This window comes from Lissotriton vulgaris, chromosome 10 (genome assembly GCF_964263255.1).
Source record: "Lissotriton vulgaris chromosome 10, aLisVul1.2, whole genome shotgun sequence".
In the NCBI taxonomy this organism is placed as follows: Eukaryota; Metazoa; Chordata; class Amphibia; order Caudata; family Salamandridae; genus Lissotriton; species Lissotriton vulgaris.
The window spans coordinates 266078520-266655235 of NC_141698.1; the positions used below are offsets into that span (position 1 = coordinate 266078520).

The 576716-nt window shown below is 44.9% G+C and overlaps 1 protein-coding gene across 8 annotated transcripts; it reads right to left on the minus strand.

Moving 5' to 3' along the window:
* Positions 1-11461: 11461 nt before the first annotated feature.
* LOC147685095 (uncharacterized) lies at positions 11462-414312 on the minus strand. Of its 8 annotated transcripts, none has more exons than XM_086940979.1 (7): positions 414017-414274; positions 403597-403713; positions 333000-333053; positions 316052-316105; positions 277593-277772; positions 128395-128538; positions 11462-12319 (listed from the first exon to the last, which is right to left on the minus strand). In XM_086940979.1, the coding sequence occupies exons 1-7, from the start codon at positions 414125-414127 to the stop codon at positions 12143-12145; spliced, it is 837 nt and encodes a 278-aa protein (XP_086797105.1). In that variant the 5' UTR covers positions 414128-414274; the 3' UTR covers positions 11462-12142. The 8 variants fall into 8 exon arrangements, with proteins under 8 accessions (XP_086797105.1, XP_086797104.1, XP_086797109.1 ...); XM_086940978.1 differs by having other exon boundaries at positions 128359-128538; XM_086940983.1 differs by lacking the exon at positions 277593-277772 and having other exon boundaries at positions 414017-414312.
* Positions 414313-576716: the final 162404 nt, after the last annotated feature.

Genomic DNA, 576716 nt, shown 5'->3' on the forward strand with positions numbered 1-576716 from the left:
AGCAGTACATTGACCATTACACTCGATTGGGATTTATACGCCCCTCTCGTTCTCCCGCAGCTTCCCCTCTTTTCTTTATATCGAAGGCCAATGGGGACTTGAGAGCATGTGTGGACTATAGGGCATTGAACAAGAACACCATTCATAACCGATACCCTCTTCCACTCATTTCAGTCTTGCTCGACCAGGTGAGAGAGGCCAGGATTTACACCCGTTTGGATTTACGTGGGGCATACCACCTGGTTAGAGTAAGGGAAGGGGATGAGTGGAAGACGGCGTTCAAAACACGGTTTGGATTATATGAATACCTAGTGATGCCTTTTGGGCTTTGTAACGCCCCCGCAGCATTTCAGTTCTTCATAAACGATGTGCTAAAAGAATATGTAGATCAATTTGTGGTGATGTATATAGACGACATCTTGATATATTCTCAAGAAGTTTCATGCCACACGAACCATGTCTGCAAGGTCCTGGATAAATTAAGAGAACACCATCTCTATGTAAAGCTGAGTAAATGTGAGTTCGGGGTGCATGAGGTGGAATTTTTGGGTGTGAATCTTAGTCCTGAAGGATTACAGATGTCAGAAAGGAAGGTACAGGCGGTGAGGGATTGGCCAGCCCCTAAGAACGTGAAAGAGGTACAGAGCTTTTTGGGGTTTGCCAACTATTATCGCAGGTTCATTGTGCATTTCTCCCAAACTGCTGTCCCTATCACTAGGCTGTTAAGGAAAGGGAGGTTATTCGAGTGGACAGTGGAGGCTGAGCAAGCTTTTCAGGCGCTAAAAAAGGCCTTTACTACCGCGCCAGTGTTGGCGCATCCTGTTCTGGAACATCCCTTTATCGTGGAGGCTGACGCTTCAGATGAAGCCATAGGTGCGATCCTGTCGCAGAGAGACGTACATACTGGTCAGCTTCATCCTGTTGCCTATCTGTCGAAAAAACTGAGTTCGGCTGAGGTCAACTATTCAATCGCAGAAAAAGAACTCTTGGCAATTAAAAGGGCTTTCCAGGAGTGGAGACCGTATCTGTGGGGAGCAAGTCATGCAATTACGGTGTACACTGATCACCGGAATCTCCAGTATATGTCCGCTGCTAGACACCTCACGCAAAGGCAGATGCGGTGGATGTTATTCTTTTCCGAGTATAACTTTGTTGTAACCTTTCGTCCTGGCTCGGAGAACAGGAAAGCTGATGCCCTTTCTAGACAGGGAATCCCCACCGGAAAAAATGCCGAAGAACAGTCAATAATTCCTTCCACGAAGGTGGTTTGTGTAGTGAGAGCTGAGAAGTTTCTGGAGGACATAAAAGACTCTAGGTCCACGGACTATTGGGTTCATTGGGCTTCTGCCAAACCAGACAGGAAGATCAGGCAGGGTTTACCCTTCTATGGAGAGCGCCTGTTTCTGCCTAACATGGAGATCAGAAAGAAGGCATTCAGTTGGTGTCATGAAGCTCCTGCGGCGGGACATCCAGGGATCACAAAGACTGTGAATCTACTTAGAAGGCATTTCTGGTGGGAGACTCTTGTGAAGGACGCCACTCAATGGGTGGGCAGCTGTGAAGTCTGTGCTAGAAACAAGGGGGAAACATCAAAAAAGAAAGGGTTGTTAATGCCGATGCCCACGCCTGATCGTCCATGGTCAAACATTAGTTTGGATTTCATCACAGGCCTCCCAAAAGATCAAGGGAACACCGCAGCCCTGGTGGTTGTGGACAATTTGACAAAAATGGGACACTTCGTGCCATGTGTGAACCTACCCACAGCTAGTCAAACAGCACAGATAATGGCATCACAAGTTTTTCGTTTACATGGCATTCCAAGAGTCATTGTGTCTGATAGGGGGCCACAATTCATTGCTCGATTCTGGAGAGTATGGTGTCATGCATTGGGCATAGAAACAGCTTTATCTACGAGCTTCCATCCTCAAACTGATGGACAGACAGAACGTCTAAATCAGACTCTAAAGAAGTACTTGCGATGTTACTCGAAGGAGGCACATGGGTCTTGGGTGGAGTTGTTGTGGATGGCGGAAATGGCCTACAACAACGCCTGGCATAGCTCCATAGGAATGTCCCCATTCAAAGCAAATTATGGGTATGATGTACGTACTCTGCCAATACATATACCGGAAGAGGTAAACGATCAACCCTCGGTAAAAGAGCGGGTGCTATTGATAAGAAACATACACAGCACAGTGCAAAAACATTTGCTAAAGGCCAAAGAAACATACAAAAGGTGGGAGGACAGACATAGGATACCTGGTCCTCAGTTTGAGGTAGGAGACAAGGTTTGGCTCTCGACCAAATATATCCGGTTCAAGCTCCGAAGCGTGTTTCATCCGCGATTTATAGGGCCTTATCCGGTGGTGCGCCGCATCAATCCTGTGGCATACAAATTGAAGTTGCCTAGCACTTTACGAATACACCCCGTTTTTCATGTTCAGTTGCTGAAAAAGGCTCTTACCTCACGCAGGACTGCAACTCCGGTGCTGGCTAAGGATGGGAATCTGGAGTATGAGGTGAGGTCCATAAAAGACTCCAAGTTTCGCAGAGGTGTCTTATGGTACTTGGTTTCATGGAAAGGCTATTGGGCGGAGGAGGACTCCTGGGAACCGGTTCATAATGTCCATGCTCCTCGAGCTGTGCGATCATTCCACGACAGACACCACGCAAAGCCTGGGCATAGGAGGCGCTTGGGAGGAGGGCGTACTGTCGGGATCCAGCCCAACGCGCCTGCTTAAAAGACTACAATCACCGGCGGTCCGGGGCGCCGGACTACATTTCCCAGAGTTCCCGGCGGGGATTCCGGGATATCTGCCGGGTGACCCGGAAGGCTGGTGTCAGTAATTCCTTCGGGATCCGAGGCAGCGGCTGCTCCTCGGAACGGCGCCTTTCCAGAGGCTCCGCGTGTTGCAGTCTGACCGGTATTTGAGGAGCGGTTATTGGATACTCTGAGATCGCGCTGGCTAGCGTGTGAGCTACTTTAACTGTTATGTGATTTCCGCTACTTGGTTCTCAGTTATAGCGCTGGCTAGCGTGGGGATCAAAGTGCATTTGACTCGACTTCTGCTATCAAAGTCACACAGACATTTGTGTTTGGGCATTACCTCGCGGCTGCGAGGAACTGTGTTTTTCATTAACTGGCATATGAGCTCTTGGCTCGAGAAAACATTTGGGCATTGTGAGCGTTCGCTCTTTGGGAATACACTCCTAGAGGAGCGAGCATATTGGTGTGAGTACAACCGTCGAGTGGCGGAGTGCAGGGGGGGATTGTTGGACCTCCACACTGCCGTCACGAACCCAAGGCTTGGGGTTCATGAACCTTTTGTGATTTGTGGCAAATCAATTACCAAAGCGGAGTGTGGTAGTGAGAGAACTACACACTGCCGTGTTTGGGTATTCTTGGCATGAACAAGCACAGCAGGATTTAATCTGATTCTGTTCAAAGCAGATCCCTGTGATAAAGTTTCAAATATTGTTTAGCACGGGAAGTGCCATTTCATTTTACTTTTGGAATCCTTTCACAACTCAAACGTTTTCACAGTGGGGTAGGTTTGAATCAGTCATTTTAGGCTTTACGCTTCCCCAGCCAGGCTTGATAGTAACCCTTTTCTTTTGTATTAATCAGGAAGGAAGACGGGAGATACAGCAAAGGGTGGTTAGAGTCATTCATTTACAGGTGAAGACATGTTGATGTGGTGTTAGTAAGAATTAATGAGAGTAGGGTGTAGCCATGTATTAACCTGTGTATTTTTGTCTTTCAGTTTCTTTATCCCTGCTGCCCCCTTCCTTCTCCTCTTTATTCTTTCTGGGTTTTTTCCCCTTTATGGGGTTTTTCCCTCGCCGTATCGTCTGAGCACCCTGTGTTTATATTTCAGGGTGTTCGGTCGGTCCGGAGGTGGAGCATTGTTGCTGCACGTGAATCCTGCGGAGTGCAAAGCCTAACAAAGTAGCAAAAAGGAAAATACCTTGAGTACCTACTATGACACATGTACTACTAACTGTGGTTTTCAATAAAGTTTGTTATAAAAAAAATATAACAAAGCTCAGGGCCAAGCTTTAGAATTGTGCGGTTTAGATCTAGACACAGATTGCTTCTCACATGGACAATTATATGTTGAGTGTTCTAGAGTTGTCAAACCAGACAATTTCTATATCTGCACACAATGGAACAACAAAAACGTATTGTATACCGCGTGTCCAATACGCGTGGGTTTTTAATCGATAGCCCGAACAGACCCTATCGATTTAATTGCTACGCAACAACTACAAGGGATGCATAGAGACAACAGTCTACATGTATTAGGATGGACAGTTGATGTCAGGATGGCAGACCAGGAGGGTGGAGAGAGAGGGGAGGAGTTGGTTCAGTTTGCAACATAATTTAAAAGAACACAATGCAACCGCGACCTGCGGTTCAATTACATGTTATATATTAAGGCTTCGTCCAATATCTACCATCTGTACTGATTGTTTCTGTTACATCAAGTGATGTGATGTGATTTAAATATGTATCAAATTGATATAGGGAAAAACTGGATAACAAGCAGCAAAAAAGAAAATACCTTGAGTACTTGCTATGATACATGTACTACTAATTGTGGTTTTCAACAAAGTTTGTTATAAAAAAATATATAACAAAGCTCAGAGCCAAGCTTTAGAATGGTGCGGTTTAGATCTAGACACGGATTGCTTCTCAAATGGACAATTATATGTTGCGTGTTCTAGAGTCGGCAAACCATACAATCTCTATATCTGCACACACAATGGAACAACAAAACCATATTGTATGCCCACAAGCATTGTAAAATTAAACATATTAGAAACGTGTGCTTACTCTTTTCTTTCTTTTCCATTTAACCAGACAGAGCCACAGCAATGCGTGGCCGGGTACAGCTAGTAGTAAATAAGATTATTCACTATTTGTGAAAAAAAAGAATGAATGGAAAACCAGGAAAGTGGAGCCCTAACCCACATCCATTAGGATGAGCAGCCCTTTTGTTACAAACACTAATTTTGCTACTTCTGATGCCAGGAGTCACAAAGGTAGTTCCAGGGGTTCCAGTGGGTGACCCCTGCCGACCACTAATTGACATCGAAAGAGCAGCAAATAAATCACTCATGTGAGACTGTTCCAAAAGTCAAAACATAGCTGTGCAGCACCCCGCCTCTTTAAAGGGTTTTTTCTTTGCTTCCCCCTTTTAGGAAGCCTTCTGGTCAGCTTATGAAGATTTAAGGATCCATTGAGATATTTTGCGGTGAGAGGCTGCTATTGTAGATTTTTGGAACATTTATGAAAAGATTAATGAGCTACACTGTATATAAGTCTAAAATTAGTGGTGAAAAAACAATACGGTGTGCTACCGGCTGTGTTTTTTCTGATGATGCATTTCTTTAAAAGGTAGAGAAGTAGCCATAGGCTGGAATGAGGACATTGTAACATGGAAACCTGGGTTTGTACCCAAGCCTCAACACTCTTCCTACATAGTATGTGACTTGTTTTACAGGGATGCCTTTTTTCAAGCTGTTAAAGAGGGACTCCATATCCCACAAGTCTGTTGCTGCTACTGCGAAGCCCAGAAGGAGGGGGTGAGCACTGGTGTTGCGCTTAAAAGTGTGGTAAGACCCACGGGCGTGGGACGACTGTTTCCAAGCTGCTAAAAAGGGACTCAATGATTCTGTGGCGGAACCCCGCATGAATTTATCCTTCATGCCTTTACAACACAGTCACTACCGCAAATGCGAAGTTACCACTTGTTACTTTACCACGCAAGTCATTACAATGACTTGCTTTAGGGGGTGCTGGACTTTGAATACTATAAAGTACTAGTCCAACTCCAATATATGCAACAGTAGGAAATGTGTTGGACTTAAAAAATCCAACACCAGTCCTACGTCAGCTCCTATGGCCGGGGTAATGATAAAACACCTTGCCATGTGCTCTTAGCCTCTGTCAAAAAAAGGAATATGCCGCCCCTGTGCTCCGATGGTCCTCTATTGTCTGAAGATCGTTCTAAAGCATTTTTAGAAAGAGCTTTTAAAGGTCTTGTAGATGAAATGTTGGTAAAACTTCAAACCTTGATTATTCCCACTTCTTGTGAACTCAGACTTTTCACAAACGGGGACACTATTATTTATCTTGAGGGGCCATCTAGAACCCCACTGGCTACTGAACATCTCAAAAGGATCCCCGTTAGCGTATCTGTAACAGAGAATGTGAATTCAACTAGTAGTAGAGAGAGGGCTTTGCCGCTAGTTGTCCCCCCTCAGGAGAAGCCCCTGTCTCTAGCTGTAGGCATGGGCTTCCGTCTGTGAGTTTGCATGATGTGATGCCTATCCCCCTTTATTCTGTGTAGGCTTGTTGCCCACAGGCCAACCCACATGTATAACGATTAAGGGAAAACCTTGGTTTATAATCCCAACTTGCTCTCATAACTGCCATCTAGGAAAGATTTGTTTTCTTCCTGGTCTTCTGATCTGGTGCCCTACAGTTTAAGCTTACCTCCTGCTGCTACTCCCTATGTTATTATCCTGGATACTGTTCCTTATTGGGACCTAATAGTATGAAAGATTACATGTGTTTGAGGAACAAGGTGGTACATTGGATTAATAAACATTTGTGGTACAACTATTTGTTCAAATCCATTATAATGGCAAGGAGAGACCCATGGATAGGTTCGAAATCTAACCCCTTTCATGGGGATTGTGTGGTAGTCTGTTTTGATAATCAGCACACTGCTGCCACCTTGTTATAACAGTTTGCAGCTGGATTTAGGCCACCTGCGGGAATCTGCTTTTTCCCCCTAGGTTGTTTTTTCTAAACCACTGTTTTCTTGTCCTCTTTACTCTGTGTCCAATTTGGATCAGTTCCCTCTTTCGTTCCTTCAAATGTTAGTTCTAGGCCTGCCCAGGAAGTAGTTTACCCTGTCTGAAACTGATTGACTTCCACTTCACTTCCCTGAGAACCTGCTTGCTTGCAAGATTGATTAAGTTGAGTGTTTGAGTTCCCCTAATACCATCCCTCTTTTGAATTGGAATGTTACATACCTTACTTATAAAAGTTTACTGAGGAGTTTTTCTTTGCTTTGTTACGAAGATTTAAAATAATTTGCCTACAGGAAACGTAGGATACCGATACCAATTTCTATCTGGTGTCACTTGGCCGGTGAGGACATTGTCGTTTTTCACTAACTTAGCATGAGCACATTGCAGCTTGCCTGCTGATTTGCAGACATTACTACACACCTTTATTTTTTGCAATAATTTCAAAGACTGCTTTCACATGAGAACTCATCGTTGTGTTCACTGTCTGCATGTTTCTGGGATTTGGACTGAACATTATGTGCAAGGTTGAACAACAATGCCCCTTGATATTTTGTTCTGGCCAGTCCTTAGCCCTTAGACAAAACATACCAATGCAGGTGTTGTTTAGACAGTGTACTTGGGTTTTAAGTGGGGTGCACGAATCGGTAAGATACACTTGGAGAGGGACCTTTCCATGGAGAGGGACGAAACAGCACCTGTGATGTAGATCTACCATCTATAGGCTGAGGTATGGTATCTGCTGAAAAAGCCCAGAGATCTTCTATCATATAATAATACTTCTTCTTAGCAAGTGTAGGGAGGCTAGGCACTATAGTCCTTTTTCAAATTGTCTTTTATAATGACATCTCCCTTCATGATTTATGGACTAGCTGTTATACGGACTATATTTGTATTATGAATTTTTCTGCTTGTTGTGTCTTTTATACTGCATGTTAGGGCATGTTGGTTAAAATAAATATTGCAAACTATTACGTGACTGTCAGATCTTATTGTGGACGAGTACAAGAGTGCGAGCGAAAGGGTGTGTCTTGCTACAGGGATTCCTGCGAGATCTGGGAGTGTTGTGTTCTGGGGTGTCTATTCATTTGCTTCTCTGTGAGTGAGTAGGAGAGCAAGTGAGATACTATAGCTAGTCGGTCCTGGGCTCATGTAAATGTAAATGCAGTAGTACTTGTATAGCGCACGAATCGACCCATGAGGGTATCTCGGCGCTTGTATGAATGCCGCTGTGGAACCATTCCTGGCTTTTCCCTGTGAGGTGCCCACTCCTGGGCACCCCCAAGGTGAAGCCAGGCATCCTAGCGTTGTTGGGGCCGTTGAGTAGATTAAGCAAGCTATTGCCCAGAGTTTCAGAGTGGGACCCATGATTAGTATAGGCACCGAGGCGAGAATTATCAGGTCCGAGGAAATTGAGCCCAAGACCCGCCGAGGCGGGAATTGAACCCTGGTCCCGGGCTAGACCTCTGCATCAGGGTCTGCCGCTCTAACCATTGAGCCACACTTCTCCATGGGCACTAAGGTGGTGGGGTGACTTAAGTCCCAATACACCAAGGTCCTATAATCCTGCGCATAGTTCTGTTTTTGTGCAGAATCCCTGCAACACTGGATGGTTACATCTCACACTTTGTTCTTGCTACTTCTTCATCTCATGGTAGGGCCAAGGGGGGGCTTCTTATTCTAGTGTCCCTAGGGTGTTCTATTAAAGTGTTACCTACCAGCTTTCCAAATGTAGCTGCACTTGTGCTGACATTCTTTAATCTTCCCTGTATACTGTTAATTAATTTTTATAATGTGCTTTTGCAGCCAGGTAGTCAAGGTCAAGGGCAGGTTCTAAAAAACGTTTTTAGCAGTTTACTTAAAGCTATGTTAGGGAATAGTTTTATTATTTAAGCTGGTGATTTTAATTTGCATCCTTGTATTCCAGGATGCTAGTTGCAATATGCTGTGTTTGGCAAAATTGAATGAACCTGCTTTTAGCTGAGTATAATTTAGTCTCCATTTCAACTATTACGACCGAGGCTGATGTGGTTGTGCCCACTTTTATTGTGAGAGTCGCAGCTAGTGTTATTAATTATATCTTTATTTCCTTAACTATAGTTTACTTTTTGTTAAAATTTGAGGTGGTCTGGTGCCCTTTGAGTGACCACAATCCACTCACAGGCTTCTTGTGAGGGACTTTCGTAATGCTCCTTCTAAGCACTGTATTATGGACAATGTTGTTTCTAGTTCTCAGGGTTGGCACCTTGAATTTTATCCTGGACATTTTTCTTTTAGAGTTGTTTAAACCCTGAAATTGAGTTATGTGTGAGTTGTGACTCTTCGGATTGAATATTTTGAGTTTATTTTCTACCATATGTGACAATATTAAATTTCTTCTGGCTTCTAAATCTAGCTCTAGGGCTTCTGATGCTTCCAAATGTTTGATGCAAATTGTTTCAAGGCTCATCATCTATTGTTGGATGCCTGTTGATTTGATATTTTATATGAACTATTTATATTAATTACTTTTGCTATTTTTCCTACATTCTCTTGCTTAATGAGTCCTTGGTGAACTGTTGTTTTACTTATTCATATATACCCTATTTCCCTTTGGCATATTGGGTTGTTTGTCTTTTCTAATATCTCACACAGATGTCAAAATCCTTCCTTTCTGCTTCCCCTGCACTCCTCTTGTGCACTTCCACATGATTCTCTAAGATAACCCCCCCAAACCTTAGTGCAGCACAGGAAGACCTGACCAGTGCCACTGGTTCTTTGCATTATGATGGTGGAAATACAAATAGCAAAAGATGCCTGCAAGCTTCTCTTCTGCTGGACTTAGGGGTCTTTGTGTGTGATGTGATAATTCATGAGGCGGGTGCAGGGGCAGCAAAAGCTATAGTTTCTCTGCTTACTTTTGGTTCCAGAATAGCAGACGGCCTTAAGCCAATTCAAAGCTGGCCACCTGGCTCGCCCACCTCTATAAAAATGTCCATGTGAACACCAGCTTAGCTCTGTATGTCCCAAAGATCTGTGTTATTACACCCTTTAAGTAAAATCCATTTAGAAATTGCACCTTGAATACTTCTCAGAGTAGCAGTTTGGTGGCCCTATCTCTACCTGGGCCAGGATCGTACTGATCGATCCTTACAGGTGAGGACAACGTATGCCTTACTGGGCCTACTTCGCATTGATTATCATAATGCAGCAATTCTCTCACATGTGGAGAAATTGATTAATCTAGTCTCACTGGGTAGCACTGGAAAATATATCCATCTCTAAAAGTGGGTGTAAACAACAAATTAAAAAAAAATAAAGGGCCATATTATCAAGAACGGCAATAACATTACTAAACATCGCTAAAGCAGCGATAAGGGGCTTGATAATATGCCCTTGTGAATTCCCATAGAAGCCCGGGTTCTGGTGTTAACTTGGGCTTCTATGGGAATTCACAAGAGCATATTACCAAGCCCTTTATCGCCGCTTTAGCTGCAGTTTCCTGCAGCTAAAGCGACGATAATGATATCGCAGTTCTTGACTATATGGCCCTAATTGTTAATAATGAAGACCAAAAAAGCAAGTCTCCCGGTGATAACTACTTGTCCAACAGCGTCCAACCTTATTAATGAAAGGTTAACCAGCTGACCAACCTCTGTCCTTACTACTAAAGGTCTACCAGTCAACCAGCCTTCATTGTTATTACCTGAAAGACAACCAGCTGACCAGCCTCTATTCTTATTTCCTGAATGTCAATCACATGACCAGCTGCCATCATTAGTAGTTGAAGGTCAACCATCCAACCAGTCTCCACGATTACTACTTGAATGTGAACCAGTTGACCCCACTCCATCTTTACTAATGAAGATCAACCAACTAACCAACCCTCATCCTTACTGCAGAGATAAGTTTAATGCGTTAGGACATCTATAGATGTTGTTACAGGTTGATTGCCTTCCTCTGCCTCCTTGTCCTGGAGCATGGTGGGACTGAAACCGAAAGCTGTAGTGTATTGTTTAAATTATTCGAACATTCATTGACACAGCACAGCTTTTATTTTTAAAGTGTTAAATGACTCAATAAGAGAATAACATATTAATGGTGACCTAGAAAAGACAGACGATTTGTGAAGTAACACTGGTTGAAGTCACTTTAGAAAAACAAATGGCTAATAAAGAAAATGCTTACTGAATTTATATTAAGATATTTTGAAGGCGTTATTGAATAAGAAATTATACAGAAGTCATGTCATTATTGGCAAGAAAAAAATATTCTTTTTATTTAACGTTATAACCACAGTGCTAAAAATAAATAAATAGTGTATGCTGCACTGGTTGCGGCAGTGACGTAGAAAATTAAAACAGTTGGAGGGTTGCAATAACGCTGGCAAAATGTTGATCCGCAACAATATACAATCCACAATATTGACTGCCACTATATTGTCAGGGAAAGTAGATAAGGAGTCAAGAATGATACATCTATACTTCCCTAAATATACACATGCGGACTATATAGCTTAGATGTGATATTTTTACAGGTCTAGGTATTGACTGAGATACTGTAACAAATACTCAAACTGCCTCAAAGAGTTGTATGAGACACCCTTCAACCTCGAGTGGAGAGCAAATACAAAAATGTTAGATTCCACCAAGTACTCTGGTTTCTCCTTTAAACTTGTTTATTGATTTATTTTTATAAAGTAATGAAACCATTTATCAGTGGTTCAGTCAACATGTTTCTACAATTTAACAACGATGCAATAAAATAAGTAAATGCGGACATTACTGAACGCAGGTTCTGACAACAGAAGTGGTATAACAAAGAAATAAGTAGGCAGGCACAGCCTATTTGCTCCAATGACAGTTAACATATCCAACTACATTGGTATGTGTAGACATGTTGAACACAACATCAAAACAAACACTGGATGATTGCATTTTACCCCAATGAAGTCCATGTCGAGCCAAACTCTCTACCATTTTGCTGCGAACAAAGCATATCTTGACAAGATACTTTGCCAGACCCAGTCCTGACTCCCCAGAACACAGATCACCAATTTATTTCACACAGACCAATGACCAAACTTCTAGGCTGCAATGACCTTTGATCTCTAGCAGCCTCTTTTAGGAAGGAAGAACAACACTGGTGATCCATTGCACAATTGTACAAGTTGCACACAGATCAACTCTCAAGGTCCGATCAGGGCTGGTGAGATGGTTTTTCGACTCTTTAAACTTACTTTGTAGCTGCCTTTTTGAATTTTTATGAATTATAATGCATGTTTACTGTGTGCTTTCAACAATGTGCACCCCATGTTTCTTCTCTTGCTGTTTCGTGTCTCCTATTCAGACCCTTCTGGGTCACTGCTGCTCCCTGGATCACTCTGCAAGTTCAAGCTGGAATAGCAGCCGGTGCAGTCAGGCTGAGGAGGCCTAGTCCTTCTTCTTGGCGGTGGGCTGCCCCCTGTGACCTCCCTCTTCAGCCTCATAATTGTTGTATGGTCACTGACCATTTGCTCCTTGGTAGGAGAGAGAAAGAGATAGAGATAAAGAGTGAGCTTCTGTAATGTTTTGAACCTAAAATTGCAGAGAAATATTGGATTACAAAGAGTTTTGACAACCAAAGTAAAACAAAGACAGAGTGCCTCTTCTATAGACTATTGGATGCCCAATAAAGTGAATGCCCTCTCTGGCTGCCTTTCAATTGTATCGTCATATTTAGAGCTGGGGGACAGCACAGTTTTTAATGAAACTCTGGGTCTGCAGTACAGTCTGCCATTGGGCCGCCAGGTCATAGATACGGCACTGGATGGAGAAACCAAGCCCTGATGCGAAATTAAAGAAGCTAAGCTAATTAATTAAGATGCAAATTATTTAGAATAATAGTTATATATGCAATGATTAACATGAATAAAAAACATTAAATAACATATTTTAAACGTGCAAAAAAAAGTGAAATCGACAATGTTGAAATGTGCACAATGGAATTTAGAGACCTGACCTCAATGTGACATGCTTAGAAATATTTGTCTTGACTTCAGAATGTTCCAGTTTAACAAATGTATTACATTTTGCTAAGAAACGCCTGATTGTGATAACCAAATTTCCTATTTACCCATTTCACATAATGCTTGAATAGAATAGTTGAAGAGTTTAAAACAGTATTTCTTGTTCGTGTTAATGAAATGCATTACTAAACAGTATTTTTACAAGTTGATGTTTCTCTTCTTTAGCATAGTTATTGTTTACACAAATAAACATTTAACATTAGAAGGTTAAACTGTATTCAATGCCTATGGCAACGGAGGCTTATGAATCGAGACATATGTAAGTGACCTACATGTTATTTTGTGAGAAAGGACCAGCTAAACTCACTCTCAGACGAATGCTGTTACCTGATTGGATCCAAAGAGGAAAGAGACTTGCTACACATTTTGCAACATTTTTTTGTCTTTTAAATTAGTGTGTATTCCTAGTGTAGATCAATGCTTTTCCCGCACAGCTTTTCCCAGAGACCTATTCCTTTGTACCTTTTGACGTTGTCTATTGTAATGGAGTTTATGGCGTATTATTGGGATGAAAGTGAATAGTTGGATGAAAAAAAGATGTTTAGTGTTTATATGTAAAAAAGTTGAAGAGTGTCAGGCTGGATGTAGCCTAAAAACCCAGGATATTGAGTGTAGAAAACACTTAAAAACCTTCATATTCTGATTGTTGACGAACTATCGTTTTCTTCAATAGAGCAAACAAGAATTGTTATATGTTTTGTTATTTTAAAGATTTTGTTGAATGTGCAAGTACGAGAGAAATTGGAAAGGAGGGGTAGCAGCTGGAAGGAGTGAGATCAAACGTCATAGTGTTTCACACTGATATCAGTTAGTTGGTGATGTCAGGGTACCACATTGTATTAGGTTAGTGGTCGTGTGAATATCGCATTGTGTTTTGTTAACAGGTTTTCGATAAATAACAACTGTGATTGGAGGAAAAGAAATCTGACATTTTTGGAACAAAATTTAGGGCAAGATGTAGGTGGCCCAATACCAGTCGGTAACGGTGAAATTCGTTAAATTTCACCATTACCGACCGGTAATTAGGCATTTGAGATGTAGGAAGGATATGGTATTAAGGAATTGGTAAATACCGATTCCTTGATACCGATTCCTTATGGCCTTGCATTTAAGAAATCGATAATACCGATTCTTTAAAAAAGTGCACCTCAGCCTTAAGGAATCACTATTTAACACCAACTCCAAGTTGGTGCTAAATAGCGATTTCGGTAAAATTCGGAACTTAGTAATCGGTATTTCCCAGTTACCTACATCTAGCCCTTAAACACTGAATTTGAATGTTTTCCCTTACGATTTTGTGAGAATCATGAAATGCTTCAAAGAATTTGAGTTTTGTGAAGGGTGATGATACAATTCCGATAAGGTAAGGGGACGAGGCACCACCTGAGGGTTTGCCTGCACATAACATGACAAGTGAATTGGGATGACATATGTGTTTATGGATTTGTCAGTGGTGCAAGAAAACTGAGACGGAAGGTCCATTAAAATGTCTCAAATACAGTAGCTTTGAGACTAGAATTATTGAGAGATTTTTATATGAAATGAAACTGCCCCCTAGACCTAAACAATATAAAGCTTTGAATATACAGAGAGAAGTTGCCAGAGAGAAAGAAAGGGAAACATATCAGAAGAACACAAGGAGAGCAATGCGTAATTATGCAGATGCTCAGTAGAAAGAAGGGCATCATAGATTGAAGAAAGCCAAAGTTGAAGGGACTAGATTGAACACAAGAGCAACATCAAATGTAGGAAAACAACAACAAGACTGAGCACCCACTTCATCAATACCAAATACACTGCTGAAGAAATTAACTGGGTTGTCCTCGAGACACTGTCCGCAAAAACTTCAATACAGAATGGATCCTGTATGAAAAGGAACAAAGATGGGTGTACCGTCTTAAGACTTACGAAACAGGGTAGAATGACAATATCCCCTGGTATACCATGCAGCACTGACCAGGTACACCAGCACCAAACAGGATAAAGCAGTGACTGCTGCCAAACTATTGATGTCCTAACCAGATCAGAATCAGTCCAGATATCAACATGCAATTAGAAATCAGAGAGATAAAATGAGGAGTACAAGCATCATATATCAGCGTGGAAATGCTAGTGACATTTCAGAATGATTGGATATGATCATTTTCCTTTATGACAAACAATTCCAGAATAGTATGACAAAACGATACTAACCATGAGTACATTTGTTTTGAATCTCTTGGTCAAAACAACTGAACCTGACCGAGGACAATTTTTTGTCAATAATTTTGTCAAAATAACCTTCACTTCCCGATACATAAGCAAGAAGCGTTGACACACTAATACATAATTTCAACTATCTGACCTTGGTACTATGAATTATAACTGAGATCAGTATCAGTTGAATAACTAAGCATGACTAAACAGAGTCTTTCTACCATGCCGATCACCAGCAATTAACTATAAAACCTGCTTGACAACGGGCCCGCCTCACCAGGGCACAGTAGACGGAGTGAGCACAAGTTGTGACCTCGACCCCTCAAGTTACTTCTCAGAGACATGAAGCCGGTTAGCGCACACAAATGGTAACGCTGTGTATCTAACAATCTCTCCCTTGTTTAACAGTAAGTGAGGAGTTACCTCCGTGTGTCCCCTGAGGAAACACAAATGCAGTATTAATTAATTAATAAATTTTTGAGCTAGTAAAGTGCACTGCTACCTGTAGGTTTCTTGGCGCTGTATAACGCTGGGGAACCCGTCCTGGCTTTCCCTGTGAGATGGTCCCTATTGGGCACCCCCAAGGTGAAACCAGGCATCCCCAGCGTTGATGGGGCCGTTTGTGGAGATTAAGCAAGCTATTGCCCAGAGTTGCTGAGTGGAACCCATGGTTAGAGTGGCACCGAAGACGAGATATATCGAGCCTGCTGACATTGGCCCAACACCCTGCCGCGTCGGGAATTGAACCCTGGTCCCAGGCTGACCTCTGCTTCTGGGTCTGCCGCCTCTAACCAGTGAGCCACACTACTCCACTCTACTATTAAAAGGTATTAGGATGACATTGAGCATAACAAAGCGAGTTCGCTTTATTTACCAGACTACATTAGCTCCTCCCCTGTATTTACATTGAGCCACACGTAACCGCGTAACTAAAGCATAGCATTCTGATTTCAGCGCCATCCTCACACACACCCGCACTCTCTATCGATACTCACCCAGCAGCAAGGAAGCAATTATTCTGCTCAGTACACTGTACTAATTCCAAGTTTGCTGAGAGTGTCGCCATAACAGCAATCGTATCTACAGTATTAGTAGGATTACGCTAAAGGCTACCTACTTAGATTACCGTGGCATCAAGGAAGCAATTATTCTGCTTAGCACAATATACTAATTGAAAGATTGGTATTAATGTCACTACAACCGCTAGCGTACTTCAGTAATTGCGGGTTCAAGCTAAACGCTACCTACTTAAATCACTGCGGAGTGATTTGGCTAAATCCGTTAAATAGACCGATATCAGCTCCTCACTCATTCACTACCGTACTCTCTAACAAAAATAATACCGGTACTAAGGAAGCTACAATTTTGTTCAGCACAACATACAGATTGTAAATTAGAGTATACATCTAAGTTGAATAACACTGCTGCTTCCACTGCTGGCTTCATTTTTTATTCTCCACAATATTCCGTGGAACAATATATACATTCTTGACTAAACCTATCTGTATTATAGGCCAGGCACATGACCTACCTTATGAAGCTCATAGATACTGTTTGTAGGGTTATTAAATAAGCGGTTTTCTTGAATAGATACACATGAGTTCTCTACTGCATTCATTGTGTGTTTTTCACCCTAATAGCAAAGTTCATAGTAGGTAATAATAACTGAAAATAAGCATTCTTTTAGACAGGCATAGATCACAATAGATCAAGGTTTGTGTTTAATTAGTATGATACCCTGCTGTCATGGTCTTCTTTTTCTTTCTCTTTACAGTTATAGGTACTATAGACCCATAACACCAGAGAACAAGGGTAAGTGCACTATACTTACCTACGCACGTCAACAACTTGGCTACGTGCCTCACACTGGTCCTGAAGAAAGCCCCCCGACCCTACTGGCCACCGAATGGGGTGAAACATGTCGACCATTCACATTTTTAAAGTAGGTGCTATTGAACAGTAGCCCTCCTAGATATACACCCTCTTTTGATTTTTACTTCACACACTTTCATCATTACTGATCACTACTGTAATCCCCAGTTGGTCTCCCTCCAGGAGGGGGAAGGCATATTGAATCGACCATAGGATGATGCTTTTCCCGTAGCTACATAAGCAGAAAATCAAGATATACCGCCACTGTACATTTTACGTAAATTAGGGTTTTTCTCAAGACGGCTAAAACTAAAGACCCTAGTAATAACACAGGACAAGTGATCCATTCTCTTATGATTGTATGACTATCGCCCGGAAGCTAAATGGATTTCAGCTTCTTTCTCCCCTGATTGATTAAAAGAGAGATTAGATTGTATCAGCTATTTCCACAGAAAAAACAGAGAAGGGGAAGAAGACAAAGATATAGGGAAAAGACAAAGAAAAAATTGAAAAGGAAGATGAGACAGGTAGTGATTCAGGGGATGATATTTTAGAGGAAATGTTAGCTGCACGTCCACCGCCTTATGCAACCCAACTGTTAATACTGGAAATGGAACCATTACAAGCAGTACAATAGATACTGCCCCTGTAGAAACTAGCATAGTGCAAATTGAGAGACCGCTTCAAGTACTTTGGATTGCCCCATCGTGTATTTTTCAATCACAGATTAGTATTCCACCTGTGATGACTACACCTATTATGACTAGTCCAGTGCAGTGCCCCAACCAGCAACTGTAGATAGTGCCTCGACCAATCGCAAATGCTCCAATAAATATTAATCTGACTCCAGAAACTCAAGGAGCTGTAGGAGGTTTACCTACATCATGAATTTTTCCATCTTCTTAAAATTCATAGATTATTGCACGGAGACCACTTCAGAAGGTCCAAGCATTAAGAGATGGGGAAAGGATTGTTTTTCCAGCATCAGTAGAACCGGGGAAAATAAATGTGTTTGAAGTAGGACTTTTTCCACCATGGTTTGGAGAAGCAGTAGGGATTAAAAAGACAGAGAGTCCTGTGCAAATGGTTAACCCAGAACTTGAGAAAGAGAGACCACTAAATGACCCAAATTAAAAGTTGAACTAGAAGAGATTCTTAGGGGATGCCTAGATTTGGAGCATTTAAATATATATAAAGAGAAATAATTGATCTGCTTGTGTGTAGAAATATGAGCAGCAATTACACATGATAAATTGACTGAGTTGGCCTGGAAATATGAGGTTGATCTTTCTAAAAGTTTTCCTTTGCACAAAAGCTACAGGTTTCAATTAGATGATGAAGCAATTTAAACAATGTGTTCTTCAGGAATGTGGTTGCACATTACAGAATTAATAAAATGCATTCGTAAATGGGGCAATTAAAAATCATTGGAGAGCTAACGGGCAAGAAAACATGAAAAGAGAAAGAAATAACCTCAGTTAGCTAGGGGAAAATAAGGAACAGGATGAGGAAGGCGTTTCAGCTTATCCACAGAGAAATAGTGTGAGGAGTGTATGTCCTTCTGCCATATAGATCCTGCAGCTTTTATGAACAATTTTCAAAAATTAAGAGACAAGCCTGTGCAGTGGTACATACAAGTTGATCAATCTGTGAAGAATTCAAAAATGATGTGCAGCGGACTGGTGGACAGGCAAGTGGGCGGTCATGTGCAGAAGGTATGACATACATAGCTGAGGAATTCCTCCTACTTTAGCAAGGCTGCAGAGGGTGCAGGAGGACGGAGGCCGGACAAGATGAGAGGCAGCTGTTGGTCTACATGTGAAATATATTACTGCCTCTGCTGACAGAGCTCATTCCTCCTGCAGCAGAGTTTGTGGAGGGCGGAACCTCTTAAATGCACTGTAGAAAATGGATAGGTGGATCCAGGGCTATTACGTCACTAATCTTTTGTAAGTTATTGTAAGCAATTAGTGATATAATTTTCTTACTACAGGTGCATTTTGAAGTCAGCAAGCACCTGCAGTAGGAAAATAATATGCTCACTTTTATAGGAAGATTACACTCAACCCCTCATTTTATATTGCATAGTTCTACCTTGTGAAGGGGGAGTTTCCCAGTGTGATTGTCTAGGAGGTGAAGGATGTGTCGCAGTTCCTCTTTTTATAAGAGATTAACGGTATTTGGATAATATATTGACAGAAACATTGGAAAAAAAAAGAACCATGATACAAGAATATCGTGAGACAGAAATATCATCGTCAAGAATGTCATTTTTTTGATAGGTAATATTGTTGTTAAGAATATTGTTGTTTTTAATATCATTTTCCATACTTAAGTTGTTAAAGATATCGTTTTTTCGATTATTTTAATGTTTTTAATTCTACATATTACTTGTATGTGTTATTATTGTGTGTATCATTTTAAATATTCTTTTAAAATATAGTTTGTAATTTTAAGTGATTTTGATTTTTTCTTTTAATTTCTAATACTAATTTATAGTGTTGTAGCGAGATGTTGGGTTCGTAGGGGGGTAGGGTAGTAAGTGAATTAAGTAATAATTTATTATTAATTAATAATTTCTAAGTAAGTAAGTACATTGGTATTTTGTATGTTATGCTGATTTGTTTAGGGGGGTTTCTATGTTTGTAGGGGTATAGGGCGGGAAGTTAATTAATTATTTATTAAATGAAATGATACAATAATTTGTGGTAATATTTTAATTGAATATTACATTATTCATTGTTAACTCATTATTTAATTGATTATTAATTATGTAAATTGCATGCTAATTATTTGGTTTAGCTATTTTTTAGGTGTGGGCTGCTAGGTTTGTAGGGGTTTATGATGAGAAGTTAATCAAGTACTAATTGAATAATAATTCTTTTTTAAATTTACAAATATTACATTGTTTTTTTAAATATGTATGTGTTTGAAGTGAAGCACTTTCCTTACAGGTGCACAGACAGAAGTGGGAATAGTAAAGTTAAGTCCAACACTTTCCCTATTGTAGCACAGACTTGAGTGAGAATTGTACATCTTACCCCTCCAAAGTCCAATACTTTCCCTACTGTAGCACAGACTGGAGTGAGAATAGTAATTGTTACCTCTCCAAAGTCCAATGCTTTCCCTACTTCTGTACAGACTGAAGTGGGAATAATAAAGTTAACCCTTCTGAAGTCCAACATTGTCCTTACTGCAACACAGACTGGAGTGGGAATAGTAAATCTTACCCCTCAGAAGTCCAACACTTTCCCTACTGTAGCACAGACTGGAGTGGGAATAGTAAATCTTCCCCTGTCTGAAGTCCAATGATTTTCCTACTGTTGCACAAACTGGAGTGGGAATAGAAAAGGTACACCTCCGAGGACCAACAATTTCCTTACTGTAGCACAGACTGAAATGGGAACATTACCTCTCTGAAGTCCAACACTTTTCATACTTTTATATAGACTAGATTGGGAACAGTAAATGTAACCTCTCATAAGTCCAATGCTTTCCCTGCTGTTGTACGGAGTGGAGTGAGAATAATACATTTCATCCCAGTTTAAATGTGAAATATCCAATTTTTGTTTAAATTAATCAATATACTATTTTTTTATATTTGTTATGGTTTGTGTAATATATGTATACCGCCGAAACGCGTCTGGGCTGTAAATCGGAATAAAGAAACATTACTTTGGATCATATTCATGAAGTCAGCGCCTTCTTTGCTTCTTTGATAACAAGTTTGGACTGGTGTTCGATGTATATATATAGATGACTGTTTGATGTGGCGTTCTGAGGTCTGCACCCTGCCGTAGCCTGTCATCCATTGACGGGTTGGGAATTCTTCTTCATATATATATATATATATATATATATATATATATATTGCGCTCCAATTCCTCCTGATTTAGACAAGAAGACAAAACAGCACTCGGAAAGGTAAATTGCCAATTACGCTGATTTTATTTTCGCGGAAGGGGCTCACAAATACGCGTTTCGGCGTGCTGCCTTCGTCAGTGTGTGTTATAGATATATAACAAAGGTTTTAGGTATGTTCTACTTAGGCTTAGATTTCACTCATACAAACCATAGACATTTAGCAGCTATAGTTACCTGAGATAACTATAACATACACCCTAGCAATGCACTGCTTATGACCTCACTTATTACATCACTCTTGACATAGTCAGTGGCATCATTGATGACATTACCATTGACATCGGAAATGACATCACTGATGACATCATCCAGAGAACAACTCCCACACCCACTCACAACCCCATACAACCTCTAGTACGCCTATTCACAAACCCATCCAACCACTCACATACCCATTCACAGACCTATATCAGTACTCACACACCCACTGAATGAGTCTCTCAGTGGGTTTGTGTGTACATGCATGTGTCTCTCAGTGCATCTATGAGTAGATGCATGGGTCTCTGAGTGGGTCTTTGAGTGGGCGCATGAGTCTCACAGTAGATCTGCGAGTGGGAGCATGTGGGTCTGACTGAGTTTGTGATTAAGTGCAGGAGTGTCTGAGTGGCTCTGTGAGTGCTTGCATGAGTGTCTCAGTGGTTCTGTGAGTGGGTACATGAGTGTCTCAGTGGGTCTATGAGTGAGTGTGACTGAGTAAGTTTGTGAGTGGAGATGTATTTGACTCAATGGGTCAGTGAGTGAGTACATGAGTCTCTGGGTCTAAGAGTAAGTGTCAGAGTGTCTGGTTGCATCTGTGAGTGGATGCATGAGTTTCTGAGTAGGTCTGTGAGCAGGTGCATGAGTGCCTGACTGGGTCTACCTGGGGAGTGTTTGAGTAAGTTTGTGAGTGGGTACATGAGTCTATCAGTGGGACTGTGAGTGGGTGCATGAGTGTCTGAGTCGGTCTGTGAGTTTGTGCATAAGTCCCTGGATGGGTCTCTGAGTAGGTGTATGAGTGTCTGAGTAGGTCTGTGAGTGGCTGCATGAATGTCTGAGTTGGTCTGTGATTGGTCACATGAGTGTATGAGTGGGTGTGTGAGTGTCTGAGTAGGTCTGTGAGTGGGTATATGAGTTGGTCTGTGAGTGTCTAAATGAGACTCATGGTGAGTGTGTGAATATATATTTTTTTAATTTCTCCACCAATTTTCTCGAATTGGTTGTGAAGTTACATGGAGGCAGCGCTCGGAGTCGCAGCAAATTCTTGAATATCACATGTGAATCAAAAAAATTTTCTTTAATGTATATAGCCCATACTATATTACAGAAACACCCCTATATCCCACCCATGAGATCAGGGTACATCCAACGTGACCCCTTATGTCACTCTCTGCCATTTCTGTGTTGCCCTGGAGACTTCGCCGGCAAAATGAAAATTGCGGTCACAACTTTCTGCTCAAGTTGCAGCCAGCCAATCTCAGCATTTCTGTTGGTGTGCATATTCACGAAAAGTCACAATATAATCATAAATTAGTAACGATCGTAGATATAAAAAATTTGGATTTCCTTTAATTTCTTGCAAACTACTTAACAGATTTACAATGGATAACTGAAGGAGTGATATGCAAATCAAAAGCTACCTTCCTGCCACATTCGGAGTAATTCCATCCAAGTGGTTCGGGCTGTAGTTGTGTTCAAAACTCCTAGGGGAATTAACATGGAAAGTGCACAATTTTGCCCCCCCCCCTTTTCCCAGCGCCCACTTGACAGATCGCCCTGAAACTTACATGCACAACAAAACCCAACTTGATACTTTTTGTTGGAACATTTCATGAAGAGTTGTCAAACGGCACCAAAGCTATAGGCAAGTCAAAAAATGCTTTACCTATGGAAACATGGCCCTAAATATGACTACCAACTGGCGACTTCACTGAGAAAAAAACAAAAGTTACAGGAATGCTATAGTTGGGTTCAAATTTCACTGATACAAAACCAGAGAAATTCAACAGTTATAGTTAACTGAGCTAACTATTACTCACGCCCGCAATGCACTGATTATGACCTCATATATTACATCACTCATGACATGGTCAGTGACATCACTGATGACATCACTGATGACATTTCAAATTACATCACTGATGACATCCTCCGGTGACAGTGAGTGTTTCTAAAATGTTTATGAGTGTTAAAAATATAAATACACCAAGGTGTATTGATAAATCAGTGGGCGTATGAGCACTTGTATGGATGATTTTGTTGGTGTGTGACCAAATGTACAAGTGAGTGAGTATATGTGTATCAGTGAATGTATGGGTGAGTGACTAATTTGTGTGAATGTCTGTATCAGTCTGTCAGTTGGTGTGTAAGTGGTTGTATGGTTTGGTGAGTAGCTACATGAGTGGCTGCATGGGTTATTGATTGGCTGTCTGAGTATTTATTTATTTATTTATTTATTTTTGATATTTGTAAAGCGCATCGTTTACCCGTAGGCGTCTTGGCGCTAATAAACCATTTATCTGTGACTGACAGCATCGGAATATGATGCTCATTGGGCAAATAGCCAGGTCTTTAAGAGCTTGCGGAATTGGAGCAGAGAAGGGCTGGCCCTGATGTTCGGGGGAAGCGTGTTCCAAAGCCTTGGGGCGGCCACTAGAAAACGCCGGTCGCCCCAGGTGACGGTTTTCGTACGGGGAATGACCAGTTGGTTGAGGGTGGCTGATCGTAGAGCTCTATTCGGTTTATATTGTTGCAATTGCTCCTTCAAGAAGTGGGGACCTTGATTGTTAAGTGCTTTGAACACAATACAGAGCGACTTGAAGTGGATTCTGTTTCGCACCGTGAGCCAGTGAAAGTCCTTTATATCATTGGATATGGATTCATATTTTGTCTTGCCCGCAAGCAAGCGGGCGGCTGCATTCTGAATGGTCTGCAGTTTGGTAATTACTCTGGACTGAGCATTAAGGAAAAGACCATTGCAATAGTCCAGAGACGAAAGGACAAGAGTGGAAATCAGGGTTTTGATGGCTGAGTCAGGAAGAAAAGGCCGTATTTTCCTTATCATCTTTAACTTCATATGTGCCACAGACACAGTTCTGTTAGCATGATCCATGAAGTTAAGACCCTCATCAAAGATGATACCGAGGTTCCTGACTTTCGCAGTTGGGATGGGAGGAGTACCGAAAGCCTCTGGCCACCAACTTGATGGCCAGGCTGGGGAAAGGGGTCCGAAAATGAGTACCTCAGTTTTTCCTGAGTTTAATTTAAGACAGTTGGTGGCCATCCACTCTCCTATACCCAGCAGTCCCTTCTTGAATTTTTCAGACACAAGATCTCCATCCCCTTTAATTGCCAACACAAGTTGGTACCTGTATGGGTGTATGGGTGTATGAGTATGTGTGTGAGTGGGTGAGGGGGGTTTGACTGCCTGCATGGATGAGTAAGTGAGTGAGTCCGGGGCTGTATTGGTTCATGAGTGAGTCTCTGAGGGGCTGTATGGGTTAGTGGTATGGGTTAGTGAGTGTGTGTATGGCTGTGTCAGTGAGTGAATGGATGTGTCAGTGGTATATGGGTGAGTATCTGCATATGTGAAAGGCAGTATACGTGAGTGTTGTAGTATATAAGTGACTATATGTGTGAGTGAGTGATTGTGAGAGTGGCTGTAAGGGTGAGTGTGGGACTTTATAGGTGATTAGGTATGGGTTAGTATCTGTATGAATAAGTGAGTTGGTATGTGTATAACTGTATAGGTGAGTAAATGGCTGTATGACTGACTCTATGAGTGAGTGAGTAAGTGTGTGAGTAGCTCTATGGGTGACTGAGAGTGTTTGAGTGGCTGTGTGGCTGTATGAGTAGATATATCAGTGGGATATTAGTGAGTGAGTTTGTGTACAACTGGCTGTATGGGTGACTATGTGGAAGTGTGTGTAGACCTATGAATCAGTGAACAGGTATGTAACTACTGGTATGGGTGTGTCAATGGTTTTGAGAGTGGTAGTGTGAAAGTTGGAGTGGGTATATGAAAGGTTATATGGGGGTGAGTAGGTGTGAGTGGGTACATCAGATTGTGGAAGATGTCATCCGTGATGTCATCAGTGATGTCACTGACCATGTTATGAGTGATGTAATCTGTGAGGTCATAAGCAGTGCATTGTGGGGGCATGAGTAACTGCTGAATTTCTCTCATTTTGTACAAGTGAAATGTCAGCCTAACTATAATTTCCTGTAACCTTTCTTTTTTTCAGTGAATTTCTAAGGTGTTTTTAAATGCTAATTCTTAACCATAACGTCCCTGTAACCTTTGTTTGTTTCAGTGAATTTCTAAGGTTTTTACTTTGTATTTTCAATCTAAAGTGGCAATATACGTTTTTTTTATAAGTTTGTATTTTATTCAGTGGATTAATAAGCGCTGGTTTGTTTTTCATTACAATTTTTATATTCAAGACAACATCAACAGGATGTTTCTAAGTTATCTGAAACTCTGCAACCGGTTTGATGTATAGCAACCATATACACACAACCAATGCAATTGCTCTTGCCAGATGGTTTTACAACTTAATTTTATGTTTTGTATAGTATGCTTTTATGGTTTTAAATTAACTGAATAAATTACTTTTGACTGACTGGCTCTTGTCAGAGCCACCCTGGTACCTGAAATATTCTATTATTTTTAAATGTTTTTTGTTTCTTTAGTTTTTTGGGAGCTTTGCGACGATATCGTGATCCCTGCGGTTAGTCCCAAAAACAGAAAACAAAAGCAGACATTCATTGACCACCAAAAAATCCCAAAATAATATGTAAAAAAACCATTCTGGACATTACCCTGCACATATTACTATATACATACTTCTTTAAAAACATGTTAAAACTCATGTTTTTGTACTTCTTTAAAATCCATCTTTCAGACCTGTTTTTCGTTTTCGTGGTTATTCGGGAGGTCACGATGACGTCGTTAACTGCAATGATGGCACCTTTTCCATAAAGTCTAAAACACATATATCCACACATACTACAGTATTTTATACGGTACACAGACAAAATATCGATTTTTAAATATCGATATGCAAAAATATCGAAGTTTAAATATCGATATACAAAAATATCGAAGGTAAGTAATATCGACAGTCTAAATATCGATATTGGTATGATATCAGTAATATCGAAGTTGTAAATATCGATGTTAATAATATCGAAATTAATAACTTTGATGTTACTAATATCAATTTTTAAATAAATTTAGTGTATATTATATTGTATTTATTATGTTTTATTATTTATTTTTAATGTTATTTTATTAAATATTGTCTTTTACTACTGTAGCGGGTTGTGGGTTTATAGGGGAATAGGGTGGGAAGTAATTTAATTATGTTAAATTAATTATTAATTATTAGGAATTATTAATTAATTAATTGAGAATTAATTTTAAATTATTTTTAATTAATTTATTAATTGATAAATATGTTCTGTAGCGGGTTATGGGTTTATAGGGGAATAGGGTGGGAAGTAATTTAATAATAATTAATTAATTGATATATGTTTGTACATATTTTAATTAATAATTAATTGGTAATTAATTTCTATTAATTACTTAATTAAGTATTAATATTTTTTTCATATTTATAATGATTAATTAGTTGGTAATTAATTATTAATAATTATTTAATTAAATTAATTATAGTAATTTTGATATATAATTTATTGTTATTCTTAATTAATTAATTGTGCAAAATAATATTAATTTTTAAATTAAATTAATTACAGCAAATGTGCTAATATATTTACTTTATTGTTATTGTTAATTAATAATTAATTGGTAATTAAATAATATTAATTAATTTTGGGTACAGGGGTATTTTTAGGGTTCAGGGTCAGTTTTCAGTTCATGGGTACAGGGGTATTTTTAGGGTTCAGGGTCAGTTTTCAGTTCATGGGTAAAGGGGTATTTTTAGGGTTCAGGGTCAGTTTTCAGTTCATGGGTAAAGGGGTATTTTTAGGGTTCAGGGTCAGTTTTCAGTTTTTGGGTAAAGGGGTATTTTTAGGGTTCAGGGTCAGTTTTCAGTTCATGGGTACAGGGGTATTTTTAGGGTTCAGGGTCAGTTTTCAGTTCATGGGTAAAGGGGTATTTTTAGGGTTCAGGGTCAGTTTTCAGTTTTTGGGTAAAGGGGTATTTTTAGGGTTCAGGGTCAGTTTTCAGTTTTTGGGTAAAGGGGTATTTTTAGGGTTCAGGGTCAGTTTTCAGTTTTTGGGTAAAGGGGTATTTTTAGTGTTCAGGGTCAGTTTTCAGTTTTTGGGTAAAGGGGTATTTTTAGGGTTCAGGGTCAGTTTTCAGTTCATGGGTAAAGGGGTATTTTTAGGGTTCTGGGTCAGTTTTGGGTTTTTGGGGTACAGTCGTACAGGGTAAAAATTAAATAAATTTAAATTAAATCAGTTAAATGAAATTACAAAATATAAAATTACATTAAATTATTAAGTTTTTAATTTATTTTAAATGTATATGTATTAGTTTTAATTTTTTAATTATGTTTAAATATTTGTATTTAATATTTGTAACATTATATGTATTTTATAATTATTTTAACATTATTATTAATACATTTAAAAAAACGATATTTTTAATTTCGATATTTTTGTACTACGATATTATTTTTCCGATATTTTTGTACTTACCTTGTTAGGGATAGGATTCCGATATTTTTGACTTCGATATTTTTGTCCCGATATTTTTGTATGTCGATATTTTTGATTTCGATATTTAGTCAGACATTCATTTTATACACTAGGGGTTTCTTACAGTATTCTCTAAAGTCATGTTTTCTAGAGAGTTTCTATGAAAACCATCTCTAAAACCAATTTTATGTTTTCGCGATGACACCGGAGGTTGCAATGACGTTGGTAATCGTGATGCCTGTGGACACGTGAAAACGGAAAACAAAAGCAGACATTCAATGGCCACCAACACAGACAAAAATAATATGTAAAAAAATCCATACTGAACATTGCACTACAAATATTACGATGCAGTTTTAATGGGCCTCACCCCAAATGCACTGCGCATTTTAGTTGGGGGTTTTGTTGATTTTATGGCCGGCCTTGATCTTTGCACTAATTTTAAGAAATCATTTATAATGAGTTGTGGTCCCAAAAACACCATATTAACTCAATCTCTTCAGGATCTGAACTCCAATGCACTTGCACGTTCCCATATTTGGGACCAATGTTTCTGATAATGGTCTTGGGCAGCCCATCAAGTGCACAGTAGGAGTACATTTCTAAAGTCCACTAACTAAATTTTGTGCCTTCCACAACCAAAAAGAACTGAGGTAGTGCTATCTATGATTAAAATATACAAAACACAATGCATACCAACTGCAACATATGGCGCTGAAGTTTGGGGTTTTACTAAATGTTTTAGCATTCAGGGCGAAGAAAAGAGATTTTGTAGAAAACTTTTGGGGGCCCCAATTTCTTCATAACATTTTATTTGTCACATGGAATTAAAAGTGCCTTATGTCGAAGACTACATCAGGTCTCATCCGGCCATATTTTAGCCGAGAATCTGGCAAAACCTAGCGGCAACGCTAACCAAAGAAATCATAGCGGACTGCCTTAAATGTGATAAGGGCATGGACATACCGTACTTGCCGCTGTTGGAAACAGTCTGATTAGCGTGAATTTCAACCATATTTTTCTAAACCCAAGTAACACAGAGGGCATACCAAGAAGACCCTACTGGAGGCTTTATATGATCAATACAATGGTTCTAGACATGCAACTCAGGTACATGTCCTTGGTGTCCACTAACTGTCCTCAATCACATTTACCATCCAGGTATCTTTTAAAGTACTTAAGCTGCTGGGAGAGAACCCTGCACTTTCGCCTTAGGGCAGGCACCTTACAATATCCTCTATGCTTCCCTATAGGCTTTAAAAAAACCTTGAGCAAATGACCTGTCCCTGTGGCAATCAGAGTAACCAATCACTGTTACATTTTTTTAATCTTTTGTCATTTTTATTAAAAATACACTAAACAATTATTGATTCCTCTTTTTAAGGCAACTACCACTGTTGATTTCAGAACAACCCACATGGAATTTGAAATCTTGAGAGGATAGATTTGATTTTTATTGTAAGTTCCTTTGTGAAGGCGGCAGTCCGTTTACGCGCCTCTATGAGAACTGTATAAACGCACTTGATCTTACTTAATAATATCTTGCTGCTATATGCTGTGAACATCAAGTCTATATGCTGGTCGTTGCTTTGTAGAAAATGTTGCCTTGTACATCTTGGTTTTTATTATTGTCTACATTTGACCGTATTTTAACACATTATGCTGCTACATATGTCTAGACCTGATTGCACTCTGATATATCATGCTGCTATTCGTTTAGACTTGATTGCCTCCTTATCGATTCTTTATCTGTCAGCTGTTCGCTGTCAAATTGCACTTTACCATATTATGATCATCATCACAAGCTTTATTTCAACACAAAAGTCATAAAAGCATCATCAAACAGGTAGCACAGCCATAAGACTATATATAGATTTTAAAAAAGATACAGTGGCATAAAAACAGTTAGTCATCCTAAAATCGAGTTAAAACTAGATAATAATTTATAACTTTAAAATGCATAAAAAGAGCTTTCAAAATACTTGGGCTCATTGTCAACTTTTTAAGAAGAAATAAAGTGCTTGTGCATGATAATATTTACTTCGTATCAGCCACACTTGGCCTAAATACTTTGCCATACGACGATATAAAAAAGGTCTAGTGTCAGTTTTGAGAATACGAAATGCAACATAGTGATCCCGTGTTCCAAGCTGCCCGCAAAGCGGGCTCAACCATTTTCCACGTGGTAGTTTGTACGCAGGGCAGTCAAACAACATATGAGCAATGCTTTCCACAGGGGCCTTACAGCTGGGGCAATATTTACTATTGTTGGTGGACCATTTTGCACACTTACCCTACTGGGAGAGAACAGTACCTGAAATGCATATATAGTAGTCTATCTCTGAGTACTGTTATCAAGTCCAGGTAAGGCTCATAGTATCTGCTTTGCTTGTGTGAGTAAAACTCAGTTGTCAATTTGCCCACATTATTCTACTAATGTCACGTAGGTCCACCCATTCCCAGTACAGGCGTGTAAGTTCCTCCCTCCTTGGGGGTTCCTGACTGGCCCAGCATCCACTAAGCCCAAGTGCTGAAAGCATCTTTTTGGTATCACGCATCCAGCCTATTTTCCCCCCAGTGTCAAACCTAATAACCTCAGTAAGTGCCCCCGCCGTATGGGGATAGCTCAGGGGTCCTCCTGATGCTGGCCCAAAATAGTAAAGGGCGCAGCCTGGCTATGTCACTAATCGACCTCCTACCCATGTCCAGTAGTAGTAGGGTGAGGGGGATGCAGATACTTGATCTCATAAAAATGTATCCCCAGACTTCAACACCATATAGGGCAGCGCTGACAACCTTTGCGTTGTATATCTGAAGGGCTGGGGCTACAGGCCTTGTATGGAAAAGGCGATGTTCTTTAACAACTGCACCTGCCGTGCGCTTAAAAGCCATCAGCAACTTACCCAGGTGTGGTCTCCATGACATTTTATCGGAGAACCTTACACCTAAGTAGTCAAAGGTGTCGACCTTTTCGAGGGAAGTCCCTCTTAAAAGTGGGCCCTTCCTACATGCCTATGGGGATTAAAGGCCATGAATTTGGTTTTGCTAGCCTTTATAATTAAGCCCCGGGTTTCACAGAAGAGATGGAATCTGTCAACTAAGAGCTGTAGCCCTGCTGGGGTCTTAGATATCAACAACGTGTCGTCCGCAAACAATAAGGTTGGTATTTTTTTTCCCCCCAAGGTCGGTGAATCTGCCGGCTCCTCTAGGAGGAAGTCCACTACCCCGTTCACATATAAAGAGAATAGGGTAGGTTCCAAGACGCAACCCTGCCTTACTCCTCTCTAGACAGGGATGTGCTCAGTAAGTTGGCCCTGGTCTCCCCACCTAACCTGAGCAGAGTTCCCCTCATGCAGCCGGATTAATAAGTTGAGGACAAAGGGGGGCATACCCATTTCTCCAAGCCTGTCCCATAACCTGGATCTAGGGACCAGGTCAAAGGCAGTCTTCAGATCAATAAATGCTAAGTAAATATGCCTTTGCCTAGAACCACAGTCGTCCAATAGATGAGAAGAAATCTGAATACTTGGCCCATCATCCCCGTCTTTGTTCTAAAACCCACCTGAAACTGGGAAAGAATATCCCCTTCCTTGGACCATGTCTGGATCGTTTGCAGTAGCATCCGACCAAATACCTTCTGTAAGGCATCGATCAAGCTTATTGGTCGATAGTTAGCGGGGTCGTCCCTAGCTCCTTTTTTGTATATTGAGACTATTTCAACTGACTTCCATGACCCTGAGACAGGTGCACCTTTGGCTATGGCGTTAGTTAGTATTAAAATATAATGTGTTCATTGAACACGATCAGCCAAAAATAGATTGCCTGGTAAGCCATCCGGGCCAGCAGCCTTTGCGGGGACTATTTTGCTTATGGCAGTTTCAACCTCCTTAATTGTAAAGTATTTCTCCTCTAACGGGTGGCTAGTTTGCCCTGTTGGTTCCCCTCTTGGGTATCTCCTTTGGCGCAATAAAGCCCTTCAAAATGGCGGAACCAAACTTGACTGGTGATGTGATTTGGGGAGAACGTGGGTCTGATCTACTGCCCCAGGTCACCAGTTTCCAGAAGAGATTATTATCCCTAGATGAGCATGCAGCGTACAATTGTTCCCAGCGAGAAGTATCCCAAGATATCTTGGCCTAACGTCGGGCCACTTTATAGGAAGTTCTTGCAGCTTTTATTTGTGTTTTGTTCTTCCCCTTGATTGCCTTAGTTAAGGCCGACCTATTTTCCCTGCAGTCCCTACTGAACCAGGAGTAAGGGTCCTTGACAAGATCGTTTGCTTTCTCCTTTTTTGGTGTGATCAAAAAGGATGCATTCATTTTGGTAATTATATGCTCATGGATCCTGGATACTTCTAAAAATCCTGTAGTGCTATGTACCGCAGTTTGGAGCTTAGCCATGCCGGTTGCTAGCTCTTGATTAATACCGGCAATCTTGTTCTCACTAAATGCTACCTTTTACCACTTCAGGGTCTTTTTGCAATTTGATGGGACTACATTTCTGGTAACTGCCAGGGATCGAATGTTCACTCGGTCAGAAGGATGTACATCCCAGAGCGGTTTCAGGGTTAGGAACAAGGGGTTGTGATCGCTTTCTGTTGTTGAGCCCACTCGTATGTCGATCAGATGCCCCATAATCAAATGTCTAAAAGGATATAGTCAATCCATGATGGGCCACTAGTTCTATTAAAGGTGTTGGCCCCTTGCTTGTCAGATTGAGACCTGCCATTAGTAGCTCTTAGGCTGTATTCCATGGTGATGGAATTCAATTGGAGAACCTGTTGGGTCCATCTTTTGACTGGTTGGAGATCAAGTTGGGGTATAACCCACCTAGCATCTTGGGGTCCAGTTTCTAACAGTTCCTCCATGGCCAGGGGTTCATAGGTGCAGTTGAAGTCACCTGCGACTATGGTTCTTGCATGTGGTGGACATTTATCCAGACTTTTCTCTAATGCAGAAACCGTGATTAAAGGCCTACCACTCTTGGACCCTCTTGCGTAAATATTGAATAGCTCAGTTTGGCTATCGTCCATAGGTCCCCTGATGCTCACCCATAGAATGTCTGGACTTAGGCTTGTATTGAAAATGATTCGACAATCGAGAGCTATACTTGTCCAAACAATCAGACCCCCTGAAGGACGCTCTCTCCCAATAGATATTGCCGGGATAAAGTGGCAAGTATAGCCATGTTTGTGTAGAGGTTCCAAACTCCACGTCTCCTGGAAGATACAAATATCAAAATTCCCAACAAAATCATTCCAATGAGGGAGGGGGAGTTTTCTAATCAAACCTGCCACGTTCCAGGATACAATTTTTAATTGCTGATTGGGGGTGAATGCCACCCTTTGTGGGGAAATAACGTGGTTTCCCAACATAGGGTCTGAAGATGATAAATTCGTAAGCAGAGATTGGTCAGTGCCTAATTCCTCATTTGTATATATTATTGCCCCATTTGTGCCTGCTAGGCAATGGGAAATTTGTGCATGATGATCTGGACAAGCGGAGACGAACAGAGGGGATTGTTCTTGCAGTCAATCATTGGACTCCAGTGTAGATGTGCTTGCTAGATGAATTATTGCTTGTGTGTATTGTGTCTTGCCTAGCTTGTGTGAGGGCTGGTGTCTAAACTGGATGGAAGAGCCATTCGGAGGGCAGGCGCGAAACTCCAGAGCTAGGAGATTCTCTGTAATCTCAGAATCCTTTAAGGTGATTTCAATATTATCAAATTGAGTAAGGGGTGCGGGACATCGCCGACCTCTGAGGATATCGTTTCTGATCACCGATTGGCATCCCCTAGTGTGGTGAATCCAGTGGATTACTATGTTAATTAGGGATTCTTCGCTCTTGAAGATGTTCTTTGTAGTAGAATTAAATCTTGGAACATTAGTCATGAATATTTTTGGGGAACGTGTTCCATTGCTAGTAACTGTAGCAATTGCAGGAGTCAGGGGTGCTGGAGTGTGACACGCTAGAGGATGGCTATAGGGTTGAGCCTGGCGTGGCTGGGCAGTTTCTTTTATTATAGGGGCCTGTAGAGCCTGAGTGGTGGCCAACCTCTTAAGCCTATCCAGTATGGAGCTATCAGGGCAATTTCTGCTATAATTCAAGAGCTCATTAGAATGATTTTTCCGGGTTGCTAGTACGGAAGTGACAAGTTGATCAACATTGAGGGGAGCTTTTTGAGCTAGAGGTTAATGAAGTTGGTTGTTTATGGCTATAATTGCTGGGCTGTGGAGAGTGACATTAGACAAGAGTAGTATTTGCCTTGCAGGGTGTGTCCTTCTTTGCTAGAGTTCTAACTAAAGTTGTAAGCTCCTCTATCATTCATTTCAATTCATCAATCTGTTCTTAATTCGTTTATAACAAGCATAGCATCTAAAGGCTTATCTTGATTTGCCATGCTACATGCCCCAACAGGGTCAGCCAAGCCATGAGGCAATGGCTGTGAGGAATTCTCATTGCACTCATCTCCAATTGCCAAGAGGGGTGAAAATCTGTTGGAGCAAGAGATAGTTGATTCTAATTCATGCACGTCATGAGACACATTAGTGCTAGTATTAACGGGGTGAGAGGCAGGAACTAGAGGCATATTCTGAGTTGAAGAATCTGGCTTATTTAAGATAGTGGATGATTTTTTAGAAGATAACTTTTGAAACATCGTTGGGATGGCAATGGGGCGGCCTGGTGTCGAGCTTGGAGATGATCTATCATCCAAGCCTCCATGGATCTCGGGTACCCGTTGATTACCTTCCAGAATTTCTTCGCACTCGTTTATTAAGGTATCTATCCTGTTGAGTATGCAGTTTCTACCTGGGTATTTAGGAGACTTCCTGGCCCTTTTCCCTTTAATAGGTCTGCCAGCCCCACTCCCCCTTATGCCTTCCATAGATTTCCGTTCCCCCATATTTAAATGTATATCCAGGTATCACCAAGGGGGATGCTAGTTAATGCACACAAGTCTGCCAGGTCAAACAATGCTTAATGCAATATTCCCCGTCAAAACGTGGCTAAGTGCGCAGAATGCAGGTCAATAAATCAGGGGATAGGCTAGAATAAAAACAATTCAGGAAAGCACAGTCACTACGAAGTCCATCGTGATGAAAGGGATAGAACCCCATTGAGGTCAGCTGACCAAAGTTGGGTTTTGCTTGGAAGTCTGGCATCAGTGTCATATAAAAGGAGCCAAAAGAATGGAAAAGACCGTACCTTGCTTGACTTGTCCACAGCAAATTCAAGGGGGATGGCCCTGCCCTGCCTCTTCCTGGCAATGACGGGCAAGGACGGGCCCACCCTTGGCCCGCGCTTCGCCCGCCCGCGTCCAGCACTGCGGGAGGCTGAGGGCGGTTTTAGCACACCTCCAGGAGCGCTGTATCATGTCACAGCAGTCGACGGAGCAGGGGTGGCTGGGAGATGTAGTTTGCGTGGACCTTTCCCCTCACGGCTAGTAACGGCAAAGTCCTTCAACGCTAGCTGTTTACCACACGGCAGTGGCGCAGTGATATTGCCCCCTTTTGCTGTTGCCCCGGGCTGGAGTTGTGAGTTCTCGCGTCCCGCGCTGCGAGAAGCTGGGGCGGTTTTAACATGCCTCCAGGCGCACTGTACCGCACCACAGCGGTCGACGGAGCAGGGGTGGCTGGGAGATGTAGTTTGCATGGGCCGTTCCCTTCACGGCTAGTAACAGCAAAGTCCTTCAACGCAGGACATTTACCTCACGGCGGCAGCATGGTGATATTGCCCCCTTTTGCTGGTGCCCCGGGCTGGAGTGGTGAGTTCTCGCGTCCCATATTATGTTGCTACTTGATTTTTATATGCTGGTTTTTAACTGTGCTTTTATGGATATTGTAGCCATACTAATATATTAAAGAGAGAGCCCAAACCTTTGAGGCGGGTAATCTCAGGAACCACAGCACCAATCACAACACCCAATACAGCGTTGGAAAGGGAAGTTGCAGCAGAAGGACATAGGCTATGCAGACACCCACCATATACATTTAAAAGGTAAAAGAACCGTGCCAGCAAAGTAGTCCCTTGTGGGCGTGTCTGCGTTGTGCTGTGGGCGTGTGCTGGGGGCGTGACAAACGCTGGGGGCGTGTGGTACGTTCCGCCCTTCATGCCATGTCTCATATTGTGTGCTAATCCCACCCTGCTCCATTTAAATACCCCTGCACCCCATAATCATAACCCACCCTTACTCCTTAAAATACCCCAACACCCTTAAACACTAACCCATCTTAACCCTATAAAAATACTCCTGTACCCCAAAACCCAAACCTAGCCCTGAACCCTAAAAATAACCCTGTACCCCAAAACCCAAACCTACCCCTGAACCCTAAAATACCCCTGTACCCCAAACCCCAAACCTAGCCCTGAACCCTTAAAATACCCCTGTACCCCAAAACCCAAACCTACCCCTGAACCCTAAAAATACCCCTGTACCCCAAAACCCAAACCTAGCCCTGAACCCTAAAAATACCCCTGTACCCCAAAACCCAAACCTACCCTTGAACCCTAAAAATACCCCTATACCCCAAAACCCAAACCTAGCCCTGAACCCTAAAAATACCCCTGTACCCCAAAACCCATACCTATCCCTAAACCCTAAAACTACCCCTGTACCCCATAACCCAAAACTATATCTGAACCCTTAAAATACCCAAATACCCCAAAACATATACCTCAGTACCCCAAAACATATACCCCTATACCCATACGTACCTTATCCAGACATTAAAAAAAAAACATGCCTTTACCATTCATGCATTTACAACGAATTTCGTTGTAAATGTATGCGTGGTAAAAGCATATAAAATGTAATGCCATGCATTATAATGGCATTGCAAAGTGATGGTATGCGGAAAGAAAGTTGCGGGATAATGGGTGTTTACCCTCCCCCGGTAAGTACATTGGTGGCACGGCGGCCCACATCTCCAGCAACATACTCTTATTTTTTCACCACCCATTTGAAAAATGCACAGGTCTCTCTCATTGATGGCCAGCACCGACATACACTTTTAGACACACCTCCCGCCACAAGTTCTAGAATTGCGAACTTTAGAGCTACGTTCGAATCTCGGCATCAGCTCAACATCCTGTGATTCCAGGCAAATCGCTTTGTCTCCCCGTGCCTACCACAAATGAATGTGTTCTTCTGTAATGTAAATTGTGCTCATGCCATGGTGTCGAGTTCGCGCTATATAATATTTCAAGGACAAATAAAGTAGGGAAACTCGAGTTCACACACTACTGAACGCGCACTCTTAAGTGCATCAGCAGTGCACTGTGAATCGGAGCGTTTCACAGGACTGTCACAGATAAGAAATGCTATCAAAACGAAATCCTACAAAACAATATACTACTGGCCGGCAGCAATTCATACCCGGACAACGTCGGGACGGGCTGCTAGTCTCTGAATAAAGAGTTACTGAATTATTACTATACACACACTTCTTTCAAAGCATGTTTAAATTCATATTTCCGAAGGGGAGCTAGAGGGTGCACTGGGGAAAGGCTGCAAACTAGTGCCGCTCTGCAATTCGGGGAAAATATCCTGGAAAAAACAGCAGGTTTAGCACCTCCAACCGAGTTGAAATGGCGGAATGAGACATCGGAACCACAGCACTACACGGAAATGGCACTGCGACGGTGAAATATTGTGCCTTTGAACAGAAAAACAACCAGGAACGCAGCCGAGTCTTCCGGCCAACACAAAATGGCGGCACCCTACAGCGTACAACCCGCTGGAGTGTAACGCTTGGGTACCAACAGAACTGTAAGTAAAAGAAAACCGCCTGCCGCACTACAACCCTAACACACGGCAACTGAATATAGTGGGTACTGTGGGAATTCACCCCACGCCGCACTATTACCTGCCTTACTGGTTGCAACGGTGGCAGTGGAGCTAATCGCATTTGGCGCCATAACGCGAAATATAGCCGCCAAGATATTGTGAAAGCTGGAGCATAAAATACCCCCTGGTAGACGATCCGCAACTCAAGGCATAAAGACTGCCATGTTAAAAAAAAAATAGCTGACCGAGCGGGATGGAGAGAATGAACAGCTAAGGACAGCGTGCACAACTGCGACAGCTCAGCCCAATACCAATTAATGGGCATATGTGGCCGACTGCGCGGGTAGAGTAGAGCAGCCCAATCTCCGGCGTACAGCCATACCGCATCCATTATGAAGGCGCACCATGCAACATGCAACTGAGGTGACCTCCAGGAACACACACAACGGGCTACTGTGCACTCCAGATACCAACACCGTAGAATATCCTCTTAAAGGAAATAGCATATAAATTTGCAAAACAGGACCTGGTGAAAGTGCTGGCTGCCACTACATGTAATCTTACTGGAAGCAATTGGACGCCTAATTAGCAGTAGCCTGATTGCTGCACGTCTAAAACCCTGGCAACAAAAACATAAGTGTGTATTTTGTGGCAAGCGCCTGGCATGCAGGAACAATATGCAGAAAAGAGGCAAAATAAACAGCGAAGCAGCCTCAGCAACATAAGCAGAATACGCACAGAGGACAAATAACAGCAATCTGAGCAGTGCACGACTAAAAGCTATACCTACATCCCAGAAGTCCGATAGACCACGCTGCCACTGCTCTTAGAAACACTAACCACTGCAATTTCGACCTTAATTGTGACACCTGGCGAAGAGCACAATCAGCGGGGCTAAAATAACACAGAAACTGTTAAACAACGTACTTCCAGTTGGGATGCGCCAACACCATGGGAAAAACGGATAAGCACCAACTGAAGTTAACATTCGACCCCCGTCGGACGCCTAGAACGCTGGTGACACCCGCCGACACCGAACTGGATACAGAACAAGCCACAAGTTCCACCATGGAAATTACCATGAGAGCTATTCAACAAAGCCTACAAGATATAGCAGGCAAGATTGATACCCTCACCCTAAGAGTCGACAACATGGCTCCAAAACTGGATAAACAAGGAGAAAGACTGGATGCTGCGGAATTGCCAATTTCTGCGGTTGAAGACGAAACGGGCAACACAACCAAAAAATGCAAGGAGATGGAGAAAATAGTAGAAGTCATGAAAAACAAGAATGAAGATCTAGAAGTGAGATCCCGCAGGAATAACATTAGAATTATGGGAAATCCGGAGAGTAACAACACTGGGTTTCTAGAAACCTCTGTGAAAGATATGCTGCGTAAGGTATTTGGCACGGATGCCTTCTCACCCTTGCTCATAATAGAACAAGCTGACAGGTCGTTGGCACCCAAACCACCTCCGGGAGCCCCACTGAGGCCTATTATCTCCCTTGTCCTTAACTACAGCGATAGGGATACAATACTGCGTCTGGCAAGACAGAAACAGCAAATACACTATCAGGGCGGCACAATATCATTCTATCCCGACTTCATGCAGTCAGTACAGGCAGCATGAAACGATTTTGCACCGGTGAAAAAGAAACTATGTGAGATGGGCATTGTATACGCGATGCTGTATCCTGCGAGACTGCGGATAGCGCATGATGGGTACACAAATATACTACCTACGTCAAAAGCAGCACGAGCCACTACTGCATCTGATTCAGACTGAAGAGGCAAGATGCTGTGGTAATATATATAGCAAAATATAAGAACAAAGTGCACCATGTAAGTGTAGAGACTCAGAAGCGCACCACAGACACATGTCTCATGGTATACCAGAAACTGTACTGTAAGGTGGGGAACAACCAGATCTAAGGACACGAAGACTGTATATACAGCCCAATGTAAAAATGAGGAACAAATATCTGGTGAAAGAGAAGCTCCCTACAAGGCAATAAGACTGGGGTACACTATTGCATAACGAATATAACTAGAGATATATATCCGCATGTCATGCAGGAAGAAAACAGCTATGTCTACTATATAATGCACACAGTCATATGACACCCAAGCAGCCCAGCACTAGATATCCCCTGTGGAGACTATACATGAACATTAATACATGGATGTAGTGACTGTACTCTGCAGATGTGGGATACTAGGAACAAGTTAATAAAATCTGTTGATGCAACCAAATGTTAAGAGCTACACCAAGTTAGACATCTACCACCCATTCACATCCGCGCTCGCGGATGTAAATGTGTGCACTGAGCGGCCCCCCTGAAGGTGCTCACCGCAAAAGTTGACGTAATGTTAATGTTGTATGATAGGGTATGTCTTTAGCATGATTGGGATGCTAAAGTGGGAAAATTGCAAAGTCAGCACTCTACTACATGCCATGACACTAAGGGCCAGAAGTAGGTGGCTAAATACTGGTCGGTAATGCCGAAATTCGGTAAATTTCAGCGTTACCGACCGGTATTTAGCCATTCCTAATGTAGGTAAGGAATCGTAAATAAGGAATCGGTAAATACTGAATCCTTAATATCGATTCAAAGTGCTTTTGAGCCTTAAGAAATCGGTAATTACCACCAACTTCAAGTTGGTGGTAATTACTGATTTCCTTTAAAAAAGCACTTTTTGCTTCTTTAAAAGTGCCATGTGGCACACATCCATGCCCTTAGGGCATGTATGTGCGCCACATGTACACACATGCACATTTCAGGGGTGCAACAGGGTGTCCTTTGGACACCCTGGCACCCTTGAAATACCTCCCGGTATTACCGATTCGGTAATACCGAATCGCTAATACTGAATGTCTTCTCATTCATTCCTATAGGCCTCCAAGCCCATAGAAATTAATGGGTAGGTATTCCTTATTACTGAATCTCAAATACTGATTCGGTAATAAGGAATATTAAGGATTCAGTATTTTTTACCGAATCTTTACCTACATAGGAAATACCGATTTCTTAATAGCGAATCTGTAAAATTCGCTATTTAGAAATCGGTATTTCTGATTTACCTACATCTGGCCCTAAAAGACTTGTGAGAATGCAACAATACCTACAACATGCTAAAGGGTATGAACACGTGTGGACAACAGAAACCTTTTGCCTTTTGCTGAATCTGCCTCGGCATAAGTCTGTCTCAGAGGAAATTCGGAAGCTGCACTGGCTTCCAGTGGTGCAACGGATTAAATTCAAGGCTCTTTGTGTGGCTTATAAAGCCCTGATACAGAAAGGTCAGTTTTTTCTTCAGAATCGTTTTGTGTGGTATGTATCAGCCAGCTAGACAGCTCCATTCTACGGATGCAAAATTGCTGGCGGTGCATAAAATCCGGACCATGCATTGGGGTGGGCGCAGCTTCCAGTATAGTACATCTAAGCTGTGGAACTCGCTTCCATCTGTGATCAGGAAGGCCAGCTCCCTCCTGAGCTTGAAAAGCTTGAAAACTTGGTTGTTCCTGTGAGGGGTGCTCTGCGGGGTCTCTTGCTGTCCTTAGCGCCGAGACACAATTTTTTGTATTTGTGCGCTTTATAAATAACATTAACATTAACAGTAGAATGGAAGGTAGTGTAAGGTCATCAAGACTCAGGTTATTAACTTGGAATGTCAGGGGCATCAACAACCCATAAAAAAATACAACAGGTATTTGCATACCTAGATAGACATCGTATCGAATTTGCCCTATTGCAAGAATCACATTTAGCGAAAACATCCAAGAGTACGTTAGGTGGTAAACGGCCTGAGACCACAATAGTATCACCATATTCCACATACTCTAGAGGTGTGGTAATATTAGTAAAGAAAGGGATACAATTTATTGTCAACCACAAAATAGCGGATGAATATGGCCCACACATTATTGTCACAGGCCACCTACGAGGACACGGCATAGTCAATGTCATTGGACCGAATATAGATAATTCATGACGGATATAGGGCAGAAACTACGGACACTACCTGAGATGGAAATACTGTGTGGCAGGGACATAAATCTATTATTAAACAATGAACTAGATAGGTCAGATGTAACAAACGAACCACACAAACGGGCAGTACAAATTGTAAAAGATATTATGTCGGAATTCAAAATGTTAGATGGGTGGAGACTGTGAGAAGTTGGCCCGATATGCAACGTTCGCTATTCTAGCGACCGCTATGTATCGTTCCAACGTCCCTTATGGTGTTTGGTTGTAAGTCAACCTATAGACCAGCTATCCTAGTAGCGTGGATACGAGCAGTCTAAGGCTAAAGACTCGAGAGGGCGTGTTAAGCCAGCTGTTTACCACACATGTACCCCTTGAACACCAAGTGAAAGGACACCACACAAGTGTTATGAAAATAAACAGGATATTTATTAAGAATCACAACAGCCCTGTACTCTTTATGAGGACAGGGTACTAAGCACAAACCAAATCTCTTTAGCAAATACTTCAAGTGCACAATAAAACAAGTGTCCGAGGACACGGAAAGGTTAAGGTCTCGGGCGGACCCGATAAGGCAAGTCGGAAGCGAGGGACTCGGGACCCTAGAGTAAGGAGGCTATGCAGGCACCGAAATGCCGAGTTACCTAGCCACGAGGGCTGCGGCTGCACAAGTCTTACAGGCGTCGGGGTCTTCGCTGACGAGCCAGGAGCCGGAAGAAAGGAGTTGCTGGCCGGCGACCAGTGCTGAATAGTTCGTATAGATCCAAGCCTGGATCGGAGATTGATGAAACCTGAAAGCAGAGGGGACCAAGTTCGTACTACTAGCCAGTAGTCAGAGGGTACCAGGAAGGCACCGGTTGGCCGTCACCTCGACCAGGTGAGTGGGCGACGCTAGGCTCTGCAGTCTCACGGACCAGGAGGCGTTGTCGGCGACCACGGTGGAGGTGCGAGCTGTCCCACGAAGGATGATGCTGTCGGCGTCGCTGGGCCCGGGATGGGGCAACAAGCCTTGGCAGATCTCAGGGCCACGTGGTGGGCCTAAGATGGCGTCTTGAGTGGACCAGGAGGGTCCGGGGTACTTCTCGCAAAGATGGAAGCAAGGGCCAGTCTGGAGCAACCAGACCAGCAGTGTTGATTGTCGGATGTCGTCACAGAAGGGCACAAGCCAGCGGCTAGTGACCAGACAACGTGCTGAGCAGCGAGCAGAAGGGCCCCACGCAGATCGTGGAGATGCTGGGAGACTGTACTTCGGTGCTGGAGCGGCTCAGGGTCGGGGCTTCTCGGACCCCAGAGCACTCACCAGAGAGTTACCTCGATGGTCGTGCTGGTTTTTAAGAGCGTGCAGGTTCTGATGATGGCCGGTCCCTCGAGGTCTCGTCGCACCCACAGATCACAGCTGAGCTGATGACGTGGGTAGAGGTCAGAGGTGCCAGGGAAGCCGGTTCTCGTCGAGCTGGGCCGTCGGATTCCTTGAGGAAGGACTTACAGCAAACCGCAGAGTTCTTAGTTGGTGCCCGCTGATGCAGGGTGACTACTCCTTAGTCACAAGGGAGAAATCTTGAGAAGAGTCTTGAATGTCCTTTTCGTAGAAAGTAGTTCTTGAATCAAAGATGATCTAATTTGGAAGGGTCCCCGCTCCGGTCTTTATTCTAAAGAAAGGGGTGGGTACATGACTAGGTCCTGCCCTAAGGGTGGGACCAGGAAGGGGGGTAGTTACACCCCTCTCCCCTGCCGGGCTTTCCCCCAGGCCAGGGCTGTCGCCCCTGGAACTGGTTCTAACCGGCAGATGCGCAGTGAGCACCGGGGTGCCACTCCGCAGTCACCTTCTCGCCAAAGCCCTACCTACCCAGAATACACAAACCCTGTCTGGGACGGTGCGAACACCGCCCTTGACAGGAAACCCTTTGTCCAAGTGCTCCTCGCTGGAAGGACTCCCAGCAGCAGGAGGTCAGACTCGTGTCTGTGGTGGCAGCATCCATTTTGTGGAGCTGAGGCTTCAGTTAACTTTAACCGGGGTTCACAGTTACGTACATGTCGTGTCCCTCTAGAAGGGTGGGATGCTAACCTCATCGCCAGAATTGGTGAGAGGGGAGCACCCCGATTCGTATGACACCTTACTCGACATGCCTTGATAGCGCGACACCGGAGTTACCGATATGGTACGCGTTATCATGGAACAGCTATTGGGTCTTGATTCCGCAAGCTGCAACCGGGCTCGGCTCGGGCCTGAACCTAGCTCACACGAGCCCACGCACTCTGCCTTCAGGATTGTTAAGGCCTGCCATAGAAGTGACTGATAGGAACTCGAGTGTCCATTGTATGGTTAGATATAGGGCTACTATATCTAAAGCAAAGTGTGATTACACGACTTCGCCCCAGCTGTCATGCAGCCAGTTGTGTCAAATTTAGGAGGCCAGCCAGGGGTGGCATAATACATGCTGCAGCCCCTGGCGGCCCTGGGTACACCTATGCCCTGCGTTACGGGGTCTGATAAGGTGGCCCAGTACCAATTGGCAAATGCACCTAGGGTACATATCGTGATTTAGAAAGAGAACAGCCAGGCTGTGGGTCTGATTAGCAGGCCCACAGCCAGAGAAAGTCGTAAACCATAAAAAAAAAAAAAAAAAAAATCTGGGTGATCATAGGATTGCAGACCCTACTCTCCTACATGACCCCCCCCCCAAACGTCGGAACAATAAGCTAACCTTGACCAGGTGAGTCTTCTTGTTCTAAGTGGAAATATCTGGAGAGCCCATCGGCATTGCCATGATCAGTACCAGGTCTATGTTCCACTGTAAAGTCCATCCCCTGTAGGGAAATGGACCACCTAAGCAGTTTGGGGTTTTCACCCTTCATCTGATTTAGCCACAAGAGGGGCTTATGGTCGGTCTGAATCTTGAAGTGAGTGCCAAACAAGTATGGCCTCAGCTTCTTCAGGGCCCAAACCACAGCAAAGGCCTCCCTCTCAATAGCTGACCAATTCTTCTCTCTAGGGGTCAGCCTTCTGCTTATAAAAGCAATGGGCTGGTCTTGACCATCAAAATTCAGTTGAGAAAGAACAGCTCCCACACCCAACTCAGAAGCATCTGTTTGGACAATGAATGGTTTGGAGTAGTCCGGACTCTTGAGGATAGGCGCCGTGCACATGGCCTGCTTTAGGTCATCGAATGCTTTTTGACAGCTCGCTGTCCACTGAACTTTTTTTGGCATTTTCTTACTTGTCAGCTCGTTTAATGGTGTCACAATTGAACCATAGTTCCTGACAAACTTCCTATAGTAACCAGTCAGGCCCAAGAAAGCTCGAACCTGAGTCTGGGTGGTTGGAGGAGCCCAGTCCCTGATTGACTGTATCTTGCTCTCCAGTGGCTGAACCTGACCTCCACCTACAAGGTGGCCCAGGTATACAACCTGTGTCTGCCCTATCTGGCACTTGGTGGCCTTGATAGTGAGACCTGCTGCTTGCAGTGCCTCTAACGTCTTCCGCAGGTGGACCAGGTGATCCTCCCAGGTGGAGCTAAAGACAGCAATATCGTCAAGATACGCCGCACAGAAGTCATCCAGCCCAGTAAGGACTTGATTCACCAACCGTTGGAAGGTGGCAGGTGCATTTTTCAGACCAAAGGGCATCACCACGAACTGATAATGCCCACCAGGGGTTGAAAATGCGGTTTTAGGCTTGGCGTCCTCAGCTAACCTGATTTGCCAATACCCAGCTGTCAGGTCAAACGTACTTAAGTAGTTGGCCGAAGCCAATCTATCGATAAGCTCGTCTGCCCTTGGTATTGGGTGGGCGTCAGTCTTAGTGACTGCATTGAGACCCCTGTAGTCTACGCAAAACCTCATCTCTCTCTTACCACCCTGGGTGTGAGGTTTCGGCACTAGAACTACGGGACTAGCCCAAGGGCTATCCGAGGGTTCAATGACTCCCAGCTCCAACATTTTCTGCACTTCACTCTTGATGCAGTCTCTAACGTGATCAGGCTGCCGGTAGATTTTACTCTTAACGGGCAAGCTGTCGCCAGTGTCAACCTCATGGGTACACCAATTGGTCTGGCTGGGTGTTAGAGAAAACATATGTCTGAAAGACTGAAGAACCTGTTTACAGTCTCTCTGTTGATGTTCGGAGAGGCTGCCACAAAAGACAACACCATCTACCGATCCATCGTCAGGATTCTGAGTGAGCAGGTCGGGGAGAGGGTCACTCTCCTCTTCCTGTCCCTCATCTAGGGCCATGAGCAAACTCATGTCCTTCCTGTCGACATATGCTTTTAGCCTGTTGACATGAAGCACCCTGTGGGGGCTCCGGGGAGTTCCCAGGTCGACCAGGTAGGTGACCTCTCCCTTCTTCTCCAGGATGGTGTAGGGCCCGGACCATTTGTCCTTGAGTGCTGCTGGGGCCACTGGCTCCAACACCCACACCTTCTGTCCGGGCTGGTAAACAGTCAAGACAGCCTTTTGGTCATGCCAAGCTTTCTGGAGTTCTTGGCTGGCCTTAAGGTTTTCAGATGCTCTTTCCATGTATTCAGCCATCCGCGAGCGGAGGCCGAGCACATAGTCCACTATGTTGGCTACAGGCTTTTTGAGAGGTCTCTCCCATCCTTCCTTCACCAAACACAGGGGTCCCCTTACAGGATGCCCGTACAAAAGTTCAAAAGGGCTGTAGCCAACCCCCTTCTGCGGGACTTCTCTGTAGGCGAACAAGAGGCAGGGGATCAGGACGTCCCATCTACGCCGAAGCTTTTCTGGTAGTCCATGAATCATCCCTTTTAGGGTCCTGTTGAATCTCTCAACAAGCCCATTGCATTGTGGATGATAGGGCGTAGTGAACTTGTAGTTAACACCACATTCCTTCCACATAGCAGTTAAGTAGCTCGACATAAAGTTTGCACCTCTGTCGGAGACGACCTCCTTAGGGAAGCCCACTCTGGAGAACACTCCAACTAGGGCTCTTGCCACAACAGGTGCTGTAGTGGTCCTAAGGGGAATAGCTTCAGGATACCTGGTGGCATGATCCACTACCACCAGTATAAACTTGTGCCCTGATGCTGTAGGTGGTTCCATGGGACCGACGATGTCGATCCCCACCCGTTCAAAGGGCACCCCCACCACAGGCATTGGTATAAGGGGGGCCTTTGTCGTGCCACCTGACTTACCACTGGCTTGGCAAGTGACACAGGAGCGGCAAAACTCCTTGGTATCTTCGTTCATGTGAGGCCAGTGAAAGTGTGAGACAAGCCTGTCCCACGTTTTCGTCTGGCCTAAGTGACCTGCTAAGGGAATCTCGTGGGCCAAGGTAAGTAGGAAACCACGCTGAGACAAGGGTACGACCAGCCTCCTGGTCATGCCAGGCTTGGGGTCTCTTGATTCAGTGTACAGGAGTCCATCTTCCCAGTATACCTTGTGGGTACCTGTGGCGTTCCCAGCAGCCTCAGCAGCAGCCTGCTGTCTGAGGGGTTCAAGAGAAGGGCAGTCTAACTGGTCCTTCCCCAGGTCTTCCCTTGAGGGTCCCCCCGAACCCAAGAATTCAACTTGATCAAGTTCGAATTCCCTAGGCTCAGTTTCCCTCAATTCCTGTAGGTCAGCCTCCTCTGAGACTTGATCCTCGACCTGGGGCAAGGGGGAAGGCGCAGCCTTAACCCTACTGCTCTTTTTCTTGGGAGGTGTCTGGTCTGTGGTTCCAGGATCCAGCACCTGTTCAGTGGGGCATTTCCTGACCTGTGACCTAGTCACAGCGAACACATGTGCTGGCAAACCTAACATTTCCATGTGAGTCCGGTGCTCCACTTCTGACCATTGTGACGACTCCAAATCATTGCCCAACAAACAATCCACTGGGAGGTCTGGACTAACTACAACCTTCTTTTGGCCAGTTACCCCTCCCCAGGAGAAAGCTACAATTGCCATACTGTGATTGGTAGTGACATTGCTTGCATTGGTCACCAGGAATTCTGTACCTGGCATGATCTGTCCAGGGTCCACAAAGTTAGGCGTCACCATGGTGACGCTGGCACAAGTGTCCCTATAGGCCTGAGCCATCTTTCCATTTATGAAAGGCGTCTGCCGGTATTTGCCCAAAGTATTGGGGCTTACGTCAGGGGATACGTCCGCGTCCCCTGTACTGACAAGGACAGCCTGAGTGAGTGTGCCAACTAAGTTGTCACGCCCCTCAGAACCCAGGGTTAGCCCTACTAAACCCTTGGGAGGCGCACTACCACTGCTGACTGTACTAGGGGGCACAGGTGCCTTAGGGGCTGCAGCGGCAGGAGTCTGCCCTCCTCCTTTCTTGGTGCACTCGCTAAACCAGTGAGATTTACTTTTACAGTACTGGCACCATCTTTTGGAGTGGCCTTCTTTCTTCTTTTGGGGAGCCTGACCCCCACCCTCTTTGGGTTGTTGGGGACCTGTCGAAGACTTCTGGTCATCTTGTTCCCCTTTAGAATCTTTACCCTTCTGGTCTGCTTTCTTCTGACCACCTTGATTCTGGCCCTGGTTCTGTTTAACTCTTGTACGAACCCATCTGTCTGCCTTCTTTCCCAATTCTTGGGGAGAGGTCAGATCCGAGTCGACAAGATGCTGATGCAACAACTGGTTCTGACAATTGTTTAAAATTTGTTCTCTCATCATCAAATTATACAATCCTTGATAATCAGTAACCTTACTGCCCAGCAACCAGCCCTCAAAAGCCTTAGTGGCACAATCGACAAAATCAGACCAATCTTGAGACTGCGTTTTCTGGGTATCCCTGAACAGCACCCTGTACTGCTCAGTGGTTAGGCCGAACCCTTCAACGAGTGTATTTTTCAAGATTTGGTAATTGTTAGCATCCTCCACCCTTGTGGTGAGGAGCTTGTCTCTTCCTTTACCTTCAAAGGAGAGCCACAAGATAGCTGCCCACTGACTCTGGGGAACACCCTGCACAGTGCAGGCCCTCTCCAAAGCAGTAATCCATTTGTGGATGTCGTCCCCTTGTTTAAAGGGGGGCACTATCTTACCAAGGTGTTTCGTATCGAATCTCTTTTCCCTATTACTAGGTACATTGCTGCCACCAGTGGGGACTGCCCCACTTAACTGTTGCTCTCGAGCAAAGGCAAGCCTCTCTTTGGCCAGGGCAAGTTCTTCCCTTTCGATCCTCAGATTAGCTGCCCTTTCCTTAGCTTCGTACACTCTCCTCTGAGGGGACGTCATCCCTCTTTGAGAAGAGTTGTGAGAGCCATTGGTTTGAAGGGATCTGCCAGAGTCTCTTGACAGAGATCGGGCTCGTCCATTCCCAATGTTAAGCTGACCTGATAGTGGCCCCAGGGGTCCCCCAGTACCGCTATCATGTTTGCTTAAGTTGGACCTGCTTAGTCTGACGACTTCTACCTGTCCCTTATCTGCCTCATCCCCAGAGAGATCCTCATCCTCATCCTCCTCCACATCTTCGTTCTCAGTTGCGAGGTGGATGAGGTCAGGATCGTCTCGGGTTCCCTCGAGGTGAGGCATGTCTCCTTCTGGATTAGAAGAGCTACGAAGTTTCTCAGCTCTTCTGGCATCATAAGTCTCCAAGAGACCAATCAGAAAGGACGTTGTGGGGTTAGACCCCTGCTGAATCTTCCTGGAGTGACACAGTCGTCTTAACTCCTTGAAGCTCAGCACAGTATATCCTGAAGGGATGACCTGTGGAGGGTCAACTGACACAAGGGGAGACTCAGAGTTTCCTCCTTTGTCCGACATACTGCTTCTAGTGTGGTGTAAGTGATGCACCTACCTACACTACGTGTTTACCTACTGTACCCTTGCTAAGAGTTGTAGCCAAGGTGTGCTAAGCCTTGAGGAGCTACAACAGCTGGTTCAGTAGAACTCAGAGTATTCTAAGCTTTTAGTTATATGTACTAACAGTACTTGTGCGATCTTTCAACAAGATATTCTTAGGATACGTGTGGCAAAACAACAGCAAGCTCAAATCCCAACCGCTGCTCACCAATGTGAGAAGTTGGCCCGATATGCAACGTTCGCTATTCTAGCGACCGCTATGTATCGTTCCAACGTCCCTTATGGTGTTTGGTTGTAAGTCAACCTATAGACCAGCTATCCTAGTAGCGTGGATACGAGCAGTCTAAGGCTAAAGACTCGAGAGGGCGTGTTAAGCCAGCTGTTTACCACACATGTACCCCTTGAACACCAAGTGAAAGGACACCACACAAGTGTTATGAAAATAAACAGGATATTTATTAAGAATCACAACAGCCCTGTACTCTTTATGAGGACAGGGTACTAAGCACAAACCAAATCTCTTTAGCAAATACTTCAAGTGCACAATAAAACAAGTGTCCGAGGACACGGAAAGGTTAAGGTCTCGGGCGGACCCGATAAGGCAAGTCGGAAGCGAGGGACTCGGGACCCTAGAGTAAGGAGGCTATGCAGGCACCGAAATGCCGAGTTACCTAGCCACGAGGGCTGCGGCTGCACAAGTCTTACAGGCGTCGGGGTCTTCGCTGACGAGCCAGGAGCCGGAAGAAAGGAGTTGCTGGCCGGCGACCAGTGCTGAATAGTTCGTAGAGATCCAAGCCTGGATCGGAGATTGATGAAACCTGAAAGCAGAGGGGACCAAGTTCGTACTACTAGCCAGTAGTCAGAGGGTACCAGGAAGGCACCGGTTGGCCGTCACCTCGACCAGGTGAGTGGGCGACGCTAGGCTCTGCAGTCTCACGGACCAGGAGGCGTTGTCGGCGACCACGGTGGAGGTGCGAGCTGTCCCACGAAGGATGATGCTGTCGGCGTCGCTGGGCCCGGGATGGGGCAACAAGCCTTGGCAGATCTCAGGGCCACGTGGTGGGCCTAAGATGGCGTCTTGAGTGGACCAGGAGGGTCCGGGGTACTTCTCGCAAAGATGGAAGCAAGGGCCAGTCTGGAGCAACCAGACCAGCAGTGTTGATTGTCGGATGTCGTCACAGAAGGGCACAAGCCAGCGGCTAGTGACCAGACAACATGCTGAGCAGCGAGCAGAAGGGCCCCACGCAGATCGTGGAGATGCTGGGAGACTGTACTTCGGTGCTGGAGCGGCTCAGGGTCGGGGCTTCTCGGACCCCAGAGCACTCACCAGAGAGTTACCTCGATGGTCGTGCTGGTTTTTAAGAGCGTGCAGGTTCTGATGATGGCCGGTCCCTCGAGGTCTCGTCGCACCCACAGATCACAGCTGAGCTGATGACGTGGGTAGAGGTCAGAGGTGCCAGGGAGGCCGGTTCTCGTCGAGCTGGGCCGTTGGATTCCTTGAGGAAGGACTTACAGCAAACCGCAGAGTTCTTAGTTGGTGCCCGCTGATGCAGGGTGACTACTCCTTAGTCACAAGGGAGAAATCTTGAGAAGAGTCTTGAATGTCCTTTTCGTAGAAAGTAGTTCTTGAATCAAAGATGATCTAATTTGGAAGGGTCCCCGCTCCGGTCTTTATTCTAAAGAAAGGGGTGGGTACATGACTAGGTCCTGCCCTAAGGGTGGGACCAGGAAGGGGGGTAGTTACACCCCTCTCCCCTGCCGGGCTTTCCCCCAGGCCAGGGCTGTCGCCCCTGGAACTGGTTCTAACCGGCAGATGCGCAGTGAGCACCGGGGTGCCACTCCGCAGTCACCTTCTCGCCAAAGCCCTACCTACCCAGAATACACAAACCCTGTCTGGGACGGTGCGAACACCGCCCTTGACAGGAAACCCTTTGTCCAAGTGCTCCTCGCTGGAAGGACTCCCAGCAGCAGGAGGTCAGACTCGTGTCTGTGGTGGCAGCATCCATTTTGTGGAGCTGAGGCTTCAGTTAACTTTAACCGGGGTTCACAGTTACGTACATATCGTGTCCCTCTAGAAGGGTGGGATGCTAACCTCATCGCCAGAATTGGTGAGAGGGGAGCACCCCGATTCGTATGACACCTTACTCGACATGCCTTGATAGCGCGACACCGGAGTTACCGATATGGTACGCGTTATCATGGAACAGCTATTGGGTCTTGATTCCGCAAGCTGCAACCGGGCTCGGCTCGGGCCTGAACCTAGCTCACACGAGCCCACGCACTCTGCCTTCAGGATTGTTAAGGCCTGCCATAGGAGTGACTGATAGGAACTTGAGTGTCCATTGTATGGTTAGATATAGGGCTACTATATCTAAAGCAAAGTGTGATTACACGACTTCGCCCCAGCTGTCATGCAGCCAGTTGTGTCAAATTTAGGAGGCCAGCCAGGGGTGGCATAATACATGCTGCAGCCCCTGGCGGCCCTGGGTACACCTATGCCCTGCGTTACGGGGTCTGATAAGGTGGCCCAGTACCAATTGGCAAATGCACCTAGGGTACATATCGTGATTTAGAAAGAGAACAGCCAGGCTGTGGGTCTGATTAGCAGGCCCACAGCCAGAGAAAGTCGTAAACCAGTGAAACAAAAGCAAAAAAATCTGGGTGATCATAGGATTGCAGACCCTACTCTCCTACAGAGACAACGTAATCCACAGAGCACTGAGGCCACACACAGCTCTGCAACCCATAACAGCTGGTCATGCATAGATTACTGGATCAAAACAGAGGTAGTGAGCACATGGACATGTGACATTCAACATCTACCAAAGACATTATTGGACCGTAAACCAGTGGTACTATCTATAGAACTCCCCAACTACGTACCACCACCATATATATGGCATTTTAATGCTAAGGCACTAATAGATACCTTCAGTTGATGATGCTAGTTTATTATCAGAAGCCTTCAAACCCACTATACGCGGTGTCTGTATCATTACAAATGCAGGGATTTTATGCTACATACTTAATTAACTCACCAGTTGCGAAAAGAAAACTCAGAACCCTAGAAAATGACTATGAATGCATCCACAGTAATATTACACTGGATGCCATTAGAGCAACACTATCGGAGTATCAAGAATTTGCAGATAGTGAACTCAAATATATCTCGAGGAGACACACAGCATGGGTATATGGAGAAGGTGGCAGGTCAGGGAGAGCTCTAGCACATACAATATGTCAGAAACATACAACACCTGCAGTAATTAAAGTCAAAGATATGCACAGGATGCCACGTTATGACCTAGAAGGCATATTGCAAGCATTTATGAACACCTATTGTGAGCTATATGCAACAAGTACCACCACCACCCCACAGGAAATACTAGCATATTTAGAAGATATTGCAATTGCCTGGCTCTCAGATAACCAACGGGAATACCTGGCACAACCCATAACTATACAAGAAGTCTTAGATGTTATAAAAACACTCCACAATGGAAAAGCCCCTGGCCCAGATGGATTTACAGCTGAATTTTATAAAGAACATGCAGAACTACTAGCTCCCCACCTAGTGGAATTGTATGGGGAGGCCCATAGTAAGCAACTACTACGAGAGAAGCTCGGATCATAGCCCTCTTGAAACCAGACAAGGACCCAGATAACTGTGAATCATACCGAGCACCCTGACTGATTGACATAGGCACTAAAATATTAGCGAAGCTCATTGCCAAACGACTACAGCCACTTATGTTTAAAATCATCCTGCCAGATCAGTCAGGATTCATACCCAATTGCTCCACAGGACATAACATTCGCACCCTATTTGCACTATCCCACCAACTCAATCCGAATCTAGAAGCAGCGGCAGTCTTATAGGACGCTGCCAAAGCATTTGATTCTGTGGAGTGGACATATCTCTTCACCGTATTGCAAAAAATGGGAACGCCCCCAATTCTCCTGCAATGGATAAAAATGTTATACACTGCACCTGTAGCGTGCATCAAAGTGAACCAGTACGTATCGGACGCGATACAAATCACATGTGAATACAACAGGGGTGTCCGTTATCACCCCTGTTAATTGCAATCGCACTAGAGCTGCTGGCGTGCAAAATAAGGCAAATTCAGAAGACCACAGTGCTGCAATTCCCTCAAAGCCCCTTAAATATTTCCCTCTGACGACATGGTGCTGTATGTCCGTGAACCCAACGAAAACCTGTCCCCTTTGCTACGAGAATATATTAAATTTGGTGGACACTCAGGCCTCCAAATTAATTGGAGTAAGTCCACAATCATCCCACTAACAGACATTACCACTTCATAACCGGCAGAGTTCCAGCTAGAATGGCAGCTAGATCCTGTCAAATACCTAGGAATTTGGTACCATATAGACCCTGAAATAGTTGTACATACAAATTGCGGTACTGCAATACATAAACTTGAAGAGAAAGTGGAGGGATGGATTTGCCTGCCACTATCCCTGCCGGATAGAATGGCAATAGTAGAAATGGTCATCCTTCCCAAATTCCTAGACTTATTAAACAAGCATTGGCATAGGCAATAGGTCTCGCCTTTGGGACCTTTAAAATGTTTAGCCATGCAGGACATGCATACACAAGAGGAATGACAATGAAAAAAACATGCAAATATGCTGAAAAAAAACAAAACACAGAAACTCTATATTTAGAATCTTGAATTGAGCCTCTGTCCCTATAACACATGTATCATCCCTATAGCTTTGTCAGTCTCAGCCACCTTGAATACATTATCCAACTTAGTCCTTAATGTTCTGTTGGATGTCTCCACAAGGGCATTTTCCATTACTTTGCCAATCATTCAAATGACAACATTAAGATGATGTCATGATGATGCAGTACTTGCAAATGATGCACTACCATATGGGCTTGAAACTTCGTAGCACTATAAAGTGTACGCTTATAATCCACCTCTGACAGCTATCTAAAGCGGCTTGGATTTTCAATTACATACAGCTGTCAGACGAAGGTATTGTACCCACTGGGCAATCTTACTGGCCTGGTAATTCCAAGCACCCGAGGACGGCAAAAATGAGGCGGGAGGGGAGAGAGAAATACAAAACGTAGGTATGTCAGAGGGAAGGTCATTCTGGCATGGCGTCAGTCACAGTAAAGCTGCGACACATGCAGTTTGATCCCAGTAAAAGCTTTGCAGGTTAAACCTCTTTCCTCGGGACCTCAGCAACTCACAAACTTCGCAGTAATAAAGAGTGGGTGCCGTTTAATCTAGAAGGACATGGAAACGTAGCGAGCGCTAGATGATGAGCGCTGCCTGTGTGAGTTGGTAGCACCACAAAGCAGACAATTTATCTGAGGAGAATCCACTGCAGAGCTGCTTTTTTTATGCATTAAACACAAGTGAAAAGGGATTGTTTATCCAGAGCTAAAGATCACTGCTCCATAGACCCCGGGCCTATCGTGCTCAAAAGCTGCTCCGGTCCCTCAGCCAATGGGGCCCCGCACGTCACATCAACTGTCTCTCCCGGTTAGTGAAGCATCTATCATGGTGCGCCCAGTAAACAACAGCCTCAGAGACAGCTCAAAGGGCGAATGCACCTGCTACGAGGTGTAATACTGCCAGTTAGCAGTCTAGTATTTGTGGGGTGGAGAAGTGGGAGGGACAGGAAAGGGAGGAGTCGGGGAAAGGAAATGGGCAGAGTAGAGTAGGGACAGTAGGGAATAGAGGTGTGAATAAACCCTCTAGAAAGAATACCTGAGTCGGCGTCCTTATTGTAGTTTGGATCTGACAACTGGTGACGAGGGTGGGATGCATCGCATTGCCTAACGCGTTGCTCCTCTAATATTGGTGGAACTGGTTCCCGTGGCGCTGTGCATGGTGTCGCCATTGCGACGAGCGCAATTCATCTGAGCGTCTGCCTCGGCAAGCTTAAGCCGACGGTCTCGCCCAACTCTGTCCGGAGCTCCCGGCCCGTAAGCTGTGGGAGTGATATTCACAAGCGCGGACGTGCGTTGAGAGCTGGGTGCACACCCCCAGCCCCGTGTGCTGCCTACGAAGTGACTGCCAATGCCGGGAGGCTACCCCGGTCTTCTGCACTGTGCCCAGTCCATTTGCTGCGATCATCTACCCGGTGAGTGCCTGCTCGTTGATGCCCAGGCCCCGGGGCGTGTGGAATTAAAGCAAATCTCGTGGGAAACGAGATTTTGACGACGGCGGCCATTTTAAGGTCAGGCCCTTCTACCTATCCCCTGTCAGGGATAGCTGGCGGCCATCTTTAAGTCAGGCAGCAGTGATTTTTTTCCAATAAGCACAGGCCAATACAAGATTAAACCCTGCTATTCAACATCAGAAACATGTGCAGAGATGGCTGAAGTGTAACGGAGGGAAAGAAAACAGATATGTAACAAGCAACCAGTCCCTACTAGTGGATACGCGCATTGAAATTCCCAGCGAAACCAGCAAAGTAACTGTATGAAAATACGAATACACAACAAAACAAATCTTAAAGATGTCAGGATCACCATCACGGAGAGCCCAAGCACCAGCTGACACCAACAGACCAGGCATGATGGGTGTTTCCTTCTTACGCCCACCTGAACCGCTTGCACCTGTGGCTGGAGGAGGAACGGGCCTCCGATATCAAGAATGCATGGAAGATTTCGAAGACTTTATGCAAGGGTCCCATACAACAGAAGATCAGAAAGTAATTGCTTTACGTAATCTCGTAGGAAAAGAGATTAGTCAACTCATAAAAGAACTGCCCGCTGCAGATGCCGGATCATATACTAAAGTGTGCGATGCACTGAATAGGAAATTTCTACACAAAAAGAATGTCGATTACGAAAGGTACACTTTCAATCTAGCGTCGCAGGAGAAAGAAGAACCAATGAGCACGTTCATCACACGGCTTCGACGGTTGGCCCGATGCTGTGAATTCGACGCATTTTCTACTGAGGATGCTCTCAGGTTACGCATTATAGAAGGATGTCAATCAGAATCTCTAAGACGACGACTTCTAAAGAAAAGCTATACCCTAGATGAGATTGAGGAGATGACCAGAGTTCATGACCAGGCGGAAGAACACGCCAAGAAGATGGAGGCAGGACGTACGGAGAAGCGTGAACAAGCATTCCGACTTCAATCACGCACCACTCATAGGTCCTCTCATGATGAACATAGAAGGTCTAGACCAAAAACCCATCATCAACACACGGGTCGCAGACGTCACAACTCAAGCAAAAGAGACAATAGACGGGATTGTCCGCTCAAGTGCTACCGGTGCGGATATGATTTTCCTCACACTGATGCGTGTCCCGCCCTTGGACAACAGTGCCGGAAGTGCGAGAGAGACAATCATTTTTAAAATGTCTGCAGAGAATATCGTAGAGACAAGCAGAAAGACCATGGCAGATCTTCTCGTCCAACGACCACGCGCCTTCACTCCAAAGCAGTCCACAGAATCCTCACAATCGAGCGGGACGTCACACAGATCATACTGGTCGAGAAGGTCGCCGTCACAAGAATCAAGGTCACCATCACCTGCGTCACCAGACAGTGATGAATACATCTGCATGGTAGCCGATCCTGATCAACTTAAGAAATACCCGCGACTTGACATTCGTGTAGGTGATCATGCAGCTAAGTTTGTGCTCGACAGTAGCACTTCCCTGAACTACATTCCAGTGACAGAATATCGTAGAATGAATCCAGGCCCCCACTAAGCCCAGCGCATGTGAGGGTGTACACGTGGATGTCTAAAAAACCACTCCATTGTTTAGGAAAATTTGCAACCACTCTCACCTACAAGGACCACACTGTGCCTGCTCATATACACGTGATCGAGGGACCAGAAGCGGACTGTCTTCTCAGCCTCCCCACCGCTGAACGACTCCAGCTGGTAGAGATCCTCTACCGCGTAAGTGACGACCCGGACATCATCCACAAATTTCCCAAACTGTTTACCGGGCTTGGGGAAATGGCTCGCTGTCAAGTGCGTTTACACATAAATGAGCAGGTGACGCTGGACGCTCAGCATCACAGAAGGGTCCCATTTCACCTCCAAAGGGCCGTTGAAGAGGAATTACAAGAGTTACTGCAAGCTGACATCATCGAGAGAACAGACGGACCCACTCCATGGGTTTCGCCAGTAGTGATTGTGCCAAAAAAGGGTACCTCAGACAAAGTGCGCCTCTGCGTTGACATGAGGGTACCCAATACCGCCATTGAGCGAGAGTGACATCCCGGGCCGCACCTGAGCGATATGATTGCGTCCCTAAATGGAGCCCAAGTCTTCTCCAAGTTAGAACTTAACAAAGGATACCATCAACTTGAGTTACACGAAAAATCACGATATATCACCACGTTTGCTACTCATCTTGGACTTTTTAGATATAAGCGGCTCAGTTTTGGAGTCTCCTCTGCCGCGGAGATATTTCAAGAAGCCATAAGAAAAACAATCCACCATATTCCAAATGCCCTGAATTACAGTGACAATATCCTAGTTTACGGTGCAACAGTGCGGGAGCACGACACAGCACTAGATAGAGTCTGTCATGCCCTTTTGGACGCTAACCTCACATTGAACAAGGAGAAATGTGAATTTCATAAATCCACATTTAAATTCTTTGGACACATATTCTCAGGAGCAGGGATGAAGCCAGATCCTGAGAAGGTAGCAGCCGTGAACGACACAAAGAGCCCTCAAGACGTAGGAGATGTGAGATCCTTTCTAGGAATGGCGAGTTATTGTGCTAGATACATAAGAGTCTACGCCACCATCAGCTACCCATTGCGCAATCTCACCAAACAAGGGCAGCCATTCAAATGGACACCCCAATGCGAACAAGCCTTTCAGGAAATTAATAAGGCAATTGAATCCGCAAACAACATGGCATATTTTAATCCCAAGAGGAAAACAGAAATCACAGTTGATGCAAGCCCCGTTGGGCTAGGAGCTATCCTTGCCCAAGTCGATCATGACACTGACCAACGACACGTTGTTGCATATGCCAGCAGGAGTCTTACAGACACGGAAAGAGCTTATTCTCAGCCCGAGAAGGAGATCCTAGCCGTATTATGGGCCTACGAACATTTCCACATCTTTGTGTATTGCAAACATTTCATGTTAGTCACCGACCACCAAGCATTAGTCACCATTTTTGGCAATCCATGAGCTAAGATGCCTCCCAGGATAGAACTATGGGGCCTCCGCCTTCAGGAATACACATACACCATCATACACAAGCCCGGGAAGGCTGCCAATCCGGCTGACTACATGTCGAGGCATCCTAAAGTCACAAGCACATCAGGGCCCTCCCTAGCTGAAGAATATATCCATTTCATGGTTGACCAGGCGAGGCCACCTACTGTCCCGCTGGAAGCCATCCGTGATGCCACCAATCGAGACGCTATCCTGCAACAAGTGAAACATCGTCTTCAAACAAACACGTGGTGGCATGTAGAGGAGGATGAACCAAGGGATCCGAGTGAGAGACAAGAACTGAATGTGTTCAAACATGTAAGAGATGAACTATCTGTCGCGGCAGATGGACTTGTGCTCTGAGACCAGAGAATAGTCATCCCCATGCATCTTCGCCAAGGTGTAATCAATCTGGCCCATGAAGGACAACACGGGGTAGTGGCAACCAAAAGAGCCCTCCGAGAGAGAGTGTGGTTCCCGTTATTGGATCAGATGGTAGAACTGACTCTCAAAGACTGCCCTCAGTGTCAACTGGTGAACCAGGGAGAACCTCCCACTCCTCTTCAAATGTCCACACTGCCCAATGGTGTCTGGCAAGACGTCGCCCTAGACTTCTTTGGTCCTCTTCAATCGGGGAATTACATCCTAGTTGTCATGGACAAATAGTCAAGGTTCCCCATCACCCAGTTTGTCTCGTCAACAAAAGCTGCCATTACCATCGCTATCCTCGATGAAGTCTTCGCTGCTTGGGGCATACCAAATACAATCAAGACAGACAATGGACCACCATTCAACGGTCAAGAATTTGGGTAATTCGCCAAACACCTCAATTTCAAGCATTGTAAGATCACTCCTCTGTGGCCGCAGGCCAATAGAATGGTCGAACGGTTCATGACCACTCTAAAAAAGACACAGGCAACGCATGACAAGAAGGATCCCCAAGTTGCCTTAAGCGAAGTCTTGCAAGCATACCGAACAACTCCACATGCGACTACGGGCAAGTGCCCTGCTACTCTAATGTTGGGGCGATCAATAAGAACCAGGATACCCACTCTGGATGATGCCTTACAGTCTGACACGCATGAACATGAACATGACGACATTGTTGCCACGGATCGAAAGAACAAAGAGAAAATGAAATCATATGCGGATGCTCGGAGGAGAGCCCGTAGTCCGTCCATTCATGAAAGAGACTGGGTGTTAGTCAAACAAGAGCAACGGAAGAAAACGGACTGTGGTTATCGAGCTGAGCCCTTAGTAGTCACCCAGCAAAAAGGAACTATGATCACCGCGGAGTCTGAAGACAAGAGAATCACAAGAAATGTGTCTCACTTTCAAAAGTGTTCTTCTGCAGTCAAAGATGCCCTTGCCAACCCTTCAAGAATCGTGCCTAGTGAAAGTGCAGTAGCCAGCAGCGTTTTGCCAAGGCACGAGACCCACGTTGAGTCTGACGATGAGACCACCGACGCCCATCTGAGACCTCGACGAACCATCCGGAGACCTGTGTGGTTGATTGAAGAACTGTAAGCATGTTCACAGTGACATTGAGGTAACAAGCCGTTTACAACATGATTGACTTTTGCATTTGTTCAAGAAGAGGGGAGATGTAATACAGCCAGTTAGCAGTCTAGTATTTGTGGGGTGGAGACGTGGGAGGGACAGGAAAGGGAGGAGTCGGGGAAAGGAAACGGGCAGAGTAGAGTAGGGAAAGTAGGGAATAGACATGTGAATAAACCCTCCAGAAAGAATACCTAAGTCAGCGTCCTTATTGTAGTTTGGATTTGACATGAGGGTCTGTATGCAAGCCGTTCGTCACAGGTCTGACAAAACCCTACTAAGGCAGCTCAGTAAATAATGGACTTGCAGCAGAGTGCGTGTTTGTGTGAATGAGGGTGGGAGAGAGACCTGGTTATTACAGGCTGTAAACTGAATAAGCGGTTTGATGGAGGGTTCAGAGCTTGCTGCAGTGATCTATGGTACCTGCGACCCATGAGCGTGCACAATCACAATCTCTGCATAATACCTGGCTGTTAATGCAAACCAAAATCAAACAGCTCAGTGAAATGTGCACTAACAACAGCGATCTAAGTGTAAATCACAGCCTTCAATTACAGTCAAGCCCAATCAGCCTTTCACCCACCCAATGTCGATAAATGAAGCGCTGCTAATACAAATATCCATAAATGGTTTTAGTGTAATAACCAATAATGAATTCCTTTCATGGCGTGAATTTGAATACTGTGTGCTCAATGCAAAAGTCACAGACAGGGAAGGGGACTGCGCACTTACCGCAGAAGGCGTCTCCGTTGTGGAAGTTCTTGCCTTTCTGAATAGTTCCTGATCCACGAGGACACGAGGAATGCAGCTGCCACCCTGCACGCGGCTGCTCACTCCTGAGAGCAAAACGCCATGGGAGTGAGTGGCGCTCTGGTAAAACAATGTTGTTAACTGTGTGCACGGAAGCATAGCAGCTTTTAAACTTTAGCGCGCGATAGAGCCAGCCGGGAGCCTGTTGTGCAGCGCCCAGTATGGGCAGCGAACAGAGGAGCTATACGGGGTGGGGAGAGGCTGCAAACATATATCAATCCCCTGACAGCAAGTATATATGAAATAGGGATGAGGGGGTGGTAAACAAGGACAACAGGAGGGGTGGGAGTAAAGGCAACAGACGAGGGTAGCGCCTACACTCGGAGCAGAAGCAGAACAGACACCAATGCTACTGCTGTATTTCTTCTGAAATTCGAGCAAGTGCAGTGTGCAACAATTCACAAAGGAAACCTGTAGGAATTAAAGGCAACAGAAAACTCTCACCCTCATAGTGGAGGGCTATGCGGGATGGGGCGCAAATGGAACACTGCTAAATAGGCACCCATTATGGGCATGTGTGATGAAGGCCCCCCAATTGCAGTAACGTATTAAAAATAAGCATTGGCGACCGCGAAATGAAACAAAAAAATTAAAAACGTGAGTGTGACGCGTGTGGTGCGCACGAGAATCACCGCAAGTGCTACTTTGCCGGCGATCAGCTTGCTATCACGCGCACGCTCTTGTGCGCGTTCTAGCAAGCTGATCGCTGGTAAAGTAGCATTTCTCAGAGCTACCAAATGTCTTGGCCGAGACCAGGGTATGCCTTTTATTCTAGAAGGACATGGAAACGTAGCGAACGCTAGATGATGAGAGCTGCCTGTGCGAGTTGGCAGAACCACGAAGCAGACAATTTATCTGAGGTAAATCCACCGCAGAGCTGCTTTTTTATGCATTACACAAATGTGAAAAGGGATTGTTTATCCAGAGCTAAAGATCACAGCCAGGGGTATAACACAGGCCCTCGCAGCCCATGTGGTGCGGGGGGGCCCCTAGCTCCAAGGGGCCCCCTCGGCACTGAACTCTGGCCGGAAGAGCTCCTGATTGAGCCCGGAGCGGGCCCCCCTAAGTACCGTGCAAGGAGGCCCCCTCACTTTTCGTTACGCCAGTGATCACAGCGCCATAGACCCCGGGCCTACCGTGCTCAAAAGCTGCTCCGGCCCCTCGGCCAATGGGACCCAGCACGTCACATCAATTGTCTCTCCCGGTTAGTGAAGCATCTATCATGGTGCGCCCAGTAAACAACAGCCTCAAAGACAGCTCAAAAGGCTAATGCACCTACTACGAGGGTCTGTATGCAAACCATTCGTCACAGCGCCCAGTATGGGCAGCGAACAGAGGAGCTATACGGGGGTGGGGGGAGGCTGCAAACATATATCAATCCCCTGACAGCAAGTATATATGAAATAGGGAAGAGGGGGGTGGTAAACAAGGACAACAGGAGGGGCGGGAGTAAATGCAACAGACGAGGGTAGCGCCTACACTCTGAGCAGAAGCAGAACAGACACCAATGCTACTGCTGTATTTCTTCGGAAATTCGAGAAACTGCAGTTTGCAACAATTCACAAAGGAAACCTGTAGGAATTAAAGGCAACAGAAAACTCTCACTCTCATAGTGGAGGGCTGTGCGGGATAGGGCGCAAATGGTACACTGCTAAATTGGTACCCATTATGGGCATGTGTGATGAAGGCCTCCCAATTGCAGTAACGTATTAAAAACAAGCATTGGCGGCCGCGAAATGAAAATTTAAAAAAAGTGTGACGCGTGTGGTGCGCATGCGCGTCACCGCAAGTGCTACTTTGCCGGCGATCAGCTTGTTATAACGCGCATGCGCGCGCGTGCTCTTGTGCACATTCTAGCAAGCTGATCTCCGGCAAAGTAGCATTTCTCAGAGCTACTAAATGTCTCGGCCGAGACCAGTGCATGCGCTGGATCAGGCCGAGACCTAAAAATGTCCCCATTACTCCACCAACATCTGTTTTCCAAAGACTGACAATCAGCATCAAGCGACTGATATGGGCAGGAAAACAGGCACGTGTGCATTAACACTACCCTATTCATAAGGGAGTTTCAAAGTACCAGACTTCCTACTCTATTATCTGTGTGCCCAAGCACAGTATCCACATTATTGGTTCCATCTGATCCGCTACATGCCGCACGTGGCAGTTGAAGGCGGAGATGCGCATCCAATATCGCTTCGCCATATACTCCCCCACCAGCGCACACACGTAGGAAAATAAGAAATAAACACTTTACGCACTACGAACTTAGCATGACACCGTATGGGAAAATTATCTCAAAGCTATCACTATATGCGCAGGCATTGCCACTACCTTAACCCCCTTCCTTATCAGTAACTCACGAAAAAGTTGGTATGGAGCTGCTGCAACAGGTCGGCATAGATGAGATGGGGGACCTATATGAAGAAGGCAAGTTCATTGAAATTGAAGAGCTCAGCTATATAAGTAATCAAACACTATTTAAATTCACATAATATAGACTGAAAAATGCTATCAAGACCTTATATCTGACATTTCCCAATGAACCACCAACGCTACAGGCACTACAAATGATTATCACTAGCTCTCATTGCATACACCTGGTAACAAAGCTATACTTACAACTGCAGGAAGACATAGCTGGGACTACACAAAAAGCACAAGATAGGTGGAGCTCAGTACTAGATTCGCCTCTCACTGTAGAGGATTGGACCACTTGCTGCGCCCTGACTGACATGCTCACCCCGAATGGCAACTTACGTATAATACATTACAAATATCTGCACCAAACATGTCATACACCAATTAAATCACAAAAATGCGGGCTACAGCCTGATGCATGTTGCAAAAGGTGTGGAACGGACAGAGCTGATTATATACATCTGGCATGGCAGTGCCCTCATATTCAAGAATATTGGGAAACCATTACTGTAATACTGAGCGCTGTGTTAGGAACCAAAATAGACTGAACAATTCAAGTGTGCCTACTGGGGCTGGTGACAAACCTACAATGTGTTAAACGTAAATTCCGTACATGAGCACTGCTATTAGCAAAAAGGAGAATATCAATGGACTGGAATAGCAAAAAATACCCTAGTAGTAAACACTGGCTCTATAATATGGCATATTGAAGGGACACTCTGAAAACTTATGAAGAGAAACTCCCAACGAAACCGAAGCCCAGGGATTACTGGGCACCCCTAACGGAATACCTGCAGACTCATATGAATATATTAAGGCTACCCACTGTGTAAAGTACTGTACTCTGCCTGTAGATATTAAGGTAAACATGTTGTATTGTATCCAAAACACCTAACAAGGATGTAACTTACAAAGATGAAGAGAATAATATTACAAGCCTCTAATGTTTGTTGTATGTTTTATTAGAATACAATAAAGCTTTTTAAAAAAAGCAATTCATATGTCTACACTAAGTTACTTTAAAAACCACCTTTCAGACCTATTTTCCGTGTATGAGGTTATTCAGGACGTCGCAACCTCGATGTTAACAGTGACAATCGTGCCTTTTACATAAAGTTAAAACACATATATGCACACATATTACAGTATTTTACGCACTAGGGATGTATTACTGTACACGTCAAACTCATGCTTTTCTAGTGTTTTTCTAGAACAACCATCTCTAAAACCTATTTTCCATTTTCGCAGGGACGTGATGACGGTGGTAATCGCAATCCCCGCAGACACATTGTGAAAACGGAATACAAAAGCAGACATTCAATGTCCACCGACACATCCACAAATTATAACTATATAATTAATTCTAGCCTTCACAGTAGATAACTCACTATCTAAATAACCCTATCTAAACATTTATGAAAATCTCAATATTTCTATAACAATGTGTATTAATGATTAGCTGATTTTTTAAAATATTTTCACCAATATTCTCGTCAATGTTGATAGTTGCGGTGTCCCCGCGATGGTACACGGGGGCCACACTTGCAATTGCGGTGTCATCATGAATATCGAACTCGATTAAAAAATCTATTTTGGACACATGACTTGTGTCACTAACACCACCATTTCTCAAACATGGGGTTAGAGTACCTCTACTCTGATCCCTTATGTTAGCTTTTTCAGATATCTTCAGCTGCAGGAACAGTTCCTGATAGATAAAATGTCAGACGCAACTTTTTGTTCAGGTTGCATCCAGCCAATCAGAGCATTCCTGTTGGCGCATGCATTCACGATTCATCACGAAACCTTAGTGAAATATCCACAGCCAGAGATATCACTATAAATTTAAACTTACATTTGTTATGTTATGTTATGTTATCCCGGGGTTTTATATAGCGTACGGCTACTCAGAAGAGTGTCCCGACGCTTTGAATTGCACACAATCTCATAACACAACAAGGAGAGAAAAATAAAAACAGAGCAAGAGGAAACCTAATAGGGCCAGGAACTAAGAAGTAAAAAGCCAAGTTTTGAGCCCCTTCCTAAATGTTAACAGGTTAGGGGAGCTGCGCAGGGACACAGGCAGTTTATTCCACAACTGGGGCGCTAGTAGTTTAAAAGAACGGTCTCCGATGCGGGCTCTCTTGACACGGGGAACCGTAGCAAGAAACAAGGCTCCTGACCTGAGCGGCCTGGCAGGGTGGTAAAATGTTAGCCTTTTCTGAAGGTATTTTGCTCCTGAGGAATGCAAGGCTTTGTATGCCAGGTCTTAAAAATTATCCGCTTCCGGACAGGAAGCCAGTGTAGAGCCTCCAGGAGACCCGAGGCTCTAGCACGGCGAGAAAGTCCATAGATGGCGCGTGCTGCCGAGTTCTGGACAACCTGTAGCCGTTGGAGCAGGTATTCTGGCAGGCCGAGATATAAGACGTTGGAATAGTCAATTCTCTAAACAAATACTGAACAGATTTACACCAAATAAGCAAAAGGCACTTCCTTGAACTGACATCTTCATTCCTGCCAAATATGGTGAAAGTCAGTTCAACGGATCGGGCTGTAGGTGTGCCTAAAGGGTCCTATGGGAATTAACTTTATAAACATAACCTTTTTTCACACCCCAAATTCTCAGTCCCCACTGCACGGATCACCCCCAAACTTTCAATAACAATAGAACCCACCTTGAGACCTTTTTGGGAAAATTTCATGCCCATTGGTCAACTGACGCCAAAGTTATGGCCAAGTCAAAAAATGTTTTTCACATGAAAATAGGTCTTGACTATAACTACCTACAGGCAACCGCCTCATATGTTTCCTTTGAGTGCAAAGCCAAGAGAAGATGTGGTCCCTGGGGCCATGAAAGGCTCCAGGAGTGGGGCCGCACTGTTCCGGCTCCCTTTTTTTAAAAAAAGTGACAGGCCAGGGGGATGGGGTCACCAGGGCCTTTTGATGGCTCAGAAGGGGGGCGCACGGCCCCCCTTCCATTAATCAGTCCTTAATCAATCTTTTTGGCCTCAGGGGGTAGAGTCCTCAGGTAGAATACAGCTTGAAAAGGAGGTCCATGTGCCCTGCTCTCCATATAAATTATATTGGGTCAAGGGGATGGGCTTGTGAGGCCGAATATGGCTGAGGGAAGTGAGCCACTCATTCCCTACTCAAATTAAATACATTGGGCCCTGATGAATGGAGTCCTGGGGTAGAAAATGGCCCATGGGTGAGGGCTGCATGCCCAATTGCTTTAATTAAACAAAAAGGCACTAGAATGCTATTTTTGTTTTTTGCCTTGACCCCGCAGGAGTTCCGATGGATTGTGGTGGAAATGCATGATTTTTTTCATTATGGCCTGGAGGGATCCCTCTGGGCCCCCCTCATGGGGCCTAGGGGTCGGGTTTCCCTACTCAGCCCTCTTATATGATTTTGTTTTAAAGTTCAGGAGAGGGGACTAAGTCTGCAAGTCCTGTAATGGCTGACGGCAACATTTTTCTCATGCTGCTGGCAGCCAATCTGAACTCTTGTTCCCACGGCAGCGAGAAGGTCCAAGGGTAAAAAGCCCCCGGGGCTAATAAGAATGCCCCATTTTTTTAAACTGAGTTTGAGGACTCTTGTGAAAGTCCCTCAAACCCAACCATCCAGATATAAAAATATTTTTGGATCTTAATTTCTCAAAGACTACTAAACAGATCTACACAAATCACACAAAGCACAATTTGTGGTCCATGATCTAGCTACCTGCCACATTTGGTGCAATTCAATTCAGCAGTTTTTGCTCTAGCTCTGCCTAAAGAAGTCTTTGGAAAAAACCTGGAGATTTTGCATTTTGAGACCCCCCTTTTTTCTTGGACCCGATTTGACGGATCACTCTAAACTTTCCATGCACAAACTAGGAAGCAAAAGGCACTTTTTAAAAAAGATTTGTAAAGATCCGTCAAACAAGGTCAACGTTATTAACAACATAAAAACACATTTCTTATGGAAAAGCCGACCTAACTATAACTACCCAGTGGTGAGTACATAGTACAGTAGTGACTGCTACCGGTCAGGAGTGGGGGGGGTCAAGAGGAAAAAAAAGGCTTACCTGTGCAGTCAGCTTGCTGATGCCTCCCCTCCGTCCGCTTACTTCTTCCTGTCTCCAGTCCTGGTTGCTAGCAGGAAGCACCCTAGCTCACAGGCTTTCCTGAGCCTATCACAACGCTGCAATGCATTGTGATTTGTCTGAGCGCCGTAGTTTGGTGCCCAGACAGGGACTGGAAGGCTTTGCATGTTTCTCAGCAGGGTGTGTAATGCAGCCTGGTGGGGAAGATGCAAAGTGTGCATGACTGTTTGGCCAGCTCAAGAGGGCCGTCCAAACAGTCATGTACACTTAGGGAGTGAAAACCACTCCTCCTCCTGCTCTTGCCAGCCATGCCCCGCCACTGATTCCAATAGGAAAAATAAAATGATAATAACTATACATTATTATCATTTTATTTTTCCTTCTAAACAGTGAGCAACGCTCCTCTGCCTTAGCGACTCAGGATCAGCCCAGATCACCTGAATGTAGAGTTTGATTATGTCTTTTTTACACTCTATATCCATGTTTACTAGATTAAATTCTAATCGGATTAGGGTGCGTTGAGTGTTATTTGGCATTCTGAATATTTTTTTGTATGAGGCTATATGGCAGCGCTCTAATGACTCAGCTAACCTTCCTGGGTAAGCAAGGTGGCCATAATTTATTGTAGGTACTAATTTCCCCATAGCTTTTCCATTGTACATTACGTCACTCTATGCAAATACACTCTACGCTATTCCACTCTGCGCCACTGAAGCCTATGCCACTTCACTGTACGCTACTACACTCTACGTCTATACACCACTCCAGTATATGCCACACCACTGTACACTATTACTCTCTACACAACTCCACTCTATGCCAACCGCAATCTACACCACTCCAAAATATACCACCCCATGCTATGCCAGTCTACGCTATTCAACTGTACACCACTACACCCTACCCCGCTCCACTCTACCCAAATCCAAGCTACAGCACTCTACTCTATGCTATTCCACTCTATGCCACTGCACTTTATGCCACTCCAGTCTATGCCACTCCACTGTATGCCACTGTACTCTACACCATTCCACTCTACATCACTACACTCTAAACTATTCCACCCTACGCCATTCCATTCTAGACACTACAGTCTATGCTACTCCACTGTATACCTCTACACTCTGTGCTACTCCATTCTACGCTATTCCACTGTAGCCAACTCTACTCTATGACACTCCACTCTATGCAATTCCATTCTAAGCCAATCCATTGTATGCCACTTCAGTGTATGATATTCCTTTTTACGGCTTTCCACTGTGGTCCACTCCATTCTGTGCCACTCCACTCTAAACCATGCCATGGCACTCTACTGTATGCTATTCCAATCTACTGTAAGCTATTCCTCTCTTCGCAATTCCACTTTACCACACTCCACTTTATGCCACATCACTCTACACCACTCCGCTGAATGCTATTCCACTCTATGCCACTTCACTCTATCCCACTCCAGTCTATGCTACTCCACTCTATGACACTACACTGTATGCCACTCCACGCAATTCCACTGTCCACAGCTCCACTCTACGCCTCTCCACTCTATGCTATTTCACTCTACGCCACTCCACTCTACGCCATTGCATTGTACTCATTTCCACTCTAGGCTACTCTACTCTATTCCACTGTATGCCACTATACCCTACCCCACTGCACTCTTCCCCACTACACTCTAGTCTATTCCACTCTATGCCACTGCACTCTATGCCACTCCAGCCTTTGCCACCCTATGCTACGCCACTCCACTGTGCGCCACTCCACTGTACACCACTCCACTGTACGCAACTCTATTGTACACCCCTCCACTCCACACTATTCCACTGTATGCCACTCCAGCCTACGCTACTCCATTGTATGCCATTCCAGTGTATGCCACACCACTGTACAATATTATAATGTAAGCCACTCCACTGTATGTTACTCCACTCTATACCCCTACACTCTACGCCACAGCTTTCCAAACTTTTCATGTTGGTGACACACCTTTTCTCCAATCTTCATCTTGCGACACAGTAAGGCGAGCACGCGCAGTGCACTCGCCCAACCACCTAAGGGAGGTTCGGGAGGGTTCTCCACCAGTGAAATTTAAAAAACAAATAGTGGGCAAATAGTGCATTTTTAAGCAAATGTGAGAAAGCAGGAAGGTTAATAAAGCAATTGTGAATCTGTTCTAAAAAAGACAGTGACTGGCAAAACTGGGTATAAGCAAGGTTAGGTTTGTGCCTGAAACAAGAATATAATCATGCACACATTGACACATACCCCAGTGATTTACGGCACAAAAAGTGGGGGTGCAAGCACTGCCAACCCTTTCAACCATGCACAAAGTCTGCCTGCTGCCTTGCTGAATATGAGTTATACAAAAATCAGTTCAGGAAGGGGGAGCTGTAAGTGGTAAAACAATCATGCAACTTATCAGCTGGTCTCTACGCATTGAACTCAGGTGGAACCACTTTCCTCAGCAGAGCGCGCCAAAAGGCAACAGAAAATAAGACGAGTCCTATGTTTTTTTATTCAGCAATTTGAAGTAAAAATAACTAGATATAAGAGATAAGGACTAATACATATATGTCATAGAAATTGTAAGTATCAAAATGTATGGGGAAACAACATATCTCACGAAAACCTTTCATTGATTTAAAAAATATATATATAATTTGTAATATAACATCCATACAGTTCCAAAATAAATGAATTCCTCCGAATCTATAGAAATGATATAAATAGCAGGTACATTCAATTCACGATCATGTTTTCGAAAGGACAACATTGCTACCCTAGGAAGCCTGCTTTTCTTAACAATTATAGCACGCACACATAGCTGCCAAGATTTTAGTTTGCTATGTGTGACATTTCCATATTTCAGTGTAATTATGAGTGACAATTCAACGACTATGAGTGACACTTTCTCACGAGCAAAATCAAGCAATGAAGATGAGGGGCAAATATAAATGTCAGAAATGAAACCCATTTGAGCAACAAAAAACTGTAAGAAGATCTTAAAACATCTGCAAAGCACTAGAATTTGAAGGGCACTGTTGGACTTGGCCCTTTTCCCGGAAATGTTTCGCTTTTCGCTCCCCTAATTCTGGATGTCCCCCCATTGTAATAAAATTGTATAGGCCCTGTGAGGTGAGATGCCCTCTGTATGATTAAAATCAATGCTAGGTGCAGGTGCTCTCTTCCCCCAAATGGCTGCCACTGACCCCTGCTACTGCAGCGTGGTCTTGTCAAGCGCATTCTAGTAGCCAGGAGCTGGCTGGAACCCCTAAACATTGTACCTATTCCAGCCTGCCTTGCCTGCCCACAGTTAGAGTAGGGAAGCTCCTGGAACCTTCTAGAATAGGGGCGGAGCCTATGATTGCCGCCTCAGAGGGTGGTCACCTGACTTGGACCTATATAAAGAAAGGGAGGTAAACTTTCCTGTCAGTTGGGGGATCAATGACCTGGGGGACCCACGCAGGAGATTTAGGCGGTAGGGCCTAGTCAGGGACCTATGCCACTGGGAGTGACAGGGCTTAGGTGCTGCCTTTCAAGTTGAGTGAGGAACCCTGAACTAGCCCACTGATCTGGCCCGGCGGGAGGGGAACCAAGGGACCATCTACAGTGACCTGCTGAGGAATCCTGTCAGCAGCCCTCAACTCAACCCCCCCTTCAATAAACAAGAAACTGCTATCTAAAAAGGGCGCAGGAACCATCAAGCGCCAAGAAGAAGACCCCTTTCTGATGCAACAAGGACTACTTGGGATCAACCAGGTACAGGGCTGTGCTCCTTCTACCCCCTTTGTCCTGTCCTGGGTCCCTGCGCAATCCTACCACTGTCGTGTGGCCTGTCCTGCATCATCTGAACTGCTAAACTGCCTTCCCTGCCTACCCAGCGCTCCCCTACTGTGCCCCCTTGTGAAGCGTTGAGGTTCTGGAGACTTTGATGACCTGAAGGGATGTGCCTGAGAAGCGCTATTGCTGAAACTGACCCTGATTGCCCAGCGCTGTCATTTGGGGACCTGTGTGATTGATGGGGGAGCATCACAGACCCCGCCCCGCTGCGCTCCCATTGCCATTGGCGGCTGCGGGGGCGCCTTCGCCCTGATTTGTCCTGTGCCGGGAAGCCTCTGGAGGTCCGGGACCTGTTCTGAGACCTGGACGGGAGTGCTCGGGGGATCCCGAGAGCCCCCGTCTACGAGGGTGGGGCCCTGTGTAGCCCCACTGTGCCCCCATTAGCCGGCCCAAGCCCCGAAGGGGCCGGAGGAGATTCCCCAGGCCGCATGAGGCCCCCGGGAGGGCCGGAGCCCGCCCCTCCCGCCAATGAGCACCGCAAGGGTCCGTAGGGGCCGTAGATTAAGGTAACTCCCCGGGGAGGCGGGCGGGAGGCCAAGAGGAAGAGCGGGGGCCCCCCGAGGAGCCAAGTGGGAGCCCGCGGGGACGCACCCCGCAGGCCGCGTTGCCATTGGCGGCTGCGGGGGCGCCTTCGCCCTGATTGGTCCTGGGCCGGGAAGCCTCTGGAGGCCCGGGACCTGTTCTGAGACCTGGGCGGGAGGGCTCGGGGGATCCCGAGAGCCCCCGTCTATGAGCGTGGGGCCCTGTGTAGCCCCACTGTGCCCCCATTAGCCGGCCCAAGCCCGAAGGGGCCGGAGGAGATTCCCCAGGCCGCGTGAGGCCCCCGGGAGGCCCGGAGCCCGCCCCTCCCGCCAGAGAGCACTGCAAGGGCACGTAGGGGCCGAAGATTAAGGTAACTCCCCGGGGAGGCGGTGGGAGGCCAAGAGGAAGAGCGGGCCCCCCCGAGGAGCCAAGTGGGAGCCCCGCAGCCGCCCCTCCCCAGGAGAAACTATAGTTGGGCCCCGTTGGCCCTAATTGACGGCGCAGAGTCAGAAACACCCCCCCCCCAGGAGGAGGGCGGAAGGCCCTGGGAGGCCCTGAGTTCGCCCCTCCCTGGGGAAAACTGTAATTGGGCCCTGTTGGCCCTGATGAGCCCCAGAAAACAACCTGAACTGAGCCAGGGCCCCCAAAAGACACTGGTGGGGGCCGCAGATGACAAGAAGTTAACCCCTCGGCTGGGGAATAGTCCTTTACCGGATACTGCCAGGCCCTGCTGTGTGATACAGTAAAACTTGCCTGGGGTGATGCTCTGCTCGTACCCCATGAGATAGTTACCTGGGCATAATGAGATGTTGCCTGATTTTCGTTGAAATGTTCACCAGTCTATACCACTCCACTGTAGGCCACTCAGTTCTACTCCACTACACTGTATTACACTCTGTACGCTGTTTCACTCTAAACCACTCCACTCTAGGCCACTCCAGTCTATGCCATTCGACTCTACAGCAGTACACTCTATGCCACTCCAATCTACGCTATTCCACTGTACACAATTTCACTCGACGATACTCTATGCTATTTCACTCTATGCCACTCCACTCTACGCCACCCCACTGTATGCTGTTCTACTGTATGCCACTCCACTTTATGCAACTCAACTTTACACCACTCCACTGTACACTATTCCACTGATTGCCACTCCCCTGTACACCACTTCAGTCTACCCTATTCCACTGTACCCCAATCTACAACACCATACTACACACTACTGCACTGTAGGCAACTGGACTCTATGCCACTACACTCTATCCCAGTCCATTCTACGCTACTGCAATATACGCTATTCCACGCGTATCCACTCCACCCCACTCCACCCTACATTGAATCTACTCTACACCACTGCACTGTACGCCACTGTACTTTATTCAACTGTATGCCACTTCAAGCTATTCAACTTTACTCCACTTCACTTTATACCACTCCACTGTACACTACTCCACTGTATGTCATTCCACTATATCCTATTTCGGTGTACACCACTCCATACTACTCAACTCCACAGCACTCCACTCTATGCCACCAAATGACACTGTACTCCACTCAACTACAGTCTACTCCCCTCCACTCTACCACACTAGGCTTCACTCTGTAGCACTCCACTGTACAGCAATGTACTTTTGTGAATGCAAGTCTACAGCACTCTACTTTACTCTATGATACTGTATAATACACTACCCCACTCTATGCAACTACCTCTACACTGCTCTACCCACAATTTACTGCACTCTGATGTATGTGATACTACTCCACTCTACTGTACTCCACTTTATGAGAGTATATGCCACTCCACTCTACCATACTGTACCACACTGTACTGTACTTCATGCCACTCCACTGTACAGCACTGTAATCCGCTCTACTCCACTTGCAGACACTGTACAACACACTAGTCCACTCCACTATATGACACACCACTCCACTCTACAACTCTTTCCTCCACTGAACACTATGCCAGTCCGCTCCACTGCACTCCACACCACTGTACTCTACAACACACTACTCCACTCTACACTATACCACTCCACTGGACTCCACTCCACTGTATTCCACAGCAAAACACTTTTCTTTACTATATGCCACTGAATGACATTCCACTCTATCACATTCTACTCCACTTTTTGCAACTATGCTGTAAAAGACTCTACTATACTCTGTCACAATACCACACTGTATTCCACTCTATGCCCCTACAGTACACTTTACAACCCTCTGCTCAACTGTATGCCCGTAAACTCTGCTGTACAACAATAAACTTCACTCTCTATAACACTTTATAACACCCTACGACACACCACTCCACTATACTGCACATGATACCACCCCACTTTTCAACACTTTACTCAACTGTATGCTACACCTCTCCACTCTACTGCATTCATTCCACTCTACTGTACAACATGCCACTCCACTCCATGACACTGTACTCCACAGTACGCTACGCCACTCCACTTCACTCCACCCTATTGCACTCTATGACTCTACACTATATGACAAAAAACTGTTTGTTATGTTAGCATCATTTGATATCACGCACAAATCGCCCCTACAAGGGTATCTCATCACAAAGAACAGAAACTGCTGGTAAACAGCATACTGGGTCAATATAAATCTGTTTTTAATCATTCTTTTAATTTAGTATAACCACTACAAGTGCAGATCTGGAAAGGCAGCTTATTCCTGTAGATGGGAGACAGATATGAAAAGGATCTGACTCTACAGCTTGACTGTCAGATAAGAAGAAATAGTTAGAAGAGCTTACGTATGTCACTCTCCTCCTTTCTACTGTGCAACATTCCACCTAATGACACTCAACTTGATGAAATTGGACGCTAACATTTGAAACACATTTCTATTTTTAAAAAGCATTAAAATTCAACATAAAAACAAAGGTTAAACCATAGTTATAGTTAGGAAAACTTTATTCTTTCTATGCAAAACTTAACAAACATTAGAAATTCTGAAGCTATAGTTATACCTTACATTTATAATTTACGCACAACCTTTACATTGCTATCACTTTATTTATTCTTTCTATATAAACCAAACTTAAATTACACAAATATTAAAAATCCTTAAGTTATATCTTAAATTTACGCAAAACCTTCAAATTATTATAACTCATGATCCTCCGTACATAGTGTCTTGAACTCTGTAGCCAGCCACACTACAACCAGTACCTGCCACTCTACCATGCACTGTCTTCTCACAAAGAATGTGATTTGCATTGTTGTTTGTTTGTGGTTTATTAGTGAATTGGGTAAGTAGTTTTTGATAATAGATATTGTTATTAAAATTATATGATATTCCATACTCAATATTTAGAAACTGTATATGAACTCTTGAGGTTTCTTTATTTAATATGCCTGCCCTTCTTAGATGTTTATATTATAAATCTTGTTTGTAAAAAATTGTGTGTTTTACTAAATCTTCCCTTTTTTAATGTAAGTTATGTCTGTATATATATTGCAGCCTTGAAGAAGCCCGGTTACAGGCGAAACGCGTTGGCTGTATTGGCAATTCATCAAACAACATAAAATAAAGGATCTAGGGCCAGATGTAGGTGGCCATTTACCGGCCGGTAACGGCCGATTTCAGCCGTTACCAACCGGTAAATGGGTTTTTGGGATGTAGGGGGCCAATTTTAACCCGATTCGGTAAATTTCCTGATTCGGTAAATTTACCGAATCGGTAAAATACTGAATCGATATTTTTACCGATTCGGTAACTCCTAGATGTAGGTGGGACTCTTCTGAGTCACAAAGGCCTTTTAGATTCGGTATTTTACCACCCAATCCAATTGGGTGGTAAAATACCGAATCCAGGTGTGCATGCACACCTTTGCCATGTGACAGACAGACATGCCCTTAGGCGACACCCCCTGCACCCTTGCTGGAATCTGTATTTACCGAATCTGTAAATACCGATTCGGTAATGCCCATTGATTCCTATGGGCTTCAATGCCCATAGGAATCAATGGGCATTACCAAATCGGTATTTACAGAATCGGTAAATACTGAATCTTAACGATACGGTATTTACCGATTCTGTAATACCTACATCCCCCCCCCTCTATTTTACCACTTCTTAAATACCGAATCGGTAAAATTCGGTATTTAAGAAATGGTAAAATATAATTACCTACATCTAGCCCCTAATTTATAAAGATAACCTTTCGTCTCATTTGTGCATGTCTGGCAATTGTGCCTTTACCCTATTATAAGCTGTTCTCGTTGCCTCTCAGATCTTTTTGTCTATTATTAATATTATATACATATTACAATTCCTGATAATTGTTTTAATTTTAAAAACAACTATAGGAGTTTTCCACTGCTGACTAAGACATGTAAAACATAAACCAACATGTGTAACTTTTTAAATATAATGCCACCCTAACCTATAAGCCTTTAGGATTTATCTTAGGGGTGACTTATAAGTATTAGAAAGGAAGATTGAGGCCTGGCAAAAGGTTTATTTTGCCAGGTCAAAATGGCATTTTAGAATTGCACTACAGGCTGCAGTGGTAGGCTTCCAGCATATTTAAACATACTACTATAGTGTGTCACACGAGTGCCAGAGGCCAACTACTAGCATTTAATGTACAGGCTGTGTATATATCTTGTATAATTTACCAGAGACTTACAGGTAATTTACAATCAGGTGAATGCCAATCATACCATCTTTTAGGGAGAAAGTTCCAACATGTTACCACTGGTTAGCAGGGAACAATGCAGGAAAGAGCCTTATTGCCAACAAAAATGGGTTCAGCAACAGAAAGCAAAAATCAGGGGAAGATTCTGCAAAATGAACCCGGTCCAACAACAGTTTACATGGTTTGCTAGACGATTAGGTGGGTAGTATTTTTAAAAATAAATGGGATTTTTTTTGTAAGGTATTAGTTTGAAATATTAATTTAAATGTTGATTTCATTTAATAAATCAAAATAACTACATAAACAGTTTGAAATATTTGGCCTCATTAGTTATCATTAGTTTTTTTAATATATGGCAATTGCTTGGGAGAAATTAGGCTGGTCCTTAAACCCCTTCAATGCTGATGACGAGCTCAGCTCGTCATCAGCTACGGCGCTCGTATGCTGATGACGAGCTGAGCTCGTCATGTAACGCGGGTTTTCAAAAAACCCAGCACACAGCGGGGAAAACCACTAGCGTGCAAGGGGTTAATAGAAAAATTAAAATTAAAATATGGACATTTAGTGTAATTTTATTTAATTTATTTGTATTCTGTTACATAAATTAATTGAGTTGATATTAATTATGCAATTATATATGTATTTAAATTGTTAAACAAAATATTGGGGTTCAGATTTCTAAGTTTAAAAAGTTAAAGATTAAAAAAGTGAGAAGAATTGTCAGAATTTTGCTTTTAAATCAATATTAATACATTTAAAGGAAATTATATTCTATATAATATTTGAAAATAAAAAATGTAGAATACATGTAAAGTTAAGAAATTGTGATTGGAGTTAGAATATTATTTGGACCTTCCCGATTATATGTACTTTCCAAATTCATCTTGTACTGGAGATAGAATAGGAAATCTCCCCTCCCCCCCGACACAATACATACGCACTTTCCCCAGTGTTTGTAGCACTGTAGCTAAAAATTCCTAAACCCCACCAAAATGTGTGCACTTTCTCCAATGTTAGTAGGATTAGATTAAGAATGGTAAATCTGATCCCCTTAAATATATCTTTATTTCTCAATGATAGTAGAACTGGCATTAGAACAGTAAGTTTGAGACCCCACACATCACTTATATGCACTTTCACCTTTCATCAATGCTTATGGCACTGGAGCTGGAATAATAATTCTGACCACAGCTCCCCCAAATTCTATGCATTTTCCACAGTTTTGGCAAAATTGGAGTTAGAATACTAAATGCATCCTTCCTCCCAATAATTTGCCTAATTTGCATTTACTTCAGTGATCCCAGAACTGGAGTTTAAATAGTAAATCGACTCCCTCCATCTATAAGCACTTTCTCATGGTTGTAAAACTAATATAACAAAACTGACACCCCTCACCCCCATATATAGGACCTTTCCACAATGGGACTGGGGATGGAGTTAGAATATTTAAAGCGACCTCTCCAGTTATATGACGTTTCTCCAGTATTTGTGAAATTGGAGTTAGAATTGCAAATCTGATCTCCCTAATTATATGCACTTTTCCCAATGTTTGTAGGACTAAAGATAGAATAATAAATGTGATCCTCCCACGTATTTGTGGGTTTCCTCAATGTTTGTTGCATTGAAGATAGAATAGTAAATACTCCACGGCTCCCTATAATAGCTGCACTTTCCACAATGCTTTTTGGACCGATGAAGAACAGCAAATGAAACCCATTAAATTGTGTATATATTTGTTATAATATTAGTATGATTGTAGTTGAAAAAAATTACTTTAGAAATGTTTACTATTTTTTATTTAGCTATTTTATCATTACTTTGAAGATGTTTATGTAATTTGTTTCAAAATTCAAACAATTAAATCATTTACAATAGTTGAATACATTTAGAGCATGTATTTTAAGAGACATAAGTTAAACTTTTTAAGTTTATGAACTATTAAACGTTTCTACATTGTTGGTGTTTTTTTAAATAAAAATGTATTTCATGCTGTCATTTTTTTATACAATGTTGTCAGTCAGTATAAACTTTATTCCATTTAAAAGAAACCATAAAAGTACATTATAAATCCATCTATTGTATCACATTCATAAAATTACAAATTACTAAAACATCCAAATATTTATAAACCAATTGATCACAGATGTAAAATAACAAAATAATTGATTGTCGCATATCAATAATAACATAAAGAAGAAGGCATCCTGGCAATCAGTTCAATCTCCCAACTCCAACCAATATATTTAAGCCAGCAACATCTGAAAGGACAAGAAGAGAATAATCTCAAAACGCTTTTCTTAAATTAATACCATGCTGAAGGACTTTTGCTTCTGCCCAGCAGATGTGCATTGAGGGTAAAGTTTTTATAAAAAAAACAGGGCTTCCCTGAATTGCCTGAGATTAACACATCTCAAGACAGGTTTTTAAAAATTGAGTCTTAAGGCTACATAAAATTTGCAGAAAAAGAAAAAGTGATTCATTGATTGGGAAGTGCATGGTCTCAAAGACAAACCGGTAAAGTCACATAATGAGAAACTCACATAGGAAAAGCAACCATAAAGTCCACAGTGCTGAACGTCAATCTTCTCAACCTACATCTATGGAAACTCTACGGTCCAAGCCTAGAGCACATTATCCACATAAATCAGAGTGGGTATGGGATGAATACCAAAGACATAGTTTGTCAATGGCTTAATTCAGTAAAAACATTTAGAAACCGTTCATATTTAAAATAAAAATAAAAGGGCCCAGACACAGCCCTGTCTCAGTTCCTCTGAATTTTGAAAGGGTTTAGTTGCCTCCCCATTTGGGCTGTGTTTAATACTGGCTGTCACTTTGCTATATGGTTGCCTTAGTAAATTCATAATGTCGTCCTCCACCCCAAGATATGTCATAATGTCACATAATTTATTTTGGCTCACAGGGTCGAAGGCCGAACAAATATCCATGAATGCAGTGTAAACTGCTCAACTGTGCCCACTCCAGGTGAAACCATATACCTCAGACATAATCTGATTATTCTTGACCCAAGTCTCTAGTTGGTCCAATAAAATCATATTCATTATCGCCACAGGAGTATCAATCAATGATATAGTGATATAGGACTTTGGGTCACATGTTATTATTGTGCCACTTTTAAAAAGGTGACCCAAAGTGCTATCACCCTATATCTGATTGATACCACTGTGAAGATAATTTGCAATGATTTTATTGGACCAACCGGAGTCCCTTGGTAGGCTACAGCTAGCAACGGCCCACAAAGTGTTGATATTAAGAGGTGCCCACACAACTGTGTTTGCCTAAAAAAGATTTGTGGGAACACCATCAAGGCCAGGAGCCTTGCCCATGGAACATTTGCTAATAGCTTTAAGTACATCCTTGTCAGGACTGGCAGCAGCGCAAGGAACATAAACGCCACTAACCTTCTTTCTTTGCCCAGCGGAGACGATGTCAGATGCTAGATCCTTTACTCCCTTCCTACACGACCCCCAACAGAGAAGAGATGTACCTCTGTCTGACTTCGTGCCAAGAAGGGAAAAAAGGAGAGAAGAAGCGTCGGAGGATAAAGTAGATATGGTTGTGCTTCTCTTCGTTATTCTCCGGGATGTACTGGGTCCAAGGGACAGTTCTGTAACACCTTCACGGGTATCTGAAAGATGAACCAACATACAATTACCCTTCAGGTCCAAGAAATACCTCACTCTACCAGCATCTGGGATAATGATATCACTCACCACAATTTCTCCTTATATGACTTCAATGGAAGGTTAACACCCGGTTCCCTTTCTTTTCAAGTGTCCTTTAGCACATAGGTTTCAGTCCCAAAGTCTTTGACAGACGACTCAACCACTAAATAACTGAACTGAACCAAACGGAAATTATAAGCAAAATATAAGACTTATCTCTTCTCTCCTATAGTTGTTCTAATCACAACTTGGACTTCATTTCCCATAAGGCCTTTCATAAGTCATAAACACTCCGACTTCAAACTTAGTTCGGTTTCAAAACACTCGGACTTCATTCAGGTATAACTTCCTTGCGCAGCCGCGCCGGTTCCCTTATCCTCTAATACACTATTAGCCTGTACTCTGCACGCGTTTGAATAACAGACGCGCACAAAAATAAAGGCTTCTTTTACTCACGTGTTATTCAGCGCAGAAGCGCGCTGAAACAAACGCCGCGGCTACTCTGACTGGCAAAACGCATCCCAGAGTCCAGGCAACAAATCCAAGAGTAAAAGGAGGCGAGCCCGCGCTCCTTTCTTTGCATTACAAAATCCTGTTTGGTAACCTCCGTTTCTCCTCCAGTCACCAAACACAAGTTTCTCTCCAACACGCTGTTATTCTTCTCGCTGGAATCCGGCGGGGAACACCATCCGCCCTTCCTCTTCTCGATCTTCAGGAACAATTGACAAGCACCTTTCTCAGGGAAAGGAGGAGCTTAGTACTCACGAGCCTCCCCCAAGGCAGTCTGGGAGTTGCAGTTTTCTGCAACATACCCGTTTTCACCACATAGCTTGACTGCAGCCCCTTCATCCTCGTAATCGCCACAGAACCCCCTCTCGAGGACTGCCGTCCCGGCGGTCGACCAGGCTTACCAGGATACCGTTCGTGAAAACGATCAACCAACTCAGGACAATGAAGATTACTCACAGGCTCCCAAGTCCGCTCCTCAGGGCCGTACCCTTTCCACTCAACCAGATATTGAATCCGCCCCGCACCATACGGGAGTCAAGGATCAAATGGACCTCATACTCCTCCTGTCCATCAACATCAACTGGAAGAGGCCTATCCAACAACCTAGTACTCGCAGGACAGGGTTGGAGCAGAGAAACGTGAAAGACGGGATGAATCCTCCAAGTAACAGGGAGCGTCAACCATACAACCACAGGGTTAATGATCCTCTCAATGCTATAAGGCCCTACATATCTAGGCTTCAACTTGTTCTCCCCCTTCAGATGTAAATGTTTTGTGGAAAGCCACACCCTATCCCCCACCGCATACACGGGAGCAGAAGACCTTCTACTATCAGCATAACGCTTCTGAGAAGACTGAGCGTCAACTAAACTGTGTCGTGCCTCAACTAGTACCGCTCTGAGATGTGCATGGTGTTCGTGTATGCTTGGCACCGGGGAGTGAACAGGAACCTCAAAAGGTAGTGCATTAGGGTGATAGCCAAAAAGACAAAAAAAAGGTGAACAGCCCAACGTGGAATGAATGGCATTGTTGTAAGCAAATTCCGCCATCCATATCAAGGTAGTCCACTCAGTATCGTTCTGCAAGGCAAAGCAGCGAAGGTATTGCTCCAACGTCTGATTCAGGCGTTCCGTTTTTCCGTCCGTCTGGGGGTGATAGGACGAAGAGAGTCGAGCATCAACATCCATGGTCTTACAGAGGGCCTTCCAAAAGTGAGAGGTGAATTGAGTACCTCGATCGGTGATGAGTACACAAGGTATCCCATGGGCACGGACTATGTGTTGCAAGAACACTTGCGCCAATTCCACAGATGTAGGCAGGCCTTTCAGGGGAATGAAGTGCCCCATCTTCGTTAAATGGTCTACGACCACTAAGATCACAGTTTTCTCCTCACAGGGTGGCATCTCAACAATAAAGTCCATTGACACGGTATGCCAAGGTTTTGGCGGAAGAGGGAGAGGTCTAAGAAGGCCAACAGGTTTGACATGAATGGCTTTCCCTTGAATACAAACAGCACAGTTCATTATATAGTGTCTCACAGTTTCTCTTAATTTTGGCCACCAAAAGGTACGTTCCACCCCAGCAATAGTCTTATAAATTCCCAAATGACCACCCAATGGCGAATCATGTATCCAGTTTAACACCTTCCGTTGCAAGGTTTCAGTAGGGACATAGATAGCTAATCCCTGATAGGCAAGATCATCCTTTTCCGTTCGATGTTCAGGATCCTCCTGTACCCATTCCTGTACATCAATATCTGCAAGAGCCACTCGAACATCATCCAGGAATTCTGGTGTGGATACCAAGGCGATCAAAGAGGATGGATTATTGGATTCTTGAAGGATAAGTGGAGGTTCTTCTTCATTCTCTGCACTCTGTTCCGCTGTTTCCCCAATACGAGAGAGAGCGTCAGCTTTACCATTTTGAGGCCCCGGTTTATACTTGATAACAAAGTCGAAATCCGAAAAGAACAGAGTCCACCTCAATTGCCGGGGAGTAAGAGCCTTGGCTGTTTTCAGAAACAACAGGTTTCTGTGATCGGTGTAGATTTCAACAGTGTGCATGGCTCCCAGCAGATAATGACACCATTCCTCACATGCCCGTTTGATTGCGAGAAGTTCTTTATCCGTGACAGAATAATTGATCTTGCAAGGTGTAAGTTTTCCTGAGAAATAGGCCACGGGATGCAACTGACCTGTTTCGGGGTGGCGTTGGGATAGTCTTCCGCCAATGGCATACAGGGAGGCATCAGTTTCCAATACAAAAGGTATCTGCGGATCAGGGTGGCGTAGGATAGGAGCCTGTGTAAACTGTTCTTTAAGATATTGAAATGACCTTTCCGCTGCATGGTTCCAACCAAACACAGTGTTCTTTCTCAGCAGACTAGATATGGGTTGAATGATCTTGGAGAAATCTTTAATGAACCGGCGGTAGTAGTTGGCAAAACCAAGGAAGCTCTGCACTGCCTTGACGTTCTTGGGTGTACTCCATCCTATGATAGCCTCCACTTTACTGGAATCCATTTGGAAGCCTTGGGCCGAGATGATATAACCAAGGAAGGATACTTCCTTCACGTGAAAAAGACATTTTTCAAGTTTGGCATACAAGGAATGCTGACGTAATCTTTGAAGCACTGTTTTCACATCATCCACATGTTCACGAAGAGTAGATGAATAGATTAAAATGTCATCTATATACACAATGCAGAATGTCTCCAGACACCCTTGCAGCACCTCATCCATGAAGTACTGGAAGGCGGCAGGGGCGTTGCAGAGCCCGAACGGCATCACACGATACTCGAACAATCCGAATTTTGTTCTAAACGCGGTCTTCCACTCATCCCCGCTCTGTACTCTAACCAAATGGTATGCCCCTCTGAAGTCGAGTTTAGTAAAGAATCGGGCTCCCTTCAACTGGTCCAAGAGTACAGGTATAAGAGGTAGTGGGTAACGATTTTTTACCGTCATTCTATTGATGGCCCTGTAATCGATGCATGGCCTCAATTCCTCGCAATCCTTTTTCGGAATAAAAAACATCAGCGAGGAAGCAGGAGACGTTGAATGGCGAATAAACCCAGTAGCCAGATTTTCATCAAGGTAATTCCTCAAATACACTGTCTCTTTTTCAGTTAGAGCATATACTCGGCTACAGGGAATATCAGCACCAGGAATGAGGTCAATCCTACAATCGTATACACGATGAGGAGGCAGATCGGTGGCCTTTTGTTTATCGAACAAGGAACTGAACTCCTGGTATTCGTCGGGGAGAGCGGTGGCACAACAGTATGGTCCGATAGAGCATCCGGAAGCCAAACATACTGAAGGCGTAGCTTGCTGTTCCTCAGTGTTAGACAAGTCATGTCTACAATTTGCCTTACAGAATGCAGAAGATAAGGTAATGGTACGTGCCGCCCAACTGACTTGAGGATCGTGAAGGGTCAACCAAGGCATTCCCAATATGAGACGAAACTGTGGCGCATCTATCAAATCAAATTGTATCATTTCTTGGTGATTTCGGCTCGTCTGCATCAACAACGCTTGAGTATGATAAGATACAGGGCCAGATGACAGGACTGTTCCATCCACTGCTTTGACCAACTCCGGTTTATCCTTTTTCTCACATACTATCCCAATTTTCATGGCGTATTCTTGGTCAATGTAGTTTCCCGTGGCTCCTGAATCGAGCAGAGCATCTATCTCCATAGCATCGGGTGAATTGACCCATAAAGTTACCTTCAGGTTCATGTGGGCCACTGCAGGATGCAAAGTATTCGCAAGCGTAGGTGAGATCTTTAACGGTGAACAACCCAAGGCAGAGACCTCTTCCTGATTTGGGCATGCTAGTTTTCCGCCGGTCTTCCCGCTTGTATGACAGCCTGAGAAGGGGGCGCCATAGTTCTTCCAGGTAACGCGTTTCTAGCTCTGCAATCTTTTACGAAATGACCACCCTTTCCGCAATACAGACACTGTTTCAGTCTTCTTCTTTTATCTTTTTCTTCTTTTGAAAGGGGGCCCCTCAGACCTCCTATCTGCATAGGTTCGACCCCTTCAGGCATTTTCGGATGGTCTTCAATGGTGCTTCGTGGACGAGGATAAAAGAAACGACTGTCACCTCTACCTCGATCTCCCCGTCTTTCCAGGAGGCGATGATCCAATTGAACCGTTAAATCAATCAATTCTTCGCAGGATGAGGGTAGTTGTACCACTTGAGCTAACACGTCCTTTAGCTCCCCTCGGAGACCTTGATAAAAGATAGATATCCTCTTTGCCGTAGGCCACTCTGTTTCGACCACGAGTCGATTGAATGATGTTATATATATGAGAGCAAATCTTGAGATCCTTGCCGCAAGGTTAACAATTCCCTATCCAGAGATAACATATGAAGTTTTCTGTCAAACAGTCGTCGCAGTTCCAAGCAAAAATCATCAAAATCGTGCAACACAGGATCGTTCCTCTCCAACAAGGGTATAGTCCAACTTGCTGCATTGCCTCCCATGTAGGACATCATAAACGCTGTTTTTGTTGAGTCACCTTGGAACACCCCAGGCTTGCACAAAAAGTGTAATCTACATTGATTTAAAAATGTTTTGAATTTACGGGGATCCCCGTAAAACCTTTCAGGGGGGGCTAGAGGAATCCCGGTATTTTGTATAACGTGGACTGTAGGAACTGAGTCAGAAGAGGAGGAGGGCGTAGGGGGAGATGACAAAGAAAACCCACCCCCATCAGCTCCCTGTGAAACAGGAGTTACCGTGGAGGAAGGGGGAAGTAAAGTGGCTGGTTTGATATATGAAGCCCCCCCTTGACCTTTCCTCGACAACTCGGAAACCTCTTTCCTAAGGACCCCCATTTCCTTATATAGGACCTGACTCTCTGTACGAGACGTGGTGACTTCCTGCTGTAGAGCCGCAAGGCTCTCCACCACGGAATTCAGTACGCTTTCAATATTCATCGTCCGGGCTGGGTCTTGTCACTTGGGCTTGTCAATCTGTCAGGACTGGCAGCAGCGCAAGGAACATAAACGCCACTAACCTTCTTTCTTTGCCCAGCGGAGACGATGTCAGATGCTAGATCCTTTACTCCCTTCCTACACGACCCCCAACAGAGAAGAGATGTACCTCTGTCTGACTTTGTGCCAAGAAGGGAAAAAAGGAGAGAAGAAGCGTCGGAGGATAAAGTAGATATGGTTGTGCTTCTCTTCGTTATTCTCAGGGATGTACTGGGTCCAAGGGACAGTTCTGTAACACCTTCACGGGTATCTGAAAGGTGAACCAACATACAATTACCCTTCAGGTCCAAGAAATACCTCACTCTACCAGCATCTGGGATAATGATATCACTCACCACAATTTCTCCTTATATGACTTCAATGGAAGGTTAACACCCGGTTCCCTTTCTTTTCAAGTGTCCTTTAGCACATAGGTTTCAGTCCCAAAGTCTTTGACAGACGGCTCAACCACTAAATAACTGAACTGAACCAAACGGAAATTATAAGCAAAATATAAGACTTATCTCTTCTCTCCTATAGTTGTTCTAATCACAACTTGGACTTCATTTCCCATAAGGCCTTTCATAAGTCATAAACACTCCGACTTCAAACTTAGTTCGGTTTCAAAACACTCGGATTTCATTCAGGTATAACTTCCTTGCGCAGCCGCGCCGGTTCCCTTATCCTCTAATACACTATTAGCCTGTACTCTGCACGCGTTTGAATAACAGACGCGCACAAAAATAAAGGCTTCTTTTACTCACGTGTTATTCAGCGCAGAAGCGCGCTGAAACAAACGCCGCGGCTACTCTGACTGGCAAAACGCATCCCAGAGTCCAGGCAACAAATCCAAGAGTAAAAGGAGGCGAGCCCGCGCTCCTTTCTTTGCATTACAAAATCCTGTTCGGTAACCTCAGTTTCTCCTCCAGTCACCAAACACAAGTTTCTCTCCAACACGCTGTTATTCTTCTCGCTGGAATCCGGCGGGGAACACCATCCGCCCTTCCTCTTCTCGATCTTCAGGAACAATTGACAAGCACCTTTCTCAGGGAAAGGAGGAGCTTAGTACTCACGAGCCTCCCCCAAGGCAGTCTGGGAGTTGCAGTTTTCTGCAACATACCCGTTTTCACCACATAGCTTGAATGCAGCCCCTTCATCCTCGTAATCGCCACAGAACCCCCTCTCGAGGACTGCCGTCCCGGCGGTCGACCAGGCTTACCAGGATACCGTTCGTGAAAACGATCAACCAACTCAGGACAATGAAGATTACTCACAGGCTCCCAAGTCCGCTCCTCAGGGCCGTACCCTTTCCACTCAACCAGATATTGAATCCGCCCCCGCACCATACGGGAGTCAAGGATCAAATGGACCTCATACTCCTCCTGTCCATCAGCATCAACTGGAAGAGGCCTATCCAACAACCTAGTACTCGCAGGACAGGGTTGGAGCAGAGAAACGTGAAAGACGGGATGAATCCTCCAAGTAACAGGGAGCGTCAACCGTACAACCACAGGGTTAATGATCCTCTCAATGCTATAAGGCCCTACATATCTAGGCTTCAACTTGTTCTCCCCCTTCAGATGTAAATGTTTTGTGGAAAGCCACACCCTATCCCCCACCGCATACACGGGAGCAGAAGACCTTCTACTATCAGCATAACGCTTCTGAGAAGACTGAGCGTCAACTAAACTGTGTCGTGCCTCAACTAGTACCGCTCTGAGATGTGCATGGTGTTCGTTTATGCTTGGCACCGGGGAGTGAACAGGAACCTCAAATGGTAGTGCATTAGGGTGATAGCCAAAAAGACAAAAAAAAGGTGAACAGCCCAACGTGGAATGAATGGCATTGTTGTAAGCAAATTCCGCCATCCATATCAAGGTAGTCCACTCAGTATCGTTCTGCAAGGCAAAGCAGCGAAGGTATTGCTCCAACGTCTGATTCAGGCGTTCCGTTTTTCCGTCCGTCTGGGGGTGATAGGACGAAGAGAGTCGAGCATCAACATCTATGGTCTTACAGAGGGCCTTCCAAAAGTGAGAGGTGAATTGAGTACCTCGATTGGTGATGAGTACACAAGGTATCCCATGGGCACGGACTATGTGTTGCAAGAACACTTGCGCCAATTCCACAGATGTAGGCAGGCCTTTCAGGGGAATGAAGTGCCCCATCTTCGTTAAAGATCACAGTTTTCTCCTCACAGGGTGGCATCTCAACAATAAAGTCCATTGACACGGTATGCCAAGGTTTTGGCAGAATAGGGAGAGGTCTAAGAAGGCCAACAGGTTTGACATGAATGGCTTTCCCTTGAATACAAACAGCACAGTTCATTATATAGTGTCTCACAGTTTCTCTTAATTTCGGCCACCAAAAGGTACGTTCCACCCCAGCAATAGTCTTATAAATTCCCAAATGACCACCCAATGGCGAATCATGTATCCAGTTTAACACCTTCCGTTGCAAGGTTTCAGTAGGGACATAGATAGCTAATCCCTGATAGGCAAGATCATCCTTTTCCGTTCGATGTTCAGGATCCTCCTGTACCCATTCCTGTACATCAATATCTGCAAGAGCCACTCGAACATCATCCAGGAATTCTGGTGTGGATACCAAGGCGATCAAAGAGGATGGATTATTGGATTCTTGAAGGATAAGTGGAGGTTCTTCTTCATTCTCGGCACTCTGTTCCGCTGTTTCCCCAATACGAGAGAGAGCGTCAGCTTTACCATTTTGAGGCCCCGGTTTATACTTGATAACAAAGTCGAAATCCGAAAAGAACAGAGTCCACCTCAATTGCCGGGGAGTAAGAGCCTTGGCTGTTTTCAGAAACAACAGGTTTCTGTGATCGGTGTAGATTTCAAACAGTGTGCATGGCTCCCAGCAGATAATGACGCCATTCCTCACATGCCCGTTTGATTGCGAGAAGTTCTTTATCCGTGACAGAATAATTGATCTTGCAAGGTGTAAGTTTTCTTGAGAAATAGGCCACGGGATGCAACTGACCTGTTTCGGGGTGGCGTTGGGATAGTATTCCGCCAATGGCATACAGGGAGGCATCAGTTTCCAATACAAAAGGTATCTGCGGATCAGGGTGGCGTAGGATAGGAGCCTGTGTAAACTGTTCTTTAAGATATTGAAATGACCTTTCCGCTGCATGGTTCAAACCAAACACAGTGTTCTTTCTCAGCAGACTAGATATGGGTTGAATGATCTTGGAGAAATCTTTAATGAACCGGCGGTAGTAGTTGGCAAAACCAAGGAAGCTCTGCACTGCCTTGACGTTCTTGGGTGTACTCCATCCTATGATAGCCTCCACTTTACTGGAATCCATTTGGAAGCCTTGGGCCGAGATGATATAACCAAGGAAGGATACTTCCTTCACGTGAAAAAGACATTTTTCAAGTTTGGCATACAAGGAATGCTGACGTAATCTTTGAAGCACTGTTTTCACATGATCCACATGTTCACGAAGAGTAGATGAATAGATTAAAATGTCATCTATATACACAATGCAGAATGTCTCCAGACACCCTTGCAGCACCTCATCCATGAAGTACTGGAAGGCGGCAGGGGCGTTGCAGAGCCCGAACGGCATCACACGATACTCGAACAATCCGAATTTTGTTCTAAACGCGGTCTTCCACTCATCCCCGCTCTGTACTCTAACCAACTGGTATGCCCCTCTGAGGTCGAGTTTAGTAAAGAATCGGGCTCCCTTCAACTGGTCCAAGAGTACAGGTATAAGAGGTAGTGGATAACGATTTTTTACCGTCATTGTATTGATGGCCCTGTAATCGATGCATGGCCTCAATTCCTCGCAATCCTTTTTCGGAATAAAAAACATCGGCGAGGAAGCAGGAGACGTTGAATGGCGAATAAACCCAGTAGCCAGATTTTCATCAAGGTAATTCCTCAAATACACTGTCTCTTTTTCAGTTAGAGCATATACTCGGCTACAGGGAATATCAGCACCAGGAATGAGGTCAATCCTACAATCGTATACACGATGAGGAGGCAGATCGGTGGCCTTTTGTTTATCGAACAAGGAACTGAACTCCTGGTATTCGTCGGGGAGAGCGGTGGCACAACAGTATGGTCCGATAGAGCATCCGGAAGCCAAACATACTGAAGGCGTAGCTTGCTGTTCCTCAGTGTTAGACAAGTCATGTCTACAATTTGCCTTACAGAATGCAGAAGATAAGGTAATGGTACGTGCCGCCCAACTGACTTGAGGATCGTGAAGGGTCAACCAAGGCATTCCCAATATGAGACGAAACTGGGGCGCATCTATCAAATCAAATTGTATCATTTCTTGATGATTTCGGCTCGTCTGCATCAACAACGCTTGAGTATGATAAGATACAGGGCCAGATGACAGGACTGTTCCATCCACTGCTTTGACCAACTCCGGTTTATCCTTTTTCTCACATACTATCCCAATTTTCATGGCGTATTCTTGGTCAATGTAGTTTCCCGTGGCTCCTGAATCGAGCAGAGCATCTATCTCCATAGCATCGCGTGAATTGACCCATAAAGTTACCTTCAGGTTCATGTGGGCCACTGCAGGATGCAAAGTATTCGCAAGCGTAGGTGAGATCTTTAACGGTGAACAACCCAAGGCAGAGACCTCTTCCTGATTTGGGCATGCTAGTTTTCCGCCGGTCTTCCCGCTTGTATGACAGCCTGAGAGGGGGGCGCCATAGTTCTTCCAGGTAACGCGTTTCTAGCTCTGCAATCTTTTACGAAATGACCACTCTTTCCGCAATACAGACACTGTTTCAGTCTTCTTCTTTTATCTTTTTCTTCTTTTGAAAGGGGGCCCCTCAGACCTCCTATCTGCATAGGTTCGACCCCTTCAGGCATTTTCTGATGGTCTTCAATGGTGCTTCGTGGACGAGGATAAAAGAAACGACTGTCACCTCTACCTCGATCTCCCCGTCTTTCCAGGAGGCGATGATCCAATTGAACCATTAAATCAATCAATTCTTCGCAGGATGAGGGTAGTTGTACCACTTGAGCTAACACGTCCTTTAGCTCCCCTCGGAGACCTTGATAAAAGATAGATATCCTCTTTGCCGTAGGCCACTCTGTTTCGACCACGAGTCGATTGAATGATGTTATATAGGAGAGCAAATCTTGAGATCCTTGCCGCAAGGTTAACAATTCCCTATCCAGAGATAACATATGAAGTTTTCTGTCAAACAGTCGTCGCAGTTCCAAGCAAAAATCATCAAAATCGTGCAACACAGGATCGTTCCTCTCCAACAAGGGTATAGTCCAACTTGCTGCATTGCCTCCCATGTAGGACATCATAAACGCTGTTTTTGTTGAGTCACCTTGGAACACCACAGGCTTGCACAAAAAGTGTAATCTACACTGATTTAAAAATGTTTTGAATTTACGGGGATCCCCGTAAAACCTTTCAGGGGGGGCCAGAGGAATCCCGGTATTTTGTATAACGTGGACTGTAGGAACTGAGTCAGAAGAGGAGGAGGGCGTAGGGGGAGATGACAAAGAAAACCCACCCCCATCAGCTCCCTGTGAAACAGGAGGTACCGGGGAGGAAGGGGGAAGTAAAGTGGCTGGTTTGATATATGAAGCCCCCCCTTGACCTTTCCTCGACAACTCGGAAACCTCTTTCCTAAGGACCCCCATTTCCTTATATAGGACCTGACTCTCTGTACGAGACGTGGTGACTTCCTGCTGTAGAGCCGCAAGGCTCTCCACCACGGAATTCAGTACGCTTTCAATATTCATCGTCCGGGCTGGGTCTTGTCACTTGGGCTTGTCAATCTGTCAGGACTGGCAGCAGCGCAAGGAACATAAACGCCACTAACCTTCTTTCTTTGCCCAGCGGAGACGATGTCAGATGCTAGATCCTTTACTCCCTTCCTACACGACCCCCAACAGAGAAGAGATGTACCTCTGTCTGACTTCGTGCCAAGAAGGGAAAAAAGGAGAGAAGAAGCGTCGGAGGATAAAGTAGATATGGTTGTGCTTCTCTTCGTTATTCTCCGGGATGTACTGGGTCCAAGGGACAGTTCTGTAACACCTTCACGGGTATCTGAAAGGTGAACCAACATACAATTACCCTTCAGGTCCAAGAAATACCTCACTCTACCAGCATCTGGGATAATGATATCACTCACCACAATTTCTCCTTATATGACTTCAATGGAAGGTTAACACCCGGTTCCCTTTCTTTTCAAGTGTCCTTTAGCACATAGGTTTCAGTCCCAAAGTCTTTGACAGACGACTCAACCACTAAATAACTGAACTGAACCAAACGGAAATTATAAGCAACATATAAGACTTATCTCTTCTCTCCTATAGTTGTTCTAATCACAACTTGGACTTCATTTCCCATAAGGCCTTTCATAAGTCATAAACACTCCGACTTCAAACTTAGTTCGGTTTCAAAACACTCGGACTTCATTCAGGTATAACTTCCTTGCGCAGCCGCGCCGGTTCCCTTATCCTCTAATACACTATTAGCCTGTACTCTGCACGCGTTTGAATAACAGACGTGCACAAAAATAAAGGCTTCTTTTACTCACGTGTTATTCAGCGCAGAAGCGCGCTGAAACAAACGCCGCGGCTACTCTGACTGGCAAAACGCATCCCAGAGTCCAGGCAATAAATCCAAGAGTAAAAGGAGGCGAGCCCGCGCTCCTTTCTTTGCATTACAAAATCCTGTTCGGTAACCTCCGTTTCTCCTCCAGTCACCAAACACAAGTTTCTCTCCAACACGCTGTTATTCTTCTCGCTGGAATCCGGCGGGGAACACCATCCGCCCTTCCTCTTCTCGATCTTCAGGAACAATTGACAAGCACCTTTCTCAGGGAAAGGAGGGGCTTAGTACTCACGAGCCTCCCCCAAGGCAGTCTGGGAGATGCAGTTTTCTGCAACATACCCGTTTTCACCACATAGCTTGAATGCAGCCCCTTCATCCTCGTAATCGCCACAATCCTTTAGTTCAATAGCAAGACCACCAGGCTTGACTGCCTCACAATCAGAGGCTATGACTGGAAGGCTACCACCACTATAAACCTCTGAAAATAATAATGTGAATAAGGGAGCCAATTAGCTGGGAGATGTCAACTTCAAGCCCTGTGTCAGAGGAATCATTTAAAAATGTAAGGTTGATCACCTGACAAAAAGCTCTAGTATCTTTCGTGCAGCTGGCTTTTACACAAGCATCCTCCCTGATTTGCTGTTTCCTCATGCTAATAGCGTATTTGTAGGCATATCAACAGGAACTAATAAGCTCCCCATTCCTAGTGGTTGACTTCAAAGCTTTAACCAGCTCCAAAGGTGATGGACAGCGTTGAAGATCTTTGAGTTAAGTCTCCAATCCCTAAAATCCCTTAGGTGTTGAGCGTTCCAGTAGGCAACCTATTGCGTTGGCCCAGGAGATCTTCTGCCACAATTGAAATACCATGCTGGAAACAAAGTGCCAAAAGTCCCTGGCAATTTCCACTAGAGGATACAATTTGGTCCAGGCCAGTTTGTTAACATACTGTACCGCAGAGATGCTGTCCATCCATAGTAAGATGCAACAGTCCGTCTTAACTGCAGACAGAATCTTTATCATGAACAAACCCACTAGGAGTTCCAGATAATTTATGTGGAGGTTGAGTTCCGATATCAGCCCTAGACCTCTCCTGGAGACCGGACAGCATCTGGCACCCCAGCCCCATCGGCTGCCATCCCATATGATAATTGTCTGAAGAGAAGAGCCGAATTTCGATGTGCTGTTCCAAGCTTCCATGTGGCCCAGCCACCAAGCTATCTCTGTGCAGGCCTCTTCCGACAAGTTGAGCTGATCCAACTATTTGAGACCTCTCCAAAGGTAATAGCTCTTGAGCCGCTGAAGGGCTATTTATTTCAGGGGACCCCGAAAGATCGCCTAAATTGAAGAGGCTCGAAGTCCCAAGTTCTGTGCTACTTATCTCAACAATATTATCTGGCTGCACAAAAGAGACTTCAATTCCTTCTCGATATTCAGAACTTTCAGAGGGGGAAGAACCAATTGTGACAGGACTTAATCTATTTGAAATCTTAGAAACTCCATGCATTGAGTCAGAATAAGAAGAGACGTCTGAGCACTGATAATGAACCCCAGCTCCTGCAGGAGCCGGATTGTCCATTTCAGATGTGTTAACACAGTTTGAGGATCCTGCGCCATAAGAATTAGGTTGTCTAGGTAAATGATCAAGCACACTCCATAAGCTCATAGGGCTTCCATGACAGGTTTCATTACTTTTGTGAAGCACAGGGGCGGAGGACAGGCCAAAGGGGAGAAATGTGAACTTGTAACATTGTCGTAGACACATGAATGGCAGGAAGCAGTGACAAGGAGAAACAATTGGAATGGTGACGTATGCATCTTTCCAATCTAGATGCACAATCCAGTCCCCTTCCTGAAGAATGTCTCGCAGACAATGGATGCCTTCCTTCTTGCTTGAACTGCTGGTAAATAATCCAGTAAAGAATTTACCAGATGCCAATACTGCTTTCTTATTTAAAATCTTTTTTACGAGAAGTCCTATTGAAATCCAACAACATGGACTACAGACTTCTCTTTCTGTCTGAAATAAATTTTTCTTTTATTTGTTTTTTTACATATCAGAATTTAAACATAATTTTCTTCTTTTTTAATCTTAATCTAACATCCCACTCCTGATTTCTAATAAAAGCTTCCACTCTCCTTCATTATTCTCCCATTCAATCACTCATATCCTATTTACACACGTTCTTCACTCTCATTCATGCGCTGCACACACCCCATACACCCTATATTTTATGAAACTTTTTAATCCCTATCTTTATAACTAGCCATAGTTAACAATATGAACACAAAAATTCAAATATTCACAACAATAATGACCGTTATGTGATTTTAGCCATTAGACTTAAGTCTGAACTGTTGTGAATATTTGAATTTTTGTGTTCATATTGTTAACTATGGCTAGTTGTAAAAAAACAAATAAAAGAAAAATTCATTTCAGACAGCAAGAGAAGTCTGTAGAGCATGTTGTTGGATTTCAATAGGACTACTCATAAAAAAGAGTTTAAATAAGAAAGCAGTATTTGCATCTGGTAACTTCTTTACTTTTCAAGGCGTGTCCTTACTGTTGGGAGCCTGAACCCAGTGGTGTTTTTTGGTAAATAATCCAGGCATTGACATTTTTCAAGTTCAGAACTAAACGGGACCCGCCCCCTTTCTTCTCCACCAAGGAGATGGGGCTGAGAAAACTGCAAGGGTGGGGAACTACCAAGCATGTAGCTCCCTTCTCTAGATGTGTTTTTATTTCGGAAGAGGTGAAAACTGGCTCTTGTTGGGGAAAATACATCTCTTGGGTAGGTACTCTGATAAGAAGAATTGTAGAATTAGAGTTTATGCCTCTATACTGATTTGAGAACCCAGGGTTCACAAGTCAACTCTTGCCAATTGTTCAGAAAAAGACTGGTTCTGCCCCCAAAGTTAACTCTGAAAGAGGGATGAAACTCACCTGTAAATCCAAGTAGAGTTTATGCCTCTATACTGATTTGAGAACCCAGGGTTCACAAGTCAACTCTTGCCAATTGTTCAGAAAGAGACTGGTTCTGCCCCCAAAGTTAACTCTGAAAGAGGGATAAAACTCACCTGTAAATCCAATTTCCTGGAAGGATCCCTATGATTCTCTGTGCTGGCTCCTCTCAGAAGCGTTTCCTTCTGCCGATGGATTTGAGGTGGTGTTATAGTTAGAATCTTGCCAACACCTTCGACCACATGGGGTTTAGTCTTGTTGTTGGCTTTGATAGAATCCCCAGCCAGACGAACGCCCTCTGAAACTCCTGGCCTAACCAAAAAAGTGATTGCCGGACGACCATTTAGGGGATAGTTGAGCCTTATCGAGTGTGCTATATGTCGACATGAATGTAGCCAAGTATTTCACAAAGGGGGCACCAAAAAGAAGGCCCTGGGCTATAGGACCAGCTTTGGAGGACACCAGCTTTTTCACTTTGGGGTCAATTCTCATGAGCAACTGCACCCTGTAGAAATCACGCAATTCGCGTTCCCAAGCTGGCACATGGGTCATTGGGCCCATCGAACAAGGATATTGGGATCAATTGGGCTCAATGAATCTTTGGCTTGAAAAGCCAGTATAAAAGCTTAGTAAGAGGGCCAGAGGCATCCAACAATTTATCCTGGCAGTTGTGCCATGCCCTATCTAGGCCCTTCTTAGGGTCTGTGTCACCTTGCCGGGAAGATCTAGCCTGGGACATTCACAACGGAGGTGGGTTCTCACTTTCTTGTCAAAACCCTGTTGTATAGGGGTTTGCACACCTCTTGCGGGGTGAGCCATCTGGTTGAGAATGGGGGATGATTCTGTCTGGCCCAAAATCTAGAACGTTGGGGATATGTCGAGGAAGAATCCTTATGAGAAGCCCTTTTTTTCTTACTGGAACCTGGTACGTCCCCCTGGTCAAAGCTACTGGAACCTGAAGAGTCAGAGCCTTCAATCTTGGAATGTGGATATGATGGGGAAACATTGAGGGGAAGTGCACTATGATCATGACCCCAAAAATAGAGTTGGTCAATTTTTCGAAGGCAGCTGTGTGAGGGCCCCTCACAGATTGGGCTTTGGGTTTGGCTTTTCATTTTCGAAGTGCACGGAAAACCTCATCTTAATTCAGAATGGGTGGGGTTGGGATTCACCCTTGTTGATGGGGGAAGCCCTGTAGGTGTCTGGTAATGGGGCCCAGGACCCTAACCAAGGCTTTTTTCACCGACACAAGAGTCCAAAGCTTCCACCAAGTCCTGATCTAGAGAGTCCTCAGGGTCATCTTAATATTGCTACATTTCTATTTCAAAAGGGCCATAAGGGCTATAATGATAATATGTCAGCCAACAGTTGACCTCTCAGAGGGGGCACAAAGCATCAAAGAAGCAAACTCAAGGGAGAATGTGATAACCACAGATCTCATGTAGAGAGTGGAGGGATCAGACTGAAAAAAGCACACTCTGTGTAAGCCAAGGATAATTGTTGCAACCCTGGAAAATAACACCTTAAGGTGTCATTGGGGAGCACACCAGGCCAGAGGGAAACAAGCGGGATATTTGCACACTACTGATGCATTCCACTGAGGCCACAGTAGTAAAAAGCTGGCATATACATATGTACATGTGCATGCTAGGGCCCATGGAAACAAAAAACAGACTATGAGGCAGAGGAGGCTGGTGCATCTCGCTCCCTGCTCCTCCACAACATAGAACTTTTGTGGCAGAGCCACTAAGTCGGGAAGCTGGAGAGCTCCCTTTGAGAAAAACCTGCAATGAAGAGAATACAAATAACATAAGCCAACACGCGGCACAAAGCAACCTCTACCATACAAAGTAAACAGTATGCCTTAAAGGTTAGTCAAAGCATCAAACATAAGTAAGCCTTGAACATATATCATAAGAAAAAAATGAGACACTCAACTGGCTGCGCAACAGCAAAGAAAGAGTACATATGATGGTGATTTACTGTTATATGGGGCTAGCTGCCCTGTGATTGGTAAATGGGACTCTTGGTTGATATGTGTTCAGGGAAATGCATATTTTTACTTTGATGTTTATGATTGTCTGCTGTCAAAGAAAGCAGTGGAGACAGAGAAGCATAAAAGGATCCTCGGACGTTGAATTTTACTCAGAACACATGCTTTTCACTATTTGGTGTGAATCTGTTGCACCATTTTTTAGATGTGCACTTAAAGAGGTGCTTGGAGTGAGCTTAAAAGGGTTAAAAAAAATTGTTATAACAGGACGTTTAGTCCCGTGGTATCCTAAATTTAAAAGAAAATAGACTGGTCTGATTAGCCAAGGAAGATTTTTTTCTGTCAGCTATTTTGATCCCACAGGACGGGTTCTGGTCCAGCTGGACAGAGAGATCTGATTAGCTGGCCACAAGTTTCAAGTTTCAAGTTTCAAGTTTAGTTTATTATGTTTTGGCTCTCAACTATGGGCCACATAAAACACATACAATTATACAATAATAGTTACAAAGGAAAACATAGGTTACAGAGTTAAAGAACCACAGCATATTCACTGGTTAAGCAGTCATCTAGCTCTTCTCCATGAAACATTTAATAAATATCTAAAAACCCCTTGAAAAAGTTAAAAATTCTAAAACAGAACATTTCATTTGGCGGACAGTAAAGTGCATGGAAAAAAGTTTTAACATTTAAAATTCCCAGTTGTAAACAAATTGGTTTTAACCACTTAGAACGCAAAGGGCGCAATGCCGGACAAATAAACAAGACATGATTACGATCCTGTATGGCATTACTACAAAGGTTGCATATCGGTGATACACCATACCATTTCGCAATGAGGTACTTAAGGGGGAGCAGATCATGTCTTAAAAGGTACCACAATCTACGGACTCTATGGGGAATATTCCAAGTAAGGTATTGTTGGGCCAGTTTTGGTGTATATGTACTTAACTGTAATTGCCTTTCTTTATTCCCTTGTTTAGCAATCATATCCATCTTGAAACTGAGTTCCCATGAAGCGCATTTTAATTTTGACTTTAGTTCAGCAGGAGTAAGCGAAAACAGTGAGTTCTCATCCAACTCCAATAGAGCTACAGCTTTTCTAAAGTTCTTAACCAACATAGAGAACTCATTAAAGTGGCCCAGAAGTTCTTTTTTGATAGCATCCCGTAAGGTATCTGGGTTACTTCTTGCTAAACAGTCACCCACCTTACAAGGGCAATTAGCCCCTGTACCCAACAACTTCGGAGTCCGAATTCTAGCCTGCATGCAGAGACTGAGCAAGCTGTATTTAGGGAGGAAATTCTTCTTAACACCTTTCCTTCTATTTTTTGCAGGAATCCCCAATAGTTTAGCTCCACTAGTTCTAATCCATAAAGTAATGTGGCAGGGATCTTTGCTCTAAATACCTCTAGAAATAGTGTGAAGTGTCTCTTCCCTGTAGCGTTATACAGGGTACTTAACCCCATACCATGAGCCAAAGCTTTATGAGCAACGTGCTCAATGTGGGGTTTCTCGCTTAAATTTGATGAAATGATCTTACCCAGGAAGGTATAAGTTTTAACCACCTCAAGTTTTTGTCTTCCTATGGCCCAACAATAATTTTCAGATCTACATTTTTTCTTTCCAAAAATGCACATTATTTTACTTTTCGAGACGTTAATCTTCATATAATGTGCTTCTGCAAATTGATTTAATGCCTGCAGACGGTTGGACAAGCCCTTTGGTGTTAGATCTAGGACAAGGATATCGTCCGCATACATTAAGACCGATATCGCTAATTCTCCAATTTTTGGGGCTTGCCCCTCACAAGCAGAGATAAACGTAGGAAGGTCTGCCGTATATAAAGAGAATAATGTAGGGGCCAATATACACCCTTGTTTCAAACCATTTGGGGAAGGTATGGATTGTGAGGGACCTCTCTCTCCACCATATAACACCTTGCACCATGTGTTCGAGTGAAGGGCCTTCACAAGTTCAAGGAGCTGTGTTGGCATACCTAAAGCTGCAAGCTTTCTCCACAGCGTTGGACGATCCACTTTGTCGAACGCTGTGGAGAAGTCTATAAATGCCACGTATATTCCACTACCTCGAACACGTACATATTTATCAGTAATCACCTGCAATGCTGTTAAATTATCTAATGTTCCATGATCTTTACGAAATCCAGTTTGTTCCAAAGGTAAAATACAATTAAATTCTATCCAATCATTAATCAAAGTTAAAAGATATTTAGCGACCACTTTTCCTATTGCATCCAATAAGGCTATTAGACGGTAGTTTGCTGGATTCTCCTGTTCTCCCTTTTTAAATAGGGGAATTAATATACTTCCTCTCCATGAGTCAGGAACGGATCTAGAAAGGAGACATGCATGAAATATTGGAAGAAGGATCTTGCTCCAGGAGGTGACGTCTTGTTTCAATAGGGACATGGGTAGTTCATCAGGGCCCATTGCTGCTGAAGATCGCATACTCTTTAACACGGAAGCTATGGTTTTCTCAGTTGGAAGCTCTATATTATTTTTGCTATTCAGAACTAGATCCCCATTGTCACCTACTGCACCATTAGAAGCATACAAACCAGATATGAATTTTATCCAAATATCTTCAGCAATAGCAATGGGAATAGGGGTAGTTCTTACGCCACATCCCTTCCCTATTATTGACCAAAATTCTCTGGAATTATTAAAGGCTAATGCTTCTCTTAACCTAATCCAGAGTGAATCTTCTTTTTCTCTTTTTAATTTTATTTTCAGTCTAATCCTCCTTCTCCGAAGTAGGGCTACTTTCTGTGCATTTTCCTTTGTTCTACTTAGGTACTGTAGCCTCACAAGTTTATTTATCTCCTTATTTAAGGGTAATAGTATACTAGGAGGGGAATACAACTTTTTGGTATTTTTTGTTTTCTTAGCTAACGTAGTAACCTTATTCTTAAAATTTTCAAAATTTAGGAATTCCCTACCCCGCCATTCTTCTAATTCCAGAATGGTTTGAGCTAGTATATTTTGGACTTCCTTCATACTGGTGGGATCCCAGAAGCACCTTCCAGATTTGGAATGAATAGAGACTCCTTTGTTAATTATAGACCAAGAGTCTGTATCTGGAGGTTGTAGTGAAACAGTTAAGTTAATCATGTTATGATCACTTAAGGAAGACTGAGAGATCATTATATCTTGAATGAAGGAAAACGTATCATAGTCCGTGATCACATAATCCAAGATGGATTCACCCCTAAACGACCTATGTGTAAACTTGGCAGGAATGTCAGAAGGCATCCTACCATTTGCAATTAGACCCTCGAAATAGTTAAGTTCTTCAAGTAATATTTTTCCTCTTTTATTAGATTTGATGTTACTAGGAAAAATTGCTTGAGGTATATTGTACGCTTCTTCCTTGTAAGTATTTCTAAACATATCTATACTTACATTGGAAACTTTGCTATTTAGGTCACCCATAAGCAAAATATAAGGAGGCTTATCCTGCTCTAATAGTTGTTTTACATAAGAAAACATTCGCTTCAAAACAACGTTAAAAGTATCTTCAGGGGGAATATATGCATTTAAAAGTACAAGAGAAGAACGATTTCCTACTGTTCCTATATTCTTAATAGTTATGGACTGGAAAAGATTACTACTGTCCTTGTAGTGGGAATACTGCCATTGCAATGTATTTAATAAAAAACAGGCGATTCCACCTTTTGCATGGCCTTTCTTCACAGATGTAGCGGCAGCCTCAAGGACAATATAGTCTTTTCCTCCATATATACTGTTTTTGCACCATGTTTCCTGGATACATAACACATCAACATGCAAAGATAATAAAAATTCTAATTTCTCTGAACAATTGTGTAAGCCTGCGGCATTCCAGGATATTATTTTTAATTGACTGTTAAAGATGTTGAAACAGTCTTGGGTTGTTCGATGTATTATTAGACAGAACTCCTGGTAGCCAATTCCATAACTGATTATCTTCTGTTGGAGGCTTATCCATATTCACAGAAAGGGGGAGTACCTCAGAAACCATGCGTTTACCTCTGGATACCCACATTTTTAAGTCTTTACTGTAAGAATAATGTTCTTCCTTCTCACAACCCATTTTGAAGTCTTCTTCTCTGGGAGCAAAACGCTTTCCGTTGTTAATAAAAGGTAGCACATCGATCCCTTTACACTGAAATGCTTCTGCTTGTTGGAGAACTAAATTAGCAATAATTTTAGAACAAAATTTTACTCGTGCTCGTTGTTCACTTCCAATCCTTATTATGGAGACCAGGTCAATATCACTGGACAGGATAAGTTTTAAACTTTCAATGTCTTTGAAGGAATTAATCAACCATGATCTATTCAAGTTTAAGTCAGAATCAAATAAGGGAAGGAAGTCCAATGTCAAGGTATCAATACAGAGATTAGAAATTTTTAAGGGGACACAAGAGATGTTCGTCGGTTCCTCAGCAATGGGGCAATAATTAGGAGCAAATGAGTTAAGTACCCTTTTTCCAGTATTAGAATTGTTTCTAGTGGCCTCTTTTGCTGGTTCCATAGAAATTATATCGACAACTTTAGAGTTTAATGTACCCTCATTCTTGATACTGACAGCAGGTGGATCTTCTACAACAGAGTTAATAGCAGAAACAGCAACCACATTAGGGGAAGTATCCAATAATGATCCATCTACAATATCTATTACATCCCGAACTTCTGTATCAATATGCTTTTGAAAAATAATTTGTCTCTGTTTTTTCTTATTATGCTTTCGAGTAGGTTTCCTATTTTTTCCCTTATACTTTCTACTTTTTACTTTTACCATCCCTTTAGACAGTGCAGTTCCTTCAGAATCTTTTACATCCTGATTAAAAATAGGAAAAAGATCAATCACGACAAAATGGTTGACCTCTGCCGAGCTAACTTCCTTCAGAGATGGTTCAGATTATTTTCTCCTTTGTGAGGGGAGTGAGGGAGGAGCCCCAGAGGGCTCATGGATATCAACCTTTAACTGCTTCTCCATTTGTGTATTTTTACTCAATATCGAATTACTGACCAAGTCCTTCTGGTCTGCAGTTTCAGTATGATCGGTAGCCCCAATCTCAGTATTTTTAGCAAGCAATACTTTCAGTATTTCTGTAACCGAGTGCAAAATGCAGTCAGAGCTCCCGACAAATTTACCTAATAGAAGAAGTATGGAGGCGAGTAGATGTTCGAGAGCTATCAAAGATTCAGAGATAGGTTTTTCATTTTTTGGTTGTTCTGATGCAATAAGAGAACAAATCCCAGATAGATTGATCTGCGGGGAGTTCAAATTGCTCTGCAACGAAAAAATGTCTTGTGATGTCATAGAAGGAGTGCTACTGTATAGCAATAAACCCGATGGTGTTGCTCCATTTGGAGTTTTACTGGTTTTTGATTGTTCCGGTATTTTCTCATCTAAGTAGCGACCACAAAGTTCAAGATCGATACTGGATGGGATGGAGAGATCATTTATATTAATTTCCTCATTTTCTGTGTGTTTATAAGTCATGGACTGAGGAACTTTGGAATGTGCTGTGATAAGATCAGAATTAGAGCCTTTAGATATCCCTACTAAGGGGGTTGAATTAGTATTTGGAAGAGAAGTAGATATATTTTTTTCTGTATTCAACTCGGGTTTAGTAATCTTCACAACTTCAAACTGTGTATCAGCCATAGTTGACAATGGAACGTTAGAAATAATTGGCGCTTCCGTAGATTTATTCACTGATTTTTCCCAAATTTTCAACAGCTGCATCTGACCTTTCAGTAGAACGCTATTTTCAGATTTGTTCCTTGAAGTATTTGATCTAGTTTTTATACAGGACCTTCCACCTAGTACTCTTCCGGAGCGTAATGTTTTAGATGTCATAGTATCAAGGTAAGATACAGGTAGCACAACTGCAAAACACTTGCCAGTTTTTTAATTCGAAATCAAAATAACGGGGCCCAGCCCAGCCTACCTCAGCCACTGAGGGCCACAGAGGGCCCGCCCTTTGCCCGGGCTTAGCCCGGCGTCGCCCGCGCGCGTCCCGCGATGCGCTGTCTTCCAGCGCAATTAAAGCCAGGTGAGGGGGGCGTGGCGGGGAGGTGCTCCAGGCCCAGATGGCTTGTGGGCAGTGGTGTTTCTTTCAGTCTCTGACCTCCATCTCCCCCACAATCACGAGTGTTTCCCGCGGAGCGGGACACGCGAGCAGTTTGTCACTAGCGCTGCTAAATAGCGCTTGCAGGGTGACGGCGCTTTAAATAGATTTCCAGCGTTTCTCCACCAACAGATTTCACTGCGGCCACCAACTCAGCAAAAAGAGAAATGTTCTCCGCTCCACAGCGGACTCCCAGCGCAATTAAAGCCAGGTGAGGGGGGCGTGGCGGGGAGGTGCTCCAGGCCCAGATGGCTTGTGGGCAGTGGTGTTTCTTTCAGTCTCTGACCTCCTTCTCCCCCACAATCACGAGTGTTTCCCGCGGAGCGGGAAACGCGAGCAGTTTGTCACTAGCGCTGCCAAATAGCGCTTGCAGGGTGACGGCGCTTTAAATAGATTTCCAGCGTTTCTCCACGAACAGATTTCACTGCAGCCACCAACTCAGCAAAAAGAGAAATGTTCTCCGCTCCACAGCGGACTCCCAGCGCAATTAAAGCCAGGTGAGGGGGGCGTGGCGGGGAGGTGCTCCAGGCCCAGATGGCTTGTGGGCAGTGGTGTTTCTTTCAGTCTCTGACCTCCTTCTCCCCCACAATCACGAGTGTTTCCTGCGGAGCGGGGAAACGCGAGCAGTTTGTCACTAGCGCTGCCAAATAGCGCTTGCAGGGTGACGGCGCTTTAAATAGATTTCCAGCGTTTCTCCACAAACAGATTTCACTGCAGCCACCAACTCAGCAAAAAGAGAAATGTTCCACTGGCCACAACATTCAGGCGCTGAGCATATGCGCCTACAAGAATTATCCAGAGATGTGCAGAACTACGTCTGCCAGGATTCCTTCTATTTCTGTGGGTGTGGTTTAAGGATAGTTTGACAGCAGTGCACGCAGGGTGGCGTGCATAATTCCGTTGTTTGCATCGAGCCGTGTGGATACTCGGCTTCTAGTTCTCTTCTGTTGTACTTTCCTGTCTCGCGCCACCCGAGGATTCGGAGGCGCTGAGGTGCCGGGTTTTTAGAGACCCGGTGGTGCCAGGGGACCACACCCGAAGACCTCTGGGTTCTCCCTGTTCTGGACTACAGAAACACAGAGTCTTCTAGTTGAAGTCAGAGATCGAGGTTTATTGGTTCCAACCAAGTAACATGTGTCCTAGAATTACAACAGCACGGGCTGTAAGTTCTCAGGAGACTGTTCGTTTTTACAGAACCAGCCTTCTCCTTATATACAGAAATAACAGCTGCGGGCAAGAATTCTTGAGTTTATGATATGGTTATACACATATTTCTACAATATTACAAAGAGCGAAGTCATGCTGGTCAGCACATATTTTAGATGTCCGGATCGTGATGGATTACCCCGCCAGGCCCAGAATTCCCATCAGATATCGATGAAACACCAATAAGGTCGGGCACCCTCCCGTCGTAAAACTGGTCATAAACAAGAATCATGGACAGGTGTATGTGTATGGAAAACATGGTCTGTATGTAGTGAATGGTTTATGGCATGTTGTGCCTTGATGATATCTTACTCGGCCACTGGGCGAGGAGCTGCCCAAACAGGTTTGGCTGGAGGCAGTGGAGTCAGTTCGGCCAGGTCATGGGGAAGTCAGCTACGGTGGACGTGTCCTTTTAGATCAAACTCGGCCTTAATCAATTGACTATATGAGGGCAAGTCATAAGATGGATGCCGTTTACAAAATGGAGTCTGAGGGTTCGGAATGGAAACCACGATTTAAGGGTGTTAGCATCACTCAATCATGACGCAAATGCATAGGGATAATGTCCTAATCATTACCGGTCCGTCGATACCAAATTCGTCATGGTACGACGATATTTTGTGATACGAGTGTTTGGACCTCGGTACCGGTGGAACAGCAGGGTCCGGAATTTCAGTACCACAGACCCTCCTTTTGCCCTCATATTAGGCAATAACTCATGCTAATCTGAGTCCAAATCTGTATTGATGAATTCATGGAGATGCTGCTGTAGCATCATTCTGTTGCTCAATTCGTCCCTTGATACAGGCTTCCTTACACATGAAGTAGCACAGAGGCCACATATTGCAGGAGCGCACTGTACAAACAGACAGAACATAAACAGAACGGCCAGGATCATCCCAATGAAGATCAGAGTTTTCCATCCCCAGGCAGAGATCAGTTCCCACAGCCACCCTAGCAGGGACCAATCCCCTTTCTCCACGTGAAGGGAATCAGAGATTTTGTGTAATTTGGAGATGGCCTGGTACACTGTCGGAGCATTGTCAGGGATGAAAATGCAGCAACTAGATTGGATCACTCTACATACACCACCACGGTCTGCAAGTATGACATCTAGGGCAACCCTGTTCTGAAGGGCCATAAGTCGATCCGACTGAAGCTCAGCTGTCAAGTTGCTAAGGGCACTGGCCGTTTCAGTCACGGCGGGCTCAACTATCCTCGTCAATTGTCGAATGTTCCTGCTGTTCACCATAGGCCCCCAAAATGGCAGAAAACCCTTTGCGAAGTCTCCAAACTCTTGACCCGCAGTGTCGTCTTGACTCACGACACCTCTAACTGTCCTTGTCCGATGGTAATCTGCCCCGGCCGTGTAGGTAGGTGGCAGCAGAAACGAGATAAAGCATGTGCCCGAGAAGTCAGGGGGCAACCATGTATAGGCTTTGTCATGGCAGACGAAATAGGTGCCTTTAGCCGCCAAGAATGGAGGGGAAGTTCGGGAAGCAAACACATATGTTTCCGTTTTTTGACTCTCTGTTGGCTGAAAGGAATTATGGGGTATGAATGAGCTGGTTGGGATTACAGTTGTCGAGACTTGGGAATGAATGGCCTTTTAATCTGTCATAGTTTGTGTTATAGGTACACATCATTTCAGTTTGAGAGAAGCATCTCTACTGGTGATAGAGAGGAACACTGCGGCCACTACTAGGTTGTCTTACAGGTACAACCAGTTTAGTGAGATATATTGAGTATAGCCTCTTTTAGACGTGTAATAACCTTGGGTTCTTTTGTTTACAAGTATCCTCATCCCCGCTGTTCCCTTCCTAAATCCTTTCCCTCGCTTGATTGCCTCAAGACTCTGTATTCATATTCCAGAGTTGGGGACGTCAAGAGGTAGACCCCTTTGTGTATCGCCCGGATCCTGAGGAGGTTGGGGACCATTACAACAACTTCAACGGAAATGTTGCAGCCGCCATTGCAAGACACAGGGGCTAAATTACACAGTCCTGTGGTACCAAGGGGGTTATGCTTAGTTGTGATACGACGGAAGTACTGTGGTACCAGGAAAATAAATTATATATATATATATATATAAAAATGGGAAAATGTGGGGTGTGGGTCTGGCCCCAAGCAGGGAGTTGGTGCATGCCCTGGCCAGAAGTTAGGCCCTGCAGGAAACTCAGTGGTGCACATTGCCTCAAGCTGCAGGGGAATTGTGTAATATGCTTTTTTTTTTAAATAAAACAAAGGTTAAAGTGATGTTAAAGTTAAGTATGCTGATAAGATCATATTTAATGTTAAAAAAAACCTTGAAATTCACTAAAATAAAATAAAGGTTAAAATGACGTTATAGTTAGGTATGGTAATGAGATCTTACCTTACGTTAAAAAGACCTCAGAATTTTACTGAAAAAATAATGGTTAAAATTACATTATAGTTTGGTGTTGAAATTATACATTAACTACCATTTAAACACCTAAAGAAACACTGAAAAGTCACCATAGTTTACTGAGATAACTATAACTTGCGCCAACACTATTGTACATTGTTTTCTTTTGTAAATTTTATTAATTTTTATTCAAAAATCTATTTATTTTCTCTGCTGAAATTATATAGCTTAAAAGAATGTAGACAAACGCTATGTATTTTTTTACAGCTGTTATAGGGGGATGACATACGTTTTTCAGTTGGTTCTTTTTTACAATCTGGCTTCCAATGTTACAATTCAATGTTTTTATAACATATATTTTATTGTTGGTATTTTTATGATTATAATATATAATCAAATAAAGTTATTACTGGCTGGCTGACTGACTGACAGACCTCCATGATAACATTACTGATGAAATCCCAAATTACATCATTGATCACATAACTGATGACATCATTCAAAGGATATGACAGTTTGTTATAGCTTTTCATACTGAAAGGCACTCAGTAAAGTGTACACAATTTTCCATAATCTTTATAGTACTAATGGGCGTAACTTTTCTCAAAAAGTAAACCAAACAGGATATGAAGCATATCTGTGAAATCACCCACATTAAGTAGATAGTATGCTCTTTTTTACTGGTATTGAGGTACATAATGACTCTGCATAAATTAATGAGAACAGCAACTTATTAAAGCTTGAATACTGTTTAAAAACAGTGTTCGTCATTATTTACCTTAATTGCTTGCTAAATTCCTCATTTGACATAGAAACCTAAATAAACAGCTTCACGTCTGTACATTAGTTAATGATAAGGCATGCACAAATAAGGCCTATGAACAACTCTCTGTTGTATGCAAAAGAACCCTACGCATATTCCTAAAATAAACAGAATGATATATACCTTTTTAACTATGCTTCCAATCATAATGAGATTTGAACCATCTGTAGGTGATTCACCCATAGATTATACGTTCTAATACAATGTATAATGTCATGGAATTTTCACAGAATTTATCAAAATATGTATCTGCACTTTAAAAACCTTCAGTTTATATAGAAATTGTCAATAGCATTACATGCAAACTTTTTAATGTTAGTAAGTGCACTGAAATCCACAGGTAAATAATGTATAGTAAGGAGAACATTTAGTTGAATTAACCCAAAACCTATTTGAAAGGTATATCTGCAACTCAGGCTAATTGTGATCAGTCTCAATCTAGTTTAAATTAAGTGCTGTTTGCACTTAAAGCTTCACTAGTATGTAAAGTGTGCACCATTTAACTTTTCTCATTCGGAATCAGATGTGTTTCTATTACTACACTGTTTCTATTTCATACATGTACACGATTACTTAAAGCTAGTCTCTGCTGTGTATGTTTATAGGCCCTTAAGTACTTTTATTCTGAATGTTCCAGCAGTTATTAGAGCCGTTTGAGGAGCTATAGCTTGGATGATGTCATCCATGATGTCACCAATTATGTCATTTAACATGCCATGAGTGATGTAATAAGTGAGGTCAAAGCAGTGCATGATGGGAGAGCAAGTTATACTTAGCTCTGTAAACTATAAAAGGTGAATTTTAGTTCTATTTTATTTTTAAATAATGGTTTGTGTATTATTTCAACACCTCACTATAACATCACTTTAACCTTTGTCTTCTTCAGTCAATATATATATATATATATATATTTGCAGTTTTTCATCCATCCTCGTTCCAATCCAAAAGGAAAGATGAATTGCGGACCTAAAGTTCTTTGTGCCAATTATTTTATTTTGAAACACCCAGCATCGCCGCCACAAATATATAAATATACCAACAACGCCATTCCACCTGTAGTCGTTCCTCACACCGCAGGTGCCTGCCCAGCGCAAGGTGGTCTGGTAATATCAATGCCTGCACCTCAATTCTCCGAGTTGCTTTCTAAAAAGAGCGCACTCTGGAGCCAATGTCACTTTCAAAATGAATGTATTCTCGTGTCGGACTGACAACAAACGTGTTTTGGCGTTTCCGCCTTCCTCAGTGTCAGTTTCACATTGCAAATTGTGCATTTAAATAAAGTTTTACTCTACATCAAGTTCCAACCAGAAATCAGTGACATAGAGTGTGTGCTACCAACCGTGTCCTGGTAATGCATCAACATTAGGCAGGCATTTTGGCTTTGTATTCTGGCACACATTCAAATGCAAGAGAATTTACACATTTCCATTCTCAAGTCACCAAAGCGGCAATAATTACATAATTCATTATCACGATCATCAATCTCCATTATGATAAAATATAATCGCACAATCCCTCATGATATAAATTGTTTTTTAACTCATATTGAGACTTTACATGACCCACTAAATTTCTTCAGGGCTTCAAAATTGTGAAATAAGAGACAAAACCACGTAGGGGGACGTGGCCGACAGCCGAGCATGGCGGCTGTGTTTTAGTGGGGGTCCGGACCCAGGTTCTCCGACATCCTGAACAACGCTGCCTAACGCTGCACTGCCCTATCGAAAACAGGACGATCACTGCCCGCTGGAGTGGGGGAACATGGTGAACAGGCCCGACACGTTTGGCACTGAATGAGGCGGTGCTGGTGCATGGGGCCTTCTCGCCGCCTGTGACTCTTCAGAGGCCCCGATATTGGACACTGGCTCGCTGCCTTATGGTGATGGGGCTGGCGCTGGCGGTGCCTGCCCTGCATTGTGCGATCAGCGAAGGCGGGTAAGGCGGCTGACAAGATGGAGGAGGGTCCTTGGACCTGTTGAGTGCTTGGAGACCTTCCGTACAGGGTGAGGTCACAAGCGGCAGCTGCACTCTGTGCGCAGCCCCCACGGGGACGAAATCACGCGAGCCCAAGGGATGAGCTGCCGCCTTCGGCAGCCATGCTGGTGATTGCATGGTGTTCCGCCCTTGCTGTGCCGTGACAATTTCCCCCCTCCCCCACCTATTGTGAGATTGTTTACCAGCCGCCGGCTGGGCCCCCAAGAGTGGCACTTACCTGCGCCTGGAGAGATCTGCCGAACTGGCCCAGGGCCTACACGCCCTTCACAACATCTTGTGCCCGGTGGTGGGGGCCCGCTTGCTGCTTGTTTGGCTTAGTGTTGGCCCGGCCGGGGGTTGCCCGGCCGAGAAGATCCGGTAGTGGGCGCCCGTGCGACAGGAGTGAGCTCCATCGTTGGCGAACGCCGTGGTGGTGGATGGGCCGGAAGTGGAAGTGTGTGCCGGCTGTGCGTGGTGAGGAGCCCCGGAGACGGATGCATTAAGGCGGTGGTGAGCGGGAGGGCCATAAGTACAATTGTGGGTGCTCGACAGGAGGTTAATAACTCCCTCATAGACACTGAACTCAAGATGGATCGTTTAGAACAGGGTGCGGCATGTGACAAGGAGAAACAGGGGCCACTTCAGGAAATTCGTATACAACAAGCGGAATTACTTGAGTCACTATGCAACATAGATTAACAGATATACACACAAAGAACCCACACTGAAGAGTACAAAGCAGAGGCGTTGTTGACTAAAATAATAAAGGACGACCCACCGGCACTGGTGATTAGTACGGTCACTACCTTAGAGGGTAACACAGCGTACACACAACATCACATTAACACAGCATTCTACGACTACTACGCCACGCTCTACGGAAAACCTGTGGACCGTCTAGATACACAGTTGGATGATTTCCTAGATACACTGACATACCCACAGCTGACTCCGGCTGCACTCAAGGACCTTTCAGGTCCAATTACAAAAACTGAAATAAAACTGGCAGTCAAGAGGCTTCGTCGTAATAAAACACCTGGACTTGACGGACTGCCAGCAGAATTTTATGACCCCTTTGGGGATTCACTCATCCCCCATTTGGAACTCTTGTATAAAACGACATTTGAAAAAGGGGTATTGACGCTTACAATGGCACAGGCACTGACGATCACACTCTCGAAACTGGGTAGGGATCCTGCTGACATGGCAGGCTACCACCCATTGTCGGTCCTGGCAACGGGGTATAAAATCCCTAGTATAGTATTGGCAAATAGACTCCTGCCATTCCGACATAACCTGATACATATAGACCAGACTGTTTTTTTGCCGGCCCGTAGCACATCTTTGAACATTATAAGACTACATTCCCTCATGCCTGCCACCCCAACACATTTCTCTCGCGCTAGATGTGTGTCACTGTACCTTCGCCAGGCATTCGATATACTGGACTGGGGCTATTTGTTCAAGGCACTGGGCAAATCTGGGCTACCAGAAAATTATCTTAAATGGCTCAGTCTATTATACCAAGCCCTTACGGCTCGGGTCCGCACTGGGGGCCATATATCGGATGCTTATCCGATTTTCCGTGGGACCAGGCAGGGGTGCCCATTATCTCCACTTTTATTTATACTGGCGCTGGAACCCCTGGCTATTAAATTGAGGGCGGAGGTACAGAACCTGGGTACCCGATCGGAAACACTATACATCTTTTTTCAGCCTATGCGGATGACATAATCCTTTATGTCAAAGATCTCTGCTCAGACTTAACGCCCCTGGCGGAGATATTCGCTGTCTTTGAAACCATATCGGGATTGTCGATTAATCTGGCGAAATCTCATGCTTTTTTCTTTTGGGATCAGCCGTTCTCCATGGTAATACCTTTCGGACCAGTGGAGATACAAGTGGCCCCACAGTCTTTTAAATACTTGGGAATACAGGTGTATCGGGCACCCACCGATTTAGTGAATGGCAACTTACACAGGGCAATTAGAGCCCTCTGTGCTAGTACTGCCTTCTGGATTACATTGCCGTTGTCAGTGATGGGTAGGATAGCTATTACTAAGATGGTGGTCCTCCCGAGACTCCTCTATTATTTTACGAATTTGCCGATACTAATCCCCCACACCGTACTTTTAAACTTCTAAATACCTTACTGATTGATTTAATATGGGGGACCGGCAGACGGAGGATTAGCCTAAAAAAACTCCAACTCGACACAGCCGAAGGGGGACTCGGGGGCTCCTGATCTTAGGGCTTACTATTACGCCTGCCAATTGCAATGGCTCTCCTTCTGATCGGCCGGACGTAAACTCCAGGAGATAGGTTATACCGAGCGCGACATAGCAGCGGGAGCATTGCACATGCTGTTGCTACTGCGTTGTAAACTCCCCCATCAGCTCCCTGTCTTATTGCACGCGGCGCTGCAGTCCTGGAAGGTGGCTCTCCTCTATACACACATATCCCCTACCTATGCAGGCAACATTCCACTAGTGGGTATACCTTTGTCTGCTGGACGTATTACATGCCGCGCTATTGCACCTTGGGCTGCACAGGTGTAAGCACGGTTTCGGACTTGTTCCACAAAGGTCTTCTGTTAGACTACGATGACTTTGTTAGGAGCACGCGGGTGCCGTACCATCTAAATATCCTGCATGCGGCAGTGACGCACTATGTGAAATCACATTGGGCCCCGTTTAGACGGGAACTGTCTACACACACTTTTTAGCCAAACTGTTGCATTACATGGGACGGGGCAGGCACCTGGTGAAATGGCTCTATACAGGGATCCGCACACATGCTGGTATACCCCTTACCCCATTGCAAGATGCCTGGTCGGAAGACATCGGACAGGTCCTGGAAGAGAAGGAGTGAGAGAAAATCATAGAACACCCTAAGAAAGTCACTAGGAACGCAAAATTTTAATTTATCCAGGCTATGGTGCTCCACAGAGCCTACCTCACTACACACTGCTTGGAAAAAATGTTCCCTCTAACCGGACACCATTGCCCTGGGTGCTATGCGGAAGGGATGGGTATAGCACACATGCTGTGGTCCTGCCCCCATTTAAGGTGCTTCTGGGACTAGGTGAGACGACTCATTTCTGCAGTGATAAAAAGGGACATCACCAAAACTATGGAGGAATGCATTTTAGGCCTACATAAGTCCCCCTCGAAACACAAAGTGCAGTTCCGCTTTGCCAACCTGTCATTAATCCTAGCAATAAGGGCCATCACTATGTGGTGGAAATCTACGAAACCACCCCCCCTACATGTGTGGCATGTGGAAGTGATCAGATGGGGAAGTGCGGAAAGTTCAGCTTTAAGGCGTGAGGTGGCCAGAGGCCTACGTAAAACCCTGATAGCGTTGGAGTGGGATACAATACTAGAATCCTTCAAAACACAAGACGTGGATGTGGTGATCTCCTGTTCCAACTCGCAGTAACACCCTTGGTCACCATGAACCTATATAGTACACGTTACTGATACTTATGTCTGTTGTTCCTTATACAAAAAAAAACACTGGGAGGGGTTTGTGTCTCGGATTATTTATGCAACGGATGGTATTGGACTGTGTACATTAGTTGTCTCCGTGTAGTTGGCCTATTTTTTTGATTATTCACATGTGCTCAATGGACTGGAGGGTAGGGGGAGAGATTTGTTTGTTCCGGAAGTTGTGTTTTATTACCCCAGAAAATGTCAATATATGATGCATATACAAGCCCAACTTGGAGGACATGAATACTTGAACATTGCCATGTATATCCTGGACTTTTTTCCTTTACTGAATCACACCCTTGCCCACATATAGGTGCAGATTGTACTGTCGGGAATACTGATGTAAGGGGGTATGGCATCTTATTTTACATCACAAATGTAACAAATATATGTAAATGCTACAGCCACGAGTTGGGGAACCCATTCTGTATGTCTGTGAAAGATAATATCGTGTTATGTTGTACAGTGTGTAAAAACTGCTAATAAAACTATGTTAAATAAAAAAACACACAAATCAACGTAATCGTCTGGGAATTCGATATCAATGTTGTTCCCGGCGTTGCTATTTCTCTTTATGCCATCTTGAATGGCACATTACAGACATCTATCCTCACAAGTCTTGTTTAGATCTACTGCTTATGTCTAAATCATAATCTTTACACATGAAAATTCATTACATGTCTCACATCCTGCATGCCCTTTACAACTGCCAGAACAACCAAAGTATATACAAGCCTACTCTATTTCACAAGTATGTAAAGTTGCATATTAATATATTGTGATGTTACCAAGATCCTGCCCTGCAAGGGCATAATAGCATCCTATGACCGCTATATTGTTAATTTACAACATAAACATCGTGGTATTGCCAGTAACCCCCATTATCTTAGCTGGAGTGAACTGATTGTGCCCTGAATGGGCATATGATGAGCAATATTTCACCTACACATTTACATCATGATTATGTACAACGACAAACAAAAATATAATATATAAATCTTAAAGAAAGAGCATGCTGAACATTAAATTGATCATATTTACAGTGATTTCGCACCCCACTTGAACAATTTTACATTCTCAGATCTACACTCTCAGTTTTATACCATTGATCAGTTCCTAAGATATGTGGGAAGTGAGTATATTCATCCTATGTGAACCCACATTTCCTCTTCATTGTTCAACCCCCTTGGAGCCTTACTTTGTAATTTGATTATATATCTAGACTCCAGAGTACGCAGGCGTTTCACGCTGTCTCCACCTCTTTCCCCTCTCGCCACTTGATCTAAGCAAAAGAATCTCAATAAGTTACTGTTGCTTTCATGATGGGTTTCAAAATGACAGGCGACCGGGTATGTCTGATCTTTATTTTTAATCGCCCGGAGGTGCTCTAAAATCCTCTTTTTCGTAGGGAGGATGATACTTCTTACATACTGTTTGCCACAAGGGCATTCTAAACAGTACAAGGTGTACTCTGAAGTGCAATTCAGAAACTTCATAAGCTGAACCTTCGCTTTCTTTCCTGGTACTTTGCATTCCTTAACCTTTTTGCTGTTTCTACAGGCCTTACACTTCGTGCAAGGAAAAAAACCCTTGATAGCATCTTTTCTTTTTGGTTTGGCTCTGTAGTGACTCCTAACCAGGTGATCTTTGAGTGATGTTCCCCTTCTGTAGGTCACTAACTGAGTTTCTGGTACTGCTCTTCCTACTATATTGTCTGCTCTTAATAGCTGCCAATTCTTTTTAAGGATCTGCATGATCTCTGGTGATTTCTCTGTGTAGTCTGTGATAAACTTCAATTGGATATCCTCACGAGTCCCTTTGGTACCTGTCTGTGCTATTTCTCCTTTGTCAACTAAAAGGAGATTTTGTTGCAAATCATCACTTCTAGCTTCAGCTTTGTCCAACACTCCCTTGCAGCATCCTCATTTAAGAGTCTCTTGTCCTCTGCTGTTGTCTCCACGCTGGGTCTGCTGTGGCTGTGAAGTTTCCTTTGCCTCTTCAGGATACTGCTTGCGGTACCCGCTGTGCGGGTCCCGCTTCGCCTGAGGCCACCTACTAACAGCGCTATCGTTTGAACTTTGTCTCTGGGTGCCGGGACCTGCAGGGCTGCGAGCGTGTTGTGGGCGCAGGACTACAAGTCCCAGGAGCGCCCACAACTCCCAATCGTTACCAGCTGGGACGCTCTCCCTGCAGGCTCCTCCCTGGCTCCGCAACGCGGTAATAAGCCGCCTCCTCACTTGCACCGGTGGATTCCCTTGTCCTCTGCTGTTGTCTCCACGCTGGGTCTGCTGTGGCTGTGAAGTTTCCTTTGCCTCTTCAGGATACTGCTCGCGGTACCCGCTGTGCGGGTCCCGCTTCGCCTGAGGCCACCTACTAACAGCGCTATCGTTTGAACTTTGTCTCTGAGTGCCGGGACCTGCAGGGCTGCGAGCGTGTTGTGGGCGCAGGACTACAAGTCCCAGGAGCGCCCACAACTCCCAATCGTTACCAGCTGGGACGCTCTCCCTGCAGGCCCCTCCCTGGCTCCGCAACACGGTAATAAGCCGCCTCCTCACTTGCACCGGCGGATTCCCTTGTCCTCTGCTGTCGTCTCCACGCTGGGTCTGCTGTGGCTGTGAAGTTTCCTTTGCCTCTTCAGGATACTGCTCGTGGTACCCGCTGTGCGGGTCCCGCTTCGCCTGAGGCCACCTACTAACAGCGCTATCGTTTGAACTTTGTCTCTGGGTGCTGGGACCTGCAGGGCTGCGAGCGTGTTGTGGGCGCAGGACTACAAGTCCCAGGAGCGCCCACAACTCCCAATCGTTACCAGCTGGGACGCTCTCCCTGCAGGCTCCTCCCCTTCCTTTTGAGATAGTATTTTACCAACTGAAGAGCCCCGCGGCGCGGGAGCGCGCGGGAGGGCGCCGGGAGAAGCCCGGGACAAGGGCGGGACCGTCTGTGGCCGTCAGGGGCCGAAGGAGGCCGGGCTGGGCCGTCCCACTAACATTTTCAGAACTGGTATTTTAATACAGTTATTTGTGTAGTGTTAGTGATTTAACCTGTTCTAATATATTGAGGTGGTAAAAGGGTTGCTCATATGGCTTGTTCTACAAACACTTCCACCTTGCTGCCCTCCCTGAGTGAGGTGGAAGCTGCTGTTATGGGCCCCCTAGATACCTATTTTAAACGGCTGCCTCAGGATATTGATAGGGAAATCGCCTTGGCAGAAAGACGTGCGGGGCGCAGGTTGTCCATTGAGCTTTTGAAAACCCCTGTTGACAAACGTAAAAGCCAAAGTTTTACCTCATTGGTCACCCCTTTATCATCTATTACGCTGCCTGCTGTACATGATATTCCACATCTTTCACCCCCAATAAATGAGTCATTGGTTACTTTTCCTTTAGAAATAGTAACCGCTACTCTGCCTGCAACCTCCCCTAGTGTTCTTACTAATCCACCCACTGGGCAATATTCTACATCTCAACCCAGTGTTTTAGCGCATGCTACAAAACCCAAACCCTGTCCCAAAAGGAAAAGGAGTGTAACTGTAAAGAAATGTCAGGTCCCAAAACCTCCAAAAAAATACAGGAAATTAGGGACAAATACACGACCTTGTCATACTACTGGGGATAACCCTACTGGGTTACCAGTGGGCGAGGGAGAAGTTGTTCCATCAGGCTTGGATCCCGTAATAATAGCATCCCCTAGGACACCATTACCATCAGGTCCAGATCCCATTGTTATAGCATCCCCTGGGACACCAACATCTAAGCCACAACTCCTCCTGGAATTGGAAAAATGAATACGGTCCCTCTTGAACCCCTTTGAGGACAGACTCAAAAAGCTAGCTGGTCAATTGGACCACCTAGAGCAGGCTAGCCTAGATAATTTTTTTTCTACAAAATCTTTAATTAAGTCTTGTCTCAAAACGGGCGAAAATAGGAACAACCAACAGATAGCTGAGGGAGATGTAGGTGCCCCGTCGGTTGATTCACATCCTTCTGCTGCGAGTATTGCAACTAGCCATCGGGGAAAAGGACAAAGTAGTAAGACTACTAACGACCCACCAACTATTCCAACTAATAGCAACTGTGGGAAAACCAAGCCCCATAGTACTGCAGCCAAAGGTAGCAAGGAATGCTTAAAGAATGCCACTCCTGTTAGTAATAATATTCAACCCCTACCAAGTACTTCGATAACTTGCCAGGGTCCTTTGGCAAGCAATGACAGAAATTCCTGTAAAATAGTGTTGGAATAAATAAGTCCCATGCTCCACAAGTACAAAATACGGGTGGTCCTGTAAGTGATGGAAACAATATATTTGAGAAAAATAAGGCTTCCATGGTACCAAAGAATGTTCCCCCACCATGCCCTGTTGTTCCAGAACAAAGCCGACCAATACCCTGTGTGATAAAACCTCCGACTAGGATACCCCAATACAACTTACCCCTGATTCCTATCCCTATGTGGCTATCATTACCAATGTTCCACCCCTATTGGTAGGGCAAAGAGAAACCTACCAGATGTTAAAAAACAAGGTTATGCACTGGTTAAGGGTCAATAGACCTCTGCCCGGGGAAGTGGATGGTTTGATTATCGGGGTTAGAAGGGTTAACTGGATAGGATGCACCCCGAAAAAATTAGGGGGCGAATGTATTATAATTAACTTCCAAGATCCAAGGGTGGTAGGACTGATCACGAGACCAGGCTGGAGTACTAGCAGTGGTGGGATTGGTATTGTGGATCTCACTTTTTTCTACCCAAGACCAGTGGACGTTCATCTTGGTGGGAACAACGAGCTAGGGAGATTCAGTTTCTTTCCTCAGGCAGAGATCAACCCTTTTAACGTTCCTTTCCCACGACTAAATGACTGCTATGAACAAGCATATATCCCTCATGATGGGCTGGGAAATTTGAGGTGGGTATGTTGACGGAAACCGGCTGATCTCATTGATATTGGGGGTAACATGGTTAGGGAGAACATATCTGAGAAACCACTGGCAACAACTAGGGATGTAACATCAAGTCCAAATGGAGTGATTATCAATGGGAAAAATGAAAATGAGAGGGGGGACAGTATGGGGTGTATGGAAATTTTGGGGGGCAAATTAAGACCTTTATCCAATACGGGTGTTACTGAGGGAAAGGATGTCAATTGTGTGGACACTGTCATAGAAGAGGAAGGTAACTGTGAGAGTTTGATTAACCTCCCGTCTATGCCAGTTATTGATGTGGGGACTTGTAATGGCAATACCACGGGGAGGTTCTTTTCGTGGAATATCGCGGGGCTGGGTACTAGATTGTTGTCACAAAATTGGATAGACTTTGTCAACGGGTTTGAAATGTGTTTATTCCAGGAGACATGGGCTTGCGACCCAATCTTCCTCCCAGGCTATTTAAACTTTTGTATCCCAGCGAGTAGAGGCCCAAGGGGTAGACCCATGGGAGGTCTAACAATTTGGATCAAGCAAAGTTTACAAGTTAAAATAAAAGTGCTTGATCTTGGTTGCAAGGATATACAATTGTTAAGAATATCATCAGACAAGGGGGGTGTGATAGACATATACAATATTTATGCCAGGGGTACCAATGCTGGGAATTCCCCCACCCTAGAGGCTCTATCCACCTTCCTAGAATCACAGTCCCTGGGAAATAGAGTGGTTGTGGCTGGTGACCTCAACAGGACCTTCGAACCGTTGGAAAATACGGAAAATCCGATAGGGCAGGAGGAAGATGTCCAATGGGGTGTCCCAAACCTAAATCTTGTACCAGTCAAACGGTGGACAAAAGATATATTGCTACTGAATGCGCTATGTTTGGAATATGGCTTGAGAGCCCTTAATGGAAGGACAAAGAGCAACCAGGGAGGCAACTGTACATTTGACAATGGTCACAGTAAAAGTAGAATAGACTATGTCATTTGTAGCCTTAATTTATGGTGTGGGATAGGCGACATGGAAATCAAGGGTAGATTAGAAAGTGTCCCAAATAAAAAGACCCTCATGCACGTGATGGGTATGGTGTTGTCTCAGAGCGGTATATCTTGGTTCTCCGCTTCTATTTCACGTGTGTGCATAATCATCAGGTCTACTTAGGTTATGCAGCCTCCACCAGGAGGATTTTACCCAAAGGTTGGTGCAGTAGTGAGCCAGAGATAAAAAGACCAGAAGGGCAACCGAGGCAGAAACATGTCGACCAACCTTTTAATTCCTTCATCACTCCAAGTGCAACTGTAACTCCTAAACAAGTACAAACGGATGCACAAAAGTTGAGTTTACCAGACCCGAAATCAGACCTATTAAAGCTTTGCCCTTCTGATCTCTGGTCTTTTTATCTCTGGCTCACTACTGCACCAACCTTTGGGTAAAATCCTCCTGGTGGAGGCTGCATAACCTAAGTAGACCTGATGATTATGCACACACGTGAAATAGAAGCGGAGAACCAAGATATACCGCTCTGAGACAACACCATACCCATCACGTGCATGAGGGTCTTTTTATTTGGGACAGAATTCCCCCCGAAAACCATCCTGCAGACCTAAGGTTGTTCAGGACAAGTGATCCTTTCCCCTTTGATTACAAGTTATCTATTGGAAAATGAATGGATCAATATTCCATCTCCCTCACCTCTGATTAGTAGATTAGAAAGTGACCATAATCCCCTTTGTGTCACCCACTCCTGGTGGAGGGTCACGCCTGATAATCCAGAGTCGCGTAGTGAAGTTGTACCTGTCATGGCCAATGATATGCGAAGAGTTAAATGGCCAAATGTGTTGGCAAATGTGGCATCCATGGACTTTATAAACTCGGAGGTGGATAAAGCAATTGCCGCCATGGAGATAGTAAATCCTGTAACACCTGGTTCCTCTTCAACAACAGCCATACACGATACGTTCTTTTCCCTTTTAAAACCACATTTTACTAGATTAAATAAGGCAAATAGAAAAGCCCCACTTAAAATGGCTAGGTGGTTTAATAAACAGTGTAGGTTAACCAGATTGGAACTGGGTAGGGCAATTAGAAGTAGAGACAAGGTTTTGATTAGTATAGCTAGGAAACACTACAATGTTAGTATTCGTAAGGCCAAGAAAAAGTGGGATGAGGAATATTGGGATGAATTGCTGGAAGCTTCTGGGTCAAGGGATTCCAGACTTTTCTGGAAAATTGTGAAGTGGGGCCGAGGTGGCACCCCTAACAATCCAGATAATAATGTCAATGAGGCATCATGGGTTGAGTATTTTAAACCCCAGTATGCAGAGAATAGGGATATTGTGGCCATAGAACCTATTCCAGTGGTATTTTGTAAAGGAAACCTGTTCTCAAATAAAGAAGTAGAATTGGTAATTTCAACCCTACAAGGGGGAAAGACACCGGGCTTGGATGGGATTCCCTCTGATATATTTAAGAATGACAAGGTACGGTGGGCTAGGTATGTAACCTCACTGGGAAATGCTCTAGCTAAAGGGGCTAAAATTCCAGAAATATGGAAGGGGGCAATAATTATACGAAATCTATAAGAAAGGTGATCGGTCACTCCCGGCCAATTACAGGCCGATAAGTTTGATTGCCACTATCCAAAAAGTGGTGGGGAAGATGGTGGTCAATAAACTTATGGACTGGGTAGACGAGAATAATGCCCTTTCCCCCTACCAGGCAGGCTTTAGGCGGGCAACCAGCACGGTAGATCAAATATTTCGATTTACCATGTTGCGGTGGGGGACGGTACTCCTTGGCGAAGGCAGCCTATATGTCGCATTTGTAGACTTGAGGGCTGCCTTCGACCTGGTTCCAAGGAGCAAGCTCTGGGCAGTTCTGAAAAGGATAGGGGTCCCACCCGAGTTGCTCACTCTAATAATGCGTCTCCATGAATACTACTTTGCCAAAGTCCAATGGGGGAGGAACGGGGAATCTACTGTTCATTTTCCTGTCGAGCGGGGTGTACGGCAGGGATGTGCAATGGCACCCCTGCTCTTCTCCCTGTTCATCAATGGTATTGCGGATAGGATGTTGGAAGCAAGTGTGGATGCACCTTCGCTAGCGGGCATCAGAGTCCCGATCCTGATGTTCGCTGACGACACCCTAATTGTGTCCAAAACCCCAGCAGGACTTCAGCGTGCCCTAAATATATTTGACATGTTTTGTAGGGAGCATGGCCTCGAAGTCAATGCTAGCAAAACAAAGCTGATGGTTTTCTGTCAAAGGCGCCGACCTCAACCAAGGGTATCTCTGAATAACATCGAGCTTGAGGTAGTAAATGTTTTTACTTATCTAGGGGTAGAGATATCAAGTAAGCCAGGTTGGTCACGGCCCATAGAAAAGGCGGTATTGAGACACCAGCAGATTTCAGGGGCGCTCCGGGTAGAGCAAGTAAAATCAAAAACTAGGCCTATAAAACCAGTCCTCATGGTTTATGATGCTAAAGCCTTGGGGGCAGCCCTGTATGGGGCAGAAGTATGGGGTTTTGAGAGGCTCCCTACTCTACAAATATCAGAGAATAGGTTTCTGAGGGGAATTACGGGTCTCCCCCAGAGTGCGCCATTAATACCGCTTGGCCTTGACCTAGGGAGGAGATCGGTTAGTGACCGTGCTCGATTAAGGCCTATCCTTTATTGGAGACGGCTTTGGACGACCCCAGAGATCCGACACTATGCTGATGGGTTTTTAGCCCTAGTTAAATCAGACATATTTCACAAAATATCATGGTTGAAGACGCTCAGGGTTGTTCTTGCTGAGCTCGGTCTCTCTAACCTTTGGGAAAATCCGTATGGGGAAGTATTCCCAAGAAAAAACTCCATCAAGGCCATATATTGGGATTATGTAGAAGACAAGCTCTGGAGGAGTACACATACAGAAACAATGGGGGGTAGATTCATGGAAATTAAAACGAGACCTGCACTGGAACAGTATTGGGACAGTATAACTGTCCCGATAGATAGAAAGTTATTTTTTCAGTTAAGGTCAGGTTCTCTCCCCTTGAGGTCATTGACGGGTAGGTGGAGGAGTACTAACATCTCGTGTTGCCCGGTATGTGGTGCCCCCAACGAAAGCATTATTCACTTCTTATTTCTGTGTGAGGCCTATGCAAACCCAAGGAGAGTATGGTTAGCTCCAGTTTGTAGAAACCTTGGGGTATCAAGCGGTGTTGAGGGGTTGAGAATTATTTGTACCTCCACCGAAATGCCTATTGTGCTGGGAACAGCAAAATACTTGGGGTGGGCATGGTCCATTAGGCGGAGGGCTTTACCTCCCAATATGAATTAAAACTTTACAGTAATTTTAAATATTCTTTTTGCTAAAGCTTGCACAACTGCTTAAAATGTATTTTATGTGTACGAAATATGAATTTTAATTGGAATGTATTTTAAAATGTATGAATTTTAAAATGTATGTTTGTGCTTTTATGAGTGTACAACTCGAATAAAGCTTTTTCAATCAAATCAGAATCTCTGTCTAGCTTTCTTTTTTGCCACTTCATACTCTGTTTGGGTTGAACAATTGTGCTTCATCCTCCAAAGGGAATATTATTAACTACACTTCTAGGATGGTAACTGCTCGCATGTAGTATAGAATTCCCAGCAGTGGGCTTGCGATAAAGTGCAGTACGTAGGGTATTCTCCTCTACATAATACCCTCAGATCTAAGTACATCACTTCCTTACTACTGATAGTACTTGTGAAGAGTAAGTTTAATTCATTAGAGTTCAGTGCTTCAATGTAACTCTCTGCCTCGCTTTGTGGTCCACGCCAGATGATGAATAAGTCCTCTATACAGCGTGTACACAAAACCACGCTGTCAACCCATTTCTCATTGGCACCCGCCCAGGTCATGTGCTTCTTCCACCAGCCCACAAAAAGTTTGTGTAACTGGGGGTGAAGCACGAGCCCATGGCGGTGCCCTGTTGCTGTACAAAGAGCTGACCTGCAAAGATAACATTTTTGTTGGTTATGCAAAACCAAATAAATTCAATTAAAAGATGATTATGGTCTTGAAACTGTAGTAGTCTCTTATGTAAAAAGAATTTGATAGACTCCAGTCCTTTATCATGTTCAATAGAAGTGCAGAGGCGTGTAATGTCAAGTGTTATCAACAGCATCTCCTTCTCCCAACAAGTCCCTTCAATGATTCTTAAAAAATCTTTGGTATCTCATATATAGGAACTTAAAACATTGACCATAGGGGCAATGAAGTAGTCTATATAGATAGAGGTACTCTCCAGCAGGTTATTTTTAGAGGACATCATTGGTAGCTCCGGGGGAAAGTATTTATCCTTATGCACCTTGGGTAGGTGATAGAAGGTAGCCACTTCCGGATATTCACATTGTTCTTTCATGAGATTCCTTTTATTGCCATTGAATCTCTCCTGTTGTAATTGATTCAAGTCTTCAATTACCATTTCTTGGAAAGTATCTATCCCATCATGAGGTGTATGTGGGATTACTCTTGATTTTGTTCTGAGTTTGCTCTTACAACTTTTTTGTTGAATGCCTGTTTCTTCTAGCATCCGTACAGTTTCATTTTCTATTCCTCCTTGGGAGCATGTATCAGCCTCCAATTCGTATACAGTCCATAAGGTTTCCAGATCAGCTCCTGTGAGTTCTTCCAGTGGTTCTGTTGTATTCCTCTGAACTTCTTCTCTCCTCTTTGGATTTAATAGGTGAATCTTTATGAGTTAAATTTTTTGCACAAATTTGTAGACATCAATTCTTACTTGTGTGTAATCATATTGGGGAGTCGGACAAAATGTTAGTCCTAGCTGAAGTACATGAGTTTCTCTATCTGTCAGAATCCGGTCTGACAGATTCAGTACTGTCTGCTTGGTTTCATCTTGTTCAATCTCCCTCCTTGTTTGCTGCATGTGACCACTTGCATTGGTCTTTCGCTACAGGCCTTTCTTTCCCCTTCTTGTTCTCCTTCCTTTCTTTTCTCCGGGGGATGTGTTCATGGAGCTGGTCGTTGTCTGATCCCACGTATTAATTAGTACTCTTGAAAAAAAGTTGTTGGTTTCTCAAGAGGTCTACTTTCTTTGTCTCTCAAAGACTGCTCTCCTTCTGATTGCTCCACCTCCGATTCTGAGGTGTCTTGTTGTGCCCTTGCTGGTTCTCTTGGGGTTTTTAGCTGTTGTCTTGGTGTGTCGTATTTTTTAGTGAATGTTAAAATTTGTCTACTTGCGTAATCCCGTTAGTCCTGCAAACATTTGCTTTGGTTTCTATGTTTGATTGATGCCTCGTAGTCATGAAACTCTTTTTCATTTGTTGCCTCAGTTCCTCACTCCATTTTGTATCCTTTTCACTAAGGATCTTTGACTCCAATTCCCTGATCTGGTCTTGTAATTTGGCACGGTCACTCCAAGCGTATTTTATGAGATTTTTCACCATGTCCTTGGTGACTTCTGCCATATATTCTGACCACTCTTTTGAGAGTGCTGGGTCTGGGCTCTAATACGAAGGGACGGTGTAGATTCTGAGACCACTGGGAATTCTTCCCACATCCAGGTATTTTTGCAAACTGGTTGCCTCCCACCACTTACGTATTTCTTTCTCATACGTTTCCTCTAATGAGGTGTAAAGGCTTTTTAATGTGATTTGTGCTCCTTTTTGTCTTGTGTTATCTCTACTAGTGCTTGTTCCCCTTGGCTTAGAGAACAGACTAGCTGCTACCTCCTCTCTCTCTGTGTCACTAAACATACTCCCCCCTCCGACACGAGAATTTTTGATAATGTATTTATTGATTCTTGCTCCAACGCGGTTGCTCACTAGTTCGGAATACACTCACCGCAGCAGCTTGGCTTGACTTCGTGTGTCGCAAACCCATGGCATCTTGCTGCTGCTTCCATGCTGCTCAGTAATTCCCTCGTGTTGTACGTCCCATCGGCTTCTCATACTCTCATGTAGCACTGTGGGGCTGACGGTGTCTTTCTTACAACAACAACGCCATTCCACTTGCGGTCGCTCCTCACACCGCAGGTGCCTGCCCAGCGCAAGGTGGTCTTGTGATATCAGTGCCTGCACCACAACTCTCCCATCCTCGGAGTTGCTTTCTGAAAGTGCGCGCTCTGGAGCCAATGTCAATTTCAAAATTAATGTATTCTCGTGTCAGACTGACAACAAACGCATTTCAGCTTTTCCGCTTTCCTCAGTGTCAGTTTCACATTGCAAATTGTGCATTTAAATAAAGTTTTACCCTACATCAAGTTCCAACCAGAAATTAGTGACAGCACCAAAATTATTTGCAAGTCAAAAAACTCTTTTCCTATGCAAACATGGATCTAATTAAAACTACCTGCTGGTGACCGCCAGTGAGAAACGCTATTACTTGGTCTACCGTTGTGCCCAAAACGGCTCCTTAATTATTTACAAACCAGAATTGATGTCTTCAAGTTCAAAAGAAAATCAAAACTGCTGAAAATGCACAATCTGTCAAAAACTTAAACCAACAGAGATTTTGGTAACATCAGCTCGAGAGGCAGAAATTACTATTGAGGAACTGGCCACATTAAGAACTTTGATTAAACTAGAGAACGAGAGAAACAGCAAATTTGAGTTAATTACTGAGCGTGACATAATCAATTAACTAAATTATAATATATGGGGCAATCATCAATGCCCTTTAAGCCTCTGTCAATACTGCAAAGGATGCGATCAATGTCTTCTATGATGTGATCACAGAAGGGGCCAAAAAATCCATATGGAAAAAACAACCAAAAAAGAAGGAAAACAACAGCATCCTTTATGAAATACTCAAATCTTATTAAGAAATGACAGCAAAATAAGGAAGTAATTGTAAGGAATTTGGATAAAGGAGGCAACTCAGTATTATGGCATCTGAATATGTACCTACATGAAGCTTGTAGCCAAATGAATGACAAAAGGTGTTATATTAAATGTAATCAAGAGGTCCTTATCCAGATTCAACTTGAGTACAGCAGGGAATTGGAGGGATAGTGGATGGTCTCATTACATTTGATGAGTTACAGTTCTTAAAAAATGACAATCCTAATACACCAGTCATGTATTTAATTCCAAAAATTCACAAGAATGCTTCAGTACCACCAGGGTGGCAAATAATTTCAGCCTAGGGCAGTTTGTTTTGAAAATACATCCAAGTACATAGACTTCATTCTGCAGGACTATGTGAAATATCTGCCCTCGCATGCAAAAGACAGTGAAGATTTTTCTGCGACAAATATATGATATGTCAATAGAGGACGATTATGTCTTAATCACACTTGAAGTATCATTGCAATATACTAACATCCTCAGACCATGAGGATGGCCTGAGGGCCATGAAATACTTTCTACAGAATAGAAAAATCAATCTCTATACTCAGATGATTTCTGCCATGGCTAGGAGATGTTTAGAAAGTAAATTTTTCTTGTTTGGAGGAGATCTCTTTCAGAAGATCTGGGGCACTGCAATGGGCACATGTTTCGTCTCCAGTTATGCATGCTTGCATGTGGGCTGGTGGGAGGAACGGGTGCTTCGTAGAGCCTATGGTTGAATCTGGGAAGAGCATGTGGTGTTGTGGTCTAGATTTATTGAAGACTTATTTATGGTGTGGAACGGTTCCATCGAATCAGCTGAAAATGTTGTACAAAATATCAATATGAATGAGTTGAATATGAGGTTTACTTATGAAATAAGTAAAAAGAATGTAACATTCCTTGATCTAGAAGTATTTGTGAGGAACAAAAAGTTAGAAACTGGGATGTACAGTAAACAACAGCCAGTAATACAATATTACACACCACTAGTTTTCCTCCAAAACACACAAAAATTAGTATCCCTTAAGGGGAAATGATCCGAGCAAGGGGACATTGTAGTACAGTCAATGACACAAAAATGCATGAAGGAAATGAAGAAGAGTGTAATATCTTGAATATGTATTTATGCTTCTGGGCTGAGCAGCAGGTAGGCTGCTATCTGGTTGGACTGCTATACTTGGATACCATCCTGCAACGAAGACTAATAAATAATCTTCATAAACTATACCTCGGCTGCCAGTCACTGATTACAATAGAGAGGTTTAAACAGAGAGGGTACAGTTTTCAAATAATTGAAGAGAATCACAGAGAGCAGCAAACAAACAGGAAAGGGAGGTGATCCTATTCCCCAAAAATATAAGAAAGAAAGCCACTTACAGTGTTCAGGATAATAAATTGGTGGCCTGATTAGACAAAACTGTCACATAGTAAAATCAGATTTTATCATTGGCACTCTTGTACCTAGGTGGCCACAAATGACTTACAGACATACTCCTTCACTTAAAGATGTACTAGAACGCGGCAGTCCAGAGGAAGTAGAAAGAAAAAGGTGGTTAAGGCCCAAACCAGGTTTTAAAAATGCATGAGATATAAAGCCTATAGTATAGGCAAAAATACGACAACTTATACATCACCCTTCAGTAGGCAACCAAAAATTATTACTGTTACATTTAATTGCAGAACGGACTCTGCTGTTTATGTTCTAACCTGTACATGTGGCCTAAGATACACAGGAAGTACTACACTACAAGTGTATAAAAGGATCCTACAGCATATGCATGCCATTACCAAAAATGATCTATCGTATCCGGAAACAAGGCACTGTGCAGTACATCATAATAGAGACCCTAACCAGATTTTGGATTTTGTGATTGATGTGATAGCACCTAACAGAAGAGGAGGGGACAGAGTGAAGAAGTTGAGGGTATCCATGTAATGTTGAAAATATGTCGTTTATGATAATCGATTACTCACAGCAGTTGTATGATGGTTTTGGTTTTGTTGTTATAAGTACTTGCAAACGGGGTTGACACAGTTAGCCGGAGGGTTTGAGCTTATGCTAAAATTATTTTTTTTAAACATAGAAATTCCATGACAAAAACAAAGGATAAAGTGACATTATAGTCAGGTGTTTACATGAGAAATGAACTAACCTTTAACAATGTATGGCTATGCACAGTAGGTGGTGGGCCGCAGTACCTCTGGCCAGGTCCATCAGCCAACCACCTGAACGTGACCTCCTCCCAACCTCCTGCAGCTGGCCACTCCCCACCAGATCTGACTTTGAATTGCCTCTGGTCAGATCCTGCACCGACCCTGTTCAGATGACCTGCACCCATCCTCCCACAGATGGCCAACCCCCATTGCACACTGTGCACAGCCTCTGTCAAGGCCTTGTGCCAAATGCCCATGAATGGCCAACCACCCTGCTGCTCCAAACCTTTGTCTCTATGCAGTATGCGGGTGGCAGCAGGCCTAGCCTCTGCACCTAACTCCAACCACCAGGGGACAGCCAACCCGCCTGTTCGGTACTGCCTCTAAATACTGGGCTCTTGGTTCTGAGTCAGCGCTAACATCTTTCGCATTGGCATGTTTGGAACTACTGTTAATTGCAGAGATAACCGGATTGCTTTCTTGTGTCTATGGTTGCTTGTATGGTGAATAGATGGTGCATGGTTAACATACCACAATTTGATGTGGAATGCCAGTTTCTAACATACACACATCTGTATCTATCTATGCACTAGTTGACATGTTTTCACTGAGTGCTGTTACCTTCACATTCATCCTCATTTCTCCATGAAATGTTACCTGTTCCTTATCCACTTCTGTATTTATGGGTGAGTGTAGCCCAGGTAACACAGCCACAGCCGGTCTCCACTCCCTCCTGACTTCTTTACTGCTTCTGAAGCCTCCATTCACCAGTCCTTTTGTCATGTCCTCAGCAAGTTCTGCCTAGATAATATAGCAGAGCAGACAAGAAGAGTTTGCCTTTAGTTATATAGGGAATACAGTACATCAGGATACATACTGAAAACCTTGTACGGCACCAAGGAGTTTCATTAATGTATAGAGGCATGAGGCACAGACCGATGATTGTAATAAGTCCCTGGAACTCCTGTGGCGCTTGCAATAATCATGATGCTCGTTTAATTCCTTATAATACATGAATCATCAAAACTATAAACAAATGAAACAAATATTAAATATTACATAAGTAACTTCTCTACCGCCACATATATTGGAAGCAATATTGAAAACAACTCATTGTGGACACAGTTAAAAATAGCGTCTCATCAGGGTGGAGCCAGTCGAGACTTAAAGATGGATACATTTATCTGAGGCTCCTGGCAGCAGCTCCTTTTTGTATCCTCTGGTAGTGCATCAAAGTGCAGTTTAACCTTAGGGGTCAATATTAGCAGCACTTCTCAGCAGGTGTTGAATATAGTTTTCTATGGTGCAACTGCACCAGGTAGTATTAGAGTGATTTGCATAAAAAGAATTTGAAAATATCTAAAACAATAAATAGAAGTAATATCTGAGTAAGTAAAAGTGAAAGTAGGTCTGAAGACTACAGAAAATTTGGTTAGTCACAATAATAGATCGGGAAAAATTATTTTAGTTGTTTCTAGAAAGATTGAAGGTCGGGTTGAGTTTTTAGTTTCTCTGGCAGCAATTTTCCATACGTTGTTTATTGCACCAGTTATTATAGCTTAGGACGTTTTGAATGTTGGCATTTATGGTATTTGCTTCACAGATACAATATCCTTTGAGATAGTAAGTAGCTTGGCCTAATACATACATTTTTATGAATTTTAGAGTAAAAGCCGCAGCACATATAAAAAGTGATTCTGATATCTAAGGGTGGCCAGTTTAAGTCTCTCAGGACCTGGGAGATGTGATTAACTTTTCTCTTGAATGCGATTAAACTGGCCATTGAAGTAAAGGAAGGATGTATTAGGGTACGATGGAATTAAGGAATGGCAACCACAAGGGCATTTCCAATGTCTAAGCAGGATCTAATTAGAGCACATGATCCTATTTTCACTTGGTGGCAGACCCTGTCTGTTTAGCTTAGCAATTGGAGATCGGTATTGCCTGCATGGGTGGTCAGGTTCTATGTTGCACCTTGCATTAGTGAATTAAGATGGTCCGTGTTTGCAACTATTAATGACTTTGCAATAATGTCCCTGAGTTCCACTGATAGATAATGTTGAATATTCCTAAGGACCTGAACAGAATAATTAGATGAAGCGACACCAGTGTTAATCCATAGACCTAAAGGTGTAAATAATCACTGATTGTGTTTTAAGTTTGTCAAGTCAAGTCAAGTCAAGTCAAAACAAGCTTTATTCGATTACATTTAAAATCATAAAAGCAGCAAGACAGCATATATTTAAAAATTGATTACAATGTAACAAAGTTCATAGGGTTAAAAAACATTCGAGGGTTCAAATCTGTCAGAGTGTCCAATGTACATAGATATAAAGGTTCACGTCAGTATAGTTCATACAGGGTATAAAAAAGTTAAAAATAGTTAAAAAGACAATAGCAGCGAATACAAGGATGGTGGGGTCACCCTTCCAGTTGCCTCGGGGATAGCGTCCTGGTCCTCGTACGCATAGCTGCGACCAGGAAGCTAGCAACCCCGAGGATTGTCCTGGTACTACCTAATAACTGGAGATAAAGTAGAGCCGGACGTACTTGGACAAAACCTGCGTCTCTTAAAATGGGTGCTAAAAACCTCATTCTACTCTCTTTGTAGTGGCTACAAAACATGACAAAATGCATGAGGGTTTGCTCAGAAAAATTATCGCAGCTACATGGGGTAGACTCATCAGGAACACCCCACACAGGGAAATCACCCAGGGAATATTGGATTATATTGAACCTGAATCTAATGAGCAAGTGGCGATGGAATGATCTGCTCACGATTTTTAGATAAGGTTCAATTTGGGGCGTAGTCAGAAGGAGAAAGTTGGCTCTAACTCTAGGTTTAGTTAGTTCTTTCTCCTCCCGTGTTTGGGATGCCCTCCTCATAAAGTTTTCTTTAATCCATTTCAGGTCTTCCTTAAGTATAGTGTTTAGGTGACTAAAAAGGTCAGGCCTGCCAAGTCTGCCCATCTCCCCATTCACGTATTCCAACCACGGAATCTTTGAGGCGTTATCCAAGGACATGCAGTCCCTAAGAATAGTATGGTTTAATGTGATGTCCTTGTTCAGCCAGGTTTTGGTCCAACATACTAGGGGCGCTAGTTGGAGCAAGTCAGTGATATATCCCAACCCTAACCCAGTGTGTATTGATAGGACTGGTGTAGATTGTGGAACACCCAATAAGGACCTAAGAAAGTGATTTTCTGCTGTCTGTAGTTTGCCACAGTGAGAGTAACCCCACAATGAAGCTCCATAGGAGGCTATAGATAAACATTTGGTTTTGTAAACCTTCAATAATGCCCCCATCGGTCGAGACCCAAGACGCTTAGCAAAACTCAAAAGTGCGGAGGTGGATCTGGTGATAGCTAAAGATTTCGCATCCACCTGAGGGGTCCATGAGCCCTTCTCTTCAAATATCACACCCAAGTAGGTAAACACTTGTACCCTCGAAATCCCCTCTTCACAGCAGCTAAAAGATTTCAACTTTTTTGGCCTAGGTCGTTTCCCTGCCAGCATGATATGTGATTTTTTGTTATTGACCAAGAGGTCTAAGGAAGTCATAAAGTGGCCAAATGCGTCGAGAAGCCTCTGTAACCCCACCCCTGTGCGGGCTAAGAGCACCGCGTCATCCGCGTAGAGGAGTACGGGTACTGCGAACCCCCCCACGTAGGGGATATCAGGTGTGGACCCCTCCAGGACTTTATCTAGGGAGTTAATATAAATGGTGAACAGAAGTGGGGCTAAAATACAGCCCTTCCTCACACCTCTTCTGGAACTAAAAGGTCTGGTGGTACTGCCTTCACGGTTAGTTCTAATGGTGGCTAATAGGTCTGCGTGAAGTGCGGCCAGGAAATCTACTAGAGGGGGATCAATCCCAATGCCAGCGAGTATGGCCCATAACTTGGCCCTATTGACCAAGTCAAAGGCCGAGGAGAGGTCCATAAAGGCCAGATATAAATGGCCCTCCTTTGCCATAGTGTATTTACTGACCAGCATGTGGAGATTCAAACACTGCTCTATTGTACCTTGTTTCTCTCTGAAACCATATTGCAGGTCAGAGAGCACCCCCTTCTCCTTAATGATATCGCCTAGTCTGTGTAGAATGACTCTGCCAAGAATCTTTACGGCAGAGTCGATTAGCAAGATCGGCCTGTAACAGGCCGGATCGGATCTGGAGCCCTTCTTAAATATAGGGATAATAGTTGAGGTGGACCAGGTTTTTGGGAATCCCGCTTTAACAGTTGAATTAAAACATTAGTTAAGATTTTGGCCCATAATGGTGACTGGGAGCTGTATAAATCTGCAGGGACACCGTCTGGTCCCGGGGCCTTATGTTTGGTCATTTCATCAATTGCCCTGATAACCTCAAATTCAGAAAAGGACAGAGGAGATGCTTCAGTCAAAGGCTGATGGAGATGGGGTGTAGCTGGCAGATCTTCGCTATTATATATTTTGCTAAAAAGATTCATCCAGGCATCCTCGAGTATCACACAATCCAGAACAGTGTTATTGGAGGTGGCAAAGTAAGAGTGATTTAAGATCATCCAGAATTGGGAACTGTCTCTCAGTACACTAACCGTTGTTAAGCTGTCCCAGGCCTCACTTTTTATTGTTTTTTTACGTGTCTCGGTAGCCTGCCTATATTCTTTTCTTAGCCGGCACACCAACTCCCTATCTCTTGGCTGCTGTTTAAGAGCCTGAAGGAGAGCATTATGTTTTTTTGAGCACTCCCTGTCAAACCATCTAGGGCTAGATGAATCCGCTTGTTTCTTTGTGGTCGTCAGGTCATGGCTGATTTGTGTGCATATAGAGGTGAAGGAACTAATGATGGCAGTGCTTTCAGATGTGCTGTCCGTGCAAATTGTAATGTTAGCTTGTCTGTTATGTAGAAGGTTGTCCATAAAGTTCTCCGGGACAACCTTTGCCCAATTTAATCTGCGGCCCCGCTCCCTAGGGACAAGGGTATCACCACGGTCCCCCAGACGCTCAACCTGGGTGACAATGTTGCTACCCATGTCCAGGGTCAAGACTACAGGATTGTGGTCACTGAAAGGGGAAGTACACACTTCATAGGCTACCACCATATCGATTAACCCGGGGGTAATGAAAATGTAATCGATAATTGTACTGGCATCCCTGCCTACAAAAGTCGGTGCCCTCTCATCTCCCCATGACCTTTCGGCCTCATATAAATTTAGATTTGCGAGTAGATCTTCCAAGTCCGCCCCCTGTGCAGTGTGCTCAAAGTGAGTACTGACAGCTCCCGGGTGGCCCAGTACCTCTTTGGCCAAACAACCCCAGCCACATGGGTGGACGTTAAAATCTCCCATTAACAGGAGATTAATGGGATGCAGATTTTAAGTTTGTCAAAACAGGGATCTGGTATCCAACTAACAACACAACAACTTAAGCGCAACATACGATTTGGGGGCTCTGGCAATTTCACTTTTGAATTACTGAAGCTATTTGGAACAGGGTTGTTATTCCTAAAATGCTTGTATGGAGGCATGTACATATGAATAAGAGAACACTAGCCACAATGTTCTTCGACATGTACTTTGTGTTTTGGAATACATCCGATAATCAATGACTATTTGCGTCATGTCTACTTCAGCATCTACAAACGTGGGTATAGGAGAAATACCTAAAACCACAAATTCAAATTGGATTCAGTCCAAGCATGGGAACAACAACGAACTTTACAGCATTTAATGTTTTAGTAGAGAAGGCCAAGCAAAGGAAATCCCAGCTATTTTTGTGTTTTGTAGATTTTAAATCCGCCTTCAATTGGGTCCCCTGAAATCACCTGTGGACGAAACTTAAGGATTTGGGCATTCCAGGAGATTTGTTGAGGGCAATAGCTCTGCTGCTCACAGACACCTCAGAGCAGGTCAAAATGGGTGATAGTGGACGTCTTACGAACAAAAGGGCATATTTACAAGCCACTATCACCACCGGAATGTCACTTTTTACCACAATACTGTGGTGATAGGGGCTTCACCTTACTTACAAGGTGGTGTAAAGCTACTTAACGTGGCCTAACAACGCCTTGTAAATAAGGCACCCTTTCACACTATACGTAGTGTGAAAGGGGTGGGCAATAGGTGTTACGATGGGCGGTCCACCTCAACACCCATTGATTTTGACGCTGCCCCATATTTACAAGAGCGGCGTAAATATGGGCCAGAGACAAAATTAAGATCAAGGAAAACCTGGCCTTAACAATGTGTTTTCTGTTTCTATCTGTGCTGCATTGTGCAGCACACTTACAAACAGCTAAATGCCATGAACGATTGTTTATATGTAGGAAGGTGCCCTTCCTGCAGATAAACAATCATAAAAAAATGGTGCTTTGCCACTTGTATGTGTGCTGTACAATACAGCACATGTAGGAATTACAAATAGGCATTTGTGATTGTTTATGTGCAGGAAGAGACACCTTCCTGCACATTATCATTCCCCTCAAAACAGGCACCCTTGCACTATAGTGCGAGGGTACCTGTGTTGATGCTAGGCAGCTTAATTTAGTGCCAGCACTAGGGGAAATATAGGGCTGCACTCAGGGGCGGCTCCTCCATTAGGGCAGAGGAGCGTTGCACCACTGCTTTCCAGCAGTGCGAGAAGCAGAAACATAAAATGGTAAAACTAACATTTTATGTTTCTGCTTCTCCAACAAAATACATTTAAAAAATAATAAAACTTAGCTTTCCGCCGCCGGCGGGTCCCGCGTCTTCTCTCCTACTTGTGTCCAACCTCAGGTCAGAAGAGGAAGCAGGCAGCGAGGCCCCCACCCCTAAGCCAATCACAATCCAATGGAGCGTTGTGATTAGTCTGAGCGCCGTGATATGGCGCATAGCCAGGGCTGTAAAGGTGGGCATGTTCTCCATGCAAGCTGCAGTGCAGCCTGCATGAAGAACAGGGGAGTGCATGACTGTTTTGGGTGGCCCAAGAGGGCTGAACAAACAGTCATTGCATGCAGCAGTGTCTACAACTCCTCCCCTGCAGCTCCGCCACGCCCCCTCATGCACTGCCGCAGCAGGAGGAAAAAATAAAATAATAATAATATTCCATTTTTATTATTATATTTTTTCCTTTCTTTGCTGCTCCTGGCATATGGCCATGTCTGAACTGGGGTGGTGGAGTGAGCTAAAGAATGATGATGGATTGAACCCAGATAAGTTGACTGGGGGTGAGTGTTTGATTTGCTTAAGCAATCCGTCCATTATCCCCTTTGGTATTGCTTTGTTCGCCCTAAGTTGGCAGGGTATGCCCCAGACATGGGTCCCTTGCTCACTCCGCCACTAGATTCAAGATAGCCTGGCTGATGAGGGTTATGAACCCAAAACCGGTCCCAGGATGCTTGTTTCCGGTCCAGAGAAGACATGGCTTGGCAGTTCGGGCTGGACTGTTCCCATGAGGCACAGGGTGAGACTGATTTGCATATGGCCATGTCTGAACTGGGGTGGTGGAGTGAGCTAAAGAATGATGATGGATTAAACCCAGATCAGTTGACTGGGGGTGAGTGTTTGATTTGCTCAAGCGCTCTGTCCATCATCCCCTTTGGTATCGCCATATTTACAAGAGCGGTGTAAATATGGGGCAGAGCCAAAATTAAGATCAAGGAAAACTTGGTCTTAACAACGTGTTTTCTGTTTCTATCTGTGCTGCATTGTGCAGCACACTTAGAAACAGCTAAACGTCATGAATGGGGATTTGTCACTTGTCTGTGTGCTGCCCAATACAGCACATGTAGGAATTACAAATAGGCATTTGTGATTGTTCATGTGCAGGGAGAGACACCTTCCTGCACATTATCATTCCCCTCAACGCAGGCACCCTTGCACTATAGTGCAAGGGTACGTGTGTTGATGCTAGGCAGCTTAAATTAGTGCCAGCGGTAGGGGAAACATAGGGCTGCGCTCAGGGGCGGCTCCTCCGTTAGGGCAGAGGAGTGTTGCACCACTGCTTTCTCGCAGTGCGAGAAGCAGAAACCTAAAATGGTAAAACTACCATTTCATGTTTCTACTTCTCGAACAAAATAAATTAAAAAAAATAATAAAACTTAGCTTTCTGCCGCCGGCGGGTCCCACGTCTTCTCTCCTGCTTGTGTCCAATCTCAGGTCAGAAGAGGAAGCAGGCAGCGAGGCCCCCACCCCTAAGCCAATCACAATCAAATGGAGCGTTCTGATTGGTTTGAGCGCTGTGATATGGCTCTCAGCCAGGGCTGTAAAGGTGGGCATGTTCGTGCAAGCTGCAGTGCTGCCTGCATAAAGAGCAGGGGAGTGCATGACTGTTTTGGGCGCCCAAGAGGGCTGACCAAAACAGTCATTGCACTCAGGAGTGTCTACCACTCCTCCCCTGCAGCTCCACCCCACCCACTCATGCACTGTCGCAGCAGGAGGACAAAATAAAATGATAATAACATTCCATTATTATTATTTTATTTATTCCTTTCTTTGCTGCTCCTGGCAGTAGGGGCGACACTCCTCCGCCTAAGCGGTAGAGCCGCCACTGCCAGGCAATCGAGGAGCAAGCCATTCAGGAACCAGCATTGGAAAAGATGCCTTTAATTGAACAACAAACTCCTCTACACGCTTGCTGCTTCCGCAAACTGATAAAATGCCCTCGCAGGAAGGAGCCATGTCTTGACCAGTGTTTTAAATGGGCCGGTAGTCACCAGTATTGAGGACTGATACTTCTCATTTTTATTGCTCTTGGTACCGGCACTTCTCTGCTGCCAATGAGAGTACCGGTACTCATCAAAGGTAGGCTGATTGTTGCTGGTGCTCACGAGCACGAACAAGGCTGTCTGACCGCCAAAGCGTCTCTAGCCCAAGCTGAGCCACCTTTAAACAACCCAGCAGGGCTCACTTGCATAATGTCCGGTGTTCCCCACCACGCTTTGTTTGACAGAGCAGGGTCCATTCAGGCCCTGAGCTGTCAATCACTTTCACACGATGGTGTGTATTTGTGCACACACTCGAATCCAATAGCAGCAATTAAGAAAGCCGCGGCGATAAGGAGTGTAAAATGGCCTTTATCCCACCTATACCTCGATATTCCATCTTCAATATTGAGGGCACACACCTTTGATCATAAGATGGGGCAAAAAGTACAATAGATCCAAAGGCTAGTTATTTAACCAGTTCAATTGAATAAGTGAGGTAAGTGATTGTAGAGCACTGGAAAGTAGTATATTAGTCAAGAACAGTGGGTGCTGGCTACGGTGGTTTGTCATCTACCTTTGGTTTACATTTTGAGCAGAATAGAGTCCCAGTCAGTTAATGTATTTGGCTTCTTAATGCAGTAATTTTTGAGGTTATAACAGCAGTTTATGCCTGTGCGCATTTATAGAGCTCAGTTTCCCGTTTGTAATTAATGCGCATCAGGCAACTTCCAATAATTGCAATGGCTCTTTAAGCCACCGGAAGAGCCAAAACAATTAACATGCAGCTCATACCACTAGCCTTGGGCCTAAGTAGTAGACCTAGAAGACAAATCTTGACTTCTATCAAAAGTAATTTGCCTAGTAAATTCAAAACCAGTTACATTGCCCCAAAAAGTTGCGATACTTGGACATAACCAAACCATTTATTAAAATGTCCCTTCAGAGTTATGACATCTTGGGCAGGCACTAGTGGTATGGGGGAAATTATATGTAAATTCGACAGTGTGTGGTCGTTAAAATGTATATAGTTGAATTGTAAAAACATTAGCCTAGCATTCCAGGTGCTTTTCCTAAAACATCTGAGAGTGAAAGCCATTCTGTGTCTTTTAGATCTAGCGATAAGTCAGTCTCCCAGCAGTTTTTTAAGATATTTAGGTCCTTATTCAGAACAGGTCTAATAGATTTTAAATGTTACAAACCATTTGGCGACCAACACCCCATGTCAAAACTATTTGCACAGTACGATCTATTTCAGGTTCCTTAAGAGAAGGGCCTCATTGAGATCCAAATGCTCTTTTCACGGCACTATTTATTAAAAGTTGACTTGGTGGTTTGCTACATTCTTGATGCAACTCATTAAAGGATATGAAGCACCCAGAGTTATAGAGCTGGCCAACATGTATTATAGTGGCCAACTTGCTTGTTAGGTTAATACGAGCCTTGATTTGGTAGAACCTATAAATGGCCAAGAGAGCAATTTCAGGGCATATGCAGTGTGTTGTGTGCCAACAGTGTCAAGCCACTACCAAAAGACAGCGTGTATCAATAAAATGCCACATATCCCCAAAAAGTGGTACACTGACAAAAAAACAACACTCAAAATATCCCCATACAAAAATATCGGGGATAAATATCGATGTCATTAAAATAGTTGTACAAAATATCGATTTTTAAATATGCATAAAATAAAATAAATATTAAATAGTAAAATTAATTTAAAAATATGTATATTTAATATATATATGAACAAATATAACAAATAAGCTTAATTTCAAAAGTTAAACACACATATAATAATTAAAATATATTTACATATATCTAATCACAAAAAAGTTCTTAAACTAATAATTTTAATTTATATTGTAATTTAAAAACAATATGAAAACAAATAAATATATACACAAATACCATTAACATAAAATCTTTTTTTTAAATGTTATAATTAAATACACAATTAAACTACTTGAATTCTTTACATTTAGCAAGAATTATTTTACACACATAAAATATAATAATTAAAAATATTATATTTTAAATAAACAAGAACATTACAATATAAATTATAACTGAATAAAATAAATGATAAAATATAGAATGTAATACATATACTGTTCACACTACATTTTATACCAAACTACGCAAACTATTAAAATTAATATATAAATAAGTTACTACTCCTATGTCAACACAAAAATAATAAAACTGGTTAAAATGTACAACTCTCCCTCCAATAAATGCAACAGTAGTACCAGCACTGGATAGTGGATAAGTAACATTTACTGTGACCATTCCAGCCTGTGCAATAGTAGCAAAACTGTTAGAGTGCAAAGAAATACATTTACTATTCCCACTCCAATCACTACAACAGTCGGCAAAGTGTTAGATTGCAGAGGGGTAACATTTACTATTCCCACCCCAATGAGTGTAACAGTAGGGAAAGTATTGTGTAGCAGAGGGGTAAAATTTACTATTGCCACTCCAGTCAATCAATCAATCAATCAAAGACAACGTTATTCAGTTTTACAATATAAAAACCATAAAAGTTACAACGTGCTGCACCTCGTAAAAAGTGATACTTTAAGATTTACAGTTTATGACAATAAAAAAAAGCAAATAAATGCATATTGTGAAAAAGAGAAAGACACAGGGATCACAAATTGTAACAAGGGATGCCATTTCCCTTTAAAAATGTCATTGTGCTAGACAAGTCCTTGTTCTCACCAATGAGTTCAGGTAACTTTTTTAAAATTTGCAATCCGTAACAATAAATAAAGAACCAATAAATCTGTGTAATTCAGAAGGAAAGGACACATAAACCGTGATTTGAAGCAAAGGGTACCTTCTCCCACTAAGGCGGCTAAGGTTCCAGACAAGCCCTTGTTCTCACCACTGATTTCAAATATCCCACAATGAAAAAAATACAGTCTGATTTCAGCATCCGCAAATACAAAAGAGCTGGGCGGACCTGGTTAAAATTCAGCCTCTTTAAGAGGGGAAACAAAAAATGTCTCTGTGGTATTTCATAAAATTTGCAGAGGAGCGTAAAGTGTCGCAAGTCCTGAGGAGATACACTGTCGCAGTCACAGGGTGCTAACACCTGTCCTCTACTGCATCCTTTAGGAACGACAAGTAACAGGTGGAAAAAATCAAAGCGGAACCTAGACAATAAAAAACGCTTGTGGGTGGACAATGTTCGCAAAAGGTATGGCTCAGCTGAAAATTTGTTTTTTAGGGCCAAAAATTTGTGTACACTGGGTTTGCATAGTTCCAACTCATATCTTTCTAGCTTCCTGATGCAACTGAATGCTTTCTTACCCAGTACCACATCCTTTTTAGGACGAGTAATTTTAATTACTCGAAACCTATTACATCTGAACCATAGTCTCTTGAACCAGCCGAATTTCCTACAATGCATGTTAACTTTTCAACTGTGACGCTTCTCCAGTGCGCGCTTGGCCTCGCACACCACATCACCACATCAAAGGCTTCTGCTCCCCCTCACTCACACCCCATCCACATGTGCTCCTTCCCTCCCTCCCTCTCGCTAGCTCCCCCACCCCCCTACCAGGCTCTTGAAGCGCAACGCTCCGCCAGCGCTTACCTCCCACTCATTTAACAAGAGGCCCTTTCTTGTTTCTTGTTTATTTATTTTGTCGCAGCTCGTTGACCTGCCTCTCCTCCCTCAGAGCGCACACCGCCCCTACAGGAGTGGTTCACCTCACTCCTTCGGCACATTATTTTCATTTTGAACAGCACAGTGCTAACAATGTTTGTAAATTTTAGCACAGTTTGGCTAGGATAAACAGGCATTTTGCTGTCCAAAACATGAAACGCAGTAAACTCCGACACCGCCCTTCATGTTTCGAGCAGCACAGTGCTAGCAAGGTTTGTTTAATTTAGCACAGCTACTGACTTTTACTGGCTGTACCTTAAATCTCTTTTTTCGCAGCTCCCATACTCCACTGCATTCACTATTCAGGCGGAAAAAAAGCTTGAGCTCGCAAGACGCATTCCTGCCTCTTCATGGCAGTAAGAATCTGCTCAAACTCAACAGCTAGCAGAACTAAAATAAAGGCTTTGCTATCAGGTAAGAAATGAGGAGTTCAGACCTATGTTGCCTCCACTTTGTAGAACTGGGATTATTTCTTGTGCAAAAACCGAAATCTTAAATTTCATTCCAGGTCCTTAAACATGTTTTCATTCTTCCTGGGAGGTGTGAATAATCATCCGTCAACATGATATACATTCCGCCACTTCCCCGCCCCCAACATCGATTTTACTTTTCCATATGTTTGTATGCTACGTTTATACATCTTTCCATGTTAAATCTGTTACAATAAAATGAGTTATAGGATTTGGATTTGAACAGTAAACTTTGGTCAGTCAGCATGAATGGCATTTTTCTTTGTGCACAGTAAGACACTTCTGGAGTTTTCGCTTTTAACTTTGAAAGGCCTCATGAGCGCGCCCGGCTAGCAGCAGTAATACCCACGGCGGTAATTATATTACCACAAGGCGAATTATGACCCATGATTTAGGCTATTTCACACACAAATGGGAATTTATCCGTGGTAATGATTCTAATTGCTAGGCTCTGGCGGGTATCCGGTGCACTGCACATACATCTTTTGCTAGCAGCAGCTCAGAGAAGGCCTCCCACTTGACTGTCTTGACAGGTTTGTGGGCTTTGCAGGAGGTCCTGTCAGGTGAGTGTTAACCACAACAAAAAAGAAGCACTCCTGGCACCCCAAATGTCTATAGCCAGGAACAAGAGTGGGGAACGGCTTCCATGGTGGTAAAAGCTTCACTGTTTTGCTCGTGCAGTCTGTTTTACCTCCACCCCTTAATTAATAAAGACAGAAGAAGAATTCTGCGCCACAGTGGGTCTATTCTCTTAGGAGAACAAGGGTCTGAGTTTGGGTAATCCCGTTGTCAGATCACTGGGCTTGCCGGGCTGCTTTGTGGATGCTCGAAAGTCTCAGAATTCAAAATCTCTCAACTCAAGGAGAGGGTTAGCGTTAACCCCTCTCTAGACCGCACTCTACTCTCTACACCCCACTCTCTACACCCCACTCTCTACACCCCACTCTCTACACCCCACTCTCTACACCCCTCTCTCTCTACGCCCTTCTCTCTCTACACCCCTCTCTCTCTACACCCCTCTCTCTCGTTACATCCCCCACTCTCTCTAAACCCCTCTCTCTCTACACCCGTCTATCTCTATATCCCTCTCTCTATACCCCTCTCTCTCTACACCCTTCTCTCTCTACACCCTTCTCTCTCTACACCACTCTCTCTACACCCCTCTCTCTCTACCCCCCTCTCTCTACACCCCTCTCTCTGCACCCCTCTCTCTACACCCCTCTCTCTCTACACCCCCTTCTCTCTACACCCCCCTCTCTCTACATCCCTCTCTCTCTACACCCGTCTCTCTCTATATCCCTCTCTCTACACCCCTCTCTCTCTACACCCTTCTCTCTCTACACCCTTCTCTCTCTACACCACTCTCTCTACACCCCCTTCTCTCTACACGCCTCTCTCTCTACACCCTTCTCTCTCTACACCCCTCTCTCCCTACACCCCTCTCTCCCTACACTCCTCTCTCTCTACTCCTCTCTCTCTACACTCCTCTCTCTCTCTACACCCCTCTCTCTCTACACTCCTCTCTCTCTATACCCCTCTCTCTCTACACCTCTCTCTCTCTCTACATCCCTCTCTCTCTACACCCGTCTCTCTCTCTACACCCCTTTCTCTCTCTACACTCCTCTCGCTCTACACCCCTCTCTCTCTCTGCACCCCTCTCTCTCTACACCCCTCTCTCGTAACACCCCTCTCTCTACACCCCTCTCTCTCTACACCCCTCTCTCTACACCTCTCTCTCTACACCCTACTCTCTCTACACCCCTCTCTCTCGTTACACCCCCCACTCTCTCTACACCCCTCCATCTCTACGTACACCCCCCACTCCCTCTACATCCCTCCATCTCTACACCCGTCTCTCTCTACATCCCTCTCTCTACACCTCTCTCTACACCCCCTCTCTCTCTACACCCCCTATCTACTCCCCTCTCCTCACCCCTCTCTCTTCACCCCTCTCTCTTCACACCTCTCTCTCTTCACCCCCCTCTCTTTTCACCCCTCTCTCTCTTCACCCCTCTCTCTCTACACCCCTTTCTCTCTACACTCCTTTCTCTCTACACTCCTCTCTCTCTACACCCCTCTCTCTCTCTACACCCCTCTCTCTCCGACCCCTCTCTCTCTACATCCCTCTCTCGCTCTTCACCCCTCTCTCACTCTTCAACCCTCTCTCGCTCTTCACCCCTCTCTCTCTCTGCACCCCTCTCTCTCTTAACACCCTTCTCTCTACACCCCTCTCTCTCTTAACACCCATCTTTCTTGACACCCCTCTCTCTACCTCTCTCTCTACACCTCTATCTATCACCCTCACTCTATCTATCCATCTTTTTATTTATTTATTTTATTTTTGTGTTTTATAGAGCACGAACTTGACCTGTGAAGGTATCAGAGCGCTTTACATGGTATACAGTGGTACAAACAAACGGTTTAAAGTCTATCGCTCTATCTATCTATCTATCTATCTATCTATCTATCTATCTATCTATCTATCTATCTATCTATCTATCGTCCTCACTCTATCTATCTCACCCCTCTCTCTAAACTCCTCTCTCTACACCCCTCTCTCTACACCCCTCTCTCCACGAACCCCTCTCCACAACCCCCTCTCTACATCCCTCTCTCTATACCCCTCTCTCTCTCCACCCATCTCTCTCTACAACCCCCTCTCTACACCCCCCTCTCTACACCCCCCTCTCTACACCCCCCTCTCTACACCCCCCTCTCCACACGCCTCTCTCTACACCCCTCTCTCTCTACACCCCTCTCTCTCTCGACACCCCTCTCTCTCGACACCACTCTCCACCCCTCTCTCTCTACACCCCTCCCTCTCTACACCCCCTCTCTCTACGCCCCATCTCTCTCTACATCCCTCTCTCTCTACACCCCTCTCTCTCTATACCCCTCTCTCTCTACACCCCTCTCTCTACACCACTCTACACTCCTCTCTCTCTACACTCCTCTCTCTCTAAACCCCTCTCTCTCTACACCCCTCTCTCTCTACACCCCCCTCTCGCTCTACACCCCTCTCTCTCTCTGCACCCCTCTCGCTCTCTGCACCCCTCTCTCTCTTAACACCCCTCTCTCTCTTAACACCCCTCTCTCTACACCCCTCTCTCTACACCCTTCTCTCTCTACACCACTCTCTCTACACCCCCTTCTCTCTACACCCCTCTCTCTCTACACCCTTCTCTCTCTACACCCCTCTCTCCCTACACCCCTCTCTCCCTACACTCCTCTCTCTCTACTCCTCTCTCTCTACACTCCTCTCTCTCTCTACACCCCTCTCTCTCTACACTCCTCTCTCTCTATACCCCTCTCTCTCTACACCTCTCTCTCTCTCTACACCCCTCTCTCTCTACACCCGTCTCTCTCTCTACACCCCTTTCTCTCTCTACACTCCTCTCGCTCTACACCCCTCTCTCTCTCTGCACCCCTCTCTCTCTACACCCCTCTCTCTTAACACCCCTCTCTCTACACCCCTCTCTCTCTACACCCCTCTCTCTACACCTCTCTCTCTACACCCTACTCTCTCCACACCCCTCTCTCTCGTTACACCCCCCACTCTCTCTACACCCCTCCATCTCTACGTACACCCCCCACTCCCTCTACACCCCTCCATCTCTACACCCGTCTCTCTCTACACCCCTCTCTCTACACCTCTCTCTACACCCCCTCTCTCTCTACACCCCCTCTCTACTCCCCTCTCCTCACCCCTCTCTCTTCACCCCTCTCTCTTCACCCCTCTCTCTCTTCACCCCCCTCTCTTTTCACCCCTCTCTCTCTTCACCCCTCTCTCTCTACACCCCTTTCTCTCTACACTCCTTTCTCTCTACACTCCTCTCTCTCTACACCCCTCTCTCTCTCTACACCCCTCTCTCTCCGACCCCTCTCTCTCTACATCCCTCTCTCGCTCTTCACCCCTCTCTCGCTCTTCAACCCTCTCTCGCTCTTCACCCCTCTCTCTCTCTGCACCCCTCTCTCTCTTAACACCCTTCTCTCTACACCCCTCTCTCTCTTAACACCCATCTTTCTTGACACCCCTCTCTCTACCTCTCTCTCTACACCTCTATCTATTACCCTCACTCTATCTATCCATCTTTTTATTTTTTTATTTTATTTTTGTGTTTTATAGAGCACGAACTTGACCTGTGAAGATATCAGAGCGCTTTACATGGTATACAGTGATACAAACAAACGGTTTAAAGTCTATCGCCCTATCTATCTATCTATCTATCTATCTATCTATCTATCTATCTATCTATCTATCTATCTATCTATCTATCTATCTATCTATCTATCGCCCTCACTCTATCTATCTCACCCCTCTCTCTAAACTCCTCCCTCTACACCCCTCTCTCTACACCCCTCTCTCCACTAACCCCTCTCCACAACCCCCTCTCTACACCCCTCTCTCTATACCCCTCTCTCTCTCCACCCATCTCTCTCTACAACCCCCTCTCTACACCCCCCTCTCTACACCCCCCCTCTCTACACCCCCCTCTCTACACCCCCCTCTCCACACCCCTCTCTCTACACCCCTCTCTCTCTACACCCCTCTCTCTCTCGACACCCCTCTCTCTCGACACCACTCTCCACCCCTCTCTCTCTACACCCCTCTCTCTCTACACCCCCTCTCTCTACACCCCATCTCTCTCTACATCCCTCTCTCTCTACACCCCTCTCTCTCTAAACCCCTCTCTCTCTACACCCCTCTCTCTCTCTGCACCCCTCTCGCTCTCTGCACCCCTCTCTCTCTTAACACCCCTCTCTCTCTTAACACCCCTCTCTCTACACCCCTCTCTCTACACCCCTCTCTCTACACCCCCTCTCTACACCACCCCTCTCTACACCCCTCTCTCTACACCCCTCTCTCTATACCCCTCTCTGTACACCCCTCTCTCTACACCCCTCTCTCTCTACACCCCCTTCTCTCTACACCCCCCTCTCTCTACACCCCCTCTCTCTCTACAACCCTCTCAACACCCCTCTCTCTCTACACCCCTCTCTCTCTAAACCCCTTTCTCTCTACACCCCTCTCTCTCTACACCCATGTCTCCCTACACCCCTCTCTCCCTACACTCCTCTCTCTCTACTCCTCTCTCTCTCTACACTCCTCTCTCTCTCTACACCCCTCTCTCTCTACACTCCTCTCTCTCTATACCCCTCTCTCTCTACACCTCTCCCTCTCTCTACACCCCTCTCTCTCTACACCTGTCTCTCTCTCTACACCCCTTTCTCTCTCTACACCCCTCTCGCTCTACACCCCTCTCTCTCTCTGCACCCCTCTCTCTCTACACCCCTCTCTCTTAACACCCCTCTCTCTACACCCCTCTCTCTCTACACCCCTCTCTCTACCTCTCTGTCTACACCTCTATCTATCACCCTCACTCACTCTATCTATCTATCTATCCATCCATCTATTTTATTTATTTATTTAATTTTTGTGTTTTATAGAGCACGAACTAGACGTGTGAAGGTATCAGAGCGCTTTACATGGTATACAGTGATACAAACAAAAGGTTTAAAGTCTATCGCCCTCACTATCTATCTATCTATCTATCTATCTATCTATCTATCTATCTATCTATCTATCTATCTATCTATCTATCTATCTATTTCTCTCACTCTATCTATCTATCACCCTCACTCTATCTATCAATCTATCTATCTATCTATCTATCTATCTATCTATCTATCTATCTATCTATCTATCGCCCTCACTCTATCTATCTGTCTATCGATCTATCGCCCTCACTCTTTCTATCTATCGCACTCACTCTATCTATCGCCATCACTCTATCTATCGATCTCCCTCACTCTGTCTATCTATCGCCCTCACTCTATCTATCTATCACATAATTACACTGCGCTCAATGCAACATACACTCCAAATACCGCTCAGTGCCACATAATTACACGCCACATAATTACACTGCACTCAATGCAACATACACTCCAAATACCACTCAGTGCCACATTATTATATGCTACATAATTACACTGCACTCAATGCAACATACACTCCAAAGACCACTCAGTGCCACATAATTACACGCCACATAATTGCTCTACTGAATGCAACACACACTCCACACAATACCACTCAGTGCCACATAATTATATGCTACATATTTACACTGCACTCAATGCAAAATACACTCCAAACAATACCACTCAGTGCCATATAATGATATGCTGTATAATTGCACTGCACTCAATGCAACATACACTCCAAATACCACTCAGTGCCACATAATTACACGCCACATAATTACACTCTACTGAATACAACATACACTCCCCATTCTACCACTCAGTACCACATAATTACACGCCATATAATTACACTCTTCTCAATGCACGTAAATACACTCCACATAATGCCACTCAGTGCCATATAATTACACACCTCATACTTACACTACTCAATGCAACATAAATACCCTCTATCTATCTGTCTATCTATCTATCTATCTATCGCCCTTACTCTCTGTCTATCTATCGCACTAACTCTATCTATTTCCATCACTCTATCGCCCTCACTCTATCTATCTGTCTATCTATCTTTTGCCCTCACTCTATCCATCTATCACCCTCACTCTATCTATCTATCGCCCTCACTCTATCTATCTATCGCCCTCCCTCTATCTATATATCGCCCTTACTCTATCTATCTATCGCCCTCACTCTATCTATCGTCCTCACTCTATCGCCCTCACTCTATCTATCGCCCTACCTCTATCGCCCTCACTCTATCTATCGCCCTCCCTCCCTCTATCCATCTATCACACTCACTCTATCTATCGCTTCACCACAGCATCCCTCAGCACCACCACAGCATCACTCAGGGGAAATTCAACATCACTAGGCGCTACCATAGAATCACTGAACACCACAGCATCACTCGTCACCACCACAACATCAATCTGTGCAACAATTCAACAACAACTGGTTCAAATATGTTCTCTCAGCGTTTCAAGCTTTATTACAAATGTCACAAAAAGATGTTAATATTTCATTTCTATGGTTGGATTTTTGTCACAATAAAATACAATTAACATAATCTTCACAAAAATTATTTACAAAAGTTTAAGGTATTGCAATTATAAATTACAATAACTTTTATTTAAGTATTATTAAAACATTTAAAAGCCATTGTTATTTGTAATATCAATACATCTAAGTCACATAAAAACAACACATATTGCATTACAAATGCTATAGGTGTCACATTTGCGAAAGTTAAAACTATTGGCATTGTAAATGACAAAGCTATTAATTTAGCTATTTTCAAAACCAACACGTAAATAAAAAATGTAATTTACAATAGCTCAAACTTTCCTAATGCGAGACCTATTGCATTGCAAATGCTTGTTTACTATAGTAGATGGTTTTAAAAAAAGAACAGGGCGACCCTGCTCTGCAAGACAACCTCGAATATATTTCAACCATGGGATTCGAGAAATATAATCAAGGCTCATACAGTCAGATATGATCTGCTGGGTGAGCTCTAATTCCTTGTTTAACCAGCACTTAAGCCAGAACACTAGAGGACGCAATGCCAGTGTGTCACATAAAAATGGAACCCCCAATTACTTGTGAACTACCAAATTTGATCAACTATTTGGCACACCCAGCAGGCGTTTTTGAAAGTTATTCCCAACCACCTGCAATGCATCTGGGGTGGTGTATCCCCAGATTTCGCTGCCATCGCAGGCGGTTGCTACACCTCTGGCCTGATAAATTTTCAGCATAGCTGCATTGGGCGCTTGCCCATCTTGGCAGCAAAGTTGAAAATAGTGACAGTTATTCGAGGGAATTCCCCTTTTTTCTTCTGTGTGAGGGGCCTCCACTTCAAGCGGTCATCCAACAAAACACCCAGGTATGAAAACACTGTCGTCAGAGGGACCTTCTCAGGGCCTACCATGAAGGAGTACTTTTTCCTGGGCCGAGCCCCTACCTGCAAGATATAGGATTTAGCATTCTTAATTGCCAGATCTCGGGACCCCATGAAAATCAGAAAAGAGTCTAATAGAGATTGGAGTCCCCTGGCTGTCCTAGCTATAAGGACCGCGTCATCTGCATACAGTAAGCTGGGAGACCCCGTTGACCTATACGCGGAAAATCAGCCCCCGTTCCAACTAAGGCTCCTTCGAGGTCGTTTATATAAAGATTGAACAGGGAGAGGGTCAAAATACAACCCTAGCATACCCCCTTCCGATTTTAAAATCCCTAAAGACCCGAAGATCCTGGGCAAATCTAACATTCCCCTTGGTGTCCCTATGCAGGTCCATTAGGAAGTCCATGATATTGGCCTCCACGCCAATGGTCCTCATGGACTGCCACAGTTGATTCGGTTGACACAGTCAAATGCGGAAGAAAGGTCCATAAAGGCCATGTAGATCATACCTGGGCGGGCCATCGTGTACTTACCAAGGATCAGGTAGAGGTTTAAACATTGGGCCACCGTCCTGGGCGAAACCCATATTGGATATCGGAAATGATGTTGTGCTCCTCGGCCCATGAGGATAGTCTTTGCAATAGCACACCTCCAACCACATTTACTATTAAGTCGATGAGGGAGATCGGCCGATAGCAAAGCGTACTATTGCGATTCCCCTTTTTAAACACTGGCACGATGGTAGAGATAGCCTAAGATTCAGGGCAGCCATCTTTGGCTGCCGAATTAAGCAGGGCCACAAGGATCGGTGCCCAAAAGGGTGGATCCGATTTATAAAGGTCCGGCAGAATTCCATCCGGGCCCGGAGCCTTGTTGCACGTTAGGCCGGCAATCTCCAACTCCACCTCTGTCTGCTCGAAAACCAAACTATCGGTTTTGGTTTCCTAGGGTGGCTGTCCAGGGTAAGCCGTAGAGCCCTTAAACATAGACTGTAAATGGGCCAGACTGGAAATGGGCCACCTATTCTTCCTCCGTGATATGGGAGGCTATGTCGCTGCCTGTATCTGTAGCAAACAGCGGTCTACTAACAATGCCCCAAAACCTTGAACTGTCCCTTAGAGTACTAGTCTCTAGCAACTCCTTCCATGCCTCCTCCTTAAGAGCTCCCTTACGGGTAGCAAAACCTGTTTGTATTCTAAGCGACAAGAGCGTATAAATTGTTGATTTCTCTGTGTAACTTTCAGGGTCTCTTTCAGCTTCCGTGCCGCCTGAGAGCAGGAAGAATCAAACCAACTAGGGTTTGAAATAACTACCGTATGTGCTGGTGCACTTAAGAGTTCCCCTGCCTTAAGAGAAATGACATTGAAGGCACTGAGGACGTCTCTTGGTAAGCTATCCGGCAAGACACAGAGAGCAAGTTCAGCAGCACAAGTCTCTCACTTCTCTATAAAAAACATCTGGGTCAATCTGAGACCATTTAAGGTGGCGCCCGCCGTCCGTTGGTCTTGATATTCCCGGTGCCCTCCCCCTAGGTTTTCTGGATAGATGTAGACCGCACATAGGGGATTGTGGTCACTGTAAACGCTGTCCCTGATGGTGAATCCTTGAAATGCAGACGGAATAGTAGAAGAAATTAAAATATAGTCAATGAAAGACCCACTGCCTCTCCCTTTAAATGTGGGAATCAGGGCTTTACTGTTAGGAGCAGAGAGGGACATTGATGTCAGTAATTCGAATTAAGTAACTAATTTATTCAATTCATCCCCCTGAATGGCATGCTCAAAATGGAACCCCCCCTTTCTGTGGCATCCCAGGTCAGACGTTATTGTAAGTTTTGGTCGCCACATGGGTGAATATTAAAATCTTCTAACACCATCATGGAGTGTGAAATATGACCGCAGAACTTCCTTAGATAGTGGCTCAACTGGGTAATATTGCATTCCCCCTGTTTGCTATTCAGTGAGTTATAGAAATGAATCAGGCCCATTTTATTGTTCCCCTTCTTAAGGGTAACAGATTGGAGGACTTGACTGAAAAAAGAATGGATCTGTGCCTGGCAGTCCACTGCAGGGAAATATAGGTAACCAGATCGCCCTTTGCTCTGCCACTAGCTGATGGAGAGGCAGGGACAAAAAAAGCTTTAAATCCCCCCAAAAACAAGTTACAATCCACCAGCCATGGGGGTCATTAGGATGGCGGGCGGACTTTGCCCGCCCGCCATCCTCGTGGTAATCGGGACCACCCGCCATAAGGGTGGGGGACACATGAGGAGTATTAGGATGTGCCCGCCACAGTGCAGGGCACATCCTGTATTATTAGCATTATGGCGGGCGGTGCTCTCTGCACCGCCCCCCACAATGCTAAAAAAGCATTTCAGCATTTGCATAATCATAACAGCAGGCACCGCGCGGTGCCTGCTGCTTTTTTTTGTTATGCAAATGCAGGGGGGTACCACAGGAACCCCCTGTGTACACCCCCATACTCTCCTTCACTCTTGGGGCCCGCAGGGGGCCCCCAGAGTGAAGACCGCATGCCTTTCCGTGGTGCCACGGAAAGGCATCTACCAAAGCCCATTGTAATATGGCTGGCGGTGTCTAATAGACACCGCCACCATATTAAACCTTTTCCGCCCCGGCCGCAAGGCGACCAGGGCGGAAAAGTGGCGGGCGGTGTTTTTCGCCGCTGCGCCCCCCCCGCCATTGTAATATGGCGGGGGGAATTCAGGGAAGGATGTAGGGCGGATTGCCCCCGCCATGCTGGCGGTGGCTACCGCCAGCCTGGTGGGGGCAATCCGCCCGACATCCTAATTGGCCCCCATGTTTCCTGAAGGCAGATGACAGAGAATTACTTGACAAACTGCTGCCATATGGGGTCCTGGAACGTGTCTGCCAGGCCTGCTATATTCCATGATAAGACATTACTGTCCAATATATGGGGTATCACCTCACTCTGTGTAGGAATGAGCTGAGCCATCTGCTGTGTTTCTATCTTGGCTACCATTGGCAAAATAACCCTCTGCTGATGCTTGGACTCTACTACAGGCTCAATAAGCTCAATAGGGATATGCAGTCAATCGCATATCTCCAACCCTGATAACAAAGAGAATCTGCTGGATAGTGCTAGGGGAGGAAGCATAGTAGGGGCATGGTAAGGCCCTCTTGAACATGTACTGTGGCGTACTTGTGGGTACCATTGGTCGTTAGCCACAAAGGTATTTCAAAGCTGCCTATCTCGGGACATTTCCATAACGCTATGCCCTATTTTGTCCCTTTGAAAATCTGCTGTATAAAAAAAGCCTAATGGTAGTACGTGTATTGTGGACCTATGATTTGACGGACCAACACAAAAGTCCCTGGACAGGATTCTTTCCACTGGGGAGGTCCTGTTGAAATTTACAATTACGCAGTCACCTCCTCCCTGTTTCCGCAGCTGCCTATCCATTCCACTCGACGTACCATGATAATGTTACGTTCCACACTGAGGCCCATGGGAATATTGTTTGATTGCCAGTAAAGTATCTTACTTTTTAACTGGCTATAATCCTCTTTTATGCCAGGGGAGGAGGTTGCACATGCCCCAGGACCACTACATAAGGCGTAGATTCTGGGGGAAGGTGGATAATGGGCAAACACTGACATGGATCCCCTTCTTGCACCGCAGGACCATCCAACCAGCCTAAGGAGAGTTGAATGTTCCACCTAGAGGGTGGGGCAGCTGGAGACCTACTAGAAGTCTGACCTCCACTTGGGCCGTCTGCCCCCCCCCTCGATCTGCATACTACGTGTGACTTTGTGTGCACTGCTGGTCACTATAAGTGTTACTAGAGTTTGTGGCTAAACCTGGGTAGATTGCAATGCTTGATTTAAAATTTTCGCTTGAGGCCCCACGGGTTACAGGTACGGAATGTTCCACCTAGAGGGTGGGGCAGCTGGAGACCTACTAGAAGTCTGACCTCCACTTGGGCCGTCTGCCCCCCCCCTCGAACTGCATACTACGTGTGACTTTGTGTGCACTGCTGGTCACTATAAGTGTTACTAGAGTTTGTGGCTAAACCTGGGTAGATTGCAATGCTTGATTTAAAATTTTCGCTTGAGGCCCCACGGGTTACAGGTACGTCTGACTGTGTCCCCCCTGTGAGAAGTTGGCCTGATATGTGATGTCCACTATTCTAGTGGCCACCCTGTATCAGTCCAAACAGCCCTTATGGTGATGGTTGTAAAGTCAACCTTATAGACCAGCTATTCTAGTGGTAGCATGGACAAAGCAGTCTTAGGCTAATTCTTCAGAGAGCATGTGAAGCCAATTGTTTTACCAATAATAACCCCTCGAATACTAAATGAAAGGACACCACACAAGGTATATATCAAATATATATGTATTTATTACTAACACAACCCCTCTACACTCTTTATGAGGTCAGAGTTCGAGATACAGCAAAAGTGACTCAATAAGCATACTATAAGTTGCATGTTGGAAATGGGGGACTCTGGTTGGCGCAGGTAAGTACCAGCGACAAGCAGGGACCCTCACCTCCAGTCAGGGTGGAAGATTACCCCTGGGAATAACCCTTGCTCACCCTCTAGGTGCGTGGCGCGAGCAGACAAGGCTAAACTTCGGGGCGCTACAGTTAAGCATTTGTAATCACATACAACAAATACACCGATTCCCCCACAAATGTACACCAGGCGTTGTATTTATATCAAAAATACGTAACTTTATGTAGAAATATATCTGAGGCAGTGACTTAACACAAGACCAATATAACGTTTTTTAAGAGTAAGGCTACAAGATCTAAAACAAATGGCAAGTGTTCTTTTCAGGTTTCAGGGAAATACTTAGGCTGCATCCATTTGGTTCTAGTTACTCTTTAGAATGATGCCACAGTTTGTCTTTGTGATGTCCAGTACATCCAAAAGGGGTTGAATACCTCTAAAATCCTTTTCCTGTTCTCCAGGCACTGTCTTTAGGGGTAATGTACTGTACGCTCAAGGTCTGGACCCTCTGGAACGCTACTGTGCGCTCCGTACGATTACAGGAAAAATGCCCTACCGAATCTCACGCATCTCGCGTGAGATGCGTACACCGAAAGTGAACCAAACTGGGTGTATGAGTCGTACCAGACTCGTAGGCAGGGAAAGAAAGCGTTGCGGACCCTGAGTCCAGAAATTGCACAATGGACTTTAGTGGACGATGCTCCGTGCGCTTCAGGCGCGGGGCGTACGCTTTGTGTACGCCTCTAGCGTACGACATGTACGTCGAGGGCTGCTCGCAGGCTGGTGCGACTGTGTACGCTTTACGCGTATGGAGCGTACTTCGAGGACGCTTGCAGGCTGGTGTGAGGCGTACTACCGTGGTGTTCTCTTGAGGTACGCTCTGGAAGACAAGCGTACTGCGGGGGAAGATAGGCGGCCAGCGGACGTGGCGTACTCTTCAGGTACGCTCTGGTGACACCAGCGTACTGCGGGGCGTTCTAGGCAGCTGGAAGCGGGGAGAGGCGACGGCAGATGCCTCGAGAGGTCCCAGCTTCGAATTCCAGTGGTGGCGGTGGCATTAGGAGCAGGCTGGGAGAGGCGATGTCAGGCGCCTCTGTGAAAGTGCAGCCTGTCGTTTCCAGCGGTGGGGGCTCTTTGTGGAGTGCGGCTCAGGAGGGCCGTGGGCAGGGTGCGGGGCGGTCCGGTCGAGCGGGTCACGGCTCCTGGAGGGAGCGGGGCGGACTCAAGGTGGGGGCCAGGCACAAGCTGCCGAGGGTGCGGGCGGTCCGGCAGAGCGGGTCATGGCTCCTGGAGGGAGCGGGGCGGGCTCAAGGCGGGGGCCAGGCACAAGCTGCCGAGTGTGCGGGGCAGTCCGGCCAAGCGGGTCACGGCTCCTGGAGGGACCGGGGCGGGCTCAAGGCGGGAACGGCCAGGCACAGCTGCCGAGGTGCAGGGTGCAGGGCGGTCCGGCCGAGCGTTTCACGGCTCCTGGAGGGAGCGGTGGGGGCTCAAGGCGGGAGCGGCCAGGCACAGGCTGCAAAGGGGAGAGCGAGGCACTCCAGAGGGGGGACCCAGCAGCGGGTCAAAAGAGGAACAGGCAGAGTCCAATGGTCCTGGGACTCTAGTCAGGGGACCAGCTCAGCAACAGGCCCTTGGAGATCATCAGAGGCCCCAGGTTTGCAGAAACAAGGCAAAGGGGGGCTCAAGGGGGCCTTGCGGGTTTCTTCTGGTCTTCTTAGCAGCAAGGTCCTTTCTCCTCTAGCAGAGATTCTTCTGGGGGCTGACAGGATCTGATCTCTTGGGAGAAGGGCTCTGAGCACTTTGGTGTGCAAGGTGTGCCTTCTGCTTTCAGTGCATGGGGCAGGGCAGCAGACGCTCCGCAGGAGGTGGAGCCGGCATTGAGATGATAAGGACAGCCAGGAGCATGTTGTTGACAGTCTTCCTTCTTCCTGGGCCAGGTGTTGGCCAGAGTCATCAGTCGCTCCCCAGGAGGTGGAGCCAGCATTGTGGTGGCAGAGCACAGCCCTATTCAGAGTCAAGGGGCACTCCCACCACCTGTCATCCCTAGCCCTGTCACTCACACAACCCAGACAGCAGATACACATCCTGGCAGAGGCGGGCTGAAATGGTTAGGCAAGCAAATGCTAACTTTCTAAAAGTAGCATTTTCAAACAAAGGATATTAAAATAAACTTTACTAAAAGAAGTATTTTATTATTCTGAGTTCAGGCATACTAGACTTGACCTTCTACCATGTTCCCTAAGCCTGCTGGGATTATAGGGTGTAATAATTCCAGCAGCCCATCCTGGCCTATGAGAACAGGTAGCCTTACAATAGTGAAAAACGAAAATGGTTGTAATTCACTATTAGGACATGCCACACACATCTGGGATTGTCCTACCTTATGCTTGCAATGCACCCTGCCCTAGGGCATACCATAGGGGTGACTCACATGAAGTAAAGGGAAGGTTTAGGGGCTGTCAAGTGTGTGCACTTGCCCAGCCAGCATGACAGTACCAGACTGCACGCAGGTTCTGCAATGGCAGACCTTAGACACATTTTAAAAGGCTGCTTCTGTGGGTGGCGCAACCAGCGCTGCAGGCCCACTAGCAGTATTTGTATTTACAAGCCCTGGCACTCCTGGTGCACTTTACTGGGGACTGACAGTAAATCAAATGAGCCAATCATGGAAATCATTTAATAATCAAATTTTCATAGGGAGAGCATATGCACTTTAGCACTGGTCAGCAGTGTTAAAGTGCCAAGAGTCATTAAACCAACAAAAACAGGTCAGAGAGAATATGGGAGGAAGGCAAAAAGTTCAGGGATGACCCTGCAGAAAGGGCCAAGTCCAACATTGCACAAATACAATTCTGTCCTAGGGGCCCCACGAACCATATACTAAGTAAGTGGTATAAGAACCACTTCAGAACAGGTGAATAGGCCTAGGGCCTAGGGACTCGCTGGGACTACACTGAACAACTACAGGTTAGGAAGTAGGAGTCTCACAGGATGCGTGTGCAGTGTCTAAACACACACGCAGGTTCTCATAGACTTTCAATGGGAACGTAAAGTTAACAAAGTAGTTGATTTCGGACACTTCCGGGTGGACTAAGGGAAAACCCAGTTAAAGTAGGACACTTGAATAGTTATTACCCACAGGAGCACCTGAATAGTCCATTTACCTCACCCAGGGAAGCCGGGTGCATAGGTGTTCTTTCGTGTCAGGTTTCGTCGTTGAATCCTATGGAGAACTGCACAAAGATGCTGCAGGCGACCAGGAGGAAGATGTGGATCCAAGGGTGGATCGAAGCAGTGAAGAACCTGAAAGCAGAGGGGACAGAGTCTGGGTCACTAGCCAGTGACCAGGAAGGAACCAGGAAGGAACCAGGGGATGTTGAGCTGCGAACAGGTGAAGAAGTGAAGCTTGTCTCTGCAGCCACGTGGACCAGGAGGCGTCGACGACAACCAGGAGCTGGATACGGACTGTTCCACAAAGGATCTCGCTGTTGGCGGTGTCGGCTTCCGGATTGGAGTCAACAAGCATTCCTTTACAGGAAAGCAGTAGCAAGCCCGGAGCAACCAGGCAAGCAGTGTTGTTTTGTAAAGATGTCTTCAGGAGGGTCACTAGCCAGCGGGCTAGCAACCGCGAAGATGCGTCGAGGAGAAATGCAAGAGCAGGCCCCACGTGGCACTCGTGGAGTGCAGAGGGCTGAGCTTCGGTGCACTTACGGCTCGGGGTTGGGGCTCCTCAAGTCCCAATGCACAACTTCGAGGACGCCTCAAAAGCTGCACAGTTAGCAAAAAGCAGGTACTGCAGGTAGTCTGGTCCCACGTCTCTCGTGTCCGCCATGGGTCTCAGCTTTGCTGTGGATGTGGGTCGGGGTCCGAGAAGTCTAGAAGTCCAGAGGCTGCATCGCTAAGTCTTCGGGCTCTGGCGGGAGCGTCGACAAAGCAAACCGGCAAGACACTAATGGTGCCTGTTTGCACAGGGTGGTCACTCCTTGACCACAAGTGAGATTCTTCAGTCTTCTATTGCAGTAGAATGTCGAAGGTCCAGAGTTTCATTTCAGGGTTTCAGTTCAGGATAATCTAAAGTCTCTAGACTCAGCACCTAGCTTTATACCAATCTAAGGGGCTGGATTACCTGCTAGGTCCCTCCTATGGGTGGAACCGGGGAAGGGGGTGGTTACACCCCTTTCCCTTTGTCTAGTTTCACGCCAGAGCTGGGGCTGGAGTGCCCCAGCAACTGGTTTGAACCAGGCTATGCATGGAGCACCTTGTGTGCCCCAGGCAGTGTCTCATTGCATTCAACCCACCCTGCCCCAATACACTATAGCCTGTCTGGGGAGGTGCTAGCACCTCCCAAGGCAGGAAACCTATTGTCCAGGCCTCCCTTGCTGGAAGGGCTCCCAGCTGCAGGAGGTCAGACTTGTGTCTGTGGCAGCAGCATCCATTTTGTGATGCTGAGGCTCTGTTTAACTTTAACCGGGTAAAGCTACAACTACATGTATTCTCCCTCTAGAAGGATGGAATGCTACCCCTTTTGCCAGAACTGGTGAGGGGGTAGTATTCCAAAGCGTATGACACCTTACACGACATGTTTCGATAAAGCCAAACCAAAGTTAGCATTAACCGCGAGGATTATAATGCACTTAAGAGTATATGGTATGGCTATATCATAGAACAGCTATAAGGACATGGTTCCGAAAGCTGCAGACAGGCTCAGCTCATGCTAGAGCACCATCTCACATAAAACCAAGCACTCTGCCTTCAGGATTGTCAAGGCCTGCCATAGGAGTGACTTATAGGTACATATGTGTATATATGTAATGGTAGGTATAGGGATACTATACCTAAGCAAGGGGTGATTACACGACCTTGCCCCAGCTGAGTGATCAGCCAGTTGTGTCAATGTGGATGGCCAGCCAGGGGTTGCATAATACATGCTGCAGCCCCTGGTAGGTCTTGGATGCACCTATGCCCTGGGTACCAATGGTACTCTATACAGGGGCTCACAAAGGTGACCCAATACCCAATTAGGTATGACCTAAAGTACATGGTATGAATTTAGAGAGAGAACACCTGGGCTGTGGGTCTGATTAGCAGGCCCACAGCCACACTAAAGTCGAGAAACCAGTATATCAGAGCAAAAAGTGGGGGTGACAATAGGAAGCAGACCCCAGTCTCTTACCCTCCCTGCTAGATCCATCTCGATCACTGTCAGCCTGTCAAGAATTGGGCTCAATTTGACGTCCAGAAGAATAGACATTATATCTTTAACGGCTTTGATGATCGACGGGTCTATGTTTGGGGCTACCGACTTGGGTACCAGGACCTTAGTAGCTAATTTAGGGGCCAAAATGGGTTTGTTTTTTTTTGCTTTGCCCCCTATAGTTTGGAATTTCCGTTTAGTGCTCCTCCCAGAATTAAGACCCCCCTGAGCGGATGAGTAACCAAGTGATTTTGTGTATTAGTGCTATCCGTCCCTTGCGGCTGAACGATACTTTGTCTACTTTCGATTATGATAGTTGGAGAAAGGGACCTGTGCGGGATCTGGGAAGGTGCCAGGGAAGGGGCTTCATGCAAAGATGTTAACCCTTCGGTGATAAAAGAGCCCCCAGGTGACCCCTGACCAGTACCTAGATAGGTAGGAGAAGGTCAAGGCAGGGACTCAAATAAAACATCAGCCAGAGGCACGCTGAGTCCAGCTAGGAGTGGGTGCAAGCTATTAGAAGGTGATCTAAAGAGATGCGTATTCACCAATTCGATCTCCATATCGATAATAGGGCTGCCCTCTGCAAAAAAGAATCCATTGTCGCTACTGTGGTGGTGGAGCTGGGCGCTGCCTTCGCCTCACCTAACCCTGTCAGGATCTTGCACCTCCCCATAACTTTAGATGGCTTTAAATTAATACAATACAATGCAAAATACAGATGGAATAATAAATAAAATAGATGTAAACAATAAACACAGACCCAATAAGATTGGGGGGGCTAACCCCTTTGTATATAAATGCTCTTGATATATGTCCAGCACTAGTCCAGGAAAACCGCCGCCCTGTCACAGCCCAATGTTACCGAGGCTTGTGATGTGTGTTCAAGTGCAGGCTGAATATTAATTGTAGGAATATGCCTACCTCCTTCCACGATCACGGTGCCTTGATGGCTGGATATTAGGATGGCAACAGTTAAATTAAACAGCAAGCCAGCAACCTGCAGCTAAGGGGTGTGGCCCAGCCCAGCATCTGCCGGTCTCAGACGGGTGCAGACGCTCTCCTTTGGCCCGGGCTCACCCGCGCGTGTCCCGCGCTGCAGGGCCCTGTTCCTCCTTTAAGCGCCTCCCTGGTGAAGTCTGCTAGCGTGAGTGGCATGCGCACCGCCTAGGATTCTGAGTTTTGTGGTCTCGGATCTCTGCCCTCCTCTTCGCGAGACCAGAGAGACCAGAGCTTCACCCCCAGTGACTCCAGTGGCGGCGGCGGGGGTAGAACAAGCAAGCAACTGCTTCAGGTACAATGAGGCCAGGTAAAACAATAAAATGGGCTTCCCGCACTGCGGGGGCCCTGTTCCTCCTTTAAGCGCCTCCCTGGTGCTGTCTGCTGGCGTGGGTGGCGTGCACGCTGCCTAGGATTCTGGGGTTTGTGGTCTATGGTCTCTGCCCTCCTCTTTGCGAGACCAGCTCTTCACCCCCAGTGCCTCCGACGGTGGTGGCGGTGGGAGAACAAGCAAGCAACTGCTTCAGGTACAGTGAGGCCAGGTGAAACAATGAAATGGGCATCCCACGCTGCGGCGGCCCTGTTCCTCCTTTAAGCGCCTCCCTGGCACTGTCTGCTGGCGTGGGTGGCGTGCACGCTGCCTAGGATTCTGGGGTTTGTGGTCTCTGGTCTCTGCCCTCCTCTTCGCAAGACCATAGAGACCAGCGCTTTACCCCCCGTGACTCCGGCGGCGGGAGAACAAGCAAGCAACTGCTTCAGGTACAGTGAGGCCAGGTAAAACAAGTCAGTACAACAGTAGGGAACATGTTGGATTGCAGAGGGGTAAAATTTACCATTCCGACTCCAGTCATTACAACATTAGGGAAAGTGGTGGATTGCGGAGGGGTCAAATTTACTATTCCCACTCCAATAAGTGTAACAGTAGGGAAAGTGTTGGAAAGCGGAGGGGTAACAATTACGATTCCCACTCCACTCAGTACAACAGTAGGGATAGTGTTGGATTGCGGAGGGGTCAAATTTACTATTCTCACTCCAATAAGTGCAACAGTAGGGAAAGTGTTGGATAGTGGAGGCGTAAAATGTACTATTCCCACTCGTCTGTTTAACATTAAAATCATACAAAATATCTTCAACAAAATACAATTCTTTTAAAACAAAGTTAATAAAAAAATATATAAATATGTTGAAAAATACAATAAAACTATATTTAATATTAAACATTAAATAAATATCCCAATCTTAAATACATATAAATATCTACAAATATTATTATAAATAAAATACAAACATATTTGTCATAGAAATAAATATTTTTACTTCGAAATTATTTATTAACAAAAACATTATTACATGCAATTAGTTTAGTTACTTCCCAACCTATACCACCACAAAACGCACAACCTGCACCTAAATAATTCTTTACACTAGTGATATAAATATTCATCAAACTAATTTTCATTAATTGAATATGAATCATTATAATTAATATACTTACCACAATAAAGCCCCACAAAGCATACAACGAACTCAAAACATGTGACAAAAAGTATTTACACAGTTAACATAAGTAATTATGACATTATTAATATTAATTTTAAAAAGAATTATTCATTGCTTAAAATAAATTTAAGTTACTTCCCACCCCATACCCTACTAAACCCACAACTAAAATCTAAAAGATACATTAATTTGCATAATTTACATAGCTAATTAGCAATTAAACTAATATTATTAATTAGAAACCAAATTATAATCATTAAAATTAGTTAACTTCTCACCTTTTACCCTTATAATCCGTACAACCCGCACCTACAATTAAACTTTAAAAAAATTAATTACACAATTAAAATTGATTTTCAAACAAATAACTAATAGTATTTAACAACTAATTAAAAAGTAAATACAAATAATTTACTCCTCACCCTTTACCCCTATAAACCCAAAACCCACACTTAAAAGTAAATAAACAATTAATATGATTAATTATTTATTAATATTAATTAACAACTAATTATTATTAATTAAATATAAATTACGTTCTACCCTTTACCTCTATAACCCCACAACCCACACCTAAAAACTATTACACAATAACATAATTAATAATCAATCAATTAATATTAATTATCAACTAATTATTAATTAAAAATAAATTACTTTCCACCCTTTACCCTATGACCCCACAACCGCACCTAAAATAATTACACAATTAACATAATTAATTATCAGTTAATTCATTAATATTAATTGACAACTTAATATTAGTTAATTGAAAAATGTGTTACTTACCACCCTTTACCCCTATTAACCCCCCAAACCCACACAAACAACATTTACAAAAAAAATCAAAGCACAGTTATCACAATTAAATAGCAATTAGATAAATATTAATAAATACAAAATAACCATTGATTTATTATAATTAAATTACTTCTCAACCTATTCCCCTATAAACCCACAACCCGCTACAGAACTCTAAAACACTATGGGGTAGATTCCGATTCAGGAAAAAAAACGTCCGTACGATTTGTATCCGGAGCCCACACCGTACGAATCGTACCCGTCCGTCCGAGTCGCGTAGTACGATCCGTATTCCGTCCGAATCGTCGCGATCCGTACGTATTGCAAGGCTGAAACCGTGAACCGTACGACTCGTACACATGCTGTACGACTCGTACACATGCCGTACGACCCGACGAGAACGATCCGGACCGGGGTATGAGGACGCGATTCGTACAGTCCACGTCAGGTAAGGGTGTGTCGTACGGAAAAGCACACAAACACATACACACTGTACAGTCCATACACCCAATGATCGCAGGGGTACGGTGCGTACCCCTGCGATCATGGGGTGTACGAGCCGTACCCCATGTACGATGGGTGTACGAGCCGTACCCCATGTACGATGAGCGTACGAGCCGTACCCCATGTACGATGGGTGTACGAGCCGTACCCCATGTACGATGGGTGTACGAGCCGTACCCCATGTACGATGGGTGTACAAGCCGTACCCCATGTACGATGGGCATACGAGCCGTACCCCATGTAAGATGGGTGTACGAGCCATACCCCATGTACGATGGGTATACGAGCCGTACCCCCATCGTACATGGGGTAAGGCTCGTACACCCATCGTACACGGGGTACGGCTCGTACACCCATCGTACATGGGGTACGGCTCGTACAACCATCGTACATGGGGTATGGCTCGTACACCCATCGTACATGCGGTACGGCTTGTACACCCCATGATCGCAGGAGTACGCACCGTACCCCTGCAATCATGGGGGGTACGCACCGTACCCAGGGGCCGTTCCGTACCTGTTTTGCCGCGAACTCTGCTTTTACGGCTGTTTTCAGCTCCCATAGAAAAAGGGTCATACGGTGCGTACCCGACATGTATCTTACTTGCTGGGTCGTAAAAACCAGCCGCGAACCGTACAGATGTCGCGTACAGCGGGTTCCGAGGGAGAATCGTATGGAAATTAGAGTCGTACGGTCTCTGTACGACTCGTACGGAGTACGGCTCCTGGTACAAATCGTACTTCGTTGTACGTACGGGGGACGTTGCAGGGTACGATTCGTATGGGAAAACGCTCCGAACGGCTATTCAGAACGGATTTTCCCGAATCGGAATCGGCCCCTAAATGTATTTAAATTAAATTTAATAACTACTAAAAATTTAACACATATATTCAAAAACATAAACAACACTTATACAAAAAAATTATAGCACATTCATTTAAAATGAAAAATATCCGTAATTAGAAAACAATATTTTACACACCTATACAATTGCAAATGATATTAATGACATGTATTTTTTAAAAATTTATATTATTTACCTTCAAATCAAATCGATATTCTTGACATCGATATTTCCATGTCATGATAGTTTAAACCCGATACTCTTGTCTGTCGATATTTGTAACTCGATATTTTGTCTAAACACCCCAATAAGAAGCTCAGGTATGGCTAACCCACTCAAAGCAAGCTGCATATACCATAATTCAAGAGTTTGGGTTAGTGTTAGCCAGGAAACAACCCTTCACAGTTGTGCTGCATGATAATAGATCTCAAGATCGGGGCCATTGAAGCCTCCCTAACGATAGGGAGACTAAGGGGCTCATTACGATGGCAGGCGGACCTGAGTCCCCCCTCCATTGTTGCAGTGTTTGGGACCGCCCAACAAACATGCGCGGTCCCTCTACTGCAATTAGGATGTGCCCACCATACTGGCGGGAGCATCGAGGGCATCTAACATTGTGGATGGTGTGGCTGGCTGCAGCACCGTACGCAATGCCAAAATGCCATGCTGTGCTTTTCTCTCCCCTCGTGGCAGGCACCACGCAGTGCCTGCCACGCAGTGCAGGGAAATGCAGGGGGTTACCATGGGTACCCCCCAGTGCACAGCTACCTACCCCCAACACAAGGGGGGCCTGCTATGGGCCCTCAAATCTGTTTCTGCCTGTCTTTTCGCAGTGGGATGACTGCCGCGAAAAGACAGGCGGAAAGGGATAACCTGATCGCAATGTTGGCCCATACTTTACTTTCGCAAGGCGGGCGGAAAAGGACCACCATGCCGAACCGTGGCGGACGGGCTTTGCATCCACCATGCTTGCCTGTGCATTCCCCCCACCATCATATTCTGGCTGAGGGAAAATTGCTGCCAGATGGCAGAGAGCCCGCCACCGCACGACCGGCGGTGGCGGTCCCTTCACCATCGTAATGAGCCCCATAGTTTGGACATGGCCCCTTTGTGTCTACAATTTTCCCAAACTAGGGGGGTCATTACAATGGCGAGCGGACTCGAGTCCGCCCGCCACCATAGTGGTGCCTGATACCACCCGCCTGCAACGCGGTGGTCCTGCACGCCAGATCACGATGCGACCACCACCGTGGCGGTTGCATCGTGCATGGTTATCATTGTGGCAGGTGCTGCTGACTGCAATGCTAATTATGCAGGTCGTGCTTTTCGCTGCAGTAAGTGGCATGCACCACGCAATGCCTGCCACTTAGTGCAGTGAAATGTGGGGGTACCATGTGTACCCCCACAGTGCACCACAGCCCCAACACAAGGGGGGACCGCAACGGGCCCCCAAATGCATTCTACGCCAGCCTTTCAATGGCTGTTTACCCGCTACGGAAAGTCTGGCTGTGGCACCGCCACCATTTTACCGGTGCCTACCGCTCCACCAGGCAATCGGAACAATTGCCTGTGGCGGATCCATGGCGGGCAGTCTTTGCGCCTGCCATGGTTGCGGTCCGATTCCCCCGGCATCGTAATGTGGGGTGGAAAACTGCTTTCCGATGGTGGAGAGCACTACGCACTGCTGGCGGTGGCAGGCCTTCCTCCATTGTAATGACCCCCTAGGTCTCCTAACACCGTGTTAGCATCTTGAAAGAAATGGTACGTGAGCACATTGGTTATATTGGAAAAGTAATGTAACAGATGGGTATCGATCATTTTAGCATTGGCTAACTACAGATACGTGAGAAAGGGAGCTTCTTCCAGAAGCCTACCTTCTAAGGGTCTATCCAAGTTCCCTGAGAATATGTTGGGTTGCTTCATATATATATATATACCCAAGTATTTTATTGTGTGTAAGGCAAGCTCAAGACCGCCTGTATCTATTGCATGGAATGCGTGGGTCCCTAGGTCTGTTAAGGGAAAAATTTTGTTGTGATGCATGACGGGGCCCATGCACAGTCTACAATTTAGTTCCACATTTTTAGCTTGACATTTCTTCTTAATTGTAACTTATATGCGTTGTGTTTACACTATAATGTACTGAGAAATTATTATACACGCTGTTAATTTCTTAGCAAGCATTATTATCATGTTTTATTTGGTTGTCCAGCTGGGTACAGCTTTTCAGCTCCAGACTAATCATCACATCAGCATTACACCTTTGACACAGTGCGACTGGAACAGTGCTTTTATTATATAAACGGCCTTTGAGCTACATCTGGCAGAGGAGCTCTTCTGCTGGGAGTCTACCCGAACGCAATGTACTACGACTGAGATGCAGTACTGCTGACTGTGATCTCAATCCTGCGAAGAACAATAGCCTGCGCTTCCTGATACCACATACCCAGGTATGGGGGTTGGGCTATCCCAAGGGATCTGGCAAAGGGTACTCCCACTATGCTCTTGATAGTGTAGGTAGTGTTAGGTATGAATATAATCATAGTAACATCATATTGGTTGATACATTCTTGTAATACTGGTTAAAATGTTTTGTTTCTTCTACCTTATAATTGCAGCACACTCTTTCTATACAAGAATGCAATTGTTTTAATAAATGTTTTGGAACTTAATTTGTATCTTTTTTGTGTTTACATTGAGCATGCAAAAGTAAAACAATGAAAGGGTAGATCTGTTTCCACAAATTCCATGGGGAATAAAGAGTGGGCATGTTCGAGGTTGCTGATACCATCTGGTACCATGGTAAAGGTAGGGTTCAGATGGGGAACTGTGAGCTAGCTAGGAACCAGGCCAACATTCTCTGAAAAATATGTGTGACCTGAGTTCCAATATGTTGAAGTCTATGTTATCCAGATACTCAGTCCTACTAAATTTATAGGAACTGTATAACAATGCAGGATTTGGTTATATTCACTTTTAATCCCAACACCCTGCCAAACTCCTCCAATGAATCTAAGACCACTGAGAGGTTGGAGCAGACATCCAGGTAATAAAATACATCATCTGTATTCAATGAGATAATGTGAACATGACGCTGTATTACTAAGCTGATCCAAACTCCCAGCAGTCACATGTGACTTGCAAAAGGTTCCATTGCCAAGAAGAATAAAAGTGATAGGGGCAGCCTTGTAGTGGGGGATATGTGAGTTAGTGCAGATGTTTGGTGGGATTAATAGAGGAGATAGAGGGAATTAAGTATTATTAGATTGCAGTGGTGTGACTTTCAAAGAAGGAAAGTGTGTACTTAAAATGAGGTGTCTGTAATTTGCAGAAATACAGTAGAGATTAAAGCAAAGATACCTGTGACTTAGAGTAGGCTGTGCTCAAAAAGAAGAGACATGTAAAGGATGAAAAGGAAGGAGAGAGTCAATTGAAAGAAAAAAAGTTGAAAGTCAGAAGTTTTAAGTTAAGGTCAGTTTTTCATGAAGGGTTTTTTTAGGAATACTGATGACGTTTTTTTTTAGATAGCGTACAACCTGAGGGTGCAAAACTGGAAAAAGAAACAATAATATTTGCATGTGGGCATGTGTGCTATATGAGGTACTTTAGATAGACACTAAAATCTGGCAAAAATCTGTCTGTTGCTTGGCTACTGCTAGACAACTGCTGCAACACACACAGCTCATCCGCACAGGGACTGGAAGTGTAACGTAATGACTGGCTCCATATATAGGGAAATATCACGAGCTTTAAGTTGGGCTCAAAAGAAGTAGTAATCTAATGACCATATCAACAAGAGTTTTTTTACAGGGTAAATAATGCACCATCGATAAATAGATTTTGCAAATGCTGCAGTGAATGATTTATGATGTTCACTCTTATAACTTTGGTCACCATATTAATTAAAAAACAAAAGGTGGGTCTATTATAGATGATGGTGAGAACAGCCTCTACAGACAGTTGAAGTGTATTGTTTGCATTCCTGTTGCTTGAGGGTGGAGACTAGATATTGAAGTGATGGAGTATGGAAATAGGGCTCCCCATAGAAATACAGGGAGGGTTTTCTTTAAAAGGCCAGCTGATTAGTTGGTTTTCCTAGGCACTGCAGTTTTGGCAGATGGTAAGCATGAGGGTAAGACTGTTGTTCCTAATGCTTAAGGTTAGCATGTTTTTGGACAGGGCCTGTCATGTTGTGTCTCTGATTGCTGCAACAGAAAGGCTGATAACAGTCAGTTGCAGGGATCTTGTACTTTATTGGGATTTAGTTGTGGGTGCTCCTGATTGAACACAGTCCTAGTGCTTCTTGCTCAAAAGCTGTGTCCTTGGAGAGTCGAACTGCACAAAGGAAGTAACTTGGGGACATATTTACAATAAAAATGCCAGCACGCGGAGCTGAGCCAAATTTGGTAGTGCTGTGCTCAGGCATTTTAAAAAAGGCAAGGATGTACCATTTCACAAGAATACGGCACACCCCTGTGTTTCCCCCGGTGCTGGTGCAAAAAAAGCTGCCTAGCTACAGTGCAATTCAGAAAAGGGGGTGGTGATGGACAGAGTATCTGAATTAAACAGAACACTCATTCCCAGTCAACAGATCAGGGCTTGATCCATCACCGTTTTTTAGCTCACTGCACCATCCCAGCTCAGAACCTGGCTATATGCAAATTAGTCTGTCCCTGGCTCAGTGCATCATGGGAACAGGGCAGACCAAACTACCAAGCCAATTCTTATACTGGGAAGGAAACAAGCTTCCGGGGACCGGTTTCTGGCATTACAGTGGTCTTCGGCCCGGCTTGCTTGAATCCTGATGGTGCAATGAGCAAGGGACTCACATCTGAGTATACCCTTCCACGCTTATGGTGGACAAAACGATTCAGAAAAGGGGGTGGTGATGGACAGAGTATCTGAATTAAACAGAACACTCATACCCAGTCAACAGATCAGGGCTTGATCCATCACCGTTTTTTAGCTCGCTGCACCATCCCAGCTCAGAACCTGGCTATATGCAAATTAGTCTGTCCCTGGCCCAGTGCATCATGGGAACAGGGCAGACCAAACTACCAAGCCAATTCTTATACTGGGAAGGAAACAAGCTTCTGGGGACCGGTTTCTGGCATTACAGCCGTCTTCGGCCCGGCTTGCTTGAATCCTGATGGTGCAATGAGCAAGGGACTCACTTCTGAGTATACCCTTCCACGCTTATGGTGGACAAAACGATTCAGAAAAGGGGGTGGTGATGGACAGAGTATCTGAATTAAACAGAACACTCATACCCAGTCAACAGATCAGGGCTTGATCCATCACCGTTTTTTAGCTCACTGCACCATCCCAGCTCAGAACCTGGCTATATGCAAATTAGTCTGTCCCTGGCCCAGTGCATCATGGGAACAGGGCAGACCAAACTACCAAGCCAATTCTTATACTGGGAAGGAAACAAGCTTCCGGGGACCGGTTTCTGGCATTACAGCCGCCTTCAGCCCAGCTTGCTTGAATCTTGATGGTGCAATGAGCAAGGGACTCACATCTGAGTATACCCTTCCACGCTTATGGTGGACAAAACGATTCAGAAAAGGGGGTGGTGATGGACAGAGTATCTGAATTAAACAGAACACTCATACACAGTCAACAGATCAGGGCTTGATCCATCACCGTTTTTTAGCTCACTGCACCATCCCAGCTCAGAACCTGACTCTATGCAAATTAGTCTGTCCCTGGCCCAGTGCATCATGGGAACAGGGCAGACCAAACTACCAAGCCAATTCTTATACTGGGAAGGAAAAAAGCTTCCGGGGACCGGTTTCTGGCATTACAGCCGTCTTCGGCCCGGCTTGCTTGAATCCCGATGGTGCAATGAGCAAAGGACTCACATCTGAGTATACCCTTCCACGCTTATGGTGGACAAAACGATTCAGAAAAGGGGGTGGTGATGGACAGAGTATCTGAATTAAACAGAACACTCATACCCAGTCTTTGGACTGGGTAAAAGTGGTCTGCTTAATTCAGACACTCTGTTCAGCACCACCCCCTTTTCTGAATAGCAACAGTGCAGGCACCCTGGCCGCCATGTTGCAATGGTGACTGCACTTCAAAGATGATTGTTTATGTGCAGAAAGGGACACCTTCCTGCACAAAAACAATCAATAATGGAAATGTGCTCTTTCTATGTGTGCCGGAGAATGCAGCACACATAGAAAGAGCAGAAAACAAGGAGAAATTAATAATTTCTCCTCGTATCGCCATTCTAACGCCTGCTCTTTCATGGTCTTAGTTTTTGGGCAGCGTCAAAAAGCAAGGAGTTTTTGCAGTAGGACACCCACAGCAACACCTATTGCACGACCCTTTGCTGCAGAGGACTGTAGCAGAAAAAGGCATAGTTATAAGGTGGCGTTAAGGCGCTAAATGGCTTAGCACCACCTTGTAAATATGGAAAATGGTGCTACGCCGCCAAATCGTCAAAAAAGTGATGCTCCAGTGGCGATAGGGGCTTGTAAATATGCCTCTAATTTTTTTATTGAACTGCAACTGTACCTGAGGCCCTTGGGACACAAGTGGTCAAGGCTAGTTCCCACCAAGGATACTAGTCGGTAACCACTGATTGCCGTGGGACCCAGAACACATATGCTTAACCTTTCTAGAAGGCAATCAATTTTCAGATGGGCACAAAACTGTGATTTCTTCTGTAGAGGACTCGGTTTTTTTGTCTGTGGCAGACCAAAAGGGCAGGATTATTTAAAGGACCTTTCTTTGAAAGCGTTTTTAAAATCAACAGATTTGTTGCTAAACATTTTTTAAGTGTTGTTCGCTTGTTTTTTTAGGACTTTTACGGGTATCTTGGTGGCGGAGTCTCTCAAAGACCCCATGGAATCGAATTGGAGAAATTACACCTGATAGGACACCTACATTCTTACTACTTAACCTTTATGCACTGAATGGTCCTGGGTAATGACAAACGAGTTTAAGCGAAAACTGCCTCGGCTGACAGAAAAAAGTTCAGATCCGTCAACATGCATGTCTGTGCCCTCATGTTAAAGTCATAATTCTAAGTAAGTCATGCAGCTCTTGGGGTCCAGAGATCTCACATCCCTCCAGTTTTGTTCTAGGTGAGAACTCCAACCATGGCCATATTTTAGAGTGCCCTGGGTCCAATTGTGCGGGGAGGTCATCGTTTTGAGTTACTAGGCCAGGCCAGGGGCAAACTAGCCACCGACAGAGACTAACTACAATTACAGTTTGGGGGAATTCTGTGTGCGATTTCCAGCTACAATTAGAAATACTGACTGGAATCTCCCACAGAATTCTTTCAATTGCTGTTTAGGCCCCTAGGAATGTCAGATAACTGCGCAGGCCAGGCCTAGACTTATTAGGCTGAATTCCTGCTTCCGATAATTTTAACCCAGACTTTAACCACATGCTTTGAGCAGGACTTATAATTGTATAAAGCAGATTTCGACGTGAGACCTCTGTTCATCCACAGAGGTCTTAGTCGACAACACCCTAAGCAGGCTCCTGCTGGACTGGTAGGCTGCATTATATAGGGCCGCTTCGTTGCAAGTGTTCGCATTTCCTTTTACTTGTATCAGTACAAGTGAATGTTCTTCTAAATCTAAAGCGACGCTGTGCACTGCATTTTCTGTGACGCATGCGCAGCTCCACCGTCCAGTTCACCATATTAACAAACACCGTCTCCTCTCTGCACAGCGCATGTTCGCACAAGGTTCGGGACAATTAGAGGCGCTCCCGCCAGGGCCTCTCGAGGCAGCCAGTCCAGCTCGGCACTGGTTACGCCACTGTCTGTACAAGTCCCCAGCACTGTCAGCGTATTCCTGTCTGTGGTTACCCCGATTAACATGTCGGCTCCTCTCGGATCACCTGCACGGTTTTGCTTTTAACCTCTTGTTCTGGAAAAAGTTACCTATCATCACAACAGCCTGTACATTTCGCACTAATCTCCCATTTACCACTAGTTTTCTCTGCATATGTCGTAAGCCCTTTAATGCCTTCAAAAACCTCCCAGCTTGCAGCATTCGGCGGGACGTTGTGGAAATCCGTTGGAGGATCGCAGCGCGTGCAATCAAGTCCTTAGACGCGTCCCCATTGGACGTTCAGGCCATGTCTCGTGCAGGGCAAGAACAGACAAGGCCCGAGAAACTTCCACACAACACTTAATGCACGGGAAGAAAATAAGTGTTTAGTTTTTCTCTGAGAAACAGCCACTTAAAACTGAGGAAAATAGATTTCGGGGGTGCAATTAGCAAAAAAATTGCAGCTTTTGAGATTACAGCAGGGGAAAGAATGGAAAGTTCTCCTTCACAGTCCAGTGGTTTTAAAAAAAAAAGTTAATGTTTAAGTTTTAGGTAAAGCTAGCTGTCTGGATTGGGTGTCACAATCAAGCCACACGTTCACGGACGATCAGGCTATCATCTTTCTAAGGGCGATAGATCAGTGTCAGCAAGCAACCCGGTGACTGACCTGATTTTAAGGCAATACCTACTTTTGAAGTGCTTAAAGCCTGAGGAATGCTAGCACTCTACAAGAAAGAAGCAACAGTAAAGAAGAGGTGAAGGCACTCATGGTGCCTGTCTGGCACTGTGGTTCATCTGACACAATAAGCATACCCTGTGAGTGAGGAAACACTTATTTAGCCATTCTCTTGTGGTCAGGGGCTTAACAAAGGCCCTTGCGGTGGTTCAATCCCATCAGGCCTCCCCTGCGACCCTTCAGGGGCCCCATTCAGCAAAGGCCAATGAATATTTGTGAGGTATGGCAGGCTCGGGGAACCTAATGACATGCAGAAGGGAGGTCAGTGGTCTCAGTGGATAAAGAAAAGTATGGGAACTGTGATCCAGAGTACAGTGAGGGTGGGGTCCGCGAGTGTGGGGGCAATGCAAAGACGTGGCTAAAAAGAATAAAACATTCTGTAACTATTTAGCTGGTTTCTCACCTTCACCTAACTACAGATAATTTATAATGCACACACCTTCAATAAAGAATAAATTCAAATTTAATTTATTTGTGGGAAACGCAATCTTCTGGTAGGAAAGTTCAATTTCTTAATGCAATCACTTCAGATGTCTGTGGGTGTAACTGGACAGTCGCCGTTTTGACTCCAGTTCGGTGCACTGCGGAAATAGGGACATGCTTTTATAGAGCTAAAAGAAACACGTTTATAAATAGCTAAGTCATTATCTAACAAAATGCATTATCCCACAGTATAGATAAGGTTGCATACAGCATAAATAGTCTGTTGCAAAAAAAAACTTGTGTGTACATTTTTTAATGCTTTCAAAAGTTATGCTTTTAATAATATGCTGACTGTACCTAGTGCAAATCTGTTTTTTTACGGTTTACAAAAAAAGGACAAGTTCCAGATTCTATCCATTAAAGCCCAAACTGGCTGCCAAGCAGCCTTTAGATTTGCGGATTAAGCACTTGCACATATTTATATTTCTTTCAGAGGCTGGCTTCTTCTCCTTTAGCTACCTCGCCCTTCTCTCCACAGTAAAGGAGACCCCTCTAATCACCTTTCAACCCGTGGCAACTCAACTGTTGAGGGATGTTTGTGTTTTTTAATAAAAAGTATGGAAACTCATCATCATATATAATTTTATTCGGTCATTTGTACAAAAAGCCATCAAAGTGTACAAAAATAAAACAAGGGTACATTTACAATTAAAATAGTATTAAACCATTGCAAGAGCAAGTACAAATGACATTCCAAATCAGGTTAAAAAGACATATGTACATAAATGCATAACTACAACCGCCTTAGTCATACTTAAAAAGAAATGCTATACAAGCGCCAAACATATGGGATAAAAGACCGTGTATACCAAGCTAGATATTTAAAATATGTATACAGCGTAGAGTGGGAAAAGAGTTAAATGTGGCAATACAGCTATAATTAAAAAAAAATTGCGAATTAGCCAAAAGGAGAATAAAAAACAGCTAAGAGCAAAAACTATTGGCCCAGAGGTATCTGTTTTTAAAATTCTGAACGCAATCTGGTACTGCCTAACACCCAAGTTGAGTCATAATGGTCTAATAACAAGTATGGAAACTGTTTTGATCAAATAAAAAAGCTTGGAAAAGTCAATCCCCCGTTCCTCTGCCCACTTGGTTCTCAGAGGTGGGCCCATCATTTTGTGTTACACACTGCTTGTGGGGACTTCTGTGAGGTCAGTGAATATATCATCAATGGAAGGTGCCTGTCTATGGTCAGGAGTGTGGGATACACATTACCTGTCGGTGTATGTATGTACGCGTGCATGTATGCCACTTATACCGTGCAAACCTAGCTACAAAGTAAGAGTGCTCTTCCCACATCTGGGTGTTACAGTAGGCAGCGCAGAAAATTGAGGAGTTGGAATATCATCCTCCTCTCTCCCTGCCATCACCTCATCTTGCTCTATACCTGGCCATCCTCTCACTGTGCCTCCACTTCTACCTCATTTTTCTACCTCCATCTCATCCTTCTCTATCGCCTCAGCATTCACTCTTTCATACCTTTCTCTCACTCTCATCCTCACCAACATTCTTCCCTCCAACTCACAGCCCTCACTCTCTCTTCCCCACTATCCTCCCTTTCTTTGCCCTACCCCCTCCGTCTCCCCCTCACTCTCCTACCTATCACCCTCCCCTCTTCACTATCCCGACCTACTATCTCGGCCAGCTCTCTCTCCGCCTCAAACGTAATCACTTAAGAAAAGTATGTGAGATAGCTGGCTCGGTTGTGCGCTACAGCTTTAATCCACAGCATGGCCAACTCATCCCTCCATTCTTCTTGGGACAATAACTGGATACCAAACAGTTGGGATCTCTCTCTCCTTTTTCTCCCACACAAAATGAACAATGTAAAATGCAGGCAGATTACCTGCTACAATGTGCTTATTTTATGGGCATATAGAGCAGCAGTTCTGTACATTTCAGCACCTTTGTTAAACGGATTAAACATGAATCATGATTAATTTGTATTTCCTAGCTGGTATTTTCTGTATTCACATTCTACGAATTGTTTTCTCTTATCTACTTTTGATTCTCATTATTATGTATTTTATTTTTTGTATAATCTCATGTTTTCATTTCATTGATTTGTTTATATGATTGTTTAAAATTTTCAATAAACGTTACTTTGAACTGAAAAAAAAACATGAATCCGGATGCTCACTGGGACCTGGGTACTTAGGTAGCAGAGATCTCCATATATCTCCCACCACTCTGCTCGCATGAAGGTGTTCCCCCCTCTCCCCTCGCCTATAGCGCCTAGTTAGAGGCTACATTAGAAATGAGAGGCCCTTGGCGGGGGTGAAAGCGAGAAGGAGGGGGGAGGAACAGGGACTGAGTGAGGGGACAAACTCGTTTATGCAGCGAGGCGCTGGTGATCTTGAAATAAAATAAAAGATCAAAAGCAGGTTTCCAGGAAAGGTCCTTTCGCCGCTCGCTCTGAAAGTAGACGCCCAGGGCCAGGCTCGGTCCGTGGCTAAAGCCGGCCCTGGACCCACAGCGCCCTCCTTTCAGAGACATGCCTAGTGACTAGTCTGACATGTAGCTGACTCCGCCCCAGCTTTAGGGGAACATCAGAGTACCGAACGTGTTTTTAAAAAAATCTCCTGGTTACCTGCTACATCAATCACCCCATGTGCTATGAACGAGCTCTTAACTGCTGAAAATGGAATTCTTCATTTCTTAGCACTTAATGAACTCCAATTAAAAAAAAAATCTGATCTTCTGTCCTGCGCTTCCTCGCGCCTTTCACTTTCCTTGTGGAGTGTGCGTTTTTTAAAATCCGTGCTCCAGCCTTCTTTCTTACCTTGTCCTCGCCCCCCCCCCCCCCCACACACACCGTTATTCTTACATTCACTAGTCTACCCCTATTTTTTTTCTATCCCCCTAGGACCCTTACCTGTGGTTGTCCGACATCATTCACCGGGTCGCGGGGAGCCGCCGAGGCCACCACAAAAGCGAGTACCGTCGCCAGCCCTGTCAGCCGCCATGTGTTCATCCTCGAAGACCTGGGAGCATCTGCTGAGTACAGAGGCCGAGCACCGCACCCGGCACTTCTGCAAAGTCCCCCGTGGCCCCTCCTCGCACCACCAGCACGTACTGCAGCCTGGCGTCTCGGGGCCTGAGGGTGAGAGGCATAGCTTGGTCAATAGCGCAACAGGTTAATGCAACTGCTGCGGAGATCGGCGTGTCACAGGCACGTCTCAGCGTCCAATCAGCGATCTGGTTAATGTGTCTGAAGTGAAGTAGCAATAAGTGAGTTACCCGAGGATCACCAGGGAAATAGTCGAGTTGGGACTAGACCTCCAGCATCGATCTGTTCTTTATTAATCCTAGAAGGATAGCTGATCACTTAGAGATGGACTGAGGATCAACTCATATTCCCAGTGTCCTCTGAGTGACTGTCTTTTTCTGACAACCAATCTTTAGTGCTGGAAAGGCGTGGCGAGCAGAGACGTTTACAGACATAGGCCAAGTGGGCTCTGGTCCAGGGCCCCAGCCATTCAGGGGCCCCCAGACAGAGCCATCTCGTTTTCAAGCGACTCTTGCCCTGATGCCCTTGAAAAACTCTTAAACAGATTGTTTAAAATGCTGTTTCTTCTAATTTACTTTCAATGTGGGTGATGTGTGACAGTCTATCACAGACATTTTGCAGGGAAATGTGTTTGTTTCATGCAGCATCCATAAAAATGTTTCTTTTCAATCAAAACAGGACCTCACATATGAGAACTGGGAGGGTGTCACACAGATCATTTCCAGCAATATTAGGAAGCTGCTGCAGTGTTACAATATTGAAAACACACATCCCTACCTCTGAATATTAGATCTAGACACATTTAGAATTTGGAGGAGTGTCTCTGTGCACTCTGAGTGACCTGGGCATAGAGGGCATGAAAGCGCTGAAATTGGATCATAAAGTCTAATTTGTCTCGAACAAGGGCCCCCAAAATACGTGTGGCCCAGAGCCCCCAAAATCCTTAAGATGTCCCTGGTGGCGAGTTGCCCAGGTGACTGCATAACAGATGTTGCAAAGGGAAATCAGACCAAAGTCCGACCTGGAGATTGCCATACCGAGAGTGGGATGAACCTCCCTGCGCCCGGCGAGGGGACCCTGCTTCCTCGTAGGCTTAGGTCAGAATGGTCCTCCTGCTCAGGGAGGAAGCTAGCAGATCCGATGACAAGTGGATCCCCAGGTCCGCTGCGATAAATGCAGATCTTATAGATGGCCTAAGTTCAAGGCACAGTCGAAACATGGAGATTCACCTCCTCCTGGGAGGAGGAGGTGGGAAGACACAAGCAGAATAACTTCCTATTCCACGGTGAAAGAGAAGATGAGAAAACCGAAGGTAGAAGCCCTAGGCAGGGGCAGAGGTCTACTCAAGCGGAAGAAACCTCAAATGTGTCTGGTGAAATAAAAGGACCCCAGTTCGCCATCCGATGACTGGGGCTGGCTACCACCAGGAAGGGCGCTTTGGTCGACAGAAATGTATGCCAGCAGAACCTGGGGGTGATCCTGATGAGGAATCTGGAAATGGACGACTGGGCACCATTTTCGAAAGCTGCTAAATTCTCAGCAGACATCCATAGGGGACACATAAGTGCAAACCTTCTGGGATGCTGTAACTGTGAGCAAAGTTAGAGACCGAGCATAGAACCTTCCTTGGAAAACTCCAACATTTCGAAACGGATGCAATATCAAGGACGAACCCCTCTCGATTTGCACCAGGTGGAGAAGTGGTTTTAAGGTCCAGAATAGCCTTGTAGTCTAGTGTCACACAACACTGTTGGATGCAAACGACCACTTCCATCAGTGGCTTAACGTAAAAACCTTGCAGGTTGTGATGAGAGGCCAAGTCTCACATATCTTGCAGATATTTATTGGCCTGGGGCTGAGTGGGGCCCTTTAAAGGTTTGGGGCCCGCTTGAAAAGATTGGGGCTCCCTCCGCCTTAGGGGCTGCGGTGGCCTGCATTACACCTGTGACTTCCATGGAGCAGCCATTTCACTGGAGGGTGGTCCTACCAAACTTCAGACGCTAGGCAAAGTAGGTGTATCGCTGACAGGGTCAATGAAGTGTGGCACTGGAAAGGAGGAAACTAGGAACAGTGCTGTGGGTCTGTGAACCCACAACCATATAGCAGAAATGTAACCCAAACTTTTAGAGCCAACAAAGAACCCCTAGTTGGACTCCTGTTCCCTCTTTGTCACTTTTCACCAAAATCCTTGAGATGAAGAGAGAGGGACTAGGCTGAAACAGACCACTTATCCTCTGAAAGGGCAGGACATCTCCTTCCTAAGCCGGGGGAGCAGGTGGTATCAGGGAGAAGGATGGTAGGTGGGCATCTTCTTACTATATGAACAGGCTCACCCTTTGGTGGTTAAACCATTCCTGGTTGTCCTGAAACAAAGGAGGTTGACAAAGGACAAATCTTGTATTCTGCACAACCAGTCTTCCTTTCTGGATGAATGGCTGGCACACTGGAGAGGAATACCCTTTTTTGCTGGGCTGATCAAGTTGATTCCTACAACCGTGCCCCATGACACCCAATTGTCTGGCTAGATTAGATGAGTAAAGCATTCCCGCCAATTTGCACTGGAATCTCACTGTGTGAGGACAGGGCGGGGCCTTGGAGAGGACTGGGCCTCATGCTGAGAAGTACCTAAGAGGCACTTTTGCCCCCACCCTGACCCAAGCCCCCTCCTCTAACAACAATACAAAACTTGCTAAGGCTGGTGCTGATGTCCTGCGGTGTTTTCACACCCCTTAATGAATGTCGGCAGCTTAAAGCCTCCGAAAACGGGTGGAAGATCCACTATTTACAGTGCTGTTCAGTTCGTTTTCCCTACCACCATGTGATCGTCTCCTCAACAGGTGACTGTGTGATGGGAACCGATATTGTGTGTCACACGGTGGCACTGAGTGAGTTGGCATGGTCCGGTAAAGCTTTCCGCTGAGTTGGGGAGGCCAGGGGCAGGCTCTACTATTGCCAATTCCCTCATTTTGAAGGAATCATTCTTACTAAGGTCAATGCCCTTGTACAGATGCAGAAGTACATATATATATATATGTATGTAACAACATAAACAATTGGTGGCTCTACCAAGCAAACAATTTGCACATCTTTTTGACCAGAGTCTGGGATATATTAATAATACAAACAATAGTAATCTGAGCTGGTGGTGCTATTGTCGTACTGGCCACCCCACCACCTGGGGTGCACAACTGCCTAGAGCAAGACTCCAGGCCAAAACTATACGATAATAAGTACGGACTACGATTGTGTGCTTGGGTACTTATTATCATATTGCTCTAGGGCGAACCCAGCCGAAGCACAGCGGACCACAGGACAGGGTCAAAGACAAGAATACAGTCAAAGAGTGATAGGAGAGGTTTATGGACTGTTAATGCATTGTGATGTAATGTTCAGTAAACATCAGACGCTCCTCGACCCTGCACATTTTCAGGAAGGACCCCAAAACCTGGCTTTTCGACTGGTCGGGAGCTACCAGCCCCCAGCGCCTTGAGACCCTCACGGGTGAGTAGTGCGCTCTAAAAACCCCTCATTGATTGATTGATTGATTGATTGAATGTTCTTTAAAGCAGTTTGACATCTTTAATGCAGTTTCTTGGTGGTGTCCTATCAAGTCAAGCTTGCACCTATGGCAACTATCTATGGAGCTGGAGGGAACAGGGACATCCCTATTTCTTGGTAAGCAGGAGTTGGCCACCACCGCAGGGAGCCACTGATCCCAGGCAGACCAGTATTTAAAGATGCATAGATCTCTTAGTATCAATACAGGAGACAAAGGACCAGTGGCTTCAAGTGAATATGAATTAAAGGAATTCTGTGTTGCACCAGTCGTTTCCAACTGGTCTTGAGACCAATTCATGTTTCATGCCTACTGCTTCCAAGAAAGGAACGAGTAACTGTAGGTTGAGGTGTCAAAGTTCAGACAGAAACACTCTTAATAAGTCTGCATGGGACTTTCCAAAAAAACCACCACCCAAGGATTCAGGTGTGGCTCAATCAAAAACTTGAAAACAGGAGAATTTCATGGACTTACCTCATGTTATCAACGTCCTTGTGGAGACAGCATAAGTTAACCAGTTGTCGAAGTAAGGATATACTTTTTCTCATCCAGAAATTCCACCAAAGTAGTCTATACATTGGCGTACACTCAACGTGCAGAAGCAAGACTGCAACATAGATATCTTCGGTGTGTGTGATGCAGAAGTCTATACGCAGACACGCATCTGGGCGGTCCAATGCTGATAGAACGCTTCTTAGATGAACTAGAAAAATTATAGCAGGTAAAGACACCGTCTGAGATTGGGCACATGTGCCATGACTGCTTCTAAATGAGCAATATTTCCCTTTGTGAACTAAAACCATTGCTCTCTTAGTCACCAATGGCTGAACTCCTTGATGCAGATTTTTCTGCTTAATCTGATACCTTGAAACAAATGTGGGGTGGAAGGCTGCATCTGCAGGGGAAACATGGAGCTCCAGTCTGTAGCCCTCTTGATGCTTCCTACTGAAGGCAAAATAATGACCCAGAATGATAAAGACCTGAGATCTGCAGTACAGTCATACATTTGGATGGCGGAAAGTGGGGGCTTGGGAGTGCAATTTGCCAGCCACGATCCCTCCTGCAAAAGGGCTGCTGAGACTGCAAAGTCCCTGATTGTTAAGGTAGAGCTAAGATAGGGTAACCCCTGTGGCATGGACCTTTAGAAGGAAGCATCACATTATTGTCCTCTGTACCTTACTTCACTTCTGAAATCTTATAAAATATCTTTATGTAGAACTATGAAGAGAATCAAAAGGTTCTGGTGTTGAGAAAACAAGCATAGATCCAGCACAAAGCTGCTGTCCCCATGTGTTCTAATCAGCCAATTTACCCAAATCGATGTGGGTTCATAAGTCCGAGATCTTGAGGTTTTCGCACATACACATTTTTTTTTGCGTGCCAACTGTGTTCAGAAATGAAATAGCTATTTCTTCTACTATGATATATTTCAGTCCTATTGTTGTAAATACAACGCATCCAGTGGCGTAAAAAAGGTCCCGCAGCCCAGCTGTGTGGGGGACCGAGCTCCAGGGGGCCCCCTCAGACCAGTACCCAAACCTGAAAGCACATGAGTGAGTTTGGAGGGGAGCCCCTCTAAGTACTTTGCAGGGAGGGCCCTCAAGTTATGTTACTCCACTGGGCACTTCCACTCATTTTGGAAATGGAGGACCGCAGCGCTGTACAACTATGCCCTACAATCTATCTCCCTCTCCCTCTCCCTCTCCCTCTATGGACCTAAGAGTTAGTTTACTAATCTAACTCAAAGTTCACTTGGACCATCATGAAGGTAATATAATTTGAGCAAAGTAAATGTTCCTGCATTAAAGTTCAGAAGGAAAACAAACTTTAAAGCAGGAAAGTGCTGCAAAAGTTCTGTGCTAATAGAACACACTCAAACACACAAGCGCACACGCGTACACACACACACAATAGCAGTTTTGTTGGTTAGATTACAAGACACCTCCATTTTAAATAGTCTACTATTGAGCGAACAGATTCGTGGCCTATATGCACATGAATTAGACAATAGGACATGTACAGAACACCCAGAACAGTCTTTGATACCACTAACGCACACAGGATCACCTGAAGGTCACATGATCCACCCTTGTCCACTTGGTAGGATCCTCCTATGGAACTACCCATCAAACACTAACTAACCAGACATACCAGCATGAGCCTAGCAACGGGTCAAAAGGGGTTACATGACTCTGAAGTCTACTCTATCTGTGGGTTGTGACTGGCAGAGGTTGGCTTGTCTAGCTTTGATGTGAAATTGGAGACACTAGGAAAAGCATGGTTTGTGGTTGGCATAGGTGGTGGAAATAGTTATAACTTTTGATCATCACAGATGTATCTCTGGCGGAGGTGTGGGACTTAGGTTTGTGCATTTCCTTCTTGTGGTTTGAGGTTGGGAGAATATATACTCATACTATGATCCGCATAGTTCTTAACCTGTCAGTTGTAACACGTCCCTCTGAAAACAAAAGGCTGATCCAACGTCACCTTTCCATTGAAATGCATTTGGCTGAGTAAACATTTTGGAAGAGACAACAGATTTTGGTTATGTCTCGTTGATTTCTCGTACAATGGTTTAAGACATCTGAAGGCTGCCTCAAAGTGTGAAGTGGGAGAGAAGAAATAGAAAGCAGGGGCCCGGGCAAAGAGAAGCAGGGCTCAATGGAGAGCAATTGAAAGCAAGGCACAGATAGTGTCAATTTAGTCATACACAAGGACCTGGGTCAAGACTCTTCCTGTTTCAGCACCAGAGGTGACACATAAACAACTTGGTCTGAGGTGGTCGAGGAAGACAGTTCCTCAATTTAGTTATTTCATTAATTGTTTGCGTGAGCATGACAGGTGTTTTATGCTGAGGGTCTGAACGTGTTGCATTGCCTCTACATCTCAATTAGGTATATTTTGGAAACTTATAGCGAGCAAGTGCTGGTTCAAATATTTTGAGTGATATCTTTGGTAGTGGAGCAGCGCACTTTAGACTCCACACTCGCACGTCACAAAAATGCAAACTATATATGTGCATTTCAGATTATATTCCCTCTGTGTCTTAATTTTATTAAAGTGTTTAAAGTATTTAAATGCCTTATTGAATTGTATTCACTGAAGAGACTAAAGATGTATATAAGTGTGCGCTAATGTTTGGTTTAAACAATGAAAGCATACATTTCTTATTCACGGTTTACAGTTACGCTTCAAGTTATATTTGCATATGTTAACATGTATTCTTTTGCTCCCGTTTTGCAGTTCTTTTAAAGTTACCCGTGTGCATATATAACCATGTATTCTAGTTTATGTTAATTGCTAGTCTAACTTAGAAAAATGCATTTCAGTTGAGGCCTACTATTTTGCTTTGGAAGCATGTTTTCTCCTTTCCTTGCAAGTTTATTATCATTATTTTCATTATCTAGAGAAAGGCTTATTGTCTGTTTTAGAAGGCTAATAGAGAGGCCTGAAGGGAAGTGTGGCAGTGAAAGTAGAGATACAGTGGTCGAAAGAGCCCTTTTGTTAATCATGTACCAGGATGGTGAGATATTCAAGGTTGAGAAGAGAGTTTCAGTTCAATGCGATGTGAACCTGGAGTGATTTTGCAGATGTACTCAAGTAGTGACCTGATTGGTCTTTGGTGGTGTGAAAGAGATAAGAATGTTCTGAATCTCCAGTTACTTTTAAATTGGTGTTCTCACAGTTAGTCTTAGGAGTTAATCCCTTTACAGTTGGAGAGGTACAGACCTCTCTTCTTGTTCTATTCTTGCAAGTGTGAGGTTTTATGCTGAACACTTATTTCTCTGTCCCTTGGACTTCTAATAAAGTCTAATCATGCTGACACCTTCTTTTTTCCTAAGCTTCTGATTTAGAGACCCTTGACGGATAACCCTACATTTGACTTATGGTTAGAAGAGAGATGGAAAGTTTATTTATGGAACACCTGTTTGCTTTAACTTGTGTTTATACAATTGTCATTGTCACAGTTCGATATGTCATCATGATATTGCATCTTAACTGAGAAATTTCCGCTTATGCATTGTACTGTTGCATTTATTGAACTTATTCTTGGTGTGTGTATATACTGGATTAATTGGGAATCCAAATAAAACTCTTTAACTATATTTAGGGATTCATGGTCCTTATTGTGGAGTCGCATTGGCTTCACAAGTTAGAAATGTATTGTTGATATTTTCTCAGTTTCCGTGCTTCACGTTGGCTAATAAAGGTTCATATGACCAATGGGGATTCATCTTTGATGACCTGACTGAGAGATTACGTTGTAAGGCTCAGCGCTCTATTAGAGCCCAGTGGCAAGACACCCTCCATTAATGGAACTACTCTTCATAAAAGAGGATTGGAACAGCTCTAATTGTCCAATAGCTGAGGACAGGCAAAGACCTACAGGTAAGAAGAATCTTGGAAAACTGAAAGAGTGGCCACATTTAGGAAGTTTAATTAGATTTGCTTTTGTTAGTGTACTTATATTAGTACAGTGCAAGATTTATCTCAGCATTATGATCAGACTGAGGGGGTGTGTGGTAGTAGTTCCATTATGTTATTGTGGAATGAGAAGATTTTAAGTGCATTCCTACATTTACTTGGCCAGAAGTACTTTTGATCATGAGAGGTAGTGTATTCCACATCTCTAGTTCCAGGTGGGAGAGAGAATATCCTTTGTAGCTAATCCTTCTAATTCAGGTAATATTTAAATGTCAGAAGGAAAGTAGTTTTCATCTCTGGCACATGCCACTGGAATCAATTCTTTGAAAATGGGACGTCTTCATAAAATGATTAATGTGTCAAGCAGAGTATCCATAATATGATAAATTGTCACAGACATAATAATAAAATTACATTGGTAGATCAACATCACATTTATCTACTCTAAGAGACGTTGCCAACAGAACCGGTTTTTAGATCTGGGTACATACCATTTACCAGCAATGCCATACCACCCCCTGCAGGGAGGACATCCGCTAGGTTGTTGATTTGTTTGAGGATGGACTTGTTTGGTAGATCATTCCATCGAACTGCAGAGACTTGTTGGGTATAGTGATTAAAACAGGCTCTTCTTTGGGGGCCAAGTATATTGACATCATAAATATATATCTACGTTCTGTTCCCCCAAACTCACAGTCTGGAAAAGTAGAATGCCTCCTAAGCATGATTGAGCAGTTGCAGCACATCTATCCCAACACTGTTGCAGGAGAATGTAATACTCAAATTCCTGCTGGCTCTATTACTGCGGAGCAGACTGACCCAATGTATGACTATAGGGCATCGTTCCTTTGTTCCATCTGGACCCATAAACAGGCAGTCTAAGGTTTCATTACAACTTGTTAATCTACTAGAAACACATGGGTTAAAGGTCGTGAATGGCTCTACTGTACCTGACTTACCACCATGACCAACTTTCAAGAGAGACCAGTTTACAAGTTACATTGATTACATCTTTTGGGATAGTACACTTTGGCCATTTATGATTGACATGGAGGTAGTCCCTAGACCAGACAGTAACCATGATGCATTGAGCATTCATTTTCAAGTAGATCGTTCCTTAGTACAAAGTTCCCATCCAACACCACCATAAGCTTAATTAGGCCAGTAATAATTGAAGGAATGTAAAATGGACAGAAATAGCAAAGATCCCCAAAGTTCAACTCCAAATATACAACTTATTCGTGGAGAAATTGGGTCCACTGGAGAGGACTGAAATGAATAGGATACATTTTGGCTACATACATTGTACATTTATGGAGTTGGTGAAAACCCTCTTTACCAAAGAAAGTAAATGGGTCACCACCCAACAAACCTCCCAGAATGGTGCACACTCGAATGCAGACATGCAAAAACAATTCTTTTAGATGCTGCAAAAAAGGTGACCGTAGTAGGGCTTTAAGTGACACTAGAAAAGAGTTTAGGGCCTGTTTGATCCGGCCAAATGGACCTTGGAGAAAGACCAATGGGATGAATTCGCAGACTCTGTCAGGCATTGATCAGTTGAGCCTACAATGCACATCAAAACTCGTGGACTACAAGACCCAGAAGGCCATACAACACTGGGAGGGGACACAGAGTATTTCAGTCACGAATGCACGCAAGGTAGCATGCGTAATTCTTGTTTTGGAGAGAGAAAGTTCACTGTGCGGATGCATTGGTGAACGCTGAGACTCACGCTGGAGCCTTGACCGTCGTCCTATGGACATTTGGAGTTGTAAATCAATCTTTCAGAGCCCTGAGGTTAGCAGGAATTGGCTCCTCATCTCCGCAGTGACTCTTATCAGCAGACGGAGGTCTGCACGCCTTTGCTGGGAGAGCTGGATTCCGCTCATGTGATGCGCAAAGGATTCTGTGATTACCGGAGGTATTCAGCCCTTGGCGGGAAGGCTCATCTTTCTTGAGAAGTCGGCTGGATGAGAGCTTAGGAAAAGGGCCCGAGCAACGCGCACTGGCAGTAAGTGTGGTGTTGTCGTGTGGGCCTAGTGGGGAACACACTTGGAACCGTACTACACAACTTCGGTGGTAGCTAGTAACACACTAAACCACGCCCAGCCACACTGGGCTATTTATTAACATTGTTGCATGCTGGCCGAGCGTACGCTGGGCCAGCCCACTGCATGGCGTAACTGGGTCTGAGGGGGTGAACACCCCTTACTCTCCGGGCCATGTGGATCGGTCCTTTAGGACAAAATTACATTCCTTCCTTACCCAAAGAACAAAACAACAATCACAAACCAGTGATAACACTTCAACATTTTAGCCATCAGTCAATGACAAATTGGATATCAACGAAACAGTCTTACTTGGTCTGCAGGTACCCCCTGTGTCTTCTGCCCGGAGGCTGACAGCAGGCTACAAATCCCTGATACTTCTGGGATGGCCTGGGATGGGGCCGCAAACAGTATCGACTTTGGCTGTTCCTGGCAGGGGGAGTCGACGAAGGCTCTTCCGGGTTGTCACTGCCTGGTGGCGGCTGACCGCTCTGGACAGCCTGGTCATGGGCATTCTCAAACGCTGGCGTACTGTGATCCGCTTCCACAGTGTCAACGGAGGGATGGTTATCCATTCTTTCATGCCCGCGGGGACTGTCAGGTTCAGCCATCCTTGGCTCGTCGAGTGGTAGAAATTCTTCTGTCTGCATCATCGGTTGGGACTCTCTTGAAGAAGTACACGTTGCGGGTCACACTTTCGTGTCCTCATGATGCCGTCACCATTGTACCTTTGATTCCTGTCACAGTCCATGTGTTTAGCTCAAACGGTGGCCTGAACTTTCCTCCGGGATGGCGGTCTCGCACAAACACCTGGTCACCGATGCTGATGGGGCTTTCCGTTGCATGTCTCCTCTGGGACGCTTCCTGGTTGGTCTTCGTCTGCCTTGCTAGTGACTGGTTTGGTGAGTTTGGAAACTCAGCCCACTACGGATGTTGCGGGATGGTGTCCGTCACTGCTCATCCGAAACACAGGCGGCTTGGGGAGATGCTGGATGTGCAGTGCGGGGTAAGACGATATTCTCGGAGGAACTGGTATAGTGCTTGTTCCAGGATGTGGCCTTCAGCTCGAGCTTTCTGGATTGTCTTGTTTATGGTCCACATCAGACGTTCGACTTCCCCATTCGCCTGGGGCCACCTTGGGGTTATCCGGCAGTGCTTGATCCGGTGGGATGACAGGTACTTGAGCAGTTCAGCGCTGGTGAATGGCGGGCCGTTGTCCGCCCGGAGTTCTCCAATTAGGCAATTGGTGGCCATAATCTTCTCTAGTTTGGGAATTACTTCTCCTGCTGACGTAGTGGAGACAATTTCGATTTCCGGGTATCCTGAGAAGTCGTCAATGACTACCAGCATGTACCTTCCACCTGGTAGGCTGCCAAAGTCTGCGCTAGCTCTTTCCCATGGGGCGTTGGGGCCCGCTTCAGTGATTACAGGCGCAGGTCTGCTGGGCATGCTGGTTGTAAGGCAAACTGGGCAGCGTTGGATAATCGATTCGACCTGTTTATTAGGACCAGGAAACCATACCTCACTCCTGAGGCGGTTCTTTGACTTCACAATTCCTTGGTGCGCCCCATGTGCATGGAGGGCTGCCTGGTGTGTCAGGCTTCCTGGCAAGACAAGGCAAGGGCCTCTCAGGAGGCAACCGTCTGTAGATACAGACAACTTGTGGCGCACTTGGTGTAGAGCTTTCAAAGTGGTCTGGGCTTCGGTCGTGCGGAATGGTGTCGGGTTCTGTAAAGGTTTCCAGTCTCCCGAAGTGATTACCTGGATGGTAATCTGCAGGCAGTCATCCTCTCTGGTGGTTTGTATCACTTCCTCCAGCGAGATCGGAAGCGGTATGGACCGTTTGATTATCATCTGCACAAAGTCTTCTCTCGCTGCTGCTTCTGCAGCTTCTGGCTCGGTGACAGGCCTGGCGTGCCTGGACAGGAAATACGCCAGATTCTGGGTGACTGGTCCATATTCAACTGTGAACTGAAATTCTTGTAGCTGCAACACCAACTTCTCTATCCGTAGGGGAGGACGCAACGACGACCCTTGAAACAGCGGGTTGAGAGGCTTGTGGTCGATCACTACTGTGAAAGGGTGCCTGTACAGGTAAATATGGAAATGGCGGCAGTCCCACAGGATCACAATGGCCTCTTTCTCGATTTGAGAATAGCGTTGTTCCGTGGGTGTGAATGTACTGCTAGCGTAGGCGACCGGGGCCGATTCTCCACAGCTCTGCTGTTGGGCCAGGACAGCTCCCAGACCTGTGGGACTGGCATCCACCACTAGCATGGACTCGTTTTGGGGGTCAAAGTACACCAGCGTTGTGTCGGCTGAGAGGGCAGCTTTCGTGTGGCCGAATGCCTTTTCTTGTTCTGCTTCCCACACCCAGTGGCTGGTGGCTTTGGTGAGATCTCGGAGGGGTCCGGTCAGGTCAGAGAGGTTTTTGATGAAACGCCCACAATATGTGACCATGCCCAGGAAACTGTGGACGCCAGACACTGACCTTGGGGCAGGGGCATTTTGTATGTCCTTTACTTTGTCTGGGTCAGGGCTAATGCCTTTGTCTGAGAATCAATAGCCAAAAAAACTGATGTCCCTCCTCAGGTACTCGCACTTTTCCCGGTGGAAGGTGAGTCCACAGTCTCGGATACGGGAGAATACAGCTTGAAGCCGCTGGATGTGTTCTTCCAGTGTGGGGGCATGTACCAAAATGTCATCAGTCACATTGAGCACTCTGTCTAGCCCCTGGAGGACATTCTTGATGATGTTTTGGAAGACCGGCAGCGCTGGAGATCCCAAAGTTGAGGCGGGTGTAGCGCCAGAGCCCTGCATGGGTGGAGAACGTGGTAACGGGGCGAGAGTCTGAATGGAGGGGAATCTGGTGATAGCCTGAACGAAGGTCCATCTTAGAGAACCATTTGGAGCCGGCTAGTTCTCCGATGATATCGTCTACAGTCGGAGTCAGGTGGCGCTCCCGTTTGATAGCCAGGTTTGGGATCCTCATGTCCACACAGATGCAGACGGCTTCTGTTTGCTTCAGTTTCTTTGCGGCGACAATGGGTGACACCCATGGGGTAGGACCACGTACCCATTCGATGATTGCTGCTCTCTCCAGAAGGCGTAGCTCTGCTTCCACTTTGGGACGGAGGTGAAAGGCGATCCTCCTGTGGCGGAGGGCAACTGGGGCGACCGACTTGTCGATGTGTAGCCGGACTGCTGGACCTTTCAGGCATCCGATTCCTTCGAACAGCATTTCGAAACCTTGCAGTAGGTGGTCCAGACCGTTGGCATGCACGGTGAATGCAAAACGGATCAGATTGAGGTCTTGCGCGGTGCGGCAGCCTAGTAGAAACCCTAAACCTTCCTGCGACACATAGACTTTAGCTTGTTGGCGTGCGGTCTCATGGGAGAGGTGAGCCTGGAACACCCCGCACAGCTTGAGTGGAGAATGGGTGCCATAGGCACATACTTGCACTCTGGTAGAGCATAGTGTAGGAGGGCTGGGCAAGTTTCTGTAGACACTGGCACCCATGATAGTGATGGTAGCACCTGTGTTGATGAGGGCAGCCACAGCGTGTTTCTGCACTTTGACTGTGCACATGGGTGTGGCATGCTGGGCGGCCGATAGAGTGTTCAGCATTCTGACTACGCGAACCATGGCAGCATCGGCTTCATCTTCATCCATGTCACTGCTGGGGGAACCATCGGGAGGCGGTTCGATTGTGCGAACTCGCTGTGGTGGGCCGTTTTGTCTCCTCCTCTGCGTCGATCAGCACACCTTAGAGAAATTGTTCACTTTTCCGCACGCGCTGCAGGTCTTGCCATGCGCAGGGCAGGCTCCTTCATGGGGCGATGGGCCTCCACACCACCCACATGGGTGACTGTGGGAGTTCAGCCGCAGTCTTCTGCCGGGTGGTCTTCTGTCGTGGCTCCTGAGCGTCAGTGCGGAGGGCACACACTGGTTCTTCTTTGACTGTGATGGCTGGCTTGGGCTCCATGTGCGCCGCCCTGGCCTTGGACAATTCTTTGGAGCAGCCAAGCGCCAAGATGTCTCTCATTGGCATGTTGTGCTCTTGTAGGATCCGTTTGCGCAGTTTGGAGAATGCACATCCTTGTATGAACTGGGCCCAGATCTTCTTGTCCTCGTCTGGGAGGGTTCAGGTGCTCGCCAGTCCTTTCAGCCTTGCGAAGAAAACGTCCACTGACTCCTCCGGCAGTTGGCATGCCTGGCGGAGCAGGAAATGCTCATAGTCGGGGTTGGGAAATGGCTCGAAATAGGCTGTGATGGCGTCGCGCATCGTGGCGTAGTTCCTTGGGGGCCCGCCTCACTCACAGTTCGAGAAATTTTATGGATGTCGGCTCCTCCAAGGTGAAGGAGCATGGGTCTCCTCCATGGGGCAGGGATGTCGGCGGTGTCGAAATACTTTTCTAGGCGCTCAACCCCCGCCTTCCAGTGCGCTGCCTGCGAGGGTGGGGGGCCAGTAATGGTGAAAGGCTCCAAAGGAGGTATTGATGACATGGTGTGCGAGGCGGATCACTCGTGTGGGGCACATGTAGGCCAGGCACGTGGCTGGTTGTGGCGTTAAATGAGGCACTTTTGCGGCGTGTAGATGACGGGGTCTTGCGTGCGGCTAAGCAGCTGCCAGGGATGAGGCACTGAATGTAGTTGCCCACGGCCACCAGAGGGTGCTGTAGCATGTGTGTTGGTAGGTCTGAGCTCACGTGCTGCGTGTTCCTGCTTGAAAGAGGGCACTGCTGGTGGCACCGCGTGTGGGCAGCCTGATGCAATTTGGAAGGTTTCTGGCGTGGGCGAGAGGAAGGAGCTCAGCAGCGCTGCAGCTGATGGCATGTAGTGTGAGGAGCACTGGGAGCAGGTGACGTCACCCTTACCGGAAGCCTGGGAGGCCGCAGGAGGTCCAACGCTGAGAGAGCTGGGCACGGAAGGCACAGGCCGACACAGCACGCGTGCTTGTGTGTGCGCACTGGCGGCCCGCAGAGCGGCTGCGGATAGGAGCGAGGGCACAGGCTGAGGGCGATTCTGGGGCTCGTGCCGGGCCTCGCGAGGTCGATGGCAGGCGCGTGGCTGAGTGCACTGTGTGCCTGGTGAAAGGTGTTGAGGTAGCGGCCAGAGCGGGAGACACAGCTTGAGCGTCCCAGCAGCAGGGATGCAGGCAGCAGGCACGGCAGGCTCGGAAAGTGGTTGCGGGGTGGAGAGACCACCTCGTCGCCATGGTGGTGTTGTCATGTGGGCCTAGTGTGGAACACACTTGGAGCCGTACTACTCAACTTCGGTGGTGGCTAGTAACACACTAAACCACGCCCAGCCACACTGGGCTATTTATTAACATTGTTGCATGCTGGCCGAGCGTACGCTTGGCCAGCTCACTGCATGGCATACCTGGGTCTGAGGGGGTGAACACCCCTTACTCTACGGGCCATGTGGCTCGGCCCTCTAGGACAACATTACAGTAAGGATTGGGGATTCAAAGCTCCTGATTTTTGCTGGATTCAAAGGTACTGTTAGTGTGGAAACTGCTTGTTTCCTTAAGGAAATTGACTTCTTTGTTTCCTTATATTTTGTTTGTTCTAAATCTGCCTTCAAGATTAGACATTGAGTTCTTTGTGAGAAAATTATTGATTCCAGGATTAAGACATTCAGTAGCTGAACTGCTACGTCTCCAAACCACAGACTGCTGAAAAAAGCTTTTCTTTTGCTCGCTCTGATTTTTCCTTGGTTTTTGCTTCTTGTTTCATTTGGGGAAAGCGAAAGGAGGGTATGTATGAGTAGTTTGGTTTCCGGTCATTTGGGGGGTGGGAGAAAACAGGTGTGTACTGAATGGGTATCTATTGATGTCTATTTGTTGTTGTAGGTTCAGTACTCTTGCAGTTGAGAGCCGTATCTTTACTGACAATAGAGAGGAACACAGCGGCCACTTAACTTTGCATTCAGGTAATAATCTTATTAGTGGGACTAAATGAGAGTAGCCTGTATTGGGGATGGTATTAATCTTGTGCTCTTTATTTACAGGTATCCTATTCCCCGCTGTTCCTACCCTAATACCTTTCCCTCGCTTGATCACCTCAATAGTCTGTGTATTTTATATCAGAGTTGGGGATGTCAAGAGGTGAACCCATTTGAGCCTCGCCCAGACTCTAAGGAGTTCCGGTGGACGTTACAGACTCTTTACAGAAAGGAGAACACTAAGGCATGTTGGAAGCTGATAACCATTGGGTTGCATACTATAGACAACCACCTTGATGCTGTGGTCCAGTCAGTCATGGGTAGCCCACTTTGGTGAATTATATAGGGAATGGTCAAGTGATGTAATCCAGATGACGACTGGCCATACAAGTGATATCCCAGCTCAGAAGAGAGGGCGTACTAACTGAGGCAGCAATGGCTGCCCCCCCCCCCCTACTTCTTAAACAGTACATATTGCTGGGGACGGTATTAGAGCCTGCTGGGATTTGGGCTAGCAGAACCGGCCCAGGCTCGGAAGCCAATGAGGAGTGAGAAAGTGCCTGGTCCTGATGGCATCCCTGGTGATCTCTACTTGTTACATCCGAAGAATTGGGTTCTGTACCTAAATGCCCTAGAAAATGCCATTGAGACAAGGGAGTAGATTCCCCCTCCTGGAAGGTAACTGCCATTGTCCTATTTATAAGAAGGGGAGGAGGGATGTCCCATTCAATTATAGGCCAATACGCCTGATTGACAATAGTCAAAAATTCTTTTGCTGGCAGGTCCTAGAAAATCTCCAATCCTGGATGTCAGGCAACCAAAACCTTTCAGATGGTCAAGCTGGGTTTAGGCCCAAGGTCTGTATTCTTGACCAGGTCCTGCGATACAGCACGATCTGCTGAATTTAGGTCACCATAAGTGGAACCATCTCTATGTCGCCTTCATAGATTTGAGACCGGCATTTGATTTGGTCCCCTGGGAAAATCTCTGCAGGGTACTATATGTATATGGTATCCCTGCTGATCTCTTAAGGATTCCAAAGATCTTACATACTGACACATATGCACAGGGTAGGTGGAATTCTGGTGGGGACCTAACATCTAGGACAAATATAAATCGTGGAGTCAGGCACGGATTCGTGTTGGCCCCTACGCTGTTCAGTTTGTGTATCAAAGGAGCAGTAGAGTGGTTGGCCCAGTGTAGACATGATGCCCCCAAATCTACAGGGACCAACTGTCCAATGCTCATGTTTCCCGATGATACATTTCTCATGTCTAGAACTCCATCTGGCCTCCAATCCCCACTGGACAGAACTTCAACTTTTTGTGAAGCAAGGGGCTTAGAGGTAAATCCCTTGAAGTCCAAAATGATGGTGTTGAACCCTCACCGGTCATTTAGGGATAGGATGAGGTTAGAGGGGGCCCCCTTGGAACAAGTAAAGTGTTTTGGCTACCTGGGTGTGAGACTGGCTGAAAATTTGATCTGGGGACCTCAACTGGTAAAAACAGGGCCATTCTTCACCACAGGTCCTCTTCCATTGGCAGTAAATACAAAGCCATATCCGGAGGAGCAGTAACACCTGCTTTAGAAGTCTACAGGCCACCGCTGTTGCAGGGGACATCTACGGGGCAGCGCTTTGGGGTGGTGTTAAAACAAGTTCACCAGATCATTCTTTAACCCGTTAGCCTGCCCCCAAGCACTCCACTTATATCTTTATGTATTGATCTTGACTAAACATAATCGAACATATAGTACTTCCACAGCCCTTGATGTATTGGGTCCGTTTGTGGACCACACTGGAACTGGCACTGTACAGGGAATCCTGGTGAAGGTCATTAAAATTGACCGACATATATGCACCTTATGGCTGAGCAAAATTAAATGCCTAAGTGTATCCATTAAGATGGAGGAAGTATGGAAGTCACATGCCACTCTAAAGAAAGGCATTCTCCCTAAGCTGAAGTGAGCCTTCTGAGATTTTAATTTGTAGCTAATCTGGAAGGAGCAAAAAGTGGGGAGCGTCACTGAAATATTTCTCTCCCACAAATGCTATTTCAGCCTTACCTTGATAGTATCTGCCCTTTCCAAGCCAAAAGCCTTTATATGAAGTTTAGATTTGGCACCATTTCCCTGGAAGCTTTTATAAGAAAATGGGAGAAAAAAGGATTTTGATCCCTAAATTATCTCACCTAGTATCAGATGAGCGTCTGCTCTATTTCCGCCCTACTTACGATCACCCCCAACAGAGGTGGATTATCCCAGTCTGCAAGCATATGGGTATACTCCGCTACTGAAAAGTGTGTAGAATTTTGAGATATGACACGGAAGAATACATTGTGTTTGATGTTTCTAGGTTCCTATTGTGGGCCTGGAGAACTCGCTCAAGCAAATTGCCCGTGAAGGGTGAGAATGTGTCCTTAAACCAGCATGGGCACTGATGTTAGCTCCTATTCATTAGATGTCTCTGCACTTAACTTCATCTATCTTTTGGAGCTAATAAGAATCATGTCTATAAGTACTTTTTTTAGTCTTTTTAACATTGTACCTCTTTTGAATAGTGTATTGTTTTTATGATGTTGGTTGTTTTTAGATTATTTTATTTATGTAAAACTTTTATGATTTTCAAAAAAGCTGAAATAAAGTATATGATGATGAATAAAATTATATTATAGTAATAATATATTATGGTAAGTAAAAAATGAAGACAGTAGGAGACAATCGCACTCCTTAATTTTCCAAAATAGTAATTCTAAGAAACCTTTAAAGGGTGTAGGTGGGTATCGCCTTCTGAACCATAGGAGTGAAAATATGAAAGAATAGCATCCTTCTCAATGGGAAAAACGTCCCCACCGATCACTCCTAAATCAAATTCTGCATGTAGTTTCTTTCAAGAAATGGAATATGATCCATTTGTACATCCAATCTTCCTTTTAATATTGTAGAATCTTATCAGAACATATAGTGTTCAAATATCACACTGTTTGGATGATTGTACATCAGATATCTGTATCAATACAACCCAATGCATTTCGTGACCAGCCCTTCAATATCTGAAAGGTTCAAAACTGCTCCAGACGGTATGCCCCATATGGGATGCCAGATCTTCTCTGTGTCCACATGTAAAATGGAGTCCCACCATTATCTGTGCCCTATGACCCAAGGAACTTGTATCACTTCCCTCGGCAGCTGAGAAACCTTTTTCCACACTATCAGGGCCTGAGGTGTATTTTCCTTATCCACTGGCATCCTCAACAGTCCATAGCTGCAACCTGCACCAGTAATCTCCCCTCAAGACAAAGCTAATGGTGTAGATATGTGGCGGTCCTGCTTTCATTCCACGCAGCCTAGCACAGGGCCAACACACCATTGTCAGAACCATAATGAACTTGCAAACACATGGCCACATCACACCGCCCCTTCAAGGCCCTAGTGGAGAAGTGTGGCTCAATGGTTAGAGCGGCAGACCGTGATGCAGAGGTCTGGCCTGGGACCAGGGTTCAATTCCCGCCTTGGCGGGTCTTGGGCTCAAATTCTTTGGACCTGATAATTCTCGCCTCAGTGCCTATTCTAATCATGGCCCAACTCTGGGCAATAGCTTGCTTAATCTCCACAACGACCCCAACAGCGCTAGGATGCCTGGCTGTACCTTGGGGGTGCCCTGGAGTGGGTGTCTCACAAGGAAAAAGCCAGGAAGGGTTCCACAGCGGTATTCGTACAAGCGCTGGAGAGACCCCATGTGGAGTGATTTAGGCGCTATACAAGTAATACAGCATTTACATTTACATTTAGTGGTTCACTGAGGCCAGGCAGGTCTTATTGAAGGAACTCTACATTGCATTTTAGACATTGCATGCTGTAAATCCAATCTTTATGCAACCAAAGGTTCAAACATATCTGCCAATAAGGAACCTGAGAGCAAAGTGAGTGCAAGAGTGCCACATCTAATGATCAGGTACAAAAAGACATGGATGAGTGGTGAACGTTTATGATACAGTCAATCAGTCAATCAAGTCCTGGAACATTCTACTAAACTTAATAAGAAAGCTCACAACCCACCCCAACTCAGAAAAAGAAATAAATACACAGATGTTTCCCCTGCATGAACTCCACAAGGAGAGCAAGGCAAGCAGACTGGGCCTTTGAAGGTCCTATGCTTACCTTACCCTGATGATCCTCACCTGTGTGGGACAGGAGACAAACTAAGCTGTAGAAAGAGGCTCTCGAAGTTTAGAGTGGGAACTTATGAAGTTCAAAATCCTGGGATGCGATAAGTATATAGGGCAATTTCGAAAATGGCAGATAGTATATCCACTTCTGTGATCAGTGTCAATTGAGTCAACAGTATTTGCTTCCATAGATCAATGATTGCTGAGGCCAGTGTTTACCCCAGATATGGGTTGCTTTTGAGTATAAAACTAGAAGACAGGGGACTCTATTTTACTTTCATGCTTTAGGGCTTAATGAACATTGGCTGCTCCACGATCAGTAATGCCCTTGCAGTATACTTACTGTTGCTGCATGAAATGTGTAGCAGCAAAAGTGATGTAGCAGGGGAGTGAAAATGCAGCCTGTCAGTTACAATCTCTTTTTGATTGCACCTGTGACAGCAAATGTGCTGCATGCACTGCCGCTTGCGAGAGATATATACAATATGGGGCTTTCAGCCCTCCCATTACTTAGCATTTGTTGGCTTCATTGTCACTCTTATTTTCTACCTTCTAATTGGCCAGCACCTAGCAGCTCTACTTCTTCTTCTTTTGGCTGGAGCATGGACCAAGTACTGTACGCTACTGTTTGATTGCTGTCCTTCCTCTGATCACACTGTAAATGAAGTACTACTTTTATTTTTGTTTCTTTGCTGTTGTCCTTGTTGAACCTGTAGCCATTTGTAGCTATGTTTTACTACACCACATCCACTTCTAATGATCCCTTTTCTCTTTTGAAATGGATGTTTATTGTGACAACAGATGTTATCTGCTTTTATTGTGACGACAATGTAGGCTAAAAATAAAAATAATAAAAAATCGACTGTGATGCATCGAGCACTATTTCACTTTTTTAAAAAGCCCACTAGCCCTGATTGTGTCATAGCACTGTTTTTCAATTTGTTTTAGCCATAATACAAAGCATTGGCACTGCTATACAGCATGGCTACAAAACATTGTCAATGCCCAACTGGTCTCATAAACTAGTCATATTAGCTTTGCCAATACTCCATCCAGTCACATATTTGGCCACTTTCTTCCTTTTTTGCTGGATTTATAGAGCATGAACTTGACCCAAGGGCATTATGGCGCTCTCCTTGAGCACCAGATTACATTACACATAGATACATGTTTTAAATATAAGGAAATTAAGTGGTTTGCTCAGAATGACAGGATGTTGTGAGCTGACGCCATGACTTGAGCCTGGTTACCCAGTTCACAAATTGTCCGCTCGAGCCGTTACACCACATCTTCTACCAATTCTATTCTTCATGAAGCAGCTCTTCTTGCGATTAAAGGAATGGGCGAAAATGGTCGCTCATACGTATATGGATAACCCCACATTATGGTTGATTGAGTGTATGGCGTCAGTTCTTGTCTCAAGATGTAACCAGCCCAGTGGTCGAAGTGGGCAGCATGGGAGGAGCCCGACATGCTCAAACTTTTTTAATTTAAGGAAACCAGTTCCCGTACTTTCTGTGGAGAGATAACCACCCTGGGCCAGTCAATTCCGAGAGCTGAAATGCTTCTGCTGCAGTTTAAGGCAGGGAGTCTCCTGTGCTGTGAAACCAAAGGAGGGCAAACAGCTAAACAAGCCTTCTCGCCAGGGTGTCTGCTTACTTAAATGAAATGTAAATGTGCACAACCGGTAAATCTGCAAATGTAAAGGGAGCTCGGAAGCCAGTATTGGCTTTGATTAACAGAATCACTTGACACTTTCTGATGACATATATTTATTGTTTTTAAGTGGTATTGGAAAGGAGTTACCAGCTGAGCGGTGAAGTATGTGCATTTCAAAGGACGTAACACAGAACCCTGCGCCAAATGGGCTGCAGAGTCCTGTGTTAGCCCCTAACTATTCTCCACTGCTTCAACCGGGATTACATTCTGTGGATGTCTGGTTACAGCCACAGACCTCTGCAGCGCATAAACGAATACAGGTTTCATAAAGTACGATAGTGCATTTCCCAATGATTAACTTAACTTGCATTTATTTTACATTAAGCTGCGTGTTATTTTATATATACACACCGGAAGATAAAAGACTGAAAAATGTCCAACGTATATTGTTTTTGTAGCCACGCCTTTGACCCTGCCCCACGTTTACTCGCCCCGTCCCCATTGTGCACAGCATCACAGTTCCCTCCTTTTTTGTAATGCAATTTGACCCCTGAACCCGCCCAAGGTTTCAATGCTTAACCCACTAACCAGCCCTCTAGACATGCCATGTCCGACCTGTAGAGGAATCCGTTTTCTTCTCCTACTGTCCTGCTATTTGGTATCTCAAGGATCACACTGGGTTGAAGGCTGCCCCAGCTTCTCCTCCCTACCAACTTGGCATTAGTTAGTTCCGTGTTCTTCAGGGCACAATTCGGTGGTACACATGGGTACAGAGCATCCTATACGGAGTGCACCCACTATTTTTACACGATGGACGTAGTCTACACTGCCAAGATGTTGGCCCCCACAGAAATGTGGGGACATTTTCCCGGTGTTTTTTCAGACTTGGACATGTTTAGCAGCGCCTGCATGTTGTCTGTTTTACATTCCCAGCAGCAACTTGCAGTCAGGGAGGTCAATTATTTATTTTCACCAGCTAGGCCAAAGTTAAGAGGTCATCAGGCCTCCTTTTGATTGAGTATTCTGACTGGACACGGCCTGGAACCTCATAAGCAAATGCAACAGAGGGGAAACAAAAGCATACAGCTTGTGATATCTTTACATGTACTTAAAAGACGTATGCTTTTGACTTTGTTCATTCCCTGTATATAAGTGCATGCACTGTAAGAATGTCAAATGTGTTGGTCTGTCCCAGTAATTATGAGTTAAGAAGAAAAATAGCAAACCATTGATAATATTAGTGCCCTTGTTGCAACCTCATTTCACATGTTCTTTACATTGACAGTAATGATTCGCTTAGACAGCAACGTGTGAAAAATATATGGTTATTTTATTATTCTTGTTATTTATTTCATTTTTATATGTTTTTTTCCATTTTAAACAACAAGATTTTATATTTCTTCTTTAAAAAGTGTATTGATTTAGTTCATAGAACGACAATTATAGTACATAACAGTGACAATAAATAACATGCAATACCTATTGTAAACAAAAACAAGACAATATACATCTAAATACAAAAAAGTGCAATACAATATGTTCGGTCGATGGAAAATTTATGAAGGCAAATGCGGTAGAATAGAACACAACGCGTTTCGGCCTGAGGCCTTCATCAGGTGACCGTCATTCGTTTTTTATACAGGGACAGGTGTATAACAAAAACCTATACAAACAGGGATAAAACACATAGAATACATACATCAATATTTTATAATAATTGATATACATTTACTGTCTAAGCATACATAGCGAGGTTGAATGCAAAAGGAAGGAAGTCTTGTTATAGCAACCTACTGATGCTCTAAGGGTCAATTGCTGTTTTATACAGATTTATTACAGATAATATATGATTTCATGATACATTTCTAATATGTGCACAAAGTAGACTAGTGGTCCTATATTTTATGTTATCCTAGCAACTTTCAAGCAATATATAACAAATTGTTATAAAACACTGACAGTTAAGATCTCACTATATCACCCATTTTGCCTTTGTGATCTAATTAGGGTTTTCAATGTGTCTGGTAGATATAGTTATAAAAAAGACATAACAATAGAACAAGAGGGGAGAGACTATAATGGTATATAACAAGTAAAAGGGTATCGACTTAGGTAACAAATGTTAGTAGTATCTTAAACAAAAGAGGGAGGTGTTCATAAACCCTAAGTTAGAGTATCGTCTAAAGAGAAATGAAAAGAAAGAAACACGTACTAAGGAAGCCAATTGGGAACTACTTATTTACTCACTTTAATTAGCTATCCTGTAGAGTAGATTCCAGTTATTCCAAAAAAGGGGGGGTTTCAGCAGAAATTATATAGCACTAAGGAAATAGATATAATCAATTATATATCAAGAAGAATGTATAGATGACCATTTTATTGTATGCATTGGTAGTGAGTTATCTAGAGATACCTGATATTTACTGTTTTCAACTTCTTATTTTCAGTCAGGTTACTCCTGGGATATGTTTTTTGGTCGAGTAAGCATGTTACGGGAGGTAGCGGTTCATAGGTTTTTATTCACAACTTATTTTACTCCAGAGTGGATCCACATTGTGATCTACAATGTGGATCCACTCTGGATAACTCACTACCAATGCATACAATAAAATGGTCATCTATACATTCTTCTTGATATACTATTGATTATATCTATTTCCTTAGTGCTATATAATTTCTTCTGAAACCCCCCCTTTTTTGGAATAACTGGAATCTACTCTACAGGATAGCTAATTAAAGTGAGTAAATAAGTAGTTCCCAATTGGCTTCCTTAGTACATGTTTCTTTCTTTTCATTTCTCTTTAGACGATACTCTAACTTAGAGTTTATGAACACCTCCCTCTTTTGTTTAAGATACTACTAACATTTGTTACCTAAGTCGATACCCTTTTACTTGTTATATACCATTATAGTCTCTCCCCTCTTGTTCTCTTGTTATGTCTTTTTTATAACTATATCTACCAGACACATTGAAAACCCTAATTAGATCACATAGGCAAAATGGGTGATATAGTGAGATCTTAACTGTCAGTGTTTTATAACAATTTGTTATATATTGCTTGAAAGTTGCTAGGATAACATAAAATATAGGACCACTAGTCTACTTTGTGCACATATTAGAAATGTATCATGAAATCATATATTATCTGTAATAAATCTGTATAAAACAGCAATTGACCCTTAGAGCATCAGTAGGTTGCTATAACAAGACTTCCTTCCTTTTGCATTCAACCTCGCTATGTATGCTTAGACAGTAAATGTATATCAATTATTATAAAATATTGATGTATGTATTCTATGTGTTTTATCCCTGTTTGTATAGGTTTTTGTTATACACCTGTCTCTGTATAAAAAACGAATGACGGTCACCTGATGAAGGCCTCAGGCCGAAACGCGTTGTGTTCTATTCTACCGCATTTGCCTTCATAAATTTTCCATCGACCGAACATATTGTATTGCACTTTTTTGTATTTAGATGTATATTGTCTTGTTTTTGTTTACAATAGGTATTGCATGTTATTTATTGTCACTGTTATGTACTATAATTGTCGTTCTATGAACTAAATCAATACACTTTTTAAAGAAGAAATATAAAATCTTGTTGTTTAAAATGGAAAAAAAGATATAAAAATGAAATAAATAACAAGAATAATAAAATAACCATATATTTTTCACACGTTGCTGTCTAAGCGAATCATTACTGTCAATGTAAAGAACATGTGAAATGAGGTTGCAACAAGGGCACTAATATTATCAATGGTTTGCTATTTTTCTTCTCAACTCATGTCTATGTATTCCCTACGATTAGCAAGCCACTAGTTTGTAGGGGTCCCCTTTCTTTTCAAATTGCTGTCCCAGTAATTACACAAATAACAATTTCAATATCACTATTTTGTTTCTTTTATATCGCTACTCAACCCAATGCAGGGTGTCAGAGTGATTTATGTAACTCATACATTATACATTGACAATAAATCATGTAAGTGTTTAAATCAATGTACAAGATGTGTTACATGAGACAGTGATGGTTACAAGGTGTAGGAGACACATGTCGTTCACAGCTCACTGTGCTATATTAGAAGGATTATAATTTATGAACTGGTAACAAAAGGGCCTCCATCTTTAAAGTAGTAACCCACTTACCTATCTACATAAAATAAAAATCTGTAATTTGCATATTATATGGTGTGTTGAGAGAGAACTCATTACTGGGACCCAGGGGACTCTAATTCCCGGCACTCCTAGGGTCCTGTGATCCGCCAACGCGTCAGTCTGCCCAAGCCCAGAGGCGCACAAAAAGCCGTAGAGCCTCCCGCTGCGGTAGAGATAACTCATTACCGGGACCCGGGTGACTCTAATTCCCGGTACTCCTCGCTGCCCGTGAGCTGCCAACGTGTCAGTCTGCCCGCACTCGGAGGCACACAAAAAGCTGCAGAGCCTCCTGCAGCGTGGGTGAAGCCCGGGCCAAGGGCTGGCCCATCTGCGCCCGTCAGAGACTGGAGGAGACAGGGCTGGGCCACCCCTCTGAGGTCTGCCTGTGGAGTCCTTTTGATCTGACCCTTAGTCGTTGCTATATCTAAGGTTAGTGCCTCTGCTTGCTGAAAACTCTCATATCACTGAGGTTCCTATTTCGTTCATATTTGTTGTCCTTTTACTTTTTAAGCGGCTTGCCCAGGCATCTTTTAAATTCGGCCCTTGCTGACTCCTTTTTGTCCGGACTATTTTTTGGCTGTCACACCTGCAGTCAGTGGAAAGGTAGGTTTAGAACAGTAAGTGCTAAGCAAACTTGATCTACTCCCACGTGCCATACTCATACAATTATGGGGAAGCAAACTTCTGTTGGGAAGAAACAAATGCCACCACCACAAACCACAACAACATTCCAACCAACCTCGATTGACAGGATGCTTCAGAGGGCTATAGGATGTGGTGGCCTCCGAAATAGAACTAACCGAAAGGCGTTTATTTCTAACCCCGGACATGGACTTCCCCTTGATTGATCTTGATGCCTCGCATACCTCACCAGCCTTGGCTACTAACTCTCCTAAGTCCCAGCCAAGGGCCCTAGCAACGGTTTGTGAAACATCTAGTACTGACCCGCATCTGGAGGTTGTTCCTCCTGGTCCCGTCAAGAAAGGGAAACCCAAAGGTGCTGTGAGGTCCTGGGCAAAACACAAGAAGGGTGCAGAATAGTCAACAGCCATCGGAGACATTGGGGAGGGAGGGTTGGGTGGTTGTTCAATTATAGCTATAGAGCACCCAGCATGGGTAACCAACCTGGTGATGGACTTACAGGTTCAAGCTAGGGCCATTGTGAAGGACAAGTTCAGTAATCTGTTAGCACGGTCGGATAAGCTTGCATCCTTGATTGAGGCTCGGGTAAGCAAGGCAGTAGCTACTACAAGGGGGCAGAGTCAGCTAATCACCAGGTTTTGCAAGCTGCTCCCCCCAGCTCCAGGTTGGATCATCCACCTGGAAACTTAACGTCTTCCTTTACTCTCCCGGATCAGATCAATCAGGGGATGGTTAACATAACCAGGGCCAACAATGCAATGCCGATAGTATATGATATCACACATTGTCTGGGGCATAGTCAGGGGATGGAGGATGTTAACATAGGTAGGGCCAATCCAACATTTCCAAAAGTACATGACAATATGCTTCGCCAGGGACCTAGTCATGGAGGAATGGGCTTGTGACACGTGCAGGAATCAGTGAAAAGAAGACAGTCTTGCCCTGTATCAATCTCCCACCTGCCTCGACCCCTTATGTCATTATTTTAACTGGAGTACCAGAGCTCAAAAGGGGGCAAGGGAATACCATTTCGAACTGAAGAATAAATGTTTGTTTTGGCTGGCCAAGCAGAAGCAATTTTCCTATAAAAATGCAGACAAAATTATTTTGACACAAAGGGTTGGCTGGGTGGGTTGTAGGCCGAAAGATGTTCAACGGGACTGCATTGTGATTAACTTCAGAAATCCACCGGTCGCACAAGGTCTTTGCCACAGGGCTATTTTTATCCCCTATGGCGAATCCCACAAATCAGTAAGCAGAATGGTAATGAGGTGGGGATATGGAATCAAAATAATCAACCTGCGAACTTTAGTCAGGATCAACCAAGTTAGTTATCATTTAACCTACCCGTATCAAATAGATTTGGGACTTTGGAACTGGTGGACTATCTCACTCCTGCATGGTACTCGATTGAGAATTTTCATAGTCAGAAGAAGCCCTTGGGAAGAACTAACCATCGGGGGGAGTCCCTTTAACAGAGTGTGCAACCTAGGTGGGACATGGATCAGGGGAATAGACCTGTCATCAAAGAGGGAGGTGTTGAAAGGACAACTAGCTTAGGACCACAACAAACCGACCCTCGTCTGACCCACCCTACAAGCCTACGCAGGCTCTAAATCTTTTACTATGGTTGGCCTCTAAATCCTCATCCTCCATAGTTGATACATTTGTTGCCAGCACTGATTCAAGGGCAATGGGAGTGGGGAGGACCAGCCCCTTCCAACACATACTTGGCCTATTAACGTCTTTCAGCAAATCTTTCAGTCAGATAAATGTTTGTGCTCACCCAGGCTGAGGGTTTTATCATGAAACATTGCTGGACTCATCCCCAAACTGGATAACCCAGAGTGGGGGGCGCTTATAGATCAACATGAGATCTGCATGTTCCAGGAAGCATGGGCTAGGGTGGAAACGCACAGATTAGGCTATGCGTTATTTAGTGTGACCGCCACTTTTGGAGGCAAGGGGAGGCCCTGAGGGGTACAATGTCCTTGGATTGTGGTACACTTGAGTTGTGTAGCCAAACAGATTGAGACATCCTCAAGTGCTATCATTTGTATTTTCCTGACCTTGGCCTCAAAGGCTAGAATCGCCCTGGGTAATGTTTATTCTTGACCGGTTGGCTATAGTCAAGAGTCATCAACTGTTGATCAGTTGACCCTCTTTCTAACCACCCTCCCTGCTAACTTCTCAGTGATTTTGGGTGGAGATTTTAAATGTCAGTATAAGCCCTTGGATAGCCTGAACGGAGTTAATCCTAGTGATGAGGATCTACACTGGGTAATTCCAGAACCTAACAAACCACCTATTAGGGCCTGGACTCCATTGGGCCTCCAGATGATCACATTGAACTATTCATTAATGCTATGCAATGGTCTCAAAAATCCAATACACCGGGGAACAACACCTTTAATAGAGCAGGCCATCCCTCTATTCTAGATTACATCTTGATAGACACAAAATCTTGGCATAGGGTGACAGATTTTAAGATTGTTCCCTGCCATGACAGTGTCCATAATGTTCTTATCCTAGAGGTAATGTTGCCATGCGCTGAGAGCGCATCTGAACTGAAATCACCTGCTGACTCCAGACTAACACTCACCAATTGCATGAAGAGTGTTCGATTGGGGAATATTTCCCAATCTCAGGAAAAAATGTACTCTTTATACCAAACCATTATTCCATTTATTACTGTCTTGAATCAATCCATTCTGCCCAATGACATCTCTTTCTCTCTCTTTAATATTGCGGAGAACCATCAAGCTTTAACATCCAGTGTGGCTAATATTTTTGATCCCAATAAAAAATAAGAGAAAGCATTAGACTACAACACCCCTGGTATAGCGATAGCTGCCGTATGGCCAAGTCAGCTCTTATCATTGCTATCAATAGACTGTTAACCCCTTCGATGCTCATGACGGAACGGTTCCGTCATGAGCATCGGTCGAGCTGTGCTTATGACGGAACCGTTCCGTCATGACCACACCCATTTCCATTATGGCCCAGCACAGGAGGGGGATCATCTCAGCAGCCAAGGTGTTAATCAAGGAGAAAATGGCAGCATACAAAGGTACCATCGACAAGGTAAAAAAAGTTGGGATTGTGACAAGTGGGTCACTCTGAGAAGTGCCTGTCATGCCCCGAGGTCCCAATCGAGGCGCCTGGTGTTCCTTTGAACGCTGGTGGCCTTGGTTTCTATGTAAGGCACACCGATTCACCAGAACGCCGCTTTGCGTTGTAGCGTTTGGCTTACTTCCTGTTCCTCCCGTCCCTGTGGCGTTTGCCTGACTTCCGGTTTTGTTTGTGGTGTTTCCGGCCCTGAGCGTTCCATCCTACGTGCCGGTGATCTGCTCCACCGTTTCCCGTACAATCTCTGGCGGTTCTAAATGACCGCGTTTTGTTTGGGGCACTTAGTGATTCCTTCGAGGCTTCCTTAGAACACGTTTGCTGTAATTCGTGTTTGTTCGCATCATTTCTTTTTTCCCCTATCCTGGTGCTCCGTCCGGCGGCCGGGTCTTTCCCCGTCGCCCGGCCGGGTGCTGCTTACTGCACATTCGTATCAGGTTCACTGGCCGGAGCTGTCTCCCGTTGGGTGAACCACCCTCTTCAGCCTTCCCTTTGGCAGTTTGCTATAATCTTTCCTTTGGGGCACTTGCGTGGACCAGTGTTTGGTGTGTTGTGCTTCTCAGCTACCAGAATCACGGTAACAGGGCATAGCGCTGCCTCTCTTATATTCTTGTTTGTGGTTATTGATGGATGTAACAAGGTTGTGACACTTTTGGCAGATTACACTTTGTACATACGTCAGACAAAAGACTCGTGCAAGCACATTATAACTTGGAATAGGGTGAGGTACAAGCCAAGCATTCCTCAAATCCGCGTGGTGAGATTTACAGAATATCTTCTTATACATACTAACATAAGTTTGGGGTAGAATGTTATAATCTATGTCTTTTTATTGCACAGGGAGTCAACACCAGAATTACCCACCATTGGTATTCCAAAGCTCTGACTATTACTGTGGTAGGTGACACATATGTATTGGAGATATACACAAGCTTGTCATAGAGTATAGGTTGTAACCTTATCCTTCCCTTACAGCCTGCCTCCTCATCCAGAATCCACTCTGAGGTGCCACATTCAGGATCTGCTATCTTCTTCCCCAACCTTTCCTTGTTTTGTTTCCCTGTTTTCCCCTGGTGTGCCATCCGATACTCTAGAGTCTGATAGAGTCGGAGGGCCGTAGGGGACGTCTGAGGACTACTCTCCAAGTTCCTGACGCTCCTGCGGAACAAGCCTGAAACCATTACAGTGCCCTATGCACCCGTAATATGAGGACCTTTTGGAAAGTGTTTAACACAAGTTGCTCAGAAGGCAATCAGGCAATAGAACCCAATATAGGAGCGGAGGTGTGGAAGGGTAATTTTGAGTCTCTCTATTTAAGGGTAGAGGACGAGGCCAGTGAAACTGGTCATGCCGATAAATTGCTCTGTGGCGCCCGCTATCCCACTTAGGGAGATAGATAATGCCCTGAGCAAAGTAGCACCATCTAAAGCACTAGGGGCCATATGTAGGTAATTAATTCCAACAACAAGAGAGTAAGGGTCAGAAAAAACACTCACATGCCCCTTATAAATCCATGTACTAAACAACAAGAGAGTGTTAAGTATAAACATCAGATGCAGCAGGCAAGAAAGATTATTATCAAAGCACTTCCGAACCTTAGAAAAGACTGTTATTCCAGTAGGAAAATAGGGTGCACGTGATCAGAGATCTAGCTAAAAGGACCCTCAGGCCCCAGCTTAACGCTGGTAGCCAGTTGTCTTCATCAGGTCCTCCTTAGTTGCTAGGAGAAGTGAAAAGTGTGTTAAAAAGAGTGTGGACTACTCCTCAAGACTGTTTTAATAAGAGGGTAGCTCTAACTCTATTAAAACCAATGTTTGAAAAACGTGATTATTTTTCAGGACTACTGAGAGGTTGTGCAAATTTGAACCAATAAGTCCCTTGATTAAGTGAAAAAAGAAAAAGAAAGGTGATAAAATACGGTCAACATGTTTCTGCTTAACGAGCAATGAATCAGCTCAGCATTCGTCAGGACCAAGAAGATAAAATGCAATACCGCTCGATGGTCGGAACACCCTAAAGCGCTCAGACCAAAGAGTGGTTCCAAGGAACAATACGACCTGCAGTTGTCGAAGCTCCTTTAAGGAAATTCTTCCCCAATTTCAATTGACTCCTTATTATAGGAGAAACTGTAAAAATCTGTAAGAATAAACAAATACACAAAGGCGTCCACATTACAAGCCCTTGAAAGGATACAGATACATTGGTAGTCTCTGATCATGTGCATGCGTCTACTGAGACCATGTCACAAACGCTATGGGAGAAAACATATTTTGTTCTGTTTTCAAACCATGAATGGGAAAACATGCTTTGTAATATAACTATTATACATGCAGTCTATCAAACAACGTCTTAACGTTGTCCGCTGTGCATTGAATACCTACAAAGAGTAAGTGATTGCATAAAAACAGTGCTCGACAAACCATATATATAGTTTGAGAACTAAAGTGATTACACCAAAATACACCTTTACAGAGAGCATCTAGGGCACAGTACGCTCCAAAAGAAGAAAAATCGGCCTGACACTTACATATTATTATGGGTTAGTGAGCCCCATGGGCGTAGCGGCAGCGGGAAATCTTCACGTTTAGTTCTGACATGAAAACAACGGAAATGAGTTTTTTACCATCTCCGAACCGCTATTGGAACAATAGTGAACTGCCGCTGAAAACGGAGATAGACTTACTTGTTTCCAAACGGCTCCCCGCTAGAAAACCTAATGTGTCCGTTTTAGGTTTTCTAGCGGGGATCCGTTTCTCCTATAATAAGGAGTCAATTGAAATTGGGGAAGAATTTCCTTAAAGGAGCTTCGACAACTGCAGGTCGTATTGTTCCTTGGAACCACTCTTTGGTCTGAGCGCTTTAGGGTGTTCCGACCATCGAGCGGTATTGCATTTTATCTTCTTGGTCCTGACGAATGCTGAGCTGATTCATTGCTCGTTAAGCAGAAACATGTTGACCGTATTTTATCACCTTTCTTTTTCTTTTTTCACTTAATCAAGGGTTCAAATTTGCACAACCTCTCAGTAGTCCTGAAAATAATCACGTTTTTCAAACATTGGTTTTAATAGAGTTAGAGCTACCCTCTTATTAAAACAGTCTTGAGGAGTAGTCCACACTCTTTTTAACGCACTTTTCACTTCTCCTAGCAACTAAGGAGGACCCGATGAAGACAACTGGCTACCAGCGTTAAGCTGGGGCCTGAGGGTCCTTTTAGCTAGATCTCTGATCACGTGCACCCTATTTTACTACTGGAATAACAGTCTTTTCTAAGGTTCGTAAGTGCTTTGATAATAATCTTTCTTGCCTGCTGCAGCCATATATAGGTAAACCATGAATACCGATTCCTTAATACCGAATATTACCGATTCGGTATTAAGGAATCCGAAAAAGCGATGTAGGTAAAAAATCGTTAAAATGTACTGATTCGCTAAAAATCGGTAAAAAATACCGAATCGGAACAAATCGGTAAAAAAAAAATCGAACCAGCAATACCGATTCTGAATTACCGAATCCATTACTGAATCCGTAAATTCCGATTCGGTAATTCGAAAATTCGTAATTTGATGAATCAGCCAATCCTGTGTCAATCAATTACCTCCCAAACAGGAAGTGGCCACACCCAGGCAGCTGCACTGAACCTGGAGCTGACTGTGAGGCAGGCAGGTGAGCTGAGGAGCCAGGAGCTACATATCCTCACAGCTACAGAAAAAAACAAAAAAACTTCTGAAAATGGCAAGCCAAGAGGTAGAGAAGGAGGCAACTGAAAGGAAAAGGAAGATGAAGTTCAGTGAGAAGGAGCTGGAGGTGCTGATACAGGATGTGAGTCAGGACCACGACAAGCTGTTTGGGAAGCAGTCCCTCCATGTGCCCGAGTCTCAGAAGAGACAGAACTGGAGTGGGATACAGAGCAAGATCAATGCAATTGGTGTCACCCAGTGGTCCATTGAGGACATAAAGAAGAGGTGGTACGACCTCAGGAAGACGGCGAAGGCAAGGATGGCTGAGAGGCAGAGTCAGGCTGGCAAAACTGGCAGAGGGAAGAACAAAGCACCTGCACCAACACCACTGAAACTGATGGTAGAATCCACCCTCCAGCCTGAGAGTGTGAGTGGTGTGGGAAACGCAGACAGCTCTGCCAGAGCAGCAAGAAAACAAGGTAAGATGCATGCCCAGCATGCTGTGCTACCCCCTACCCAACCCCAATCCCCATAGTGGCATAGGGGCTCCTACTCCACTTTATGTCTTACCCATTACCTGCTATGCATTGTGGGAGATGTAGTCCTAAGGAAAACAATAGCATGTAAAAGTAATTGGCAAGCTCAGGACAGTCACTGTGATCATTAGGCATGATGTTTAATGCAATGCAAATGCAGCCAGATAAGTGAGTACATCTACATTCTACCATTACAGGCGAGACATTTCGCAGTGCTGCAGAGGGGAGCAGAACAAAGACAGGCAGGCTAGAGGGGAGGCAACATGATGAAGGGAGAATGCCTGCAGGGCACACAAGCTCCGCACAACCTCCACCACCACCAACTACTCCATCACCGACATCACCACAGCGCCAGGGAATGCCGACATCTCCTCATGCGCAATCACCACTGCAACAATCACCACCACCACCACCACAGTCAGGCAGGAGGCATGCTGTGGCCACCCTCCAGCAGATGGAGGAGTCGAAGGAGGAGGGCACAGGGGGCCAACAGTCTCCAGTCCATGAGGAGGACAACATAGTGAGGGCTGGTACTCCATCTGAGGGCGCCCACACTTCATCAAGACGCCGCAGGGCAAGGCCAGCCAGTCCTCAAGGCTCTGAACATGAAGAAAGTGTCTTTGCTGGACTGGAAGGCAACATGCTCAAGGTCCAGCACCTGCAATGGAGTGAGATGCGTACATTGAACAGAAAGGTGGCCCACATGAACAAACACATGTGCAGGATCGAAAAGGGCATTAGTGAAGTAGTGTGGCTCACTGGTTAGAGGCGGCAGACCCGAGAGCAGAGGACGGCCCGGGACCAGGGTTCGATTCCCGGCGCGGCAGGTTTCTGGACCAGGGTCAGCGGACTCGATAATTCTCTCGCCTCGGTGCCCACTCTGATCAGCGATCACACTCGGCAACTCTGGGCATTAGCTTGCCTCATCTTCACTAACGGCCCCACCAGACCGCCGAGGATGCCTGGTCTCACCCTGGAGTTACCCATTAAGGGACCATCTCTCAGGGAAGCCAGGAAGGGTTTCGCAGCGGTCGAAGCGCCTTGGGGCCCTACGGGTAAGTAGTGCGCTATATAAATGCCAATACATTTACATTCACATTTACATGTGCACGTTCCCTAGCCACACTGTCTGTAGTGTCAGATTGATCCTGGGCAGCGCAGGGGCATTCGCAGTGCCTCCTGCCCTCGGTGGGAGAGGGCATAATGCTACCACGGCTGGTAGCCTCCTAACTGCCCCCCCCTTCCATTGTGGCTGCCTTCACGTTCTGCAGCAGTTCTAATGCAGAGGTCATCAAGACCATGCCCCTGGCCACGTCCCTGCTACAAAGCGCTATCTCCTCCTGGATGGCGATAGACCGGCGACACATGAGGGAGGTAGAAGTGGCCAGCCGGTTCACTGCCTTGGTATAGGCCTGGAGTCTCTGTCTCTCCCTGCGCCTACAATTACGGTCCTGCTCCAACTGGCTGCATAGGTTGTCTACAGAGGTTGCAATTCCCATCATTCCCTCACACATGTTGTCCCCATTAAACTAATGCTATCACACCCTGGTAGCTTCCTGATGCCAGGAGGTGCAGGCAACAGAGCACCTGTACATGGATGGGTATTGCGTGCGCCCTTGGTGTCTGATGCTCAAGATATGGTTTCAGGTCCCGTATGAGGTCAAGGATGGTGTGTGGGTGCAGCCTGTACCTCTCATGGTTTTCAGGTTCAGTCAATTGGAACAATGTGACGCACAGTCTGTACACCCGCTCTTCCCGTCTCCAAATCCTCACTCCTGCTGCTCTCAAACGTAGCCGCCTTGCTATGAGGTAGAGGCCCGCCATTGTGTTCACACTGTTGCATTTTGGGGCTCTTTTTAAGCACTGCATTTGATTACCACCTGCTCTGGATCAGTGGTAAATAACGAATTGTTAATACTGAATTTGGTCAAATTCGGTATTACCAATTTTTGCTACATCACATTTTGGGATTTTTACCGATTCGTTATTTACCGATTCGGTATTGTTTGTTTCGGTGTTCAGCAATCGGTAAATAAGGAATCGGTAAATATTTACCGACTCGTTATTACCGATGGCATTCGGTAATACGTACATCGCACAGGGCCAAATACCGGTCGGTAAAGCCAAAACTTACCGATTTTTGGCTTTACCAAACGGTATTTGGCCTCCTGCATATGTCCCTAGGTCTAGATAAGATTCCTGGGGACCTCTTTCATAATGAACCTACCATCCGGGTCCCCTACTTGTGGACACTATTTAATGCCATCTTACAAGGAATGCCAATCCCCGCTACCTGGGCTGGTGCGGAAATTTTGCCAATTTATTAAAAAAGGGTCACCACTTCTTCCCATAAATTATAGACCAATAAGCTTTTTTGACGTTGTCCAAAAATATTTGCCTGCATGCTGTTGGAGCATCTCCAGAGCTGGATGGAGGAGTATAATGTCCTTAGCCCCTTTCAAGCCGGGTTTAGAGCAAAGACGTTCACAACAGATCAAATCTTTAGGCTACAAATTTTACACTGGAAAACAGTGTGTATAGAGGGTGGCAGTCTCTATTTAATATATGTGGACCTAAAATCCGCATTTGATCTGGTGTTGAGGGCCAAATTGTGGGCTATTTTACTTCATTTGGGGGCTCCAGCCTATCTTTGCCATCTGTTGAAATGACTCCATGAAGGCAATTTTGCCCAAATCAGGTTTGGGAAACTTGGAGAACTAACTGCCCCATACCTGTAGAAAGAGGTATATGCCAAGGCTGTGTCCTGGTCCGACCCTTTTTTGTTTGTTCATTAATGGAGTAGTTCAATCACTGATTACAGGGAAGGACATTGATGCCCCTAAGTTGGCGAGCCGTAAAGTACCTGCCATGATGTTCGCAGACGATACTCTCCTTCTCTCAAAAACACCTATGGGTATGAAGAGAATACTAGACAATTTTTATGTTTTTTGCAAAAAAAGGGGGTTGGAGATCAATCAACAGAAAACCAAATACATGGTGTTTGAAGTTGGCAATAGCACTCTGCCAAATCCCTGTTTAGAAGGCAGACCTCTTAGAAGGGTGTCCGTTTTCGACTACCTCGGTATTACGCTCCCAGAAAAAATGGATTGGGGAGCCCAAATTAAAAAAGCTAGCTTAAAGCGGGCCCAGATAATGGGGACCTGACAAAGGTATTTAGGAACTGCATCCACAAATCTGTGGGCCCAGTAGTGGAAATTTACAAAGCACAAGCAAGGAGTGCTGCCCTTTACGGGCCGAACTCTGGGGTCACCGTCCATCTGGCATTATAGCAAACCTGAGAATTCTTTTGCCAGGCAGTTATTTGGCCTTCCCCTCTTACACAACTTCATCTGGACATTGGGATTAGATCATTTGCAGGCGAAGCTGCCCTTAGACATCTCTTATTCTGGCGATGTCTGTGGGGCACCCCTGAGCTGGCCGTATATAGAGAAGAGTTAAGCAAGGTGTTGAGTCTACAGGGTGTGAGCAAACCACCATGGTTGGCCTTCGTCAAAGACACATTTGTGTCAATGGGAATGGACAACCTGTGGCACAATGCAGAGGAATCCTGTCCTATAATATCTAGGAAGGACTTGATAGGGAGCTATAAGGAGTATAAACTTGCCCGACTTCAGGGTAGCGCCTTGTGCGGCTCATTGACTGTAGCGTTTTTAGAAATAAAAGATCAGTATAGATTAGAGCCTGTTCTGGATGATATTCCGCTTGCCCTTGCAAAGAAATTATACTTGCAGTTCAGACATGGGTTGCTCATGTTGCATGCTTTTACAAATAAATGGGCGGGCTCACCAAATTTGGGTTGTCCCGCCTGTAGCAATGCAGCGGGGACAGAATATCATGTAATATTTTTCTGTCAAGGCTATAAGAAGGCTAGACACCAATGGATAATCCAGCTATGCAGAAACCTGGGATCTAAGCATTGCGCAGAGGTTTTTAGGATATTGAGATACAACACCCAACTACCTATTGTGCTCTCAATATCACGCTTTTTATTTTCTATGTGGTGTGTACCGAGAGCTCTCCTGAAGATTAGCCCATAGGTTTTGCTTGACCATCTTATCTCTTTTCTTTAAATTGAAAAAGATATTTTTTTATCTTGTATAAAAGCGTTTTATGATCTTTAGATAACAATTTTTTAACTATGATATATCGAGTGAGCAGAAGGCGTCTCTGGGAAAAGCTAAAGGCATGGGGATTGCTGAGTCAATTACTAAATGCAATAATTTTCCTATACAGTGACACCTGGGCAAGAGTGAAATTAGGCGATGGATGCAGTACAACCTCGAGCATCGACACGCAGCAAGGTTTAAAACAAGGATGCGTGTTAGCACCAAGCCTATTTAACTTATTTCTCCCAGACATCAGAAAAAACATGGAAGCAGCCGATTTTCACCCGCCGAACATGGCCAACAAGGCGATTTCCGTTTTACATTACGCAGATGATATCGTACTATTAAGCCAAACCCCCATTGGTCTACAAAGAGCGATGAATAATCTAACAACCTATTTGGACCAGGAAAATTTGGAACTAAATAAAGAAAAAACAAAAGTCGTCCGCTTAGTGGATTTTAATAAAGTTAAGTTCAAATGGTTGGTAAAAGGGATGGTGGTTGAAGAGCAAGGGTCATATAAATACCTTGGTATAACAATAGGGCAGGGCATAACACACAAGGAGCACAAACTGGCCATAAAAACCAAAGCACAATCATTAATCTTTGCGTATAGACAACTAAAAACAAAATTGGACTGCCCGAATCATAACCATCTTTTAAAAGTGATAGCTCGCAAAGCTTGCCCACTCTATCATACGGCTTAGGCACTTGGTGTGGCAAGGAGGTTGAGCTACTAAATGATCTCCAGACAAAGATTTACAAGGTCGTTTTCAATCTGCCAAAGTCTGCCTCCCCGTCACAAGTCCGGCTTGAATTTGGTCTCCATAACCAGAAATTTCGGAGCATGAGTGGCTTTGTAAAGCTATGCCAGAAATTTCGCTCCACAGACCCAGACAAAATGGACAGCCTATGCTGTGAAGAAATTAAGCACCAGATGGGCCAAGAATCATGGAGCTCATGGGGAAGCTATTTGAGAACTTGTTTGGCCGACCTGGAAATACAAGCAGTATGGGAAAATAGGGCAGATAAAGCAAGCTTCAGTAAAGCGGCTAATGACGCAGCAAAAAATAAACTTTTCTGGAGGACAAAAATACAACTTCCAAACGTCCGCATGGGTGACCGGTTATCACCTCTTAAAAATTACTAAAGCCGCAAGTATATCTAATATCTCACTTTAGCCGGCATTTAAAAAAGAGTTACACAGACTACAGGATGGGCTTGCACGATTCGAAAGACCTACAGCCGTCCTGGAAACATTTCAAACAAACACCACAGTGTCGACTGTGTGGCTATCATAAGGAATCTCTAATCCACCTTCTATGTGTATGCCCAGCAGTCATGGCCCTGAGGAGACAGTACTTAAAAGCCATTTTTAACAAACTGAATATCTGCACGTGTAGGCAGGCTGTAATACGCTGCCTGGATGGTTCCTCCATAATTCTGGCCTGCCAGGGAGTAAAATACCTGGCAGAGGTAAGAAAACTTTTACAGCAAGCCGACCTGGAGGAGAATGGAGAGGTGTGACCGACTGGGCATGGGCCCAGCGGAGCCACCTGCGTAATAAATGGTCTGAAAGTAAAACATATTAAGAATCTATTTAGTTAGTAGGATCATCGAAGTTGGATTTAATTTTAATTATTGTATTCACAACATTTTATGTGTCGGTTAAGCACACACAGTTATAACTAATGGGACATTATCAATGTTCAAAACACAAAAAGAGGGCCTAGAGGGACAAATTATTTAAAGACTTGCGGACTCAATCCCCTATTACAATTAATCAAAATACAAAAAAGTCCTAGTCTATCCACAAAGGAGTGTTCATCGATATATGAGCAAACCAGATCCTAGGTACTCAGGACTGTAGTACTAAAGATCAACAAAGAAAAGGTCTTGTGATTGGTTAGAGATGCAAAACAAAGGGTAGCCTCAGAGAGACAAGAAAAAATGGAAAAGAAAAACCACAAGAGAAAACTCTGTCTCGGGTCATTGGTGTCCCATCATTACATTTAGATTGTCCAGTGTCATCATCTGGGCTACCAAAAACTATATTTCACCATACCTCCAACCAAGAGGAGGATGGACAGAGAATATAGTTTTACCCTCTTTGTAAAGTTTTTTTTACAAGAGAGTAGCAAGAGAGGGTAGAATTCCCTTGAAAGATTAGTGCAGTAGAGAAGAAAAAAGAAGTGATTTAAAAAGGATGCGCATCAGAGACACCAAAGGTACTAAGTCAAAATAGGTTGCCTCAAGGATGTCTTCCTATCTAAAAACAGTGCAAAAATGAATCAAGAGCAGTTGATATATGCCACTGCTCTTATGGTCAACATGTTTCAGCTTGTGTGGTATAGACTCCCTAGCATTCTTCAGGACCTTAGTGCTTCGAAAAGAAGCGTAAATACTGTCACCAATTCAGTAAATAAAAACATACATTTTTGTTGAATTCACAAAATGAATAAATATGTAGGTGCCCAGTATGGGAGGCCGGAAGCCCCTAATCTATACATAGCAATGTGGAGAGCCATCAGCGACCTGGCCCTGCAAGCACCGCCGCCACATTGGGCCGTTGCAAGACCCCACACTCTTATCCACGTATGTGGCAGTGTTATAGCACTACGAAATGTCCCTGATGTTTACCTTTGCCTTTAAAACACTGCATTGAGAAATACTTAATGAAGTGACAGTTTTTAAACATGAAAATTAGTGCACTAAGAGGTAAGACAGTTACCATGTAAACCCTGTAGGTGGCCCAGATTATTATAGAGCAAGGTCTGAGCAACTTTAGCAATACTGTCAGGTCGATTTCTCACAGTCGCTATATAAAAACTGTAATTACTGGCTGATTTGTACAAAGTGTAACTACACAACATGGATAAATCAGGGCATCCCCATTCCAATTGTGTGATTTTAGGCAAATATTTTCTCTCACCAAAACTCTTCCCCATACTTTTTGCGTATGAAAGCAATTTCAATAAAATATGAACAATCAGTCTGCCAATTATACAAAAAGCATTTGAGTTACCTTCAAGTCGAGTTCTCGAAGTTGCTATATAAAAAGTGCAGAGAAATGCAGAGGTATAAATCAAATAAATCACAAAGATCAGTACGGTATCGCCAGAGAAGTAAAGAGAAGCATAGAAAGTATACTTTTTCCTAATGTTCTAGGAACAGTCAGGAATACAGAATTTGGATGCCACAGGACTTCTGCAGTGCAGCTGAGGATAATCAACCTTTTTAGAAGAGGAAACATCACACACATAATAGTGTCATGCTTCATCATCGGCATCCTCTACCCATCCTGGTAGGTCTGTGCCACAGAGGCGGACTCAACCTTCTCAAAGACGTTAAAGGAAGGAGGGAGTTCTTAAATAAAAACTACTGGACAAAGGCAGGATCCAGATTAGCTAACAATACCTCGGTGTTCTAAGGCTGTTAACTTTATTCAAGAGGATACTGGGTATATCTAAACACAATCACACGCGGACATATTGAGGACAATGGCACAAACCTGTCTCTAATCTGCCAGCATGTTTCTGCCCAATGACGGTAGCTTAAAAGGCCTGGGGCATTCTTCAGGGATTGTGGATCCTTTAAACTAATTGTTGTTGCTCTATTAGTCACTTAAATAAAATGCCATTAAAAGTGTACGCTACCTTTTCATCCTCGTGAATCCTACCTGGAACTGGATCTTGTGTTCTACACACTCCTATTTGGGGAAAGATTGCCATAAAATACATTTTTAGACAGTAAATTAAGAAAAGGAAATACTTTCCTGCATCAGCGTATACTTTTATTAAAGTTAAAAAGGTGGGCATGCAAGTGCAATGTCATGGCACACCACGGGGAAACTCGGGAGGAGTGAAAGGGCTTGGCAACCCTCACGAGCGCACATGTAAAAGTGGCATATGACTATAGCAGTGTGAAAAACACAGGTAATCCTAGTGAGGAGACAAACCTATTCCTTACCCTAGACTTTAGGGGATCCAGGCTTCCGGGTCACAGAGGGGGTGATGTCCTTTGCAGTAACACACTAATTTTAAGGTGACAAACATTAGTCCTTTCTGGAGGAGGGAATACGTATGCTCACAGTTTGCAGCAGTTCCTGCCTCGGCATAAAACAATAATGTGGTTTGTACATGAGTGCAGTGTGGAATTTAAAATGAATGTAACTTACACTGCTTTTATTTTGGTGATGGCAAAAGTAAAGGGGGTGGACTGAAATCTATTTGAAATGCGTGCGCACCTTGTTTTCAGAAGAAGATAATGGATAATACCCTCAAGTCAGACTAGAACCTTGCTTCCCAGCACCAAAGTACATAAAGATTGCCATTATGCCACATCCTCTTCAGTACATGCTACCGGAAATCTCCTGTCTATGGCATCAACAGAAATAAACTATTATAGCAACACAAATAAACATTCATTTATTTCTTCAAGATAACTTTATTCTTTTGTGTCGAAATAAGGCAATTAGTATTATCAGACAAACATTTTGCACTGAGCTGCTTTAAAGGGCTGCAGAACACCGATGACCTGGCAGAACACATCACTTTTATGGAAAAGCAGCACTCTTCAAGAGGTACAAAAGGGGGTGGTGATGGATGGAGCATCAGAATCAATCAAACACTCACACCCAGTCAAAAGATCTGGGTTTAATCCATCACCGTTCTTTAGCTCACTCTGCCACTCCAATTCAGACATGGCTATATGCAAATCAGTCTGACCCTGTGCCTCATGGGAACAGTCCAGCCCGAACTGCCAAGCCATGTCTTCCCTGGACCGGAAACAAGCTTCTGAGGACTGGTTTCTGGCATTCCAGCCATCTTCAGCCCGGCTTGCTTGAATCCAGTGGCAAAGTGAGCAAGGGACTCACGTCTGAGCATACCCTGCCACACTTATGGCGGCCAAAAGCGGTACTAAAGGGGGTGGTGATGGACGGAGCATCAGAATCAATCAAACACTCACACCCAGTCAAAAGATCTGGGTTTAATCCATCACCGTTCTTTAGCTCACTCTGCCACTCCAATTTAGACATGGCTATATGCAAATCAGTCTGACCCTGTGCCTCATGGGAACAGTCCAGCCCGAACTGCCAAGCCTTGTCTTCCCTGGACCGGAAACAAGCTTCTGAGGACTGGTTTCTGGCATTCCAGCCATCTTCAGCCCGGCTTGCTTGAATCCAGTGGCAAAGTGAGCAAGGGACTCACGTCTGAGCATACCCTGCCACACTTATGGCGGCCAAAAGCGGTACAAAAGGGGGTGGTGATGGACGGAGCATCTGAATCAATCAAACACTCACACCCAGTCAAAAGATCTGGGTTTAATCCATCACCGTTCTTTAGCCCACTCTGCCACCCCAGTTCAGACATGGCTATATGCAAATCAGTCTGACCCTGTGCCTCATGGGAACAGTCCAGCCCGAACTGCCAAGCCATGCCTTCCCTGGACCGGAAACAAGCTTCCGAGGACCGGTTTCTGGCATTCCAGCCATCTTCAGCCCGGCTTGCTTGAATCCAGTGGCAAAGTGAGCAAGGGACTCACATCTGAGCATACCCTGCCACACTTATGGCGGCCAAAAGCTGTACAAAAGGGGGTGGTGATGGACGGATTATCTGAATCAATCAAACACTCACACCGAGTCAAAAGATCTGGGTTTAATCCATCACGTTCTTTAGCCCACTCTGCCAGCCCAGTTCAGACATGGCTATATGCAAATCAGTCTGACCCTGTGCCTCATGGGAACAGTCCAGCCCGAACTGCCAAGCCATGTCTTCCCTGGACCGGAAACAAGCTTCAGAGGACCGGTTTCTGGCATTCCAGCCGTCTTCAGCCCGGCTTGCTTGAATCCAGTGGCAAAGTGAGCAAGGGACTCACGTTGAATCAAGGAGGGAGATCAATTGGTAACAATTAGGACTCTTTCTATCCCCTTTTTTAACCCCTTCCAGGCTCATGACGAGCTGGGCTCGTCATGGCGTAGCCTCCTCGCACGCTGATGCCGAGCCCAGCTCGTCATGAAGCATGGGTTTTTGTAAATCTGAGCACAGGAGGAGAATTCTCTGAGCGCGGATGTGGTTAACAATGGGGACTATGACTGCTTCCATCCATGATGCTATTGGCATGCCTTGAATTACTGGATGCAGGATATTGGTGATAAGAGAATTCTCTTCAAAACCATAGTCCTAGTCAATAGAGCACTGTACCATTCTGGGGTAAGCTACCTTAGGGCTAGATTTAGCGAAGTCACTAATCAGTGTGATATGCAAAAATACTATGTCAGACGGTTTCAGCCACTTACCTCCTCCCCTGACCCTTGATGTCAGCCGCCGCCACTCACAAGCACAGACAAGGAGTACTCAAAAGCCACTCTGTATACTCCAAAAACACTCTTCTCCTCTTTTTCCTCGATTTCCTGTTGGGGAGAGCCTCGGGGGTCCATTAGCTAGCTCAGCCCCCCACTATAATTAGATTTCTGCCCGATAGCACAGATGCTAACCTAAGACCGTCCTGCCATTCTCCCAAACTCACTTGGCTCCCCAAATGTAAATGTAAATGTAAATGTGCTGGACTTGTAAAGCGCACAGCTGCCCGTAAGCATCCCGGCGCTTGCTTAGGGAACCCGTCCTGGTATTCCCCTGTGAGAAACCACTGGCAGGGTGTCCACAAGGTGAAAGCCAGGCATCCCGCCGCAAGGGGCCGTTTTGGAGATTAAGCAAGCTATTGCCCAGAGTCGCAGAGTGTGACCCCGTGAGTTGAGTAGGCACCAGAGCGAGAATTGTCGAGTCCGTGGAATTTTAAGCCCGAGACCCGCCGAGGCGGGGAATCGAACCCTGGTCAGGCGGACATGGCAGCAGTAAAAGTAACAGTGATGGGCTGCAGGGTTAAAGAGGTGGATCTCTTGCAGGATAATCAAATCCACTAGATGGAGTCCTATTCCCTCACCAAACAGCGACTAAGGCAGAGAGACAAAAGGACGTGCTACTACAACAGTAGCCTTTCTGCGTCCTCTCACAGGTCCTGCATGCTTATCCCTGAGTGAGCGGCTGTCTAACCTGGCCTGTGGGTGGGCACGAGCCAAGAAACAGGGAAGAGAGACTCCAAGGGTCATTTATTTTAGGGAAGGATATCACAAAAAACATGAAAGGGTCATCATTGTCAATATTTAATTTTAAATTTAACACTAGCATTCAAGTGAGAGAAGCACACTTGAAAGTTATGTTTGACTGGTGCCCCTACCCGAACAAACTTCATCGACACCATTCAGTGATTGACCTGTTATGTTGCAAGGTATGTGTTCTACTGGGTGACTTCTGTGATGCCTGGTGGGGTTGTACGACAATCAAGACATACTGGGATGAGATCTTCACAGCAAAGAAGATCATGCTTGGCTACCCTGTAATAGTTGACATGGGCTCAATTATATTAGGGTTACACTCCTCAAGGCTTAAGCGCCTGATAAAATCAGATAGGATTCCTATGTGCAACCGTATGGGAGCTGCTAAGGTAGTACCGACCTTTAATTGGAAACACAAATATCCACCATCCACAGCACAGTGACACCAAAGGCTATGACATATCCTGGCTGATTTCCTGGGGATATAACAGTTGCATGAAGAATTGCAAATTGACTTTTCATGCTATATAATAGTCATGTCTGAATTTATAGTACAACATATTTAAGAATGTATTGGAACATTAGAGGGAGTCTTATCTTATCTTATCTTATCTTATCTTATCTTAAGTGCAATTTATAGAGCGCACTGACACCTAGGCTTCATGGCGCTGTAAGACAGAGTGAGAGATTGAGGGGGAAACAAGGGTAACGGTGTACTAACCAAGGGGTGGGAAAAGATAGGCTTTGAGTGTTTTTCTGGAGCTCAGGAGGGAAGGGCTGGATTTGATGGACAGAGGGAGAAGGTTCCAGAATGCGGGAGCTAGGTGGGAAAAGCGACGACCACCGAATTTCTTGGTTTTAGCTTTAGGGGTTACTAGCAGGTTAAGGTGGGCTGAACGGAGGTTGCGCGTTGGTCGATGAGGAGTGATGAGGGATTTGAGAAATGCCGGGCCGGAGCAGTGGAGGGCCTTGAATGTAAGGCAGGCCACCTTGAAGGCCGCCCTTTGGCCGATTGGTAGCCAATGCAGGCTGTGAAGTAGGGTTTTTGCCGATTGCCATCTGGGACTTTTATGAATGAGGCGGGCCGCTTGGTTCTGGACAACCAGAAGGCGGTGCAGCAAAGATTGTGGGAGACCGTGATAAATGGAGTTGGAGAAGTCCAGGCGGGAGAGTACTAGCGAGATGGTCTGAGTGAGAGCGGTGGGCGGAAGTAAGTGGCAAACTTTGCAGATCTTCCAGAGCTGGTACATACAGGATGAGATGATCGCACCCACTTGGGCTTTGAGAGACAGTTCGGTGTCGATAATCACACCCAGGCTCTTCACTGATTTGACCGGGACTGGGGGGGGGGGGCCTAGCTCAGAGGGCCAGAACTGCGAACCCCAGTGAGCGTGGCTGAGTCCGGGGCGGAGGAGCTCGGTTTTCGCGGGGTTTAGTTTTAGTTGATTCAAATTCATCCAGTGTTGGATATGAATCATGACAGAGTGGAACGTATTGATGGCATGAGGTGAGTTGAGAGGTAGGATGATCTGTAAATCGTCGACATAATTGTAGACAGTGATGTCCCATTTCTGGAGTGAATGGATCAAGGGCCGGAGGTATAGGTTAAACAGAAGTGGTGAGAGGGAGGAGCCGTGAGGGACTCCACAGGTCGTGGGGGATTTAGTTGCAGTATAGGGGCCTAGGCGGACGGCCTGTGTTCTTCCGGTCAGGAAGGACTCTACCCACTTAAGGGCAGTGCCCTGGATGCCTGCCTGTCCGACACGGAGGAGAAGGATGTTGTGGTCCACCGTGTCGAACGCGGCCGACAGATCCAGGAGTACAAGGGCTTGGGGAATCCCTGCGTCCGCATTACTTCTGAGCGTGTCCAGGACTGCCAAAATGATGGCCTCAGTAGAGTGGGCAGGTCTGAAGCCAGCTTGGTTGGGCTCGAGATAACAAGAAGATTCAATAAAATTAGACAGGCAGCGGGTGACATGGGCCTCCATTAATTTAGAAAAGTAGGGAAGAAGGGAAATGGGACGATAATTGGATGGTTCTGCGGGGTCGGCGGCAGGTTTTTTGAGGAGAGGCACTAGGATGGCCTCCTTGAGAGAGCTAGGGACGATGCCACTGCTGAGTGAGCCATTCAGCAGGGTAAGGATACAATCAGGTAGATTGAGGCAAATATTCTGTAGGACGGAAGGCGGACAGCAGTCATTAGGAGAGCCGGATTTGACACGGGTAGTGAGTTCCTCTAGGGAGGTAGGGTTCAGAACCGGGAAAGTGGTAAGAATCAGGGGATTGTTAGAAGAGGTGTCCAGAAAATGTGGCTGGGATGAAGGGGGGAATAGAATTTTTGATTTTTATGATTTTTTCCACAAAGAAGAGGTTGAGAGTGTCGCAGGTTTCTTGAGTGGGGGTCTGGGCTGGGAGGGTTCTGTCGTCTGTGGTGAGTTCATTCATTACTTTGAACACCTCCTTTGATTTATTAGCCGCAGACGAGATCCTGTTGGAGAAGTGTTCCGATTTTGCTAGGATGATGGCGGTTTTGTATTCTTTGCGTGCTGCCATGTAAGACAACCTGGCTGAGTTAGAATAGTCGCGTCTCCAGATTCGTTCTAGCTGGCGCGTTTTCAGTTTGTGCTGCTTGAGGTCGTCAGAGAACCACCTATGGGAGTTGTGATGCCTAGTGCGGGGGAATTTGGTCAGAGGGGCAAACTGGTCGCTGGCTGACCTCAACCAGGAACTGATGTCATTTTCTGTGACGTCGAGGTTGTCAGTGGGGTTGAAGACTGGGCGGGTGTTGGCCAGGGTGGTAAGGAAGCCCTGGGAATCATATGTGCTCCATTTCCGAGAGGAGCCACCGGCCATCAGAGGGGCAGGAATCCGGCCAGCGACAGTGATGGAAGTTTCAACTAAATGATGATCTGACCAGACGCACGGGGATATTGCTGGCAGGGACAGAGCTAGGTTGCAAGTACAGATCTGGTCCAGTATATGCCCTTTAATGTGAGTGAGTCTGGTGACCTGTTGAGTGAGGTGTAAGCTGTTAAGAGATTCAAAAAGCTCAGTAGCATGAGGGCCGGCGTTGGTATCATTGAACCAGTAGTTCAGGTCGCCGAAAAGGGCGAAACTGGAGTGTTGTATGAGTAAATTAGACAGCTGTTCGCTCATGATGGTAGAGAAGGATGGCATAGAATGTGGTGGCCGGTATAGAAGAAGGAAGGTGAAGGCACCGGTGTCAGTTTCCAAGCTAATGAGCAGATTCTCCACCTCAGGGAGGGGGAGGGAGTAGGAGAGAGTAGGGTTCAGGCGCTTAGATATGATGGCTGCCACTCCACCCCCCGGCCGGTCACCAGGGCGATCAGCGTGAAGGATGTAGTAGTCAGGGGGGAGGGCAACCAAAATATCAGTGAGGGATTCTGATGTTAGCCAAGTTTCCGTTAACAGGAGTATATCAGGGTTGTTATTAGTCAACAGGATGTAAATGTCCTCGCAGTGTTTTACTAAAGAGCGGGTGTTCAAATATGACACCCTGATGGAAGTGGTGTTCCTGGTCGGTTTAGCTATAGGGGTACATCCACATGGGGAGGGTGAAGCAGTAGAAAGAAGGCCAGCTGTGTGTATACGGCTGTGGGAAGAAGGTGATACCGGGGGGGGCAAGGTGCTGTAAGTTTTTGAGAGCTTGTGCCGAGTATGAGATGGGTCGGTCAGCATGGTTTGCCCTAAGGCCCGGCCTGGCGCGGACGGGCGCAGACGGGCTTTCCTTTGGCGCGCCTTCGGCGCGCAGACGGCGCGCCCGCTGCGCTCGTCCGCTGCGCGTCCGAAAGGTGCACATGATTTATAGGTCTGAAGGGCGGCGACGGGGGGCGTGGCCTCTGAAGGGGGCATGGCCAGCGAGCTCGCCGAGATGGCGAGAGAGATTGCTTAGCTCTGGGGGCCTCGGCAGCGCTAAATCCACTGCACAGAGTACCACCTGTGCAAAGTAAGTGAGCGTGCAGCAAGTTAAAAAATACAGTCAAACTCCGTGACAATTTTTTAAAAACAAGTGAAACGCTCTCGGCTTCCGCCTGAAGAGCTCTAATCCGTCTTAGTAATCGGCGCTAGTGATCAGCGTCTTATGTAGGGCGGCGGCGGGGGCGTGGCCTTTGAAGGGGGCATGGCCAGCGGGCTCGCCGAGATGGCGAGAGAGATTGATTAGCTCTGGGGGCCTCGGCAGCGCTAAATCACTGCACAGAGTACCACCTGAGCAAAGTAAGTGAGCGTGCAGCAAGTTAAAAAATACAGTCAAATTCCGTGACAATTTTTAAAAAACAAGTGAAAGGCTCTCGGCTTCCGCCTCAAGAGCTCTAATCCGTCTTAGTAATCAGCGTTAGTGATCAGCGTCTTATGTAGGGTGGGGCGTGGCCTCTGAAGGGGGCGTGGCCAGCGGGCTCACCGAGATGGCGAGAGAGATTGATTAGCTCTGGGGGCCTCGGCAGCGCTAAATCCACTGCACAGAGTACCACCTGAGCAAAGTAAGTGAGCATGCAGCAAGTTAAAAAATACAGTCAAATTTCGTGACAATTTTAAAAAAACAAGTGAAACGCTCTCGGCTTCCGCCTCAAGAGCTCTAATCAGGGCTTTAAGTGGGATGAAAAAACTGGGGGGTCTCTCAAAGGGGCGTGGCCAATGTAATTAGGGGCGTGGCTTTAAATCAATTACGCAAAAAATCTGTGCTTAGTATAGTGTGCCGCCCGAATTGTATTTTGTGTTTCCGTCATTGCATCCAGATATTTGATACAAGTAACATCATACCTACAATAAGTAAGGAATATTGGCGTTGTCAATGGTTATTACTTGCAGAAGATACATAAGCTGCAACTGTGACTTGTATATAATATTGACAAAGCTTCCAATTAAAACCATGGTGACCCTACCACAATGTTGCTGCTCCTGAGTTTCAGAAAGAGAAGGGAAATCCAGAAAGAAAATGACTCTTAAAGGATTTCCCTTCCCCCACAACGCTCCCCTGGCATGACTTCATGCTGTAACTTCTCTACTACTGAGAAGTGAGCAGTGTGGGCAGCGCACATCGATGTGCAAGCTGTCTCGAAACGGGTCTCTATCGGGCTTTGTTTTGCATCCTGGCACTTTTTTCCGGACTGCAGGGACAGCAAACAGCGGTCATTGCAGTCCAGGAAAAAAAAGCTGCCTGTGTCAGGGCTCAAAACAGAGCCCGATAGAGACCCGTTTCGAGGCCCCCTGAAAAAAACTGCCGGTGCTCAGACCCCTTGAGACCCGGCCCACTTAAAGCCCTGGCTCTAATCCGTCTTAGTAATCGGCGCTAGTGATCAGCGTCTTATGTAGGGCGGCGGCAGGGGGCGTGGCCTCTGAAGGGGGCGTGGCCAGCGGGCTTGGCGAGAGAGATTGATTAGCTCTGGGGGCCTCGGCAGCGCTAAATCCACTGCACAGAGTACCACCTGAGCAAAGTAAGTGAGCGTGCAGCAAGTTAAAAAATACAGTCAAATTTTGTGACAATTTTTAAAAAACAAGTGAAACGCTCTCAGCTTCCGCCTCAAGAGCTCTAATCCGTTTTAGTAATCGGCGCTTGTTGGGGTGTTAAGTGGTGTGGGAGATGTTGGGTCAATTTCTTTCTATTCTTCATATTAGTTTTTGAGAAGTGACAATGTCCTGATGACGATATTGTTCAATCTCAAGGTGATCATAAATTGCTAGTCCCCTGCCAGTTTTTGTTTGACAAAATTAATAAAATAGTGAGATGGATGGACGGGGTGATGACCAGTGGGCCAGGGAGCGGTTTTGCGGCTAAACTTGTGGGGCCAATCGGGTGTGCAATTATCACTGTTTCATGAGCGACTGAGTCTGGTGAGTGCGGCCTGACTCCGCGGTGTGCTTGACTCGGCGCATGATTACTGAAGACCTGTGGAGGTGGCTTGTGACCCCAGCGAAGGGCTTTCAGACCCAGTGGCGGCTGTAGAGAGGTTGGGGCTGCTGTAGCTGTGTGCATCCCTGGCACGACTCCCATGCCAATGAAGAAAATGACAACGGGGGTAGAGGTTCAAGGGCCAACCCTCAGGCGCAACTCTCCAAATTCGCCTGGACCAAGAGTGGGGACAAGGGCGCCTCACCCAGAACGGATAAAGATGGCGCAGACTCACCGCCCACCCGGGCTAAGGAACCTACGCTACATGATGGCCTGGCGGCCATAGGGGGAACGCGTTCTTCAATGGACTCAGTCACGACGGAAGTTACCCTGCTCCATGCGGACTTTAAGTAGATGATTGAAAAGGTGGGGGAGCTCAAGGTGGTGACCGCGGCATTGCAGGAAGATACCTCTGAACTACAACTCCAAGTGTCTGAACTGGAAAGGAAACAAACTCGAATGGCGCAACAACTGGACGATTATGAAGGGAGGGCCCGCCGGAATAACGTGCGAATCTTAGGCGTTCCCGAAAAAACAGAAGGGCCTGCCGCGGACCTCTACGTGGAGGAGCTGGTTACGAAACATCTAAAACCTAAGGCACTCTCTGCCTATTTCTCCATTGAACGAGGCCATAGGGTGCCAGGCGGGTGGCCCAAGCCTGGGGTTCCACCGAGACCCTTGATTGCAAGAGTCTTTAACTTCCGGGACAGAGACAATATTTTGAAGGCCTCCAGAACGGGTCCCCCATTGAAGATAGACAACTATGAGGTTTCCTTTTTCCCGGACTTTACGGCACGGGTCCAGGCACAGAGACGCAGCTTTCAGGCAGTTAAACAAGAACTCTGCAGCTGAGAAATCAAATATGCAATGCTTTACCCGGCCACATTGAGTTGAAAGGGACGGTAAACCGTGGTTTTTTGACTCACCCGAGGTGGCCTGGGAATGGCTGGAGGGGTGTACAAGAGTCGGTGACCCGAATGGCTCCCGCCGCGACAGAAGAGACCAGAGGAATGGTGGAGGGCCCGCTCCCCTGGCGCACGAGGCTGAGATGGAAGCGAGTGGCCTTGGCGAACAGGAATTAGTGCAATTTGCGGCCCCTTGTTGGACCAGTTCATGATACTCCCTGCACGTATTGGGCGAGGGAGTGTGATTGGGGGGGATGACCCAGCGAGGGAATGACTGTATGAAGGTACCTGGAATGGAGGATTTTGAGTTTGTAATATGTACGATCTGTTAAAGCCTAGATATGTTATGATAATTGGTTATGGGCTATGTTTCAGATTGAAGGCTGTGTTCTATTGTCAACATTAGAGATTGCCACAGGATGGGGGGATTCGCTTACCCCTGCGCGATTAGCAAAGGTTTGGGGAATACAGGCACTCAGCCAACTTGGGGAGTGGGCAGTTTGAGGTCCACAGGCAGGGGAGCAGGGTGGGGTTGGAGGGGAGAGGGAGGGAGGTTCCAAGGGACAGGAAGGGTGGTGGTACTGTTTGCTATGATGATGTAAAAACTGTGGTAGCAGCGGCGAAGGGGGGGGGATTTGTTGAGTTTTGTTGTTAGTTTTAGTTTTGGGCTAAGCTTTGAATCTTTATCTGCTACGATGCATGCCTCAGAGATGGGTCCGAAGGGATGCTCTGATTGTAATGGAAGACTCGGAACGAACAGGCACTGCGGCGGAGGTTAGTGCTCCACTGATGGCCCGGTATCTCCTATGACCTTACTTACTTGGAATGTGCATGGGCTGGGGGATAAGATTAAACAAGGATTAGTACTGCAGCGCCGGCTCTGGTGCTGCTTCAGGAAACGCATCTCGTGGGAACGACCTGTAAGGCTATGGACCGCTGGGGATACACAATGGCTGTGCACTCTGAGTTCTTCTCTGGCTCCAAAGGGGTGGGTATATTGGTGTTCAAGCGCTTCCCTTTATTTGTACAGCAGGTCTGGAAGGATGCACAGGGCCAGTTTGCAGCCATCTCCTGCCTACGGGAGGGGAGGAGATTCAATGTAGTAACAGTATATATTCTGCCTGCCCTTCATACTGTAGCGCTTCCCGCCCTTAGTGCTTTTCTGTTGACATTGCCCGAGGGGTAGCTCATCATAGGGGGCGATTTCAACGCTGTCTTGAATGATGAGCTGGACCGCTACCCCGGCAGAGCGCCAGGGGCAGGTAAGTCCCGGCTGGCTGGTTTTATAGATGTGTTAGGTCTCACGGATGGATGGAGATTCAAGCATCCCGGGAGCAGTGCATACACTTTTCACTCTGGGGTCCACAATAGTCTCTCCCGCATTGATTATTTCTTCCTCCCCGCTGATAGTTTGCCCCATATGACAGAGCCATTGATAGGCCCAAGAGGCATTTTTGATCACTCTCCGGTCTCCATGACCTACACCTCCTATTTGAAAACTAGAAGACGTATCTTCCCAATTTCCCCTGGTTATTTACAGAACCCGCGGATCAGGAAAGAATTGATTGCAGTTACAAAGCAGTACTTCCAAGAAAATGTGAACTCGGTTCACTCGCCAGAGGTCTTGTGGGAGGCGTACAAAACAGTGTTGAGTGGACAGGCAATAGCTCTGATAACGGGTCACAGGCGGGCAGCGACTGCTGACATACAGACATTCAAAGCCGATCTGGCCGTGTTGCAATCGCGACACGAGGAAGATCCCACCGGGGAGACAGCGCAGCAACTTTGCCTCAAACAGGCTGAGCTTGCTGAACATCAGAGAGAGCGGGTGCGATAGCGACTCCAACGCACGCAGCAACCATTTATGAAGTGGGGGATAGGGCAGGACGGCTATTGGCCTGGTTAGATAGGAAGGAAAGGGCCCAGAGGACGATAGCACAACTTCACACCCAAGAGGGTGTACTGGTCACCACTCCGGGTGACATCGTAGAGGCCCTGGAGGACTATTATGAGAAGGTGTATACCCCTATCTCCCACATGTCCACAGAAGAAGCACAAACATATATCAGGGATATAAAAATGCCCTCCTTGTCGGAGGAAGAGGCCACGCTCCTGGAGTCAGAGTTCACAAAGGACGAGGTCCTTACTGCGGTTCACTCTTTACAGTCAGGAAAAGTCTTGGGTCCCAACGGGATCCCTATAGAACTTTACAAACGAGTATCTGACTTGACGGCTCCGCACCTTCTGCAGGTGTTTAAGGATAGCCTACGTAGGGGAATACTACTGCGAGACCAACGGATGGCTACAATCATCGCCATCCCAAAGCCGGGCAAGCCCCCGGACGTGTGCACGTCCTACCGTCCAATCTCCCTACTGAACACGGAAGCAAAGATATTGGCCAAAATGATTGCTACTCGGCTGACCCCACACTTGGAGAAGCTGATTCACCCGGACCAGTCCGGGTTCCTGCCGCACAGAAATACCACTCTTAATCTCAGACGAGTCCATGCGGTGATGGCACAGATACCTAGTATTTCAGAACCTGCGGTGATCCTTTCCTTGGACGCCCACATGGCCTTTGACATGGTCGAATGGCCTTATCTTTGCGCGGTTCTCCGGCACCTAGGCTTTGGCCCCAAATTTTGTGCGTGGGTGAAGCTACTTTACACTGAACCACTAGTGCACATAGTGGCAAACGGCCATATTTCAAGGGATTTTCGACTTGGGCGTGGTACGCACCAGGGATGCCCTCTGTCGCCCCTGCTCTTTGCCCTGATCCTTGAGCCACTGGCAGCATGGGCACGGTGGGACCCCATGATTAGGGGACTCAGTTGGACCGAGACATGGGAGGACCGTATATCGCTATACGCTGACGACATCCTCCTTTATTTGACATTGCCCAGACGTTCGATTATAGTACTCCTTAACATCTGTGAAATATTCGGGAGGGCCTCAGGGTACACTATTAATAGGTCCAAATCTATTCTGTTTGTCCTTAAAGGACCCCCACCGCAGCTCCCAGCTGATTGTCCACTGGTGGTCACTGACGGTCCCTTTAAATATTTGGGGGTCTGGATAACACCTACCCAAGAGGTCTTCTTTCAACGTAATCTGGTGCCCCCCTCAAGCGCTTTCGTACTGATGTCAAACATTGGCATACCTTGCCACTGAATCTTCTGGGGAAAGCGGCGCTATTTAAAATGATGACTTTGCCCCGGCTGCTTTATCTCCTTGAGAACACTCCTTTCTTAGTGCCTCCTAGGTACTTTACGTCCATAAACGCACTTGTTTCCGGTCTCCTTTGGGGGGACAAACCGGCACGCATTTCTCAATGTAAATTGGTTAGGGGTTGGTTTGATGGAGGCATAGCCCTCCCTGTCATTCAATTATATTATTGGGCGGCCCAGTTAAATATGATAAATCAATGGCTGCACGCTCCACAGACCGAGCCGGCGTACAAAGCGGATAGGTATGACCTTGGGAACGGCGGAGTGCTGGCCGCGCTTTAGGACTCAAAAAGTGCTGCGGTCTTGATCGGCCCGACGGCTCATACGGTGCGGGTGTGGTATTTGGATTCGGCTCGCCTTAAATGCAAGGACACACTTACGAAAATGATGCCGCTCTGGTCGTCGCGCCGACTGGGCCGTCTATGTAATAGTAAAGGCTTTGAAGCCTGGGACCTGATTGGTATTTCTACGGTTGGAGACCTTTGGAGGCGTGGGGCCGTCCTTTCTTATGAACAACTCAGGGAACAGTATGACCTGGCACACACGGAGCGCTTCCGATATTTGCAGATTAGTCATGCCTTGAAGTCACTAATCCAGCCCGGTGAGGAGCTGCCGGAGTGTACCCCATTGGAAGATAGGCTCCTAACGGAACATATGCCCAAGAAGGCAACTTCCTTCATTTATCGTAAGCTCGTTAATAACCTGCCTGACCCCACCTTGAAGTTACGGACAGCATGGACTGCTGAGGTGGGCGAGTTCGATGAGTCGGACTGGCAAACGGCGCTCTCCTCGCCACGGGAAGTGGCTATACCAGCTAGGCTCAGATTGGTACAGCTACAAATTTTGCATTGTGTTTATTACACTAGGGTCTCCCTTTATAAGAAGAGGAAAGCCACACATAAGTACTGTCGCCGGGGGTGCGGTGAGGAGGGTACGTTCTTTCATACCATATGGGACTGCCCTCGGATTGCCGATTATTGGGTGAAGGTTATGTTGACTGTATCTCAGGTGATTAAAGAGTCGCTGGTCCCGGAGCCGCGCTGTTGTTTACTGAATATTTGGGATCCAAACAACCTTACTCACCCCATGCAAAACTGGGCCACACTGAGTGTCATGTATGCTAAAAGGAATATAGCCAGGTTCTTTGGGGCATCACAGGTGCCGGCGCTTAGGGAGTGGTGCTCAGATTTAGACTCTGCGATGGTGGCTGAAAGAGCAGTGTATTTGAATCGAAAATGTCCGAAAAAATGGGCTAGAATCTGGGGTGCGTGGAATGAATACAGGGGATTCATATGTGAGCCACCGCAACTGGGTAGCGACAGCGACTCTGAGTGAGGGAGGGGGGTTGGAGCTCTGAGGAAGGGGGAGGGCAATCAACCTGTTTTAATTATATTGTGTACCCGAAGTGCCAGTGTATTCGATTCCATGATCACCCACTATTTCTGTATGCATGTAATGATTTTTCTATGCCCATTGTTTATTGCTTTGAATTAATAAAATTGTTTTAAATTAAAAAAAAAAAATTTAAATACTGAGACTGTTTTACTAATCGTTTGCGCAACGCAGGGCAGCAAGCAAAGTTGTTCTGCGCTGCGTGAAAGGGAGAGCAGAAATACTCCATATTTAGAAAGATATAAAGAATTTCTGCTCTCTTTGCACTGGTACACTGTGTGCAGTCTATCGCCAATGCAGGCTCCCTTGCACCATAGTGCAAGGGGGCCTGCGATACAGGCAGGATTGCTTTTGTGCAGGCAGGGACACCTGCCTGCACAAACACAATCCTTAGAGCCATTTTCCTCTTTCTGTGTGTGCTTCAGACATTGAAATAAGAAGTAATGAGGAGAAATGAAGATATTTCTCCTCGTTATGCCTCACTGTGGAAGGCGTAGCATTTTGATGGTTTACTAGGTTTAGTAAATCTGGTAATTCACCAAAATCCAAGGGTGGATGCATGGGAACGCCCATGTTACTTCCATGGATCCCCTTTCAGCTTGAAATGTAATGTAACACAGAACAAACCACTGCGTTTCATTACCTTTCTTCACAAAGCCATGTAAGGCAGCACAAAACGCCCCTTGTGTAGCTTTGTAACTATTACTGAAGCCTTTGTGTTGTCCTTGTGTCACCATGCGCAATGCATAGACAGCGCAATGCATAGACAGCGCAATGCATAGACAGCACAAAGGCTTGATAAATCTGGCCCCTAATGTTTAAAAAAAAGCACAGTTGTGGAGAACCGACTGTAGCTCCTCATAGAAAACATGTCTCTAAGGGTGAGAGGTAAGAATTGAAGGCAAAGTAAGAATCGGAGTCACACCCCTTTACCTTGTTTCGAGAAAAAAACCATCAGCAACATCCATCCAGTTTCAACTTCGCGGGGAAAGTGGTTTTAAAGCTAATTAACAAGAAAATGGCACATCTATTTTCAGTGCCAACTGACACACAAGAGGAAATGTCAACAGTTTATTGAGCAAACCTTAGCTAGGACATTAATGCCGTAAAACTCCACAAACCATGGGTAGACATTCATCGAAATCCGTATAAGGCATCACTTGAATTTTGAATCCAAAAAAAAAGCTGCGTGAATTCATGCAGAATTTGTCATTTTGGTCACTACCTCAGCATAGGTCTTGAGAATAACAAGCAGATTAACTGCAGGATTTATGACTACACTGCTGTCACCATTGTGGCTCTTCATCTTTATAAATACTCTGCATCCTAACAAAACTTCATCTGAAAAGCACCTAGGCCCAGGTACACAGGTATCCATATAAAATGGTGCTCTCATTTAACACTAAGCCATTTGTTACCACTGAAAACGCCGCTTGACTTCAGGAGACATTATCTCTTAGTCTGTTTTCCTCTCGCAGTCCTTATGTATGAGTTTATTTCCATTCATGCAGAACCTAATCACCAAACGTGACTATTCCTTCCTAATCAAAGATGACCCGCCATAACAAAGGGTATAAATACATCACTTCCTGGGAACGACTTTCTGTTTCGTGTTTCTGCAGCCGATTACCATCTTGTCTACAGGTATGTTTAACCTTTTCATTTTGTTCTGTCAGACCTGCTGTGGTGGTTGTTTTTTTATGTTTTTGGGTGGTCACCCTCGCTTGCGGGACATGCAAGGCCACAGGGGGCATCAGGGGCTTGCTGGGCAGCCGGTGACGGCCTCGAGGATATTTCGTGCTATTTCTATTTTTATTTGTGCTCTCCTACTGTTGTTCATAGCTTCCACCAATGCGTTTGGGTGGGCTACACTAGGTTCAGCATCGGTGTGATGCACTTAGGGTGACCAACTGGCATTGGTGCAAATTCAGGACGGTGAGTGTAAAAATTCAGGACAAAGGGTCAAAATTCAGGACACAAATTCAGGACAGGAGGTCAAAATTCAGGACAAAACTTCAGGACAATAGATATGTTTTACAGACACATCAGAGGTCGCGCAATAGTATATAAGTAAGCCCAGCCATTTCCAAACATATTCAACCGTTTGCAAACCTATCCATCATGTATCCTTCCATCTATCATTTCACTCATCCATCCCTTCATCCATCCCCTCATCCATCCTTTCACTCATCTCCATTATCCATCCATCCATCCATCCACCATTTCACCCTATCCATCTGTACACTTATCCATCCACTCTTTATCCCATCCATCCATTCACTCATCCATTCACTCATCCATTTACCCTTTCACCAATCCAGCCATCCTTTCACTTACTAATCCTTCCACCCATCCACTATTTTAGTCATCCATCTGTCCTCCGTTTCTCTCTCCATCGACCCTTTCACTTAGCCATCCTTCCTTCCATCCATCCACCCACCCATCTACTCATCCACTCATGAATCCATCCATTGATTCTATCACTCATCCATGTATCGTTTCACTCCTTCACACATCTATTCATCCTTTTGTCCATCTACCCTCTCTTTCACTCACTCATCCATCCTTACATCCACCCTTTCACTCATACGTCCATTCATTCACCCTTGCACTTATCAATCCATCCATCATTTTACTCATCCACCTACCCACCCATCATCCACCCAGCCATCCATTCACCCACCATCCACCCACCCACTCATCCATCCTTTCACCCACCCACCATCCAATCCACTGATCCATCCTTTCACCCACCCACTACCCACCCACTATCCACCCACCCACTCATCCATCCATCCATCCTTTCACCGACCCACTCATCCATCCATCCATCATTTCACCCACCCACTCATCATCATCCATCCTTTCACCCACCGACTCTCCATCCATCCATCCTTTCACCCACTCATCATCCATCCATCCATCCGTCCTTCCCCTCATCATCCATCCTTCCCCTCATAATCCATCCATCCTTTTCCCTCATCATCCATCCATCCTTTTCCCTCATCATCCATCCATCCATCCATCCTTCTACCCACCCACTCATCATCCATCCATCCTTCCCCTCATCATCCATCCATCCTTCCCCTCATCATCCATCCATCCTTTTACCCACCCCCTCATCATCCATCCAGTACCTAATCATCCATCCATCCTTTCACGCACCCCCTCATCATCCATCCATCCACCCTTCCCCTCATCATTCATCCATCCACCCTTCCCCTCATCATCCATCCTTTCACCCACCCCCTCATCATCCATCCATCCCCTCATCATCCATCCATCCATCCTTCCCCTCATCATCCATCCTTCCCCTCATCATCCATCCATCCATCCATCCTTTCACCCACCCATCCATCCTTCCCCTCTATCCATCCCCTCATCCATCCATCCATCCCCTCATCCATCCATCCATCCTTCCCCTCATCCATCCATCCTTCCCCTCATCCATCCATCCTTCCCCTCACCCATCCATCCATCCCATTTATCCTTCCCCTCATCCATCCATCCATCCACCTCCTGATCCATCCATCCTTACCCTCCATCCATCCACTCCATCCATCCATCCACCCTTCCTCTCCATCCATCCATCCTTCCCCTCCATCCATCTTTCCCCTCACCCATCATCCAGCTACCCTTCCACCCATACATCCAGCTATTTACATTTTCTCTCCATCCTTCCCCTCACTCATCAATCCATCCATCCTCTCTCATTAGCCATTTATTCAATCTTTCATTCATCCATTCACCCTTTCACTAATTCATCCAGCTATTCACCCATCCCTTCACTTACTTACTCGCCGACCTTTCCATATTAATTTTGAGCTGAGCCCTTTTGAGAAGAGGCCCATCAAGAACTTCACCCTCGCTGCAGGGGCCGTTCCAGGACTGGGACGGAAGCCACCCAGGGAGGAGACAGGATCCACCACAGGGGGGGACAAGAGCCACCACAGGTGGGGGTGGACTAGAGCCACAACATGGGGGGACAGGAGCCATCCCAGGCGTGGGGTGAACTGGAGCCACAACATGGGGGGACAGGTGCCATCACTGAGGGGAGGGCAGGAGCCATCACAGGAGAGGGAACACAGGGGTGGGCATGCAGTATTCTAGTATCATCTTGGGCTCCTCTCCTGCACAAGACAACGAGAAGACAGGCTCTCTGTCCAAAATGCCATCCTCCACTGTGATGTACAGTACTTACAGGAGATACTCTGATTGAACTGATTGTCCTCCATACTTTGTTAATCAGTGTGGGTGCGATTGAGCCATTTCTTTATTTTCTTACATTATAGACTGCATGTTTGAAGAACCGAGGTTTGCTTACAATTTAGTGACATTAATTAAGCTCTGAGAAGAGAACCACGTGCTGCCTCGGTGTAATAAGGGGTGTAATCTGGCCGAGTCTCGGATGTTTGGGGCCCTGGGTAGAAATGGAATGTGTGAGCCCCCCTCTAAATAGCAGAGACATGACACATTCAGGGCTGTTTGCATGTGAATAGATGTCGCTGCTCCTGAACCTGCAGCACCTCCTCTCAGTCACCTTCGAAGCACCTCTTAACAGGTCATCAAGGGCTGGAGGTGTGAGGATACCCATCCCGCTGTGCCTCTCCAATGCTGCGGGGCATCTGAGGAGCTTTGGTGCAGCATCGGAGTGAAGAAGGGAGGTGGGTGCAAGCTGTGCCGGCTTTAGGGTGGAGCAACCGGTGCCCTGTTAAAATGACGGACAAATGGCGTCCGTTAAAGATTCCTTCACGGACAACGGACAGACGGCCGAAATTACGGACTGTCCGTGAAATTTACGGACGGTTGGTCACCCTAGATGAACTTTGTCCTTGGAATCAGCAGCCGGGAGGCGTCTGCCTGATTACAGAATGGTGCCTCCATGTTTGTGGTGGGACATATCCTGGCGTTTCTGCTTGACCCAAGTGTTTGACTCTGGGCTCCGGTGGGGGTGCCTAGCTCTTCTTGGGTCTGCCTGGTCTATGTTTTTGTTGATTTGGCAGTCGCGTGGCGTCTACCTAGTCACATAATTACAAGCAGCGCATCTCATGGCTTCCGCCTATCCTTTGTGGGATGGGTAGTGTGCGGCATGGGGTCGTGGTGGCATGGTGTCCAGACCGGCTTGTGCCAGTCTGGTTTACGCTTCATTGTAAAGTTTTGTGAGGGTGGTCCTTGGTGCCCTTTCTTTTGTTGCCTTCCTGGATGGTGTATTTCCTTTTGGCTGCCTTATGCATTCTAATCAGTATGTCTGGGTGCTTCCTCCTGATAGGTGCGGGTAGGGAGCGCACTCTGACGTTAGCGGCATTGTCTCGGCGCCCTGCTGGCTTTGGCAAAGAATGCTTTTCCGGTGCCGTGCTGGTTGCAGTATGTGGTGGCCTTATTGCTACTCGCTTCAGAGTCTCTTGTTGGTCAAATATGTTTTGTTGTTCAAGTATCAATGTGATCTAGGTGTTCAGGTCTTCGAATCAGGTTATGTGTTGGATTCCTGGTGTTTTCCCTGGTAAGCTTTCTTCCACTTCATGCATGATACATAGGTTATGTCGCCGTTGGCTGGGGTGATTCGAACCTTACAGGCCATTTGTGCAGGGCACAGATTTGTCTTGGTTTCGTTTTTAGGTCTAGCCTGGTGCATCGTGCATGCGCTGCTCTAGGAGAGGACCTCTTGTAATCACTCCAGACATTCAGAAAGCTTTCTGAAAGCTTGTGAACCTGGTTGTCAAAACCTACTGGCCTTTGCATGTGGCTTTCAAAAAATGAAAGGACGCAATTGGCCAAAGTCGGGTGCATGTCCCACCTCTTCTTAAAATGTTCACTCCCATGGCGTTTTGCTGTCGGGAGCGAGCAGCGGCGCACAGGGTGCCATCTGTTGTGGATCATGTTACTTTCCCTGGGACATGTCGCTTTCACTTTCGCAGCCTCGCGGCCGTGCCTGTTTCATTTGGCTTTGGCAAAGGCAGCCACAGGTTTATTTTTGTATTGCGCTTTCACTTTAACTGCTATTGTTAAAGTGAAAGCGTGATGCAAAAATAAACCTGCAGCTGCATTCGCGCATTGGTGACAGCTTGTTATTTGATTACTTTTGTTACACCTGGCGACAACATACTGTGCAAGTTACATTACTTGCATGCATTCATTTATGCGTTTTTAAAGCGCTAATGTCATGAATGACAAAGGAAGAGCAAACAAGCAAGCGCTCCTCCGCTGATGCGGACTTTACCCCTTTTGGCAGTCTGAGGACGACTTTCCAAACAGCGTTGATGTTTCAGTCGCATATCAGAGTTTGTTGGGCTTGTAACGTGTTACCCGTAGTGCTCTCTGTCACGTCTCTCATTTTGTCATTATTAGGCCTTAATAATTGGGCTGTGGGTGTCAGTAGGCACGCTCACTGTCCGGCATATGTAGATAATCCTAGGCTGTTGTTTCTGAGAACGAGACATGTCTAAGCCATGTTAGAGTTTTGTGCTTTTTTTTAAGTAGTGGTGCGTTCTTTACTGTTCCAAACTGTTGTCTTCCTGCGCGCATTAGAGGCTGGAATCCCAGGTAGCTTCCCCTCAGTTTCTCCAAAGCTCCCCCCTCTTGTAAAGCTGTAGTTATTTCCCGCACATCTCCCTGCACATCTCGGGCTGATCCCTCCACTGCCACAGGACTTACAAAGGCCCAAAGGCGAGACCTAATGGCTATGCCAATGCTTTTTTATATTTGAACTGCCTGCTCCTGCAGTTGCTTACGGACTCCATTTGTCAGATTCTTCATGTGCTGCCTCCTCAACTGGGCAATTATGGGGTTGACTCTGTGGCTAGGTGGATTGGTCTTTTTTTTTTTTTTTCCTCATTTGCCTGTTACCTCATAACCAGAAACTATATAGCCAACCACCTATTCGTGCGACCAGGGATGGAGCGCACACACCACCACCATAACCTTGTACACCAGCCTGGCGGGAGACTAGATCTGGGTTTACTGAGGCATTGATAGCGAATGGCGACCTGCCAAACCCATCCCAGACTCCGTCAAGGTAGAAGCTACCGCCAGGCCCAACTCATATCTAACGAAAACGCCACAATGGACCCTGGAGTTTGGAGGCGTAATCATAGGACCCGGGGGAAAAAAGAAAAAGAAAAAAGCAAAATAAATAAATAAATAAATAAAACCCTGGTGTTGGACACTCGACCACTAACTCCAAGAAATCAAGAGGTTCCAAAAGGTGAGGTTATTACTGCTACAAGGTCTGGCCAGATCGACTTTTGATGTTTCCACTAGGGATGACAACCAACTGGCATGTGTTGGCGCCTTGGAATCGACCCAAAATTTACATATCTGTCGCCGCGCGATTAAAATTGCATAAAACAACAGCGGCCTTGCTAAGCCAGTAACATTATCATCCATCCCAGAGATTACCAGTGTTAGTGTGCAGGGTAAGGTTACTTTGAGTATCGAGCCCAATGTAAGCAGGACTTCTGCCCAAAAAGCCTTGATTGGGGGACAATCCATAAACATGTGGACATCTGATGCACCCTGGAGACTACACTTATTACAGCATTTACCAGATTGAAACTTTGCAAGCCTTTGTGGTGACTAATAGGCTTGATGGACCGTGAACAAGTGATTCCGCCTCAGCCAAGCAGGCTTAACAGTTTTATAAAGAAGAGCGAATGATCTTATCCACCATTCTTCCCCTCGAAGATCCATGTCCTCAGCCCACAGTTCATCCGGGAGGTCAAAGTCTCCATCCACCTCCTCCAAGATTGCCCAATACCAGAGTGCCACCTCTTTGCCCCCCCGGAGGTCTCTCCACAAGCTGTTGTTCTAGCACACTACACCTCCCCACTAGGGCATTCTTTTGAAGGAGCTCTCTAGACCAGCTTACAAGTTGTATGTATTTAAACCTTGATAATCTTGGGCCGACCCTTTCATACAATTTATCCCACTGTATTAGTACCCCGCCTGCCATCAAGTCGCCCCATCTCAATATCCCCTCCTCTCTTAGGGGTATCGAGAGGTTGTCACCCAAGCACGGGGGAGCCCCGGAGACCCCCAGATTGGAGCCAGATTTGAATAGTAGGCCAGCCCTGCAGCCCTCTTAATCCTTGTCCAGGCTCTGGCCAGTGACTGCAAGACCTTCAGCCTCACCTTTTTGAAGAACTTCTGTTCTCCGAATTGAAAAATTAAAAAACATCCATTGGCAAGCCCGTTCCAGTTAACATGGCCTTAAACATTCTTGCTACTGTTGAATCTTTTGGGGTTTTCAGTAGCATTCTGGAGAATGACAACTAAAAGGCCCAAGCGTAGTATTGTATGTCTGGAAGAGAGAGCCCGCCCTTTTCCCTCCTCCTCCTCAGTTTCTTCCAAGCTATCCTGGTGGACTTGTAGTTCCAAATAAATGAGTTGATCTCCTGTTGACATTTCGTGATTTGCTTTGGCTCAAAGCCTAGAGGGATGCTGTTAAAAATGAATGTGAGCTTAGGTAAAATTGACATTTTTATTAGACTCACACTCCCATAGATAGTCAAAGGGAGAAAGGTCCATGCTTTTAAAAGCTCCCGACATTCTCGGGAAACCCGATCCAAATTGACCTGTGCTACATTCCCAACCTCCTGGGTGATCTTAATTCCCAAATAGCGCATTGAGGAGGTTATATCCAGTTGTGTGTTGTTGATGTGGATTGGTCTTGGAGTGCTCCTGGTTCTGGTGTACCCACTCTGCTGGGTTAGGGAGCGGGGATCGGCTCTAGCTGTGGAAGGTGGTGTTGGATCTCCCCTGTGCACAATCTTGTTGCATCTTCATTCTTGTTAATCCTGCTTTACAGTATGGCACGTGGTGGGCCTAGCCCCCTCTCTTTTGCTTGGTTACATGGTGCAGTGGACTGTCCTGGTTCTCTTTTATCTTTTTCTCCTTGGTGGGCATGGAGGCGGTCCCTGCTTCTATAGGTTGCCTTGCTGTGTTCTCCTCAGGAGGTAGAGGGGGCTTAACCTGAGGTGCCTTTTCCCAGTGGTTTTGCATGAGGCGGGGGCTCTTCACTTGTTCTGGTACTGCAGCAGAAACTGTTTAATAAAACAGGGAATTCTCCCTTTACAGCTGGAGAATGAGATTCTGCCCCATTGATCCTAATGCTTAGTGTTCGGCTGCTCCAGATTGCCATCTACGGATGTGGTATTCAAGGACAGATTCATTTTGGCTCGCATATGTGGGTTCTACTGGCACTCATTCCCTCTTTTTGATTCCCATGCAGATTCTGGTACTTTTTTCTGTAGTAGCAGTGGTGGGAGCCTGATTATCTGATCACTCTTTAAGCTTTTGTGGCTTTTGTGTTGAGAGTGGGTGGAGTTTGTTTAGTCTGGTTTTCTTGATTTCTGTCTGCCAGGTATCCGCTGGAGATTTTTTTGCTGTAGACTTTCCCTGTTTGGTGTATGTTGTCTCTCTGCTGGCAGGTCTTGCTTTAGTGGGTCCATTAGGCTTCCCTCATTCCTCTAGATGGAGTTTCCTTAGGTGATTGTCCCTGCTTTTCGTGGTCCAGTTGGCATTGTGTGTGTTCTGCCCTTTACCAGTCCTCGTGGGGTTCCTTCAGTTTATTTCTCATGTGTCATTCCGGTTGGTGTCTATCCAGCTGCTTCTGCCTCACTTGCGGTAGGCAGATTCTGACCTCTATTATTTTCATGGTAGCCTCTCCCCAGGTCCCGGTTTTGCTGTCTCGGCAGTTGGTTCTCGGTTTGTTTATCCAGGGCCTTCCCTGCCTGTTCTAGGTCCTGCATTTTGAACTGGAGTCCGCACACTGGGTGTTCTCCACCCCTTGACTCAATTGATGGGTAATTTTACATTTGCAGGTGTCCATCTCTTCCCTTCTCTGGATGGCTGACTGGTTGCCTCATGTTCATTTTTTCGAGCACAGATGGTGGCTCTTTGGGTGCGCACGTTGTGGCTGCAGGACAGCTTCTTGTTGAACCTGGGATAGTCCCTGGTCTGGCTGGAACTCCTCTTTGTAGGGGTCCACTTCAGCTTGGCCTTGGGGTGATCTTTGTATCAGTTGGGCTTTGAGTTCCGTTTCCACTTGTCCTCTCACCTACTTTGCCTCTCAGCATCTGCAGGTGTATGGCCCCACAGTCGGAGGGTGCGGCCCTCCCTAGGGCTCTTTTTTCCCTTGGGCATTTTTCTGGTCCTGGTTCTTGCGACTGATGCCTGTGGGATGGATGGGTTGCCTTTCTGGAGTATTTTGCTGCTCTGGGGTGCTGAATGGTGACGCTACTGTTTTCTACATTGGAGGGGCTGGCAGCTGTTTTGATGGATGTTTTGTTTTTCCATCCACTGTTGTTGCACTTGGCAGTGTGTGTTCTGGCAGTCAGCCAGTCTTTCTGCTCCGATGCGTGCCCCTCTCCGTTTCTCTTTTCTTAGGTTTGGCCTCTGGGCCATTTGCCTTCTCTTGGTTCGCTGCAATTTATCTTCCGTGGAGGTGGGGGGGGGGGGGGGGGGGCTGCCGGGTTTGGTCCATTCTCTGTGAAGTTGTTTGGATCTATAGTCTTTTGTTTTTTCTTCTTTAGTTCGGACTCCTTTGACTGGTTCTGTTCGCGTCAGAGGTGCATTCCCTCCTTTCCCGTTTTCTTCTCATTGGTCCAGTCCTCGGGCGCTTGGGTGGTGGTTGTCCTGGCTGTTCCATGGCCCAGTGGTCTCCTTTATTGATTTCTGCCCATTCCTCTTCTCCCCCGGATGGTTCAGATGGTGGCACGGGACCTGGCGGTGATTCTGTGGATTTCCCCAGTTGGGTCAAGGTGCCCTTGGTTCCCTTGCATCCCATTTGTTGGTGCAGCCACATTGACGGTTGCCACTTCCTCCATCACTGCAGCATCTGCTTCTTCTTCCTTTGGACATGCTTAACAGGTTGAATTTTGCAGTATGAGGCTTGTGTGGCAGACACTCTTGGTGCAAGGGTGTTTGTTGGTTATTCCAGCTCTGGTCCTGCAGTCACGGCTGCCGACTGACCTTGCAGCTCTTGGCCATCCTTTAGTGGAAGTTTTCTCTCTGGTCTCCTGATGGGGGTTATCAACTTCTTCTTGTGCTCCTATGGAAGTGTTGGAGTTCCTTCAGGCGGTTTCCCACTTGATTTGGCTGTGTCTGCTCCCTGTAGCCAGGAGACGGCTTTTCAAGCTTTTCGGGGGGAAGGGTGTTCTATCTGGGATGTGGCCTTGCTCTTTCTGACATCCGTTTGTTTTCTTCATGGTGCCTTGTTGTGGGGCCTCTGGATTGGCTCGGTTTGTAGCTTGCTCCTTTTGACCTTGGTGGTCACCTGGCTTGTGGTTTTCCTTCTGCGTCTGTTGTGTTTCTGGTGGCTGTTTTTTCGAGGTGCCAAGTGAGGGTGCTTGGAGCTTAGTGCTCCCCTTCGTTCCTTCAGTTGGTTTCTGGACAAGGTGTTTTCCTCTTTCCCTTTGCCTTCAGAGGTTGTCTTGACTGCCTTTGGTCCTCCTCCTGTGTCTGGCACTGGGGGTGTTTTCCGTTTCTGGGTGTCCATCGTGCCATATCAATTTCTTTGCTTTGCTCTACTTTCTTTTGCAGCTCAGATGCTTTATTTGTCTCATTGTCTGGTGGTGAGGGGCTCACACCCTCTCTCTCCTTGATCCTATTGATGTGGGTTGGTTTTCCCTTTCTTTTTTCAGTCCCTGGCACCCCTGTAGCAGTTTTCTTCCGGGAGTGGGGGGTGTGGGGGGGGGGGGGGGGGGGGAGGGATGGACTGGAGTGATTCTGCCTTCTGGGCGTCTTTCAGAGTGCCTCCTTTCGGGATCTTTGCTTTGCTGGCATTTGGGCTCTGCCTCGTCCTTTCATGATCCATGGCCCTTTGCCATCGGGGGCATTGGGTTTCTGCTTTAGGGTCTGCTGTTTTGGGTTGGTGAATCCTCTAGCAGTGTCCTGTGTTTTGGTCTTTGCCCTGCCTTCAGTTGTTTTTGCTTCTCTTGTGCTGTTTGTTGAAATCAGTTTTTGGCTTGGGTCCATACTCATATATAAGTAATGTGAGAGAAAGACGCACAAGGAGGCAATGCTCGGTTACTAACCAGTAATATACATCACTCTGAGTCCTTGTTTTCCTCTTCACAGTCCTGAGTTCTCCTTGTTGTTCAACTGATTTCTTTCTAAGCTTTGTTATTTCAGGAAGTCCTTCCCACGAAGTGATGTATTAATACCCTTTGTTATGGGGACCATCTTAGATTGGGAAGGAAAAGTCAAGTTTGGTGATTAGGTTCTGCATGAATGGAGATAAACTCATACATAAGGGTTGTGACGAGGAAGACATGACTCGGAGTAATAAATATTACAGGTAAGTAACCGTGCATTGAACATTAGTGGATACACTATTTTACTGGATCTATTTTGGCCCCATTAGTGAGTCATCCTGTTTGGTGCACTATTTTTCAACTCCTTTGGGAACAAAATGTATCAGATGCAATAAATAGTGTCTGTTACAAGGTTTTGGGTAAGCATGTAGATTTTGGTATTAATCAGACCAAAACCTGCATGCCACAGTAATTAATGGGTATTTTTACCCCAATAAATTTCAGCAGGTTTGACTGATATGAACCTAAGGAAAATTGTGAGGGTGCAGTGTTAGCCGCAAAACATATTATTCTGGTTTATGCACCCATAGGATTTACTGCACCTACCGGAATGTAATGGGTCCCTTGTAATGAGGAACTTAAAAGATTAATTCCCCTCATCATCTATGCACCAGATAACCTTCTGCATCCTCTCATCAAGAGTTTTGAACCATGGTAATCTCTAAGGGATTGCCATCAGACCCAAATGAGACCTTATGCTCAATTACAACTCCTGTACTTTGCTATACAAACCATGGTCACTTTTCAACAAAGTCTCTTCATTCAAGTCAAGAGGCAAGTATCTACTTCTAGTTCCCTAACACCTATCTCTTAGTTTCACTTTGAATAACAAATGGTGGTCTATGTAATGTGTTAACATATATGTTTTTCTTTTCTTTTAGTGAATACCTTATTGTCATTCCGCCCGATCAAACCTGGATTGATTAAAAAAGTATGTTAACTGAACTCTATGGTAGGTTCCTGTTGCCATGTGATGTACCCAAACCAGGCAAACTTAAAAAAAAATATATTGATTAAAAATACACAAAGTGACCTTTGGGTCCACTGGTGCCTTGAGTAGAACAAGTAACAGACACTACTACTTATCCTACAACTACTCCAAGCTGAGAAATGTCTGAGAAAGAAGCGGAATAGGAATAGGGGCACAAGTGTAACAGACATCAATCATTATTATCCTCTGCCACTTCAGGCATGGGGATTCTTATGACGTGCTCCTCAGTTACCAACAAACCTTCCCAGAATCAGATTGAAGACTGGAGCCAGTAACTGCCCATGATTCTAGCCTCACATGATGACTGGAAGAACTGACAATGTAACAGGGGTGTTGCTTAGGAAAGGAAGGACTGAACAGTCATACATTGGAAGGAGGGCCTTTCTGGAAGGTGGCAGGAGCGTTCTTTAACCCAAAGGGCATTACCTGGAACTGGAAGTGCCATTATGGGGTAGAGAATGCAGAACTACCTTCGGCCTCCTCAGTTTAGGAAATCTGCCAGTTCTCACATGTTAAGTCAAGCATGCTGAGGAACTTGACAGATCCTAACCGGTGTATGAGCTCATCAGCTCTGGGGATGGGGTGCGCATCAGTCTTGGGGATTGCACTGAGCCCCCAGTAATCCACATAGAACTTAAGTTCTAGGGTGGCACCTGGAGGAGCAGCCTTGGGGACCAGCACCAATGAGTTGGACCATTGGCTGTTTGAGGGCTCAATAACTCCTAACTCTAGCATTTTAGAGACCTCCTCCTTAATGCTGGCTCTCACCTTATCACACAGCCTGTAGATTTCACTGCCAAGCTATCTCCAGTAACACTATGGGTGCACATTGTAGTGAGTCCTGGGGTAAGGGAGAATATGGAGGCATACTGCCTCAACAACTGGCAGCAGTCTCTCTGTTGTTCTAGGATCAGTGTAGGGGAGAGGCTGACAACCTCCACTGGCCCATCCTGCCCCTTAGAAAAAAGGGGGTCGGGGATAGGTTCACTCTCCTCATCCTTCATGTGTGACCAGGAGCATGGTTACCTTGAACCTCTTGAAGTGGGGTTCGAGGTGATTGATATGCCCTTAATGGATACCTGGGAGTATTGAGGTACACTGGGTAGGTGATCTCACTCTTGCGCTCTTTGACCTCATTGAGCCCAGACCAGCATTCTTAGAGGACCCTGGGCCTACAGGCTCTATCACCTACACTTATTGGCGAGGTTGAAACTCAACCAGAGTGGCCTTCATATCATACCACTGTTTCATGACCTCCTGGCTTGCTTTTAGATTCTCTTTGGCTTTCTTCCAGAAGCACTTCATTTGTGTGCATGCTGTTCCAAAACAACATGTCAAGTCAAGTCAAGTCAGTCAAGTCAATAATCTTTATTCGGATATTACATTATTGTGAGAAGTTGGCCTGGTATATGATGTCCACAATTCTGTGGGCACCTTGTATCAGTCCAAACAATCCCTTATGGTGGTGGTTGTAAGTCAACCTTATAGACAAGCTATCCTAGGGGTAGCATGGACTAAGCAGCCTTCAGGCTAAACTCAAGAGGACATGTGAAGCCAGCTGTTTTACCAATCACAATCCTGTAATATCAAATGAAAGGACACCCCACAAGTTATATATTATAAAAATATATGTATTTATTCTCAGAATAATCCTCTATACTCTTTATGAGTCTAGAAGCACAAGCGTTTAAACAAAAGAACAGTATAACATATGAAAGTTGCACAATTATGGATGAGGCCCAGGGGCTACTCAAACCATATACTAAAATAGTGGTATAAGTATCACTACTCGAACAGTGGTAAGGCCTGAGGCCTTGGGAATCGCTGGGGCTATTTGGGACTAGCAATAGTGAAGTCGGGAAAAGCCCGCGGGAACCGGGTGCAGCGCTTAAAGCACACGCATGCACCAATGCAAAGTCAATGGTGCGTAAAAGTTACAAAGTTACTGTTTTAGGAGTCTTCCGACTGGACTAGAATTACCAAACTTTAGACTTAGACACTAGAGGTGTATACCAGTGCAGGAACACTGGCGTTCACAAGTTACCTCACCCACAGGAAGCGGGTGCATAGGTGCCAAAGTGTTTCAGGTTTCGTCACGCAGTCTGATGGTGCCTGGAGATGAAGATGCTGCAGGCGTCCAGGAGAGAAGAGTCCGGTTGGATCCAAGGGTGGATTGAAGATGTAGAGTACCTGAAAGCAGAGGGGAAAGAGTCTGGGTCACTCAGCGGTGACCAGGGTGGAACCAGGAAGGAACCAGGCAATGTCGGGCGCAATCAGGTGGTTGTCGTGAAGCTTGTCTCCGCTGCCATGTGGACTCTGGGGCACCAAGGATGTCCAGGAGTGGATCACAAGCTGTCCCATAAAGGCTCTCACTGTCGGCGGTGTCGGCTTTCGGATTGGAGCTAACAACCCTTGGCAAAGGCAACCCACGCAGGATTCGAAGATCGCTTTTTACTCGGACCAGCAAGGTCAGAGCGGGTGCTCCTTTTCAAGGGAGCGAGGGAAAGTCTGGAGCAACTCGACTAGCAGTGTAAATTCAAAGGTTTGTTGGTACTGGGGCCGCTAGCCAACGGGCAAGCGACCAGACCAATGCGTCGAGCAGAAAGATGCAAAAGGGCCCCACACATCACTCAGTGAGTGTGGAGGGGTGAGCTTTGGTGCAAAAGTTGCTCGGGGCTAGGGCTTCTCAAACTCGAATGCACAGTGTCAAGGGATCCTCGGGAGCTGCACGGTCAGCACTTTGTGGTTTTTCCAAGATGGCTGGCACCACGCTTCAGGTCGCCTCCACGGGTCTCAGATTAGCTGGGACTGTGGATCGGGCTGTTGGAAGGCGGGAAAGCTGGGCCTTGTTGATCTCTGTTGCTCGAGTTCTGGCAGGAACTGCAACAAAGCAAATGGTGAGGCGCTGGATGGTGCCTGTTTGCACAGGGTGGTCACTCCTTGACCACAAGGGAGATTCTTCAGTCTTCCCTGTCGAGTGGGATGTCGAAGGGTCCAGAGTTCTGTATCAAAGTTTCAGTCAGGATAATCCGATTTGCGCTGGCATTGCTCCCACTCTTATTCCAAATCTGTGGGCTGGATCACCTGTAAGGTCCCTCCTATGGGTGGGACCAGGGAGAGGGGTGGTTACACCCCTTTCCCTTTGTCCAGTTTCGCACCAGGACGGGGGCTGGTGTGCCCCAGAACCGGTTTGACTGGTTTATGCAAGGGAAGCCTTGTGCTCCCCAGGCAGTGTCTAGTTTCATTCAACCCACCCTGCCCCAATCCACTATCTCCTGTCTGGGGAGGTGTAGCACCTCCTCGTGACAGGAAACCTTTTGTCCAGGCCTCCCCTGCCAAGTTTCGGTCAGCAGTAGGAGGTCAGACTCGTGTCTGTGGCAGCAGCATCCATTTTGTGATGCTGAGGCTCTGGTTAGAATTAACTGTGTTTTAGCAAAGTAACATGTCTTCTCCTTTTAGAAGGGTGGAATGCTACCCCCGTTGCCAGGACTGGCGAGGGGGTAGTATTCCAAAGCGTATGACACCTTACACGACATGTTTTGATAAATTCAAACCAAAGTTAGCACATAACCGCGAGGATTATAATGCACTTAAGAGTATATGGTATGGCAATATCCCGGAACAGTTAAGGGAGTTGGTCCCGACAGCTGCAGACAGGCTCAGCTCATGCTAGAGCACCATTTCACATAAAACCAAGCACTCTGCCTCCAGGATTGTTAAGGCCTGCCATAGGAGTGACTTATAGGTACATATGTGTCCAGATATAAGTGTAGATATAGGTATACTATATCCAAGCAAGGGGTGATTACATGACCTTGCCCCAGCTGAGTGATCAGCCAGTTGTGTCAGTTTGGATATCCAGCCAGGGGTGGCAAAAGATATGCTGCAGCCCCTGGTAGGTCTTGGATGCACCTATGCCCTGGGCACCTATAGTGCACTGTACAGGGGCTGATAAGGTGACCCAAGCCAATTAGTTATGCACCTAGGGTACATGGAGTCTATTTTAAAGAGAGGGCAGATAGCCTGGGGCCCTGAATAGCAGGATCCCAGGCCAACTAAGTCGAAAACCAGCTAAACACAAGGCAAAAAATCTGGGGTGACCATAGTCAGGTATCCACCTTTCTACAATTATCCCTAAAAGTACACACATAATTACATACATGGTCAAAAATCACATTAAAATGGGGTAGCATTGCTGACTATTTCCTTATTAAAAACGATAGCCGCAAAAAAGTGCAAGGTGGCATTATTATCCGGATCCTCCAATTCATGTCTTTTTCTTTGGCATTATCAAAAAATAAAGTGCATATGCAAGAATTGCCCTTTAAAGTGACACAATGTCATCTGGTGCTGCTTCTTGTACTGTTGTAAGGGTATCTCTAGATGCATGCAAACATTACACGAATTCACTTCTGTTTGGAAATGAAGGCAAGGATCAAGACCAACACCACCACATGTCTAGGCCATATGTGTGAGAGCTCTTTTGCATGAACAGATACAACACTGAGATTCTGGATGTGGGAAAATCAAATGATAAGTCGCTGCTTTTTGTCTTCCCTCCAAACCTGGAAATACCGTTCTCTGTACTCTTGAAGATCAGGAATTTAGCAGTACAATTCAACACAGTTCATTCATCCCCTCTGGAAATCAGAACAGTGGTGAAGGATAAAAATTTACCGCTATCCTCCCTTATAGAAACTCTTCTCATTTCTTCAAACCAGCTGCTGAATTAGTCAAAGAATGCTTACAATATTCCATCAATATTGCGACAGGAGCTCGCAAAGAAATGTGTTAAAAGGTGGCAGAAAACGCAAGGAACCTGTCTACGACGTGAAAGGCTGGCAGCAATGGTTTCAGACAATATGGGTCAGATGATGGGTCTATTATGGACTTATGGTGCAATTCTCTTAGATTGTGTAATATTGGTTGCACTTCACTGTTTATGTTTAACTCGGAAAAATCAATAACATTGATTTATCCAAAAAAAGGTGGAGGAAATGTTTTAGTCAACAAAGTGTGACCACCAAAAACCAGTCCAGAAAGAAGCACTCTACTGGCTCCCTGTGGGAACAGAGAGCAAGTTCAAAGTTCTCTGCACAGTACGTAAAGACCAATGCAGCATGGCCAGAAAGATGCGAAAATTGGCACCCACTGTGTGCTGTCTTGGGACCTGTGTTCCACAACCATGCACCTTCTCAACTACCATGGCTTCAAGATTATGAAATATCGAACTGACCTCTGGAAGTCCATGATCCAAGGTTGAGGTTGTGGAAGCATAGAACCTAAGTAAATGTGCTTCAGCATACATTTACACATGACACTGTTTGCCATATGATAAACACGATATTTTATGAATGTATGACGTTACAACGCATACATTTACAATGCATGCCTTTACAACGCAGTTTTTACATCGTAACATCCTTTACAATGCACTCCATTACATCGCATGACACTACATTGAATTTTCTAAACTACCTGTACAACGCATTCCATTACATCGCATTATACCTTTACAATGCATACCATTACAACGCATACCATTACATTGCATTCAGGTAAGTATTGGATAGTATAGGGGTAAAAATTACTATTCTAACTCCAGGGGGTGCAACAGTAGGGTTTTGGATAGTGTAGGGGTACTATGCGTTGTAATGGTATGCATTGTAATGGTATGCGTTGTAATGCCTACGTTGTAGTGACATGCATTGTAAAGGATGTTGCGATGTAATGATGCCTTGTAAGTGTAGTGCGATGTAATGGTTGCGTTGTAAAGGATGTTTCCCATCTTTTACATGATTGCACTATCTGGAATATGGCACTTGAGGGATTAAAGCATTGTCTGCCATAGGATGGCAATACCTGGGATATATGTCTTTACTAAAAATGACAGAATAATACTTTGGAAAACAATTAGTGCATTTACTGAAAATGTTAAGCTAATTTGTGAGTAAAAGTATGTTTCTTCATAAAATGATTAATTGATATTTCAAAACTAATGTATATGATTGTTACAAAGAAAAATCTGGTATTTGAGGACTGAGTTTGTGTTGCTTATGAAATTCATAAACTTATGTTAGGAGGAAAATTGTTAATTTACCCAAAATACACAGACAATGTACCTATTTATGAGTAAATTGCAAGATGCTATTCTTCAACATTCTGCCTACCCTGTCAGTCAAGCCTTGAACATAGACCTGGGTGTCTGTATGTTCTTAAAATCACATGAGAATGTGGGGGTCAGTGTGGGTTCACACTACAGGAATCTAATTTGTCAGATCAATCTTTTTCTCCCAAGATCATCTGGCAGCTGTGGCCTATGCATTTGTTGGTGCCATAATGGATTATTGCTGCTACCTTTATGCTGGCCTGCCTGCAGTTTTGTAGTACAGTTTGCAGGTCATCTAGAATCTGGAATCACATATTGTCACTGAGATCTCTCAAAGATCTCACCTAAGTTCAGAGCTGAGACAGCTGCATTTGGTGCCTGTACAAACCAGGAATACTTCCAAGATTTTAGTGATAATGTATACTGATTTAAGAGCACTCTTTCGATTTTGTCACTTTCTTGGTTGCAGGAAGGAACTTACTTGCCCCTGTGGCAGCCATTCAGTGGCTTGCGTGGAAGCATCTGTATCTATACTTATCACGATGGTCCTGTTTATAACAATACCTGCTCTTTGAGGCTTGAAAATGTAAGATAAATGTGTCCTAGACCGGCTTGTCCTACTAACATTTGTATTTCCTTAGCGATACCTCTGCTATGTAAGGTGTACCTTTTCATCACCCACCCTTCTCCTTACTAGTAAGTTCTCTATGCATGAATAGGTGTGCTACCTGAATATCGAAGCCACAATATTAATGGGACACAATATCCAGGACAGAATATCAAAAATAATATGTAAAAAGGTACGTGAGCCTAGATTTTCTATAACCAACTCCACATATATGTACCTACGAAGTACATATCTCTTCAAGGTACGTAGATGTGGAGTTAGGAATAGTAAATCTGTATTCGCCAAAAACACACTTACTTACCTTTCGATATTTTGTACCTCAATATTCTTGTACCACAATATTGTTGGTGTTGATATTCAGTAGTACAATCACAGGAAAGCACTTATGCTTAGAAAATATGAGTTTAGATGTAGTTGGGAGACACTTGAGTAAATGTGGGTTGATTATGGTGAAATGTTTAACTCACTGACTTCTAGATTCCCTCCATACACGCCTCTGGGGAAATGATTTGCTGCCGCTTGAAGTACAATATTAACAGAGGCTCTCCCCCTTGGGAGAGCCGGCAATGTGGTGGGGAGCAAGGGGACCCAGATGGGACCAGGGCGTGGTCACCCCAGCTCCCAATGTGGAGGTCAGCGGCAATTGGGCCAGGCGGGCGCTGACGCGGAAGCAGTAACACGCTTCAGGGGCAACGCAACTAAATCCCACCCATATTTACGAGACTGCACGGTTACGAGCAGGTCTTTTGGTACCTGCTCGCGGCCTACATTGGTCGATTCTACTCCAGCACGCCCCTTGAACAGAATATTTGAGCGACAAAATATGGAAAGGTAAATATGTATAGATTTTCTATACCTAACTCCAAATCTCTGTTCCTTGGTGATATACATATCTTCAAGGTACGTAGATGTGGAGTTAAGAATAGCCCCTTTTCACTTACCTCATTGATTTTCTGTCTATCGATTTTCTGTTCACAATTGTGGCCCTTCTATAATATAACTTTGATACACCTTAGTACAGTCATCTTAAACCAAACAGTTTTTTCATATGCTTCTTTTCTAAAAAAATAATTTCAGACTTTGAAAGAAAGTTAATCAAATATAGATTATTTCTGAGGCATGTAGAGAAAGCCTTCAACGTAAGAGCTAGAACGCCAGAATATAAATGTATACTGCAAGCTTTATATCATTGTGACAGGAGCTCCGCAGGAGACAGCGGCACTTCCACATATATACCGCAGATTTCATTGGGAGGTCGAAGGTCGCGTCACTAGCATGCAAGTCAGTGAAGGATCCTGTGCCATGACGTCACCACCAGAACCGGCCACAAAAGAAAAAGGTCAAAGAAGACAAGCGCAAGAAGGAAGATGCCAGCCAACAGAAGAGGACCACTGTAATGTTGTATGACATAGGCACACATACCTGGGAAATAATGACAAAGACACATTCTTACTGTATCTAGGACCCAGGGAGACTCAAGATGAGAGAAGGAATTTTCTGGAATAACAAAAATCCATTTGAGTTTTCTTTACCTTAAGTTCTATTGTTTCATTAAAACCACAATATAAATCTTACAAGGTGCCAAATAAAAACAAAGACACTATCAATACTAGTTTGTGTCCCTTCTAATTAACCTTGTTACAGTCATAATCTTATTTTGTCAACGTCTACAGATGAATTTAAAGTTGACCATCTCCGATACCTTCTTCGTATAATTAATTATAATTATATTCTAATTCTGTCATAGAGTGGTCTACAGGACATAGTGGGACGAAGCAGGCTAGGGGTTAAATTGCTGTCTAACCCAGGCTTGGGCACTTCAAATATATGTTTATAATTTTGATCAGATTACACCCTCTCCCTGGGCCTGAAAAAGTGAAGGCATGCAACTGTGTAACTTAAGAACAAGTACAATGTAAGAAATACAATTTAATGTGTTGTTTAGTACTGTACTGATCCACCCGCATTGCCACGCTAATTTGGGATCCTATAATGTATTCTTTGCAGGATATCGGGCACTGTACTGTTTTATGCACTGCTCCTCATGTTCAAGATGCTCCTCCTGCATTGGAAAGGGTCCATGTGCAGCACTCAGCTTCTCACTGAAGCCAAGTCCACGCTTTATCAAATACCTAAAACAAATTAAGAAAAGAACACATTTCCAGTACAGGCAGAGCAGTGGAAAATTCACATAAAAAACTGTGCTTAGAAGTGGCTCTAAGAAAAAGAGAGATGGCAAGTGTAGAAACAGAATGGGTATTAAGAACAAGGCTGCAAAAAAGAAAAAGAAAACGAGAGGCAGGATAAAGACATAAGATTGGAGATTCACATACATTCAAAGACAGTACATAGAAGCTGGAATGTATTTATTTAATTATTAACTTAGCAGTTTTCTATAGCCTTGCTACACATTAGGGGCATCAGCATGGTTTACACATAACAATAAACATTACAATGAATGTATTGTGTAATGTAAGAAACTCTGAGTATTGGGACGTAGAGGCTAAATAACTTATTGGTTCAGAATGCGTCTAGATGAAGAGGAAGGAGACCAGCTTTAGCAATTTCCTGTGTACATCCTGGCTCCTACCAGAGCTGTATGGAGCTATATAAAAATATACATATTGAATGATTTTCTACTTCATTGCAATGCATAATGTAAATGAATATAGTTGATATAACATATTATCAAAAACACAATCTCAATATAAAGCTTTATGTTATTTCTGTCCAATCAAAATCGTCCTGAGGTTATCAGGGTCTTTGTCTTGTAAGTGGATTTGGACACCTGGCCATTCTACACAACCTGTGCGTTAGCCCAGAGATTCTCCTGTGAGATGATCCTGTTGTCTGAATCAGAGGCTGGTCCCCCTGTACCTGGCCTCTCACTATTATGAGTCACTGGCACCCAGACGTTTGACTTTTTGAACCACGCTGAGAAGGCAGCAGTGCGAGCAGCGGTCCATACTAGGATGCAAACTCTTTCTCAAGAGACCAGTTCTGTTCACTTCCATACTAGAGGCCACTACCTCTGTCCAAATAGTGACTGAAACCTGTAAGACAAAACATTGTGCATAGATGGTGGCAGAGATATACACAAATACATGGATCTGAAGGCAGATACCCAGCACTGATTGAGCTATACAGAGGTAAACAAATATACTAATACATACAGGAATAGAGACATAGAATAAAAGATACACAGTTGATAGAGGCACAGATACATAAATATAAACTTATAGAAAGATATTTTCTTTCTATGTAAACCAAACTTAAAATATACAAACATTAAAAATGTGTATGTTATAACTAACTTAAATTCATAATTTACGCAAACCTTTAAATGTACAACTTTCTGGGCAGGACTGGCACCCGGGTGTTTTTTGCTGGGGTGGCAGGGTGGGGTCCTGGTTCACTGCGGAGGGGCCGATTTTATTGCTGGGGAGCTGCAGGCGCTTCCAAATAAACAATGCAAAACAACCCGCTTCAAAGCATACTTTTTAAAACATTTGTTTTGCATTGTTCATTAAGGAAAGTCCGGTAGCCAGTCGGACCCTGACAACTTTATGTATTCTTTAGCAACAACAAAAGTTAAAGTACAGAAAAATCTAAATTTCTAAACTTACACTAATGCATTTAATGTATTATCTACGCGGCAACTTCCAAGTATAATAACTTGCGCACCTTCATAAATAGTGTATTTAACTCGGTAACCACACTACATTAACTATAACGTGGAACTTCTCAGTTTTAACATTGCAAATCAAATATTTTGTGAGAACACAGTGTATGGTAGAGTGTTGCAGATCGGAGTGGCAGGTTTTCCTTCTCATTGCAGGAGCAAGTTAACCTCCATTAGTTAGAACTAGGTCATTGTTTGCTTTTATAAATGTTAGAGTAGATCATTTTAATTGGAAGTCTGTTGTGATTTACACCATGCCTGGTAATATCAATATCTGCCACTTTACCCGCGGCTGTTTACCTGCCCACGCCAATCGAACCATAAGTGAAGTAAGGCAGTCAAAAAAGACTCACGGAAGAATCATGGGTATATTGGTAAATAAAAACAGTAGTCGTGGGAGCACTACCATTTTCATGATGGATATTCTGCCAAGAAAGGAAAGCGGTAGCTTTATCCACTTCTCTATGTCGTCTTCGAACTTGCTAAAGGCAGTCCCACAATTCTCCCTGAATACTATGTCGGAGTCTGTGTGTACTTTAATTCCCAAGTATCACACAGCATTCGTGGTCCACAGCAGTGGATGATCCAGTTCAAATTGGGGGGTGCTCGGAGTAAGAGGAACGATAATGGACTTCGGCCAATTAACATTTAGCCCTGAGAGGCCAACAAAGCGCACCACCTTCCGTAAGACTGCTGATAGATTAGATTATCGGGTGTCTTATGTACAGGAGTGTATCATCAGCATATGTGGATACTATGATTTTATAATGCGGGAAGCATATACCTGATTCTGATGGTATTCCCCTAGTGCACAGGTTAGGGGTTCCGCAACTAAAACGTAAAGCAGCGGCGACAATGGACAGCCCTGTCTTGTGCCTCGTGTAATGCTAACGGAATCAGTCACCATGTTGCCTATTTTTATACGGGCCGTGGATTTGCTGTAGAGTGTGCCCAACAATTGTAAAAAAAACTGGCTAACTCCCATCCTAGTTAGCACTTGTGTCATGAATAACCACTGTACTGAATCAAATGCCTTTTCTATATCTAGGAATAGCGCCACAGCCGGTGTCTTTGGATTGATGTGTTGCAGGGTACCAAAAACCGCTTGTAAGTTATATGTTAAATTTTGGCCGGGAACAAACCCCGCTTGTTCCGGAGCAACTAGGAGTGGGACTGAAGGGACCAATCGATTAGCTAGAATCTTTGCAAAGATCTTCTTGTCTACATTAAGGAGGGAAAAGGGGCAATACGATGCACAGTCCTTCGAGGGCTTTCCAGGTTTAAGGAGAGCAACTATCACAGCCTCAGAAATGGAGGGTGGAATCTGTCCCGTAACACACATATCATCAAATAGCGTAGTCAGTTGCGGTAGCAGTAAATCTATGAATGCCCTGTAGAATGTAACCGTGAGTCCATCGGACCCCGGAGCACTCCCTGCCCTCATACTAGTAAAAGCAAGAATGATTTTGTCTCTCTCTATGGGTCTCATAAGGAATTCTCTATGTGTATTGGATAGCCATGGGAGCTGTATGTGCGTCAAATAATCCAGGATCTCTTCTTCCGTGGCATGGTTTCTGGAGGCATATAGAGCAGTATAGTATTGCTGAAATCTGTGATTTCTGTGCTCTCAGTCAATAGCTCACCTTCTACAGACCGAACCACCACCGTGTGCTGCACCTCCCTACGTTTCTTAAGTAATTATGCTAAAACTGTCCCCGGTCTCTTACCCTCCCCATATGCCCTAGCAGTGGCATATTTACCAAGATGTTTCATTTCATCGTCAGCCGCTGTATTATACTCTACCAGCAACTCTTCAAGTTTCTCCCTAACCAAACTATCCGCATCGAGCAGCAGGCTATGCTCAAGAGTTTTGATTTTTCCCTCTAAGTCATCAGGCGATTAGGTATAGAGCGGAGAACCCCCGAGTGCTTAGATATGGTGATACCCATGATATAGACTTTAAAAGCTTCCCAGACGACTTGATAGTCATCAACAGAGCCCACATTCTTCTTATAAAAAAAGGTCTCATTTGCTTCTGCTTGTTCTTCTTTGAATACAGCACCAGTAGCGAGTAGGGGGGAAAGCATCAAGTGAGTGGGGGTATACGCTTGCTAGGGGAGTCCAATATCAATAGGATCGGTGAATGATCCGAAAGTGTTCGTGGGAGGACATGGCACGAATGAACACCATCGCACAGGGAGCCAGACGCAAACCAATAGTCTACACTTGTGTGTAAGTTATGATATGCTGAGTAGTGTGTGTAGCCTCCCAGGCTTGGGTGTTTCAAACACCACACGTCTCTCATATCAAACCGAACTATCAAACAGACAACTTCTCCGGCTGCAGCTGTAATGTCTCTCACAGGAAACCCTGATCTATCTACCTTGGGGTCTCTAACAAGGTTGAAATTGCCGCCCCACAGCCGAATAACATCGTCTTTACCTCTTACTCTATAGGCTAGTGTAGTAAAAATCTCAGGATTATCAAAGTTTGGACCGTATACATTCACAATATGTAAATCCATTCCCTTCCAGCAGCACCTTGTAATGGTACATCTGCCTTCAGTATCAGTGTGCAAAGGGTGAATAGTTAATGCAGATTTAGGGTTTACACATGTAAACACGCCCTGCGTGTATGTGGTGAAACCCGCAGCATGAATGTTGCCTAGCAAGCCCTTAGTACGCAGCATGGAAGAAGAGAGAGGGAGGTGTGTTTCCTGTAGGAGGGCCACATCTATATGATGCCTCGTCAGATAAGAAATGACTTTCCTGTGGTCATTCTGTCCTCTTACGTTCCATGTGAGTGCTCTAAGTGTGTCTGCTTGAGGAGTTTGATCGCCACCATCTGGTTGTGGCTCAGGATCGGTCATCATTGCCAAATCACAGTAGTGTGTGCAACTGTGGTACCACATAGCAAGTGTGATCGCCCAAGTTCAAGTACAATATAACGTCTGAGTCTCAATAACCCCCCATTCCCCACCCACATCAAGGCAACCCCAACCAGGACCTGACAAAAAAAATACCCATAACTCCCCCTGAAACTGAACATACATTACGCTGCTTCAGGCCAAATGGCAACAGTCCCTCCCACCAAGAAGCAGCTAAAACAATTCCCCCTGGTGTGGATTACACTCATAGCGGAGGTTGCCGACTATGCCCTGTCTACTTACTGGACAACAAATAACAGCCCTCCGCACTCTCACATGCAACTTGTAAGTTTTAGCAAAGGACACACGCCCCCACCTCACATAACATAACAATGAAACCGAAGTTTTCAATTTCGCAACATCCTCAGTATTCCAAAAATATTACCACTGGAGTATGCCTTATAAAAACAGCAATCCTCCCAAGTCGCCTCCAAATGTTCCCCGGCTGCCAGTATCGTTAATAAACAATGATAATAAACTACTATCCCCCCTCAAAGACATGAGTCATATCTGTGTCAGGAACAAGCAGATATCAGTCCCGCTCCTCCATGAAGCTGCCAACTGCTCCAGCCGAGGCCTCTCTGCCTGGACTGTGCCGCTGTTCCCTGGTCCAGTCTTTCATGGCCTTTTGGAGTAACTTGGGGGTCCATAAAGATGTGGGACCTGCCCTGCCTCTTGATGCGCAGGAGTGCCAGATACATCATTGCATAGTCAATGTTTCGTTCTCTTAGCTGCTTTTTTAGTGGCACAAACTGGCGCCTCGCCTCCGGCACTTTCATAGTAAAGTCTGGAAATTAAGCAAGCTCAGATTCCTCATATCGCAAAGTTTGTTTCTCTCTAGCTGATCTTAACGCTGCATCTCTATCATGGTAATTTAACAACTTAGGTACTATCTGCCGTGGAGGGGCACGAGGAGCAGGGCGCGGGCCCAAGGAGTGATGCGCTCGCTCAACCGCAAACATGTACGAGAATATATCAGGACCCAGAAGCGTGACCAGTAGTTTTTCTACGAATTGCTCCATATTACCAGTAGCTGTTGAATCCGCAGGCCAGTAATTCGTAGGTTGCATCTTCGAGACCTCGCCTCTAGGTCGTCAGTCTTGTCCTGTAGAACTTGTAGCATCTGATCCATGCATTTCTGGCTTGAGACCGTTTCAGTCTGTGCCTCTTCTACTTCAGTGGTACGCCTTTTTGCCATATCAATGCATTCCACCTGCTTATCGAGCCTCTCGGACATCCAGTCCATGCGATAGGAAAGTGAATCAATCTTCGTTCCCAAGACCGTGTCTGTGTTTTGCAGGCCCTTTTCCATCGAGGCAAGCATGTCCTTGATGTTTCCAGCTTGTTACCCCTGTTCACGCTCATCGTCTTGTTCTCGATCATCAGCTGACTGCACGCGTTCTCTAGGCTTGCGCTGCTCAAAAGATAGCTTCTGTTACGTTTTGTCCATTCTTCCCATTGCTGCCCGCAGCAAGAGAGCACTCTGGGTCAAGAAGTATTAGCGCACCAACAGCCAGCAATAGCGTATGTTGCAGCGGATATTAGACAGGAGGCGAAGGTCCGTATACCTCCACAGGTCACCACGTCGCGCACTGAGATGATAGCCGAGCACACCTGGCAACTTCAAGGGCCCCTAATCCACCAATATAAGTGACGACCGTTATATGGGCACCAGGGGCTAGCACAACAAGGCGAACCCACCAAACAATGTGAGTACCCAGCAACACCGTGTCACGTGCAGCAAATCAGCAGGTTCCAGGAGGACCAGTCGTGGTGACAAAACGCTGTAAGAATGTGTTTGGCAACTGTGAGGAGCAGAACCAGCAGCCAAACCGATTGATTGACTGCTTAAGGGGAGAAAGGCCAAAGGGGGTAGTTTTATATAGTCCTCCAGTCTGCTCACCTCACAACATGACCTAATGTACACTGCCAGCAGCGGGTCACACCCTTCTCAATGCAACATTCAGGTGGTGCCTGATGGAGGGAGTAAGCTACACAGTTACGCAGCAGTGCCCCCAAAAAGCAGAGCGCTCCGCCGGGCAAGGATGCAGCGTCTCGTTTTCCCCACCTCAGGGCGGAATTCGCTTGCCCTCTGCTGCTGTCGCCAAAGCCACTCTGATGAACGTGACCCTTCCAGTAGTCTCGCCAGTGCGTCCCAGTACACCCCCTTGGACCAGGGCAGGACGTCACATACGGTGCACCGGTGGCCAAAATCGTCCGCAGCGTCCTGGGCTTTGCACGCAGCCAATAGCTCCGACCTGCTCCTTCTGGTGCCACGACCCGGCAGAGATGCACTTCCGGACGGCAAGTCAGTGAGGCGAGCTCAGGGATGGGCGGCCCAGTCCACTCACGGCGTCACCTCCAGCATTTTCCCGAGTAGCCTGCAACCCAGCGCAGTCAGGAAACACCTGCAGGCAGCGGATAACTTCCTCCACAGGTTGCTGCAATTCGCGTGAAGTGCTGTCCGATGCGAAAGCAGGATAATTGAAGGATAGTTAGTGAGAAATGCGGAGCTTCTCTACTAGGCAGCCATTTTCGGCACCTGCAAGCTCCGCCAGTATTTCCCGTTCTTATCTGAGGACATGCCGTCAGTAATTATTAGGAGCCTTTTTCTATCAGGACTGCAGTGCCCCTAGAGTATGAAGAGTAATAATGAAAACACCTTATGCATGGCCCATTTGTCGACAAAAATGGAGGAGGTGCCGGGTTAAAGTGTGTTTCCTGGAACATAACAATGTGTATATTGTGTCTATCTGGGTTTGCCAATATCTGCCTACATTTTACGAGGGTCCCCAGACCGCTAATATTCCACGTCAAGAAGCGTATTTTCAGAATTTCAGCATCCTGAGTCATAGGGGAAGTATCACATGAAGGCTATCGAGATATGCAGAGTTTCCGCTGCCTAAAGTGTACTGTGCGTGTATCAACAGATCTTTCCATATCAACATGTGTCTTACAAAAACCATTTGCCAACATTCCCAAATCTCGGTTCCCCCACCACCCACAACAGCAATCATGCTGGTATCTGTACGCCCATCCCCTCCCATTAAACAGAGTAAAAACGTAGAACTATTAGGACCCAAGTTGCGAGGGGAACACCCTTGGGGGGTACAATATGGGGAACACAAGGTTCTCTCCTCCCAACAGATGTTAAAGTAGACCAGATATAGTCAGGAGGGGGGGGGGTGTAGCCCAATTTAGTCCATACATAGTCCCATTAACTACTGTGTTTCTTCACCTCCCTCCGCCTCCCCACAATACAATCAACTTATCTGAATGCAGGATTGCAGCAATGTTATCAAAGCTCAGTGTATGTTGGGCATTTAGTCCAGTAAGTAGTCCTGAAACCAGTTGGTAATCCCTTTGTCCCACTGAGTGGGTAGGGAGTATAGACATTTGCAACATCACATGACAAATCTGATAGGGTTAAAGTCTCTCCGCTCATTCCTGTGTTGGCGAGGGGGATCTGGATGGAGCGCCCTCTGACATAAGAGGAGAAGTCTGTTTTTTAACTCGCTTGAGGAAATCCTCCACCTGCTGTGCAGTAGTGAAGAAGTGTTGTCTGCCCTGATGCGTGATGCGCATGTGCGCAGGATACAGGAGTGCATAGTCAATTTGTGCTTTGCCCAGCTTCAGCTATACTGGAACAAATGTCCTACTTGCCTCTTGTACTGTAGAAGTAAAGTCAGGGTATATGGTGAAGTCATTCCCCTCAAAGTTCAAATGGCGCTTCTCTCGGGCCAAACTCAAGGGCACGTCGCTGTCCCGATAATTAAGGAAGCGAGCGATGATTGGGCACGGCTGACTTCCCGGGGGAGGCCTGGGGCCCAAGGAGTGGTGTGCCTGTTCTATGGTCAGGTGTTGTGAGAAGGCCTCATCTCCAAGGGTGTCACGCAGTAGACGTTCAACGAAATCCTCCATCCTTCCAGTATTGGTGCTCTCCGTAAATCCAATAATGCGTACATTATTACGCCTACTGCGTGCATCCAAGTCTTCATTCTTTGCGGATGACCTTCAGGACCTTATCCATTTGAGCAATATGTTTTTGCATTTGGATCGCATTGTCGTCACTGTCTGAGATTGCAGTTCTCAGCCTCCACTATCCTTTCTTCATGTTTGTCCAGTTTATGGACTATGAGTCCATTTGAGTGTTCATGAAGTCCATTTTAGATTCAATAGATGTGAGGCTTTGCTGCACGACAAGTAGAAGGGCTTTGACATCATCTCTCTGGAGGCTTCTGGATCATGCATCCATTCTGCGCCTGCACCATCTGGGTCATCTGGGCTAGATCGCATGACATTTTTCTGAGCCTCAAAGGGCAGCTTTGACTGCTTGCCGTCCGCTTTCCCCATGGTGGGCTCAGTGCAAGGTTGCTATAAGCTTGTCTAAGCCTCAGGCGCGACAGTCTAAGCAACCAGTGATGCAGCGTTTTTCAGGGATGCAGCAAAGGGAATCCTGTAGCTCAATGGGACCAAAGGACTGCAGGCCTGATATTAGCAAGGTTTTTATAATGATGCACAGGCTTGTCACTGCATCTGTGTCTATCCATATTGTCGTATAAATGTAGTTCATCCAGGTCATATAGTGACTTTGGGGTATCTCACGCAATCAAGTACCCAGTAGACAGGGAGCATGCACTCTATAATGTCCAGCCAGGAGTGAGCATGCAATCCTTAGGGCGCAATGCATTCTCTTGCAGGCGCCAAATCACAAACACATCCCCTGGGTTGTAAGTGCAGATTGACTAGACACGTGTTAATGTCCACCAGTCAGCTCTACATGGGAGAACATCTCTCTGTAGGTACACCAGTTCCACTGGATATGGATCAGATATCAATGTGGGAGGGGGTGTTCGTTTGCCAGGGCCACAGGGATTGAGAGGGCCCTCTGGAGGCACTAAGGCCAAGTCATGCTGTATTCCTCCACCTCAGTGCCCAGCAGTGCCACAGCCAGCATGTAGCGCCGAGGGGCTGTCCGCTCCGGAGTTGTTCTGAGGAGAGCGGTAGTATGCAACAGGGCCGCGGAAAATGGGGTGACTGCAGGCCCACACAGCAGGGGTCTCCTCAGGGCCTATACGTGGCAGCTTCAAATCGCCGTGCTCGCGCTCGGCATTGCAGCGTGCAGCATTGTGGGATATAAAAGCCCCAGAATTACTTGTGGGGCGATGCACTTCACCACAGCGCGAGCCCGCTGGAGTGGCCCTGTCCCCACGCGGGCGCCGGGGGCTCCGTTAGAAATGGAGGCGGGTAAGGCAGCGAGCAGCCCACAGCGGCGATCCTGTTTTGCCAAGGCGACAGGCTCCTGCGCAGTCTCGGGGCCCCGTATTGCACTAATTTTGCCAGTAGTGGGTGACGGAAGGAGTCATGGGCAATCAGCTCGGTTCAGTGACAATACAGGTAGACGAGGGCAGGATATTTGGCAGGATATTGCTGCTGGGCAGCCAGAGCCTCACAGCAGTGCGGCCATGTTGTTCATGCACCACCTAGCACCCCCACCTGCTTCTAGGACTTGTTTGTAGTTGCCAAAGCTACTTCTGTCGGAGTGCCCATAGAGGCTGTCCCCATAGTTTTGTCATCTCCGATGGTAGCAGAGACAGATGCTGCTCCTGAGAGTAGGGACAAACCCTCTGGTACTGCACTAAAACAATCAAGACCTGTGGGACAACTGCAGATTCTCTCTTGGTATTTGGCTGGCTTACGCAGCAGAGAGTCTCTATTTACAACCTATACAATGTAGGGCCATAATATCAAGAAAGTGTGATACATTATCGCCGCTTTTATCAGCAGGAAACTGCCGCTAAAGCGGCGATAATGGGCTTGATAATATGCCCTTGTGAATTCCCGTAGAAGCCCAGTTTCTGGTGTTAACCTGGGCTTCTATGGGAATTCACAAGGACATATTTAAAAGCCCATTATCGCCGCTTTAGCTGCAGTGTTCTGTCGATAAAAGCAGCGATAATGTATCGCCCTTTCTTGATAATATGACCCATAGTTCTTTCTCCATATGAGTATGTTGATAAAGACAATATTCCCATTACCACTATCCTTGGCCACTTTGTCACCACCTTAAGTCGCCTCTTTGAGGTGGAGGTGGATGTCGGCAACCTTAAGAAAGCCACCTTTGAATCTTCCCCCTGGTTCTCTAAAGGCAGCAGACTGGTTAAATCATGTCTACTGACTGCTTTTAAATCTTTATGACCCGAGCAGATTTGTGAGGCATGGAATTCATATAAATGGTGTTAGAGGCCATTAAGAAGAGTTGAGATGAGCAAAATTGGCATCGTTGTTAGAAGCTTCCTAAAGGAAGGCAGTTTCCTCCTTTTTAGGTTTCGCTGGGGAACGGAGCCTTTAGGCTCCGCCTCCAGAGAAATCTCTTGATTGCAGTAGTGACTCTGGAATACGCCCCCCCCGTCCCATTGGCTAGCTCCATAAATGGAGGCTAGCCATTGGAACAGAGAGGCGTCCGTCATGGCCGGAGGAGACTCGGGGGCGTTCCCGAGATTCTTTGGCTTTTGCCGACGTCACGCGACGCCGGGAACGCCCCCGAATCTGGTCCGGCCGGGCCGTGCTTGCTGCTGTCCTGCCTTGTGTCCCTCCTCCCGCCGTCCCCACGTTTCCCGCCTCCCTCCCGACGTCCGTGTCCTTTCCCGCCCCCCTCCAACCCCCCTCGTCCTCTCCCGCCCCCCGTGTCCTCACAAATTGTGGTATCCCGTAGCTTCCTCTGGTACTCCAGGTACAGGCTTGTTATGCACTTCCGAGCACCTATTACAGAAACATGGCGTCTGCGAGCGCCCACAAGGGCCCCGTACCTTGCTGGTACCAACGCGACCGAAAACGAGCCCGCTGCTCTCCGATTGGACGGGAGAGCCGAGCCCCCTCACCAAACGCCGCGACGGGATTGGCCCGTGCGGCGCAGCGTCACCACTGTTGCCGTGTGGTGGTTGCAGCCCCCCTTTCAAGGTAATGACCAGCCTTCCAAACCAGCTTCAGAAGGAGCCAACGAGTCGGATCAATAAAGGAAATGAAAACTCGAGCGAAGGGTTGCGTAATGGCGTCGCCGTCAGAACCAAAATAGTATTTTAAATGACAACTCACACAGCAGAATTGTAATGTAAATATTGCGAAAATGTTCGTGCTTCTTACACCGTTAACAGACACTCTGTACCGTGAAAGAAACGGCACCCAGCACACAGAGAAACAGAGGGCCGCTACACAGACGAGGGAGCTGAGGAGATTTGCATCGAGGATGGAATGTGAATCAAAGGCTGGGGCTCTAATCCCAGCTCCCCTGGGACACCACTTTGTGGGATCCTGGGCAGATTCGTGTATCTCACCACGCTTCAGGTCCTTTATCCGCCGAGGAAAGCTGAACACCGTGTAAACAACGAGACACTGAAGTGTACGGATGTGTCTGCAAACGCAGGTCATATGCAGAGTAGTGTCAGCGCAGAGCCGCGGATCCCAGCAGCCAGTCGCACAGCTGTGTGCAGCGTGTTTGTACACTCTGTTGATCCCACGCAGGGGGCTGGCAGCCTTTCTGCCGTGTGCCCGTATCCGGGCTCCCCCCGCTGCTGCCCCCTCGGGTGCACAGCTCACGATACATCTCTGGAGAATGGATCTGCGGTGCCACTCGGCGCTCCTAAATAGATTTGTAAGCCGCCTCCGATGAACCATTAACATTTAGCACAACATGTTAGCAGCACTTCCGACTGCTGTCGTCCTGGGGTGCTGGCCACTTAGCCTGCATGAGCAGAGGGGGGTGGGCGAGGGGGAAGAGGGCGCTTCGCAAACATCCCAGCCTGCTCTATGCCAAGGCTGCGTTCGTTCTTAGGTGGCATTTCTTGCACGGGCCGTGCATAGCCTGGCACGCGCGTGCCTGTAATCACAAGCAAAAGGCGAGGCGAGTTGCAAACCCGACACCTTTCGCTCACAGACTTCTGCTAAAGATGAGCGCTTTAACTAGCTCCTGAGGAAGAACGGGTGCATTCCCGGCACAAGCATCGCCTTTCCAACTGCCACGCGTGCTTTAAAGGTGTCTTTCAGCTGGGTCTGAGGCCAGAAGTTTCTGCTCGCCACCAGCTCATGTCCTAATAGTTTCTACCAGATCTTGGAGCAGCCCTGTTTGAGGCACGATCTTCGGAGCTCTCGTTCAGGGGCTGGGAGATGTTCTGATTCCGATGTGTTATTGTTGTTTAGAAACCGTGTTATCCACTTTATGACTTCACTTACGTTGCTTCTGCTTTATTTGGGGTTTTGTTGCAGACGCTATTCCCTTTTCACAATCAGACCTGCGCTTCACGTCGTTTAGACGCGGTATATTTCTCTTGTTTTACCACTGCCGGGGTAGGCTCTGTTAGGCGCTTTTGGAGGTTGTCCACGGGCTTATTCGGGAGGCAGCTGGACACATCTCCGCACGTCACATGTGCTTGGGTGAGATTACAAATGTGACAATCTCTGTACGGTGCACTGACAGACGGTGAAGCGCGCCCTATGGCTAAGATCACAGGAGTAGTGTAAGATCCACGCCTGTGAGGAGCACGGGGAGATGTAGAAATGTCAAATACAAGAGCGGCGGGGACACGACTGGTCACTCGCAGCCCCCAGAAGCAAACACTCTCACAGAGGAAAGACACATTGAGAAACACATCGCCGAAAAAGGAAGAGACGGAGGCAGAAAGAGAATGATACCGAGGGAAAGAGTGAGAATGAGATAGATGGATGGATGGATGGACATACGGGCATTCTCTCGTTGCTTGTGTATGCAGATAAGCAAAACGTTTAACACCCTTTAAGTTCAGCACCCCCGCCCAACGGGACGGGCTCTGCCTTAACCAGGGGTCTAAACTTAGAAAATCTCATGAGGCCAGCAATAGACCCACCGGCCTCCATCGCATCCTCCCACGGATTCTTCCTGAAGAAGGCAGGACCAGGTCGGCCGTCATGTTTCACACATGACACCGCCCGACTGCACAAGAGGGCCGGGTCCTCAGAGCAGGGCAGCTGGGGTCCGGCTGCAGGGCAGCGAGACAGACCGAGGGTAGGGGCCCCCATGACACCTCTAATGTGGCAGGGGGTTAAGGACGGGCTAACCCCAGCTCCCGTCATGCACGCCGAATCTTTTTAATTTAGCACTTCGTGCAAATCCAGATTAAAATAACTCCGGCTATTGATCCGGCCAGTGGAATTGACATTAATTTTAGTTCACTTCTCACTTTGCAAAGAGATCGATGCCGAGTAATAACAGCTGACATCTCTGCTGAAAGGAGGAGAAAGGAGAGCCGACCAGAGAAATCGAAAATGCAACCAAATAAATCACTGGCCACTTTCCCGGGAGCGGAGTCGGTTCAGGCATGGCCAGGAGAAGGGGCGTACGAGCCTGCCTGTGGAGGGGGCTGCCGGGGAACAGGGGCAGAAGCCAGAAGGGGCACACGAGCCTGCCTGTGGAGGGGGCGCAGGGGCACCACCACCCCCACATAGAGAGCTAAATAAAGGGGACATCTATCGTGTCTGCTGCCGCCTCCGTGACCCAGTTCAACTCTGTGTATTTTATTAAAACTAATGTAAGGCACCTAGATGTATTAAAGACCATTCATTCTGAATGAACTTCTACATATTAATGAATATAGTAAATACATATTTAGTTTATCCTAATTTATTTGTATTTAGTCTAGACGAACAATATAACTAGCTAGGGTACAAAGAAGCGGGCGAGTGAAAAAATGAGTTTTGGTGCAAATGAGTACTTTTTCTGTAAAGAAAAGGTCAATACCACCTTTAGGATCTGAGGCGAGTGATTTAAAACATGTACAATCACACAGGTAAACATGACACTGTGCATGTAGGAGATCTTGCTCTCAGTGCCTCGTTGCTATAGTGCCCAGGACCTGTGTAAATCACTTTTTACACCAGCACCAACCCAGCCACCAAGGAACTTTTCAACCACAAATCCACGGAGGCCGGACCCTGGGAACACAGGCCTCGTCTCTGCAGAGCCGAGCCCCCTCCCCCCTGCTGCAAGACTCCTAACCAGGGGTCATGCAAGGATGGTTGTGGAGTGCAGGGCCGGGTCACTGTGTCTACCCGGGTTCTAAACATATAAACATAAGCAAAGCTCTGATGCATTTAATGAGAGGGGCAACCATGCGCTCTGAGGCAGCTGCAGGGCCTCCCAGGGCTCATGACATCTCCAAAATAAACAGCATGGCTCTTCATTTTCAACTATATATCTATCTATATTATCGAGGAAGAGAGAGGGCAAGTTATCCAGGTTAGGTGAGATTCTTGATCAAGCAAACTGTATACACCACAGTACACCCCCCACATAGAGTTCTCAAGAGGGCTCATTGAGTCAAACTGGCACTGACATCTGCTGCGACCTGCAGGTCACGGGCTGATATCCCAGCAAGGCCAACTCAACCTTCCATTCTTCCGAGGTTGGTACATAAAGTGCAGTTTTAAGAAGATGTTGTTTTACTGATTTTCTTGCATTTATGAAATGGTTACATCCCAACTTCAAATGTAATATGCAGTTTCGGAGAATATGCAGTATCTGAAAAGCCGTTCTTTCAGCTCTCAGCGTATTCTTAAATTGAGTAATAACACCTGTTAATCACAGGAACGGACAGGCTGCAAAACTGTATTATGAAACGTATATAACTGAGGCAGTAGACACACACAAACAAGGCAAACGTGAGTACATACATATACAAACAAATCAATAAGGTCATTACTTTGCTATTACAACGTTAAAATTAACGTCGAAATCTCCAGAGCAGCTTCCTATAATTTTCCCCATTTTTAGTAGCAGAATAAAGTATTTAAACGTTTTTCTTTTTGCGGCCTTCTATACAAAAAAAAATCCAGAAGCTTATTTCACCCCTGCGTCACAAATCGGGCTGGGTGAGAAAAATAGCCACCATCAAAGCCAAAAGACAAACAGGGACTGAAACCATTAGTCTGACACAAAAAAATTGCCGATAAATTGATGTATTAGTCAACCGATTTAAGTGTATTTTCCAAACCTAAAAAACAAATAAAACTCTTCGGCTATACCATATCGTATCATATTTTTCTGTTTTCCAGTATAGAGCATTTTGTATTACTGTGGACAAATAGCGGCTATTTTATTCTATTACTATTTGCACAAATTGTCCTGCAAGAAAATAATCCTAAATATGATGGGTGCAGCGATTCGAGACACTTTTAATGAGATATGTGTTGCCTCGCTCATCATATGGAAAATATATACAAATGTTAGAAGTGTGAGGCAACACTGGAGTTCCACGGTGTTTCACCTCCTGCTCGCGCGCAGAGTCTCAATGCAGCACCTGGGCAAAAGCGTAAAATCGGCACAGTAAATCCGATTTCCGTATGTTGTTTCTCCAAAACTCCGAATTGCTGTTACTTTCCTGTCCCCTAATAACCAGGATCCCAGGCAGGTCATGGTAATTCTGGTGCGGGGAAATAAGGAAATGATCACGGGTCACGAGGTCCTCTCTTCTTTCCCTGGTGATCCTTTCCTGCCTGTCTTCACTCCATCCCCATCCTCTGCCCGCCGTTGGCTCTCTTCTCTCGTCCTCTTTCCTATCTGTCCCTCGCGTCTTTTTCACCCATAAGACTCCCTCCCCAGCTCCTCCCAATTCATCAGTCCCGTTCACACTTTTTTAAATGTCCCCCTACCTTCCCTCTCTTCTGCCCTCACTCACCCCTCTGCCCCAGCCGTCCCCTCTCGCGTTTCCCCTATATTTCCTTGTTGGTTCCCCGCTCTGCCTTTCCCTCTCTTTCTTCTCCTCGCACCCTACACAGCTCAACCTCCTCCATTCGCCGTCCCTCCTGCCCGCTCACCGTTGTCCTCACACACTCCTCTCCATTTCGGATGCCCCCTCCTTTCCTTTCTCCCTCCCATCCTCTCACATCCTCCATTGATACATTGTACTCGCCCTATCTTTCTTTTGCTTTTCTCTTCCAAATGTACCTCTTGCCCTCTCGGCTCATTCCATGACCCGCCGCTACCCCTTTACTCCGTCCCCTTTCCCTCTCTCTCTCTCTCTCTCTCCCACTCTCTTGTGCTTTCTCCACATCTTTCCCTCTCAGCTTTCTTTCTTCCCTCTTACAGTTTCGGTTTCTCTCGTTCTCTCACTCTCTCTCCCCTCCTGCCGTCTCTTTTCCTCTCACCCCTCCTCTTTCCTCGCTCAATCTGTGCCCCTCGTGTCTGCTCTCTCTGGTCACCAGAAGAGACAGCGCCTCCCACCGCCACAAAAACGCCCGCCATAGAAAGAGCGCAAGGGACAGGAAACGAATAAACAAGGGAAGGAAAGACACACAACCAAGAGTGGAACACTTAAAGCTGCTCCAGAGAGGGGGAGCCGAGCAGGTCCGCCTGGAAATGTACATGTGTAGAGACACTTCCTCGGGAAGGTTCCCCCCTCCCCCCGATCAGACCCTTTCAATTATTCAATAGCTAGAGCAGACCAAGTGACTGCCAGGTGCAATACATCAGGCTTAGGAAGGGCTTTCATTAGATTCGGAGAGATTCACGCTGCTCTCTCCCTCCATCCCTCCGCCCTCACTCCTGTGTGGGTGGCTCTGTGTGTGTGTGGGTGGCTCTGTGTGGGTGGCTCTGTGTGTGTGTGTGTGTGTGTGTGCGTGTGGGTGCAAATGCAATAGGTCTCACATTTGCGAAAGATTAAGCTATTGGCATTGTAAATGACAATGCCATTTATTTATCTGTTTTCAAAACCAACACATAAATAAAAAAAATTGTCATTTACAATGACAATAGCTCTAACTTTTACAAAGGCGAAACCGTTGCATTGTAAATGCTTGTTGCATATATTTGTCAATGGTAGCTTAGAAGTTCAAACCCCAACTGCGCACCACATTCAACTAAAGATCTGGGGCAAACATTTTAGTGATCTTTACTCTACGCCCTCCCTAGCTCAGTTGCCTCCTAGCCCTGCATTGTACTCACTGGCTAATGCAGATTTTGCAACAGTTGATATTATTATTTTTTTTTAATTACAGAGTTTTATATAGCGCGAACTTGACCCAGAATCGGGTATCAGAGCGTTTAACATAGCACCAGTTACGTTACATGAGGACACATTTATTTTTGTTAGGCACAGGGAGATTAAGTGATTTGCCCAGAATCACAAGATGTTGTGCATTTTTGCTGAGACTCAAATCCAGTTCCCCAGATTTGAGGTTGACCGCCCTAGCCGTTAGGCCAACTCCACTCCCCTAAAGATTTTACCTAGCGGAGACTAAGGAAGCGATTTTGTCTCTGAAACCAGGGAAAGCACTCGAATTAGATCTCATTCCTGGCGACTCATACCACTCCGAGATCAAGATATGGGCCTCATACATTAACATCCTGTCCAATTCCTCATGTCAGGTGCCTTTCTCCCCAATTCATGGAGAGGAGTAGTGATTGTTCAAATGTTTAAAAAGGGTGCCAGATCCGACCCAAGTAATTATAGGCCTATTAGCTTTATTGACATCTTGCCGAAGGTGTTTTACTGCCAGGGTTTGGCCAAACTCCAGGCGTTGGCCACTTATTTGAATGTCCTCTCACCATTCTAGCCCAGGCTCAGATCCAAGGTAGGAACGGTGGACCAAATGTTTAGATTCTCATTGATACTTTGGAAGTATATTAAGATTTTAAAGAACCACTTTTATGTTGCATTCATTGATCTGAGAGCAGCATTTGATCTGGTTCCCAGAGCTAGTCTTTGGGACACACTCAGGTCAATAGGGGCACCTCCATCCCTGGCAGGCATCTTGGGTAGGTTACACAAGAACTACTTTGCCCAACGGCGTTTGGGTAAGGACGTGGCACTAACAGAGAGGATTAGTGTCACACGTGGGTGCACCAGCACTTTTTTCCCTCTGTCTTAACGACATATTTAATTACTTTCATGATTTTATTAATGGTGCTCCTAAACTTGATGGTGTCCCCATTCCTGGCCTGTTGTTCACTGACAACACACTTCTTATCTCCAGAACACCTGTGGGGGATCCAGAAATTGTTAAACAAATTCCATGAGTTCTGTAGTAATATGTGGTTTGAGATTAACGTAAGGAAAAACCACATTTATGACTCTAAGGCTGCATAGAACTTTCCGTAGAAACCTAACATTGGGGTCTGAGGTACTCAAGGAAATTAAACACTTTGATTACCTCGGCTTAAGGTTTAGTGGCTCCATGACATTGTCTTCCCACATTGAAAAGTTCAGCGCTATTTTATAAATCAGCTGCAATTGGAAGGATGTGCCTGTATTCCACCCAGAGAGCAGTCTCTCTAGTAATGAAGGTCTATAAGGTCATAGGCCCACATGCATCAAGCATTTTTGGAGTCGCAAACGGTGCAATTCCTTAAAATCGGCCGTTTGCGATTGCAAAAATGCTTTTTGAGATGCATCAAGCAATTTTAGAAATCGCAACATTTTTGCGATTTCTAAAATTGCGATTACTTTTAAGAAATCGCAAATTTGCGATTTCTTAAAAGCAATGCATGATTACTTTTTAAATTGCGAATTCGCAATTAGAGGGATAAATTTACCGAGTGGTTGAACCACTCGGTAAATTTGCAAAAAGTGTAAAAAGCGCAGAAAATGCATTTTTAAAACATTCATGTTACGGACACACATGTCCTTAGGACATGTGTGTGTGCAACATGATGCGAAAAATACATTTCAGGGGTGCATGGGGGGGGTCCTTTGCACCCATGAAATGCATTAGCAAATTGCAATTTTCAAAGTGAAAATCGCAATTTGCTAATGCCTTCCCATTGCTTCCTATGGGCCAAAAGGCCCATAGGAACCAATGGGAATAGCGAATTCGCAAATTGTATTTCGGTAATTTATGCGATTCGGTAAAAATTGCGATTTTTACCGAATCGCATAAATTTACCGAAAATAATCATGCATCCCGTTTTGCGAATTCTAAATTGCGAATCGCTATTTTTCGCAATTTAGAACTCGCAAAATCCCGGGATGATGCATGTGGGCCTTAGTCCAGTCGGCTGCACCTTATGGAGTTGAGGTTTGGGGCATTGGTCCTTTTGGATACTCTCACAGTTTTAGAAAAGCATTTTAAAAGGTCCATATAATCCATCCCCCTATCCTCGCCACTTGTCCCTCTGTATTTTGACTTAGCTCTGAAGCGGATCAGTGATCTAGCTGCTTTGACATCCATGGTATTTTAAGTTAGGCTATGGTCATGCCCGAGCTTGAATTGTACAGGCAAGGCCTTCGTGAAATTATCCCTCTGGGTAAGGACATGATTGTTCCTTGGATAGCTCATGTTAAAAATTGGTTCTTTAGTCTAGGTTTGGAAGCCCAGTGGACCAATCCGTCTGCCATCAAGGCAGAAGGATTGTGAAGAAAGCATTTTGGGGGTCATATTAAAAGTGAGTGCATATGGAAAGCTGATAGTGACAGCCATACTGGAAGGTTCTTGTCTATAACACCCTCCCCTCCGTTTGAAGATGACCTTGATGAGATTATTCCACAGTGGGCCAAGAGGCTTTTAATCAAATTTAGGGTTGGTATATTAGCGGTGAACAGTAAACACGCACAGATAGAACAAGTCGAGCCAGAGGCGATTGAGAAGCTATCATGTTCCATATGTCTGGGTAGGGCAGAGATCATACAACATATATTGTTTAGCTGTCCGCTGTATTCTTCAGCGCGATCAAAATGACTGAAACCCTATTGAAGTAGTCTGGGGCTGCGGCATTTATTGCTTGCTTTTTGAATCCTGAGCTCTAAGACGAGTAGACTAACTGTTTTCTGGGTACATTCCTACTGGCAGTGGCTGTGATTAGAAAGCGACTTGGGCTTCTGCTATAATATTAGAGTTCTAGACAGTGGGCTTGATCAGGATGTAACTTGTCCTCTTGCCTGTTTAAAAGAGCACTTGCACTTTATATATTGTGTTTGCCCTGTGGAACCCTTTAGGGCTTGCATGTGCACCAGTGCTGCGCAAGTGAGCCATTGTCGCCATCTGCTAGCTTATGTCATTTGTATGGAGTTATATTTTAGCCTAATGGTTTATGAATTTTATTCTTGCAGGCTAACACGTTAACTAATGAATTTTATAGATGTATTTTCTTACACTGTCAACTGTTTACTTGGTCAATGCGATTGCTCTTAGTTTAAGTCATTGCTTACATTATGATATGCATAAACCTTATTTTTAGGCATGACCGACCATTTAGGTTTTTGTCTATGGTTTGCATTCTAAATTGACTTTTGTGCAGTCAGGCAAACAGAGGAACATTTTTATGCAATATTTTACATTTGCTGTACTGATTTATAATATCAATGTATCGTGCTTTTATTGTTTTATTGTGTTTCTTTAATGACCTATGGCAGAATAAAGCATTTTCTTCTTCTTCATAAAAATTAAAATTACATTTGATTATAACATAGTTATCAGTAGTTTTTCCATTTTTAGTCAAAGTATATTCTGCAGATCAAATTTTCATCCAAAGAACGCACTCCCAGCTGTATAGTTGGGGGTACATTAATCAACATAAACCATCATTTATGTAATTTAAAACCTTATAACAAGATACTTTACATACTGAAAGAATAAAAAATAAATCTAAGGGAAAGGTATTGAAGATGAAGGGGAAAGAAGAGGACATCTATTAAGTAAAATAAAATACTAAAAGGCTTCATTGAGATGTCGGCAAAAGGGTATCTGACAGCTCGGTGGTGGCGGTCCGTCCGACATCTGGGGCATCTGTCCAACATCTGTATTAGGATACAGGCAGTCCGACCAATGCCTGTGCTGGGAATCCGCTCCACCTCCGACAGTCTTAATATGCTCATTGAGGCAGTGGGCGGATAGTAATCCCCAAAATGGAGGTGGTGCCTACTCAGGCACTGCCGTGGGGATTACAAGGCACCTTCACAACAGCCCTTTCATGTTGGTTCTTCTGCCATGAAAAGGCTGGCGGAAAGGGTCTTCTGGGGCCCCTAGCATGGTCCCTGTCCCCCATAGCCCTCCGCTATAGGCCCTGGGGTGCACCTATGTTGCCCCCTTAACCATCCATGCATCATGTGGAAGGCACGCTTAGTGCCAGCCACACGATGTTTCAAAAGTGTATTTTTAGGTTTCGTCCAGGCAGCGCATGCGCTGTCTTGTTGGGAGATGCTGTATCCAGTCTAGCGAGGCAAGCTCCGCTCACTTTCCGGTCATAACTTTGATTGGCTACAATCAGAAATTCTGCATTTTGATTGTTTTTTGGCATTCTTATCCCGCCTCCTGACTGCCCTGACGTCATTTTTGCACTTACGAGGATATCAGCCCCTTTACTTAGAAAAACCTTTAGTTTCCCTCTCTCTCCCCGTTCCCTCCAGCAGTCTGTAACTTTTTGTGTCACAACCACCCCCCACCCCCACCCCCTCCCGTTCGTGCCTTCATTCGTGCCCGCTCTTCCATTTAAAATGCAATAGGGCTAGGGTAAATCTGAGTCCTATTGCATTTTCGATGCTTGTTTGCATCATGATTGGTGGCGCAATACGCCCTCTTTGTGTTGCATGCGCGCGATGCCTTGCACAAGCTGCACCCGCCTGACTAGACAATGCTTGTTTGTGCCGACACTGCAGCCTTCTCCAACCTGCCTGGGTTTTACTTAAGTCGTAAGTCGCGTGTAAAATGTAGTCGTTTTTTTCTAGGGCCTTCTGCAGTTTTCTGTTTTCTTTTAATGGCATTTTGATCCTTATGTACTTTAAAGCTGTGATGAAAGTGTGCTTTCCAACAACGTAATAACTCGTTCACCCTTTAATTTGTTTTAGTCTCCATAGGATTCCATTAAGTCCGCTTGCGGCAGCATCTCATGAAGGGAGAAGTGTGAAGTAATCACTTCAAGTGAATGTATACATCTGTAGAACAAACCCCCGCAAAGCAGCCAAACTCCCCCTCTCCCACATGACAACTATTGTACTCCGTCGGAAACACTAATCCCTCACGTGGAGGCTTTCATTAGAGTCATGGATTTTCCTCTAAGTGCTGGAAATTGTCTTCTGCTAATACAAGAGGCCAGGTCCTGTCCAAGAAACACTGCCAGGACGTCTATAGAGGGGGGAAGGAGGGGGCGGGACAATTACTGCTTATACTGCCGGAAGGAAGAATACATTGCTGCTGAATTTGGGGCGGGCGCTGCTGCAATTAGTTCCGGGGTAGCAAATATTATACAAAACCAGAATGCAGAAGCAACCCGACCCTGCTGCAGCCATGGTTCGAGGCACTCGGGAACAGACACTGCACTGCACCAAGGGCATATTTTCATAATACACTAATATGGCGAAACCGATTGGCATGGCCAATGCTTCTTCCTATTGCAGCTTGTGCTGTGGCCCACAGCACAAGACACAACAGGAGAAATAAACTTTCCGACCGCCATCAAGGTGGTCGCATCAAAATCAAGGTAGCAGGACCGCCGACTCCTTGTCACGTGATCCCGTGTCCACTACGATGCCAGTCGGACACTCATCCGACCAGCATCGTAATGAGGCCCTAAGTGACTACTTTGTGTAGAATCCGGAATCTATAGCAGAATATAGGGGCATATGTATCAAACACCGGCATTGCGATTCTCAAATAGCGAATTTTAGAGAATAGCTATTTGAGAATCCCAAACGGGATGTAATAAAAAATTCGCAAATATTTTGCAATTCCTTGGCATTCCTTAATTCCGATTAGCAAATTACGAATCGCAATAAAGGAATAACTTCCCATTCATTGCTATGAGCTAGGAGGCGCATAGGAATGAATTGGAAGACATTCTCAATTTGCAATTCGCAATTAGAGAATCACAAATTGAGAATGCAATTTCAAACGTGCCAGGGTGTCAAAAGGACACCCTGTTGCACCCCTGAAATAAGGGCATGTATGTGTGCCACATTGCACTTTGCAAAATGCAAAAAAGTGCATTTTCCAAAGAAATTGCAAATTACCACCAACTTGAAGTCAGCCACGGCCCGTGGAGAGAGCTGCGGTGGGGCGAAAGGCGGGGCAGGGGAGGGGCAGGGTGGGGGATGCTAAAAACCGGAGTATGGATAATTGGAGGTAAGTAAACAATTTAATTAATAAAACGAATTTTGTAGCGCGGGCTGCTTTGCTTTTTGCGATGCAGGGCGCCCCACCGCAACTCCCTCCACGGGCTGTGGTTGCTTGAAGTTGGTGGTAATTTGCAATCCCTTAAGGCCAAATTGCACTTTTTCTGTGCTTTATACATTGCATTTAAGGAATCGCAATTTGCGATTCCTTAAATGCAGTTGCAAAATGGAGAATCGCAAATTTTGCGATTCTTTAATTTGTTATGCCCTTTTGGGATGATACACCCCAAAAGGCCTTTTCCCGTTCGCAAACAGGCCGATTCGGAGAATCGGCCCGTTTGCGAACATAAAAAGTGCTTGATACATATGCCCCTAAGTACCTTACAAACTCCAGTGAAAGTAACTATGATGTTTTCAAAACCTGTCGTGTTTTTTGCTGCATTTCTTTAACAATTATAAAGCTTTAAGTGACTTACTTAGATACGGGCCTTTGTATTGGAGATCTTGTCAATAGCAGCCAGGTTTTACATTCTAGAGTTAAAACTTTGTCAATGTTTTGCAATTGTAATAGTGGCAATATTGCTACATTATTTTGTTTGTTAAATTTTAGATGGGTTTAAGTATAATGTATTAATATTATACTTATTGACTTTCATTTATTACTAAAACTCACATTTTGCAGTGGCTGATCTCTGGTCGAAGCTCTTTCTTCTCTTCTCATAATTGGACGCTTGGGATCATAGGGTGTCGGAGTGCAGCAGTCAAGACATCGGCTTTCGGTGGAGTTGGGCTCCAGCTCAACAAGTTCGAACATCTTAACTTCATCGTAGATTTTAAATAACATGATATCTATCTAAAATCCACAAGATGAACATTGTGTTCAGGAGGAATACCATGAAGTTTGTTTCATTAATATTTTGCAACTTGAAACCATCATACACATTCCTGAACAACATTTCAACCATCTTTAAGGTCTGAAAGGTATTTCATATCAAATGTTGGAACAATACAAATGGAAAGGAATCTTCCAAATGGCCAATCAACTCACATATTATTTTATGGTAGACTGCAATTTCCTCCTCTACACCTCACTCCTCCTGCACCACTCCCAGAATAAGACTAGTGGCTTAGCATGCAAGTGGCCTAGGGCCCATCTCAAGATGTATCCATTTCATTGAAATTAGTTGGGGCTGGGAGTTATGCCGGGGCAAGATGGCCGCTGAGGGATGCAGTGAGTAAGTCGCATCTCACCTCCTCTCCACTGCCGGGTTTTTGATGGCTCAATGGTGGAGCCTCGCCTGAAGAGAGCTGCCTCTGGACACTGCGTGCCTTCACAGATCGGCATCGCAGTAATATTCCCCTCTTGGGAACAACGAGGGAACATCGTAGTACGAGCAGTTTGGAACATCAAGAGGAGATTATCTGAAGCTACCAGGCTGATATTAAGATCCTGGTTTAGGATGCCTCCACGCCTGCAGCGCGGTAACGGTGTCAAAGATGGCAAGGGGGGAAAAGCTACAGATGTAGACACTACGAGAGGCCAGACGGTAAAAGAGAAAAGTAAAGCGGACCCGAAAGTCTCTGCCTTAATCACTGCACAGAAAAACGCCCCCAGTCTCAAGAAGCCAACGGTGAAGAGAAATGGTCCGGACAACGCGGTTTCCCTGAGAGAGTCGGGGAACGTCACCAAACCAAAAGTTAAAGAAAACACGCTGCGTCAGCCTTCGGTAACAGAAAGCTTTGCAAATATACCGACACCAACAAGCAGCGGGACCTCGGTAAACAAACCTGGTGTTCTAAGCACTTTCACTCCGGATCACAGAGCGGGAGCGGGAGCAGGGGCTGGAGCCGGCGTCCTCAGCGCTGATGCTGGAGCGGGGGTCGGAGCCGGAGCCGGGGTTGCTAGGCAACCTGAAAGACCTGCAGCAGGGAAGCCGCCTGTGGCGTTGCCTGATGCCGATTCTGCTGGGAGCGGAGATAGAGCAGATGCAGGCTTGGAGGGCCCCCAGGCTGAGTCTGGTGGGGCTGCTGGGGCTGGTGGGGCTGCGGGAAACTACGAGCCAGATCACCATGAATCCAGGCGCACAGGAAAACAAAAAGTGAGTAAAGAAATTAAGGACTCAATAGACAGTCGGGCCATGTACGCTCAGCTACCGGATGAAAATGGAAGTTTTGCCATGCCGGTTCAAGGACTGGGGGTAGAGTTGGAGTCTCAGCCATTTGAGCAAATGATTAATAATGAAAGTGTGGTAGATGTGGTAGATGTGGACGGTGTGATGCCTAACTCTTTAACTTGGGCAGAAGTCATGGACTTAGATATGGAGAGCGGGGTGATTAAATCAGGAGGTGAATCCTCTACCTCTGCTGAGGTAGGTATCGCCAATGGAACTGCTTCTGCAGAGAGATTTTATTCTGTTGATGAAGATTCACACTCTCAATCACAGTCCTTGCCTTCAGACGACATTAGCACTGATGAATCCACGGGTATAGATTCAGTCAGCAGTTCTCCAGCTCAGAAAATTACCCAGAAAAAACGCCTTTCTAAAAGAAAACCTTCCACAGCAAGCAGTACCACTGATCCTACTAAAAAGCTAGCTTGGGACTATTCTACTACTACTTTCTCTTTTCTGGAACAAGACAGTCCGGCAACATTCATTGGGGAACAAGGTTCTACGCAGCCCCCTCAACCCCCGGTTACGCTTGATCTTCTATTCAACACTTTGAAATTAATGCAATCTGAGGCTAGAGGGGAAAGTAGGAGGGCAAGACAAGAATCAAGGAAGATTCAGAATAAACTCAGAAGCATAAGCAAAAGGCAGGACGAGATGGTTGAGAGAGTTGCCCATGTAGAGGAAAGAACTAGCAAAGTAGAAGACGACATGAGAGATTTGAAAATGTATAAAGAAGAGCATCAAAAGGTGGCGGAAGACGTCAACTGGAAGTTGGAAGACTTTGAGAATAGGCAGCGTCGTAACAATATTAGACTGCTAGGCGTGGAAGAAGGTCTTGAAGGGGAGGACCCCAGAATGTTTGTTGTAAATCTGTTAAAGGGGGCTTTCCCAGAACTAACTACGTGGCAGTGGGAAAATGAAATCCAAAGAGCCCATCGTTTTCCATTTTCTCTCAAAAGGGGTCAGGCTGGAGCTTAGGGCGGGCGCCCGAGGGCTCTGTTAATCTTTTTAGGGAATTTTCTCCTGCGGCAGTTGATACTGGATAAAGCTAAGCCAGAGTCTAGACGTACTTTCAACAATGTCACTTTTTTTGCAAGACCGTACTTCTGCCATGCCACAGTTGAGCGTAGATGGAGGTTGAGGCAGTTGATACCACATATTCAGGCTTTGGGTTCAGAAGCTTATTTGTTATACCCCGCGAAATTGAAAATAGTGACCAAGGCAGGGCCAGTTTAAATTCTTTTTTTCTGAGATTAAGGCGAAGGCTTATATGATGGAAGTTCTGGGATATAAGGAGAAATAAATAAAATGGGTTTATTTTTGGTATTTTGAATGGCGGTGGGGAAGAGTGGCGACTGCTGCTTCCCTGGTGTCCACACATAGGTCATGCTTGACCTATTTGCCTGTAGGGGGGGTGGGGGTGGGGTAGCGTGGGGAGGGTCAGGGGAGGGGGTGGGAGGGAGAAGAGGGGAAGAAAATGGCACACATCATAAGCAGTGAGACATATTTTGTGGCCGTTACAGGCCTTATACAAAGGGTGGAAGAAGGAAGCAGAGGTTGTGATTAAGAGTTGGAATTGGGAGCTGGTACCAATTTTTGATGTCTTTTAATGGCTTGCCGTATTTTGTCAATGACTGTTTGTGGTCTTAATGATCTTCAGAAAAGATTACGAGTCTCAGCGTTCTGTAAGTCAATGTATCCAGATCTGATCTGTCTACAGGAAACTCATGTGGAGGGAGGTAAGGGTTAGCTGTTAGAACAGTTGGGTTTTAAAGTATTAGCACTTACCAAACAAGCCTCTAAAACACGTGGGGTAGCGATTTTGGGGAGAGGGATGGACTGTACAGTTTTTAGGAGTAAAGAAGACATATGGAGAAGATGGGTAATAGTAGAAGTAGGCTTCAGAGGAGCTAGGTTTACATTGGTTTCTGTTTATGGTTCAACGTGCGATGAGCCGGATATATTTCAATTTCTGGATCAAGAACTATCGACCTGGGTGGAACCCATTGTTTGTTGCGGGGATTTTATTATCAATCGTCCTGCTAGCATTGAGCTGCAACTGGGTCATTTTTATACTGGGCGGAAGAAAAGGGTGCATAGGGCCATAGTAGATATGGCCACGCATAATGCTCTATCAGATGTTTGGGTTAATTTGCATCCGCAGTCTGACGGCGATACCTTTTTCTCTGCTCCTCATAGTATAACGGTAAGGTTGGATTACTTTTTAATCTCCAATGCCTTGCTTTCTAATACACAGATTAAGAAGCTACCCCGTCTGGTCTCTGACCACAATCCACTGTTATTGACAGTTAGTTTAAATGGTTTAGTTAGAAAGGTATACAAATGGACATTTGAGAGAGCTTTGCTAAAAGATGAGGGATATTGTAAGCATATGGAAAAGTGGATTAGCGAGTTCTGGCTTAATAATAAGGGGAGCGCTAGTAGTGGCTGCATTTGGGATGCCTTTAAAGCAGGAGTAAGGGGAGAGACAATCAGTTTTTCAACATTTAGACAGAAAAGAGAAAGAGAAATGATAGAACAGCAAGTTAACTCGCTACTGACTGCAGAGGCAGAGTTAAGTAGGTTAATCGTGAGTGGACGCCCTTTGGATCAACAATTGTTGAAATTATGGTGCTAAAGGCTGAAATAGCTGAAAGGATTACTAATAAAACAGCAGCAAATTATCTAGCAAAGAAGGAACAGGCCTGTGAGTTTAGCGAGAGGGTGGGACATATTCTTGCCGTTAGGACCAGACAAAAAGTTACTGCAGGGGATATTAAAAATATGTTAGATGACTCAGGTAATTTGATTTCGGATTCTGCAGGTATAAGAAATGAATTTTGGAAATATTATTCAGAATTGTATGATACGGAAGCAGAGGTAGATAGGGATAAAATCAGAGATTATTTAGGAAATATCCAACTCAATGGGCTAGATTTAGAGGAAAAAGTTCTATTAGACGCTACTATAACAATAGAAGAATTGCAAGATAATGCTGCAAACTTGCAACAGAAGCACTGCAAGGTGGAGATCAATCAGGTGTTAGAAAATGTAAAGTGCCATTTAGAAGAAAATAAAGAAATGACTTACTGAATACTCATTTTACTCCTGTCAAACTTGCATGCCAACACTTTTGCAGCTGTAAGGCATTCCCAGGGTTCGGAACTCACAGATTTGTTTAGAACATCCAGGGGAGTACACTTTGGCTGCATCTTGGCTCCTTTTCTTTTCACCCTTGAACTTGCCTTTCTTTCTGCCAAGTCTGACTGCCTCAGGGTGGAAACGAGGCAACTACAAGTGCTCCTATATATGCTGACGATGTGATACGTATGGCCCTCACGGTTGTAGGATTGCAGTCCCTGCTGGATAGGTTTTTCAGTTTTATGAACAGTCTGTATCTAGAAGTTCATTTCAATAAATCCCACATTTTGACAGTCAGTCCACATTCAACAAAGTAAAAAAAAATCAGAGCAGGAACTCATACCCTCGCTAAGGTCTCAGCTTTCTCATACCTGGGGTTGGTATTTGATGCCAATCTGACATGGAATCCCTTGGTTGAAGGTAAGATTCTGGAATTGGTTAAAATAACCGGGACAGTGGCCAGTTTTGCTCAAAGACTGGGGTCCTGGCCACCAGCTACTCTTGTCAAGTTTTTTCAGTCAAAGTGCATTTCCAAGGTTCTATATGGTAGTGAAGTCTGGGGCTATAAACCTGTTGGCAAGATCCAAACTACAGAGAACAAGTTTCTCAGACGAATTTGAGGGTCCCACATAGTACCCCAGCCTTCTCTATTCACGAGGAACTTGGGGTTGGGTACATCGAGGATTTTATAGCCCTCTAGCCCCTTTTGTGTTGGATAAGGACCTGGACAGGGAAAGGCACTCAGCTAAACAGATTATTACTTTCTGATTCTCTCTCCCTCGACCACATACTTAAAACTCTGTGGATTGCCTATGTGAAGACTGCTTCCAACAATTTGGGGCGGGAAGACATTTTTGAAAACCATCACAGCCTGTGTCATAAGAAACACACAATTGTGAGGGCCTTGTTCTTAGAACGTGTTTCAGTGCATTGTGAACATGTGGAGCTTGGAAAACCTAAAATCTTTTCTGGGAATTAAGCCATATCTTTTTCTTCTATCCAATACTAATGACAGACTTTAGGTTCAATTTAGTACATCATCTATTAGCAGTTCCAAATGGTTGGTCATCCTCAGGCACTTTAGGTCCCTGTGGCTGCAACGGTATCTTTACCAATAACTCTCTTATAGATGTTAAGACTGTCTGTCCTTTACCCTGGTCCGACCACTCTGCGGTGCATTTTACCATCACGCCAGCGACTTTAAATGGTGGGCGTAGGATTAGACCTTCAGCCGTCAAATATCATGCCTGGAAGTCAGTCAGCAAAAATGATTTTATGTCAGCCCTAAGCGAAAATTGCAGAATGCAGAACAATGTCTTACATTCACCCCAGTACAAAGATCTGGGCCTAAATACATCGTTTTATTGCACTCCACACCACCCTAGGTCAGACAATGGCTATATGCAAATCAGCCTTGACCCTGTGCCTCATGGGAACAGTCCAGCCCGAACTACCAAGCCATGTCTTTCCTAGACCGCAATCAAGCATCCAAGTACCGGTTTCTGGCTATCATCCTTCTTCAGCCTGGATAGCTTGACTCCAGTGATGTGGAGAGCCTGGGACTCACGTCTGAACATACCCAGCCCACTCGGGGTGAAAATTGCAAAAAACACAGTTGATGGACAGAATGCAGAACAATGTCTTACATTCACCCCAGTACAAAGATCTGTGCCTAAATCCATCGTTTTTTTGCACTCCACACCACCCTAGGTCAGACAATGGCTATATGAAAATCAGCCTTGACCCTGTGCCTCATGGGAACAGTCCAGCCCGAACTACCAAGCCATGTCTTTCCTAGACCGGAATCAAGCATCCAAGGACCGGTTTCCGGCTATCAGCCTTCTTCAGCCTGGATAGCTTGACTCCAGTGATTTGGAGAGCCTGGGACTCACATCTGAGCATACCCAGCCCACTCGGGGTGAAAATTGCAAAAAACACAGTTGATGGACAGAATGCAGAACAATGTCTTACAATCACCCCAGTACAAAGATCTGGGCCTAAATCCATCGCTTTTTTGCACTCCACACCACCCTAGGTCAGACAATGGCTGTATGCAAATCAGCCTTGACCCTGTGCCTCATGGGAACAGTCCAGCCCGAACTACCAAGCCATGTCTTTCCTAGACCGGAATCAAGCATCCAAGGACCGGTTTCTGGCTATCAGCCTTCTTCAGCCTGGATAGCTTGACTCCAGTGATGTGCAGAGCCTGGGACTCACGTCTGAGCATACCCAGCCCACTCGGGGTGAAAATTGCAAAAAACACAGTTGATGGACAGAATGCCGAACAATGTCCTACATTCACCCCAGTACAAAGATCTGGGCCTAAATCCGTCGTTTATTTGCACTCCACACCACCCTAGGTCAGACAATGGCTATATGCAAATCAGCCTTGACCCTGTGCCTCATGGGAACAGTCCAGCCCGAACTACCAAGCCATGTCTTTCCTAGACCGGAATCAAGCATCCGAGGACCGGTTTCTGGCTATTAGCCTTCTTCAGCCTGGATAGCTTGACTCCAGTGATGTGGAGAGCCTGGGACTCACGTCTCAGCATATCCAGCCCACTCGGGGTGAAAATTGCAAAAAACACAGTTGATGGACAGAATGCAGAACAATGTCTTACATTCACCCCAGTACAAAGATCTGGGCCTAAATCCATCCTTTTTTTGCACTCCACACCACCCTAGGTCAGACAATGGCTATATGCAAATCAGCCTTGACCCTGTGCCTCATGGGAACAGTCCAGCCCGAACTACCAAGCCATGTCTTTCCTAGACCAGAATCAAGCATCCAAGGACCGGTTTCTGGCTATCAGCCTTCTTCAGCCTAGATAGCTTGACTCCAGTGATGTGGAGAGCCTGGGACTCACGTCTGAGCATACCCAGCCCACTCGGGATGAAAATTGCAAAAAACACAGTTGATGGACAGAATGCAGAACAATGTCTTACAATCACCCCAGTACAAAGATCTGGGCCTAAATCCATCGCTTTTTTGCACTCCACACCACCCTAGGTCAGACAATGGCTGTATGCAAATCAGCCTTGACCCTGTGCCTCATGGGAACAGTCCAGCCCGAACTACCAAGCCATGTCTTTCCTAGACCGGAATCAAGCATCCAAGGACCGGTTTCTGGCTATCAGCCTTCTTCAGCCTGGATAGCTTGACTCCAGTGATGTGGAGAGCCTGGGACTCACGTCTGAGCATACCCAGCCCACTCGGGATGAAAATTGCAAAAAACACAGTTGATGGACAGAATGCAGAACAATGTCTTACAATCACCCCAGTACAAAGATCTGGGCCTAAATCCATCGCTTTTTTGCACTCCACACCACCCTAGGTCAGACAATGGCTGTATGCAAATCAGCCTTGACCCTGTGCCTCATGGGAACAGTCCAGCCCGAACTACCAAGCCATGTCTTTCCTAGACCGGAATCAAGCATCCAAGGACCGGTTTCTGGCTATCAGCCTTCTTCAGCCTGGATAGCTTGACTCCAGTGATGTGGAGAGCCTGGGACTCACGTCTGAGCATACCCAGCCCACTCAGGGTGAAAATTGCAAAAAACACAGTTGATGGACAGAATGCCGAACTATGTCTTACATTCACACCAGTACAAAGATCTGGGCCTAAATCCATCGTTTATTTGCACTCCACACCACCCTAGGTCAGACAATGGCTATATGCAAATCAGCCTTGACCCTGTGCCTCATGGGAACAGTCCAGCCCGAACTACCAAGCCATGTCTTTCCTAGACCGGAATCAAGCATCCGAGGACCGGTTTCTGGCTATTAGCCTTCTTCAGCCTGGATAGCTTGACTCCAGTGATGTGGAGAGCCTGGGACTCACGTCGGAGCATACCCAGCCAACTCGGGGTGAAAATTGCAAAAAACACAGTTGGACAGAATGCAGAACAATGTCTTACATTCACCCCAGTACAAAGATCTGGGCCTAAATCCATCGTTTTTTTGCACTCCACACCACCCTAGGTCAGACAATGGCTATATGCAAATCAGCCTTGACCCTGTGCCTCATGGGAACAGTCCAGCCCGAACTACCAAGCCATGTCTTTCCTAGACCGGAATCAAGCATCCAAGGACCGGTTTCTGGCTATCAGCCTTCTTCAGCCTAGATAGCTTGACTCCAGTGATGTGGAGAGCCTGGGACTCACATCTGAGCATACCCAGCCCACTCGGGGTGAAAATTGCAAAAAACACAGTTGATGGACAGTTGAGGACAGTTGATGGACAGTTGAGGACCTGGCTTGGCAGTTCGGGCTGGACTGTTCCCATGGGCAACAGGGGTCAAGACTGATTTCCATATGGCTGGGTTCAAACTGGAATGGCATGGTGAGCAAAAAAACGAGGGATTTAGGCCCAGATCTCTGTACTGGGGTGAATGTATGACATTGTTCTGCATTCTGTCCATCACCTGTTGTTTTTTGCATTTAGCACTAAGCGAAAGGCCTTCAATTCCTACAGACTCTAACCAAGCTGCGACAGTCTTCCATAACTGGCTTAATAGAGCAGCTAATATTATTGCACCAGAAGTGACGATGAGCTCTCGACAAAAAAAGGCCTTGTCCCCCTGGTACTCTGCAGAACTCAAACTAGCTCTAATTGAGTGCAGGCAAAAAGAACGTATCTGGAGATCTCAATATATTATCGCACAAAGGAAAGCTTATTGTGCTGCCCGAGAAGAATACAAAACAGCAATTACACAGGCTAAAACTGCCTACTTCACCACCAAAATCCAGAAGGCCACAAACTCTCCAAAAGAATTGTTTCAAACAGTCTCTGCATTACTGAAGTGTCCGCGGGACACAACATTCACACCAAACCAAAAGTCTGTAGACAAGCTGGCAGGCTTTTTTCAAAGCAAGGTCCAGTCTGTATATATGACCTCCTAAAATCGGCTAAGGACACAGCGACTAATGATTCAGCCCGGTCTGAGGACATGGTGTCTCACTGCGGCCTATCGCAATTCTCATTGCTGGGAGAGGAGAAAGTGGCTGACCTGTTGTTAAAGATCAAATCAGGCTCTCCCCTAGATCCTTGTCCTCCGCATATACTACATCTGGCTCCAGATGAGAGAAGTATCTTGCTATCCCTCATATAAAATCAAACTTTGGCCTCAGGAGTTTTCCCAACGACCTGTAAAAAAGCCTGTATTTGCCCTCTCTTTAAAAAAAAACAAGTTTGATCCCCTAGACAAGAAAAACTACAGTCCCATCTCCTGTTGCCTCTGCCTGCCAAAGTCCTTGAGAAGGCTATGAACTCAGAGCTAACATCATACTTAGAGACCAATAACATCCTTGACGCTACTCAACATGGCTTCAGATAATTACACTCTACAGAGACAGCCTTGATCATTGGAGCAGAGGAAATACGCAAGGTGATGGATGATGGAGGAAGGGCAGCATTGGTCCTGCTTGATCTAACAGCTGCCTTCGATACCGTGAACCACCTGGTATTAATACGAAGGCTACAGGCTGTAGGTATCAGTGGTACAGTTCTTGCCCTCCTCTCCTCCTTTCTATCATCTAGGGAACAAGTGTTTTTTTGGGATGGATATCGGTCTGAGGCGTTTACACTCCCCGGTGGAGTTCCACAAGGCTCTGCCTTAACCCACACTCTTTTCAATGTATATGTAGCCCCTCTGGCTAGACTAATAAAAAGTTACAGCTTTACGCTGGTGTCATACGCTGATGACACGCAGCTTATAGTGTCGGTAACAGTCAGTGGATGCTACGGCAGCACAATTTTGCAAATGCATTTCCGCCCTGAGGACTTGGATGAACTCTAATTTCTTAAAGCTGAACACAGATATAACCGAGGTGATAGAGTTTGGTCAGAAAATCTCGGTCTGGAACCAACTATGGTGGCCAACTGCAGCCGGTATCTGTCCCGCTCCGGTAAATAAAGCCAGGAAACTCGGTCTTATGTTTGATAAAGACCTCACCTGGGCTCCTCATATTAACCAAGTTTCATCAGCTTGTTTTTTATGCTAAAAGGCCTGAGAAAGATTCCCCCATTTATTCCTTTTCTCTTGAGGAAAACAGTGGTAGTAGCCATGGTTTTATCTAGAACTGACTATTGTAATGCCCTCTATTTGGGAGCAGGTGCTGCTCAATTTTCCAAACTTCAGTCAATTCAGAACGTGGCAGCTAGAGTACTGCTCAAACTACCCAAACATCACCCTACATCGGCCAGTATAAAACAACTTCACTGGCTCCCAGTGCGCCGACGTGTTGAGTTTAAGACTCTATGCCTGGTGCACAAAGCCTTGTTTGGTGGTGGGGCCAAGGATGTGCAATACCTGTTTTCTCGATATGTACCATCAGGATCTTTAAGTTGGGCCTCCCTTGGCCTGGTACAACTCCCAAAGATAAAAAGAGCAAGGAGTGGAGGGAAACGCTTCTCCTTCTTGGCATCCAAACTTTGGAACTCACTGCTCCCACACCTGAGACTTCTGCCAAACAGATCTATCTTCAGGAAGGAAATTAAAACATGGCTCTTTTCCCAACCTGAACATGTCGGCCACTGTTTTTAGCACATCACCAAGCGCCAAGACACCTCGGTAGTAGTGCGCTCTATAAATACCCTCAGTCAGTCAGTCTTCTCCACAGGATACCCAATATTTTGTATTGCTATGTAAATATTTTAGAGCACTGAGGAAACATTTTCCTACCTCTACTGAAAGCTCTCAATTTCGCACAAGTATGACCAGCACTTTTCTATTTTTAGCTTTTACTGAATGAGCATGTCTTACTTGCTGTTTCTAATTTTTTACGTGCTGCTTTGTGTTCAAGACATTCTAGATTTCATTAACCTATTGCTGTCCAGAGTTGAAATAGAGCACTGGTATGTAATCATTTATTTCTGTTTTCAATATTCTTAATTTGTTTTTCTTTCTATTTTTTCTCAATGCATTTATGATCAGCTGTAGGTGGGTTTTATTTTTGTTTTAAGATATTTATATGTTGTTTTTTATGATTGTTTTTCACAATCGAATAAAGAAATTTCGATGATGATGATGACTTACTAAATACTCTAAAGAGAGACTATTTGATTCAAATTCTGTATTCGGTACAAATATGTTTACCATAAAGGAGCAGTAATGCAATATCAATAATAATAATATTAATTTAAAAAAATAGGATAAAGATATAGTTCCAACAGGTAAATCAAAAATATAAAATAAGCATTCTTAAATAATAGCTATTTTTACCTACTCCAGTCCATAAAAGAATGTAAAACAAACATTAATACTGCAGACATGGCAGATAGGTATAGCAATTCAAGAAACACATACATCACACATAGCGCAAGTTCAGCAAATTTAGAGGACCAGTCTTTTCTGTTGATTCCCAGAAAAGGGCTTAAATGTGAATACTGGATTCTGGCTCGAAAGGAATACTTTCCCAATAATTACTGCTCAACATATAAATGAAGCAACACTAAGACATAGAAAAGGAGCCATCAAAGCACATAAGAATTTTAGCGCAGCTTTGTGGTCTCTAATATTATTCTCAATAAAAAGTGGTTTCAAATAAAATCCTCTCAACTCATTATAATAAGCATTTCTAATACAATCGGTCTCGCCTTTGGGACGTTATATGTATTTAGCTCTGCAGCACATTAGCCCGGGTGCTGAAACATCTACTGTTCTTTAACATGGAGGGAAAGTAAGCACCAAACTGGATGACACACCAAGTATGTTTTTTTTTACAAAAAACAAGGGAACACGATGAGTGGCTAAGGACCCCGGATGTCAATTATTAAAGCAAACAATGGTCCGTAGAAAGAGAATAAAGGATAAAATGAAATATAGGCCTAAATAGGTACTATATATGTTTTCAGTGTCCAGCCGGACAAAGAATTTTAATATGCAGTATATTTATAATAGCGAGTAATACACAAAGGAAGAATCATATACAACGGGACGCAATCCTGCACCCGACACATAGGACAAAAGTCAAACAAACAGTACATAAAACAGTTGTCAGGCAAAATTGGAGCTAGGGCAGCTTGTACTGATCAATATAATAAAGCAAGCTGGCACAAAATAGTGACCACATTATATATACTCAATGGACCATAGTAGTACTATTTTCAATTGTCGACGACGTTTCGATCCCAAGCTCTAGTATCTTACGGGATCATCATCAGGACTGAGAATTAAATTTGCCTGGAATAGAACACAATGCCTATTAGATTACGAGTGGGGGAAAAAAAAGGAAGAAGGGGGGAAAAAACAGAACAGCGATATGTCAGCTCTTTGGTAGCTAACAACATTTATAAGTGAGTAACAAAATTTGGTCCATATCAGCACCTGTGAAATTACCACGACTGAGCCAAATTATTCAGAGACGACCGGTGAGAAAACATAATAAACAGGGCAATTGTATATGAAGTTAGGTCCGCTTTTGTAGTTAAATGACCGTAGTGATTACAATGATTGGCGATCGGGGTTAGAGTGTGGAGCAGAAGGGGTAAAGCGAGTTAAAAAGAATTATCCGTGGAATTCTGGTCTGGCAGCTTTTAACAATCCTAGGCAGAGTTATTGTAGTTGAACAAATAGACTACGATAATACTGCTGGTAAAAATAAAGATGCATACAAGAAAATAGAAGGAAAATAGGGGACAGAAAAAAGTTTGGTCATGACCGTGGCATGCGATGGTTGGTTGTCCAGTGCCGTTGTGTCAAGCGTTAAAGTGCAAAACACGATAGTGATGTGATCAACATAACTCCTTACTTAATGAAAACCAAGCTAGGCATGCAGGGGATTCATGCCGGATAGTGAGATAATACACGGCGAGCTTACCGCACTGGCGTCCTTCAAGGCATATGGCGAGGAAGGTCTATGCAGCTGTGCTGCTCCTTGGACAAGGGGACCAATGGTGGTGTCCACACTATGACGGAGGGAAGCAGGAATTAGTGAGAATAAAAGGGGTTTGCTTACTCGGTAATAGAGGGTTTTGAGCCTGGACAATGCATACCTTAAACAGTGCCACTCACGGTGTGGGCGATGACTGTGAATTGCGTCTGTCGGGGCAGACGGTTCAGGGATTTTTCAGGGGAATTGCTAACGCTGCCTCGAAGGTTAACAGCGGCGGGGGACTTGACAGTAGCTAGTGAGATAAAAACAAATGAAAGGACCCGTGATGATCAGCTGGGATCAAAGGATTGTGCGGGTGAATGCGGAACGGTTGGTGCAAGCACCTTTCTTACCTTGATAGCAGGGCGGCAACAGTCTGCCTAACGTTCCAAGGCACGATGGCTGGAACAAGGATGCTGCCGCGCGGTTCCATTTTATAATTGGAACACGGGGCGACGCCATCATGGAATGGTGTCGGAAATGAAAGTGGAGGAAGGACTACTTCCGACGGAGCTCGAGAGGCCGGGTGTGAACCTTTAAGTTTAAAGGTTGCGGCCATGATGGAAAGGAGTAGGGAAGTTGTGAGTGACTAATAGGTGTGGTGTTAAAGAACTGGTCGTGAGAATAGAGGGTTGTGGAGAATAATGTGTGAAAGGAAGAAAAAAAAGGGGACAGATGAAAGCAAGAGGCATTAGTACACATTAATGTGCTTTGATATTTTAAAACTTCATAATAGGAACCGCATTGGGGTGATAATATTTTAAAATAGTGAAACATTTCAGGAGGAATACAGAGTGTACCAATAATGACAGTGTGTGAGCAAGTAGGTTAAAACAGGGAGGTTGATCAATTTAAGTCAGTTTCAGTTCATTATACTTCAGAGTAAAGTAGTCCAATCTTCCATCCTGTTGAACCCATTTCTGATGGTATCCATTGAAATTATTGATTTGAGTTCTTCTCTATTGAGTAGCTGAGCCATGTTTCCACCTCTTTGTGGGAGTTTCAATACTTTGAGTATTGTCCAGCGAATGTCATTTTCATCATGGTTTGCTTGCGTGAAATGTTCTACCAAGGGTGCATTAGGTGTTTTGCACCGGATCAGGCTTCTGTGCTGGACAATCCTGGTTTTTATTTTCTGCGTTGTCTGGCCAATGTATATTTTAGAACATGGGCACTGGATCAGATAAATTACATTGCACGTATTGCAGTTAGAGAAGGCACAACAATTTACAGTAGTGTTGTTGAAATTAAAACTTTTGCCTTCAATCGTAAACTTACACACATTGCAACGTCCGCATTTCCAATGCCCTATCACAGGAGCCAACCCCCAAAGTGAGTCAAGTGTGGCAGAGGGACTGGGGTTAGGCAAGGCCGCTCTGACCAAGTGATCTTTCAGATTTTGGCTTTCACGAAAGGCAAACAATGGTCTTTCAATGTTGAGATTGCCTGCATTGATTACTGGCCAATGTTGGAGTATTGCTTTGCGTATTTGGTTGGAAACAGGAGAAAATTTGGTGACGCAAGTGATTCTCTCTAGCTCATTTTTTGGTTTGGGGGTGAGAAGGACTTCCCGGGGGCAGTACCAAGCCCTTTTTGAAGCATTTTTCACTATCCTTTTTGGGTAGCCTCACTCTTTTAGTTTGGTAGAGAGAGTTGAAGCCTCTCTGAAATAGTCTTCCTTTGTGGAGCAATTTCTTCTTATTCTCAAGAATTGAGAATAAGGTCGCGAATCCCTTAGGGCCCTAGGGTGATTCCTTGTGTAACTCAGGAGTGTGTTGTGCTCCGTTGGTTTTCTATAGAGCTGTGTGAGAAGTTCCCCTTCTGAGTGAAAGATAGTGAGGTCTAAAAAAGCTATGGAAGCTTTATCAAGGTAATAGTAAAGGTGAGGTCAGAGCAAGTATTATTTAGCCAGTGTAAAAACTGGTGTAAACAGGCAGTGTCATGTCTCCAGATAACAAAAATATCATCAACATACCTTCGCCACAGGCAGATGCCTGTGAAGAAGGGGTTTGATACTGTTAAAATGGAGCCTGTTTCCAATTGATCCATAAACAGAATAGCCAGAGTGGGAGCAAAAATCGCGCCCATTGAGGTGCCCTTGATTTGTTGATAATACTGATTATCAAAACAGAAAAAGTTCCTGGTTAAACAGAGTTCCAATAATTAGAGAATGAAATGAGTCGGGACATTATGAGGTTGTGGTCGTGAGTCAAGTTGGATTACCAAAAGGGCTGCAGTTTGGGGGATGTTTGTGTAAAGGGACTCGACGTCCATGGTGCATAATGAGTCAGTCTCAGGATCGAAGGGATGATGTGCGATGAGGTTTACCATTGCCATGCTGTCTCTCACATAGCAGGTAGTGGATGGTACGAAGTCTTTAATAAAGAAGTCAACATAGGACCCTAAAGGTTCCAAGATTGACCCATAGGTTGAGACTATTGGGCGGTCAGGGGGTGTGTGGGGTCTTTATGGCTTTAGGCAGAGTATATATAATGGGTGTGCGGGGAGATTTAACATTGAGGAAACTAAATTCCTTTTTGCTAAGGAACCCGTCACTGAGAGCATCAGTGGTGAGTTTAAGGATCAATTGATATGTAACAATCTAGGAAACCAAGAAGAAATAAATCAATATAGAAAATAATACTTGGAAGGGAACTGAGCTACAACATTAATTTTAGTAAAAAAATTCCACAGTTTATTAAAAATTGACAAAAAACATACAATATCACATTTCAAGGTTAATATGCACAATAAAGAAATATATATAGTTTGCACGTTGAAAAATTAAACACCATACACAAATCAAATTACATATGAAAGTGCATGTAAAGTTAAAAAGAAAGAGAGTGGCAAGATATTTCTCTACGCGCGTTTCGGCAAACCAGCGCCTTCTTCTGGAGCACCCACGAAAATTTCTAAAAAGTAAATTTGCATAAAAGGAAAAATTACACATAGTAAATGAAAAATTAAAAAACAGTTTACAGATTTTAACAGTAGCCTCAAGTTGAACCTTCCTATTTACAATAGTTATAATATTTTGACATATCAACATTTTTGATTTCATTTCCTTGCGATACTAACTTTGTACAGGATTAAAGGGCATATGACAGAATAATAACAGATACGGGGATCTCTTGGTGGGTCGGGGCAACAAATATTTTTACGGAGCAATGTAATTCTCTACAGACCTTTAACAAGTACCCAGATAGTCTGATTTACCTTTATATTGTGATTCTAACTATAGCATACACTTACATAAGATGATGTTATGTAGATGTATAGGGTATACTTTATTTTCTTTGTTTCTATGATTGGTGGTTCCAACCGTCAGAATACAGGAGCTTTAAAAAGAATTTATAGTAGAAAGTTACTAGATACCGTTCTAAATTTCTTAAGATGGTAATATGCATCTAATAATTATAAGGCACTTACATGATGTGGAGAAATAGTATGTGCAACCCAATAACAGAGTCTTAGTATAAGTCAGAAGTTAGTGTCCTATTTCCTGGAGGTAGCACTGTAAATCACAAAGGATAGAGATACTATTATTTATAAGTCAATGCTTAGTGTCTCATTATCAAGGCATTTAAATTGATGTTTTATACCTAGTTCACAAGGTGTCCTGGATAGACTCCCAAGTTCAGTCTTTGCTGATTAGTGCTTTTAGATCATAATTCTTTGGTTTTCTGTTTCCTGGGAACAGAAATAACGATTTTAAAATTTGGAGTTTAGGAATTCCTTACAGTCATGTAGATAAAAAGTGATTCACAGATACTACAGTTGATATGATTATCTGATTCTGGTCAGAGCAGAAATAGGTTATAATAATCACAGTCAGATCATGAATATAGGTCGATCACGGACCTATCTTTTTACTTAAACGTATATGGAATTTACGTTGTTCTTACATTTTAATGAATAAAGTCAGTGAATTACCTGAATAGATAACGGGGTTTAGTTTGATCCCGCCGACCGGAACCTATAGGTCACTTGGGCCAAGGGTGGGCTTAGAAACTCAGCGCTATGATAACGCAATCCTCCTGATATGGGGATCTTGTTGGAGGTAATCTCCTGTGCATTAAGGTGAAATGTTTAGAATTTTAGTGATGAAAAAAAGGGGGGGCGGAACCTAATATGATAGCATTTCAGTGCAAAAAAAAAAAGGGGAAGTAGGTTTAATTACCTTGATGGTTTACCTCCAATGGAGTTGATAGAGTGAAGATTAAAATAACTCCCTGTCTGAAAAATAGAAAGGGGCGAGTGGTATAAGTAGGTAGTATGCCAAGGGTGGGAATATCACGCTAAGTAATAAGGTGCTCTTACCCAATATAGATTAACAGGGCTCTCGATTTCCAGCGGCGGGACACGGGGTTTCTGTAGTCGTGCGACGATGGATAGTGCCTGGGTGTGCGGAAAGTCGCGTTTTTATAATGCCTTCAATGGGCCGATGTGTTTCAGGTGTGCTCCATGTAGAGAGAAAGAAAGAATGGACTCTCTCTTGTAGCACGATAGAAAGAGGACTATTTCCCCAATGGAGGCCAGATAAAGATATTCCCTGTACTACCTGCTAGTGCGCTCCAAGTAGAGAGGGAGAACGGACTCTCTTGCAGCGCGATAGAAAGAGGACTATATCCTCGAAGGAAGCCGGGTGAAGATACTTCCAGTGCTTCCTGCTAGTGCGGGAACATTACCATGGATTAACAGCGCGTCAAAGTATAAAAATTAAAGAAGAAAGGGACTCGCTATTAATGGAAATAGAAAGGGGACTATTTTCTCATTTTCTAATATTCAATTTATGTATCCTTGAAGATTTAACTGAAAAAGATAGCTAATATGCAGGGCAAGTAATTTATATTGGGAATAATCACAGAAGGTTAGCGCTTAAATGTTTAATTTATGTAACCTTGGAGTTTTGAGTGACAGAGATAGCTGGTATACGGGGCAGATAATTTACATTAACAATATTCACAGAAGGTTAGTAGGACTATAAAGGACTGAAGGTGACTTAGCATATGGCATGTTCCCATGGTATTTCGTTGTTCATTCCCTGACGAAAGGTGTTGAAAACAAAGATCCAAAACACCTCCCTTTTCTTTCTGATGGCTAATCCGCCATTAGTATCTGAGGTGTGAATTTTTTCCAAGACTCTCCATGTAAAGTCTTCAGCACTGTGCCCCTTTTCAAGGAAGTGTTTTACCATTGGGACAGCAAGTTTCTTAGTTCTAATCGCGGAGCGATGTTCATTAAGGCGTGTCTGTATCATACGGGAGGTTTCTCCTATATACCCCAGGAGACAGGGGCATTGTATGAAATAGATCAAATTCGAGGATCTACAGTTCCACATTTCTTTTGCAATTGTTTTGTGTCCATTATGAGTAAATTCCTCTCCTCTCAAAATATTAGTACATGAGGGGTTATAGTCCCCTTTCTATTTCCATTAATAGCGAGTCCCTTTCTTCTTTAATTTTTATACTTTGACGCGCTGTTAATCCATGGCAATGTTCGCGCACTAGCAGGAAGTACTGGAAGTATCTTCACCCGGCTTCCTTCGAGGATATAGTCCTCTTTCTATCGTGCTGCAAGAGAGTCCGTTCTCCCTCTCTACTTGGAGCGCACTAGCAGGTAGTACAGGGAATATCTTTATCCGGCCTCCATTGGGGATATAGTCCTCTTTCTATCGTGCTACAAGAGAGAGTCCGTTCTTTCTTTCTCTCTACATGGAGCACACCTGAAACACATCCATCGGCCCATTGAAGGCATTATAAAAACGCGACTTTCGGCACACCCAGGCACTATCCATCGTCGCACGACTACAGAAACCCCGTGTCCCGCCGCCGGAAATCGAGAGCCCTGTTGATCTATATTGGGTAAGAGCACCTTATTACTTAGCGTGATATTCCCACCCTTGGCATACTACCTACTTATACCACTCGCCCCTTTCTATTTTTCAGACAGGGAGATATTTTAATCTTCACTCTATCAACTCCATTGGAGGTAAACCATCAAGGTAATTAAACCTGCTTCCCCTTTTTTTTTTTTTTTGCACTGAAATGCTATCATATTAGGTTCCGCCCCCCCCTTTTTTTCATCACTAAAATTCTAAACATTTCACCTTAATGCACAGGAGATTACCTCCAACAAGATCCCCATATCAGGAGGATTGCGTTATCATAGCGCTGAGTTACTAAGCCCACCCTTGGCCCAAGTGACCTATAGGTTCCGGTCGGCGGGATCAAACTAAACCCCGTTATCTATTCAGGTAATTCACTGACTTTATTCATTAAAATGTAAGAATAACGTAAATTCCATATACGTTTAAGTAAAAAGATAGGTCCGTGATCGACCTATATTCATGATCTGACTGTGATTATTATAACCTATTTCTGCTCTGACCAGAATCAGATAATCATATCAACTGTAGTATCTGTGAATCACTTTTTATCTACATGACTGTAAGGAATTCCTAAACTCCAAATTTTAAAATCGTTATTTCTGTTCCCAGGAAACAGAAAACCAAAGAATTATGATCTGAAAGCACTAATCACCAAAGACTGAACTTGGGAGTCTATCCAGGACACCTTGTGAACTAGGTATAAAACATCAATTTAAATGCCTTGATAATGAGACACTAAGCATTGACTTATACATAATAGTATCTCTATCCTTTGTGATTTACAGTGCTACCTCCAGGAAATAGGACACTAACTTCTGACTCATACTAAGACTCTCTTATTGTGTTGCACATACTATTTCTCCATATCATGTCAGTGCCTTATAATTATTAGATGCATATTACCATCTTAAGAAATTTAGAACGGTATCTAGTAACTTTCTACTATAAATTCTTTTTAAAGCTCCTGTATTCTGACGGTTGGAACCACCAATCATAGAAACAAAGAAAATAAAGTATACCCGATACATCTACATAACATCATCTTATGTAAGTGTATGCTATAGTTAGAATCACAATATAAAGGTAAATCAGACTATCTGTGTACTTGTTAAAGGTCTGTAGAGAATTACATTGCTCCGTAAAAATATTTGTTGCCCCGACCCACCAAGAGATCCCCGTATCTGTTATTATTCTGTCATATGCCCTTTAATCCTGTACAAAGTTAGTATCGCAAGGAAATGAAATCAAAAATGTTGATATGTCAAAATATTATAACTATTGTAAATAGGAAGGTTCAACTTGAGGCTACTGTTAAAATCTGTAAACTGTTTTTTAATTTTTCATTTACTGTGTGTAATTTTTCCTTTTATGCAAATTTACTTTTTAGAAATTTTCGTGGCTGCTCCAGAAGAAGGCGCTGGTTCGCCGAAACGCGCGTAGAGAAATATCTTGCCACTCTCTTTCTTTTTAACTTTACATGCACTTTCATATGTTATTTGATTTGTGTATGGTGTTTAATTTTTCAACGTGCAAACTATATATATTTCTTTATTGTGCATATTAACCTTGAGATGTGATATTGTATGTTTTTTGTCAATTTTTAATAAACTGTGGAATTTTTTAACTAAAATTAATGTTGTAGCTCAGTTCCCTTCCAAGTATTATTTTCTATATTGATTTATTTCTTCTTGGTTGCCTAGATTGTTACATATCAATTGTTTACTTTTTCCCTGGTCTAGGAACCTTATTTCCGTGAACTCAGGGGGTCCTTGTTAAATATATGCGAGCTTAAGGATCAAGCCCTGTATCTCTTTAGTAGGATTAGATGGCAATCTTTGGTTGTGTTCGGTATTGCCAAGTTGGCGTACGATTTCTGCCATATAGGTGTCCTTATCTTGTAGCACTGTGCCACCTCCCTTATCTGTGCTTTAGATGATCACTAACTCATTGTCTTTAAGTGATTTAATCGCTTGCTTTTCTTCTAATGAAATGTTGTAGGGAATGAAGCGTCTAGTTTTTTCCAAGGTGGACAATTCCTTAAGTACTAACTTCTCAAAAGTGAGAATCTCTGCAGGAATCATGCCTGACGTGGGGGAAAAAGTTGATGGGGGCCTGAAGGGAGTATTGGTGGCTTTGGTAGGTGTGGGGTTGAGTTGAAAGAATGCTTGTAGACGGATCCGTCTACAGAATTTGAGCAGTTCTGTTTGTAATTCTAGGAAGTTTGGTGGGATTGTGGGAACAAACGATATCCCTTTCTTCACAAGCGAAAGTTCAGTATCTGCCAGTTTGTGTCTGGATAGATTGAAGATAGGGATGACTTCAGTAGATGTCATTGTGGTGTTAGGGGGTTCTACCATTGGTAAAAGTTGTTGCGTGTTCGGTGCTCCCCTGGGGGATTGTATCAGCGCTGTGTTTTCTTCACTCTGCCTCGTTGCGGTGTATCTACTTCGCCCCTACCTAAACAATTATTGCCACCTTGGGCGCCTCCTCTTTTAGAGGTACTTTGGCCTTCACTGGGATCCGATGAGTCCGAGGAGTCTGCAGAGGTGTCGGAAAAACCCACAAGGTTCTGACGCCTATTGAACCGGCCCCACGGTCAAGTCTTCTGAGGGTTGGAGTAGGATCTATTAATGTAAAAATCCTTTTGCACATACGGGTACGTATTCTCTATGTTGTATGCCTTAATGTCTTTCTTGACCTTATTGGATTTTTTGTTCTGTTCCAATCTATGGAAATCAGCGATGGTTTTATCAACCTGTTCAATTCATTTCTTGCTCTCTGTGATATTGTTAGAGTCTTCTATCTGCTTTTGAATGTCAGTAATCTCGATTTCTAGTGATTTCAGGGTCTCTGTGGCAATATCTATACCTAGCACAAGCCAATGTTGTGAGCAGGTGATGCTGATATAACTAAAGTTTGTAATATACTTAGGGTTGTCAGTAAAAATGCCAGGGATATTTCTGACTTGTAGTCCAGCGGGAATTACTTCTGCTTTCAGATAGTCTGTAAGCATCAAGATCATAAGTTGTAGTCTGACCTGTTTTTTCTTCAGTTTTTCAAGTTAAGTTGTTCTGGGAGGGTAGAGTGAGTGAGGGTGGGAACTTCTGGGGTCTCAGAGAGTAGGGAGGGCCCTGAACATATTCTCTTAATATAGTCGTCTGAATAAGTGGTGCATGAGCTGACATACTTAAGGTGTGAGTAATGGAGGGTTAAATGAAATAGTGAGAAAATGGTGCTAGGAAGGTCCTCTCCGTAGGAGAGGCGATAAGGGAAAGACCCTTGCTATCCAGAGATTGCGCTATGGTTTTTTACAAAAAACAAGGGAACCCGATGAGTCAATTATTAAAGCAAACAATGGTCCTTAAAAAGAGAATAAAGGAAAAAATAAAATACAGGCCTAAATAGGTACTATATATTTTTTCAGTGTCCAGCCGGACAAAGAATTTTAATATGCAGTATATTTAGAATAGCGAGTAATACACAAAGGAAGAATCATATACAACGGGACGCAATCCTGCACCCGACACATAGGACCAAAGTCAAACAAACAGTACATAAAACAGTTTTCAGGCAAAATTGGAGCTAAGGCAGCTTGTACTGGTCAAAAACTAAAGCAAGCTGGCACAAAATAGTTACCACATTATATATACACAATGGAACATAGTGGTACTATTTTCAATTGTCGACGACGTTTCGGGAAATAGAAAGGGAGAAGGGGGGAAAAAACAGAACAACGATATGTCAGGTCTTTGGTAGCTAACAACATTTATAAGTGAGTAACAACATTTGGTCCATATCATCACCTCTCGAGCTCCGTGGGAAGTAGTCCTTCCTCCACTTTCATTTCCGACACCATTCCAAGATAGCGTCGCCCTTTGTTCCAATTATAAAATGGAACCGCGCGGCAGCATCCTTGTTACAGCCATCGTGCCTTGGAACGTTAGGCAGACTGTTGCCGCCCTGCTATCAAGGTAAGAAAGGTGCTTGCACCAACCGGTTGCGCACCCCACCCGCACAATCCTATGATCCCAGCTGATCATCACAGGTCCTTTCATTTGTTTGTATCTCACTAGCTACTGTCAAGTCCCCTGCCGCTGTCAAACTCTGTTAACCTTCGAGGCAGCGTTAGCCATTCCCCTGAAAAATCCCTGAACCGTCTGCCCGGACAGACGCAATTCACAGTCATCGCCCACACCTATGCATTGTCCCGGCACAAAACCCTCTATTACCGATTAAGCAAGCCCCTTTTATTCTCACTAATTCCCCCCTTCCCTCCGTCGTAGTGTGGACACCACCGTTGGTCCCCTTGTCTAAGGAGAAGCACAGCTGCATTGACCTTCCTCGCCATATGCCTTGAAGGACGCCAGTGCGGTAAGCTCACCGTGTATTATCTCACTATCCGGCATGAATCCACTGCATGCCTAGCTTGGTTTTCATTAAGTAAGGAATTATGCTGATCACATCACTATCGTGTTTTGCACTTTAACGCTTGACCCGACTGCACTGGACAACCAACCATCGCATGCCACGGTCATGACCAAACTTTTTTCTGTCCCCTATTTTCCTTCTATTTTATTGTATGCATCTTTATTTTTACCAGCAGTATTATCGTAGTCTATTTGTCCAACTACAATAACTTTGCCTAGGATTGTAAAAAGCTGCCAAACCAGAATTCCCCGGATAATTCTTTTTAACTCGCTTTACCCCTTCTGCTCCACACTCCAACCCCGATCGCCAATCATTGTAATCACTGCGGTCATTTAACTACAAAAGCGGACCTAACTTCATATGCAATTGCCCTGTTTATTATGTTTTCTCACCGGTCGCCTCTGAATAATTTGGCTCAATCGTGGTATTTTCACAGGTGCTGATATGGACCAAATGTTGTTACTCACTTATAAATGTTGTTAGCTACCAAAGACCTGATATATCGCTGTTTTGTTTTTTACCCCTTCTCCCTTTTTTCCCCCACTCGTAAACTAACAGGCATTGTGTTCTATAACAGCCAAATGTAATTCTCAGTCCTGATGATGATCCCGTAAGATACTAGAGCTTGGGATCGAAACGTCGTCGACAATTGAAATAGTACCACTATGGTCCATTGAGTATATATAATGTGGTCACTATTTTGTGACAGCTTGCTTTATTATTTGACCAGTACAAGCTGCCTTAGCTCCAATTTTGCCTGAAAACCGTTTTATGTACTGTTTGTTTGACTTTTGTCCTATGTGTCGGGTGCAGGATTGCTTCCCGTTGTATATGATTCTTCCTTTGTGTATTACTCGCTATTATAAATATACTGCATATTAAAATTCTTTGTCCGGCTGGACACTGAAAACATATATAGTACCTATTTAGGCCTATATTTCATTTTTTCCTTTATTCTCTTTCTAAGGACCATTGTTTGCTTTAATAATTGACACCAGGTATGGGAACACATGGAGAGAAATATTGCCTTTCAGCTGGAAATGGTTTTGTCCAGAGCTCTGTTTTTAATATAAAACCAGGGCCTTCGGTGGTCATATCACTGAAAATACAAGATTTAAAAAAAATATTAGTGTTTTCTGGTGCTTGTGGAAGACAATTTCTATGGACTGGAATATAGAAAATGCTAAAGTTATTCTGGTATTTTATTGACCTCTGCTGGTCGTTTTCTATCAAGAAAGTTAAATAGAAGCAGTTGCCAGAAAAATTAAAAAAAATAAAGTCTCTCAGCAGAAAGCAATTTTGGTATTTCACTGACCTCTGCTGGTCGTTTTCTATGAAGACAGTTAAATAGAGGCAGTTGAATAGAAAAAAAAGTCCCTAAGCAGAAGCAGACAAGTCCTAGGGCTGATCTCCAGAGCACATACACATATAAGTATATACTAAAGTATATACAAGAGGACTCAAATGCTCGACCTAAAAACTGCTTAGTGCTTTGGTTAAAAATACCATCAAATGTGCAAGGGATAACCTCACTGGATCGTTGTTTCATTGCTGGGAAGGCAAATAAAAAATGCACTATTCCCAGCCGCAGCCTATTTAAAACAAATCAGTGCTGAGGGTGTGTGACCACAGAAAAGTAAGGTTGAAAACCTTCACCAGATGAAAGTGACATATATAAACAAACCATAGATTTCCCCCCTTCAGTAATTTCCCTATTTTCACATGTGGATCCTACGAAAAGAGCTTTTAACTCACTTTTAGCAGGGCCAACACACTATCAGGCAAATCCACCATGAGTGGACCACAGAGCTTCTTTAGGATAACACTAGTATGGGAGAGCAAAAGGAATGTAAAAAGTACCATGAAGAGTAAGGCAATCCATAATAATAGATCTTGTATAGCACGTTTCGAGCTTAACCAAAATTGATCGCCAAAGCAAAATGGTTTTAAGTAGGAGTAGATCCTCTAGGTAATTAAGCTCTTTATAAGTAGTATATATTGAAACCGAGGTGGGGGTGCTCAACAGACGTTTTAGAACAACATTTTCCTCTGTCTGTAAGGAGCCACTCTTCACATAACCCCAAATGCCTCCTCCGAACACAGCGGCAGACAGAGCTTTAGCTTGATATATTTTAATAGTTTCTCCGATGGGCGACTATGGAGCTTATGAGAGTCTAAAAATACCATCACAGACCCTACTCATTTTTAGTCTGGCACCTTATATAAGATTGACCTAAGAACCTTTGCCGGTGAATGATATTCCTAGATAGTTAAAAGTATTAACCACTCGTAATTGCGAACCTTTAACAAAAAAGCTTAGACTTCTCTGAGACTTTTTCCCACATACCCCTGTGTAGATCTTAGTGGTATTTATCGTTAATTTCCTCCAATCATAAAGTCTACTGAAGAGAATCATCATACTGCAGCCCTCAGTAAAGTTGTCTCAAGGAGAAGGTTGTGCTTAAGGAGTCATCCATACCTGAAGCAGTTTGTGCACAAGAGTTGCCTAGTGGGGCTCAGAGAAACTTCACAGGTCTTGTGAAAATAGGGAGCCAAGATAAACTCTCAGAATAGTGAAATTTTTAAGATGGCTGTCAATAAGTCGTGTTTCCAGCTCTCCTTAAAGAAGAGTCAGAGACCAGCATGTTGCATGGTCTTATAGATGAGTTGCAGATACCAAGTTACAGGGATCTACCTGAGGTGTCAGAATGTTCCACACTGGTCTACACTACTCCTCCATTCCTGAAACCACCCCCACCTTTCGATATCGCCAAAAAGCTAAATATTGACTATGTGGATAGAAACATTTGTTGAATTAATTGATGCACTTGAAGAGGCTGATAACAGATTACCAAGGATCTCAAAAATCTTGCTGGTGATGGTGAGAAAGAAGTCATAAAGAAAATGTTGCGAACAGTCAAAGAAGTTAAATTTTTTCAGACTGAAGAAACAGAGAATCTCAAATTTGATCCAGTACCAAACGTTGATTACGAAAGATACATTTTCAATTAAGAATGCCAAAATGTTGGTGAAACTATTGATACATTTGTGGAGAGACTCCATACACTCATCACACACAGTAAGTTCAATTAATTTAATGATGAGGAAGCTATGCGGTCGGATGCTTGTCAGATTCATTCAGACGATGAATGCTGAGAGAAACTCTTAGTACAAAATTATTGTTGATGTCTGCCAGAGCTAAGGAGCTTGGTGAAAGGCAAGTTGCTGACATGGAGTCCAGAAGTGCCAAGAGTGAATCAGAAATGAGTATAAAAGTCCAAAGCAAACAACTGAAGGACACAAGGCGATGTCTACAAGTAAAGAGAAGTTATGTTATAGAAGTTGATTTTCAGTTCCACACGCAGGTAAATTTTCAGCCATTGGACATATACGTAAAGGCTGTAGCAAAGAGAACCATTTTGTGATGGTTTGTAATGTGAAGGACAAAGTAAGTGCGTCAAGGCGCAAAGACAAAATGGCTGACAGAACATTCCAGAGGCAACAACCGACGCACCCGCACAAGGCCAAGCGGCAACATCAATTGAGAAAAATCAACACTAAACGGAGTTGATCGTCATCAAAATCATTGTCAAACAGTTTGTCTGCCTCAATATTAAGTGAATGTGAGGAAGACAGTTGCGCCATGTCGATGTTCAGAGAAGCGTGCCCATGTCACACTGGCTGCATGTGAGAAAAAAAGTCAGTCAAAGGAAAGTCAACATTCCAAAGCACCAAAGTCATGTAAACATTGCCCAAAAATTACAATTAAGAATAAATGAGTGCTCGATACCTTTCTTCATCGACAGTGGAGCATCAATAAACATAATACCTGAAGAGAAATACAATAATTATCTTTATATCCTCAACTTACGCCATTGAAAACGAAAGTGTCTACCTGGGCTGCATCGAAAAATTCAAGGTTCGTTTGTAACGACATTGAACACATGAAAATGAAGGTGCAAGCACCCATTCATGTGCTTCTAGGTACAGCAGCAAGTGCCTGTCTGCTCAGTTTAATTATTGATGCTGATATGGGATGTATTTCTGTGAATTACAATATAAATGTTCACCATGAAATAGTAATTCGATTTCCTTCATTGTTTCATGGTTTGGGAAAGCTGAAGACTATTAAAGTAAAGTTACATATTAACGATGATGTCCATCCTGTTGCTTAGAGACATGGACGAGTTGCTTTTCATTTACAAATAGCTGTTGAAAAAGAACTTGGATCGTTACTCAAGCATGACATTATTGACAGTTCAACTTGTCCGATGCCATGGGTTTCTCATATAGTGGTAGTGCCCAAAAAGGACACTGAAGGAGCTGTATGAATATGCGTTGAAATGCACCCAGCAAACAAGGTAATTGAACGAGAACACCATCCAGGTCCATTAATTGCTGACATGATAACACAATTGAATGGTGCAAAGGTGTTCTCTTGCCTTGGTTTAAATAAAGGTTATCATCAGTTGAAACTAGTAGAAGATTGCACATATATTACAACCATTTTCTGCACATGTCAGTCTGTTTTGAATTAAGAGACTCAATTTTGGTGTGTCATCAGCAGCAGAACTTTTCCAAGAAGCCATTTGATGTGTCATCCACCCAGTTGTCAATGCATTCAATCATAGCGATGACATTGATTTTTGGATCTACACAGAAGGAGCATGATAAAGCTCTCACCCAAGTATGTTGTTTACTGACTTATGCAGGCTTGATGTTGAATGCAAACAGGGAGTTCCAAAAGACATGGGTAAACAAATTTAGCCTTTTTTTTCAGATGTGTGTATGACACCACATCATGTCAAAGTACAAGCCCTGTCAAATGCTGATCCCCAAAAGATGTTTCTAAGACTATTTATTTCTTGGCATGACTAGTTAATGCTCAAGATACATATGAGACTTTGGTACCATAAGTGTTCCCTTACGAGAGTTAACGAATTGGTCACAAAAATGTGAGAGAAGTTTTAAGAAAATCAAACAAGCCCTTGAAACTGCTACTGAAATGGCCTATATTAATCCAAAGCTTCATACAGAGGTTGTTGTTGATACCAACCCAGTCGGGTTAGGAGATATCCTGGCACATCACAGCAGACACCCCCATGCTTGAAGGCATATCCAATCCCAGATTTTTAAGGTCCAGGAATTCCAGTCCCGGATGATATTGCCCAATATAGCTATAGAGATAAGTAGGTTTAAGGAGGGTTCACTCGAGGCACTGGACCTTTTCAGCCTCAGAATTGCTACTGTAGGAAATGGTTGTGAGTGTATCCCCCTCCTTCTTGTTTGTAATTAAATAGGCACGAGGAGATCTCCGTTCCTTTTTGAAGAGCTGTTTTTTATTGTTCTTTTTTTACACTTCTTTTGTGAATATTTTGTGCAGTTCAATACAGGTATAACATCCTTGTTTTTCAGAGTATTCCTAACAGCACATTGCTAAAGCTGCATCAGTGACACGTGTTTCGCCCATAGGGGTCAATTAGACCTGGGCTTTCTCAAGGCTTCTTAAAACATTAGTACAGCATAGTCTGGTTCATACAATCATCATTAAAACCATTTACGAGCTTTCACTTTTGTGTTAATGTTGAAGTCTTAAAGATCTGTCCTAGAAACTTGTTTGTTCTTATGTTCTCCTTTCAATATATAAATTGTTTATTTCCTCAGTGACTAATTTCTCCTGGAATTATTGTATTGCCAAATGTTGTGTCTTCTTTAGTAACTGTATGGGTTTCCGTTCTCCAAAGAAAGATATATATATATATATATATATATATATATATATATATATATATATATATATATATATATATATATTCACTGAAAAAACCATAGGTTTTACACACGTTATAGTTAGGAAGTAGCATTTGAAAAACCTATGAAATTCACTGAAAAAACCATAGGTTTGACACCAGTTATAGTTAGCTGGAAATTTTACTGACATAAAACCAATGAAATTCCACGTTATAGTTAGTTGGACTCACTATAACTTGCGCGTGTAATGCACTGCTGATGACATTACATATTACATCACTCATGACATGGTCAGTGACATCACTTATGACATCACTGATGACAGACCTCCTTTAAGTGTAATGTAACCCTTAAAACACATATTGGAAAATAGAAATTAACATTTTCAAAAAAATGGAGATACCCATACCAGTTACAACAACCAATTCAGTAATTCCACCATCTATATACACATTCTCTCATTCACCAACAGTTCTATATAGTCACTCATACATATACTCACTCATCATATGTAGTGATACACCTATACATCCTGTTACACACCGACAATCATCCAAAAGTTACTCACACACATACTCACACATGCAAATAAACTATTGAACATCCATTTATTTGCATATAAAACTATACACACTCAACCACCCATACAGTCCTGCACATATGGTGTCTTCTAAACACATACAAAGAGAGAGTTAGTCATTCATGCATCTATGTGATTAGTAATACCCCCATAAAACCATAGAAACACTCATACTGATACTAAAAAAACATCTAAGAACCCAAATACCTACACATGTAGGTACTCATCAATCCATGCAGCCAGTTATTCACAAAGTGAAACACTGATACATATATTTAAATATTTAAACATTACTCGCTAATATATGTATTCACTAAGGTGCACTTAATAAGCCAGTTATCCAATCATTTCTTTTTGAAAAAAACATTCATTAAGACAATAATTTAAACATTTATTCTTCCCTCGACCTTTACATATACATATATAAAACATATTTATTTTTTAGAAAGACACACATTCACTGGATGGTGTCATAAGTGATGTCACTGACCATGTCATGAGTGATGTAATATGTAATGTCATCAGCAGTGCATTACACGCGCAAGTTATAGTGAGTCCAACTAACTATAACGTGGAATTTCATTGGTTTTATGTCAGTAAAATTTCCAGCTAACTATAACTGGTGTCAAACCTATGGTTTTTTCAGTGAATTTCATAGGTTTTTCAAATGCTACTTCCTAACTATAACGTGTGTAAAACCTATGGTTTTTTCAGTGAATTTCATAGTTTTTTTGAATGCTAGTTCCTAAGTATGTAATCACGTTCGTAACTAGATAGTGTCACCGCCTACACGTCCTGAGAAGCGCATGTAAAGTCATGTGACTTGAAAACAAAACTTCCAATTGGTTATTAGTAGTTTCTGTTCTGGAATTTACACGAAGCACTCCACCCACTTTCCTCACAATCTTTTCTACTCTCAAGAGACAACAACGTCGAGCATCTTCCGGAACACTTTGCTGAAATGGCTGCCCTACCGCATTCATCTTCCGAATCTGAAGGAAATGAGCGACCACCGTTAAGAAGAAAAAAGGAATCTTTCATTTGGCAATTTTTCACTTATCCTGAAGATCAAAAGAAAGTGAATGCGCCAAAAGTAACCTGCACGATATGCAATTCGGAGCTCTCAAGGGGAAATCCAAATAAAAAATATTCCTTTTCTATACACACCATGCAGCGGCATGTTAAACAAAGGCATCCTGAGCATTATGCAAAAGCATCGACAAGAGCCCTGGCCACGCTATTACCATCAGAGGTGGCCAGCACATCTTCTGGTGGACGACCTGTATCTCCATCGAGTGCTGAGATGGACTTGAGACCATATCTTGCGAAGGTGCATATGAAATGCAACAAGTGTGGAGAAATTCTTTTGTATGGAGAGCAGAGCCTCGTTCTTATTAAACTCAAAATTGACAGTCACAAATGCCCCAAGAAAAGATACATTTCTTCACTTCATTTTCAAACTATTACATACTGAAAAATGTAGTAGCAACTTTAAGAAATCGAAAGCATCATAACACTTCTTTCCCAAAAAAAAAAAAAAAAAAAAAAAAGTTCTTTTCAGAACTAACTCTTTCTACCAAAACGTGCTCCAAGAGCATATTATAAGATATTTTTTCGCCGCTTTATTTTAGTGCGAGACCGGGTGCGCGCACCCTCCTATCGCGTACAGGACCTGACACTTGCATGTGAAGTCATGTGACTTCTAAACAACACTTCTAATTGGTTCTTGGTAGTTTCTATTCTGGAATTTACACGCAGCACTCAACCCACTTCCATCACTTTCTTTTCTACTCTCAAGAGACAACAACGTCGAACATCTTCCCGAAGACTTCGGTACAATGGCTACCGTTCCGCATTCATCTTCCGAATCTGATGAAAATGAGCGACCACCTTTGACAAGAAAAACGGAGGCCACGCTATTACCATCAGAAGTAATCAACACATCTTCCGGTGGACGACCTGTATCTCCATCGAGTGCTGAGATGGACTTGAGACCATATCTGGCGAACGTGCACATGAAATGCACGAAATGTGGAGAACTTCTTGTATACGGAGAGCAAAGCTTTACTCTAATTAAACAAATAATTGAGAGTCATAAATGCTCCAAGAAAAGTTAAATTTCTTCACTTTATTTGGATAGTATGACATACTGAAAAATGTCGTAGCAACTTTAAGAAATCAAAAGCATCAAAACACTTGTTTCCAAAAAAAAAAAAAAAAAAGTTCTTTTCAGAACTAACTCTTTCCACCAAAACAAGCTTCAAGAGCATATTAACTGATATTTTCTCGCCGCTTTCGTATAGTGCGCGACCGGGTGCGCGCACCCACCTATCGCGTACAGGCGTCGAGACACGCATGTGCAGTCATGTGACTTTAAAACAACACTTCCAATTGGTTCTTACTAGTTTCTATTCTGCAATTTACACGGAACACTCCACCCACTTCCCTAGAAAACCAGTTTATCGTAAAACTTTTAAAGCCTCCTCTTATGAAATATTCGACATCAATCACATAGCAGAGTACTAAATAGCACTACATACATTCCGTCCCTTAATTATAAGAGACTTATTGCTATGTAAAAGCAACTTTTGTTTTCCAAGATAATGTGAAATGCTGAGCCTATTACATAATTGTATTTCACATATATGTTACTATTCTCCTTCGAGTACTAACACCGTAGAAAATACCACCAATAGCGGTGATATTTTTTACACCGAGAACGGGCGATTTCTATCGCTTACAGTCCTTACAATTATAAAGTTTTATATCCTAAGTCTCTGATCTCCAACTGTGCAACGTAGCTCCCCTGTGTGTCGTAATAAGGTCCGTAAACAAAAACTACAGGGCCAGCATTATAAACATACACAGAACCACAAAACGACAAGAGCCACCATGCTGATATATATCCTTAATATAATAAACCTCTGAGAATAATTACATATTTCCGTGGCACCCCATAACACAAATGTGGCGTCCTCTGACTCTGCTCCATTACCAAACACCGTAACTCCCCGCCCCCCTCACTTTTCACTAAACTCCGCACTCCACCCCAGCCGAACCCCCTATTACAAACCCCCAACCTACTCTCCCTGCCTAAACCCACCATGAGCCTCAAACCGCCCCTAGAAAACTTATAAGACACAGGATTACTAAAACTCAAAGAATACGCAACAGGCAGATAATGTAAATAGTACATAAAGGCACATATTTTTTCCAAAATACTATTTAAAAACATGTTCTATTTTTTATAAATCTATCATGCATCTGACCCTCTAGAACTGCTTTCAAAACGTGAACTATAAACCTCTACTTTTCATTTTCAAACCATACACTTTCATCTGACCCTCTAGAACTGCTTTCAAAACATGAACTATAAACCTCTACTTTTCATTTTCAAACCATACACTTTCAATTACATTATTTTTTTTCCACAATTCATGTACTGTTACACACCTTTTCTAAAATACACCAGTCCGTATCATTTATAAGGATTTATTTTCAGTCTTCATCAGTAACACTTTCTTCACATATAATAGAAATCACTATAACTTTTTAAACGACAATGCTAACGCGGTAAAAATAACCCTTCATTTGCTTTCCTTTAAGAATGCACACTATGTACCCCACGCATGCGTTTCTTAATCTTTGTATTTGGCAGCGAATACCGACCTTGAATCGGAAGACATGAACAAGACCGCCATTGTCACATTTAAAACTGAACGTTGCATCTGCTCACACACATATCTTTCACTAAGCTAACATTCACAGAAAACAGCATTGATCTAAAAAAAATTGACCTTGCTTTACAACTCCCTCAAATTACTCCCTTAATTTTTAACGCATCCTCCAGTTCAAAAAAAGCTACTTTTTTAATAACCACTAAGCAATATATAAGTGACTAGACTCCTACAAAATGTATCAAGTCATTCTGCTTCTCTCCACTGCATAGCCGGCGACCTATTCTCTAATTCTGTGGAGTTGCTATACAACCAGCGGTGCTGCGCCGTTTCCTTTACCATCTTGGGAAATTCAAAATGGATGTCCCTCCTGCCTTCGCAAACGAGCCGGGCCACTTAGAACTATTTCAACAGAGAATGCTTCTGTACTACGGCACCTTACCACTCTCAACTTTGAATACTTCATATCGATTATCATTTCGATATTCGTATTTCACCTGTGTGCAGCCTGTATTTCATTGCCTGAGCTGTGATTTCACGTGGGCCCTGGATTTATGTCTCTGCAATTTGGTACCTCCTGAACCGAATTACAATCACCTCATGAATCCGTTACTTGATCATGAACAGCTTTGTTACAACGGAGGGTTTATGGCCTTTGCAGCGATACAAGGAGTTCTGGGTCATTGGAATATATTCGCAGCGGCCAAGATTTCCTAACAAAGAGCTACATCGAAAACCCACTGAGCTGCCCAATGATGGTAAAAGACGCTCCAATAATGACAGATCATGAATGCTCCTTTGATCTTCTCAATTGGATGGCTGACATGTTTTCAGATGATAACAATGATTTCATGTTAGAGGCACTTGCTGCATACTTTGCCTACACAATGGACGGTTAACTCTTTCCTAACAGCGAGCTACATCGAAAACCCACCGACCTGCACTCTGATGGTAAAAGAGGCTCCGATTATAACAGATTATCAGTACTGCTTTACTCTTTTCCATTGGATAGCTGACATACTTTCAAATGATAAAACTGATTTCCTGTTACAAGCAGAAGCTACCTATTTTGCCTAAACAATGCTTCAATAACTCTCATACAAGCCATTGACGTCCTCATTTCCTTTTGGTTTTCTATATTCTTCACGTTCTTTTCCATATTTTCTTTTGAAGAACAGACCTATTTGCTTTACTAACAATGGACATTATGATTTCGTGTTATTTGACAGCTGATTCATAAAGTAATGATGTATAACCACTTGCATTTTCATATATCGTTCCTAAACTGAAAGGCCAGAGACCTTCTTCCATTTATTAAAATATAATATACTTCCTTATAAGAGTGTACAGTGTTTTTTTCCAACTATATTCATTTTTCTTCAACTATAGCGTTTGTATTCCATGTACTACTGACAATACCAATTACTGTGTTTATTGCAATTTCTGTACTCATATTACATAATGATTTGCCTTTAAAACAGTACATTTCTAAATAAACATTTCAAATATTCACGGTTTCTCTTTTAATCCATAATCTCAACTGAAATGATTTCATTTTGAAAAACTATTCATGGGTTCCACATAACCTTAACTGTAGACACTGAAGACCTTATTTATGAAGACCTTCCGCCGCCGGGGCCTCATTTTTTAAAATGGGAAAAAGTAACGCACCGGTGGCGCAAGGCCTTCATAAATAAAGTCCTGAATGTTTTCTTTTCTTGAACTCACTTACTGATACTAGAATCTCCAAGCCAATTACGGCCCGTGAACTCTTTCTTAGTAGGTCGCGCACCGTAAAGACAGTTATACCACTGTTAACTTTTTTTTTTACTGTTACTAAGCACCGACACAGTTCCGCTTCACTCAGAGTTAATCACTGCTCCCACGCTTCTACAGGCCAGACGCTATGTCGTATTTCTCTCCTTATCACCCTTTCATCTCCACAATAACAAACAGTTCTCCGCCTGCCACCAGAGAACAGACTCAGATGCAGAGGCACCAAAGAGTGAACCCATCACCAACTGCCATCTCCGGCTGTTTCCATGGTTACACCTCATTCTGCCCCTTGCTGAAGGCACAGGTCAAAAGTTCATGTCTCAACGTTCTACAGCAAACTAAGAAGACTGTTTTCCCTCCAGAAACACCTGCCAATCCACAACTCTGTTACATGTCTTGTTTTTTCACACCCAATAGTGCTTTTCGTTTAACATAAACATTAACCTGTTCAATCTCCACTTGTTACAATCAACCAATCATTTTTATTTTTTAAACCACACCCAGCCTCTTCCTTTTTCTTTATTTAGAATTTCAACTTCTAACTACCATTCCACTTCCAGAACCGATCGGAGGACAACTACAAATCCCTTGAAAATGAAGGTCTGGCTAATAGGACACAGTTATATTCACTGGAGTGAAAAATATGCAGTAAGCAGACGAATTTGCAACCTCAGCTTACCAAATGTACACATAACATGGATTTCCAAAAGAGGATTGAAATGTCACCAATTGATTCCATTGGTGAAAACTTTTATGCATCTCCCAGAACCAGACCTTATAATTGTGCACTGTGGTGGGAACGATCTAGGCACAATCACTGGGGTAGGTCTGGAAATGCTTCTAAAAGACACCTTTCGACAATTGATGACACTTTTTCCTCGATCTGCCTTGGTATATTCCAATATATGCCAAAGACAGAAATGGAATTGGTCCAATCACCATTGTGCACAATTTGAGAAAGCAAGGAGACATGTAAATAAATCTGTTTCTGCGTTCTTTAGAGATTATAGCATGGGTTCTATTTACCACAACAACTTGCGATACCACATGCAAGACGTCTATAGGAGAGACGGTGTTCATTTCACGAATGAGGGAAACAGAATCTTCCTCTGCAACATCAGACTCTGCATCGGTACTTACTTATAAATGCAGAAAACACTCAATTAACACAAGGGCTCTTTTCAGAGCCACCTTATATCTAAGCACTCAAACTTCTGATTTACCTCCAATTTCACACTCTTGTAAATAGGTGTGCGCGACCGGGTGCGCGCACCCCGTATTTTTTTTCGGGGAAAAATTATATCTTTTTGCGTTTAAGGGCCTTACTGCACACCCCGAGAAAAGCTACGCAGCAAGACAATCTCTACCTTCTCCCCTTTCCATGTTTCAACGCTTTGAAATGAACAATATATTTACTCGCAGTGACAAAATGGCGGACAAAACTTCCTGATTTCCTTCGAATCGAACGTTAACAGACGTCACGCAGCCAAAAAAAAATCCGCTCACGCGCAGCCGCTTGGGTGCGCGCACGTGTGCGTGCCTATAGATATATAATTGGCTTTAACTTTATTTTCTCAACAACTACTGAACGGATTTACACCATTCCAAAAAAACCGTAATCTGCGAACAAGACTCTACAGTTTTGGCAAATTTCTTATAAATTCATTCACCCGTTCGAACTGTAGCCGAGTCTAAAGGTCCTATGGAAAATAACATGGAGAAAACACGTTTTGGGACCCCCCTTATATCTCAGCCCCCACTTGACCAATCCCCCCCAAACTTTCAGGGAAGGAGCGCAGCGGACCTAGCCATCTTCTTTGAGAAATTCGCAAAGACTCATCCACCAGGGCCAAAGTTATTCCAAATAGAATGTTGAGGATTTCCTATGGAAAACAATCCTAACTATAACTACCTACTGGCGACCGCCAGTAGGTAATATATATACACACACTCCTTGAAATGGGTCTTCCGCAGGTTGGAAGCCTCCTGCTCCTTCCCCTTCAATTGTCAACGCGTACTCGTTGACAATTGAAGGGGAAGGAGCAGGAGGCTTCCCGCCTGTGAAAGACCCTATCAAGTCATTGGCGAGTACCCAGGCTGGTAAGACGCTATTTATTTATTTATTTATTTATAAATTTGTAAAGCGCCTGGTGACCCGGAGGCATCCCCGCGCTATGGCAATGCGATATCCAAGAGGAGGGGGGGGGGGGACCGGGCGACTATTTAGGGAATAAGAAAGTCTTAAGTTTTTTTCGGAAGATGGCGTGGGAGGGTTCCAGTCGCAAGTGGCGAGGCAATGCGTTCCACCCTAGCGAGGCTTTGACCGAGAAGCGGCGGCCGCCGGTACGAGCCTTCTTAAATTTAGGGACGACGGCTAGATGTTCGTCGTCCGAGCGCAGTGACCTTGGGGCTTTGTAGGGGGTGACAAGCTACTAACTCTTTCTCCCTGAGGTGTGGCACGCTGTGTGCCAGGGCTTAAATAAGGGCAAGGTTATTACTGTAACTGGTCTAAAAAAGAAATAAGGATGCAGAGTGTTTACCTGAAAATATTTTTCTTCCTAGTATTATTTCCACCGATGAATTTCAAAAGACAATATTTCACCAATGTTAGTTATCTGCTCCTCAAGTAAACATTTTTTCTCTATGACAGGTTCTAATATTCTAAGATATAGCGTTGTTTTATTTAGTGGTCTGAGGATGTTCAATTGATTTCATTAAGGTTGGTTTAGACAGTATATTTTCATCTTTTAAGCAGCTCCCTCACTCAGGATTTGGATCCATTTATACTCAGTGACTGATACACACATTACATCGCAGTTCTGTCTCACTCTTTGTTATTACCTGAAGGTGGTGTTCAAAGCTGGGCTGAACCTTTTCAATGGAAGGTTTAGAGTCCTATAAAAAGAACAACAATTGTTACCTTTGAAAAAAACATTAATTAAATGGTAGTATCTGGCGCTGATTTTTATGATTCCAAGAAACTGTGCATGATTTTAACAGAAAACAATCTGTCAATTCTGAAACCCCATTCCAATGTCCCTAGTGAGCTATCACATCTCAACAAATACAATATATCCAGGCTATTTAATAAGGTGCTTCGGTAAAAATTAAGTAAAAAGAACCCAATGAAGGCAATCAGTTGGTTCAACTAAGGTTGGAGCAATCAGAAAAACTTCAAAAGTTCCCAGGAGAGGAAAAGGAGGACATCCTCATCTCTCTCATCTCTCTTCAAACTCTCAACCCCAGAGAAGGAAAAAGGGCCTTTTAGTCAAATTCCTAATTGTTCTGTTCCAAATGTCAGAATGATATGAATAGACCAAGAGAGCTGTACAAAATTATTCATGACCCGTCGATTTTTATTTTTTTAAGGGTCCAACAATCCTCCTTCCACCATCAATCCTAGCCGGGGTGGCACAGTTAAAAAAAACGTGCAATTAAGCAGGGTACTGATTGACTTTCTCTCCAACCAGCACTCTAATGCCATTCCCTACAGGTGAAAATACCTTCAACAACATGGTTTGCTTTCACCCCATATCACAATCTAATATGAAAATATCAACTTCAAATTCAAAGCCCTCATCCTTCTCCTCTGACTCTTTACCTCCCTCCCTACTCAAAGAACAGGCTGCACTTGCTTCTTTCCTGGTGCCCTTAAAGTAGGCTATGTTTGCCCTCTTCTAAAACACCTTATTACTGGAACTGTCAGTCTCATTAACTATAGACAAATAAGAGAGAAACCTTTCCTGGAAAAATTCATAGAGAAAACCAACCTACTCAGCTCTTGAAACTTACAGCACAAAACCATTCATTTGAATTGTACCAATCTTGGGTTAGATCAGATCAGTTTACACGCATATTCCTTTCAGCTGTAAGAATCTTTAGAAACAAAAACATGAAAAGCAACATGAAAAGCAAAGAAAATGTGGGAATCCATGCGTGATGAAGTCAAAACAATTAACAAGCATTGGCATAGCCAATAGGGCTCACCTTTGGGACCTTATAAGGGTTTAGCCAGAGATATTGACTTTGCCTATGGCTTTAAGCTGTGCTGTACAGAAGTAAGAAGCATACTAAAAAGTTATAACAAAGAAGTGTCAGAAGCATTTTTGTTACCTTATATATGACCAAGGAAGCATTATGTACAACTGAACGAATATATTAAAAAAGTATTAACAATAAATAATGTCTTTTGTTTTTTTGTCCTTTTAATGCTGGCAACTTTTATCTGCCTTAGAAAAGATGTGAGTGGTCCTTTTAGTAAGGGAACAATGGAAATGTGAAAGGGAAACAGTATAGAATATAGAAGAAAGGTACGTGTGAGGGGAAGGAGAGAAATGTTTTGGGTTTGGAGAGAAGGTGTGCAAGGGTGTCAGAGAACTGAATCAGGGAAAAGGTGGGAAGTGCAGGAGGACAAAGGTAGATAAGAGAATGGGTAGCATGTGAATGAAAAGGGAGACTGAGGCTGCAAAAAGGGAAATGAGGGTAAGTGAGTGAGAAAAAAGAATGAGGAACATGACACTGCATTAAGCGGCATGGCACTGCACGGCACCCTGCACTGCTGCATCTGGGGGCTGCTGGCCCTGCTGCCCGTCTGCTCCGGCAGCATTGAAGGTGAGTGTGAGCCAGAGGGAGTGCATGTCAGTTCAGCCAAGTACTTTTATTTGCATGGGAGGGATGTGTAGGAGGAGGGAGAGGGGCCAGAAGGGTGAAAGGGAGGGATGGGGAAAAGGAGTGTTAGGCAGAAAGTGTATGTGGGCCAAGGAATGTGGGCGAGTAAGTTTGACAAGTCAAAGGATCAGTATTGGGGCAGAAAAATAAAAGGGAAATAAAGCAACATTTGGTCCATATCATCACCTCTCGAGCTCCGTGGGAAGTAGTCCTTCCTCCACTTTCATTTCCGACACCATTCCAAGATAGCGTCGCCCTTTGTTCCAATTATAAAATGGAACCGCGCGGCAGCATCCTTGTTACAGCCATCGTGCCTTGGAACGTTAGGCAGACTGTTGCCGCCCTGCTATCAAGGTAAGAAAGGTGCTTGCACCAACCGGTTGCGCACCCCACCCGCACAATCCTATGATCCCAGCTGATCATCACAGGTCCTTTCATTTGTTTGTATCTCACTAGCTACTGTCAAGTCCCCTGCCGCTGTCAAACTCTGTTAACCTTCGAGGCAGCGTTAGCCATTCCCCTGAAAAATCCCTGAACCGTCTGCCCCGACAGACGCAATTCACAGTCATCGCCCACACCTATGCATTGTCCCGGCACAAAACCCTCTATTACCGATTAAGCAAGCCCCTTTTATTCTCACTAATTCCCCCCTTCCCTCCGTCGTAGTGTGGACACCACCGTTGGTCCCCTTGTCTAAGGAGAAGCACAGCTGCATTGACCTTCCTCGCCATATGCCTTGAAGGACGCCAGTGCGGTAAGCTCACCGTGTATTATCTCACTATCCGGCATGAATCCACTGCATGCCTAGCTTGGTTTTCATTAAGTAAGGAATTATGCTGATCACATCACTATCGTGTTTTGCACTTTAACGCTTGACCCGACTGCACTGGACAACCAACCATCGCATGCCACGGTCATGACCAAACTTTTTTCTGTCCCCTATTTTCCTTCTATTTTATTGTATGCATCTTTATTTTTACCAGCAGTATTATCGTAGTCTATTTGTCCAACTACAATAACTTTGCCTAGGATTGTAAAAAGCTGCCAAACCAGAATTCCCCGGATAATTCTTTTTAACTCGCTTTACCCCTTCTGCTCCACACTCCAACCCCGATCGCCAATCATTGTAATCACTGCGGTCATTTAACTACAAAAGCGGACCTAACTTCATATGCAATTGCCCTGTTTATTATGTTTTCTCACCGGTCGCCTCTGAATAATTTGGCTCAATCGTGGTATTTTCACAGGTGCTGATATGGACCAAATGTTGTTACTCACTTATAAATGTTGTTAGCTACCAAAGACCTGATATATCGCTGTTTTGTTTTTTACCCCTTCTCCCTTTTTTCCCCCACTCGTAAACTAACAGGCATTGTGTTCTATAACAGCCAAATGTAATTCTCAGTCCTGATGATGATCCCGTAAGATACTAGAGCTTGGGATCGAAACGTCGTCGACAATTGAAATAGTACCACTATGGTCCATTGAGTATATATAATGTGGTCACTATTTTGTGACAGCTTGCTTTATTATTTGACCAGTACAAGCTGCCTTAGCTCCAATTTTGCCTGAAAACCGTTTTATGTACTGTTTGTTTGACTTTTGTCCTATGTGTCGGGTGCAGGATTGCTTCCCGTTGTATATGATTCTTCCTTTGTGTATTACTCGCTATTATAAATATACTGCATATTAAAATTCTTTGTCCGGCTGGACACTGAAAACATATATAGTACCTATTTAGGCCTATATTTCATTTTTTCCTTTATTCTCTTTCTAAGGACCATTGTTTGCTTTAATAATTGACACCAGGCATGGGAACACATGGAGAGAAATATTGCCTTTCAGCTGGAAATGGTTTTGTCCAGAGCTCTGTTTTTAATATAAAACCAGGGCCTTCGGTGGTCATATCACTGAAAATACAAGATTTAAAAAAAATATTAGTGTTTTCTGGTGCTTGTGGAAGACAATTTCTATGGACTGGAATATAGAAAATGCTAAAGTTATTCTGGTATTTTATTGACCTCTGCTGGTCGTTTTCTATCAAGAAAGTTAAATAGAAGCAGTTGCCAGAAAAATTAAAAAAAATAAAGTCTCTCAGCAGAAAGCAATTTTGGTATTTCACTGACCTCTGCTGGTCGTTTTCTATGAAGACAGTTAAATAGAGGCAGTTGAATAGAAAAAAAAGTCCCTAAGCAGAAGCAGACAAGTCCTAGGGCTGATCTCCAGAGCACATACACATATAAGTATATACTAAAGTATATACAAGAGGACTCAAATGCTCGACCTAAAAACTGCTTAGTGCTTTGGTTAAAAATACCATCAAATGTGCAAGGGATAACCTCACTGGATCGTTGTTTCATTGCTGGGAAGGCAAATAAAAAATGCACTATTCCCAGCCGCAGCCTATTTAAAACAAATCAGTGCTGAGGGTGTGTGACCACAGAAAAGTAAGGTTGAAAACCTTCACCAGATGAAAGTGACATATATAAACAAACCATAGATTTCCCCCCTTCAGTAATTTCCCTATTTTCACATGTGGATCCTACGAAAAGAGCTTTTAACTCACTTTTAGCAGGGCCAACACACTATCAGGCAAATCCACCATGAGTGGACCACAGAGCTTCTTTAGGATAACACTAGTATGGGAGAGCAAAAGGAATGTAAAAAGTACCATGAAGAGTAAGGCAATCCATAATAATAGATCTTGTATAGCACGTTTCGAGCTTAACCAAAATTGATCGCCAAAGCAAAATGGTTTTAAGTAGGAGTAGATCCTCTAGGTAATTAAGCTCTTTATAAGTAGTATATATTGAAACCGAGGTGGGGGTGCTCAACAGACGTTTTAGAACAACATTTTCCTCTGTCTGTAAGGAGCCACTCTTCACATAACCCCAAATGCCTCCTCCGAACACAGCGGCAGACAGAGCTTTAGCTTGATATATTTTAATAGTTTCTCCGATGGGCGACTATGGAGCTTATGAGAGTCTAAAAATACCATCACAGACCCTACTCATTTTTAGTCTGGCACCTTATATAAGATTGACCTAAGAACCTTTGCCGGTGAATGATATTCCTAGATAGTTAAAAGTATTAACCACTCGTAATTGCGAACCTTTAACAAAAAAGCTTAGACTTCTCTGAGACTTTTTCCCACATACCCCTGTGTAGATCTTAGTGGTATTTATCGTTAATTTCCTCCAATCATAAAGTCTACTGAAGAGAATCATCATACTGCAGCCCTCAGTAAAGTTGTCTCAAGGAGAAGGTTGTGCTTAAGGAGTCATCCATACCTGAAGCAGTTTGTGCACAAGAGTTGCCTAGTGGGGCTCAGAGAAACTTCACAGGTCTTGTGAAAATAGGGAGCCAAGATAAACTCTCAGAATAGTGAAATTTTTAAGATGGCTGTCAATAAGTCGTGTTTCCAGCTCTCCTTAAAGAAGAGTCAGAGACCAGCATGTTGCATGGTCTTATAGATGAGTTGCAGATACCAAGTTACAGGGATCTACCTGAGGTGTCAGAATGTTCCACACTGGTCTACACTACTCCTCCATTCCTGAAACCACCCCCACCTTTCGATATCGCCAAAAAGCTAAATATTGACTATGTGGATAGAAACATTTGTTGAATTAATTGATGCACTTGAAGAGGCTGATAACAGATTACCAAGGATCTCAAAAATCTTGCTGGTGATGGTGAGAAAGAAGTCATAAAGAAAATGTTGCGAACAGTCAAAGAAGTTAAATTTTTTCAGACTGAAGAAACAGAGAATCTCAAATTTGATCCAGTACCAAACGTTGATTACGAAAGATACATTTTCAATTAAGAATGCCAAAATGTTGGTGAAACTATTGATACATTTGTGGAGAGACTCCATACACTCATCACACACAGTAAGTTCAATTAATTTAATGATGAGGAAGCTATGCGGTCGGATGCTTGTCAGATTCATTCAGACGATGAATGCTGAGAGAAACTCTTAGTACAAAATTATTGTTGATGTCTGCCAGAGCTAAGGAGCTTGGTGAAAGGCAAGTTGCTGACATGGAGTCCAGAAGTGCCAAGAGTGAATCAGAAATGAGTATAAAAGTCCAAAGCAAACAACTGAAGGACACAAGGCGATGTCTACAAGTAAAGAGAAGTTATGTTATAGAAGTTGATTTTCAGTTCCACACGCAGGTAAATTTTCAGCCATTGGACATATACGTAAAGGCTGTAGCAAAGAGAACCATTTTGTGATGGTTTGTAATGTGAAGGACAAAGTAAGTGCGTCAAGGCGCAAAGACAAAATGGCTGACAGAACATTCCAGAGGCAACAACCGACGCACCCGCACAAGGCCAAGCGGCAACATCAATTGAGAAAAATCAACACTAAACGGAGTTGATCGTCATCAAAATCATTGTCAAACAGTTTGTCTGCCTCAATATTAAGTGAATGTGAGGAAGACAGTTGCGCCATGTCGATGTTCAGAGAAGCGTGCCCATGTCACACTGGCTGCATGTGAGAAAAAAAGTCAGTCAAAGGAAAGTCAACATTCCAAAGCACCAAAGTCATGTAAACATTGCCCAAAAATTACAATTAAGAATAAATGAGTGCTCGATACCTTTCTTCATCGACAGTGGAGCATCAATAAACATAATACCTGAAGAGAAATACAATAATTATCTTTATATCCTCAACTTACGCCATTGAAAACGAAAGTGTCTACCTGGGCTGCATCGAAAAATTCAAGGTTCGTTTGTAACGACATTGAACACATGAAAATGAAGGTGCAAGCACCCATTCATGTGCTTCTAGGTACAGCAGCAAGTGCCTGTCTGCTCAGTTTAATTATTGATGCTGATATGGGATGTATTTCTGTGAATTACAATATAAATGTTCACCATGAAATAGTAATTCGATTTCCTTCATTGTTTCATGGTTTGGGAAAGCTGAAGACTATTAAAGTAAAGTTACATATTAACGATGATGTCCATCCTGTTGCTTAGAGACATGGACGAGTTGCTTTTCATTTACAAATAGCTGTTGAAAAAGAACTTGGATCGTTACTCAAGCATGACATTATTGACAGTTCAACTTGTCCGATGCCATGGGTTTCTCATATAGTGGTAGTGCCCAAAAAGGACACTGAAGGAGCTGTATGAATATGCGTTGAAATGCACCCAGCAAACAAGGTAATTGAACGAGAACACCATCCAGGTCCATTAATTGCTGACATGATAACACAATTGAATGGTGCAAAGGTGTTCTCTTGCCTTGGTTTAAATAAAGGTTATCATCAGTTGAAACTAGTAGAAGATTGCACATATATTACAACCATTTTCTGCACATGTCAGTCTGTTTTGAATTAAGAGACTCAATTTTGGTGTGTCATCAGCAGCAGAACTTTTCCAAGAAGCCATTTGATGTGTCATCCACCCAGTTGTCAATGCATTCAATCATAGCGATGACATTGATTTTTGGATCTACACAGAAGGAGCATGATAAAGCTCTCACCCAAGTATGTTGTTTACTGACTTATGCAGGCTTGATGTTGAATGCAAACAGGGAGTTCCAAAAGACATGGGTAAACAAATTTAGCCTTTTTTTTCAGATGTGTGTATGACACCACATCATGTCAAAGTACAAGCCCTGTCAAATGCTGATCCCCAAAAGATGTTTCTAAGACTATTTATTTCTTGGCATGACTAGTTAATGCTCAAGATACATATGAGACTTTGGTACCATAAGTGTTCCCTTACGAGAGTTAACGAATTGGTCACAAAAATGTGAGAGAAGTTTTAAGAAAATCAAACAAGCCCTTGAAACTGCTACTGAAATGGCCTATATTAATCCAAAGCTTCATACAGAGGTTGTTGTTGATACCAACCCAGTCGGGTTAGGAGATATCCTGGCACATCACAGCAGACACCCCCATGCTTGAAGGCATATCCAATCCCAGATTTTTAAGGTCCAGGAATTCCAGTCCCGGATGATATTGCCCAATATAGCTATAGAGATAAGTAGGTTTAAGGAGGGTTCACTCGAGGCACTGGACCTTTTCAGCCTCAGAATTGCTACTGTAGGAAATGGTTGTGAGTGTATCCCCCTCCTTCTTGTTTGTAATTAAATAGGCACGAGGAGATCTCCGTTCCTTTTTGAAGAGCTGTTTTTTATTGTTCTTTTTTTACACTTCTTTTGTGAATATTTTGTGCAGTTCAATACAGGTATAACATCCTTGTTTTTCAGAGTATTCCTAACAGCACATTGCTAAAGCTGCATCAGTGACACGTGTTTCGCCCATAGGGGTCAATTAGACCTGGGCTTTCTCAAGGCTTCTTAAAACATTAGTACAGCATAGTCTGGTTCATACAATCATCATTAAAACCATTTACGAGCTTTCACTTTTGTGTTAATGTTGAAGTCTTAAAGATCTGTCCTAGAAACTTGTTTGTTCTTATGTTCTCCTTTCAATATATAAATTGTTTATTTCCTCAGTGACTAATTTCTCCTGGAATTATTGTATTGCCAAATGTTGTGTCTTCTTTAGTAACTGTATGGGTTTCCGTTCTCCAAAGAAAGATATATATATATATATATATATATATATATATATATATATATATATATATATATATATATATATATATATATTCACTGAAAAAACCATAGGTTTTACACACGTTATAGTTAGGAAGTAGCATTTGAAAAACCTATGAAATTCACTGAAAAAACCATAGGTTTGACACCAGTTATAGTTAGCTGGAAATTTTACTGACATAAAACCAATGAAATTCCACGTTATAGTTAGTTGGACTCACTATAACTTGCGCGTGTAATGCACTGCTGATGACATTACATATTACATCACTCATGACATGGTCAGTGACATCACTTATGACATCACTGATGACAGACCTCCTTTAAGTGTAATGTAACCCTTAAAACACATATTGGAAAATAGAAATTAACATTTTCAAAAAAATGGAGATACCCATACCAGTTACAACAACCAATTCAGTAATTCCACCATCTATATACACATTCTCTCATTCACCAACAGTTCTATATAGTCACTCATACATATACTCACTCATCATATGTAGTGATACACCTATACATCCTGTTACACACCGACAATCATCCAAAAGTTACTCACACACATACTCACACATGCAAATAAACTATTGAACATCCATTTATTTGCATATAAAACTATACACACTCAACCACCCATACAGTCCTGCACATATGGTGTCTTCTAAACACATACAAAGAGAGAGTTAGTCATTCATGCATCTATGTGATTAGTAATACCCCCATAAAACCATAGAAACACTCATACTGATACTAAAAAAACATCTAAGAACCCAAATACCTACACATGTAGGTACTCATCAATCCATGCAGCCAGTTATTCACAAAGTGAAACACTGATACATATATTTAAATATTTAAACATTACTCGCTAATATATGTATTCACTAAGGTGCACTTAATAAGCCAGTTATCCAATCATTTCTTTTTGAAAAAAACATTCATTAAGACAATAATTTAAACATTTATTCTTCCCTCGACCTTTACATATACATATATAAAACATATTTATTTTTTAGAAAGACACACATTCACTGGATGGTGTCATAAGTGATGTCACTGACCATGTCATGAGTGATGTAATATGTAATGTCATCAGCAGTGCATTACACGCGCAAGTTATAGTGAGTCCAACTAACTATAACGTGGAATTTCATTGGTTTTATGTCAGTAAAATTTCCAGCTAACTATAACTGGTGTCAAACCTATGGTTTTTTCAGTGAATTTCATAGGTTTTTCAAATGCTACTTCCTAACTATAACGTGTGTAAAACCTATGGTTTTTTCAGTGAATTTCATAGTTTTTTTGAATGCTAGTTCCTAAGTATGTAATCACGTTCGTAACTAGATAGTGTCACCGCCTACACGTCCTGAGAAGCGCATGTAAAGTCATGTGACTTGAAAACAAAACTTCCAATTGGTTATTAGTAGTTTCTGTTCTGGAATTTACACGAAGCACTCCACCCACTTTCCTCACAATCTTTTCTACTCTCAAGAGACAACAACGTCGAGCATCTTCCGGAACACTTTGCTGAAATGGCTGCCCTACCGCATTCATCTTCCGAATCTGAAGGAAATGAGCGACCACCGTTAAGAAGAAAAAAGGAATCTTTCATTTGGCAATTTTTCACTTATCCTGAAGATCAAAAGAAAGTGAATGCGCCAAAAGTAACCTGCACGATATGCAATTCGGAGCTCTCAAGGGGAAATCCAAATAAAAAATATTCCTTTTCTATACACACCATGCAGCGGCATGTTAAACAAAGGCATCCTGAGCATTATGCAAAAGCATCGACAAGAGCCCTGGCCACGCTATTACCATCAGAGGTGGCCAGCACATCTTCTGGTGGACGACCTGTATCTCCATCGAGTGCTGAGATGGACTTGAGACCATATCTTGCGAAGGTGCATATGAAATGCAACAAGTGTGGAGAAATTCTTTTGTATGGAGAGCAGAGCCTCGTTCTTATTAAACTCAAAATTGACAGTCACAAATGCCCCAAGAAAAGATAAATTTCTTCACTTCATTTTCAAACTATTACATACTGAAAAATGTAGTAGCAACTTTAAGAAATCGAAAGCATCATAACACTTCTTTCCCAAAAAAAAAAAAAAAAAAAAAAAAGTTCTTTTCAGAACTAACTCTTTCTACCAAAACGTGCTCCAAGAGCATATTATAAGATATTTTTTCGCCGCTTTATTTTAGTGCGAGACCGGGTGCGCGCACCCTCCTATCGCGTACAGGACCTGACACTTGCATGTGAAGTCATGTGACTTCTAAACAACACTTCTAATTGGTTCTTGGTAGTTTCTATTCTGGAATTTACACGCAGCACTCAACCCACTTCCATCACTTTCTTTTCTACTCTCAAGAGACAACAACGTCGAACATCTTCCCGAAGACTTCGGTACAATGGCTACCGTTCCGCATTCATCTTCCGAATCTGATGAAAATGAGCGACCACCTTTGACAAGAAAAACGGAGGCCACGCTATTACCATCAGAAGTAATCAACACATCTTCCGGTGGACGACCTGTATCTCCATCGAGTGCTGAGATGGACTTGAGACCATATCTGGCGAACGTGCACATGAAATGCACGAAATGTGGAGAACTTCTTGTATACGGAGAGCAAAGCTTTACTCTAATTAAACAAATAATTGAGAGTCATAAATGCTCCAAGAAAAGTTAAATTTCTTCACTTTATTTGGATAGTATGACATACTGAAAAATGTCGTAGCAACTTTAAGAAATCAAAAGCATCAAAACACTTGTTTCCAAAAAAAAAAAAAAAAAAGTTCTTTTCAGAACTAACTCTTTCCACCAAAACAAGCTTCAAGAGCATATTAACTGATATTTTCTCGCCGCTTTCGTATAGTGCGCGACCGGGTGCGCGCACCCACCTATCGCGTACAGGCGTCGAGACACGCATGTGCAGTCATGTGACTTTAAAACAACACTTCCAATTGGTTCTTACTAGTTTCTATTCTGCAATTTACACGGAACACTCCACCCACTTCCCTAGAAAACCAGTTTATCGTAAAACTTTTAAAGCCTCCTCTTATGAAATATTCGACATCAATCACATAGCAGAGTACTAAATAGCACTACATACATTCCGTCCCTTAATTATAAGAGACTTATTGCTATGTAAAAGCAACTTTTGTTTTCCAAGATAATGTGAAATGCTGAGCCTATTACATAATTGTATTTCACATATATGTTACTATTCTCCTTCGAGTACTAACACCGTAGAAAATACCACCAATAGCGGTGATATTTTTTACACCGAGAACGGGCGATTTCTATCGCTTACAGTCCTTACAATTATAAAGTTTTATATCCTAAGTCTCTGATCTCCAACTGTGCAACGTAGCTCCCCTGTGTGTCGTAATAAGGTCCGTAAACAAAAACTACAGGGCCAGCATTATAAACATACACAGAACCACAAAACGACAAGAGCCACCATGCTGATATATATCCTTAATATAATAAACCTCTGAGAATAATTACATATTTCCGTGGCACCCCATAACACAAATGTGGCGTCCTCTGACTCTGCTCCATTACCAAACACCGTAACTCCCCGCCCCCCTCACTTTTCACTAAACTCCGCACTCCACCCCAGCCGAACCCCCTATTACAAACCCCCAACCTACTCTCCCTGCCTAAACCCACCATGAGCCTCAAACCGCCCCTAGAAAACTTATAAGACACAGGATTACTAAAACTCAAAGAATACGCAACAGGCAGATAATGTAAATAGTACATAAAGGCACATATTTTTTCCAAAATACTATTTAAAAACATGTTCTATTTTTTATAAATCTATCATGCATCTGACCCTCTAGAACTGCTTTCAAAACGTGAACTATAAACCTCTACTTTTCATTTTCAAACCATACACTTTCATCTGACCCTCTAGAACTGCTTTCAAAACATGAACTATAAACCTCTACTTTTCATTTTCAAACCATACACTTTCAATTACATTATTTTTTTTCCACAATTCATGTACTGTTACACACCTTTTCTAAAATACACCAGTCCGTATCATTTATAAGGATTTATTTTCAGTCTTCATCAGTAACACTTTCTTCACATATAATAGAAATCACTATAACTTTTTAAACGACAATGCTAACGCGGTAAAAATAACCCTTCATTTGCTTTCCTTTAAGAATGCACACTATGTACCCCACGCATGCGTTTCTTAATCTTTGTATTTGGCAGCGAATACCGACCTTGAATCGGAAGACATGAACAAGACCGCCATTGTCACATTTAAAACTGAACGTTGCATCTGCTCACACACATATCTTTCACTAAGCTAACATTCACAGAAAACAGCATTGATCTAAAAAAAATTGACCTTGCTTTACAACTCCCTCAAATTACTCCCTTATTTTTTAACGCATCCTCCAGTTCAAAAAAAGCTACTTTTTTAATAACCACTAAGCAATATATAAGTGACTAGACTCCTACAAAATGTATCAAGTCATTCTGCTTCTCTCCACTGCATAGCCGGCGACCTATTCTCTAATTCTGTGGAGTTGCTATACAACCAGCGGTGCTGCGCCGTTTCCTTTACCATCTTGGGAAATTCAAAATGGATGTCCCTCCTGCCTTCGCAAACGAGCCGGGCCACTTAGAACTATTTCAACAGAGAATGCTTCTGTACTACGGCACCTTACCACTCTCAACTTTGAATACTTCATATCGATTATCATTTCGATATTCGTATTTCACCTGTGTGCAGCCTGTATTTCATTGCCTGAGCTGTGATTTCACGTGGGCCCTGGATTTATGTCTCTGCAATTTGGTACCTCCTGAACCGAATTACAATCACCTCATGAATCCGTTACTTGATCATGAACAGCTTTGTTACAACGGAGGGTTTATGGCCTTTGCAGCGATACAAGGAGTTCTGGGTCATTGGAATATATTCGCAGCGGCCAAGATTTCCTAACAAAGAGCTACATCGAAAACCCACTGAGCTGCCCAATGATGGTAAAAGACGCTCCAATAATGACAGATCATGAATGCTCCTTTGATCTTCTCAATTGGATGGCTGACATGTTTTCAGATGATAACAATGATTTCATGTTAGAGGCACTTGCTGCATACTTTGCCTACACAATGGACGGTTAACTCTTTCCTAACAGCGAGCTACATCGAAAACCCACCGACCTGCACTCTGATGGTAAAAGAGGCTCCGATTATAACAGATTATCAGTACTGCTTTACTCTTTTCCATTGGATAGCTGACATACTTTCAAATGATAAAACTGATTTCCTGTTACAAGCAGAAGCTACCTATTTTGCCTAAACAATGCTTCAATAACTCTCATACAAGCCATTGACGTCCTCATTTCCTTTTGGTTTTCTATATTCTTCACGTTCTTTTCCATATTTTCTTTTGAAGAACAGACCTATTTGCTTTACTAACAATGGACATTATGATTTCGTGTTATTTGACAGCTGATTCATAAAGTAATGATGTATAACCACTTGCATTTTCATATATCGTTCCTAAACTGAAAGGCCAGAGACCTTCTTCCATTTATTAAAATATAATATACTTCCTTATAAGAGTGTACAGTGTTTTTTTCCAACTATATTCATTTTTCTTCAACTATAGCGTTTGTATTCCATGTACTACTGACAATACCAATTACTGTGTTTATTGCAATTTCTGTACTCATATTACATAATGATTTGCCTTTAAAACAGTACATTTCTAAATAAACATTTCAAATATTCACGGTTTCTCTTTTAATCCATAATCTCAACTGAAATGATTTCATTTTGAAAAACTATTCATGGGTTCCACATAACCTTAACTGTAGACACTGAAGACCTTATTTATGAAGACCTTCCGCCGCCGGGGCCTCATTTTTTAAAATGGGAAAAAGTAACGCACCGGTGGCGCAAGGCCTTCATAAATAAAGTCCTGAATGTTTTCTTTTCTTGAACTCACTTACTGATACTAGAATCTCCAAGCCAATTACGGCCCGTGAACTCTTTCTTAGTAGGTCGCGCACCGTAAAGACAGTTATACCACTGTTAACTTTTTTTTTTACTGTTACTAAGCACCGACACAGTTCCGCTTCACTCAGAGTTAATCACTGCTCCCACGCTTCTACAGGCCAGACGCTATGTCGTATTTCTCTCCTTATCACCCTTTCATCTCCACAATAACAAACAGTTCTCCGCCTGCCACCAGAGAACAGACTCAGATGCAGAGGCACCAAAGAGTGAACCCATCACCAACTGCCATCTCCGGCTGTTTCCATGGTTACACCTCATTCTGCCCCTTGCTGAAGGCACAGGTCAAAAGTTCATGTCTCAACGTTCTACAGCAAACTAAGAAGACTGTTTTCCCTCCAGAAACACCTGCCAATCCACAACTCTGTTACATGTCTTGTTTTTTCACACCCAATAGTGCTTTTCGTTTAACATAAACATTAACCTGTTCAATCTCCACTTGTTACAATCAACCAATCATTTTTATTTTTTAAACCACACCCAGCCTCTTCCTTTTTCTTTATTTAGAATTTCAACTTCTAACTACCATTCCACTTCCAGAACCGATCGGAGGACAACTACAAATCCCTTGAAAATGAAGGTCTGGCTAATAGGACACAGTTATATTCACTGGAGTGAAAAATATGCAGTAAGCAGACGAATTTGCAACCTCAGCTTACCAAATGTACACATAACATGGATTTCCAAAAGAGGATTGAAATGTCACCAATTGATTCCATTGGTGAAAACTTTTATGCATCTCCCAGAACCAGACCTTATAATTGTGCACTGTGGTGGGAACGATCTAGGCACAATCACTGGGGTAGGTCTGGAAATGCTTCTAAAAGACACCTTTCGACAATTGATGACACTTTTTCCTCGATCTGCCTTGGTATATTCCAATATATGCCAAAGACAGAAATGGAATTGGTCCAATCACCATTGTGCACAATTTGAGAAAGCAAGGAGACATGTAAATAAATCTGTTTCTGCGTTCTTTAGAGATTATAGCATGGGTTCTATTTACCACAACAACTTGCGATACCACATGCAAGACGTCTATAGGAGAGACGGTGTTCATTTCACGAATGAGGGAAACAGAATCTTCCTCTGCAACATCAGACTCTGCATCGGTACTTACTTATAAATGCAGAAAACACTCAATTAACACAAGGGCTCTTTTCAGAGCCACCTTATATCTAAGCACTCAAACTTCTGATTTACCTCCAATTTCACACTCTTGTAAATAGGTGTGCGCGACCGGGTGCGCGCACCCCGTATTTTTTTTCGGGGAAAAATTATATCTTTTTGCGTTTAAGGGCCTTACTGCACACCCCGAGAAAAGCTACGCAGCAAGACAATCTCTACCTTCTCCCCTTTCCATGTTTCAACGCTTTGAAATGAACAATATATTTACTCGCAGTGACAAAATGGCGGACAAAACTTCCTGATTTCCTTCGAATCGAACGTTAACAGACGTCACGCAGCCAAAAAAAAATCCGCTCACGCGCAGCCGCTTGGGTGCGCGCACGTGTGCGTGCCTATAGATATATAATTGGCTTTAACTTTATTTTCTCAACAACTACTGAACGGATTTACACCATTCCAAAAAAACCGTAATCTGCGAACAAGACTCTACAGTTTTGGCAAATTTCTTATAAATTCATTCACCCGTTCGAACTGTAGCCGAGTCTAAAGGTCCTATGGAAAATAACATGGAGAAAACACGTTTTGGGACCCCCCTTATATCTCAGCCCCCACTTGACCAATCCCCCCCAAACTTTCAGGGAAGGAGCGCAGCGGACCTAGCCATCTTCTTTGAGAAATTCGCAAAGACTCATCCACCAGGGCCAAAGTTATTCCAAATAGAATGTTGAGGATTTCCTATGGAAAACAATCCTAACTATAACTACCTACTGGCGACCGCCAGTAGGTAATATATATACACACACTCCTTGAAATGGGTCTTCCGCAGGTTGGAAGCCTCCTGCTCCTTCCCCTTCAATTGTCAACGCGTACTCGTTGACAATTGAAGGGGAAGGAGCAGGAGGCTTCCCGCCTGTGGAAGACCCTATCAAGTCATTGGCGAGTACCCAGGCTGGTAAGACGCTACTAACTCTTTCTCCCTGAGGTGTGGCACGCTGTGTGCCAGGGCTTAAATAAGGGCAAGGTTATTACTGTAACTGGTCTAAAAAAGAAATAAGGATGCAGAGTGTTTACCTGAAAATATTTTTCTTCCTAGTATTATTTCCACCGATGAATTTCAAAAGACAATATTTCACCAATGTTAGTTATCTGCTCCTCAAGTAAACATTTTTTCTCTATGACAGGTTCTAATATTCTAAGATATAGCGTTGTTTTATTTAGTGGTCTGAGGATGTTCAATTGATTTCATTAAGGTTGGTTTAGACAGTATATTTTCATCTTTTAAGCAGCTCCCTCACTCAGGATTTGGATCCATTTATACTCAGTGACTGATACACACATTACATCGCAGTTCTGTCTCACTCTTTGTTATTACCTGAAGGTGGTGTTCAAAGCTGGGCTGAACATTTTCAATGGAAGGTTTAGAGTCCTATAAAAAGAACAACAATTGTTACCTTTGAAAAAAACATTAATTAAATGGTAGTATCTGGCGCTGATTTTTATGATTCCAAGAAACTGTGCATGATTTTAACAGAAAACAATCTGTCAATTCTGAAACCCCATTCCAATGTCCCTAGTGAGCTATCACATCTCAACAAATACAATATATCCAGGCTATTTAATAAGGTGCTTCGGTAAAAATTAAGTAAAAAGAACCCAATGAAGGCAATCAGTTGGTTCAACTAAGGTTGGAGCAATCAGAAAAACTTCAAAAGTTCCCAGGAGAGGAAAAGGAGGACATCCTCATCTCTCTCATCTCTCTTCAAACTCTCAACCCCAGAGAAGGAAAAAGGGCCTTTTAGTCAAATTCCTAATTGTTCTGTTCCAAATGTCAGAATGATATGAATAGACCAAGAGAGCTGTACAAAATTATTCATGACCCGTCGATTTTTATTTTTTTAAGGGTCCAACAATCCTCCTTCCACCATCAATCCTAGCCGGGGTGGCACAGTTAAAAAAAACGTGCAATTAAGCAGGGTACTGATTGACTTTCTCTCCAACCAGCACTCTAATGCCATTCCCTACAGGTGAAAATACCTTCAACAACATGGTTTGCTTTCACCCCATATCACAATCTAATATGAAAATATCAACTTCAAATTCAAAGCCCTCATCCTTCTCCTCTGACTCTTTACCTCCCTCCCTACTCAAAGAACAGGCTGCACTTGCTTCTTTCCTGGTGCCCTTAAAGTAGGCTATGTTTGCCCTCTTCTAAAACACCTTATTACTGGAACTGTCAGTCTCATTAACTATAGACAAATAAGAGAGAAACCTTTCCTGGAAAAATTCATAGAGAAAACCAACCTACTCAGCTCTTGAAACTTACAGCACAAAACCATTCATTTGAATTGTACCAATCTTGGGTTAGATCAGATCAGTTTACACGCATATTCCTTTCAGCTGTAAGAATCTTTAGAAACAAAAACATGAAAAGCAACATGAAAAGCAAAGAAAATGTGGGAATCCATGCGTGATGAAGTCAAAACAATTAACAAGCATTGGCATAGCCAATAGGGCTCACCTTTGGGACCTTATAAGGGTTTAGCCAGAGATATTGACTTTGCCTATGGCTTTAAGCTGTGCTGTACAGAAGTAAGAAGCATACTAAAAAGTTATAACAAAGAAGTGTCAGAAGCATTTTTGTTACCTTATATATGACCAAGGAAGCATTATGTACAACTGAACGAATATATTAAAAAAGTATTAACAATAAATAATGTCTTTTGTTTTTTTGTCCTTTTAATGCTGGCAACTTTTATCTGCCTTAGAAAAGATGTGAGTGGTCCTTTTAGTAAGGGAACAATGGAAATGTGAAAGGGAAACAGTATAGAATATAGAAGAAAGGTACGTGTGAGGGGAAGGAGAGAAATGTTTTGGGTTTGGAGAGAAGGTGTGCAAGGGTGTCAGAGAACTGAATCAGGGAAAAGGTGGGAAGTGCAGGAGGACAAAGGTAGATAAGAGAATGGGTAGCATGTGAATGAAAAGGGAGACTGAGGCTGCAAAGGGAAATGAGGGTAAGTGAGTGAGAAAAAAGAATGAGGAACATGACACTGCATTAAGCGGCATGGCACTGCACGGCACCCTGCACTGCTGCATCTGGGGGCTGCTGGCCCTGCTGCCCGTCTGCTCCGGCAGCATTGAAGGTGAGTGTGAGCCAGAGGGAGTGCATGTCAGTTCAGCCAAGTACTTTTATTTGCATGGGAGGGATGTGTAGGAGGAGGGAGAGGGGCCAGAAGGGTGAAAGGGAGGGATGGGGAAAAGGAGTGTTAGGCAGAAAGTGTATGTGGGCCAAGGAATGTGGGCGAGTAAGTTTGACAAGTCAAAGGATCAGTATTGGGGCAGAAAAATAAAAGGGAAATAAAGCGGGAGTGAAGTGTGAGTGAAAATGAAAAGGCTGTTAGTGCAAGAAGTGCGCGGCTAGGCTTGTATGAGAGGCAGGTGGTGTGAGAAAAGGTGTGGGGGGAAAGTGAATGCGTGGGATCTGCGAAGGCTTTGCGTGAAAGGGAACTGTTGACATAGGTCACAGGAGGATTTACTAGTGTCTGCTTGGGCAGTGAGTGAGTGATCTGGTAAGAGGACAGTGGGAATGAGTGTGAAGGATCTGGTATGAACATGAGGGAGAAGCCAGTTTCTAATGATGGGACAAGGATGATAGTACAATCAGTGGTCGAAGTGTGGACAAAAAAGTTGGGGAACTGTGGGCGGAGACTCAGGGGGCGGGAATAAGCAGAGGATTGGATTAGTGGGCGGAGTCAGAGGTGTGGCTAAAAATAGCAAAACATACCAATTTTTAGTGCATTTTGCATTTCACTGACCAGTTACAGCGTATAACGTTATTAAATTCAAACAAACGATAAACATGTTTATTTGAGGTTTAATATATAAGTTGTTTATATTTAATTAATTTACAATGTGGGACATGTTTCCAATCACAGAATATTCCAAATACGCTTATAAGTGGAATCATAAGCCATTTGTCTCTGAGCCATGCAGTTTCTTTCATTGGCACTTCTCCTCCCTTTTTCTAACCATTCCTGAACATAAAATTAAGGTTTAAATTCTATGACAGGAGGCCCCACGATTTTTATGAACATTATAGAAGACAGACGATTGATTGATATTCTGTTCCGTAGTGGTGTGAGCACATCATTCAGTACACTAAAGCCTCGTTCACATTCAGCAGTATCAAAACATGTACTAGATTAACCCTGCAGTCTTTTTCTGCTGCATAATTTAGTCAACACTGCAATATTATGTTGTCCTCCATTGCTGCATAATTGCAGTGGCCCCAAAGCAGGCTCACATGATAAAAGTGATTGTGTATGAAGCAGAGATACCATGACGTTTGTGAGCTTAGGGACATATTTATGAGAATGGTGGCGCAGGGCAGCACAGCATGTTACTTTGCTGCACTGCCCTGTATCACAGGGAAAGGGCAAGAATGCATGGTATTTATCCAATATGGTGCATTCCTGTCTTTTCCCCCTGCACTGGCGCCATTTTGACAGCCTAGTGTCAACGCAGGCACACTTGCCCCATAGTGCAAAGGTGCCTCCTTTGCATGCAGGATTGTTTTTATGCAGGAAGGGGCACCTTCCTGTACAAAAACAATATTGAGAGGCTTTTTCCTCTTTCTATGTGTTCTGCAGAATAAAGCACACTTTAAAAGAGGAACAAACAAGGAGAAATAAAGATATTTCTCCTAGTTATGCCTCCCCTGGGGCAGCGCAAGATTTTGAAGCATTCCCAGGATTACAAGTCCTTGTAAACCTGTGAATGCATCAAAAACCATGGGAGCTGTGTGGGAGACTTTTATTGTTGCAGGAAAACTACTGGGTTTACAAGGAACTCTGCCGTGGTTTATGTGTTTTTAAGAATGAGTCATTATGCTCACACTTAACACCCACGCAAGGAATACGGCTGGAGCCTGCTATGGACTCCTCCGCACCTCCCGTAAAATCCTGCCCCTGATCTGCGTGCAGTCCCGGAAGCTCCTGATTCAGGGTCTGATATTGGCCAGATTGGACTATGGAAATGCCCTTTACTTGGGTGTACCCAAGAACGCGACAGCCAGACTGCAGGTGGTGCAGAATGTGGCTGCTTGGATTCTTACAGGCACCAACAGCCACTGCTCGGCCAAACCGGCCCTTCGAGCACTCCACTGGTTGCCAATATGCGAAAGAGTGCAGTTCAAAGCTCTCTGCATTACTCACAAAATTCTGCACGGTAAAGCTCCTCCCATCCTCAAAGACCTCATTGTCCCTTACATAACTAAGAGAACACTTCGGTCTACGAACCTTAATACCGAAGATCAAGAGGGCGCGATTCGGAGGCCGTTTGTTCTCGTACAACGCCTCCAAATTGTGGAATTCGCTCCCCATGGACATACGGGCGCAACCCATTCTTGCCTCATTCCGCAAAAACCTAAAAACCTGGCTGTTCCCTTAAGCCTTCTCCTACCAATTTCGCTTGCTTCTATCAATTAGCGCTGGGACGCTCACGGGCAGCCATGCGCTCTATAAATCTTTAAATTCAAAATTAAATTAAAAATTCTATGCTGCCCAGTTCTGCTGGTTTTGTTACTGGGGGCCGATTTGGCAGCATTTGTGCTGCGTTGCACTACTCAATATCTATGAAGTTGTTTAAAGACATGCAAAGTGGCTTTACGTGGCTTTTAAAACATGACTTGGAGCTTTGCATTGTACATGTACCACATTGCAAAGTGCAAGCATGACGCAAGGCCCTTGAAAACATGCTCCTTTGTCTAGTGTGCATGCAAATCCTGCATTGCAAATCCCTGGTGAGTTGCATTAGTACTACTGGAACAAGGCCAACGGAGGCACCAATGGGTGAGGTGGACTGGCCTCAAGGGTCCTGTGTATGATCCCCAGATCCAGCCTCCCCTTCCCACTGTCATTCTGGCATCGATCAATACCCTGCTTTATACATACTGTCCTCTCTTTGCCACCATTACTCCCTGGCATCGCTCATTACCGTACTTCTGGCATAGCAGGGTTGAGCCCTCCTCTTGCCAACCCTACATCTTGGCCTCACTCTAAACCCTGATTCCAGCAAACCCAGATGTAGCCCTCCCCACTTTTAATTCCTGCCATCGCACATTACTCCGCTTCTAACATACCCAGATCCAGCTTTGCTTTCGCCCACTCTCACTTCCTGGCATTGGACAAAACCCTGCTTCTGGCGTAGCCAGGTTCAGCCCTTCCCTTGCACCCTTAGCCCCTGGCATAGTCGTTAGTATGCTCCTACCATACTTAGATCCAACCCTCATCTCGTCACCCTTAGTTTCTGGCTTCGCTAACTACCCAACTCCTTGCATACAGGGTATATCCTTCCTGTCACCTTACTTCCTGGCATTGCCCTTTACCCTACTTCTAGCACCCCAGGATCAAACTATTCTGTTGCCACGCCTATTTAAGGCAACGCTAATTACTTTACTTTTAGGATGTCAGGAGCCAGCTCTCCCCTCACCATCCTCACTTTCTAGCCCTGCTAATTACCATGCATCTAGCATACCCAAATACAGCCCTCCCATCACCACCCTTACTTCCTGGCACTCATTACCTTGCTTCTAGCATACCTAGCTTCAGCTCTTCCCTTACCGCCTTTACTTCATGTTATAGTTTATTGCCATGCTTCTACCAAACTTAGATCTAGCCTTCATCTCGTCCTGCTTAGTTTTTGAAATCGCTCACTACCAAACTTGGAGGATACCCAGGTACAGCCTTCCTCTGACCACCCTTACTTCCTAGCATTGCTCTTTACCTTAGTTCTAGGAGTGACTCAGCCCTTCCGGTGCCATTGCTACATCCTGGCATTGCTAGTTACCTTGCTTATAGCATTACTAAGGTTAAACCCTATTTGCTAACCTTACTTCAAGGTATCCCAAATTACCTTACGTCTAGCATACCCAGATCCAACCATCCCCTCACTACCCTTACTTTTTAGACATCATTAGCCCTGCTTCTAGCATAGACAGGTTCAGACCTTCCCTTGTCCTCTACCTCCTTGCACCGCTTATTATTACCCTACTCTAGAACACCCAGGCCCCACCCTCCTCTCACCACCCTTACTGCCCAGGATCGTTCATTAACCTAGGTCTAGCAATACCTGGATCTCGCCCTCCCTTCGGAACCCCCACTTCCTAGAATCATTCATTCCCCCTGCTTCTAGCTTACATGGGTCTTTTCTCCTCTTTCCACCCTTACTTCCTCCACTCATTACCATGCTTCTTCATACCCAGATTCAGCCATTTCTTCACCCCTCTGTATCCTGGCATTCCTCATTACCCAACTTCTAGCATACCCAGATCCTGCAATCCCCCTCAACCTTACCTCCCAGCATCACTCATTACCCTATATTTAGAGTACCCAAGTCCAGCCCACCCTCCCCACCCAAACTTCCTGGTATCACCCATTACCTTGCTTCTAGCATACCCAATTGTTTACCCTCACTTCCTCACATCGCTCATTACCCTGTTTCTAGTGTCCCCACTTTGAACCCTTCCTCGCCACCCATGCTCTCTGGAATTACCCTGCTTCTAGCATACCTACACCCAGCACTCCCCTCGCTCCCCTCGCTCCCCCTCACTTCCTAGCATATCATTACCCTGCTTCTAGCATACCCAGACCAAGCCCTCCCTTACCACCCTCACTTCCTGGCAACGCTCATTACCCTGTTTCTTGCATACCCACATCCTGGCCTCCCTCGCTCCTCCTCACTTCCTGGCAACACTCATTAAACTTGTTCTAACATATCCACATCCTGACCTTCCCTCGCTCCCCCTCACTTCCTGGCATCACTCACTACCCTACTTCTAGTACTTCTAGTATACCTGGATCCAGCCCTCCCTCGCCACCCAAACTTCCTGGTATCACCCATTACCTTGCTTCTAGCATACCCACTTGTTCACTTGTTCACCCTCACTTCCTCGCATCGCTTATTACCCTGCTTCTAGCGTACCCACATAAAAACCCTCCCTCGCCACCCATGCTCTCTGGAATTATCCTGCTTCTAGCATACCTACATCCAGCACTCCCCTCGCTCCCCCTCACTTCCTAGCATATCATTACCCTGCTTCTAGTATACTCGGGCCCAGCCCTCCCTCGCCACCCTCACTTCCTGGCATCGCTCAGTACCCTGCTTCTAGCATACCCATATCCTGGCCTCCCCTCGCCCCCCACTTCCTGGCATCACTCATTACACTGTTTATAGCATACCCACATCCTGGCCTCCCCTCGCTCCCCATCACTTCCTGGCATCACTCATTACCCTGCTTCTAGCATACCCGCATCCTGCCCTCCCCTAGGTCCACCGCACTTCTTGTTATTTCTCATTACCCTGCTTCTAGTATACCCGGATCCAGCCCTCCCTCACCACCCTCACTTCCTGGCATATCATGCATTACCCTGCTTCTAGTATACCCAGATCCATCCCTCCCTCGCCACCTTTACTTACTCCTATCAAGCATTACTCCTGTAACCAGCCCTCCCCTCGCCCACACTGCTTCTTCTGGTATACCTGGACCCCGCCATCTCTACACTTCTGTAGACTTGCCGCAAATCACACGGGCAAGCAGAGCAGACGCCACAAGAGAAAGACTCACGTGGGGGGCTACGCGGTCCGGCGGGTCCTCTCACCTCCAGACTGCAAACTAACCAGGGGGCACATAGGGCAAGCGGGCATAAAAAAGACTTGAGGGGCATCAGCAGAGCCTCGGTACTATAATTGTAGGTTAAGCTGCATGTCTGGATTGAGATAGGCAGGGACAGCAGTGTCGGGCCCGCTACCAGCAGCACAGAGAATAGTGGCAGATCGGGATAGATGCCCTTCGGTGGAGCAAAATGCCAACATTTTAGAAGAGTAAAGAAGGTGATTTGTTTAAAATAACCGGAAGAATGAATTCCCCCCATTGACTTCTGTTGAAGCAGAAGCCACAGGCAGCTGAAATAAAGCTGGGTTTGGCTTTAAAGGTTGGGCGTCTCCCGCCCAAATCGGACCTATTGACATGTATGAATTTTAAATGCCCGCAGTTAGCCTGGCATGGGTGGTGCCGCCAACTGCACTGACCTCTGAGCAGGGCACTACACATTGAAAAAAAATAACATTAAAAAAACTGCAGTTAAGAAATTTGACATTTTCCGTTTATTAAACAAAATGCACCAGGTATTTTATTCTCCCAACTTAGTTGATGCTTGTGGAGTTCAACTTCAGAGGCAGTCCAGGCTCCTCATGCAGGCCCCGGTTCAGATAAAAGGGCAGAGCTGTAAAGGAGGGGTCGGGGACCTCTGGGCAGTAACGGAGAGTAATTTCCAGGAGAGGCTGGTGGGGCTGGGTCAGCTTTTCAGTGGCTAGCTAGAGAGCAGATTTATAGCAAGTCACAAAGTTAATGTTAATGTTAATGTTAATGTTATAGTGATTTGTATAGCGCACGGCTGCCCCAGCCAAGGGGCGTCCCGGCTCTGCAAGCAGACAGAATGCAGAGAGTTGGAGGTGCAGAGAGAAGAAAGAATTATTGGAAGAGATGAGTTTTGACAGCCTTTCTGAAGGCTAAAAGGTCCTGTATACCGCGGATAGCTTCGGGAAGGCTATTCCATAGCTTGGCAGCTAGGAAGCGAAAGGATCGGCCGCCTACTCTGGCCAGTCTGGTGCGGGGGATAATCGCGAGGTGTTGTCCCTCTGAGCGGAGCGACCTCCTCGGAATGTACTCTGACAGGAGGGGGCACAGCATTGGGGGGGAAGCGGTTTTAAGGATTTTAAAGGCTAGACACAGTGCCTTAAACTGGATCCTTTTACCCACCGGGAGCCAATGCAAGTTTTTCAAGGCTCCGGATACCGAGGAATGGCGGGGGAGACCTACCAGGGCCCTGGCTGCCGCATTCTGGACTCTCTGCAGTCTGGTGGTTTCGGCAAGATTTGCCCCCAGTAAGAGAGAGCTGGCATAATCTAGAAAGAATGGTCGCCTGAACAATTAGCTGGCGAGTGCGGCAGTCAAAGAACTTCAGAATAGGTCTGATGTTACGTAAAATGCCGAAGAAAGTGGCAGCCACTTTTTTAGTATGATGAGTGAACTTCAGTGCAGAGTCCACCCAGACTACCAGATTTTTGACGCATTCTTTTGGCTCGGGAGGTTGGCCTAGTACTTCAGGCCACCAGTTGTCTCCCCAGGACGAGGTGTTTTTTCCCAGGAGCAGTATCTCTGTTTTCCCGGCGTTCAGTTGAAGGAAATTCGCCGTCATCCAGTTGGTGATGTCCGTAAGTGTCTGTTTAAAGTGATGGGCCTCCAGACCACTGTTGTCCTTAAGAGCCACCACCAACTGGGTATCATCGGCATAGGATACCAGTGCTAGTCCGTTCTTTCTAGCCACCTCTGCCAGAGGGCGGACATAGACATTGAACAGGGTAGGGCTCAGGGAAGAACCCTGCGGCACTCCCTGTCCAATGTTATGCTCCTTAGAGATGTAAGGGGGGGTGGAGTCCCCCAGGTGGCGTCCGTCAGTCTGCTTGACACCAAAGAATCCTGATGTGACCACTGTCACAGGTCACAGTGGGGGCAGGCAGGCAGCGTCCTCACAAATGAGGTGTGAATCACAGGCTCACTGCAGCAGCAGGGCCATCAGAGATAGCCGTTTCCACACTATGCAACACTGATGGCCCTGTTCAGTGTCACTTTGCAGGCCCCTAGACACAGCAGGAAGGGAAGAGGTTGGGCGCACTGCAGAGGCCTTCCTCAATATTCATGTTCCACCACTCATGCGGGGAAAAAAGGTGTCATTTTAAAGTATGGCTATTCCTACAGTCCCGGTACGCTCTTTCAAAACCAATAAGTAGGGGAACGGACTAACATAATTTTTAGAAGTAGGGGCACGCTGTGCCCTTCCATTCCCGCCCACTTCTAACACTAAGTACAATGAGTAATCTGGTACAAAGGCGGTAGGAATCTGGTAACCGTACTGTGAGAGTAAATGTGAGGCTCCCAGTGAGAGGAAAGCGAGGTTGAGTGTTTTTTGTATGAACGGGTGGGGAGAGTGAGTCATGGTGACGAGACAGGGAGCAAGTGAGGAATCTGGCGATTAGCTGGGAAGATGCGTGGGATCTGGTAAGAGGACAACGAGAGCTACTGCAAGGGGTCTGTTATGAGGACAGTAAATGTAAGTGATCTTCTATTTTGACATTAAAAGTTTGAGTTCGGGTGAGTGGGCACGAGTGCTTATTGTGATGTAAAAAATACAGTGAAAATGAGGGATCTCAGAGTACACTGAGTGAGATATGTGGGAGTTGTGACGCGATAACATTGAGCTATTAGGCAAACACAGTGACAGTTCTGAATTTAAACAAGCCCCGCCAGGGGCGCTCAGCATCCTGTGGCTCTGGGCAAACAACGTCATCTGCCTGAGCTTAACAAATATGAATGTGCTCGTGTAAAGCGCTATGAAACCTTCGGGTCGAGCTCGCGCTGTATAAATCTGCAAAAACACTGAAAAAGTTAGGGCGTCTTACATGAGCAGATCTGAGCGCGTGCAGAGGAGGCACCTTCATACAAAAGAGACATATTAATATAGAGACACGGCCGTGAAAGCGATCGATGGTGACAAGGCCGCGCGGCCATGAGACGCGCTCTGTGGTGGGGGAGGGGGAGGGGCAGTTGTGAGAGGTGCTTAATTACCCATGACAACAAAGGAAAGGCAGATGGCCGGGCAAGCAGGTGCACTCAAGCTTGTAGCCAGCCAGCAAATACCTGGTTAGCATTTTCAGAATGCCCTTTACTAAAAGTCAAGCAACAGTGCATGCACTGTTCTAAGCTCGACCTAAAAAACATCCACAGCATGGTAGAAAGTGGTAGGTGAAAAGTATGAATAGCAGGTAAGACAGCCACAGACAAATCATATGTAAAATCCAAACACAAATCCCTTATATTCAATTGGAAACAAAACGTGTAGCATGGGAGTGCGACCATGCCTTTCACATGCATACAAAAAGATGTCTTTGACGAGGCCTCCAAGCCCCTCAATATATTTGTAACCGCAACAGTGACAGGACAGCAGAAATAATAGTACATTTCCACACATGCAGCGGTTCACAAATGCTATATTTCTGATAATTCATCAGAACTGGCTCTAGCCACTTCCTTATATTGCTAATAAATAAAGAGCAGTCCATCAGGTAGTGCCTAATAGGCTCTCTTTTGCAAGTATAGTACTCACAGCTTCAGGACAGCAGCCCTCTAGTTCCCAGGCTTTAATATATTTGGTAAGAAGGAGAAAGTCCAACTGTTCAGTGCAAGAGGTTTGTATAAAGTAGGTCAGTCATAGTCAGCTACAGCCCCCCGGCTGGTAAATCCTTCTTCTGCAAGTAGGCGGAGACCGTACAATTGACAATGATCCTTCCTGCCCACTGACATTCCACACATTTTCCCTTAGGATGTTTATGCTGTAATCTTATTACTAGATGTAATGCCTTCTTGTGAGTGGAACCGTTTAGGCACTCCTATGTCCAGCTGTCCTCAGAACAGAAGGTTCACAGGGGTCCCCAGCACATCTGTAATGGTTTCCCTAAAAACGTCAAGTGTGGCGGCCTCCACAACAGCAGCCAACATGCAATATGCCTCTACTCAGGCTTGCATTGAATCTGAATTTTGGCAATAGAGGGAGGGTGGATGGTCGTTCAAAGTGAAACAAACGTTCCTGTCTCCCAAGCACTGGTTTATTACCACTGCCAACGCCCCACGCAGTACAATGCTGAAGAAATCACTTGGGCCCTGTACTATCACAGCCTTGCTCCTAGCTAATTACCATAGTGTGGTGTGCATAAACAAGTGAACATTCTGCAAATGGGACTACAAATAGCTCTTTTCCTGAAACTGAATACCAAGGTAATTAGAAATCCCTTTGTACAAAATCATTGATGACCCTCTAAGAATCTTTAGTGAAGGCAACACTACTTGCAAGTTCTCTTGCACCTGTCCGCAGCATTCAATACCATCATTCGTAACAGGCATTTCTAATCTTAATGCGGCAGAATGGGCATTCAGATTTTGGTACTGAATGGTTGTAAACATATTTAACTGCATTAAAACAGGCAAACAGGCAATACCTTATCAGTGATCACAGCTGTTCTGTTCGGACTATCACAAGGATCTATAATTGCCACTTTATATTTACCTGTATGTCAACTCTTTGGTGCGATTGTCTCCAAAGCGTGTATCACAGATAATCATTTTATGGGTGGTGCACCGTATCCAAAGACTGATGATACTGACATTCTAGCCCCATACCCATGAAACATCAGCTCATTGATGTCTCTGACAGAATTTATCTAAACCCTCAAAAAACTGTGGGAGCGTTTTAGGGTTTGGCAGAGGGCTTGGCCTGCTGCAAATAAGTCAACCTCCCACTCCATCAGACCTGCTGATTCACCAGCCCCATATAGAGTTGGGGACCTGCTAATTGACTGTCTGTGGAGCTTCTGTTGACTTTGCTGGCAGTCAGTCATTGGAGTTGGCCATTCATTGTAGGAACACCACGTTTAGTCCAGCAGCGATCCCACCCTTCGTATTCTTTAAACCCTCAGATCAGTCTTTATCTTCAAATCAAAGCACTTGCCAAAAGCACCAGATTCAGAAAGAAGCTTCTCCTAAACATCACATCATTCATTTCTAAACATGGCTTTAAATCCACCATTCTGGCTCTCTCAACTGATGTCCTGCATCAATTATGGTAATACAATTTTAACTGGACTAAGGGCCTGATTTAGATCTTGGCGGACAGGTTACTCCGTCACAACAGTGAACGATATTTCATCCGCTGAAATATAAATCCCATTGCATCCTTTGGGATTTATATTTCATGGACAGGATATCCATCACCGTTGTGGCAGAGTAACCCATCCACTAAGATCTAAATCAGACCTTGAAATCTGGCCTGGCCCCTCTAAGAGGTTTCCTCAACTCAGCTGCCAGGTTGATTACCCAAACAAGACAACTTGACAAGATCATTCCGCTCTGAAATAACTCAAATTGTTAACACTTCAATCTTGCTCCACCTATAAAATACTCTTCCTCACATTCAAAGCTGTACATTTAAACCTTCACAATGGCAGTAAATCACACAAAAAAAGTTACAGCAAATCCAGGACCCAAAGAAGGACATGAACATAACTTAAGTCAAAATCCTAAACTTACTACCATTTTGGTATTCACAGTAGGAGCTTAACCCATTTTGGTATTTACAGAAGGCACTTACTCATCAATGAGTAAGTGCCTCAGAAGGCACTTACTCGTTTTGGTATTCACAGAAGGAGCTTACCCATTTTGGTATTCACAGAAGGCACTTACTCATCAATGAGTAAGTGTTTCAGAAGGCACTTACTCGTTTTGGTATTCACAGAAGGCACTTACTCATCAATGAGTAAGTGCCCTCTGTGAATACCAAACTGAGTAAGTGCCTTCTGTGAATACCAAACTGAGTAAGTGTCTTCTGTGAATACCAAAATGGTAGTAAGTTTAGGATTTTGTCTTAAATTAGTTCTGTGAATCAGGCCCTCTGTGTTTCAAACAAAATATTCACCCTCCAATGTACTTTCTAAGGAAAGCACCAAGAGTTTGGAATGCCCTACACACTCTCAGAAGCTTTGCACCTCATCGCTATTCTTCAAATTGAATCCAAAGGAGAATGTAATTAACATTGCTTAATATCTCACACTATCTGTCTTGGCCTATTCAAACCATGCCTGATGTCACATGTTCAGTGATCCACTATTATATCTTGATTTGTCCTCTGTCATACCTTAACTGTAGATAGGCTGCCAATTCAGTGGCACAATGTAATTTTTATGTTGGCCCACTACCACATCTCCTACGAGAACTGTTATATCTTCTGTGGTAGCCTGGCATAACTTCAATGAAGTGAGGCTGCCAATTCGAATCACTGGCAGAATATCGACTCAAAGAATATCGACCTACAGAAACATCGACGCTGGAATATCGAAGGTAAGTATATCGACATCCTATCTACAACAAGGTAAGTACAAAAATATCGAAACTAAAATATCGATGTTAAAAATATCGTAATTAACACCTTGGCTGCTAGAGAGTTTCCCCTCCTGTGCTGCAACTCATGATTAGCCATTGTTCATGACGAGCTCAGCTCGTCATAAGCACAGCTCCACTGTGCCTCATGACGAGCTGAGCTCGTCATGAGCATGGAAGGGGTTAAAAATATCGTTTTTTTCCAGTTAAAAATAAATGTGTAAAATAAAGTAAATAATACTAATAAATACAATAAACATAGTTAAAAATATGTAATAATGTTTAAAATTAATAAATGATACATATATAATAATAAAACATTAAACATATACATAAAATATATAATATATACTTACTTAATAATGACTTTTAATAATTATTTTAATTACTTATAAATTATTTATAAATACTATAAATTACAAATACATATACACACATAAAATAATAACATAAATAAAAAGGAAATAATTATTTAATAAATTAAAAAAATTAAGTATACCTTCAAAATATTTAAAATTAATTAAATACTACATTATCTAAAATAATACAAAAAATATTAAATAGATAAAAAAATATAACTATTATTTAAAGTTTTAAAAAACTACAGTAATTAAAATATTGGATAGCGTAGAAAGTAAAATTACTATTCCCACTCCAAAAAATGCAACAGTAAGGAAAGCGTTGCATAGCATTGGAGTAAAAATTACTATTCCAACTCCAGAGAGTGCAACAGTAGGGAAAGCGTTGGATAGCGGGTGGGTAAAAATCACTATTCGAACTCCAGAGTGTCAAACAGTAGGGAAAGCGTTGGATAGCATAGGGGTAAAAATTACTATTCTGACTTCAAAGAGTGCAACAGTAGGGAAAGCGTTGGATAGTGGGAAGGTAAAAATTACTATTCCCACTCCAGTGAGTGGAACAGTAGGGAAAACGTTTGATAGCGTAGGGGTAAAAATCACTATTCCAGCTCCAGAGAGTGCAACAGTAGAGAAAGCGTTGGATAGCGGGTGGGTAAAAATTACTATTCCCACTCCAGTGAGTGCAAAAGTAGGGAAAGCGTTGGATAGCGTAGGGGTAAAAATTACTATTCCCACTCCAAAGAGTGAAACAGTAGGGATAGCATTGGATAGCGTGAAGGTAAAAATTACTATTCCCACTCCAGAGAGTTCAACAGTAGGGAAAGCGTTGGATAGCGTAGGGGTAAAAATTACTATTCCCACTCCAGAGAATGCAACAGTAGGGAAAGCGTTGGATAGCGTGGGGGGGAGGGGGTACAAATAACAATTCCAACTCCAGTGTGTGAAACAGTAGGGAAAGCGTTAGATAGCGTAGGGGTAAAAATTACTATTCCCACTCCAAAAGATTGCAACAGTAGGGAAAGGGTTTGATAGCGGGTGGATAGAAATTACTATTCCCACTCCAGTGAGTGCAACAGCAGAGAAAGCGTTAGATAGCGTAAGGGTAAAAATTACTATTCCCACTCCAAAGAGTGCAACATTGGGGAAAGCGTTGATAGCGGGAAGGTCAAAATTACTATTCCTACTCCTGTGAGTGCAACAGTAGGGAAAGCGTTGGATAGCAGGTGGGTAAAAATTACAATTCGAACTCCAGAGAGTAAAAACTTTGAATAGCATAGGGGTAAAAATTACTATTCCCACTCCAGAGAGTGCAACGGTAGGGAAAGGGTTGGATAGCATAGAAATTAAATATAATATACTTATAATGTTTGTATTTAAAATAATTAATAATTGAAATTTGAAATAAACCTACATCATTTACAAATACCCATTAATTATTATTAAAAATGTAATTACAATTGAATAATTTATTAACAATAAATACCAAAAATATTGATTAATTAATATTCGTTACCAAAAAATAAATATTGAACAATGAAATATTTTCAAAAAAAAATAATATTTATTATTAAAAATTGATTAGCAATTAAAAAACGTTAAACAAAAAAATAATTGTACCCAAAAATTCCTTTTTATAAATCATTAATTGCCAATTATTAAAAAAAAAATCCAATTAAAATAAATTACTTACCAATTCAAATATGTAATTACCAATTACAAACATTTATTACCAATTACAAACATTAATTACAAATTTAAAAAAATAATTACCAATTACAATCAGTAATTACCAATTAAAAAAATTATTTACCAATTATAAACATTAATCACCAATTACAATCATTAATTACCAATTACAAACATGTATTACCAATTACAAACATTAAATTATCAATGAAAAAAATAATTACCAATTACAAACATTAATTACCAATTAAAAAAATGAACTAACAATTAAAAAAATGTATTAACAATTAAAAACATTAATTACCAATTTAAAAAATAAATGAACAATTAAAACAATTAATTGCTAATTAATAAATAATTAAAAATGAATTAATTATCAATACCAATAAATTAAAATAAATAATTTCTTCATTACAATTAAAATACTTCCCACCCAATTCCCCTATAAACCCACTACCCACTACAAAACTTAAATGCAAAAATGTATTAAAATTAATTTGTAATTCCTAAAAAATAATAATTAATTTAATATATTTAAATTACCTCCCACCATATTCCCCATAAACCTACAACCCGCTCCAGTACGTAAACATAAAATTAACTTAAAAATATCATTATTAATATATAAAAATAGTACACATGTAATTTAAAACAAGTAAAATACTTAACAAAAAACATATACCACATACATATTAAATACGTAATAAAATACATAATAGTATTACAAATATTGATATCAGTAACATCGAAATTAGTAACATCGATATATTTGAAATAGATATTACTGACTTCGATATTACTTACATCGATATATAAATACATTCAATATTACTTACCTTAGGGTCCATATTCTGTGCAACGATATTCTTGACCTCTTGTCCCTTGTCCCCCAAAGATCCTTCACCTCATCATTGATGAAGTCAACCCCATCTTCAATGAAATAATCAATCTATCCCTCAATTCCGGCTCTGTTCCCCTCTCTTGGAAAAAAGGTGTGGTTAAGCCACTCATGAAAAAGGCGAACAAACCCCCTTCGGATTTGACTAACCTCTGTCCCATCACCCTGCTACCCGCGTTGGGTAAAATAACTGAACAGTTAGTCCACAAGGAGCTCAAGACCTTTCTGGATTCCCATAACCTACTTCACCCCCAGCAATCCGGGTTCCGGTCTAAACATTCTACCGAAACTGCCTTGATCGAACTGACCGATACCATCAAAATCCTTCAAGATCAAAGGAAGAAGGCCATTCTGATCCTTCTTGACCTCACGGCAGCATTCGACACAATTTCCCACTCCATTCTGATTAATAGACTTATGGACATCGGCGTTACCAACTCTGCCCTATCTTGGATTAGTTCTTTCCTCAGCGACAGGTACCAAACAGTCACCCTTGGCCCCTTTCAATCAAATGAGAAAAAGGTGTCCTGTGGAGTCCCCCAGGGTTCCATCCTAAGTCCCCTCCTCTTCAATATCTATCTCATCCCTCTTCTTACCCTTATAGAATCGTTCGGCATAACCGTCACCTCCTATCCCGACGATACTCAGCTTATCATCCCCCTTGACGACAACTCCAACCTGACAGAGCTCAATCTGAAACACTGCCTAACTGCAGTCTTTCAATGGATGGACGCTAACCACCTCTGCTGCAACTCGAATAAAACCGAGATCCTTCCCATTGGAAAGAATGCCTCTTTCTGCCCTGCCCTGTGGTGGCCTGACAACTCTGCTGCTCCACCTCAGACAGTTTCATCGGCCAGAAACCTCGGGGTCCTTTTCGACTCTGAGCTCTCCTTCGATCTCCACGTATCGACTGTAGCAGGAAAATGCTTCGGCATAATTAAGTTCCTGAGAAAGTTTTTTGATTTCCTCCCGCTTGACTCCAGAAAGACTGTGGCAGTAGCCCTTATACTCTCTCGAGTAGACTACTGTAATGGTCTCCTGGCAGGGACCAAAAAGTCCACTCTTTTGAAACTTCAAAGTGTTCTGCACACTGCTGCCCGTCTTGTCTTAAAACTTCCATGCAAATCCTCAATTTCTACAGCCCTTAAAACCTTACATTGGCTCCCCTTGCACAAGAGAATACTTTTCAAAATTCTCACTGTAGCCTTCCGAGCCTTCAACAAATCCGGTCCGTCTTATTTGTCTAGACGCTTCCCCCACTATACTCCTTGCCGCTCCCTCAGATCCTCACAAGAAAACCTCATGACCCCCACCAAATTCAATCTGAAGTCTAAAGGCGGAAAAACTATCAGCACCCTGGCTATTAGAGCCTGGAACAGCATGCCAAGGCATCTCAGACTTCAGACACTCGAGAAGCCTTTTAGGAAGCTCCTCAAAACGTGGATTTTTAATCTTTCTGACGACTGGACTAAAGCTGCCATCTAGCCCCCCCCCCTCCTTTCACTCGGTGAACTGGTTTCAGGACTCACAGCGCCATGATGCTCCTTCCGGAGCGAACGTCTGCGCTTTAGAAATACCCCTCCAAATATCCAAATATCCAAATTTACCTTCGATATTTCAGACACAATATTTCGGTAGGTCGATATTATCAACTTGATATTTAGACTGTGTACCGCCAATTCTATGGCCACTGTTGCATCTTCCCTGCAGGTAAGTTGCCAGTTCTATTGATCAATGTCATATCTTCTATATCCTATACTTTGTATGGCCCACTGTCATATGTTCTATGACCTGTTGTAATATCTATGGTCCACCATCATATCTTCTTAGAAGTGTTACTGCCTGCACTGATGGAGCCTCTCAAATAAATGCAAAGGTTGAAATGCCAATGACAATAATATACACACATAGGGCCAGAGTTAGAGTTTGGTGGACAGATATCTGCATAAGAAATATGGCGGATATTCCTTCTGCGTTATTACAAGCACATTTGTGGCATTTGTAATAAAGTGGATGGGGTATCCATCAAGTTTGTGACAGAGTATCCGCCAAATTCTAAATTGGGCCCAGTGTCCCTATACCCGCTGTTAGGCAGGACTAATAAATTCTAACAACCATATTCGGTTCTGATGTGTAAGACCTAAGCTAGGGGGGGTGTGGTAAGTGAGAGGGACGCGTTTAGCACATGAGCATAATGGCTGCCTGAGCCGTCAGCTCCGTTACCGATCCACCTGCATTGGTGTTCCTCCATGACAAATAAGGACGGCACAGCTGATTTTCCCACATAAAAAGTTGTATGAGGCCCAACTTCACTAATGCTACTTGTCCAGTAGTTTGCTTCTAAATGCTGAATACTGTCTGATTCAAAATGGGCACCAGCACCAGCAAAACCACATAACAAATCGGTAAGTGAGACACCTGGCCTAAACTGGTATGCTAGTGCCAGTACCAGTGGTAAGAACGTAATCACAAAGGAAATGCCACCGGGAGGCCTAAGAGAGGATAATATTTTCGGCAAGGTGCTTTCAGAGGATTGTTAAGTTGCGTAAACACATACTAGTTCTTTTACAGATGTATCATCGCAAAAGATGCGGTGCTCCCTTTCTCTGGACAAAATCACCCCTGCTTTAGCACAGTCAAGATTCTGGCCTATTCATAAGAAAATTGAACCACAGCATATTTCACCAACTGGGTCTGACTTAGTCCAGACTCTGTTCAAAAGCCAATGAGGTGGTGGGTTATATGGAACATATGCTTTACTCCTTCATAGTACTGGGCAACCCTTTTTGGGTTAGAATACAAAAAATGATTAAAGAATTCTGTGAAGTAACTTTTATGATTGATTTTTTGATAAAGGCTGTGGGAATTTTTGCACACTCAATGGGGGGACATTCCAGCATTGTGGAGCGAACCTGTGACCTACCAGCACTAGAGCTTAGCGGCTACACCGCCCACTTCCGCCCACTCTCGCGCCGGGAGGCGCTTAAAGCGAAGAGGCTCCTTCGGTGGAGCGGGGGACATTCCAGCATTGTGGGGCGAACCTGTGACCTACCAGCACCAGAGCTTGCCGCACTTGGGGACCTCACGCTGTTGGTCTCCCCTGCCGCCGCTGCCAGAATCACCGCACGGCCGCCGAGGGGGGAAACTATAGCTCCCAGGCTGCTTAGCGGCTACACCGCCCGGAGGCGCTTAAAGCAAAGAGGCTCTTCCCGCGTCGCGAGACGCACGCGGGAAGAGCCCGGGCAAAGGGCAAAGGGCGGGCAGTCTGTGGCCGTCCGAGGCCGAAGGAGGTTGGGTTGGCCACCCCCATTGGCCTCTGGGCCTTGGACCTTTCTGTATTACTGATTGGAGTGTTATAAACTGGTGTCACGAGGAGGAGGAGCAGAAGGTATACCCAACTGAACATTGGACCGACAAAAACAGTAAGCTATAAAAAGAGAGACACTGGGGGGCTTACTGGTTGTGGCATAGGCGCTATCACTCGGGACTTGGAGTAGATGTTTTTATCTGTCTTTTTTTGCCTAGGTATAGCATGGCTCCCAACGTAAATACACGTACCACGAAAGCAAAACACATGTACCTCTCACTCCCAAGGTATTTGTTCAGGACCCTAATACATTGCCCCCTCTTTATATACAACTCACTGCAATAGATCTAATGCTGCGGAAAGTCAATAACGAAATAGCGCGCACAGAGAGAAGATTGTCGCTAACCCCAACATCTGATACCCTTACCTCACCCCAGGTTATTATTGATGAGTCAACAGTTATTTCCCCACATATTGGCACAGAGTCACTCACCCAGGATATTCCTTGTGCACAGCCAGCCACTAGTACAGTCGAGGGGATAGCCCTGTCAGATGAGAAAGTACCTACTAGTAAGAAGAGAAGATCATGTCAAAAGAACCCAGGCACCAAGAAATCTAAACCCCGGTCATTTATTCCCCAAAAGAGACACATTGAGGAAGAGATTACTGAAGCTCAAGTGATCCACCAGATGGGTCCCCCATCTTGGATGGCTGAGGTGGTCATAGACCTACAAAACTCCTTAGAACTATTTATAGTGAGCCAGATTAAACCCTTCATTAGTAGACTGGATAAAATTGTAAACGAGTTACATAAGAGGGGAAGGATACAGGACAATCCCGCGAATGCCAGTGTAAATGGAAGCACTTCAGTTATTAGCCCAGTCATCCAGCCTGTCACATTAACTGATCGTACTGCCAGTAATCAACATGCTGTAACATATGATTTAACATCTATTGGTTCACCCATACTAACTAATACTGCACCATGCCAGGGCAGAGGGACCAGTGTTGCAGAAAGGGGGCTTAGCATGTTAACAGCACAAGTGCAAAAGGAAAAATTGATACAACACATAAGCCGTGAAACCAATTTAAAAGTAGTAAACCCCTACCTAGCATAAATCTACCACCTGAGGCGTGCCCCTACCTAGTGTTACTCGGGGGGTAGGTCAAAACCTGAGCAGAAAGAGTCCTACCCCGAATTCAAAAACAAGACATTAGCATGGCTGAATAAGAACAGACTGCTGGCAGGGAATAAAGCAGAGAAATTTTGAATGTTAGAAGGGTGAACTGGATTGGCAGGAAAAGTAAAGACCTGGTGGGCAACTGTATAATTGTGAATTTTAGGGATATGAGATTGGTGGAACATATACTCACTAGTGGCTCCCTTCAATCATCAAGTAACATAAAAACGCTGCCACTGGGATATTTCTACCCCGCACAATATGACCCCTATGATCCTAGACACCATCTGGGGAGAGCAGGGATGAGCCAATTTGATAATGGGGCACGTAGGTTTGCTACAAACTTTGTTGAGGCAAAAGAACAAGATGCTGCCAATTGGGAAAATAGATTTAGTCCCCTCGCAGGGTGCGATGGGCAAGGATCGCCATCGATCCCGGGGCTCTTGAAGAGATTAGGCTAAAGGTATTAAGGGCACTGGGGGTATTGCGCTCACTTTCACCACAGGAAGATAATAATGGGACAATCATTAAACTTCACGAAAACCTTTTTAAAGATCTTAAAGCACATTTTTCAAAACCTTGCAAGCCCCAAAAACTAACTGCCCATTCTACGAACATCTTTTGGTACAACAAATCGTGCCAGGTTTCTTATGGTATCTTGGCACTGGCGATTAAGTCTAAAAACATGCCTGATATTAGGAGAGCGAGGCAGAACTATCGCAAAGTTCGTCTCCATGCCAAACTAGACTGGGACTCTCAAGATTGGTTTGACCTACTCGTCGCCAGTAAGCAGAAAAATGTAACTAAGTTTCGGCACATAGTTAAATAGGGTAATTCTCAACAATCCCAGGTCCCTATAAATCATGTTCCTATTGAGATCTGGATGGAGCATTTTGAGTCTCAGTTTTCTGGGCTGGCCCTAAACAGTGCTGACCTCCCTTATGACCATGGTCCTGAGCTGAATATTAAAGCAATCACATTTGATTGTACGGAGGTCGAGGCAGCACTGAAAAAAATTCCCTGTGGAAAGGCCCCGGGAATGGACTGCATCCCAGCGGATGTCTTTAAATCTGATCCAACGAATTGGGTTCCGTACATCGTCTTTTGGGGAAATGCAATAACTAAGGGGGCTCGTATCCCGGATTCGTGGCACAGAGCCGAGATCCTGCCCATCCATAAGAAGGGGGATCGCTCCATCCCGGGGAATTATCGACCGATCAGCTTGATCGATTCCATACAAAAAGTTGTCGCCAGAATGGTCCTGGCCAGAATATAGAGCTGGATCGAGCTCGAGGATATACTATCGCCCTTGCAGGCTGGGTTTAGATCCTGCATAAGCACCATCGAGCAGGTCTTCAGGTTCCTACTGATTTACTGGAAAGTAGTCAGTCTGGGTGGTGGTACCATCTATGCCGCATTTGTTGACCTTAAGTCAGCATTTGACCTTGTACCCAGGGGCAAACTGTGGGGGGTCCTTAGCGACATGGGGATGCCACTGGAGCTTCTGACTGTTGTAATTAATTTACATGTGGGGAATTTCGCACAAGTTCGCTGGGGTAACCAAGGGCAGGTCACCAACAGATTTCCGGTGTCCCATGGTGTCAGGCAAGACTGCGTTCTAGCGCCAACCCTGTTGCTGTTATTCATAAACAGGGTTGTGCAATACTTCTCAGCCTTTCCGACAGATGCCCCCTCTTTGGGTGGCACGAAGTTTCTGCTAATAATGTTTGCGGACGACACCCTTATACTTTCGCAGACACAGGTGGGCCTGCAGGCGGCTTTGAATACATTTGAGGAATTCTGCCTCGATCTTACCTGCAGGTAAATGTAACTAAAACCAAGTTCATTGTCCTTACAAAAGGCAGACCTGTGGTGGGCCATGTCACGATGAAGAACACTGAACTAGAACAAAATAATGTTATGACCTATCTGGGGATTGTCCCAGAGAGAAAATTGAGTTGGAAACCCCAGATCGATACCTTATCTCTCAAGTTTGCCCAGCTCTCAGGGTGACTGGTCAAAGAACAGAGGTCATCGCAGACGAAAATGATAGGTCCTGCCTTAAAAATCTAAAACCTCAGGATAGGTTCAGCGATCTTGTACGGAGCGGACCTATGGGGTTTTGCGGACCTTTCTCCCCTGGTCAAAGTCAAGAATAAATTTCTACGGAACTTAACTGGCCTTCCCCGTTCTAGTCCCATAATAGCGCTGTTGATGGATTTGGGAAGTCACTCTATATATGATATTGCTCGTTTCAGGCCTGTGGCCCTCTGGAGGAGGATTTGAACCACCCCTGAACTGGCTATTTTTGCAAAATCTATTTTTGATGTTAGGTCCAAAATGGGTTTGGGCAATATCGCCTGGTTCAAACAGGTTAGACTCCTCTTGGAGACCAGGGGCTTGAGCAATTTGTGGACTGACCCTGTTAATGGCCGTTTTCCTTCCAAAAAAGTATTTAAAAGCTTGTATTGGTGGGCTGTCCGCCAGAAACAAATCGGCCAAACATCAGCAACTTCTTTGTCCGGTTTGTTTCTGGAGCATAAACTCGACCCTCTCTTGGAAGATTACTGGGATATCATCACCAAGCCTAGCGAAAGGAAACTTTACCACCAGCTAAGGGTCTGCACGCTTCCCACCAGATTATTTACCAAAAGATGGAAGGGCCAGGAGGCCGTTTTCTGTCGTTGGTGCCCTTTCCGCAAGGAATCCGTAGGACACATATTTTTCAAATGCCCTGCGTATTTAGCCCCTCGGGCAAAATGGCTTAAACCCATCTGCCGTAATATGGGTACCAGGGTTGGGTTGGAAGCTTTAAGGATTATTAGGACGGAGACTAGTGAACCCATTGTAATTGCGGTAGCGAAGTTTTTAGGATGGGTGTGGATTATAAGGAATAAAGAGTAACCACCCGACTGGTTTTATGTAGCCTTGTTACCTTGTGCTTCCTATGTATTTTAAATTCACTTTTATATCTTTTAAATGTGTTACCATGTAATGGCCATGTGTGCATACACATCTTCCCTGATGTTTTTTAGATTAATTCCTTGTGATGAAACGGCCCGCAAACCCCTACCTGGGGGCCGCCCTCCCCCTCGCGTGCCTTGTCCGGCACCCCCGGGACTGAGCTTATCTCACCGAAACGCCACCACCGAGACAGGACGCCGAGCAACCTCCATCACCAACGAAACCCCGCCCTTCTCTCTCCCACAGGAGCCAACCCGAGCGACAGGAAGGGAGGAACCATACCAAGCTGACCCCGGAAGTCCCACCCCTCTGACAGAGCCAGCACAGGATAAAAACAGGGATTCAGCACAACAAGGCGTCGGAGTTTCGTGGCAGGACCCTCTGGCTGGAGACGGAGAAGGTGACCAGACGTGCGAGGAAGAAGTGTGGACAGAGGAGTGGTGGAGTCCCTTGGAGGTGGCTGGAGAGCGGCCGTAACTCACTGGAGAGTTACGGCGGACCGCGTGAGTGCCTTTTGCCTCCTTTATCCCTACTCAATAGGAGTTCGTGTTAAAGTCCCTGTATATATACCCTCTCTACATAGTCGCACTACCCTTGCACTGTATTATACGTATATAGCACCTCACTATAGAAGCCCTTTCGTTACTCGCACGCCCCACCCCAGCACCCTCTCTTTTACCCCGACCTGTATTCCGTACTCCCGGTACCTTCCTTCCCGCACTGTCATTTTCCGACCCCTCTTGCACTACCCTGGTGAAGGTGTACAGTTGAGTCTCGCTACCGACTCAATAAGACTAACGGTCCCTTGTTTGTTTCCTCTCTTCCGGTCCTCCTGGGAGCCTCCCCGTCATCGGAATCTACTCGGACCATCGGCGGACGCCAAGAAGAGAAGAAGCAGCGCCTCTGTGTCCATCGCCTGGTGCCACACCTTCGACCTGTTGGGACTATCTGCACTGTACATCCGTAATAAAAACCGAATATTGCCCACTACATACGGCCTCCTCGCCTGCTTTTCCGGCCCGCTACACTCACTCCACGACATCTGGTGTCAGAAGTGGGATCTGCTGGAGGTATGGAGGCCGTAATAAAGAAGATGGCAGAGTCCCAAGAACAATTCGGGAAACTTATGGAGCAGTTCCTGAAGACTGCCGAAGACGACAGAGGTCAGCTCCACGATGTTCTGAAAGGCCAGGGGGCGACCCATGAAGAAACCATGACAAAGCTAGCAGACGCGCTGGGCCAACAAAGACCGATGACCTCTCTACCCTCTGTCGTCCTTCAAAAATATGTCCCTGGAGAAGACCCGGACTACTTTTTCACAAACTTTGAGAGGATAGCTCAAGCCGCCAATTGGCCTGCTGATCGGTGGGGACAGTATTTGGGTCCGCTCCTCACCGGTGACCTCCAAGCGGCCTACCAACAGGCCAATATCCAGGGCAACACTCCCTATGCTGACATTAAAAGGTGCATCTTAGAACGCCTTGGCATCGATGATGATACCTACAGGGTGAAACTACGCCAGGCCAGGGAAAAGCCCCAAGAGAACCCGAGAGCACTCTCCTTTCGGATCCGGGATCTCGCAAACCGGTGGTTGCGCCCCGAAACCTCTACCAAAGACAATATTCTGGAGAAAATCTATCTGGAACAGTTCCTTAACTCCTTACACCCGGCCACCCAACGCTGGGTTAGGCAACACTCCAGACTCACACTTGAGACTGCTATAGAGATAGCGTCTGCCTATAGCAGGGCACAGGAACTTCAGCGGGGTAAGGACGACCACCCCCACAGGCCCTTGCCTGCTACGTCCACTCGCCCAACCCGGCCTCCCCAGGGCCGTCGACCTGAACCACCACCGCTATTTCCCTCCCCTGTAGTGTTCCGAACCCCGACTCCCGGACCCCAGTGTTATTCCTGTGGTGGGTTCGGACACATTGCACGGATGTGTCCGCAGAAGGAGGAACCGATGGAGGTCGGCTTTGTCAGGAACTACCTGTGTAACCCTCCCGGATATACACCACCGCCGTTCTACTGTCCAGTATCCATAAACGGTCAGCCACTGAGGGCCCTCGCCGATACTGGATGTCGGCAGAGTGTTCTACGTCCACAAGACCTTGCCCAGCCCCTCAGCAATCCTACTGGGGTTGTAGCCATACAATGTGTACATGGAGACACTAAACAATATCCCACAACTCAGGTACGAGTCCAACATTCCCAAGACCCCGGGACCTCTCTCACCGTGGGCCTTGTGCCCGCCTTGCCAGAACAAGCCATTCTAGGGAGTGATTATCCGGGACTTCCAATGCTCTTACAAAAGACTTCCGACTCCCTGACTCAGTGGTGGAAAGAGGCTCCCTATCCTGAATGTCCCGACCAAGTACCCGAGCCCAAACCCCACAAACCTAGGAGTCAGAAAAGAAGAGAAAAGAAAGAACACGTCAGCGCTTATCCTGCCATTATTGAAGAGCACCCCTGGCAGACCGACCAAGAGTTCAGGGCCGCCCAGCGAGAAGATCCTCTGCTACAGGAGGCCTGGGGAAAAGCACTTGATCACGAAGACCCCTTACAAGTAGGTCCTTACTTCGTTAAGAAAAACGGGTTGTTATATCGAAAAGGGGGGCCCCAACAGAACGCCCAGTTGCTTGTCCCCGGCCCCTTTCAAGACAAAGCCCTTTTTCTGGCACATAGTCACCTTTTGGGGGGTCATTTCGGGGACGAGAAAACCAGCCACGCCATCTTGGAGAAGTTCTATTGGCCTGGGGTGTATCAAAGGATCAAGACTTATTGTCGCGAATGCATAGTATGCCAAAAGAACAGTCGACACAGACCACCCCGCGTCCCTTTGCAACCCCTCCCTATCATAGATGTTCCCTTCAGCCGCATCGGGATGGACATAATCGGTCCCCTCTTGCCCTCCCGTAGCGGGTGTCGCTATGCCCTGGTCATAGTAGACTATGCCACCCGCTTCCCGGAGGCCATACCCCTCCGCCAACCTACTACCCAGGCGATAGCGAAAGCTCTGATCTCCTTGTTTTCGCGGGTTGGCTTCCCGCGGGAAATCCTCACCGACCAGGGCACCCCATTTGTTTCAGCCCTTATGAAACGTGTATGTGCGGAGTTGGGAATCAAACAAATCCGGACCTCTGCTTATCACCCGCAAACAGATGGGCTCGTAGAACAATACAACGCCACGTTGAAGCAGACGTTGAAAAAGCTCTTAGGCCTCGAAGCAAAGAGATGGGAAGACATGCTTCCTTTGGCCTTGTTTGCGATCCGTTGTAAAACCCAGAGCAGCACGGGGTACTCCCCATATGAATTACTGTACGGACGAGCCCCCCGTACCCTGCTGGACATGGCCCAGGAAGCGTGGGAAGCTGAACCGGACCGGACACGTCCACTCCCCGAATATATGCAAAACCTAAAGACACATCTGTCTATGATTCGCGATATTGTCCGGCAAAACCTAGAGGCCGCTCAGGACAACCAAAAGAGACAATATGATAAGGGCACTCGTAATCGGGTCTTTGCTGTCAACGACCTAGTTCTCCTTATGATGCCCTCGTCCGACCAGAAATTATTGGGACAATGGCAAGGACCCTACCCCATCCTTCGGCAAGTAACACCAGTCACGTACGAGATAGAATTGGACCCTACCCGAGGCACCTCCCAAATCTTTCATGTTAACTTGTTAAAAAAGTGGGAAGGACCCCGTCCGGTGCTGTCGGGAACCAAGAAAAATCTCCTCTTCTCTTTCGACCCTTGTCTGGACTCCGACCTAACCCCCGTACAAATCCAGGAACTACGACACACCTTGGAACCCCTGAAAGGCGTCTTCTCGTCCTCCCCCGGTCGAACCACGGTCACTGAACACAGGATTGAAACCGAACCAGGGAAAGTGGTTCGCCTGAGGCCGTATAGAGTGCCAGAGGCCCGTAGGGACGTTATCCGTCAGGAAGTGGAAGTCATGCAACAAATGGGAATAATTGAACCCTCAGTCAGCGAGTGGAACTCCCCTATCGTTTTGGTACCGAAACCTGACGGCTCGGTCCGTTTTTGCATCGACTTCCGGGAGGTCAACAAGGTCTCCAAGTTCGACACCTACCCCTTACCCAGGGTAGACGAAATGATTGAACGAATAGGGCAGGCAAAATTCATTTCCACGCTCGATCTCTGCAAGGGGTACTGGCAGATACCCCTCCGGGTACAAGATAGAAAAAAGACGGCCTTTTCTACCCCGGATGGGTTATACCAATTCCTAGTCATGCCCTTTGGTCTGCATGGCGCCCCCGCCACCTTCCAACGGGCTATGAACCAGGTCCTGAGACCCCATACACCTTACGCAGGCGCGTATCTAGATGACATCATCATCTTTAGCGACAGCTGGCCCCAACACCTACAGCACCTTTCCAGTGTCATCAGCTCCTTAGGTTCATACGGATTCGCCATCAATCCGGCCAAAACCACATTGGCCGCGAAAACAGTTAAATACTTGGGGTTTCTTCTGGGGACGGCCTGATAAGACCCCAAGACAGCAAAACGGCGGCCATCCGATCCCTTCCATTTCCCCAAACAAAGAAAGACCTCCGAGCCTTCCTAGGTCTCCTTGGGTATTATCGGCGCTTTGTGCCCAATTTTTCTCAAAGAGCAGCAGCCCTCACAGACCTGTTGAAGAAAACAAACCGGTCAGATGAACAACTCCGGAATCCCTCCTCGGAAGCCTGGCATGCATTTACAGACCTTAAAGATGCCTTGACCTCTGGTCCTGTATTGGTCCCCCCCAATTATTCAGTCCCTTTCATCCTACAAACAGATGCGTCGGACTACGGCTTAGGAGCCGTGTTGTCCCAGAAGGATGCCCTGGGGAATGAACGTCCTATTCTATATGTGAGCCGCAAACTCTTCCCCCGGGAAAAACAATATGCGGTGGTAGAAAAAGAAGCTTTAGCCATCAAGTGGGCGGTAGAAAGCCTTCGGTACTACCTAGAGGGCAGAGATTTCATACTTTACACAGATCACGCCCCTTTGGAGTGGATGGCAAGGAACAAAGGGCAGAATGACCGGGTCCTGCGTTGGTTTTTGTCTCTCCAACCCTTTCATTTTCAAACCAAACATAGAAAGGGTTCCGATCAAGGTAATGCGGATTTTCTGTCCCGGTATCCGCATTCTCCTCCCACTACAAGAAGGACAGCTAGGGGAAGGGGATGTGATGAAACGGCCCGCAAACCCCTACCTGGGGGCCGCCCTCCCCCTCGCGTGCCTTGTCCGGCACCCCCGGGACTGAGCTTATCTCACCGAAACGCCACCACCGAGACAGGACGCCGAGCAACCTCCATCACCAACGAAACCCCGCCCTTCTCTCTCCCACAGGAGCCAACCCGAGCGACAGGAAGGGAGGAACCATACCAAGCTGACCCCGGAAGTCCCACCCCTCTGGCAGAGCCAGCACAGGATAAAAACAGGGATTCAGCACAACAAGGCGTCGGAGTTTCGTGGCAGGACCCTCTGGCTGGAGACGGAGAAGGTGACCAGACGTGCGAGGAAGAAGTGTGGACAGAGGAGTGGTGGAGTCCCTTGGAGGTGGCTGGAGAGCGGCCGTAACTCACTGGAGAGTTACGGCGGACCGCGTGAGTGCCTTTTGCCTCCTTTATCCCTACTCAATAGGAGTTCGTGTTAAAGTCCCTGTATATATACCCTCTCTACATAGTCGCACTACCCTTGCACTGTATTATACGTATATAGCACCTCACTATAGAAGCCCTTTCGTTACTCGCACGCCCCACCCCAGCACCCTCTCTTTTACCCCGACCTGAATTCCGTACTCCCGGTACCTTCCTTCCCGCACTGTCATTTTCCGACCCCTCTTGCACTACCCTGGTGAAGGTGTACAGTTGAGTCTCGCTACCGACTCGATAAGACTAACGGTCCCTTGTTTGTTTCCTCTCTTCCGGTCCTCCTGGGAGCCTCCCCATCATCGGAATCTACTCGGACCATCGGCGGACGCCAAGAAGAGAAGAAGCAGCGCCTCTGTGTCCATCGCCTGGTGCCACACCTTCGACCTGTTGGGACTATCTGCACTGTACATCCGTAATAAAAACCGAATATTGCCCACTACATACGGCCTCCTCGCCTGCTTTTCCGGCCCGCTACACTCACTCCACGACATTCCTGTTTTTATCTTTTATAAAGATGTATTTTATCATGTATCGTCTTTTATGATGAAAATAATTCGAAATAAAGACATATGAAAATGAATGATTTAGTCCCCTCATGAGCCTAGAAGATAATGATTGACCACGAACATCTCAGGATCAATTTGCGGAGTCAACTAATAGGGAGGGTGACATAATAAGATCATTGGACGGGGAAGGAGGTATGAGGTTGATGAATAATAATGCTCCCTCGCCACAACTACCTGCTAGTCAACTATCTCACCCAATGGCAAGCACCAATAGGGTGAACACTCGAGAGGATGAAAATTATTCTAGCTCCCAAATATATCGCACACAGGAAGAAAACTGGAGGGTGGCTCCAGCCCTGTTACCTAAACAGACTCTTTGGGCCCACACTACATCTCCAAGGATTGAGGAAGGGCCGACACCCGAATGCCACAGAGATAAAAACCCAGGCAGGGAATCAGAGGGGGAGCTGAAGAATTTATCATGGAACATAGCGGGCTTGGCAGGAAAATTTAACAATAAAGAATGGGGAGAGTACATAGGGGGGTTTCTACAAGAGACCTGGGAGGTTGATAGTAACCCCTTTCATATGGCTGAGTACAAATGCTTTTTTGTGCCAGCGCAAAAAGCTAGCTCAGGAAGAGCGATTGGAGGTCTAGCGCTATATGTAGACCTGAACCTGAAAGGAGTCTGGACGAGCCCACCGTGGTCAGCACATACTATCCAGGCACTACGGTTTGCAAGACTGGGGCTTAGGTTAACATTGTTCAATCTATATAATGCGGGGGCCACAAAGGGAATTAACACTACACTACATGAACTAGACCACAGACTCCATCAGGAGTTAGACTATAGAAAAGGGGCTACAGAAAAATCCATAGTAGTTTTGGGTGATTTTAATTGTCATTTGTGCCCAACCATGTTCCCCTTGAATGTAGATTGGTCCCGATGTTCTATGGAGAAGGGCCCACATTTTGAACACTCCCCAGAAGGATTAGTTCTTAGCAATCTTTTAAAGACTCATGACCTGGAAGACACAGATTTGGTCAGCCTAGAAGAAGATGGGTCCCTCATCCCAACCTTTAAAGGGAGGGGATGTTCCACTTATATAGATTATATTCTAGTCTCTAGGCAAGTAAAAAAATCGATCAGCGCAGTGGGGATTGAGTGGAGTGCCTTCAGCGACCACAACCCCCTAATTATAACATTAATACAGTGGGGTCGCCCCAAGATCTGCCCCCAGGTGGACAGTGTGTTGAAGGTAACTGATAAGGGAAGGCGGCTTAGATGGGCAAAAATTGATGGGGAAGCATTTTATAAAGAGTTAATGGCACAAGGGAAGGCTCAGATCGAGGAATGCCTAGACCCCATGATAGAGGGGAGTAATCTGATCAGGGCATTTAGCTCAGTGACCAAGTTGGTAGACGGTCTATTAAAGACAAAAGCCCCCAAGAGGAATAACCTGCAGCCGAAGTGGTTTGACAGCAAGTGTTCACGAGCCCTGAGAGATCTAAAATCTAGTTTAAAATCTAATCCCAGGGACAACCATAGAATAGCTCAGTGTAGACGTATGTATAAAAATGCACTGAAACAAAGAAAGACCACTCTTCAAACTGAAGCTTGGGCCGACCTAAGAGAGGCTGGAGAAAGAAGGGATATGACCCAAGTTTGGAGGATTGTTAATAACCCATGTTCTCAGGACAGCAATACCCCTGGGATCGGGTCAAGCATTTTACCAGAGCAGTGGGTTTCACACTTTGAGGGATTGTATAATTATAAACAGGACACAGATATGGATTGGGGGGGGGGATGCTCAACGGGGTCCAGGTATTGAGTTTTCTCTTGCAGAAATAACAGCATGGATTCAAGGCCTTACACGTAATAAGGCTCCTGGCCCCGATGGCTCCCCACCTGATTTGTACCTGAGCAAAGTAGATCTTTGGGCCCCCATCCTTAGCAGAGTGTTAAACACGGCTGTCCATCATGGTTTACCCCGCTCTTGGTCTACTGCAGTCATTGTCCCCATCTTCAAGAAGGGCAACAGGGACAACCCGCAATGCTATAGACGAATCTCTCTGATTGATGTCTCAGACAAAATTTTGGGTTGGGTAATCTTGCAAAGGCTCATGGACTGGACTGAAGAACATCACCTAATCACGGACATCCAGTGCCGTTTTAGAACAGGGAGGTCCACAAGCGACCAATGCCTCAATCTTTATCTGCTGGTTGCTGAATACACCAAATTTATTTATTTATTTTATAGCACTTGTAAGGCGCACAGCTACCCACAAAGGGTTTCCCGGCGCCGGACTCGCAAGAACACAATACCACTGGAGAGAGAGCGTCAAAGCATTTATTTATTGAATAGCCAGGTTTTTACACTTTTCCTGAAAATCATATAGCTTTCCTCCTTGCGTATATGAATAGGTAGTGAGTTCCACAGCGTTGGGCCCAGGTAGGAAAAAGATCTCCCGCCTATTCTGGCCCGTTTGAACCTTGGTACCACAAAGTTTGCAGCTGTGCCTGAACGAAGACTGCGATTTGGGAGGTAGGGTTTAGCAAGGGCCTGTAGATATTTAGGGGCAGTGCCAGCTTTGATTTTAAATAAATAACTCAGGGCCTTAAAACGAATCCGATTTTCAACCCTAAGCCAATGCAGCTCCCTAAGATGTTTAGTGATCCTGGCGGATCTAGGGATTTTGCAGAGCAGTCTGGCCGCAGTGTTCTGCACTAATTGCAGACGCTTTATCACTGCCTTATTTGAGCCCAGATATAAGATGTCACCAAAGCCAGCAACGAGGCTATGTATTTGGGCTTCATGGACCTAGCAGCAGATTTCGATCACGTAAATAGGAAAAAGTTATGGTGCCTGATGAGGGACATGGGAATTGACCCGGGTCTGATTAACATCTTGAGAGAGCTGCATCAGGACACAACAGCTAGGGTTCGTTATAACACGGAGTTGGGGAATACTGAATCATTTCCCTGTACAAGTGGAGTAATACAGGGCTGTATTCTAGCACCCTTCTTGTTTTCGCTCTATATCAATAATCAGGGGTTGCTGGCTTTAAACTAGGACTGCCCAAGAGTAGGATCCACATCCCGGTGCTTTTATACGCGGATGAGGCGGTCTTGCTTGCTCGCACTCCGAGGGGCCTGCAATGCTTAATCGATGGTTTTGTAAAGTTCATGGGGACTTTGGACCTGTCGGTAAATTTGAGCAAGTCCTTCGTGATGCTGGCTGGTACTAAACCGTGCAATAGGTTCTCATATAAGATAGGGAACCACACATTAGAAAAAGTGAAGTCTTTCTCTTATTTAGGGTTATTGTTCGATGTTGCACTACAATTCAGATCCTTGGTGAGGACCGATGCTCAAAACTAATTTCTACAAATGGTGCCATAGCAAATTACGGACGTAGGTTGGGTCGTTGGTCCCCAGAACAGGTTCTGAATCTTTATAGATCAATAGGCTGCTCGAGAGTAATGTATGGGTCTGAAGTGCGGGGCTATGTGAATGTGGAGCAACTGCAAGTTGAGGAAAATAAATACATGCAAAAGGATTTTAAAGGTCCCTCAGAGCACCTCAGCTGCAATTGTACATAGCAAACTGGGGAGCCCATTCATCAAGGACCAGATTAAGCTAAGACCCATCATGGCATGGTTGAAAATCTGGTCAAATCCTGAGGCAGCTCTAAGTAGACAAATCCTGGAAGACTGCTTGCACAGGGACAAAGGGCTACACATCCCATAGTTAAAATATGTTAAGACCACCCTGGAGGGTATTGACCGGAAGGATCTGTTCATCAACCCTAGTTCTATTTTACCCCCGGATAAACTAAAAATTAAAAGACTGTTATCTGATCAGCTCGTTAAGCGTAGAGCAGTAGGGGAGATGACCAAACAATCTGTAGGTGCCCTTAGTCTCATAAAAAATGAGGGCATGGAGGCATACCTGTACTTGATATACAATGCACAGGATAGATTCCTAATGACTCGCCTCAGGTTTAACTTATTACCACATTTACTGGCGTATCCCGTAGGTTTCACATTGACGATTGCGCAGAAGGGTGCCTGCGGCTGCGAAAATTGGTCTCCGCAGGACACCCTTCATTTTGTACTTTTGTGCCCTTTTTTTAAGCACCCCAGGCGTAAATATTTGGTGGAAATTTAAAAAAAAGAAAAGTTCAGGCACGCCAAAACTGCTTCACTCTACCTGCAAAGAGCTAATGACCCATGGACACTCTGTTGTATTATTAACTTTATGAGGACTGCTGTGAGGTTAAGAAACACAAGAGGAGTCAGCTAATGTTGTGGTTTTTAAGTAAGTATTTTTATCTGTTTGTATTGGTAATTTGAGATGTTGCACAAATGTAATTTAATTCTACATTTTAACTTTGTAAATAGACTTGTACTTTTATGATGTTTTTTAATCATCGAATAAAGAATTACTGACTGACTGACTGACTGACAATCTCGTATATCAATCAGTCAATCAATCAGGGATTTATAAAGCATGCTACTCACCCGAGAGGGTCTCAAGGCGCTGCCAACTAACAACTTACTACTCCTCCACCTAATCTTAACCTTGGAAACTAAGGTAATACTGATGGAGTGGAAATGAACCTCCATTATGTCATTCAAAAAATGGTGGCCCTTGCTCTGGGCTACTAGAAATGCAGGTTACATTATGTATTAGAAGTTGTATTTGTTTCGTAGCTCAAGGCAGCTATGGGATAGCCTTGATCAGTACCTACCAAAAATAACATATTTAGGATTTTCAATCTCACTCTACAGAATCACTGTTTCTGAACCACGATTGTGACCACTTGGGCAGCTTTACTGGGAATCCTCTACATAATGCAGTAACACTTTGTGAGTCCCTTCCAGGTGTGTGATAATGGTTAACATACCACAATTCAGTCCTCCCCCGCCCGCCCCTTCTCGCCTCTCCCCTCTCGTCTCTACCTGACTTATATCTCTCTTTTTACTTATGATTTAACTATTGGTTCGACATTATGCTATGATAGTCAACGTTGGGTTATAGTTGCTTCACTTAATGTTCGATTTTTTCTGTATCATACCTTAAATCTCAAAGTATCTCCTTCAACGTTATGTTGTTGATATTTGCTCATCTGCATTGGACTATGATTTGCATTTAGCATTTTTTTCATTGATTGCCCTCTCCAATGCATTACTTTATACTCGAAGTATAATATCTCCATCATATAAATCATTAAAAACCTCTTTTTAAATCAAAACAAGACTTTAGCTGCTTGTCTTCTGTATGTATATACTCTTACTCTTGATCACAAGGTTTCTTCTTTTTTCATGTGCTCACTGGAACACATGGCACTTTTCTGGCGCTATTTTCCTATATTTTAAATTGACATTCTCTAGGTTTTGTTTAAAGAAATAGATTTTTTGTTGTTGCATGGATTGAGAGGCTAGACTATTACTTTCTCTACATTTAGCAGTGATTGTCTATAGTGATTTATTTGTATAATACAAAGACATTTTATGTTAAATGTGACTCCTATCATTCGATTCCTCGAGTCTGACTGGTGACACGCAGCGGAGCCGGGAACCAGGAGCCAGGAGCTCGGAGACAGCGGGAGCTGCAAGAGCTGCGGCGTTGTAGAGCGGCTGTGAGCTGCCGGCCTGCCCACCCTGATTTTGACTCGGCTTGGCTTGGATTGCTTGGTTTGCGCGGTGTCCGAGCGGGCCCAGGAGCTCGGCGACGGTGAGAGTGGCGGCGTTGTAGAGCGGCTGAGAGTGGCTCAGAGCTGCCTGCAGCCCGCCCACCTTGATTTTCGACTCGGCTTGGCTCGCTTTGCCGCGAGTGGAGAGGGCGGTTTCCGAGCGGAACCAAGTGCTCGGTGACGGCGAGAGCAGTCGCGGATCAGCTGAGAGTGGCTTGCTCGGAGGCTCGGAGGCCAGGCACAGCTGCATCCAATCGCTGCATTGTTGCACCGGGGGGATCTTTCTGGAGAGAGCTGGAAGGGAAAGAAAGGTGAGCCATCTCTCTGCGTTGCCTCGCCTGCCTAGCAAGCAGTAATCCTTCCTCTGCTGCCACCCCTCTCCCTCTCCCTGTCTGCGGAGTAATGTGGAAGAGAAGTGGAGGGGAGAGTGGGTGAACAAAGAGCAGCGAGGTGTGGATTCAAACAAAATCCATAGTAGCCATAGTAGCCTTGCCTTCGCTTCAGAACAATCCTCAAATTAATGTTCATAAATCATCCACAGCAGTCAAAGTTTGAAATCTCTTAGATTGAGATAAAAGGGGATTAAAGGGCAGCAACGACAGTGGCTACTGAGATAATAAGGTGCTACAGTGTAGCAAATAATCCATTGTCATCATAAATTCTTTGCAATCATTTAACATAGCCTGTGCTCCCTAGGCAGAGCCTATGAATAGGAGGAGGCTTACAGGAAAATGGCCGCTGGATCTGAACTAGGAAGGCCGTAGTCAAACAGGAAGCCACAGGACCCCACAGGATACAAGGAACTTGTTGCAGGGTACCAGCCCCCTGTCCCAATTGCCCAATTGCCCCCTTGCCCTCTCCGTAACAGTCCCCATAGCCCACAATCTCCTAGGGCGGCTATACAAACCACTAAAGCAGCCTGCTTGCCGACTGGGGGGGCACGAGACAGGCATCCATAGGCGTCCACAGGGCGTCCACGGGGCAATTAGGTCAGCTCTAATCGCTGGGGGGAGGAGGGGGAGCCCGTGAAAAAAAAAGGGCCAGTGGCTGGTTCTGGTCATTTTGGTGACAACAGAGAGGGAGAAATGAGATCAGGAAGAGTCAGGAAGACTCCAACCCAGAAGGCCAAGATTGAAAAACCAAGTAAAAGAAAAAATCAATCATCGAAAGCAGAAGGCAGTGACTGCAAGCAAAAAAGCCCATTGATATCTCCACTAATAACGATGTTTAGTAATATGGAGGAAATTACAAAACGGAAGTCTTTCGTGACTGACAGACTCTCGCTACTCAAAGACCCCCGAGCAGCTATCTACTCTACAACAGCAGAGATCCCAGGACTCATGACTCCTCTTGCCCCTCAGGCAGCCTACTCAGCTTTTAATGAAAAGACATTACACGAAACTTTACAAAATTTATCCGGATCAATTAATCCATGGTTCCCGCAAAAACTGACCCAGATCTGTGGTTCTGTGAAAACGGGCCTTGTCTCGTAAAATTATGGTTCCGTCAGGATTTTGGTGATGTTGAACCGTATTTAGTGAGTGCGGCTAATATGGAGTGAATTTGTCACGTTAGCTAGCAAGTTCATCATGTATTTGAAGATTTCGTCTCGAACATGGGTTCCATTTTGTTTTGGAGTCTCCATTTCGTGTTGCCATCACGAAGGCCGACTAATATGGTCGAACGAACAAATCGGCCTGGCCTTCACGTATTGGTATACATTAACAGGGTCTTTCTTGACTCCGAGGTGAATTGCAAGGATCTGATTCCTTCATCTGAAACTGACCCTGCCGAGTCAATTTCCCTGGTTTGATCGTTGTCTGAGATTGCCAATCACAGTTCAGGACATCGTTAACTTTTAGTCTCCTTACACATGCCTTATCTTGCTCACTATTAGACATTGTTTCCTTTTCTATGGTCTTTACTACATGCATTGTGCTTTTCAATTATGGGTTTGTCCTGCTTGTGGAAATTGGATTTGGGACATTCCGATGATTAACTTTGGGTTGGGATGTTGCAAACTGAGCCTTTTTGTCATGTGATACTTTGTTTGAGAATGTACCCCATTGGTTGGATTTTTGCGCAGTGGGTGTATGTTCTAAATGTGAATATTGTGTATAAAAGGAGATGTCTTGCTCTACAAATTTGAGCAGTCTCCTGAAATACCACCATGCTGTATTTTTAGGATCACTGTTACTGGCTGCAGCTACTAAATTTGGTCTCTGACGCCACCCAGAAGTATTCTATGTCTCTGTAAACCAAGACAAGTGAATCCGAAGACTTTGGGCGTGCCCCTGGCGCTGCTGGGTTCTAAAAGCCTGGTTCTTCAAATGGCGCCCAACGTGGGGCGACTTCAGCGGTACCGGTCCAAGCCCGAAGATTGTGAGGAGCTTTGTGAGGAAATTCTGGAAGAGGGCCCCCAATTCATCGACCCCGGCATGTCGAATGTGGACTGAAGGTTTTTGCTGCGAGGCTTCCCCTTTCCGATGGCTACGAAGGACTGCTGCCCTGACTGTCGCCCTGTCTTGGACCCTTTTGTGATGATTTGTAGAGCGAGACGATAGACGGTCTTCTGGTGGCGTGACAAGACATTTTGGTTAAGTATAAGTGGGTCGCTCCCACGACTTGGTTTTGTTTCTTGGGTTCTTTGATTTGGTTTTTGCAAATACCAAAGCCGAGGGGCTCGTACATTTGCGAGTATATCGTGTTAGATAACCCCTTGAAGTTTGAAGCTAGATTAGTGAGCGAAGATGCCTGGTCTTAGCAAATTTAGGAATTTGTTTTGTTGTAGTTGCAACAGGGATTCCCGATTGGAGGACTCGTGTCCGATACCTCCGGTTGGAACTCCGACTTATGAGCTCTATTCAAAGCATGGAGTGGGTCCCAGTACGTATAATGAAGTATGGGTCCGCTATACATGAAAAGATGGTGTTTTAAAATGGCCACAACATGGTAGTTTCGAATCAGATGTTTTAGATAGTTTGGAAGTTGCTCCATTTAGGAAGAAAGCCCGGCCAGCGATGTTTGACTCTTTCCGCCTCTGGCATAAGGAAGCCAAACAGCGAGAAATTAAGCAAGCTAAAAGATATGGGAAAGATAAGAATATGTCGATAATGCAAGCTGCTAGGCAGTTTAAAGAAGAAGAAGAAGATCGTGCGATTGAGGTGTCAGATAGACAACATTGCATGGCCATTGATAAATGTTATCCGGCCTTGGCACCTCTTCTTCCGAATGTGACTAAGGACCTGAAAAGGATCCTTTGATGTCGCATTTGTTGAGATCACCACCCCCTTATGTGTAGAGTGCTACGGCACCTCCACAACCTCCAGTTGTTCAACCTCCTACTGTGGTTCAGCCACCAGTTCTTCCACAGTTGGTTCTCCCACCTCTGGCGCAGCCTTCTCTAGGGCCGCCAGCTTTGCTTACAGTTTTGCCTCAAACTCCTTTGCCTTCTACTCCTTTGCCTTTAACTTCTTTTTCTACTGACCCTATGTCTTTGTTGCTTCAAAACACTTTGCATCCTGTCCTCATGATGACTTCTTCTCCTTCTGCTCGACAACTAATGACTGAGACTGTTACTAGCCTTTTGTCTCCTCTTTTTGGGTCACTAAATATGACCCCAGTTTCTGCAAGGAAACAAACGCATAGTCAGCTCCCGAGTTCAGAGGAGCGGACTGTGTTAGATCTCCTTGCTCGTATATGGGTTTTGAATGCCTCCAGGTATGACCTGCAAGCGGTTATGGATGTTTTCCTACAGTGGGAAGCACCAAAACAAAGGTATGTTTTTGATGTTATGTGTACTTTCCTTCGTGAAGAGTGGGACGATGCTAGATTGGGTCCGATTCCATCGGAGTTACTTAATGTTCAGTCCGACTTTGCTAAAGGGACGATAGTGGGTCCCGATGTTGAGGAAGCGGTAGAGACGCTGCTTGCATTTAGGTGTAAATGTAAATGTAATGTAAATGTGTGTGTCTTGTAAAGCGCACTGCTACCCGAAGGCGTCCTGGCGCTATAGACCGCTGAGGAACCCGTCCTGGCTTTTCCTGTGAGATGTTCCCTCCTGGGTATCTCCAAGGTGAAAGCAGGCATCCCCGGCGTTTGTGGGGGGCCGTTGTGGAGATGAGGCAATGCCCAGAGTTGCCGAGTGTGATCCCTGGTTAAAGTAGGCACCGAGGCGAGAATTATCGAGTCTGCTGACCCTGGTTCACGACCCTGCCGCGCCGGGAATTGAACCCTGGTCCCGGGCCGTCCTCTGCTTCCGGGAATGCCGCCTCTAACCAGTGAGCCACACCACTCCACTGTGTAGACTACCTTCTCAGCCGTTGTTTGAACCTGAGCCTTCAGTTAGGAGAAAAGTGAAGCAGTACCAGATGAGAGAGGTTCCTCCTGTATGGAGAGAGGAAGTTGTGGCTAATGTTAATCAGGGTATTCAAGGAGTACCGGCTCATTTTCAGCGAGTTTGGGTACATGTTCCTTGGAAGAGAGCTGAAGTCTTGGCTCTTAAGCAGACTTTACCTGACCCCCGTAAAAATCCTGCAGGTTATTATAAAGAGTTGTCCCAGACAGTTGATGCGTGTGTGATGAATTTAGCTGACATAGATATGTTGTTGGGGAATGTAGTCCCTCAACCGTTGTGGGCGAAGATCCGTCACGAGGATCATGCAGTAGAGTTAGGAGATACGTGGGTTAATATTGTTGCTGCAGATGGTCGACAGGTAGGAGGGGCTTTACCTGAGCCTTCAGTTGCGGATTTACATGGTAGGATGATTAATTTAATGAAGACTTTCATGCCTCATATACGAGTGAATTGGGATAAGTTAGCAGGATGTAAGCAGAAGAAAGACAAGAGTGTGTCTGATTTCTTCACTAGGTTTGAAGAAACGTTCATCGATCATAGTGGTCAGGATATGAGTACGGAAGGTGGTCAGCGGTTGTTTGTGGATACGTTTGTTTATAATTTTCTCCCCGAGCTTTGTATGAAATTGAAGGACTCTGAGAGTTCATGGGCAGTTTCTTCTTTGGCCCAGATATTGGCTACTGCACAATATTACGAGAACAGAGAAAAAGATGAGAAAGATAGAGCAGAGACGAAGACTAAAGAATTGAAGACGAAGGTTCTTTTGCAGCAGACGTATCCGCCACGCTTTAATTAGCGTGAGTTTCAGCAACCTCCACAGTTTCAGAGAGTGTTGCAGAAGCCCGAGTCTTTTCCTCAGAGACTTCTGGTAGGCCCTAATCAGTGCGCTTATTGTAGAGAGGAAGGTCACTTCAAGCATAGGTGCCCGAATCTGCTACAACGTGCGAATGGTATGAAAAGTATCTAGGGGTAGAGGACGTGGTGTGTTCCCCCAGAATGGACGTTCCTTTCCCCCACAGAATTCTATTAATTGTTTTGATCAACAGAATGTTTCGTCTGGTCAGTCGGCTCAATATTATGCTGATGATTATTATGTTGAAAGTGAGAATGCTGACTGTAATGATTGCTAAGACAGCCATAGACAAAGAGAGGGAGTAGTGTCAGTTCCCGTAGACCAGAGTGGGCCTTATGTTGAAGTGATTAGTTTCAAGTTTCAAGTTTAGTTTATTATGTTTTGGCTCTCAACTGAGGGCCACATAAAACACATACAATTATGCAATGATAGATTACAAAGAAAAACATAGATTACAGAGTTAATAGAGCTTCAACATATTCACTAGTTAAGCAGTACTCTAGCTCCTCTCCATGAAACAATTAATAAATATCTAAAAAAACCCTGAAGAAATTAAAAATTCTAAAACGGAACATTTCATTTGGCGGACAGTAAAGTGCATGGAAAAAAGTTTCAACATTTAAAATTCCCAGTTGCAAACAAATTGGTTTTAGCCACTTAGCACGCAAAGGGCGCAATGCCGGACAAATAAACAAAACATGATTACGATCCTGTATGGCATTACTGCAAAGGTTGCATATCGGGGATACACCATACCATTTCGCAATAAGGTGATTAAGAGGGAGCAAGTCCTGTCTTAAAAGGTACCACAATCTACGGACTCTGTGGGGAATATTCCATGTAAGATATTGTTGGGTCATTTTTGGTGTATAAGTACTCAACAATAATTGCCTTTCTTTATTCCCTTGTTTAGCAATCATATCCAACTTGAAGCTGAGCTCCCATGAGGCAAATTTTAATTTGGACTTTAGTTCAGCAGGAGTAAGTGAAAATAATGAGCTTTCATCCAGCTCTAACAAAACTACAGCTTTTCTAAAGTTCTTAACCAACATAGAGAACTCATTAAAGTGGCCCAGAAGTTCTTTTTTAATTGCTTCCCGTAAGGTACCTGGGTTACTTCTCGCTAAACAGGCCACCCATCTTACGAGGGCAATCAGCCCCTGTACCCAACAACTACGGAGTCCGAATTCTAGCCTGCAAGCAGAAACTGAACAGGCTGAGTTAAGAGAGGAAATTCTTCTTAGTACTTTTCCTTCTATTTTATGCAGGAATCCCCAATTATTTAACTCCACAAGTTCTAATCCATAAAGTAATGTGGAGGGAATCTTTGCTCTAAATACCTCTAGGAATAGTGAGAAATGTCTCTTCCCTGTAGCATTGTACAGGGAACTTAACCCCATACCTTGAGCTAATGCTTTATGTGCATTGTGATCAATATGGGGTTTCTCACTTAAATTTGCTGAAATAATTTTGCCTAAAAAGGTATAAGTTTTGACCACCTCGAGTTTTTGTCTTCCTATAGCCCAGCAATAATTAACTGATCTACATTTTCTCTTACCAAAAATACACATTATTTTGCTTTTAGAGACGTTAATCTTCATGTGATGTGTTTCTGCGAATCGATTCAATGCCTGCAGACGATTGGACAAGCCCTTTGGTGTTAAATCTAGTACAAGAATATCGTCTGCATACATTAAAACCGATATCGCAGATTCTCCAATTTTTGGGGCTTGCCCCTCACAGGCAGAAATATGCTTAGGAAGGTCTGCCGTATATAAAGAAAATAATGTAGGGGCCAAAATACACCCTTGTTTCAAACCATTTGGAGAGGGTATAGATTGTGACAGTCCTCTCTCTCCACCATATAACACCTTGCACCATGTGTTCGAGTGAAGGGCCTTCACAAGCTCAAGAAGCTGTAATGGCATACCTAAAGCTGCAAGCTTTCTCCACAGCGTTGGTCGATCGACTTTATCAACCGCTGTGGAGAAGTCTATAAATGCCACGTAAATTCCACCACCCCGAACACGTACATATTTATCGGTAATCACCTGCAGTGCTGTTAAATTATCTAATGTTCCATGATCTTTACGAAATCCAGTTTGTTCCAAAGGTAAAATACAGTTAAGATCTATCCAATTATTAATCAAAGTTAAAAGATATTTAGCGAACACTTTTCCTATTGCATCTAATAAAGCTATTAGACGGTAATTTGCCGGATGGTCCCGTTCACCCTTTTTAAATAGGGGAATTAATATACTACCTCTCCATGAGTCAGGGACAGATCCGGAAAGGATACATGCATGAAATATTGGAAGAAGGATCTTACTCCAGGAGGTGACGTCTTGTTTCAATAGGGACATGGGTAGTTCATCGGGACCCATAGCTCCGGAAGAGCGCATACTCTTTAACACAGAAGCTATGGTTTTCTCTGATGGTAGCTCTATATTTTCTTTACTATTCAGAACTAAATCCCCATTGTCTCCCACTGCACCATTAGAAGCATACAACTCAGATATAAATGTGATCCAAATATTTTCAGCAATAGCAATGGGAATAGGGGTTGTTCTTACGCCACATCCCTTCCCTATTATTGGCCAAAATTCTCTGGAATTATTATAGGCTAATGCTTCCCGCAACCTAATCCAGAGAGAATCTTCTTTATCTCTTTTTAATTTTATTTTCAATCTGATCCTCCTTCTCCGTAATAGAGCTAATTTCTGTGCATTCTCCTCTGTTCTACTCAGGTACTGTAGCCTCACAAGTTTATTTATTTCCTTGTTTAAGGGTAATAATATACTAGGAGGTGCAAACAGCTTTTTAATACTTTTTGTTTTCTTGGCGGACATAGTAACCCTTTTCTTAAAATTTTCAAAGTTAAAAAATTCCCTGCCCTGCCATTCATCTAATTCTAGAATGGTTTGAGCTAGTATGTTTTGGACTTTCTTCATACTGATGGGGTCCCAGAAACATCTACCAGATTTAGAATGAATAGAGACTCCTTTGTTAACTATGGACCAAGAGTCTGTATCTGGAGGTTGTAATGTAACAATTAAGTTAATCATATTATGATCACTTAAGGAAGACTGAGAAATCTTTATATCTTGAATGAAGGAAAACGTATCGTAGTCCGTAATCACATAGTCCAAAATGGATTCACCTCTAAATGACCTATGTGTAAACTTGGCAGGAATGTCTGAAGGCATCCTACCATTTGCTATTAGGCCCTCAAAATAGCTAAGTTCTTCAAGAAGTATTATTCCTCTTTTGTTAGTTTTGATGTTATTAGGAAAAATTGCTTGAGGTATATTATAAGCTTCTTCCTTATAGGTGTTTCTGAACATATCTATACTTACATTAGAAACTTTGCTATTTAAATCACCCATAAGCAGAATATAAGGAGGCTGAGCCTGCTCTAATAACTGTTTTATATAAGAAAACATTCGCTTCAAGACAACGTTAAAAGTATCTTCGGGGGGAATATATGCATTTAAAAGTACAAGAGAAGAACGATTTCCTACTGTTTTTACACCATGTTTCCTGAATACATAACACATCAACCTGCAAAGAGAGTAAAAATTCTAATTTCTCAGAACAATTATGTAAGCCTGCAGCGTTCCAAGATACTATTTTTAATTGACTGTTAAAGATGCTGAAACAGTCTTGGATTATTCGATGTGTTAGTAGTCAGAACACTTGGTAGCCAATTCCATAACTGATTATCTTCTGTTGGACGCTTATCTGTGTTCACAGATGGAGGTAATACCTCAGAAACCATGCGTTTGCCTCGGGATACCCATATTTTTAAGTCTTTACTATTGGAATAATGGTGAGAATAAGAATCTTCCTTCCCACAACCCATTTTAAAAGATTCTTCTCTGGGTGCGAAATACTTTCCGTTATTAATAAAAGGAAGCACGTCGATCCCTCTGCATTGAAATGCTTCCGCTTGCTGAAGAACTAAGTTAGCAATTATTTTAGAACAAAATTTTACTCGTGCTCGTTGTTCATTTCCAACCCTTATTATGGAGACCAGGTCAATATCTCTAGACAAAATAAGTTTTAGACTTTCAATGTCTTTAAAAGAATTAATCAACCATGATCTATTCAGGTTTAGATCAGAATCAAATAAGGGAAGGAAGTCCAATGTCAAAGTATCAATACAGAAGTTAGAAATTTTTAGGGGGACGCAAGAGATGTTTGTCGATTCCTCAGCAATGGGTTGAAAATTTGCAGCAAACGGGTTAAGTACCCTTATTTCAGTGTTAGAGTTATTTCTTATGACCTCCTTTGCTGGTTCCGTGGGTTTTATTTCGACAGCTTTAGAATTTAATGGCCCCTCATTCATGATACTGACAATAGGTGGATTTTCTACAACTGAGTTAATAGCAGACACAACAACCACATTGGAGGAAATATCCACTATTGATCTATCTACTATATCTATTAAGTCACAAGCTTCTGTATCAATGTGCTTTTGAAAAATAATTTGTCTCTGTTTTTTCTTATTATGCTTTCGAGTAGGTTTTCTGTTTTTTCCCTTATACTTTCTATTTTTTGCTTTTACCATCTCTTTAGAAGATACAGTTCCTTCGGAGTCTTTTATGTCCTGATTAAAAATAGGAAAAAGATCAATCACAACAGATTGGTTAACCACTGTTGAACTTACTTCCTTCAGAGATGGGTCGGATTCTTTTTCCCTTTGTAAAGGTTGTGATGGTGGAGCCATCAAGGGCTCGTGAATTTCAACCCTTACCAACTTTTCCGTTTGTGCATTTTTACTCGATGTAGGATTGTTGGTCAGGACCTTCTGATTTACAGTTTCTGTGTGTTTGGTGGACCCATTCTCAGAATTTTTATCCAACAAAACTTTCAATATTTCTGTAACCGAGTGCAAAATGCAATCCGAACTCCCGACAAATTTACCAAGTAGAAGAAGTATAGAGGCGAGTAAATGTTCGAGAGCTATCAGAGATTCAGAAATAGGTTTTTCATTTTTTGGTTGTTCAGAAGCAATAAGAGAGCAAATCCCAGATAAATTCAGCTGTGGGGAACTCAAATTGTTCTGCAAAGAAAAAATATCATTTGATGCCAGGGAAGGAGTGCTACTGTATAGCAATAAACCCGATGGAGTAGCTCCATTTTGAGTTTTGCTGGTTTTTGATTGTTCCGGTATGTTCTCATCCAGGTAGCGGCCACAGAGTTCAAGATCAATACTGGATGGGATAGAGAGATCATTTATATTCATTTCCTCTTTTTCTGAATGTTTATAAGCCATAGACTGAGGAACTTTGGTGAGATCAAGATTAGAGCCTTTAGATGTCCCCACTGAGGGGGTTAAATTAGTATTTGGAAGAGAAGTAGATATATTTTTTCCTATAATCAACTCAGTATTGGAAATTTTCACTACTTCAGACTGTGTATCCGCCATGGATGACGATGATTTGTTGGACGAAATTGGCACTTCCATGGAACTAATCGCTGATTTTTCCCAAAGTTTCACCAACTGCAACTGACCTTTCAGAAGAGAACTATTTTCCTTTTTATTCCTTGAGGTATTTGATCTGGTTTTTATAAAGGACCTTCCACCCAGTACTCTTCCTGAGCGTAATGTTTTTGTTGTCATAGTACAGATGTAGAGTATAGGTAACACAACTACTAAACACTTGACAGTTTTAGTTTAGAACAAGAATAAAATAACGGGGCCCAGCCCGGCCTACCTCGGCCACTGAGGGCCACAGAGGGCCCGCCCTTTGCCCGGGCTTAGCCCGGCGTCGCCCGCGCGCGTCCCGCGATGCGCGGTCTCCCAGCGAAATTAAAGGCAGGTGAGGGGGGCGTGGCGGGGAGGTGCTCCTGGCCCAGATGGCTTGTGGGCAGTGAGGTTTCTTTCACACTCGGACCTCCTTCACCCCCGCAATCACGAGTGTTTCCCGCGGAGCGGGAAACACGAGCAGTATGTCACTAGCGCTTCCAAACAGCGCTTGCAGGGTGACGGCGCTTTAAATATATCTCCGGCGTTTCTCCATGAACAGCATACACTGCAGCCTCCACTCAGCAAAAAGAGCAATGTTCTCCGCTCCTCAGCGGACTCCCAGCGAAATTAAAGGCAGGTGAGGGGGGCGTGGCGGGGAGGTGCTCCTGGCCCAGATGGCTTGTGGGCAGTGAGGTTTCTTTCACACTCGGACCTCCTTCACCCCCGCAATCACAAGTGTTTCCCGCGGAGCGGGAAACACGAGCAGTATGTCACTAGCGCTTCCAAACAGCGCTTGCAGGGTGACGGCGCTTTAAATATATTTCCGGCGTTTCTCCACGAACAGCATACACTGCAGCCTCCACTCAGCAAAAAGAGCAATGTTCTCCGCTCCTCAGCGGACTCCCAGCGAAATTAAAGGCAGGTGAGGGGGGCGTGGCGGGGAGGTGCTCCTGGCCCAGATGGCTTGTGGGCAGTGAGGTTTCTTTCACACTCGGACCTCCTTCACCCCCGCAATCACGAGTGTTTCCCGCGGAGCGGGAAACACGAGCAGTATGTCACTAGCGCTTCCAAACAGCGCTTGCAGGGTGACGGCGCTTTAAATATATTTCTGGCGTTTCTCCACGAACAGCATACACTGCAGCCTCCACTCAGCAAAAAGAGCAATGTTCTCCGCTCCTCAGCAGACTCCCAGCGAAATTAAAGGCAGGTGAGGGGGGCGTGGCGGGGAGGTGCTCCTGGCCCAGATGGCTTGTGGGCAGTGAGGTTTCTTTCACACTCGGACCTCCTTCACCCCCGCAATCACGAGTGTTTCCCGCGGAGCGGGAAACACGAGCAGTATGTCACTAGCGCTTCCAAACAGCGCTTGCAGGGTGACGGCGCTTTAAATATATTTCCGGCGTTTCTCCACGAACAGCATACACTGCAGCCTCCACTCAGCAAAAAGAGCAATGTTCTCCGCTCCTCAGCGGACTCCCAACGAAATTAAAGGCAGGTGAGGGGGGCGTGGCGGGGAGGTGCTCCTGGCCCAGATGGCTTGTGGGCAGTGAGGTTTCTTTCACACTCGGACCTCCTTCACCCCCGCAATCACGAGTGTTTCCCGCGGAGCGGGAAACACGAGCAGTATGTCACTAGCGCTTCCAAACAGCGCTTGCAGGGTGACGGCGCTTTAAATATATTTCCGGCGTTTCTCCACGAACAGCATACACTGCAGCCTCCACTCAGCAAAAAGAGCAATGTTCTCCGCTCCTCAGCGGACTCCCAACGAAATTAAAGGCAGGTGAGGGGGGCGTGGCGGGGAGGTGCTCCTGGCCCAGATGGCTTGTGGGCAGTGAGGTTTCTTTCACACTCGGACCTCCTTCACCCCCGCAATCACGAGTGTTTCCCGCGGAGCGGGAAACACGAGCAGTATGTCACTAGCGCTTCCAAACAGCGCTTGCAGGGTGACGGCGCTTTAAATATATCTCCGGCGTTTCTCCATGAACAGCATACACTGCAGCCTCCACTCAGCAAAAAGAGCAATGTTCTCCGCTCCTCAGCGGACTCCCAGCGAAATTAAAGGCAGGTGAGGGGGGCGTGGCGGGGAGGTGCTCCTGGCCCAGATGGCTTGTGGGCAGTGAGGTTTCTTTCACACTCGGACCTCCTTCACCCCCGCAATCACAAGTGTTTCCCGCGGAGCGGGAAACACGAGCAGTATGTCACTAGCGCTTCCAAACAGCGCTTGCAGGGTGACGGCGCTTTAAATATATTTCCGGCGTTTCTCCACGAACAGCATACACTGCAGCCTCCACTCAGCAAAAAGAGCAATGTTCTCCGCTCCTCAGCGGACTCCCAGCGAAATTAAAGGCAGGTGAGGGGGGCGTGGCGGGGAGGTGCTCCTGGCCCAGATGGCTTGTGGGCAGTGAGGTTTCTTTCACACTCGGACCTCCTTCACCCCCGCAATCACGAGTGTTTCCCGCGGAGCGGGAAACACGAGCAGTATGTCACTAGCGCTTCCAAACAGCGCTTGCAGGGTGACGGCGCTTTAAATATATTTCCGGCGTTTCTCCACGAACAGCATACACTGCAGCCTCCACTCAGCAAAAAGAGCAATGTTCTCCGCTCCTCAGCAGACTCCCAGCGAAATTAAAGGCAGGTGAGGGGGGCGTGGCGGGGAGGTGCTCCTGGCCCAGATGGCTTGTGGGCAGTGAGGTTTCTTTCACACTCGGACCTCCTTCACCCCCGCAATCACGAGTGTTTCCCGCGGAGCGGGAAACACGAGCAGTATGTCACTAGCGCTTCCAAACAGCGCTTGCAGGGTGACGGCGCTTTAAATATATTTCCGGCGTTTCTCCACGAACAGCATACACTGCAGCCTCCACTCAGCAAAAAGAGCAATGTTCTCCGCTCCTCAGCGGACTCCCAACGAAATTAAAGGCAGGTGAGGGGGGCGTGGCGGGGAGGTGCTCCTGGCCCAGATGGCTTGTGGGCAGTGAGGTTTCTTTCACACTCGGACCTCCTTCACCCCCGCAATCACGAGTGTTTCCCGCGGAGCGGGAAACACGAGCAGTATGTCACTAGCGCTTCCAAACAGCGCTTGCAGGGTGACGGCGCTTTAAATATATTTCCGGCGTTTCTCCACGAACAGCATACACTGCAGCCTCCACTCAGCAAAAAGAGCAATGTTCTCCGCTCCTCAGCGGACTCCCAGCGAAATTAAAGGCAGGTGAGGGGGGCGTGGCGGGGAGGTGCTCCTGGCCCAGATGGCTTGTGGGCAGTGAGGTTTCTTTCACACTCGGACCTCCTTCACCCCCGCAATCACGAGTGTTTCCCGCAGAGCGGGAAACACGAGCAGTATGTCACTAGCGCTTCCAAACAGCGCTTGCAGGGTGACGGCGCTTTAAATATATTTCCGGCGTTTCTCCACGAACAGCATACACTGCAGCCTCCACTCAGCAAAAAGAGCAATGTTCTCCCTTGAAGTGATTACATCAGGTGTGTCAGAACCTTTTCTTTTGGATACTGGTGCGGCAAAAAGTTCTATCATGCACTCTAAACTCCCTGGCGCACCTTTGTCTGGCTTGACGAATGTTTCGGTAGGTTTTTCTGGCGCCCCAGTTCCTAACCCGGTTTCTTGTCCTTTGTCTCTTTCTGTTGGGCCTTGTGAATTGGAAGCACCTATTCTAACGACAGGTTGTGGTGAGAATCTGTTGGGTTTGGACTTGTTGAAGAGATTGCATGCGGCATTGTATTGTTCTCCTTCGGGAGTACATCTTACGATGGGTAAGAAAGTGATTTCGCCGATGTATTTGTCTAAAGATCGGCTTCCACTGGAATTGCGTTCTCTCCCTGAAACGCTCCGGGCTACGGGTCCAAATGATGTTGGCCTTTTGCAGATTCCACCATACGTTGTTACCCTCAAATCGAATGCTAAGTTGCCTCGCATTCCACAATATCGAATCTCTAGTGATGGTGAGAGAGCTCTTTTAGCGATTATCTATGTTTTGGTTGAGAAAGATGTGATTGAAGAAACGTGAGGTAATGTGTGTAACAGTCCTGTTTTGCCTGTCCTTAAACGTACTGACTCTTCCCAGCCACCTGTGTATCGGTTTGTGATCTACCTTCGTGAGGTTAATAAGATCGTGGTGCCACAGTTTCCTGTTGTCCCGGACATTACTGCTTTATTGACTATGATCCCTGATTCGGCTGTCTGGTTTTCTGTGATTGACCTGAAGAATACTTTCTTTAGTATTCCGATTGCTGAAGAGAGTAGAGATATTTTTGGCTTCTCTTTAGGAGGATGAAGCTTCCGCTTTAAGCGCGCTCCTCAAGGTTATTGTGAGAGTCCGTCCATCTATAGTCAGGCTTTAAAGACTCAGCTTGATTCCTTTGCTTTACCTTCTGGTGCGACTCTTATTCAGTATGTGGATGATCTGTTGGTCGCTGCTGATGATGAAGAGATTTGTAAAGAAGTTACGCTTTCATTGTTGCGACATTTGTCTGACCTCCATCATAAAGTGTCACTTTGAAGTTGCAATATTGTCGCCAAGAAGTGACCTACTTAGGTCATCTCTTGTCGAAGGAGTGAAGACGATTGACTCCAGAACGTATACAAGCGATTGCGCAAATGAATGTACCATCCACACAGAGAGAAGTACGTGCTTTCTTGGGTATCACCTCGTATTGTAGGCAGTGGATTCCGAATTTTTCCCTAATGGCGAAACCTCTGTTGCCACTTACTCTTGAGGATACTCCGAATCATCTTCCTTGGTCTGACGAATGTCAGAGAAGTTTTTCTGAATTGCGCGATGCGTTGTGTTCGGCTCCAGTGTTGGGTACCCCCGACTACAGTAACCCTTTTACGCTTTACATGCACGAGAGAGAGGGTTGTGCGTTGTCAGTGTTGACACAACAGTTTGGAGACAAGCAACGTCCATGTGCGTCCATGTGGAGGAGTGTGGCTCACTGCTTAGAGCGGCAGTCCCTGGTACAGAGGTCTGGTCGGGACCAGGGTTCAAATCCCGCCTCGGCTGATATTGGCGGTTCTTGGGCTCATAATTCCTCTGACCTGATTTCTCGCCTCGGTGCCTACTCTGAGCATGAGTCCCACGCTGCAACTCTGGGCAATAGCTTGCTTAGCCTCCACAACGGCCCCCTACAGCGCTGGGGATGCCTGGTTGCACCCCGGGGATGCCCAGGAGTGGACATTTCACGGGGAAAAGCCAGGACGGGTTCCCTAGCGGTATGAGTACAGCGCCAGGACACACTGCTTGCCGGGGTATCAGTGCGCTTTACAAATACGTCTACATTTACATTTACATATTTCTCGGCTACGTTAGATCCAGTAGCTAAAGAGTCGCCGAGTTGTCTGAGAGCTACAGCGGCAGCAGCTGTTTCTATCCGACAGTCTGCTGGTCTGGTATTGGATAATACGTTGATTGTGATGGTCCCACATGCAGTGGATACTTTATTGAATAGGACAAAGATTCAGCATTTGACTAGTGCACGTTTGTCATGTTATGAGTTGACGCTTTTTGCGAGTTATGTGCACATTAAACGATGCAACACGCTGAATCCAGCTACATTATTGCCGTTTTCTGTAGAGACAGATGTTCAGGAACAGCATGATTGTCTTCTCCGGACAGAGGAAGAAACGAAGGGTAGAATTGATCTGAAAGATACTCCTCTTTTGAATTTTGATGGTACATCATGGGTAGATGGTTCATGCTTTAAGCTTCCGAATGGTGATACGACTGTAGCGTATGCAGTTACGACTTTGCACACGATTGTTGGAGCTGCACGTATTCCACAGAATTCAGCTCAAGCAGCAGAGTTGATTGCACTGACGAGAGCATGTGTGTTGTCGAAAGGAAAGAGAGTGACTGTGTATACCGATAGCCAATATGCGTTTGGTGTTGCTCATAGCTTTGGACTTTTGTGGAGAGAGAGAGGATTTCTTACTTCCCATGGTACGAAGATTCAGCATGGACAGTTGGTGAATGAACTTCTTGAGTCACTTACTTTGCCGATGCAAGTTGCGACTGTGAAATGCAGTGCACATAAGAAGGTTACGGATGATGTTGGTCGTGGTAATGCGTTTGCGGATGAAGTAGCAAGAGAAACGGCGAAAGATGTGACGAGTCGAATGTATGTTGCAGGCCCTGCTAGATGGGTTCCGGAAGGGACAATGTGTGAAGATACAATAGAGAGTGTGAAATCGATTCAGGCAGAAGACACTGAGAAAGAATTGAATGTGTGGAGAGAGATTACGGAAATGTTGGATTCGACTGGTTGTTGGATTGAGTTGTCAGAACACCAGCGATGGTTGTTGCCTGATGCGTATGTGCTTCCAGTGGTTACGATGGCACATGGAATGGTTCACATCAGTTCGAAAGGGATATGTAAGTTGTTGGCTCTAGTATGGCAGAATGCTGGAATTCCTAAATGTGCTGAGAATCTGGTGAAAAATTGTATGGTTTGTTTGATGCATAATCCTGGTAAGGGAACTCCAACTCCGGCAGGCCATTTTGCTCCTCCAACGTATCCGTTTGAGGTTCTACAGTTGGACTTTATTCATATGGATAGATGCAACAACCTAAAGTATGTCCTTGTGGTTGTTTGCGCCTTTTCAAGATGGATAGAGGCTTACACCCTTAAGGATAATACTGCCTTATCTACAGCTAAGGTTTTGTTGAAGGAGTTTTTCCTTAGGTATGGTTTGCCGAGAATGGTATGGAGTGACAACGGAAGTGAATTTGTGGGTCGGATTATGAAGAAAGTGTGTGCAGGTTTGGGAATAAGGCAGAAATGTCATGCTGCGAATCACCCCAAGTCAGCTGGTTTGGTTGAATGCTACAATGGCACCCTTAAGCTGAAATTGGCTAAGATACAAGCAAGCTCTGGCCTAGCATGGCCCAATGCTTTGCCATTGGCACTTTTGTCAACGAGAACGACAGTACATTCTCGAGTGGGACTTAGCCCATACGAGATTGTGTTTGGCCGCCCGGCGAATGTTTGGGGTGTGCCGAGGCCAAAGAAGTACAGCGACATCGAGTACCCTATGTTGGTTGACTATTTACATGATTTGACTGCTAAATTGCGTGTTCTTCACCAACAGGTGCACGATACCTTACCTTCAGCTTCTATGGATGCAGGACACTCGATCCAACCTGGGAATTGGGTCCTGATCAGGAACCTCCAGAGGACGAAGAACCTCGAGCCGAGGTGGAAGGGTCCTTTCCAAGTCCTCTTGGCAACTCAAACAGCCATCAAAGTTTTCAGCAAGAAGAATTGGGTGCATGCCACCCACTCCAAGAAGATTCCACTTTCCTTGGCATATGACCGATGGATTGCTGATGGTGTTGCTGATTTAGAAAGCGAGAGAGTTTTAGAGTTTGTCCCCTTTAGTGATGCACATTTGAAATGGACTCAGTCGGAACGTGAGAATGATGAAGTTTTGCAAGAAGCTGTGCCGTCACGGTTGAGACTTGACACTACCAATCCTGAGACGCTTTTTCATGATCAAACTGTGTCTGGTAAAGAACGTTATAATCTGCGAAGCAGATTGGACAAATAAAAGATTACGAATTATTGGGTGTTTTTGGGTGAACTATACTCTATCACACAAGAGACTTTTTTTTATCTTTTTCTTTCTCGAACCACCATCCGGGTTCAGCTGCAGGGTCATGGTATAAGTTCTTAAGGGGTGACCCGCGTATTGACATAAGGTCTGCGGTTCCGGGAGTCTCTAGGATGCCTGGACGCACACTTAAGTGAAGAGGGAAAATTGCAGTGAGCAGCACGGTAGAGGATGGAGTCTTTTGTAAAGGATAGAGTTGTTGAGAAAATGAATTTTAAGATGAGATTGTGTACATTGGTTCGTAACAAATGTTTTATTATATTGTGTTCCTTTGTGTTTTTAAGTATCACATTGGCTTGTGTGGGTTGGATTGTATATGCTACATCATTGATTTCTGCACCCACCACTCAACCTATGCTTTCTTCTACTACTGTTTCTTTGCACCAATTCTATACGTTGCCTGAACATGAACAGACAAGAAGATCAGAATTTGTAAACAACTCATTTATTCAGCTGTTGCACCAGCATCAGTTGGTAGTCAATACTACAAATTGCTGGGTATGTGGTCTTATGCCTCATACGACAGATAGAGGTATGTCATATCTGGTATTGCCTTTTCCTTCCCATCGGTCTGTATGGGCTTTACAGACTATGTTTATTTATGCGAATGAGGTATACCCTATGCGTTCCATGAGAGACAACCCGAGCAGTAGTGCCCTGATAAAGGGAATAGTAGATATGATCCGAGATATCGATGCATACAATGCTATCCCTAAGGATGATTGCAAAAAACACAGTTGATGGACAGAATGTAGAACAATGTCATACATTCACCCCAGTACAAGGATCTGGGCCTAAATCCATCGTTTTTTTTGCACTCCACACCACCCTCGGTTAGACACTGGCTATATGCAAATCAGCTCTGACCCTTGCCTCATCGGAACAGTCCAGTCCAAACTACCAAGCCATGTCTTTCCCACACCGGAATCAAGCATCCAAGGACCGGTTTCTGGCTATCAGCCTTCATCAGCCTGGATAGCTTGACTCCAGTGGTGTGGAGAGCCTGGGACTCACGTCTGAGCATACCCAGCCCACTCGGGGTGAAAATTGCAAAAAACACAGTTGATGAACAGAATGTAGAACAATGTCATACATTCACCCCAGTACAAGGATCTGGGCCTAAATCCATTGTTTTTTTTGCACTCCACACCACCCTGGGTTTGACACTGGCTATATGCAAATCAGCTCTGACCCTGTGCCTCATGGGAACAGTCCAGTCCGAACTACCAAGCCATGTCTTTCCCAAACCGGAATCAAGCATCCAAGGACCGGTTTCTGGCTATCAGCCTTCATCAGCCTGGATAGCTTGACTCCAGTGGTGTGGGGAGCCTGGGACTCACGTCTGAGCATACCCAGCCCACTCGGGGTGAAAATTGCAAAAAACACAGTTGATGGACAGAATGTAGAACAATGTCATACATTCACCCCAGTACAAGGATCTGGGCCTAAATCCATCGTTTTTTTTGCACTCCACACCACCCTGGGTTAGACACTGGCTATATGCAAATCAGCTCTGACCCTGTACCCCATGGGAACAGTCCAGTCCGAACTGGGGTGAATGTAAGACATTGTTCTGCATACTGTCCATCAACTGTGTTTTTTGCAATCCCTAAGGATGAGGCACAGGCATATATTGGTTGGAATGTCACTGGGTATAGCACTAGTTAGACAGAGAAGGAGAGACGGAAGAGGTCTCCCCCGATTTGGATCGTACCTCATCGAGGCCACTTTTGTTTACGTGGTAATGGTCGAAATCCGAGAGCTCAGTTAGGTGAGAGTGTATGTGCTCAAACCTACGTTTTTGCATCCCAGACTTCTCCTCCTTTTGTGCCAGCTAAAGGTACATATTTTGTATGCTACGATAGAGCCTATACATGATTGCCACCTGATTTTTCAGGCACATGTTATGTGGCTTTTTTGCTTCCCCCTACATACATGGCTGCCATGGATTATACAGAACAAGATATGTTAGAGGTGTCTTCGATCAGGAAGATACCGCAGCACAGGAAGTAGGAGATTTTTTCAAGGGTTTCCTAAACCTTTTGGGGTCCTATGGCCAATAGCAGGAATATATGACAGCTTACGAGAGTGGTTGAGGCCACTATCAATGAGACTGCAGGTGCTCTCAGTAATATTACAGCGGAAATTCAAGCTGATCGTATTATGACATTGCAGAATCGTATTGCGTTAGATGTCATACTTGCAGATGGAGGAGGGGTATGCAAATTGATCCAATCTAGTTGCTGTATTTACATACCAGATAATGCCCCGACAGTGTACCAAGCCATTTCCAGATTGCATAAGGTTTCTGAGTCTATTCATCTAGAGAAAGGAAACTGGTTGTTGATTGGATGGTTTTTGGAACTGTGGTCCAAATGGGGATGGAAAGTTCTGATTTTCCTTGGTATGGCTTTAGCTATTCTCTTCTCTTGTTGTCTTTGCATCCAGTGTGCTCCCGCCGTTTGTGATCTTTGTGCTACTACGTGTGTACGGATACCTGTCTCGAGAGAAGTAGAAACTAATAGGATGATGCTCCAACAACACCTTGATGGTCTGATGAAGATTGATATGGACCTAGATTCAGATTAACGTGAGTTTAGGTTATTGCCTACGTAATGGCAAAAGGAGGGTCTGTGGTTCTGTGAAAACGGGCCTTGTCTCGTAAGGTTATGGTTCCGTCAGGATTTAGGTGATGTTGAACCGTATTTAGTGAGTGCGGCTAATATGGAGTGAATTTGTCACGTTAGCTAGCGAGTTCATCATGTTTTGGAGATTTCGTCTCGAACATGGATTCCATTTTGTTTTGGAGTCTCCATTTTGTGTTGCCATCACGCAGGCCGACGAATATGGTCGAACGAACGAAGCGGCCTGTCCTTCACGTATTGGTATACATTAACAGGGTCTTTCTTGACTCCGAGGTGAATTGCAAGGATCTGATTCCTTCACCTGAAGCTGACCCTGCCGAGTCAATTTCCCTGGTTTGATCATTGTCTGAGATTGCCAAAAGAGAACATCGTTGACTTTTAGTCTCCTTACACATGCCTTATCTTGCTCAGTATCAGACATTGTTTCCTTTTCTATGCTCTTTACTACATGCATTGTGCTTTCCAATTATGGGTTTGTCCTGCTTGTGGAGATTGGATTTGGGACATTCCAATGATTAACTTTGGGTTGGGATGTTGCAAACTGAGCCTTTTTGTCATGTGATACTTTGTTTGAGAATGTACCCCATTGGTTGGATTTTTACGCAGTGGGTGTATGTTCTAAATGTGAATATTGTGTATAAAAGGAGATGTCTTGCTCTACAAATTTGAGCAGTCTCCTGAAATACCACCATGCTGTATTTTTAGGATCACTGTTACTGGCTGCAGCTAATAAATTTGGTCTCTGACGCCACCCAGAAGTATTTTGTGTCTCTGTAAACCAAGACAGGTGAATCCGAAGACTTTGGGCGTGCCCCTGGCGCCGCTGGGTTCTAAAAGCCCGGTTCTTCAAGTATGGACAAGTCTGGTCTTAACAGGACAGCCACTAAGGAGACAAAGAAGGAAGCCAGTCTAGGTACGATATTTAAAGAGGAAATATGCTTGAGCAACGATTCGCTCCTAGACGGCAGGACAAAAAGTTTAGACATCACAAAAAATAGTGACGAAAAAAAACAAGACCATATGGCTCAATATGTAGGATCGCTACGTTACAATCAAGAGGAGCTTAGACGCAGGGAAAAATCGAATTCCCCAACAGCATTCCTTAAGACATCCCAAGGAAACCTTACGTCCTTTACTCCTAAGCCAGTAAGCAACAATGTAAGAACTACAAGGTTACGGATAGTCGCACAGGTCCATCAGGTGGACCAAGAAGACCCAGAAGGCATGAATAACCCTTGGCAGATCGACACAATGTCTGCATCAACTAAAGACATTATGCAAACTTCTGTTTTTGAAACAAGCGACCCAATTTGGGGAAATCATTATGTTAACTGTCAAGAAGACTTGGATACACATGGACTAAAAACTACTCAAACAAATACCAATAATATTCCCTCTAGGGTGACCAATGACATTAGTAATTTGTTTAATCAAGAATTAAAACCGCCACCTCGACAAGGAGAGTTATTTAAAGACCAAAGTAGTTTCTCTGAAATTTTTAAATCTCTATTAAACACACTACAGACAACAATAAAGGCATTTACCATGTAAAGGGACAAAATGGACATACAAATAGATCTAATGAATATCATCGCACTACAAATTGCAGGGATTAACACCAAACTAGACAATATGAATAATCTGATTACTAGAGCTCAAGCAAAATACTCAGTTCAGTGTGCCTGCAGTCCAAAAATTGACAAATTAAGTCTACTTCCAACACTTTTGGAACAGATAATACTACTTAATAAATCAACACTGGAAGTGAAAAAAGATGATCCAACCGAATTTAAGCCAGATAAAATACAAGTCCATTTAAGTCCGGCACCTTGTAAAGCTAACGAAGATTACCAGCCAACCGAAAGTAACGTAGTAACTAATCAGGATAACAAAAAATAAAAATAATAAGGAACCAGGGCAGTCACGGAAGCAAACAAAACGTGACAGGAAAGGTAGGAATAAAACGTCTGTTTTAACGACGCAGCTTACTACGAAAGTATACCCAATCTTCTGTCCGGTCAGGACGAGTAATGTAGCAACAGACCAGGCAAGCGCTACAGAAGAATACCTGTCAAGTAGCAAAAAGCGTGAAAAGGCAGATACCGAAATATCAGCAGAAGCCAATCAGAAATCAGGAGGAGGAGGAGACATAAAATCGGGACCATGTATAAATCTTGGCGACTCACAGAAGACGAGGAAGAAAAAAAAAGGAGCAAACATATATGGCCCCAAGAATAAAACTGATAACAAGCAAACGTCGAAGATAAAGGAATCCATAGCATTACAGGTCAAAAGTAGGCAAGGTGATGACCCTAATAAGGAAGAGGTGACAAGCCACAAACAGCTGGGACCATCCACAAGTAATCCAACAGCTTACAACGTCCATGTTAAAAAAACTCTGGAGATTAAGGTGGTGAAAAATCAAAGAGTGGAAAAAAAATACTGTCCCACTGAATCTCGGGAGGACGAATGGCGAGAGTCAAACAAGGATCAAAGAAAACAAGACATCTTAAATCCAGAGATCCAAAAAACTAGAGACAGCATGTCGGAAGGACTGACAATGGATAACCCAGAGGCCAACGCGCTTGGTTTGGGGGAAGATAACCCAATGATGAAAATTCAAAAGACATCCCATTGGAAATTAACAAGTGAGTTTGTCCGAGGGAATTCAGATCAGGAAGTAGTAACTAACTATACTGCAGGAAGTTATCAAGAGGACACTGTCTCGGCTGACAACCAGGTCTTAAACACAGCACTGGGAAACAAGCTCCAATATGTAAATCTAAAAGTTGAAATAAAAGATGACAAAAAACAAATTACAGTCGAAAACAAGACTGAAGATCCTATGTTACAGCCTGATCATCTTAATTTCACACCGAAACAGCAATTATTGTTAACTCCAGAATATGACTCAAAAGGGCTACAAGACATACTGAACAGGGGGAAAATTTTGAAACTAGCAGCTAATATTCCAGCCTTAAAACACCTGACCTCGTCTAACTTATTGGCTGTAGAATTCATAGCAAAGGGAAGTCAAAAAAATAAGGAACAAACATTGACAACATGGCAGACCGAAGACGTTGTCCAGCATATTATGAATGCCAAGTCGCAATTTGAAGCTTGGGGAATAGATCTGTCAAGACCAACGATGCCACGTTATCCTGGCCCGTTAACCATTAACTTCAATTACTACAAGAGCTATGGCCAAAGCCAAAGAGAAATTAAATCGACCAAACACATGGTACTCAAAGGAGCAAAAGGTAGCAACCTTCCGACCGCACTGAGTAGAGACATACAGAACGACCAGGAAAATAGAAAGGACGTGGTCCAGGACAATTGGCGATGGCTGCCAGGAGCGCTAGCTTCAACTTCAGGCCATTGACCGTTGGAAAAGACGTTAGCCGTACAAGATCCAAGAAGTATACAACTGCTGCCATGGAACATAGCAGGGGCAACAAAGGGCTAGAAAATGGGTGTCAACCAACTAATTGGGACAAATATGATATAGTAGCACTGCAGAGGACTTGGGCACTGGAAGATCTCCCTTTGGCTAATTACATACATTATACAGTCCCAGCAATTAAAACCAAAATTTGCGGATGGCAAAAGGCGGATTGACAGTCTATATTTCTACTGAACTAAAAATCAGCACTGAACAGATGGTTTCATTAGGTCCTAACATCCAAATGATCAAAGTAACATCTGGGCCAGTGGATAGAACAAAAACCGTCCTGCTGATCAATACATACGCACATCCCTTAGCAAAGAAAAAATCAGCCCACAACGCTCGATTGATCACAACTATTTCGGATATAAGGAGTACTTATCCCCTATGGGATCTGATACTTACAGGGGACTTTACATCCAACCTAATTCATACCCCTGACGAAGACGACATGCTATTATCCGACAATATATACTGGAACATTCCACAGCAATATCAGCCATTGAGAGTCACAGTGGACCATTTAGGGCAAGGTCTTGTAAATGCCCTAGAGTTTCTGGGGTTGAGAGTACTAAATGGCAGAACAATAGATGACTTTCCACTGAAACACACATTTTATGGTGGAAATACTAGATCGAGGCTGGACTACACAGCAATTTCAGTATCATTGATGCCATTCCTTTCCCATTTCTCAATAGAATACACAACCAGGAGCGATCATTCGTATCAGCACATACACTTCAGGCTAAATATCATCAAGCAGCAGGTAAATACAACAATTGAAGGAAACATACATACAGTGGACTTAAAACGTCTAAAATGGTCAAAGGATACACTTGATACATTACAGTCCAAGATAAAAACGAAGATAACGGTTAGTAAAGTGGAGGTTCAGAATAAAATTGAGGAGTGGGTCAAATTCACAGCGGATCTTACAACACTAATGCCGACCGGACAGCACCAGATAAAACTCCATGGCCAAAAAAAAGCATTGAATAATAACACAACGGCAGGGCTGCGGGCTCTGAAATGCAATCTTAAAAAAGCTATTAGGAACTTAAAAAGATCAGTTCCCGACCAAGTAGCCTGGGACAGGGTACGGCAGCTAAGGAAAAACCACAAAAAGAGCTATGGGAGGAGAAACGAACGAGCAATGATAAATTCTGGGCTGAACTGCTTTGTTGTGCCAAGAAAATGAATTCAAACAAGTTTTGGGAAATCATAACAAATTACACAGGCCAGCGATAGCCCTATCATCAAATATTCAAGAACACGAGTGGGCAGCATTTTTAACCTCAAAATGTATAGAACCAGCTATGACGAAGGAAACACGCAGGCACAGACTGAGGGAAAAGACACATCCAAAGGGTTTATTGAACCAAACAGCTTAGGAGAAACCATTACACCTCACAAGCGAGAAAATAAAGATCTAGAGACAAAGCTAAACGAGGGAAAAGGTAAGCTGCAGGGGAAAAATGGCAACTATTCCCCGAAAACAGTGACAAGCCATTCATCCATGACAAATGAAGGAGTGAAACGCATAATTAAGAAAGGTAGAAGCGACGTCGCTCCTGGCCCTAACGGAATCCCTCAAGCTATCTTTAAGCATGATACATCGTTCTGGGGCAATCATCTTTCTGATCTATACAAAGATATAGAGCTCTTAAATTATGTTCGACCGAATTGGCAAGGCTCGATATTGACACCTATTTTCAAAGGAGGAGAGAGAACTAATCCATCTAATTATAGGTTAATAGCTCTCTTGGACGTCAAGGCCAAATATTATGCCACCTTAGTTCTGGAAGATTTGAAGGATTTTTCTGATAACCTCAACCTTATCCCGGTCAACCAGACAGGATTCAGGCAAGGAGTAGGGACAATAACGAACATCGTAGCTCTATCTCTCATACTTAACAAGTGCAAGCAGAGGAAACAACATCTTTACCTCTGCTTTATAGACCTAAAAGCAACATTCGATAGTGTTGATCGTCACCTCCTGTGGAAAAAATTGCGAACATGGGACATTCCTGAAAGGCTACTAAAGGCTATACTGCTATTCTACTCCAACACATGGTTAAGGATTAAGGTAGGTGATGGGTCCAGACTACCACGGAGGCTAACAACATCAAGAGGCCTCAAGCAAGGATGTGTTCTAGCCCCTCATCTTTTTAATCCGTTTATGTCCGATCTGTCACCTAGGCTCGATTGCTCAAACTCTCACGCGCCTAAACTTGGTAAATTGGTACTCACTCAACTCTCATATGCCGATGACATGGTACTAATGAGCCAAACTAAGGTCGGTCTCCAAAGAGCTTTAAATGATATGTCAGATTATATTACAGCAAACAATCTTGAAATAAACACATCAAAGACAAAAACCATGGTGATAGGCAGTCAGCGGAGACGAAAGCAGACAATATGGCTTAATGGCAACCAACTAGAGGAAGTTATAAAATACAAGTACCTGGGATTCTATATTGATAACTCAAAAAACCATACGGAACATAAAAAGTACATGACGCAGAGAACCAGTGCCCTCATATTCGCCTTTAGTAAACTGGCAAAAAAGTTGAAGGGTCCATCGTATGAACCACTGCTCGCAGTGATGACGGCGAAAATCCTTCCCACAATAACAGACGCCAGCGCTGCTTTTCATGGTGAAGACGGAGAGGTTTTAAATCAACTAATAGCATCTATTTATAAAAAAGTATTTCAGATACAAAGGTCGGCTTCCCCGGCCCAGATCCGCCTCGAATTCGGTTTAATAAACGAAGATATAGGAAGGATGTATGCTACAATAAAAACTTGGTATCGGCTGAAACAAAACGCAGCCATCTCACAAATTAATGAAGCCCCATAGACCGAAGTAGATGAGGACAGAAACTCTCCTTTTAATCAATACTTAACCACATCGCTGCTAGCCCTATTTTTCTCCTGTGCTGGGGTCCAATATGAACGGGTGTGGTCATGACGAGTTCAGCTCGTCATGAGCACACGAGCACACGAGCACACGAGCACCGTGCCTCATGACGAGCTGAGCTCGTCATGAGGACGGAAGGGGTTAAGCAAATCGCTTTCAATAACCTGTACTAATGATTTATGGAATAAAAATCTGCTGTATCAGTCTTTTAAACGAGTAATAAATAAAGCAGCTAAAACCCATTCAGCACAAACTGATAAAAAAATCTTTAGGTTAAGGTTGCACGCTTGGATGGTGATAAACAATTATAAGTCTCTTGCACCGGCTTCATACTTGAATCTGACATTTTCAATTGACGTAAAAAAACAACTAATGGCACTACGTTTTGGAAAATTACCAACCTTGGCGGATCAGCCAACCTGGACCTATACAGGTCCTAATTCATGCCGGCTGTATGATTACCACAAAGAAGACTTCATCCATGTAATCTGCACAAGTAACAAACTCTACAAAGAGCGAGCCATTCTCCTTAAACAAAAGAGGCATTAGGTCATGTAGAGCATCAATAACCACGTGTCTAAATCCATCGGACCCACACCTGAATGGTAGACGGATCAAATTCCTTAAAGTCTTTTTAAAACTTTGTTAAAAGGGTCTGAATTGGGGCAACGAAAAATGGACTAACTTTTGTCTACTGAATTTTAATAATGTAATGTCACGTGGGGTAAGCAATACAGGCAATGAAAAAATGGACAAACTTATGGCCATTGAATTTCAACAATGTAATCTCATGTGTGGTAAGCAGTGATGAAATGACATAGTGGGTAATTCTATTTTTAATCCCTTTTTGTACAAACAAAAAGCTTTTATATTGTTAAGGTTTTAATTAACTAAACAATAAACATTTACTTACTTACTTTATGTTAAATGAGTCCTTGCAGAACAACAGTTTCCTTTAAGTTCTGAGGCTTATCGAGGCTACAAATAATCTCCTAATACCTCCAGAGTGCGCCTAGATCTGGCCAGTCCTCATGCGCCTTGCACACAGAGGAGGAGTCCCCACCTAACCCTACAATGAAATAGTCCATTCAGCTATGTTCTGACTACCTTCTGAATCTAAGACTGTATTTTTATTAACCAAAAGTAATTGTAACTGGATTCAATGCCAGCATCATGAGATGACTAGATTGTGGGGGCGTGGCTTGGCACGCAATGGCTGCAGAATCACACGGGTAGAGCTCCGGCCTGAGCTCCCCTTCCCCGGGCTGCAACTCCGACGCTATTATCCGAAACCGGATTAAACTACAGGCGAGCGACCCTCCACCGGCTCTGGTGTAATTTGGTCGCCCCTAGCCGCTTCGGGCCCCTCAGGGGCACTAAAGCTGCATCGCGCGCCGCCTGGTCGGCGAGCATGATCACGCGAGGTCGAGGATCGTACCTGGAGACCGGGCCTGGAGGCGGAGCCTGAGCAGCGAGACGCCGGAGGCCCCCAGCGGTCCTAAAGTCAGAACCTGAACAGACAGGCCAACACTCTGGGGAGCCAGCTTTCAAAGGCATATACCAGCGCCCCTGTACCCCACAATGCTTGACGCCTACAAGCAAGAATAACACTACAACAAAGCGACACACAACGTTTACGAGGAGCCACTGCTGTGAGTGGCACAAGCATCCGGTGAGTGCAGTGGCACGACACGAACCGGGTTGGAGCCCCATGCACACGAGGGCATAGCGAGACACCTCAGCACGCAGCAATTGCCACGCGATGTGCGGCGCGGACCGCAGCTGCCTGTGATTTGCGGACGGAGCACCCAGACGCCATCCTTTGCCGGCTGTGGCACTCAGCGGGTATCGTTGCCACGCCGCATATCGCTTAGCCAGCAGACGTGACCCCAGGACGCTGGAACCTACAGTGAGAAGCAGGGCCTGAGGTCAAGGCCTTAAGCACAAGGCGCGGGAGGCCTCTTGGAGACCCGCAATCACATCTGGGCGGCCGCTCCTGTGCCCCGGGGGTCCCGGCAACCGCTGACACGCATCGACGCTCTTGCGCCCCACAACTCCTGCCGCTTGGCTCCTGGTGGGAGCCCGAACTGTGGGGCTGCCCCTGAAACCTTTAAGCCCTTGCCGCTGAGGAAGGCGTGATCTCCCTAGGAACGAGACCCCATGCTGCCAGCCGAGGTGGAGCCCCACGCTGGCAGAGGTGAAGCACGACGACGGCCCATGCTGCGAAGGCCACGGAACACCACAATGCACACGCTGTAGCCACCTCTGGCTCTAGGTGCTGAAGCAGGACATCTTCTTGCCCCCACAACCACCTCGCCCACCGGGGGGCTTCCAGGGCCCACAGGATTGGTGCTACCATGCCGGGGACCACCCCGACAGGTACTTCGCCTCTCACAACGGGGGGGCGACGAATAGTGGACACTGCGCATGGACACACTTGCAAGAGCTAAGCACGACGTGGTGGTAGCTGGAATTCTCTGCAGGCAAGCAAAACAACTATCCTAGTCCCACAAACGCGTCCTCGACGACGTGGGCGACTCCCGACGCCATGAGCCACAGGAGCAAAACATATCAGTGGCTGGAGACAACACGAGTTATATCAAATAACAACTAGAGAGAAAGGGCATGAGCAGGCACTCCTGTACCCAGGTCAATACATTAACAACACTTAAGGAGTGACTAATTGCAAACAAATAAAGAATATTTAAACAAAAAATCTTTTTAGTGTCTTTTTCTTTATATATATCTCTCTTACTATCCCCCTCAAGGACAAAGAAACCCCTTAAAGAAAAATATTCCTAAGTGGAACCAATGTCCCTGTGTGATTTCCAGAAGGAAAGGAAAATCTTATCTTTTTTTGTAAAAGGACCCTCACTCACCACTAATTGATGACATGCTTCATCAATGGGTCCCCGCTGGGGTGGCCGAATCCGTCCCAGCGTGCTACAACGCCTGTTTTACAGCGGAGCGGGATGTGGTGAGTGCAACAGTGCCCAAATTAAGGTGTGAGTGTAACTGTGGGTGCAAAATTAAAAAATACAAGGTTGTTGCCTATACAAAAATATTTAATACCGGCCAACCTGTATTAGGTTAAAAACATAAAGGCGGACAGCTAGGTTCTGTCTTAGGACACCTGTGTCCTTTAAAACAAACAACTGGTCAACATGTTTCTGCTGCTACAACTGCAAATTCGCTCAGCATTCGTCAGGACCTAAATTATGTCCTCCGGTGGGGTACGCGCACTAAGGCGCACCCTCCCGTGAGACTCTAAATGTGAAAAATTATTTTGAAGTTTAGACCATATAGTGTTATTCACAGTTAGTAGCCGTGGTAGCTCACTGCGATTTGCAGGGGCACAAAAAACGTTATCTTAAAACCTGGCAGGGAGGGCACGCGCATGGGCTCTTACCGACCGCTGTCCCTGCTAAATACCAATTACATAATACTAGCTTCCACCTTGGCTCAGCGTCTGGCCCCCCTAGTCTCCACCCTCATGCACCATGCCCAGAACGGCTTCGTACCCACACGCAGCACCTCCTATAACATCCGTAGGCTGTTTAGGGTGCAGGCCTATGCCACCCACCAATGACCCCGATCGGGGTGCCTCGTACTAGACCTTGAGAAGGCCTTTGACTCTGTCGAGTGGCCCTATATTAGGACAGTGCTGGAGAAATATGACCTCGGGGACAACTACATCGACATGGTGGGTTTACTTTACCAAAAACCAACTGAACGTGTTCGCACGGGCAGGCTGTTGTCTGACGCCATCCTGGTGCGGAGAGGCACTAGGCAGGGTTGCCCCCTGTCTCCGCTGCTCTTCTCAATGGCCATGGAACCTCTTGCAGACCTGCTTAGGGCACAAGGGGGGGAGTGGGGGATCCCGTTGGCGGATGGCCCACATGTGGTTTCGCTGTACACAGACGACTTGCTCCTATACATTAAAGACCTGACTCGTATACCGCAGTCTCTATCTGATACTTTTCGCACCTTCAAAACCATTTCAAGACTCAAAGTTAACTGGACGAAATCTGGAGCGTACTCTTTTGGCCCAGATACACAGGAGTGCAACATCCGCATCAATGGCGGAAGACTTGCCTGGTACCCTACCACGTTTAGGTACCTAGGTATACACATATATAGAGCCCGTCTGACATCTTGGAGGGAAACCTGACCCGGGCTATCTCCTCCCTGCGCACACAGATAACCTTTTGGAGGACCCTTCCTCTGAACGTGCCCAGCCGAGTTGCACTAACGAAGATGATAGTCCTACCGAGACTATTATACTATTATGCAAATATCCCAGTATATGTGCCAACCCGGGTGTTTCGGGAGCTGGAAACATCGCTCCGGAACCTCATCTGGAACACCGGGAGACCTCGCGTAGCGCTGACGAAGCTCTATATACCCACGGAGGCTGGAGGCCTCGCGGTTCCCAACCTCGAATTGTATTACCTGGCAGCACAGATGCAATGGGTGACAGGATGGCTGGGTGGTAGGAACTTAGGTGATACCGCCACAGAAGATACAATCTGGACTCATACGCAGATCTGCACGTTATTTCACCCCCTGACCAGAACTCCCTGCCCGTCGCCTGTTGCGCGTGGCGGTAGCTCGCAGATGTTTTCTGCACTGCTTGAAACTAACACGGGAGGTGAAGCCTTATGCCCCGGCGCTTCCACTGCTGGGCACACCCCGAGAGGGTGGAGTGGTGACGGTGACTATGCTGGAGGGATGGGTGCCGCAGGGAGTGGAGACGCTGGGTGACCTATATGCGGACGGCGCCCTGCTTCCCTTTAAGGCGATGGCCAGGGACACGGACCTACCAGCTGGGCATTTTCTCTTTCACGCGTCCATAGTGCGCACACTTGCGCAACCCTGGGGAGACATGACTGAAGAGCTGCAAACACACCACTTCCTACAATACCTCCATGTTATGGGCAACGGGTCACATGTAATCCATTGGCTGGTGCAGGCTCTCCTGATGCACACGCAACACTCCACCCAACAGATACGGGACAAGTGGGCGGCAGATAGGGGGAGGATATGGACGGACAAAGAGTGGGCAATGATACTGGCTGGCCCAGCTAATGTCCCTCGCAACTCCCGCTTCAAAACTATACAATTTTATATATTACACCGTGCATACCTGTCGCCAGACAAAATCAACAAATACTTTTCGGTCACCACCACTCCATGCCCACGATGCTACCTGGTCGATGCGGACATACTACACATGCTCTGGGCCTGCCCCAACATACACACATACTGGAGCACAGTGACTGCCCTACTACGGCAGAGTGCTGACGAAGACCTGCCACATACTTGGGAGGCTTGCATTTTGGGACTCTATAAGAGGACAAAACTCAACAGGATGCCGGCTAGGTTCTGGGACCTGGGCCTCGTCACAGCCAAACGCTTACTCACCAAACGTTGGAAGAAGTGCGAACCCCCGCAAGCCAAACACTGGTATGCCTCTTTTGATAACTGGGTGAGAGCGGAGAGCGCCGTACTGCACAGGGAGGAGACGGCGGGGCACAGGAAATTTCCCATTACGCAACTCTGGGAGGATACTTTGAGGTCCTTCCAGCAGGCGAGTTTAGATCAAGGAATCACTTAAAGTATACCTCTCTTTAGGCCGGCCATAGCCGGTAGATGGGACTGACACCCTCATGCCCCCATTGATACCTAGCGATTTTAGATGAGTGAAAGGCATAACCGATACCTACACTGAGAGGTGCTGCTGCAGAGACGCAGCATGACCTCCGCCCAGGACCCCTGCCCTCCCGGCACTGACATTCCAGTGCCTGCTGGACATCACTAAGCCACTCTTCCCCTCCCCCCCCCCTTCCGAGAAAGGCCAGCGCTCAACAGAGCACCACCTGACATATGCCCTTGCCCCGGACTCGGAGGCACACCTCCACGGACACACATTGACACTCCTCTAGATCTATTAGCCTTCTACCCTCACCCCCCCCATTTTAAGTTATCTTCCCTCTCTTTAATTTTTCTCCCACAACTCACAATGTTGGTGAGTCCTTTCCTATTATTTTGTCCCGACCACAACTTTCCCTCATGGTTCCGTTCGGATGTCAAGGCAGTTTTACCTGTGACATGCCTGTTATACAGTTATGAATATTATATTAGTTACTGATATACAATTCATCCGCAACATTCTTGATATGACCATACACTGGGGGACACATTGCATATTGGCTGACGGGAGTGACCTGGGGAAGGCGTGCAGCCGCAAGAACAAGTCACCCCACACCACATCTCATCCCCATACACCGAGTTACACTGCTTATAGCACCATACGACATCACACTCTAAGAAATGTTCGTTCATTCTCCTATACCCTAACAGTTTTACAGCAAGAACTGTGATGTGTGTTCAATGACCCAATATGTATAGTCACTGTACTGTATTGACGTTATGGTGTTATGCAGGTTATATGTACCATTACCTCTTACAAAATGCATACTCATATACTGTAAATGAATGCAGGAAAACTAATAAAATATATTCAAACATGAGATGACTAGATTGTGATGGTCGGCTGGTATAAAGAAAAGAGGGGAGTCTGCAATCTGAATACAATGTGATTGTTGTCCAGTCGTGGAATCAGTCAGTAATGGGTCTTGAGCAATAGTACCAATTTGATAATACAAATGTGCCATGGAAGACTCCACCCAACATGACATACACAGAAATTGTTCTTCCAACAATTATAGGTAGCACATTGACTAGCTGGAATGGTAAGGGGTGTGAATAGTTCAGATACCACTGTCACAGCCCCTGGCACTTAGCGGCAGTCTTTGCTCAGAAAAGGGAAAGGTTCTCTAGCAACATCATGCTGAGGAACACCTGAATGAGGTGAAACCGTGTATTGGTGGACATGGAAAGAGTAAGCATCATTGCTATCACAAAATAAAGAGTTAGACCAAGAGAATGACAAGCAGTCATAGACAACGGAATCGAAAACCTTCGCTAGGATAGCCATTGCCCTGTGAAGGCCATGTATACATGTCTCATGTTCCTGGAATACTGTTAGGTAAGTGGCTATGTCCACTCATGCATATGACAATGACTGCTGGATGAAATACATCACCTTGACATAGTGAGTCCTAAATTTGTTGGAGACCTGGAGGACCAGGTACCAACGATCCGCAAGATTACAAGTAAAACAAGTCTTTGTGACAACCAATGTTCTGCTATTTATGGATAAAGTGGTTTATTATTGATCAAAGAATTACTCCTGAGGTTCACAAAACTAATCCTAAGTGGAGACGTCACTAGGGTTCTATCACAGGTGGTCTTTCAAGCAACTTTTTAATCCTGACTCATCTTACACTGTAAGCCACAAGATTTGTGGCACCAGACAGATAGCCGTTGTCACCCCAGTGAGTCCAGGGGTCTTCGTCGTTGTCCATTCGCCATCCTCCTGGACTATCCATGAAGTAACCATCCTAGGAGAAGAAAGAGTAGAAGAATGAATTAAAAACTTTGTTATCTCTCAGTGGCCATGAAGTCATAGGTGAAACGGGTCAAAGAGAGAAAGAAAGAGAGAGAGAGAGAGAGAGAGAGAGAGAGAGAGAGAGAGAGAGAAAGAAACAGTACAGTTGGCGATGGTGGCTGTAATTATGGTTGAGTTGGTTAGGTTAAGACAGAAGCCTATTTTGGATTGATTAAAACATTTGTATCTTATAACATAACTACATAAAACACTTCTAAAATACTGCCCTAACAAGTAAGTTTGATTTTGGAAAGTTTTGTGCAGAGGCGTAAAAAGGGAAACAATTCAGGGAGGATCTTAAAAGTTGCATTTCCGATTGAAATTACCAGAGTGTAGTTTTGGGGAGGGATAGTGAAAGAAACACTGGGGAAAATATTGACAATTTTGACATGACAACAGTGGGCAGTGCCCACTTCCTTACTTTTTTGGCACTGTCTGTCTGAATTTAATTGTAAATGTCAAAACTGTGTCTGAAAAAATCAAATTTCTTCGCGAAGTGGCTGCAGTGGCTTGAAACTGGGGTAAGCAGGCACCCAAGTGACCCTCTCAACCCCAGGCATTTCTAAAAACAATGACCCAGGGCAAACTATTTCGGTGCAGCTTGCATGGGTTCCAATATATTCTCGAACACAGAAAGACTGCATTTGAAAGTAAAAGAGCAAACCTGTGACTATGTGAAGACCACATTGACTTTGCATTAACCACACATGCAGTAGGCCCACAACACAAGCCAAGTATTGTTTGTAATGGAAAAAGTTACAGAACGCTGGATAATAAGACTTTTGAAATTGGTCGAAAGATTAGGAGCTCTCCTCCTCAGCAATATGAAAAAAATCTGTTTTTTAACCATGGTTTGAAATTTGATGGGTATTCTGCATAGAATAATATAGTAGGATCCATGCAAGCCACACCGTCCTGTGTTGGGATTTTGGATCAGTCCATAAGACGCAAGTTAGGATGTATACAGAAATAACCAATACAATTACTTGAAATCCATAGTATGGGGCCCTATTGTCAATGTTATGCATTGAGGAAAGGTTTCAGTGCAGTGCCGGCTTTGTGATCTCCCTAGTTTTACATTTGCTATGTTTACTCTGGTCACAACAGTGTGGCAGAAGTGCAAGTCAGAATGCTACAATGAAGCAGAATTGCTAAACTACATTTGCCCCATAGTCTGGTATGTTAGTGGTTACAGGCTCATGGCGTGATACTCAGCTGGTTTTAGCCCAGGTGGCTGACATTCCTGCAAAAATACTCCTCAAACCTGATCTGATAAAAGGTGTCTAAGAATGGAAATATGGCCAGGAGGAGACCAGTTCAGTTTAAAATTTGACACACAGTCAGCCTTCAATACAAGAGTCTACTGGCAATGGAATTGGACTAGCATCCAAAATATGTACCCTGTTCGTGCAAAAAGGTAAAGAGCCCTTTGACCTCATTCACATACAAACATCTATGTTCAGAGATCTATGCACATAGGGATTTTTGCCTAAGCCTGGCCCAGAAACACCACTAGATTGTATTCTCGATTTCTGGATGGCAATATCCATCCAATAGTTGATTTCTGAGTGTCCACTCCCTTGAATGAGGAGGTTTGAGACTCTGACAACTTAAATTACAACCATAAATGTACTACTAGTAACTTCACAATTGGATTCAGTTGTACTCCTTTAAGCAGAGCTCTTCTTCTCAGCTATGAAAAGTTATGAAAAACTCAGGATGTGTCAGAAAACAACCAGGCCCTAGGTATAACCATTACTATGACCGAACTACGCCACACTTCTATCAATGTCAGGGTTCATGACAATATCACCTGACCTAAATCACACGTGAATGATAAACATCAACACTGCATACCGATATCCACAGCCCACATCCTAGGCTGTGCCCTCTGAGCCCTGGACTGTGTTACTTTGCTGACTTTCAATAGCCTGATCTGACCTCTCTTTTCTTGTTTTTGCATAATTAACCGGGGACTAAGAGAGTGTCCTCATTCTCCCTACCTCTCCTTTTGTTGTTGAAAATTACTTTGCTGACTGTCAGAAAACAGAGAACTTCAACAGCCTCTAGGATGGAGTCAGTCCCACTCAAGAAGAGAAGGAATCACAGGAGGATGCCTTGTTGTTACCATTGTTATAGATAACTACAGGGAACTCCACACGAATATATGACGTTATCCCGCAGACAAAGAGCCCGCATACCATCAGTCCGCAAAAATAATCCTGCATGTACTATTAGTCCGCAAATTAAAAGAACGAAAACTTTTAGAACGAATATGCCTTTAGCACACATGCCTTTATAACGTAAAGGCATGCATGTTAAAGGTATACTCGTTGTAAAAGTTGTAAAGGTAAGTAAAAGAACACTACCCTACCCTACACTACCCTACACTCTAATGTAGTACCCCTGCACCACCCACCCTTGACACACAGTCCTTTTTCTACATTTACACTACCCAGCACGACCCCCCAACACTACCATAAAGCACTTAACTTTCCTACACAAACACTACAACAGTACCTTAATACACTACTCCCAGCATGACCCTACAGAAACACTACAATACTACACTAAACCACTACACCCCAGCATGACCCTGCACTACACAAACACTACAAAACTACCCTAAACCACTACACCCCAGCATGACCCTACGCTACACAAACACTACAACACTACCCTAAACCCTACAACAATACCCCCAGCATGACCCTACACTACACAAACACTACAACACTACCCTAAACCCTAAAACACTACACCCCATCAGGACCCTACACTACACAAACACTACAACACTACCCTAAAACCTAAAACACTACCCCTGCATGACCCTACACTACAACACTACCCAAAAGCCTAAAACACTAACCCCAGCATGACCCTACACTACACAAACACTACAACACTACTCTAAACCCTAAAACACTACCCCCCAGCAAGACCCTACACTACACAAACACTACAACACTACCCTAAACCCTAAACCACTACACCCCAGCATAACCCTACACTACACAAACCCTACCCTAAACCCTAAAACACTACCCCTGCATGACCCTACACTACAACACTACCCAAAACCCTAAAACACTACCCCCAGCATGACCCAATACTACAACACTACCCAACACCCTAAAACACTACCCCCAGGATGACCCTACACTACACAAACACTACAACACTACCCATAACCCTAAAACACTACCCCCAGCATGGCCCTACACTACACAAACACTACAACACTACCCTAACCCGTATTACACTTCCCCCAGCACGACCCTACTTTAAACAACCACCACAACTCTACACTACACAATCACTACCCCAGCACGACCCCCACCCTTAAAAATTAACCCAAACCCCCTTACCTCTCTCGTCATCGTTTACAACGCAAATGCAGTTACCAAACATGCCTTTACAACGTATTTCGTGTTAAAGGCATGCATGATAAAAGCGCATGCGTTGTAAAAAAATGTGGGATGATGGTATGCGGGATGAATGACATTGCAGATTAATAGTATGTGGCCTGAAAGTCCGCGGGAAAAAAAATGCGGGATAAAGGTTGATTACCCTCCACACACCTTCAGTGAGGCAAACTCTGTCAATCTATTGGGGAGAGGGAACACACAGTGGGAGACCTACAAAAATGGCAGTTAGATTAGAGGAGGAAGGTGATGGAGAGGTAGTATATAGTGGAAAAAGGCTCTTCTTGGAAGTGGACACAGATCTGTTTCCATCTCCCACCTGAAAATTAATGTATCCTCTCTACCTTGCACCCTGACCTGGCATATAGTCTTCCTGTTCCCAGAAATTCCAACATCAGACCAGGGAATAACCAACATGCCTCTATGTTTCCATTACATTAAATCTCTCCACTCATGTCACATTGTCTTCCCCCCTCAAAAATAAGCACACATCTCACATGTGGCACTCGAACATAGCTTCATTACCTACTTTAGAGTGTAAATTGATTATACTAATGTTCATGCGTTCTAATTTTCGTAGAGTTCACATATCAAGTGCATTGGTAGCAACAGCTGGAGCAGAAGAAGCTTCTACTGTGTCAGGGAAGCAACCAGGCCCTAGGTATAAACACATCACTATGACCCAAAGAGTACACCACACTCCTTTCAATGTCACTACTACACTCAAGAATATTGTATTTTTGTCAGGCTTCAACAAAGCCATTAATGTATCTTCATTATACATGTTGTTTTGGGATAGGAATGCCGCCAGCATTGTGAACAGTTATGTTACTCTGCCCTGAGTGCCCGAATGCAGGCATCTGGTATCCAGTTTTTTGATTTTGGTCCTGGCCTCCCACTAATCCAGTCTGTGCGCAGAGACCTAGGTCTGTCTCTTGACATGTGAGGTCCTGTGACCTGAAGGGGTACACCAAGCAAACCCTCATTGTACAGACAGTGGACTAGGACTACGGTCCCTGTCATGGGTTTGGTACATTGAGCAGTGGTGGCTGCATACCGTGTTTTCTAAATTCATAGTTCAAATGAGGCCCCTTTATTCAGTATCATTGGAGGCCTGTTTGCCTACTAGTGCAAAGTCGCACTTCTATTCAGGATCCTAGTGCTAACATACCAAGTGTATGTTGTGTAAGCATGGGCGGAAAATCCGTTCCGTTCGCGGATTTTGCGGATTTTCGGTAAATTCGCAATCCACGAACTCTTGCGAATTTACCGAAAATCCGCAAATTCGCACACAGCTGATTTTTTTGCTTGGTGATACAATATTGCGGCGTGCGGCGTTCACTTACCGTCATTCAGCGTTTGCCGAGTTGTTTTTCTCGATATTTTGCGAGTGCTGCGCCATTTTGGATCTTGCTGCGGGATCCCGTGGGAGTTTGGCGACGCATCGCGAGAGTTCGCAATTGCGAACATGTAGATGCGGCGGGCAGCAACAATCTCGCACCCGCGAAATTACAAAATTTGCAATTCTGCACAAGAAATCCACTAGCAAGCAGCATAAACCTTCTGAAAATGATGATTTTTATCAGAATAACTCCTCAGGTTGACATTTGCCTGCACTTTTTGGGATTTGAGGCCTTTTTGACTTTCTTTGGATCACTTTTGGATTAGAAATCAACTTTCACAAGTAAGTTTGTTTGGGGCATTACAGTTGCTATTCTGCAGAAAAACGAGTTTTGCAAAACTGAAACCACTCAGCAGGTGCAAAAGTTCACTCATCATTAGTTACCATTCCCTGTAGTGCTTCCTGAGGGGCCCCTCCAGAGTTCAGTTGCCTACTTGCAACTATTCTATGACCCTGCTCTGACCCTCACAGCAGGCTCCTAGAATAGCTACAAGTAGGCCACAAAGGTCCTGGGAAAAAAATTTGCACTGCAACAGAAAGCAAATTACAGGTAAGGAAGCAGGTGCCAGACTGGAATTTTAAAACAGTGACACATTAATAAATCAACCCCAAATTAATTCATGTCAGTTGAAGCAGGGCAGGTGTGCTTGCTTTTCCCCCCCATAATCTACAGTGATGAATCAGAGGGTGGCAGTGATGTACCAGAGGGTGGCATGGGTGAATCAGAGGGTAGCAGTGGTGAAACAGAGGGTGCTGTGAACCTGTGATGATGAACCAGACGTAGAAACAACAAAGTCGCGACCGTTGAGAGCCGACAAGTAAGTTCGCAATTGCGAACTGGTACAAAACCCTCGCGAACTGGCAGAAGCCCTTGAGAACACAAAAAAAAATCCGCAAATTTGCGACAATTCGCGGATTTTGCGGATTGCGAGTTCGCAAATTCGCGAATGCCAGATTCGCAAAATTCGCCCATGCTTAATGTTGTGCATGTTTTTGTATGTGGACTGCAGGGTACACACATGGTGTCTATGAGAGAACCAGAATAATGGAGGTCTGTGGAATCCATTTTGGAAACACCAATCATGGTCATGCACAAGATGGAGGTGAGGATGTTTTACCAGACAGAGGAACTGTATTGCTGATATTCGTGAACTGGAGGGAGGATACCTAGACACTGAAGTGGGATGGGTGGAGACAAGGCTCCTTTGGACATTCAATAAGGCCTTGGTCTGAGAGGGGATGCTTATTAGTCTTCCTGAAGCAGTCCTATTTGGTAGATGGTGGGGTTGAAGGGTGAGACTTCAGTTGTTATTGTTTAAGGTGAAAGGGACCCCTTAGCAAAGGGTAGCCTTTTGCCATTCCCATCATCACTTATCAGTGTGGCCAATGAAAACCAGGTGCAGAAATCTCACACCTCTTTGTGATTCTTTTGTGAGTGCCCCAAACTAGAGTCTACCCTGCCATGAGGAGCAACACTCTGCAGAAAGGTTGTGTCTAGAGAGCAGCCTGGAAAGGACACCTGACAGGACAAACGCACCAAAAAAGTTCTGAGGTGGCATACAGTGGATACACATCTCCTGTCTGACTATGCTGTATAAAAGTGAGACCACCCTTGTTTTTACAGACCCAAGGGGCATATTATCAAGCACAGGCGATAAAATTATCGCCGCTTTAGCGGCCGAAAACTGCTGCTAAAGCAGCATTTAATGGGCTTGATAATATGTCCTTGTGAATTCCCATAGCAGCCCAGGTTCTGGTGTTCACCTGGGCTGCTATGGGAATTCACAAGAGCATATTATCAAGCCCATGATCGCCGCTTCAGCGGCAGTTTCCTGCCGCTAAAGCTGCAATAATTTTATCGCCTGTGCTTGATAATATGCCCCCAAAATCTCTATGGACAAGGAAGGGAGTGCTCTGCAAAGTACTCCAAGGACTGTGATCAACCAGAGCTGGTGCCTGCCTGACAGCCAGCTTCCCAGATTGGAGGGAACATTACCTGAGTTTGGCTTCTTGCTTGAAGAGCTGTATACCTGACCGTAACTGCATAAAAGCCTGTCTGCCTTCTGAGAAAGGGAAGTCTTCTGTCAACCCTACCAAAAGAGTGTCTGTCCGGAATGAGCGATATGCAGCATGTTTCAGGTGTCTGTGGGACATTCAGAGTAACAAGAATGATGTGAGCGATCTGTTCTCCCTTGAGTCTCCAGGCCTGCAGTCTCTCCATGGCAGTTCTAGACAGGAATTGTGAAGGCTCAGACTGTGATTGCTGATGCCCAGTCAGCGAGTGAGTGTAGGAGGAACAGGACAGCCACCCAAGAAGCATGCCCATTTGCTGGCTAAAAAAAACTTGTTGAGCAAGTATGAGAGAACTGAATTAAAAGGAAGCAGTTTGAAAACAGTGTGTTTGTGGACGTTGAGCGAGTGGAGATTTTGGAGGTTTGGGGTGATGTGGAAGCAGCATGGCAGTTTGATTGTGAGTCAGGCTGCTGAGTGCTGTATGGCTGAAGTGTCGTGGTCAGTAGTGAACTGAGTCCGGCTTTTCATGCGTAGTCCATCTTGCTGGTGGTGAGGGCCTGGGTGACGGTCCTCCAGGTGCTGAGAAGAATCCACTTGAAGACCTCCTTGAGCATTGTCAGGGTGTTGAAGCGGGAAGCAGAGACAGTGTTCACTTGACTGGTCATGGAGAGTTGATTGCTAACCACTATTCTGAGATTTTTTTTGCCATGGTTGGTAGGGTTGGGAGTGGGTCAGAGATCGGCAGGCCACCAGGTGAAGTTCCCTATCGAGCTATGCCTCTGTGCTGCGGATGTTCATAGTGGGAGGGAAGGTTGGCCTGTTGCCTGTGGATGTTGTTTGTGGGAGAGAAGCTTGATCTGTTGCCTGTGGATGTTGATTGTGAGAGAGAAGCTTGCGCTGTTGCCTGTGGATATTCATTGTGGGAGTAAAGTTTGCACTGGTGCCTGTGGTTGTTTATTGTGGGACAGCAGCTTGCACTATTGCCTGTGGATGTTCACCATGGGAGAGAAGCTTGTACTGTTGCCTGTGGATGTTCATTGTGGGAGAGAAGCTTGCACTGTTGACTCTGGTTGTTAACCACATCCGCGCTAGTGGTATTCTGCACCTTTGTTGGGATTTTAAAAAACCCATGTTACATGACGAGCTGGGATCGTCATCAGCGTGCTAGGAGGCTACACCATGATGAGCCCAGCTCGTCATGAGCCTGGAAGGGGTTAATTGGGGGAGAGAAGCTTTCCCTGATGCCTCTTTGCTGTGGATGTTCATAGTGGGAGGGAAGCTTGTGCTGTTGCCTGTGGATGCTCATTGTGGGAGAGAAGTTTGCGCTGTTGCCTGTGGATGTTTATTGTGGGAGAACCTTGCACTGGTGCCTGTGGATATTTATTGTGGGAGAGAAGCTTGCGCTGTTGCCTCTGGATCTTTATTTTGGGAGAGAAGCTTGCACTAGTGCCTGTGGATATTCGTTGTGAGAGAGAAGCTTGCGCTGTTGCCTGTGGGTGTTTATTGTGGGAGAGAAGCTTGCACTGGTGCCTGTGGATATTCGTTGTGGGAGAGATGCTTGCGCTGTTGCCTGTGGGTGTTTATTGTGGGAGAGAAGCTTGCACTGGTGCCTGTGGATGTTCATTGAGGGAGAGAAGCTTGCACTGTTGCCTCTGGATGTTCATTGTGGGAGAGAAGCTTACGCTGTTGTTTGTGGATGTTCATAGTGGGAGAGAAGCTTGCGCTTTTGCCTGTGGATGTTCATTGTGGGACAGAATATTGCGCTGTTGCCTGTGGATGGTCATAGTGGGAGGGAAGCTTGCGCTGTTGCCTGTGGATGTTCATTTTGGGACAGAAGCTTGGTCTGTTGCCTGTGGATGTTCATAGTGGGAGGGAAGCTTGCACTGTTGACTGTGGATGTTCATTGTGGGAGTAAAGTTTGCACTGGTGCCTGTGGATGTTTATTATGGGACAGAAGCTTGCACTGTTGCCTGTGGATGTTCACTGTGGGAGAGAAGCTTGCACTGTTGCCTGTGGATGTTCTTTGTGGGAGAGAAGCTTGCACTGTTGACTCTGGATGTTCATTGGGTGAGAGAAGCTTGCACTATTGCCTGTGGATGTTCATTGTGGGAGAGAAGCTTGCACTGTTGCCTCTTTGCTGTGGATGTTTATAGTGGGAGGGAAGATTGCCCTGTTGCCTGTGGATGTTTATTGTGGGAGAGAAGCTTGCACTGGTGCCTGTGGATATTCGTTGTGGGAGAGAAGCTTGCGCTGTTGCCTGCGGGTGTTTATTGTGGGAGAGAAGCTTGCACTGGTGGCTGTGGATATTCGTTGTGGGAGAGAAGCTTGCGCTGTTGCCTCTTTGCTGTGGATGTTCATAGTAGGAGGGAAGATTGCCCTGTTGCCTGTGGATGTTTATTGTGGGAGAGAAGCTTGCACTGGTGCCTGTGGATATTTGTTGTGGGAGAGAAGCTTGCGCTGTTGCCTGCGGGTGTTTATTGTGGGAGAAAAGCTTGCACTGGTGGCTGTGGATATTCGTTGTGGGAGAGAAGCTTGCGCTGTTGCCTGTGGGTGTTTATCGTGGGAGTGAAGCTTGCGCTGTTGCCTGTGGATGTTTATTGTGGGAGAAGATTGCACTGGTGCCTGTGGATGTTTACTGTGGGAGAGAAGCGTGCGCTGTTGCCTGTGGATGTTCGTTGTGGAGGACAAGCTTGCGCTGTTGCCTGTGGATGTTTATTGTGGGAGAGAAGCTTGTGCTGTTGCCTGTGGATGTTTTACTGTGGGAGAAGATTGCACGGGTGTCTGTGGATATTCGTTGTGGGAGACAAGTTTGCGTTGTTGCATGTGAGTGTTCATTGTGGGAGAGAAGCTTGCACTGGTGTCTGTGGATATTCGTTGTGGGAGACAAGATTGCGTTGTTGCCTGTGAGTGTTCATTGTGGGAGTGAGCCTTGCGCTGTTGCCTGTGGATGTTTATTGTGGGAGAGAAGCTTGCACTGGTGTCTGTGGATATTCGTTGTGGGAGACAAGTTTGCGTTGTTGCCTGTGAGTGTTAATTGTGGGAGAGAAGCTTGCGCTGTTGCCTGTGGATGTTTACTGTGGGAGAGAAGCTTGCGCTGTTGCCTGTGGATGCTTACTGTGGGAGAGAAGCATGCGCTGTTGCCTGTGGATGTTCATTGTGGGAGAGAAGCTTGCGATGTTGCCGATGGATATTTATTGTGGGAAAGAAGCTTGCACTGTTGATTCTTTGCTGTGGATGTTCATAGTGGGAGGGAAGCTTGCATTGGTGCTGTCCATGTGGAGCCTGTTCTGTGTTTGTTAATGATGCTCTAGGAACCCTTTCACTATACAAAAACCGATAACAATTTGGCTTTGTCAGTCCTTAATTAGCAAGTCTGGGTTCAGATGTTGCTCCAGCTTCTGTAGCGCACAAACCTGCATCCCGTGGATGTCCGCATCGAGTTCTCTCCGACTTCCGGGGTTCGACACAGCCAGGAGGCCGGTGGAAGCCAAGACCAGCAGAAACCCAAGAGCTGAGATCTCCATGTCCAGCGGCCTGAGGACCCGAGGATCGCCTCACTCTCCACACCGATGACAGCCGGTTGCCTCGCCCCAGAGCCGGCGACAACATGAAGGAAACAGTGCCATGTCCCTCCCAGCACGCGCTCACCTTGTCCTCATGTTCACTAAGGTGGCATGCATTACAAAATCAATCGGACTTGATTCTGGATGTTTGGACAGGGTCACGTGGGAGTTTATCTATGTTCAAGGCCAAAGGTCAACCACCGTGCGACCTCTCCAGCGGTTTATTAACTACGCTCCGTCTATAGACGGCGTCAAGAGCACTGCGCGCATGCGCAGAAGACCCTGGGGATTGCCGCGGTACTCTGATGGTACTACTTTGTGGTTAATTCATTCATGAAAGTTGTGTGTCACATTCTCAGAGGTCCACCAGTGCTTAATTTGAGCCGGTGTTTGCAGGTGGGACCCAAGAGCACATCGTTTTGGGCACCAACACGTACGATTCAGAATTCCGATTCATAAAACGTTATTTCGGTTGCGGAACAGCCATAAGCTCATAAGTGCAATCGCATCGTACATAACCAGCTTCTCCTTGACATTTTCCATGGACTGACAATGTGCCATAAAAATGCACGAATGCAGCAAAACTAACAAAGAATACACGTCCAACAGAGTGCATAGGGACTAACAAAGTGCCGGAAAAGTGCGCAAGTGTAATAAAAACAGACATGCTATCCAACATCTCCATACCAATTTCAACAAACTGAAAACATACAAGTCTGATAACACATAAATCAGCAGTGTAAAAAAATACATAACAAGAATAAACAATACATCCCTATTGTTGAAACAAATGTTCACGAAGCCCCTTTTCTTTTCTGTTCCAGGTGAAATATATATGTACAGAAGTAGCGGTAATAACTGTAATTAACTTATCTATTCTAATTTTAGTCATATTGACTTTCAACGCATTGATGAATAAATTTGTACGATTTTTGTAGACAGTAATGTTCTGTGTTTTTTTTATCTTGTAAGCTTTTATGGCTTGCAGCGCGCAGGAAGGAACTTATCTAAAAGCAAGTCCCGTCATCAGATAACTGTTGAAGATGGTGATAAACTTGAGTACATTGTCTGAGATTTATAGATTTATTAAAAGGGACTAAAACATTTTGGGGAATCTTTTATAAAAAACACAAAAAAAGATAAAACCATAACATTGCTTGACCAGAAGTGTCCATGCATAGGCACAAGCTAGATCATAGATCCAAACATTTTCTGAGGGGCCGCAGACTGTGGTCTGTGGTGAGCCCGAGGGCCGCAATGATGCTAGCAGGAGATGGGTGGGGCTTTGTGGGTGGATAAATGTTCCAGGAAACTGTATTCGATTGTTTTCCTTTACTTCAGTTAGCTTGCAATAAAAAGCTTCCCCGTTGATTTGACATCTTTCTGAATGTAAGCGCTCTCTAAAGTACACAGCAGCCCATTGCTGCTGTTAACTCAGGGCCGCATGTGAAGGTCAAGAGGGCCGCAGGCGGCCCACGGGCCGTACTTTGAGTATCACTGATCTAGATTCACGATTATTCTGATAACCTGACAGAAAACAGAGAAGGCATTTGATCGTATGGGCCCTGAAATTAAACAGTACAGGGCGGATGTATGATGATACAACGCATACTATCACAACGCGGTATGTTACATTGCGGTTTTGACAACGCAAGTAGTTACATTGACTTGCGCTGGAGGGCGCTGGACTTAGGAATAGTGTGAATTACTATTCCAACTCCAGTCTACGTACAGTAGGGAAGGTGTTGGGATAGTAATTCACATTATTCCTTAGTCTAGAGCGCCCTCCAGTGCAAGTCGATTTAACAACTTGCGTTGTTAAAACCATGATGTAACCATACCGCTTTGTAATGGTTTAGTAGTAAAGGATGTTTCCCGTACGGGACGTCCCCACCTCCCTCTCACTGGGGTAGGGAAACTTGAGGTCCTCCACCATGCAAGGTACGTTGTGGAGTACTCTACCCCCCAGTTCTCAGGGTTTAAATGTAACTAGGCTCCAAAAGTCGGTTTAGCTGGTTCTGTTCTTAGCCTCCGAGCGTGTGCCGGTACTAGTGAGGCTGTACTAGCTTAAACCCAACTCCGTCTAACAGATGAATTGGTGGCGGATAGGGAAACAAACTGCAGAAACGTTTTTTCTCCGTTTCTAAGGCCTTACACTCTTCATAACCCCAAATTTCCATCCCCTAAGATGCCACAGGACACATTGAGAGGTGTATATCTGCAGCAGTGGGGCAAGTGCCCTGCAACCCAGTGGGACTGGGATACTAAGGACTGCCCTGGGGAGCTTCACTCTGCACTCTGTTTTGTTTGGAACTCATGAACCAGCTGCGCTGAAAGCACCTTCCAAATGGGGGAAGTGCTAGTGCTTAACAAAAAATTGGAACCAACTTCAATGCTATAGAGTCGAAGTCACTTAGGGCTACACACCATTATAGGTGACTTTGAGAAATTTGTTGATAAGTCAAGGGTGGACATAAATTGCACAAAAGAGTAAACTAACAAGCAAAGAGCTTTGGGTGTGCGGGCGATTAACACCGCATCGTCCATGTATAGCAGTACTGGGAGTGGGGCACCATTTCTCAACGGAACGTCTGGGGTACAAGAAACCAATTGGGAGGTAAGCTTATTTATGTATAGGATAAACAGCAAGGGGGCAAGCAAGCACCCTTATCAGACCCCTCGCTCTATATTGATTTCCATTGGCACTTCACCATTTTGGCCAAATCTCACCCTGACCTTTATATCCGTGTGCAGAGATGCTAAAAATGGACAAGTGTCATGTCCATCAGCAATCCAAACAGAGGCATTTTGAGACATGGACAAATTGGGCTCTGGCCCAGGGTTCCGACTTTCGGGGGGGGGGGGGGCTTATAAAGTACTTTCCCTGATGGCCTTGAATAATTCTTAAACATATTGTTTCAAATACCGCTTTCCTTTAATTTATTATTAATGTGGTTGATGTGTGAGAGCCTATTACGGACATTTTGCAAAGAAATGTGTTTATGTTTTCTGCAACATCCATAAAAAAGTTTATTTTAGATCAAAACAGGATCTTACATGTTCATATGTCACAAAGGTTATTTGCAGTAATATTAGTGAGCTGCTGCTGTGTTACAGTATTGAAAACACATATCACGATCCCACAATATTAGGTGTAAACACATTTAGAAATTGGACCAGTGTGCCTGTGCTCTGTTAGTGACCTGACCAAAGAGATAATGAAAGAGCTGAAAATGGATCATACATTCAAAGCTGTTCTGAAAAGGGGCCCCCAAAATACGTTTGGCCCGGGGCCACCTAAATCCTCAAGAGTTCCCTGATTCCAAATAAGAGTTGCCATAACTTGGGATGGTTTATGAAGTTAAAAGCCATGGACAAGTCCATGAAGACAGGATATAATGATGCTTGCTTTGTCACTGGGTATTTTCCTAGAATTAAATTCCGTTTCAGGCATCACTCTATAAGGCCTATGCAGTTGCGGAAGTCATATTCCAAGGGATTTCAAATTGTATTCTCCCCAACCCTCTCCAGCATCCTGTTATATCGGACCCTGCCCAAAATGTTAGGCTGTATCTCTATAAACGAAATGAGTCAATAGCAGCTTGGCAAGGTTCGGTCCCCCATTATAACACATTGGGACGATAGTCAATGTGCCCCAGGGACTTGGCACATAGGAGTGACTTAGATTATTAAAAACATTAGTCAGCATTGAGGCCCAGAGATTGATGTTGCATTTGATTAAGTCAATAGGGACACCATCTAGGCCTGGTGACTTACCTCCAGTGCGCTGATGTTTGGCAGCAGTAACTTCCTGCAGGGCGGCCTGAATGGGTTGACGAGGAACCTCAAACCCAAATTTCATGGGATCTGATTCCGCAGCAGAGTAAATATCGGAGAAATGTGCCACCCATGCCTCTCTATTTATAGGGCAGCTAGCTGGAGGCACCAATTGATTAACAGATCTCATATTTGACACAATGCCCAAGAAAGACTTGCTGTTTTTGGTTAGAGCTGCATGGGCTAATGTGTCCCACTGCTGGGTAATGATTTCCTTCCATCACCTGGTTGTTACTGTTTTATAGTGTTTCCGGAGAGTAGTCACAACTGAGGGATCCCTGGGACTGATGTTAAGGACTTTATGCGGTAATCGATTAGCTACTGAGTATTCATAGTCAAACCACCACGGGGCAGTATGAGTCGGTTTAAAGGGTTTAGAGAGGGACTGTTTAATTCTATAGCAGAAGGCTACATAGGAGCTATCGCCCCATTTTCAACGTCGTTTGCTAGGCAACTCAAGGCTAACTCCATATTATCAGTGACTACATGTCCAAAACTTGTGGCGGGTGAGGGAGCGTCCAGATTAGCCTCAGGTTTTTGTACGTAGATGGCGTTAAATTACTGAGCTTAGCCTCTGCTTTGAATTTCTCCCTATATGGCAGTCAGGGTTATCTCAAATTTCTTGTGATGCCTGTAATTTGGATCCATACAGCAACAAATTGATTCAATCATGGGGGACAAAAATGTAATCTGTGACGGATGAGCTGCTCCTGGCCCCGAAATTAGGCAATCCCTGATCACCGGTGCCAGGCACTTCCAGCACATCATGCAAGTCCAATGCGGGAAGGATGAACTCCAACGCCTTGCCTCTCTAATACAGCCCTCACCAACAGCTGACCATTTCTGATGGCTTGGAAGTTGCATCAATATCTCCTGCCAAGCATAAATACGCCTGCTGACCCTCGCCTGCTACTCCAACACAATAAAATCAATGTATTCTAATAACCCAGTGAATCTACGATGTGGCACTTTGTCAAAGTCAATATTCTAAAAATGAATGAGGTGTAGGATCAGGGCCCACTTGAAGACAACTACCTCAAAGCCAGTGTTTGGAATGTTTGTGGCATCTGCATGACCACCAAGTGCAGATGTATCCATATTGTTAAGCCCCTTGGTGCACGGTCAATGAGAGATGGAGTGGCCTATATGCTGAAACACAAGAACCCATTGAGTGCAATGGGATTGTTATCCCAGGTTTCCTGCCTAGAGCAAGATGTAGTAGTTTCTTATGAATGACTGCCAGTCCGGGAGGTTTATTTTGGAACAGAGGACTGCGATGTTCTAACTTAATATTTTCATAGAAGGTCTGATTGCATTACTATCAGGAGAGATTGAATTAGGACTGGGCGTTCAGACACAGCCTCCAAATCAGTAAGCAGAGCTTTCTCCAAAAGTGAGATAGGTGAGCTTGTAAATGGGCATTCAGACACAACCACAGACTCAGTTGGCCAGGGCGGTAACTGTAGGCGACATGGGCATTCCCTGTCAGTCGTTCTCGGTGAGACCTGATAAGGTACCTATTGTTAATTAATAAACCCCATCTTGGCTGGGGCTGACAATCGAGTGGAAGGTTTGTTAAAAAATCCCCAAGGTAGCGTAACAATACTAGTATTAACAGATGGACCTTCGATGTGTGGTCTTAATAGCTTCCCTACACTCAATATGTGTCTGAAGTTCACAACAATGCAGTTTCCTTTGATGTCTTTTAGTGATGGTCCCTATCCAGCCAACCCTGCACACTATTAAGATCTTGTTGCTCTCTGCAGCGTTGACATTTTTATGGCTGCCAAGCCAATGGATGACCTTGTATGGGCCTGCTCCCAAGTCTCAGTTTGGTTATGCTTTAAAGGAGGCACTCCTGCTACTGTCAGTACTTACGGGCAAGCCTCTGGGTGTAAATTTAAAATCGTGGAGCTTGGGTTGAAGTCCATACCTTTGTTTTTGTGTTTTCCATGGCCATATGGCTTTGCACGCAGGCTGGTTTAGATGGGGGGTCTACTAGCTCTTTGCAGTCTGTTATATTCAGGGCTTTGAGTGGGAAAAAAACTGGGGGTGTTCTAAAATTGGGCGGGCAAACCTTGAAGGGGTGTGGCCTATCTAAATAGGGGCATGGTCTAACTAAAGATAACTAGTGTAGCAGTACCCCCTGCTCTGACAAGCCATCAGCTCTAGGACTCCTCAGAGCCCCCCCCCCCCGCCCTTCTGTGTGGCAGCCCAGGCTGAGACAGCTTCCGGGGGGCACACACAGCCGCACCCGAGTATTTCAAAGGTCTTTAAAAGACCATTTGCATGTTAATGATTCCTTTGTCGTTTTTTCACCCCTTCCTAGAGCCCCTGCATCTCCACACTTCCTACTACTGTGCCCAAGGGCATTTTGTTCAACAGTGCAAATGCTCCCTCCTCCCCTTCGTCACCCCGTGGGTATGCCAGTGGGTGCTTGTCGCCAGGACACTGAATAGGCCCCTCAATGGCTTTAACACTGGCGGTAAACACGCCGAGAGGCTTGTGGTGTTCCAAACAACTGGGTGATGCTGCAGGCCAGCGTTGCAACACACAAAATCAGCCTGCTGTTCTCACACTTGCAAAATAGGGCTCTCACATCCTCGTTATGATGCAGTCACATAAAAATTTTCTGTGAAAACACGTTTGTATTATTTCACATCTAACTTTTGTTTGGCTGGACTTTTACAAGCAAGTTTCCCATGATCAGAAGTAAAGAAGAGATATCCAAATCCCATGCAGTTTCTCACTCGAAGTGGTTTAAGCTGCTACAGGGGTGTGTAATTTAATAAAATATCTACTTGCCCATGGGACAGGTTGCTTCATAAATCTACTTATCCTGTAACAAAATCCACTTGTCCCTTTTGTTCAATGTAATGAGGCGACAAATTATGAAAGCAATCTCATTATATAAGAGCTCTGAAATAGCCTCTCTGAATATGCCAGGGCTCATACCATAGTAGGGTTTGAATACTAGCAGTTCTCTTATGTTACCACGTTTCTGCAGATCTACATACTGGGGGCTGAAGGTAATAGTAAGCAACATTTCAAGGGTTGGTATGCCCTTTTGAGTCTGTTCAAACCTTCTATCTTGCATGTTTTTAAGGGTTTTCACCAACTCTTATCTAAACTTAGAGTACCATACTGAGAAAGGTTGGAAATGTACTCCTGATAATGGCAGACATAAAACTTCTTCCAGGGTTGGGAAAAAAGTGGTTGGAGGAAAGCGAACTTCCTAGGAGATCTCAAATTTTCGCATGAGCAAATCTACACCTGAAGATTTGAGCATGCTAAAATGCAGTTCACAAATATTTTCTAGGAGTACTATTTCTTGGCCTACTTCTGTAAAGTATTGTGAATTCACGAAAGCCATATATCTGCACTTAATGCAAGGACATGGGTGCACTTTTGAGGCTATATTTAATAATTGGGCCCCTAAGTAGGTCTGGCGTTATCCATGCCCTTTTGTGTTTATTAAAATTCTGTCTCTTTCTCCCTCTCTCTGTCTTTCGGCTAGCTTCACTCTGAGTGACAGTGTTCTGTTCTTTCACAAGAAGCACATTGACACACAAATGTTTTGTTCAGTGCCAGGAACTACTGAGGCAATGTGTGCTTTTTGAGATCAAATCAATTTTTGCTTTCGCCAGTGTTTGTTATAATGGTGAGAGCCCAGCAGCTTCCACACCAATAAGGTTTTACAAAAACCATGCCAAAACAAGTTACGCATTGACAAAACCAAAAGGCTGACTAACCGTTTCAGACCTACTGGCTTTACCAATGCTTGTTTATTTTTATGTTTCCCATAATCTTATTTAAACTGGTTACACTGATTTTTCATTATGAATATTTTGGGAAAATACTAGCATACATCAACACGTTTTACTAAATGATGCTGCAAAGAAGTGTTACCTAAAATTTGACAGTAGTTTAGCAAAATGTTTTTGCATTATTTTGTGAACATTTTATTTTGAAAGCAAAGAATCATCAAACTTGCTTTCAAGCTTCTGCAAATATTTGCATCTAATCAGAGAGCATTCTGGGAGCACTATACATAGCCTCATATTGCTAAACATTGAAAAAGTGTGTGCACATTTTTATACTGGAACCAATGTCAGTAGTGCAGTCTGAGTTTACAACATTTACTTAGAGCGCTCACCCTAATAATAAAGGCTTTGCATTAATGAACCATAAATACAAGTTTGAAAAGCATTAACACATGGACACTAATATTACCTTAACTGCAGGCAATGCCTTTCCCTGATCCATAATGTGGTACTGTAAACTGGCAGCCAAAGGTTTTGTGCTGTAGTGGGCTGGGCCTACTTGTCCCAAGTACATAATACACATGATAACCTGTTGCCCTTGACCCCAAACAATATGTCCTGGGCGTCGGGCTATAGGAATTCCCCATCCCTGCAAAATGATACCACTTGAGTTAACATTGATCAACACAATGGTGATGAAAGCACACTACCAAGGAGTTGTGGGCACTCTAGTTGCGCCTCTGATCGAGCTGGTGTGGGGATGCCAGGGGTACTGAGAGCGCATTAGCTTTATTTGCTTAAGGAGTGCGGGCGCATGCTCACCCGAAACATCAACAAAAACCGGGACATCTGGTCACCCTACCTATGAACTTTGAGGCCCGAAAATAGAGCCCCCTAGAGACCCGTTTCGAGGCCCCCCCCCAAAAAAAAACTGGGGGTGCTCAGACCCCCCACTTAAAGCCCTGGTTAGAAAATGTATTACATCTGCATAACAGTACTAAGCGCCCCTACACCTTGTTTAGTGGGAATGGAGCCAGTGGTGCTGCGATTAGATCAGTGCGATAAAGCGGGCGCTGGAGAGTTTTGTGCTGGTATTGCTGCGGAAGAAGGTTTTCCTGCCGGGCTCTCATGAGACATATGGCAACAATCACATTCAACAGTGACATTGTTACGCTTAATCTGGCTGCTAACCGTAGCACTGGAGTTCCATAGCAGTGAGTCGCTTTTAACTGGCTAAATTGCTCGTGTAAAATTCCAGATACTTTTTTACATAGTTCCTCATTTCAGAACTAGAAATACGTGCCACACCATCCTCCCTTGATGCTCCTTCAACCGTTGAGTCCACAAGTTTGCCAGTGCTATGAACTTACTCCCCTGGTCCCCTCCAGAGTTCTGTGAACAATCTATGCTCAGTTAGAGCTATCTCATTTGTTACGACCTCTATTGCTTTCTCAACCATTGCGTCTATGCTTGTTGATCTGAGAGGCAGGGTGGTGCTGTTGCCAGACCAAAGAAATAGACGAAACTTCTGTTGGCCTATAGCTGTTTATGTCCGGGCGTGAGGGGGGAGGGATGGGTGGGTAAATTGTGTTAGATTGGTGTAGATGTAATGGATATTTATGGAGCTAATTGTTCATGATAGTTTATACTGGTTTACTAGTGCGGCTGACAATGCTGTGATTACCTGTACTAGCTTGCTGTTCTTGATTCATATAACGGTTTTAGACTTCTGTGCATAGCCCTGCAGGAACTCTCATAGACCTTTGGCGTTATAGAGGTGTATTTTTCTACCCACAGCTACCCTAAACGCTTCCTCGTCGCCTTGCCCTGCTGCTTCCCAACAGTCCCAGAGGACTGCAACGAGAATCTTAGTGTCAGGGACTCCAGCTCCCAGAGTCCCCAGCGGCGCCAGCAGTAGGCATCACTATCTCGCGCCAGGAGGTGCTTGAATCAGGATCAGGGCTCCCGCAGCGCGGGACCCCTAACTGCCCTAAACGCTTCCTCGTCGCCTTGCCCTGCTGCTTCCCAACAGTCTTGGAGGACTGCAACGAGCATCTTAGCACCAGGGACTCTAGCTCCCAGAGTCCCCAGCGGTGCCAGCAGTAGGCGTCACTATCTCGCACCAGGAGGCGCTTAAATCAGGATCAGGGCTCCTGCAGCGCGGGACCCCAAGCTGCCCTGAACGCTTCCTCGCCTCCTTGCCCTGCTGCTTCCCAACAGTCCCGGAAGACTGCAACGAGCATCATAGCACCAGGGACTCCAGCTTCCAGAGTCCCCAGCGGCGCCAGCAGTAGGCGTCACTATCTCGCGCCAGGAGGCGCTTAAATCAGGATCAGGGCTCCTGCAGCGTGGGACGCGCCCGGGCGAAGCCCGGGCCAAGGGTGGGCCCGTCAAAGCCCAGAAAAGGCCGGGCCGGGCTATACCTCTTGGTTTTGCTGTTTATTACATCGTATGGACTTCTTCCATATTTCCGGTAAGACTGAATAGATATAAGCCCCTGTATAGGGAAGGACATAATTGGACTGTCTATAAACCTCAATGATGGTTACTGAAAGAGGGGTTTGTTTTCTGTTGTGTAAGCGTCTGCGATTCACCTTTTAAATATATATTCTCATTCTTATTTTATCTGAAATCTGTTTTCTTCTATAACCTGATTTAATTAAGGGAGGAGCATTTGTTGTTATTAATATTGTATTTCCACAAATGAAGTAATTCTGAAGTGGGTAGCTGTTTTTTTGCATGCTGATATTTTAATTATATTCTTATCCCTATCCTTATCTCCATTCTATTTACATAACTGAGCCAGTTCTCTTTTCTACACTTGAGAAGGCGAAAATGGGGAAAGGAAGACAGCTGAATTGATCACAGGGAGGAAAAAGATAACAAAAATACAAAAGCCTGCGAAATCAGCAGCAGAGAACTGTACCCTTAATGCTATAGACAAACTAATTGAGGAGGTAGAAAGCATGTTAACATCAGGGAAAGCGAATAATGCTAAGGGAAAGGGTAAAATCTCCTCTTATTATATGGTGAAAGAAAAGGTGGGTAGGTTAAAACCAACTACTCCTCCAGTTATTGTGCACCAATCCCATAGGGATGAGTTAAGCTAGACTCCTGATGTGTCCCCATTAAAGAATGGCCCAGGTACAGGCACAACTCTCCCGCCTGCCATAAGTAATTGTAGGAGTATGGAAAGGGTCCGGAATAGCTTACATGGTAATGAGGTAATAACTATAGAGTGCTCTAATAGATACCTCCTACTAGAGGTCAACGAGGGGGTAACCCATGTAGACTGCCCAGTAAGCAACCCTGTGACAGGTTCCATTGATTTGTCCGTTTCAAAGGAAGTTTTGCAGAGAGCTATAAATCCTACCCATAATCTGGTGCAGGCCCCTTTTGAAAGACTCAATACAGTTCAGGATGAGGTCATTGCAATTAAAAGAATGATTGCCCAAGTAATACCTCCTGCTGAACATGGGGGGAAAATGCTCATAGGGAAGACATCTGATTCACCAAATACAGGGAAGTGAGCACTTAATCCATCTATCAGAAATATTGAATATCATCACACTAGTAAGACTGCTAATGAAAGCTCCCAGCTAGCGCAAAGATTGAACAAGAGACCTTTTGAAAATGGGGGGCTCCTTGAAAGACCGAATCTCCCAGAACCCCCTCACTCCTTACATAGAGCGTCCCAAATGAGGCCAGTAGTTACTGGGTACCAAAACAGACATGTAAATAGGTACCTGGATACACAATATCCTTTGGCTCCAGGAATGGGGGCATTATACCCGGTAAAGCAGCCTGGTGCCAATAAGGGAAATCGAAGGTCGAATTATACCCGCTACACTCCATGTAGTGATGAGCAGAATTTGCATAGTGTACTTTTGACCAATGTACCAAGACTACTCCCTAGTCATAGAGAAGACAAGGAGTCCTTTGTGAATAAAGTTACACCCTAGCTCAAGAAGGAAAGGCAATGTCGGTCAGTCATTAGATCAGATCTTAAAAATGTGGTAAGGATTCCTCAGGAATCAGGCAATCTAGATGATATAATGGTGTCTTTCTGGTCCAAAGATATTCCTGAGAATCTAATTATCATGAATTTAAGATCCCATCTCCTTTTTAAATCAAAAATTAGTATTAGACAGTGAAGAACAGGGGGGAACACTGTTTCTAACCAACTTACTGATAGACAGTGTTATAGCGATTTAGAAGCAATAGATTGACTATTAAAAGCCCCAAGTACAAGTCCTGAAGCAAATGAAGTAGTTGAATCTTTTCCAAAAGCAAAATGCTATTCACCATCTATTGATTATCCTAAAATGCCTCTACTTTGTGAAGATAATCGGACCAAGAGCAATCTAATGGCTGTTGGCGAGTTCTTGGAGGGGTCAACAACGTCTACTAGCATCTGTTCCAAAATCAAACCACACAGTGATCTCCTAACCAACCAAAATAGATTTGATCTTCTGGGCATATAACTTAACCCAATGTAATTTAAAAATGATATCCTGGAATATAGCCGGACTTGCAAGGAAAATGCAGGATCCAGATTGGCAGACATATATTGACTCTTTTGATATCTGCCTATTCCAAGAATCATGGGCCAGGGAACCTCTTTTAAAAATTGGCTACAGGACTTTCACCCTAGAGGCTCGCCAATCCGCCAGAGGGATACCCTCTGGAGGCCTAATAGTTTGGATAAAAAATGACATTAACGTATCTGTAGATATTGTTCCTATTGATTCCGATGATATCCTGGGTCTTAGTCTTAAGTTTCCAAACAAGTACCTGATGTATTTGTTTAATATATATATAAGACCGAGGGAATCCTCGAAGGAGACAATAATTATTACCTTATTAGAGGATGTTTTTGATGCTCTTCATCCTAAAGAACTTGTCATACTTGGAGGTGACTTCAATTGATGCTATGAGCCATAGCAGGGAGTAAGTATGATTACTGAAGAACAGGACTCGGCAATGGGTATCCCTTTATTGGAGACAGATGAAATGTTGAGACCTTCTGTTTCTGCACTCCAATTGTTCAACTTTACCGTCGAAAGGGGATTAAGATCATGCAATGGCAGAAGCCAATTAGATTCCAAATGCTTACATACCTTTTCAAGAGGTCTATCCTCTTCACAAATCGACTACATTATGATAAGTATTGGCTATTGGGACCTTATCCAGGGATTTAAGGTAGATTGTAACAGGAAGGATATTGACCACTTCCCTCTGTGCTTGGATCTTATAGGGAGCTCATTTATGTCCCATTCTCCCCCCCAACTGGCTAGGGTTTCAGATGCGATTCAACCTCTGGTCTCTAATAATAGGAGGGCATTAAAGTGCCCATCCATTCTGGAGAAATATTGACCTTTTAACACATGTTTATAACATCTTTGCTGATTTAGTAACACACTTTCTAGAAATGCGTTTGAGTGGCCAAACGATAACTCAAACTCACCAAATCTTGATGGAGGGTATAAAGCCTCACTTAAATAAATCTGTAGTTGAAAACACCAAATTGAAAACCAAACCGGGGGACTCCAATTCTTGGTTTGATTCTGATTGTGCCCTTGCAAAATGAAACCTATCAAAAGCTCTGGATACAAAAAATATTGTTCTGATCAGGGAAGTGAGGGGTGTATATAATAATGCTCAGAAAGCTGCATGCAGGAGATGGGATGATGAGAACTGGGAGGAATTGCAATTAGCTTCCAAAAGAAATGACCAATTCTTGTTTTAGAAAATTATAGCGAATGGCACTAAGGCAAACATCCCGTCCCAAGATTATAACCTGGATCCCAAGTCCTGGTATATTAATTTCGACTCCTGGAATCACCTTTGAGGGAGTGTACACAGTGACCAAAAAAGAATATTCCTTTCCATCCTGAAGGAAGTCGCGTATACAGCCACTCATCACAGTTCTACTAAAAATCCATTGGGCTGAAGGTGCCCCATTGCATGTCAACGTTATATCTTATGATATTGTAATTGATGTTCTTTCCCACCTGGACTGTTCCATTTCCCCTAAAACACAAAGAGAAATAATTGGTTTTCTACCTGCTCAAAGAGCTTTAGGGGTTTCTACCCAAGTTAGTCATGATATATTATCATCCCACACTGCCAGACACCATTGTCCTGTGCTATTATCAGTCTGGTTTCCCTTCCATAAAGAAAGGGCCCTGCACCCAAATGTAGCTCCATTGTGTCAATGACCATTAATGTATACTAATACATTTACTCTGAAATATGGCCTTTCCTGACAATCATGGGGCTGGGGTGTAGCGGAATAATTCTTGCAGAAAAGTGTAAGTCAGGATATCCCTAAAAATCCCTGCTGCAATATTTTAGCTCTCCAAGTCTTATCCTTGTACCTCATAATTAAGGATCCAGGTTTTCTGTTTTTACGGATTTTTTTTTTTGAAAACCTTTATTGTGCATGAATAAAAGAACAAATACGGGCCCACAACCGTCAGGCCGGCCACGATACTTTTGAAGCACAAGTGCAAGCAATGCGGTTCCCCAGCGGCATCAGGTGACATAGCAACAATCGATGGACATTACACAGAATGGGATCATGTCGCCGAGGAGAAGGAGCATTTAAGGTTAATTTTTAAAGTTTTTTCGGTCAGAATATAAATCAGTGAAGAATAGGAACGAAGGAGAATTGAGTCCGTACATTAGCTTCACGACATGAGCAGGCAGCATCATCAATGGAAACAACAATGGAAGTTAACACCCCGGGCAATATGGCAGTACAGAGGAAAACAACAAGAGCATCAGTCAGCATTTACGCACCACCCACAGCGCCACCCACTCCCTGCTAACCCCTATCGCGGACCCAGAACAGAAACAAGTCAAGAAAGCGCAGAAAATTAGAAAAAATAAGGCCCATAGAAACAAAATGATGAAAACTAAATCTATCCCCCCACCCTACACCAATGCGGAGGCTACGGCCTACCCCCCCCCCGGCAGTGTGTCTGTCGCCCATTAAAGAACCCGAAATATAGACCAAGAAAAGAAGGAAAGAGAAAAGGAGGATGGAAAGAAAAAGAAGAAAGGAATTTAACACTTGAAATATAGGGAGTAAGAAAGAATAAACTATTCTACCACTCCCAGAAAAAGGGAAGGCGGGGAGGAGCCCACCCAATATCAAATCTCCCGGACTCCCCAGCCATGTACAACTCCTACGCCGTGCGAAGCAATAAAGTCGGAAGGCATAGAATCAAAAGAGGAACAGAATTAGTCACACCCAGGTTCCCGAGTCAGCACATGAACCACCACCCCATCAGTAAAAGTAAACAACAGGACATGTACATTTCCACCCCACATAAGAAATTGCCACAATAAACAACAGTAACAGGATAAAATGTGAGGAGTCACAGCTTCAATACGCGCCGAGGAGGCGTCCCAGACCGAAACCCCACCAGACAGACCAGCATTAGTTATCACCCGTAAGCCCCTAGCCCTGACCAGATCGCAAACGACCACTCAACCATGACACCCGGCAGAAGTTCGCCTCACATGGAACAAAGAAACAAGATGGCCACCCTAGGTAGTACAGAAACAGAGAAGAGCAAAATGGACGCCACCCGGTACAAACAGTTCCCCTGTCCCCATGAAATATCGTTGGCAGAGCAGACAGGCATCGCAGAGCATGTAGGAGAGCCTGTAGATCACAATTCACCAGGATAGCCAGTTGTAGCGCCGACTGCGCCGTAGACAAAGGCTGCAATGCCACGAAGGAAGTCTTTGATACGAGCAGAGAGAGAAACACTGTAGCATTGCCAAAAGAGCTATCCACCATGCGTTTAGCCGGCAACATTGTATCCCAGGTGGAGCTCCGTGGAGGCGGGGCGGCATAGCGAGGGGAACAGGTCGGTGGCAGAAGCGCCGCCGGAAGACTCACATTATCAAGCTTTCCACACAGTACTCGAAAGTTCTCACACAACGCAGCCCTCAGATCGGCAAGCGCCGCCAAAACAGTGCTGTAGGTCACATCAGGGGAATGTACCACCCTGTCCGCAGTTTGAGGCGCGGTTCGCCACCCAGCATACCGATCCAGTGTCCGTTCAGCGTCACACTCCTGGGTCACCGTGTAGGGTAACATCGCCTCTATGGCGCCCGCCATCACTGCCACCCGCCCGGACAAGCACAAGAATGTGCAGGCGAGATCCTCGAGGGAGACAGGGTCCCAGGCTACCGGGAGAATCCAGGGCCGCCGACGGCGAGCGAACAGGAAGATAAGCCTCCCCTAGCAAACTCAGGGCGGGGGCACAACAAGAGGCAGGCTCCGCTAGTCAGCTGCACACCAGTACGGGGGGGGGCACGGCGCGACTCACCTGAGCTCCCCTCAGAGCGAAGCGATAGCGAAATACCAATAAGCCAGGAGAAGACTTCGCAGAGGGGGCCAGGAAGTAGCGTCGCGTAGCACGTAGTAAGGCAGATCGCCGGCCTCCCCCCAGCTCGACTGGGTCACGGTGCTGCAGCAAGCGCCATCTTAGCGGGGCCACCCGGGTCTCAGCTCCAGGTCCAGGGGCGGCCGCCAGCGCAAATCGGCCAGTTCTCAGGCTGGAAGTCTGGCAGGATTCCCCGAGAAACAGCAACAACCTCGGCGCCCTTTCGCCGTCTTCCCACAGCCACGTAGAGTCCGGATAGAAGGCAGGATTTATCAGTGGGAAACAAAGGCTCGGAGAGCCGGGAGACTACACGTCCGTCTCCGTCGCCATCTTGGCTCCTCCCCCTGTTTTTACGGATTTTTACATATAAATACAGACAGCAAATAATGTGTCTTCTGTCTGCATTTATCTTTAAAAGTGGATAAATACAGAAAATTGTACTTCTTTTAAGTGACTTTCTTTGCTTTCTTTCATGAATTATAGGCCAGCAGATGGACAGCATGGGAAATTAACAAACAGGATGAAATGTCTTTAACTAACGAAATGTGTTCACATATATTTATGGTATAGGGCTAATATCTACCAGTATATGTATTGTGTAATATTTGGCAGCCTAAATAGCTAAAACACTGCAGACATCAAAGTATGAGTGTGCGTCAGTCAGTTAAATAGATATGGAAATGTACAGTTTTACAACTTCATTTATACGCAAACACAAAATAAATATGGATAAATACAGATAAAATGGCCAAAAAATAAATATGGATAAATACAGATGAAAATGGCCAAAAAATATATATCATAAAACCGAGAGCCCTAGTCATTATCCCTGTCTTAGCCATTGCATCTAACTTCACTACTAGCTCTTTGCTTTCTGTTAGAACATTCATTACATCTGCTAACTCTTTCTCATATTGCTTGGTGTTTTCTAGGAATATTCCCTATTGAACCTGCAGGGATTGCATATGAGCTCGTATTCTGCAAAAGAAAAGATGTAACAGACACATGTAACATTTGGAGGTACCTCCTTGGACGAGTGTCACCTATCTGAGTCAGTGGCATGTGGAATCAAAGAACAAGAAAAACAAAAATAATTACAATTCTGCATACCTATTTCCTTAATGAGTTCATAGCACATATTATCTAATAAACCGGCATGAATACTACGAGATATATTTTTCTGTTCAGGTACTGCTCTCTGCAAGTGCGTAATGCTATTACATAATTCTTCTCAGCAATGTTTTTAAAGAAAAAAATCTTTTGTATATTAACATGCTCTCTCATTTTTTGAGAGTATTTTTGGTGACAGTACTGTTTATATATTGTAGGTCCCCTGGACAAGTGGAGTGTACCGCCTGTGAGAGGTCCTGATGAAGGTGGCTTTGAGCCGCCAAAACGCGCGTCGACCCAGTGCGGGTTTCCATCTTTGAGACCGATTAATTGGCACGATTGCCCGGCCAATTAATTCCAGTTCTTCCTTTTCCAGACGTTATGGCTGTGAATGGAGTATGTGTATGAAAGTGGTAGTTTGAGAGGCTGTGAGTGAATGTGTGTATGGTTTTCCAGGGGTTATTTATGTAAAGTATCTGATGTTATTTTCTTATATTTATGAAATAATGTATTGGTTTTTTTTTCCTTTTCTGTGAATAATATGAACTTGTATTTGTGATGCAATGCCGTTTATGAATGAAAATATAATGAAATAGATAAAAGGAATAATAAAATATAAAAAGTTTTGAACCATAATAAAAATAAACTTCGTGGTTTTTGAAGAAAATTTACCAAAAAAAATATGCTGTGTATTTGTCACCTTTCCTAATATCAAAGACGTAACTTAGATTAATGGTAAAAGATTATGGCCTTGTTGGAACATTCCTTCTCAGTATTACATAATCCCATACATGATGTAGAAAAAAGACATGAAAAGAAAAACAAAACGGGGGGGCGCTAGAGGGCGCACTGCGGGATGGCTGGCTCCTGAGGCAGCTCCGCCGGACGGGAGACTGTTGCTGTGAATACCGCAGTGCTATGGAAGACAAAATGAATGGACTTTGCTGATTGGGCTGTCGGAACATCTACGGACCAACAAGAGGATGTTTCTGGTGCCTGAAACGGCCTAAATAAGAAAGTACGAGGCGAAACAACGCGGACTGCAGACGGCCTTCCAAAATGGCGGCGGCCGCGAAGTGAGGCGACAGCAAAGGCGAGCATTCCAGGACGTCGGAATTTCCCCTTGAATGCTCCCTTGGGACTTTGGAGTAACCGGAGACCCTGCGTAATCGATCAATTGCCTCCTAACAGTGTAAGCAGGGAACTGTGAGTAATATACGATGTATGTTCCACGGAGCGCAAAATGGCGGCCCTGGTGAAACGCAGAATAACGAAGCGCGCTTTTGCTATGACGGTCACCAAAACGCTAGTTTGCTATAGTTGTTCGCTGGATATGGTGGCCCCTAACAGTCTACAAGCCCCACGCTAGCGACCGAACCTCAACTGGGCCGATCGAAGCTGTCTGCCGAAATGTGCGCACAGGGCCTGGGTATTCTGCGTGTAACTCTGAACAAACGAACGGCGAAGACGGAAGAGTCGCAGACCACAGGTCCGTACAGTGATCTTGGTTATTGCTAGATCGATGTCCTTAGAGCAGCAGCCGCTTCGGATGTGCACGCGGAGTGTACTGCTCAGCAATCTGACTAACACACATCAGCGGTGGGTGAGAGGGTTTTGCATGAACAGTGGGGCGCAGAAATAGACCTAGAGATACGGTGGCACTGCATAGATGATATCAAGCAGAAAAGTACAGCCCTGCATATCATTGAACACTACCTGCGCCTGGCGGTCTGCTCGTGCCCTAAAACAAGCGGATGTGCACCCGATGGATGTAATGCCCACAAGAGGAGGTGTGCGAAAACGCGCTAATTGAGAGGGGATGTGAGACTGAGTTACCAAAGACCACTATCAACGTTACTAACAAGGCTATATGAACGAACACAGATGTTTTCCAGTCTTATCTCTAAGGACCGTCACGCTGTAAAAGACTGCCTTAACTACCACTGACCCTGCTATTGGGGCTACTATAACTGCATCCTACGTTCTTAGAGCCCAGCAGCCAACGGATGACCACGACAACCAGAAGGTCGCACACCGTTCAAAGTATACCGCGTGTAAGCCGCGGCCTACCCAATACAGCAGGCACGATGGGCAAGCTGGAGAAGCAGCAAACAAAGCTACAATTTGAAGCAAAAAAACAGACTAAAGGAGCGGCTGGAGGATCGGAGATGGAGGGGGACCATGATGCCGATGAGGGAGCCGGTATGGAGGGTGTGCTGCGTGTCATACAACGAAGCTTGCAAGAAATGAACGAGAAGCTGGATACTCTTACGCAGAGAGTTGACCACATGGCCGCCAAGTTGGACAAACATGGGGAAAGACTAGTAGAGGCAGAAACGAGGATATCGGCGGTGGAGGATGTCTCCAATACCAACACCAAATCCTGCGCCACCATGGAGAAAACGATGGAAGCACTACGTAATAAGACAGAGGATTTGGAAGCGAGGTCCCGCCGCAACAATATTCGCATAGCAGGTCTTCCGGAATCAACAAACACTGGTAAGATGGAACTATATGTGAAAAATCTCCTTAAAGAGCTCTTCGGAGCGGAGGAATTCTCGACTGTGTTCTTGGTGGAACGGGCCCATCGCTCCCTGGTGCCACGTCCGAAGCTGGGGGCCCCCCACGCATCATCATAGCGAGTCTGCTGAACTACAGGGACAGAGATACGGTCCTCAGGCGGACACGGGAAAAAGGAGACATCACTCACCAGGGAAACAAACTGGACTTCTACCCGGATCACACCATGGCTGTCCAATTGGCCCGCAAAGAATACCAGTCGGCGAAAAAGAAGCTAAGAGATCTGGGTGTGGAATATTCCATGCTCTATCCTGCAAAACGTAAGGTGTATCATGCGGGGAGGTCAACGGTTCTAAACACACCACAGGTGGCTCATGAATATATAAAAAAACTAGACGGGCGGAGACGGACATCAGGACGTGAAGAGCAGCCAGAAGACGAGAGCTGAGCGGTCCTGATAAGGTAATAATGTTCCAGTATTGACTTAATGGGACACGGACTTTGTTGTCTTTCTTTCCATGGGCCTCGTAGCAGATATTATAACGTTTTAATGGTACACTGTGCTCAGGGATTACAATTGGGTGAACTGAACCAAGGCAGGTTTTTCTGTCTTTCCCTGAGACACAGCGCTCACACAACAATAAATCAAAGACAATCTGTGCTATTGGATGGTGGGATGCCCTGCACATTGAATAGGCCAGGAAGCACGGTCCCAGGGCCGTTTACACTAAACTCAGAACGCAAGAGACAGATGGTGCTATAATGTGTCCTGTAGTGGGTTAATCGGAGAGCAAGGTGTGCCTGATGCGTGAGCTACTCCAGCATAGACTGAGGCAGAGAGGTGGCATCTTGATGATATCGCAAGTCTAAGACCGCACCACCGTACGGGTGAAGGGACCTGAGACCCATTGATCAGAGATGAATGAGTTGAAGATACTTCTATTTAGAGCAGGCAATGGAGTTACATCATTCAATAAGAACGCTCAGAAACACTGGCGAACAGGGCGGACTGTGTAGCCCAGATTCACGAATACTTCACTTTGCTACTAGGCAAACATTTGGTCTTGACACTGTATATACTACCCTTGATCCACATGGCAACTGAGCTGGGTCCTATTGGTACAACCACATTGGCATAAAATGTGAAGGGTAACAGTACTCTAGGAGTGAGTGCAAGGTTAGCCAAAATGACAGTCTATGAGGACTTGTCACATGGTACAAACTAGCGAAAGTGCAGAGAGAACATAGATTACTAGCACTACGATCACGCTTGTTAATTGAAACAGTCTACCCATCCACATCCACAATGTGGGTGGAGAAGTGTGCACCTGGTGGATCCCCTACACGGGTGTCCCCCGGCACATGTTGGTTTTGTAGTTTAACTTGTTCAGGGATATGGCTTTGGCAGAATTGGGTTGCTGAAGTGGGTGGGGGGAGGAGCGGAACAGTTGGGGATGTTTACTACAAATCACTGTATCTGAGAAGCATTGCAAACTCCGAATTACATTGCCTGTATGTAATGGTAGATTCCCATGTCGTTGATATGAGGCCGAATTGCAAACTATATATGGTAAATAGCGCCGAGAGGATGAGATGTAACCGAGTCCCATACTGAAGTAATAAAAGAAGCTAGCCTAAACCTTCTCACTTGGAATGTAAGGGGCATGAGTCACCCCAAGAAAATTCGTCACATATTTGCATATCTCACTAGGCACAGAGTATGTCAGGATTCCCTGGCCGCTGGTAAATCACTGCCTGCAGCTCGAATCTGTACCGAGCATGAAAACTACAATTCCCATGATTCCTAGCGCGGCGCGTAGGAATGACGATATGTGACCAGGAAATGGGATATCACGGCGCTCGTGGAGAGATGTCTTGCCGATTATTCCTTCCTGGCGAGCAAGAAGGATTGCTCGTGTGACTTGCTCTTCGTTGGTGCTGTCTTTGGTGGGCTGAGGTAAGCTCACACCGGATTGTACTTTGGACCCGTTGGAATACTAGGTGGGGCTTAGGAAGCGCCTGTATCGGTAGCTGATATTCCGATTCTTGGAACTCCGTTTTCACCGCTTTGTGGATTACTTGGGAGGGGCTTAGGAAGCGCCCACATCGCGTTTGGCGAGCTACGTATTCAGGTTTCCCCGATCAGGGGGGTGTTTGTATTGTGCTGAATTATAAAATACTGTTTCCGTTATCTCCAACTTTGTTGGGTTCTATTTTCCGGTCGGATACTGAGGCTAAGTATCCTTGTACTTGTGGAGAAGCGTGGTTCCTGCTTTTCCTTGCAGAGACGTATCTGCCGGGGATTTGAGTCCTTTACAACCTTTGATTTATGCTGGGCTGTTTTCTTTTGGTTCTTTGTTCTTGGAAAAGTACCCTACAGACTCCCATTATAGGTAGTTGAGAAAACGCATTAGGGTGCTCTGTGCACTTGCCTGTACTATATTTAACTCCACATCGGAGGGGATGTTGTTTTCTTTTTCACTGGACTGAGTGATAGGTGATGTGAATTCTTATTGGCCTTCAGGTCCTCTTCCATTCTCAGTAGGGTAGGTGTTTAATGTTCTTCCTCATATAACTGTGCTTTTGAACCCTATCCATAGAGGCGGGCAGGAAGGGGCATATTTATGGTCTTCTTTAAGTATTTAAGCAGGAAAGTCTGGGAATTGAGAAGACGCCTGTTCTGTCACTCTTCGTTCCAACATACCTGTATGATCTTTCAGGTGGGTGACAAACATAACATATTTGGTAGAGAGAATTTAGGTCTAGGGTGACTCTCCCATTTATCCCCTGCTTTATATATTTACAGGTTCCAGCTCCAGTCGCCCAGCTGTTCCCCTCCGGACTTCCCTATTTTTTCCCCCGCTTGATCTCCTTAAAAGTCTGTGTTACTAATAGCCAGACTTGGGATGATCTAGAGGTGGGCCCCTTTTATAGTATCAATCCAATCCTGAGGAGCAACGATGACAGGTCTGACAGAGTAGATATTGCTTTCCTTCAGGAGACGCACATTGCAGCACATGCACCGACAACCATAGGTAGTAGATGGGCAGAAGCTGTATACAGCTCCAATTATTCTTCATATGTACGAGGCAAAAGCATTCTAATACGCAAAGGTGTTAATTTTAGAGTATCGAAAGTACTCAAAGATCCAGAAGGTAGATATGTCATAGTGCTTGGTCTTCTTAGACACCAGACTGTAGCTTTAATAAACATGTACGGACCGAACACAGATGACCCCAGATTCTTCACTAAACTATGGCACACTATTTCTGATCTAAATGTACCACACCTGGTATGGGGTGGCGATTTTAATATAGCACTGCGAGATGGGTTGGACAGGTCACCTAATACTGTAGAATCACACAAACGGGCAAGAACAGAGCCACAAGATGCTATAGAAGAGTTACAGCTAAGCGACATTTGGAGGACTCATAACCCGTGCAACACAGAAGCCACACACATCTCTGCTGCACATAACAGTTGGTCGAGGCTCGACTACTGGTTAGGGTCGAGTGAAGTATCCTTATGGACGACCGATATTAAGCATCTACCACGCACACTCTCAGACCACAGCCCAGTACTACTGTCACTGCAATTGCCTAATTACGCAACACCACCCTTCACCTGGAGGTTCAATGCCACAGCACTTCTTGACGCAGCATACAAAGAAACCATACACAAAGCAATAGTAGAGTACTTTGAACTCAACGCCCCAACGACTGAGGACAAAGGGCTATTGTGGGAAGCATTTAAAGCAACGATAAGGGGGAAGTGTATTAGCACCACAGCGGGAATACTGAAAGACAGTAGACAGCAAATACGAACTAGGGAATCTAAATTGAGTGAACTGGAGCGCCGCTACGAACACACACAGGACACTGCCATACTAGGGGATATAAAAACGATCCTGACTGAACATCAGGAGTATGCAACTGCTGAACTTAAATACGTCTCGAAACGAGGTATGGCTAGAGCATACGGAGAGGGAGGTAGGCCTGGAAGGGCACTAGCTCAAAAGATATGTGCAGGTCGTGCCCCACAACACATCCACACAGTGCGAGACTCAAAGGGAACTAACAGATATGACATGAAGGGGATATTGGAGGAATTCAGACAGACTTATGGCCAACTGTATGAGTCGCGCCTACGTGTGGCGCCTGACACCATGCTAGATTATATGGCGATGTGGAAATCACATGGTTATCAGATGGTCATAGAGCCTACTTGTCCAGCCCTATCACGGTTGAGGAAGTGACTGATATCATTAAGACCCTCCCTAACGGCAAAGCACCAGGGCCTGATGGCTTCACTGGTGAGTTTTATAAGGCGTTTGCAGATCTGCTGGCCCCACACTTGGTGGAAATGTATGGGGAGGCACATGAGAAGCAAATCCTCCCGGCGTCTCTTCGTGAAGCGATGCTGATAGCGCTACTAAAGCCGGGAAAAGACCCAGAAGTATGCGACTCGTATAGGCCATTATCACTTATTAACGTAGACACCAAGATACTTGCGTGTTTGCTAGCCACACGTCTTAAGCCTTTGATGCCGTCACTGATTAGACCAGACCTGTCAGGTTTTATACCTGAGAGATCCACGACGCACAATACGAGAACACTGTTTGCACTATCCCATTACTTATCACCAGAAACCAAAGCCGCGGCGATCCTGCTGGACGCCGTGAAGGCCTTCGATACAATTGAATGGGAGTACTTGCATGCAGTATTGAGACACGTTTTTCCGATAATGTTTGCACAATGGATATCAATGCTGTACACGGACCTCTCAGCAGGAATAAGGGTAAATGGTTATGTCTCAGATCCCATAGTGATAGGCAGAGGAACTAGACAGGGATGCCCCCTGTCTCCACTGCTGTTCGCGTTGGTACTGGAACCATTAGCATGCAAGATTAGACAACATCATCATTACTCGGCGCTCCAGTTCCCAACGCGACCCCTACACATATCCCTATATGCGGATGATATAGTGCTATATGTAAAAGACCCCGCCCAAAACCTCAACCCCTTGATGAGGGAATACATTAAATTTGGCCAGCACTCTGGTCTGCAAATCAACTGGGCTAAGTCTCAAATACTGGCGCTATCGGACAGCACCACTCCATTCACATTAGAATACCCGCTGGAATGGCAGGAAGAACCCACGGGATACTTGGGCATCTGGTATCACCGAGACCCTGAACTGGTCATTCGTACAAACTATGGGAGGGTCATTTCGGAACTGGAAGAGAAAATTAACAGAAGGAACAAATTGCCACTTTCATTAGCAGATAGAACTGCCATAGTAAAAATGGTAATTCTACCCAAACTCCTATATTTATTCTGCAACATTCCCATTAAGCCACCTGCAGAAGTCTTGCAGAATATAAACAAATTGGTTTTGAACCTCATCTGGGCAGGCAAACAAGTTAGGCTGGAACTACAAACGTTAACGCTACCTTATGCTCAGGGAGGTTTCAAGGTACCGGATCTCTGTCTTTATTATCTGTGCGCGCAAGCGCAATTTGCACACTTCTGGTATCATGAAATACCGTTCATGTCGCACATAGCAATTGAGACAGGAGATGCTCACCCCATTCCTCTATCAGCAATCCTACCACATAAACGTCCACCACTGCACGCGCGAGACATAAATACAATAGACACCACCAACACGGCATGGTACCTGATGGGCAAAAAGGCGAACAAGCTTTCATTATATGCACCTGCCATGCCATTGGCACATCACCCCGAGCTCTCGGTAACACAAGAGACAGTGGGCATGGAATTACTACAACGAGCAGGAATAGATAAAATGGGTGATCTTTATGAGGAGGGGCGGTTTAAGACGTTGGGCGCACTGAATTATATTAGTAACCCGACATTATTATTCAATTTCACATATTACAGATTACAGAGAGCGATGAAAGAACTATACACTATGTACCCCGAGGAACCTCAGCAACTGCTCTCACTACAATATCTGTTGACGGCGCCTACAGTAGAACATATAGTCTCTAGGCTATATGCTAGGTTACAAGAAGACATTGCGGGTAACACTGACAAAATGAGGCATAAATGGAACGACGTTATGCTTGAAACGCTATCCACAGAAGAATGGTCCACGGCATGTATGCTAACTGATATGCTTACCCCAAATGGAAATGTAAGAATAATTCACTATAAGTACTTACATCAAATGTACTACACACCACACAGATTACATAGATATGGTTTAAGTGTGGACTGTAGATGCAAAAGGTGTAAAATGGAAGGTGCTGATTTCATACATCTAGCTTGGAACTGCCCTAAAATTGCTGACTATTGGAGAGAAGTGACGGAAGCACTAAGTGTAATGTTGGACACACCCATAGATTGTTCGGTAAAAGTATGTCTACTAGGCTTAGTTCCGAATATACGAGCGAGAAAACGTAAGTACTGTGTGATAGCGCTACTAATGGCTAAACGCAGAATCTCGCTCCACTGGAACAGCACAAAATGCCCCACCCAGAGGAAATGGTTGGTAGACCTCACATACTGTAAAGACGCACTAACCACTTATGAGGAGGAACTACCTGCGGGCTCTAGACCCAAAGACTACTGGATGTACCTAATTGAATACCTAAAAGAGAGGCCATTGACAGACGTAGAGTAAACTGACGATTGTCAGACAGGCACATTGGTACAGGGAAACACCATGTCAGGGAATAACAACAAAATAAACAAAACACGGAAGGAGTAAGAATTTTGTGATGCAGTGATCATTGTATAGTTACAGAAAGGTTAAGTATGTTTATCTTCGAGAAACTAAAAAGAGTTCTATTGTAATGCCATGTCAGATATATCTCGCCAAAGGTACATGACGTGTAACAAATATTCATATCAAACGCCACCGGACCCCCGGGTTGTCGGTAACCAGGCTGTGTCAATCTGTTAAATACCTCATTATCGTTACATCTGACATGGCCCCAGGGTTGTAGGCACAAAGCTGTGTACTGTATGAAAGACGCAATAAAACAGTTTGAACCCAAAAAAAAAAAAAAAAAAAAACAGCAACACATAACTGTCCCCTAGTAGTGTCAACAAAATACTCCACCCGTGCTTTGAAGGGAGACATTGTTACCCTTGTGTCTCGATTTCTTCCTCTTGTTCCCTTTCTGTCTGTGAAAGTGTCTGAGGCAAGGCGGGGTCCAGTCGCACATCCTTCATATGGATCCATTGTTTCCTGCCACCGTGTTTCTCTGCAGTGGGAGTGCTCATTGTCACTGAGAAGGGGCCACTGTACTTGGGATCCTTCCATTGTTGGACACAATTCCGCACATAGACTTGACCAATGGGTATTGGACTGTTCTGCTGGACTGGGGTGGTCTTCTCTGTTCGCGACACCTGTTTAGAGAAGACCTTGACAGATTTCATTAACTCTGATAAATAACAACTCATTTCATCCCCTAAAACTTCAGCTGTCTTATGGGCATACGTCTTTACCTCGCTATCATTAAAGGGGTGTGCATGGGACATCCTGTCATGTTGATGTGATGTTAAATGGTGATCACTTCTTGCTGATTTCTGGGGGCGTACAAAGCCAGTGGTAGGTAATACAGCCATTTCCTTTGCAGCATAGGATTTAGTTTGCTTATTTTATTCTTAAGGAGGCAGTTCAGGCGCTCCACTATTTGATTACTTTGGGGGGTAATAAACAGATGTCAGTTTTTGTTTAAGTCCTAAGGTGGTACAAATGTGTTGAAATACTCCCTTGACAGAATGTGGCCTATTTTCCGAGTGGATCGCTTCTTCTTCGCCTCTCCTCTGTATCATCTCTCTTAACAGGAAATTGGCTGTGCTTTAGCATTATTACATACACAAGGTCCTGCTCAATCCATCATGAGATTTGACAAACAAGTACTCTAAGAGACCTGTCATTTTTACATCTCTCTATCGTGTCAACAAAATCTATGTGGAGATATTTTAAAGGACCTGTGGGGCGTGGTATTGTTGAGGCGTGTACCTTTAAGGTTGGCTTGGGGCTATACTGTTGACATATGACACATTCTGCAATGCACATAGTGATCATTTCAGATAGTTGTGGAATAAATCAATCTGCTTGAAATGTAACAAGAAAATACTCCTTTGTGGTGTGTGCTGGGAGATGTAGTTGCTCCAGAGCTGTGTACAACAGAGCTTGTGGCTTCACTAGCTTGCCTGCACTCTCTTGGCTGTAAATACAATCTGTTGGTGAGTGAATGCAACCTCACGGTTCCCATAGCTCCCTTTTGTGAGGTAATGCTTGTTCTTGCAATTCACGCAAATATAATTTAGCGGTCTATATAAATGGAGGTGGTAATTCTGTAGCATCCTGTTGCTTACTTGTCATCACACCTAGGGGCCCATTAGGATGTTGGGCGGATTGGCCCCGCCAAGCTGGCGGTAGCCACCGCCGGCCTGGCGGGGGCAATCCGCCCGACATCCTCTCCAGTATTCCCCCCGCCATATTAGAAGGTCTTTCCGTCCGCCGCTTTTCCGCCCCGGTCGCAAGGCGACCGGAGCGGAAAAGGGTTTCTATGGGGGTGGTGTCTGTCAGACACCGCCTGCCATATTAGGATGCCTCATTTCTAATGCCTTTCCGTGGTGGCAATGCCGCCACGGAAAGGCATGCGGTCTTCACTCTGGGGCCCCCTGCGGGCCCCCACAGTGAAGGAGGGGTGGGGGTTGCACATGGGGGGTACCTGTGGTACCCCCCTTCATTTGCATAAACAAAGCGGCAGTCACCACGTGGTGCCTGCCGCTTTGTTTATGCAAATGCATTTATAGCATTGTGGCAGGCGGTGCAGAGAGCACCGCCCGCCACAATGCTATAAATGCAGGATGTGCCCGCCACTGTTGCGGGCACATCCTAATACCCCCCACGGGACCTCCGCCCTAATGGCGGGCAGTCCCGAATTCCGACAGGATGTCATCCTAATGAGCCCCTTAGTGTGTGTTCATCACTTTGACTATAATTTGGGGATGCTTTAGCTGCTTCTTTTCCTGCCAGAGCATTACCCTTAGAGATAAGGTCCTGCTGATTGGTGTACGCTGCGCATTTTATCACTGTAACTTTAGATGGAAGTGTTAAAGCTTTTATTAAGTGTGCCAATACATCTTTATGCATCACAGGGGCTCCATCTGGTTGAATAAATGCTCTCTTTTCCCAACTGTGAATGCTAGAATGTACAGTGGTGGTGACATATGCTGACATTGAATAAATGGGGACCTCTAGTCCCTCAACTTGCTGCAGTGCTTCAATAATGGCCACTAATTCAGCCACCTGTTCTGAAAATGGGAAGGTAGTGGCATCTGGCTAATGATTTGTGATGTATTATATGATCCCTGCTGTTCAGCTCTTACAATTGTGGCTCCCGAATGTCTGATCCCAGGACCCTAATTTATGAAAGAGGCCCCATCAACAGAGAGCAACATGCTCTCTGGGATGGGGTCTTCTCCTACCTTACTCCCTTCGTCTGGTATGTAATTAGCACAGCCATGTACTTGTTCATCGTCAGTAACTGGGTGTGCAAGAATGTTGCTGGACTAGTCGTATGGCAGCGAACCGTTTGTAAAGATGATACTGAAAGTATTACTTTGTACCCAGATGCCCTCTGAGTTGTGAGGGTGCTCTTGCTTCTTTGTAAAATAGGAAATACCACATGCTCTATAAACAGCGTTAAAGGTGATCCGATCACTATTGTGGTGCTTTTCTGGACTGCACATGCTGCTGTAACTCGCAAGGGTAGTGACCATTTATGACAGGATCTAGCAGCCCACTGTAGTAGGCACTTGGTTTGTGCCCTATAGATGTATTTTGAGTCAGTACGCCAGACATTCTCATTCCACTATAATGATAGAAGAGTCAGAATGGTTTGCTGTAGTCTGGCATACCTAATACTGGAACATTTGTGATTGCATTCTTCAGCTCCCAAAATGTTGTCTCTCCTTCATAAGTCCAGTTTATTTTGTTTCCATTGGTATGGGACTCTTTTAAAGCAGTCAAAAGTGGTGCAGTCAGGGTGGCGTAGTCAATTTCCCACATTTTTTACATAATTACAGTGTCCTAGGACTGCTGCATTTGTTTTGTAGTGGTGAGCTTGGGCATTTTTCTGATGCTCTCTGCTCTATCAAGTGTCACCCTCCTCTCATCTTTCGATGGTATCTGACCCAAATAATTAACTTCTTTCTGAAAATACTGCAATTTGTCTTTATCCACTTTTTATCCATTTTCTGCAGGCATGCAAAGGAGATCAATAGTACACTCCTTGCATATGTCATCAGTAGGGCTACTCACCAAAATGTCATCCACGTACTATTAAAAGGGTGCCCTTTTATTTTACACTAGCAGCCCGTCCCGACGTTGCCCGGGAGCAATTATGCTTCAGGGCCTCCTCCCGCCCCGCTTTTGTAACCTGCAGACGTAACTTTTCCCCTCCTGTATTTTACTTTGCTTCTGTGGCCCCGCCCGCCCCACTTTTGTAACTGCACATGGCTTCCCAGAGTAAGACTGATCTGAAAGTTCATCCTCCTCACTCTGTTCTCCCAAAGATGAGTGTGTTGTTGTCAGACATCATACATAAGGATACTTGAATTGAGGTAAAACAACTTGCGCAATGGCGTGCTGCCCAGTGCTAATCAAACACTGGAAGGGGACCTGCCCGCACTAATTTTAATCAATGGCCTAGGAGAGGTCCTTAGTATTATAAAAATTGTCCTGAACCCAAGCAAATCATATAACAAGTTTGATTTTATCAAAATTTATTATTTATTTCTGTGAATTCATTGTCATTGTATATAGATATAAATAATTTAGTATCAAAATAAATAAGCATCATGGCAACAATTAAATGGTGGTTCTAACTTCATACTAACATACCCTTAACATTCATACAAAAAGCATTCACGCATCATACATCCTACAGCACTATGCAGAGATGGTTTTAGATGACAGGAGGGACCGGTGATCAAATGTCCAGGTTGGTTCAATGGGTTCCTAAATAGGAACAGACGCCAACGCGCGTTTCGGTGTGTAGCCCCGTCCGGGGCAACACCTTCATCAGGGCAAAGTGGGGTAGCGAAGGAGGAACCACACATGTACAGAGCTTCTGTATGGGGAAACATATTAAAAACATATATTTTAGAAGACATACTTGCATGGGTTCAAGGCACAATAGGACAGGAATACGTAGATACTCATACTGATAATGACTAACAGTTTGTACCGTTCAGACTAAGCCCAGAGACAATAATTGTACAGTAGAGGTACCACATCAATATATAGGCTTTTTAGATAAAGAGGGAAAAGAATACGAAAAGACATTTTAACGCATAGATAGAAATATTAACGAAGGACATCTGCTTTAACCTGACATAGCAATTGTGCTATATTGAATTTTACCTACTGGTGGTAGATGGGGCTGGCGATTGGTTAACCAAGCAGAAGGTAATTTGGTGGTGCCTGGAAGAGATCGCGTTGCCTTAGGTAAATATCTGAGATAGATGGAGTCCTGTCCCCTGTTGTACGTAACGGAGTCAACCCCAAGGGGGGTAACACTTAGATAGGTGGAGAAGTGTATCCCTGAGGTGGAGAAAAAGGGCACATCAATATACTTATCTTGCCCGGGGCTGGTCTTGCCTACGAGTAGAAAGTCATGGTACAGGATCACAATTTTTAAATGCGTACCTTCAAATCAAGGGGAAGATATCATGCAGGACTGTAGATGTATGCTGGCCTTGTTTGCTACTCGTAAAAAATGAATATACCTGAAACGTGGAGAATGGCAGTTTAATTGAACGCTAACTACAAGTATCAACCTAGCTTGGAGAGAAGATACGTGGTAACGACATGGGGAATTATTTCTGGAGTACCTAGGCAGTTTAATTAAACGCTAGCTACAAAAATCATCCTGGCTTGAAAGGAAAACATATGGTAGCAACATGGAGAATTGTTTCAGGGGTACCTTTTCGAGGATGAAGCGAAAACCACAGTTGGATTCTGGTCAGTGCTAGGACCGCCGACTGGGAGAGTATAGATTAGGCTAATCTACAATGAAAAAAGAGATGGTAGAGAGAATGAGAATTAGGCTACACAGGGTGCCGGCACAGAATAAACATCGAGGTGGGGGCTGGCCTACCAATGCGGAAGTCCTAGAGGGATTAGTCAGTTCTGCCGTCACGGAGTTTTCACGTTTAGTCGGGTCCCTTCAGGATGGGACCTAGGGGGCAACAAACAAGTGTTACCAAAATGAGGGTGACATGGGGTAAGGGCGGTTGTGGGCTCGAACCGAGACTACTCGATTTAGTCGGCAGTATGGGCTTACCTGGCGCTTTGGTAGGCGGCAGTCACCAATCGGCGGTCCGGGTCGCATGCACGAGGACAGGCAGTGCTGGCGGCGTGGAGAACGTCTATATATACTGCAAACCGGAATCAATGTTATGTTCAGGTGAGGAGGCGCAGGGGAATCCTGGCGTCTAATCGACATAGAGGACGGGTTTACACAGGTACTGATGTACAGCAGCGGAACAGCAGCGGCCATCTTGTAATGGGGACCCCGAATTACAAAACCCAAGTTTAAAGATGAACTCTCATAAAAAGCGCTGAGGTTTAAAGGGGGCGGTCGCCAACGGGCACAACTATCTAATTGGAAGTATTAGTTTTGACTGAATTCCAGCTATTAGCATAAGGATACGGACAAAGAGTATGGCCGGGTGTAGGTATGTTTACCTGCACTATATATGGAGTTAGAACCCCGGAGTTCTGTTGAATATGGATATGAATGGGCAAAGCAGGGATTGCAAATGGGGAGAAAAAAGATTAAATACTGAAAAAAGGGGAAAGAAAAAAGATAAGACAATAAAAGGATTTAGGATACTTTACAGTAGTCGATCGACCAGTGAAGTGCACTCAGTAAATCGCGGGGTACAACGTCACCAGAATTTACAGTAGGGCATTCGCCCACGGGCATTCCTCATTCAAGCCCTTCTCCATGCTGTTGAGAAAAAAGATCCAAAAGACCTCTCGTTTTTTTCTTAGCAATGTGGGATCAGTGCCTGCCGGAGTTTGAATCTTTTCCAATATGGACCATCTGAGGTCATTTTCAGAATGCCCCTTGGATGTCCAATGTTCAACTAAGGGTGCTCCTCTTTTGCCAGTGCGGATATTGGATTTGTGCTCTCCAATGCGCAACCTGATCTCCCTTCCTGTTTCACCAACATATGGTGTTTTACATGGACACATGATGATGTAAATACAATTGGAAGACCTACAATTGCTCATTTTAGAGAGATGGATAGTGCGAGTGGGAGTCACTATTTCCTTTCCCACTATTGCATTTGGGCATGCCTGGCATTTACCACATTTGTGGTTGCCCGTCACTAGACCGGTCCCGGTGATGGAACTCTGTGTTAGGGGTTCCGGTCCTCGCATTTTACCTCTCACTAAGTGATTTTTGAGGTTTTTGTTGCGTTTAAATGCAAAGATGGGTTTGGGTAGCGCACCTTGGTCTTGATTTAAGTTAAGCAAAAACCAGCTAGAGTTGATGGCTTGTCTAAGTTGGTTATTTATAGTCGAGTGTCGGGTGATACAAACAATGGATTCCTTGGGGTTAGGATCCCTAGGTTTGAACATGGCTTCTCGGTTGTAGTAGCGGGCCCGTTTGAAACTATCCTTAACCAGCCGGTAAGGATACCCCCGCTGCAGCAACTTCTCCTTCAGTATGACTCCCTTAGTTAAGAAGTCTTTGATGTCTGTGCAATTCCTTCTAATGCGAAGGAATTGACTGAAGGGGATGTTGTCACGTTGGCATCGGGGGTGGTAGCTTCCATATTGCAGTATGGTATTTCGGGCGGTAGGTTTGGTAAAAAGAGACACGGTGATCTCCTGGTTGTCGTGTTCGACCCATAGGTCCAAGAATTCGATCTTGTCTTGACTGAAGTGGCTCGTGAACCTCAAATTAGGGTCCGCTGCATTGAGCCATGCAATATATTCAGTTAGGGTGATATCATCCCCCTCCCAGATAAAGAAAACGTCGTCGATGAAACGAGACCAGGCTCGTACGTTCTCATAAAATGGCGACATCTCGTTATAGACATGGATACGTTCGAATTCGCCCATGTATAGGCAGGCGATGCTGGGGGCGCAGGCCGCGCCCATGCTTACTCCGCCTACCTGATGGTAAAAGTTGTTATTGAACTCGAAGTAGTTCTCCTTTAGTACTATTTTTAGACAGTCCATGATGAAGTTGGAATTTTGTATCTGGGGGTTGGATGTTAGGATGTCCTGTACTACCAATAGGGCACCTTCCTGGGGGATGTTGGAGTAAAGGGACTCCACATCCAAAGTCACCAGGAGTTCCCTGTTGGGATGATATGGGGTTCCCTCAACCTTAGAAATGAAATGGCCCGTATCCTTGATGAAGGAGTCTAGAGCTCCGACCAGAGGTTGGAGGAATTGGTCAATATATTTTGATAGGGGCTCTAGGGCTGATCCTATCATAGATACAATGGGCCTTAAGGGTGGATCTAGTTGGTTTTTGTGGGTTTTAGGAACCCCGTAGATGATCGGTATCCTCGTGAATGAAGGGGTGAGAAACTCGGCTTCCTGTTCACAGATATCACCATTCATGACTCCTCTTTCGGTCATTTGTAAAATACGACGCTTGAGGGCTGGTTCCGGGTTTCTGGTGATTTTTACATAATATTCACGGGCTGACAGAAGGATGTTCATCTTTTCCCCTCCTGTATTTTACTTTGCTTCTGTGGCCCCGCCCGCCCCACTTTTGTAACTGCACATGGCTTCCCAGAGTAAGACTGATCTGAAAGTTCATCCTCCTCACTCTGTTCTCCCAAAGATGAGTGTGTTGTTGTCAGACATCATACATAAGGATACTTGAATTGAGGTAAAACAACTTGCGCAATGGCGTGCTGCCCAGTGCTGTCTCAATGATCTTTCCCCCTCCCCCAGCCCCCACCACTGCACTGTGGTCAGTTACTGGAAGGCATTTCCCTCCAGCCCCACATTTCCTATTTTTCTTAATGCAGTACCTGCTGTTTGAGATGCTCCTGTCACAATAAGCAGTGCTGTCCGAAAAGCGCTCTGTTGCTCTCTGGAGGCTTCTTTGCTCTTTGATAATGGCCACTGTTTTCAACGAAATTCCACGTTGGACAGTGGCAGCCCCCCCTCTACAGATCCAGACAGCAAAGACTCAAAAGGCATTTTTCTTGTTTTTCAATTAGTCTAATTGTCATGCGCCATGGTTTTTGCAGGTGCCTGTTTCTGTGTTACGTTTTAAACTTTATTAAGGAGTAATCGTGCACTATACTTCCTTTATTTATGGCAATCCCTATTTGTTCAGGATTATGTTTAAAACCCCTCAAATGTTTTCCGAGTTAATATGCATTGAGAGCTCATTATGAGTCGCTCACTACGGGAAGGTTATCCTTCTGTAAACAATTCCCTTTCTTGGTTCTGCTCTTCAACTCTTCCGCTCTCCCGACCCCCGCCTGCCCCTACATGAGTTCACTAACTTACCTCCGCCGGCGCTGCTTGGCGCTACACTGGCTTAACTGGAAGACTGCACTGAGATGCCACACTGCAGCGGCAACTGAACTACGGGCAGTAGTGAGAAGAGTTAATGTGATTGACTCCAGAGTAAGGAGAACAGGTCAATGAAACCGAGTTCACCAGCTTCTGAAATGGTTAGGTGCTTTTACCGACTGGTTTGGAATGGGAGCCCCCGAGCCACGTATTAGAGCTCAGTGAGAGGCAGGGAGAGGACGAAGTCTCACAATGGGGGCATTGAGGGGTCCTGTGGGCCATGAGTCCCGCCCGGCCTGGCCCAGAGATATGACAAACTAAATGTTGACGTAGGGATTGCACGTGGACAATATTTACGGCCTGACCCCACGCTATACATGGAGATGTGGTGATAGCCTCAGTTGTGAGCTAAGGTCACTCGGGAACAATGCACCCCCTCAGTGCGGCAGGCCGGACACAGAGATATGACGATAGTTGCAGTGATGCCGTCGGAGGTCACAGGGGAACAGTATATGCCCTCTGACCGTCCAGGCTGAAAGATGCGACGATAACCTGACGTGGGCCACTTGTGAACAATGTCTCCACTCTGCCCAGTTGTCTTGATTTCGGGCCTTCCAGTGGCTCCTTGGACGATGGGCTGGGCGGTCTCTGGGCACGACCTTTGGCATCCTCAGACGTGCGGATTTGGCGTCGCTGGGCCCTTCTCTACCCAATAGAAAATGCTTGTTCCGGACTTGTGTGAATGGAAGAAATTCATAGTGCCCGGCAGAGCTGCGCTGGCAGCCCCTGGATAAAGCACCAGAAGTGAGAGCTGGGGGCACAGGGAGCGGCCTACAGTCGTCGGGTGCCCCTGTGTGACCATGGCATGCAAATGAAGTATAGGGGTCGCCACAAACACTGAGCACTCCCTAGGAGTAATCGTGCACTATACTTCCTTTATTTATGGCAATCCCTATTTGTTCAGGATTATGTTTAAAACCCCTCAAATGTTTCCCGAGTTAATATGCATTGAGAGCTCATTATGAGTCGCTCACTACGGGAAGGTTATCCTTCTGTAAACAATTCCCTTTCTTGGTTCTGCTCTTCAACTCTTCCGCTCTTCCCGACCCCCGCCTGCCCCTACATGAGTTCACTTACCTCCGCTGGCGCTGCTCCTGCCTGTCAGCTCGCACTACCGCTCCTCCCCTGCGCCATGTCCGCCGCTCATCTTCCTTCGCCGGTCCTCTGCTCCTGACGTCACCACTCCTCCCCCGCGCCATGACCGCAGCTCCTGGGACGCCGCTCCTCCCCTGCTCCTAACGTGACGACGCACCTCGCGGCCGGCGCTACTTTGGGGGGACTACTTTTTTTTTTTAATACATTTTTTTATTAAGGTTTATTTTTAAAGTTAATATCACCTATAACCATCTACACACCCTGCCGATTTCAACGGTGTATCGGGTGTGTAGATTGGCGCTGTGGTTCCCGAGTTTACCTTGCCAAAAGGTGCAAGTTCTCTCTTTATAATAGTAGTATAGATTTGCTAAATCGTTTTTCACTGTCCTGTGAAAGATGCATGGAGACTCGTAACAGCCCTGAAGGACCCTTCTATAGCAATACCAAGTTTGTCTGTACATAAACCCTGTTTGATATTGACTGGGAGCAGTGGAAGGGTGAAAAATGCATTTTTCAGAATGATTACTGAAAAGTAGATGGCATCTATGGGAAGGTTTGTTTGTATCACTGATGGGTCTGGTACCAATGGAAATTCAGGGATTATTATATTGTGCAGTGGGAGGAAAACTTGAATCATCCTCCCAGTTCTCCCTTATCCTTTTTTATCGGGTAAATCGGTGTATTACAGGGTGATGCTCTTTCATATATCACTCCTTGTTCAAGTAACACTTGTATTAAGGGAAACATTAAACTATTTAAAAATCTTCAAACTTACATTTCCCCCTCCAGGGAGTACAACAGTAGCGAAAGTGTTGAATAGCAAAAGGGTAATAATTACTATTACCACTCCAATTAGTGCAACAGTAGGGAAAGTGTTGGATAGCGGAGGGGTAGAAATTACTATTCCCACTCCAGTGAGTGTAACAGTAGGGAAAGTGTTGGACAGCGGAGGGGTAAAAATTACTATACCCACTCCAGTGAGCACACAGTAGGGAAAGTGTTGGACAGTGGACGGGTAAAAATTACTCTTCCCACTCCCTTGAGCGCAACAGTAGGGAAAGTGTTGGATAGCGGAGGGGTAAAAATTACTAATCCCACTCCAGTGAGTGCAACAGTAGAGAAAGTATTAGATATTGGCGGGATAAAAATGAACTCTTCCCTTCGCGCGAATCCAAGATGGCTGCCGCAAAGTGAGCTCCTTCGCCTTTCCGCCCATTTTGCTTCAAAAACAACGATTTTAAGTCAGCAAATATACGCAAACGAGGTCGCTGGGCTAGTTTTAGAGACACTTACTGGCTGAGGAGGTTTGACGCCGTTTTGTTTGACGGTGGTGGTGTTTTATGCTTTGTGGGTCCTGCTCCAAGCTCTATCAAGAGGTACTGCCTGGAGTGTCTGTCAGGGGTGTGGAGTATACACCAGGAAAGGACCTGGCTTGGGCCTAGCCACTCCCACAGCCCTATTTAGCTGCCGCACCTGTATTTTTGAAGAGTGCTTATTACTATTTTACTTCATATTCTCTGGTGTACTTACTTACTCATTTTACTTCAAATTCTGTTATTTTTCTCCTCAAAAATGGAAAATAAAATTTGTGCCAACAATAAAAGGAGACAGCAGGTTTCACCTCCTCCTTTAAAATCGAAAGTGGTGGAGTCATCTGAACATTCACTGTCTTTAATTTTAGAAGAAATTCAAGCTCTTCGTGCTAATACTGATACTATTGCGACAGAAATTAAAAATGTGCGAAAAGAAATGCCCAGTTTGTCCATGAAAATGTCTGATAATTCAATTAAGATACAAGATAATAAATCCAAAATTGATGCTTTTACTCCACTGGTGGCAAAAATATCTCCTATGGGTTCACATCTTTTGGACATGGAAAATCGTAATAAACAATACAATCTTCGCATATTTAATTTACCCGAAGAAGTTGAGGGGTCTAATTGCCGATTATCTTTGGAAAACTTGATTCCTGGTCTTTTAAATATCAAATTTCCAGAAAAATTTGAGGTTGATAAGGCACACAGAATTCCCTCTCATCGCAATCCTCAACATGCCAAACCAAGGTTATGTTATGTTATGTTATGTTAGTGCTATTTGTATTGCGCACGGCTGCTCCAGCGAAGGAGCGTCCCGGCGCACCGACAAGGTGGCGAACACAACACAACTGGGGAACAGAAATAATTATTAAGAAAATGGGGAGTGAAGGATTTAACAAAGCTCAGAAAATAAATGAGTTTTAGCGGCCTTGCGGAAGGAGAGCAGGTCACCAAAGGTCCGGAGTTTCAAAGGGAGAGCGTTCCAGAGTGCGGCTGCACCTTAAAAGAGCGACCCCCCACCCGACTGAGTTTGAACCGAGGGGCTACCGCTAATTCTTGGTCTAGCGAGCGCAGAGTGCGGCCCGGGATGTAAGGGCGCAAGAGTTGGTGCAGTAAGGGAGTTGATAGGCCTTTCAGAATTTTGAAGGAAAGGCACAAAACTTTAAAGTGGATCCGCTGCCTAACGGGTAACCAATGCAAGGCTCGCAAAGATGGACCGGCCGAGCAAAACCTAGGAAGACCTACGATCGCTCTGGCCGCAGCGTTCTGCACTCTTTGAAGTCGGGTTAACTCAGACTGGTTTAATCCTATAAAAAGGGAGCTGGCATAGTCCAACCGCGCCAAAACCGTTGCTTGCACCACCAATTGACGAGTTGCGGCATCGAAGTATTTAAGGGCAGGGCGCAGATTGCGCAGGATGCCGAAGCAGCAAGCCGCCGTCCTTTTGGTGTGGCCAACGAAGTTGAGGGAAGGGTCCAGCCAAACACCAAGGTTTTTGATCTCCGCAACCGGAGTGGGGGTCGGCCCCAGCTCAGAGGGCCACCAAGTATCTCCCCATAGGTCCGTCCGCTTCCCGAAGATCATCACCTCCGTTTTTTTGGCGTTTAGTTGGAGACAGTTGGACGTCATCCAACCAGCCACCGCCCTGAGTCCTTCTCTGAATCTTGGGGCATCCACCCCAGAGTCCCCGCTGATCGTGACCGCTAGCTGGGTGTCATCTGCGTACGACACCATGGTCATACCACAGAGCTTCACAACCTCAGCCAGCGGCCTCACGTAGATGTTAAACAACGTGGGGCTCAGTGAGGAACCCTGTGGGACCCCAAGAGACAGAGGATGACATTTGGACTGGTAGGGCGGGGACGCCACACAGAAGGAACGATCCCTGAGAAACGAACGGAACCACTGGTGTGCAGTGCCGATCACCCCTATCTCCTCAAGACGTTGCAGGAGAATGTCATGGGAGACCGTGTCAAAGGCGGCGCTTAGGTCTAACAAAACAAGCGCCGCCGTTTGACCTGCATCCAGAACTACCCGAAGGTGCTCGACCATAGATAACAGTGCTGTCTCCGTACTGTGGCCAGCCCGAAAACCATTCTGGGTGTCGTCCAGAATGTTGGCACGCGATAGATGACCAGTGAGGGCGGTGTTGACATGCGCCTCCGCGAGTTTGGCTGGCCACGGGAGAAGCGAAATCGGGCGGTAGTTCTCCGATTTTGTAGGGTCGAGAGATGGTTTTTTCAAAATGGGCATTACTACCGCATGCTTCCATTTCAAAGGCACCTGGCCTGATGATAGCGACGTGTTGATTAAGTCGCAAACCGGGCGAGCAAAAACCTGGTCTCTGAACATAGGTGGCTTGAGCGGGTCGTCCGGCGACCCCGACTTAACTCGGAGAGCCAAGGCCGTGTAAGACTCCAAAGAGAGAGAGGGGAGAGAGTCTAGCACCACCTGATCCAACCGGATGGGAGGCCCCATACTGGTTTGTGCAGTGGAGGAGGGGAAGGCCCTATATATAGTCTGGACCTTCTCCAGGAAGAAAGCCGCCAGCGCTTCACAATGAGTATTGGAGCTGATGGAGTTACCGGCCGGCTTCCTTGCCACTAGGTCTTTAAGGGCCTTAAAGATGGTTTTAACAGGATTCCCACTATTGCGAAACTCCAGAGCGTAGTATTCAGCCCGAGTTCTACAAACCGCGCGGTGATAAGACTGAATAAACATAAGAATGATATGTAAAGTTTTTCGCCATCATCACTTGGTTTTGATCAGGAAAGCTGCAAGAGAAATTCCGTCACAAATGGTTAATGGCAATAAAATCTTCATTCATCAAGACTTTGCTAAGGAAACTGTTGCAATGCGTAAGGAATTTTCGGACCTTCACCCTCAGTTACGCAGTCTTGGGTACAAATATGGCCTTTTTGACCCATCTACAATGCGCATATGGAAAGACACTTTTTCAAAATCTTTTCATCGCCCAGAAGACCTCAGACGTTTTCTTAATCTTCAAATGCAACATTCAATGGATACTCATGACCCTACTACTTGAGAATGTTTTTGCTGACCACGTCATAAGTCATTCTTCAATTTTGGGCTCCAACGGTTTTAGGCCATGCTTGTAGGGCGCGTGTGCGTTTCACTGTTCATATTTATGTTTTATGTTTGTCTTTTTTCAATGTTTTCCTTTCTCCCTTACCTTTTATATTCTCTAGAGCTACTCACACTTTCTTATATGTGCTTTTTATCACTGTCCTCTTCTTTTCTTTTTTCTTTCTTCCTTGTCCATTATGGCTAACATTAAAGTAATTTCACTAAATGTTAAGGGTTTGCACCATCCAGTTCAGCGTACAAACATTTTAGATTATTTAGGCAGTTCTAAAGCTGATTTTTGTTTTTTACAAGAAACGCATGTTGATAATGAAACCTTAGATTATATGAAAAGATAATGGGTTGACAATATTGTTTCCTCTCCTGCTAATGGCAAGAAAAATGTCGTAGCTATACTATTTGCAAAGAAATCTCATTGCCATATTTTGAGTAAAGTTACTGATACTGAGGGGAGATATTTAATTGTTAAAGTTAAAGTTCATGACTCTAGTATATTTTTATTAAATGTTTATTGACCCACTGCGGATGATCCTGTTCTTTTGACTAATCTCACAAAGGAAGTACTTAAAATTGGGAATGTTCCTTTAATTCTTGCTGGTGATTTTATTGTTATTTCAGATCCCTTACTAGATAGATTATCTCAAATGAAGTATCATCCTCCTAAGGCTTATTTTGCTTTTAAAACGTTTCTTTAAACTAGTAAATTAGTTGATATTTGGCGCCTCCATTTCCCTACAGAAAAAACATTTTACTTTCTTTTCTAATCCTCACAATTCCCACTCTCAAATTGATTATATATTAGTCACTAGACATCTTATTAACTCTATAAAAACACCTATGATTGGTAATATTGATGTCTCTGATCGTGCTATGATTTCTTGTATTTTAAATCTAAATTCCACCTTTTCCAAACAATCTAGATGGAGAATGAATTCTAGCATAGCTTTCAATGACAATAATAAACCAAAACTTTTATCTGCCATTACTGATTATTTTCAACTGAATCCTGAAGGTTCTACTTCTATGGTTACCAGATGGGATGCTTTTAAATCTAATATTAGAGGAGCTCCCATTTCTATTATGGCTCATGAAAATAAAACATTTAATGCAAATATTAAACGTTTAGAAAAATAAATAGCAAAATTTGACTCTTTATTACTTCTAATGATCAACAATATAGAGATATGTTACAAAAACTTAGATATGAATTTAATACAATTCTTAGTAAAAGAGCTAGCATTCAAATTTCTAAAGCCAAAGCTAAATTTAGTTTCAATGCAAACAAGTCTGGGAGACTTTTAGCAAATTATTTACGTATTAAAAAAGATAAAACCCATATCACTTCTATTCATGGTCCCAATGGTAAAATTGCATTTTCTCATAAGGACATTGTTAATTAATTTTTGGACTTTTACTCTAATTTATATAATAAACCTGACTTTAATGATGACTCATTGATAGACTCTTATCCTCCTGTAATCTACCTAAGATTTCTCAATCAGATAAACTTGGCCTGGAATTACCCATTACTAATGATGAAATTGTATCTGCTATCAAATCTCTCAAACAGAATAAATCTCCTGGTCCTGATGGTTTGCCAGCAAAATTTTATAAAGAATTTCAATCCCAACTATCACCTTTATTACTTCAACTTTTTACATCATTTGGTTCATCAGGAATTACGTCTGGCTCTTTTACTGAAGCTTTAATTATTGCTCTACTTAAACCAGGCAAAGATCCCACTCTTGTTTCTAATTATCGCCCTATTTCTTTAATTAATCAAGATTGTAAATTATATGCAAAAATACTGGCTACGCGTTTATCTCCTGTTTAAGGCTCTTTTATCCATCCTGATCAATCTGGGTTTATGAAAAAGTAGATACTCTGCTAATAACACAAGAACTTTGTTACATGTCTTTGAACAAGGTCATACACTAATTAATCCTCCAGGAATCATGGCTTTGGATGCTGAAAAAGCTTTTGACAAACTTCATTGGCAGTTTTTATTTCACACTTTATCGTCTTTTCATTTTAGTGATACTTTTATTCGTATGGTTTCAGCTTTATATTTTGTTCCTACTGCTCGTTTATTTATTAATGGCCAAGTTTCTAATCAATTCTCCCTTTTCAGAGGTACATGTCAAGGGTGTGCCCTTTTCCCTTTGTTGTTTTTAATAGGTATTGAACCCTTTCTTACTACCAAAGGAAATTGTGATACTATTAAAGGAATTATGGTTAAAGATGTTACTATTAAAACTTTAGCTTATGCTGATGATGTGCTTTTATTTATTAGTGATCCATTAACTTCTTTTCCTTCCTTAATTGAAATAATAAAACAATATTCTTTAGTATCTGGGTATAAATTGAATACTAACAAAACTGATTTTTTTCCTTTAACTGTTTATTGTACTCCAGATATGATTTCTATGCGTGATATTATTTGGCAAAAGCATAAATTAAAATACCTGGGTATTTTATTTTCTTCTTCTATAAAATCAACATTAACTTTAAATAGTGATTTTGTGTTAAAATACATTAAAGATAAAACGTCCAAATGGTCCTCATTACATCTTTCGTGGTGGGGTAGAATGGAATCTATCAAAATGAATATTGCTCCTAAAATATTTTACACTCTAGCCATGGTTTCCATTCAATTTTCATTAACATTTTATAAAGATATTGATAAACTTCTTTCCAAATTTCTTTGGAATAACAAAGCTCCTTGTATAAGTTATAAAAAATTAAAACGGTTTAAATGTAATGCTGGTTTTGGTATTCCAGATTTTCTTATTTATTGTAAGTCGTTTATTTTGAAACAAAGTGTTATTTGGTTTAATCACTCCTTTTTACAAAACCCTCCTACTTGGATTACTGTTGAAAAATACATCGTGGAACCTTTTCCACTTCCCACTCTGTTAACAATGTCTAATAAATCTTCTTTTTTTCAGAAATCTCTTATTCTCAAATCCACTAAAATGATTTTCAATGATATAGACTCCGTTTTTCAATGTCCCATGTACAATACAGTCGAATTATCGTTGTGGTATAGCAATGTTATCAAATTGAATAGAAATGTCAATTTTTGGTTCTGATGGATTAAAGTTGGTATTTTCTATTTTAAATAAGTTTATTCTAATAATACCTTTTTACCATTTAATGATCTACAAATAAAGTTTGGTTTAGCTAATTCTGAACGTATAAAATTTGAATATTTATGTAATTCAATTTTGGATTCATTTTCACAAGTTATTCCCTCTAATATAAGAGCTGATTTATCTATTTTTATCCAAACTATTTCAACTAATGCTCATGATGTCTCTATTCTATATAAAAGATTATCCAACAATCTAGGCAGTAAAATAAATATGATTTCAATGTTCTGAAATAATGAACTATCGCTCTCGTTATCTACTGATACATGAGAAAATATATGGCTTTATAGTATATCTGGATGGTTACCTGTTTCACTTTTCCAAACTAATTCCTATATTTTATTTAATTGCTTATGGACTCCAGTACGTTTATCTCAAGCGAAACTTCTTCAATCTGATAAATGTTGGCATTGTAATATACACTCTGGTTCACTACAACATATGCTTTTTACTTGTCCTCTAATATTCAAATTTTGGACAGAAGTATGAGATATTAAAAAGATTCTCAATATTCAAGAAGACTTATCGTATACATTGTTAATATGTAAATCTGTGATTTTATCACAGGATTTAAGCCCTCTTGAAAGCAAACTTTTTAATTTTTTGATTTCAGCTACGGTAAAATCAATTACGTTCTGTTGGAAAGATGTCTCAAAACTCTCAGTTCATGCTTGGTGGTCCTGGGTTATTTTTACAAGAAGAGGTGCACAATTATATTTATCTGGGGGTTGTCAGAATTCCATTTCGTATAATTTATTTTGGACTCCTGTGGATACTTATTTATCAAATTAATAGTATATTTATTACTTGTTACCTCCATAAAGTTTATATATAGTATAAATTGTATTAATTGATGTTTCATAGTAGCTCTATTTATAAAGTAATATTTATTGACTATTATTGATGTACCTTACCCCCCATTCCTCTTTTTAGTTTTTATCGACACATGTTTATCCTACTCCAATCTGATAAGACTATAATGTTGTCATATTATTAATATTCTATTAGATTTTTGCAATGATCTTATTTTTTTGTATGTCCTGTTTCTGTTGTTTATTCTGAAAATTTCAATAAAATATTTTGATCACAAAAAAATGTACTCTTCCCACTCCAATAATTGTAAAGTAGAGCAAGTGTTGGATAGAGGAGGGGTAATAAAATACTATTCCCACTCCAGTGAGTGCAACAGTAGGGAAAGTGTTGGATTGCAGAGGAGAACAAATTAATATTCTCACTACAGTCAGTTCAAAATTAGAAACAAACAAAATTATAACAACAATAAAAATGTTTAAAAAGCAAAGTAAATTAAAAATATATAAATATGTAAAAAATTCAAATACAATATATTTAATAATAAAATTGAAGAAAATATCTATTATAATGTTAAATACATATAACATATACCTACAAATGGTATATTATATAAATAAAAAATAATTTCCAAACAAATAAATATTTTTAATTACAAATTATTTAAAAACAAAAACATTATTACATACATTTACTTTTTTTATTTCCTACCTTATAACACCACCCAATTCACAACCCACAACTACATTTAAAAAATGTACTTTCTCAACTAACATAATTAATTACCCATTAAAGAAATATTATTAATTAGAAAACAAATTACAACTTATCAAAATTATTTAACTTCCCACACTTTACCCCTATAATCGCCACAGCCCCCAGCTAAAATTAAACTGTAAACAAATTACACAATTAAATCTTATCTTCAATTAAAAAACTAGTTGTTTTTAACAACTAATTATAAAGTAAGTAAAATGTATTTACTCCACACACTGTACCCCTATAACAATAAAACACACACACAAAAATATAAACAGATACCCTAATTAAATATAAATTAATTAATTGATACTAATGATCAACTAATTATTAATTAAACATACATTACTTCCAACCCTTTACCCCATAATCCCCACAACCCACACCTAAAAAACACACAATTGCCATACTTAATTATCAAGTAATAAGTGAATATAAATTAACATATTATATTAATTAATTAGGCATAAATTACTTCCCACCCTTTACTCCATAAACCCCACAACCCACACCTAAATAAATCACACAATTACCATAATTCATGATCAATTAATTAGTTAACATAAATTAAGACCTAAATATTAATTAAAAACAAATTACTTCCCTTCCTTTACCCCTATAAAAATTACTTCCCATCCTTCACCCCTATAAACCCCACAATCCGCACCTAAAATGAATAAAACAATTTCCATAATTAATTTTCAGTCAATTATTTAATATAAATTAACAAAAAATTATGAATAAATCCAAAATAAATTACTTCCCACCCTTTACCCCTATAAACCCCACAAGCCGCACCTAAAAAAATTACACAATTAGCATTATTATCAATTAATTAATTAATACTAATCAACAACCAATGAATGCGGTCACAAGAGCGCCAGTCATGCTCCGTGACTGAGGTGGGCGTGGCTGAGCACTGTGGGAAGGTGAAGGAGCCGGCGGTGGCCTCTGCTCAGTGATTCTGGATGAGTGTTTCCAGGCTCCCTTTTTCAGCTCGGCTTGGTTTTGTCATCCTGGGAGCGTTCCCATGATCTGACCTGCATCACAAGCTTGAACAGAACTTTTATCGCACCTACGCTGGCAGGCTGGAAGGCGACTCTGGTTCTCCTGTGAGGTTGAGGCTGGGACGTAGGTGGTAGAGTTGGGAATTTCGGGAAAGAACGCTGGTGGCAGCACAACCATGAATATTCTCCACCTGAAAGGCTCTAAAAAGGGCAAGGATGTTTTGATGCAGCACTTGGGCTTTTCGGGGATTGATGCTGCAGCATCTCTGCTCTCAATGCTTCAGGTGAGATCAAGATCATCTCGAAGCAACTTCTTGCATATGTAGTTTGGATACTTTGTTGCAGACAGCTATAATATTTGTGGAACTTCAGAACGGGAGCTGAGGAGTGTGTTTGCTCCTTTTTTTTCTCAGCTAAGGTTCTGTAGGGGTTAAGGCACGGAAGCGGCCTGGCTAGGTTGGGTGCAGCTTGTGCCCTTGTCTTAAATATCTTTATATTCCTCTCAAGGAATGGCAATAAGTCTGGTAATAAGTCTGGAAATCTAATTAATATGAAAAGAATCTCTGGGACACTACGGTGAAACCTCGGCTGCCAGCAAACCCTGCAAGGGGTACGAGATCACGTCATAAGAGCAAGAGCCCATCCATTAACCCCTTTGATGCTTGTGACGGAACCCTTCCGTCATCAGTCACGGTTGAGCTGTGCTGATGACGGAATGGTACCGTCACAACCACACCCAGTTATGGAATGTCCAGCACACTGAGGAAATCGGGGCCACACGGAAGGTGTTAAAGGCGTGGAGTCTGGCTTGTTCAGTGGTAGTGGAGACCTGCGTAAAGATTCATCTAAGAAATCCAGAGGCTTGTTTGGTTTCGGAGGTGTGACTCTTCAAAAGAAGCCTGAGAAGCAGCAAGTTATGAATGCTCCACCGGGCAGTGACGGCCTGCAAGCAACAATGTCTCAATCAATTTCCTTGGAAGATATGAGCACTTGTGATATCCCTCCCCTCAGCTGAGCTAATGTAGTTACTCTTCTATCTAATTATAAGTCTTCATCAATAACACAAATACTAATAACAGAGGACTTCCCAGCGGATAAACAGCATCTCCCTGGCCTGCTTGTTCTGAGACGCAACATAAAGGCTCAGACAAATTTAAATAGCTTTATTCTACCTAAATCTAATTATATTCTGGCGATTCAGGAGGTGGTGAGCTTCCAGCTATTGGATGTATCTCTTTTCACTACGGCAATGGAAGCCGAAACTGTAACTCCAGATAAGGGAGTGTGGCGGACGCATTTCCCTAGCGTTCCACTTGGCAGCCTGCGACATTGATAATTATATAAGCTCTACCCTAATAAAAACTACAGAAAATGCCACCACAGCAACAACGTCCCTGAGGAGCGCCTGATGAGCCCTCGAGGACGATTGAGGAGGTGCTCCCGACGACACCAGGAGCTCCAGTGGGGACCCAGCCGTGAACTAAAAATGGCACGCCCGGGGAGACCTGAGCACTCCCGGTGGCTGGGGAGAGGGAGCGGCGGCTGAACCTGATAATCGCCGATCCCTGGACACGTACCCGATACAAAATTACAGACAAGTAGCCTCCAGGCAGTGGTGTTTTGCTCCTCTTGCTCCTCAGGGTCAGGATGATGCTATAAGGGTTCCACTTCAAGATCGTTCCGAACTCAACATGATATACACTGAGTTCAAGTCAGATCAGGCAGGGGATATAGGACGGGAAGGGACCGCAGGGACAAAGGATCTGAAAGACACAAGCAGACAATATTAGCACTCTCACTCCCCCCCAAATGCTACTCTCATTAGGTCTCGCTAGGCAATAAGTACCTTCACTGCAAATCCTCTGCCAAATCAAAATGACCATTCAATACCCAGATCCAATACAAGTTCAACGAATCTGGTCCTGCACAAAATAACTCCTGATTTCTTCATCAGATGAATTGTTAATCAAATAGCCTTTCCCGAATTGCCTCTTGTAAATACAAGTTTATGTTGAACCTTTTCAAGTCACAAAACAGTGTACTATAGGCTTCCACGGTGTAACAACCGCCGCCTTTACTGTCTTACGGTGTAGCGCTCCTCCTCTCAGGGGAATCAACACGCTTCCTCGGAAGTGAAAAACAAATGCCTTTTTTTTCCACAGCCGCACTCCTCTAACACTGGAGAAGCAACGCGATTCTAATAACTCACCAGCAGCCTCTACGGCTAATGTCACTTATTAGTGGAAGTTCATATTCCGCCCTCTTTGCTTCAGGAGGCGAAATGAAAAGACGGCGGAGTCCGTTACCTTCACGGCTTCGCCTGTTGGGTCCTTAACAGTCAGTTGGTTACGATAGCTTGAGAGACGGAGTAATCGACTCCTCTCTCCCTGCCTGGCGGCGACTTGCGATAAGAGAACCTCGGGCCCAGTACGAGCGGATCCTCGCTCCGTAGTTCTCCGATGGTACGAAATAGTCTCCCGGCTTGGGCAGCTTCCTTCGCCTTCCGACGTGATTCACCGAAATGATACAAATTACGCACGCACCATGGTGCGCGCTTCCTCCTTTTAATGACTCCTCCTCCCCCTGAGCCTTCTGGGACTCGTAGTTCCTTTCTGCTAGTGCGCTTCCTTTTCTTTCTTCTTGGTAGGCGCATTAGCTAGATCATGACAAGTGGAGTGTGGCCAGAAGGGACAAGTGAGAGCGCTGATGCGGTCGCTCACAAGCCCCGCATAATGAGACTCCTACGCACGGGGACCCGGCGGAAGGGACACCACACCGACGCCCATCCACCTCACATAGCACCCGCAAAGCGCCCAAGCAAGGCAGCCTCCTCTGCCTGGCACCGGGTCTCGAGGTGCGCGGGGAGGCAAATTTGGGAACAGAGCCTAATGGGCAGACCAACACTGGGAGAACCCTGTGGACCGCTCCCTGGTGGGGGGAGCAGGAGCAACATTGAAAAGGCGGCGGAGTCCGTTACCTTCAGGGCTTCGCCTGTTGGGTCCTTAACAGTCAGTTGGTTATGATAGCTTGAGAGACAGAATAATCGACTCCTCTCTCCCTACCTGACGGCGACTTGCGATAAGAGAACCTTGGGCCCAGTACGAGCGGATCCTCCATCCGTAGTTCTCCGATGGTACGAAACAGTCTCCCGGCTTGGGCAGCTTCCCTCGCCTTCTGACGTGATTCACCGAAATGATACAAATTACGCATGCGCCATGGTACGCGCTTCCTCCTTTTAATGACTCCTCCTCCCCCTGAGCCTTCTGGGACTCGTAGTTCCTTTCTGCTAGTGTTCTTCCTTTCTTTCTTCTTGGCAGGCGCATTAGCTAGATCATGACAGTAGGCCCCCCTGTCCCAGCGCCTTCTAGAACCCGGCTTACCCGGATGCTTCACGTAGAAGGAACGAACCGCCCTGGGGGCATGCACCTCGCTGCTTGGTTCCCAGGAATCTTCCTCCTCCGAATATCCTTTCCAGGACACGAGGAACCACAACCTTCCTCTGCGATACTGAGAGTCCCGAATCCTCCTCACCTCGTATTCCACCCCATCCGCCGTGACTATGGGGGAAGGGGCCCTCCTCCTTGCCGGGCCCGCCAGTTTTAACAAACCACAGTGGAACACTGGGTGTATCCTTAGGCTACCTGGCAGACGAAGCTTGTAAGCAACGGGGTTCACTCTCCTCACCTCCTCGTGCGGGCCTATGAACCGAGGATGAAAAACACTCCCGAGCTTGAATCGAATGTTCTTGGTGGACAACCACATTCTGTCCCCCACCTTGTATTCGGGTCCATCCACCCTCCGACGGTCCGCCCATGTCTTATACACCATCTTAGCCTTCCGGAGGTGCCCAGCCAGTTTCCGATGTAAGGTTAACAGAGTCTTCATGCGGGCTTGGACCGTGGGTTGATTGCACACTTCCGCCGGGACCACCACTGGAAGGATCTTGGCGACATACCCGAAATTGACCATGAAGGGTGAGACTCCTATGGAGCAGTGTACCGCGTTGCTGTATGAGAGCTCGGCCAACCACAACATTGAGACCCAGGACTCTTGGGCCTCCTCCGAGTAGCACCTCAAATATTTCTTTAGAGTATGATTTAGACGCTCTGTTTGCCTGTCATTCTGTGGATGGAACAATGTGGAAACTGCTGCCTCGATCTGTAGTGCCTTACACCAAGTCCTCCAGAGCTAGCCACGAACTGAGGTCCCCGGTCCAATACTATCACCGCCGGCAGACCATGGAGATGAACAACCTCACTCAAGAGCAGCTGCGCTGTCTGTCCCGCCGTTGGTAAGTTCCTACACGGCACGAAGTGCCCCATTTTTGTCAGGCTGTCTACCACGACTAACACCGCTGATTTGCCCATTTCAAGGGGTAGACCGGTGATGAAGTCTAGACTGATGGTGTGCCAAGGATAAGGCGGCGTCGGAAGCGGCCTGAGTTTTCCTCTGGCCTTTGTGTGGTCCGATTTTTCTCTGGCACACTTCTCGCATTCTGGTACCCATTTCTTGGCCGTGACCGTCATGGCTTCCCACCAGAAGTGTCGTTGCAACAGCTCTGTAGTTTTTGATATTCCCGGATGTCCTGCTAGTGGAGACTGGTGACACAATTGAAACGCCTTCTTTTATAGCACCTGGGTAGGCAGATACAACTTGTCCTTAAAGAATGGTAGACCTTCCCTTATTATCTGTCCTTCCTCGCCTTTTGCCCATCTTTCCCAAAGTTCCTGAGAACGATCCTAACGTATCTCTGTGAGAAACTCCTCCGCTCTCGCTATACAGATTACCTTTTCCTTAGGAATGATTGCCATAGGTACATGCCTTTCCTGATTATCTGTGCTTTCCTGCCGTGACAAGGCGTCTGCCTTGCGATTGTCGACTCCTGGACGATATGTGATGTGGAAGTCCTATTCTGCAAAGAAAAGAGTCCACCGCATCTGCCTCTGGGTGAAGTGTCTGGCTGACTGCATGTACTGCAGATTCCGGTGATCGGTGTACACCGTGACTTGATAACGGGCTCCCAGCAGGTAAGGCCTCCATTCTTGGAAGGCCTTTTTGATTGAAAGGAGCTCCTTCTCCGCTATGGTGTAATTACTCTCTGCTGAGTCCAGCTTCTAAGACAGGTATGCCAATGGGTGTAGACGACCAGTGTCCTTGTCCCTTTGGGAAAGAACCGCACTAATGGCTGTGTCTGATGCATCAGCCTCCACTATGAACGGAGCCTCCAAGTTAGGGTGTTTAAGAATCGGGGCCGACGTGAAAGCTTTCTTCAATACTCCAAAAGCTCTTTCTGCCTCCATGTCCCAATTGAACGCAGCTCCTTTCCTCAGCAATCTTGTGATGGGAACTGCCTTTAAAGAGAATCCACTGATAAACCTTCTATAAAAGTTTGCAAACCCCAAGAAACTCTGTACCTCGCGAACATTCTTGGGATTAGGCCAGTCTAACACAGCTTTTACTTTGCGTCCAGTCATACATAACCCTGCAGGGCTTAGGTTTACCCCCAGGAACTCTACCTCCGTTACTCCAAACTCACACTTGCTTAACTTGCAAAATAGGGCCTGTTGTTTGAGTCTCTAAAACACCTCACACACGTGTTGATAGTGATCCTGTGTCCTGCTGGAGTAAATAAGTATATCATCCAGATACACGATAACTGAGACATCCACCAGCTCAGACAACACCTCGTTCAGGAAGTACTGGAATGCCATCGGGGCATTGCACAGCCCGAATGGCATTGCCAGATACTCGTATAGCCCATACCTGGTCTTAAATGCGGTTTTCCACTCGTCTCCGTGTCTTACTCTCACCAAGTGGTATGCTCCTCTTAGGTCTAATCTAGTGTAGATCGCAGCTTCGCGGACCTAGTCTAACAACACATTAATAAGTGGCAGCGGGTATCTATTTCTGACTTTGTTCTTATTCAGCATTCTATAGTCACAGCAAGCCCTCACATCCCCGTTTGCTTTCGATATAAAAAACAAAGGGGAGGTCACCGGAGACCTGGATGGACGAATAAACCCCAACTTGATATAATCGTCCAAATACACTCTGAGGTGCATCGTTTCTGGCTCGGACAAGGCATAAACTCTGCAAGACAGAAACACACTGTCGTCAATTAAATCTATTCAACAGTCATACCTCCTATGTGGGGGAAGGACCTCAGCCTTTGTCTTACTAAACACTTCAGGAAATCTCTGGTATTCGTCGGGAAGGTGTACCTCTTGTTCTACCACCGTTGCCACACACCAGGATGCAGCCAAAGCAGTGGCTATGGATTCTTCTACTCTCAAGCAATGTACCTTGCAAAGCTCTGATGAAATTTTTACCACTCTTTCTGCCCAGTTCACTTCAGGATTATGTTTACAAAACCAAGGCATACCCAAGATTAATTCGTACTGTGGAGCGTCTATGATGTTGAGCACTATGTCTTCCTCATGGTGCTTCCCTTCTCCAGGCAGTGTCAACCTCAAAACTCCGTTTGTGAGGTAATCAGGCCTGATTTCAGTGGCTTTCCATCTACCGCCACCACCTCCTCAGGTACCTCCCTGACTACGACCCCTACTGACAGCATTTTGACTAAGCCACTATCTATGAAATTGCCTGTGGCTCCTGAATCCAACATAGCCAGTACCTCGTGAACCTGAGAACCCACTACCAGGCTCCCTTGCAACACTATTTGGGCTTCGGTGGCTGAAGGGAGGTCAGAAGCAAGGGAGGGAATCTTCATACCTGGTTTTTCGTTAGAACGTGGGCTCTCGGATACTCCCCCTTCTGCTCCTAGACTAGACACCGCTGCTCTTTTTGCCCGAAAAGAAGGGTTCTGTGTCTTAGGTTTGGAAGGACAGTCACGCACGTGGTGGCCCCTCTTCCCACAGTACATGCACAGACCCTGTGTGCGCCTGTTCTCCCTTTCAGTGCGAGATAACGGAGCCCTTACCGCCCCTAGTTCCATAGGCTCGTTTCCCGCATCACTAGGAGTCGTCTCCTTTTTTGATCCACTATCTGTACCTCTGTCATGAATACGCCCATCCAGACGCAATGAGAGGTTAACTAAATCCGCACAAGTGCGGGGTTGGGGATCGATCCTGGCTATCACGTCCTTGAGCTCTCCATTTAGCCCCTGATAAAACAACGACATGCGTTTTTCCTCGGGCCAAGCTGCCTCTGCTACCAATCTGTTGAAATTGGTGAGGTAGGTGACCAAATTCCCCCTCCCCAGTCGCAAGGATAACAACTCCTTGTCTGCGCTAAAGGAGGTCGTCCTTCTATCAAACACTCCCTCAAACGCGCTTCTAAACACGTCCCAGTCTGACAGTACTGCGTCATTGTTGCGTACTAATGGTACTGCCCAATTTGCAGCATCCCCACTAAGGTATGATATAGCAAAAGCCACCCGTGAATGGTTAGTGGGGAATGAAGACGAGCAGGATGAGAAATGTATGGAAATTTGTGTAAGGAACACCTGTACTTTGTGCGGATCACCAGTGTACCTCTCTGGGGTAGCTAAGGGTATGGGGGTGCTACTGAGACCTGTATAAGGGCAACGCTGCTGAGCTAGCATCAAAAGGATTACGGGCGGTTCTGTCCACTCTTTCTATTAGGGCAGCAGTTTCCAATCTAGCGGACGCTAACTCCTGTTGCAAGGCCTCTAAGACTAACATCACCTCATCAAGCGTCGCCATTATAGTCACCACCTGACCAGGAGGAGCGACCTATTCTTGGGTGCGTAATTCTGTTATGCTCCTCTTGCTCCTCAGGGTCAGGATGATGCTATAAGGGTTCCACTTCCAGATCGTTCCGAACTCAACATGATATACACTGAGTTCAAGTCAGATCAGGCAGGGGATATAGGACGGGGAGGGACCAAAGGGACTAGCCCCCACATGCATCAATCTAGGATTTTGCATTTCTCAAATAGCGAAAATTAAGGAATCGCTATTTAGGAAATGCAAAATGCTATGCATCATTTTTTTCGGTATTTCTTTGTGATTCGGTAAAAATCGCATTTTTTACCGAATCCCAAGGAAATACCGAATTCTTAAGGTAATTTTCGCAATTTCCATTGATTCCTATGGGCCAAAAGGCCCATAGGAGTCAATGCAAATTGCGAGTGGCACTTAGAAAATTTCATGGGTGCAGGGGGGGGTCCAAAGGACCCCCCCATGCACCCCTGAAATGTATTTTTCGCATCATGTTGCACACACACATGTCCTAAGGACATGTGTGTCCGTAACATGAATGTTGAAAAAAAAACATTTAAAGCATTTTAAACACTTTTTCCAAATTTACCGAGTGGTTCAACCACTCGGTAAATTTGGAACCCTAAGTGCGAATTTTCACTTGTCAAAAGTGATGATGCATTGCTTTTAAGAAGTCGCACATCTGCGACTTCTTAAAAGCACCCGCAATTTTAGAACTCGCAACAATGTTGCAATTTCTAAAATTGCTTCATGCATCCCAAAAAGCACTTTTGCATTCGCAAACGGCCGATTTTAAGGAATCGCACCGTTTGCGAATGAAAAAGTGCTTGATGCATGTGGGGGAAAGGATCTGAAAGACACAAGCAGACAATATTAACACTCTCACTCCCCCCCAAATGCTACTCTCATTAGGTCTTGCTAGGCAATAAGTACCTTCACTGCAGATCCTCTGCCAAATCAAAATGACCAATCAATACCCAGATCCAATACAAGTTCAACGAATCTGGTCCTGCACAAAATAACTCCTGATTACTTCATCAGATGAATTGTTAATCAAATAGCCCTTCCCGAATTGCCTCTTGTACATACAAGTGTATGTTGAACCCTTTCAAGTCACAAAACAGTGTACTATAGGCTTCCACTGTGTAACAACCGCCGCCTTTACTGTCTTACGGTGTAGCGCTCCTCCTCTCAGGGGAATCAACGCGCTTCCTCAGAAGTGAAAAACAAATGCCTTTTTTTTCCACAGCCGCACTCCTCTAACACTGGGGAAGCAACGCGATTCTAATAACTCACTAGCAGCCTCTATGGCTAATGTCACTTATTAGTTGAAGTTCATATTCCGCCCTCTTTGCCTCAAGAGGCGGAATGAAAAGGCGGCGGAGTCCGTTACCTTCACAGCTTCGCCTGTTGGGTCCTTAACAGTCAGTCGATTATGATAGCTTGAGAGACGGAGTAATCGACTCCGCTCTCCCTACCTGATGGCGACTTGCGATAAGAGAACCTTGGGCCCAGTACGAGCGGATCCTCGCTCCGTAGTTCTCCGATGGTACGAAACAGTCTCCCGGCTTGGGCAGCTTCCCTCGCCTTCTGACGTGATTCACCGAAATGATACAAATTACGCACGCGCCATGGTGCGCGCTTCCTCCTTTTAATGACTCCTCCTCCCCCTGAGCCTTCTGGGACTCGTAGTTCCTTTCTGCTAGTGCGCTTCCTTTTCTTTCTTCTTGGTAGGCGCATTAGCTAGATCATGACAAGTGGAGTGTGGCCAGAAGGGACAAGTGAGAGCGCTGATGCGGTCGCTCACAAGCCCCACGTAAAGAGACTCCTGCGCACGGGGACCCGGTGGAAGGGACACCGCACCGATGCCCATCCACCTCACATAGCACCCGCAAAGCGCCCAAGCAAGGCACCCTCCTCTGCATGGCACCGGGTCTCGAGGTGCGCGGGGAGGCAAATTCGGGAACAGAGCCTAATGAGCAGACCAACACTGGGAGAACCCTGTGGACCCCTCCCTGGTGGGGGGAGCAGGAGCGACATCCAGGCTGTGTGGGACTGGAATCTGATGGAGTGGACCCCCTATCCCACTAGGTGCTGAGACCCGTGGGCCGTGGCCCGTGAGAAACCGAAGAACGCAGGGGCGCATCGGTGACCCAGGCGGCTGGGGCGGGCACCCTACGAGCTTGTCGCCGAGGTCGACTGAAGCCAACATAGGGCGCACTGAGGCTGTCACTGAGGAGCTTACTGAGGCTGTCACTGAGGAGAGCTCACTGAGGGGTTTACTGGAGGAGCGCTCATTAGGACTATCACTGCTGTCATAGGAGAGGCACTCAGGGAGTCGGTCGCTGACTGCGGTCCCTGGAGAGACATTCTCTGTGTCTCTGCTGTTGCCGGAGGAGCGCTCACTGAGGCTGCCACTGGAGGAGCGCTCATTAGGACTGACACTGTTGTCATAGGAGAGGCACCCAGGGAGTCAGTTGCTGACTACTGTCACCGGAGAACTGTTCCCTGTGTCTGATTCTGCTGTTACCAGAGGAGCGCTCACTGGGGCTGTCACCGGAGAAGAGCCCACTGAGGTTGTCACTGGAGGAGCATTCTATGTCACTGGAGGTGCGCTCATTAGGAATCAGTCACGGCTGTCACTGGAGGAGCTTTTTCTGGGTCTGTGTATGCTGCAGCCGGAGGAGCGCTTACTGGGGCTGCCACCGTCGAAGAGGGCACTTTGGCAGTCGCTGCAGTTCCCAGCGGAGCAGAGTCGCTGCTTTAATTGGAGAGCTTTTTCTGGGACTGTCCGTGCTGTCACCGAAGGAGCGCGTACTGGGGCTGTCACCGGGGAGGAGCTCACTGGGGCCAGCACTGCTATTCCCAGCGGAGCGGGTTCCCTGCTTTCACCAGAGAGGCACCCGGAGAGTCGGTCACTGGCTGCTGTCCTTGGAGGAGCATTCTCTGAGTCGGCTGTCCCGGAGAAGCGTTCACTGAGGCTGTCGGTGCTATCACAGAGGGGCGTTCCATGAGATTGACACTGTTGTCCCCAGAGAAGAGGTGTCACTGTTGTCACCGGAAAAGCACCCAGAGAGTCAGGCTCTGACCCCTGTCACTGGAGAAGCATTCTCTCTGTCACTGTAGGAGCAATACCGCCAGACCTCTACAAGAGGAACGCGACGCAGGAATCCACCAGTGAACATCGGCGAGGGACACAACCAACATAGGGATGCAACGGGCACATCACAGGCCCCAGGACCCCTAATAACAACCTCCCTGGTCCCCAACAACACACAATTGGAAGAGGAGCCCTCACACTCAGAGTCCATGTCGAACAAAATGGACAAAGTCCTCACTGCAATTGAACACTCGAGAGTTACCATGGAAAACAAGTTTGGGGAACTAGCCACAGACCTCAATCTGCTCCGAGATGACCACAGGAAGCTGGCAGACAAAATTAAGCAAGGTGAGAAAACGATGCACACCATGGAACTGCAAATGCAGCAACAACAAGACACCCTGAAAGACCTGCAATCACAGGTGAAGATCTTGGAGAATAAAACTGATGCTTTAGAACGACGATCCCCTTCTTTTCCATAGAAAAGGCACACCGGATAGCGGTCCACAAACCACCACCAGGAACACCGCCCCGTCCATTTCTCTTAAAGCTGCTTCACTACCAGGACAGAGACACCATCCTCTGAGCCGCAATGTAACAGGGAACGCTCCGAGTGGAGGACAAGCAAGCCATGCTATTCCCAGACTACTCACAAGCTGAACAACAACAGAGGGCCACCTTGATAGCAGTCAAATGCATCCTGCACCAAAAGAACATACAATCTGTGCTGCTGTTTCCAGCCCATCTCAAAATCATCCACAACAGAAACACCCACATTTTCTCAGACCCCGCGGAAGCTAGCAGCTGGGTAGAACAGCGGCTCTCACACCTAGACAACCACAGGAAGCTACAGACCTATTGACCGTCAGGCCGCCAGAGAAGGCAACAGAAAAAAGTCACTCTAACACAACTGAGCTCATGTTCAGACTCATCCAACAAGAACTCTCCTGATCTCGCACAAATCATAGCTGATCGCCGAAGGGCACTACAAGCTGCCACAGTGCTGAGACTAACAGGGTACAGTTCGGATGGAGAGAGAGGCCCACATATATTCACTTCAGAGGAAGATGGCAGCGACACGAATACTCCCTTCGATGGCTCGATAACACCAACAATAGTAACCCCCCAAAACGGCGGACACAATGATCTGATACTCCCAGCACTGAATGACGAACATCAAGGAAGATATACTCCGTGACCGCAACGCCCCCACTAAACCGAGAGATATTGCTCGACACCAAGGGGACGCTCCAGTGCCAGTCCTGAACTAGACACACTTGAAGATTGAATTTAGAACTGAACTGTGACGGCTAGCAGTGGAAGGGACAGACACCTTTGAGCACCACAAAAACATGGTCAACAGGCAGGCAGCCGCAATGGCAGCGGCTGGCGGAGACGGACAACCACTTCGCCCAAGCAACAAACTAAAGTTAGCACATGAAGTGCAGTTTGGACATATCGCCTCGAGCAATAGGTCCTCTGAGTTGGGACTGTTTCCAGTGGGTTCACCTTACTTTCCCCCTCCCCACCACTTCACATCCCCAGTACTCCCAGGGGAGCATATACACTGATTGAAGAAATGTAGTACATACACAAGTCGCAGGCTTTTGGGCGGGGCGGAGGCATGAGGGGTGGAGGGGTCACTAAGCCAGGAGACGCACCGCCTAGACACCAGAGGAAATGGCAGGCAAGATCCCTATCACAGATTTGAAAGTCATTGTATTAAATGTCAGGGGCATGCACACAGCAAACAAAAAATACGCAATCTACCCCTACATTAAACAACAGCAAGTGCAAATAGCTCTCCTACAAGAGAAGCACCTGACGGCGCAGAGGTGGCTTGCCTATGCAAAAAGTGGCGGGGTGTTATCTGTGCCACAACATATTCTGCGTTCGCCAGGGGTGCCCTGATTTGGATTAGACCTGGATCCCATTCAGAGAGCAATCAAAAGTAGTAGACAAAGAAGGCCGATACACCCTGATAGTGGGACTACTAGAGGCTAGATCAATACTGTTCAGAAGCATATATGCCCCCATTGTGGAGCAGGAGCAATGTTGGAACTGCCTCACTGGAGTGCTAGCACAATACACAACAATACCATGGCTGTTGGGAGATTATAACTGTAACCTGGACATCAGCCTGCATCAGCGCAATCCCCCGCACCGAAACAGACAGATCAATTTCGAAATTGGGTGAACCACTGGACACTAGTAGATGCATGGTGAGAAAAGAACCCAAACATTAAAATATACTCCTTTCACTCTGCCCCACATAATCCATGGGTGAGGCTAGATAGATTCTTCAGCTCCAAAGCACTATTCCCCTAAATACAACACACTGACTACCTGGGCATAGTCCTGTCAGACCATGACGCACATGCAGTGACCCTCAGGTGGCGACCACCCCACCCCCCATACACACATGGAAGTTGTCTCAGGAATGCCACACTGATCAGGCATTCTGTCACACGCATGGCGACCACATCCGAGAATACTTCGCACTAAAACAGGCACAGCCACATCTAGATTGATAGAATGGGACGCGTTTAAGGTCGATGCCAGGGGACACTGCATCCAAAAGATAGTAGGAGTGCGAAAAACACTAGAGCAATCACTGCAAAATGCGGAAACAAGATTGGCGGGCCTAACAAAAAGCATCGATAAAGGGAAAGCTACCCCAGAGCAAGTAGCGCCGGCCAAAACAGTTTATGCAGAGACAATGAGACACCTTCGCAAAAAGAACTTTAGGGGCTATGCCGCCCGATGCATCGGGAGAGAAATAGGGCGGGAAAACTCCTAGCCTGGCTTGCGAAACAGAACACGGATATGAAATCAATCACCAAACTGATAGACGCGGTGGGCACCCCTAAACAGTCACAAGTGGATATAATAGGCATCTTTCACGACTATTACACAGGAGTCTATCAGGCTCCACCGCTGTCGACACGGCAAGTGTTGTCCCAGTTCTTCCACTCACTGCCTCTACCCAACATTCCATCAGCGGATAGGAAGGCATTAGAGACAAAGATTAAACCCCCCAAAATAACCCATGCAATCAGAGCACTGTCACGATGTAAGGAACCGGGAATGGATGGCTTTCCCCTCGAATACTATACCACCTTCTCAGTCCAACTGACCCCACGGCAATTTTCCATGTACGAGAATGCGCTACAAAGAGGCGAACTCCCGTGCTCACTCAGGGAATCTACCCTGGTGACCCTCCTCAAACCACATAGAGACCCCACTTTCCCGTCCTCATATAGACCAATAACCCTGCTCAATGCAGACTGTAAAATCTTAGGCAAAATTTTGGCGGATTGATATATCCAAGTTCTCCCACAGTTGATCCACCCAAACCAAAGCGGGTTTCTTCCCGGGCGTAATGTTTCACAGAATATACGCAGACTCTACCATATACAGGATAGAGCAACAGATTGATTCCCACGCACAGCATGCCTAATGCTGTACCTTGAAAAGGCCTTCGATTCACTACTATGGCCATACCTATTCGCGGTCCTCCGAAAAATACGTGTCAGACCAACCCTGATGGCATACACACACCTCCTTTGTAAGGCCTCACATCCCGGGTGAAAATAGTAAATACATTTTGACCCCATTCCCGGTGGAGCGGGGAACTAGACAGGGGTGCCCCGTCTCCCCTCCTGTATGCCCTGGCAGTGGAGCCCCTGGCCATCTGCTTGTGTCAGAGGAGTGAGGCATGGGGCATTCCCATAGCAGACACAACACATTGTGTATCACTATACGCAGACGACCTTTTGATCTATGTACAGGACATCACGAGCGACCTGACGCCGATATGGACAATATCACAAGGCTTTGCAAGGCCTCTGGACTCAAAGACAATTGGGATAAATCTACGATTTATCCACTCAGCCCCCACCTAGCTTCCTCAGAGGTATTGATAGGACCCCAGACACTCGGTTGGAACTCTGCGGCACCCCGGTATTTAGGAGTGAGACTGTATCACTCACCCGAGAACCTCTATGAGGGGAATCACCGCAAGACTTTGGCGGGGCTACATACGGCCGTCGCCTTTGGAAGACATTACCCTTGGCCCCCATAGGGCGCGTATCCCTAGCAAAACTGATTATGGTACCCAGACTGCTTTACTCCTTTACTAATCTCCATGTAATACCACCTCGCTCCTTTTTTCAAGAGCTATGCACATTAATATAGGGGGGTGGTAGACACAGAGTGGACTTACGTACACTATACTTACCCACAACGCAAGGGGGTCTGGGAGCTCCTTCCCTCAATGAGTATTTCTTAGCATATCAACTTCAGTGGCTATCCCATTGTACAGCCGAACACCACATGGAGGAGACGTTCTCCAATGACGGCCGTGTACCTATCCGTGCCCTCCAGAGAATTCTGATGCCTGGTACCAAACCTATATGTACACACCCCATGCAGGTCTCAATAGCCCGCAAATGCATGATGCGTATCCACAGTATGTCAAGAGGTCAGCCCCTCTACTCCCCATTACTCCCATTAGTAGGATTCCCCCAGTGTGAGAAACATTACACTTCCAGGGCCCTCCAGATATGGACCGATCACGAAGTGTCAGAGGTCGAGTCCCTGTTCGAGGACGGGCAGCTGAGAACATATGCCCAAATGAGGGAGTGCTATGAACTCCTACCAGGACAATTCCTGATACACAGACAATTAGTAGACAGCACCCGACACTGCTGGGATCTCAATGAGGGGGGACCACTGACACACCCGGTACTACACACTTTTCTGTGCATGGGTACGGGAAGACACTTAGTCACCTGGCATTACATAGCGATCCGGAAACTGATCGCAGTCCCCTTACATGTCTTATAACAGAAATGGGAGGAGAAGATAGGACGGGTGTTTCATGACAAAGAATGTGAAAAAGCATTGGAGTACCCCCTAAAAGTTTCTAGGAACGCACGATTCAAGAATATTCAATTCAATATTTTACATCGTGCATACTTAACACCCCACCGATTCCACCGTTTTTACCCTGACACACATTTTGAATGCCTTAGATGCCAGACTCCTGAGGCAAATTTTAAACATGTTGTGGGACTGTCCCACGATTCAACAGTACTGGGATAGGGTGCAGGAGACACTCCGGGCAACAGTCAATCTCATGGCCATATCTACATGGGAGGCATGTGCCCTGGGAATCTTCCGCAGGCGGAGGACAGAAAAGGTACAATGCCGGTTTGCATCCCTAGCCATTCGTTTGGCAAAACGTGGCATAGCCATGCATTGGAGGACCCCAACAAGACCCCCAGAAGCAGCCTGGATAGGTGCCATGAAAAAATGGGGCTGGCAGAGGAAGAAACACTGAGGGACGAGGAGGTGAAGGGGATGCGTAAACATCCCATCTCTATGGAATGGGCGCAACTACTATTCCAATTTATTCAGGAGACGACACCAGAGGAATCATACACAGCCACACAATCTCAATCTCAAACTCCTCCCCAACATGAGGCAGCCGTGTGTTACATAAAACCGACTGTGCACTAGGGAGCTACCAGAAAAGTACCCCTGTCCCGAACAGACAACACAACTCCCTGGCTCCTCTCTCCCCCTGCTACAGACACCACAACATACTAACAGCGAACCAGAATCAGCCACATAATAGACAGTTACCACGATACAATCCGACAGCTCTCGAACCCCTCCCCCCGATCCCCCCCCTAGTTAACTGTTCTATATTTTTCCCCCGGCACCCCCGAAGCCGGCCTACTTGTATTGGGAATGCAATCATGGACATTACACAAGTGGGTTTACGGGGATAGGGATGGGGACTGAACATCAACCCATACCTCTGGGACACGTACACAGATACCAAGGAACCTATCGCTACACTTAAGGTCCAACTGAAGAGTAATCCCCATTTCATCTCGCTGTATCCTACCTGTGATGCAAACTATATGATGGGATGGTTGTTTCGTGCTGCAATGATACCATCCAATTGCCTGCACTCACCTGTCAACATGTGTTAATAATGAAGCGTAACTATGTACCATGTAATGTAAAACTCCCAATAAAGAAATTTAAACAAAATAAAAAACTGTAACTCCAGATAAGATCTTGCTTTAGCCCAATCATTCAGAGACTGGACTCAACATCCCTGGATTCAAGAAGTATGGCTTCTTCCGGAAGCTCTCACTCAAACCCTTCTTATTCAGATCTTAACAGAGCTTAAAAACATGAAACTTTCCCAAGATGAAGCTCAAAAAAGGACAGAGTCACAACTGAACTCGATCCAGCCTCATGTCCAGCAACCTACATCTCGAGTTATGAAAGCAGAACAGCGTATATCTGGTCTTGAAGACTCAACTCCCCTACAAACAGTTCAGATAACTAAACTACAATCCGAGTTAGCAAGTCTTCAGTTAAAGGTTGATGATGTGGAATATCGTGCTTGAAGATGCAACTTACTTATCACAGGGGTTACAGAAGGATTCGAAAAAAGGTCAACCAATGTATAAAGTTATCACAGACATGATCACTAAATATGTATGCCCAGAAGCTACTACCCAGAGGATGGATCACACGATTTTGCGTGCACACAGAGTTCAGGCAGCTCAATACCCAAATGCCAAATACCCAAGAACAATCATTCTGAATTTTTGAGACTTTCGAATAAAGGAGAAAATATTAGCCTGTGCAAATTGTGATAAAGGGTATCAGACAAGTGACAATTTCTTGTTTAAAATCTTTTCAGATATGTCTGCCCAATCGGCTAGGAAGAGAAAAGAGTTTAAAGGCTTGAAAAATGGTTTTCAACAAGCCGGTGCTCCTGCAGGACTAGTTCAACAATAAAAGTTGAAAGTGTTCCATAAAGGGGAAGTTTAATATATTTGAATCAGTTCAAGAGGCACAGGAGCTCCTCTATTCTCTACAACATCCATGGAGGGCGGCTTTAAATTAACTTTTAAGTTTGGTAAAGAGTAAGGGGCAGATGTATCAAAAAAACATTTTGCGAGTCTGTAAATGCGATTTATTGCGAATCGCAATTTTGGAATCGCAAAATGGTATGTAAGAAGAATTCTGCGAGAAAATAGCGATTTCTAAAAAATCGCAGAATTAATTGAGATTTTTTTGCGATTTCTAAATTAGCGAATTTCGCAATTTAAGAAATCGCAAAAACGGGAATCATGCAATGCAGGAACAGGCTGATGACATCACAACCAGGAAGTTCCAGTGATTGCTTGCACCTGCTACCCAGAGCCACACCCAGTGGCAGTTGGAAGAGTATGCTGAGGCAGAGCATACCTGTTTGGAGAGCAATGGAGTCACAGAAGGCACAGGAGGAACTGGCATTGGAAAAGAGGAAAAGAAAGCAGAAGTTTTCTGAAAAGGAGCAAGAAGTGCTCATTGAAGAAATGGTGTGTAACCATGAGAACCTGTTTGGCAAAAAAGCATTGAAAGTACCTGACTCCAGGAAAAGAAAAATCTGCCTGGAGATCCAGGAGAAAGTTAACTCTGTAGGAGTCACCATTCGCTCCATTGAGGAAATAAAAAAAAGGTGGTATGACATGAGACTCAGATCCAAAGAAAGACTTGCTGAGAGGATCAAAGACGCAAACCAAACAGGTGGTGGAACTTCTGCTGTGGACCAACCCACACCCCACGAGGAACTTATTGAATCCACACTGTTACCTGAAAGTGTGAGTGGAGTGGCTACCATTGATAGCTCTGAACCCACAGCAACTACACAAGGTAAGATGACTGTAAATTGCATACATGTGTGTGTACAAAGAATGTGTGTGTGTGCTCTGCATGTCAGATAAATAGTAGTCCACTTACACTGTGAAACAAGAACTGAGCAATGCATTATGGGAGTGGTAGTCCTTTTGAGATAGTAACACTCTCAATCAAAGTAACTCATGTTATTTTTCAAAGTAGTACTTTGGTATGCTGAAGCAGTGTAGTACAAGTAGTAGTAGAAAACTGACTATACAAGACTCAAGCTAGAAGCTATAGAGTTTTGTCGAAAAATTTGCCTCAAACTGTTTTTTTGGAATCATCCTTCCTCGCCCACCACGGAAGTCACTGGATTACGCAATAAATCAACCTTTGTCCCCCTTAGAAAAGGGGAGACATTTTGTTCAACAAAACATAGGCCAAAAACAGCGTGCAGCAATCAAAACCCTTAAGGAAGACAATTCGATCATTATCAAGCAAGCCGATAAAGGCGGTGCTGTGGTGGTGTGGGCTCGTGAGAAATACCTAGCAGAAGGCAACAAGCAGGTTAACAATGCAACCTGGTACAGACGTCTCACTGAAGATCCTGTTAAAGATATCCAACGACTCATTGCTGACACCCTCCAGGATGGGTTGGATGGCGGCTTTCTGGGCAAAAAAGAACACGATTATTTACTAAGAAAACATCCAAGAACTCCTGTTCTCTACCTCTTGCCCAAAATCCACAAGAGCCTCCAAGACCCCCCGGGACGTCCAATCGTTTCCGGGTGTGACTCTTGCCTAGAGCCTCTTTCGCAATACGTGGATTTCTTTCTGAAACCATTTTTAACAACGGTTAATTCGTATTTGCGCGACACAACTGACTTTCTTCTTAAAGTAGAAGACACTGAGTTCGACCCAGAGACCCAACTGCTTGTTACAATGGATGTCACCTCCCTCTACACGCAGATCCCTCAGGAAGAAGCGTTAGAGGTGATGGAAATCTATTTGAATCCGAGAGAGAGACCCCACCAGGTACCCACTTCCTTTATCTTGAGACTGGCCGAAATTGCACTAAAAAAGAACTACTTTTCATTTAATGGAGAGTTCTTCATGCAGGTCAAGGGCACCGCGATGGGGTGCCCTTACGCTCCTGAAATGGCCGTACTGTACATGGCACAGTACGAACAGATGTTTGTTGACAATAATAACCCTTTCAAACCAAACATCCTACAATGGTTTCGCTACATAGATGATGTCTGGCTCCTGTGGCAGGGGAGCCAGACTGATCTGGTAGCCTTCCATGACTGGCTTAATAATAGGCATGCTGACATCAAATTTTCGATGGCACAAAGTAATGAAAGGATGACCTTTCTTGATGTTGAAATTGTGAACATCAATGGGGTCTTAAAATCATCCCTGTTCAAAAAGGACACAGATAGGAACACTATCTTGCACCACAAGAGTGCCCACCCCAGGAATCTGAAATCCAATCTTCCATATGGGCAACTATTGCGCATCAGGAGAAACTGCTCTGATTTGAGAGACTTCACGTCCCATGCGGAGACATTTTGCCAAGAAATGCAGGAAAGGGGGTACCCGAAAAAACTGTTGAAGCACTCTCTACAGAGAGCGCGCTTCACCCCCCGTGAAACTCTCTTGCAAGTACGGCCTAAACCCACACTTGAAAGATTGGTCTGTGTTACCACTTTTGGACCAGACACCCATAAACTGAGAAAAGCTGTGCTGAGCAATTGGCACTTAATGGCGAACTTAGATTGCCCACTTCCAAAACCTTTGTTCGCGTACAAAAGGAACCAAAATGTAGGACAACACATCATGAGGGCGGATGTATCATTACCAAAAAAGAAAAGTGACCTTTTGAGCCAGTGGAACCTCAAACCGATTACGGGGCATCACAAGTGTGGCACCTGTGTCGTGTGCCCAAACACTATTGAGGGCGATGAGTTCCACCATTGGTCCACCAGATGGAAACATTTGGACTTTTCGAATTGCAAAACTAAGAATGTCGTTTACCTGGTCCGATGTCCCTGTGACCTCATATACGTTGGAAAGACTAGACAACAAGTCAACACAAGAATTTGCCAACATCGTTCCAGGATCAAAAATAAAATCATGACTGCCCCCATGGTGGAACATTTTATAAATGTCAACCACAATGCCAATGACTTGAAATGGACGGTCTTACACACACTACGTCCATCACAGAGTAATGTAGATTTTGACAGAATGCTCCTTAAAATGGAAGCATACTTAATCTTGAAATTTAACAGCGTCCAGAAGGGCCTAAACAGCCTATCTGAAATCGCTAGACTTTGATCCAATAGTGCCCGGGCGCCTGATGACCGGACGGGTCGCGTCTCAGTGCTGTAAACTCGTCTTTATAATGAACAACTATCCTCATAATTGCCTAGAACTGTGCGAACTACTAATCCCATAAGGCCCAGCGTTTTTCCAAAAAGCTTATTGCTATGGCAACATCGTCAGCATCCATCTTGGTGAATCATTCAGAACACAGGGAGCCCAAAGCGAGAGACACGAAGGTAAGCGGCGCCTCTGCGGTACCTGCCGCCGCCTTCTGCTTTACTCGCGGTCCAACGCGGTAAACATGCTAATAATCTGTTCCGTTTCTCTTAAGCGGAAACGGACCCCGGCGAATTTCCACACGCCGGTTTCTATCAACAACGCCTGTCCGGTAATTAGGACCACTCCGGATTGATTTTGAACTTAAAGGTACGTTCCGCGAAAACTAACCTGGCATTCACCTATTCTTTAAACTTCTGGTCCCTTTACCAAAATTATTGTTCTTGCACACAGCGCCACAGGCCGCTCTACCCTTGAAAGTGTGCCGAAGAGCCTGCATTCATTCCAGAAACAACCGTCAACACTAATCTTGAAATAACTGACGGTATGTTTATTTTTAAATCATTAAGTTGCACGTTCTAGTTACCAGTCCTTCAATCGGTCTAATGTCAATTCACTCTGTTGTAGGTAGTTCCAATTTTTGGACCCCTCTTCAATCCGCACTGCCATACTTCCAATGAATTAGCTTCCTTCAAAAGCGGTATGTTACCCTTGCTGAGTGTCACAACATAGGGAGATGGTGTCTCCTTCTCACGATACTTATACGATTTTTCCTTTTCTCTGATAAACTTACAGACAGAATAACCGTGCCCTGATGAGAATCCCGAAAGTAATTCTCTGGATTCGAAACGCGTCGGCCAATTAGAAAAGGACAATTCATACACCAGCCACCGCTGGTTACATAAGATTCGCAAAGTAATTTCCGCGTTCCTTTCCTAATTTTCCCTTCTTTCTACTTTTCTTTTGCTTTAATCAAATGCCAAAATGTATTCACCATCTATTGCCACGTATATCTAAATGTCACTGTCTGTTATTCATATATTGTGTGTTTCATTAATGCTTACATTGAGTTTTGTTCACATTCAGTTTTGACACTGTGTGGTGTCTAAAATTCTTACTTTGGTTCAAACTTATGTTATACACAGGTCTTGTCTGCTCATAAATATGTTTTGTTTGACAAATGAAGTATAACTGACAAAGTAAATGGTATGAATAAAAGTACCTGGTTGGAAACGACAGTTTGTGTTTTCAATGGTCCACGAATAAGGTTGTAACTGAGTTGTGGAGAGGCACCCTCTTTTTTGATTGCATACACTAGGCCCAGCCTCCCCACTTGTCCACTAGGGCCAAGCTCCCCTTGTACTCCCGAGAGGATCAAAGAGGCAAACCAAACAGGTGGTGGAACTTCTGCTGTGGACCAACCCACACCCCACGAGGAACTTATTGAATCCACACTGTTACCTGAAAGTGTGAGTGGAGTGGCTACCATTGATAGCTCTGAACCCACAGCAACTACACAAGGTAAGATGACTGTAAATTGCATACATGTGTGTGTACAAAGAATGTGTGTGTGTGCTCTGCATGTCAGATAAATAGTAGTCCACTTACACTGTGAAACAAGAACTGAGCAATGCATTATGGGAGTGGTAGTCCTTTTGAGATAGTAACACTCTCAATCAAAGTAACTCATGTTATTTTTCAAAGTAGTACTTTGGTATGCTGAAGCAGTGTAGTACAAGTAGTAGTCTCTTGTGAAAAAAATTATATTTAAATGAACACAAATTCATATTTCGCACTCTACAGCCACAGAACATACAAGTGAGGCCAGGACAGAGAATGATTTTGAAATTTCTCCTCCACATGTGACGTCAGAAAATGAAGATGAAGTCACTAATGCCCCTGTGCAACATCTGAACATACAAAGGAAGTGCAGACGTGTACCACCTATAGAACCAATGGGACAGAAAGAGAATTCTGATGTTGAATCAGTCCCTAATGAGACAGTTACAGTGTCCTCCCAAGACGCACAACAGCAATCCCAAACTCCAAGGAGGGCACGCTCATTCCGTCTGGAGGCATCTGGGAGTAACACAGGACAAAGTGAAGGAGTCACAGTGTTCGCAGGCCTTGAGCAGAACATGCTTCAGGTGCAGCGCCTACAACATAAGGCACTGAGATCAATTAATATGCAGCTACTAAAATCAAACAAAAACCAGGAAAGCATGGCTGCTTCAATTGACAAACTCTGCGTGACACTTGTTAAAACTGAAAAGGCACGAAACAGGGCTGCACAGGATGCACAGGATAGAATGCATACATACACCAAGGCCATCAACAGGCTATGTGCAGTCACCAGCAATTTCACACGTCGCAGTATCAACATGCAGTGAGAATTAAGTCACTGCACATGTGCAGTTGCAAAGAGTGTGGGCAAAATGACATTGGTCCTGGAAAGCATGCAAACCACCCACTCAGGTGCAAGCGCTCTCCTCTGCTCTGGAGAAAGCGAGGACAACTCCAGTAGGAGTAGTAGCAACCCTACCCCAACTAACATCATGGTGCAACGCAGAAGTGGAAGGCGTTCCACTACCGGAGTTGAGCATGAGGCCATGCCTCCACAGAAGCAACATGCTTCCACCCGCCAGCGTAAAAAATGACTTTGTGTTCAATTACCTATGCAGCAGAAATGCATTGAGACAATTTTTTCATTTCTTTAACACGTATGGATATTTAAGTTTTCAAAAATTTGAAGAAATGAGTCAAACATATAGTACTGTTTGCATGTTGTGAATTAAAAGAACAATAGCAAACTTCTATTGGTGTTTAGTATTTTTTCTTACCTAAAAATAATTATGTGTAATCTCTGCCCTTCTTTGACGACCAGCCATGGCTCCTACTCCTGCCACTGCCATTCTTGGTGGAGGGTTATCATCATCATCAGATGTGTCAGAGTCACTCACTTCAATTTCTGTGCCTTTACGAATTGCCATGTTATGCAGCATTGCACATGCTGTCACAATTTTGCAACATGTCTCTGGATTGTATTGCAATGCACCTCCACTTTTGTGTATGCATCTGAAACGGCTTTTCAGGATTCCAAAAGTACCTTCAATTGCCCCAAGTGTGGACCGGTGTGCCCTGTTGTACCGTCTTTCGCTTGCATTTGCAGGATTTAAGTATGGGGTGAGTATGAAATCACGCACTGCGTAGGCACTATCACCTGCAAGTTAGAGAGGAAAAAGTAACTGTATGTTCCATTCCATATTGATGGATGGATGGATGGATGTTTGCATGTTTATTACTTACCTAGCAGGTATCCATCTCCAAACTGACCAGCACTGAGACGTCTATGAATTGCGCTATGTCTGAAGATGTAAGAGTCATGTGTACTCCCTGGAAACTTTGCTACAATGTCATTGATAATGTGTTTTGCATTGCATATGATCTGGATGTTTAGCGAGTGGTAGCTTTTTCTATTCCGGAATACATATTCTATGGCTGCAGGTGGAGTGATGGCAATATGGGTTCCGTCTATGCATCCAATCACATGTGGGAATCTTGCAATTTGATAGAAATCCAACTTTGTTTCCTGTATGGCTTGCTGTGTATTTGAGAAATATATATGATGTTGGAGTCTACTTATCATTGCTTCCAGGAAGACATGAAAAAAACGTGATAGGGCACTTTGTGACACTCCACCAACCTCTGCAATTACAGTTTGAAAGGAGCCAGAAGCCAAAAGGTGCAGTGAGCACAATACCTGCACATGTGTTGATATTGATTGTGTTCTGCGTGTTGGGTGTGTCAAAAAAGGTTCCAATTCATTTATCAGGTCAAGAATGGTGTGAGGATGTAGCCTGTATTTTTCATAGATCTCCTCCTGAGTCTGCTGGAATAGCGTAATGCGTATTCTGAAGATTCTCTCCTGCCTTTGTCTTCTCTGGGCAAGAGCTTGAATGTGTAGCCTCCTGGCAATCAGGTACAGTCCCGCCATTTTGGAGAGAAAGAAAATGCATTCTGGGAGCTTTTTTATGTGATTTTTTTTTTACCACCTGCTTCTACTTGGTGTTAATAGCGATTTCTTATATTGCGAATTTTGATAATTCGCAATTTGCAAATTTTTCTTACATATCGATGCGATTTCTTGCCTTGCGATTTCTTATTTGCGATTTTCGCTAACTTAGGAAAATGCAAAATTAGAAATCGCAATTTATTCTGCGAAAAATCAATTCTCGCACACTAAGAATTCGCAAAAATGCGAATTCTTATTATGCGATGCGATTTCTTTGATACATGCCAATTGCACTTTTTCATGTCGCAAACGCTGCGAAATTGCGATTCGCGGCATTTGCGACATGCAAGACACTTGATACATCTGCCCCTAAAAGCTTAAGGAAATGAAGGTGTAATTAGGTGCTTTTCGTTTTGTTTGTTCCCCTCTTTTTTTCTCTATATGTTCTTAAACAACTAGCTATTGGCTTACCACATGGGTGCGATGTCATAGCACAATATTGTTCGGAGGTGGGTGGGTCACTTGGGGAAGGTGGGTGGGTCTCCTCAGGCAGCCCCAGACGGGGATGCTCAATGATTGAGGTGATCCATGGGTGTGGGGAGAAAGAGCTCACGAAGGGTAGGGGGTGGGAAGGGTGTGGGGGTCACGGAGGGCAGGGGGGTGAAAATACAAAACGTAGAAAACTTTTGATAGAATTGCAAAGGATCAAGATATTAATCTATTCTATTTTTTTCTCAAATGACTCCTAGACCATTAAAGATGATTTCCTGTGATGTGAACGGTTTTAATAATAGACTGAAGCGCCGCTCTATGTTGCCCTGGTTTAAGACCTTTCAAGCTGACATAAACTTTTTACAGGAGACTCACTACGAGGAGGGCGCATCTAGGGATAAAACCCCTATTTTTGTTCAATATGAATTCTTCGCCTCGGCAAATGCGGCTATTAGAGGTGTAGCAATATTGGTCAGTCGAAAGATACAGGGGAATATTACAATGGTCCAGAAGGATAATAACGCACAATGGCTTTGGCTGCAAATGAAGATCTGCAACCAAATATTTAATTTTGTTAGCTTTTATGGCCTAATAGAAGATTCACCAGAGGTACTGCAGTCACTATACGACTTTTCCACTGCTCAAGCAGAATATTTGGTTATTGGGGGGGACTTTCATTTGTTAATCAATCCAGCTATTGATTCATCACGACCTCAGAAATCTCAATCGAAAGCCAAATCTGTCAAGTTATGTTGAGAATTAATACATGACTTGAGATTTGTTGACTGCTGCCGTGATGAACTCCTCCGAGAGAAGAAGTACACCTGCCACTCAAAGAGATATCATTTGTCGTCAAGAATTTACTTTTTTCTTGTCTCACATGCTCTTTTAAGCACTAAATCAGAGATTATCGAAAATCCTTTTTCTGACCATGCATTAATTTCAGTCCAATTTTTTATTCCATCCCAAGTTCAAACCGAGTTTTGATGGTCATTGGATAAGTCCCTTTTAGTCGATGAGAAATGGGTGGCAGATATGATTTCTGGAAATGAAATGAAAACACAGTCCCAATCTTCGCAGTCTGGGGGGCTTTCAAGGCATTTGTTTGAGGGGAAGTAATTAACTATAGTGCATATAAAAGGAGAAAGGATAAGGCAGAAAAGTCGCAGCTTGAGAATCAGTTTTCTAATCTGATGGCTCAATACTTAGCAGTACCCTCCAGGGAAAATAAAATTAAGTTGCTCCAGTCCACATATAACCTACAAGATTTTTTAATTTTCAAAGAAATCCTTGTGCATGACGGAGTCTTACAGAAAAGGTATGAGGAGAATGAGCATATAGGCAAATATTTAGCCTGGTCAGCAAAACGTAAGGCCAATCGCTTACTATCAAAAAGATAAAGGACCCAGCTTCTGGTAGATCTACTTCACACCCCCAGGAAATTTCGCCCATTTTTTTAACACTATAAGAAGCTTTATTCTGATCCTTATATTAGCTCAGTGGAGGCAGCGGATGTCTGGCTCAACGGTATTAACTGCCCTTCATTATCGCAAGAGAAAATAAAAAAGTTTAATTACATAAATCACAGCAGAAGAAATAAATAACTGTGTGATGTCTTCGCCCTCTGCTAAAGCATGCAGGTGCAATGGGATCCCTATAGAGTTTTACAAGCTTTTTTTACCACAGCTTAGCTCTGTTTTGAAACGTTTATTTAATGAGATCTTGAAAGGCAAAACGGTCCCAGTCTCATTTACGCAAGCTGTAGTAGTTAGCTTTGTCGCAAAAGGCAAAACAGAGGATGAAGTAAATTCTTATCGACCAATAAGTCTTCTTTACAATGATGATAAGATTTTTTCAAAGATTCAGGCGAATCGTTTATCTCAAGTGTCTGCTTTTCTTGTACACAGAGACCAAAATGGGTTAATCCAGAATAGACTTTTAGCTGTCAATACTTACTTTCTGTGTCAATCAATTGATTATTTAAACACCAATGGGACCAAGGCAGTCATTATGATGTTGGACGCAGAGAAGGCGTTCGACAGAGTTCAGTGGAATGTTCTGCAATTTTAAGTAGATTGGTGCTTCCATCTGAACTCTGTTAAGCAGTTAGAAACCTATATTTAGGTGCTCAAGCATCCATAATGATTAATGCAATAGAGCGGGCACGATCTCCATTAGTCAGGGGACACAGCAAGGCTCCCCCTCTCTCGAATACTGTTTTCCTTATTTTTGGAGACTTTAGCCTGTGCGATACAGCAAGATAGCTATATCTTGCCCCCCGATCCCATTCCCAACTAAATTGAAGCTGTTTGCCGATGATATGGCTTTGAAGATATTATCAGACTTGCCCTTGGCAAAATAAGTGAAATCCCAGTTATTGGGGGATATAAAATTAATGAAGCAAAATCAGAAGCTCTTCTTTTTAACTGTTTGACAGCTGTCTTACCTCTTTCGATGCAGGGGCTATATCTCAGGACCCACTCTATAAGATATTTGGGAATATTTGTTTCATCCCATGTGGAAGATCTGTTTTTACTTAACTATATTCCTATGTTTAACAAAATGCGAAACCTGCTTTCTCAGTGGAAGGATCTTCCCCTGACAATTATGGGCAGAGTAGCTATTACTAAAATGAATATACTTCCCCTGTTCTTATTCTTATTTTCTAACTTGATGGTTAGGTTTCCTCAGTCCTTTTTCAAGCAAATTAGTTCAGAAATGTGTTCTTTTATATGGCAGGGTAAAAAACCTAGACTAAAGTTTGCAACTTTACAACTTGATGTTATAGACGGGGGTCTTGCGCTTCCAATCTATGAATATACTACCAAGATTCATTAATCAATTGGTTAGATTATAATAGCTTGGAAGAAATGTCCTCCACAAAAAAAATCTTGATTTAATGCTGGGGGAAACGGAGATTGCTTTTGCACCTTTTTTGCGAATTCCTAAGCTTCCAAAGAGATCATGATACAAGACTCCCAAGATAGTGGCCTCTCAATTTCAGAAGATTTGGGAGACATTTGATAGCCCTAGGCTACACCAGCAGTTGATATTAGTGGAATGGCTCCACTTGGGACTACATGTGTTAATTCGGACTTGTGAACTCTGGGCTAAATTTGGATTCTCCAAGCTTCAGGATGTTTAAAAAAATGGCAGACTAAGAAGAACCTGGCAAGAAATTAGGTTATTTAAGAGCAATATTAAGACGTCTCTTTTTTTTGCCATTTTCATATAAATAAGTTCTATTCAGGACTGAGAAACCTGGATAATTCCAAAGGGTTATTATTAAGTAAAGCTCACTTTGAACTTAAAGTTCGGGGAATTGGGAATTGGTACAAATTGCTCAAATCTACCCAGAACGAACAAATCGCTATAACCCATCTGGAAAAGATTTTTCAATCAATTGACTGCTGTCTCTACATTCAGCAATGGCATAATTTTAATAAAATGAGCTGTAAGGCAGTAAGAGCAGCTAATTTAAGGAGGATGGCTTTTTTCAGTAAATGGCTCATTTATTTTACTCTGGCCAAACTCCATAAAATGTACCCTGCAGTTGATCCTTCTTTTTTAGATGTCATCAGGGTTTAGGAGACTAGGTACATGTTGGATTTACTTGTACTCAGATCCCAAGCTTCTGGGAAAATGTTTTTTTCGGAAGTAAGAAGAATATTGGCAATCGATCTCCCCCTCAAGGCATCCACAGCTGTTTTAGGTCTAGCTAAAGCTTAAAGTTTGTTAACTCTATCTCAATGTCAACTTATCTTTGTCGCTACTCTGGTAGCAAGATCATTAATTTTGGCTAATTTGAAATCAGTAACAATTCCAACTATTTCCCAATGGATAAATAAAATAAATTGAATTTATAATCAGGAACCCATTTATGCAAGGAGAGTGGGTTCCGTGATTACATTAAATAGAATATGGAAAGAATGGAAATAATCAAGTCTGTTGTATGAGTTATTTTTAAGTTTTCTACGTATTTATCATTTATCAATCAATCAATCAGAGTACTTGTAAAGCACGCTACTTACCAATGAGGGTCTCAAGGCGCTGAGGGGGTGTCGTTACTGCTCCAAGAGCCAGGTCTTGAGGAGTCTTCTGAAGTCGAGTAGGTCTTGGGTCTGCCGTAGTTGGGTAGGGAGGGTGTTCCAAGTATTGGCGGTGAGGTAGGAGAAGGATCTTCCACTAGAGGTTGTTTGTTGGATGTGGGGAACAGCGGCGAGGGTGGAGCTGGCGGAAGGGGGTAAAGAAGCTGCATCTACTGTTCAGGTAGGCTTTTCTGGCGTTGTAGAGTGCTTTGTGTGCTTGGATGAGGAGCTTGAAGGTGATCCTCTTGTCGACCGGGAGCCAGTGTAGGTGTCTCAGGTGGGGGGTGATGTGGCTGCGGCGGGGGACATTGACAATAAGTCGGGCGGAGAAGTTTTGAATGCGTTGTAGTTGTCAGGATAAGCACTCTGCAGGATTCGTTTGCAGTGATAAGCTCCACCTCCGGACCTCCCAAACACCCTGAACGTATAAACACAGGGTATTTCAGCGATACGGTGAGGGAAAAACCCCAACAGGGGAGAACCCAGGGAGGGAAAGGAAGGGACAGTAGGGAAAGGAAGCTGTAAAACAAAATAAAAAGATTAGTACACTTCCTAAGTCTACTCTCATTAAAGTCTCACTAAAGTAGGTTGTCACCTGTGCTGTCTATGACTCTAGCATCCAAACGATGGTACTCTCCCTTCCTTCTTTTCCCTACACAACACAAGAAGCACAGTTAGCATATATGGCAATCATCAACAGGCTACCCAATGAGGTGTAGCGTAAATGCCACTGCCGCCTGCCTTGGCATTTGTATTCCACACTGTAATATCAAAATAGCGTCATATCTTCATGACGGCAATGCGGAGGACTCCCCCTGCACTCCGCTACTTGAATTAGATGACCCTTCAATCCAGGTGCTAATGCAAACAACCAGTTCCTCCCTAGCCGGGGAAGACGAGGAAACAAACACGATTCCTAAAGGAGCTAGGATTGTCTCAAATGGTACCAAAAACACGAGCGCACGGCGCTCCTCTAAACCAACATAAGAGCAAGTCAAATTTGTTTGTAACGATACCCAAGGCTGGACGCAAAACGCGGCAGAACACTCCCCTTGAAAACGCTCCTTGAAACTCAGAAAAAACGAGAGCAGCCGCTCCCGCTGAACAAGGAGCCAAGATGGCGACCGGAGCAGACCTGTAGGCTCCCGGCTCCACCAGCCTTTCTCCTCCGCACCGACATCCTGACTTCTATCCTGATGGAATTTGGCAGCGGATTGTGTATGGCGCGGCGCTGATCTCAGCCGTGTTTTCCCGGACTTTCGACCTGCCCGGCGGCCGGAGATATCTGCGGAACTGTTTGCAGCCCTGGACCTCGCCTGCACAGTCACTCTCCGCCGTGCCCCGGAGAACTATTGGCGGCCGGACTACTCGTTAGGTGCTGAAGACTCGAGCACTGGTGCAGTTCTCGTGAGGCAATACCCGGACTGCGCTGCCTGTAGAGACCCGTCACAGGCGGTGTGATGTGGGTGTTTGCTGAGATGCGGCGCTCTTCAGGTACGGATCCTTTGTTTGGGGCCGGACATATACGACGTGGGTCGCTCGGCCATGTTTGCTCGGCAACGGATGCCTGATTCCCTGTCTCACTATATTGGTCTGCTGCAGGGTAACTCTCCGTGCCGTGTGCCTCATTGGCACTGTATTTGGTGATATTGAGCCTTGGCTGGGCGCCCGCTCGTGCCACACTCGTCCTGGCGATTACCCCGGACTTTCGCTATTATGGCTTTGTTTGGCGCTCCGTGTTATGGAGGTGAGCGCCCATCCCTGCCAGTGGTTTGTGCTACCCCGCCTGTGTTAGGGTCCGGCTCACAAGCGACTTCCCTGGGAAGTGAGAAGCAGGGGCTACAGCCAACACTTTCTCTCAGAACTATCCTGATTGCCCTGCGTGACTTCCGAGCTGACATGCACCATTACTACCACGTACTGGGAGGAAAACTGGACGACATGGCGTCTGCGCTGCGGCAGGGATGCAACGTTTGGACCCAGCAAAGCTTTAATTCGCCTCTGCCTGCACCTCGTGGGGATACAGTGCTTCCTCCTGCCCGCAGGAAAGATGTGCCCGCCTCAAACTCTACTGGCGCCCGAGACCGCCCGTCCGACAACCCCGCCTGGGATACTTTGTTTCCCCTTTCACCGGAGTTTGCTACATTGTTGGTTTCATCATCGCGAGTGACTTGGGACCTGTATATGACACCACTGGCCCCCTCGATGGCTCCTGTTTCGTGTCCTTCACCATTGTTATCGAAGAGCTCGTACTCTCCGAGTGTCTCGGAGGACCTCCCTACGACGGTCAATGGATTTTGTGGTGACTTTCGACGGCCATTTTGTGTTCCGGAGTCACTCTCATTCTTTCTGTGGCCATATTGTCTCTTTGTTTCAAAGTGGGCGGGCTTCTATCGGGGAGCATATTTGGGGATCTATCCAAGAACGGGCCAGGGCTAGGCTGCTTTCTTTATCATCGGCTTCTTGGCTGGTTGAGCCGGGTTTGGGACTGTTTTCTGCATCCAGTGTAGTCACACGCCGCGAATTGGCATTTCACTCCTGTATCTGCATCAATGCTTGCTGATTAATTTGAGTTCGGGGTGGAGGATGTATTTGTGGCTGGGAAGACCGGGACTGCCTAGAATTGATCCTCCTCCTGCCTTGTTTGTTTTTTGAGAGTTGAAGATTAGGATGTTCTTTTCTCACTCTCTATATCTTGGATATTACACTTTTTTCTTTTTTTTTCTTCCTTTCTTTCCTTTTCTCGCTATATTTCGGGTTTATTGGGCAACAGACACACTGCTGGGGGGGGGGGGGCAGGCCGTAGCCTCTGCATGCGTGTAGGGTGGGGGGTTAGAAGTTAGTTTCTAGTTATAGTTTCTATGGTGCCTTATTTTATTCTTATTATTGTTTCTTCTTTCTTCTGTCTGGGTCCATGTCTAGGTTACTAGGGGATGGGTGGCGGTGGACACTGGGTGGGACGTTAGGATTGATATTTTGCTGGATATACATCTTGCTGCCATGCTGCCTGGGTGGGACTTGACGATTGGGTTGATCTCCTGCGTGGTGAATTGTAGCGAACGTCATGCTCCTCCCACATGGACTCTGCCTTCTTGCTCATTCTTCTTTTTACAATTCAGAAAAAGTACGATTTGAATTTAATAGTCGCATAAAACCTTAAAATTAACCTTCACCGATTCTGGGACACGGTATTACAGCAATTACAGTGTAACGCTTCAATGCTTGTTTATGGTGATGGGGTATTACTGTGTCGCCGTATTGCATGCACTGGTGCTTCATAAGTATTTGTGGCCGGCCTGATGGTTGTGGGCCCGTATTTGTTCTTCTTTGATGCACAATAAAGGTTTTCAAAAATTTAAAAAAAAAAAAAATACCATAGCACACCCCTGCGCATCTTGGAATCACGAATGGACTTCACTTCGTACTCAGGTCCACCCTCGTATTCCACTGGCGGGGGCGCCCTCCTTTGGGACGTGAAAGCCCTCTTTAAAACTGTACGTGAAACACTGGATGAATCCTCAAATTGCAAGGCAACCAAAGTTTGTATGCCACAGGGTTGATTTGTCTCACTATTGGATAGGGGCCAATAAAGCGCGGGTGGAATACGCTTCTTAGCTTAAAACGGATGTACCTGGCGGATAGCCATACCTTGTCCCCCACCTTAAACTGAGGGCCAGGAATCCTGTGCTTATCCTCCCAACGTTTATACACCTCTTTGGCTTTCAACAAATGTTTCTGCACCTCTCTATGCACTCTATTCAACGTTCGCATGCGAGCCATCACAGTGGGCTGGTTGCCTACTTCGGGTGGGAAGGTGATGGGCAAGGTGCTGGCATCATAACCGTAATTGGCCTTGAAAGGAGACATGCCAGTAGAGCTATGCCACGCGTTATTATACGCCAATAAAGCCATCCATAACAAGTCCACCCATGATTCATGTGCTCCTTAGAATAACACCAGAAGTATTTTTTCAAGGTTTGATTCAGCCTTTCCGTCTGCCCATCGGTCTGCGGGTGAAAGCTTGTTGAAAGAGCTGAATCAACACCCAAAGCCTTACACCACATTCTCCAGAAACGAGCAATGAATTGAGGCCCCCTATCAGACACAATCACCTGGGGAATACCATGTAACCGTATGACCTGAGAAGCCAGTAACTGGGCGGTTTGGCCTGCCGTGGGGAGATTCTTACATGGAATAAAATGGCCCATCTTAGTCAAATTATCAACCACTACCAGGATAGCTGAACACCCCTGATCCCAGGGCAAACCTGTTATGAAATCCAGGCTTATATTCTGCCACGGGCAAGCAGGTGTGGGCATGGGCATCAATTGACCTTTCTTTCTTGTATTCTCCCCTTTTGCTCTAGCACACTCTTCACAACACCTCACCCAATGAGTAGCATCTTTAACCAATGAGTCCCACCAAAAATACCTTCGAAGCAGGCTCACTGTTTTAGTAACTCCTGGGTGACCAGCCATAGGTGCTACATGACACCATACAAAAGCCTTCTTCTGTATCTCAACTGTGGGCAGGTACAAACAGTCACCTTGGAAAGGCAGCCCTTGTCTCACAGACCTTCCAGGTTTGATATTAGCCCATCTTTCCCATGCCATCAAAGACCTGGAGTTCTTAACCTCCTCCAAAAAACTCTCCGCATGAACTACACACAACACCTTGGCTGCTGGGATTATGGCATGAGGGACCTCTTCCTGCTGCTCATCTGGCATCGCTTGTCTGGACAAAGCGTCTGCTTTCCTATTGTCTACGCCAGGTCTAAAGGTCACTACAAAATTATACTCAGCAAAGAAAAGCATCCATCGCATTTGTCTTTGCGTCAAATGCCTAGCCGAAGTCATGTACTGAAGGTTTCTGTGGTCGGTGTATACTGTCACAGCATGACAATCCCCCCACAGGTATTGCCTCCACTCCTGAAAAGCAAGCTTTATGGCCAACAGCTCTTTTTCTGCAATAGTGTAATTGAACTCAGCAGGGCTCAGTTTTTTAGACAAGTATGCTACAGGATGGAGTTGACCTCTAAGTGGATCTCTCTGAGACAATACAGCCCCTATCGCTTCCTCCGAAGCATCGGCTTCCACCACAAAGGGATGTTCTAATACAGGGTGTGCCAACACAGGAGCCGTAATGAACGCATTCTTTAGGGTCTTGAATGCCTCATCAGCCTCTTTTGTCCATGCAAATTGTACCCCTTTTCTCAACAACCTGGTAATTGGGACAGCCGTTTGTGAGAATTGTACAATAAAACTGTGGTAATAATTGGCAAATCCCAAAAATCTCTGCACTTCCCGCACGTTCTTTGGAACTGGCCATCCCTGGACCGCCTAGAAATTCCGATCTGACATCTGCAATCCTTTAGGGCTGAGGTTCACCCCCAAGAACTCCACCTCGTATACCCCGAACTCACACTTGCTCAATTTCACATACAAACAATGTTCTCTCAACTTCTCCAGAACTTTTCTCACTTGATCTGTATGACAGGATTCATCCTGGGAGTATATCAGTATATCATCGATATACACCACTACAAAGTGGTCCAGGTAATCCTTCAAAACATCGTTGATGAAAAATTGGAAAGCCGCTGGGGCATTACAAAGCCCAAAGGGCATCACAAGATACTCCTAGAGACCATATCGCGTCTTGAACGCCGTCTTCCATTCATCCCCTCTCGTACCCTGACCAGATGATAAGCCCCCCCGTAAGTCCAAACGGGTATAGATCTTTGCCTCTTTCACTTGGTCGAGCACAACAGAGATGAGGGGGAGAGGATAACGGCTGCGTACGGTGTTTTTGTTCAAGACGCGATAGTCCACACAAGCCCTTAAGTCCCCATTGGCTTTCGCAATAAAGAACAGAGGGGAGGCTGCAGTGGATCGGGAAGGCCGGATAAACCCCAAGCAAAGTAGTGGTCAATGTATTCCTTCAAGTGGGTAGTCTCCGCTACTGACAATGCGTATACCCTGCAAGTAGGAATGGTAGCCCCTTCTATCAAGTCTATGCGACAATCGTACTCCCTGTGTGGGGGAAGGGTTTCTGCTTTAACTTCACTGAACACATCTCTGTAGAGACTGTATTCATCAGGGAGTTGTACGTTTGTTTCCACGGCTGTAGCTGCCAAATAAGGGGTGGATAGAACAGCCACGTGAGCAGAAGGACCAAGCACCATATGATCCTGGCAGAACTCAGGCAAGAACTTGAAAGTCTTAGTTTTCCAGTTGACAACAGGATTATGATGACATAGCCATGGCATGCCTAGGATTACCTCATACTGAGGGGCTGCAATGATGTTCAAGGTTAAAATCTCAGAGTGTATGTTCCCTAGCATAACCACAGACAGCCCTACCTCACTGGTCCTTTCAATTATATGGCCTGATTTTAAAGGCTGACCATCTACCGCTAGGACTTCCTCAGGATTCTCTCTCGGAACGCGTGGTAAGGCCAGGCGAGACACCAGGCCATCATCAATGAAATTGCCTGTTGCTCCAGAGTCCAACATAACCAACACCTGATGGACCTTGTGCTTACATTCAAGCGCCATTCCGATGACCAGATGTGACTCGGTTTCCCCTATCCCGATTGTGGATAGAGAGGTTAATTTCCATTCCGGTTCCCCTTCCGCCCCTGGTCTCTTGATTTCCAACTGTTCCATCTCAGGCACTGTGGTTGAAACAGCTACTCTCTTGAATCTACTGACACTAGCCGACTTGGGTTTGGAGGGGCATTCTCTAACATAATGCCCCTTCTTCCCACAGTACATGCACAGGCCCTGTGTTCTCCTGGCTTCCCTCTCTGCCTTAGATAACGGGGCTCTGAGTGCTCCTATCTCCATAGGTTCCGGACTACTTTCTGCCTCTACAGATGTCTTTTAAGAGGGACGGTCATAATGGAACGTTCATCTATTCCATCTTCTCCTGTTACCCCCTCTTTCTGTCATACGACTATCTAATCTTAATGCCAGGTTAATCATGTCGACATATGTTTTGGGTTGAGGGTCAACTTGAGCCACCACATCTTTTAAATCCTCCTTTAACCCCTGATAGAAAAGGGACATTATTTTTTCTTCAGGCCATTCGGCCTCAGCCACCAACCTCTTAAACGTGGTCAAATAAGTGATTAACTCGCTTTTCCCTTGCCTCAACTCCAGGAGTTCCTTGTCCGCACTAAATGTAGTGGCCCTGCAATCAAATACTTTCTCGAATTCCGCCCTAAAGGCAGTCCAATCTGATAAGATGGGGTCGTTGTTTTTAACTAACGGCACAGCCCAATTGGCTGCATCCCCAATAAATAGGATATGGCAAAAGCCACCCTTGAATGGTTATTAGGGAACAAAGCCGGTGTACACGAAAAGTGGAGTAATATCTGGGTTAGAAAAACCTGAGTTTTACAAGGATCTCCTGGGAACCTTTCAGGTGTGGCCAAAGGAATGGGTGAGGGCACTGTCACCTGCACAGAAGATGCAGGAGAAGAGGCGTTGAAGGGTTTTCTAGACAACTGCTCCACCTTATCTCTTAAGGCGGTTGTCTCTGCTTTTGACGAGGCCAGCTCCTGCTGGACCAGGACCAAAGCATGTAACACATCCTCCATGGTCGCCGTTATCACTACAAACGAACCGAGTGTAATTCTTGGGCTCGTGATTCTGTCAGGATAAGCACTCTGCAGGATTCGTTCGCAGTGATAAGCTCCACCTCCGGACCTCCCAAGCACCCTGTACGTATAAACACAGTGTATTTGAGCGATACGGTGAGGGAAAAACCCCAACAGGGGAAAACCAGGGAGGGAAAGGAAGGAACAACAGGGAAAGGAAGCTATAAAACAAAATAAACAGATTAGTACACTTCCTAAGTCTACTCTCATTAAAGTCTCACTAAAGTAGGTTGTCACCTGTGCTGTCTATGACTCTAGCATCCAAACGATGGTACTCTCCCTTCCTTCTTTTCCCTACACAACACAAGAAGCACAGTTAGCATATATGGCAATCATCAACATGCTACCCAATGTATATGTTGTTCATAGAAGTAACATACCCCCAGAGTGAGATCACTCAAAGTAAAGTAATCAATATAGCCAATCGAGTCTTGGCCAATATTCTGCTTCCTAGAATACCACAGGAAGAGAACGTGACGAACAGTAAATAATGTGCTGGATCCTATTTCAAAGCAACGGGTATAGATTGCGTCATCTACACCAATGAATGCCCCGCCCCTTTTTTCCTTCTGTTCCCTCCCCGCTCCCGCCTCCCAGCTGCTCCGCCCCCCGCGCACTTCGCCATATATGGCGACCGTGCGAACGCGCAGCGGTCACGCGCAGCGGGCGCGCCGATTGTGCGCCGAAGGCGCGCCAAAGGTAAGCCCGTCTACGCCCGTCCGCGCCTGGACCGCGCCCAGTGCCAGGACCCCTGGACCCCACCGACGGAAGACGCCCCGACAGTCCTACGACGCCGCAACACTCATCGCACTCAACACCGGCGGACCCACGGATGCTACCGAGCTACCCCGAAGCACACCCACGGACCCTTCAGCTGCCACGCCTGCAAGTTCACCTGCATCCGGACCTGCCCGGCACCAGCACCTGCCAAGCCGAACACCAGCAGCAACCACCTCAAGTGCATCCTGCTCAACACCCGCTCCGTCCACAGACACGCCATCGAACTCTGGAACCTCCTAGACGCCACAGCCCCTGACGTTGCCTTCATCACGGAGACCTGGATGAACGCCTCTTCAGCGCCCGACATCGCCATCGCCATCCCAGAGGGCTACAAGATCACCCGGAGGGACCGCACCGCCAACCAGATGGGAGGAGGCATCGCCATCATCCACAGGAACACCATCCGAATCACGACTAGCACCGACAACACCCTCACAACTGCCGAACACCTGCACTTCCAGATCCACACCGACCCGAAGACCACCCTCAGAGGCACCCTGATCTACCGACCCCCGGGACCACGCGCTCAATTCAGCGAGGACATCGCCGACTTCGTCAGCCCGCATGCCCTCCCCTCCGCCGACTACATCCTCCTGGGGGACCTCAACTTCCACCTGGAGAACAACAACGACCGCAACACCAGCACCCTGCTCGACAACCTCACCAACCTTGGACTCAAGCAACTGGTGAACACCCCCACCCACCTCGCCGGACACACTCTCGACGCCGTCTTCTCATCCAGCAAAGGCATCGCCTTCAGCCACGCCACAGAACTCCACTGGACGGACCACAGCTGCGTCCACTTCACCTTCAGAAGAACGACGATCCACCACCACCAGCAACAGGTTGCTAGAAGAAACTGGAACAAGATCACAGCCGACCAGCTCGCCGCTTCCCTGAGCCAGCACCCTCCTGCCAGCTCAGCGAACCCCAGCCAGGCCGCCGACAACCTCACGAAGTGGATCAGCAACTGCGCGGACGAACTCGCCCCTCTGAGGACCCCGCCCAGCAGACCCGGCGGCAAGAAAGCCCCATGGTTCACCGACGAACTCAAGAGCTCCAAGAAGAACTGCCGAGCCATCGAGAAAGTCTGGAGAAAGGAACCTACACCGGACAACATGACCGCCCTCAAACTCGCCACCCGGAAGCACCACCAACTGATCCGCGCCGCCAAGAAAACTGCATTCAAGGACCGGCTGGACAACAACGCACACAACTGCAAGGAACTCTTCAACATCGTGAAAGAGATGTCCAACCCCAACGCCGGAAACAACGACATCACCCCTTCGCAAGACCTCTGCAACTCCCTCGCCTCCTACTTCCACAACAAGATCGTGGACATACACAACAGCTTCAGCACCCATCCGACGCATGCCACAACCACAGCAACGCCGCCCACCACCACCCTCCGAGCCTGGACTCCGATCAGCACCGAAGACACCATCCGCATGATGAACTCCGTCCACTCCGGATCTCCGACTGACCCCTGCCCTCACCACATCTTCAACAAGGCCGACGCTGTCATCGCACCCCACCTGCGGGACATCATCAACACCTCCTTCGACACCGCCACCTTCCCCGAGAGCTGGAAGCACGCCAAACTCAGAGCTCTACTCAAGAAACCCACAGCAGACCCCACCGAACTCAAGAACTACCGCCCCATCTCGCTGCTCCCGTTTCCAGCCAAAGTCATCGAGAAGACCGTCAACAAACAGCTGGCCGCCTTCCTCGAGACGAACGGATCCCTCGACCCCTCGCAATCCGGCTTCCGAGCCAACCACAGCACCGAGACCGCCCTCATCGCCGCCACCGACGACATCCGAGCCCTGATGGACAACGGAGAAACAGCGGCCCTCATCCTCCTGGACCTCTCCGCGGCCTTCGACACTGTCTGCCACCGCACCCTAGTGCAACGCCTCAGCAACGTCGGAGTCCAGGAGAAGGCACTGGAATGGATCGTCTCCTTCCTCGACGGAAGAACACAGAGAGTCCGTCTGCCACCGTACAAGTCAGAGGCCACCGAAGTCATCTGCGGCGTCCCTCAAGGATCCTCGCTGAGCCCCACCCTCTTCAACGTCTACATGAGCCCCCTCGCGGCCATCGTACGCCAACACAACCTCAACATAATCTCCTACGCCAACGACACCCAGCTGATCCTCTCCTTGACCAACGACCCCGCCACCGCCAGAGCCAACCTGCACGAAGGGATGAAAGATGTAGCCGAGTGGATGACGACCAGCCGCCTGAAACTGAACTCAGACAAGACGGAGGTCCTCATCCTGGGCTCCTCGCCCTCCGCCTGGGACGACTCCTGTTGGCCCCCCGCTCTGGGCACCGCACCCAAACCGACGGACCACGCACGCAACCTGGGCTTCATCCTGGACTCCTCCCTCTCCATGACCAGGCAAGTTAACGCCGTCTCCTCGTCGTGCTTCACCATCCTACGCATGCTACGGAAGATCTTCTGGTGGATCCCCACTGAGACCAGGAAGACCGTCACCCAGGCCCTCGTCACCAGCCGACTGAACTACGGCAACGCCCTCTACGCCGGTACCACCGCCAAGCTCCAGAAAAGACTCCAGCGGATCCAGAACGCCTCAGCCAGACTTATCCTCGACATCCCACGAAACAGCCATATCTCCGGACATCTGAGAGACCTGCATTGGCTCCCCGTCAACAAAAGAATCACCTTCCGTCTCCTCACCCACGCACACAAAGCCCTACACGATCAAGGCCCGAGCTACCTCAACAACCGAATCAACTTCTACGCTCCCAAACGCCACCTCCGATCAGCCAGCCACGCCCTCGCCACCGTCCCCTGCATCCGAAGAGCGACAACAGGAGGAAGGTCCTTCTCCTACCTGGCCGCCAAGACCTGGAACTCCCTCCCTCCCGACCTGCGCCTGACCCAAGACCACCTCTCCTTCAGGAAGAAGCTCAAAACCTGGCTGTTCGAGCAGTAACGCCCCCCCCCCCCCCAAGCGCCTTGAGACCCTACGGGTAAGTAGTGGGCTCTATAAATGTCTTTGATTGATTGATTGATTATACAATCCTTCAAGGTTCAATTCAAAACCAAATACGGTGAGGTGTAGCGTAAATGCCACTGCCGCCCGCCTTGGCATTTGTATTCCACACAGTAATATCAAAATAGCGTCATATCTTCATGACGGCAATGCGGAGGACTCCCCCTGCAATCCGCCACTTGAATTAGATGACCCTTCAATCCAGGTGCTAATGCAAACAACCAGTTCCTCCCTAGCCAGGGAAGACGAGGAAACAAACACGATTCCTAAAGGAGCTAGGACTGTCTCAAATGGTACCAAAAACACAAGCGCACGGCGCTCCTCTAAACCAACATAAGAGCAAGTCAAATTTGTTTGTAACGATACCCAAGGCTGGACGCCAAACGCGGCAGAACACTCCCCTTGAAAACGCTCCTTGGAACTCAGGAAAAACGAGAGCAGCCGCTCCCGCTGAACAAACAACAAATCACGAGCGCCACCCATTCAGTCTGACTGCGCTAAATCCGATCGGCGGCAAAGGCTCATGGGACATGTAGTTTCAGGCCCGTTTGACCTGGGAACTGTAGTTTAGGCAGGCGCAAGGGCTAAACCCTGACAGCAGTCGTCGTAGGTGTTTGGCTGGGATTCCTGCATAGAGTGAGTTGCCATAGTCCAGTCTGATGCTGACGAAGGCCTGTGTCACCGTTCTTCTTGTTTCGGTCGGAATCCACTAGTAGATCCTGCGGAGCATGCGAAGGGGGTTGTAGCAGGAGGAGGAGACGGCGTTGACCTGTTTAGACATGGAGAGGGACGAGTCGAGGATGAATCCTAGGTTGCATGCATGGTCGGTGGGTGTCGGTGCTGTTCCCAGTGTGGTCAGCCACCAGGAGTCGTCCCAGCCTGAGGGGGTGGGTCCGAGGATGAGTACCTCCATCTTGGCCGAGTTCAGCACCAGACGGCTGTTCCTCATCCAGTCGGCGACGGCCTTCATTCCCTCGTGGAGGTTGGTTTTGGCAGTGTGCGGGTCCTTGGTGAGGGAGAGGATGAGCTGGGTGTCGTCAGCGTAGGAGATGATATTGAGGTTGTGTTGGTGGGCCACTTGTGTGAGGGGGGGCCATGTAGATGTTGAACAGCGTCGGGCTGAGGGATGAGCCCTGGGGGACGCCGCAGATGATGTCGGTGGCCTCGGATAGGAAGGGCGGGAGGCGGACGCTCTTAGTTCTGCCAGAGAGGAAAGACGTGGTCCAGTCAAGGGCCTTCTCTTGGATTCCGGCTTATAGGAGGCGTGTCTTTAGAGTGCGATGGCAGACCGTGTCGAAGGCGGCTCACAGGTCCAGGAGGATAAGGGCTGATGTTTCGCCGTTGTCTAGTTGGTGCCTGATGTCATCTGTGGCGGCGATGAGGGCTGTCTCAGTGCTGTGGTTTCGTCTGAACCCGGACTGGGACTGGTCCAAGATGTTGTTGTCTTCCATGTGGCGGGCCAGTTGCATGTTGACGATTTTCTCGATGACCTTCGCCGGGAACAGGAGCAGGGAGATGGGCCAGAAGTTCTTGAGGTCTTTGGCCTTGGGCTTCTTGAGGAGGTTGTTGATTTCGGCGTGTTTCCAGCTTATAGGGAATGTTGCTGTTTCATAGGAGATGTTGATGGCCTTCCATAATTGGGGTGCGATGGCAGCATCTGCTTTATTAAATACGTGGTGTGGGCACGGGTCTGACGGAGATCCTGAGTGGATGGAGTTCATGACCTTGCGTGTCTCGTCGTTGACGTTGGACCAGGGGGTCAGGCGGTTGGCGCTGGTGGTGTTCACAGGGGAGGTGGAGTCTGGCGTAGTCAGGGCGGTCATGGTGTTGAAGCGGTCATGGATGTCAGCGATCTTGCAGTGGAAGAAGATGGCCAGTGAGTTGCACAGTTCTTATGAGGGCGGTATGCAATGTTCCCTCTAATTTTTTCCTCTGTGTGCAGCAGTGGAGGGTCTCTGTGCGCAGCAACCATGGCTATGTGCGCCAGGAACCAAACCGCCCATGTCTGCGGTGCCAAATGCCACTCGTTTTTGGTGCCCTTCTGCCCTCTGTCCCACTCGTTTTTGGTGCCATTCTGCCCTCTGTCCCACTCATTTTTGGTGACCTTTTGCCCTCTGTCCCACTCGTTTTTTTGCCTTTCTGCCCTCTGTCCTACTCGTTTTTGGTGCCATTCTGCCATCTGTCCCACTCGTTTTTGGTGCTCTTTTGTCCTCTGTCCCACTTGTTTTTTTGGGTTTTTGGTGCCCTTTTGTCCTCTGTCCCACTTGGTTTTTTGCCTTTCTGCCCTCTGTCCCACTCGTTTTTGGTGCCCTTCTGCCCTCTGTCCCACTCGTTTTTGGTGCCCTTTTGCCCTCTGTCCCACCTCTGTCCCGCTCGTTTTTTTGCCTTTCTGCCCTCTGTCCCACTCGTTTTTGGTGCCCTTCTGCCCTCCACTCATTTTTGGTGCCCTTCTGCCCTCTGTTCCACTCGATTTTGGTGCCCTTCTGCCCTCTGTCCCACTCGTTTTGTCCCTTTCTGTCCTGTGCTCCACTCATTTTTTCCTTGTTTTTAGTGCCCTTCTGCCCTCTGTCCCACTCGTTTTTGGTGCCCTTCTGCCCTCTGTCCCACTTGTTTTTGGTGCCCTTCTGCCCTCTGTCCCATCCCACTCATTTTTGGTGCCCTTCTGCCCTCTGTCCCACTCGTTTTTGGTGCCCTTCTGCCCTCTGTCCCACTCGTTTTGTCCCTTTCTGTCCTGTGTTCCACTCGTTTTTCCCTTGTTTTTGGTGCCCTTCTGCCCTCTGTCCCACTCGTTTTTGGTGCCCTTCTGCCCTTGGTTCCATTCGTTTTTTTTTATGCCCTTCTGCCCTCTGTCCCGTCTCACACATTTTTGGTGCCGTTCTGACCTCTGTACCACTCATTTTTCGTGCCCTTCTGCCCTCTGTCCCACTCGTTTTGTCCCTTTCTGTCCTGTGTTCCACTCGTTTTTCCCTTGTTTTTGGTGCGCTTCTGCCCTCTGTCCCACTTGTTTTTGGTGCCCTTCTGCCCTCTGTACCACTCATTTTTGGTGACTTTTTGCCCTCTGTCCCACTAGTTTTTTGCCTTTCTGCCCTCTGTCCCACCCATTTTTGGTGCCATTCTGCCCTCTGTCCTACTCGTTTCTGGTGCCCTTTTGTCCTCTGTCCCACTCGTTTTTTTGCGTCTTTGGTGCCCTTTTGACTTCTGTCCCACTCGTTTTTTTGCCTTTCTGCCCTCTGTCCCACTCGTTTTTGGTGCCCTTCTGCCCTCCGTCCCACTCGTTTTTGGTGCCCTTTTGCTCTCTGTCCCACCTCTGTCCCACTCATTTTTTTGTCTTTCTGCCCTCTGTTCCACTCGTTTTTGGTGCCCTTCTGCCCTCCACTCGTTTTTGGTGCCCTTCTGCCCTCTGTCCCACTCGTTTTTGGTGCCCTCTGTCCCACTCGTTTTGTCCCTTTCTGTCCTGTGTTCCACTCGTTTTTCCCTTGTTTTTGGTGCCCTTCTGCCCTCTGTCCCACTCGTTTTTGGTGCCCTTCTGCCCTCTGTACCACTTGTTTTTGGTGCCCTTCTGCCCTCTGTCCCGTCCCACTCAAATTCAAATTCAAATTCAAAAAAAGCTTTATTCGAAGTGTAAAAACAATTCATAAAAGCATGTGCAACAATCACAATCATTAAAATTCATCATAAGTACAATTATGAATTAAAAACAGAAAACCGGTAATAAAATTCAGTCTAACTGATTTCTAAAAACCGGGCAAAAGGTTTCAGTAGAAGCATGTAAGTTAAAAATAATGGTTAAAAAAATTAATTCATCAAGGAAGCAGCGGTTATTCAAATATAATGGTCCGTCTTAATCTCAATATTGCTCTCAGATACATGGTTATGGTGTTAATGGTATAATGGTCTTCCAATGTCCTGAGTTTGTTGTATGCCTCTCTTGACTTTCTTATTCCCCAGGATAACAAAAGAGGTCTTAATATTTGTCGCCTTGGGTGTGAGTAGAAAGTGCAATATAGAGTACAATGAATATTGGATTGGAATGACACCTCGTCACAAGGACAGATGATTTTATCTTTGCACCAATCATTACACCTTGGGAGCATTATTAATCTATAAAACGTTTCAAGACGAAAGCATGTTAGGAGCCTACGGAAGAAGAAGGGTTGGTCTACTACAAGATACAGCTGAATGTTTCTGTGCAATGTAACATCATCATGATTGATAACTGATATCTTGGACCTCTCTTTGTTCCATCTTTTCATTTCAAGGTGTTCCAACAAAGTTTTTTTTGGCCCAGATCGTGAAACAAAATCCATTGTGGTTGGGTTTGAGAAATATTCCGGGTGACCAATTTCAGATACAATGTTCTTTATATAGGTGAACCATGTAATGTTTTTTACCCCTTCACACAACAAGCAGTCCTCTATTATAGTTCTGTTTAATGTTGTGGCAGCGTTGGTCCAGATGTTATGCCAGAGTAGAATTGGTGCCACCTTTATGATATCCGAGATATGTTGTATAGCAAGCTCGGCATGGAGCACGTATGCAGATGTGCTGTTGGGCATTGCCAGGAGATATTGTAGGAATTTATTCTCTATTCGTTGAATTGTTCCCACAGGCTGTAATCCCCATAGACCTGCTCCATAGGTTCCTATGGAGACGCATTTTGCTTTAAAAATTTGAAGGAGCTCCCTCTGTGGCCTCGATCCTATCTTGTTTACAAAATTTAGGAGTGCTCCAGTTGCTTTGTTAAAAGCTGTGTCTCTCGCTTTAACTCGATTTCCTAACAAAAGCGTAGGCAGTTTCCAAACACAGCGTGTGTTTGGAAACTGTCTACGCTTTTGTTAGGAAAGCACGGGGAAGACTCTGGCCTTTTGTTTAAGTATTGCTGTTAATCGGAGCTCGTGAAGGGGCTCTGATTAACATCAATACTTAAACAAAAGGCCAGAGTCTGCCCCGCACTCCCTCATAGCCGTAAGCGCCACAAGACCTCCCCCCCGGGAAACAACCGTTACAACGCAACTATTACAACTCACACCGTTACAACGCACACCATTACAATGCAGGATCCTTTACAACGCATTCCTTTACAACGCATGATATTACATAGCAGATGCTATTACAACGCATGCCATTACAACGTAAGTATAGGTAAGTATATCATTTTATTTAATCTTTTTTTTAATGTAAAAAATAATAAAAATAATTAAAATTAATTAATTAAAGTAATTTTATATATATAGTTTGGGTTTTGGGGTACAGGGGTATTTTTAGTGGTCAGGGCTGGGTTTGGGTTTTGGGGTACAGGGGTATTTTTAGGTTTCAGGGTTGGGTTTGGGTTTTGGGGTACAGGGGTATTTTTAGGTTTCAGGGTTGGGTTTGGGTTTTGGGGTACAGGGGTATTTTTAGGTTTCAGGGTTGGGTTTGGGTTATGGGGTACAGGGGTATTTTTAGGTTTCAGGGCTGGGTTTGGGTTTTGGGGTACAAGGGTATTTTTAGGTTTCAGGGCTGGGTTTGGGTTTTGGGGTACAAGGGTATTTTTAGGTTTCAGGGCTGGGTTTGGGTTTTGGGGTACAGGGGTATTTTTAGGTTTCAGGGCTGGGTTTGGGTTTTGGGGTACAGGGGTATTTTTAGGTTTCAGGGCTGGGTTTGGGTTTTGGGATACAGGGGTATTTTAGGTTTCAGGGCTGGGTTTGGGTTATGGGGTACAGGGGTATTTTTAGGTTTCAGGGCTGGGTTTGGGTTATGGGGTACAGGGGTATTTTTAGGTTTCAGGGCTGGGTATGGGTTATGGGGTACAGGGGTATTTTTAGGTTTCAGGGTTGGGTTTGGGTTTTGGGGTACAGGGGTATTTTTAGGTTTCAGGGTTGGGTTTGGGTTTTGGGGTACAGGGGTATTTTTAGGGTTTAGTTTTAAAATAAATCATTTAAATTAATTTAAAAAAATAATTTTAATAATTTTATTATTTAATAATAATAGTTCTTTATTAATAATAGTTCTTTTAAAAATAAACTTAAAGTAATATATGTACAAAATAATTATTTAAAAATAATTTATTTTATTAAATTAATTACATTTTAATTAATTACATTTTTTTTAAAATAATATACTTACCTATACTTGCGTTGTAATAGCATCTGCTATGTAATGTCATGCGTTGTAAAGGCATTCGTTGTAAATGCATCTGCGTTGTAAAATATGTGTTGTAACGGTGTGGGTTGTAAAAGTTCGCGTTGTAACGTCATACATCCCTCCCTCCGCCTCCTTACCTGCACGCCTCACGACCGCTCCGCTTCATTCACGCCGCTCGCTTCTTTCAAAGCGGCCGGCGGCGTGACCTCCTGGCGGTGTGCGCGCTCCACGCGAGGTGGTGCGTGCTGAGGTCAGGAGCGGTGCGCGCGCGCCCTAGAGGGAACGGTGGTGGTATGTCGTTGGCATTGGCACTGGGTTTGGAGAGTTCCTTTACGATGCTGAAAAGCTCTTTGCTGTTGTGTGTGTTGTTATCCAGGCGGTCTTTGAAGGAGGATCTCTTGGCTAATTTGATAAAACATGTATTTTGATCTTTATAAGCAGTCTATGGAATTTATGGAAGAATTATTATAAATATTTTTTTCATTTTTGATGCTACATTCAAAATAAAATGTAAAAAAACATTCAATACAACTAATTATTAATTAATTAAAAAAATTACTTTCCATCCTTTACCCCTATAAACCCCACAATCCGCACCTAAAATTAATAACACAATTACCATAATTATTAATTAATTAATTATTACAAATTAACAATTAATTACAAATAAATTACTTCCCACAATTAAGGCTGTAAAGTATAAATTCAATAAATAAAAAATAATCTTTAATTTATTATAATTAAATTACTTCCCACCCTATTCCCCTATAAACCCACAACCTGCTACGGAAATAAAAAATGTAAAATTTTATTAAAATAAAAATCTTAACTACTAAAAATGTAGCACATACATTAAAACAACATAAACAATACTTACACGAAAAAATACATCACATACATTTAAGATATAAACTAAAATACATAACACTAATTCAAAATTTGATATTTTAAACATTTATATTTTTGCAACAATATTAATGACAATATTTCTCACCTTAAATTTGATAATCTTGACCACAATATTCTTGCTGACGATATTTCTGAATCACAATATTTCCAACTCGATATTTGTGTAAGTTGACATTTCCAACTCGATATTCTGTCTCAGCACCATTGTAATAACAGTCAGTCACTCAAACAAGCTTTATTCGACATAGTCATAAAAGCATTACATGTATGAATTTGATATATAAAAACAGAATTAAAATGTATACAAAGTTTAAAACAAGAAATACATTATGGTGATAAAAATAATCAGGTTAAGATACATCAAGTATTCATGTATAAAGTGCATTTTCAAGAACCCACCCCTTTACATTTTTTGCTTCTGATGATCCAGGCCCATCCTAGATATTTCGCCACAGCTATATATATTACAGGGCTTGGGTTTGTACAGATAATTCTAGTAGCCACGATTCCGCTCTGAGTGCCTAGTAATTTAGCCATGGGTCGCAGCCAGACTCTGCGCGGGGCAGAGTAGGCCGGGCACACAAAAAGTAAGTGGCTAACTGATTCTTTAAGATCTAGGCAAAATGGACAAGAGCTACTTCCACCATTTGACCATCTGGACGTGAAAGATCTGATAGGTATACTACCAATTCTCAATTGAAAGTAAAGTTTTCTGTCCAGTGGCTTCGTTATGTCGTCCCAGAATGTCTCAAAACGAGTTTCATCCTTGAACTCCATAAACACCCCTGTTAGTGAAAGTGGGGGAGTAGTCCTAAAAAGTTTTGAAGATATCATCTCCCAATACAAGGCCTTGATGACCTTTTTTAATGGAAACACAGCATTGGTTGGATCTTCCCATGTCTCCAACAGGCCCAGCTCTCTGAGAACCGCTCTAATTCCAGAGAGCCATTTTATTCGGTGATAGACATCACTTCTAATAATGTCCAGAAGTCCCTTAGCAAATATTTCCAACTCCGGCGTTACCCATATTCGTCTCCAGTACAATACAGGACGGAGATTTGCAATAATCTCTATTGGTTTTATGCCTAAATCCTGTAAAACCGGGCCCATGGGGGTGCTGTGTGGGAGCATAACAAGATTACGTAGGAACCTATTTTCAGAAGTCGTTAGTTTACTTAGATTCCCATGTCCCCACATCTCAACCCCATAAAGTGCTGCACTCACAGCCTTTGCATTGTAGACTTTAATTGCAGGTGCCATCGATTTTGTCAGGGATTTTGCATGTTCGCAGGACAATGCGCCTGCGATTTGCCTATGCTTAAGAGTGGCCAGATCAACCTGTTCGTTCCATCGTAGGTCGTGCTGGATGGTAACACCTAGATATGAAAACGATTTTACTTGCTCCAGGGGTAGGTTATTCATCAGGACTTTTCCTTTGAATGACTTGTGTTGGTTAAAAGTCATGAATTTAGATTTAGAAACATTAATTTCCAGGCCATGGTCAGTGCAGTAAGTTTCAAAGATCCCAAGTGCCTTTTGGAGACCACTGGGGGTCTTTGAAATAATAAGACAGTCGTCGGCAAACATTAAAATTGGTATTTTAGCGCCTGCCAGAGTTGGAGCGTCAGCATTTGCCTCCAGCAAAGTCTTTGCAATGTTATTTATGTAGAGGGAGAAGAGGGTAGGTGCTAACACGCAGCCTTGGCGCACTCCTCTCTCTATAGGGAACTGGTTGGTAACATGTCCTGGGGAGCCCCATCTTATCTGGGCATAATTATGCTCATGTAATTTGACAATCATGGAAAGAAGAGTGGGGGGCATACCCATGTCGTTCAAGACAAACCAAAGGTTGGACCGTGGTACAAGATCAAAAGCTGCCCTCAAATCAATGAAGGCAGCATACAAGCTACCTCCCCCTAGTTGAACGACCTTCCAGTAGAGCATTGCGAAATGCAAGACTTGATCGACTGTACTTATGCAGGCTCTGATTCCTGCTTGGAGGTGGGACAAGATGTTCATCTCCCGCTCCCACTCTTGGACCTTATTTAATGCCAGTCGGCCGTAGATCTTCTGGATGGTGTCAATTAGACTAATCGGGCGATAATTGCCTGGGAGCGATTTATCGCCCTTTTTGAAGACGAGATTTATTTCCGCCCCGTTCCAGGATTCGGGTATTGGGGATCCGCTGGCTATCATGTTTGCCAGTAGTAATATGTACTTCCCCCAGAGTTCTCTATTGTTTAGGAAGATGTTGTCTGGGACACCATCTATACCAGGCGCCCTTCCAGGAGTGATAGAATCTAATGCCCATTGGATGTCCATGATAGTAAACGCATCTTCCATACAGAGGGTATAAACAATCCCTTCTCTCTGTTCTACAGGTAGTTCAGGCCCTTTAGCATATTGGGGCCTAAAATGAGTTACCCAATCATCCTGGGTTACCCAATTTTGGGGGTTTTCGGGGCTTCCTTCACAACCCCATTTCAAAAGGTCCCAGAATTGCTTACAATTTTTACGAGAGCTTGCCTCCTTAAGTTCCTCCCATCTTTTTACATCCCAGGCACGCTTAGATTTTTGGATGATAGTTTTATACGCGCTCCTGGTAATGCGAATACTAGCACTAGACCCATTTTTAATGGCTTGGCCTAGTTCCAGCCGTGCTTTTCTACATTCTTTGTTATACCATCTTCGAGATTTATCGGTCATGTTTTTGTTCGAGTTATTTGGTTTAACAAATAACCCTTTTATTTGCAAAAGAGAGTTTCATGGACCTTTCTTACGCTTTCTCTCGCATGGGTAAAAGGTTCGGCTTTGGAACAGGCAATCAGTTCCATAGTAGCTTTCTGTAAGTTTTTGAAAATAAAGTCAATGTTTGACTGGTTTTGGGCAACTTTGGCCCACTTCAGGTGGCGCATGTCATTAGCCAATACAACGGGTTGAGAGCTTCCGTTGCTTGGGTTCTCTGTTATAGCTGGAGCTTCCCAGTAAGAAGAGGTCATGCATAGGGGATTGTGGTCACTCTCAAGGCGGTCAACCACCATCATATCCACCAGGTGGTGCCATAACTCAAGGTGGACTAATATGTAATCAATTCTGCTTTCTCGGTTGCCGCTGTTGAAAGTGACAGCACCCATCCGGTCTTTCGGGGTCCTACCATTGACTGCCCTTAGACCTTGGTTCAGACACATTGAATTAATTTGGATCACCAGGTCAGTCCATCTTTTCACTGGGTCCAGTTCTAATTTGGGAACCCCCCATTGGCTATCTTGGTCATCTACAAAATAAGAGTCGGCACCAGATAATGGTTCAAAGTTTACATTAAAATCTCCAGCAATAATCATCCTTGCGTGTTGGGAACATTTTTCAATGAGGCGTTCAAGGACGACAAGGGTGTCAGACTTCCGTCCCCCTGTGCTCCTAGCATACACATTATAAATGTATAACATTCCTGATGGTCAAATTTCCACTATTCCATGAAATGTGTAAATATTACTGATGATTGTTATTGTCGCCCACCTACAATGGAATTCTGTCAGTCATTAAAGGCCTACTCCAGTGTTATTGGCCTGAGTTAAAGGCAAAGGAAATAAAAAAGGAAAGAGTCTTTAACGGTCAGTACAGCCCGCTGTGGCAGGCTATAAGGCTATACTAGAATGTTGGGTGCACCATTGAAGACAATGGGAGACAGAAGTCTAATAATGGTTGGTTTAACATAGACCTTCAAGTCAGGAAACCAAACTATTCTACATATCCTGGTTTTATCTAGAGGTTTTCCTATCCACTAAAGGATCAGGATTTAGCCATAGCAAGATGGACCAGTTGTCAGGACCAGAAGCTGGCCCACCTGTCTCTGCTCTGTTTCCATTATGGGACATTAGTATTCAGTTGATCTATTTTTTAAACTACACTGAGAAAACAGCAGTGCAAGCGGCGGTCCATCTTGGGATGGGATCTCATGCCCAATTAACCAGTTGTGTTCACTTACGCATCAGAGTCCACTAACTCTGACTTAACAGTGAATGAAACCTATAAGACAGGGCATCATGGATAAAGTGAGACAGAGATACAAAGGAAGAGTGACACATACATACACAGGCACATAGATTAAAATATAAGTGTATGGGCATAGATTCACAGATCAATAGCTATATTGATATAAAGATATAAATATTCATATACATAGATGAATAGAGACATAGATATGCAGACACAAACCATCATCCTTAAAGATATACAGAAGTATATGTATAATAATACAATTATAGAATCTCTGTTATATGGAAATACTGATTTAGACTGATAGAAACAAAGGCATAGCTAGAAAGATGTATAGAGACACACATATATAGATATGAAGGTGCAGATATACAAGGATGAATAGATAAACAGATGATGAACTACACTGATGCAGAAAAATACACATGTATAGATACTAATATATGCAGAGACAGATACGTTGATATCAGAAAATAAATATACAAAGATTCATAGATGCACAGTTATGTTATGTTATGTTATGTTAATTGGCTTTTCTATAGCGCTGGTTCACCATCAGGTCTCTTCACGCTTCTAGAAGGGAACATTACAACAGACAATACGTGTGAGCAAGTGTGGACGAAATTATTTCGTAGTCAGTGCCTCCACAAACAAGATGGTCTTGAGTTTTTTTCTGAACGAAAGGAGAACTGGTTCCTTGCACAAGTTTTCAGGTAGGTTGTTTCAGAGCTGTGGAATCAAAGTGGAAAAGGCTCTGCCCCCTTTACAAGAATAATGAAACCGGGAGGTGACCAGGCGGCAGGCTACAGAGGAACGGAGGGTACGAGCAGGAATGTAACTCGTCAGGCGGTCCTTGATGTATGATGGGGCCTGACCGTAGATAGCCTTATGGGCAATGCAAAGGCCCTTGAAAGATGCTCGCTGCCTAATAGGGAGCCAATGTAATTTCGAGAGCAGTGGGGAAGCGTAAGTCTGTCTTGGTAGATCAAAAATGAGGCGTGCCGCATCGTTCTGCACAACCTGTAATCTTCTTGTTGGTTTCCAAGGGAGGCCGATGTAAAGGGCATTACCATAGTCCAACCTGGACAATATTGTGGCAGAAACAATAGCCTGTAGAGAAGTTGTGATGAGGAGGGGGACGAGTTTCCGCAAACACCTCAATAGCCCTGTACAGGTACCAACCACTGCCGACACTTGGTTGTTCATAGAAAGTTTGGCGTTGATTTTGATGCCCAAGCTTCTAACCACTGGGAATGGGGTAGGGATAGCTCCCAACTCTCGCGGCCAGAACAGGTCACACCAGGGGCTGTTGATGTGTGGGACAGCCAGAATTTCCGTCTTGTCTGGATTTATTTTAAGTGAGTTGTCAGTCATCCGGCTCGCTGTAAAGCGCAGCACCTCTTGTTACACCTCAGTTACATAGGTACATTTATACACAAATACAAAGATGCACAAAAATATAGAAACAAAAATGTGTAGAAATATAATACATAATGTTCTGATATAAAAAGATAACAGATTTCCCTGTGGGGTAACATCCTATTATCAGAGGATCTTAATTTAGGCCTTACAAGTCTGAGAGCTTTGTGTTTGAGGAGGGTAGTGAAATGCACCTATTTCTTCATATCTGAACTAGCCGATACATAGTTGGCAATTGTAGGCTTCACGCATGTTCCTATAATTGCTTTATGGGGGCCATCATTAAGGGCTCCTGCCAACATCTGTCTCTCATGTTCACATGTTTGCGTACCAATTATTACTTCAGGGCAATACACGTCCCGCTGAGGTTCCACCAAGCATATTACTGCCTCCTGACCACCGCAACACCTCCAGGGAAAGGCGATTCCCTAGCAGCTGCAGCGGGCAATGGCGGTCTGACAGCCTTTATTGTAATAGGGTGTTTGGGAGGCCGCTGAGCCTCCACAAGTCTGGCAGTCCATGGACCGCCAGACTCGTAATTAAGCCCCAAGTGTTGTAATCTGTAGGGAGGTTTCTAAAAATTGTTCATCCTTAATTGTTACACCAGCGGATGGACTTTGCATAGCCAATATAATCTAAACAGGAATTACATTGTATAGAAGGATAGTGAAGATCCCATGAGAAAATGTTCTTATCATTTATAGTAGTCTAGCATTTTTGAATTCTCTATAAATATGTAGTTATTAGTTGTGTTGCAAAATTTATCACCAGAAGAATATCCCTTGTCTCATGAAAGGCAGTGTCTTTCTGAAAGTTTGGGGCACAATTGTTTAGTCGTAAAAAATCTATATGCAATTATACCTTAGCCTTAGTGACCTACTGATTTTGCCAACCAAGGAGGGGGGCCTTATTATCAATTTGGTTAGGTTGTATTTTCTTCTCTCCTTAAAACAGGTCAACATGTTTCGACTATTGTGATTAGTAACCTTGTGGGGTCTATTTCAGGACTAGGGTCTTCTAAAGGTCAATGGCTGGCTCTGTTCCCACTGTATGGAGACAATGCAGTAGCTGTTTCCAAAGAGCTTTTGTGCATGTTGTCCTTTTTGGGATGCTCTAGCTTGTTCATTTATGTCTTAGACTGGGAAGTCTGCTTGGGTGTGCTTCACAATCAGGTTAGTGTTTGGCTTTCTTTATTTCTTGTTTATCTTTTTATTCTGTAAGAAATCTCTCCTGAGTGTCAAAAGCAACAACAACCCCAAACTAACTCCAACAGAGAGATAGAAAAAAACATGCCACAGATATCAGAAGTAATACTAGCCAAGGCAAAAAGTACAGACAACAATTCTAGACCTTGAGGAGCACAATTGTCTAAACTTACTGTTAATGAATAAAGACACATATTTTTAAGTCAAAGGGACACTCTCTATTCTGAAGGGTATTGATTAGCCTACTCCTAAAAGTTTAAAGGGGCATCAACCCATTTCTTGAAAAAAAGGAAAGACTTTAGCCGGCACAGTACAAGTATGCATTGACACCACCAGGGTAACGGGACAGATTACAGAGAGCAGAAAAGGGACACTTTAGATCAGGGGTATTCAAACTGTGGGGCACAATCCCCAGGGGGGGCGTGGAGTGATAGAAAGGGGGTTGTGCATTCCCGATCACACTTCTGCCCAGGCCCATAGGACTACAAGGGCTCAGCCCCCCTCCTTCCAGGTTGTGTGCCTCAGCCCGGCTACTGCAGTGTAGCTGGAGCTGCTGGGGGCTCGACTGGGCAGTGTCTGGAGTCTTTTCACATGTTTTTCAAGACCATTTGTAAACTGGTTACCGAAGCTTAGTTTTTTTCTGGTTCCAGTACCCCCTGGGCCCCCACTCTGCCTATTTTTTACATTTGCATTTTATATTAACTGGGGTAGTGTGAGAATGCATTTCATGAAAATGAATATAAAGTAGGGTTGCCAAAAGAAAAATGCCAGCCCTGTGTTGTTTAAAGAGCATGCAAAGACCTCCTCTTGACACTAAATAGAGTTATAAATAAAAAAATGATATTCATTTGTTATGTGGCTTTTCTGTCTTTGTTCATGGATCATTGAGGTAGCCCTAGAACACAATTAAAAGTGCTTTATATTTATATTTGCTGTTTTAAGTATGAACAGATAAGTGCTAAAAATACGGCTTTACGTGACTGCTTTTTTTTGTACCGTCTGGGACATTAAAATAATGAGCTGGCAACCCTAATCATAGGAGGACTGGGTGAGGGACAACAGTGATAGGGGAAGAGAGGGAGTACTGGTGTGGGTGCTGAGCAGTGATTAATTTGTAATAAAACATGTGCCAGGGCCCTCACCAGTAGGCCACTGCAACTTTAACCACCCACCCATTCATTGCCTTGCCTGTGTGGCCAATGACAATACCTATGCACCTACCAACCATAACACTTGTACACGTGTGACTATTCAGACTATTTCAAGCCCCTAAAGCTATAAGAATGGCAATGGTGTCCAGAGTTTTTCGTTTTTAATGTATATTGAATTAATAAACAGCTGTTCTGCTCATCTCTAAATTACACAGACAGAGCCACCATGTGGCAGGCTGTCATAGTGCCAGTGTGCACAATAAGGTGAAAGTGTGGCGCACCGGAAACCACCTGCTCAAATTAAGCACTGGTGCTTTGGTTCAAGAAGGTGTGGAAGAACAAAGGGGAGATGTGAAAGATGAATGGGGGGACTGAACAGGTGTAAGGTACACGTAGACAAAAATTTGAATTGAGACTTGAGGTGAATGATAAGTGCTGAGGGGCACAGGAGGTGACGGGCCAAAGAGGCCATGAGACAAATGCAAGAGACTGTTAGAGATTAGGACAGTGAAAAGACACAATGGCAGAAGGTGATTACAGGTGAAGTCAGAGGTTGAATGGGGAGAGTTCAGAAATTGTAAAAAGGGGTAAATGTAAATGTAAATGTAAATGTATTGGCATTTATATAGCGCACTACTTACCCGTAGGGTCCCAAGGCGCTTCGACCGCTGCGAAACCCTTGCTGGCTTCCCTGAGAGATGGTCCCTTAATGGGTATCTCCAGGGTGAGACCAGGCATCCCTGGCGGTCTGGTGGGGCCGTTAGTGAAGATGAGGCAAGCTAATGCCCAGAGTTGCCGAGTGTGATCGCTGATCAGAGTGGGCACCGAGGAGAGAGAATTATCGAGTCCGCTGACCCTGGTCCAGAAACCTGCCGCGCCGGGAATCGAACCCTGGTCCCAGGCCGTCCTCTGCTCTCGGGTCTGCCGCCTCTAACCAGTGAGCCACACTACTTCACTGAAAGAAATGACCTGCCAAGTGAGAGGGTTCCGGGATCAGGAGAGGCGAGGGGGTGAGAGGAAAGCAGCTTAGGTAAAGTGCTTAACTCTGCACAAGACCGCCAGGGTTTTAAGGGACCCCTGCTGCTCCCGGCCCGGGCCAGGCGAGCTTCTAATGTGGCATTACAAATAATGGGGTAACCCAAAAATCACTAGACCTGGGTACAATGCGGGAATGAAAGAATATTGGTCCGTGACTTCTTTTAAAGAGAACTAAATTCAAAGCTATCTAGTGTGTGTTGCATTCATATTCCACACTAGAATTTAATACCATGTGGGAAGCCACTATGTTCCAAGAGTATATTTCAACAACATACAATGAATGTGAATCAGGAGCGCCAGAACAGTTATAATCAAATGAAGTCTGCCTATTCTATATATTAATAATTAAATCCCAATTAAGTATTTGATATAAGGTTGCAAAAAGGAAAGAAGGGGGATTAGGTGTGCTCGTGATAGGTAAGTGCAGGTGAAGGTGACTGGTTAGAGAATACACAATTCAAATATTTTCAAGAACAAACTGGTAAATAAGACCAGTACAAAGAGACCTGTCCAGTAAGGAACATTTTTCCAATACTTTTCTTATATATACAGTTTTTTATGCACCAATGCAATGTCAGCAGATGGGCTGGGGGGAAGTGGTACAGGCCTCGTGTTGGAATAGAGCGTCGACGTTTCGACTCAACTAACGCAATGTGGGTGATTTGGACCTCAGCTGCGAGTCTTCTTCAGGACCGGGTGAGGCAACCTAATCCTGTTGCCGCGATAGCATCACAGGTGTGGTGAGGATTCAAGCTGGGCCGGTAATATACCCTGGTTGAGGTATCTTCCGCTAAAAGGCCAGTCTTTTGAAGTCCTCTATAAACGATAAGGCCCTAGAGTTGTGCTTTCAAAATTATTGTCCAAACCAAATCAATCGGGAATTCTTAATTGAAGGAAGGGCGCAGCGCGCTTCACGGTTGTCGTCCTGCCAAGTTCAGAACCTAATGTGGCTGCACGTATTCTAGCGGAGTGGAAGGCAGTGGCGTCACTAGGGGGGTGCGGGGGGTGCGGACCACACCGGGTGTCACCCCATCTGGGGGTGACACCAATATAGTTACTGGCTGCTTTACTTAGCTGTCTGCCTGCCTGGCCAAGTGGCACTAGTGTGTTGCTTAGTGCACTGAAACTTGAAGCGCACGCCGCCACCGCGACCGCGCCACGCACGCACCACACCAGATGTATATGGAATGTGATGATCTGGTCACTGGTGGTGGTGCGATGCGGATGCGCGAGGCGCGGCGTACGTACCCAGCAGTTTGGTCCCAGGGCCGTCAATCTTAGCGCTACTACCAATGACGGCCCTGGGACGCCCCCGCGTGCTGTGCGCAGCGCACCTGCTGCTCTGACGCCTCACGGCGCGGTCACGCGCCCTCCAGGGAGTGGAGGCCTGAGTGTGTGCGCGGTGGTGACCGTGAAAGATTTCATCACATCTCAGAGACGACCATCTTCTCTGTGATATCGCGTCGCGATTCGCGAGCGCCGTCGTGGTCTCTCTCCCCTTCAAATTTGGGACGCCAGGGACGGTGAGAGAGAAATAATATATTTACATTTATTTATATGATACTGCATGGACAGGGAAGTAAGTAAAAAAATGTGGCAGTGCAGTGGCACAGAAATGAACGGAATCAGATTCAGTGCACAGTACATGCTTTTTTTTTTTACTGTAACTGGCTGCTGGCACAAGCCAAACGAAAACACGGCCCGGAAAGAAAGTATTTTTAGAAATTGGTGCACCGCTATAGCAGAGAACAACGAACTATGGGAAGGTAGAGGATTTGAAATCCTGGTCGAAGGAGAGGGAAATGCTCGGCGAAATGGCACCAAACCGAAAGTGAAACACACAATGCGCTATAAGTGCACCATGTATTCTATCGCCTGTCCGCACCACCCATATCTTCCTTTATCTACCTATTGCTGGTTTTTGTTTAGATATCCTTTTTTCTGGGCTTCTCTCGCAATAAAACGTATAAAAATAAAACATATTCCTAGAAAATATGTTCATTTAAGTTGTTATGACGAGTAAAGCTACCTAACTCTGGGTCACCCGTCCGCTCCCACACAACCGAAGCAGCACGGACAGCAGCAGTGCAAAACTCTGTATGGGAAACGCCTTCTCTACCACCCACACGCTGCCTCTTTTGTTTATTAAGTCGATTTTATACTCCCTAGTCTGTCAAAATGATTGGCGCCATCCTCTCTTGTTCTAATACCGACATCAAGATCCCACAATTTATCACAGCAAACACACGCACTAAAATCTGGAATGGATGCAATTTAATAATGAAATGAAATAGTCCAGAAGTAGCAATCACGTACTGTTATGCAAGCATGCCTATTGTTGACGTTTTCTTGAGTCCACAGAGCATGGACTTCGGCTGCTGGATGTACTGTTTTGTGCTGGCCACGTCTGCCCTTTCTCCTCTGTGTACCCGCGCCGATTCATTGTTGGTTCTTGCATTAATAAGCTGCTTGCCCCACTTTTATTTTCATGTCTGATCTTTACTGTGAGCTGTATTTTATCCTGCTACTTATTGAAACACGGTCAGTAGTGACATAGCTGCCAAGCTTTTTTAGATTGATATATGTGACATTTTTGTAATATCACCACATTCGTTTGCATCAGTTTTAAGGTCTTTTAGAGTTTTTTTCGTTACTCAAATGGGCCTTGTTTCTGATATTTTTGTTTCCCTGATCTACATTGCTTGATTTTTTTCATCGCAAGAAAGTGTCACTCCTAGTAGTTGAAATGTCACTCATAATTACATTGAAATTATGAAAATGTCACACATAGCAATCTGAAACATTGGCAGCTATGGGCCCTCTTCGGGCGGGTGCACCAGGCAGCTTTAAGTTCCTTCCTTGGGCAGTCAGCACGATAGGCCTGAACTGCGCGGTAATGGCATTTTGTTTGATTAATTGCTTTGATACTTGCACATCATTGCACAAGTGCCACCATTGCTTACGAACGTAACGTTTGTTCTGTTGTGTTTGAGTGACGTGTCCAATGTCCATTGCAGTATTATCCTTTTACCTGCGTTTGGTACTCCTTTGTAACATGCACACGTCACTTTTCTCTTGTTGTAACACACTGTTTGCTACCTCCTACATTTTATACTGCTGCAACAAGTCATCTGAATGTCCATTACTTACTGGACCCAGGTGTATACATGAAAGCAGCTGCAGTACAGGTTCGTTTCATCTTTTATTTTGGATTTAGAAAATATCATGACATGCATTCTACATAAGATATGATGTATAAGAAAGAGAAACGTTGCTGAACAACGTTTTACAGTAAACCAGAATCATCTAAAATTAATGATAAAAGAAAACCGGTTCGATTATTTGACTCCTCATTCTTTGAGAAGGATAAAAACAAAGCAAAAAAAGAAGTGGAAAAGGACATATATGAAAAAGATATGCATGAATGAAAGATGATGAAATCTTTCGAGAAGAATAACAATTAAAAATTGACAATTCTAAGCAAAAACACTGAATTGTATTGCATTAGCATAACATGGCAGCGACCATGCAGCTTCCAAAAAGACGCAAGAAATGTTTTTCAGCAAGCAGCAGGGGCCTTCGTAAAATTCCCAACTGACACCTAGAGTTCTTGTGTCCTCATCCTTCCCCTCCAACCAAATGCCTTCTTGTTGAGTGATACAATGGTTTGTTTAAAGGATAGCGTAGTTGCTGTACCTTGGCATTTCTCTGTTAAGTGCATTACAGTTTACCAAAAATACACTTTGGCAGGTTATGCTCAGACGTGAGTCCCTTGCTCACTTTGCCACTGGATTCAAGCAAGTCGGGCTGAAGACGGCTGGAATGCCAGAAACTGGTCCTCGGTAGCTTGTTTCCGGTCCAGGGAAGTCATGGCTTGGCAGTTCGGGCTGGACTGTTCCCATGAGGCACAGGATCAGACTGATTTGCATATGGCAATGTCTGAACTGGGGTGGCAGAGTGGGCTAAAGAACGGTGATGGATTAAACCCAGATCTGTTGACTGGGTTTGAGTGTTTGATTGGTTCAGATGCTCCGTCCATAATCACCCCCTTTTGTACCTCTCTGGGTACACTGGCTGTGCCATTTCTCTTTTGGGTTTCTGGTCTGTTGGAGGTAAAATCGGCGTTATGGGGTTACCAGTTAGAAAATAGAGCATTCATGCTGCGCCTTTCAAGTGCCCACAAAGAGAAGAGAGGAACCAGATTTTAAAGTGAAAGAGACAGTCAATCACGAGATGAAAATATGGTTCTATGATTTCATCATATGCCGCAGTAAAGAGAAACTGTATGAACATATATATATTTGCCATCTGTGTCCACTGGCGGACACGGAGCGGAGGAGGTCCATGCGGTAGGTCGTGAGGGGGTGACACCATGAGTTACCCGCACCGGGTGACACCAACCCTAGTGACGCCACTGGTGGAAGGCCCAATCACAAAGGTTAAATAGACATATTTCTGATGTTAATTGCTATATTTTGTTTATAAACTAGTACTGATGGGGTGAAATCTTTTCTTATTGTTACTGTGTGTAAAAATAATGAAGCAATGCTATCCCAAAATACACGGCGTCACATAACATTTTTTAGATTTTCTTCCCACACAATTCAGTCAAGCCTGTAGCGTAATTTGGTCCTCCCCTGCCTCATAATTCCAGTAGCCGACAGGTTTAGTAATGTTTGTCAGGAGCGGGTCCTTGCGCCTGAAAATGTTGACAGGGGGGTCTCAGCATCCTAAAGTTTGAAGACCTCTGCTTTAGATGCACCCAGATTGCAGTACTGCGATCAGGGGCACGTAGCTCCTAAGTCACTGTGGTGCATTTTCATCTGTGATACATATAATTAGTCTGTTTTGTGACTTGTAGTTTTACTTTTTACCATTACAAGCTGTGCTGTACATTCAGTTAATTGAATTTCGAAAAGAATTAGATCTGTATTTGCATATTGCACTGCACTGTTGGGAGGCATGAGTGCAGGAACCTTGGGGTGCGAGGGGTTCTACTCTAATGAATGAAGGGTCAGTGTCACACTGGGACAGAAAATAGGCTCCGGCACCAAATTAAAAGTCGCCCCTGTTAGTGAATCAGATAGCTAAAGAAGAGTGGGCCACATTCCCAAATCAGGGCAGGTTTAAAGTTATAAAGACAAGATGTGTAAGTGGTTTAAAAGGTAAGGGAGACTGCATATGCAGGTGTGCTTGCTGTGGGCAATGTTTGGGGAAAACCTGGCGAAATCTACACTAATAACTAGCCCACCAGACCATAATACAGGCCACCAAACACCTATAAAAGAGCCCAGGCACTGATCTGTAAGACCACCCCTTCAGGCCCTGACAGATTGCCCTGCAGGCCAGTCTGCAGCTGTGAATGAGGCGCAGGAGGCTGTGGCGAGACACAGACGGCTTGTTCTCTCGGAGTCACAAATAGCTCATGCACAGGCCTACCGTTCTTAGGGCATCATTAGGATAGCGGGCTGACTTTGTCTGCCCACCATCCTCACGCTAGAAGGGGCCGCCCGCTATAAGGGCGCGGGTCCCGAGGAGGCAATTGGGATGCACCCGCCACAGTGGCGAGCGCATCCCATGTTTTTAACATTGCGGAGGGCGGTGCTGGAAGCACCGCCCGCCGCAATGCTAAAAATACATGTAGCACAACGTGACAGGCACTGCGCGGTGCCTGCCACGTTGTGCTTGGAAAGGCAGGGGTGTACCATAGGTACCCCCCATGTGCACCCCCCACTCCCCAGAGTCCATGGGGGCCCACAACGGTCCCCCCATGCAGACTCTGCATGCCTTTCCATGGTGGCAATGCTGCCACGGAAAGGCATTCCAAAATTCATATTCTAATATGGCTGGCGTGTCTTTCAGACACCGCCACCATATTGAACCCTTTTACGCCCGGTCGGCATGTCGACCGAGCAGAAAAGCGGCAGTCGGTCTTTCCGTCCGCCACGGACCCCCCAGCTATCGTAATATGGCGGAGGTCTTTTCTACAGGGATGGCGGGCAGATTGCCCCCGCTGGGCCGGCTGTCACTACCGCCGGCCCAGCGAGGGCAATCCGCCCACCATCCTAATGGGGCCCTAAGTGTCCTGCTGCCTTGGCGGGAAATGCCCAGTGCAGTTTTTCACCGGCCCCCGCCCTTTGTTTGCGCACCGTGAACGACCTCCAGTGTCTTTGAACCCAAGGAGGGCAAACCAAGCCTGTTGTGCAAGGGGTGCAGAGATAAACATGTCAACTTGTAATCAGGCCGGAAAAGACCACCCCCTTTAAAATGGAAGGCCCCTGTCCCTGATCCCTGTTAATTATTAACCTTCACCTCAACCAAACAAGTCGATATTACACACAGTGTCATACTTGTTAACTTTGTAACCAGCCCTCCCAACTGGAGTCAGGGATCTTTATTGTTGCAACAATTCAATTCACCTCATTAGTGAGACACAGTTTCCACCCTTATAGATATATAAAACATACTGGTAGACACTCAAGATTCGCCTCGCACCTGAGAGCAACTATCTTCAATTCAATTTTGCAAAGTGAATTCAATTAGAAGTTAGAACCAAGGACACCAAGGAAGCAAGTGAAGAAAGCCCATCTTCGGAGCCTCCCTTACATCCTGCTGATTCGAACCCTCTTAATTCATTTTCTCTTTCTCATCTCTTGCCACCTTGAAGGGGCCAAAATGAAAAGTGTCTCTATATAAGACTGTTTATGAATAGAAAAACGTGTATGAGTGTAATGAACGTATAAGGAGTGGTTTTTTCTTCCATCTTTGGGCCATCAGGTGTATTTTCTTCAGGCCCAAATTTTACTAGTGTCATTTCGTAATTAGAATAACTTTATTTGATTGATAAAACAACCATAAAAGCTTGCAGCACATACAAATAAATATTGAAGCCCGGTGAGTCCAATGGGTGTTGCGCCAATGGGTGTTGCGCGCCTACCGTGAAGGGACGCAAAGCAGGTACTTCACTGTGTCAACGCAAAACCTAAATAACAAAGAACGCTCCCAGGCCCTACGAGATTTCCACACATAACTATTTGAGGTCGCATTCGCGGCATTCTCACTGAAAAGCAAATACTTTCCGATAGTTACTTTCTGTGACTCAACTTCGACCCTTTTATCGTGCAAATGAGCTAGCATTTATTAATAGAAACACATGAAGTAGTATGGTGAAACATTTGAGAAAGGCCAAACTCAACAAACGAGTTTTTCACATATGACAACCAAGGAATTGACGTGCCCTCGTCACAGGCCAGGCAGTCGGTGATTATCTATCGCCCTTGTGAATGAGGCTTCATCGTTGCGCCAAATGGAACGCCACAACAGAGAGGGTCTAACTCGAATATGATCACACCATTGAGTGAGATCCAATTCGCTATGGCAAATAGAATAAGAGGTGGATGCTGGCACAGCCAAAGCTTTTCTACAAAGATTGTTGTCCTCCCTCTGAGTTCCATACAGTCAGCAATACCCCAAATGCCCCCCTCATAAGTGGCTGTTCGAGAGCATTGTGCATTATAAATGTGTATAGCAGGGGCCAAAGGCCACCTTTAAAGGGGAGTGGGAGACTGAGGACTGAGCCCGCTGATCTTGCCAGTTTTTCCCTGCTTTGCAAAAAGTGCAGAGCCCAGGAACCTCTTGTGTAAAAAGTTATAGCTAAATAAGAAGAAAAGTGTGCTTTCTAATGTACTTGAACCAATTGTAATTATGAGATCTGGGGATCTTTTGGCACCACATTTCATTATAAAAGGTTCTGAAAAAAAAGTTACAAGATTACGTTTTGACATAAAAGACACAAAAGTGTGAACCAACATTCCCAGGGGCTTTAGGTATGTGGGCCAATAAAACTGTATCGTCTGCGTATAGGAGTGCAGGAAGCAAAATGGCAGTTCTCTCTGGGACGTCTGGTGTACTAGCTGCCAATAGCACACCTACATTTTTAATATAAAGAATAAATAATAAGGGAGCAAGCACACACCCTTGCTGCACTCCAAGGTGGTACAAAAGGGGTTGGTGATGGACGGAGCTTCTGAATCAATCAGACACTCACACCCAGTCAAGAGATCTGGGTTTATCCATCACCGTTCTTTAGCCCACTCTGCCACCCCAATTCAGACATGGCTATATGCAAATCAGTCTGACCCTGTGCCTCATGGGAACAGTGCAGCTCGAACTGCCAAGCCATGTCTTCCCTGGACCGGAAACAAGCTTCCGAGGACCGGTTTCTGGCATTCCAGCCTTCTTCAGCCCGGCTTGTTTGAATCCAGTGGCAAAGTGAGCAAGGGACTCACGTCTGAGTACACCCTGCCACACTTATGGCGGCCAAAAGCGGTACAAAAGGGGGTGGTGATGGACGGATCATCTGAATCAATCAAAAACTCACACCCAGTCAAAAGATCTGGGTTTAATCCATCACCGTTCTTTGAGGACAAAAGGGGTTGGTGATGGACAGGGTCAGACTGATTTGCATATAGCCATGTCTCAACTGGGGTGGCAGAGTGGGCTAAAGAACGGTGATGGATCAAACCCAGATCTTTTGACTGGGTGTGAGTGTTTGATTGATTCAGATGCTCCGTCCATCACCACCCCCTTTTGTACCGCTTTTGGCCGCCATAAGTGTGGCAGGGTATACTCAGACTGAGTCCCTTGCTCACTTTGCCACTGGATTCAAGCAAGCCGGGCTGAAGACGGCTGGAATGCCAGAAACCGGTCCTCGGAAGCTTGTTTCCGGTCCAGGGAAGACATGGCTTGGCAGTTCGGGCTGGACTGTTCCCATGAGGCACAGGGTCAGACTGATTTGCATATAGCCATGTCTGAACTGGGGTGGCAGAGTGGGCTAAAGAACGGTGATGGATTAAACCCAGATCTTTTGACTGGGTGTGAGTGTTTGATTGATTCAGATGCTCCGTCCATCACCACCCCCTTTTGTACCGCTTTGGCCGCCATAAGTGTGGCAGGGTATACTCAGACGTGAGTCCATTGCTCACTTTGCCACTGGATTCAAGCAAGCCGGGCTGAAGACGGCTGGAATGCCAGAAACCGGTCCTCGGAAGCTTGTTTACGGTCCAGGGAAGACATGGCTTGGCAGTTCGGGCTGGACTGTTCCCATGAGGCACAGGGTCAGACTGATTTGCATATAGCCATGTCTGAACTGGGGTGGCAGAGTGGGCTAAAGAACGGTGATGGATTAAACCCAGATCTTTTGACTGGGTGTGAGTGTTTGATTGATTCAGATGCTCCGTCCATCACCACCCCCTTTTGTACCACTTTTGGCCGCCAAAAGTGTGGCAGGGTATACTCAGACGTGAAGCCCTTGCTCACTTTGCCACTGGATTCAAGCAAGCCGGGCTGAAGACGGCTGGAATGCCAGAAACCAGTCCTCGGAAGCTTGTTTCCGGTCCAGGGAAGACATGGCTTGGCAGTTCGGGCTGGACTGTTCCCATGAGGCACAGGGTCAGACTGATTTGCATATAGCCATGTCTGAACTGGGGTGGCAGAGTGGGCTAAAGAACGGTCATGGATTAAACCCAGATCTTTTGACTGGGTTTGAGTGTTTGATTGATTCAGATGCTCCGTCCATCACCACCCCCTTTTGTACCGCACTCCAAGGTGAGCTTCAAAAATGGCTGAAAAGTTTGCCTTTTTGTCCATACTGCACCCCTGCTGAGGTGTTAGAGTGGAGCACAGCTAATATACGGATTAGAGCCCTGTCTAATCCAATTTCATAAAGGTGTTGCCAGAGCCTTTTTCGGTTAACACAATCGAAGGCCATTGATAAGTCCATGAATCCATACTAATATAATAAAGAGAGAGCCCAAACCTTTGAGGCGGGTAATCTCAGGAACCACAGCACCAATCACAACACCCAATACAGCGTTGGAAAGGGAAGTTGCAGCAGGAGGACATAGGCTATGCAGACACCCACCATATACATTTAAAAGGTAAAAGAACCGTGCCAGCAAAGTAGTCCCATGTGGGCATGTCTGCGTTGTGCTGTGGGCGTGTGCTGGGGGCATGACAAACGCTGGGGGTGTGTGGTACGTTCCGCCCTTCATGCCATGTCTCATATCGTGTGCTAATCCCACCCTGCTCCCTTTAAATACCCCAGCACCCCATAATCATAACCCACCCTTACTCCTTAAAATACCCCAACACCCTTAAACACTAACCTATCTTAACCCTATAAATATACCCTGTGCCCCAAAACCCAAACCTAACCCTAAACCCTAAAAATACTCATGTACCCCAAAACCCAAACCTAGCCCTGAACCCTAAAAATAACCCTGTACCCCAAAACTCAAACCTACCCCTGAACCCTAAAATACCCCTGTACCCCAAAACCCAAACCTAGCCCTTAGCCCTGAACCCTTAAAATACCCCTGTACCCCAAAACCCAAACCTACCACTGAACCCTAAAAATACCCCTGTACCCCAAAACCCAAACCTAGCCCTGAACCCAAAAAATACCCCTGTATCCCAAAACCCAAACCTACCCCTGAACCCTAAAAATACCCCTATACCCCAAAACCCAAACCTAGCCCTGAACCCTAAAAATACCCCTGTACCCCAAAACCCATATGTATCCCTAAACCCTAAAACTACCCCTGTACCCCATAACCCGAAACTATATCTGAACCCTTAAAATACCCAAATAGCCCAAAACATATACCTCAGTACCCCAAAACATATACCCCTATACCCATACGTACCTTATCCAGACATTAAAAAAAACATGCCTTTACCATTCATGCATTTACAACGAATTTCGTTGTAAATGACTGCGTGGTAAAAGCATATAAAATGTAATGCCATGTGTTATAATGGCATTGCGGAGTCATGGTACTTTCATAATGAAAGTATGCGGAGTGATGGTATGCGGAAAGAAAGTTGCGGAATAATGGGTGTTTACCCTCCCCGGGTAAGTACATTGGTGGCACGGCGGCCCACATCTCCCTCAACATACTCTTATTTTTTCACCACCCATTTGAAAAATGCGCAGGTCTCTCTCATTGATGGCCAGCACCGACATACACTTTTAGACACACCTCCCGCCACAAGTTCTAGAATTGTGAACTTTAGAGCTGGGGAGCTACGTTCGAATCTCGGCATCAGCTCAACATCCTGTGATTCCAGGCAAATCGCTTTGTCTCCCCGTGCCTACCACAAATGAATGTGTTCTTCTGTAATGTAAATTGTGCTCATGCCATGGTGTCGAGTTCGCGCTATATAATATTGCAAGGAAAAATAAAGTAGGGAAACTCGAGTTCACACACTACTGAACGCGCACTCTTGAGTGCATCAGCAGTGCACTGTGAATTGGAGCGTTTCACAGGCCTGTCACAGATAAGAAATGCTATCAAAACGAAATCCTACAAAACAGTATACTACTGGCCGGCAGCACTTCATACGCGGACAACGTCGGGACGGGCTGCTAGTCCTAAATACAAAGGAGACTGTTTGGCTACAGTGTACTTACCAATTACCAAGTTCAAATTAAGGCTCTGCTCCACAGTGCCAATACCAGTCCGAAAAGCATATTGACATGGAACCAGGATATCCTTTTAACCGATTCCTGAACCCTGTTGTAAAGAACTCGACCAAAGATTTTGGCCGGTATGTCAATCAAAGAGATTGGACGATAACAGTGGGGTTTTGTACGATCGCCATTTTTTTAAAGGGGAACTATGATAGAGTTCACCCAAGAACTTGGGGGCATATTACCAACAACTAGCAATAATTATCGCTATGTTGGCTTAGCGGCAATATTTTTATCGCCGAGCTGCGGCGATTTTTATCGCTTAGGAACCCTGCTATTATCAAGGTTTATCTCCTAAGCGATAAAAATCGGCCGAAATGCATGAATATCGCTGAAAAGTCAGCGATATTCATGCATTACCAAGCTAATGCTCTTAGCCATGTTATCCACCTACCATTGGATGACATGGCTAAGAACTGCTTTAATCAATGAGAGAGAGAGGACTAGATAGGCTAGACCGTATCCCCTTGGTTATATGTATGTGTCGTAATTGGCCCGGCCGCATTAGCGATTAGCTGAACCTACACGTTGTCCTCCTTAACTTGGCTATATAAGAAAACGCCATCTTGAATGTTGCGGCGGCCATCTTAGATCATGAGCGGCCTCGTGGCCGGCGTGCCCTTTAGTCCGTTGTCCGTTCCACTGACCACTCCAATCTGCCCAGCAACGAGCTATTTTTAGTATTGGTCAAGCCGCACATGCGCAGTTCCAGCTGACCCGTAAACCTTCAGGAATGTGCATCAAACTGACCAGCGGAGTTGTGCCCCCTCCAATGAGCTGGCAGTATTCCAAAACATGACCATATATGTCTTTAAAATGTGTCTTAACTTGTGCCGCCTATCTTTTATTGCCCCAAAATTGTATATAACCGGGGTCACACCGGTGTTCGGTGTGATACCTCTTGCATTACCGAAGGGTGCTGTTTGAGTGTACCACCACCCCATGGGGTCTTAATAAACTTGTTCTTTGACTTTTACAGTTTCCGTGCCAACAGTTCTTGATTGTAAGTGGGTTATCTTCGGAACATGTAGGCCTTGGGAACCCTGATTACTTCAAATTGGCGACCACGAAGGGACTCATCGGCGACTCGGATGCCCGAAGGAGAGGTCGTGACGAAGGCTTGGAAACTCGCCATGGACGCGCGCTGCCACGAGTGACCCGAGTCTTGGCTGCCACGGTGTTTTTTCCTTTCCTTCCGATCTGACCTTCCAGGTGGCGCCGGTCTCCGACTGAGTTTTCGAGTGTCTGCATCGCTGAGAAAGTGCCGTTTGGCTGATTTGGCTTACAAGACCTTGGCAGTTGGAATCTGGACATTTGAGACTTTGGGTAAGCTTTGTGTTCAGTAAGGTAGTCTCCGGACGCTTACTGAAGTTCTATGATTTGTGCTCGGTAAGGTAGTCTTCGGACGCTTACTGAAATTCTGTGATTTGTGATCGGTAAGGTAGTCCTCAGACGCTTGCCGAAGTCCTACGTTTTGATCTGAGTTAGCTAACATTGTGAATTTGTGATCTTTGAACTTATATGTGTAGTGCACTTCACATAGGCAGGCATGTAGAGATGTTTCTCTAACTTTGTTTTTTTTCTCCCTTTGAGCGGCACATTTGTGTGAAGTACTGTAAGTGCCTTTTTATATGGTGTCACGCTTTCGTGATACTTTTTGAACATGCCTGTTTTCAGCACACTTCGAGGGATGTGCTGTCTTGGAGAGGGTACCTCAATTAGGTTAGCGGAAGCACAGCCGGCTCCCCCAGAGGGAACACCAAATCGTGAGATGTATATCAAGCATGGCCTTCCCCCTATTATGTACAGCAAATTATGGCATAAGTATACAAAGGCCGATCCTGAATTGCAATGGCCTCTACATGGGTCGTTCGATTTACGTAAAGTACAGTTTGTAGAGCAATGTTTGTTTCAACGCAGGTCTAGACAAAATATGTTTGATTGCGTGCGAATGTGGGAGAAAGCGGTGCGCGAGCGAATGAAGCGTGAGGTTGCCTTGGCGGACAAAGAGCAGCGCAAGGCTGCTCGGGATAAGGCTTTACAGCTTGAGGAAAAGGAGGCTCAGGAGAAGAAAGAAAGGGAGGAACGGGAACGTAAATTGCAGACGACTGGTCAATTTCCTATCCGCCAACCACTTTATCCTGTCCTTAATAATGAAATTGATGATTTTTCTTTGTTAGATCGGTCACCACCTCCATATGTTTCGCCGACGGCTCCAGCTGGGGATTCAGAGGATGATGGACAGGATAAGTCGGATCACAAGGGTATATCTGCCCTCAGGTTTACTGCGGCGAGGTCCGCTCATTTGCAGAGTTGGGCTCGTAAAGTAACTAAGAATTGTGTTTCTCAGGAGCAGTTGTTAGAAGAAAAGAAAGCGTGGTCGGATCTTGAATTAATGTATTTTCTGTCTAGTTTGGCGGATGAAGTTGTAGGCGCGTATCGGGAACTTTCAGACACGTTGGAATCTAAATCGTTGTCAGTATATCGTGAGAATTTGGCTAAAGGTGATTTTGATCTTTCAGATGCTGACGACCTATTCAAGCAATTGATCGCGCTACGGGATGAGACAGCCGGATTGCGGGAGGAGAGGAAAAAGAGGCAAAAGGAGTCTGGTTCGGGCAATAATGGGCAGACTAAGGAGTGCTCTCTCCGTGGTTCAGATAAGAGTTTTGCATTGCATGTTATGCCTATGCGTGAAGCCGCGCCTTTGTATGTTCCACCAAAAGGGGAAGGTACGGATGATGATAAATTGTCAAAGGATGCGAAAGGGTATTTTGTGTATAATTGGGTATATACGCCGTGGAATAGAGCAGACGTTATGGCATTGAAAAATTCTTTACCTGATCTTCGAAAAAACCCAGCGGCATTTTATGAAGGGGTGGAAGGGGCTATTTCGTCTTGTGTGATGACTCTTGTGGATATAGATTTGTTCTTTGGGTTAATTCTGCCACCTGATATGTGGCGGCAAATTCGTAAAAATAATGATGAAACGATATTGGGGGGCACATGGAAAGAAATTAATGCTGCAGATCTAGACAGGGAACCAGCATGTAAGCCTTGTCAGTTAATTCTAGATCTCCCGGCAGCTATTCTGACTAAATTAAAGACGCTTGTTCCCTCTAAAAAGATTGATTGGACTATGTTGACGTCGTGCAAGCAGAAACCAGATGAAACGGTCTCAGATTTCTTTACACGTTTTGAGGAGGCATTTCATGATTACAGTGGTCAATCTTTGACAGACGATACGGGTCGACATTTGTTTGTAGATAAGTATGTGGCTAATCTCCTACCGGAGATTGCGAAACGATTGAAGTCGAGTGAAAGTTCCTGGGCCACGGCGACCCCTGCGTCCTTGTTAACTATGGCTCAGTATTATGAGCGGCAGGAATTGGAGGCTAAAGAAAGTGTAGAGAAAAAGGCGAAAGAATTGAAAACGAAGGTGATGTTGGCGCAGGTTCGGGGAACACAGGGTAGAGGGAATGATAGAGGTAGACGAGGTGGAGGACACGCATCGTATGGTCGTACGGACATAGCGGAGGATCAGTGTGCGTATTGTAAGGAGTTTGGGCATTGGGCCGACGATTGTCCGGTACTTCGTGAACAGCGTAGTCAGCGTGGTCGAGGAAGTGGAAGGTCAAGAGGAGGTTATACTGGAGCGAGAGGTGGTGGAGGTGATCGTAGGCAGGTTGAGGAGAGGGGCCGTGGCCAGGACGAACGAAATACGTTTGATAGACGGAATCAATATCAGATTTCGGAGGGAGAGAATGTGGAACATCAGGATTATGTGCATGCATAGGACTGCGTAGGATAGGGTAAGGAATCAGTTGAAGTGCCGGTAGATCAGCAGGGTCCATATGTAACAGCGGGCATTCTGGGTTCTACTGATCAATTTCTAGTCGACACAGGAGCTACTCGTAGCGCTTTGTCGAAAAACTTGGTTCCGAGGGCTCCCCTGTCTGGCGAAATGATTACGTGTGTAGGGTTTGATGGCGCACCCTCCCCCAGCCCATTGTCCAAGCCCCTTGCACTATGCCTTGACAAATACTTCAGTTTCAGCCAATTTTTGTTATCACCCCATACCCCAGACAATATCCTGGGTATTGATTTGCTCAAATATTTTCGAGCGACAATACGTTGCGCTCCAGAGGGAGTGCGGGTTATCCTGAATGACAATTACCCTGACCCTGACAGATTTTATGCTATTCTAGACATTCCAGCTTTGGCCTCTCTACCGCATACGTTGTGGGCGACCTCAGATACGGATGTGGGAGAGATGCGTATTCCACCAATACACATTACTGTTAAGGTGGGGGCCCCTCTACCACGAGTGCCACAGTATAAGATTTCAAGAGAAGGTGAAATTGCATTGACACATATTGTTCAGGATTTGATTTCTGCAGGGGTCGTGGAGGAGGTCCCTTATAATGTTTGTAACAGTCCTATTCTTCCGATTCTTAAGAGAGACACTGACGGCAAAATCTATCGATTTATTATTGATTTGCGAGAGATCAACAAAATTGTCATTCCCCAATACCCGGTGGTGTCTGATATTACGACCTTGCTTACCTTGGTTCCACCGACAGCCACCACCTTTAGTGTTATTGACTTAAAGAATGCGTTCTTTTCTATCCCTGTTCATCCTAATAGCAGATATCTGTTCGGTTTTACGCTCAATAATAAATCATATAGATTTTGTCGTGTTCCCCAAGGATATACTGAAAGTCCTAGCATCTACAGTCAGGCTTTGAAAAGGCAGCTAGATTCTTTTAAATTGCAGTCTGGCGTTGCGCTCATCCAGTACGTGGATGACCTTCTGCTTGCCGCTGATTCCTATGCACAATGTGAACAGAGCACACTTGCGTTGCTTTCCTTTTTGGCACAAAACAATCATAAGGTTTCCAAGAAAAAGCTTCAATACTGTAGACCCCAGGTGACCTATCTCGGTCATCTGTTGTCTAAGGAGGGGCGTGCATTAACATCTGATCGAATTCAAGCAATTTTAGACACACCAGTCCCCCGCACGCAGAGAGATGTACGTGCCTTTATAGGGTTGACATCCTTTTGTAGGCAATGGATCATGGGTTTTTCACATATCATAAAACCTTTGCTAGCATTACTGTCCAAAGCCACACCAATGCCTCTTGAGTGGACAGATGAATGTCAGAAAGCTTTTGAACAGCTGAGGCAGGCCCTTTGTTCCGCACCTGTGTTGGGCACACCAGATTATACGAAACTTTTCACATTGTACGTGCACGAGAATGATGGGTGCGCGTTGTCAGTATTAGTGCAATTACATGGGGATAAACAGAGACCATGTGCATACTTCTCTGCCATTCTGGATCCTGTAGCACGAGGGTTGCCTGGGTGTTTTCGAGCGGTAGCAGCAACAGCGGTGGCCATACGACAGAGTGAGGGAATAGTGTTATCGCACAAATTGTTGGTGTTAGTTCCTCACGCAGTAGATGCCCTGTTAAACCAAACAAAGACCCAATATCTCACGAGTGCACGGCTAACAGGGTATGAGCTGACACTCTTGGCGCCACATATTACACTGAAAAGATGTGCTACTTTGAACCCTGCCACTTTATTGCCCTATCCGGCCGAGGAGGGTCAGGAAGAAAAACATCACGATTGTGTTTTCTTGACCGAGGAACAGACAAAGGGTCGTGTTGACTTACAGGATGTGCCACTTCCAGATGTGGATGGGGAACTGTGGGTCGATGGGTCGTGTTTAAGGCTACCAGATGGCACGACTTCCGCAGCCTATGCGATCACGACACTTAAGACGGTGGTAGAAACAGCTAGGATACCACAAAAGTCGGCTCAGGCAGCAGAGCTGATAGCCTTAACAAGAGCCTGCGAACTGAGCGCTGGTTTATGTGTGAACATATACACGGACAGCCGGTACGCCTTTGGAGTGGCACATGACTTTGGGCTACTTTGGAGAGAACGTGGGTTTTTGACATCTCACGGAGAGCACATTATGCACGGAGAACTAGTGCGTGATCTCCTAAATGCGCTGTTAAGCCCAAAGAAAGTAGCGATAGTAAAATGCAGTGCCCACAAAAAGATTACGGATAAAGTGGGTCAAGGAAATGCCTTTGCAGACAGCATAGCTAGACAAACGGCTATGTCCCGAACTAGTTCCCCCATGTATGTGGTACAATCGCAGGCTGAGCGATGGAATGATGCTAGAGTAGAAATATTGGATATTCAAAAATCAGCTACTGAATCTGAACTTGCGGCTTGGGCAGCAGATGGGGTACTAGATGATGAGGGTTGTTGGAGAAGCAAAGACATGGAGAAGTGGAAATTGCCTGCGGCTTACTTACAGGCGATGGTCCAGATGACACATGGACTGGCTCATGTCGGAGCTCTTGCAATCACTCGGCTTTTAACACGAGTTTGGGAACATCCCGAGATTGCTAATACTGCAAAGAGAGTAGTGCAGACCTGCCTGGTATGTTTGCAACACAATCCTGGAAAGGGGGCCCATACTCCAAAAGGAGGGTTCGTTCCACCTTCTGCACCATTTGAGGTGCTTCAAATGGATTACATCCAACTTGAGCGCTGCAATAACCTGAAGTACGTCCTAGTGGTGGTATGTGCTTTTAGCAAATGGGTTGAGGCCTACCCCACGAAAGACAACACGGCTTTGACAACAGCTAAGGTGTTGCTTAAGGAATTCTTTCCTCGCTTTGGAGTCTGTAAATTTCTATGGAGCGATAATGGGCCTCATTTTGTTGGAAAGATTGTGGAATATGTACTGAAGGGGTTAGGGATTCAGCAGAAGTTCCACGCTGTATTCCACCCTCAGCAGGTTTGGTCGAGCGGTACAATGCTACGTTGAAGCTTAAGCTGGCCAAAATTGTGGCGTCTACATCGTTGAAGTGGCCAGATGCTTTGCCGCTAGCACTGCTCTCTCTTAGATCAGTACCCCACTCACGAACTGGCCTTACGCCTTATGAGGTGGTGTTTGGCCGCCCGATGAATATTTGGGGGGTGCCCAAGCCGCGATTAATACATGATGTTCCTTGTGTTATGATGAATGATTATTTGGCAAGATTAACAAATGATTTGCTCTCTATTCATCAACAGGTTCGAGAAGCGCTCCCTGACAATTCTACTGGAGAGGGCCATGATCTCCGTCCTGGTGATTATGTGATGATACGCTCGTTTGAGAGAGCAAGCAGTCTGGAGCCCAGGTGGAAGGGCCCCGAGCAGGTCCTTCTTGCGACCCGCACCGCAGTACGAGTGACGAACAGGAAGCGGTGGGTGTATTCGACACATTGTCGCCGTGTCTCTCCGGATCTGGTGACCCCTGCTGCGCTGACCGATTACAAGGAGATCTTGGAGAAAGAAAAGAGCCCAGCTGTGACGTCGACCGAAGTTGAGGGAGCCTTCCCGGATCAAGCTGCTGCCGGACGAGAGCGCTATAACTTGCGCCCACGATAAGAAGAATTTTTTTTTTCTTTTCCTTTTATGACTGGTTGGTTACCGCTCCAGGTTTGTGAAACGGAAACCGGGAATTCCAAGGGGGGGGGATCAGTTCTGCCAGAGTAGCGACACCCGTCTTGGCCCGGAGAAGAAAACAACGGCTACCTCGGAGTTCAGCACCGTATTTTTTCTTTTTTAGGTATACACGTATGTGTATCTGAGACATTTGTGAACAATTTGTGCTATTTGAGACTTTGCACGAACATTCCTGAACTATGGCATCAACGGCATCTCGTGATAAGAAAATATTGGGTGCCTTTCTCTTTGTTCTGACTATTGTGGTGATAGCTATTATAGCCTGGGTAGTCGAACTTGTGGTGCCTGCACGTGAACATTTGCTGCCGACTACCCCGGCTCCGTCTGAACATTTTCATTTTACATTGCCCTTTCATGAAGAACGGCACCGACAAACGTATTTGAATAACAGTTTCATTCAGATTCTTCACCACACACATAACATGACCAATACTTCAAATTGCTGGGTGTGTGGGATGTTGCCAGGGCACCAGAAGAGAGGGGGCACCCCACTTATTCCACTCCCGTTTTCGCATAATGGGTCATGCAGCGCTTGGTACACCCTCCTCTTTACTTTGAGATGGCCAACCAAAGGGGGGGTGCTTTTCCGCTTGAATAAAGTATGTTCCCATGACAAGGATGGGTTTCCCCGGGCTGAGGGCACTCGATTTGAATGGGAAGAGTATAGGCCTGATAATGTGTCTGCCCCACGTGTATACAGCAACCAGCGGAACATTAATGTATCTAGTGCCCATGTTATAAATGTCATTGCTACAAAAGCCGATTTATGTATTAGGAATAAGGGCTCAATTGCAGTGGGGAAAAGCGAGTGTAATACTACTTTCACGTTTGATAGCCCGAATGGCATTTCATTTGTTGCATCACGAAATACATATTTTATCTGTGGAACGAAGGGCTACCATCAGCTTCCATTGGGGTGGTTGGGCACGTGCTACGTATCGTTTGTGTTACCTCCTGTATTCATTGCCCCTCCAATGTATCACAATGATTATACGTTGTACCATGACTTCGTCTTGAATAGGGTTAAGCGAACTGTTGTCCTGGAGGACGTTGACCAAACAGACACTGCATTGCAACAGTATGTGGACTTTAATCTGGGACTATTCTCCTTTGTGGGGGCTGCACTGAACAGCCGGAAAATCAGACGACTGACACGTGTTGTCGAGGCTGTAGCGAATGACACTGCCATTGCCCTGGGGAATATTACTGAGGAACTACAGATTTCCAGGATTGTTACGCTCCAAAATAGGATGGTGTTGGATGTCGTTTTGGCTGATCGTGGGGGGGCATGTAGAATTATCGGAAGCAGCTGTTGCGTATATATTCCGGACAATTCTCCGTCTGTGTATGATGCCATCTCCAAGCTTCATAAAATTGCAGCTGAGATACACCCGGACAATGGAACTTGGACACTTTCGGGATGGTTCTGGTCCATGCTTGCAACTTGGGGCTGGAAACTGTTGACGATTCTCTGTATACTTGTGGGAGCCATGTTTTTCATATGTCTATGTATTCAATGTGGCCCAGCTTTATGCACCATGTGTTTATCAGCTTGCATACCATCAAGACGAGCTCTTGCCCATGACAAAATGATGCTTCACAAAGAGGTAACACAAATAATGTTAATAGACATCGAGGACGAACATCCTGATTATGTTCACTATGAGGTAGATTCAGCTAAACGCTAAAAGGGTCGTCTGTCGTAATTGGCCCGGCCGCATTAGCGATTAGCTGAACCTACACGTTGTCCTCCTTAACTTGGCTATATAAGAAAACGCCATCTTGAATGTTGCGGCGGCCATCTTAGATCATGAGCGGCCTCGTGGCCGGCGTGCCCTTTAGTCCGTTGTCCGTTCCACTGACCACTCCAATCTGCCCAGCAACGAGCTATTTTTAGTATTGGTCAAGCCGCACATGCGCAGTTCCAGCTGACCCGTAAACCTTCAGGAATGTGCATCAAACTGACCAGCGGAGTTGTGCCCCCTCCAATGAGCTGGCAGTATTCCAAAACATGACCATATATGTCTTTAAAATGTGTCTTAACTTGTGCCGCCTATCTTTTATTGCCCCAAAATTGTATATAACCGGGGTCACACCGGTGTTCGGTGTGATACCTCTTGCATTACCGAAGGGTGCTGTTTGAGTGTACCACCCCCCCATGGGGTCTTAATAAACTTGTTCTTTGACTTTTACAGTTTCCGTGCCAACAGTTCTTGATTGTAAGTGGGTTATCTTCGGAACATGTAGGCCTTGGGAACCCTGATTACTTCATATGTATCAATAAGGACTAGCTAAGGTTGAGAGAAGTAGGAGACTCAGTGCAGTACGTCAAATAAGGAGAAACGTTGTTTTCCTTATAAAGCCCTCACCCACCGACCTAGTCGGTGGCATGCTTCATCATCGCGCCCACCGCAGTGGCGCCGAATGTGCCCCGGGTGTGCTTCAATGCCAGGTGACGGCGGAGCTGTTATGTTGCTGAGTGTGCAGTGAGTTGGGTGAGAAGGGTGAAGTTTAAAAGCTAGACAGCTGGTCCCATACCCGAGGGTAAAATATTTTAATGAACTGGTCCTCTGTTAGCGGATAAAAGGCAAGTAGACGTTAATTGGAGTGCTAGTTATGACCTCCAGCGTCTAGTGTGGCCTACATGTTTCAGCCAGTACCTTATAGATTTTATACTGGCTTCCTCAGGACCGTTTTAATATGTGCAAAACGTGCAGATTAAATAATAAAAATTAAATTATAGTGGTTGTGTTATCTTTAGGCTAAGTGAAGCGCACACTAAGGGGCTATAACTGTTAGAGGGGGATTTCCTCAAGCTTGACTACATATAACACATAGGACAAAGACAAGACGTACATGGTAGAGTCATATTAGAATGGTATTTGATATACCACATCATGTGCCGGCTTATAAGATGGTGTGCGACCTATAATCGGCTACTGTGGGTTCATGCCATGGGCATGAAGCTGGTGAGGGTTTTTAAAATGAAACCGATAGTGGTGGTGGTGGGCTAGAGAGCGCATTTGCAAGGTGAGGTACAGGTAAGTATAGTGCTAAGTCCTCACTCAGTTTTGTCTTGTAAAAAGCTTCATGGGTCGCCTGGCAGAGAAAGAGACCCTGTAAGAATAGTAACTTGGTCACAATATGTCCAACCTGTAGGGAGAAAAAGTAGTGGCTTACCCCATTCGTGGCTGTAGCGATTCTATTTTACTCACGAATGTTGCAGTCTGGTTCCTCCTTGGACCTATTCGTCCTTCCGCGGCGCCCGTTATGAGAGAGGAGGGCCGCCCGGTCTCTATTTGTAGTTCAGGTAATTGGTTTCACCTGCATTTGGTGGAAAGAGAGGGAGGGATGCGTACGCGGTGTTTGTATTGTCATGATTGGGCTTCAGCGCATGCGCCGGGGACTAGCGTGAGTTCTGCGCATGCGCGGCTATCTTGCGCATGCGTATTGCACGAAATGAAGTAAACTGTGGGCAAGTCATGGGCGGTTCGTGTTTTCAGCTCTTGTTATGCTGAGTGTTGAAGTTAAGCGTGTTGCTTGCCACGTTCGAGGTTGGTGAGGCTTATGACTTCAAGTCATTGTATTTCATGACTAAGACTTAAAATAAAAATTAAAATAAAAGTAAATATTACCACGATGGGTGATAGTCCCAGCAAGGGCATGGCCAAACACGTGGGTAAGTGATGGCTGCTTATGAACGCACTGAAAAAGTGCGAGGGGGACATGCAGTTCAGGGCACCGGCCAGGGGTACACTAGGGAGGGGGGAATGGAGGGATAGGGGCACTCATGCAGGTGTGTACTGGCACAGGTATTTTAGCGATATATGGGTTTTTTTCAACAGAGAGACTACACAGTCAGGGAGTTCCATGGTATGGCATTGTTAAGGCCTTGGGTATGCGTAGATAAGCGATATATCCAGCGCTGTTCCTTCTGTAGGAGGAATTTTTCATTGACATTGGTGTCAAATTGTTCTATGACAGTCCAGGAGAAGTCATTGGGGGTGTGGTTATGGGTTAGGAAGTGGTCTGTGAGTTTACTAATGTTTTTACCACACCTTATGGTACTCCTGTGCTCTGTCATTCTTGTCCGGGCTTTCCGGGTGGTCATGCCAAGGTATCTTAGACCACATCAGCAGGTTATTAGGTACACCAAATTAGCAGAGTTGCAGTTCGTGAACTGTTGTTGTGTCCAAGTCTTGCCTGGTTCTAGGTTTAGTGTTTTTGAGGGTGATGTCAGGTGGCACACGCTGCAATTGTTGCAGGGTTGGTGGCCGGTGATCTTCGGTAGGCCCCATGCGTTAAGAATGGTGTTGTCAGTTCTGCGTGGGGTTGGCCGGGGCATGGGGTTTACTAGTTGGTTTTTGAGGTTGGTTGCTCTTTTTTAGGCAAAACATGTTTTTTCCCATTTTCTTGTTCCAGAGTTTATGATTTTCCAATTTCTTTGTATGATATTCGCTACCTGGTTTGGCGCCGTGTTGTAAGTTGTCACACAGGTGAAGGTAGGTTCTTTCTGCGGTCTTTCAAAGGTTTCCAGGAGTGTCTCTCTGTTTTGGTTCCTTGCTCTTTTACAAGTGTTTTTTATTATTCTCGATGGGTAGCCACGGTCCTTGAGTTTGTGGATCAGTTCGTTCGATTGTAGTTTGTAATCCTGAATATTGCTGCAGCTACGTCTTATGCGTAAGAATTGCCCGGAAGGCAGGTTTTCCCTCAGGTGTCGGGGTGAAAACTGTCAAATCTTAGCAGGGAGTTCCTTGCTGTGGGCTTGTAGAAAGTGGTGGTAGTGAGACTTCCGTTGCCTGGTTTGATATTCAGGTCGAGGAAAGCTAGTTCGGTGGAACTGCTTGTGCTTGTTGTCACGGCTGCTAGTCCTCAGGATCGGAAAGATGCTCAATAGGGGTCCACCTCCTGACGTCTCCACACTCTGCCTGAGTATTTCCAGAGTATAAAAGCAGTCAGGCGAGGGAAAACCAGGGAAGGGGAAGGAACAGCAGGGATAAGGACCTGTAACGACAAGGAAGGACACGTTAGTTCCTTGTACTCTAACTCCTTAACTATGTCACAAGTGCTGTTGTGAATCCTCACCTGATAACTCTCAGGAAAATAGACCCTTCCCTCTGATGGAATCTTCCTCAGACTAAATGAAAGAACAGTTTGTTATAGCCTGTCTATTTCCTGATAGAAACACACACATCAACCTCCCACCTGTATCACCCTCATTCACTCACCAGTAGCCTGTGGAAATCGTGACTGAACATGGGGTTCTCAAGAGGCGTCTGGATAGATAACAGTCTCTCCCAGCCGCTTCTTGTAAGGTGCATCAGCCTTCGCTGATGGAAAAAAGAAGAACAACAAAAATAAAGTCCCTGAAACAGGAGGGGGCAATCCTGCGTCTCCCGTTTAGTGTTCTCAGCCGAGAAACAACGTTCAAACATAGATAAGCGTGGAGGGTGAAATCCCGCGTCTCCCCCGCCACCTATGGAATACAACACCAGCCGGTGTTTGTTGCACAGATAAATCCGCGTCCCGTGAGTGACAGTGAGGGGGAAATCCAGGCGTCTCCTGTTCACTCACATAAACAAATATAAGCAGGATCGCAAGAACGCGGAGGGGGCAATCCTGGCGTCTCACGCGTCTTGCGGTAATACCTCTTGACAGTACCAGCCGGTAACTGTCGTTTACGTGGATCACTACAGCTTGCTCTGCAGCCACAGAACAAAACGAACCACACCTTCCCTGGAACTCCGCGGGGACAGGGCGTCCGCAACCATAGGCTCAACAAGACAAATCACAAGCACCAGTAGATGGCGTCCAAAAGAATATATGCCTTCTGAGGCCCTCCCCCTTCATGCTAGGCATTCTGGGAGGTGTAGTCCAATTCTAGGTAGGCACGTTAGTCAGACCCTGACAGTATGCCCCCCTGCCCTGTGCCTCCTAGCGCCCGGCTTCATCGGGTTGCGAGCAAAGAAGGAACGGATCAGGCGCGGAGCGTGGACATCACAGCCGGGCTCCCACGAGTCATCCTCGGAACCATAGCCCTTCCAAGAGACCAGAAACCATAGCTTCCCCTGACGAATCTTGGAGTCTATGATACGCCGAACCTCGAACTCCATCTGTCCGTCCCTCAGTACCGGTGGCGCGGCCCTTTGTTGCAACGAACCAGCTGGTTTCAGCAAACTGCTGTGAAACACCGGGTGTATTCGCATAGACATGGGCAGTTTCAGCTTGTACGCCACTGGGTTGATTCTCTTGATGATAGCATAAGGACCGATAAATCGTGGATGGAAAACACTGCGATACCTGAACCGAATGTTTTTGGTAGACAACCAGACCTTGTCTCCTATCTGATACACAGGACTCTCCTGTCGATGTTTGTCTGCCCATTTCTTATAGGAGCCTTTTGCTTGACCCAGAGACTTTTGGATCTGTCGATGAGTCTCCAGCAACGCCTTTACATGTGCCGCCACATTGGGTTGATTCTGAACTTCACCGGGTACTGTCAAGGGTAAGGTGTTAGCGTGGAACCCAGTATTCGCCTTGAATGGAGACTCATTTATAGCACTGTGCCATGCGTTGTTGTATGATAACTCCGCCAACCAGAGTAGAGAAACCCAAGAATGACTGGCTTCTTCCGAATAGCACCTCAGGTATTGTTTGAGAGTTTGGTTCAGCCGCTCTGTCTGACCGTCTGTCTGGGGGTGGAAACTGGTAGACAGAGTGTCTTCCACTTTCAGAGCCTTACACCACATGTGCCAGAACCTGGCCACGAACTGCGGTCCCCGATCTGAGATTATCACCCGTGGGAGTCCGTGTATCCGTACCACTTGAGTCAAAAGCATTTGAACAGTCTGGCTGGCAGTAGGTAAGTTCTTGCAGGGAACGAAGTGCCCCATTTTGGTCAGACTGTCCACAACTACCATAATTGCGTTGTACCCCTGGTCCATGGGTAACCCCACGATGAAATCAAGGCTGATGGTGTGCCACGGACGTGACGGAGTGGGCAGTGGTCTGAGTTTCCCACGACTCATGGCATGGTCCCCCTTTGCTCTTGCACATGTGTCACACTGTCCTATCCATTTCTCCACGTCTTTCACTAGAGTGTCCCACCAAAAATGGCGTTTTACGAGGTGAACTGTTTTTCTCACCCCAGGATGGCCTGCCATAGTGTTCCCATGACACCAGTTGAACGCCTGGAGACGCAGTTCGTGCGAGGGCAAAAACAACTTCCCTCCGTGCAAGGGCACTCCATGGTGGATGGTACGGATGTCGTTCTGACTTGCCCAATTTCGCCATTGGCCTTGATCTCTGTCCTTTTGTACTTGCTCAATGAACCGATCAGCTGTCACCAGACACACCACTTTCTCTGGATCGATTATCGCTCTTGTTTGTTCCTTTGCTGGCACCGTATCCCCCCCTTGACGAGAGAGCGAATCTGCTTTTTTGTTTTCTGTTCCGGGACGGAACGTAACGATGAAATTGTATTCTGCAAAAAACAGCATCCACCGCATTTGACGCTGGGATAAGTGGCGAGCGGTTTTCATGAACAACAAGTTCTTGTGGTCGGAATATACAGTCACTGGGTGTTGTGACCCCCACAAATAGTGCCTCCACTCCTGGAATGCTCGCTTGATGGCCAGCAGTTCCTTCTCCGAGATAGTGTAGTTGGCTTCAGCAGCATTCAGTTTCTTTGACAGAAAGGCCACCGGATGTAGTTGGCCCGTCTCCCTGTCTCTTTGTGACAGCACAGCTCCCAATGCTGTATCGGAGGCATCCGCCTCGACAATAAAGGGCAGATCTAGTTGAGGATGCGTCAAGATTGGGGCAGTGACAAAGGCTTCCTTCAGTGACTCAAAAGCTTCCATGGCTTCAGCGTTCCATTGGAACGTACATCCTTTCCTTAGCAGTTTGGTAATGGGAGAGGCCAACAAGGAGAACTGGGAGATGAAACGTCTGTAATAGTTGGCGAAGCCAAGGAAACACTGCACCTCTTTCACACAGGTAGGTACTGGCCAGGCACGCACTGCATCAACCTTTCTCTCTGCCATGTGAAACCCTCCCGGTGTCAGGATAACCCCTAGGAACTCCACCTCCTCCACATCAAACTCACATTTACTGAGTTTACAGTAGAGTCGGTGCTCCAGCAACTTTTGCAACACCAGGAGGACATGACTGGCGTGTTGTTGACGTGTATCCGAGTAGACCAGAATGTCATCGATGTACACGATGACAAACTGGTCCAGATACTCTTTCAACACATCATTTAAAAAGTATTGGAATGCCGCCGGGGCGTTACAAAGCCCGAACGGCATTACCATATACTCAAAAAGGCCATAACGGGTTTTGAAGGCCGTCTTCCACTCATCACCGCTGCGTATTCTGACCAGGTGATAGGCCCCACGAAGATCCAGCCGGGTGTAGATCACGGCCTCCCTCACCTGATCCAACAGCACGGGGATGAGCGGAAGAGGATACCGATTCCGTATGGTCTGTTTGTTCAACTGGCGATAGTCGATGAGGGTGCGCAGCTCCCCATTGGCCTTTGATGTAAAGAACAGAGGGGACGCTGCTGGTGACCGGGAGGGCCTGATAAAGCCGATAGCACTAAAGTGCGCCAGATATTCCTGTAAATGTTTGGACTCGGGTTCTGACAACGCGTATACCCTACAAGACGGAATAACAGCACCTTCCACCAGGTCTATACGGCAGTCATACTCCCGATGTGGGGGTAGCACCTCGGCCTGACTCTCACTGAACACCTCACTGTACTCGTGATACTCTTTGGGCAAGACAGTTAACTTTTCCGCCGCGGTAGCGACGTACATTGTCTGAGTTAACGCCACAGTATGTGCTGTGGGTGTATGTAAACACAGGTTCTGGCACTCAACAGACCGAAAAGCCAACGTTTTCTCTCTCCAGTCAATAGAAGGATTGTGTTTCTCCAACCACGGAATACCCAATATCAGTTCGTATTGCGGAGCTTCGATTATGTTTAACACTATGCTCTCGACATGGGAAAGAGCACTGTTTTCCAGAATCAATACCAGTTCCTCCGTACGCTCAATGATGGGACCAGATTTGAGGGGGGTGCCATCCACCGCCAACACGGTCTCCGGGTTGTCGACGGACACTCTTCCCAACCCCAGACGACGCACCAAACCGTCGTCCACAAAATTCCCTGTTGCCCCCGAATCCACCATGCTCCACACCGCATGTGTTTTTCCCTGAGACAACAGGGAAGTGGGCAAGGCTACATGAGTGATCGGGGCTTCGTTCTCAACCGAGGCTAACGATGTCAGTCTCCATTCCTTAGTTTCCCGGCCTTGAACTGAAGGAGCTTCTTCGACGTTTCTCTCGGACTCAGTTGTGGTGAGAGCCACTTTCTTACCCGAGAAAAAGGTCTTGGATCTCTTGGGCTTAGAGGGACACTCCTTAACGTAGTGCCCCTTCTTCCCGCAATACATGCACAGGCCCTGTGTGCGGCGGGTTTCTCTTTCTGCTCTGGTAAGTGGGGGCCTGATGGCGCCAACATCCATTGGCTCAGGCGGGCTATCGCTAGGTCGAGGACCGGAGGGAGGTCCTTGTCCCATAGAACCTGAAGGGCCATCATGTCTCCTACGGTCACCTCCTCGCTCGCCTAGACGATGATCCAAGCGGAGCGTGAGGTTAATTAAATCGACACAGGTTGCTGGTTGAGGATCAATCTGAGCTATTACATCCTTCAACTCGTCTGACAGGCCTTGGTAGTACAGCGCCATCCTTTTTTCTTCGGGCCATGCTGTTTCGGCCACCAGACGGTTGAAAGTAGTCATGTATGTGACCAGATCTTTCTTCCCCTGTCTAAGACCCAGCAGCTCTCTGTCTGCACTCAGGGTTGTCGCTCTGCGATCAAACACCCGTTCAAACTCACGGCGAAAGGCCGTCCAATCATTCAGGATAGGGTCATCATTTCTGACGAAAGGGACCGCCCAGTTCGCCGCATCTCCGGATAAATAAGAGATGGCGAAAGCCACTCGAGACATATTGTTAGGGAACGACGCTGGTCGACACGAAAAGTGCAAGGTGACTTGTGTCAGGAATGCTTGGATTTTTTGAGGGTCACCTGAATATCTTTCTGGGCTGGCTAAAGGTATCGGGGGGGGAACGGTTACTTGGATAGCGCGGCCACTGGTAGCAGCATCGAAAGGATTGGCCTGTTGCCGATCTAGCCTTTCTTTTAAGGCAGTAGTCTCTGCCTTCGATGTCGCTAGTTCCCGTTGGACTAATACCAGGGCCTGGAGCACGTCGTCCATTGTCGCCATGGTTTGAGCAAGTTTCCGACCAGGAGGAGTACTTTCTTGGGCTTGTGATTCTGTCACGGCTGCTAGTCCTCAGGATCGGAAAGATGCTCAATAGGGGTCCACCTCCTGACGTCTCCACACTCTGCCTGAGTATTTCCAGAGTATAAAAGCAGTCAGGCGAGGGAAAACCAGGGAAGGGGAAGGAACAGCAGGGATAAGGACCTGTAACGACAAGGAAGGACACGTTAGTTCCTTGTACTCTAACTCCTTAACTATGTCACAAGTGCTGTTGTGAATCCTCACCTGATAACTCTCAGGAAAATAGACCCTTCCCTCTGATGGAATCTTCCTCAGACTAAATGAAAGAACAGTTTGTTATAGCCTGTCTATTTCCTGATAGAAACACACACATCAACCTCCCACCTGTATCACCCTCATTCACTCACCAGTAGCCTGTGGAAATCGTGACTGAACATGGGGTTCTCAAGAGGCGTCTGGATAGATAACAGTCTCTCCCAGCCGCTTCTTGTAAGGTGCATCAGCCTTCGCTGATGGAAAAAAGAAGAACAACAAAAATAAAGTCCCTGAAACAGGAGGGGGCAATCCTGCGTCTCCCGTTTAGTGTTCTCAGCCGAGAAACAACGTTCAAACATAGATAAGCGTGGAGGGTGAAATCCCGCGTCTCCCCCGCCACCTATGGAATACAACACCAGCCGGTGTTTGTTGCACAGATAAATCCGCGTCCCGTGAGTGACAGTGAGGGGGAAATCCAGGCGTCTCCTGTTCACTCACATAAACAAATATAAGCAGGATCGCAAGAACGCGGAGGGGGCAATCCTGGCGTCTCACGCGTCTTGCGGTAATACCTCTTGACAGTACCAGCCGGTAACTGTCGTTTACGTGGATCACTACAGCTTGCTCTGCAGCCACAGAACAAAACGAACCACACCTTCCCTGGAACTCCGCGGGGACAGGGCGTCCGCAACCATAGGCTCAACAAGACAAATCACAAGCACCAGTAGATGGCGTCCAAAAGAATATATGCCTTCTGAGGCCCTCCCCCTTCATGCTAGGCATTCTGGGAGGTGTAGTCCAATTCTAGGTAGGCACGTTAGTCAGACCCTGACACTTGTAAATCGTAGGTAGGAGTCTTGGTGGTTGATCCAGAGCATGAAGTTGTCCAGCTGTTCTTGATTTCCTTCCCATATGAGGAGAATGTCGTCGATATATCGACGCCACATTTTTATGTTGGTGGAGTTTGGGTTGGTGGGTTGTTGTATGTAGGTGTGTTCGAAGTTGGCCACATACAGGCCTGCCACGCTGGGGGCAAAAACGCTGCCCATGGATGTACCATTGGTCTGCAGATAGTAGGTTCCTTCGTATTTAAAGTAGTTCTCCTTGAGAGCCAGGGTAGCGCAGTCCAATATGAAGCTGCGGGGGGTGTTATATTCTCAAGGGCTTTCCATGAGGACATCGTGTAGTACCTTTAGTGTCGCGTCCTGTGGTAAGCTGGTGTAAAGGCTCTCTATGTCTAGTCCTACTAGTAATTCAGAGGCTGGGTTAAAGTTAATGTCTTTGATTACGCTCAGGAGATGTTTGGTGACCTTGATGTAGGAAGGTGTTTTTTGGACAAATGGGTTGAGAAAGAAGTCACAGAAACGTGATAGGGGTTCTAATACTGACTTCATTCCAGACACGATGGGTCTGCCAGGGGGAGGGGTGATACCCTTGTGTATTTTTGGGATTGTGTAGAAGTACGGGGTCCTCGCATTCTTAGAGCATAGATAGTCTGCCTCTTGTTTGGAGATCTTTTCCGTGTCTCTGGCATTTTTAACCAGGAGATTGATGGTGTTTTGTAGTTCCTCAGTGGGATCCTTGTTGAGGCGTTTGTAGTTCCTTGTGTCACTTAAGAGTCTTTTGCACTCTTGGTCATAATCCGTTTTGTTCATGAGGACTATGCCACCCCCTTTATCCGCGGGTTTGATGATGAGGGATGGATCTTTTTGTAGACGTTGAATGGTTGTCCTATCTTTGATAGATAGGTTGTTGAATGTCTCCTTGTGTTGTAGTTGTTCTACTTCTGTGTATACTGCCTGTTCAAATGTTAGGATTTCAACCGGAACACTTCCCGGTGGAGGTGTGAAAGTGGATTTAGGTCTGAGGCCTGTTTCGTTCGGAGTATCCTCACTGAAGAACTCGGCAAGTTCTACATGTAATTTGAAAGTGTCCAGTCTGGTGGTGGGGACGAACGAGAGGCCTTTGTAGAGCACTTCTGTTTCCTCAGTGGTTAGTTGTATGTCAGACAAGTTGAATACAAGTGGGCATTGGGGTCTTACTTGCTTGTTCCCGGCTGTTCCCTTGTTTTGTTGCTGGTGTTGGAGCTCACTGGTTCCTCTTCCGGTGCCCATTGTACGTGCCCCGGGTTCCGTCTCTTTCCCCGTCCTCTCCTGCCCTGGGATAAAAAACGATATCGTTGGTTCTGGTTTCCTTGAAAAAAGGGCATATTTCCTGGAGGGTACATTTGGGGGTAGCCAAAGTATGGAGGTGGTGGGTGGCTAAAATGGGGTGGCAGTGGACCAAAATTATGGTTTTGGGGGGGACCTTGCCATGGTTGTTGCCAATGTTGTCCTCGTCGTCCTCTGCCTCTGGATTTGTTTGATCCCGAGCTGGAGTTGCTTGAGATAGAGCTATTGTAAGAGCTCTCGGAAGATTTTTGGGGGGCAGTGTAGTCATCGTCCGCGTAAGGGTAAGTCTTGGAGTAGCTAAATCTTTTTAGATCTTTCTCAAACTTTTTTATTTTGGTCTGGGATAGGTAATCTTTGTATTCGGCCATTTCGCAATTTTGGTCATCAAGCTTTTTCTTAAAGCCCGTCAGGGTGGTCTTAAAGTGTGTCTCTGTTGCTTGGATCTCTATCATGATGGCATCTGATAGGCGTTTCGCTGTTTTTATGATGAGGATTAACCAGTCCCTGGTGCAATGCCAGGCGATCTGGGCCCAATCTTTGCGGAATGCGGCATCGTCCAGGAAAATTCTTGGGGCATTCGTGACCAGGAGACCAGTTGGGGCTGTGTTGGTGCGTAAATATTGTGCTAGTATTACACCGTGCAGAACAGTACGGATCCTGTTCCTCTTCTTCTCCGTTAGTGAGTCTGTTGATTGGGCTACGGTGGCGGAGATGTTGAAATCTGCCAGGAGGGAGGGGTCAGATAGGATTCTCGCTGACATCCTCAGCAGTGAAGGTGAGGCCAATATTTTCGGCCATATTTGGGCGTGGGTAGAACTCTTGCAGCTGCGCGCCGCCTAGTAATGCTTTAATCAATGAGAGAGAGAGGACTAGATAGGCTAGACCGTATCCCCTGGGTTATATGTATGTATCAATAAGGACTAGCTAAGGTTGAGAGAAGTAGGAGACTCAGAGCAGTACGTCAAATAAGGAGAAACGTTGTTTTCCTTATAAAGCCCTCACCCACCGACCGAATGTGCCCCGGGTGTGCTTCAACGCCAGGTGACTGCGGAGCTGGTATGTTGCTGAGTGTGCAGTGAGCTGGGTGAGAAGGGTGAAGTTTAAAAGCTATACAGCTGGTCCCAGTACCCGAGGGTAAAATATTTTAATGAACTGGGCCTCTGTTAGCGGATAAAAGGCAAGTAGACGTTAATTGGAGTGCTAGTTATGACCTCCAGCGTCTAGTGTGGTCTACATGTTTCAGCCAGTGCCTTATAGATTTTATACTGGCTTTTCTCAGGACCATTTTAATATGTGCAAAACGTGCAGATTAAATAATAAAAATTAAATTATAGTGGTTGTGTTACCTTTAGGCTAAGTGAAGCGCACACTAAGGCGTTATAACTGTTAGAGGGGGATTTCCTCAAGCTTGACTACATATAACACATAGGACAAAGACAAGACGTACATGGTAGAGTCATATTAGAATGGTATTTGATAAACCACATCATGTGCCGGCTTATAAGGTGGTGTGCGACCTATAATCGGCTACTGTGGGTTCATGCCATGGGCATGAAGCTGGTGAGGGTTTTTAAAATGAAACCGACAGTGGTGGTGGTGGGCTAGAGAGCGTATTTACAAGGTGAGGTACAGGTAAGTATAGTGCTAAGTCCTCACTCAGTTTTGTCTTGTAAAAAGCTTCATGGGTCACCTGGCAGAGAAAGAGACCCTGTAAGAATAGTAACTTGGTCACAATATGTCCAACCTGTAGGGAGAAAAAGTAGTGGCTTACCCCATTCGTGGCTGTAGCGATTCTATTTTACTCACGAGTGTTGCAGTGGCTAAGAACTGCTCAGGGGCAGGTGTTAGCTTTTGGAGATAATCGCGCTTAGCTAACATCTTGGCACGCCCACTTTGCATGTCATTAGTGATAAATATCACTGACATGCAAAGCGGGGCCCAAGATGGTCGCTATCTCCTACTAGCTGTCGCTAACTGGTGTTAGCGACAGCTAGGTAATAGGGAGATAATTTTATCTCCACTTTCTTGGCTTTTAAAGCCAAAAAAGCGGAGATAAACCCCTTGATAATATGCCCCTTGGTATGGTAGAAGACTTCATACTATTAAAAACATTTGTCAGGAGAGGAGCCCATAGATCCAGATTACATTTGATTAATTCTATGAGGACTCAGTCAGGGGCTGGAGATTTGGCCCGCACTTGCTGAATTGCTGGTGTGATTTCATCAAGAGTAAAATGTAAAAAGTATTTTACCCAGACATAATAGCAAACAAATTCAATACATTACAATAGCGCCGCCATAAATACATAGCACCATGTCTTGAGAATAAATACATTGCTTCATCCATGGATTACACATAAATATACATACAATATATGTATAAATAATAATAATAAAGTACCCATGTTTCAGATCCTCACTGAGTGATTAAGCATATAAAAAGTTGAAAAGTAATAAGAGCCGGAGACTAGCCAATCTCTACAGTTGAGGTCCCCACTCATCCAATCTGACATAGGGGCCAGGTCCTTTTGTCCCCACGTCCTAGCCTGTCTGCCCTTACAATTATTTAAGGTTCTTTCTTGGTTGTACAGAGCTATTAAACCACCAAGCCATGCCTGGTACAAGGGGGAGTTCTGGATCCTTCCACCTTGCTGCAATTAGCAGCCTAGCGACTGCCACTGATATGAAAACAAAGTTAATCTGGGTTGTGTCTAGTCTGCTGCTGATATCATACCCCAATAACATCATGGCTGGGCTGAGGCAGATCCTTCTCCCAAATAATGTCTGTCTATAGGCCATATCTCAAGGGTCACAGCTGTAAAACAAATGGACCAGCTCGGCCTTACCAACACCGCACCTGAGGCACTTATCATCTTCCCTCTTTGCAGTATAAATTAAAAAGTGTCTTATAATTCTGAGCTTTCAAACTGTCTGAAATGAAAATCTTTGAGGCTAGCCCTAGTGACATATCTAAATCGGTTTCTGGCGAGGACTACATTACCCACAATGCGGCATTATAGGCTAACGTGATACGCATAAAAAGTGCTATGGAAAAAATACTCACTTACCATGACAAAGGCCCTGTGAAGATGAAACGCTTTGGGGAAGTGCTACATGCGGCGTGGATAATAAAATTTGAATATTGAATTCTAGAGTGCAGAGTGCTTTTTAAAAAAAATTGAATTCAGGGCTTGGATTTGGCCCCTGCGCTTGCATCCGCTGCTGCTGGCGTCTGAAAACCGGAATCAAATTGTTGAGAATATGTGTATATATACTACCAGTAGGTAGTTATAGTTAGAACCTACTTTCCATAGGAAAAGCGGTTTTGTATTTGCCAATATATTTGGTGCCGTTTGATGAATCTTCGCAAAATTTTAAAAACGAATGGGTTTGTGGTGATTCGTGAAGCGGGCCGAGAAAAAAAGGGGGGTCCCAAAGAGCATTTTCTCCACGTTAATTTCCATAGGAAATTTTGGAACAGGTTACTGTCCGAACTGCTGAACGGAATTACACCGAATTTGGCAAAAAAGTAGCTCTTGGTTCAGAAAATAAATATAGATATCTGGGCAGAGCCTAACCACACATATCCTCCCGAGCACGAGCTTCCTTCTAATTGGCTGCCAACACACCAAACCAAGAAAGTGTTGGCAGCCATCTTGTGCCTCTCATGAAGTGAAAATCAAAAAGGTGAGACATACATTGTAAACAAGAAAAGGGGGCAGGGTAAAAACACCCTGGCTCCCCAGGCCTGCACAGCGGGTCCCACAGGGACCCCCAGGCCAAAAAAAAGCATTACAAAAAAAAATAATTGGGCGGGGTCGTGCCGGTGCGCGAATCCATCTCAAATTTATAAAAAATGAAGCGTGGACTCCTGCTCTTCGTTATTAAAAGCCCCTGGGTGGGCCAGGTCCTAGGGCAATTTGTATGTAGCGGGACCGCGGGGGCCCCCGCAGCCCTAGGGACCGCCACCTTCCCAGGGCTTTCTAATTTATTCACAGGGGCAGGCATTACGGACCCCCGGCCCCGGGGACCACCACCTCCCCGGAGTTTTAGAAACACTGGCAGGGGGCCGCGCTGCCCCCCCTCCTCCTGGAGCCCTTGATGTCCTAAGGAAACCTGCTCTTGCTTCAAAAAACCGAAGCAGATTTGCTTTTGCACAAGGGGAGCTGCATGTTAGCAGCTCCCTTGTGCAAAAGCAATGCCGGCTCCCGCAGGAGGCAGGGAGCCGGCTGGGACCGTGGGGGCGTTGCGGCTCCCCCCACGGTCCCCAACAGTGAGGCCAGGCCCTGGGGGATGAGGTCCCCGGGGCCGGAGGGGCCCCCTTTATTTTTATTTGTTTAAATGGCCAGGCCCGGGGGATATTGTAGGTTTTTCTACACCTATCAAGAGTTCTAGATAATATTTGCGAGACCTGTGCTGTAATTTTCAAAGATCCAGAACCCGGGAAATGATGTACTTCAAATCATGCCTTGGTCATGAGGAATCAATGATACTGTTAAATAATTGTTTTCGGAGAAATATGACGTTCCCCTCATTGTTGGTTAGCATGATACTGGTACCTCTTTCTTCGAGAACTACAGAATGGCGATCGCCTACGTCATCTTGTAGTTCTGATAGCCTAGCGTTATGATGCTCGGCACAACTACGCGTTCAGTAATCATTATGGAGTGACTCTCTACAACTTTCTAATTCACTGGGCCTGCGTATACGCTCATCAAATTAATGATTTGAAAGAACTCTGTTATTTGCCAATTGCGAATGTGGAGTTTTCGACCAAGATTTTTCGTTTTCGGGCTTTGGACTACCAAATGACGCATGCTGACGTCATTCGGTAGTTTAGTGATCTCTTGAGATCACGCTTGTAGAAATAACTTAGACACACAACTAGCTACTTTAAACATACAATTTGTTTTGCAGTCAAAGAACAGCATTCTGAAAGGAATATAATGCTGAGCCGGGTTTCTGTTCGTGTGTTCTCCCTAGATGTGGAACTACAGAGCATGAACGAGTGATCTTGTTCTGTAGTTCTGAAGTTTCGCGAGATTACGCACGCAACACAACTAGGTATTTTGAACACACGAGTGGCTTTGCTACCAAAGAACAGTATTCTGAAGGTAATAAGATGCGGAACCACGTTTTTTGTTCATTTGTTCTGCCTAGATATAGAACTGCAAAGCATGGGCGAGTAATCTCGTTCTTTAGTTCTTGAATATCGTGAGCTTATGCTCGCAATACAACTTGGATGGCCCTCTAGCCCTCTAGCCTAAAAGGCAAGTGATTGGTCACTTTCTAGGAGGGTACATTTGAATAGGTTATTGGAAGCTGACAATTTGTGCTTCTGTTCCATTGGCATCAGCCATTGGCCATTACTGTTTAGAGACATGATTGGTCCAGTTGTTAAAGCAGCCACTATTTAAGCACGGCCAACTGTCCCATCGTTGCCTCCCCCTGACTCAGGATCCGCCAGAGGCAACGACAGACAGGTAGGCTAGGTGTTTTTCTGCTTTTTTCAACAACTTTTTTCAAAGAACTCCTTTTAAAATTCTTTCTAAACTGGTTCTCTAGTTTTACTAGATGTGAGCCCCTACAGTTGGGACTTAGTTTCTGTCTATAGAATTTAGACTAAGAGATGTTACAAAGGTTACTTACTTGTTACCCCTGTAACCTGGCTTGAGGATTACTTTCTAGCATTTGTCAATGTTGTTGTCCTTCCTCCCTAGGTGAGCCTTTTTTTGCACTGATGGGGGTTATTGGGGACTTGAGGATGTGAGGGAATTATTTTAGAGGCTACTTAGCTAAGCTATGAGGGACAACACTGATTGGTCCAAGGTTTATGCTGAGCCACTTTTTCTCCCTCATACCTTTAGAGCGGGCCTCCTAAATTACTGAGCCTGGTCCAGGAGAGGTGAGATCTAGTCTCCGGTCGACCCGGGTGAGTGAAAATTTATTAATTCTTCCCTAAATATTGGTGTATAGCACTCAACGCTCACACAGCATTTCTCATATGGTGTTTTGTTGTTCCAGGTGTGAGACATTTCGGATTGACACGGAGAAAAGAATAATTAATTTCCGGTCAAATATATCCTTTTTGTATATTTTAATCACTAATCTTTTGTATTACACTTGCAGTAGCATTAAAAATTAAAGAACAGAGGCCCTGAAGAAAGCCTAGGGTACTGCCCTGGAGGCTGAAACATGTTGGCCCCTAGACAGTTATTTCTTTGAAACTGTATTTTCATGCACTGTTCCTGGTTTTAATTAGGAAGAGGCCAATTTCCATTAAAGTTTCCCTTTTGTCCTCTATCCTATTTTAGCTCACCACTCCAATACACTTTTTTGGTTTTGCACTGCACCGGTTCCCATCATACATTATTATCTACATGGTCCTGGAGTGATTGTGGGTCGGAACCCAACTCCGACCGGTGGTTGGTAGAAACGTCTCAATGATCTAGAGACACACCATCCCGAAGGGTCACCAGATGATAGTATTGATCAGAACAAGACTTTGATGGGAATCCTATGTTTATTTACTGGTTTCACCCACAATCACTATTTGGTTCTGTGTGTATTGTTTGAATGCCTAAATTAGTAGCTAGTTAGCTCTGGTACTCAATAGACTTGAAAGCTATCATTACCCTTTAATAGAGGTTTCCTTTTTTTCCTCTTCTCAAGACCCCTAGGTTTTCTTGTAGCAAATAGTATTATTGGAGATTGCAGATTGGAGTGAGCGGCGTTGCCTTAGCGTGGCTGCGTTCCTTCCTCCAAGGACGATCACAGAGGGTTCTTCTTAGACCTTTTGAATCAGAATGCAAACCTCTGGCGCGCGGAGTTCCACAGGGCTCAGCGTTAAGCCCCTTGTTCTTTAATGTTTACCTAGCCCCTTTGGCCAAGGTAGTAGAGGCATGCGGAGTCAGAGTGATCTCTTATGCTGATGATACTCAGCTCATATTCTCTTTTAGCGATCACTCTGACTCCAGCCTCTCCAGTTTCCGCCACTGTCTTGGCGAAATCTGTTCTTGGATGTCCACTAACCATTTGCGATTGAATACCGATAAGACGGAGGTGTTGTTTTTCAATCAAAAAATGGCCATTCCACCCTCACTTTGGTGGCCAACGATACTTAACCCTCCCCCTACCCCGGTTCACTCTGCCTGTAACCTGGGGTTTATATTTGATGATACACTATCCTGCAGCCCTCAAATTAATAAGGTCACGTCGATTTGCTATGGTAAATTAAAAATGATGAGGAAGATCTTTCCATTCCTGCCAATGGAGGCACGCAGAACTGTCACCCAGGCCTTAATTACCGCCCACCTGGATTATGCTAACAGTTTATATGCGGGGGCCCCTCTATACCAAATTGAACGTCTCCAGGTGGTGCAGAACGCCGCCGCAAGACTGATTGGCAACATTCCTTACAGACATCCTATTTCAGCGTTTCGTAAAGAGCTTCATTGGCTGCCTATCGCCAATCGCATCAAGTTCAAAACGCTCATCCTCGCCTTTCGAGCTTTGAATGGAACTGGCCCAGATTATTTAAGAAAAAGACTGAGATTGTCCTACTCGGTTAGGGATCTCCGTTCCAACAATCTGCGCCTCATGGTTGTGCCAAGATTCCGTCGCACAAGAATGGGGGGGTAGAGCTTTTGCTGTCCTTGCAGCCAAATATTGGAACAGTCTACCAATTGATCTTAGATTTGCTCCTTCTGAAGTGCTATTCCGCAGACGCCTCAAGACTTGGCTATTTTCATCTGTTTAGATTACTTCCTCTTCTCCTGCTGACAGTTTTTTAGCGCCGGGACACCCCCGTTGGGGGTAGCCGTGCGCTTTACAAAATCCGTAAATAAATAAATAAATAAATTGGGGATTGTAACCTAGGCTGGTCTATAAACTTCCCTTAGACCCTCCACACAGTATTAGTTTTTACTACATCAGTTTGGCAATTTTAGACATTAAACTACCGCTTAATTTGAGCCGGGGTCTACCAGTGCGCACATGTGCACTTAATTATTAGCACTTGCTTTTTGGGCGTGCTGTGTAACAGACTCTTTAGGGAATATGCTGTTTCTGTTTTATAACTCACAATCACCCAAGCACTATACATGTACTCCTGCAATCACCGAGGCACTACTCATGCACTTATGCAATAACTCAGGCACTACCCATTTACCGCTCCCATCACCCATGCACTACCCATACACTCCTCTAATCATCCAGACACTACTTATTCACTCCTTTGATTACCAAGGCACTACCCATGCCATCCTCCAATTACCCAATCACTAGCTATGCACTTATCAAATCACTCTGTGAATACTCATGCAGTTCTAAAATCACAATGCACTATCCTTGCACTCCTCCAATGACTCAGGCAGTACTCATGCACTCCTGCAATCACCCAGATACTAACCATGCACTCATACAATAATCCAGGCATTACCCGTTAACTAATGCAATCATTCAAGCATTAGAAATGTAGTCTTCCAATCACCCAGACATAACCCATATACTCATGCAATCACCCATGCAGTACCCATGCAATCCTCCAATCACCCAGTTACTATCCAAGCACTCACACAATCACTCTGCCACTACCCAAGCACTTATAAAATCACCCAGGCAATACTCATGCACTCCTCCAATCACCCAGGCACTACCCATGCATGTATGCAATCACCCAGGCACTACTTATACACTCATACAATCATCCAGATATTACCAATAACCTCATGCAATCACCCAAGCATTACACATGCACTTTCATAATCAACAAAGCATTACAAAAGCACTCTTCCAATCACCCAGGCACTACTCATCCACTGATATAATTGCGCAGGCAATACCTATGCACTCCTGCAATAACTCATGCACTACTCATGCACACCAGCAATCAGCCAGCTAGTAACCATAGACTTATCCAAGCATTCCCCCAATACCCAATCACTTATAAAATCACCACACACTACTCTTCTACTATTGCGATCACCTTGACACAACCCATGCACTTAGGCAATCATCCAGACATTACCCATAAACTAATGCAATCAGTCAAGCATTACTCATGTACTCCTTCAATCTTCTATACATTACCTCCATACTCATGCAATCACCGAGATATTAACCAAGCAGTTACAAAATCACCCAAGCACTACCCATGCACTCCTCCAATCACTCAGGCACTACTCATTCACTGCTCCAATCAACCAGGCAATACCCATGTATTATTCTAAAACAAAACCAAAGGGGAGGATGGACGGAGTGATAAACATTGCAAGCACTCACCCCTAGTCAACTAATCTGGGTTAAATCCATCATCATTCTTTAGCTCACTCCGCCACCCCAGTTCAGACATGGCCATATGCAAATCAGTCTGACCCTGTGCCTCATGGGAACAGTCTAGCCCAAACTGCCATGCCATGTCTTCCCTGGACCGGAAACAAACATCCTGGGACCGGTTTCTGGCTAATCAGCCAGGCTAACTTGAATCCAGTAGCAAAGTGAGCAAGGGACCCACGTCTGGGCATACCCTGCCAACTTAGGGCGAACAAAGCAAAACCAAAGTGGATGATGGCTGGAATGTTGAACATTGCAAGCACTCACCCCCAGTCAACTGATCTGGGTTTAATCCATCATCATTCTTTAGCTCACTCCGCCACCCCAGTTCAGACATTGCCATATGCAAATCAGTCTGACCCTGTGCCTCATGGGAACAGTCCAGCCCAAACTCCCAAGCCATGTCTTCCCTGGACCGGAAACAAGTATCCTGGGACCGGTTTCTGGCTAATCAGCCGTCATCAGCCAGGCTCACTTGCCACTAGTGGCAAAGTGAGCAAGGGACCCACGTCTGGGCATATCCTGCCAACTTAGGGCAAACAAAGCAAAACCAAAGGGGATGATGGACGGAGTGTTGAACATTGCATTCACTCACCCCCAGTGAACTGATCTGGGTTTAATCCATTATCATTCTTTAGCACACTCCACCACCCCAGTTCAGACATGGCCATATACAAATCAGTCTGACCCTGTGCCTCATGGGAACAGTCCAGCCTGAACTGCCAAGCCATGTCTTCCCTGGACTGGAAACAATCATCCTAGGACCGATTTCTGGCTTATCAGCCATCACCAGCTGCGGCTGGAACGGAGGGAGCCCCAGAGACCTGCGATTACCGAACGCGGAGGGGGAACCCAGCGGAGAGTGGCTGATGGACCCGTCGTGTCCTGGACAGAGCCTAGTGCGAGAGGTGATCTGACGGAGGTGCAATAAGTGAGGTGGGTGTTGCGGGCTTGGCGGTGTGATGGTCGGGCGCACGGCCTCAGTTAGATGCCCATGTTTTAGTGTGTGGCGGGCTGGGTCTGCCTGTCTTTCCGGGGTGCAGAGGTGCGATATTCCCACTGCTGGTAGAGGGTAGGTGTATGGGCCTGGAGTGACAAGACTGGACGCCGCACAGCACCCTGCTCATATCGCTAACATTATGGGAAAGTCTGACCCCAAACAACCAAAGCTCCAGTTCAAAAATAAAAGCTACACACACACAAGCGAAGCCATGGGGGATCGACCCGGAACGCAGGGTGCCTCGAGGATAGCGGAAGACATGGAGGACGACACCAGGACTGTCCTATTAGAGCTGCGTGCTGGGATGAAGTCAATTGATACTAAAATAGACACGCTGGTGACTGGGCTGGATGTGGTGAAGAAGAAGGTGAATAAGAACGAGCACAGATTAGATGTCCTGGAAAACAGACTATCAGACACGCAGGACTTGCAGGCGGAATTCCGGACTCAAATTCTACAAATGGAGAAGGTGCTGGAGATCATAAAGGCAAAGAATGAGGACTTGGTAGCATGCTCTAGGCGCAACAACCTTCACATTATTGGACTACCTGAATCCACGGCCATATCCAAAATAGAGGCATTCATAGATGGACTGCTGTGCGAACTGTTCGGCTTGGTATTGTCCACAGTAATGATAGTTGAGAGTGCACACCGCTCCCTGGGCCCCATGCCTAAACCGGGTGCGCCACCTCGCCCGATAACTGCGCACCTACTGAATTATGCCGACAGGGACGCCATTCTGAGGGAGGCCAGGGCTAGGGACCCCATTACCTACAGGGGGACGCTTTATCCTTTTTCCCTGACTACATCCCAGTGGTGCAAGCAGTGAGGAGGGAGTTTGTGCCGGTGAAGAAATTACTGCAAACCGCCTCAGTGATATAGGCAATGTTGCATCCTGCCAAACTGAAAATAACTCATGAGGGTCAGGCGCATTTCTTCATGGACTTGAAGTCAGCCCTAAAATTTTCGAAACATATATGTAAATCCAGACCCCGGCAGGGCGGAACGGAGAGCCCAACAGCTTCATCTAACCTAGAAGAAACGGATTAATATAGGAGACATTGTTCTCACTTTGATGGGCATGGGTGGTCTTTTGGTAGAGTCACGGCCGGTTGCTCATCTGATCTTAAATGTTACACCAGTAGCAGACAGGGGATGTTTCTCCTGCACATGGGTTATTTGTTTGCATGTAGTTATGTTAAATTGTACCGGGTCAGCCTATTAGATGCTGACCACATACACGGTTGGAAGCGCACAGGTGTGCCACACAGTCATAATCTGGCAAACCTCACCACAGAGTGAGTTCGCTGCTGTTTTTTCCCCCCTAGCGGGTATTTCCCATTTGTTGAGTTGAATGGAAGATGGCGTTGATGTGTGGGTGGGGGGTAGGTTTTGGTCTCGACCTAATTGGGAGGTTGGAGTGGGCGGGGGGTGGGGAGAGTGGGGTATGTGTTGTATTTTATTTTTCTGATTGTTGCACTAAAGTCGGTTGGTGTGAGAGCTGAACAATATGATGGGATAACGGAATGCGAAACTGGCATTGCCCTTCTACGGTCGTATGAGTTATTTATAGAGCGGTCAGGAATTACATGGGGTAGCTATGGGTGAAAGATATCGAATGTTGACCTGGAATGTGAGGGGACTCAACTCTCCTAAAAAAGTACGACAGGTACTAGCCCATTTGAATCGTCATGCCATACATATATCTTTGTTGCAGGAAACACACTTGACTAAGAACACAGAACGAGGCATTGCCAGCCAGGAGATGGGCGGGGTTTAAGCTGGCGACTTCATTTTCATTGTATGCTCGTGGCACGATGACTTTGGTTAAACGGGAGTAGCATTTACACCCGCTCGAACGTATGTTGATGAAGAAGGGCGATGTGCAATGGTACTGTCAGACACGATCTTTTTTCTTACCTCTATCTTTCACAGGAACAGAGACGCTAGTTCCCAAATCCCTCCAGAAGATACCCTGGAGATCCAAAGAATATACCTAGACTCCAGACTACCCTCCAGGGGGAAGGGGGAGTGGATAAAATAACAAACAAGAAGAGACTGTCCTGGAATTCGTTCTCTCTCTTTCTTCTTTTTCTCCAGTCTGACCTGCAGACCGTCTTTTCCTCTATGAGAACCTAAACATATAAACACAAATGTTATTTTCCTAACACCTACTCTAATCTATTCCTACTCTTTTTCTAAACTACCTATACCTACCCTTTGTTCCAAGATCTGTGCGCATCTTCTGTCTTTTCTTATTTGGTAAGTCTTTTCTTTCTTACTTCTATGAAACACAGTTCGATACTTATCCTACAAAACAAATATAACTCTTAACAATCCTCTAAAATCTACCTATAGTGGTTATTATTTATTTTGCTGTATGTGTTTTCTACTTACTTCTCTTACTGTTTTTTAATCTTATATATATGTTTTTTTCTTTCTTCTCTTTTGTTTTTTTCCTTTTTTCTATGAACTCTATATATACAGTTTTCTCCTAATTTCTATTGTACTAATAATTCTTGTCCCTTATTTCTTTCTACAGGGAGTTTCTATTGACAACTTTTCTTCGGGAAAGGTAAGTATACAATGTCTTATAATCCTTAAGTAACTTAATCAGTCATTTTACTTCTAAACACTTAGCTATGATTTCTTCTCTTCTTTTTCTTCTAGAAGTTGCCAGCGTGAAGAGAATTCCAAAGAGGGAAACGTTGTAGCCTTCAAATGAGCTGAGAGGAGGGGCGGTGACGAACTAACAGGAACGCCCTCCCTGCATGATGCCTGGTAACGAAGGAAGTCGCTAGTGATGCCCTAACCCCCGACGGAGGATACGGAACGAGGCCGGACGAAACTCCGACGAGGTATCACTAAATTTACAATTCCTACGGAGCTTCTCGAAAACAGGTTCTTGCGGCGTAGAATCTTTAGTGAAGTGCACAGTGTTTAGTTAGCGCGCGCTTCAAACTTCCTTCCAAGCACCTGTGTGAGAAGGAAAAGAAATAGACTAGACCGTGATCTCGTTTTCGAGATCGGCAGCCATCTTTGAATTCCGGGACCGAAGAAGGTCTGAACAACTTCTGGTTTTTAGCCACCTTTGAACACCCAGGCTATGACTTTTACTAACCGGTGTGCTTGCTATGATTAGCACACGGTTAGGAGGTCTGACAGTATCCCCCAACAAAGGCAGTCCTCTCAGTCTTGGCCTTGTAGGAAATCGTTGGTGGAAAGTTTTTAACAGTCTTGGAGCATGGACATCGGATTCTAACTCCCAAGATTGTTCTTTAGGACCATATCCTTTCCAGTCTATCAAATAATACAATTTTCCTTTAACTCTTTTTTAATCCAAAACTTCTTTAACTTCAAATTCAATTCCAGAGTCTAAATGGATTGGTTTCGGGGGTACTTTTTTTCGCAACTCAGGTGACACTTTCTTTAACAATGAAACGTGAAAGACTGGGTGGATCTTTAATGTAGCTGGTAATTTTAGTCGGTAAGTGTGAGAAGTTAGCCTGGCATATGATGTCCACTAGTTCTAGTGGGCACCTTGCACCAGTCCAATCGACCCTTATTGATGGTGTTTGTAAAGTCAACCTTATAGAAAGCTATCGTAGTGGTAGGATGTACCGGCAGTCATCAGGCTAAGACTTCAGAGAGCGTATTAAGCAAGTTGTTTTACCAATTATAATCCCTTGAGAACCAAATGAAAGGACACCACACAAGGTATATATAAAATATATATGTATTTATTCTAAACACAACCCCTCTGTACTCTTTATGAAGTCAGAGATAAAAGCACAATACAAGAATCTCAATTAGCATACGATAAGTTGCACAGTATACGTTTTGCCATAGGGGTCTCACAAACCATATACTAAAATAGTGGTATAAGAACCACGTGAGAATTATAAAGCAGGCCTGGGGCCTGTGGAATCGCTGGGGCTACTCTAAACAACCAAAGGTTAGGAAGTAGGAGGCCCACGGGAGACGCGTGCAGTGTCTAAACACAGACACTGGTTACCATTGACTTTCTATGGGAAACAAACAAGTTACAATTTTACAGTTTAAGGATACTTCCGGATGGACTACGATGAAACCCTTTTAGACTTGAACACTAGGAGGGCCAATACCCTCAAGACTACCAGAGTACTCATGTTACCTCACCCACGGAAGCCGGGTGCATAGGTGTTTTTTGATGTCGGGTTTCGTCGTCGATTTCAATGGAGAGCTGCAAAGAAGTGCTGCAGGCGACCAGAGGAAAAGTGTCCGGGTGGATCCAAGGGTGGATCTAAGATCCGAAGAACCTGAAAGCAGAAGGGACAGAGTCTGGGTCACTTGCCAGTGACCAGGATGGCAATGGAAAGCTGCCAGCCAATGTTGGGTGATTTCAGGTGAAAAGGTGAAGTTTGTCTCTTCAGCCACGAAGACCAGGAGGCGTCAATGACAACCAGGAGCTGGATTCGAGCTGTCCCACAAAGGATCTAGTTGAATGCTGTATCGGTATCTGGATTGGACCATAAAAGCCTTGGCAAACGCAACCCACGCAGGATATCGAGATTGGCTTCGGTGCAGACCAGCAAGGTCTGTGGTGCTTTTCCTTTGTAGGGAAGCTGAAGCACACCTGGAGCAACCAGGAAAGCAAGTTAGATTCAAAATGGAGTCTTCCAGGGGCTCACTTGCCAATCCACTAGGAACCGGAAGATGCGTCAAGCTGAAATGCAAAAGCAGGGCCCACGGGACAATTGTGGAGTGGGGGCCTCTGAGCTTCAGTGCAAAAGTTGCTTGGGTCTGGGGCTTCAAGTACCCCAATGCACGACTTCGAGTTAACTAGTGAAGCGAGTGCAGCTTGCAAAATGCAGGATGTCCAGGAGTTCCAGTCCCACGTCTCTCGTGTCTGCCATGGATCTCAGCTTTGCTGTGATCGAAGGTCGGGTCATAGATGTCTGGAAGTCTGTGTCCTGTGTCACAGATTCTTCGGGATCCGGCGGGAGCCTCGAAAATGCAGACCGGCAAAGTTGATGTTGGTGATTGTTTGAACAGGGTGGTCACTCCTTGATATTTTTTCTAACTTGCACAGGAACAGATCGGCTAGTTCCCAAATCTCTCCAGAAGATACCCCAGAGATCCAAAGAATATACCTAGACTCCAGACTACCCTCCAGGGGGAAAGGGGAGTGGATAAAATAACGAACAAGAAGAGACTGTCCTGGAATTGGTTCTCTCTCCTTCTTCTTTTTCTCCTGTCCGACCAGCAGACCGTCTTTTTCTCTATGAGAACCTAAACATATAAACACAAATGTTATTTTCCTAACACCTACTCTAATCTATTCCTACTCTTTTTCTACACTACCTATACCTACCCTTTGTTCCAAAATCTGTGCTCCTCTTCTGTCTTTTCTAATTTGGTAATTCTTTTCTTTCTTACTTCTATGAAACACAGTTCGATACTTATCCTACAAAACAAATATAACTCTTAACAATCCTCTAAAATCTACCTATAGTATTTATTATTTATTTTGCTATATGTGTTGTCTACTTACTTCTCTTACTGTGTTCTAATCTTATATATATCCTTTTAAGTTCAAGAGAATTTTTTTTGATATAAAAAGGAAAACAAGGTGTCAATACAAAATACAGTAAAAGTATAAAATATTGAAAACTGTGGTAAACAATGCGAGCAATAAAGTTATAAATAGTAACAAGAGGAAAATCCGGGCAATAAAGCTAAGAAAAAGAAAAGGAAAGAAAAACATTAGTTATATAAACATGGAAATACGTAGGAGGAGTATAAAAATGGTACAATAAAGGAAGGATGGAATCTAATGAGCAATTAAGGAGGTTTAAGGGCTTCTTGCTGCGAAGGCAGCTGGCGAAACAAACGATTAGCACAAACATCTAAGTAGAGCGTGATAGGGAGTCATAAGTCCATACGTTTTGCAGCCATGTGATCCGGGAAAACAAAAGCAGTATCTAGTCTGTGATTGTGGCAAAAATTAAACCACCACGCCTTAAAGGAGATGTTGGAAAAGTTCTTCCAATTGGCCGTTATCTGTTGAAATGCAGCAGCTAACAATAAATCAATAATCTGAGGCTTTAGTTCAACGTCGTCCCAACAAGGGGAAAGACTGCCTAAAAAAATGTGAGCATGAGAGAAAGGAATACACGTATGAAAAATCACATTGATTTGAGCCCAAACCTGTAACCAAAAATCATGAACAGATGTACATAAGAACAACATGTGAAACAGAGTCGCCTGTGGGGAGGAGCAAGACCAGCATGTATGAGGAGTATTTGGAAAGCGTTTATGAAGGTCAAAGGGTGTGTAGAGAAGTCTGTTATAAATAAAGAACAGGGACTGTGTTAAAGTCGCCGCTCTCGAGGATTTGCGAATCTTATTCCATATCTTGTCCCATAACGAAATTGGCCAGAACGTGGTGAGATCCTGTTCCCAGCATTCCTCCACTTTAGATTTAGGCCTAACAGAGTCATTAGTATGAAGGTATTTGTAAATGGAAGAAGCCTTGGTAGTAGTGAGTAAAAAGGGGTGAAGTGAGGAGGTGGGAGTGGGAGGGATAGGGGAGGAATGCAACTGAGAGAGACGAACATAAGTTGCCAATGCGGTCTCTCTAAGTAAGTGGTAGTTACGAGTAAAGGAGGTAGGTAAACCATAGAGGGAACGAAGAGTAGTGAAAGGTAAAAAGGAAGATTGAGAGAAAAGTTGAGAAATCCATATCAGCCCTCTGCGACGCCATACCTTCCAAAAGAAGGGTTTGTTACGAATAAGTAGGGCGGTATTATGCCAAATGGTAGAAGAGAGAAAATCAGCAATAGTCGTAGGGGGGGTGGGAGAGGAAGATAGGAGCAATTTAGAAGTGAATTTGTGAATGGGAGTAGGAATGGAAGAGGGTTTATGGGAGAAAGGGAGATATTCAGCAAAAGAAACCGGAGAGAGAAGAAGGCGCTCAAATTTAGCCCATAAAGGACAAGGAGTACTAGGGTCTTGCAACCAAAAGGAAGCTTGTCGTAATAAAAACGCTTTATGGTAGGCAGGGAAATCTGGGAAATTGACTCCGCCCTCCGATTTAGGGCGAATCAATTGAGCAAGGGACATTCTAGGTTTTTTGTTATTCCAAAGAAAGGACATCAAAATGGAGTTAATCTTTTTAAAAAATTTAGAAGGAATGGATACTGGAATATTAGAAATAGTATAGAGGACTATGGGGGACAGCATCATTTTAATAGTGTCGAGACGGCCCCACCAGGATATCTTATATATATCCTATGTTTTATTCTTTCTTCTCTTTAGTTTCTTTCCTTTCTTCAATGAACTCTATATATACAGTTTTCTCTTAATTTCCATTGTACTAATAATTCTTGTCCCTTATTTCTTTCTACGGGGAGTTTCTATTGACAACTTTTCTTCAGGAAAGGTAAGTATACAATGTCTTATAATCCTTCAGTAACTTAATCAGTCATTTTACTCCTAAACACTTAGCTCTGATTTCTTCTCTTCTTTTTCTTCTCAGGAGTTGCCAGCATGAAGAGAAATCTGAAGAGGGAAACGTTGAAGGCTTCAAATGAGCTGAGAGGAGGGGCGGTGATGAACTAACAGGAACGCCCTCCCTGCATGATACCTGGTAACGAAGGAAGTCGCTAGTGATTCCCTAACCCCCGGAGGAGGATACGGAACGAGGCCGGACGAAACTCCGACGAGGTATCACTAAATTTACAATTCCTACGGAGCTTCTCGAAAACAGGTTCTTGCGGCGTAGAATCTTTAGTGAAGTGCACAGTGTTTAGTTAGCGTGTGCTTCAAACTTCCTTCCAAGCACCTGTGTGAGAAGGAAAAGAAATAAACTAGACCGCCCTCTCGTTTTCGAGATCGGCGGCTATCTTCGAATTGCGAGACCGAAGAAGGTCTGACCAACTTCTGGTTTTTAGCCACCTTTGAACACCCAGGCTATGACCTTTACCAACCGGTGTGCTTGCTATGATTAGCACATGGTTTGGAGGTCTGACAGGTACAAGGGAAACTGGGAGGCCCGTTAGTAACTATGATAAGCATGTATGGGCACATTGCAGACGACCCAGAGTGTTTTTTGCGGATGTATGCTAAATTGAGAGATTGGCCAGAGGCTGATGTTTTGTGGGAAGGGGACTTGAACACCTATTTAAATCCTGAATTAGATAAGTCTAATCCACTGTCACACTGTACTCCCAAAGTAACCCAATGTGTTAAGTGTGCCATGGAAGAATTTGGATTGAGTGATGTGTGGAGAGTGAGGAACCCCCTGGTGAAAGAGGGTACACATGCAACACCATCGCACAACAGTTGGTCGCGACTGGACTATTGGCTGCTGGGAGGGGATGCCATAGATTGGGTGCAGGAAGTGGCGAACTTACTGCGTACATTGTCGGATCACAATCCTGTGCAGTTAGAAATAGAGATTCCGACGGCCTTGCACCACCCATTTACATGGTGGCTGCGCTCCGAAGCATTGCTTGACCCTGTGTACAAGGCCAAAGTATAGGAGGCTATTGAACAATACTTTGCATTCAATACGGGGACAGTAGAAGAGGCCTCAACGTTATGGGCGGTGTTTAAGAACAACAATCAGGGGAGGGTGCATTGGCACTGCAGCAGGTATCTTGAAAGATATTAGAACGCAGCTTCACAGAGCCGAAAACACACTTCGAAAATTAGAACATAGCTACACAATGGCCCCGTCAGCTGATAACTTGGCCCGTATAAATGAGCTGATTATAGAATATGACACGCTAGCTGAAACAGAAATAAAATATCTCTCACGCAGACACACGGCGCGACGATACGGAGAGGGTGGGAGACCAGGGCACACACTAGCAAATAAGATTAGAGATCGCATGGAGAAACCTCACATAGATAAGATCACGGACCCGAATGGGGAGGAACATTACCACCCAATTGCCATTATAGAACAATTCCAAGACTTTAATGCCGATTTATACACGTCCAAAGGGGGAGCAACGACGTCCGAGCTTGAGGAGTACCTAGAGGATGTGGCATACGCCTGGCTGTTAGATGCCCATAGGGAGTATTTGAGTTTGCCTATAAAGGTGGAGGACATTAAGGCCGCTATACTAGCACTTCCCAATGGAAAAGCACCTGGGCCAGATGGCCTCACGGTGGAATTTTATAAAACGAATGCAGACTTGCTTGCTCTATATTTATTAGAGGTGTATGCTGAGGCACACGAGTCCAAGAAACTGCCACCATAATTGCGACAGGCATTAATAATAACTCTGATCAAAAAAGACAAGCCTCCAGACAGATGTGACTCTTATCGCCCTCTGTCACTGATTAACATAGATGCCAAGATACTGGCTAAGATTTTAGCGGTCAAGTTGCAACCCTTGATGCCGTGCCTGGTGCTGCCTGACCAGTCGGGTTTAATACCTGACAGATCCACGTCCCACAATCTTCGGACTATATTTTCCATGTTACATATACTTGAGCGAAGCATGTCGGCCACGGCAGTGATGCTGGACGCAGTGAAGGCATTTGATTCGGTTGAGTGGAATTATATGTTTTTTTATTTTGCTGCGTATGGGATTTCCTCTTCTATTTATACAGTGGATAAAGGTGCTATATGCGGATCCATCAGCCAGGGTTCGCATTGGTGGTTTGACGTCCGACCCGTTTGATATAAAGAGGGGTACTCGCCAGGGATGCCCGCTGTTTCCACTGCTTTTTGCAATCATACTGGAACCACTAGCGTGTCATTAGGCAGAGACATAGGGAAAAAGCACTAAATTGTAACTATCGTTCAATTGTCCTCTCACTATATGCGGATAATATGGTGCTTTCTGTTCGTGAACCCTCCCAGTATCTGGCACAACTGCTGTGGGAATATGTTAGGTTTGGCAACTTGTCGGGCCTCTTAGTTAATTGGGATAAATCCATTGTCATTCCTCTGACGGAGTCTACTGAACAGCCGGATATGTATTTCCTGCTGGTATGGTCTGTGGACCGGGTAAAATATCTCAGAGTCTGGATTCACAGAGAACCGAGCACAGTGATACGGGAGAACTATAGGAGACCGTACACCAAGCTGGAGCAACAGGTGGATGTGTGGGTCTCTTTGCCGCTCTCTCTAGCACATCGTATTGCACTGATTAAGATGGTAGTCTTACAGTGGTTTCTGTATTTGTTTATTAACATCTCAATTGTACTGACAAAGGTTTTTTTAACACTTTCCAAGGGGCCCTGTTGCGGCTGGTCTGGGGAGGCAAAACTGCTCGAGTAAAATGGTCGGTTCTCACAAGTGATTATGACAAGGGAGGATTCGGAGCGCCGGATTTCTATGCCTATTATTTGAGCGCACAAGCTCAATATGTGTTTTATGTCTATCCGGTGCCCTTGTACAGCATGATTACACACCGGGCACGTGGAACTCCGAGAACAGAGATAAATGCTATGGACACGACCATAGCCGCCTGGCTCGCGATAGGGCGTCTGGCGCACAAAGTGCCACTATACGCACCAGCCATGTACATAGAGCACCACGCTGCGCTATCAGTGACTCAAAAAGCGCCATCGATGCGGTTGCTTAATGAGGCAGGCTTTCAACTGATGCAGGAAATACACCCAGAAGGGTTGTTTATTACACTGGACACCCCACAATACATTAGTAATCCAACATTGCTGTTCAGATTTGCGATGCACAGACTGCGACATGCGATCAGGGTTCACTACACTACTTACCCTCTGGAACCTCCCACACTGTTGTCCTTACAAGTTGTGCTTATCACTCCCACTAATCAAGTCAAGTCAAGTCAATCAACTTTATTTCGATAGTAAAAGTATCATAAAAGCGTTACATAAAAAAACGTTACAATAAAACCATGTAGCTTAAAATCCAATAACTATCAGATACAAATAATACACTTTCCAATAAATTAGATGAAAAGGTCCAATACATGACCGCAATTAAACAATACATTTTAACCTTTTACATCTGATTGACCAGGCCCAGCCTAGATATTTGGCCATTCCACAGATATACAGGGGCCGGGTGTCCGACCTCAAAATTCGCAATGCAGCAATGTGGTGTCTGGTACCCAGTTCACTGCATACGGGTTTGAGCCACAAGGACCTAGGGGAGTTATAGGCCGGGCATTCGAATAAGAAGTGGGCCACAGACTCCACTCTAAAGGAACAAAATATACAAAAGGAAGAGGTTTGTGCAGAAGTGTTCCAGCGGGCAGTCAATTCTCTCAGAGGAAGTAAGCCCAGCCTGAATTTAAAATACAATGCACGATCGAAGGATTTGGAAATCAGGTCCATAAAGGGTTCGCATAGGGGGACATCCTTAATCCTAAGGAACTCAATGGATGTCCTACTGAGCTTGGGATTCAAGTCTAGTTTGCTAGCTACCTACTGCCAATACATGGATTTAAGAACTTATTTGGGGGGAGCGCTCCTAGATACCCAAGCATCTTCAAGACCCAAGTTGTCAAGCATTGATTTAACATTGGTAAGCCACCCAATTTTAGACCACCCGGGCATTGACAATATTTCCATTAGCCCCTCTGCATAGCTAGCGAGTTCAGGAACTCTCCGTAGTCGAGCCCACAATAAAAGTGGGCGCAATTTGGCCTGGTCACCTATTGAACGACAGCCCATATCCAACAACAATGGGCGTATAGGGATGGTCTGGGGAAGGGACATTAGGTCCTTTAAAAATGTATTTTCAGATTTTAAAAGATAGTCAATATCTAGGACTGGGGCGATAGGCCTAGAAGAGGTTGAGCGTTGCTCTTTGATCAGTGTCCCTGCAACCCTTTTGTGTGCCAGCAACATTTTTTACTAATAAGAAACTGATCTCCAGGCTATATAGGATGATCAAGGAAGAATGTATAAGCAAACCGGACAGAAGTTGGGTGAGATGGAATGCCTGTTTATCTGAGCCGATATCGGAGAAAGATTGAAAGTATGTGTGTGACTTAACAGGTACACTTGTCATGAATAGAAACTTACGTATCATACACTTTAAATATATACATCAGGTGTATTATACCCCTGCACGGTTGCATAGCTTCGGATTGTGTGAATCTGACTGTTGTGCGCGATGTGGACAGGGGGACCCAGATTTTCTGCATCTAGCTTGGGGATGCAGGAGGGTGAATGAGTTCTGGGAATCGGTGGTGAGAGACATAAAGACCATGGTAGCTGTGGAGCTCCAGTGCACTCCGCTTGTCTGCCTCTGTGCTGTGTGCCCCACGTCAGGGGAGTGAGTGGCAATTACATGGGGGGGGGGGGGGAAATGTACCCCGAAAGTGGAACGCTGGATAAAGGACTTGGACTATTGCAAAGATAACATGGAAACGTATGCGGAGGCATTACCAACAATCTTGAGACCAAAAGACATTTGGGAGCCATTGTGTCTGTTTCTTCTGAATAGGGCCGCTGAATCTGAGCAGGGTGATGCAAATTAGACATTGCAGGGGGTGGCGGTAGGAGGCCTGGAAGGGTGATATGACCGAATGGATGGGAGATGCTCTATCATACCAGCACAACTTTGTAATTAACTTTCAGGGAGGGTGTGAGGATGTTTATTTTTTATTGTTTTGATTTATAATTTGGAGTTATAAGTCTTTTCTCTGTTGGAACTGTAGGGAAATTTATGATTTTGGTTATTCATGCATAATTTCAATATGTTGAGTGTATACTTTTATGTTGGATGGGAATGTACTGTAATGTCATTTTGTATGCTTAATGAAAATAATAATTAAAAAAAGCTTACTTCACCTAAGGGGGGGGAGTATGTGTGCTTTAATGATCCTTTATATTATTCTGAGCTATTTGGTACTTATTTTCAAACCTCTAATGCCATACTTCTTAATGGAGTGAGGTGAACAAAAGTAGTCTGGTTGATTTCGTCAGTGATGTTATCAATTATGCCACTTGAAACATCATCAGTGATGTCATAGAACATGTCATGAGTGATGTAATATGTGAGGTCATGAGCAGTGCATAGTGGGGGCACAAGTTATAGTTTGCTTTGCTAACTATACCTGGTGAGTTTCTGTTTTTTCTTTTACTTCATAACATTATGTTGGCCCTGATATATTCACCTAACTATAGCCTTTAACCTTCAGAGAATTTCTAATATTTTATATACCTATTTGTCTATACTCCAGTCAGACTCCCGTAAACTAGGCAGGAGAGCTTTTGTTAGAGGAAAATATATCTATTAAAGAAACACCAAGAATGGCAAGTTAACAATACAATATGGGTTTATTACAATACTGTAGTGAGGATCAGTCACTACAGGAGAGATCAGTCCACCTCAAGGGAGATACAACTCGATGTCTCTGCCCCAGCTTAGAATCAGCTATTTTTATTCCTCCAAACCGCAAGAGAAAAAAGTTACAAGCATAGGATGTACGTCACAAATGAGTAGATTAAAATCAGCAGAAACAACAATTTCCTGAAAACAAAGCACATATATATATGGGCCACATGACCCTTGCATCTCATATTGGCGGAAATCTCCTCAGTGGTTGTCCTATTCTCAGACTTTTTAAACACATCTGTTTTCCTGTGAAGCAAGTGGTTATGTTTTTGCCTAATGCTTTTTTGGCCATGCTTATCTGACCTCTGACCTGTGGTTTCATCCATCATGCCTAGCATCATGTAAGTGTGACATGTGGTTTTCAACTGAAGTAACATCCATGTTATTATGAGCAGCGGCAAGGCTTGCACCTGGGCCAGTCCCTCATGTGTGTGTGCTTAATCTATGGGTGCAAGCATTAGTAACACAATTGCAAAAGACATGATTGACATCTTTCAGCTCAGTCTCTCTAGCAGATGGGCTTGTGGTTTTTGTAGTTCCAACATTTAAAACACTACTGTTTTCCTGAATCTGGAAGAAGATATGATCTACGCTTCATGCAGTAGCTTATCTTTGTGACTGCAGGTCATTTCCTGACTACAACAAACTCTGTGACCTGATAAGTTCAGCTAAACTCAATGTCCTTTGAACATGCATTTTTCTGACCGATTTCTCATGCAGAGGCCTAGGCCTGTATTTCTACTGAGGCCTAAAGCTGCTTTTAACTTGTAACTTCTACATAGAAGTTGCATGTCTTAACTCAGAGTGGGTTTGCACAAAATGTATCTTATTTTCCCTATATCATTCCCCCCTCTAGTTGATTCTTCAACTACTACTTCTCCTAATCTCCCATCCTCGAAGGTAATCTCCTAATATATAACACTCTGTTCTAAAACATCTGTGGTGCTTTTCCTGACCAAGAATGCTCCTCCCATGCTAGTTGTCAACTTTTTGCAACAGGCTAGTATCACCTGAAATACAAGGCACATCAAAAGCAATACAACAATTAGAGGTAACAAGGCCTTGAACAACCTCGATATCCAGGACAGCACCCAATTGAACCAGCCTTCGAACTGCTCATCTGGAGCACCGCCCTCTTCAACCATCTTCTTGTGTAGATCATGCAATGTCTGAATGGCCTCAACCAATGTCCCATTATCCTCTTGCACACACACCCCTGATGGCTGTTGTTATCAACTTTATTCTGGTTCTGCTTAAAAATCAGGAGCGGGGGAGCTCCAGGGGGCTTGCAAACCGCATCTGGGCCTAGCCAGACTGTCTCCTCTTACCCCCGGGTCAACCCTTTGGTGGCAACCCCTAATGACCGCCACCACACTACTTATGACCACATATGTCATTGAATAGTCTGTGTTCCTGTTGGACCGTTTTCCCAAACCGCAGTACCACAGTATTCTGCAGCTTGCTTTTTCTTCCGCTGATGGTGAAACATAGTCTCTTAGACAGCGCATGGGGTGGTCATACAAATCGGAGAGGTGCACTGGTGGTATCACCAGGGAGGGTGTGTATACAGTCACAGAGGCCATTCTAATTCGGGGTCATGTGAAGTTGAGTGCCGTACTGACAAAATTGGTCCATCAGGCTGGCGGTGCCCCCCTGCATGTCGGCTTAGTCCACGGTGGTGTTGCAGTAGAGGTTACTTCACCTTTACTGTCCTATTTCCTCTGAAACAAAGAGAAAACTGACCTAATTTCACTGCTATTCCAGAGTAGTGTGTTTTAGTTCCTGTACATATATATATATATATATATATATATATATATATATATATATATATATATATATATATATATATATATATATATATATATATATATATATATATATTCACAGAAAAAACCATAGGTTATAGTGGATATATAGTTAGGAATTTGCATTTACAAAACCTTGAAAATTCAATGAAAAAACCATTGGTTTTAGGCCATATATAGTTAGGGATTTGCATTTACAAAACCTTATTTTACTCGCATAAAACCATTGAAATTCCATATATAGTTATAAGCGCTAACTATATAACGCGCACCCGCAATCCACTGCTGATGATGTCACATATTACATCATTCATGACATGGTTAGTGACATCACTGATGACATCACTGATGACATCTCAAATGACATCACTGATGACATCACTGATGACAACATCCAGTGACTGTATGTTTCTGTAAAGTTAAAATATCTCTTACATATTGAAGAATGAGTGGATATATAAGTGTCTGGATGAAGGATTTAGTAGGTGCATGACTGACTGTATGAGTGAGTGATTAAATGTGTCTCACTGAGTGCATGGGTTAGTGACTAAACTGTCTTAATTTGTGCATCATTATGTCTGTTGTTCTGTAAACTGTTGCATGTGTTGATAAGTAGCTATATGAGTAACTATATGGGTTATTGATTGGTTGCCCAAGTATTTGTATGGGATACTGAGTGTGTGTGTGGGTGGCTGGGAGGTGTATGACTCTGTGCATAGATGTGTGAGCAGTTGATTCACTAGATGTATGGTTTCAAAAGTGCATGTGGAAACAGCTGTATGGGCGGTTGACTGTGTGCATGAGTGCATTGGTGAGTGAATGGATATCTCAGTGCTACATGTCAAAGTAAGTACATATGTAAAACACAGTACATGTGAGAGTTGACATATATAAATAACTGTGCATAAGAGCCAGTGAATGTGTGAGTGGCTGTATGGATCATTGTGAACTTGTATCAGGGATTGTATAATAGAGTAAATATGTGTTAGTATATGTTTGAATAAGTAAAGTTTGTATAACTGTATAGTTGAGGAAATGGAGGTGTGATTGATTCTTTGCATGACTGACTAGGTGTGTGAGTAACTCCATGGATGAGTGACAGTCTGTGAGTGTCTGTTTACACTGATTGTATCTAAGGTTATATTAGAGTCTGAAGAGGTTCATCGTATTATCACATGAATGATATCATCAGTGATGTTATCAGTCATGTCAAATGAGATGTTTTCAGTGATGTCATCAGTGATGTCATTTGAGATGTCATCAGTGATGTCATCAGTGATGTCACTAACCATGTCATGAATGATGTAATATGTGACATCATCAGCAGTGGATTGCGGGTGCGCGATATATAGTTAGCGCTTATAACTATATATGGAATTTCAATGGTTTTATGCGAGTAAAATAAGGTTTTGTAAATGCAAATCCCTAACTATATATGGCCTAAAACCAATGGTTTTTTCATTGAATTTTCAAGGTTTTGTAAATGCAAATTCCTAACTATATATCCACTATAACCTATGGTTTTTTCTGTGAATTTCATTGGTTTTTTAATAGCAAATATGAAAAGCTTTAAAATGTCAAGTACGTGATAGATAAAAACATTTTCGTATTTATGCACGCTGATGTGCTTTGAACGCTGCACCCCCCCCTCCCCTCTTTTGTCTTAGTAGTACTCTCTCTTTGCAGATAGTGAACGGTAGTTAACGCAAGCCTTTGCCCCGTTGTAATCCGTCGTGCCTGCTTGTCTCTCCATTTGATTGATTGTTGTCCAAGCATTTACTGTTTTAGAATTGGTTCTCTTTGGATCATTCTCTATTTACAAACAAGCACAAAGTCGCAATACTCTGTTTAGTCTTTGCAGATAGTGAAAAATCGTGTAAAAAAATAAAAGTAATCGAGCAAAATCAGTAGGCCACTAATTGGATCTCTTTTTGACCTCGCTAAAATAGAAATATTAGGAACAACCCTTCATGAGAAATACGAAAATAGTGAGATGAACTGAGCT

Excerpts from the sequence above, each read along its gene's own strand:
- LOC147685095 (XM_086940978.1), bottom strand. The coding sequence starts at position 414,127 with ATGGAGATCTCAGCTCTTGGGTTTCTGCTGGTCTTGGCTTCCACCGGC. Across the intron at positions 403,714-414,016 it reads CGGACATCCACGGGATGCAG|GATGGTTACTTCATGGATAG; the intron begins GTTTGTGCGCTA and ends TTCTTCTCCTAG. Across the intron at positions 128,539-277,592 it reads GAGATCAGCCACTGCAAAAT|GCAGAACTTGCTGAGGACAT; the intron begins GTGAGTTTTAGT and ends TATATTATCTAG.